Here is a 540,295-nt window from a genome sequence, read left to right as displayed (position 1 = left end):
TGCGGAGCAAGGCGGGAGGCACCGAGGGACTCCGCATGAAAGGGCGAGCTCAAAGGAAACCGGACCCTGGCATGTCGGTACGATACGCAGTGGGTAACAGGCTCAGTTAAATTTGCTCATTCAGCCAGCTAAGAGGGAGAGTTTTCTCATCCGCCCTGCTATGTTTAATTCATCCACACATGCCTCCCAATTATGGACAGAGCAATAAACAGAAGGGGATGCTGGGGGTGGGGGAGAGATGGGCAGCCCCCAGCCCCCAAACCTGGGCTCCCCGAAAAACTGTGACTTGCACACTGCTGTCCTGGCTGTTGTCCTGGGGAGGGCCATCAGCACTACTAACTCTAACTCCCTCTAAATTTTAGCCCAAATTTGTGCCTCTCTCTTCTCAGAAGCACGTTACAGGAGTTGCATGCGCAGATTGATGCTTCCAGGTGTCCATGCCCAGCCTCTGAGTCAAGTGAAACTCCCAGCAAAAATCTGTGCAGCATTCCTGCCCCCATCGAGGCTCCTGGACTTGCTCCCAGGTTTTTCTGTTCCCACAGGAAGCATTGGGCCATGGAGCCAAAGGCAAGGCGCAGAAAGCCCTCCTTTGCAGAGTGAGCTCAAAGCCATGTGGCTGCCTTGTTGGGAATTCATGGTGAGTCTGGTGAGAGAGGACAAGAAGGTAGCAAGGACACATCTCCAGGAGCTGGCCAGTCTGAGGGCAGCAGCCTCCATCCCAAGTGGGGAAGTGAATGGGAAGCCCCTGGTTCAAAGGGGTTTCAGCATGAGTTTTGCTTTGTTTACCCTCTTGTAAAGCTATTTGTTACTTCGATAATCCATAGGAAATGGGATCATTTCTCTCCCAGCTTGTCAAATTAAATAAACAAATAAAACCTTGCTTGGCTGGTGAAAAGCTTAGAAAGGAAAGTGTATTTGTACAGGGATTCAGGGTCTAAGCATCTTTCAGGGGCAGAAGATTAAGAAAGTAATCAGAGAAAGAAAGAAGGAAGCGATTCAGTCATCAAAACTCAAGAGAGCCAAATTAAAGAGGGGGGTGGGACGGGATGACAAGAGATAGGGCCTGGCTATATTAGGAAATCTGTGCTGGAGTAAACTAAACCAGCCTGAGGTCAGTTTAGTTTCACCGCTAGGGCCCAAGTCAGGGACACAGACTTGCTTGTGAGAAGCTCGCCCTGATGTCGGACAGAGATATCCCACTTTGGCTGAGATGTTATTTCAGAATACATGCATGGTGTACGCTTGTAACCTTAGGGGTAAACGGGTGATAGATCTGCCTTGTTTTGGATAGGGGCTGGCAACAGGGTGGTTTTGTTGGTACAATCCCTATTTCAGACACAGTTAAAACAGCATATATGAAAGATTCCCCCAGAAAAGCGTCGTTCTCCTTTTGCACAATGATAGGTATATTGGTATAAAATGTGTTACATATGGGTATGGCTGTGCCTACACTCCAGGTGTTGCATTATATGCATATGGGGGACTTTCTAAAGAAGTATTATTCTGTTAGTGGTTAGTTCATTGATATGAAATATTTGGACTCCAGGGCTCCCTGGTCTATGAGATGGTCAAGTTCACGTTCATTTGTCTCCTTGTCTTAAAAAGCTCAGGAATCTACAGTTGGAGAGATCGTCTTGTGTTTGGGGAGTGCTTTACAATGCACTAAGCATTTCCAGTGGAGGACAGGGTCTTTAAGAAAAGCCTTTGTTAGTTGGAAATAATCCAATGCAAAAGACAAAACCTTTTGCTTGAGTAAGGAGCTCAAACACCCTAAGTAAATAGCCTTTTTTCCCCCTGAGATCCTGCTTTCCTTCCTCAGAACTTCGCAACAACTCTTCTACAGCTTAAAACTCCTCATGCAGTGAAAGCCAATGCAGCCACGTTTGTGATCGTGACCACACAGCAGTGCTGTCATACTGGATGTGGGAAGTCCTGAGCCTGGACACAGGATCACCACGAACTTGCTGTGTGCAGAAAGAGCTCTTCAGCACCTGCCCTCCTGCCTGTGACTTCATTGCCAAAATCCACCTCAGAGTAATGATAAGGCTGCTGGACAGAACATAAAATCAAGACCGTGCATTTCCTCTTTCGCTGGGACAGTGATGTGAAAAAGCAGTTTCTTCTCATGCTAGATGAACCACTTTTTTTTTCTCTGTGGAGATGCTGCATGGAAATCTGGTGCTACCATAGTCGATAGGAGTCATTCCCATCTATACAGACTTCACCGGGTTTAGGATTTCACACTTTTTACTGATTCCCTTAATCTGAAGTAAGTCGTTTGGGGTTTACAGACATCAACAGCCAAGATAGGGAGGCATCCTAAAGGTGTTCCAGGTTAATGCTGAAGGCTGAAAAGACCCCTTTAGCTGGGGTGCAGTGCCCGAGTAATTACACTGATGATAAATAGCTACCTGTCATGTCTATCAGCAAGGGAGCTTACATTTTAAGGCATGCAGATCTCCTTTACATCACATTCTCTCTTTGTGGCACTCCGTCTATTCACCTATTATTTACCCATAATCTCTCCTCCTCCACCGCTTCCCCCCACACCTGTTGCCTTGCCTTCCTTCTTTTTCATTGCCTCTGGCTTGTTCTGCCCCTTGGAAGAGCCCTCCAACAAGTCCTCATCCTGGCCAGCCCCACGGCTGTCCCCGTGCCCCCACCCTGCCACCACCTGCATCCCCAGTGTGAAATCCGGCTGGATTGACCCTGCGCAGAGCACTTTGTGTGTGAGCCGGGGCAGGCTCGCTAGGGCATGCAGTGCTGATTAAAGGCAGCTCTGATGGGCTCTGTCAGGGATCCCGGAGAAACAGCCTGGAAAAAATCTGTGAGCCCACAGCCCAGCCTGGAGACCGTGAGGCACACGGGGAAGACCCCGTGGTGCAGGCAGGTCCCACTCAGCCAGCCCCTAACACTTCATGGGGACAAATCCCATCTCCTGAAGGTCCCCCTGGCCAGGTGAGATTCCTCACCTCCCAAGGAACATCAGCGATGCCACCCTTCATAAGCTGACCTTCTGCAGCTGTGCCTCCGAGGCTAGCCGAACCTGGGGAGCCTGCAAGAGACTGCCCTAGGAGAGGGGTACTCTTGTCCAGCTCGGACAGACATGTCTCCTAAAGCATCATCATGTTACCAACCTGCCTTTCCATCTTTGTTCATTATTCGTAGTGCGACCCTTTCATATCACCCTCAGCAATATCCCAGCCCTCTGGTGTTTAGACTTGCAGCCCCTGACTTCTGAACTGCTTTAAGTGCCTCTCCTTTGGGTTAGTCTGGCTATGCATTGCCTGCCTGCGTTACTCTTTTAACACTCTCCCCTCCAAAATGCTACTTTTGTCTATGAAACCGAACGCTAACACCCCACTGCAATCTGCGGACCGTGTAAAAGAAAGCTGCTCTTACAGCCCCGTGCCTCTGTGCGCGTATGCCCGGTTTTGTCCTCTCATTAGGCTGTGCACACATACACTCCCGTTGCATGTTAAAGAGCAGGATAGCAAAGCACCTCCCAGGCACTTCTTTGTAACTTTAGAAACCAGGTCCCCCTTTAGAAAAGAGAACCACAGCTGATACCAAGGCTGCGGTGCTCAGGAGTATACAGTTTCTGAGGACAAGGGTTAGATGAACTTTAAAAGGTTATACAGCTTAGTGTTTCTGATCCCTTTTTAATCCAGAGAACAAACTAACCTCTAGGGGAAGAAAAAAAATAATAAAAAAAAATCCACAGATTCTTTCACAGAGTGATACCACACAGCAGCCAGCATGTGCTGCCAAATAAAGATCAGCCAAAGCTTTGAAATTCTGCTTTTTACATTTCTCCCAGCTGCTTTTATTTGCCGCTGTTTCATTTGGCTGCATGTGTTAGATGTTGCACGAGGCGTGAGTGTACGGGGGGAGGACTCAGAGGAGGATGCTGCAACCCAGTTGTGGACCACCTCCTGAAGCCCTGCAAGCCATCGGTGCTCCCAACACCCTTGCGTAGGCCAAGACCCCTGCAATCCATTCCTGCCTGGCACAGGCCATGCCTGCAGGCTCCTTGTGGAAGGCAGAAAAGGGGAGCAGTCCTTTCTGTACGACTTGGGGTTTTGGTGGTACAGAAACAGCTCACCTCGTTACTTCTGGGCCTACTTGGGCCTACTGCTTTGGACCACCCCTGCTTAGTGCTTACAGCCCTTTGGTCCTGTCTGTTGGTCAAACAGATAGTCTCAGTTTGGGCCCAGTTCTCCCTCAGCTACCCGGGTGTAGGCGCCCCTGAATTCCCACCGGTGTGGAGGCAATGTAACGTGAGAAGTGTGTGAGGCCCTTTCTTCTGGCCTCCTCTCTTAGATCACCTCCTGCAGCAGCACCTGAAGTCGTTTTGGCGGGACCAAAGCATGCATCAAGAAACTTTTGTAGTGAGCCTGGGCAGATCAAATGCTCTCAGAAGGTTTGCTGTACTGTGCAGGCCTGCAGACCACGTGGCTGGGGTCGCAGAGCAGCAGAAAGACTCGTGGAGGGAGGACGTAAAGCCACCAGGGAAATCCAAGTTGCTTCTGCTCATTGCGCTGACCAAGCAGAGTGACCCCAGCTGAGCGATCAAGCATAATCTCATTCCCCTTTCCTCTCATCAGAATATAGGGTCAGTTTGCTCAAAGGGTTTCAAGTTATACCAGCTCTCTGGTAGTGAAACTTTCCCATGAGACTGAACTGCGAAGCAGCTTGCTTTTTTTGTGGCCTTTCCTACAGTGTCTCTTGCGTGAGCTGCAATGACAGGGAATTCCCCTCCCACCAGAGCAGCTTGTGCAGCTCCTTGCCTGTCTCTGTTGGTGAGGGAGACATAACAGGAGATATATGGCAGCTCCTACAGTGTGTGTGTGAGGGGTGAGGGATATACTGGTCCCAGTGTCGGACCACGATACTGAGTGATAACCAAATTGTTATCCAAATTGCTCACCACCTCATCCCTTACCTGCTTCTGCTGCCTCATCCACCCATCCCGTCCTTGTCCAGCTGTCCTTCCTACTCATGGCTGGTGCTCTCCCTGCCACAGGAGCAGGAGGAGGACTGGAGGCAGGTCTCTTTGTGTCCCATCGCTGAGGATCTTCATGCGTGGGGTCATAGTATGTCCCCAAAATGTGAGAAATGAGGCCGTGCCATATTAGGGGTACCTATACCACAGGAAGACAGAGCAAAATACAGCCCTGAGGCCCCCAGCATGACCTGATGCTGCTGCCTCTCGGGCACATTTCTTGGGTGTGTGAGGGATGTCAGATTTTCTCATTTGGTGCCAAATTCTTCCTCCTAGAGTGCATCCAAACTAAAAGCCAGGCCCCCAGACCCTGCCCCCTTCTGAAAGCCTGCTCACTGCTGCTCAGAGGGCAACAACCTCTCCATGGTCAAGAGGCTGGACTTCCTGTAGGGAAGCACGACATCATTGTCAAACACAGCACAGCTCGGCCAGTTTTGTTCTTGCTACCACCACTACAATCGCCACAAAAATTAATACATCTCTACCCAAGAGATGTTCGTGTCAAACACATTTTTTCTAAACAACCCTACAAAGGGTTAATGTATTTGGGGAAAACCCAGAGGCCACCTTGCAATCTGGCCCATCTGTCTGTGTCCTGTGACCTGGGACTTCCTAAGGACCCTGAAGGAGCCGAATTTTCTCCTTGAACTTCACTGGGAATTGGTGGGGGTGGTGGTCTCCCCTCCCTCAAATGCTCAGACAAGTACTCCTCAGGCATCTCTCTCTTCTGCTTGTCACTCTTTGCCCTGTTTGTTTATTTTTTGCACTTCTTACAGCCCGGACAAGGCAAACAGGCTAGTCTATTGTTGGTGTGCATCTCTTTCACTGTAAGCTTTGTTTATGTCTTAGCACAGTGATGCAATATTTGGGTTGAACGCTTCAAGGGGAAATGTTTATAGAACTAAAAAAAATATTTCCATTTGATTTGTTTATAGGAAGTTTTTTCTTGTGGTCTTTGGTTTTGAAAAGGCCTTTGCATGTTTTCTTTTCTGCTCCCCCCCCCCCGCCCCCCCCCCAGCACTCCTCCTTCGCGGATTTGAAGTTTGGAGCCAAATTCAGCCATGATAACACCATGACTGACTCTTTAGGTATTTCCACCATGCACAGCACTGTGGCATTGGAGTATCTTCCTCCTGGCACCCCAGCTGTTCCCAGCGCTGCCATCCTCCCCTGCAACAGCTTTCCCAAGCCTGTATGTGGGGCTGGGGGGCTCCAGCCCTGGACCCCCACAACCGACCCTTGCTCCCGAATTGCCCCTGCCTGGGGGCATCCCTCGGGAAGGGTGAGCTGCACCCCAGGGGAGTGTTGGAAGAGTTAAATGGGAATCTTACTGGGAAGGGAAAACAAAAGAGTAATAGGAAAGGCATCTTCGTGTGACCAAGGGCTTAACCGAAAACAGGCCTTCTCCCTCCATCCCAGCCGGGAAAACAAGGGAATATGTGCAGGCAGCTGCCGGCCGAGCGCGAGCATGCGTCCTCCTCTGCAGGCAGCAAGGCACGGCCGAGCGCATCCACTCCCCCTCGCTGCCCTCTGCATCCACTTGCCATACGTGTGTCCGCCAGCAGGAACACGACAGAGAGCATCGGCTGTAACAACACGTCCCGGGCTCCTTGAACCAACAAATACCAGCCCTCCACATTTCCCCCACGCACCTCCGCACCTATGTCACCACCGCTTTGGCTGGATGGCCCCCGAGCCCAGGTGCAGATGGCTTTCCATGAGCTCACCAACCAGCAGGGCTCCACAGACCATCGTTTGACAACAGCCGGCATAGGAAAAATTACTCTGAGGGCTGTTTCCAGCTACTTCCAGCTGCTGCCTGTGCAGGAATAACATGAGATCACTGGCTCGGAGGATGCCTTGGCTTCCTCAGCCTCTGGCCATCAGCAGGTGGCCCTGGAAGTGGAAAACCTTGTGAGCTGTGGCATGGGGATCTGGCGCCTGGGCACTGGGATCGCACCCAGATGTTTAAATAAAAGCTAAGTTCCCTTGCCTTGCAGGCTAGCAGGCTCTGCCACACGAGGAGAGGGCAATTGGTGTTTGGTTTTCCCCCAATGTACACCATTTCAGAAAACAGCATGCCCTTTCTGGTAGCGTGACGGCTGCACTACAAGTATGCTTGCCCTGTCCCTTTAGCTTAGAGCTGAGGCTGCCCGAGACCAACAGACACCTGTGCACTTGGGCACCCCAGAACAAGCTGGTGAGGAGTGAGGCTGGCCTTTGTCTCTGCTGAGAGCAATACCAGAGGTTTCCTCGATGGGATGTACAAGGCTGGGTGAAGGCCAATGTCTTTGTACAGGCAAGAACTGCATTATCTGTGGCTTCTTGGTCTACAACACACCTATGGGCCACCATAACCAATATATGCTGGTCTGTCTTGGCTCTTCAAGTGCAAGAGAGACACAAGAGCATCATGTTGTTAGGGATTTTAGTACACTGAGAGCCAGATGGAATAGAGCACCATAGGAAGACGAGGACAAGGTGGACAAAAGTGCACTTACAGGTCCCATAACCACAAGCCTTGCTTTGGGACATCTGTCGCAAGCCGTGGCTGATTGCACACCTCCATGCCATCGTGGCACATTGTTGGACCCAACAGCTGAATCCTCCCAGGAGGGATGGTCTATAGGGTACACTGACTCAGTACAGTAACTGCACTCCCCGCTGATGGCGACTGCACATCTGCTTGTGTGCTGCTGTCAGATGCTGGATGGTGGTTCCTAAAAGGGGCAGAAATAGCTTATTTATTCTGTTTGGCATCTATATCCATTCCCTCTTATTTCTCACTTCTCCTCCCAACCCATAACCCCCTCCCCCAAAAGCCAAGCTAATGCCTTCCAGATGAGGTGCTAGAAGCTGTTAATTGCACCCGGATCCATCCTGATTTGTGCTTCAGTCAGCGAGGCACCTCGCTAATGGATCTGAGACTTGGCAGTGGGCCTGGGCCTGGCGTCAAAGGAAATAGATGAGAGGGAAAGAGAGAGCAGAGAGTTGGAGAGAGCGCAGGGAGACCCAGAAAGGAAAATGATCGCTCCTCCTCGCAGCAAGGGGCTGGATGGTGATAAGGGCCTGCAGTTCTCCCTGGGCAAGGCAGTTGTGGCAGAGGAGCATTGCCTTCTCCTGATGGAAACAAACACTGGCCCCAGGAGCTGCTCCCTGCTCTGGGGAAGGCTCATGCTGGTGGAGGCAGAGCTACAGCACACCTGGGCCTCTTGGGGCTGGAGATGCTGGAGCAGACAGGAGCCCAGGGGATGAAGAGCTTCCTACTGACCACCAAACTTTAAGGGTTTCCTCTTCAGTGGCTTCTCAGGAGCCACCTGAGGTGCAGGCTTGTTTCTGGACATGTGGGACAACACCATCCCAAGGAGACTTGAGCAAAGCACAAAAGCAACCAGGAGTATGACAGGGCCTCTCCTGCAGGGCCTTGGTGGTACTCCACAGCACGTTCCTGGCGATCACAAAGATGGGATGCTAAGCCTGAAAGCACTGGGACTTTTCTCTCTCAGTAACTGTTCAAAAGGGTCTGCCACCTTGGCTTTGTCTGGATGGAGAATCTGAAGACCCCAGTGCTGCAGCCTCCGGGATGTCCACTTCAGCATCAAAGCCTGGGGCTGAGGAAAAGATTGTTACTAAGTGTTTGGGGGTTATCTTGAGGGTGGCATGAAACAACCTCCTTTCTGTGTGCTGAAGGTCCTAGGAGACCACGCAGTGGTTTCTCTCCATCATGAGTTACCCCTCCAGCACTAAACCCAGTGTCTTCCTTAAAGCATTTTATAAAAGGGTTTATTACACTGATTTTACTGGTGGAGAAGATGAGGTTCAGAAGCAAAGTAACTTTGCCTAGGGTCCCACATGGAGTCTGGGCCTCATCTGGGAGGGGACCTGTGGTTCTCAGCCAGAGGCTACCTCCTCTGCTAGACCAAGCGCTGAAACCAGCAGCACCATGAAGTCATCAAAGAGGGAAGTAAGGTTCAAGGGCTATACCAGATTTAAAAAAAAAAAAAAAAAGCCTACTCAGAACAGAGAAGTTTAAACCCACAATGGTGATCTGGATGCATGGGCATTTGGTCTTACTGAGTTCCCTTCATTGCAAAAAAAAAAAAAAAAAAAAAAAAAACAAGCAGGAAATGCCCAGGTGGAAGGGAAGAGTTGGGCAGTCTGCAGTTACCAGGAGGGCCCCGGAGGTGTGGTGCAGCATCTGGTAATGAACTTGATAATCCTGGGAACGACGCTCCTGGTGGAGGAGATGTGCCAGGCTGAATGTGGAAACAGGACAACCAGAAGCAACCAACAGCAGTGGGAACCCAGTTGGTTGGAACCAGTAAGGAACCGTGCTAAATTCCCTTTGGCTGTGAGTCCCATTTTCATCAACTTTGCAATTCTTGGCAAAGATCTGAGGGAGTTTCCACTAGACTGTGATTCATTTGGTGAAACCTGATCTTGGCCAGCAGGGGAGGGAAGCAGTCAGACAGACAGACTGACAGAGGCACGGTGCAATATGAGCAGAGGCAAGACTGTCAGGCCTCTGCAAAGGGGGCAGAAAGAGACCTGTTCTGCCTGATAGGGATCTCGGTGGGCAATCTGCTAGGGGAAGAGGTAAGGAAGTAGAAGAGCAACTAATTACAGACATTGTGTGTGTTTGTATGTGTCTACAGACTGATTAGCTCATGTCTCCAAAGCATTTGGAGATGGAAACTAGTTAATTATCCTTATTAATTTTTCCCCTTTTGCGGTCCTGGTTATTTTTGGAGACCATTTTAAAGACAATGCACCACCCAGGTGCTGGCTGCCCCAAAGCCTGCTGGAATTCCCGACGTGTCTTTTCCTTCCCTTACACAAAGGACAAAACCCAACGAGAATGATTCCTGCTTCTTGAAACGAGGACAAATCAAATAATAATAAAAAAAAAAATAATGGCAGGGAAAAATGACGTCTCCCCACTGGCGTGACTCACATGATGTGTGTCTGCTTCTGTCTCTTTCTGGGGACAAAGACAAGGTGGCTGCCCGTTTCTGCACTTGCTGGTGCCCTGATATACTGGCAGATGGGTACCCAGATACGCCGAAAACAAAAGCACAATCACTGTGCAGCTAGGCAGGTAAGACCCAGTTTTTTTTCTTTCCAACCTTCTTGCTGTGGGTACCCACCAAAGGACACTGAGGGAAACGCTAGCAAACTTGACGAGGCTGTTTCTAACAACTGCAGCATTTCAGGCTCCTTCAGTGAAATAGGACACACTTTCCAAGGCTGCCCACAGACAAACCTGGCTTTAAACTTCACCTGCCACCTACTTCCCTTGTTCCCAGACTCAAGGCACGGCCGCTGGGTGATGTGTGAGCTTTATTCTTCTATCAGGAGGAGCTGTAAGACCTGTTGATGTGGATGAGGATGCTTTGGGATTGAGGATCTGGGGATTGACCATGCTTTTGCGTGTGCCATCAGTGGCAGCAGCACCAGGCAGCCCCCTCCTCCAGAGCCACATGGAGCTAGGTCTCCTGGTGCTCATCCCCACAGCCACCTGCCCATTCTGGCTAGCTGTGTCCTGTGGACCCCAGTGCTCACCTCAGCCCTTGGCCACCTGCACTGGTACACCTGGGCCCTCTACAGGGGTCTCCAGGACAGAGTAGGTGCTGCAGGGATGAGGCTTCCTGGGTTACTCAGTAAGGACACCCCGAAAAAATAGAAGTCTGGCTGTGGGGAAATTCCTGTCCCTTTCCTTCACCTCCTTGCTGTGTCTTGCTGCCCTGGGCCTGGGTGCTGCCTGGACAGCCAGGTGGAAAGCCACAGTCCCAGAACTGGGGAACGAGACGTTTTTTCAGTGCTATGCCAAGGCATTAAGCACTGGGAAACTAGAGCATGCACACCACGTTACAATAAAAGGGATAGCTGAAGACTTCCAGACCATGACAGGTTTGATCTGGCTTGTTTATTTTTTGGCAGGAGGGACCGAGGGAGGCCAGGGCAGGGACCAAGCATGGGTTATATGTGCCAGAGAGAGCACGTCTCCTCCAAGTCAGCTGTCTTCTGTCTGCTTTCACATATGGCCGTTCAGTCCCATTATGGTGCTGCGCTTTGCCTGGTGGGCTGAATGCAGGAACATCTGCACCAGGTCCACTGCAACGTGATTTATGAAGCCTCTCTGAGGTCCCATCTTTTCCTCCTCCTCTTCCTTTCTGGGACTTGGGGATTCGGTAGTTTTTTTTTTGTTGTTGTTGTTTTTTTAAGACCACTTTAATTGCATATAAGGCAGAACCCCTTGATTTACTGTGATTTGGCTTCAGGAACAAAAGACTTCAGGGGGGAAAAAGATTCAGGTTTTTGAGTAGTTGTTTCCTGTTATACCTCAGCCTCCCTGTGCAGAAAGAAGGCATGCCATGGTGCAAAACCTGGAATTGTGTAGCACCAGGGAGAACCCAAATTAGTTTAGCCCATGGGTGCTTGCTTACAGAGTCCATTTTCTCAAGCGTGGAGCCAATCCATCAGGAGGCAAATCTCTGTGCTGCACTGCTTCTATATTGCATGGCGCTTGCCGAGATCTTGGGTCCCAGTAAAGCCAGAATATAGGATTCTGACAAGACACGAGCAGTGGTGTTACAGACGTACAAAACAGAAGTGAATGAACGTGGTGGACAGCTATCAGTAAGGGCAGACTTCTGTGACCCAGAGCTTCTCAGGTGGCAGAAAGGGTGCAGAGCAAAGGGTGCCTTTCAGCACCTCTCTCACAGTGTCAGGCACTGTTATTTCTGAACCTCCAGGGGCACGGTGAAACATCTGCATAAATTCACAGTCCTGATGACATATCCAGAAAAGTCCACTGCAGGCCAAAAATTAGATATGTAGGGAAAAACACAGATTTTTTTTTATGGCACCCTTATAACAGCATGTAAGAAAACGCAACTAAGATCTGGTGAGAGGCACCCAGAGTCAGACTTTGCACCCCAAGGACTGTAGCCTGTGCACATCTCCCTTTCAGCTAGTCACTTCTTCTAACTCCAGTTCCTAAAATAATATTGCAATGCACTTGCACAACTGCTTGCCTTCCTCAAATCTAAAGGGCATGGTACTAGGAGAGTACTCTGTGTGTAAAGGATGAGTCACAGAGTAAAATAATGAGGAGCATGGCTGGATTCCTACACTTGGAGGAGCTGAAATTGGCTTTTTTTTTTTTGTCTTCCCCCTGAAGCCCAGGTTTGGCTTAACTGAAAAGTAGATCTATTTGTTTCTTTCTGCTGCAGAGTATCCCAGCCTAAAATCTGTCATCTCCACTCTGCACACCTTTCATAAGAGAAAAATGAAGTGTTTTAGGAGAGGTAGAGGGTCAGATACATACTAAATTATGTGAAAAGCACACACACACTTATATAGTTTTATCTGGGCCTCTCAATATCCTGTTGACTGGAATTCAGACTGTCCAGGAAAGCATCGCAGGAAAAAAAAATGTATGTGGACCTATTGCTCTGTAAAAAAAAAAAAAATATATATATATATATATATATATATATATAAACAAAACCTTCTGCTAAAGCTATCCAGTGATACGACTCAGGGTGCCTCACTACACTGGGAAATCGGAGACCCAGCTTTAACAGCTAGTGCCACCAAATGAGTCAAAACCTCAAGAGTAACTTTATACCTACAGTTCTGCAAGCAAGTATTGCACGCTTTATAGAAAGCTGAACAACAATAGCTTCAGAGCCAAGCGGGACTGCTGACTCCATAGCAGCGTTGAGAAAACCACCCTGAGATAGGGTTGCATCCCACGGCACTAGGCGGTTGAAAACCAAATCCACCGGGAAAAACAGTTTGTGCCTATAAAAAGCCCTGTGCTTGGACCTTCTGTCTCCGGGGCACCATCAGAAATCCCAGAGCTACTCAGGTCCCTGCCCCAGGCACAGATAGTGGAGAATGGTCTGTGGTTCTCACCACCCATGCTGGAAAGAGGAGAGCTGAGAGCAGAGGAGATGCAGACAAAGGCTAACTGGACAGTCAGGGGAAGAGGGTGCCTATCACAGGATAGGAGCCCGTTGATTTATTTAGCCCAGCAAAACGCAGGCTGAGAATGGATATGATTGTTCTTGGTAAACACATCAGAGGGATGAGCACCAGGGAGGGAGCAGAGCTATTTAAGCTTTGGAACAATGTTGGCAGGAGAACAAGTGGGCATGCTCCAGCCAGGAATAAATTGAGACTGGAAATAAAAAGAATGGCTTAAGCCTCAGAGCTGTCAAGTTCTGGAATAGCCTACTAATTGGGGTAGTGGGAGAATCTTAAAACTTGTTAGGATTGTTTGGAGCTTCGCATTTGTGAGAATGATTGCATTATGTGATTGCTGACAATAGCAAGGGACAAGACGTGGTAAAATAGGGGATCACTTCCAGCTCTACATTCCTACTGTGAAGCGCTCAGGGTTGATTTCTTTCTCATGTGTCCATGGCAGGAGAGATGCAGGATCCTTCGCCATCCAGCCCTACGGGGAAGCTGTTTGCAAGCAAGGAGATGAGGATACTTTCTCAGATGGCTGAAGATGATATGACAGTTCCTAGTAATGAGCTGTGAAGAGAAACGTGTATCTGGTCCCAAGAGAAACATTGCAGGCAGCACACCAGGCCACAGGCAGTCAGCAGGATAGAAATGAACAGCAGAGACAAATGGCTGAAATTCCAGAGGAGAAGACCAAGCACAAGCATTTGCTCATTGGACAACATGGGACTTCATGTCTTCTTTGTCTTCCCAAAGGAAGAGAGGTTGGAAAATGGCTTGTGAAAATGTACGCGCCCATTTCTGTCATTCTGGGCCGTGGCAGTTCTGCAGCAAGCCCTAGGATCACCTCAACTGTTAAACACCAGAGTCAGTCCCAGCAAAATGGTGGTTTTATGCATTCATACATTTCCTTCTCTTCGCAAGGATAAGCACTCCTACCCTCTTTACCAGCCAGCCAAAAAACATGTGCCTCCTTGTTACTGCTCTCCTTCCCTGTCTTGAGCTGTTCCCACACCCTTCACCTCACCCTCATCTGCTGTAGAGAAGCAAAAAGGAGAAAAACAGGGTGTTGGTCCAGGAGAGAGGGTACCAGCAAACTGTCCAGACAAGTACTTCTCTCTTTCTCCAAGAGCAGTGGCACCTGGACAAAGCCAGGATGCTCATATTTGGACACCTCAGCCTCCTGCCAAGGGTAAACCAACCCATTTTAACTCCTGGGCTCACTTAGTTGCACATAAGCAGAGGGAGAGACTTGTGCTCAGGGTAACAGAGGCCTTTCTTTTCTGTTTTGACCCTGCCTGAGGGGGGATGAAAAGATGAGGAGGAATACATTGTGCACATAAGAGAGGGAATAAATGTCCCAGCTGCTGGCTAGCTCACAGGCCTTCCACATGGGAGTGATAAGATCAAGCTCTAAATTCCCTGTCTTTAGTTCACTGCACTCACACTCCCTCCCTTCTCCTTAGGAAACTGGAAGAAAGGAAAAGCAATAATAAAATATTTCAGATGAGAGAAAGAATTCTCTGTGATTGAGAACATTTAATGGGAACCAGCTGCCTGAGTGAGACCAAAGGCCGGTCCTGCTGGGGTTTTGTTGACAGGGTCACTTTTCACAGGTACCTGCTGAGGAAGAGGGAGGGATGCTCAGGAGACGGCGAAGAGGAAGAGGAGGAGGAGGAAGGTGCAGGAATGCATTACGCTGCTTTACCTCATTGCAACCCCTTCTTCCCCCTCCCCTTTTCCAAGGGACAGCTCTTGGAGAAGAGCCACGGTGGGACAAAATGGGAGTACGCATGGTGTGAGTGGCTCTACCCGAGCAGAAGCGGGTGGGTGGAAGAAAGGAAAGAGGCGCCTGAAAGTTCAGCACATGAAACAAAAGCCAAGGCTGGCTCTGCGCTCCCCTTCCTGTCCTTCCTCATGGCCAGACAGCCACAATTAAGATGTAATGGATACCCTGAGACCTGCTCCTGTGCCTGCCTGCCAGCCACTGAGGTACCCACACTGAGATAACCACCCCGGCACAAACCTGTCTGTGCAGTGCCGCAAACCCACCTGGAGCAGCAGGCCTTGGCCTGAGCCCATCCTTACAGTCCTGCTCTCCGAGGGATGTGCATAGCCCTGTCCTTGTCCTGCTTATCCACTCACAGCTTGGAGACCAACATCAGGACTGATGGAGAAAGGAGAGCTTGTCAGCTGCCTGTCCCCAAACAGCGAGGCTTGCAGTGATCAGCTCTTGGGATGTACTGAGGGATGGAGCTACCATTCTCATGGTGAAAGAGATAATAAAAGCTTTTCAGAAAGCTTGTCAGAAGTGTCTCCAGAAATGCTCCAGAAGTTACTCTGAGTTGGGCAACGCACTCTGGGGTGGATACTGATATGGAAACAGTTTCATAGGGCTAGCTAGCAGTTCAGTTCTTTTTTATATGAAAGTCACCTATCAACTAGGAGAGGTAATTCACATTGGCAGTGTTTGTGCCACCTTTTCCTTGTCTTTGTACTCCATCTTCCCTGATTTCTCTTCACAGTCTGTAACGGGGTTGTGTCTCTATGCGATTTCCTCAACAGGCATAAGCCAGAACTCCCTGCTCCCCCAAATGAGGAGTTCATCCTAACCCCCACGATGCATACACACCCCTAGGTATATTTTAGACAAGCAGGGCTGTGGTGCCAGCTTCTGAACTGCAAGGACTGGTGCTCTGCCACTGCAGGAGGAAGTCCTACAGACCCAGCTGCTGGCAGCAGTGTTCTGGCAGCACTAACATAATGGTAATGCCACCCTTGCCATGGGTGAAGCTGTTACGTGGGCTGCAGCATCTCAGCACAGCACCGGCTGTACCTGCAGGCTGGTGGCAGCAATACCTGTCACAAAGCTCCAGGCAGGAGAAGTCTGAACAGTTTGAGGCTGAGGAGAAGGAATATGCTGTCAAGCTGTGGCACGGATACGATTTTCCATTCAATACCCATGTAGCAACTCAGAAGATGGTAAATTGCAACTGAAAGGGCTCACCAGCAGCCTCACGTTTCCTTGTGGTGCTCCTGAGGTGTGGAAAGGTCTCTGCAGAATGAGGCCTGCCAAGGGGGAAGCGTGCAGCACGAGTGCCAGAAAATGGCCCCGCAGCCTCCTCTGCCAGCCCCTTCCCCTTGCAAGCCTGTCACCCCCCTCCCTTGGGTTCACCGTGCTCACACGACCACAGAGGCAGGAGCTGCTCTCTATTCAGAAAGTATTAACAATTTTTTCCCTGCTTACATGAACTGTGACAGGACTGTTGGAAATAGCCTTCTGAGTGAGGCAGGGCCTCAGCGAGAGGTTTTGGGCAGGAGCAGGGAGGCTGGGACACCATCCCCAACAAGGCCACGGCCTCGCACCTCGGCTTCCCCATCCTGGAGCCAGCCGCAGGTGGGCTCCTCCTGCATGCCGCCTGGGCCTCCTCCCTCTCTTTCAATCGGGATTCACACACGGGTTTCCAGGCTTTCCCCTCTGCCCTGTCTCCTCTCCCTCCTGCCCTGCTTTGATGTTAATTGTCTGCAGGGCTGGAGCGCTCCTTGGCTGATTAAGTCCAAGAGTCCTCCCCGGTTTTGTTGACCCATGAATGGGGGCCTCTCCAGTGCTCACTGGAGTGCGGGCTCCTCGCCCCTCCTCCTCCACGGCGCGGGCTGATGGATTAATCCCGCTGTGTGAGGAGAGCAGGGCGGGAGGGGGAACCGGACCGCGGCAGTAGGGGAAGGAAGGAGGGAGAGAGAAAGAGCAGGAGGGCGAGCAGGGGGAGCAGCATCTTCAGCAAACGCTCGCCCGCCCCTGCCGAAAACAGCAGCGCTGGTTTAAGCGGGTTGGGCGCACAATGGCATGAGAGGAGCTGCTGCTCAGATCATGGGACACCACATACACCAAGCGAAAGTCCGCAGAGGGTGCTAATCCTCTCCTGAGAGCTGGCCTGTTCTTCCCCAGCATGTCCATCTCCCCCAGCACACCCATACACTTACATCTCTTTTCTCTCCTCTTCCTGCCCTCCCCTTCGCACACTGGAGCCCTTCACCTTTTTGGTGGCAGCAACATGGCACAGAGCTGCAGGAGACGAAGGGGACCTATCTCCCACCACCTGGCAGCACAGGATCACCACGAGTGTCCCTGCAGCAAAGCAGGTGCCAACCTGTTGGAAGGACTCATCCCTCAGTGCCAGCTGCTGTAGTGTCAGTGGCCTGGCTGCTCCCTGGCATGGCACAGGGTATTCGCAATGCTTTTGGTACAAAGATATGCCTTCTGCTCCTTTATTATTATTATTTTTAAACACCAGAAGAAAATACACTTTCATTCAGAGGTTAGATTTGGAGTAGCTGGGGCAAAAACGGCAGTGGAAGTGTGGGCTGGCTGAGCAGGCTGCACTACACTTGGTCTTTGCTCCACCAGGAGCATCTCAGGTGGAAAGTGTCCTCTGTGCCAGGGCCCCCAGCACTGCAGTGTCCAGCTCTTCACTGCTGACCTACCTAAGGATGCCTTTGTCCCTTCTCACCAGGCATCAGGAGGACCAAGGGAACCATTTTTTGGGAAGCCCCATTGGTACTGCCGTCCTTCCCCACCTCCTCGCTCCGTCCTCCGTGCCAGTGCTGGCCCCCCTCCCCAGCTGCCTTCATACCCAACGCAGAAAGCCAGGCGCAGGAAATGAAAAGTCTCCCCCTGAGGAGCCTTGTGCAATTTTTCCAGCCTCTCCCTCCGCCCCTGCTTGCCGTTCACCCCCCCCACACGCTCTCCAGCTCCGTCTTTCTCTGGCCGGTCGCAGAAAAGGGCCGATGATGTTGGCACCGTGCTGCTGGCTCCCTGGCACGCTCACCCGGCCATCCTGCCAGGCTTTTCAAGGCTCACTCTCGCTTTCCAGAGGCTGGAAGCGCAGAGCAGGAGACGGGCTCCCTTGGCAGCCTCACTGTTTCCAAACATTGAAAGGCAGAGAGAGAAAAGTCAGCTTCTCCCGGCTCACCAAAGCCACCACCAGTGTGGATGCTGGCCAAGCTGACCTAAAAATAACTGCAGTGCTACCGGACACGCGTGCTTCTCGGGGACAAAAGGGGACAATGCACCCAGGGCAACAGGGACAGAGTGGGACGGCAGAAATAAAATGGGGCTTTTTCCTCTATTGCTCCTTTCAGCAAGTAAAGGAGCCTGTGCTGTCCCCAAGGTACAAGTCAATAGCAACCATGCACAGCTCTCTGCTTCCTTGGGTGACCCTGGAGAAGCTACTCAGTTGCCTGAAGCCAAGATCTCCTCCACCTTCACTTCCACCTCAAGGCACGGGCTGCCATCCCTTTGGCAGCAGTGGGTGCGCTGGGGCACACCGGGACCTTTCCACCTTCCCACATCCACTGCCGGTACAGACAGCAAGCCTGACATAGAAAGCAACTTCTGGGCTCCCCTCCAAGCGCAACACAGATGCGCTTGGTGTAACACAGATATACAGAGCTTGTAAAGATACCTGCCATGTGTTTCTGCTTGAAACAGAGGAGCAAGAGGAGATGCGGAACCAGATGTGCAATCTGGGGCACTCTCTTCCTTCCTACCATGGCCAAGACATCTCCCAAACCCAGCACAGACAAAACATCAAGTGCTCCTCTGGGCAGAGGGGTCAGGGTAACCAGGAAAGAAAAAACTGGATTTTACCATTAGGAAAAGGCAAAGTCCTGAAGACACTGAACGTCTCCACAAGCTAGAGCAGGCTCCACCAGCTCAGGCTGTCCACAAAGCTGTAAGATGCCTCCTCTCCAGCCTGAGTCCTCACCAAATATTTCTTGGTGGGAGAATTTGTAAATTTGCTAAATGTTCCAGGTGACACAAATCTTGGGGGTGGGGTGGGAGTGGCACAAAAAACCTACCATGAGAAAACTGTTTCAGCTGAAATTATTTGCCTTGATCTAAATTTTTTTTTGGGGGGGGGGGTTGTTTTTTTCTTTTTTTTTTTTTTCTTTCTTTCTTTCTTTCTTTGTGGGAAGAAGAGAAGAGGGCTTACAGAGGGTTTGGCACAGTCAATCTCGGTCCCAGCAGATACATATTTGTCTATTTACAATCAGGACAATCTGAACTCGTTAGCAGATGCAACTGAGTTAAGACATGAACATGAATTTAGGAAACAATATGACCCATCATTGTAAGAAAGGCTCGGAGGCAAAATCCAAATAATTGATATCATAAATCATTCAGGACACTGTTGCAGGACGTTCGTCACATCAGAAAAATCAGGGCTGCTGGCTTGCACGCCTGTACCTATTTTGAGGCATAACTCGACGTTCGTGCTTGAAAACGTTCCTGTATAAATTGAGGCAGACACCATTTGGCATTTGTTCTGCTCCCGAGGTATTTCAAAGGGTAATTGCCAGATCTGTGAGAAACTGCTAAGTGCCGAAGCTCCAGTGAATGATGTTTTAATTTGGTCTGAGGGCTTTAAAGAACATCTTGAAAGACTTAGACAAGTCTTAAAGAGAGTATGAGAAAGAGACTTAAAACCAAACTATAAAAAAGCTATATCTGATGTAATAAGTTATTTAAATGAGGCATAAATTGAGCAAAGATGGCTTAATTGGTAATGTGGATAAAATGTTGAAATGTTTAACTCTGCAAAATAGCATGGATCTGTGACAATTTATGGAGACGATAAGCTGTTCTTGACAAAATTCATTCCAAATGGCCAGGGAGGGTCTGATTTTGCAAGGTGGTGAGCATTGCTTTTTTTTTTTTTTTTTATGTTTTCCCCCCTTCATCCAGAAAAACACTTAAACACATGTGGGGTCATGGTGGCTGGGCACGGGGCAGGATGCTACACAAAGCGTGCGCCAACCTGAGGCGAGATCTCTGCCTGGTCATTTGGTGGGATCTGTGAATGCTTCGCCACACCTCCAGGGCTGGCATAGCTTTGTCCTTACCAGAGTCCCCTTTGCCTAAATGTCACTTTGCACTTAAAAATGCCCTCCCCACAGCCCCCAGGTTTCTCTGAGCTGGCTTCCCTTCGAGCAGCCCATCACAAAGCCCATCTTCTCCCCCTCGCCCCTCCTCCTTGGCCCAGGTTGTAAAATAACGAGTTTCTTGTTATTCTTGTTATTGCTGAATGGCAGAGGTCTGGAGCCCCGTGAAGAGAAGGGGGCAGCCTAATTAGGGAAACGAGAGCCATCCTTAATGAGCACTCCTGACTAGGTGGGGATTTAAAGAAAGAGGCGGGGGCAGGGGGGAGAGAGGTCAATTCGTGGGGCTTTCTCTTCCCTACTCCCTCCTCCTCCCTGTAAACCTACCGCAGTTTGGGGTCTGAGCACGGGGTCTTCTAGACATCGTTGTGGTTGTTGTTAAACAATATTCTCCTCTTTTGCTTGACTTCACGGGGGGATAATTTCATTATGCCCCCTCTGCTGATTAGATGTTGTGTGAGTATGCCAGGTGTTGGGCTGCTCCTGTCCCTTACAGCCTCCTTGTGGTGTCCTTTCTGGGGGACACCTCATCGGCAGGTGGTGCCTAGCAGGGGTGGCAGCTGCTGGCACCAAGACCTTTACACACCCCTGCAGGACAGTCTGGTGCGTGTGCAAACCAGGCTGCACTGACCTGCTCCATAAACCACCAGCACAGCTCTGTTCATGTTCCCTCCATCAATGCCTGCGCTGATGGCTGCACCTACCTAAGTCAAAACTGGGCTGTGCTTGCATGGCTGGGATGGGTGGGCACAGCAGATGAATTTTGCAGCTCAGTCTGGCCCTGAAGAGACACCTTTGTCACAAGGACCATGGCTAGACTGTCAGCATCGCAGATACCCCAGTCTTAGCCCTGGTACCCCGTAGTTCGATGTCAGATGTTCGCTACGGCCTCCCTTAGCAGACACAAGCCTCTCTGAGTTCCCCTGAGTTCATCCGTCCCATGTGTACGTTGGCAGGAGCTGAAAGCCCCGTGTGTGGAAACTCACTCGCACAAGCTTTCTCATTCCACACCCACCCGCTTGAATTTCTCTCCCGTTCTGCTTTCACTCGCTCTGGCTGAGCTGGAACCAAACGCCCCCGGTCTCAGAGAGGCTTCAGCCCCCCTCTCCATGGACCGGACTCGTCTCTAACTCCTCAAGAGGAGAAAAAGCAGGTGGGGAGATACACCCCAACCCAGCAGAGCAGGAGGAGCATCTCCTGAGAGCTTGATGCTCTGGGGGAGCTGCAAGAGCATGAAGCTGGCTGCATCTTTGCTCACCAGCCTGGTCCTCTTCAGTGTGCCCCAGGTCAGCATTAGGCAGTCACCTCCAGCAGCTCCTGTGATGTTTTCTGCAAAGATCTGTCAGAATCCTTGCCCAGTTAAATCAGCACATGCTGAAATGCTTAAACAGGCTTCCAAGGAGCAAGCTTGCAGCCAGAAGCGTGGGAGGAACGTAGTCTGACAGAAAGGAAATAAGCAGGGAACATTTTACCCATAAAAGCACTTTGCTTTCTCTTTGCTTCATAAATCAGCTTTCTCTGATCTCATCCAAAAAAAGGCAGTTAATTCCCCGCTTCTCCCTGCCTGGGAGATGTATTCTTTTCTGTATTTGGATCTTGCCTCGGAGAAATTAAGAGACCTAATTGTTTCCACTGCTCTTTCCAAAATTAGGGAACCAAATAACATCAGGAATGAAGGCCGTGGGCCACACCTCCCAAGGTGCCAAGCTCTTTCGCTTCATACGGGCTGCTGCTGGAGCCTGGAAACGTTTGGACGGTGTGTCGTAGCTGGAGGCCAGGTTAGGCTGGAGGAGGAACCTGCTCCCCACCAGCCGGGGGGACAATTATTCACCCGCAGGAGAGAAAGATGTACACAATCTGTGGTATATCAGCCCCGGAGCCAAGATCTGTGCTCTGCCATGCCTGTTCCTGCTCCCACGGACTACGCACTTAACATTCCTCCAAGCCTACCAGACGAGCTGCTCTTTATCAGATCCATTTCTCTCTTCTGTTTATGGCTGGAGGACGCTGGGGCCCCACTGGACTATGGTTTGAAGTCATTAGGGTTTTTTGTGGGTGAATTGCTTGGATTAACAAGAAAGTCTGGGCACAAGAGGCAGCAACTTTCCACTCCTGCCCTGACATGTAAGCTTCCCAGTGATCTCTCCTAGTAAAATGACCGTGTGTATCCGAAGCATCGTCTCGGCTTTACTGCCACTTGTGATGACCGAACAAGAACAGGTTGAAGAATAAAAACAAAGCAAATTCAGCTTGCATTGCTGGTTCCAGAGAGCGTGCCCAATACGTATTTCTGTCATTTCCTTTCTGTTTCACATTGGTTGTCCCCTCAATGCATGCACTATACCCTATGCTTTTCTGGTCATTCTGTGGGAAAGCCAAAAGATTCAAGGAAAATATGGGGAGAAAGGAGATGGGGGCATTTCTGAGGAGGCGTTGTTTGAACAGGAGGTGATAACAGCCAGTGGCACTAGGTAAGCATTCCCAAAAGGCTGGTCTACATGCTGAAGGAGATGCACATGTGGTAGGCCTCGAAATAATGGCACCCATCTGTCCAGCTGTTCCCAATGAGTTGTGTCCCCTGGGGCACCCACAGAGGAGGTCTGACACCAGAGGATGATCTCCTGAGGTCCTTGTGGCTCCACCGTGGTGCTCAGATGTCAGGACACGCTCCCAGGGAGGCCACGTGCACAAACCCACCTCCGCGGGCTGCTGGCTGGGCCTCTAGCTCAGGCCTGTGGCTCTTGTCCATGTGGGAGAGTGCCACCAGCAATGTGTTACCCTTTGCATGGCGTTTCTCTAGCAGGAGAAAGTTTGCACAGCTCATGGGGAGGGATTTTAATGGAAAATTAAACCATTTTTGCTGCTTCATCCCAACATGCAGTTACCAGGCCTCTCACCCTTTGGTTCCCTACCCTTTCTGGGCTATGACAATGTATATAAAATCTAGAAAATCTCTGTTGCAAGCCATTTTCTGTCCATTATAACCAGACAGATGTGTTGAGCATGAAGTTCACTACAAGGGACCTTTATGATTGTGGCTGACCCTCCCTGAGTATAGGTTGGCGTATCATGCTTTAAAAACACAGTGGATTGGGCACACACTGTTGGCAGTAGCTCTGTATGTCCCTTTTGGCCTGAGAGCAACATGTTTGCCATGGCTCCGCTAGCAGGAGGTGTACCAGCACATGGGACCCCTGGGAAACACCCTCCCATTTGCAAAACAAGCAGGTGCAGCACTCAGAAATTACCTCAGGTATTCATTTTTCTGCTGGATTCTTCCCCCACCACCACCAAAAAAAAAAAAAAAAAAAGGAAAAGGAAAAGGAAAAAAAAAAAAAAAAAGAAAAGAAGTGAACACATATGGCCAAACCTCAGCATTTTTCACAGAGCACAAGCCTTGTGTTGCAGCCAGCCGAAGAGGGAGTGGAGCTGGAGCTGGGTGTGTGGGTGCTGCACGGGCAGGGGAAGGCACGAGGAGCGCCTGCTGGTGCACAGCAGGTGCACAGCCCAGATGTCACACGTTGGGGTGTGTGACACGCTTGCATGTGCATGTAGAGGTATGCACACCCGCGTGTTCGTTGTGGTGAGCATCTGCCAGAGAGGCACCTGGTGTGCAGGTTTATGCAGAACAGGGCATGCAGAAGAGTTGCCAGCTCCTCTGAGAGTGTAAAGGCTTGGGGAGGGTCTCTGCAAAGCCTCATTTTCTCTGCTGGGGCTGCCCAGGGAACTGGGCTGTGAGCTGTTTTTGAGCCTCCTCGCTCTACCTGCTTGAAAACCCTGTTTTGCTTTATAACTTTCCTTGGCTCTTATTTGCTATTCCTTCCTTTCCCTCTTCCTGGCTCCCTTTTTGTTATTCCTTCTTCTCACATTTCCTCCCTCTGCTGTCCTTCACATTTCTTCTCCCTCCCTCTCCTTCCTCACTTCATCTCCTTCACCCCGGGCTGCCTCCTCCTCGTCCTCCACTCTCACCTCCTCTCCTTCCTCTGCCTCCCTTCGCTCTTCACCGCCTCCTCTCCTCCTGCAGCTCTACCATCCCGCACTCCTTTGTTCCCCTCCTCGCCCCCTCCGCTCGGCCTCTCCCCCTGCTCCTGCCTCGCTCCCTTCCCTTGCTGAAAAGCACGGCCCCGCTCGAAGACCCTGGCCGCCGGCCAGCCTCTGGCGAGATGAAGGGGTCCCTGGCACACGCTCAGCCCCGCGCTCCGTAGGGCATTGTAACCACTGGTACCAGGGCTGTAAAATCTTTAGTGTCTCCAGGAAAGACGACTGTAAATTCTTCAGAAGTCCCACCGCGGGTGTAAAGATTTCCCCCTCCTTCCCCGGGCCCCCGTGAAAGGGGCTGTGTAGTCGAACAAGGGGCTCGCTCCTCCCCTCTGCGGGCGCCCCGGCTCTGGTCGGCGTTTCGGCGGAGCGTGGCTCTCCCCACGGACTTCAAGGAGAGATTTCGGTACCCCGCCGGGCGGAGAAGCGGCTCCGGCAGCTCTTGGTCACTTAGGTATTTGACTTTATAAACATGATTAAAAATGCTAAGAAAGCTCCAGCGAGGGGGAGGCCTCCCCTCTGCATGCTGAGCAAACAGAAACACATGAAGCATTGTCGGGCGCTGAACGATGAAGCAGCGAGGGAATGCAGGGAGAGCCGGCGGGGCGTTAAAGTAGGTTTGCTCTCGCACATGAAATTCGATTGGCGAGCAGAAAGGCTTTTTAAACTACTTTGTAACTTGACGAATCCCAAGCAGATAATCTCAGGGGCTTCTAACCTGGGGATTTGGCTCTGGCTCGGCACATATCCCAGCTTCTGGCCCCGGTGGGCCGTGTTTAGGAAAAGTCAGGCCTGGTTCCTGTCAGGCCAGCGGGAAGATGGGACCTGGACAAAGTCCACAAAGAGTGGAGTGTTGGAGCGAAACAGGCCGCAATGTCATGTTTTATCTAAGGCATGAGTTTTCTGGCACTGGGCATGGGAAGAAAGAGCACCTGGCTGCTACACGAGGAGCCACATGGCCGAGGTTCATCTGTGGCACCACAAGCTGGACACACCAAACACTCCTGCCTCCTGCTCCCCTGCTGTGAGGAGCAAGAGCAGCAGAGAAACCGTGCTGACCACAGCAAACAGAATAATAGGAGCCCAGAATGGCTGAGGTAGGAAGGGACCTCTGGAGGTCATTTGGTCCAATCCCCTGCTCGAGTAGGGCCTCCTGGAGCAGGCTGCCCAGGACCATGCTTCTGAAGATCTCCAAGGAGGGAGACTCAGTCAGAAACACCAACGCCAGCAGAAGGGAGCTGAACGTGTCCACACAATTCTCATTTTCATCCTGAAGGACTCAACACTTCTGCAAATACCTATTCTGTTCTTTCTCATAGGTTGCACTTGAGCATACAGCAGCGGTGGTAAATTCCCTGGGGCTCTTTGGTCAGTGCTGGAGTTAGCAAACCAACCTCTGCCTTCTCTAGACTACGGTATTTGACAAAATTGAGGCTCTGGCAAAATTGCATGTGTAAAACATAGCAGAGGGTTTTGAAGATAAGGGGTGCTGTGAAGTTGGCAGACCCTTGTGAAAGGCTGTCCAGAGCACCTGTCTCTTTGGTTATCACTAAAATAGCAGATTTGCTCAAAATGGAGGAAGGCATTGAGGGGAAGTTGCATGGCTCTTTTGTTCTGCTGCTCCCTATTGCTTCCCTTTGCCAAGGTCTACACCGCACTCCTCCCGCTGAAGGCCTGCAAGGCAGCTTTCCACCTCCCCACTGAACTGCACGCAGTTACAGACATCTTCCTCTGCAGCCTCCTCCTCCCGGGGCACTTTGAGCATCGCCAAGCCTCAGGGATGACTGTCTCCATGGTGTCTTCTGAGCTTTCAGTGCTGCTGACCTGTTGTTTCCACAGGATCATGTGGATCAGCTCCATCAGGTCAGCTTAGACCAGGTCATCCAGCCCCACCAAAGCCCAAAACAGGCATGAACGTGCCCTATCTTTTACTTTACAAAAGGTAGAAGTGTACGTTCAGCTCTCTGGTGATCTCTCAGGTCTGTGCCCTGGTGGATACAGTAATGATCACAGGACCTAGGCTTTATTTCCAGCTATGCCAGTTTTTAAAGGGTGGTGTTTTGGATCAAGCCACCTCATTTCTGCCTCAGTTTACCCCTGTTTAAAAGAGGTATACATGTGCCAACTGTTTTTGGCAATTGATCTCGTATATGCTGAGGGAATGAGTTAGCTATTTACTGGTGCATATCTGAGGGCCTCCTTCTCTAGAGTTTGGAGAGCTGAGAGGAAGTTCTCCTGGGGTTTGAAGCTGAGATGCCCAGGTCTGCAAAGTCCTAGCAAAGCAGGGCAGCGCTAACGGGGGCAGAAAAGGGGGGCTATGGGCTACACACATCTTCACCCTCACAACAAATCCATCCCTTGGGCTTCCTCCAAAAAGCCCCCCTCCACCAGATAATTTGGCCACTGGTCTGCCACAGCCAGGAGGAGCAGGGAGGGGGAATCCAGGTGGCTGCCTGTGTCCTGCGTCCTCCCGGTGGCCCCAAACCCTCCAAAACTCATTTTTCAATAGGCCACCAAAACAACCACTAGATGTTTAATGACTTTCGATCTCTCCTGCCCCAGACAGGCTTTCAAACAGTGGCTCAGATGCCAAAGTCCCAGTAGCAAAGTGGCTTTTTAATAACACGATTCTCGCCCGAATTCCAGGCACAGGGGGAGGCTTTGACACTGCTGTTTGTTTTCTTATTGGAGAAGTTCAAGAGAAGCTCAAGGCTTAAAAGCAAACCCTTGAAAGCAAAGCATTCCTAATCACATAAAAGTGTCTGTGCAGGCCAGGGCTGAAGAGGGGGCTTGTGACTTTAATCTTTGCATATCCCTTTCTTTCTTCAAGCATCTCTCCCGCTCCCTCTCACAGACGCGCACACGCACACAAAACTCTCCCCAGTGCCAGCAGCATAATGCTCCTGGAGAGGAAAGCAGAGGAAGAGGAGGAGGAGGAGGAAGCCGGCCCGCCTGCCTGCCCCCATGCTGAGCCCGAGCAGACTTTGTGAGAAAGCTCCTCTCCATCTGCAGCCCAGCCCGGTGGGAGTCAATTAATTCTGAATAACCTAAACCGACAGAGGTATTTGCATTCACAACCTGACTGATGACCGTATAAAATTGATTTATGAATTGAAGTACTTTCCCTCCCCTTATCCCCGATTCAGGCCATAATTGATTATACGTGCTGCAGCGAAATTAAAGAAAAGAAAATTAAAAAAAAGAAAAGAAAAAAGGGAGGCCCCACAGACGCTGCTCTATATTCTCAAGCTTTCCCGGGATTAGCCGATCTATTCATCACTTATTTTTTTTTTTTATTTAAAAAGTTGCTTCCTTTCCCCCCTCCACCGGCGCCCCCCCAGCTCCCCCAGCCCTCAGCCCCAGAGGCAAGGCAGCGGCTGCAGCTCGGCAGGCCTGCGGGGCAGTGCGGCACCCCCTCGGCATGCAGCCGCATTCCCACAGCACCAGGGGCGAGGGGATGGCAGAGCCGGCACCCTTTCTCCCTGGGCACCACAGCACAGACCCCTCCTAAAGCAGAGGGAGCCCGAGCTGGAAGAGCTCAAGACAGCAGCCCCCAAAGCTCAAGCTTAACTTGCTGCCTTGTAATCGCCCCATTGTGGACCGTGGTGGGGTGGAGACTCGCCTGGGCCTTTCCAGCCAGTCATCCCTAATAAGAATAACACTCGTGCACAGCTTCCTGCTTACCTATGGGGAGATGCTTTGTGAAAGTGGGTGCTGGTAGGAACACAAGAAAGGCCTGACTGGGCCAGAGCTGAGATCCGCTTGCCCGGTGTCGATAGGAAGTGCAAGAAATCTTGCTGGGAGCAGTTGTATCATACAGCTCCCAGATTTCCTCCTGGCAGTATATAAATACTGAACTGAATCCTGCAGCCTGAGAATTGATGACCTTTTAATCTTTTCCCCTCATTATCCACCTACTCGTCCCTATCTCTGCTCCCATTTTCCTTATCCACTCGTTGTCTTTCTTCCCATCCTACATATGGGGACACAGAGGAGCAGAGTAGTGGTGGGAACTGAACAAAATCATACAGCTAGCCCATGGGAGAGCCCCGGGCAGAACACAGGCCACCTGTTAGTCCCACTCTCTTTTCTCTCTGCTTCTTTCTAAAACCTTAAAAATATTTTTTTAAAGAGTATGCCCCTTTATTTCCTTTCACTTGAGTGGGAAGAGACAGATGAAAACCCTGGTGAAACGCCACTTGCATATGATTTCATTAAAAACCATTTGCCTACAGTGCGCTGTCAGGCTCACAGGCCTCTTGAGCACATAGGTTTGTATCATGTCTTCTCACCATTTTGCACAGCTGCGATATTTATGGCTCCTTTCGTGCTAAGGGAAGCTATGTTAAAGGAAAGTAATTAAAAGAAATCTTTCAAGCAGCTGGGCACAGGACAGCAACATCATCAGAGCACACCCTCCAATGAAGCAAGGAAGGCCGTGATCCAAGCATATCAAAGATGGGATTTTTAGCTTGCCCAGTTTTAGTGCCTATAGGACCAAAGGGGACAGCTCATTTATTTCAACCTCCACAAAGTCGTCTTGCTTGATTTGGATAATGCTGAGCAAAAGAAAAAGGGCTCAATACGTAAACATCAGTGAGACCATTTCCCTCAGTGGCTCAGAAGGGCTTTCAGCAAAGGCCCTGTCCTCTGCCTGGCAGCAGCGGTGCCAGCTGCAGGGCTCCAGGAGAAGTGCTTTGCTTGCCTCTAACAGGCCTTAAGAATCAGACTGAATACAGAATAAAGCCCATATCTGGGCAAATAATGCTGTTATGTCAGAGCCCTTACCCCTGGAAAATGGTGCTGTGGTGACCCTTCCTATTAGTACAGTCTGGGATGCACCATCAGGGCCTGCCACCATCTCTGGCCCCCTTCCCGTTGTGAGGCTTGTCAGAGATTTGCTGTGTAGAGAGGAGCTGTTTCACCCTGAGGTGACATTAGGAGCAAACACATTGTCCTGACTCTGGAGGTGTCCCTAAAACCCCTCCATCTTCCTGCTAAGATGAACAAACCTCCCATTTCAAGAAACAGCAGCTCCAGTGCTCCATGAAAGGCATCGCATGTGGGCTGGGGCCTTATGCAAGTTTCTGCTCTGCCCGAAAACCAACTCTGGTATGTCATGATGACTCAAAACAAAGCCTGTGCCCAGCTGCCCTTGTTTCTACCCTAAAAGTTACTCCTAAGATGCTGTCTAAAAAGCACAGTTTAGCTCCAAAGCAAAGCTTGTGAAAGTTTGGCCTGGGCCCCAAATTAACCAAAGTCTCACCAAGGGTGTCTGCCCAAATTAATGCAATGAATAAAGACAGTCCATGGCTTGAAGTGACGGCAAGCAGGGTGAGCTGGTGAGCCAGCAGAAGGCCAGGTGAGCCAGCAGAAACCAGAGGGTGTAGACTACACCCAGGCTCACGTGGTTCCTGGTGGCTGGAGACCAGCATCAGCAGTCGTCCAGGCTGCTTGCTGTTGGCTTTCTGTCCCAGACCAAGGCGCTGGGCTTTGGGAAGGGGCCAGCAGCCCTCAGGGAGGAGGGCACTGCTCGGTGCTGCCACGAGTCTCGCAGATGTCAGCTCCTGCAAAAGCAGGCAAGCGGCAGGGACGTCAGTGCAGATTTACATCCCAGGATCGCCATGTCCTTAGTGGTAAACGGATGGACAAAGAGGTTAATCGAGGAGTCAAAAAGGGCAACTTGGAGAGGAGTGGCAGCTGGGAGTGGGGAGGCAGAAATCAACGCAGTTAGCAAGAAGAAAAATAAAAGAGTGACAGTCTAGCATGCCTTCCCAATTTTTCCACATGGAAAGAACAGCACCGTATTACCTGAAAATGAATTATTTTTTATTGTCAGTTGAGAGAGAGCAAATGTGAGGCTTGTGCTGATGCCTCTGCCAGGAATCACTTCTTCTCGGGCAGAGCAGGGCCCCAGCTGTGGGCACCATGCCCATCCGTGCAGCTCCTGAAAAATCACTGCAAAAGCGGTGCCAGCCCCACTCGCACCCTCACAGGAGGGCCTTGGCATTGAACGTGGGCTGGGGTAATTAATATTACACATTAATATGGTACTGCGCGAGGTGCCCTGCAAATGCAGAGCATTAAGGCAGTCATCCACAGAGCCCATGGTGCAATCATTACAAGTGGCCAAGCACCAGTGCAGCCTGTGGCTGTGGAGGCATTTCTGAACAACTGTTTGGAGCACGCGCCAGGGTCTTGTTCCTTTCTGAGCTGAGTCAATCTCTTTACAGAGCTCCTTGGGAACTTGGGCTGGAGCTGGTGGCCACTGGATGGACCAAGCATGGACAGAGCTGCATTAGCCCTTGGGTGTTTGGGGCATGGAGGAAGCAACAAGGCAATCCATTAAGCTTCAAACAAAGCAGAAAGCCTTCAAAAATATTAACTATGTATTTTTAATGTATTTCTCTATTTCTTTTTTAAAAAATCATTCCACGAAGAACTGATTTCCAAAGTGTAACGATGCATCAGATGATATGTTCTCCTTTTCTAAGAACAGACTGATCTGTTGCCTTATCGTGGCACTTGCTCGCTCCAGCAGTGGCACCAGCCAGGTGAGGCAAACACAGAACAGTAAATGCATTTTGCCAAGAGCCCAGACTTTTTTACATGGGGTCTACTCAAGCTCCAGAGACAAAACACTGTGATAAAGAAAAATGCTGGTCAGATCCAAGTCATTTAGCTCAAAATAAGGATAGTTGGGTGTCATCCTGGGGTCTTTGTGAAACAAAAAGTTCAGACTAGATGGTCTAATTATCTCTTTTGGCCTTCAGACCTATGAATGCATGGACCATCTTTCACTTATTTTCTATCCCCAAAGCTGGGTGCAGACTGGGTACAAAGTACAAATGTCACACACTACGAGCACCGCTGTGCTATGTGTGCTCACTGACTGTACTCTTGCCCAACTGCCTCAGGAGCCTGTTTTTCCTACACTTGTCCGTGTTTGGTTGTTTCAGTTATTAAATTCCACTGTGAAGGACCCTTGAGAAATGCAATTGTTATTTTTCTTTCTTTCCATTTGCAAACGCACGAATCCTTTTATCAGCAGATTGTCTCCGCAAATGTCACGGACAGTGAGGCATTTTTACATGAGTCAACCCAAGCCATTAAAAACGTCGCCCGGACAATATTTTGTCTGCGACGCTGTGACGTGGTTGTGCAACTGGCTCCGTGACAAAGGAGAAGCCCCAGCCTCTGTCTCCAGAAGACGAACAGAGACCTGAGTGCAGGGACAGGGCTCACAGCTCTCACCTGGGGCAGGAGATTTTACCTCAGACACAGAAAGGGCTCATCTGTGGGATGGAAAATGGGGCGCTGGCCTCTCCATCTCCCCAGCATCGCAGCGCAACACCATCCCACTCCTTGTGGGGGGCAGCAGGAGCAGCCCCATGCCCCCCGCTCCCCATCCCTTTGGGAGCAGCTCCCTCCTGCCCCTGTCTCCATCCCCTCGCCCCCCAGCCAAACCCTCCGCAGCGAGGGGCGCACGCCCCCACGGGCAGGCACAAAGGAGGTGACAGGCGCCTTTATCCCCAACGCCGCCCGCGCAGCCCCCGCGCCCGCGCTCGCCTGGCTCCCAAAGCCCCCATTGCTGCCAATTCGTTACGGGACGCCGCCGGGATTCAAGGCTGACAGCTCCGGCAAAGCAGGAGAAATGGGCTCAGTGGGGAGCGAAGGGGCCTGCCCTCTCTCTTCTCCCCCCTACCACCTCCCGCTTTTTTTTTTTTTTTTATGCCCCCAACAAGAAATACCTTTCTCAGCAAGGCTTTTTAAGGGCCCCCCGCGCCACTGGCCAGAGCATGCACGGGGGCAATGAGGAAAGCCCGGGCAGGGGTCAGGGACATCTCGGGGAGGGGCTGTCAGCATCTTCTTCCTCTCCCCCGAGCCCCTTCTGCCCCCACCTCCAGTGACAAGTCCCTGTCTCTCTGTCCAGGACAAGAGTGACATCTTACTTCCCCCCGCCACCTCCACCCACGACGGCTTTTTGGAAAGGGGGAGGGATGCTGCTGCTGGGTGCGAGGATGTACAGTCTCCAAAATACAGCTCCTCTGGGTATGTACAGCCTGAAACACAGCTCATCCCAAGATGTACGGTCTGAAATAAAACACACGGGGCTGGCGGGTACTGTAGGGACCAGCGCAGGGAGGTGGCAGCTGATCCGGTGATCTCGAGGCAAAGATTTGTGCTGGGAGGTTTGGGAAAGAAACAAAGGCTGTGACGGTTTGGGAGTGAGGGACCTCTTTAGCCAGACCACAGAAATAAGATACACCTCAAGAGAAGGCATTCCCACGCTTCCAGCCCTGGAAGAAAATCTGCCCCAGGTGCTGGCTTTCATGATCTAAAGCGGGGTGTGTTTCACATGGCCCCCAGCTTTGGCACCACTGCTAAAAGCCCCTTAGAAATGGGGTCTGCTCGCTCCTAACTCAATCTCTGTATCTTTATCTTTCTGTTTTTTTTTTTTTTTTTTTTTTTTGTCCGGATAGTATGGAGGCTCTGATCCACACCCAGCTGTGCAGACCAGTCCCTGCAGACTGGAGAGGGATAACAAAACGGCACGTCATTTTTTTTCCCCTTGTCGCTGCTGCAGCCTGTTTGTGTGCCCTTTGTCAAGTCCCTTCATCGCCCGCCCACCCCGGTCACGAGCAGCCCCCCCGGCCCACGGCTTTGTCTTCTGCCTGGAGGGAAAGCTAAGTCAGGGTGACGGCGTTTCACATGCCTCTCTGGGCTAAAGCTATTCTTTCATCTGAAACGCTTCCCAGCTGGAGATACGAGCAGCTCAGATTCAGTTTCTTGTATGGAGAGACTCCCCTGAAATATGGATCCTGACTGGACCAAGCCCAGAAAAAGAGCAGGCTTTTGGTTTGTCTATGTCTGAAGTCTTCAGCATGAGCCCACAGGGCCAAGCCTCGTACAAACAGCTTATCCTGGGAGAATGCTGCTTCCTGGAGAGATGAAATCTTTCAGAAACAGACCGAGAAGAGATTTCAAGTCCCTAGGAAAGAAACCCTCCTCTCTGCTCCCACCCACGGCTTGGCGTCAGTACGGAACCGTGAACCCCTGCCCCATTCAAAATCAGATTGAGACAGCAAGCTCTGGGCTATTTCAGTGGGAAAGAGGAAACCTAAAGCATCCCTGCTTCACTGGGAATGGAAAAATTCATGGACGTCCATGAAGGGCTGGCCAGGCCCAACTGGCTTATTTATAATGAAGGCAGAGCTGGGGGAGTCACGCATAGCTTGAATTGGACGTGTGCTATTGCTTTCAGGCCGTTGGTCCCGGGGAGAGAGCGAGGCAGCAAAAAGTCTCGGTATTACAAAGAGCAGAGGTGGTAAATAGTTCACAAGAGAGGCTGACAGCCTTCCTGGGCCGCCAGAGGAATAAGCTGTCCAAAGAAGGGCTTCTAAATGAAACAGCCCCCGTGCAGTTTCTGCATCTGGACAAAGGATAGGTTTGTTTTGGATGTGCTAGCAAAACTGCTGTCTACAAGCCGTAAGGTCACACAGTTAAGGTCTGGCTGATGTCTGGTTAGGAAGCATTCCTCTGGGGCTCCTCTCTCAGCAAGCAGTTGTAGGCCTAATAAAAAGGAACAATATATTCACCGTTTCCCTACAGAGCAGCACTGCAATGAGCGAACACTATGCTGCAGGACAAGCAGGTTTCAGTATTCTTAATAAAAGCATGCACTGGTACCTGGGCAAGGGACTGGTGATGAAGAGAGGAATAGGTGGGAGGCCGGTTTGGTCACGCACGGTCTAACCGGGCTGTGGAAAACCTGACAAAGGGTGTCAGGGGAGGAAAAGTCAAAGTAGCCACCTTAATTAGCACCTCTCCACCAGGTGAGACAAGAGCCACCTCCCCTCTCCACTCCTTCGCCACCAGCCCCATAGGGCACCTTGTACCTGAGCTGCCAAAAACAGCCTCCGGTGAGAGATGCCTGTCGTCATTTCTAAGTGTATCACCAACAGGGTCAAGAGACCTGGCTCAACAACTCCAGGAACGAAGAGGTGACAAACTGTCAGGAATTTCCTGCTGCAGGCAATGCTGGGGAGACAGCGAGGAAAAGGTAAACGTGGTCTCCAGGATGAAATCCTCCCAGAGCAGCCCCGCTGAACGGCTGGCTGTCTTCCATCTTGCATGCTAATGTAGAAACATGAGTTTCTCAAGCAGGGATGAAAGGAAAACACATGTCTCATATCACACGGGACCCCTGGGACTGGGACGTGGGGTAGGAGGATTTGAGGCAAGAAAGGAGATCTTTCTTCTCCTTTCCATTCCCATTAGCACTGAGCACCACACAGGAAGAAGGAGGTTTGATGTCTGAGGAGCCAACTGCTCTCTCTGTTTTTGCTGATGGAGATACAGGCCTGGTGGAAATGTGCCACCAGTCGGCACACCAGTGGGGATGGAGTGCCTCAGTCAGCTCGCTTGGGCAGTTTGAAGAGACTTTTTCAATTAGCTTTAATTTGCAGCAGGTAGAGGCCCAATTGGAGATCACACAGAGCCTGTAAAGAAAGGCAATCTTTCTGAAAGATGAATTTTAATCCATCTTTGGAGAAAAGTTTGGCAGCCTGCATTTACCAGGGGCTGGACTATACTGTTGCAGTGCTCCATGGGACACCCCGTGGCTTTACCTCCTGAGTTTAGAAGATGGGGAATAAAGGTCTGCTTTGCCCTCACCTTGAGACTTGTAGTTCTGCATAAAACACACTGCGAGAGAGAAATCCCTTGTTTTAGAGATGTCATTTAGTGGGAAAGGCTGCCTAAGCCAGTCTTCTCTCTTCCCAATCTGAAGCTCTTGAGGAATGGCTCCAGCTGGGAGATGGTTCAGTGATGAGGAGGCTGAGCTAGAAGAACTCAGGTCCCCCATACAGCTGTAGCTGGACAGCTTCCCCAGCCAACTCCTTATAGCAAGATGGAGTTACTCCTATTTATGCCAAACTCATGGAAAAAGGCATCAGGCTTACAGAAACAGGACAGGGCCAGAAGCAAAGACCACATACGTGAATGCTGAAAGTAGAGAACTTTTTAAAATCTGGGTGGAAACCCACATGCTGTCCTGCGTGATTCTTGAGCTTAATAAATGCAGAAGCAATACCGTGCTGAAGACAACAACAAAAAAAGCTATAAAATGCAATGTGTCGGGATACAACATGGCTCTCCTTTCTGTTTCAGTCAAGCTGAGCATTCCCAGGGTCCCCTCTATGACACAGGCATCTGTTTACTGCAAAGCTGGGTGGGGAGACACGTTCACACTTGGTTTCGTTGAAAAGCTTTGCTCCATTTGTGTCACAGTATGATGACAAGATAAAATCTGAAAGTATGTTGTAAACCAACAATCAAAAAAAGTAAAAGGTTCCTAAAAATAAACTTTTTTGTTTTTTCCGAATTTAAATTATTGTGGCTAAACACCCTTTGACCCAAGAGATGAATCTGTTCCTCAAAGACCAGTAGCAAAAAATGTGCTGGCCACCAGCTTCCCTCGCTTGGCATGCCGTGACTTTCTCATTGGCAAAAAGGACAGTGAATTTCATTTTAATTGCTCCTTTTACACTGTGGGAGCAGCCCAACCAGGGCATGACTGCAACTGTGCCTGCCTCAGCCACAGGTGAGCGAGCAGGTGCAGGTGCCATGGGATATTTAACACTGCACAGCTCAATTTGGAACGGTTTCTGCTGGGGAGGTGGGACGTGAAGCCCAGACAACCTGCCCTATTGTGTGTAATTTAAAAAGCACAGACTCCTCAGTGAGTCTGAGGAGTGATTTGATCTACCAGCACTTCAAGGGGGAGAGAGATTCCCAATATCAAAGAACCCTTTAATCTGGCAAAAAAGGGGCATGATGAGGACCAGCTGTGGGGAGCCGAGGCCGGACAACTTCAGACTGTGAAGTCAAGGTGCACGTTTTTAACTGTGAAAGTAATTAATCCAAGGAGCACATTACCCAGAAGGGCAGCCGGTAAATCAGGACCAGATGTTTTCCTGGAAGAGATGATATCACCTAGCTGGGGACTGCACAAACTGTGAGGGGGAGAGCCCCAGCAGTCTCCGCTGATGGCCGTAAAGCCCACGCTCTGCACAGGAATGTGTTATATATATATCTGTGTGTGTATATATATATATATATATGAGCATGTGTATGTGTAGCTTTACACGCACGCACACACAGCCCCAGCTGGCGCAGGCCAGCATCGCCCCAGCCAAAGCTCCGTGCTGCACAGCCTATTTATTTACCCGCCTCGGTTTTGCAGCGGAGCACAAGCACACGGACTGAGCTCAGGGGCCTCTGAGGGCGCCAAAATTTCCACAGCATCCCACCGGCGATGGACGCCGCAGCCCCGCGGGTGCCTTTCTTTGAGCATCGCCCGGAGCCTCCATTGAGAATCACTGGGTTGGGCAAAATCCTGTATTCACCCTCCTTCCCCGCCCCCGGCTGCTCGCCCTCCTTGCCCAGACCTCACAAAAAAATAAAAAGAGAGAGAGAAAACAACCCTCCACGCTGCCGACAACAGCAGCTACCAAGCTCCAAGCCCTGTAATTGATGGCTGCAGCAGTGGAGGGACCCCACTTTCCTAGCTGCCTCCCTTGCCCCCAGTTCCTCCATCCTCCTCCTCCCTTCTCCCCTTTTATTTTTTTACCGCTTAACAGTTGTGCACAGTGGTAGCCATGCTTTGCATTTATTCCATTTCTGGTGTAATAAGGGCATTTTTTAAAGTTTCTTGCAATACACACAGCTTGTCTTTGGACATACTAGTACCCTTCGGTGCAGGAACAGCAGCAGGTTGTGCTCTGGCCCTGAGCAGCACAATGCAGACAGGCTGGGAAGAGGGGGGGTGAGTCTCACAAGGGGGAATAATGTGAAAGGGAAACGTTGGCGCGCACAGGGCAACCCAGATGGACAAAGTGCAGCGAGGCAGCTTAGTTAATGGGCTGCATTAAAATTAAACAGAGAGGGTGCTCTGCTTTCCAAGCGATGAGGCGGCTGCAGGAGGGCTTCCCAGCCACCGCGTGCTCGGAGAAACAAAACCAAAGAAAACCTTTCCCTCCCTCGCTGCCCCTCACGTCCCCAGCAGGCGTCAACCGGGGCGGCCCCGCCATCATTGCCCCGCTCGGGTCACCGGGAGCCGGCCCTGGGGGGATCCCAGTCTCCCTTCCTCGCCATCAGCCCACGTTCCTGTGAAATGGAGGATGATCTTGCCAAAATTTCTGTAAATCTGGATGTGTAGCAGGTCACTGCTCCTCTCAAGAGAGGTGATGGCTACCCAGCAGCTGGGGAGCAGAGGGAGGAAGGCAGCAGGCAGCCTTCAGGAGCAAGTCCAGCTTTGGAGAGGGGGTGACGATAGCAGCACGCATCCATCCCCACTCCCACCCCTGTCACCAGGAGGATTTATGCTGCTGCTGACAAAGGACCTAAGGAGTCATTAGGCTCTGCTCCGGCCACGCACCTGCTTAGTTGCTCACTGTCCTGCAGGGTGATTCACGCCTGGGGTTGAGGGCATGCTCAAGGGCTCTGCTTCATCCTAGGCTTAAAGAGGTGTTTAAACACCTTGCTAAACTGGGGCCTCACACCTGAGGAGAGCGAATGGAAAAAGTTACCAAAGTGGGATGGAAGAGCAGCTCTTTGAACAACGATCCCTTTTAGGAGGTTGGCCCATGAGTCTGCCTTTAACAGAGACGAATGAAAATCTGCATTTCTTGGTGCAAAAAGATGGAGTCATCAACCTGACAGACTCATACATAGCCACCTGAGGAAAGAAAAAGAGCTGTGTGGTGATATTTTACATCTCTTACTGTTGGAACTAGGGCTGAATGCCTTGAAATGGCAAGAAATGCATAAATTGTTCTGTTTTCTTGCTTTTTCTCTCTTTTAAATATGAAGTGAAACATCTTTTTTAAAGAAGGCACAGTAACACTTGATGTTCCATTTTGCATATGCCTAAACCATTAACAAAAAAATTGGTGTAGATCCAGACCATTTACACCTCTACAAATACAAAGACCATGTGGGAGGTGCTGGACTAATAGCCCTGAAACTTGATGTGCCATCCTGTAAGAAGATTCCCAAAACAGCTGGGGCACCCTGTTTGGCATTGCAAGGTGCGGTGTCCCCGTCAGGATGTGGGTACTTGTTCCAAACAGAGTCTAGAAGACACAAAATTGACCTCTCTTTATTCCCTCTGAATTGCCAGGGTCTGGACATGACTCAGGATGGATGCTAAACTCCAATGATGACGGGCTCTTAGACATTACACATGCAGGGAACATTAATTATTGCACATTTCCTACCTTTACTATAAATAACTTTTCCTCCACTAAGTGTGGAGCTCCTTATTTCTGTTCCTTATTTCCAGTTCCTTATTTCTGGGGCAAATAATATTCAAAAACACCCAAATTTATGGGACACGCAGGTAATTCTGGTGTGAAAGCAGGTAACTCTCCTCAAGCTTGCCCCACATATCAGGAAGGACCATTGCAGCAGCCCTTTCTGAATATGTCCATTTCATAACCAATGCGTTTCTGAGAACTGCACTTACTTTGAAATGGCGGTCCAGCAAAGACAACAGGCAAGCTATAAACACTGCCTTCAGACATATGAATCCCCTGAGCATCATATGAGCAGTTATGCAAAGGAATGTCATACCTAAATCAAAAGCATTAACAGGTCTAGAGGATGCTGTTGCAATTGAACTTGAAACTCTGGCTCACCCACTGGCTTTTCCTGAGCCTGTTAGCTTTGTGTCTAGGGGCTGAGCCAAGGGCTCCTGGAAGGCACAGACCCCTCACACCCCAGCCCTGCTTTGCTCCTCAGCCTGGTGCTTCACAGCCAGTGGGGAAACCAAGCCCTGCAAAGTGCTGGCAGATCAAAGTGCGGCTGCTGCAAATGGGAAATGGGTGGCTTTTGCCAAACGTGGGGGACAGGTTGCTGTTGGGTGAGGGGATGGTTTGGTGGCAGAAATGACACGGGGCACACCAGGAACTGAAGGGACGGAGGAGCAGCAGGAGATCATCGTGCGGCCAGAGGGACCTGGCCTCTGCCAGCCCAGTGTCTGTCCCCCTGTTCCCACCCTGCCATCTCTCACATCTCCAGCACAAATGCCAGCCAGATTGACCCTGCACAGAGCATTTTGTGTGCTAGCCAGGGGAAGACTCACTAGGGCTTGCAATGCTGTCGGGGATCCCAGAGAAACAGCCTGGAAAAAGTATGTGAGCCCACAGCCCAGCCTGGAGACTGCGAGGCACAGGTGGGTCCTGCTGTCGGCTCAGCAGGGGCCCAGGGGGATTCAGGTATTCACAGTGCTGCAGCAAGGGAAGTGCCTGACCCTCCAGTGCACCCACTTGCCTACATGTTGCCTCTGGTTTTTCTTTTCCCCACAGTTCAGATCCTTGCAGCTGTGAACTGCAAAGTAGCTTTTGGGGCCTGTTCTTTCCTTGGTGCTTTGCAACACTGCTCCCAGCAGACCAGCAGCAGATACCAAGCACCAGCAAGGCACGGTGCCCACCAGCATGCAGAACCGTCTCAGACACCACCAGGTGAAATCACCCTACAGGAAGGTGTGCAGCTCCCTGCAAGGCTGCCCTCAAAGTTTAGCGACTGCCTTTGCTGCAAGCAGGGCTCTGCCCCAGGCCCCACGCGGTTCAACAGCTTGGCTGGCTGCAGGAGAGGAGATCATGGGGACGGCAACTGCAGGGATGCTGTAGAGAAAGCAGGATAGCATTCATGAGCACCGCTGAGCTGGGAGGAGTTGAAGCCACGGGGTGTGCGAAGGGGAAGGCAGCAACGGATTTCAAAACAATCCGGATAAATTGGAGAGCTGGTCTCAAATCAGCGGGATGGAAATCACACCAGAGCAAGCACAGAATGCCACAGCGAGGTGCTGGGACTGCGGCGCAAAGCGGGGACTAATTGCACAAAGAGCACGGCTGCAGGACAGGCTCCCGGCACCACAGACAAAAATCTAGTCAATGCTGTCATGCTGTTTCAAAACAGACAAGTCTCTCGATGGGATGCATGAATACAAGATTCATAAGCCAGGCATAGGAGAAAACAACCGTGCTGCAGTTGGCACCAGGGACGCCGTGGCAGCAATCTCCAGTGGGGTAAACAAACTGGGAAGCGCTCTGAGGTGCAACAGCAAGCATGATAAAAGCTTTAGAAAACAATCTATGAGGGGAGATTGAAAGAATTGAGTTTGTTTAGTCTAGTGAAGAGAAAACTAAGTGGGAACATAACAGGCTTTCAATACATAAAGGCTCGTGCTACAGACTAGAGTCCAAGGGAGAAGCATGAGGAGAACTGGGTTTGCAGCAAAGATTTAGGCCAGCTGAGCACTAATGGGGAGGCTTTGGAGCCAATTACAGATACTGCAGGCTCTCCTTCACCTGCACATTTTAGGTGCGGGCACCTGTGAGACCATTACCAAGTGCCCAGTAGTGTACTCCTTCCCTGTCCTGCTCTCCACGTGATCCTGCAGATTTTCTTGCAGCCCCTCTCTGATTTCCAATATGCAAGGGAATGGGGTGACCTGCAGAAGAAAGATGTCCCATAAAGGGGTCATCCATTGCCCTTGCCTCCCCACTCTAACTCATCACCTCTCCAGGCCCCTCTGCACACCCAATTCTCAGAGGATTTCCAAAGCTGATTTGTGCTCTGTTATTTATTTACGTGCAGTGAACTTGCGAGACCCCTGCAAAGAGATCCAGGAGGTCTCAAATTGCCCTGCGTGTACCAAATAACAAAACCCATCCCAAAGACCTTACTGTCTAAATAGACAAGGCAGAGGAAGATTACTTTCCACTAAGAGGACTGAGGGCTACAGTGGGCCTGTCAGGAGAAGCTGAGAGAAATGGACCTGTTCAGCCTGGAGCAGAGAAGGCTAAGGGGGAATCTGCTTGCAGTCTTCAGTTGCCTAAAGGAGGCTACAGAGAAGGCAAGAACCAGGCTCCGCTTGGAGGTGGAGAGTGATAGGACAAGAGGCAATGGGCACAGGCTGCGACAAGAGAAATGCTAAGAAAAAAAACCTTGCCTGGTTCAGCACTGGCCCAGGTTTCACAGACTGTGAAATCCTCGTCCTTGAAGATTTTCAAAACGCAGCTGGACGGGGTCCTGGACAACTTTATCTAGCTTTGAGAGAAGCCTTGCACTTAGTGGGGGCTGAGGCTAGGGCCCTGCTGAGGCCCTGTACCACCCGAACCATTCTGTGACAGACACACCATGGCTACCTCAAATGGCACCTGGGCAACTGCACCACACCACTGGCACTTCATAGAGCACCTTCTCCACCACACACAGGCGTTGCTACCCCTTTGCCCCACGAGCCTTTCTTGCCCCATGAGCCTTTCTTAGGTCTTTATGTTCTGCAAAGCTGGATCCCCGCCGCTTGCATCAGGCCCCAGCCCATTGTACAGCACTATGTAATAACAACATTTCTCGATCGTGATTCACAACAATAGCTACCACCCAAGTTCTTGGCTCACGGCACAGCCCAATATCTAACAACGTTCAGTTCAACCCAATGTGATCCATGTCCCCACCCCCTCCGATTCCAGCTTCAGAGCTTGGCCGGCTTCGGGCCCATGCTGCTCCTGCTCGCAAACCCCAGGCATGCTGACTGCTGCTCGCAACGAAGAGGGAGCACTCAGAGATGAACTTTTGGCAGTGCAAACTCTAGGGAAGGCTGAAGTCCCTGCTTGCCTGTCACTGATTTATTGACGCCTCCCTAATTGTGGAATGCCAACCATACATGGAGATCTGCAGAAAGAAAGGACTTGGCTCGAAGGAAAGAGAGGTCATCGCAGGCAAATCAGATGCAGGCACAAGAAATATTTTTGTTTTGTGTTTTTTTCTTTGCTGCTGCAGTGAATGTAATAAATAAATGTGCATCTGCTGAGCTGTTTCTACTCAGAGTTCTCCCTTGTTCCAGATTTGGCCTTAACTTTTGTTAGTAACCTTGATCAGCAGTGGTCTGCCCACCAAGGCTATGTGTGCATATGAATTAGAGAGGGAGAGACAGTGTTCATTTCCAAAGCAGACTTCTTTTCATCCTCTGCCAGCCATTTTTTTGGATGGAGGTATCTTTTTCCTTCCTTTTTTTTTTTTTTGGTCATAATGTAAGCATAAATTTGAAAATGATCTGCAGAAGTAAGGTTTAATAAGCTTACTCACAGAGCAATATGCCAAGAAATAAAGAGAACAAGAAATCACAGACCTTTTCTCTAGACCTTTTCTGCCAATGGGGGGGTCGTTTAAAAGAAAAGTTAATCTTCAGCAAATGCTAGTGAACAACATTTGTTCATTTTGGAGACTATAATCTGCAGTCGTTCCTCACACACCTCTCTAACACACATCTCTGCATGACCCTCATCTTCGCTTCCCTCTCCTGGTTCTGGTTCAGCAGCCGGCATCTGTCACTGATTACAGGGGCTTAAGGTTTCACCTCTGAGGAGCAGCGTGGGAGCATGTTGAGGTCCCTGCATCTAGCTGCACACATCTCTTTGCTGGCATTTCACTCACGCTGTCACTCCTCCCTTCTAGATTTGCTCTTCCAGACTCTTCCCACATCGGCCCTGTCCCCCATTAGCCCTCTTGGTACACCATGCCCATGAGACGGATCCTGTGTTTTCACCTCAATACCACAGCTAAGGAGCTCAAGCCTCAGTTCTTGTTCAGGGCAAGTTAGCTGACACAAATCAGACGAGGTAGAGAGAGCAGGTCACATGCACAGCCAACCAAGGCAGAGATCTGACACAACTTAGGACACTTTTGTTTGAGCATGGCCAGTGCTAAGGAGGGAATAATTCCTCGCAGAGCAAGAGCAAGGAGTTGCAGCAGGCTGTGTGTGGCAAGGTCTGCACAGCACCTTCCTGTACCAAACCTGGACCCTGCGCCTGGAAACCTCTTGCATTCCCCTGGCAACAGATTCACTTTCCAAAACAAAATGAACTAAAACAGAGTCATTTCCTATGAGCGAATTTGGGACGGAACATAAAGCACAGGCGGGGAAATATGTATGTGACATACTTGCAACAGCAGGGAGAATGATTTCATCTAGCATCCAGCTGACTAGTAAAGAGAGTCAGCAGCCCCCGAGGAGAAAGCCATTAACACACAAACACATTTTATGCTGGCCAAGGTGAGAAAGGAATGGCTGTAGGTACTGAGGTGACAGCTACTTTAGGATCAAAGGAGAAGGCTGAGAGGAAACTATAAAACTAACTTCAGAGCTGGATGGGGGAGGGGGTGTGAATGGAGGAGAAAACTTAATTAAATGTGGCAAATAATGACTATTTTTTCTGGAAAAGGGGCAGCGATGATTTCACTTCCAACATCACACCTGAGCAAACATTATGCAAAGATGGCCTGAGTTAGGACTTCATTGCCAGTACAGCGATGCAGATCTAGTCTTCGCTTCAAAGGGTAAGAAAAGTAGTTGCAAGGGAGGAACTGGTTTGCCAGGGGTGCTCGCTATCGATTCCATCTCTTCCAGAGTAGCTGCAATGGATAGCTGCTGGGCATTGCTGCGGATGTGACCATCTCATTCATGCATTTCTAACAAGACAAAATAAAAAAAGTAATGATAGCACTGAGGTGGGTGGCTCAGCTGAGTGGTAACCCTCACCCAGAAGATCTGCCAGGTGAAATGCTATAATTAATATAGTTCAAGGAGAAAACATGGGTATCAACTGCATAGTATGGCCTACAGGTCACCAAATGTAGGCCTCGTCACAACAACAGGTCTCCTGCAAACCAACAAGCCAGGAAGCAACAGTGGATTCCAACCACAGCCCAGGCTTTGATAGTAACGGGAGATTTTTGCACCCAGTAGGTTCCTTGGACAGGAAGGCAGCAAGGTCTACACCATTTCAGAGACAGGAAAAGGAGCACAAGAAAAGACCAGCTTGACTAGACTGGCTGCTGTTAAACTCAGGCAGAAGAAGGAGGTTGTGTATAGAGAGTGGAATCCAGGCTAGCTTACTGAGAATTAGTATACAAGCATAGCAAAAGCAAGGACAGCCCAAATCAGAAAGTCTTTGGAAAAAAAAAATGAAACTGGGAAATTATAGACCAATGAAGTTAATTTTAATTAAAGGAAAAATTCTGGAATGAGTAATGAAAAAAAAGCTATTTGTAAGGAACTGGAATGTAATGGGATGGGCAACAATCAATATTAGCTTCACAGTCTAGTCTTGACAAACCCATCTAATTTCCTTTTAAAACAAGGAGACAGATCTCACAGGCTGGTAAGAAGAAGCAGATGTCAGTATCTTTACTTGAGTTAAGTTCTTTGACACTGGCTTGCATGAAATCCTCTTAAACCAGCAAGGAATGTGTGGTCTATCTACTGCAGAGCAGACGCAGCACTGGTACCCAGAAAGGTTTTGAACAGGACTTGGCTCTCCAAATACAGGAACACATTGAAGAGAGATCCACAGGTTTCTCTCTCTGGCTGACTCCAGTCAGCCAGAGACTTGGACTTTGAACGAGAAGAAAGATGATTAAATTTGCAGGATGTCCAAAGCTGGAAGGCTCTGCAAGTACACTGAAGGCAGGAACAGAGTTTTTAAAAAACAGCTTGATGAATTAGAGAAACAGGGGAAAAAAAAGAAAGGACACAGTAGGAATCCATGCAAGACTCCACACTGAGGAATAACTGGCTGCACAAATATGGATATGGAACTACTGGAGCTGAGGTTTAGAGCCGATTAAAAACCAAACTGTTTGTCATCAGTGCCATACTCTTGAAAGAGCCAAAAAAAGATGTAGGCTAATTAGATACAGTCCAGAGGCGAGAAAAAAAAAAAAAAAGGAATAATCAGATGTCTAGAGAACATGATCTTGGGGGAAAATCTGAAAGAATTGTTGAAGTTTAGCCTTAAGAAAAGAAGACCAAGGAAAAGCACAACAAGTCTGCAAGTTCATGACAGATTGCTGCAACGGGAGAAAGGCACTGATCAGTTTTACCTGCCTATAACAGCGAGGTTAGGATACAGTAACAGGCTTAAACTGCAGTAAGAAAGATTCAGGCCTGATGTTATGAAACTATTAGGGCAAATAGATGGAAGAAATGCATAAAGTATCCAGCTGTGAAGCCTCTGTGAGGGGAGAGCTTGAAGAACAGGCTGGAGAGCTGACAGGAATGACATAAGTGTCCTGCCTCAGGGATCTGGAGGGGGAACAGAGATCTGGTGGCTGTCAGAGCCTCCTCTGGGGGAGGCTGGCTGAGGGAGAGGGCTGGGAAGGGTCCGCCTGAAATGGAGGGCCTTGCTAAGAGCATTCAGTGGGGAAGGTAGCCAAGGTGTTTCTCCTTGCCCTTCCTCAGCCTGCTCTCCTAAAGCACCCTTAACCCTCTGCGCTTTCTCCCCTTGCAGTCACTTGTCTGCAGTGAGTGCCTTGGATCTTTTTGCACATCTGAGGAGCAGCAAGGGCCTGCCCAGACTTCCCCTGTCACAGGGAGGTAAAGGAGGCCGGGCCAGACCCGACCCGAGAACACTGGAAGCCCTGGAAAGTAGAGCTTGCTGCTCCCGATGCTGTTGGTGGGGAAACAGCTCTTGCTGCTGCAAAAGGAGGCTCCCCGCAGTCACAACTGCCGGCGGTGACAGGAGCAGAGGTTGATGCCCATGGGAGGTGAGAAAACCGTGGTTTGGTTTCACGCTTGCCCAGTGACTAGCACCTGTCTCCTCTGGCCAAAGCAGAGGGAAAGGCTGCAAGTCCGGCACCCAAGGCAAGCGCCAATGTTGTGAGCACCTTAGCGCGTGCTGCAGATCTCAGTGGGAGGGTTTTGTTTGTTTTTTTCCTCAAAACATTATATGTCAGAGCCAATCTACATCCCTAGAGTGATCTTAACAAGGTTCTGCTGCTGGTTACAGGGCAGGAATGTAAACAGAAGATTACTGGTGACCACAAGCAGAGAGAGGCAGAATAAGTGGAGGGCCAGAGAATTAGAAGTTATCCTGGGCTGGGTTCACCATCGTGTTACTTCTGTTCCATGAAACACCTGCACTTGTAAATGGAATTGCATTTCCACTGTAAATGGAATTGCATTTCCAAAATAAACAGGAAAAAAAAAAAAGACCACAAAACTATCCAATACTGAATGAAAAGCTAGCCCCTTAAATATTTAACATTAATCACAATCAACGTAAAACTTAGGATACGATTTTTTCAGCTTACCTAAGTTGTCTGATTCAGATTTCATTGAAGGTAACAATGCCAGCACGTCAACTAAGAACGGACATCAGCTGAGCAACCTGGCCCTATAAGCCCATCCAGTTCAATCTGGAGGACTTGCCTTCAAGGAAAGATTGGTCCTAAGTGTTTTCCTGGCCTTCCAGGGGTTAATCAATCATTTGTTCAACAGCAGTCTCACATTCATTGCTAATTATTACTAACAATCTTTTGGCCTTGCATTAGCAACTCAGCAGAAATGGTAGTATGGTAGCCTTCTCTTTCCTTTTATGTTTTTACTGGCAAAAAGCACCTCTGATATTTATTTTCTTTCAACTGAACGCTGGTGATAGACGCAGACCACAATGTCCTGGAGACTTCATGACACACTATGCATAGCAGACTATACTGGGGTCAAATCCTCTGCCAGCAAAAACCAGCACTGCAATTTGACAGAGGTACAATGGTTTCACATACGTAGGACCCAGGTCAAATACCCTCTGTCCCCTGCTCCTGCCTTACAGGCCTTGTCCAGAGCACATCACGGCTCTGCCCTCCTGTTTCACCTTGGGCACAAGCATGGCATGCTGCGTTACTGTGTGATTTGTTAGCCTTGGCTTGTGTCAGCCCCCATCTCCTCCCCAAGGACACACTCCCCCTGCGTACAAAGCGCTGGGGTAAATAAGCACGTTCAGCCAAACCCTAGTGCAGCCAGGGGGAAATGACAAATGCTTCCTTAGTGGCAGGAGAGGACCCATTGTCAGAAATCAGAAGAATCATTTCCCAGTTACAGTAGCCTTCAGATACGTTGGTCCAGATTCAAGCCTCAAATAAAGATGCTGTGAGTGATATATTGGCTATTCTGTTTCACTGACTGACCACTCGAGGGCAAGAATGCAGCTCCCAGAGGCGCGACACAAGGGCTTGAAGAGCTTGGCTGTATTTTCTTCCACTTCAAACTGGGAGAGGTGAATAGCTGGTGAAAGTGGGGAGGAGATTGATGGCTTTGGAAACTGCAAGGCCCTCTCCCTACGTGGGACAGCTTTGGTACAGACAGTCAGCTTCAAGCCTGACCTTGCCCTCCCTGACCTGTCAGCAGCCTCAACCCTGACCTTGGAAGGACCACCCTTCTCCTGGGGGAAGGACAGTTTAAGGAACAGGAGAAAAACTGAGTGGAGATCAGGTCAAGAAAATTTTATTCCACAGGAGAGGACAGTCTGTGAGGCATGTAGAAGGTGGGTGTCCTTCTCAGGCTTCGGTATTCACTGCACAGCTACTTCATGGTACCCACACATGGTCTGAGACTGCCAACTGATCACACTTCTTGGAGAACCTTCCTCCCTCCTCTGCTGAGTACCCATCCTCACTGCACTTTGGATGTCGTGAAAGCGGTCAGACCACATTCCTGATGAAATGCTTTTAGCCCCTAACTCTTCCAAAGTCATAAAAATCCCAAACAAGCTCTTTCCAAACCCAAATCTTTTGGCAGCATGAGCCCCAAACCCATCTCGTAGCTCTGCTTCCCCCTGCAAAGAAGTCAGCCCCTTCCCCAGGAGCTGCCTCCCCTCTGCTTTCCCTTTCCCATAACCAGCCATCCCTCACCCTCCTGTTTCTGTAAAACACTCAGCACACATGGCAGCTAGGGGGGAGGGACTGAGGGGCTGGTGGAAGCCACTCAGATTTCACATTTATTTAATAGCCGTGGCTGTGCTTGTTTGATTTATCTTCACACATACGTTTGACAGATATGGTCTCATAAAAACTCCACAGAGTAAAAACACCAAAAAGGCCTGCAGCCATTCTGTGCTAGCGTGCAGTCTGGCTCCAGCTCTGGAGCTATGCAGAGATCGAGCTCGCTGCAGCTGGCAGCAACGCTCAGACAGAAAACCTCTGAGTCTGCAGCACCCAAAAATGCAGGGTGCTCAGCTGAAATGGACCGAGGTTCCCCAGGTGGTGATGTCTGGTCAGAAAATAAAAAAGGCCCTGATTTCCTCTTCCCATGAAATATCCCACTGCGCTTTATATAAATTACTTCATTCAAATAAACTTGCATTTGGGGGATTAATCTCATCCTACCCCCAAACCCTGGAAGACAGCAGTGTTCAGAATACCTCAAGAAGGCTTATGAATTTTATAGCACTTAAAAAAAAGCTTTAAAAAGCTCTCCCAAGCCACAGCAGAATAAGCTTGCTTCACCCTTAACTAGTGAGGAACTTAGGAGCTTGCCGTATTTGTATTGTTCCTAAAAGCGTCTTAAAGATTTGAGGTCTCGTTTAGAAAGTCTGCTTCAAACTGTCATAGCTCTGATAGTGGAACTGACTGTACAATTTGTGCACAGAGTGGCTATTATATAGTCTGGGTAGACTCTACAAAAACACAACCTACTGTAAAATATGCATATTTCACAGTTTTTTTTTTTTAAAGGAGAGCACACCTGAAACTCTCATTCCAAGAGAGGCAAAGTGAAATAACTGTAAATGAAGTCACTAGAGTGTTAATGGTGCTCAAAGGTAGGATTCCAGCTGCATTCAGGTGGTGTTTTATTATGCATATAAATAACAAGCCCCCAAGTCTCCGAGCTGGCAACACAGTCTGGAAGAAGGTGCTCAGGGCTGAGAGTGAAAGACCCTGTGTTCCAACCTGCTACTGCGGTGGCCACTTTGCTTCTTTGTACATTACTCCCACATATAAAATAACACTCTTAATACTTAACAGTCACGGAGAGATAGCACAGCTCTTGTCTGTTAAAAAAGAGAATGGGGAGGCCTGCATATCTGCCCCACAATTATCTCAGCTGGTTAAAACCACTGCAGAAGATTAGTGGTAGAAAGCTGTGACTGCTTCTCTGTGGGCAGATAAGATACTTGTGGTTCCCCCTTTTGTTAGGAGCAGTTTTTCCCGGCTATAGAAACACCATCTTTTCTGTTTTAAGCAAATAACAAACAAGTTTGCAAACACCTCTGTCTCCAAGACACACTCACCAACTCATCTGATTTCCAAGAACTGGGCCCACTGGACAAGGATTGCAGAGCCTTGCCATTTTCTCCCCAGTCCTCACTCCATTGCTAGCAGATGAAAAACTCAACTCACCTTCATTTGTAGTTTCAAGGGATGGAAAGATATGCTCCCAGACCCAGGGCCAGCCCCATTCCACAGCCTCACTTTTTCTAGGCTTTGTGCCATTTGAGTAGAGATCACCTGTGGACAATGTATTAATGCCAACACCTCCTGTTACACACCTTAGCATTGTTATGCATGAGTGCCCACACATGTTGGGTAGCTTCTGGGCTTGGATACTCCCCACTTGCCCTATGACAAACTGGCAGCAAGGAAGAGGCCAACCTTTGCTAGAGGTGGCTCTTTCCTCACACAGTGGCAGAGTGGGGCACAAGAAGCTCCCCCAGAAAGCTGCAGTGGGGTGGAAAAGCAGGTGGCTGGGGTGCAAGGCAGGCACTGAACCAAATGTACGCAAGTTCAGGCTGTTACAAGATAGGAGACTGTATCTCCTACATAAAAAGGCATAAAAGGAGGCTGTCCTCCCACTGAAGACAGCCACCTATATTCATTATTTCTATCCCTTCTTCTTTTTGGATATTTACAGAGCCACAAGCAAGGTACTGACAGGCAGTCAAGGAATTCAGCTGCTGGTTGGCTGCGCAGGACTCAGGAGCTGGAGGGTGAAAGTGATGCATGGAAATTAAGCTAATTTTAAACCGCAGGCAAGAGAAGAGACTTGCTAGCAGTTACTTAAGAGAAGCTGCTGACTGTTTAAATACCATTAAGAAGATTAATGTCGGCCCGCAGAACCACTGAAAAATTAGGGCTGAAAGGGACCTCAAAAGGTCAGACCAGTCCATCCCTCTAACCCAAGGCAGCATCACCTAAACCTCGGGCATCCCTGACAGATGTTGCCTAACTTGATCTTAAAGCTCTCCACTCCCCAGGCAGTCTATTCTTTATTATCCCTGTCATTAGAAAGTTTTTCCTAACATCTAAATTGAGTCTTTCCTGCTGTGATTTAAGCCTTTTTTTTTTTTTTCTTTCTCATTTTCCATCACAGACAAGGAGTAAAGATTGTGTCCTTTCATGTGCTTAAAGACTTCAGTTCTCTCCTCCTTTGGGATGGGGAATTTCAGTTCTTTCAAGCTTTCCTGGCAGGTAATAGTTTCTAGGCTTCCGGTTGTTCTCCCTGCTCTCCTCTGGGCTGGATCCAATTACTCCACATCTCTTCTCATTTTCCATCACCTCAACACCATGACATAGCCGACTTGCATTCAGCTTTTGATCCTTTTCTGAAGAAGTGCTGGTTAACCCACCACTCCCTCGTCGGTCTTTGTGGAGCTCATATTGCTGCTGAAGTGTAAGACTTTCCACACACCCTTATTGAATGGCCTCCTGTTTCTTCCAGACCCTTTCCCCAGTTTGGCTAATTTATTTTTTTAAATTTAGTTCTGTCCAACACTATATCCACAGTTTTACTTCAGATATAAAATGTCACCCCTAACGTTAATAAGAGAAAGAAAAAATTAAGCAGGTCTAAATTGAACACAGGTCAAAAGCCCACTGAAAACAACCTTTCATTTGAAGGAGAAGTAGCTGGCACTGGCTCACCAGGTGAGGTTATTAAAGTGGGTTTGTGCCTACTTTCCACAAGGGTCAGTCACTGTGTTTTCCCAGCTGGTTTATAGCATCAAACAGAAAAAGATGTTGAAATCCACACAGAGTTACTGCAGTAAGGCCTCTCCTGCTGGCTCGCCAACACTTAAAACCTCCTTTTTGTTCAGCTATCTCCTTCCCTGCTCTTTGACCTTGCACACCTGTGCGTGTCACACCCTGTCACCCCTCAGCCCAACCACCCCTCGCCTCCCGCTGCCTCACCCAGCAGTGACAAACAAAACAAAGAGGCCGTTTACATATAACAAATATATCCTTTATTTTCCAGAAAACGGCCAACACCGGGCCGGGGATGAAGCCAGGCGGCCGTACACCGAGCACCGCCCGGTCCCGGGGCAGCTCCACGGGCGCCAGCCCCGGGCCCAGCCCCGCCGCGGCCCGTGGCTGCCCCCTGCCGGGCCCGGGGGAGCCGCCAGCCCGGGGTGGCTATATTCAGTGTACAATTATACTTTATCCCTTAAAAAAGGGCTTCCCGCTATTGCCAGTTGCAGTAATTAGACTTCTTTGCCCACATTTCAGTCATGATTCACTACTGGGACAGCACTGAAGACTGCAGCTGGGACTGGGTGAAGGGATCTAAGGCCAGAGCCTGGACACAAAACAGTTCCTGCAGTTGTGTGAGGACACCAAGAGGCCCCCAACTCCCAAAGGTAAGTTTCACCAGTACGTAACACAAACAACTAGGATCAGTTAACTGTGAGCAGGGAAAGCTCTGGTCTGTATAATGAGAGGAACCAGCAAAAGACTAGAAGACAGATCAAATCCCGCTGCATCCTTGCAGAGGGAATGCTTTCCTCCAAACCTGAACAGAACAGGTTTTGCACAGTCACCTCCACCTCCCCCAAAGGTGCTGCTCTTTGTGCCTTAAGGCTTGGTCCCAGACCAGTTCCCCATGGGAGGCTCCAACTCTGGCTTCAGACTCCCTGCACCCACTCCACCCCATGCTCTATGGCTCCCAGGTAAGGCCCGGCCTCTGTTCCCTCTAAAGGGCTCTCCTTGTCCAGGGAAATGAAGAAGGCAAGAGGAGATTGACAAGCTCCTTTGGCTGTGGCTGAACAGCCAAATTTCTAGTACATTTCTAGTAAACCTACCCCCACAAGCTATCAAGCCTTGCCGTGATCAGGAGCAATGGTTGAAAGGTTGAAAGCTAAAGTTCAAGGAAGGCTAGAGATCACTCCAGTACAGGGGACAGAGGTTTTAATGGCCTGCTCAGAGGCCAACAATCACTAGAGTAGACAGCTTGCTAGATCAGGGATAAGCAGTAGAGGCAAGCTGCCCCTTAGCATCATCCTACCTCCTCCTTTGCCTTTGTGATCTGCTGTGAGGATATTTCACACCACTTGTGGGTCACACAGTAGTAAAAAAAAAAAAGACCGACAATAGACAGAACCTAGAGCTGCCTTTGCTATCCTGATAAATCATCTATATCAGCACAATACAGATACCTTTTCCCCCATACTACTGTACCTAGGCTCTGAGAGGCTCTTTGGGCTTGCAGATCACTCAAGACAGGCTGATCTCAGCTCATTTCTTGCTCTGTCTGTACTACCTCACTCAGCAGGAATCCAAGAGCACCTCATGCCCCTGGCCCCACTCTGTGTGCCCATCTCGCCAGCAAGCACAGCTGTGGCTTGGCTGCCATTCCCTGCAGCCTGCAAGGAGCCCACCTGCCTGATATGGATGTGCCTCCCAGCAGCACCAGCAATTAGCACATGCAGTAGAGGACCCAGGCAGGCAGGCAGGCTGCACCCCTCCTAATTGACTGAAGGAAGAACAGTTGAACTTGCTCCAAAAGGAAGCAAAAGCTTCAGCCTCCCTGCACTCACTGACTTGCAGGGCTTGCCCAAACGTGCATGTAGGCATCAGCTTGCAGACAGGCAATTTAGAGGAAGCAGAGTTAGGCTAGCACAAGTCAGTTGGAGATATTGACCCTTCTGGCAGTTTTGAGGCACACCTTGAGCTCAGCTTAAACATGCCTTTCTTCCCTTCTCTACTCTCTGGGGAAACTGGCTCTTCACTTCCCTTTGCAGTCATTATTTTCTTCAGTATGACTCATTCCAACTACAAGTCCATTGTATCCTCCAGCTCTGTCTATCCAGGCCCTGCACACCACACCACAGAGAATCCTGTGGAAAACAAATCAGAGCACCTACACCCCTTCCGTATAGGGGATTCCTGGGGAGAAACAGACATACTATCAAAGGATCTCATTTCTGGTTTTAACCACACACAGAGTTTACCAAAACGTTCTTTATTGTTCCAGTGTCACACAGGTTGCAATAGTCCAGTTTAGCTTAGGGCAAAGCTGTAGACCAATACAAAAACCAAGATTCCCTAGAAAACAGCCACCCTCCCTCAGGTTATGATGGCACTGAGATAGACTAGTGCCATGAAGAGCTCTGCTGGCAAAGCACAGCTAGCACACACACACAAGAAAGAAATCAAAAGCAATTCCTGAGCAAACAGATGGAGCAGGCTGCCTGACAGCCTTCACTAGTGTTACATTCATCACAGCAGTGAGTTCAGGTGCTTTCAGTGAGTTATCAGGGAAGAATAAGTGTCTGCAAAATGAAATAGAGGTTTTAGCTTAAAAGTTTCCCTATATTCATGGCATAGGGCAAAGTCGGCTTAGCAAGGAATGCAAACAGTGCCACAAAATGACAACTGCACGTGCAAAGGAGGAAATGCTAGAGGCGTGATAGTGCTTCAACATTTATTTTCCCCAAAGACACATAAAAGAATTAAAACAGTTCTAAAAACCACAATGTTTTATAATACTTCGCAATACATAAATACTAACTGCGCTTCCTGCTTAGACTAAACAGCAGGGAAGTCTTTTATTCAGGCCTTTATGTCAGAAAGTGCATAAAGCTGTTTAAATTATTCAGGTACAGAACAAGTGACAGGAGAAATGTATGGCAGAGTCATTCCAGTTTAGTCCAAGACTGGGAAATTCTCCTGAGTGGGATGTTCTGCTGTTGGTTGGAAGCCACGTTCAGCAGATAATGCTCACACTGAGTGCAGATGTCTGCAGTCAGCCAGTCTGCCATGGTCCTCGAGTAACAGCACAGAGGCCGTGCTAGGCAATGGGGCTCCAAAATAACAGGCACGCTGGAGCAGGAAGGGAAAAAAACAACAGGAAAACTGACCTGGGTATCTGTTAGAGGGTACAGAGCTTTTCTACCATTCCCCCAGGCCTAATCCAACATTAAGTGATTGTACATGAGTTCAATGGGGGCAGTCAGCTCCACCTGGGGAAGCTACTAAGCACCAGAGCAGCTTCACTTACTGACACCTCTCTGTTGACTAACACAGCATTTCAGCTAAAGGGTTAAGGGATATCTGTGGCTGATCCAAAGTTATGACTGGATCCTTACAGCATGTGCTGTAGGATGTTTCTTTGACATCTGGAAGGATGGCAGTAATGCCATCACTCAGACCTCTTCTGCAGCATCTGCAAAGGACTGCCAGTGATAATGTCAGTAGTGAATACTGCCTCGAGTTTTGGCCACTGAGGTGCAAGCATCTGAACCAGAAACCACTGTGGCTATTTTGGTTACATTAAAGAACAGTTTCAGAGAGAAAAGATACCTGTTCACCCAGTAGAATATATATAAACATATATTTGGAAAGAAGAGAACAGAAGGTATGTTTCCAGTCCTAGATATTACACTTACACTCACAAGGTCTGCCTTTTCCACTCAGACCTGTCAGAAGCTTATTTTGCAATAATTCCCTTCCCAGGGACAAAAAGGAAAGGGTATCTGTATGTGTGTGGGAGGACTCAGGAAACCATTTGTTGCATTACCCTTCAGTCAGTTATACCTGACACCATTCGCATATTTGTAGTTCTAGGGATAGAGGCTACTGCTGGGTTGTAGTAATGCACCCACAGCTATTATTGATATAGAATGTAATGGAGTCTGGAAATTCTCATACAAATGAAGCTATCAGTAGTAACTTTGTCTTGGCTAACATGGACACCCCTGAATCAGTTGGCAACCTGACAGCTAAAAAGTAAAATGGATTTCACAGCACCTACACATCCTCCCCTTTGGTCATCTACAACCCACAATGCTTTCAGAGAACTGTAGGTCCGTTTAGACCAGTAGCTAGATGAATCATCCAGCATAACGTTCAGTTGACCAGCACAGGACTACATCAAGCAGTTGCTATCATGTTCGTTGATTTGCATATACAAGTAACAGGTACCACCTTTCAAGGTGAAACCATATCTGTTCCAGCTTACCTAGAACACTCCCAGTGCTCTACTTCATGCAGCAGCTCTGAGTTCTTCCGCTCTTGAGTAGCTGGGTCTTCCTCTCTGGAGAGTCTCACAAGTTTTAAGAAGTGGAGTGGGAGATGAACACACATTCTGAAGGGCACGGACATCTACAATCACAGCACAAGTCACCCGAGTTCTCAAGGAAATCCTCCTTCTTAGCAAGAAAATTTGCATGGCATGTAGTTGATTTATTACTGCACTTACAAGATAAACATTAATGCAGTGAACTCCCTGACCCTTGTATAAATAGAGCACAGAGTAATCCCAACCACTTTACACAGGATCAAAGAAAGAGGAGCCAGAGCTGTTTCAGCTGAATAGTCTGTCTTTCCTGGCTGCTTTTGTACCTTGTATTATGGCCTCTTTTCTTTTTGTAGAAAAAAAGCTAGAGGGTAGATTTGAGGTATCAGTGAGGTGAAGGAAAGCTTCCTATGACTAGGTGAGGTGCAGAAAAAAAAAACAGAAAAAGATTTGCTGTTGTAAAGACTAGACTTGCCTTGATGCAGCAGTCACAGCAGACGACACTAAGAGAAAAAAATTCCCAGCGTTATCATTTGAGTAAAGCTCAGCAGATACCAATGCTGTAGCTAAGGGTGACTTTCCCAAAGAAGCCTTAACATGTGATTGTGGCACAATCACTTGATGGCAAAGTGAACAAGTCTAGAACTCCCCGTTCAGTTTTCCAGCCCTCCTATTTGTGGCAGTTTTAGTCAGCTGAAGCACATCAGCATTCATAGCTTGAAGGCTTTATCTGCAAGTACCCACTGCTTTTCACCAAGCACCAACACCAGTTACTAAACTCCCAGTGGTTTACTTGTAACCAATTCAGTGCTTTGCTGCTGCTTCAAATAGATTTAAGTGAGCCTGAATGAGCCTGAAATTCTTCTCCTCTCCCATGAGAAAAACTAACAAATAAGTGGATACTAGTTACTAGTGGGTCCAACTTCTTTCCCAGTCATAAGGTCTGGAGTCTGCTTTTCCAGTCCTAAACAGAAGATTCTGCTGAAAAGCCTCTCCCAGAACCTCTCAAGCCCTTGACTGAAGTAAAATGCAACCTACAGAGCAAAATGAAGGGAGTAATTGCTGAGAAGAATCAAGTCTACTGATAGCACGGAAATTCGGTTATTGCTAGCTTAATACTACGAGTTAGTATTGATACCACTTCAGAGGCAAGTTTTTCCGTCTCCTCTGCAGCTGTAGACACTTCAGCCGGGCTTGTGTAGTAAGGCAAAACTGAAAGGCTAGGGAACCCATTCCCATCCAAGTGCTACAACCGTTTGAATACTGAGTATTTCAGTACTGTTCTTTCACTCTTCTCCCTCCTCATTCAGTCCTTTTGTACCAGCTCACCTGCTGCAGAGGTAACAGCTGTAAGGCCACTTAAGAAACATCTGCTTACGGCAGCTGAAACAGATCTGTGGAATGGAAAGTTATTTGTGAATGCCAACTGGAAATATCTTCCTACCAACAGCATCCACTGCCTGCCAAAGAGCAAGCATATAAACCAACCTCCTAAAGGCTTTAGATCCACATACAATAACAGAGATCCAATGAAGGATAGCAGAAAGACAGGAATTAAAGGCTAAAAAGGCCAAAAAAAGCCTTATTTGTAAGCCCGTGTTTTTATGATGCAGAGGTTTGGGGCAGCTGCCAGACAACAGGAGTTTAAAAAAAGGCTCTTGAACAAACAATAGCTGTATTGTGCAAGAGTGTAACAGTAGCTAGTTAAGAGAGGGAAGAAGAGAGACATTCTTTGAGGTAGACTGCAGCAATCCCAAAGAGATTAAGTCAGGGCAACTTTGAATCCAATCCTGAAGCAAAAAAAAAATGAGTCATAAGGAAGCTGATGAGTCGCTTGAACTTTATAAAGAAAAACATCCATACAGAGCTGGCAGTCAGAAGTGATATTATCTTGAGAAACAGAGCTTGAGAAAGCTAAAAAAACTTCAGCAGCAAGAACAAAAAGTGGGTAAGAGAGCCATTTTAGCATAGGCAGAGAGAGGCAAGTTAAAGCAGGGTCGGTGAGTAAGGTGAGAAGAAAACGAATCCAGGAGCACGAGATAAAGAGGGTGGGGAAGTATCAGAGCTGTACTAGCAGAACTGTCTGCTAAATAAAGTGAGGGCAAGAAGCTGATCCCCAAAACAAGCAGTGTGAACGTCTTCACATCTGCGTTGCAAAGGACTTGCACTGAAGACATTTGCTCTAGAGGGGCTTGATGGAACAAGCCCTCTAGAGCAGACGGGATGAATAAACAAGTGGCCAGCCAGCGGTCCTGTGCTGCAGGCTGTTCCCTGCCCCCCATCTCCCCAGCCTTTGCATCCACTGCTCAGCAAGGTGGTTCACATCAGCACAACTCAGCTGTGGGAGTTAACAGCCTTTGCTTCACCGTGTACCAAATCCCAGTCAATATCTTTGTGATTTTAGAGCTGGCCAACAGGAACAGTTCTGCTAGCATGGAAATAACAGTCAAGAAGTATTAGCAACGGCTGGGTTACTTCCTAGGCAACTTACACAGCATATGTTTGATTAGAAGTCATCACAGCACAAGTATTAAAAGATTTCATGCAGCCATGGGCCAAACTCAGAACAGCTGCATGAACAGGATAAATTGAGGCAGAAAGCACCTCAGCAGTTCAGCACTGAGGGACATGAAGCCCGACAGCTTTTGCAAAGGCACAGACAGCACAACAACAAGGAGAAGAAACTTACCTTTCCTCTTGAAGAGGCACCATCACTGCCTCCTTGGCCTTCTCCTTCCAGCATTCTCGTTGCATATCTGGTTCCAATCAGTTCAGCAATGGTTGGTGACGGCCATGTACTAGGAAGGTGGCAGTCCTATCCAAAGACAGGAGGTCAAGCATCAGAGAAAGCTGAAGGCACACACATTTGGGGAAGTCATCCTCAAAATTGGGTCCCAGGAGGCTCAGCAGCATTTGTCCCCAAAACTCAGTTCTGCTAGCAATAGGCAGTAGGCGTTGACTGACAACACTAGTAAAGAACACTACAGGGAGCCCTGCTGTAGTTTTTGAGCTTATAGACAAGAATGCAAGCAGCTTCCTGAAGCAGGTCCTTCAGTCCCCATAACAGTTAATCCCATCTCCAGAGCCAGTCTCTTGGGACTTCTCACCTGTGATACAGAGCACAGCAGAGGTGGCGCCCTGGGCCCTCCTCACCTAGGCACAGCGTCCCTTTCCTCAGTGTGACACTCTTGCCTTATCTTTCCCAAGAGAGCCATCAGCCCACACAAATGAGGACTATGCTTTGGTTGTCAACCAGGAAAGAAAAGTGCTTTTAATCTAGTGCTTTTATCCGTCAGCGCAGAACAGGGCTAGGCCACGATTCAGAAGGTGGCACAGAAGAGCGCAAACCCAGCGTTGCTCCCACATTTAGAGCCTGGTCACTTCATTACTACATACATTTAGAAGTCACTGATGCTTTGCTATCTACATGTTGTCAGCCACTTGGTTCCTCTTAATGCAGCTGAGAGGATGCTCGTGAGTGTATTAAAGTCTAGACAGAGGGGAGATGGAGAATGCACGACTGTCCCACTGCCAGCCACAGGCTGCTTGAGGAAGCCTGCACAGATACTTCCAAGTAATGAAGTTGCATTTTTGTCTTACACGAGGAACTCTTTCATATCATTCAAACTGAACAATAAGAAATCCCCACAAGGACACTAAAGCATACATCCTTGTTTTTTACACCATCTCCAAGGAAACAATAAATGTCCCAACTTGAGATTAGCATGCTACGTGGCTTAAATAAAACCAATATAACGTGATCACTGCATGCACAAGGTTCAAGGTGCCTCCTGGAGTCATCACCAGATGTATCAGAACAGCTTGCCAGCTGATATGCCCCACTTACAAGTTCCTTGCTTTGAAGGCCACTCTCTAAAGATTTGGATCTTGCTCTGTAAGGAGGCAGCTGCTGTTGGCCAATGTTCAGGGAACAGTCAGATTTGATGCCTGCTAGCATGGGTGCACTCACGGAAGGACATGTACGATCTGCAGTGAGACCTGGGCAGGAAGAGAGAGTTTTGGATTGCAGGAAAAAAAAAAAGACATATCAACTTCTAAATATTCTCCCCAAAAGGTGACTGCTCAAGAGCACTACCCCTCCTTTCTGAAACCAGCAAGGCCTACTTTCCCCCACCCTCAACCTCCATCAGCCCTGATAACAAAAAGCAGAGGTTACAGTAATTACGGTTGTCAGTAGGGAGTGACGAGTCTTCATTAGTTAGCACCGTTTAGTTTAATAAAATCATGTGGTGCACTTTCTTCTTGAACATTCAAAATGTTCATTTAGCTTTTACTGTGATTTCTACTTACACGCCTTCGGGGACACGCTATCATTGTTTTGAAGCTGCAGGAGCCATGCAAGCTTCAGTCAACTGTAGAGGAATGGTTTTCTAAGTGCACCTCCCTAGACTCATTACTTGGTGTTGGAGCTTCTCCTGTCAAGTGTCTTTAGGTGCGCAGAGATGTGTAGCACAGTGAGCCCCAACCTAAGGCTTTGGCAGCCCAGCAGGCACTGACTCTGACTGTACTTTATCACCACCCGGTTTGGATTTGCAGCAAAAAGGACACTGACCTGTGCTCTTGCAGGACACTGCTGATGACCTGGCTGAGGCAAGGTGGGTGCTGGAAGACAGCTTGGGAGTAGGTTCCTGTAAATCAGAGGACAAGGTATTCTTAAACTGTATACAAGAGAGACCGAGCCAACTTGCTCAGAAGCACTGCTGCTAAACAGAACCCAGGACCCAGAACTGACTAGAAATAGGCCAAGGCTTAGTCAGAAGTGGAGGGGAGAAAAAAAACTGTGGTACATTTAGAAACTTTGTGTTCCAAGGGGCAATTACAAGTTAATTCTCCCCAGCAAGGAAGCTCTGGTCAAGCTGGTGAAATTTCGGATTCATCTGTTATCTCCCTCACTTAGTTCAGTGCAGATTTTAGTTTCATCTAGTCAGGAGCCAACTAACTTCACTAGATTCTTCCTTTACAGCTTTCAGAGTACCTTGCCATTTTCTTGGCTCCGGCTCACATGTAGCAACGCTGGAGAACAGTTCAAGAAATTACGCCCCAGTAACCGAGTTCAAACCCAATGGTGTATCTAGACAGCATTGTTTCTAGCTTCTCTAGAGAAGCAGGAACACAATTTGATCATATTGCAGTCTCCATGAAGAAGGTCCTTCCAGCTTACAGTAATACACCAACCACGTGCTCCTCAAACACTGAACATTCCTACAAGTAGCACAGACTTGTGCAAATATAGCTACATTTTTCTGCTTTTATTAATTCATATCCGTTTTCCTCAGTTAAGCGATTGTATTCCAGGCTAATGTTTACAGAAAGATTGCTGTTTGTTTGCCAGAGCATCTGTGCTAGACACGATGTGTTAGGGCTCAAGTTCTGTTCCACAGAATTTCCGACTACGCTCAGACTGAATTCCAGAAGCAAGCAGTGAAGCTTTTCATGAGCAGTCCGTGGAGTTAAGGACATATCCACATATCCCAGTTTACTGAAGAATGGTACTGCCTTAGTTGCTCCACAGGCCCAAGAGTGGGAATTCACCAGTAAAGTTGCTTCCTGAAAATAAATCACATGAAGTGCAAATATTTCTAGCATCAGTCGCCTCACTGTGAGGTAAAGTGGGAGTAGTTTTGGCCCATATTGGCCAAACTCCTATGCATATCAAGACTTCTGCAAGCCCTAGTTTTAGAGACCAGATCAGAAGTTAGTTTTTATAGGCTGCAGTCATGCCACAATAAAGTGTTTAAATATCACATGAGCTTCTGTAGAGGCAAGGACTTCAGTGAACCTAGTAACGTCATGTTTATTCACTTTAGATGGACAAGATTACTCACAGTAAGATTTAAACCTCATGTTCTAGGATATGTGTGTACAAATCCAAAGCCTAGACCAGATTATTTATACCTCTCCAGTCCCTTCATTTAAACCCTTACCCGAACTTCTGGTTCCAGCTGCTGTGCTATAGCATTGACAGTTTTAAACTCTGTACTGGCATCTTGAAATGTTAAGAAACGATCACTTGGAGATCTCAAGGTGATTTTGGGCATCACAGGCATTTCTGAGGGTTGGGAGAGGGGAAGAAAAATACACACAAGATATTGTGCTGTGGCAAGAAAATAACAAGTCTTATACCCACGTATCAGAATTTGGTATTTGGTTTGACTTTGTTCTGTTAGATAGTCTTTAGTTTCAGGTGATGGTTGAAATCCTGTTCTCTAACTTAGCTGACAAATTTGAACCCCCTAAAAAAGGGTAAGTTGAAACATTTTCAAGCCTTAATATGCCACAAGCAGATTTACTGGAAAATTCTTATGCCATATTACCTTTATCAACATAAATTTTGCATTCCCACCTCCCTTGCATTATATGCTATGGGAAAAAAAAAAGCAGGCTTTCATTTCAAAGGCCATCCATTATTTTCAGTCAACCATGACTTCACTTGCATGCTTGATGGGTCACTTTGCAGCAGGTACCTTTGGGCCTGGCCCCGCTTTCCCTTGCTGTGGATGGCTGAAGCGTCTGTGGTCGTTTTATTTCTGCCAGGAGCTGTTCGTGCCACCTGGACTCCTGTGGCACGCACTCTTTCAGCTTCCTCTGCAGCACCTGCAGGTAGAGCATATCACCAGGAAGAAACAGTAGAAAGATTGAGACCAGTGGTGACAACTAGATCTTCAGCAATGGCACTGTTTTACAACTGCCTCTCGCTAAAGAGGGCACTAGGCCCTGTACGCTTCTGCTTTCCATACCTTATTTCTAGTTTTTTGAAGCACATGAGAAGCTTTAGATAATGTGTTTGCTGTAGAATACTTTTAGCAACTCTCAGATTAGAGACAAGGCTTGATCAAGGAATATGGAGTATTTTCGGGACCACGAAATGGGAAGAAACAGCAACACGAACAGAGAGACTGATCATCTTTCTCCTCTGAAGATTTGTCACCTACCATAGTCCTAACATGGTGTGTTGGCAGAGGGTCTGCCGAAAATTTAAGCATGGTTCATACGTGCCTCTCCCAAACCCAAACCAGTGGCTAAGACATTAACTCCATATTCCTAGAAAACATCCTGTCAGCTCTGAAGTCATCTTGTTTTGCTCTCATTAGATTTAGATGCAGCACCAGGTCACCTACAGGTTTTAGGTGAGGCTTGGGAGCAGCTACATCATCACTGGGGGTTCTGCGTTTTTGCTCGATGGTCACCTGAAAGAACAGAAATTATGCTTAAGCAGTAAGGTTTTCTCTACTCCTCATACATCTTTCTAGTCAGTGGCACAGTGAATAACTCAAGTCAGGATTTGGGAATGGGGAATGTGGGGAAGGCATAAAAAATGGCACAAGGAAATACAGAATGATGCGGTGCTTGCTGCAGAGGGGAGCACCGCAGAAAAGAAGTCAAGCTGTACATGCACGCCTCTAGCTGCCTAATTCACTTATTGTTACTTGAAGGCTATGCTATTTACTCTCCCCCTGTGTACAACTGGAGAACACGTGGGAGTGCAGGTAGAACAACACAACAGCTTCCCACACTAGCTGGGCTTTCATTCATTTGCAAATTAGACCACTGTTTGCTACAGAAGTTTAAAGTAGCTTTGCAGATGGGGGAAATCCTCGCTTAAGAGCTTTCACAAACAAAGGCCTAAGTAGTAAGTACTCCATGCTTTCTTCTAGCATTTGGGACTTCAAATTGAAGCTTGTGCTTCTCATCAACCCCGGGAAGAAAAAAAGAAATCAAAAGCCAGTTCATCCTGCCACCTGGAGCTATAGTTTTGTACTGCACAGTGCAATGATTCTGTCGTGCATTGCAATAAAACACAAGTAGCTGTGATGTATTTTCTCCCTTCTGTTACTATCCATTTATTTATTGAACAAATTATCAGTCTCCAAACAAATGCCAGAGCCTTTTCTGAAGGCTGGAGCCACAGCCAAGAAAAGTGAGAACTTCTTTAAGGGCGCGTGGTTTAGCTGCAGCTGTTAACCCTCTGCACTCAAGGAGCACCATCAAGGGGAGGAAAAAAAGCTGATGTCTAGCATGGTAAGCAAACTTTACACTTTTTAAAATATTGCTCTTTATTACAAGTAGAGTTGTCTCATCTTTTGCCAAGATGTCTGTTTGCAAAGCACGCCAATGCCACAAAGCCTTATGCCAATGTTTTAGATCTGCTCATCACTCCCAGCTCAAGCTGCAGCAAGTGAACAGCATCACAAACCTTTGGAGGCACTCAGTCGTTTTTGTATCCAGGCATCTTCAGCACCATCAACGTTGCTGGAAGCCCCTACCTCTTGAGTCAGCACCACAGCCCCTGGAAGCAGTTTGGATTTCTTTTTTTTTTTTCAAACCCTGCCTAAATTCCTGCAGTAGCCTGTTTACACTGCCTACAGGCCTCTGCCTGAGGCTGAGCAGTGCACTCACTCAAAAGTGATTTTATACTTTCATGCATCCCACAGCAGCTGAAAAGGCAAGAAAAACTAGTAAGAAATGCCAGACAGTACAGCTCAAGGAGCCTGTAAAGACGTAAGTGTCTGAGGAAGAAAGCATAAGCAGGCAAGGGTCTGTTTCATGGAGCTGCTGCCCTGAAGGGAGAACAAGTTTACCATCCAGTTTCATAAAAGTCTGGCTACTCCTGAAATAAAACAGTACTGGAAATAAAGTGTTTGGATGGATAAACGTGGTGATCAAATATTGAGCTGAGAGGAAGCTCCAGACAGTTCTGGACTAGGAGTACCTTTGAGAAAGACTTTAAAACAAGATTTGGGGAAGAGGTCTCAGCAAGTATTGTTTAGAAACCAAGCGGTTAGAGCAGGTGGTTGCAAAACTGTCCACCGACTGCAGTTGGTCAGTCACTCACCTTCCGAAGGTTGTACCTCTTGTGCTGAATGTCATCCAGAAGTAATTCATAGGGGGAGAGGGCACGCTCTTTGAGCGGGGCAGGGCGCTGTGGTCGTTCGGTGGCCTTGTGCAGCCTCACACCACCCTGCAGCTCACAGATGACACTGGGCCACAGGGGTGCCTAGGAGAACCCAGCGAGGGACAAGTCAACAGCAGGCAGAAACACATGGAGCAGCACTCTCACCCTCCCTGTAACAGGGCACACTTAGCAGCTGAGGTCTTGCAGAAACATAGAAATGTGTCCTTAACACCTCCTTCAACCCACTTGCAGGGCACAGTACCAAGATGGAGAATTGCTTCTCTTTACAGAGGTCACTTTACAATAAGTGAGCTGGCTCCCCAGCTCATTCCTGAATTTTGTCATCCACTTTATGAACGTACTTCAGCAAAACAGTTTCTGTTACTAAATAGCTAGACCCATTTTCTTGAATAAGTACTTCTTGGAAGTACTGCAGGTGCCAGAGGGTTTTTTGTTTTTTCATCCTTTTCTTCTCCATTTTATTACCTCCTAGGAAATACTGAGAATGAAATCCCAAACCTTACCATTAAAATCCTCTGAATTTTCAGAAGCCAAGGACTGAAGGGCCCACAGACCAAAGAGGAAGACAAAGGGAAAAAGATCTCACACTTCAACCTTTGCAGCAGCTTATGTTAACTTTTTCAGCCTGGAGACACAATCTGATTACACTGACATCTGCTCATCCTCTTCCTGTATTAAGACCTGTTTCCACAGGATGCTCAGGCATGCAGGATAACCCAACAAAAGTTAAGACAGGAAAAAAACCCATAATCCACTCAATAGCCTGTTTAGACAACATTGTAATGGAAGTGCTAAGTCAACAGCTTATCTGGATCCCAAAGGCAAATCGAGTAAGAACGAGTGATTGTATTATAAACACTGAAAGGGAAGCAAAACATTTTAGAAAACTGCCTCAGAACAAAACTTCTGACTTGATTTCCTCTCCCTCTTTCACTTACAGGATGAAGCACCTTCTCTCAACTTACCCCTTCAGATATCTTGGTATAATACCAGAAACGTCCTATGCAAGCTCTGACTGATGGGCTGCCTTCAAGGAGAAGGATGCTTCGTTGGATTGTTTTAGCCAGGCTTTGGAACAGTTGTATCTCAACTCCAGACAAGCAGAACTGTCAGACAGTAGCCACACACTAGCCATATCTCCCGGATTAAAATAATTGTTTAGGAGAACACAAAAAAATCTCTCAAAGTCCTGCTGAAAAAAGAGCTGGGCAAACTGATCAGCGTTTGCTTCCTGTACAACACTAAACATATTTCATTCCTTTCATTCATGGGAAGACAGCTGTTCCTAAGAGGTCTCACTGCCTAGATTTCAAGGTGAAGAGTGTCTTCTGACACACACGGTAAGCTCTGCTGAGATGGCACAGCCCTGCACGATATCAGCTTGTGGCCTGTGTTTCAGAATGCCTGTTTCAGAGCAGTCAGGATGGAAAAGGTTGGTCCACAGACAGCGTTAACTGCTTGGCACCGCTCAAGGCATCAGCTCCAATCTGTGGGATCCCAACAAAGTTGGCACCCTGGTTATTTTAAACTCAAGAGTGTGTCAGAACGATGCAATCAACTGGTGCATAGGGACTTGGAAACTAGAGTCAGAGGATTTGCAACAGACATCCTGCTTTTGGAATTTATGTCTCCTGAAGGAGCAGAGGCCAAATACACTGGCCTTCAGGCCACACGGCAAAGCCCATGTATTTATTCATGTATTCCCTGCAGAAAAGAGCATCAACTGCTGTTGATGAGTTTGTGGTTTGAGATAGCTTGCCAGTTTATTTTAATAGATCACAAAATTGAGAATATGCCCAAACACACATTTCACAAACATTTTCATACGAATAGTTTGAGCACGCTTCAAAGCAAGTGCTATTTAGACAAAGGGAGCGAGTCCACAAGTCTCTCGGGGCTTGCCGTTTGTCTCCACAGACTCCAGACTACAGTGCATTTGTTTATGCCGGGCAGAGCTCCAGCCAGAAGAGCTATTTGTTTCTGATTGAGCCCTAACTATGTAGGGCCTTGAAAAGAACAGAGTGAGTTGCTTTCTCTGCCCCAAACACACAGTCCAAGATCCCCAGAAGGACAGAATGGAAGGACGAGAAAGGACATGGACAGGAGGTAGGAGCTACATCTCCAGCCTCCCCCTCCTTTCTGCCTTTTTTGAGCTGCTGAAGCTCAAAAGGATGGTCAGAGCTATCAACTACTTTCAGTCTCTCCAGCCCTGAACCAGCACAGACCCCACATGCTAAAAGTGATCTCGTTCACCTTACTTCTACCACCAACAGATCAGATTTCTGAGAGTTGTCAATCCAGGTACAGAAACAAGCAGACTGCTTTTGGCAGGTATCAATTCCTGCCAAGAGATGGAGTTTGGGGCTCGTTTTCAGGAAGAAACAGCATGAGTAACTACTTGTGGACATTTATTCCAAAGAGTGCCTCCAATTTCACTTTTAGAAGTGGTTTAAGCTGAACCACAAAGAGGCTCTTTGTGCAGAATAAGTGTCCACATGAGGTAAACACATGAAATAATTTAACTTCAAGTTCACTCCCAGCTTGTTTTGCAGACAAGTCTTTAACTACTTAGGCTCTTGAACAACCTAAGAAGTTTTGTTGGTGTTCAAGCTCTCTTCTTTGTTTTTTAAAGAGTCATTGGAAAAACCTCACAGAAGCATGGGTAGACAAAAAAGCCCAACCTACCATAATGAAGGAATTAAATCCCTTACCCACTGTTTTTCCTTCTTCTGCAGGGGGGTTTCCAGCAAATCTTCAACATCCATTTTTCTCAGACTCTGAGAAGCAAGCACATGAGGTCATTACATTGCGCTGTCCAGTGCTTTCCCATCTATCCAGTATAAATTATTAACATTGAAAAACTTAGAAGCCCCAAACACCCAGACATTCAAAAACTACAATAAATTACTACTGCAATGCAGAGACAGAAGCCATTCATGTCATCAACATACACCTTCAGCTAGGTATTCCATTTCTAGTGCAACGGGAAGATTACTTTATAATTAGATGAATTTATGCAGGTAGAAATGATAGTAGCTAAGGGGTGATTGCAAATATACCTCTTTGGAGGTATGGATGATGGAGACAAGCTTCTGAAGTTCCATAAATTCAGTAAAAAGACTCCTACAGGTCATTTCATAATGGCTCTTAGCCTCAGAAGGCATGGACAAGCGCTCTTCACAGGCCTGAAAGAAATGGAGCTATTTAAAATAGATCTTGAAATGAAAAAACATGGAAGGCTGGAAGAAAGCAAAATTCAGTTTTCTTGATGTATGGTTAAAAATCATCTTCCTCAATTCCTTCGTATCTTTTTTGTTTGTTCTATTGCAGATACAGAGGAGCAAAGAAGCAAGATGCCTAATCTTCTACGAACAATAATCTAAGTAGCTGTGTGTAATTTATCTATCTTGTTCTCCATAATGTGTGCTTTGAAATAAGTGCCTGGAAGGGAAAGCTTCCAACACATACACACCACAACAAAACACAGCAGGTGCAGTCACTTATGTTCTTTTTCCCCCTTGCTCCCCTACGCTAATGGGACTGGGGCATGGAAAGTTTCTTGTACCCTTAAATTATGGTTGAGAGGAAGCTGTTAGTTTGAGTTGTGACATCCAAGTCCTCTTGCAGAGACCAAATATTATGGATATTGAAACAAGTCACTTGTCCACAGTCTTCTAGGTATTGAATGCAGCCTTTGGAGACTACGTACAGAAGGACTTTGTAGACAGAGCTGCAAGAGGCATGCTCAGTCTTCATTCTTAATTCTTTTCCATAGGCACTTGAGTGTACCTAAAATGTTTTTGCCTTCCCTTTCTGATGGGAAAGCCACATGTTCCCTCTATGTCCTCCCACAAGCTACTTTCCCCCCAAATGGTCTGTCATCTTGCTTAACAGCACTGTTAACCTTCAGCTCCTCCAAAGCTGCTGTATTATGCATATTTATTTTATTTATATTGCTGCAGGAAAAAGGAAACCTTGATAACATCCTGCAGGGTGACCACTGGCTTCATTGCCTCGTCATCCAGTTTCAACATGAGGCAGAGCAGCTTCTCCAGGGGATCACTCAGTTCTCGCTCCACTTGGCTGTCGATTCCCCAGTCCAGGGCTTCATAGATCACCACTCCCAAGTACTCCAGCAGCTGCAGACAGAGGCCAAGGAAGCAGTACAGCACCAAGTGTTGTGAATGATCTTCACAGGCCTCACTTCCCAGCCATTGGGGGGGGGGGGGGGGGGGGCAGGGGCTCTGCTGCCCCTCACAGCTGAGCACACCACTCAGGATGAGAAGGGCTCAAAGCAACTAGGTGCTTATCAAGTAACCTGAAACACTCCCCAGATAAGCTATTTTAAGCTTTTAAATAATTTATCTAGCACCTCTAAATGCTCTGTTACCAAGACAAAAAGTCTGTAGGCTATCCCACAGTAGGCAGCATCTGTGCACATTGTTTCACAGACTGTTTTACTTGAGTTCACTCCTAACATTTTGTTTCATTTTCCAGATTGCAGGGGGCAGTGACTCCCGCAACGCTTAGCAAGTATAAACACATTGACAATTTTAGACACCGGCATCTCCCAGACTGGCCTTTTACCACAGCAGGATTGTATCTGCACACATAGGAAGGCAAAGAGACAGGCTTACCTTGTCCTCTGACTGCTGAATGTTGCCAACATCTGAAATGGAAACAAGAGAAGGTAAGGGGAAGATAACTGCATAGGCCTTGATAAACAGCTCTTAATAGCTCTGTTGAGAGAAAAAAATTAGAAGAGTTCTTGGTAGTAAGGAAACAAATCCTTCTCGGTAAGGTCAGTCCCACCCGGGGAAACCAGGCCTGCATTTTGAGACTGCTGCAGAGCACCACAAGATACTCTTTTTACTTACTGTGAGCATTAGCCCCAAACTAACTGCTGCTGGTTACTTCCTTTTATTTGCTGGTAGGTATCTAATCACATGGAAGGCCATGGATATTTATCTTCTTTCTTTACTACACACTCTTGCCCCCTCAGAGCAATGAACTCTGCAGTAGTGCAACTACATACAAAGCTTGTTGCTGTTTGCTAGCTGCACATAGTGATAAAAAAGTCAGTTTTAGATTTGCTGTGAGAGTTAATACAAGGGAGCCATAGCTCAGAAGATGAACAGAGCAGGACATGAAACAACCTGAGGCTTTATTTTAAATAATAATTTCCTTCAACATAAGTTGTAATAAACTTCATTCCAGCTATTCCCTTGAAATAAGTAACTCACTAAAGCATTATTAAAAAAAAAAAAACTATACATCTGCATTACCACTCATCTATGGTCCTTTAAAATAAAGCATAGGCAGCAGAATAGCCTATATAGTCAGAACACCCTGAAAAACATACAGAGGAGGAACAAAAAAAAAAAAATCTTTTGTCCCACTTTGTCCCTAAGTTCAGCCAGTTATAATAACAACCCCTAGCATCCTCAGCTGCTTGTGCTCTTACCGGATTTATGGTACACCCTGAAGGAAGCAGTGCCATCAGCATGGATAAAGATGCTCCCAGGGCCTTTTATGAACACAGAATGGAGCGATGGGTACAGCCCCTGCGCCAATTGCTTCATTTTGCAGCAGCACTGAAAGCAAACAGCCCAGGCTTGCTCCTCGCTTATGGGGTGCTCGAAGCACCTCAGAACCTCAGCTAGAGAGACCTTCGCAGCCTTCTGCTCACAGCACAGGGCCTCCATTTGCGCCTTCACACCTCATATCCCAGGCTGTGCTCCCAGCCTAGGAACTCAACACCCCAGGACAGCAGATGCTGGGGCAGCAGCCTTTTATCAGCTCTGCCCCCAGCTTTGCTCTCCAACACGTTCTCTCCCCCACAGGTGCCATCGTTAACGCCAATTTTGCTCCAGATTTTTTTTTTAAAGGGGCGCCACTTTGATAGGAACAACGGGAAGCACATAGCAAAGGGGACTCCAAAAAGAGACAAACTAGCGAGATTCGTGTTCAATTTAACTTTATTCCTCCAACGCGCTGCAGCAGCCGCTGGAGGGTGCCCGGCTCCCCTCAGCGGGTCCCGCCCCGCTCCGCCCTGACGGCGAGAAGATGGCGGCGGCCGAGGCGGCGTGGAACCGGCTGGACGTGCCGTGGCCGGCCGGCAGCCACACGGTGCCCCTGGCGGCCCGGCACCCCGCAGGTCCCCGGGGACGGGCGGGCGGCTTGGGGCGCGGGGGGGAGGCGGTCGGGTTGCGGCGGTTGTTGCGGTTGCTGAGTGCCTCCCGCCCGCAGTGAGGGGCCTGCCGGCGCTGCGGCGCCGCTGCGGGGCGGCCGTGCAGGGGCTGTGCGGGAGAGGCCCGGCCGTCGAGGGACGCGTCCTGCGGGGCCTGCTGTACGTGTACCGCCGCAGGCTGCTCCGGCACCGGCCGTACCTGGCCCTGCAGCAGGTGAGGTGGGGGCGCGGGGGGTCGGCGGCTTTCTGCGGCCCGGGGCCCGGTTGTCAGTCCCGGGAAGGCTCTGGGAGCAGAGCTGGGCGCCGGTCACATCGTGGGGATAAACAAAACAAAACAAAAGCCATACACACGCAAGAAAACCCCGCAGATTTCTTCGTCAGGTGCATTTTGCCCATCTTTGAGTCTCCTCAGTTCAGTTCAGTGTGGGTTTCCAGGATCTCCGCTGTGCCATTTTTAGGTTGGAAATGAGGAGACATTTCTTCTCAGAAAGAGCAGTCAGGCACTGGGACGGATGGCCCAGGGAGGTGGTGGAGTCACCGTCCCCGGGGGTGTTCTAGGAAAGGTTGGACATGGTGCTTAGGGACACGGTTTAGTGGGTGACGTTGGTAGTAGGTGGATGGTTGGACCAGATGATCTTGGAGGTCTTTTCCAACCTTAATGGTTCTAGGATCCTATGAATTTGCACTTTTCCAGCCTTTTATAACTAGTAGTCAACCCTCTTTTGCTTGTACCAAGACCTGAAGTATGTGCAACTGTGTACCTTTGAGTATAAGATTCATACAGGGATTTGTATTTCAATTAATTATAATTGGGGGGGCGGGGTGGGGGAACAACCACAGGCCACTCTATCAGGTACTTCCTCTTTTAAGACAAAAACTGAACTCCTTACCAATTTTCCAGCTTTCCGGTAAAGGGAATGTCACTATCTTCAAATAACTACATTGAAATGAAACAGCAATTGTTCTTACCTTGTTCGTTCATTATGCTTTTTCATTTTTGAAAAACTAGTTAAATCCCAAAAGCCATTGCGTACTGCAGGAAAAACTGTGCAGCACCTATTAACAGTGGCCTGCTCTGGCTCTTGACTTAATTCCTTATTCACAGTAGTGATTATAGTGACAGTTCTTAGACCAAGGCACTCACATCTCATAACACCAGTTGAAGGAATTTTCTTTTCTCCAGGTGGAACAATGCTTGAAGCGCCTGTGGAAGATGAACTTGGTGGGCAGCATTGAAACCCTGGCAGAACTGATTCCCAAGTAAGCATCATGATGCTGTATGTTATACTGCCCATTGGCTGAGTCTTCAGAGCTAAACGAGAAGATGCTAGATCATAACCATCTGCTTGTCTTTGTGTTGCCACAGGAAAAATAAATCCCAGGCTCATGCAGAGTACTTGGTTCCCAGCCAGCCTATGTTGGAAACGGTGGCTGTGAAGGTACTGGGAGGCTGCAAGCTCATTCTGCGTCTACTGGACTGTTGCTGTAAAGCATTTCTGTATCCTTTTCTCAGTATGTAAACATTCCTACAGGTCACCAGCAGCAGTTCATGAGACCAAAATAAGGTCTGCTGTAGTACCTGTATTGCTGATGGGCTCAGCAGTGCAATTCATGTATGCAACTTGAAGTTTCTTTGATAGCCAAACATCTCATTTTCATGTTATTAAGTGGGAACCTCAGGCTGTTGGCTGGCTACTCTTCTCTCCTTGAGCAACCCAACGTTTTGATACTCATCTCCCCAAATTATCTAGGATACTGCCTTGCGAGCTACCTCTAGCTGGTGTGCTCAGCAAGTTTCATTATAGGCTGTTTATTTTTTAACCTTAACTGGTGTAATCTTCAGCTTGTCCGTTAAACACCTCTGTTCACAAGAATACGTACTTTTGAACACCGTGGCTTCGGGGTTGTTGAGCCGGCTATGGTTTGTGTAGTCAAGAGTCTTGTTTGTTGTCTGTCTGTTTGACATGCCTGTCAGGGAGAAGGGCTTGTAATTAAAGTCTTGCTGCTGAGCAAGCTTTATTCAGCTGGGAGGAGAGGGGAAAAAAATCTTATGAATCAGAGATCCCTCCATCCTTTTGGACTTGATTCTAGCACCTGAAGAGTTGTGTAAGTGGAGAGAGACTTCTTGCATGCCGTTTCGGAAGGCTTTGTTCTTAGTTCATAGCAGCCTTTAATGCTGTGGTTTTACTAACACCGCATAACGCCAGCCTGCCGCAGACACTGGCATCTGATACTTTTTGCAGCAAGCAGTAAGTCTGCCTCATGCTGAAACAGAAGGGCTGTGATAAAGTTGTGCTACATCACTGCTGAATTTTTCAGGGAAATCCTCTTTGCTAGTCCTACACTCTGATTGTGAACGTGCCTGAAAGGTGGAACGTGTGTCGGCAGGGGGAGCTCCGACTAATATTAAAGGGAAACGTGGTGGTGGAGTGTAAAAAGAAAAAGTGTAGTGAGGGGGAGTAGAGATAAAGGGCAGCTTGGGATCTTTTCTGTGAGCTCTTCCTCTTGAGTTGAAGGACTTGTTCAGTGAGTGTAAGCACAAGGTCTTGCTAGAGGACACTCACATCTATCTTCTCTCTTCAGGATTCAGTACAGATGCATATTGCAGAGCCTCGTCTCCTTGTATGGTGTGCTGTCAACATCACTGCGTCTGGTGTCCGAGACACAGCAGATGCCTTATATTAAGGGGTTTGCCTTCCCGTCTGATATCAGAAACTTTCTTGGAGTTGACCTTTCTTCTGAGGTGAAGAAGCAAAAGGCTAAAATGCTAACAGCAAAACGACCCACCAGCTGGATGAAGAAGCTTTTCCCAGCCATGCCAAAGGCATCATCAGAGGCTGGGAAAAAGAGAGGTTTTGTGACCTGTGCAAGTGCCGTGAAAAACTCGAGCGTCCCTACGGATGTTGGAGAGCCAGTTCTGGTGACCAGAGAGAACAGAGGTAAGGTCTTGTGCCACGGTGCCGCTGCTTTCTGACAGCTGAGACTGACTGCAACCTCTGCCCAACACAGCCAAGCACTTTACTACACAGAGGGGGCGTTTCGAGTACAAACTCCCCTCTCCTGACCTTGGAAGAGGAGGAGAGTGTTGAGCGCAGGCGTGAGCCTGCTGAGACGGCAGAAGAGCTGAGAGCTCAGCAGGGCAAAGCGTTAGTGTCTGTGTGCAAAGACTTAAAACTTGTACCTCATAACAGGACCTCTCCCCTCTCTCCCTCTAGGAAAGCACCTGGGGTTTGACGTGAAGAGCTTACTTAGACCATCCAGACCTCAAACACAAGAGGTTTGTGTGCCACCATTTTACACATTCTTTATTTTAACTTTAAAGATCCTAACGCTCTGGTGTAACTTATAAAAGGTTCCTGTTATTCTTTGTTTCAGGATAGATACATTACATCAACACCTTTTAAAGAAATGCCAGAATCGCTTTCCCATTATATGGCAAAATTGCAGCACACTGGGTCTCTCATACAGATGTTTCAAACAGCTGCATCTTTTGGGGAGCTGTCAGAGGCACTCAGAAAAGCTATTCTGTGGTGCAAAGGCAACAAACTCAAACCAGCAGCTTATTTTCTGCGTAACAAATTGTTGAAAAGCAACCGGCTACACCACGTGGAGGCGCAAGGATGCAGGTATGTTGCACATGCAGGGGGGTTCTGGATCTGGCACTACATTTTAATGTTGTGTTTTGCTGCAGTGCAGATAAATGCAGTGATCTAAGCTGTTTTCTTGAGCTTAAACAGGATCACTACTTCAGGTCACTACACCCTCTGATATGAATATTCTGTTTGGTTTCATTTGTGAGAGGATTTGAAAGGTTAGCAGATGCACAAATACAGAATAGAGGGAGAATGAAAATGCAACTTAAACTGCATGCGTGTAAATGGTAACTGCTAGATGATGTAAAGGGTGCCAGGCTTCTTCAAAAAGCCCTGGCTACTATTGTACAAGATGCTGTTGTATCTCATGGGTGTGACAAGTAAAATGGTAGAGAACGCCAATAACCAAATCTCTGAAAACACCAGAAGTAACTGTTAACAGCTGCTAAAAGTTCTGTTTTGTGCACCTTCCTTCCCTTAAGCCTGCGGAAGAAGCTGTGCTGTGTTAAAACCTCTCTCTGCAAATACCTCCTGTACGGCTCACAGAGCACGCGCTGGCCGAGGCAGTACCTGGGGGCACGGCTCTGGCAGAGGAAGATGAAATTATCCAAGCGCTTGAAGAGAACTCGGACTGCACAGCAAAACCAGCCTGAGCTTTTTGGAGTCTGTGAGAACGGTGCTTTACTCACCGGGGGGCCTTCAGGGCAGGCTGGACCTTCCATTGCTTGTACAGCCGCTGACAAACTGAGCACAGCAGGGACCCCGAAGCAGCTGCTGTTGAGAGGAAGCCCTGGCTCCGTGCAGGAAGAAGTCTCTGACAACACGGATATTGATTCTATTTTTGCTGCAATGGGTGTCTGATCCTGGACTGGGAGGACGAGGGGTTGCCTTTTTTCTATGTTAAACTCTCAGAATACTTACAGTGTTTTGGTAACTCATACCCTAAATTCTGCTAAGAAAATAACTATTTTAGTATATTTTTATAAAATAGCATTTTTTTTAATGAAGCAGCGTTCAAAACAGATGAGCAATCTTTATCCTTTCACCTAGACTTTTCAGGAACAGCAGCTTTAAATTAACTTTTATTTAAAGTCCTTTCTCTGTTGCTGGACCATCATCCCCAGTGCAAATAACTAGCAACCAAGGCAGAAGGCTGCAGCTGATCATTTGCTGCTGCCTAGGACCAAAGATTTGTCACTTTTCCAAGAAAGTGTCATTATACTTTTCCTTCTTTGCCACCTCATACAGGTGACAGTCTTCACTTGCAGTATTACCAGTTTTCAGTATTTGTTGTCCTTGTCCTGAAATGGGGCGTTACCTGAATCCTGCTGCTCCAGAAATGGGGCAAAACACAGACAGGGCCTATAAAAGTAAACTTACCCGTGAACTTGTCTCCCACTGTCCTGAAGTCTTTTCAATGTGCAATTTCTGCCGGCTTGGCAAGGTAAGGTTGAGCTATTCCACCACATACTTACGAAACAAGGTTAGAACAAGCAGTGAGGTCAGTGCTTTCTGTCAGTTACAAGCCAAAGCCTAAGTCCCAAGATCAGCATCACCAGGAAACTACATAGAAAAAATTATCAGAACAAAGACGAAGCAGCTTCATTGTAGAGTATCTGCTCAGCAGGGGCAAGGAAAATGTCTAAGTGCAAGTAAATCTAGAGCAGGTTAACTTCAGCTTCCTAGTTTTACTTACGGTAAAAGACAATAGAGCTGTGTCTACATGGACAGAACCCCAACGGGCACTTATGTGCTTTAAAAAAAAAAAAACAACATCACACACCCTGTGTGAAGTGATCAGTGTAAGTTTTTATGAAGAATGAGCACACGTAAACTTAAACTCTTTTATTCAAGGAGTGTATACAGAACAGCCAGCAGAACTTCTAAGAGTTTGGGCTAGAAAACTTGGTATGTCCATTTAACCAAAATCCATTTTTGACGTTTCCTGTAAACAGAATACCTAGTGATAACCAAAATAGAGGAAAAAAAAAGTCATTAGCCCTCTAGGTGTCTGATTCATCACAGTCCTATTTCAAACAGAATTTTCCCCTTCAAAGAATCTTTACAGCTCATTTCTTGAAGTGACAGAATAGTACAAAAAGCATGCCACATCCAGTCGGGTAACATTCAGCTGCCTGAACACCTGTCAGAAGGAGCAGGGCCAATATCCCTCAGGGATGGGCTCCATCCCGAGTGACCCCTCCAAACAACACGTGACATTCCTTCCTGCTAGGCAGCAGGTGCCTGAGACATGCCTCAGAGCAGGCTGCGCACAGAATCAGGATCCGTAGTTTGCTTCATCAAAGGCCTTTCTGGCTCGTTTCAGTTCTTCGTTCATGGTCAGGAGGTCTTTAACCCTGGCAAACTTGCGGGGGTCCTTGCGGATTAGAAAGACGATGTCTTCAACTTGTACACGCCCCTGCCGTCCAATTGACATGGCCTTGTGTGTCTGTAAGAGGAAGAAAAACAGCATTCCTCTGGCCCCTGAGGTTTTTTTCAGCTCTTAATACCACTTTATTCCCTGGCATTTTCATAATCAAGAAGCTGGCAATTTCAGGATCTGGGCACCAGTGTCCTAGTCACAGAACTGCTAAGTGCCGTCACTCCCGCTCCACATACTGCTCTATACATAATAGTAATGACATCAAGCTAAACCCAGATCACACACAGGAGGGGACGCCTGGTCTGCAGAGTGGTTGAGGAACAATATAATCAAGCAGAATTGGCATGCAGTGTGCAGTACCTGTACCAAAATGCAGTTTAAGGCATTCTGAGCAGGGCAGGCAAGACTAACCTTTCAAGAGAAAGGGGGTCTACAAACATTAATATATTTTTTTTTAAGCCACAAGCTTTCAGACAGTATCCAAACATTTACAGCAGCAATGGCTTCAGGCCCCAGAAACCTGCATTTATTTTGTTGCATGGAATTGCTTTTCCATCTATGTAAAAACATTGAGAAAACCTAAGTAGATAAGCTTCTGAGGCTGTGCTTTGTCTTTTGTCAGCTGTGTGTGTAGTGATGCCACAGTCAACTGCAAAGTCAGCTGTGGATTTTTCCCCCTACAACACTAACTGCTACTTAAAGGTTTCAGCACTGTTCTAAGCCCCCACGGAGCAAAATGCATGAATTTTGTCTCTGCCTTGGAAGAGCAAAGTCTGAGCTGAGGTTTTTCCTGGTAGCACCTGAGCTTTTTGCCTGGGGTAGCGCAACGATCGGGTCAGAGGCGCTACCCTTCAGAAGGCTGAGGCCTTAGCGAGGACGCCCTGACCGCGCTGCCCGCAGCCGACTTACCATCTCCGTGATGAACTCAATGACCAGGTCCTCGAGGATGTCCACAGACTCCGTGTAGGGGTTCTGGTCGTCCCCGAACCCGTACATCATGCACCTTACTGCGGGGAGACGCGAGGCGTGAGCCTGCCTCGCCGGTTCACGCTCCCCGACCAGCGCAGGGGCTGCCGGAGGGCGGCAGGAGCCCCCAGCCGCGGGCAGGCGGCGCCCCCCGCCCCGACTCACGCTCTTTGGAGAAGAGCCGCTTCCTCCGGCCCTGCCCGCCGTCCAGGCCTCCGCCGCCTTCCTCCGCGTCCTCCTCGAACTGGGCGCACACGGCGGGGGAGAGGCGCCGTCAGCGCGGGGGGACCCGCACCCGGCCCCGGCCCCGGCCGCCCGCCCGCCGCCCCCCGCCCGGCCCCGCTCACCGGCGCGTCCTCCTCCTCGTCAGCCATGGCCGCCGCCCGCCGCTCCCCGCCGCCCCAAGCAGCTTCCGCTCGCCCCGCCGCGCCCCCGCTGGCGGCCGCCATCTCGTGGCACGGAGGGCGCAGCTCTGGCCCTGTCCGGGCGGGAGCTGCCGCTGGTAACGGGGTTGCGGCGGGACAAAGCTGGCTGCAGCCGGCGTCTGCAAGGCCCGCAGCCTTTCTGGCTCCTCTGGTGTCAGCGGGTGCTGTCTTCAGGGGAGAAGCTGTGAACTCCCTCCAAGGGGCGCACCTGGGCTCTCGTTCCCTGCTTCATCCATGCTTTTTGTGTAACCACCTCCCAGAGCAGGCAAACCCTTGGCCTCCTTGCCCGACAAGTGGTTTGATGTGTGGAAAGGTACAGGGGTAGGGTTTGAGAGATCCCTGCTCTGACAGCAGCCCCTGTGCCTGTCTAGGGGCTTCGGTGGGGAAACCAAGCCATACGCAAGAGTTTGGGGTTGGGCTGCACAGGAACTTGTCTTGGGCCAGGAAGCGGACCAGTCTGGGGATTGCAAGGAGAAGCCAGAGTAAGGATTGGTCCAGTGCTAACGACTATAGCTAATGAAAGCAAAGAGCTTTACCAATGCAAATATAATTGCGTTTAAGCCTGTGGATTCCTATGCTGTGGATGCAGGGATGCTATGAGCATTTTGCAATTTCACAAAACCAGAAAGATGCTGTAATTCTTCCAGATTCAAGCTGCGTACTTTTAAGATGCAGATAAATTACTCTGGGGTAGATTTGGTGACCCTTCCCCAATCTGTATATGACCCTCAATATTGGGCTGTCAGATTACAGGATAATTGGGGTTGGAGGTTAAGGTGGCTTTTTTTTTTTTTCTTTTTTAAATTTGTATGAGTGGTGTTACTCCTGAATGACCGAACAGAAATCCTTCACTACCATCTCCATTAGCCCAAAAGTGGGCCCAACTGTCCACATCCCCATAGTGAAGGGGGTACCAAGCATGTTCCAGATGTCATGAGAGGGGAAAGCAAGCCTTCTTTCTTTAAAACAGGGTAGTTTTACCAGCTGTTCTTGTATACTTGCATAGGAGGGCAGACAGCATAAGGCAGACAAAAGATTCTTCATTAAGCCAGAGTTTTCAAATCAAGGAATAATTTGATGTAGAGACACTACTGTGCCAGACTTGTGGAGACAGCCTAGACCTGATGCAGTAGACAAAGAAAAATGAGAGGTACTGCTGAAAGACCAGAGGATTCTCAAGGTGATATCCTTTTTCTTAGAAGCCAGTACTCAAAAACCATTTCTGTACACAACAGGTACAGACAAGGCCAAGGCCCTTGGCCCAAGATTTAATATTAAAGTCCAGCAGAGGACTTGATTTTATTTACTTATCTTACCTGCCACAGGGGCACTAGTTCCTACATATAACAAACTGATGTGTGTTCTCTCTTGCAAGTGGCTGAACAAAATACTAGAGTTTTTTCAGTATTTGAGGCATTCTTGAATGAGAATCTTTTGGCCAACACAGCAGAAAACCCAAATATATCCAGAGGTAAAGCTGTTTTTTCAGGATAAGACACTGCATACTGTCTCTAGTATGGCTCTAAGAAACTGTACGACCTAGCTTCATGTTGGTGCCCCTGTGGACGCCTCATGGTAACCCTACACACATTCAAGGATCATAGGGTCTGATTCCGTCTGCTGCCACTTTAAAGCACTTTTATTTTTACAAACGGACTTACCAGACATACCTGATGTATTTAAATAGTTAATAAAACACTTCTTAGCATTGTAACGGATTTTGCTCTGAAGAGAGACTAAAACCAGAAATGTGCTTTCTTTTACATGTACCCATTAACTGTACAGGCTTATTTTTAGAGGCTCCTCAGTCAAGACTGCGGCCTCGAAAATTATAGCCTTGACTATATTGATGCTTTTGAAAGATACTGGTTTTAAGATACCGTTTTTTAAGACTTGCACATAATTCCATCTGTCTACATAGTACTGTATTTACCCCTAGGATCAAACATCCCGCAGGCTGGTTTGCTGTGGAACACTTTTGGATTAGAGGTAAAATATCAGAGAACTACAGGCTTGACCTCTGCTCTGCCATGGAAACTAGAGATACACAGCTGTCTCCTGCATTCCTCACACACTGCCACTTCCTATGTATGTGCTGGAAACAGACCTTACTTCATTCAAGTCTAATCTGAGCATTACAGTAAATTCTGTAAACTAACATAATACTAGAAATCCCACCTTCTAACCCTTAGTGGTTTACAGAACTATTCTTTCTCGAGAACCGAATATAAGTAACTTAGACAGCTGCATACACACAGTTGGCAATCTTAAGCCTGGACAAGAAGAGTGCCAGAGTTTGACACAGGCACTTAATAGCTTTGGTCTAAATTCCCTTGTACAACTGCTGCTATTTAATGGCAATCCTTCTTGCTGATTCTGTACCTTGTAACTAGCCAGCTCTGGTCTCCCCCCAGTCAGGTGCTCTTAGCCCGGTACAGCTGCTGTGGGACCCCAGAACTGTGCTTCAGCTTCCAGGGCAGGGCAGATTCATAGAGTGGACTCGTCACTGGCAACTCGTCTGAGCGCAGCTGCAGAACTCCGTATGGGATTTAAAACAGAAGGTAGACACAACGCTGACTGGTGGTAACAGGCAGAAGGAGAGACTCCCCCTAGGTGTCCATTCATCTATTGCACTGCTTCAAGCCGACAGCAACCAAGAGGCAGATCCCATTAAATGTTTCCTTTCCTGTGTCCACCTGGAACAGGGACAAGTTGATGGACGCAAGCGAGGCTTGCTATAATGCTGAACCTACAGAATGCACAATGCAGAGGAGTTACAACAGCAAAAAATTACAAAAAGTTCCCCAAAAGCCCCTCACAAACAAAGTGTTGGCTATTTCCACTCGACATAGCCTTAGAGCAGGCAGAGTGCCCGCTTGCTCATTTTCAGTCCCCGCTACATAAACTGAGAGATGTAAACCTCAGGGTATCATTCAGTTCAACGTGACAAGTATAGTTTGCTTAATATTAGAGCTTTAGTTTTTCCTTGATACAAAGACATTCAGTTTAGTAATGAGATTACTAGACTCTCTCTGGTATCCTAACTACAGCAGAGCTTATGTATGCAGTGATAGCTTTTTGAACATTTACCTGGAGGGAAAGGAAATGCTGTATTAAAACCTAGCTTGTCTTTGGAGGTTCTGATTTTTTTTTTCTCCACACAATCACGTAGGTTTGTAGAATAGTTTTAAAGTACCCTGGATTAATTCACAGTGCAAAATTCCTGAATTGATGAGTTTATTAAACACAAAACTTATCCTTACAAACATTAATTTATCCAACATCTTATACAAATTTATCCAGAAATAAACTTTAGTGCTTTGGGTTATTTACAATGAAAATATAGACCTGTAGTTTTGGTACCTTTTGTTCTGGATGAGCTGAGCAGATCAGGAGCCAGTCTTCAGCTGTCCTCTACAGTAGGCAGGTTTCCAGTAACATGGGCTATAAAACACCTTAGCAAGTGGATTCCTGAGAACTCTACAGAACTGTGGAAACAAAGACACGGACATTCAGTCCCTGATGCTGCGTTACCTTCACGTACTACAAACAAGCTCAGCCACTGGCTGTATTAAATTACTTTAAGGTTGTACTGCACTGGGGGGACGTAAGCACTTCTACAGTGTAATCAGTTATGGCTTGCTGCTGTTAACACAGCTCCAAACAAATTGACAAAGCCTGCTATCAGGCGGCATAGGTACTGCTGCCCTTCTCAGCACCCTTCAAAGCTGAGCTCAACTCAGGTGTAGAGGATGGGGAAGAAGGAGGGGCGTTCCTGTGCAGGCAGCCCACCCGTCATCCTTGGGGCACAAGGAAGTGTCATCTCTAGTGCAGACAGACCCATTTTAGGTAGCTTGTCCAGTGCAAATCATCACCTGAAAGCCAACAGCAGCAACAAAGAAGCTTTACCTGACCAGGAATAGTTGAGGGAAGCATCCTTGAGTTTTCTCCTTCACAAACTCCTGGATTCCCAGTACATTCTTTAACAACAGTCCCTTGGAAGCTCGGTCAATTTTTGTTAACACCATCTGCACAGATACAGAAAGGGAAGATTGAGACAGGAAAAGAGGATTATTTTGCTGCTATGCTGGAACATCTTGCAAGGCAGGCTGAAAGCTCTGGGTCTTATCTAATTGGGAAAAATGGTATAATACAGTTCACCAAAACACTTCCATAACCTGCATAAGCTGTGGACTTTTTCAAATTCCTTGATCTAAGCACTGGAAAAAGCATTCATTTAATAAATCAAGAAAAAAGTCCTTCAAATCCCCCCAGTCATACTTTAGACCTACGTTACTAACAATAAAGGTGGGGTAGAAGGTTTTCTACTTAGGTAGGACAACTTGCAAAAGCTCAGGTAGAGGGTACGTAGCTTTACAGATTACCTTTAGCATAAAACTAACACAAGTTTTTGTTCTACCTTTTCGAGAACAAAGCATCACTTACCACATAAGGAATCCCAAACTCTTCCAGCATCTCTACTGCAATATGGTCTGTTTTCTGGAGTCCTACTACACCATCAACTAATAGAAAAGTCCTCTTCAAGCTGTCAGAAATACAGACAACATTAATCACCACCGTTGTATCATCTTACTGTGCTACTTCCAAATTCATAACCATGAACAAGTAATGTAGGATTTGGGCCATGCGTAGTAACTGAGAGGTCAGCATAGAGCAGCACCTCCATCTTTTCTGCATTACCACTGAAAGCAGCCACCTCTGCTGCATTTTTCCATCCAGCCCCACGATGCTGCATATGGGTGTTCAGCTCTCACTGCTGAATGGAGGTGCAGTTAAGTTCCTTACTTCTGCCGTTCCTGCAGGTAGGCCTCCACCATCTCCACAAAGTCTTGTGGGGCACGGTAGCCATATCCTGGCATATCCACCAGAGTAAAGTACTTCCCGACTTTGAAGAAATTCATCTTCTTTGTGTGGCCCTGGGGAGAGGATTTAAAAAAGGAAAAAGTTTGAGACAAAGGGTTAAGAAGTTGCTTTAAGCAGTGGAGTAGGAGATGCCCCACAAAGTATCTCCGTACTATACCCTACACCCCAGAGAATGCTGCAAAAATGCTACCGTTGCTTTAAGTTGTTGCCTCCTTTTAACAATCCCATATGGCTCTGTCCTTAAAATAATGGACTAAAAATACCTACACTCATCTCTGTGCCTGGTGCTTCCCAAAGGGCTTAACATCACAACCACTTGGCTTGCAAGACTTTGCTGCTTGCCACGTGTGCCAGCCCTGGCTGAGGTGCTAAGCTGGACACTTCCCACCTTTTCCTTTGGAAAAGTCAAGCCTGTGATGGCTGTGAGCTGGCACACTCCCATCACTTCATGTTACTCAAGCCCTTGTTTCCTTCACCCTTCTTGCCCGGCTTAGCATCGGCTTTTGACCAAGGGGAGGGAAGCAGAGCGGCACTCACCGGCGTTTTCGACACTCTGACCTCCACTTCTGGCGACAGCGAGAACAAGGCCCGGATCAGCGACGACTTGCCCACGTTGCTTCGGCCGACGAAGCACACCTGGGGCAGGAGGACAGAAGGGCAGGCAGTGAGGCTGTGTCCCGCACACCCACCCGGGCAGGAGGCGGCCACCGGCCGGGATCCCGGCCCCATCCCCGTCCCCCCCGGGCCCCGACCTCGGGCAGGGCTGGCGGCGGGGCGTGCTCCATGCGCACGGCGGAGCTCAGGTAGGCGACCGCGTGGCCGGGGCCGGCCGCGAAGAGCCGCTCGGCGCTCCACAGCGCGGGCAGGCCGGGCTGGAAGAGGCTGGGGGCCGCCGCCTCGGCGCCGGGGAGCAGGCAGCGGGCCAGCCTCTGCAGCGGGAACACCACGGCGGCGCGGCGGCTCCGCTCCAGCCGCAGCACCTGCGACAGGGCGGCGAGGGGCGGCGGGGCGCAGCGGCCCGGCCCCAGCCTCGGCCCCGGCCCCGACCCGCTCCCGGCCCGGCCGCGGGCCGCCCGCAGCAGCAGCATGGCGGCGGCACGGCACGGCACGGGGGCGGGCGGGGCGGCGCTACCCGGCTGCTCCCTGCGCCGGGGCCTGGAAGTCCTAAAAGGTGGTGTCTGGCACAGCTTTCCTACGAGACCCTGTAGGGCTGCTCGGCTCGGATACCACAGCGAGCAGCTCCTAAGGCCAGGAAGCCCCGCTAGATGACAAACAGGACAGTGGCTGAGTGAGCGGCCTCGTAGCGAGCCCAGTCACAAAGCGATGAGGCAGCAGCTTGTGTCCCCCTAGAAAAGGCCAGCCGGCAGCCTGCGTGTTCCTCAGAGGTGGCTGCGAGCCTGTGGTAATTGGACAAGCTCCTGCTGAGAGGTGTGAGCTTCTTCACAAATTTGTGATCAGCAAAGGACATACTTTTTTGCTTGAAGAGACCAGTTTCTGACTAGAGGTGGGCTAAAGGTGAAAACCTAGGGGGGAAAAAATAATAAAAATAAATAAATAAATCTGTATTGTATATATCCTGGTCTCATGAATTACATCCACTTAAAATCTGCTTCCTTTTGCAGCAAGGTGGAGCTCTAATGCATGTAACTCGAGACAGACCGCAGTCTCTGTCTGCTACGTGCATACTTAAAGTGCTACCAAATAAACATGTAGAGTGTATATATATATATATATATATATATACACACACACACACAGAGCACGCCTTTCTCCTGTCACCCCCAGTGATGTAAATAAATCATAGATGAATACAGAGATAAAAAGCAGAAGAATAAACATCTCAAGAACTAGTTTAGGTACACCACTAATGTTTTGTGGTAATTTAACAACCTAACTTAATTAAAATCTGCGGTGAATCCAGTAACAGAAAACCCACGCTGGCCAAAGATTATGTTTGTAACCATCCTAGTAGGCAGATTTTCACATTTTTAAGCTAAACTGTAACACGTGAAGCAGAGTGGGTGCTTTCAGGTATTTTTGCCCCAGCGTCCCACACAGCTCGCTGCTGCTGGCACTCCCCGTGGGGAATTCCTGAGGGGCCATCCCAAAGGTTCACAGACAGACAGAGCTTGCTCACCTGCACACACCCCAGGCGACAAACGCCCTTGCCGTGGCAGATGTCCCCCTCTGTGTGAGCATGGCATTCCCAGACCTTTAGCAAGGCTGACCACGTTCAGGTGTGAAAGAACAACCTTGTTTGAGTTGTTCATTCTCACCATAGTCTCCTACTGACAACTTTTTCCTCTGTAGCCAGGTAGGTCTCCAGGCACCAACTCAGGACTGCCCTTTTCAGTATATGGGAGTTTTTGTGGCCAGGGCATCCAAAGGCCATCGTGTGACATAATTCAGCAGTACTGATGGCACACAGAGGCCACAAGTCCGAGACTGCTCCAAGATTGCCCTTGTAAGAGTTGGCTCCTGCCCCTTGCAGATCTATGACATGGTTGCTCAGATTACCATATTCTCTAGTGATCTGTCCAGAAAACATTTCAGGTGAGGATCTGAGCAAAATCCTTGATAATTTATAAATGCAGTAAGACTAGAAAGCAACACAGACCATCCCTAAAAGCAAAAGGACAGGCTTCATTTGGGACCCAGCAGCTGCTCGCTGCAGAAGGAGCATCTCCAGGCGGGTGCTGTTGCCCGCCTCGCCCAGGAGATGGAGATGAGAGCACAGCAGTGCGTGGCCTCTTCCAGGAGGCAGCCAGGAGGGTAAAGTCAGACCAAACTGCACCTGGGACATCAGTAATTGGGGCTGGGAGGGCAGCAGGGGAGGATAAGACCCGCTGCTCTAAGCAGGGTGTACACATGGAGCCTCTCGCGGAGATGTCTTCTGAGCTGAGGAGGCGGCGGCAGCAATCTGACATTGAAGTACACTTAAAACCAGTTCCAGGGCTGTGCTGGAGGCAGACAACAAGGCCAGAAGCTCGGAGCAGCTGCCCAGGACACGGCAGTGATGCTCTTACCACAGTATTACCATGCTGTGTGGCTCCAGCCCTAAAAGCGGACAGAGTTTGGGCTTCCAGAAATGCAAAACACCAGACACCCCCTACCTGATCTCAGCCGAATCACTAATACACAACCTTCCCACTTGCTTTTTGCTGCATCCACCATCTAATGCTGAACTATGTCACCCAGATGGGTATGGCTGAAGCTACGGTACCTCTGGTGCTGCAGGGATCTCTGCCTCAGAGAGACAAATGTGATCCTTGTGTCTTGGACCCACCTCTAAACGTGAGAAGTGTTTGTTGCATGTAAGCTCCAAACCACACAGCAGAAGCAGAAGCTGCATTGACCAAGATAGCTGAAATTGTCGAAGTGAGTTTCGGAAAGAAAACTGCAGCAACAGCAGCCAGCAGAGATGAGGATTTCATTATATCACTGCTGTTGGCTTCTCTAAATATAAGAATTGCCATCACAGGATGCATGACTTTCCTTTTGAACTTACCCAGCTTTACCTTTGGGTCCCCAATGGGTGCTCTGCCTCTTCTCGGTTAACCTATACCTACTACCTGGAAGGGGGCTGGGATGTTTGCCTTCCTCCAGTGATTCTCTGGATCACTGATGCCTTGCATCCATTTGGCCAGGGAACGGAGGCCTTTTCAGGTGGGCACACTTCAGCACGGCCATGGAAATGCATAAACCAGCTGTGCTTGTTGTTGTGGGGGAAGAGTTTTGTCTCCTAGAACAAGCAAACAGGCACCACATCACGTCAGCCTCATGGCTTCACGGTTTGGGGAGGCTAACACTATTCTGATAAAATTAAGTTCAGTGCATTAATTTCCAGGGAAGTTCATCTTCCATCCAGAGAAAGTACCTTTGCTGGTATAAGACAGCAGTGTTATCACACAGAAAGATTCTACCTACCTATGTTCCCTGCCTGGAGGGAAGGAGGGATTGCCAATACATCCTAGAGGAAAGATCTTAAGCTGTTAGGTGACTTTTTTTTTCTTTGATAAAATCCTCACTGTCAGATCAGAACCAGACATGAAAATCACTTGGCTTATACTTTGTGCAAGTTCTGCCATAGATTTTCTTGCATAGTGCTACTGTGAGAAGAGAAGTGTACAGAAAGCAACCATCAATACCATTTCCTCTGCGTTCACCAATTCTCAGCACAGGAAGAAGCTCTGTGCTATGAAGAACCACCTATTTGTAGCTGCAGTCAGGAACCTTCAGGAGCCTAGGAAGAGCGGTGGCTCTGACTGCTGAGGATCACTGGCAGGGGATGATGAGGATCTCACAGCAAGCAGGATGGTGCAAGAAACCTGCATCATCCACACACGCAAGAGCTGCCTTGGAAGAGATCAGGAAGACCACGTACACCGTCGTCCTGCTCACCATCACTGCAGTCACAGGAGCCACAGGTAGTTCTGGCGGTACTTTGGGACCAAGCATCTATTAACGGCTAAGGAGGAAGGGGCAATGCATCACAGTCATGTTCTCTCGATTCTTCTTTGGGGAAAAAGTCTAGGGGAAGGAATCTTTAGAAAGTGCTGAAGGGATTTTTCTGATGCAAAAGCAATAACCTGCAAGAGCTTAAGATTTAATGGGAAGGTTCTTTCTTGTTTACAAACTCAGTTAAATACTTAAAAAAGATAAAGTCTAAAGATAATGGGATCTGAAAATACAGCAATAACCTTTCTCCTCCCTACCCTACATTAACTACGCAAATTCACATTTGTTTTTATTGGGATCAGGTAAGACAGGTGGTCATGGGGCACTGATCACGAGTCTATCAGGGATCTCTTCATCTGACAGAAAGCAGGCATGTGTTTTATTTCCAGTTAAATGTCGTACTTACTCTTCTACTGTTCCATTTGACAGCACTATAACCAGGGAAATTGGTTCATATAAACTTTGGAGTGACAGGACAAAATTTGCCATCTGTGCTTGACCTTATTAGGACGGCTGCTCATATCCAGCACAAAAGTAGGGTCAATGTCTTCATTCATTTTTCTCCATAACTGGGCAGTGATGTGGAGAGAAAAGCAACCAGAGATCTTCTCATACAGGTGGGCTCTGCAGCTCAGCCAGACTTTGCTTCCCAGTCATGTTGTTTATCTACTGGTTTAGGGAGGAGAACTCTACAGAAGAGTAAAACCAAGGACCAACTTCTGCAAACACAGCCATGAATTTGGCTATTTCTTTCTGTCCAAGACATGCAGCTCTTGGGCTGTCACAGACAGGGCCTCCCTCTGGAGTGTAACAGTGCTGACATTTCCCTCCGAAGCACAGACCAGAACTCCAAGGCTGCGAGTGACATCCTTGGGCACCTTTTCACACATCCTTCTCCTTCTTTGTCTCCTCCAGGAAACAGAATGGCAGCACAAGTGGGTCACATCGCTGTGATGACCTGCCCTAACAAAACAGATGCAACTATGGTGACGTGGAAAATAAGCCCCAAGATAGGAGGCCCCTGCACCTTGGGATACAGGGCTGATCAGAAAAAGGTGGACAGAACAAACTGCAGTGACAGCATGAACTGTGAATTCAGATCAAACCAGTCTTATGCCCTTGAGATACAGCAAGTGGGAATGGCTGATGAAGGAAATTACAGCTGTGAAGTGGTAACTCAGGAAGGGAATTTCCACCAGATGTACCAGCTGACCGTGCTAGGTAAGGGACTCCTTCCTCATTTCTCTCTTCTCCAAAGGACCACCTCCAGCCCCAGACAGACACAGCTCCTCTCCTCCCACACAGGAGGAAGCGTGCACTGAGAAGAGGAGCTTTCTCAATGGCACTAATGATCAAGCATGTCATTTAGTAGCTCTGTTTCTTCCCTCTCCTCATTTGCCAAAACCCTTCTCCCTTCTGCTGCCCCTTTCTGCCCCGCAGAGTTACAAGTGATGGGTGTGAAGCAATCCCCAATACGCTAAAGAAGGAGTCTGCATGGGCATTTTGTTTTCCTGTAGTCACTCACTAACACACTACTTTAATATGACAAAAACATGGGAGGGCAACACCTCTGAGTACTGAGACATTTGATCAAACACGGGATGTTGTTACCCAGGCAGGAAGAACAGCCCCATTTCCTGCTAGCCTGCCATTCAAATCCAGTTTAAGCCACATGCATAAAGGTTGCCTAGGACAAAAGTCTGATTCTGGGTAATTCCCCACCTCCATGTCCAGAGATGCCTCCTCTAATGGTACCTGGCTGTGGTAACTCACCTCAACGTGGGAGAGTTGTCCAAAATGAGGAGAAAAAAAAAAAAAGGCAAATCTTTGTCACTTTGGCACACATTGCTGTGATGGGATGGCACCTCCGACCTGACTCTCCTCTTTTCATGACGTTCCTTTTGGGTAAAGAATAAGAACAGCCTCTGCCAACTGCAGCAACCCTCATGTCTCCCCTTCCTGATGCTTTGCAGTCCCCCCAAGGCTGTCCCTGTACTGCGACAACCACAGGAACCCCGTGTGCGAGGCAGCGGCGGGGAGGCCGGCTGCTGAGATCTCATGGGTCCCTGAGAACAACTCCATGACCAAAGCAGACAGCCACGATAATGGGACAGTGACCGTGCTCAGCAGGTTCACAGCACACAGCACCGATGGGAAGACTGTAACCTGCATGGTGTACCACACAACTCTGAATGAGACCAAGTCCATAGCCTGCTCCTCACGTAAGCTCCCCCTTGTGTGTTCAGCATTCAAAATCCTGCCTAGCCCTCTGTTCAAGCACTTTGACAGGCATCAGTGACACTAGGAAGATTACAGCAGGAACCATGCAGCTGAGCTGAAGTTTTTGGGGAGAAATTCGTTGGGGGCAGGGAAAGATAAACAAAAATGCTGTGAGAATTGAAAAGTGCTCTGTGAAATTTTAGGCGAGAAGATAGATTTTTGTAGTCTTCCCTCCCACAGATAGAGCTGTGAAAAGACAGGATTATTCAGATGTACACAACAGAGAGTGTTGTCTAGAAGGTATGATCCTGAAAGAGGCACATGGTTAATGATCTGTGAAACGTACCTAAAAGAACTGTTTCTCTTCAGACAGCGTTGCATGGTTTCTTCACTGTGTCATCATCCTTGGTTGTCTGCTGAGCCTCCTTTTCCTTTTTGCTCTTTTTCACCTCTACGTATTCTGTGATAACAGGTATGTGCAAGACATAGTACACACAAAACCCTTCTGGCCAGTCCTAGGGAAGTTTAGAAGGGCTTTTGGTACTACATGTCATGTGCAGTCACTTTAAAGTCTTTCACAAGCAAGCTAGTTCAGTTTGCACAGCTGGTCTCAGAGGCCATTCATGTGGTGTTAGAGATCTGCTGCCATGCTTCTTCCAGCAGCAGAAATACAAAGGGAATGGGTAGTTTTATCTGTCTGGTTGATGGATCTGAACAAGGATTGCCAGGCTATGAAGAATAAGAGGTAGAAAATTGCCTTTCTGAGGTTGGAGCCAGACTTTTGGATTATCTTGCCGTACTCAAATGAAACTACGGAAGGCAGGGTCAGCGTAGAAGTGCAGGAAGTATTGTACAAGAGTGGAACAGGTCTGCTCTTGAAACTGCTCTGGAGTTCAGGCAGCTTGGCCAATTACTTTATCAGAGCTAGCCTCTCTGTCATGAGGTGCAGTTGCTGCCCAGAGTTACCAGACATACAACACAGAGACAGAACTAACTGCTGCGTCCAACTTACTTAAGCTCCATGTTCGCTGGGGTTCATGACTTGCTTGGCCAGCTCTGGTCATGCTAATACGAGATCTCAGATATTAAGCCTTCTGTTCCTGAGATCCCTATCAAAATAAGGGGGAGGAATTCTGTTTTAACGTTCTTAGAGGCCAAAATTGCATTCATGAAAGAGACTAGTCCTCATACTTACAGTATTGATGTCTTGTTTCCTAGGACAATGAGGAACCAGTAAAAGCCAAGGCACATTCCATCTGCAGAGCTGTGTCTGGAGCTATTTGTAACGCAGCACCTGAGGAGAGATGAAAGAAACTCACAGTCAGCACTGTGAGATGCAGCAGGGACTCACCAGTGCCAAAGCATGCAGGAAGAAGTAACAAGTATCCACAATGCAGCCAGTGTAACTGTGCAGAAACATGGCATGCAGGGCAGATCCTACCTGACCTTTGTCAGCTTTTTTATACCATTTCTCTAGTGCAACTGTAGACATTATCACCCAGACGACAAGCTGATACTTAAACAAAAAATGTATCACTTTTTTAAAAATAAAACCAAATCTAACATACATGCAATAAGAAATTAATTTGCCATGTATGAAAAGAAGTCACTCCATTTTAAATAGATTATATCCTAGTATTTAAGTAGCCTATCTTATTGGTTAAGATAAATCAGAAGAAATTTTCTTGCATACTAATGAGAAGTAGCTTTCCAAGTATGGTTATACAGCACTGAAGCTAAATTTGAGCAGCATTCTCATTTTCTCTATATGAGTTTTAAAGATGCATCACTAAGAGCTACAAAAAAAAAAAAAAAGAGAATATTTGATCTTGAGCAGTTATGCCACCTGAAACATAGATGATATTACAATCCTGAGATCTAAGCCTCACACTTGCATGTACCTCTTTGCATAATCCAGAGAGCTGCAGCCCACGCAACACAGCTCTTTAATAACCAGTTTCTTTAAACACATCTTAGTGGTCCTAACACAAGGGAGTCCTTGAGTGCAATCTTCCAGTTGATGACAGGCTGCCACTTCTAAGCCTCTAAACATAACCGTGCCTGTTCATCATTTCTGAACTTCTATTTTGGGTAGATGTTACTAGAGCTGAGTATTACTATGCACCTGAAATTTCAAAGAAACAGTAGGTATTTCAGACCCACCTCATTTCTCCAAACTCAGCAGAAATCCAGGTCTCATCAGTGTCACTGTACAGAAGACCCTGTTCCAAACTAATACACCTGGAGACCTTTTCCATCTGCCAGCTGTTAGACCTCTCTATACTCTTTACAACCCTTCTGATCCCACATGACATTAATTGCACATCCCCTGCCCACCCCCCATATCAACAGCTATTCAAGCATTTGTTTGTTTGGAGTATTAATTACACAGATCTCTAGCTCTCAGCCATCAAGCTGGGCTTAAAACTGGAGCATTAATGTTACAGAAAGTAAAACACAGAAACTAGGACCTTGGAGGCTGGCTTTTCTCCACAAATGACCACAAACCTCTGGTGTTTTGAGGGCATTGATGAAGTTCAACCAGATTTATTAGCTTTGTTCTAGCAGCTTGTGTACAAACACTAGGCTTAAGGTTGACAAAACAGGGTGATTGTCGGGACACCCTGCCCAGAAGAGTACCTCACTGGGCTGAGCTTGAACTTACATAGTGGGCACAGAAGGCAGAGAACAGGGAACTCCACGGCTTTCAGAAATCTGTAAGATGATCATGATCTGTGTTCTTCATTCGCTGCTTTTATGCATGACTGACCACTTCTCAAGCTTTGTGAGCCTTATTTCATATCTGAGCCAGGACCAAAACCTCATATAAACTTCAGTGATAAGAAGAGCAAGCTTGTAAGTCTCAGCACATACAGAGTAGTCACCTAGCTTTATAGAGAAAACAAAATGCCATGTCACCACACTCCATCCTTATGCAGCTTTTCTAGCAGCATAGCTGTCTGACAGTCTCTGTCCTCCCTTAGGCATCAGGCCCATCAATTATATTTAGATAGTAAGAATCTCAAGATAGTTTATGCTTATTTTTGTCTATTAAGTCTTGCTCATAACCTGATAACGTGGAAGATGTCTTGTTTCCTCTCTGAGTAGCAAACCAGCTTGGCCTCCACTTCCTAGCTGAACAGCTAATTTACACACCACTACCTTGCTTCTCTTCATGTGCGGCCAACAGACTCCTATAAATGGCTGTTTAGGGGTGTTTCTGGCCATGACACCGTACAAATGCAGACTGATTCTGCTGACAGAGCGCAGTGAAACTGCTCCTTTCACTCGCTGATGTGGCCCTGTTGTGCCCATGTGCTGCCGCATACGGCTGCTTGGTCACAGAGGTTCAAACGCTGCACAGCTGACACACAATGCAAATGAACTTGGGGATGAGAGCTAGACAAAGAAACGCTTTGGATGGCTAACTGAATTACTGCTAGTTCTTTGTGGTAACTGAACTGCCTTATCAAAGGCTAGCAGAAAACCACACTGACTTTAGTAGATATTTGTAGTTATCCTGGTGAGTGAGTTTCCACAGCGCACATAAACTGACTGACTGCACGCACATCATACTTGGCTAAATCGCATCTCTGCAGCAGCTGAGCAAGCTCTGAGCACCCATACATACAAACCTACCCACAAGCACACAGCTTCTTCACCACTGCATTTTACATTAAGACCATCTGCAAAGCTGCAACTCTGCTTGACTTTTACTAAGTATATTACAGACAAACGCAGTATGCAGAGATCTCTTCCTTTCCTCTCTTTACAAACTGTAGGCAGGCAAAATTTCAGAGATGCCAGACATGCCCTAGGTTAACAATAGCCCACCAGTGTCAGTAGTATTCAGGACATGAATCTGAGACTTGCTGTACCTCTTGTTTGGGGCTAACTTATTGTATTTCCCTTCCTGTTCTCCAGACTGCTCAAGACTCTAGCCAGAAAGAAAAATAACTTACATTCTTTGTTGCCATTTCCATTCAAATGGCTCACAGTCCTATCCTCCTTCAGGGATGAAAGAGATCAAACTCACACAGCAGAGTCCACAGGATTGTGTGACCAGCCTTGTCCCTATTCCTTGGTCTATTTACTCTCAAAGCCATCACAAATCCTTCTGCAGGACAGAGTATAAAGCAACCTAGGCTTTCTACAGTCTGAGTTTCAGCCCAGTCTCCTGGGCAACTACAGGAGCAACCGAGAACGCTTCTTCCTTTCTCTCACTGGATGCCCCACCTTCTCATCAGCATGTTCACTGCATAAAGAGCTTTGGCAGGAAAAGATTGCTTGCCTTTTTCTTTCTTTAGCTGTCATTGGGGTATTTTAATATACCAGTTTTAAACTATTCTTCCCCTCCTCAAAAAACAAGCAAACAAAAAAACAAAGGAGGAATAAGTTCTAACAAACTCAGACTGCACCAATTTTTCTCCCCCACCTCCACCCCTAAGTAAGAACTGACTTATCTAAGTTTCAGTCCTTCCCCATCATGTTCGCACAACGGAGAGACCACAGAGTCTCATTTTTTTGTTGCTTGGTGAGCTTGCCCCAGAGTATTACATAAAACCCCTCTCACGTCCTGTTCTTTTGCGGAATTCACTCAGAGCTCTCCAGCGTCGCCAGCTGCATCTCTTCCACATTACTAGTCATAAATCCCTAGTACAATTCTCCTCATATCCCCCCAGTGCTGTCTGAACACAGTAAACAGGAACACAGACTGAAAGACATTCTCACTTCCACAGAGTATTTCTGAAGCTCGGTACAAGCATACACACCCATGTCATTCCCCTGACAAGCTCTCACACCAACCTGTAGGGTACCCTGCTTTTCTTCTACCTGCTATGATTTGTACAGCTGGAAAAAGCAAGATAAAATGAACAGAAAAGTGTGATTCTCACAGTGACTTCCCATTTCATGTATAAACATGTGAACAAAGATACAGAAAACGGCACATATGTGTTTCTCATTGCAGGTAGTGTAAGATTGGGTTACTTCAGAAAATCTTAAGAAGCGTTTGTATCCCTGATTCCATCTCTCAAATCTGCGCAGAAGTAACCTGTGTGCAAGAGTGACCAAATTGACACAACACTGGGAAAAATAGGCCTCTCCTTCTGGGTGTTTTTGGGGTGGCTGCCAAAAATCCTCACTTTAAGCCAAGAAGGTGACTCAAAAGGAAAAAGGTACTAAGGGAGCCAGAGCTAGAGATTAAAGCAAGAGACATCCCAGGCCCCTCTTTTGATCTAGGGTTTGTAGTATCGGCAGGATATGTATAAAACAATGTTGCTCCTTGGTTGTGTGCCATAAGAAAATGGTCCCAAAATTCCCCCACCCAGCCTACTGCTAGCAGCTTATTCCCACCTCCACAGTGTCCCATCACTGAAATTGGTACCAGTTTATGCAGCTCCTCAATGAGCAGTTAGGCAACTTGGTAGGTAAAAACAAGTCAGCTTTGAGGTCTGATCTACCCCAAGACTGCCATAAGGGAGTAAGTACCACGGCAGGGGAAAGGACCCGGGAGGTGTCTTCACCTGCCCTGCCATCTGCTTAAACAGCTGCTTAGTCCTCTCAAACACTGGTGGTGCTCCAGCACAAGAGTGAAGTTGTGTTCCAGTTAGAGGCAATATCTCTACAGTGGTAAAGAAACTGCAAAGCAGACTGCAAGGGAAGACATGGCTACTCATTTTAAAGAGCTCTTCTTGTGTTGAAAGATGAATAAACAACAGATATTTCTGCTTAATCCTATTCAGTCTCACCCATTCTGGCACAGCTGCCTTCTCCAAAAGTGGTTTTAAAAACCTTGTAACTACTTTTCTGTCTTTGGACATGTTCAGGCATTGGCAGAAGATCACACTGTAAAGAAAAGGTATCAGATTATGAGTTTTTTGGGGAATAAGCTGGGGTCATGCCTGGACAGTGATAACACCCTGTCATTACTAGAGGAAAAATGTTTCCTCCAGTTCCATAACATCTAATGCAAAATTTATCTTCACACAGCTGTGTGAGAAGGTGGGACAAACAGAAGTCACAGTCACTATATCTATTTCCACATGCCTTCCCAGACTGTCAGCACAGGAAGCTTGGTGCTGTGAAGAGGGATCTCCAGCTCCAAGCAGCAGATCATTTGGGAGCAGGCTGGGCAGGGTGATCTGGCACAGCAAACAGCAATGCTGACTCCTGAGAGCACAGCAACAAGGTTTTCCTACTCAGCTGAGCAACTCATCCACTTGAGCACTGAGAGCAAAGTTGGCATGAGTTTTGTTGGAAAACTGCCTGAGCCTTCACACTGCTTGCTATTGGAGCAACAACCATGGCAGACTGCCTTCAGGAGCAAGTAGCTATTGATGCTGGAGGTCAGGAGAATGTGCACCAATTGTTCCTTAGCTTTGTTGCACCCATGGCTAGATAGCATGCTCGCGTCAGGAACAGGGTACTACTGATCAGCAGCTGGATGGAAAAAGGACAGAAGAAAATTCACTGCAGGAGCTACAATATAAATGCAGTAGCCTGTGTTCCCCCTCAGTGGGGAGTCTTTCAGAAAAATGGGACCAAGCAAGTGTGCTCCCCAGGTTACTTGTCATGAGGCCACACAGCAAACTCACAGCTGAGAAAGCATCCAAATGACCTTTCCTGGTCCGCTGCTGGACAGAGAGGGAGGAGGGGGGAAATGGTGAAGGTAGTGAGCTTTGGTGGGTTTTGAGGGGTTGGGGGGGGATGTGTGGGAGAAAGGTGGCAGGGAACAGCATAGGAGATGTTTAACTTTTGTCAGGAAAAACAAATCCCAATCTAGAGGTTCCAAACTATACATCTACACATGCCAGTGGCTTTCACAGGGCTTTTTGTTGGTTGATACATACTGGTATTTCCCCTGGGTACAGGCTCTCTTCAAAACACTTCAGACGGATTTTTAAGGGAAAATCCTTTGATGGAAGCTCGCTATTGAACCCTCTCAGAGGAACATGCCTCAAAGCATGCTTCTTTCTGACACGTAAGGCTGACAACAGGAGGTTGTCCTGGAGTAGACAGCAGATCCAAGTGGCTGCCTGGCCCATCAAGGCACAGGCCAAGGCATAGCCACCAAGGTCCCTTCGTGACGTGTACCGGAATTGGACATCATCCAGAAGGACAAACACTTTCTGGGTTAGGAAAACGAACACATTAAGTAAAGACAATTGTGTTGCTATCTTCCTTAAAGCACTTAAAACAGCACTTGCCATCGTGATTGCCAAACAACATCACAGAAGAAAACCACTGAACCCCACATATCTAGCAGTTAGATTGCTCCTGTGTTTGGAGGGGAATAGCTAATAAGAAACTGTGTGCACTGTGGTTTCCACAGCTATGCTTATACATCTGTTGCAATGCTCCATCCATGCACAAAAACCTCAGGGCACCAGATAAAGCAGATGTTTGCCCACTGCAAATTCGTTCAGAGTTAAAACTAAAGGAAAAACAAAAACACACACAGAAAACAGTGCAGAAGAGTTTGGAGAAGAATTCTGTACCAAAGACAGAGCTGGGAATATATTTATGATGGTTGTTGAATTTCTGAATACTTCGATTTGTTTCAGCCAAAAAAGCCTCAGAATTAAACATTTAGATTCAACGCGTAGAAAACTAAGTCTTGACTGATATCTAACAACCACCAAAAAAGATGCACAGGAAATCCTCACAATGAATCAAGTGCTGTTTTGGCTTAGTGAAAACTCTCATTCCACCCTAAAAGTTAAGTGTTACTACTTGCTTGACGTGTAAGATGGAGATTAAAGAGCAGATAGTATATTTTGGAACTGTTACCTTGGTTTTACACAAAACAAGCACATGAGAAAGTATATTAGAAATTATATTAGTATATTATACATCAGAAAGTATATCTCATGCACTGAGATGTGAAAAAAAACAGATTTAAAAATATCTGGAGGTATATCAAGAAGTGTATTCACATGGGAATGTATGAAAAAAATAGCATTTTCATAGCAGTCCACATTTGTACGAGAGCAATAACACCTTGAGGATGAGACTTTGGAGGCAAACACCACAGTCAGGTATTAGAGTTGCCTGCACATGGTCCTGCACCCTCAGCCAAAAAGCTGGAGCTGAAGAGAAGACAGGTTCTCCCCTGCCCCCTTCACATTCACCTAGGTGCTTAATTATTCTGCATGTCTGCTTGTGACATAGCAGCAAGACATTGTATTAACGTAACATCAGGCATTATGCTGGTGAACGGAGTCCCGGGTGAATTACTGCTCTATGTCTGTAGTCATTTCCGAAGCTCTGAAGAACAGTATAGCCTCTGAGACTTGAGACACCTGACACTGTCACATAATTCCAGAATCTGAGAGTCAATTTTAATCAGACTTTGCTTTTATCTCTTCTTATAACCCAAGTCTATCTTCACTCTTATTTGCAGAAATAAAAGAAACCATGGCTCATGTGCTAGAAGGTAAGTAAATTTCTCCTACTACAATGCATTTTAACTGTAATTCTTCATTAGCATGTCTTTAGGAAACATTTTCCTGAAAGAAAAGTATGGATTTTGCCTCAGATCCTCCTGTAGTAGGGATAGCAGACATCATCCTTCATGACAGAAGAGACCAAACCTATCTTCTTCAGAGAGATTCAGTAGGAACAGTCGTCCCCACAAGAGCAGGTCTGTTGGCAAACTTTACTACTATAGCAAGCTTTCGTCTGAGGGTAAAACTAAAGGGAAAATAAATCTGTACCTGTTTTCCTGTTAGAATTTGTTTGGCTATGACTTCCAGCCATTAATGGACAGTATACGTTTCTCACAGAAGACTCCTTTAGCACCTAGTATTTCATCTTGGATGGCTTTGATAGATTATAAATAATCAAATCTTTGTCAAAAGAACTAGTTTTCAGAAACAAACTTTTCAACAGAGCGAAGGAATTAAACCAGTGCCTAGCCATGATGGAATTAGGAATGAGGTGAAGACATACACCTTTTATTCATAAATGGACCTTCAAAATTTCAGCACTAAACTTTTTCTAACAAGTTGCACTTCCAGTGGGGAGAACGCCTTTATTCTCACTCACACTAGCAGAGAGTTTTTCTTCAAATAGCTCAATTTCTGAGGTGGGTTGAGTTGGAAGCAGTTATCAGGGGAAGAAAAGTTCTATATCCCACAACTCTACTGGTCTCCACAAAAACTTGCTGTATTTAGCACCAGAAAATCCCTCATTAAACTTGTACAACTTAAGACTAACCATAAACATGGATTTCTGTATTGTATACTTGGGCACAATTACTTGAGCCATCAAATCATTTCAATCTTATAGAGCAGGAAAAACATGCAAATAAACCATAGGCATAAGAAAGGACTTCATTTCAAACGTCTCTTATGGTTCTGTTATCGTTTCATGATAAGCAATCTGTATCGCTGAAAGCCGCAAGAGGTCTAAGCACAGAAAACCACACTGACCCAGCTCACATTTGTTCTCACGCTAGTGAGCAAGTTGCCACAGTAGGGACAAGCTGGTTACAGTGGAAGGCATGCAGCTGACCTGAATCAGGTAAGCTCTGCATGCACTGGTCAGGACATACCTCACCAACAGGCATATTTATATCTCATTCAACTTTATGAGACCAAGCAAGACTCTACAGGCAGGTATCACTGCTAGGTTGGGTCAAAATTTCCTAAGTGCCACAGAAAAGTTGTTCTGATCACTCTCCACCACTTCCTGCCAGGTTATATTGAAGCAGTAACCTTACTGTACTTTTGCAGGAATCCAGCCAGAGCACAACAGAAAAGAAAGAGTCAACATCTTATTTAAGAATTTCTTTCTACATAACCAGCCACAGGTTTCACTCCCCTCAGGGCTAACCAGACTCAGCATTGCATTCTGGATACTACAGGATCACAGGCAAAACAGAAGTTCCCCACAACTTGCAGATAATTCACACTTGAACTCATTTTGGAGGAGAAAAAAGAGCAGAATCCAGGGCAGCAGATACCACTCTGAGTTCCAGCAAAGTGCCTCTAGTGTCAAGCAAGTAAAAACAAAAACAAACAACCCTACAAAGCTATTACCAGCACTTCTAACGAAGCTGTTCCCCCCACAGTTTCTTCTCTCCTACAGACCGAATTCATCTCAGCTGTCATCCATGCAAGCAACTGCCCAGCCAGAGCTGGGCAAAATAATGACACCCTTCATTAATTGCTTCTGGATAGCCTTTCCCTTTGGTCTGTGTTCATGTCATCATGTCACATTGTCAGGAATCACAGACTGTAAAATAATGCACGTATGCTACATTTGTAGATTGTTTGTACCTTTTCTTATATCTTTCATTTGCTTAGTTTTCAAGCCCCTAATAATGTGTTTTAAACATGATTTTCATGTTTGTTTTTTGCCTTTTTTCTATCTGCTTTACTTCTTGATGTAATATATTTATGTTAATGCTATAAAGTGAGCAAGAAGTAGGAAGAGCTTTTTGTGAGAAAACCAACCATTACTTCTAACTTTCCATTACCAAAACAAACTGAGATCAGTAAGTTTCAGGTCTTCCTCTGCCACACATGCTTAGTTGCAAAACAGCAAATCTGTGACCACACATTCTTTATTTTTTACTCAGTGTATCTGTCCATCAGAGGATTATGAAAAATCCACCTACATCTTCTCAGCATGTGAGCTCCCCCGTGACCTTGGTTCTACCTATCTCAAGTTAGCAATACCTTGCTATGTAAGCACCCCTTCATCTTCCATGTGTTTACTCACACAACAGCCCTTTGAATATGTATGTGCTTACAGCTAGGAAATTACAAGCAGCTACCTGCTCAACAGCAAACAGGAAGTCTGAAGTCTGGAACAAAGCAGAGCTGAGGTTATGCTACAGACAGCATGGCACTTTAGTCCCTAGGCCTCTTCTTTCATGCAATATGACTAGTGGAAGGGAATGAAATGGCTTAGGGACATTCTGCTAAGTGAGACTTCTTACTTTGGAAAAGGATTAGATAAAAAGAAGAAAATAGAATTTAATCATTTATCAAAAAATGAACCTCCTGAAATATGAGTAGTAGACAAAGCCTTTTACTTTGAACAAGCTATATTGTTGTGTTTGTCTTTGTTGTTGTTGTTTTTATTATATTTTTTTACAAGTAATCTTTAGCACAAGTACTGTGCAGAAGGATGTGTGGGTGCTTGTAAGCAGGAGTGATAAGGTCAGCCCTTAAGAATGCGTGACAGTTCCATTATAAGAATGTTTCCTACAGTTTATTATATTGCTAAATGTTTATGCTGAATTGTCTGTGGTAGATGTCTGCCTCAGCATGATATTTGATTTTATTCCTTTACTTTTTAGCTTAGGTCAATAACCTCCAAGAACCTTTTGCTCATATCAGAAAGTGTGGACAGGCTTTTATTTGAAAAAGCCATAGCAGTGATATATTTTAGATCAGGGGGTAAATACATGTCAGCATTTACCTTTCTGTTAATGACACGCTGTGCAGAGTCCCACAAAGGCCTGGTCCAAATTAATCATGGGACAAGACTTTGTAAATGTACAATTCATACATGCACTGCTCTATTTACTGAATCTTTCATCCCAAATGAACATGCAGGAGTTCCAGAGGATGAAAGCACAGGTACAGCCCAGGGCTGCTGCAAGTCTTTATTCACAAAAATGTGAGCGCAAGCCCAGACCCTAAAGTCCTTGCAAAGGGCAATTATATTTTGAAACAGAAGTATTTCTAAAGACAGGTGAATGTATCTGTATAAATTCAAAGTAATTATAATTTTACAAGTATGAACAGAATAAAAAAGGGCTGGGCCTGCCATTTTAGAAAAGGGAAATGGAGTGAGTGTAACACAGCCCTTTGTGAATCTGGACAGAGAGGAACAGTTGTATTTAAGTTAGGGAGGTTTAAGATTGCTATGGTTATCATGACAAGAAAACACAGTAAGCCTCTGGGGTTCAGAGGAAAAGTCCAGCAGAAAAGAAATGACCTAAAAAAAGAAACCTATAACCATGACCAATCCAATTTCCAATGACTGCTGAGGAGGGACAAGGAAACTGAGGGTGACAGAGAAGTCACTTTAGTCTCTATTCTCTATGAAGTCTAGAAGAAAGAGCTTGGTTTAGAAGCCTGTCTGAAAAATCTCCTTGTACTTCATGCTACTCTGAAAGGTAAAACTGTATATCAGGAAGATCAGAAGGGTGAAGCACTGGAAAAACCAAGCCTAACTTTTGGCTGCCCTGTGTGGGTGAATAGCTGTCCTCTGTGAGACCTGAATCCTTGGGTTCCATTTACAGAAGCAATCCAGGTACAGAGACGGCTCAGAAAATGGGCCAAAGACAGCAGAGCCAGTGACTGAAGAAGAAAGTCAGGGACCAGCCCTTCTGCTTTTCGGCTCTAGCTATATCAACACCACTATGTAGCAGACGCAGCTACTGCCAGGTTCAGCACTGGAATTACCTGCATACAAAGTAGAAAAAACTCCATTTTCATAAGTATGTAATATTTCCTTCAGTGTCTGGGAGGATATCAGTCACAGTAAGTCCTTCCAGAAGGGAGAAATTGTAAAGAGGTATTCTAAAGAGAAATTCCACGGTTGTTCATTCCTCTGGGACATAAGTAAATTAAGCTGTTCTTTGGGAACAAGCAGATACTATGGGTATGGGAAAAGTTATGCATGGAGAGGTTTCTTCCATTTGTATTCTGTTGTACACCATTGAGACATGTGAAGTTGCAAACAGTGTTGAGAATTTCCACAGAAACTGTTATATGGCTGCTCTGGATAAAAACGTTTGTTTTGTTCTCTTTGCCCAGTATAGTCATATGCTCTGACATACCAAGCTCTTATCCTCTAATGGGCAGGAGAATGATCATTGTCCATGACCACGACCAGCAAGAGGTGGAGGCTGAAAGAAACCTGTTATGGTCTGATTTTGAAGGTTCTGATATTCTCCGTCCTCCAAACATTTTCTCATGCTCTCTTTCCCTCACAGCCACTCTCTTGTCAGCAGTTTAGCTGGAGAACATAGGTATGAGTCAGATTTCTACCTGATAAGTCAGTACTTTTGACCATAATTTTTGAACAGACAGAAGCCATGTTTTATTTTTATTTTTTTTTTATTTTTCTTTCCTTTTTTTTTTTTGAAGAAAAATAAGTTAAACCTACTGAGAGGTACCACCTAGACATACAAGTTTATCTGTGTGTGACTCTGTAGGCAGTACAGTTTCTACATGGTCTATATACAAAGCAAAAATGTGGTGTAAATAAGCCACCGGACCAAAAAACTTTTTCCTTTTGTTCTGAAAAGTGAGAAGGAGCACAATAAGCACTTCACATGACTAAACTGGTGTTGATATTAGTTCTTGTGGTAATATAACTGCATAACTGAAAGCCACAAAGAATTCAGCAGCAAAAAGCTACACTAGCCCAAATATATATTTTAAGTTATCATCAAAATCAAGTTCATGCCATCAAAGTGATTCTGCTGCAGTTGAAACGTGCTTGGTTATTACAGATCCTTTTTTTTTTTTTTTTTTTTTCGTCAGAACAACCTGAGCTCACATTCACTCACACAGCGGATGCACACCTAGCATTGCTCATGTACAGGGGGAGCCATTCCCTGGTCACAAAAGCAGTTTATGCTTCCGGACCTACTTAGGCCTCTCTGAGACAAGTTACAAACCTAGTACTCTGGGGGTACAAAAGGTATACTGCATATTCTGTGGATATCATTCTTCAGCGTCCTCACTCATGAGACTGTGGGCCTTGCTATGGTTTCAGATACTATCAGAGAAATATATTTTACTTTCAGAGAGAGACTTTGTCAGCAACTTCCTCTGAGTACCAGCCATATTTGGATTTTAGCCACTAGTGTTGTTTTTTATGCTCATTCTATTTGCTACTTAGGTTTCTTCAAATTGGTTAAATGTTGTCTAGACAAGCTGTAAGAGAAATAAATAGCAGACTTTTCCCTGAGAGATCCAGAAATTGCCTTCAGTTTTCCCCTACCAAAAATGTCCAGTCAACACGTTTCAGGACTTACATGAACACAAATAGATTTACCTAGGAAACAGCGAATACCTGACTACAGATTCATTCATTATTACTACTCTAATCATCGCTGCTTGCTAGCTTGTCTCAGGCTGAGCACCTCTGCACTGGAAAAAGCATCAGTAATGCAAATATAGAAAGGCTTATATTGTTAGCACTTTGCAGAAAGCTTGGGGAGGGGCTGGTAAAATTTGAGCTTTTTCAGTGCTAAATGAAGAACACGTTTCTTCCACTAGCTCAGAACAGTAATTCTCTCTGATAGGAAAGATACAAGAAAAGACTCCTACCCCATCTGCTATGGGGTTTATCAGCCGCAGATCAGCCCCGTAAGGAAAGGCAGAGCCAAGAAGATACAGGAAGCCCATCTCTTTAAAAAGGCAGGGGGTGGAAGCTCTCCTGCTTCAAGGACCTGGTCCACCAGAAGCATGGGGTCATAGCACAGCACAGAAGTGAAGAGGGAGCAGTAACTCTGCTGAAAATGTACTGACACAACAGGAGTCTGGCATAAGCCAGAGTGAACAGAAAACCTGAGACACAGAGGCAAGAATGGGCTTAAATATTGCTGCAAGAACTGCCTGTGCCTTGTGTGAACAAACCATGTGTGCAAGGGATGGATCAGACTGTTCTTTGGAAAACAGTGCATTTACACACCAGGGTCAGGGCTCCGTGCCCAGGCTGTTTCTTTCTAACTTTGCCATGGTCTTGGCCAGACACCAGATTACATCAGAGAACAGGTCAGAACCCCAGGTGTTCAAATGAGGCATCTAGATGTAGGAAGGGAAGCAGAAATTGTGGAGGACAGTTGAAGAAGAGTCACATTAACTTCTGAAATGACATAGGTGAAATGTCTGTTCTGATTCACATGGGAATATGTCCTGCATTAACCCAATATATTGACAGTAGTCACAATGCAGAACCATTCTTTCAAAGCTAAATGTGCTCCAGGATAACTGGATGATATGACAGGAAGAGCTGGACAGAGACCCACATCCTCTGGAATTTAGCCATCCTCTTGCTGACATTAACATAACAAACTTTCAGGGAGGAGAAAAACAGTATGAAAAATAAGTATCAAACTTAGAAAACTTACGAACAAAATATCAAACTTTGCAAATATGCAATTTTTCTGTAAGTGCCTGAAAAGTGGCTCTAGGGACTGCATCTCTTCTATTTAGTGCTGATTTTTTTTTCTGAATATATTTATACGCAAATAGATGACATCACTCTCCCGCTCCCAGCACAGCTGTATGGGAGCTCTAAGATCTCATTCAGACATGTAATTCTGAGAGCTGATGGAACGTTATCTCCTGTTATCATAGAATAATAGAATATCCTGAGTTGGAAGGAACCCACAAAGATCATTGACTCTATCCTGGGTCCACCCAGGACCACCCAAAAATCAGACCATGTGTCTGAGAGCGTAGTCCAAACACTTCTTGAACTCTGGCAGGCTCAGTGCCGTGACCACTGCCCTGGGGAGCCTGTCCCAGTGCCCGACCACCCCCTGGGTGCAGAACCTCTTCCTAACAACCAGCCTGTCCCTCCCCTGTCCCAGCTCCATGCCGTCCCCTCGGGTCCTGTCGCTGTCCCCAGAGAGCAGAGCTCAGCGCCTGCCCTTGTGAGGGAGCTGCAGGTTGCCATGAGGCCTCCCCTCAGTCTCCCCTTCTCTGGGCTTAACAAACCAAGTTATTTCAGCCGCTCCTCATACATTTTCCCCTCTATACCCCTCACCATCTTTGTAGCCCTCCTTTGGACACTCTCTAACAGTTTTATGTCATTCTTATATTGTGGTACTCAGAACTGCACACAGTGCTCGAGGTGAGGCCACACCAGAGCAGAGCAGAGCAGGACAGTCCCTTCCCATGACCCAGTGCTGTGCCTGATGCACCCCAGGGTAGGGTTGGCCCTCCTGGCGGCTAGGGCACACTGCTGGCTTATACTCAGCATGCTATCAGCCAGCACTCTCAAATCCCTTTCTGAGAGGCTGCTCCCCAGCCTCCCATCCCCCACTCTGAACACATAGCCCAGGTTGCCCTGTCCCAGGTGCAGAATCTAGCACTTGCTCTTGTATTATCAGTGATTTGGATGCAATAAAAAGTTAGGCTAAGGAAATCATGATATAAAAATGCTTCCCATCATCAGTGAAGATTACAGTATCAGTAAAAAGATATTTTTTCTACTGTTCAGAAGAGCAAGACAGACATAAGGTTATGAGGTATCTATCAGGGCTTGCAGACATGCCTTCTTTCAGATTTCTCTCAGTTATGAGATTGCAAACCTGATAGCACTGTTGGAATCAGAGTTCCTACTTAAAGCAAAGCAAAAGAGCAGAATTCCTCCTACATATTACATGGAAATATAACCACTTTCTCCATTTGACTAATGATTAAATATATTACTTTCATGGCTATGAGCTGAGCTGGACTAGAAAGACTGAACCACCCTAATCTGTCCAGGAGATGATCCTGCAGTAAGTGTCCCTGTCAGCCCCACACATTACTCTGCCTGGAGGGAAGGACATTTACGGCATTCTGCTGTGACACACTCCACATTCTGTCAGGCTGCTAGAACATACGAAATAACACCACAGACAGGAGGCATGAATAAAGCGTGACGGGAAACTGGCAGGAGAAACAGCAAAGACAATTTCCTGTGAGAAATGAGATATGTCAGCTTCTTTACCCAATAAGTGTTATGCAGCACCAGGGGTGGACTACAGTAGTCAGATAATATGTTCTGCAATGTTACTCCTTCCTTTCCCCATGGGATTGACTTCATACGTACCTGATGTTGCAGAGTTGAGCGCCAGCATAGAACAGTACATTGGATGTGGGCAGAAAATACCTCAACCATTTTCTCACTCTCTTCTTCATGACCTATGTTTTATTTCTTCTCCTTTCCCAAAAGAATATATTAAGGAATTTGATATTTATCTCAATATGTTGTATTTCCTTCCATTTTTTAAGGGAACAGGGGGAAACAAGATACATTGTATACTGAACAACCCCCTTGAAATGCTTCCCTACAATAGAGAATTCAGAAATATGGCACTGAATGTTGTCATTTGATCAGACATCCCAGGAATCCTGGAAATGTTGCTCTAAATAGAAACCACCAATTCTATTGGATGACTAGGAGAAGGAAGTTGAGGAGCAATTGTTAACTAGATTTTAACCTCACTCAAGGCTAATAATGGATTATGTTTACTATTGTCATTTGAGGATAAAATAAATATGAAACGTTGAAATATATACCAAGTATATTTCTTGACATACAGATTGCTATGGAGTATGATATTCAGAACATACTGAAATATACCCATAAATCACCATAAGGGGAGAGAGATACAGTTTTATCTCTGTTGAGGCAAGGGAGTGTTCACTATATTGCCAAGATTAAAAAATAACACTCCACAAAATAGATATTTGCACATTCACGGAAATAAAATCATGATTATTTTAAATTAGGGCAATTGGTCACGTCACCTTCTGAAGAATGAGAAGAGACTGAGGAAGTCAGGAAAAAATTCTGTCTGCCACTATACTGTGGGATCCCTGTGCTGGCTGAGGACAAGAAATTTAAAGGGCAGAGGTGTCACAGAGCAACAAGAGTCAGCTGCTCCCCAAGGGACAGGGAGACAGAAGGACAGTGAGGCTGGCAGAGCAAAAGCCACGGCTCATCCCGAGCTACCTGAGAGAGGTGAGCAGAGCAGTCCTGGGGACAGTAGCCAAGAGTCCAGATCATCAAGTTCACAGTGATAAGTCTGGTCCAAGGTCATGCTAGAAAGTCAATCCATAAGCCAAGGTAAGATGAGATCAAGGTAACCGGGGTCAGACACAGCCCAGTAAGCATCACACATATTCACGGTGACAACACAGGTCAAGCTGTGAAATCAGCCCATAGTGAGGCAGGGGCATGACCAAGTTAGAGATTGGCATTCCCACACCACAGCTCAAGCAGGAAGCAAAGGCCCCTACCGGAGTTTGAATGGGGCTCCCTGGCCTATGGGCAGGGAGTGGAATTGGAAGCTCAGGTGAGGCTAATCAGGGCTAGTAAGGCCTGTTAGTGCTCCCTGCCGGTAGGAACCTAACCACTATACAGGGCAAACTAACTGCAAAGGGGTGAGCTTCATTAAGTCTATCCAGAAGTCTGGTTCTGTTGCTGCATCTAGATTTATTACAATGAATGCAGTCCCTGTTGGGGACTGTAGTGTAGGCATATCTACAGAGCAGGGAAGAGAGTAGATGGTGTGAGTCCTGCATCACTGCAGTAGCCACAAAATTGATTGCTTCTTGTAGGACTGTAAAACAGGTTGCATGTCACTCATAACTTCTGCCGAGCAAAAGCACCTTGGTCTGGAGGGCTGTGCTTAAACTGAACATAATGTTTCATCTACAGTTTGCTTGTATCCAGACCTTCATTCACAACCAAAATTGGTTCTTGCATGCACTGGTTTGTCCTTCACTATGGATAACAACGAGCCTGGAGAGAGCCCTACACATCTCTGTGCAGAAGGAATTCAAAATCTACAACTTCTAGTCTGACCAACAGTGCAAAAGGACCACCTAGTTGGCATGATTTCAGTGATGGGGGACTGTCCAGTGCCAAATCTGCAGGATGAAGTTGCAAATATTCACAATGCAGCCAGTGTCACTATGGAAAAATAAGTAGGGCCTGCCTAATCTTCACTTACTACTATCTGTCTTCCATCAAAAGGCTGGACAGCCCTTGCTAATTTTTACTACATGTGATATTTCCACTCATGCATACTAACTTTTTCCTATTAAGTAATTTACTTAACATCTGTGCATCAGAAGGTTATCTTAAACTGCATCAAGAAGAATTTGTTCATTTCATATGTTGCTGATAGTGTCATCAAAATGGAACATGTTATGAGACAGGACAAGCACAAACAACCCTCTAAACCAGTGAATCTCAAGTTTTGCAAGGGGGTAGCCCATTACACCCAGACAAATACATAATTATGGAACTTCTATGAAACTTCTATGAATACAATGTCACAGTAAAAGCTGTGCCTCAGAGATGGACTTGAAAACCACATAGGTTTTCAGTGTATGTGTCTGAGAGTATCTTTGCAAGAGAAGGAAAAGATGTATGGGAAGAACTTGAATGTGAAATGTTGAGAGCCCATGAAAAGCAATGTAAGATTATGTGTAAAATAGGTATTGGTAAGGCTTCTCCACCTGCTCACTTTCTGTGATGTATCAGCAGCCCACTGTGCACCATTTGAGGAGCTTCACTGTCTAGTTAACATAACTTCATGCATTTTACTCCAGACAAATAGCTTTGGTTCTTTTCAGGATCGCTGGACTGAGTAGAGCAAGAAATTACAGATAGGGAGACAAATGTAGTGTCAGGATTGCTCATATTCACTGTCACATGGGCTACAAACCACCTGAGCAAGCAAATCCCTTACTATTCCATAGAACTGGGAAAACACACGGCCCATTTGTACACACTCATTGAGAGCAACTGCAAACTTAGTCTACTGTCGTTTTTGAGAACAGGGAGTTAAATCACAGCTGTCAAGTACTTCCAAGGTAATACAAGTACATCCTTACAAGGAACTCAATTCTGCTTATTTCATGTTTCATGCCATGGGAGCAAGCAACAATTTTCATCATGTTAATTTTCTTTTTCCATTTAATGAGAATTTTTTTTCCTGTTTATCTTGTTGTCAAATATGTAGAAGAATGATATTATATTTCTTAGACAAAGATGAATCTTTGCAGGAGTCTTAAATACAGCAGTCTAAATAAAATAAAACTTTTTGATTGAAATATTTTTAAATAAACCTAAAATAATGATGACCAATCATTATGCTATACCTATTCAAGTAATTACATTCAATAAAAAATCATAGAGTAGTGCAGACTTTCTCCTAAAGTTTCACAGAAAGTAGACCTTCAAAAATACTTTTAAAAATACAAATCCCACTCCCTTGAACAAATTAAATCTTTTACTTTGGCCTGAATAACATGTTTCATTCCATCCTAAAATGTATTTCTGAAAGAGAGAAGTATCATCTTGTTTGACCACAAGGTGAAAATGAAAGCGCAATTAGAGTGTTTTCTGTATTTTTAATCAATTGAAGTTACCCACAGGTCAAATGTACATTATCAAAACTGTCTAGTCTTACAGACTGGACAATGAGAAAAACAAATAGGACTATCTGACACTATGTTTTGAGACATCTGGGAAAGAGTTAAAACAACGATTCAGTTCGCTGTGAATTCTAAATAAACCTGTGGGGTAGAATGGAGAAAAAGAGACAGTTTTCTCCACAGGAGGAAATATAACACCAATCTTTTAGATCTTACTGCCAGAGTAGCTGAAAAAGTAGGGTGGAATATAAGTAGATACAGTGGTAGAACCATGCAACACATATGAGGTATTCCTTGTAAAGTCACTTCTGGTCTTTCAGTATTTTTGGCGAAACAGGACCTTGTGACATGTTTACGAGTACAGAAACCAAGCCAGGGAGAAAAGAAGGCTGGTAGGTTTGCAGAAGAATTATTCTCACAGATGGTATGGATGGCTAAATCTATCAGGTAAAAAGTCCATGCTGAATGTGGATAGCAATGCAGGAAATCTTAGTTACTTCAGCTGTCTGATGGATAGTTATTTTCAAAGTGGTCACATGATTTGAGTTCTCAGATAATTATTTTTACACATAAAGACAATACCAGTGAAAAGATCTGGGATATATGTACGGTGCAGAACCTGGGCTGAACTCCACATTGCAGTGTTCTCCATTGCCTTTCTTAATTTGTTCTGAACATTAACGCAGATCCTTCTGGATTTAGATGTAGATTTTGATTCTCACAGAAATCAAATAATCTATGCTAAAAAGCCTCTGTGATTCAAGGCATTAGCTGTATATGCCATTTTATATTCTAGACAGTAGTATTGAACCAAGTCACTGCAGAGAGAATTAGGAAACTTCAGCTATTCTAAATAATGATGTAAACAGTATATGCATCCCAACCTACCTTGAAAACAAGCAGAATATTTAATCACAGAAGATTTAATCTAAAGTTGTACTCAGTTTAATCAGTGATTTGAATCACAACAATATATCAACAAAATGATTTTTTGGGAAGAAAACTGCTGTACTTCTGCTGTACCCTTACTGACAAAAGTAACACACTCATTAGTAAGTGTTAGAATTTATAGCTATTATCAGGGTAAACAGCTGCTCTTTTCAGAGTTTCAGACATAATTTGCTATCATAATCAAAGAGCACAAGGTTTCAAAAACAATCCCAAAGTGGGAAGCTTTTGTCTCATCAAAATTGAAGTTGCAGTATTTCCTGGATTTTAGTGCTGTTTCATTCTACGTAAGGATTTTAGCATTTTCATCCTAAATACCTGCAGCAGCAGTTTCTAAAGAAAGAACAGAGCTGTGTGAGAAAACATGTCATTGCTAGTGCACAAATTACTATTTTTGAGCTTTTAACTTACTGCTTCTTTCTTGTTGCTGCTCAGACAAGCTTGCCCAGCACTGGAGAGATGCAAATATCAAGTCACCACTTATATTCACCAGTATGTAGTTTAGAAAATGTGACCTGATTAAAACATAAAAAGCCAATTTAATTGTAATTACCAGAATTTTTCCATCTTGTTCATTTCTTCACTGAAAGTGTTCTCAGTATTGCCAAGTTCCCAAATTAAGTGATGTTTATAGTACTTCTGCCTCAGCTTCTGGAACCACACAGTTCTTTAAAATGTCATATTCTAGCCATTATTGTTACAGAGCAAAACCACCTAAGCAAATGCATTTCTTTTGTAGTCATATGATTTGTGGCCAATGGGTTAAGAAATGATTTTTCAGTCTTCAGGACTGGCAGAACTTTCTCTTCCAGATTCATACAGATGATGTACCACTTGTGCTCTTAGCCCTATATTGCTAACAGCCGTAGGCTGTTATTTCCCCATGCCAGACAGGCCTTGTTTGTTCCGGTCTAAGGAGCAGGGCTGATTCCTAGTCACATATCTGTATCAGAAAAAAAAATAACTCTTTAGTTTAGCAAGTCTGCTTACATAAAAGAAGCCCACTTGTTGTGGATTTCCAGTACATGCATTTGCATCACTACATAAGCATTATATGCATACAACACGTAGCCTGGGGAGTTGAGCTTCTCTGCTGACACAAGCCATTTTAAAAATTCACTTCTAAAAAGAAAAGAACCAGAATTAATCAGTGGCAAAGCTGGAAAAGACAGATTTACTTCCTGCCTTTCCGATCCCCCCATATCAAGTCTCTTCCCTTTCTCAGAAAGTGTAAAGAACGGCACATCGAAATCAGGAAATTCCATCCTGCAAACTAAAAACATTGAGATTATCAGGAAAAATCATTCAATAAATAAATAAGCTGGTCTTTCTGGAGTTACAACAGAGACTCATTTAGATTCTGCACATCTTAATTAAACCAATTATAACTGAATTATTTTATGCTTAACACAACTGTTGTGGATTAGACTTGGCTAACTAATAAATGTCCACCCAGCTGCTCACTTAGTCCCCTCAGCCTGTGTGGGACAAGGGGAGAAACTGGGAAGAACAAGAATGAGAAATCTCATGGGTCAAGACAGAAAAAAGGAGACTGCATACCAATTACCATCATGGGCAAGACAGACTTGACTTGGGCAAAAATAATTTATTATCAATTAAAGGAACCATTTAATTACTTATTTGTGTAGTGGGAAACAAGAAGACAGACATTGAAAGAACAGCTTTCCTCCCCACTTTCCTATGCTCAACTTCATTCCCAATGCCTCTGCCTCCCACAGAGGCCCAGGGGGAGGTGAGGTTACAGTCAGTACCCAGCAATTCCTCTCTGCTGCATTTTGGACCCAGCTGGAGCTGGCTGTGTATGGCACAGGAAAGCCCCTGGCCTCTTCTCACAGAGGCCACCCCTGTAGCACCCCCACTACCAAACCCTGCCACTTACACCCAGTATTGAAACCTAAGGAAAATTCCGAGTGGGGGGGAACTCCTCAAATGCTAAATATTTTTCAAGCAGACCACAATTTTAAGTATGAAGTATAAATTGTGTCCTTTTTCTGAAAGAGTAGGTGACACAGGAGCTGATCATATTAGAGGTAAAAGAAGGCACAGGCATTATCTGCATAATACTTCTGAATAATATATCTGAATAATGTAAGGTTTCCAGACCTCCCAGATCTGTGGTTGATGCCTGTATATGAAGATACTCATTTCAGTGTGACCTGTATCACAGCATAGATCCTTTGCTAGGAAAATCCTCTTTCATGGAATAACATTTTCTTCAGAAAGTAAAATGTACTCTGCTGGAACAGAGACAATGGCTACTGTTCTCTGTCTCAGTTTCTAGGGGGTTATTTTACCTGCACCCTTGAGAAGGAGACACCCAGAGATGAGGTGAGGAAAAGCATAGGACAAGATTCAGTGATAATATCCTAATTCAGGTCTTTCATAGCCTTGAGGAAATCATGAGTTTCTTATTATTTTTCAATTCAGTCTCCCTTTCCCACTATAGCTCTCTGTTTTTCACTGGAAAAATGAAGAATAGTGCAGGGTAAAAACCTAAAGCTGACAACACATAACTTCCCTTAATTATGTACAGATTAGGTTCATCACTGCTATACAATTTACTAGGGTGTTAAAGAAGAGTGAATAGGTATGAATAAAGAGTGTTTCAAATGTCACATGTAGCCTGTTCTTCATCTCAACAGAGGTACTGCTAGTACTCATTCTCTCCTGAGAAAACCTAGGCTAGAAAAGTAGAGCACTTTTCTAAGAAGGCTGCAAGCTTTTAACCTGATGACATCAAGACATGGTAATCATCGCTTCCTATGGTACTTTGTTCAAACACTTGGTCATGTTCACTGTTAAAAATACATGCCTGATTTACAGTTTAAATTTGACTTGCTGTAACTTGGTGGGTGTTGCATCTTTTTCAGTCAGTGAAAAGGTCCTTTGCCACCTGCACTTTTCCCTTGTGCATGTTTCCCACATATTTGCACATTGTGATCAGATCACATTTTAATCTCCTGTATTTCCACTTATATGGTTCTTTATATGCTGTTATAGCTATCTAACTAAAGGATTAGAGCTTCCAGAAAGGCATTTCTTATTTGAGGGTATGGAAGTGTACAAGCCAAAATAACCTGTCAGTTTATTTCACAGAGTTTGCTTCAAACCTTAGGCAAAAATTCCACTAAAACCAATGAATTTGTTCCTGTATAGCTTGAGAAGTTTGGCCTTTTCAGGATGAGAAATATCAATGAATGCTTTTGGTTAATTTGATGGTGGTGATCCTATAAAGAAGGGCTTTCTTTCCCATTTCTAGTCCCACCACTCCACCAAATTCCAGAAAGCCGCACTTGAGACTGTTGGCAAACAGGTGCACAGTACAACTGTGTCGCAGTTACAGCTATTAGCTGCTGACATTGATGCAGTGTCACAGTACCTACAATTCTGTTTTGGTGCCCTGCTCTGCGCACTGTGGCTCACCATGTGCTCCACTCATCTTCTCTTGCCTCTCACCTCAATATCCCAGCTTTTGAATTGGGATGCCATCTCTCCCTCTCTTTCATCTTGTTCTGTGGCAATCATTCCAAATGGCAAACCTGAGTCTTGCTAACTGTCTGTGGCAGTAGAGCTGTCTTTGGCAAGCTCTCTTGATGCATCTAGAGGAAGTGCAAGACTGAAAAACAATCGGCACTTTTTGGTCACCTTTCCCCACTTTATCTATGGGGCCACTGATCTCATCTCTCTCACAGAGACTACAGCTTCAGATTAACATGCCAGAATCTACCAGGCCATGGCATTTGGCTCTCTCTTCAATCTGTTGATCTCTGACCTATGTTTCTCTTACTACAACCTCCAACACTAGCCCTTCTGCAGCCGGAGGGAGATAAAAGAACACATGCCTGCCCTCGGTTTTCCTGTGTTAAGAAGTTAAGAACCTAAATATTGTTCACACTTAGGGTATGTGGATTTCTAGATTCCAAAACAGGTTTTAATAAAGTGGTTTGCAAATTAAAGAGCAGTAGGAAAACTACCTGTGAGAAATCCAGAAATCGCCTCTTACGTTTTTCTCACCTAAGGAACAGAAAACATCAAGCGTCATTCTCCCCATGATCACCCCTTTAATCAAAGACTCCCCACACTGCAACCACATGACTGTAATAATTACTTTTCGTCACTCTGTCCACCACAGGATTACACAGAAACTCATATCCTGTCAGCATGCAGGATTTCCTTAAAAAGACGGCTATCTGGTGACAGCAGCCTCATTTGCCTGAGGGTAGGATTGTCATCATGGCACCCACCACACTTCCCTATGAAACAGGTGACTGTTGCCATCCTTATTTAACAGATGAAAACCAAGGCACAGACAGAATGCGAATCTCAGCAGCTGCACTAAATGAAAAAAACCCACACCGTAGCGGTTTGACCAACTTGCCCTTCAGACATGCCTCACCTCTCAAAAAGCTCTTAGTTCTAAAGGGGGCTCTTACTGTGGCAAAAAGTTGTGGCAGACAAACAAAACATCTTGCTGTACCAAAACCTCTTCAGACAAGAGGCAACTCCACAAGCTCATCAGAGGCCTGCAATTTTAGTGACATCGAGGATGAAGCCCTCTGATTCAAACAAATAATCAGAGAGGGAAAAATGGAAATTGAAGGTGAAGTGAAATGTAGTCTGGGAAAAACAAAAACAAAAGAAAAACAAACAAAAAAAACGCACAGTTTTTAGAAGGGTAGAGGGATTAGAAGCCAAGCTTGGTTAGCTAATAATTATTATTAGGACTAGAAATTAGTTTCTGTTTCCCTTTATAATGCAATAATGGCAGGATGCTTGACCACTTCTCATACCAACTTCAAGCTAAGAAAATGAAGTAACTTCATTCACTGCATAAATGGGCTATGTACCTCTGTACCTACCAGCTATTGCTGAAATAAGAAAACACCCTGGAAATGTCTCCATATCCTGTTCCTTCCATCAAACCAGGGATTTCAGCACTTTAAGGAATCAGAGAAGTGAAACATCTTCCTATTGAGAAAGCAGAGCCTTAATTACTTATTTCAGTGCAACGTCTTGCAAGATTTGCCTCCCGACCAAAGCAAAGAAGGGCTGACTCCAACACTTTGGAACTCCAGCACGGAGGGGAGCTAGGTCTCATCTGCAAGTTCCCACTCCTTCCCTCTCACCAAACATCTGTCTCAGCTCATCCGGTGCTCTGAGTCACTTCCTCCCCACTTTTCATCATACGCCCTCAGTGCACTTCTCCAAGTAAGCCCAGTATTTTTGCACAATCTGGAGCATGGTTCAAGAGAAGCCTTGCTGGGAGGTAGGCTAGAACATAAACACAGCATATCACAGGGTGAAACTCCTAAGTTTTGTGGCCAACGCAGGAGCTCAGAGCAGGGCAACATCACGCATTTTAGTGATGTTAAGGCTGATTTTGAAAGAGCCACACCATTTCATACCAGCAGAAACTGTGCCTTCCACATATGTTAGTGACTCCAGAACTAGCTCCAAGTAAGCCGATACGCCATCACGTTGTACTGGGTGGAAACATTCATCCCCACAGGGCAGCAGTTAGGTGCACAAACAGGCTGCTATGCCCTGGCTAGGTGCTGTGCTGTGCTGTTCTGAGCATACCACTGCCATTTCTGAAGCTAGCTGAAAGCCAGCTAGGGGAGCTTTGCACTCTCAGCAACTGCACAGCATGGGCATGGCCTGCAGAAGGCTTTGAGGCAGGAATCCAAGGAGGCATGGGGAGCAGAATTTCAGACTAGGCTGCAGGGAAGTGTTTAGTGCATTTAGCCTCCCACACAACACCCCCACAGGAATACTTTGAAACATGGGTAGAATTTTATTTACCTACATGTGTATAAATGGCGCACAACAGCTCTGAACCCAAAGTCAGGTCCTCCTGTTTCAGTCTTGCTATTAAATGCAAGCTTCCCTGAAGGGAGAGGGACTCTGCGAATGTGGGCTTCACCTCAGGCTTACCTACCCTCCAGCAGGAGTTAGGTGAAAGAAACCGTGTTCTCATCAGGACTTTCAGGTGTGTGGGTGTTTCCAGGAATAAACAACATTCAACCACAGAACAACCAGGAAGCGGCTTTATAAGCATATCATGTCACTTCAGTGCTGCAAAGTTTATAAATTTTATCTCCAGAGCCAGCCTACCATGTTGTGCCATTCTGCTAGAGGACTTGCCATGTGACGGGCTAGGAAATGTCCACTGTGCCCTGTCCTTCACAGCATGCTGAAAGCAAGAGCTGAAATTACAGAGCCTGCAATTCCAAGCATTCATACAATCATATTTTGGGCAGACCTGTCAGTCATATTCCAGGTAGACTGGATGAACTCTATTACAGTTCTGAACTGAAACAGTAGGAGGAACAGCCAGTCACAATAAAGTGCATTTGCAAGGTAGATGTAGGAGAAGTTTTGCATCTGCCCACACAAGAAGTGAGGCTATCCAATACTTTTGCTTTCTCTATCACGTAACCCCATATGCAAAATTAGTGTATTTTGTTACAAAGGATGCAAATAAAACTTATGAAATTATTTTTCCTTCACTGTAAATGTAACAAGTTCTTGGCTCTAAGATCATCACAAGGCAGGAAATTCACTTACAAGTGTGACGCACACTACTATCTCTGAAAGAATTAGTGTGTTTTAATGCCCTATACATCGGGCAAGACCATTACATAATGTAATTCATCCTTAATTCCACTTACCTGCCAAATTCCCAGACAAGATCATTTTTTTTCATTACTAGGGTGTGCACTTATCTGTGAGTAAAACACATCTCTCAGTAGCACAGAGAATCACACTTTTCCAGAACCAATCTCAGCTCCAGAGATAATTGGATTGTCTCATATATGTGCAGCCTATAGTGCCATGTGTATGGTCCCAAGATTTAGGGTCCTCAGCTGACACAGAAGGAGACACAGTAGGGAGAATTCTCATGTGGACAAAATCATGGCAGCTCTGCGAGAAGTCAACAGACCCAGGCCGGGTTATGAGTTTATACCAGCTGAGGTTCCGGCACACTGCTATTTATGTCATCATTGGAAATGAAGTTCCTGAAAAAAAATAATTTCTGTCTGCACCTTGGTAGTTAAAACCCAGCTTTATACTCCTGCACTTCTTATTGAACAAGTTATTAGCATGGAATCTGCTGTCAGCAAGGACTTTCAGGCTGAGTAAAACCACTTCAAACAGAGCAGATCACAGACTGTGCCTTTGTCAAATAATATCTGATGACATTATGATAATTAACATAAAATGGGTCTGCAATCACCCACACTGAAAACCACAGGCAAAGCCCAGATCTGTGCTCTCTGTACACAGAAGACAGGGAAAGTTCAGACTCCAGAAAGACTGCAATGGCTTTGGGTTTTCTCTGCTGCTGTGTAGAAATGTGCACTCACTGGAAGTGCCTTTAATTGCACCTTGTTGGCAACTTCTTCAACTATGTCTCAGGCTTCAGGCTCAGCTCTCACGATCAGTTTATCCCTCTCTTTCTCCTCATTTCCATCAAATGCACACCACATTTCTGACTGATGCAGCCAGCAAACCCCAACACCTTTCCCCTGCCTCCATGCATTATTTCTCCATCTATGTCATCCTCTGTCACAATCTGGCCTTTCTCAGGGTCAGTTCCTCTGTCATGGGATCCTGGTTCCCAATGTGTTACTGAGAGGACAGGAAGAAGAAATAAAGATTCACTACTCCTTGTGGTAAATTTATGTTTTCAGTAATGTCCCGCCACAGACTGCATGTCTCACTTCCTAAATTCCATTGTCTGTAGTAGTATTTTCAAAAAGGTAAAAAGAGGCACTGTGGCAGTACTTCCCATTCTCAGGCATCCTCAGATTTCCGTCCTACCTTCTTGTATGAGCCCCCCGCTTTTTCCTGGACACCCAGGCTTCAAGTTGAAAGTTGCTCACAAGGCTTCTTAATAACATCTTAAATGACATTTGCCTAGCAAAAGAATCCCGCTGTCCAGTTTCTGGTTCTGAAGGAATTCCTGTAGGAATGTCAGACACCTGTAATTCTGACAATTTAAAGTAGCATTTTTATTATTAACAAGATAGCTAACTCTCTTCTTAAATCTCTTCTACCCCATTGCATCTTTCATTTTTCAAGTCTCTCAGTTCATGCAGCAATCATCCAGTCTGCCAAATCTGCACATTTACACCAGCTTAGTTTCATTTGGCCTTTGCGTCAAGTTTGAGCACCATTTCTTACACATCCAAGGCCTCATACTGCTTACACATTGCCTAATTCTTTCCTTTACACAAACACTTCTTCCTCTCTATCTCCTTGTCTAAAATATACCTATGTTATCTATTCACATGCATCACTAATTCCTAGATCAACGGTAATTACTCAAAAAATAAACCAGAGTGTTACTGTGGATAGCACATTGAAAACCTCAGAATACTGCTGAGAAGCATCAAAACATTAAACTGAACTTAAAAATTAAGTGGGACAAAGGTACAGTACTCCTCGCCACACAAAACTGCAGTCAATAATAAGACTCTAGGACCAAGAAGATTAAATTTCTTTCTGCCTTGCCTGATTTTCTTTATGTTCCTTATCAGTCTTTTTGCTTATTTACATGAGACCTTAATTCACACTCCTTTGCTCCAGTGAACGTTAATGCAGACCATTTCTGAACACTAGTCTGATCCAACAAAATTACCAGAACATCAGACTACCGTCATCACTGCAGCCTGTCAATGTCCAAATGTGCTGTGCTGTCCTGGCTCCTGAACACCTCAATTTCTTCTTGACTTTGATCTGTTTTCTGTCTTTACTGTTTTTGTCTCTGTCCTTGGTGGTAATTATTCTGATTTGCAGCTTTCAACAGCTGAAACCTTCTCTACTGCTGGCCCACAGAATTGTGCCAGGGAAGTGCTATGGCTTAAGAAAGGAAAAGAAAGCTCTGAATCTGAAAAGACTAAAGTGAGGAAGTGGAGAAACAGGTACAGTGCTAACAACAACAACAACAACAAACTAACAACAAAAAACTAACAACAAAACCCCAAAACCACAGTATCCTGAAGAAAAAAGTTGTAATTGAAAGATGTGGGCCAGCTTGATTTTCTATGATTTCTGCTGGAAAGTATGTAAAATAGTATTTCTTTTCTCTCACTCAGTCTCTCCTCCCAGGGTCTGGAAAGCCTTGTTGTTCAAGGTGGAAACAAAGCTGACAGTAGCTCCTGAAGGGAGAAATCCTTAAGACAGGAGGAAGGATTTTTCTTTGAGGTAGTAACAAAGAAGTGCTGAAGATGCAGAATGGCAGTAGTGGCAAGGATGAAGAAAAAGTTTCTCTCTAGCGCCACAAAATGAAGATTTTCTTTTTGATATTAAACTCGGGCTTAAATAGTCTCCTCCACTGCTACCCCATTTGAGCTGTGCTGCAGGGTTTATCTTCACTCATCAGCCTCCTGAAGAGAGCCAATGAACGGAAGGCAGAGCTGTTCAGTCTGTTTCCTCAGCGTTCGCCTAGGCTCTCAGCACAGGAAGCCTAGTGCTCTCAAAAGTCAGAAGGAGGAACCTCTCCAGTTTTGAGGAGCCAGGCAGTCAGGAGAGGAGTGGGGAAGGGGGGGAAGAGAAACACTCGCCTTGGCTACTGAGGATGCACTGGCGGTCAAGAAATATGCCCCATGACCACAGCTAGGTTGGCAGTGGGACGGATGGAGTGACGGAGCCGCTTGAGCCATGAAAAAAGGAGCTGACATGAAGATTGCTGGAAAGGCTGCGTGTATTTTCATGCTGCTCACCATCACCAAGCTCACAAGAATAACGGGTGAGTCTAACTGTTCTCTGGGACTGATCAGCTGTCAGGGTGGAAGAAAGGGAAATGTGCACAAATCTTTTCTTCCCGTAAGGGCTATGTGTCATGTTATGACTTTCTTTAGTTGTTAAAAATTACGGAGCACAATCAAAACATGCTTCCCAAATATCTATTCCTGCTTTTCTTTTCTCAGTGGTCACAAGGCTGCCAGTCATTATCCCCGTGACTTCTACACAGGCAATTATTTAGTGACTCGTAGCTATAATGTACCGCTAGTCACAGATAGCCTATTTACTAAGAGCACTAAATCCACATCCTCTGAGAAACTGATCCATTTGACCTATTAAAAACATGCCCAGGAAAGCGTTTGTGAATGTGAAGCTTTTGACCATGAGGTTTCTGCTGAGGAGAGGTGGTAGACACTACGGAACAGGGCAGGGATCTCGTGTCTTTCTTAGGAGTGGTGGAAGATCACTGGTCTGCTGATAGCCGGGAGCAGTTTCTGCAATTTCATTCTGAGGCTAATGGAATGATTGCTATCAAGCACGGGCAGGGCTTTGGCACCAAAGATAGTGACATTCCTAACCCTTTCTAACTCTGTCTATTAGTGTAGTTGGCTTAGTTTTAATATATTCTAGCTATGACAGTTAACGTCTCCTAGATATTGTTCATTTGCATTTCTAGAGCTTGTGCTCTTTCAGATGCCATGCAGCAGTCCAGGGACTTGCTCATGTAATTTGAGTAGCAGTTCCAGAAACCTAAACTGCCAGCTAGGGACATCTCTGAATAACATGTAACATGCTTATATCCATTACTATTATGGACAAGTAGAACTAAGCTGCATGGACATGAAATATTTCATTACACTTGGACAGAAGATACTATCCTTAAAAATATTAAAATATACAGATATTTTTAAGCAAAATGGATACAGTTATTGTTGTCAGTGAGGGAACACCTGCCTGTAGTGCGTTTGGCAGATCAAACAAGGGATCCAAAATTATAATCTCAGTGCCACCCATTGAAAAAAATTGAAATCTTCACACACGTTTATTAAACTCTGCATTACTAAACTCACAGCAGGCACACTAGAGGTTAAAAAAAAAATTCCCTTCCCATGTCCCCATTCTTCCAGTAAAGAAATTATCTGAGAAGAATACCAAGGAACCATCTCAAGGTCATACACACGGGTTATGGTAGCATCAGACACAGTCTATGCTTTTGAGTACAGCTGCTCAAAAAGTAAAGGAGTATGGACATGTCACAAAATGTTGAAGAAAATGGGGGAGACAAAGGAGAACTCTACTGGCAACATTTCTTTTTAAAATGGGACTTTGCTGGAAATATTAAAAAAATCTAATGCCAAAAAAAGTTCTCTTTTTCATCCAGAAGACAATTGGATTTTAACCTCTTGGTGTCTTGAATCAATGATATTCCCCTTCAAAGAACACACAAAAACGATGTGTTGAAATCTAACTTCATGTTTGAACCTCACCCCTCCAAAACAAACAGCACACTTTTGATGGGAAGTTCTTAGCTAAGGCTGTTTTTAAACATGTTTCCTTCAATATTATTGTGATGGTTCTCAGCAAGGTGTAGTGACGAGGTTTTTCCCTTAGAGATCACAGGCCAGATATGTTAAGATGATCTAGTGTGTGTTCTCTATCCAGAGAAGTTTAATGTTGTATGAAGCTCGAAGGAACTATGCTCTCCTTCTGAAGACCAGAACAAGCTACTGTGAATGAAATAAGGTCATGCAAAAACTCTTGTGCATAACCAGGCTTTACCTGCATTAGTGTTTTCCTTAACATATCTTTAATACGTTGCCTTGTGTGCCTTGGTCAGTTTTTACAACTGAGGAAGGGGCAGCACCTTCATGATTGTTGTGTCTAGATCGGTCCCCAGGCAGAGCTGGGTAGTATGCTATCGAAGCCGCGGGTGCACGATCTGTACTACCAACCCTTCTGTAAGAATCCTCATAGGAGCAGCAGTGGAAAAGACTCAGAATTAAAAACTTTTAGGTAAAACTTTGAAGACTTTTCTTAGTTTAACTAAATAAATAAGACACCTTGTGGTTGTGTGCATACTCCAAAGGAAAGGGGATAAGGGAGGGCGAGTTTTTCCATAGGAGGTTCATACAATTAAACTCTTTTTATCGGAGTAACATTTGCAATGTTCAGCTGTGTAAGTCCTGGATCTGTAGTACTATCTTGTGACAATAGATATGACAGTGTGCTTCAGAGGAAGCACAAAGAAATCTGTTGTCAGTAATGAGATGTGATTCTCTATGTTAGCTCAGTTTTACCAAGAGTAAAAAACTGAAAACAATGGCATTGCCTCAGTGCTGAAATTAGAGTGAGGTGAATAACAGTGAATTGGAACTTCAGAGCAACCTGTCTATAGTACAATTTCACCCAGATACCTAACTTTCTTGAATGCAACTGCGTTCACTTAGCTTCTTCCCTTAAAAAAAAAAAAACTTTTAATTTCTTCTTCACTAGTGTTACTACACTAGTGTGTTTTACTGCCTTCTTATTTCCACTGTCTTCGGGTGTTTCAGTGCTCTTGTCTCTGTTGCCTCCTATTCTAGTTTACTCTGGAATCTTGCTCCTGATATAAAAATCGTAGGCTAAAAAACAATTTTGGTAAATATACATTTGTCTCGATTTCACTATTGCTCTGCTGCTCCTTTGGTTTTATGTACTAGGATTATTTTGTCTCTCCTTTTAAACTAAAAACACCTGAATCACAACAACCTGTTTTTCTTACACAAACACTTAAAACAGAACTCCATACTATTAAATTAAGCAAAAAAAATTCTCAGAAGTCATCTAAATCGCCCTAATACAATCTTCAAAGCATGTTCATGTGACATAACATTTTACTTTGATATGGTCCAAACACGATGTCTAAAGGTGTCTAGTTTCAGAACCCCAGAAACGGGGGAGTTCGGTTTTTGCAAGTACACCGCATACTCTATGACTATAAAGCAGATTTTCTTTAATTGGTAATGCACTTACAGATGTACATTCTACTTAATACTCATAGCTGATATATTTTGTATATAGAAGTACAATCTTTCATAAGAATAAAGCGTAGGGAATCTTCTTATGCTGCTGCCTTATCTTTGTATTGAGTAAGAAAAGGCTAGAAAAAAAATTACAGTGCTAAAGCTGAACACTAAGCAAGGTGTGACTGAGATTCTAACTATAGAAAAGTGAAGTCATTAGTGTGTTTTCACAGCAGTCCCTTATCTGCTCTCTGGAAAGTATGAAAAAGAGGGCATACAACCCACCATTTGCAGTCAGTGCTCTATTTTTGTTTGGAATAACAGGAAAATGCCACTTAAGCATAAATAAACATTATTTTTTTTTGTCTTCTCATGAGGAAGAGAGTAGAAAGTCAAATTCAGCATGCAGAACAGAGTATAAAACACTCTGTATCTGTTTCTGTAGTGGGAAGTGTCCAGAGGGTCTTTGCAGTTTGTTACACAGGGCATCACAGTGCTACTCTGAAAGAAATACTACCCAAACCGCTTTGGCATACAGTGTAAGCCCCTTCTCCTCTCATCTGTTCCAGCTCACATTCTGCAAGGATAAAGATCTACTCACCCGGCACACAGAGGCTGCTATAGGAAGTTTTAAGTTAACAGCCAGAGTCATATAAAATACAACAGCTTGTTAAGTTCAGCGTTGATTTATTATTGGTTGAGGATTTGGGCAAAGGTGTTAATTCTGCAAGCTAGATGATTCCAACACATCATTTAAACATTAAGTCCTCCATTAGAGAAGCATACCTATCCTTTTGTTCTATAAAGCCATGTTTTTATTGAGACATAGCCCTTTTGCTCAAGGTTAGAAACACAGCCTCAAGAAAGGACCCTTAAATCATTGCATCAAATCATTTTTGCAGGCATTGTATCATGAAACACTTCTCAATTTATTGTAATAACTATTTTCATTGTTATTACATTTTGAGCTGATGGATTTCAATGGACATCTACCATCCACTCATCAAGGCTACCAGGTTCTTTTTCTGTGACATTTCCCTTCCTTATATTAATAATACCATATACTTTCTGCCTTCAGCAAATTTCCTCACACACTCTTGACACAAATGCCAATGCCATTATTAAGAATGTTAAACAGAATTAGTATAAAATGTGTCTACTGAAAAACATTATTAGCAAGCTACCTTCAACCTGACACTTCCTTTCAACACTGCCTTTTGCTTTCTCTCCTTGATACAGTTTTTACCCATCATACTTCTCTCCAATTACCCCTCCTTTCTTTGGCTTAATTTACAATTTTTGAGAGGACACTGTATCAAACCTCATCTCCAACTAGGTGAGATTTAACATCATTCCTTTGCCTACAAAACCAGCTGTTTTGAATTACTGCTTGAAAGGACACTGAAGAAAGCTAAAGAGCACGAGAAGATCATAGAAACATTAAGAACTAGTATTTGGCAACTGCAAAGGTATATTCCATCTTGAATGTGAAGACTGAAACCTTGGGTTCTTTATGAAGTTCTGCCAGTGTGCACAGCTCTCTGCAACATATAAAGCCACTTCCTGATATTAAAGTTTGAAATCTAAAAGAATTCCAGCCATGCTGCAGACAATTCATATTGAAAAACTAGAGTTTACAGTGAAAAAGTGTTGTTTTCTGGCTGTGTTTTAAATTTGCCATTTGAGTTTGGATGAGACAGCAGAAAAGAGACTGACACTGCAAAGGACACTAATGGTGGCAAAAGAGAAACGGGTTACAAGGAGAACAAAAGAAGAATTTGAGTGTGAGGAAGAATGGAATTTCTGAAGATGGGAAAAAGGCCTAAATAAAATGAAATGGGAATAGAATACATTTTCAAGGAATAATGACAAATACGGGTAAAAGAGTATTAGAGGGAAACTAACAATAAAACTGTAAGTTTCTTATTGTGTCCAATGCTGCCCTTTTAAAGATGCATTGTCACTGAAAAAGCTGTGATTGCAGCTTCAGGAGTCTGAGTCACATCAACTCAGGGCAGCTGGTTCATGTATTTCTATCACGAAACTCACAGCACTCTAACTACTTACTACTCATCCAGTGTGCGGGGCAGATTTTCAGCCTGTACTCCATCCTGTGCTGTTGTGGCTACATTTCCAGAGTCACAAAGCTGCCACATAAAATACTCTGACAGTACTTTAGCAATTTCTACCCTAGTACAAAGCCTTTCTATTTGTTTATCTTTCTCCTCATTCCAGACAAGGCTTGCTAGGTGGTCACAGGCACTCTGTAGTGGTAGAAGGAGAATGCAGAGCTCAGCCTATTCTATCTGGCCTCTTCCAAGCATCCGGTACTGCCTTTTCGATTATAACTTGCTATGACTCATATAATATATTCATTCCAAGATACAGTTAGTCATTTACTTGTGGTATAATCACTGTTTCAGTTCATTTTACCTCTAAGTTTAAACTGCGGGGGCGAGGAGGGGGGATGCACCAAAATGCTACTGTAGATTGTTACTGCAAGAAATAAAGACACAAGAGAATTACGTCTGAGAAAGTAAAGAAGTCTCTTTACAGTGTGAAAAAACTCTTTTAACAGCTGAATTTCTAAAGAAGCTGTCATGGAACTTGAGTCATTCTGGGGGTAAGAAAAGGTTTTACTGTGGGTTAAAACCTGCTATAAAGAATAACAGAGGCTGGAAATCTTTCCTACTTGAAAGGAATCAAAAGCACTTTCAAGCTGTGTAGCTGTCTGATTTTTCAGTGATTCCCCTGAAAAATTTAGTGGTTTCACAATCAAATTTTCCTGTTTTTGAAATATTTCTTTCTCCTATTACTGTGTGAAAAACTCTGAGAAACAGGAGAGATGACTAAGTGACACTGTAAAGGAACTGGTGTAACTAGTTATCCACAAGAGCTGTCAAACACACTACAGAAACCATGTTAGAAAAACAGGGCAATTTTTCCCCAAATCTTTTTTTCAATTACAGTAATCTTAGCGTGACAACAGTAACCAGAACATTTCTGAAACACAAATACGAGCTCCTGGGTTGAGTGCGTTTTTTCCTGAGTGAGGATATGTCCACTTTCAAAGATGAAACTGGAATCTGTCAGTGCACTGGAATGTGCACTCAATGCACTAGAACAGAGCTCGAGAACCCCCTCAAACATCTCTTAAAATCTTCTTCAGCAGTCAAGGGAAGACACTGAAGGGTGACATAACATTAGTTGTATTTTAATTAGGTTAACTTCAGAGACTGGAGTCAAATTAGAAGACTTTGGACTGAAGACCTCCAACCCTATCTAGCTGTAACCTGTCAGAGGAGTCCCCAAAGATAAACAAGCTTACACTGAATTTATGTCAATAACCAGAATGGATTGGTTCAGCTTGGAGCTGTACAGAGCTCCCTGAACCTAACTTGTCTATTTTCTACATCTGTATGACTGACAGCTTGTTCTCCTGGGCTCTGCACTTTCTGACAAACAGAATAAATGATTGCCGTTTTCCATTGTTCACTCATTTGTGAAGAATAAGATTGAAAATGAGAAGTTATTTACAACAAATGTGTAGATATATGATTCTTCATATCATCTCTCCTGTGTAGAACAAAATAGTTAACAGGGCTGACCTTTGATTATCATCATTCACTTATCACTGCACTGAGATGAGCTTGATAGGTCACACCTCTTCAATTTTCTTATTCTTTGCAGACCCACAGAGAGCGAGGCCTTTGCTGCATTGGTTATCCCCTTTTTAATTTGCAGCATGCTGTTAGTTCAGCTCAGCTCAGCTCAGCTATAACATGGGATTTCACCTTTAGAGAAGAAGCTGTGCAATGTAGTGGGTTGTTTCCAAGCCATCATTCAAATAGATAAATGCTGACGTTTGTGGCATATATGCCCTGATTCTATGGGTCTTGAAGTAATCAGCCATCACAGAAGAAACTTCAGCAATTGACCTTCAGCCATTTTACAGAATGAAAGCACCATTCCAGAAAACAGCGGTGTGGTGACTGGTCTGACTTTTAACACTTGCAGCATTGAACATTTACTCTTTAGGAGTGGAATAGGTTTGTTTGTTTAGTTTGCCTGCACAGCAGACACAAGTCCTTTATGCTTAGTTAAATTCCTGGAAGAAAGGGGAGATGGTGTCCTCCCTCAGAGCTGCTGAGCTCTACCTAAGAGTGCAGACTGGGGCAGGCAGCAGAAAGGTGAAGAAGGCAGACTGGGGAACAGACTCTTGCAAAAGGTTTGGTTGGAACAGATCCACAAGAAGTCACAGATGTGATGGTAAAAGGGGACAAGAAAAGGGCATGTGGAGTCTTTGTGTGGCCTGAGAAGCCACTGAAAGCTGGTGGACTAGAAAAAAGGACTAGGGGAAAGAAGGCATTTTGTAAAGGCATGGAGAACAGGAAAGATTTATTTTCAGGCCTTTTCATTCAATGAGTATAGCCAGCAATTGTGAGTTACCTAAAGAGCTATCACTTCCTAGTATATTGGTTAATGTTCTAATGAAACATATGTTTAGAGATTAGAAGGCTTTTGGAATACTCACTAGGAGGAAAAGGTGTGGCATGTCCAACTTCAGCCCTTGACTAAAATGAGGTGATTCTCTGAATCTGTGAGGTCCTATCAACATTTCCAAACTAAAGTAGAGCTATGGCTGACTAGGAAGAATAGGATAGGGGCGAGGATAATTTCCATTTAAAGAACTGCCTTTGTGCTGGCTGATCCCCTAGCTATTTGCGGACTCATTCCTGAGCACAAACATTTTGGACTATCTTTAAATAAAGCTAACTCTGTGGTAAAAAACAGCAAGTCTTGACATCTCGTTAGACTGACTTAGCTTGAAATCCTTTTTTTATCAGAAACTGTTACAAAAATGGCTGTTCTTTATAAGCTCCTGTTCAGTAGATTTTTGTCAAGTATTACCCATACCCAGTCTTAATTTGCTTGTAAGCTACGAGATTTTAGGTCACCCAGTTCAAAATCTTAGATTATCTGAACTTGGTACTACGCTTTGGGGTAAAAGAAAGCAGAGCTCCATTTTTGCATATGCTTTCTTGAGAGACTGCAAATATGCTGGACTATTTCTGCATCAGGTGATAATGTGAATGAGTGTCTATAGGAATGGAAGTACTGTACCTATCCACACGGCTGACAAGTAGGGCTAATGAGTTTGGGTTGGAAGGGACCTTAAAGACCATCCAGTTCCAACTCCTTTGCGAGGTTGCCCAAAGCCCCATCCAGCCTGGCCTTGAACACCTCCAGGGTTGGGGCATCCACAGCTTCTCTGGGCAGCCTGTGCCAGTGCCTCACCACCTTCTGAGTGAAGAATTTTCTCCTAACCTCTAATCTAAATCTCCCCTTTTTTAGTTTAAAACCATCCCCCCTTGTCCTGTCATTATCTCCCTGAGTAAAAAGTTCCTCTCCTTCTTTTTTACAACCCCCCTTTTAAGTACTGAAAGGCTGCCATGAGGTCTCCCCGGAGCCTTCTCTTCAGGCTGAACATCCCCAGCTCTCTCAACCATTCTTCATAGGAGAGGTGCTCCAGCCCTCTGATCATCTCTGTGGCTTTCCTCTGGACCCGCTCTAACAGCTCCACATCTTTCTTGTGCTGGGGGCTCCAGACCTGGACGCAGCACTCCAAGTGGGGCCTCACAAGGGCAAAACAGAGGGGCTCAATCACCTCGCTTGGCCTGCTGGCCACTCCTCCATTGATGTAGCCCAGGATGCAGTTGGCCTTCTGGGCTTCAAGCACGCATTGCTGGCTCGTGTCAAGCCTTTCATCCACCAGAATGCCTAAGTCCTTCACCTCAGGGCTTCTCTCAATGAGTTCTTCTCCCAGTCTGTGCTCATGTCTAGGACTGCCCCAACCCTATTGCAGCATAGAATCATAGAATCATAGAATATCCCCAGTTGGAAGGGACCCATAAGGATCATTGAGTCCAACTCCTGGCACTGCACAGGTCTACCCAAAATTTTAGACCATGTGACTAAGTGCACAGTCCAAATGCTTCTTAAATTCAGACAGGCTTGGTGCAGTAACTGCTTCACTGGGGAGCCTATTCCAGTGTGTGACCACCCTCTTGGTGAAGAACCTCTTCCTGATGTCTAGCACCTTGCACTTGGACATTTTGAACTTCATTAGGTCCACTAGGGTCCATTTATCTAGCTTGTCCAGGTCCCTTTGGGTGGCATCCCTTCATTCTGTTGTATCAACCACACCACTCAGCTCAGTGTTGTCTGCAAACTTGCTGAGGGTGCACTTGATCCCACTGTCTATGTCATTGATAAAGATATTAAACAGTACCAGTCCCAAGAAAGACCCCTGAGGGACACCACTCGTCACTGGCCTCCACCTGGATATAGAGCCATTGACTACAATACTCTGGCTGCAGCCATCTGGCCAACTCCTTGTCCACAGGATCATCCACCCTTCAAACCCATATCTCTCCAATTTAAAGATGAGGATGGCATGTGGGACCATGTCAAAGGCCTTACAGAATTCCAGGTAGATGACATTGGTTGGTCTTCCCTTGTCGACTGATGCAGACACTCCATCTTAGAAGGACACCGGATTGGTCAGGCACAATTTGCCCTTGGTGAAGCTGTGCTGGCTGTCTCGGATCACCTCCTTGTCCTGCATGTGCCTTGATATTGCTTCCAGCAGGATCTGTTACATGATCTTCCCAGGCACAGAGATGATTATCACTGATCTGTAGTTCTCTGGGTCTTCCTTCCCACCCTTTTTAAGAATGGGAGTGATGTTTCCCTTTTTCCACCCACCGGGGACTTTGCCTGACTGACTGAACTTTTCAAATATGATGGAGACTGGCTCAGCAACTCCATCAGCCGGTTCCATCAGGACCCTGGGATGCATGTCATCGGGCCCCATGGGCTTGTGCCTCTTCAGTTGCATCAGGTGGTCTCCAACCTGCTCTTCCCTCACAGTGGGAAAATTTGCTCCCCCAGCCCCCACCTAGAGGTTTGGGGAAATGAGAGATGTGGGAAGCCTGACTGGCAATGAAGATTGAGGCAAAGAAGTTGTTGGGTACCTCAGGATTCTCTATGTCTGTCGTTACCAGTTCTCCTTTATTGTTTATCAGAGGGGGAACTCTCTTCTTGGCCTTTCTTTCCTGACCAATGTACCTGTAGAATCCCTTCTTGTTGTTCTTTGCATCCCTTGCCAAGCTCAGTTCCATCTGTGCCTTGGCTTTTCTGATCCCATCCCTGCACATCCAGGCAGCATCCCTGTGCTCTTTCCAGACCACATGTCCCTGCTTCCACTGCCTGTGTATTTCCTTCTTACAACTCAGTTTGACCAGCAGGTCCTTGCTCAGCCATGCTGGTTTCCTGCCTTCCCTGCTTGATTTCTTATACATGGGGATGGAGAACTGTTGTACCCTAAGAAAATTATCTTTAAAGAGTTGCCAGCTCTGATCAGCTCCTCTGACCCTAAAGACAGTATCCCATGGGGTCTCATGCACTAGGTCTTTAAACAGATGGATATTCACTCTTCAGAAATTCAGGGTCCTGTCTTTTCTCTTTGCCAGACTCATATTCCCCAAGATCACAAACTCAACCAGGGTGCTGTCACTGCAGCCCAGACTGCCTCTGATCTTGACCTCTTTAATGAGTTCAAATGAATTGAAAGACATTTAAAATGATATTGCTCTAAGATGTAAATGAAAGCATACACCATTAAACAAGCACAAGATTGTCACTTGTGGTCACTATTTGCAAACATTAGCTAAAAAAAAAAAACACCAGCCCCAACACAGAGTCTGTTTGAAGGCTTAGGTTTGCTTAGTTATTTTTAGATGAGGTCAGACATACTGACGGTATGACTCGGAGCTCTGAGGCACTTGGCAGTGCTAAACTGGCAGAGGAAACAATTTGTTTGCCAGTTTTTGGAGACACTCATAGAACTCCCATCCAGAACTCATCATGAGACAAAAGGCTTCTTTCAGTTCCTTTCCTGGTAAAATCATCTGAGTTTAAAACATGCACCTCACATTTTCTTGCAATGCCATTTAGAAAAAAAAAAAAGTCCTTTAAATACAGTGGAACCATGTATCACAGAATACTGTTGACAATTGAATTAAGAAAACAAGCATTTGTGAGGCTGGTGGATAATTTGTGTATCAGAAAATAATGTAAATAAATAGCACTTTTCATTTTCAGCAATGCTTGGAAACACTAACCAACGAATCCTGGCAGTAATGAGCAGCAGAAAGCTAAGTATTATTCCCTTTATTTAGTAAAAATGGGAAGTGAATGGCTTCAGTGATATACTATCCCCACATACTTGTCCTCTTCTAACAGAAAACAAACAAACAAAACCAACAAATTATCGGAATTACACTCTGATTTACATGTTGTACAGCTGGAGTAACTAAGATTTTACAGCACTATACTGTGTACTGTACTATGGGGCAATATTGCAGCTACATTTCCTACCAGTCTGCAGGAGCTAGGTCTAGGTTTGGAAAGGTCTTCACCCAAACGATACTTAATCCTCGAAATGAAAAAGCAAAAACCTTTAAGGGAATCTGTAAGTAGCTAAAATGCAGTGAACTATGTTAATTTTGCACGTTAGAAAACATTTCCCAAGAAGTTAGTTAAACAGTAGGAAAAGTGGTTGGGCTGGAATGATTCATTCACGTGGGTTCCAAAAGAAAATGAGGCAGCAGACAATACTCTTAAGGTAGAACATATTATTGTTTTCTCAAACAGACTAATAGTAATGATTTGACTAATATTTTAAAGTTGGTGCTCATAATGACTATTTCTTATAGTGTGGTGAATGTTCAGGAACTGGGCTTTACATTGTGCTGGCAGAGGTAATGGAATTCCAGCTCTAGGTAGTGGACAGAGAAACACAGCAAGGTCAGGTCTGGGGAAGATTTTGACAAAAGTTTAATTATGCAAAACTTAGGTCTTCTAATCCTTTGCATTTAGAATATACTAGAATAGAATAGAACAGAACAGAGTAGTTCCATTGGAAGGGATTTTCAGAGACCACCTAGTCCAACTGCCTGCCCACTTCAGCGCTAATCAAAAGTTAAAAGATGTTATTGAGGGTATTATCCAAATGCCTCTTGAACACTGACAGGCACGGGGTATCCACCACCCTGCTAGGAAGCCTACTCCAGTGTTTGACCACCGTCATGGGAAAGAAGTTTTCCCTAACGTCCAGTCTGACCCTTCCCTGGTGCAGCTTTGTGCTGGTCCTGTGCATCCCTGTCATCAGTGACCAGGAGCAGAGACCAGCACCTCCTCTGCGCTTCCGCTCCTCAGGGAATTGCAGAGGGCTGTGGGGTTGCCTCTCAGCCTCCTTTTCTCCAGACCGGACAATCCAGGTGTGCTCAGCCTCTCCTCACAGAACATGCGTCCAGCCCTTTCACCAGCTTTGTTGTCAGTAGAAGTTCCCAACTGAACTTCCAATTGATTCATTAATTTACCTGCCTGAGAGAGGTTTTATGTTTTTTTTTTTAAGTAACTTTTTGGAATAATTTATTAAAAAAACTCATTTGTCAGTACAAATCAAGTTGGTTAACTTTTGTTTTCCATCCAGATAAGTGCATGGTTGGAAAGTAGTACTCTGATTATTTCCTCACAAACAGCTGTCTCAGAACACCACTAACACCATCAGACAAAGGCAACAACAGCTCAGGCTTCCACCAGAGGCACAGAGCACTCAGATCAATGACTTCTAGTTCCAAAGGATAATGGTCATCTATTAAAAGAGGAAATTAATGAGGTATAAATGGATGCTATCTTGGATTGCAGCTTGGGTATTAATGCTATTAGCCCATTAATTGTTGCACATATGATTGTGAAAAAGAAAGGTTATTTATCTGTAACAATTACTCTTCAGGTGATTATTTATACAGATAGATACAGTGCTGACTCTTTGGTTACTTGCTTTTTCCTTCAACGGGACCCAAAGAACACAAAAGTCCCATCCCCTCACCAGCTGTTCACACTGGTTTACAACCTGTGCCTCAGGATTTTGTTTTCTCTCAATCTCCAAAGTGCCACACAGAGGAAGGAGGGTGGGCTACGTCTGTAAGTGTAGGCAACGGTCACGAACATACACGGAACTCATCTTAAAAAACACAAGTAACTTTCCTTTCATCTCTGAGTGCTTACTCACATGTATGTTTACTGTGAACAACACCCATCACATAACACTTTATTAAGGAAAAGATCCCATGTGGCTAGTTGAAACAAAGCAAAAGAACCTGCTGTCCCAAATGTGGCATCATGTTGAGAGGTTTCACAGCAGTGTAAGGCTCAAAGAAACAAAGAAAGGAGATATCTTGTGGTTAGAAACCTGACCCCTTGGATGTGTCAGCTGAAGGCACAGGCTGGTTAGGCATCCCAAGTCTGGTCATTATAAAAAGAGCAGGCATGACTGATGTTCAACATGTGCAAAAAAAGATTCAGTCCTGACAGCTTGTGGAAAAAGAAAATCCAGCCAGATTATTGTCTTGACTAAGACAAAATTCAGGGACCCATAGGCAAATAGTAATAGTAATAATAATAGTAATAATGATAAAATGAAGGCAATCCTGATTGTGCAACTTGTCTTAATAAACACAGTACAGAGGAGCCATCAGAGTGGCCTGGCTACTACCCTTCTAATGGCCAATGTGATAACTTCCAGAAAGGACATGCGTACTAAGTCCTGGATTTTTCCATACAGACATCTAGCTTCTTCAAGTACACAGTTCATGGATCATGTAAAGGTAAGGGCAGAAGGCATTGCACGTAACTCCAAGCAAGAGACATCTTTTAAAACCTGAAAGACGAGTCAGTGTCATAGAAAGAAAAAACAAACAAACAAAAAATAAAGAGAATGTGTTTCCAAGCAAATACAAAACAGCATTCAGGAACAAGACACACTACTAGAGAGTCAACACAAATTGATATAACATCTGAGTAAAGTTCCTCTGCAATCTTAGCCTCACAAGCAAGAGGGATAGGGATATGGGCATATTTTATACATTTGAAGCTGCATGCATGGCATAAAGATGGGTAGGACTTATATACATGTCATATGTGGACTGCTGCCAGTCACAGTGTGAGCATGTATGCATTGTGTAGACTCACAGCGTGAATGCATATGATCACAAAAATTCAGAAAATCAAAAGACACCCCTGAGACATAAGACAATAATCTTCTTCTTGCACAAGTATCCCCTGTTGCTATCTGTGCCATGGTCATGTCTGAGAGGCATAGATAAAGCCTTTGCCCACAGTGCTGGATTTTTTATGAATGCAGAAGTAAAAGTTTACTTCCTTGGTTGTAATGGTTCCAGACAAATGCTGTTATGAGATGGACTATATGCAATAGCCACATTTTTACCATTTCAGCACATAGGTGGTAACAGCCGTGAAGAGTTTACACACATTTCTACAAGGATGGAGGGAAAGGAACTCTGATAAGACGTGCAAGCCTAAGTAGCTACTAATCTCCTCCCATTCAGAAGAGATCCAAAGATACAACCACCCACCACCACAAAAGCATCATTATTCCTACCCATCTTCCGCAAGTATTTGTCTATACTGGCACTTCTCAGGTCATGTTGTGATGCTACATTACCTGCAGAGCAGCTCCTTTCAAGATGGCATTAAGAGAGATTAAGAGCTAAAAAACATCCTGGATTTGATGAACGCTTAGTACTATACAAATCACTGAAGACTGAGAATAAGCTTTCTTTGCCTGCTGTAGTACAGTCAGCAAATCCACAATACTAATTATAGGGGACTCATACATGTTACTATTGCTTTTGGATAAATGTTGGATTTTTGTAATGGCTCCATGCTGGGGCAGATGACCTGCCAGTAAGCGTGAGAACAGTAAAATAATCCCAAAGTTGTTAGAAGTCTAATAAAAGAAGGATAAAAAATGTATTCAGTTGAGGAAAAACAGTAAATGTGCTTGCTGTAGTTCCCTTGATTGTAGACAATACCTTAAGAAGAGGAGAAATCTCCTCCAACAGTGCTGGAAGATGAGATAAGTTTGCATTCCTGCTGTCTTATCAGGAGAGTAGAAACCAAAGGACAAGAGGGAATGGCCTCAAGTTGCACCAGGTGAGGTTCGGGTTGGAAATCAGGAGAAATTTCTTCTCAAAAAGAGCAGTTAGACATTGGAACGGGTTGCCCAGGGAGGTGGTGGAGTCACCATCCCTGGAGGTGTTTAAGGAAAGGTTGGATGTGGTGCTTAGGGACATGGTTTAGTGGGTGACATTGGTGGTAGGGGGGCAGTTGGACCAGATGATCTTGGAGGCCTTTTCCAACCTTAATGATTCTAGGATTCTATGAAAGACTTTCTGAGGAATGATTGCCAGTAGAGAATCTGATCCAAGCAGAGAATCTGATTCAAGTGATGAAGCAAAGACAAAGTAGGCCTCAAACCTGGAAAAGTGGCAACTCTACAGAGAGCTTGACAGAGAGCTCAGCTGCATATAGCTAATAAGAGGCAGAAGACTACTAAATACATGCTACCAAGAAATGTTTTAGCCATGAGTAACACACAGGAGGATTTGCCACACTATTCAGATGCTGACTTGCTAAAACCAACGTGCAAGAGCAGGATATCTTCCTCTAATACCTGTTTTATCCACTAAGATGAGCCCCAGAGGGAAACATATTTATGGTTTTGAGAGGGTAGTCTGTAATATCCTACCAGTTCCACAATTCACAGCTGTAATACCAGCTGATAGACAGCTTGTGGATGAGCACAGACAGGGCCTCCCTCTGGAGTGTAACAGTGCTGACATTTCCCTCCGAAGCACAGACCAGAACTCCAAGGCTGCGAGTGATATCCTTGGGCACCTTTTCACACATCCTTCTCCTTCTTTGTCTCCTCCAGGAAACAGAATGGCAGCACAAGTGGGTCACATCGCTGTGATGACCTGCCCTAACAAAACAGATGCAACTATGGTGACGTGGAAAATAAGCCCCAAGATAGGAGGCCCCTGCACCTTGGGATACAGGGCTGATCAGAAAAAGGTGGACAGAACAAACTGCAGTGACAGCATGAACTGTGAATTCAGATCAAACCAGTCTTATGCCCTTGAGATACAGCAAGTGGGAATGGCTGATGAAGGAAATTACAGCTGTGAAGTGGTAACTCAGGAAGGGAATTTCCACCAGATGTACCAGCTGACCGTGCTAGGTAAGGGACTCCTTCCTCATTTCTCTCTTCTCCAAAGGACCACCTCCAGCCCCAGACAGACACAGCTCCTCTCCTCCCACACAGGAGGAAGCGTGCACTGAGAAGAGGAGCTTTCTCAATGGCACTAATGGTCAAGCATGTCATTTAGTAGCTCTGTTTCTTCCCTCTCCTCATTTGCCAAAACCCTTCTCCCTTCTGCTGCCCCTTTCTGCCCCGCAGAGTTACAAGTGATGGGTGTGAAGCAATCCCCAATACGCTAAAGAAGGAGTCTGCATGGGCATTTTGTTTTCCTGTAGTCACTCACTAACACACTACTTTAATATGACAAAAACATGGGAGGGCAACACCTCCGAGTACTGAGACATTGATCAAACACGGGATGTTGTTACCCAGACAGGAAGAACAGCCCCATTTCCTGCTAGCCTGCCATTCAAATCCAGTTTAAGCCACATGCATAAAGGTTGCCTAGGACAAAAGTCTGATTCTGGGTAATTCCCCACCTCCATGTCCAGAGATGCCTCCTCTAATGGTACCTGGCTGTGGTAACTCACCTCAACGTGGGAGAGTTGTCCAAAATGAGGAGAAAAAAAAAAAAAAAAGGCAAATCTTTGTCACTTTGGCACACATTGCTGTGACGGGATGGCACCTCCGACCTGACTGTCCTCTTTTCATGACGTTCCTTTTGGGTAAAGAATAAGAACAGCCTCTGCCAACTGCAGCAACCCTCATGTCTCCCCTTCCTGATGCTTTGCAGTCCCCCCAAGGCTGTCCCTGTACTGCGACAACCACAGGAACCCCGTGTGCGAGGCAGCGGCGGGGAGGCCGGCTGCTGAGATCTCATGGGTCCCTGAGAACAACTCCATGACCAAAGCAGACAGCCACGATAATGGGACAGTGACCGTGCTCAGCAGGTTCACAGCACACAGCACCGACGGGAAGACTGTAACCTGCATGGTGTACCACACAACTCTGAACGAGACCAAGTCCATAGCCTGCTCCTCACGTAAGCTCCCCCTTGTGTGTTCAGCATCCAAAATCCTGCCTAGCCCTCTGTTCACACTCTTGTGCTTTCTAGGTGAATAATCTATGAAAATTATAGAAACCTTCAGTGAAGTCTTATATAGATGAGCGTATCATGCCCTGCCACATGTGCCAAGAAACATCACCAGCTTGTTCATGTTCCAAACACTATTTCCAAATGATTTCTTTCCTAAAAGGGAAGTACATTACTGTGTTAGTATTCTTTTGGTAGTGGGAAAGTTGCAGTAAGCAGCCTCAAAGCAGTCCTGTTCTTACTGTTAACCACATGGAAGCAGAACATCAACAAAATTTGTTGAGATGCAACAGTAAGGTCTCCTGCTTAGATTGTGGTAAGAGAGAGAAAGAGAACCATCTCTTGTGTGGCTAGCAGAAACAAATCACTTAATTCTCAGTAGGGAATGTCTGACACTGTATGGCATTTGGTTTCTGCTTTTTGGTTTGGATTTTTCCTCTTGGAGAACTACACTTGAATTGCAATACTGGGATAAGCTGTGTCCTTGAGAGGGGCTCAGTTATGACTTAGTGAATAAATGTCATGGGTATCCACTGTGGGATTTGAGGGATCTGCTTTTGTCTCTGACACAGACTATATTTGAATTTCTCAGACAGGTTTCATTATTGACTTTCCCTTCTGCCAAAGGGATTTATATTTATTTTACAAGCATGTTGAAAATGTATACGCTAAAGCAACTTTAAACTTATACTGAAATAATAAAGGAACGTAGCAGTGAGAAGACATAATTAAGACTGTGCTTTGTCTTTAGCACAGAGCAACCTTATCCTGTATATATCCATCGCTCTTGGTTTCCTGATCATTATCACCTTCATGGCTGTCATTTACTATTTTAAGCTCCACGGTTGCAGGTATGTACAATAGAGTGCTAAGGAAAACTTGTCTTGTGCTAGCAGAAATCTTTAAGTACTATTTGTGTCTTGAAATCATGATTCTGTCAGTCTGTGCTGCTATGAGTAACTGAATTGACTACATCAAATATTTCTACTTTATACTGCAGACACTGTGCGTTGCACACATCTTCACTGAATAATGCCCCAAGTAAAATATAGATGGTCGGAAATTGGCAGGGAATCCTCAGTGCATTGCCTGCTACACTGAATGGGTGCTCTTCATTCTGACAGGAAAGCAGCAGAGCAAACCTGTTCTTCAGGTACTGCGAGAGCCTGTCAGTGTCTCTCTTGGTCAGACCAGGGGAATGGTTCTGTACCTAAGAAGCTCCATCAAGTGTCAGAGGATTGGCCAGTGCTATCCTGCCATGTCAATGGAAGAGACAGCAGATTTTATCTGTATTTATGAAGAAGCTCCCTGGGTGAAACTGGACTCTAGCCCCTTTAGGCTTTGCTGTGGAAAAGAAAGCAGTTCCAAGAAAAAAAAAATCATTTGTGTAGAGAAAGGCTGAATTAGCACCTGTACTGAACACCTCAGATGCGTTCTATCCCTCCCCTGTTCCAAAACTGTTTTTCTTCCTAACCTTCTCCCTCAAAGGTGAACAATTAGTTCAATACAATTTCAGTAAGGGGGAGTTGGACAATCTTCCAGAGGATTTTGATTTTAACCTGCTTCCACTTAAGCTGCATTTAAGCTCCCCAAAACATCAGAAGACACCCGTAAAGAAAGCCAGGGTGCCACAACTTCAGGATCAAAAGTCAAGGACAGAAAGACATGAGAAGATTTTTAGGCTTTGCTCTTGATAACAAGAAAGAAAAATATTTCATAGGCTTGTGATTAAAGAAGCTCAAAAGACCCCTCAGCAAAGTGTTGTATTGAGGAAGAAATTTGCTTTAATGCTTATTTTCTTTTTTACAGACTCTGTCACAAAACTGAACCTCCTGATACTTCTCTTACACATTCCTTACAGGTAAGGAGAACGATGCAGATTAGACCATCACTAAATCAGGGATCTTCTAAAAGCCCTGAAAACATGGTCAATAAGAGAAACCATTAGATTTTTACTCTTTACTTTCAGCAGATGCTACTCTGTCTTATATGTTTGTCCTTAGCTGTATCTCAGTACAAAACAGAGACTATCATCACCATAATTTTGACGTGGAGCAAACATTAGAGGCATGTTCCAACAACAAAGATTTCAGTAACTGCCATCCTTTATCTTTGTAAGGAACAAGTCCCACCACGTCTCTCTGGTCATATTAGATACACTGTCTACAACTGCTGTACGAACAGTGCTCAGTAAGAGAGGCAATCTTATGGGTTGGGGAATATTAAGAAAACCATTAGTAAACAAAAGGATTAAACAACAAAATTAACAAACCTAGAAAGAGAAAAAAAAAAATCTCTCCCAATGTTCAGAATGATAATGTGCAAATTCTGAAGGCCAGTCTTTATTTTGTTTGGTCAAAATCCAGAAAGAGCCAACTGTACTCAAGACAAAGCATTTCATAAAACAATGGAAGGAGATCTTATGTCCAACACGGTAGATATTCTTGAATTCCCTACGGTGTTACATGCGTCCCATGTAGCTGAGAAATTCACTCATCAGCTCTGTATCTCTGTTCTCTTCTACCAAATATAAATAACAGCATTTCCGTGTAGGGAAGCTGGGACATTTATGCTGTGAAACATCTACATTGTGCATATCTGTATACCTGGAGCACATGCTAGGCTCAAATTTTGTCACCAACTTAAAAAGGCGCTTCAGTTTCTATTTCTGAAATGACTTAGTCACTTCTAATTATTTTCCTTCTTCCTCTTCTGCTTCCCTACCTCTCAATTATTGCTGAAAGACACAGTTGCATTAATGTAAAATAACTGGTTAAGTACCAGTGTTCTTGCTGGCACATCACAAAATTTTCATTAGAATATCTTTAGACTGAAATTGTAGACTGATGGAGGAATCAATCCTGGTCAAGACAATAGCACGTGATTTGCTCTCTACAGAAAGAGATCCTAATACTAAATTCTCCAGATTGAAAATAAGTGAGTGAGAAGGGAAAGAGATAGAAGAGGAAAAGGAAGCACACGAATCAATACTTTAGCTTTATCCATCAAGTCTTTGAAAGAAATAGCAATACAGTTTCTCTGGTAGAAAAAGCAACAGATGGTGTTTTGGTTTGGTTTGGTTGTTTGTTTGTGTGTGCATTGTTTTGTTTTTTTGTTTATGTGGGTCCAAGAAGAATAAAAATTGGAGCATTATTTCCCAGTTACATTCTTCAGTCCAGATGAAAGGCTTGCAAAATCTTGCCAAATTAACCTACTTCCTGTATTCACACTTTTTGGTTTTGTTTTGCTAGGATGACATAACGGAGGTGGAACCTTATACTACTTACGTGCAGAAGGAAAACACAATTTACAACTCAGTGTCAGATCTGACAGTGGGGCAGAATCTTCCGTAAGGACTGTCAACAGCAAAATGCGTGATTCAACAACACTGGAAAAGGGGAGAGACACTTTACAAAAGACTGGTCATAGAAAGAAACTTCTGAGAGGATTTCTTCAGATTCAGGGGCAACATAGCTCACTAGGTCTCTTCAAAGACCTATGCTTATTGATGAGTCTGCACAGCTCTTTCTTCCCATTTTGCCTTTTTCCTTGGGAAAGCAAACAGGTTTCCTGTTTTTCCTTGGGGAAGTTTGACTGACATCAAGCTATAGTTTTTCCCAGAAAAAAAAATGTTGTCATCAGTCTTCCCTTTGCTATTCTTCAATTGGAGATACTAGTTTTGTCAGTCACATGTAGGCATTACTTTGACACATTTGACACTATCTTGCATATGCTTGGGAGATGGGAAGAGTGTTTCAGCTAAAATGAAACACTCTCCAGGCAACAGACACTTTTTTCTAATTTACAAATGACTCACATAAGGTTTTTGAGTATGGATAATCACAGATTTTAACAGATTTTTTGCCAGTTTTAACTGGCAAGAAGTATCAGTAGGGAAGACCTTTCATCTCCCAGTTCAGAAAATTGAAATGAGTGATGAATTTACAAGTTCATCCACTAAAAAAGAGACATCACTAGCATGTTGAATTCACTTGTTAGGTTTCTATTCAGTATTTCCACTAAACATGTTCATTAGGTAGGTCAGATTATTGTTATGATTACTTTTCCCTAAGATTCTCTGAAGGCAGAGTATTCCTCTCTTTCTTAAGAGTATTGGCATTAAGATACGGTAAAAGAATCATGTTACTCAAATCTGGTAAGCTATTTTTAACAGAAACTAACAGCAAATATTTCACAATGAAACAAGTTCAAATGTATCAACTACAACTGTGCAATAATGTACAAAAAGGATAACATTCCTGCTAACTGTTGTCATATTTATTTTTACTACCACGACTGAAGATATTTTCATTCATATGTCTAGATCTTTTATTGATATTTTTAAATGTACTTGCAAGCTCACTTTGTTGTATGTAAATTAGCTTGTATATCTTAATGTGTCTCATGTTAAGGTGACTTCTCACCTTCCCAAAATATTCCTTGGGAATAAGTCAAATAAATTGTTCTCTATATACTAGTGTTTCTCAAACTTTTTGGATTGATGCCTTACTACCTAAATTATGAACTGGCTTTACAGTAATAATAAAGAGATCCATCTGTAAACTTCTGTTTACTGCCTTTTATTTCAGTATTTTAAAATACCGACTGAGTACTTGACCTGATGGTAGGACTGGAAGAACTGGATTCTTCCTTTAGACCATAGAAATCTCTTTGCCACCCGTTGCTAGAGCTCTCTTTTGAGATAGCCTCCTGAGAGCTATGACCCAGTGCTTGCAAAACAGATTTTTTAATTGATTGATGTTTCTTGAATGCAGTACTCATGTAAACTGATATAAATGGTTATTGATTCTCACTCTACCAGGTATGAAACAGACACTTTTGTCCAGGAGTTCTCTGCATGCAAGTATTGCTTTTCTCCATTTCTGCATGTCATTTTGAAACAGAAGGGATCAAAACTCAAAAACATATTTAGGGCACTGAATATAAATCAGCTACATAGGTACATATGTAATATATTAAATTTATAGGAGTACAGTACCTGCTAACCTGCTGCCTAGCTGCAGAGTTTTGAGTTCCTTTACAGGTCCATTACACTGGACTAAACATGTTTGATTCAGACCTAAATTTTGCTAAGTTGCTGATTTTTTTATTTATTTTTGTCCTCTACTTTGTTCCACAGTCAGGACTGCTACTGTGCACTTTGAGGAATGAGTCATGTAGGCTGTTGCTGGTGGTATGCATGTCTCCTAACCTGAAGCCCAATGCAACCAAGTGGCTAGAAGGCCCAATCAGCCAGCACAGCAACTAATTCTGCAATTTCATGTAGGCAGGAAGGCCACAGTTTCTGTAGCTAAGTGATTAGCAAAGTGTGGGATGTAGCCAGATCCTCTGCAGTAATTTGGCAGAAAATAGGCTTTTGCCCATAGTTTGTGACTATGGTAAATGCAAGTTAAGTGTACCAAGTTCACACACATACACAAATGCTCTTTCTTCCTAGCAGCATAGGAGGTTTAGAGCAGAAGCTCCTTTCCTGCACTCCTCTTTCTCTACCAAGGTACTTGCTACTTCTCTTTTTAATGTGCTGCTACTGTGCTGCGGTCATCCTCCATGTGAAAGTGCTGCGTTGGCTGGCTGTTAGTGGTCAGGTAAGCCTGCCCTCTAAACTCCTCAGCATGTTGCAGAGTAATAGGAAGAAAGTCAGCAGCTTTTCAGCTGCTCCAATGAACAAATATTTTGGTTTGGGCACATTTGATCAATATCTTTTATTTAATCTCTAGCGGCAACATTTACTTTTGCTCAATTTCATCTCTCACCTTCACTGCTCTATTTTATCTTCACACATACACTCCAGTCTCTTGACAGTTTACAACTGCTATTCCTGCTCTAATCAGGCAGCTAATAATCATGGTTATCTTATGAATATACAGATCCCTGGGCACTGAGCTTGCATGCACAGCAAGTCAGCAGATCCTGTGCTGCTCACTGAAGTGCAGCAGAGCTCCTCATGAAGCCCTGCAGACCAAGGGCCTGTTCTTTAAGATGGCACTGATAGTACTAAAGAATGGATGCACTACAAATCCTGAGACTGAGCAAAGCTTCTGTGCATACATCAGTTCTTGGGCCTCTCTAACCAGAAATTATTTCATGGGAACAGAGTCAAGCCCTTCACTGCCTCTTACAGCAACATATAAGATTTCACTGAAATGCAGCTTTTACCAGAAGAGTCAGTATATCATCACATACCTGTTTCACACAGCTTTCCTAACTGTTCAGCATCCCACCAGGTTTCAGGACTTACAACTACATTTTCCTGACAGTATCACCTGTTCATATTTATGGTTTACTACTCACATTCTAGTTTCAAATCCTGATGACCTTTGTAGACTTCCTGGTTCAGTATGTGATTGTTCTATAGTTCTGCTCAGTTTACTTCTAGTTACTAATCAAAAAGACTTCAGCATCTTTTATTTTCATCCTCCTGGCAACAGAAATTTAAGTTTTGATGTTAGAGCTGGATTACTTTCACATGAGCATTGACATAGCCACCTACCTCCAGTTATAGGAGGGAGTTCCTTATACGTATCTAGAGAATAAGTATGTTTCCTTATACAAATCTAGAGAATGAGTATATTGGCAAGGGGATGCTAAAGATGTAAGTTTCAGAGAACATTTATTTAAAGAAATTCAAAAATTTGAAAAGTTTTACAAGCAGTGTAAGAACTGATTCATATTCAACTCGTAAGGGAAGCTAAGTATGCAATGCATTTAGTCATAACTAGAAAGAAAGCTCCAAAAATACATTTTTACAGAAAGAAGTTACTCAGTCAGACCAAAACCAATTCACAGAAAATACTGAGCAAAGAATTTTCACTACTGACTGTATTTCACTAGTGAATATGTCAGAAAGGCTTCCATAGCTTAATCTGCTCTCTGGCATTCACTACTGAGAAATCATCTCTTTCTGACAGACTAACAGTGACATATATCTTTGATCACGTGTTAAGTTTAAAAACAATTACAGTTGTGCTTTTTCTCATTTACCTCAGATGGAACACTCCTTGGTTAGGAAACTGCATAAACATCTAGAAATATATCTCATTATTTTTCTTCATGCCCTAAATAATGTCTTTGTTTAACTTTTGCAATGACGGGTATTCAAGACAAAATGACACTGTTTAGGGTGTGGGCATACTGGAATTACTGCTCAAGATCAAACTGTCTTGTCATTTCCTTACAGTCCCCATAATCTGCCTCTGTCAGCATTGCCCCTTGATATATATGTAAAACTGTAAGCATTACAAGGCAAATGCTATCTTTAGGTTCTTTTTTTTTTTTTTTTGCAAGCATCTTGTATAAAGGGATCCTAATCCAAAACTAGGGCTCCAACACAGTGAACATACAAATAATGCACAGTATCTGTAAACTGAGTTAGATGGGAAGTCTGTTTGCTGAGTATTATGACTTACTTTATCAAGTTTGCTCCAGAACAGATCTTGTTTGCATACAAGCTTTCTCACTGGCCAGTACACATGAATCTCAGCATACAAAAAATTGAGAATTCACACCTGCTTCTGTCTACCACGAATTCCACTTGGAAGTAGGATCATTTTGCAGCTATTGCCTGCAGGTGCTAATGCTACACAGCAATATTACAGCCTGAGTCATCAAACTCAGAACACTGCACTGCTCTAATAGTTTTCATCTTTGTAAGAGAATATTCTTATCACAATGTGTACCAGTTCCACTTTTCTCACATTTAATCTACTAACTTCAGTCATTATTGTCTAGGTGTTAGTATTAGCTTTACCAACCAGTCATCTGTAAAACATTAATCTATCATTGTGAGGAGATGCACATAGCCAACTTCCTTCTGGCAGTATCAAAACACTTGCTGCATAGGAGCTTTTAAATAGAGGGCTGCACCCCAAGTTCTTGGAGCTTGAGGCTGTGCCCACTCAAGGTACATGTAGTTTCTTGATAAAACCCTGCTGATTTACTGCATCTTACTGAAGTCAATGCACAGCAGAAGACTTATACCTCTAGGCTGAAGGCTCTTCTCCCTTACAGGCTGTGGTTATCCAACTGAAAACCCAGGCATTGCCCTGATGCTGTAATAAAACAACCTTCTAAGATGAATTAGGATGAAGTGTTGCTATTGTTAAGAGGAAATTTGAAATTGAGGCTGATATGCAAAATGATTGTAGTAGGGTATCTAACAAGAGAAGTTCTTTTGATGCCCTACTTTAGCTTCAGTTATCTTGATCTTCAGCCTCCCACAACTGTTCAGGAAGGCAGAAGCTCGTATGTCACTGTGGTCAGTTGTGGGAGAGAAAGGAAAGAGGGAGTTCACAGTCTTGCTGCACAAAGTTATACATTTGTTTCTTCTTGATCAAACATTCTAGGGTTTTTCCCTTCACCTCAAAGCCTCTCAAATTTTTATTTTAGCTTAGTATTTTCAGGCAATATATCCTGGGAATAAGGAACACTGCAGCTATATCCAAATGAAAATGGCTATTTAGGAATGTAAGGTAAGACCTATTATGACCACTAGATGACAGTTTCACATCATCCTATGAAAAATACTGCCATAGGAGAAATATTAGTTCCCTGCATACTCTCTTGTTGGATTTGGGATTCTAGCGATTCTTTTTCTTACGTGTAGAGTTTCATTTGTGACAGGGAGTTCTCACATTAAAAAATGCATCTTTCTGTGCATTACACCACTGAGCAATAGTGGCATATAAGGCAATTTTAAAGAAAATTAACAAAAATAACACAGTATTCACCAACAAGCCCATTCAGAAATGGCTGGTGATATCTCTATGGTATACATTAATTCAAGTAGGTTCTGTGGGGATAGAGAAGAGAACAGGGAAAAGCCAGTGAGATATCTAGGGCTGGAGGAGTCAAGGGCAAATTGTGAAGAGGGTGGAGGAATTAATGAGAATTCAAAGGAGTGCAGTTAAGGGCAGGGGTTCCTCTCCTGTTTCAGCACTCCACCTTCTTAGTGGGAAGGCTCCTTCTCCTTTTTATTATAGAAATCAAAATCCGTCTACAAGCCGGGGCACACAGCTTTCAATTTAGGGGGAGGAAAAGCAAATGAGTAAGAGACCACTGCATACCAGCCCTGTGGGTGACTCATCAAAACCTGATGGAAAACATGATGGAGAAAGGATGCAGTGGCCACACTTTCCACTACCATGAAGGATTAAGCTGGAGAGGTGCTCATAAACCAAGCGGAATTGATGCTTGCCCTGCCTTTTAAATGTGGGATGTAGGCATTCTCACCCTACTATGCATGGTCTTTCTTTCTTGAGAAAGCCCTACAAAGCATGGCCAAGAATGTCTGATCACAGGCAAACATCAGCATATATACCCAGTAGGAAAATTTGTTTCACCAACCCTTTGCCCTTTCCCCTGTATCTTCATGGCTCTGTCACAGAGAGAACTGTGGACCAAACACCTTTTAAAAGTTTGCATCCTATCACAGTCACACACCTTAATCCCCTTCACATTTCTCCCAAGTAACCACCTCCAGTCCTCAATTCAAACCACCCATCTCTGCTTAGTTTCTTTCCTTCTATTTTTCTGCAAGCACTCAGACCTCTTAATACTGAAATGCTGAGGAAAATCTTAAAAGGTTCTTGTATCAAGTCATGTTACAGATACATTGCAAGGGGCTGAAGATGTGCACCTAGGCTGCATGGTGTGAAAAGCCGTATATTCAAACACAAAACAGATGACTGGGTCTGGGCTTGCGTGACCCATCATGCTCCTTGGCATGCTGGTTCAGGAGAGGGAAGTAGGGGTGTGTAAGATCCCAGCAAAGAACTGGGTTATCTAGCCTAGCTAGTCCTGTTATTGGTAGGACCAAGAGCATAGATCTGCAGTAGGAAACTTAAAAGAGCTTATATGATGGTGCCTTATAGACGAATAACTGTAGGAACATGCTTTTTAGGAGCGTTTACCACTGGCTGCAGTACAGTACAGCTGTCTCCTTACTACTGCAGGACCCACATTGTAGGAGAGCAACTCAGCACATTACAGATCTGCTAACAAGCTAAACCTGATGTAGGGGATATCCAAACCAAGAGGATGCTGCAAATGTAGGATCTGAGCTGTCAGTGCCACAGCAGAGCAGCACAGGAAGTAATAAGAAACAGAGGTTTTTTTTTAAAGAGCTCTCTGCACCTCATTGACCCAATGAGGTTGAAGTAAGTAGGCACTCCTGGCTCTCTGGACTTAGTATTTAAAAAGCAGTCAGAACACTGGAGGAGACTAATACTGCTTTGCCTGTTAGTAACACCTCCTGGCCAGAGATCTTACAGTACTTCACCATTACTTATATATTTAACTACATTAATCCCCTCTGAATTGTCATCAATATTTCAAATAGACAATAAAATGAAGGGAAGTGGAATTTAGTGATTCGCCCGCAATCACCCAGAACAACTTTGTGTCCATTCAAAAATCAGGAAAGAACAGCCGCAATAGGAAAGAAAAAAAAATATATATATATATATAAAATAGACCCTCAAATCTGCCTTAAATAAAGCTGACAATACCTTTAGTAAACATAGGTAGATTTCTTCTCCTCTAGAAGTCACACTTCTCCGGTAGGTAAAACAGGGTGATGACACTGACCTACTCTGTGAAGTGCATGGTCTTCTAGTTATTGTAGATACTCTGTAGAAACTAAGCATGACTTCTGTCATCAAAGTGCATCCACCTCCAAGCTTGAACACAGCCAACTATGAGAACTGTTAATCCATTTAAGAGTTTTAGAATAGAAAGTGAAAACTGCAATATCAAACTGAAACTGTCAAACTGGGTTTAGATGGGGAACCTGCTCTTCAACCCTACCCCCTGTATTTCCAACGTCATAGAAGTGTGTATAATATCCTCACAGAGAATAATATTGAGTTTTTAAGGGACAACACTTTTATGCCATCTGGCATCTGATTTCAGAGGCCACCTTGCAGCAAATCACTGTCTTTTGTCCATTTATTAAGAAATACTTTCCATAGGACACTTTTTTTTTTTTTCGTTTGCTTGTTTGTTTTCCTGTGGTCTCCTCACTTCACGCTGACCAGTGCCCAGCAGTGCTTTAGCTGTACAAGCTGATGAGCTCATGCCCTGAAGTGGAAAGGTTACACAAGACTCAGCTGCTAACACTTCCAAGGCTGAAAATCTACTAACACTGCCACGTGTATGCAGGGGTGGGAGAGTGGCTTTTAAAAATAAAAATTAAAAAAAACCTGCAAAAACAATGTATAGCACTGGGACTTGGTTGTGTGTCATCTGTTTTCATTTACCATTTCAAGCTCTACTGCACCAGCTGAAAGTAAACATTATTTCTACTCTTTATAACCATAATCATAACCAGAGATCAGGACACAAAAATTCACTTAGATGACTTCATGAAAGTGAAAGAGATTCCAAGACACAAGCTCTAAGGAACTAAAATACACTGGGATATCTCAAAAGAACTCTTAAAAATTATTCCAGGTAAATATTATATCCCTCCTTGCTTTACTCCTCACGTCATCAAAAGTAAGAATAAAATCTGTAGAAGGAGCAAGTCACATTTGGGGGATAGAGGAGAGAAAGTTTGTAAAAATTTCCATGGTGGCTTTTCAGCTTCTAACCAGATTCCATTAACCTTATTCATCCCGTAAAGGGAGCAAATCTCAAGTCACATAGAGTCCAACACATGACTGCTTAATTGCTTTTAATGCAGGAGGATTGTATTTCTCATGCCCTGGCTAAGGATTAAAAGAAAAACTATTAGGGCAGGAGGTGGACACCAAAACGTCTGTTGATGCCAGCTCTTTTTTCCCCTTTTTCAGACTTTCATCCAAAACATGCTTACTTTGGCAGCCTACCCAGAGGGCTATGAAATCATAAAGAGCCACTGTCCAGTTCTTACCTCTGCAAGACAGTAGACCAGATCTAATCTCTGCAAATTGCAGTTATTTTGATCAAAACTGTTTTGCCAAACTATGAAATCTCTTTTTCCCCCCCCCCCCCGCTCTGTTTTAGTGCTGTCATCAGGACCTGGAGGGGCTCAGGAAACAGATTCTTCCCAAAAGCTTTTGAGGCTATTTTCTCTTACCTGCCTTTTAATTACATAAAGAAAAAGGGGTGGGGATTTCTGGGGAGAGAGGGACAGAAAAAATACTTGCACTGTTTAAGAGCTTGCTTTCAAAAGACCGAATGAATGGCTCAAGGGATAATGAGGCCTTGCCTTTATGCTGCTGGCTCAAATTTGAGGTGATTGAAGATTACTGCTTTGTTATTACCCATGTTTATTATAGCAATGTCTAGGGACAAATCAAAATTGACAAAGATATAATAATCACTATACAAACAGGGAGTTGTAGACTGTCCGTGACCTAAGAAACTTACAGTTTGAACAGACACACCAAACATGGCAGGGCAGGATATCAATAGTGATGTTTGAAAGCACATGCAATACTGGCAGCATGTTCAATGCTTTAACGCCCAGTTACTCCTTCCAGAGTTAAGATTTTCAAAAGATCAGAGTTAAGATTTTCAAAAACACATGAGGGTGTGAGATGCATGAATGTATTGAGAAAGCTCACTGTAAATTACTAACTCTGCAAGCTGATCACCGATAGTTTCTGTTTCCGTTGCAACATCCTGTAGAAACACATGCTAAAATCTTAAGTTAATAGCACATATTCCACTTAATAGCTCAAAGCAACAATAACAATCCAAACAACTGTATGTCAGACACTATAAAAGCAGCAACCAGTTCTTACGAGGACTTTTCTTGGGCAGACATCAAGGTAGATAAGTTGAAGGTATGTAAGACCCATTGTATTCCTACTGTGGAGAGGAGAAGGTAGGCAGCAGATGGAATTTAAGGCATGAAAGACAAGGCGGGAATTAACCCTATAAAGAATAACTCGGAATTAGACTGGTAGGACAGAATTCAGCTTGAGCAAGACTGATCAATAGGCTGCATTTTGTCAGAAACCAAGTAACTGCAAGTAGTGAGACAGAACAGGAAGTTATATGTAAACTTGAATAGCATAATCCCTGCACTGATACCCCCTGGATTTTCAGGTGCAAGAAGTTCTCCCTTTCTAACACAGAATCACAGAATCACAGAAAGACTGAGGTTGGAAGGGACTTCTGCAGGCCATCTGGTCCAAGGAGGTTTATGGTTCTTTTTATGGGATCATATTCAGATATTAATGCTCTGTGAAGTCAAATTCTAGTCACTACAGTCTGCTATGTGTTAACAGATGATGCTGTAATGCATGTATGAATTGTATTCCTGCTTGATCCACAATACAAAAAATCCAATGTCTCAGTACTGTAAGATTTTGATCTCACAGGAAAAATTACGTGCAGATTAGCTAAAAACTAAAACAAGTAAATAATGTTCTTTTGGGATTCATATCTGGCAGTTTACTAAGGAAATTCAAAAGTATAAATATTTACAATAGGAGGTACACAGATTTTTTGTAATGTTATAGCTGATTCCAATTTGGAATACATGCTGTTTTGCTTAATTTTATTCCATTTGCTTTTGAAATCTGACCCATACCCCACATATAAACTTCATTATTTGCTCATCCTTTCTGTCCCTATCCCTGCTCTGTTATTTTTCCAGGGTTTGTCTTTTATTGGAAAATCCATGTGCTTTTAAATTTACCAAAGGATTGCTTTGATGAAAAACTGTGAATACAAAAAGCAGAATCCTAACTTGGTATTTACAAAATATATTTGTGCTGCATATATAGCGTATGAATCTACAAATGTATATGTATAACATTACTATTATTTAATAGTATCACTGGCAAATTTAGAGATCCTGCTGAAAACCAGAGATAAAAGCCTCTTCCTTGTGGAGTTCACAACCTGAATAGTCAAAATAGATGATGTGGAAGAAAATACCTTCAAGTCCTAATCACAGATGTATACTTTCAACCTTTCTTACCTCATTCTTTTCCTGCATCTCAAAAGAAACTTGCAATCTAAATAACACAGAGGGGATTATACCAATCAGTAAAAACAATTTGTAATACACAGGGCCAAAATAATGAAGACCTTGTCAGCACAGTGTGACACATCTGCACTGGGGGTTTGCAATAGCATGAGTGCATCAGGGCCGCTGCAATACTGCAAGGAAGATCATAATTAAAACAAACTGTAAGGCTCTAACTTGGGCTGGGCAGACCTCAGACTATGCAGAGGTTCCCAACAGCTTTTTTTTTTCTTTTTTTTTTTTAACAGTGCAGATGCTGGCTGGGCCTTCTCAGAATAAGCCTCAGGACATGTCTACTCCATATCTTCAGCTCTCAGTCAGGTTCCTTTGATGGTTTATCACTTCCCTTTCCCAAAGAAGAAGTAGACTTAAAAGAAATTATTTGAAATATACTTCTATCAGTTCAAAAGGAGTTAACCTTTAGTTTGGAGTCCAGAATTCATAAAGTATTTTGCCCCCCTTTATAATGCAGCATTATAAGTTACCAGTTATCAGTTTGAAAACCTGATTCTTTCACTGGCGGATTCTCCTGAATCAAGAGGAGATACTAGTGTCTGATCATGGAAGAGAAGTGGGACTGTCACAGAAGATTGCTGAAAACTCAGAAATATGGGAAGTTTGTGCATTCTATAGTCTAATGAGAGGTACATCATGACATTCATCCTTGATTTACTGGAAGCTGGAAATTGAGGGCAGAAGATCAGTTCCCAGATCTAACTTCATTGTTGGTAATAACTGGAGTGATAATCTGGTGCATTCTACTTACACTGGAGGCCATGGATTAAACAGATAAACAGTAGAAGGTATACACTTACCGTAGAGAGTGCAGTCACTTCTAGAGCTTGCTCCTTTTCTAGAGGATGTTCTGAAGCTATGTAGCGCTGGAGAATGTTTCATTCTTTCTCTCTGCAATAAAATGACAAACCCCGGTATTACTCAAACTGTTTAAAAAACAAACAAAACAACCAACCAAACAAACAAACAAAAAAAACTTTTTATCTGCTTTGCAGAGAAATATTCAATGTGAGCCACAAGTGTAAGTACATTCCAGGGTCAAAGTCATGTCAGTTTTACTCAGTCTAACATACATAAGTAGCAAATAGATGTATAGACAACTGGAAATGCCTTGAAAATTCAGCCCTTATAGGTTTGAATCAGGCCTATATCTGAAGTCCAAACATATCATCAAAGTAACAACACTTAAACTAGGCATTAAGAAATCAGAAATGTATCCTCGTTCTGGCCTTATCTTATTTGGAAGTAATATAACTGTTTCATTGGATAGATCCCTAGGTTGTAGCCAAGGGATTTAAATAAAGTCTTGTTAGCCACTGAAGCCTCAAGGGTCTAAGAATACAAGTAAAATCTCATGATTCTCTTTTAGGCAGGGAATCACTTTGCTTTTGCCAATCTGTAATCTTTCAGGCCAGGCAGCTTCCTGCTGAGCCAAAGCTAATACAGACCTTTGCATTCCAGGTTGTGCCCTTTGTGTATTTGACATACAGAACAGAAAAGGGGAAAAGAACTGGTTGTATCTGTGCACTGGGAATCCCCAGCTACTCGAGGTTTTCTTCTTTGGACAGTTTTGCCTTGTGCCAATGGGTGGCCCAAGACTAGCAGAGGCCAAGGACCAGGGAGTCATATGAGTGGTTTCAAACGAACTATAGCTGTGTGTGTAAGACCTCTTTGGACTTCTGCCAGATACAGTTCAGGCAACCTGGAGAACGTGGGCCAAGCTGTACAATGCAGGCCTGTGGTGGTTTAAGACCTGAGGCACATGAATAGTGTGAGGTTCAAAGGGACGCAGGGAAAAAAAGCACACAAAGCACAAAGCAGTATCTTTCTGTGGCTGCGAATTCTAGACCTAAGAGTTACTGCCTTGTCTCAGGGAATAACCTGGAGGCATAATCAGCTCTGATCTGTTTGTTTTTGTCTCCTCCTGGGAGCCATTATACGATATTAACAAAATAAATCAATTTTAAATAACTCAGTGTGTACACTCACAACAGAGCAGTTCTTTCTGGCATACCTCGGGGACATTGCACAGTCCTCCACCATTATGAATGAATGAATGGGCCTTAGCTGTACTGCAATAGAGTAATTTGTTTTAATAATGTCTGAATATACACTGAGGTAATATTTGTGCAATCCCTAATAGTGTTCTCGGGGCAAAAATTCACATATTAAGGGAACAGTGTTTATTTACATTTAAAGAGCAGTTATGGACAGAAAAGAGCCTCTAAAAATGACACCAGGAGGATCATATTTACTCTCTCCCCGTGGTTTTAGTTTAGACTTGCCTGGTGCACAAGTCAAAGGTGTTTTCTTTCAAATGACAGCTACAGAAAATTCACATAGGATTTGAAAGACATCTGCTTTTTATCCCCATACCCGCAGTGGAGAGCCTGCAACTGTATTTAACTGGAGTTGGCAGCAAGGAGAGACACCAGATGCCCAGAAGCTTCTTAATACTTTACAAGAGTCAGTCGTTCTCCTTTTTAAAAAGGAACATTTTGGTTGGTGGTAAGTGAAATCTGTATACATGCTAGAAACACCACAGAAAGAGCACTGTTTTAAGGGTGGGAGTGGTTTCTTCGGGTCTGTTTTCTAATGTTAATTCCTTCTCCTATTAAAAATGGCAGGATGCTCAAAAAGGGAGAGTATACTACAGTCTTCATGAAAGCCTTGCTGGGGAAGATAAAGTCATGGGTAAATACATGAATAAATCCTTCCTGGATCAGATAAAGACATTTCAGTGCCTTTAAGTAAGGTTAAGAATTGAGTATTGCATGTTTGTCATTTTTTGATTTTCCACAAGTATCCCAGAATCAATGTCTCCTCTCAGCCCCATATTAAGCTGTTCTGAAGGTATTTCCTATGCTGACTTGTTTCTGCAGAGATTCTACCTGTTTCTTTTTAATTTATGACAGCTCTTTGGAACACTTATTTCTGAGTCCAAGAGAAACTGTTTGTAAAAGAACAGCTGAAATCTCATTAACAGCATAACACACAAAAATAATTTGCTCTAGGCCAATATTTGAAGGCCCATATTTCCTGTTAATAGTCAACTATTCATGGTCATTTGATAAACCTAACCTGAATTTAATTCTGGCAGAACATCTTGTTTGGCCAATTGGTGTTTCAAACCATAAAAGACTAGTTGCAGAGTTTTTTTGCTGTATATGTGTGCATATATATATATATATAATTTTTTTTGAAGGAACACTGATGACGGCTTTCTATTCTCCAGGCTATCTGCTCACTAGACTACATCTTTCCTGATGTATAGATTCGACACATTTTTTTTTGTTGTTGGAGTAGCTTATTACCTCATAAAGATAGATCTGCTGCTCCTGGATTGCTGCTTCAGCAGCGGTGGAGCTCATGTGAGCACTGGAAAAGCACAATGATGAAGATGAGACTGAGACGGAATTTCCAGGCTCAGCATTGCAATCAGTTATAGCTGTCTCTCTCTTTCCAAACAACAATATCCCTTCTGGGCAGCAGTTATTGATGTTTGGCTTTGACTCAGAAGCAAATCTTTGCAAGGATTGGAAAGTTTGAATGTAATCATTTGGCTGCCTTGCACTTATCTCAAGTGAACAAAAATGTTTTTCATCTGTTAGGAACTTTGTTCAGCTCAAGGCAGCTGAAACATCATTCCAACACTTCACAGACCTATATGCTTCTCTTTTTAGTATTTCGTTTTGTCCAATTCAGGTTTTAGACTCTACAGAAACTGCTTAACTAAGTGAATAAAACCCATATGCCTGGGTACTGCTATAGGACTTAGTTTCATTGGGGGTGACAGCCCCATACTTCATCTACACATGATAGGTTCTGTTAAAACCACCAACTACAAAAAGGTATTATTCTCGAGGAAGGAATATAAATAACAAGAGTATAACCCTTTGCTGTGCACTTAGAGGTTCAACTGCCTGTAATACAAACTCCATGACAATCCGTATGACAATCCACAAGATACAGCAGAATTTCATTAATACATATTAACAGGAAGATAAAGATCAATAGAGCTATTAAAAAAAAAAAAAAGAAAACACTACATGAAAAATGTAGAAGAATATAAACCAGGTTAACTCCTTTCAAAAAGAATTTTAGCAATCTTTGCTAGGTTATTATAATACCTGAAATTAACAGTAATCATTCTTTACCTCATGAAAGTAATAAAATCATAATAGGAAATTTTGTACAAAACTGTGAGCCTGATTTAACAGATAACCTTATTTTTACATCCTAATTAGGGAGTTTCTTCACATGCTTAAATTTGAACACAAGCACCAATTGCATTCCTGAATTGGAATTAGATCTCTCTTAGTATCTATTTTCTGATGTTGTAGAAGAGACCATTGTAAGAGTTACATTATAAAAGAGAAAATGAATGGCTTTTGAATATTTTTCAGTTGTTTTTCAGTTCATTACACTTGTGCATGGACAAAAGCACTGTATTTTCACTAAGTAAAATAGCACACAAAGTTTTCTTTTTAAGTTAGGATAGAAAACAGCTGATTCCTACATCACTGCTGAAACCTGTCACTAAATCTGTTACTGCAGAGGCAGTGAAACAGAACCATTTTCATAAGGGGTAGCATCACCAAAATTGCTAGAGGGAGCTCCTGAACACAAGCACTGCCATACCTCAGCTATTTTCTGTTGGAGATCCAGCTTAATGCTCTTGCCAGCAATGAGCATATCATCATTCACCCATTATGTCTTAAACTAAACGTTCTGTTCAAATTGGTGCCTGTTCTTAGTTGTCCTCATTAAAGGTCCTATAAAAGAAATTTGGGTGGCTGTGTCTTAAGGGGGGTCGTCTGGTAATGTGCAGAGGAAGTACGTGAAAACATGTTCAGAAGTACAGCTCCCAGTTAGATATATTTCTTCTAATGAATAAGAGCATGGAAACAGTGAGTAGTACCAGTCCAAAGTGGTGAGTGCTTATTGACAGAGCTTTTTTTGTATGCTTTAATCAAAACGGTACGTAAAAGGGCCTATCAAAAACAGCAGGTTCGACTTTGCTAACACTATAGCTTTAAAAATTCCTCCCTTTAATGCAGCTGCTTTAATGCAATGTTATTGTTATTAGGTTTTGTTCAACAGCGATAAACTCAGGTTTGGCTTGATTTAAGGGTGCATGTGTCTCCTTTTATGAGAAAAATAGGTTAAGGAGCATAAATAAACAGCCTTCAGACAGTTTTCACAAAACTCAAGCAATGTTTGTTAGTGTGACGTTTGTAAATCAACGTTCAGAGTCTGAGCCAAAGATCAGTAAAGCAAATAGAAGCCTTTTTGGCTGACTCCAAGGAGCAAATGAATTATCATGTACTGAGGATATGTGCTGTAATTACTACAAGCATCAGCTGTAAAGACCTGCCTATGATATGCATAACCACTTTTGGGATGCCTTTCCAGAAAGAACAGTGAACTCTAGAACAATATAAATAACAATTGGAAACATTCAAAACAATTATTTTTGTGTATGAAAAAAAAACCAAACAAACACTTCATCCAGTGAAAATACGAAATGGAGCTACATTTGTCCATGCTTTGAACCAAACTGATTTGGGAAAATATTTGCCATTCCCCTCTTCTAAAACTGGATACAAAGCTATCCTACTTCACTGGAAAAACAGAGGAGCGATTGAATTCATGGTTCACTGTACCCAGTTAGGTGAATCTTTTTTATTTTTTCAGCCAATCCAACATATCTTGCACCTTCTGTGCTAAATTACTAGCTTCATAGTGGACTTTTCTTTCTTTTTTGCTTGCTTGCTTGGTAAAATTTGCTTTGTGCTTTATTTATTATTCACTTTTACAGTCTGCTCTGGTCTGGAGAGATCCAACATGGACATTCTCCAGCCTAGTCTTCACAGACTATGCTTTCTCGTAAATAGTTTCCAGTACAAGAGATTGTAATCCAATGCCATTTAATAAATGACTTTTTCCTATCCTTTCTTCCTCCCTGTTTCCTTACATTGAAGGACATTTCATCTAGCAGAAAGCAGGAAATGCATCACTGCCAGCATTTGAACCACCAGGTACTAATCAAGTACTAGCAATATCCAGTAATGAAAATTCTACAGGTCAGCATGAGCTACGAAATTCACACCTGGATCCAAGTTTTCCCTGGTGTTTCAGCTCACAAGAACCACAGGATTTGCTTTCAGCTCAACTTGATTCACACAAGGCAAAACTACATTGTGTTTCATCACAGTATTTTTACTGTAGCTGTTGCTTGTTTGTGTATGAGATAATGAAATACATGAACTTTGTTGGCTGCATGGGCCATCAACGATGTGCATAAAAGCCAGTGCTAGGTTTCAGAGACCAATGTTGTACCTGGTATTATACACAGAATACTTTTGTTCCCTCCCATTTAGTCCTTTCCTCAAACAAGTTTAAAGACAATACTGACAAAATATATCTACAGCAATGCAATGAAACTTAGGCAGATGAGGATGATACTGTACAAAAGCAAACATCAGTGAGCCTCTACACAGAGCATCTACAAAGCAAATAAACAGTGAAGAGTTCTAGTTCATAATAATAAGAGTAAATGTCTGCAAAAAGAAATATTGAAGATTTCCAATTTGCCAGAAAAAAAATAAATAAAAATTAAAAAAAAATGAAGCACTTGGAAAGCTAGATGTGTTCCATCATCATTTCTAGTTCCATATGGAAATTCTCAGAGGGCCTCTGTCCCGGACAAAAGATTAATTTGCACTGAAACAGTCACAGGGTGGACAAAACAGACTGCAAACACTTCAGAGGAGAGACAGTGCATTTGTGTACAAAACACCTATTGCTGTAGGGCTCTGATTCTATCTGGAGGCCCAGAGAAATAATATTAGTAATAATAAGAATAATAGTTGAAAGCACATGCTGTTAGCTAAACTGGAGGCATCCATGGGTAATACTACAGTACAGGCAGGAAACTGCAGAACCAAAATATTAACGTTGCAATGCTGGAAATGAAAGGACAAAGAACACAGGATGAGTGCTAAGTCTGTGTTAGAAACACTGCCCTGAACATAAAGACATTGGGAGAGGAAATAAAATCTCCCTCAAAACTTGGTTATTTGTGGCAAAGCAACAAAGTGAACCAGCATGTTTTTGCCCCACTGAAGAGTCTGAGGTACCACCTCAGGTTTCTCTTGCTCTTTTTGCAAGAGTTGTTCACTCCACATGTGACTGGATTGGTGACTGCTCTGTTTCCTGGTAAGCAAGTGTACACATCTAACCACCCTGTAGTTACACGGTGGGTTACAGGCTGCAGCCGCCACTGCTAAAATAGCTGTCGTCTAAGTAACTTTCAACAGAATATTTCTTAGTGGTAATGTACGGGAAGGGATAGAAAAAGTCAAGCTGGGTTTTCCAAAAGATCATCATTTGCCTCATTAATCTGTGTATCTGGATTTGGAAAAGAGTGAAATTAATGGATCTTCTAAAATCTGGGTTAAAGTCCTAAATCCTTTGGACACAGTCACCAAACACAGAAGTCATTAAAGAACAAATTATGTAAGTCCAATAATTGAAAAAACAGTAGCTGATAGTAATCTCAAACCACAAGTACCTCAACCACCCAAAGCACTGACAAATGAAAGCCAGTTCAGAAGTCTCAAACACATGCATAATAGCTTCATTAGGTACTCTTTCACGTCACATGGGCATGCATGCTTTTAGAGGGATTGGAATTGGGGGAAAGAAGATATGCAAGTGAGAGCAAAGAAACAAAAGAAACAAAATTTGACATCCAGTAGAAGCACTGGTAAAAAAGCCTAGAAAGCCATCTTTGACTACAATGTCACTGAAATGCTAAGAACTCTAAATGCAAAGACTTCTTGATTCCTACTGTGTCTAGAGGAATAGGTCCCTCCCTGCATTTGCATACTTTCTAAACACACAAGATGGCATTGAAGATACCTAATTCATTTTGTGTCATTAGACAGGATGATGCTTTTTTCAGAGATGGTGAAGTTTTACAGCAGTTACTCTTACACATGTAAGTTCCACACAGAAAAGCAGATGTTGTGACATCCCCCTTGCAGGATTTCACTGAAGAATTTTCTCTTGCAGCTTTTAAAAAAATGGAGAGGTCTACATTAAAGCTCTTGGTCTTTGGTACAATTTGGGTACTCAACAAGAGCTGCAGCTCTGCATGGCTCCACCCTATGAAATGTGGAAATTCTGCAACATTACAGCTGCTAAGCCAAAGGGCTCATTCAATGGCACTCTTGAAATAGCAGGCTCAGCAGTCTCCAAAATCTGCATTCAAGATTATTCAAAGATTTTGGAATTACTGGGCTTGTATAATGTTAAGCTAAAACCATGTCCTCAGCTGTTACGTAAAGCTCATCTCATCATCACCATCTCTGCTCTTCATTTCCACGGAGCTTTGCCAATGGAAATTCAGCTCCAGCTGGGCACCACCAGACATGGTGAAACTGCTGTTGCTGGGCTGGACCATGACAATTAAAATTTCTGTGCCACTATCTGATGCAGAGTGCAAGCTGCCTTAGAAAAATCTTTGCTGCTGCACTCTTGGCTCTGAGCGCCAAGTCAGCTGTTGGAGATGATGATGGAGGAGCTCCAGGGACACACATCTGTCGAAATCTGCAGAACGAGCCTTGATGTATGCAGCTGGATTGTCACAGATCTTGCCATCAGCCTCTGACATACCATCACACTGGCACATCAAAACCTTTAAAGAGCAAAATCAGATTGTTTTTTTGAGATTCACTTTTTGTTCAGATTCAATGCTAACAGTGGATTTTTGACTTTTTATTATGAGAGCTACATAAAAAAAAACTTAGTATGTAAAATCAGGCTCATTTCTCAGATAAACATTTCATTTTATTTTTTGGCTTATTTCATAACTGACCACTTCTAAAAATGTTAAGATATACACAAACACAAAAGGATTAAGGAAGCTCACTGGGATTCTAAAGTGTATACACAGACATTGCCTTGCAAGGGAAAAATATTCATGATTTTCAGTGGTGTTTAGCTGCTGCTATAGTCCTACTCACATTGCATTACTGAGCAAATTGGCAGCAAAAGCGATCCCAACATCTATCCAGCAACAGATTTAAGGAAATGGAGATGTTCCACTGAGAACTGGTTCTGTCAGAAAGTCAGATGAGAGACCCCAGAGTCTTTGCTAGGAAAGAAATAACAAAAATAATCTCCATGTGCTTAGGAGGGAAACCAGGGGCCCACACTTTACAACTAGCTCACTACAGAGTTGTGGAGGTAATGTGCTTTCCAGTGAAGGAATGAACCAGTTTCCAGACAAGCTCTCCTTCCTCAGTGGCTGGGGATTGACAATACATCTGTATTAACAGTGCTGGGAACTGCAAGTGTGATGTGAAATGAAATATTTATGATGTTATTGCAAGTGCTACATACTTATAAACTGCAAGTTCCTGTAACTTTCACTGGTGAGCTTGTTCTCTGCTCCACACGGTACAGGCTAGTAAAGTCTACAAGCTTCAAGGGCAACATTTTAAACTCCAGAAAATAAGCTTTCTAGCTTAGAGATGGACAAAAGTGTTTGCATGATAACGTCAATATTCCTCTCTTGCAAACCTAATGCTGGCTTGACAGTTCTAAAGATGAAGGTCCTATCAGGAAAAATGCCCCCCCCCCCCTCATTAGGCCTTCTTCATCAGCCCCGGCCTGATGCAGAGAAATCTTGGTAAGGGGCTATGCTGTTACAAGACAGCAATTGCACTGAGTCCATACCTCTGCTGGCAAAGACTAACTGGAGTCTATTGGTACAGTGAACTCTTTAGTATGAGAACGGTCAGTCTACAGGTAATTCACTGCAACCACTACCCTGCCATCAACAGATCCCCAGCAACAATCCATGCAGCCACGTTGATAAGAATAAACAAAGCTGAACAGGGTCTAAGGTCAATGTAATAAGTCTCCCTCTCCCAGTGATATCAGGACACACAGAACGGAATTAGCTTCAGTAAGATGAAAATAAATCATTGGAGAGAATGGTCAAATACTCTGATTGTACAATCAGGGAAAATGTAGCACCTCTGAGAAATGACAGGTCAGAAAAAGTGAAATTTTCCTTAGTGTGTCTCAGTAAGCTCCATCCCACCCCTCTCCTACAGGTCTGATATTCACTTATATCCGTTAGGTTTTACTCCTATTACAGCGGGGTCAGAGCCAGTTCAGAGTACCACTGAATTTCAACCTTTTTCTCTAAAGTCTGGGATGTGAAGACATGGGCTGCATATGTTTCTTACCAGTAACAACAAAACCAGGCCTTGGGTATCATCAGAAAAGCCCCCCGTGTCCTGACAGAGAAGTGACTCCTACAGTGCAGCTACCAAAGGCAGTGAGGACAGCTTTGTGACAGGGGCAATTCCTCCATTGCCCCTGTCTCATTCCCTTTGCCTCATAGTGTGGTGACCCTACCCTCTGCTGGTTCTTACAGAGAGGGGAGTTGAGAGCTGCTTTCAGACACAGGTTCCCATAGGGGTGCCCAGCTCCCACCTATTTGGCTCAACTGGTTGCAGAGAAAGTGAAAAGGACGAACTTTCAAATTCACATCCCAATCATTGTATCTTTTTCAGAGCCCTAAAAATCTGGGAATTAACAGGTTGGGGAATCACTCGTTTCCTTCCTAGCTCACAGTGCAGCAGCCTCTTAACCCTACAAACAGTAAGAGAAAAGGTCAGAGCTCTGTAGCAAGACTTGAGGACCCAGCAAACCCCTGGGTTCAAAGCATATGGAAAGCCTGCATTTCTGAGAGCTGGAAATCAACACGGGCATTTGGAAACTAATCTAGGTGTTCCTGGGACAAGAATCTGCCTTGTTTCAATTCTGTAAAGTACAGACTATATTTATACATCTGACATTTTCCTGGTATTTTCCTGACGATGACCATAAGCCCTTCAGAAATTGCTGCTAAGTACTCTGGGGTAATTTTCAGAGAAAATGGACAAATGAAGTTGCAATGCTTGCAGAGCTCATGAGCAAAACGTGTGGCAAAATGTAGTCTGTGGCAAAAGGCATAAAAACATTTCACATCTATTGAAGATTAAAAACTATTTCTTCAGCACCGCTCTTTCACCCTCCACATCAGTGTTCACAACTTCTGCTTATCTACTAAGATCATTTGAAGTGCCGGGGTTTTGCATTTTCTAGCATCAGATGATTTTTTTCCACTAGCAGCTTAAGAGAGGGTTTAGTTCTTTAACAACTGGCTGCTTGAAGGGCAGGTTTCTAATGGTTTAGTCTGGCTTCCTCTGAAGCTGGGTTCTGACCTGGCCCACGCTGTAAACAGAGCAGCGCGTATGTAGCATAAGAGAGAACAGGCAGCTCTGCTGGGCATGCCAGTTGTGACTCGCATGCTCACAGGTAAACTGATGACAAGATGGGAGGAATTTTTCTCCAGGTCAGGCTCATATACGCACTGGAGAGGTTTTCTTTTGCACTGAATCAGACATGCTTACTTGCCAGAGCTGACTGTATTCACCAGCATGTCTGTTGCAAGAGCATTCAGCAGCAGGACCATTTTAGTCCTCTTATTTTCTGAGTGCAGTTAAGGACAGCTAGGCTTTCCAAATATACCAATGCTTGCAGCATAACTAGCCTCAGTCTGGTTTTATACTGGCAATTCAACACAACAGGCTTCGTTGTGACAGATGAAAGATGAAGTGGTTTTTACAGACTCACCAGTGCTGGGTAACAAGCAGAGACTTTACTACAGAGGCTAGCACTGGTCTCTGTAGTCCAAAAGGGAAAGGTCACTTGTGCTGGAGCACATCAAAAGGCCTAAGAGCAGAGACAGCACTGGGAGCTACTGCAAAAGCCCAAGCATCCACACAAATATGTGCTGACTATAAGGTCAAAGGATGTAAAATCATCCTAAAATCTAACCTCTGCCAGTGAGGGCATTTATTTCCTACTGTGACAAAGGATTCATTTTAGTAATATGCTTCATCAGATGCCATGCAGCAGGTGGAAATGGGTCATGGCTCAAAGGAAAAGCTGTCAGTAAATAACCAAAATATTTTTAAAGACCACAGTGAGTTGTTTTTCTCTCTTTCCCATCCCTTCCCCAGTCATGCTTCTCATGATTGGGCTCTCAGACCATCTCCCAGTAATGACCTGAAAAAAACACTCCTCATGATCTCTTCTCAAAACACAACAAATTCCCTTAGCATAATGCCTTTTTATTTTTTATTTTTAATTTCTTGCTAAATAAAAACAATTTCAAAACCAGAGGGCAGATTGCTTAATTTTTACATAACGGAGAAGTTGAATTTTATTTGATGTGATCTCCAAGTGAAGTGTAGAGGGAAAACAGGATACTGTATCTGGCATCAAATATGTGGCAATCACGCAAAGTAAACTCTTGATATGTCTGTAATCTCTTTGTTGGATTATCCCTGATTCAATTTAAGACTCTGGAAAAAGCCACCAAACCTCTTCATGTGAAGTGTGAGATGGAACTTGTTAGTCGTGGCAATTTACATCTCATGGGACTCTGGCAGTCAGAGCACAGCGTAAGGTAGGAAACAGACCTAGAGGTGTGAGCCCTTTGTCTTGGTCCGTGCATTGTTTTGGGCCTGCCACCACTGTGTGAGATGGGAAAAGCAAAGGGGACCCGGCTGTGGGCAGCCCTCAGTTCCCTCAGGGTTCCCTAGGTCCCACTCGGCGGGTCTGCTTGGGGAAGTCTCTGGGAAGTCTCTGGAGGAATTTGTGAGGTGCACATGCGAAAAGAAGAAAGGGGGAGTGGTGGGGTGGAGGCAGAGGGGGGATGGAGACCACAGCGGGGAATATCAGAATGGGTGCAAGGGAGACATGCTGGGGCAACTGAACAAACAAACAAACAAAAAAACAACAACCCCACAAAAAAACAAACAAAAAACAAAGAACACAGAGCAGGTGCCCCCTCTCCCACCTTCACAAGAGCCTCAAAAGAGCCGTGGCCACCAGCTCTTACCCCAGCAGGGGCTGCACAGTTCAGGTTTCTCAGCAGCTTCCTCAGGAGGGTTCTGGAATGTTCCGTGGCCAACTGCTGACAGCCAACTGCTGACGGCCAACTGCCAACCACCAACCGCCATCTTCCAACAGCCAATTGCAAACTGCCAGCCCCTCACCTCCCCACCACAGCACCCCTCTGCCAGGGGTTTTACCCAGCCTTCCCAATTTGCAGACCCCTGCCTCTCCCTCAGGGCAGCCCGGCTTGCAAGGCTCCTGCACCTTCTGCAGCCCCCCAAGAGTAACCCACACATCCTAAGCATCAGAGTAATTGCCCCACATTTGGACAGAACAGCCCCTTCTGTGGGGCAGGAGGGTCAAGGCAGGGTATAATGCTTTGTGAAGGGGCAGTCTTGCAACAGAAACACAAGAATGCTTGAAAACAGCTCTATTTTCTTCTGTCCCGGGCAGCCCAGCTCAGTGCAGCACACTGCCAACTCCGGTGTTTGGGATACTGCTAACAACACCGCCTTACCCGGAGTGACAAAAATAACTCAGCACTGAGTCATGCTTTCCTTTCCTTCTGTTTCCCATCATAAATAAAATCAGGGCAAAATACCTGGTATTTCAGGGTGTCCCTCGCAGGGAAGAGTTGGGTAAAGTTGCTAACAGCAAGGGTGAGTTACACTGGCTCAGTGAAAAAAGACTGCTTCACACCCATGCATGGGCTTCACCAGGAGCCCATTTCTTGGGGTGGAGGTGACAGCTGGGCTGGACTCACACCCTTGCTCAGTCTCCATCTCTGGGGCATACAACTCATCGCCTCGGCAGCTGTTCGCCTTACTGCATTTTTGATGCATCATGAGAAAAAGTTGAACCAAACTTTACAGAGATTTTGTTTTTCATCGTTTCAGGTTATTTAGTGAAAAAACAAAGTCTTGCAAAGTTTCGTTTGGGTTTCTTGACCACTTTTTTAGTTTCCTCTCTTTTTTCTTCCCTTTTTTCCTTTAAAGGACACTCAATTATTTTTTAAAACAACATTTCACTTAGCTGGAAAATAAAGGAAGAAGCTGGGAGAAATTCTGAGTTAAATGTCAAAAATATATTTGGGGCAAATTTTAAGGAAAACACTTCCAAACATTGACCATTCTTTAAAGTGAATTCCTTTAGCTAATTTCCCTAATTCTTTTCCTGAGATATGAGACAAGCTGCAGAAACTGATGGACTGAGGATTATCCTTGACGGTACCTAGAACATCTCTAAATTCTTAACCTTTCATTTCTGCTTCTCTTTCCTTCTCCTCGGTTAAATCCATGCTGGAAGGAATATCAAGCCGAATTCAGGACCCTACTGAGAAGTGGCCACAGCCTGTGCAGGAACAGTATGGTGCATAACCAACTGCTCTCCTACGTTGTACTTAGCATAAATAAGAGAGGCAGGGCAAGCCAAAGCAAACTGCAGATAGCTAGGAGAGGCATGATATACAGTGCAGATGCTAGTCCTCCTGAACTCCAGAGTGGTCCATAAAGAGATACGTAATCTCTACAGTCTGGGGCAGCCTCTTGGGTATCTTTAAATGAGGGGCACATAAACTTTTAGTTAATTAAGTTTGATAGAGGAATCATAGTGGCACAAATCCAGTTCTTATTCCTCTCTCTCTGGGTGTTCTTTCATTGCAGTTTTTTTTAGAGGCACAGTAAGAGCCAGCCCCAGTGTCCCTATCTTCTGAAGTGATCACAGAGATACTCCGCTACCTCAGTAACCTCTACCTTCCTTAGCAACTCGAGAAACAATAAGTAAATGTTATGATGCTCTGATACAGGCTCACTCCAGACATCTCTGTTTAAGGAAACAGACTGGGTTTTCTTCTATGACTTCCCCTGTCCTCCTGTTGTCTCACCATGTTTTTGTTCTTCCTGACAGAAGAAAAAGCACTCATCCATCTGTCAATGCCATATCTGCTTCAGTAAGATGCTTTCCATGTTTGTACATCAAGGGCTGAAAAATGGACCAGTGCCAAAGTCCTACTAAAGAGAAAAGCTACTAGTAGTTACAGCTCCTCAGCATTGTATATGTTTCTGAGTGGGACTGATTAAGACCGTTGTTTGGAATGGGAACTGTGTCAGAGATGCCATAAATTAGTTTAAGCCGAGGTAATGTATGTGCCAACATACAGCAACATGTTTGCTAGCTCAACAAATCTGGTAAGCAAATGTCCAGGAGAAACAAGACCTTCAACATTTCCAAGCATTTATTCCAAGACAGAATTGCACAACTGAGCGGACCCCTACAAAGGTCCAAATTTATATGTGGTTTATCAAAACACTAAAGACCTTTGCATTTCCTTTGTAAAGGAAAAAAAATCTGATAAAAAGAAATGGCAGACTCAGTTTAGCTAGACAGGAAGAACAGTCTAGTTATCAAAGTATGGCATTTGCCACAGGGGACTCCTGAGTTTTAATCCACCCCCTCTGCAACCTGTGTAGCACTCTTTAAAGTCATTTAGTTCTAGTCCAGACAGTGAACTTTTATGCTGCTGAGCAGATTAGTCATACAAGTGTATTCCTTTCTGTTGAACTACTCATGTGAGTAACTTTTCAATGTGGAGGGGAGGCAAATCTGATCCTCTGTACAGAGCCACACAGAGGGAGAAAAAACTACCACAGATTTTAATTAGTCTGGCCTTCATGGAGGAAGAACTATCTATGGTGATGCTAGAAGAAACAGTAAGACAGGAAAAGCTGTTAAATGGAACAGTAATTTCCTAAGAAGCAGAAACATTATTGACTGGTTCAAATACGATTAAACTGGACTATGGAATTGCCAACGTAGGGAATTGAATAGAGAGCCACCTTGTCAGGAACACTGAGTAAATGAGTCAGTAGTGCTCTTCATGTTTGTAGCATCCATCACGTCTTACAGCTGGCGATCAAGACACCTGAGAGAAGAGCATGCTTGCTGTGCAATGCATTCAGAGAAATGAACTCGACCACACTTAGAATTGTCATTTCCCATTTGAACCAGAATTGGGGTGTTGTTTTGGAGCCTTTGGGAACTTATACCGGAACTGGACCCTCTCCAAATTTACATTAGTTAATTACCAAGGGGAGCAAATGTTTTCTCTCTCTGAAGCTCCATTTCCACTTCATCTGTTCTAGTGTTAACTGTTGTGAGTCAGTTCCAACTTACCAGCTTGGTTAACAAACCATTAGTGGCCTCTACTGAAACCAAAGAGGAATGGTTTCAGTCCCAGATAAACCTGAACTGAACCCCTGATGTGACACATTCTTGCTGACACTGGGCTTACCTCATCACACAGATTTCCTAAGGAAAATCTGATCGGAAGCAACCTTTCTTTAGAAAACTGGGTTTTATTCACCACTTTACCTTTCTGATACTGTCTGTAGATTATCTGTGCCTCCCACAGGATCCCAAAATACCAGTTAAGCTTCTTGAGTCCAGGGAGATACTGGTTTCTTCTTCTATAAGAAAACTAAGATGCCATACAGAGACCTGAAGTCGGGGCTGGAAGCAGGATGCCAGTCCTGGTGCCAACCCCGTTCCCTGCCTTACTGTACTCACGCGGTTCAGTAAGCTGTTGGTGCTCTAGGTACTTGCAGAAGACCTGCTTTGCTCCATAAAGAGCACAACAGGTAGGTTAGGAGTAATGCAGCCCACAAGGGCACAGTCTCCAAAAGTAAATCTTCCTGAGCCAAGCAACAGCCATATTTCATGCCAATGACCATCCAAATAAGGTTTGGTTCTTTCTTCTCTCCTTTTATTTTTTTATTCTTTCAAAAATAGTAATATTAAGTAGATTTTCTGGATTTTGAATTACAGTAGTCTAGACCTGAGCTGGGCCACAAAAATGTATTTAAACAGGAAAGTGTACAGCGCTGAAACGCTGCATGGCTCAGCATCCCAGAGGGAGTTATAGCTTGCATGAGACTGATATTATGTGGTATTACCAGGTCTTGATTATGACACTTGGATGACTCATAACCAGAATATTTTTTTAAATCTTCTTATCCTCATCTAGAGACTGGGGAGAAAAGCATGTGAAGGTGAACCCAGTGAATGAGTACATTGCCCTGTGCTGCAATGAATAAAACTCTCAGCTTGCTTGGAATTTACTAAAGTTACCAAATACTGGAAGACATGTACCATAGCTTATTCATTCTTTCCATACCAGAAAGGCCTCCCTCCGAGCAGAGCTTAGTCCATTTTCCATCTGGAAATATTCCCCTTTGAGAAGCCAGTGACCTGTTAGGGTGGTTGTTCTCCTTTTGGGGGAAAGAAAAGAAAATCCCCACAAATTCCAAGGACTTAGTGTCACTGATCGTGCTGTATTATCCAGAATCAGAGCTTAATCGCCATTTACACTAAAGTCTTTAGCACTGCTGAGGCAGAAAATTATAGTTTCTCCCACTGTCATATTTTTGCACTCGTATATTGTCAAGAACTTTAAGAAAGTGCCTTGGAGTTAATGAAGACAAGGTGTGCATTTCTTACAAGCACGTGTATGAAGGGCAGTAGAGAAACCCAGGTTCAGGCCTTGTCTCCAGCAGAGTATGCTTTCACTGTCCAGACACCAAAATTAGTTCAGAAACAGTTGAGCTTTCTTAGCGTGGAAATCTACTGGGGTAACTGATAATTGACCTTGCGGAGAAGATGAGACTCCTTCATATATAGGACTGTGTTTACTTACAGCTAGCTCAGATATCTCTCCAAGATACTATCCCTAAGGCAGGCTTGTACATTATACGGCACAAATTATACTGCATTATCCAGTCCAAACTCAGATGGGGCTTGCAAGAGCTAATGTGCTGTAAATATTAAGTCACAAAAAGTTCACACAGTCATCTGGCATATTCAGATAGGCAGTATGTAATTAACAAGTTACAGGAGACTGAGAGCTGTACCTGAAAAAGCAGCTGCTGGGCAGCCTGTGCACAGGGCTGTGCTTAACAATCAGGAGTGTTAGGCCTGCTTGGAATTTGCAGAGGAAAACTGGAGTTAAAGAGGGCAACAATCATATGTTTTGTGCAGCACTTGGCTGCACTGCCAGTGAAAGGAAAAACAGACTAGGGTTCATAAGCACTTTGCTGATCCTTCTCTTTGTTTTCCCTTACCTCACCCTAGCACCTTTCAAATTACCTTATTAACATAAACAGCTCTCAGACTCTCAGTTTAGTATTCGCAGCAGTTTTAGGGAGTGAGAGTCACACACAATGGTATCTGCAGCTGATTTACATTTATTTATCCAACAATGTTTTGAAGTCTCTTGGCCGAAATGAAAACAGCCACCCTCTCGAGAATGCAGTGCCAAAAGCACGCGTACATGCAAGGCTGTCTGAAATTTTAATTGCGCAAAGGTCAGGAAGTTCAGGCTGAAGGTTCCCAGAGCAGCTCTAGCCCCTTTCCCCTGTGTGTATCACGTTGTACAATGGGGTCTTTCATTACATAATCATAGAGAATGGGCAATTCAGCCCACTGCTCAGCAGCAAAACCATCTCATGCTGCAGAGGACTTCCATCCCTTTGCTGTCATCTCATGACCTCCTCTACCTCTTTCCACCCCTAGGAGTGCTAATCACATTCTGAAAACTCCTACAGAAGCAGTTATAAGGGAGCCTGCATGTCTAAGTAAAGGATGCAAATTCAACAACGTGTCAGGTGCATACATATCTTGAAGAACTGGACTCACTGATTAATGCACAGGTTTCATTTGAGGCACATGTTTAGACAGTGTCCAGGTGAGTTTCAGTACCCTCAGTGCGGAGGAGGAGTCTGATTCCAAGTTCTTCAAATTGTTGCTGTGAAGTCAATGAACTGTAGTGATAGCAAAAAGTAGTAAGCAGCTGTTTTAAGATGGATTTGAGGAGTCCACGAGCAGCGTTAGGAAAACAAGCGGATAATGACAGCAATAGATTAGATTTAGGGAGTCTGCAAATCTTACTCAGTCCCACGGTCCTCTTTTGCTCTACACTAATTAGGCATATGCATCAGTGACTTGCTTCTGTATCAACAGTTCAGGTGTACTGCCATCTCCCAGCAATTCTGGATCAGCTGCCAAATTTCTGTAGATTTCAAAAGTTCTCAAAAAAGATTTGAGTCATTTTATGTGGGCTCCTAACCAAAGCAAGCCTCTGCCTCAAGTGAGAGCTTCAGCGGGTCTTACTCCTTCACCTGGCATGCATGGAATGCACAAGACGCTTATATGAAGAGCTGGGTGTGGAAAATATATTTTTTTTTTTTTCCATAAAGTATACGTATGTGCTCATTTGGGGAAGAAAAGAATTAAGACATAGTCCTCTGTACCAGCCTAAAATAGTCCTAAAAGGACAACATTAAAAACAAAACAAAAAAGTAAAACCACCCACCCAAACAAAGAACAAATACTTAGTGTTTTCAAATGGTGATCATAAACAGAAGTAAAATTTGAAATGTTTTCTTATTACAGTTATCAGTTCTATTAGAGCAGAGCCTGCAAACTGCAACTAAGCTGTAGCATTATGCTGAATTCTCTAAACAGACAAGGAAAGGGAGAGTTCCTGTTAGCAGTACTAACATTATATTGACAAGACAAGAGTCAGAAATTTTATAGATGGGAAAATGAGGTGTAAAGAGGGCAAGTGGTATCTTTCAGGTCACACACAAAGCCTCTGGCTAAGTGGAACCTGACACATGGGTTTCCCAGAACTGTGCCTACAATTGTCAAGTAACTTCCTTTTTAGTTAGTCTGGGAATACCTGTCTGCATATAGGTCAGGTTACTCTTCACATTCTTTCAGGACAGAGCCAAATGGGTTTCTGCAGAAGGAAAACGCAGGCACAATTGACAGGACAGTTCATTCTGTGGTCTGCTCCAGACAGCTGGTATAGATATAAACTGCAGCTACAAACCACACCAAACCTGAGTACCCCTTTACAGCACCATTTCAGCACACTTTGCACTCCCAAGCATTCTGACAAATCCTCATGCTACATGCACAGCATGTAATTTATACTGCTGAATTCATCTAATCAAAACATCATCCCAGTGAGCTGCAATATAGCTCTTATGGTTGCAGGTATTTTGAATGGAAAGGGAAAATATTTTAAAATATTGATTATATCTAGGGCTAACAGGCTGCCATGTAAGTTCTTGGGGAGGTGAAAAAGTATTCAGTGTGAACATTGCCAGCCTTTTCTTGAGCAGGTTAGCCTTGCGTATGGCTGTAAGCCACACTATACCACTTGTTCCGGGAAAGGTATATTTAGCAGCGTGGATGTATCGACATGACCAAGTGGAAGACTGTGAAAAAGCAGAAGAAAAGCTTTTATTTTCACAAAATTAATTAAGACCTCATGTTAAAAATATTTTTGAGCCATTGCAGAAACATGAATTGAGAGGTAAGCTACCTCACCCCAACCTGGTTAAGCCACCAGCTTCAATAAAAGCAAGTCTCCACTGAGTATGACTTACACAGTTTGGATCCAAGACATTTCTGCACAAATGGAAATAAGATATGCTGAGTCAAAGGTAGAGTTAGTCTCCTGGGGCATGATGTACTAATTCTACAATAGACCATAGCTCAAGCACTAAAGCAGGATTAACTCATAATGCCCACTGATTAAAAAAGGGAAAAAGACCAGACCTTACATCGCACAAAACAAGTGACTGGATACCAGCCAGATGTCTGAGCAAGTGTCTACTTTCTCCAGTAATATGTGCTGCCTCTAACTCTCTGGGAAACCTTCCCTAATGGCATTGCTGTGGCAAAACAAATACTAAGCTTATTCAGTCTTCCCAACTTAGTCACACCACACTCCCATGAACTCTGATGCCCATTCCTTATCTTCAGACAGAATTCCCTGCAACGTTTGTAGCAGTTGAGGACTGCTTCAAGAAGAATTTGTAAGCAGATCTCAGCAAGATTTGAGATTTATGGTTTGCATGTTACACTGTGCTTCTGCCCCAAACAGCACATGCATAATCTTAGCCCAGAAGCTTCACGAAATCTCATGACTCGAAATCAATGCTTGGGCAAATTCAGATAAATCTAATACGCAAAAAATGAATATGAGGTATATCAACCATGTGAATCAAGTGACTGGATGTATAATTGCCTCTTCTTTACTTGAAGACTTTGAATCAGGATGTCTTTCTTGAAGCTAAGTGCCAGATGAGAGTTAAGGCTTTCAAGAAGAGATTTTTGTGGAATCTTAGGCTGCACAGAATGGAAGACAAGTAATGATCATATTTTTTTCTCATCATAATATCTATTTAGTTATATAGTAATTCACCGGCTGTACAGAATCTTAAGAGACTCTGTCTACAAAGGTCTACATGAATGCAGATATTCCCACTTAAATACTGTATGTAACAGTGATCTATGGAGCACTTGTGTGCAGGGTGTTGTAGAAAAACTTGGTCAAACATCATCCTTCTGACTACAATGCTGTGATTCATTTTTACCTGTTTAAAGATACTTTATTCCCTGTCTCACTTAATAGAGAGCTATTTCTTGCCAACAGGCCATTTGGGCAGTCCAGGAAAGCCACAATATATGATTAGCACCTGTTATAATAGAAATCAGCTTTCTTCCCAGGAGAAGAGAGAAAAGAAAGAGAAATTCAGCAAGTGCTGGTAGAACTGCCTCTAGGTTGAATTACTAACATATGATGTAATGCACCTTGGCTCTCCCAGCCTGAGTGCTGTTCAGACTGCTGCTTCAGTCTGCAAACAGTCAGAGCAGGCACCAAACTCGAGCTCATACCCAGGGAGAGGTTGTGGCTGAGGTCAGGGCAATGTTACAGGCTCCACTGCAGCGTTACTTGTTAATGATGGTAAATCAGTGGTGTTGATCAAAGCTGTGGAACAGCAATCAAGTCCAGATTATAATTTAGACAAGGTGAAACCCCATCTACTCCTTCCTTTCCCCTCCCAAGCAACTTGAAAATATTAGAGATATACCAAAAGTCAAAACCTCAGCTGAAAAACCTGAAAGTCACTGTGTAAGGGGGAGCCCATATCACCTTGGCCTTGGGCCTTCTGTAACAGATCCCATGTTTATTCAAATGAATCTTCCAGAGGCCTGTGGCTAAAGCCAAAAGAATTCAGGGGGAGTTTTTCTAGTGCTTACATGAGACCAAGAATTCACACCTGAATAGCTAAGTGATCAGTAAGTGCATTCCTTTAAAATTTGTTTAACACTCGTTTGACAGCTTTCCATATGCTTCTTCCCTGTTAGGAAAGTTACACGGGAGCCACATAAATCTATCTCATAGCTACTTTTAAAACTAGCTTTAGGGTTCAGCTGTCCATGTGTCACATGCAGTCCACCTTGCTGCAGAACATACTGCAGTGGGACCTTTTAGTGCTTGCTATTACACAGCTGCCTGCTGGAACTAGATGGAGCACAAAACAACCAAAGAGGATAAAGACTAACCAAGTTTTGTTTATCATGGATTTGATCTACTGACTTACAGGTGAGAGGCTCCGTATATTAGTACTCATCCCTCTCATCACTCCTCTTCTTTGACAAAATGCTCTAGGAACCTATTTTTGTGTTTCTAAAATCATCTGGATGGACCCCGTGTGTATTGAATGCAAAGTAGTTAAGGGATTTAGCTGCAGAGAACCTTGATCACCTCAGTCTTTGGCAAAGTGAGCAGTGGTGAGAAGTCTAATCTAGAGTTAATCTCTTCAGATAATAAAGATAACAGTACTGTCAGAAAACAGAAGCTCTGAATGGAACGAATAAATGAGAAGAAAGCCATTGAGTCCTGGATAACAGAACCAAAACACAGGATGAATGAAATACAAATGAAAAAATGATCTTTTATGCATGACAGTTTTTACAACAAATTACTAACTAAAAGATAGTGTTGCATTACCTGTTTATCTTCTAAGACTCAAAATAGAGTGTTTATGAGGAATGAGGAATAAAGCATTGACTATTACGGAAGCGTTACATGAATCAACAGCATACACCTGTAATACTCTACTCACCTCCAAAAGAGACACAGAGGAGGTTCCAGAGTTAAGTAATGAATGTGACCAGGGGCAGAAGAAAGTTTCTATACTGAGGCTTTTGATGTCAGAATGAAGATGCTTAAGAAAAATCAGAAAACGATCCAAAAAATTGGAACCTTACTGAATATTGGTTCAGTATTTCAGAGGCTGTGTAAATCTGTAGCATCAGCTTTGTACACTGTTGACCTAATCCTTTTGCTGCCATATATGTGCAATGATTTTGAGGAATGTCAAAGTGGAGGGAAAACTGGTGCAGATTAACATCAAACTGAAACGGTAAGTATTATTCTGAAGAGGTAAAGTCCAGCTCACATCTCATAGAGGAGAAAAGAAAAACCTGGGCACACACTGAGGGAGTTGCTGAGACCAGGAATTAATTTTTCACAAATTGAAAGAGGTGGAAGGAAGTAATTTTAATCAACATCAGGTTATTTAGTATTTGCTACTCAGACCTTTACAGCTTTCCTGAAGCAATTAATAGTGGCTATATGCGGATACAAAATACCATAATATCTAATATCACGTGGCAATTCTTTTTTTTTGAAGTAAACAAATAGGTTACAGAAGACCAAATGAAATATAACAAGTGGATGTGAGAATTAAATTGCCAAGTGAACTGCCTATGATTTCACAGGTTATTTTGCAAGAATTCAAATAAGCTAAAGTTTAAGACATTACAGTAATTGCTGAAAAACAGCTAAGTCAAACTCTGTGCTCAGTTGCACCAGTTAAAGCTTATTATTTTCTCCTGTGGTACAAGTATGACTGAATGGAAAATAAACCCAGGTCCTGCAAAACTTATATCTTGTCACACTTCTCAGTAAACATTTTACAAACTTTACCAGCAAAAAAGAAAAGGAAGAACCACTACAGGACACATTTTATGAAGGAAAATAAAGTCTCTTTTGGAACAGTTCCCTCTCAGCAGTGGAACCAATTCAACTGCAGTTCAAATGGGGATCCTTGTTATAAAATAAAACAGTGATCTACTGCCCAAACGCAGGTGAAAGGAACTGTCATGTAGCACACTGCATCATTACCAGGGAGCCTGTGTAACCCTATCTATAGTTAAAGCCCTGAATATTGTGGCCCAAACTCTCTGATTTGTTACACATGTGAAATGGCTTTAAGGGACTTCAGGAGAGAGTTGGCCAAAAATAAGATAAAATGGATGACTTGGCCATTTTGCTTCCTTCTGCACAAAAAAAACCTAACTAATTACATTGCTCACTGCAAAGCAGTTGCCCTTCAAATGCCTACTCAGCTTAGGAGACCATACAGTAGTCTAATTCCTAGCCAGTGAAGTCAGGCTGTAACCACGGCAGCAGGGTGTAAATCTCTGCTGTATGAGAAGGCCCAGGCTGATAAAGCAGATTGTTGTACATCTGTGTCTGCGTCTACGTAAAGTAAGAAAGAATGGCTTAGGGAGGGGGGTGAGGGAGAGCAAATAGCCCACCAAAACCTTTACCAGAGCAACAACGGGTGAGCTGCCTGTTAGATCGCATGAGCACGCAGGCGGGCTGAAGGATGCTTCTGAGCACAGGGTGTGGGGTCACAGGAAGAGGAGGCAGACAGAATGGGAAGGGATAATCCAGTAAAGGAACATCACCCCGTGCCAGCTGATTCTGGCATCATACAGTGATGTTGTCCCTCCAGGGGAAAAAGCTCATTCCAGCCTGACCTTGGTCTAAACATTACAGTTATCGCACAGAGAAAAGCTCAGAAAAAGCCAGCGCTTTTGCTCCAGCCTGCACTCCAGACTGACAGGCTGGGGCCCATGAGCTGGCAGCATTCACATCTATAAAGATGGGGAAAGTGAGTCTCCTTTTAATCAGTCTAAGTCTGGCACCAGGTCAAGCTTTTCTTTATCCTTTTCCAGTGAAACCGGAGTCTTTTTTCTTTCTTTTCATTAAAATAAATGAATGTATGATTAATGATCCTGGAGCCTAATATCTCCCACGTATTCAAAGATTAGCTACAGCAGTGGCTACTGCCAAAACAGCACATGCTGGTGTGTTGCAACCTTAATCTCCAGACTCCGCTCTAAGGGCGAGAAGCCCATTTCCATGGCCTCATCAGCCACTGGCCTCTTTGCTGTTGTGGAGGTACAAGCACAGTGGTAATCTTGTAAAGAGAGGGTTTTACCTGCTAGGAATCAAGATGCTCACCCACCTGCTCATCCCAGTGAGGGTGCTGAGCGACGAGGGAGCAGCAACACATGGAATTACACGACGATAACGTAGCAAAAAACAGGCAAAACTGAGGTGAAAATTAACTGAGCAATTAAAACCCTTCCTTTTACCATCCAGGCACACTGGTACTCTTTGAGAATGGGCAGTCCCTCCAGAGCTTAATTCTGTGTTGGAGAGAGTGTTGAACTGAATCCAAACAAAAAAACAGTTTGAACTGATATTTTCAATCTCAGACCACACAGAAACTTTTATTTTGACGATTTTGCTGAAGCTGAGCCAGAATGAGCAAACATTGATTTTTCTGGTTCAGAAAAACAGATCAAAAATTGACATTGTCACCAGGGACCTTCCTGCATGGGAACAGCTTGCGTCTAGTAGGGTCTGAACCTCACATCTTTTGCCATTCAAAAGCTTTTGCATCTCTCCCAGGACATACTACTTGCCCAAATGTGCACTGTGATGCTGCTTTGCTCTGCAGACCTTTAAAGCAGGCTGTTCTCCAGAGCAACTTTATCACTTGCCTAAAGCAATACTCCTCATCAGAGAACTGGCCAATTTTCTTTACTCTCCTATGCAAAATGACCTGGGGAGGCTGATGGATCCCCTCTGTATCTGCTTTTCCCAGCCCAAGCTCCTGCATATACCCTTGGGTGCCCATTAGATCAATGTTCATGCACTGTACAGTCACAGGGTAATCAGGAAAGGCAAAGAAACCTCCAGTCCTGCACCACTGGTGCCCATCATTTTCCCTTCCCTGCCAAAATACTGTAACTCTCCACCTTTGCGCTGCTGGAGAAAAACTCCAGTTTGTCTTCTCAACAAGGCAGATATAGGGATGTACAGAGAAACGGTCATACAGTTGTGTCAGAAATGGGTATCACTGCAGCCCCAGCAGAGAAGCATGAGATCAACGTGTTCTTGTCTTGAGGCTCAGCATGTAATGGCATCCTCACAGTAATTGCTCACTGAAAGGTCCCAATAACATCAGTGCCAGATAACAGACTTCTCTGTGAACATCATACTTTTTTGCCATGCAATGTGCCATCCTTATCCTGAGGCCCAGAGCTGCCCCAATGTGGCCACACACCTTCCTGGGCTTCCCTTTGCCCATCTGCATAGACTTAACTTCAGCAGATGAAAAGAAAGACGCTGAAAATTAGTGGACCGCTGTGGACCAGAGTAAACCACAGGATCACAACCCGTCTAGCTGCCCCAAAATAGAATTATCATTCTATTCATTAATTGCTCAGACCTGTGCAGTCTGTATTTGTTGCATGACCAGTGGGACACCTCTGTAAAGTCACCCGAAACCCTAGAGTTTTACCTCTACATGAACAACAGATCATATAAGTTTCTATGAACTGAAGGTCCTGGAAACAAAGCAACATATTGAATCTGAGACATGGTTCCCTGTTAAGTACTTCTGGGATATTTCCTTCCTGTTCCCCTACAAAGACAGACAGGTTTTCTTTTAAGAAATCTCCTCACCCTTGGTTCAACTTTGTTTTACAAAGAGAATTAAGCAGGAGCACCAAGCTGGAGATTGTGGGTAACTAGCAAGATCAAACTATGAGAGTTGTTTTAAAAGTTACTTGATACATAATGAATTGCAAATTCAGTAGAGTACCAGCTGGAAACAGCTAAGCCCTTTACCAGCATGAGATGGGAAAGAACAATGATGAAATGAGCAAACAATGCAGATCTAGAGAAAAGACTTCTGGCACAGCAGGGCAACATAAGCATGTTATATAGAGAACTGGTCCTTGGGTGAATACACAGATCTTAAAGATGACCCCAGAAAGAAACGCAGTGGAGGTACGTGGAGAAATACACAGGATGGCTGCGTGGTCTGAAGCCTGAGCTGCAAGCCGGGAGTCTCCAGTTTCCCTTTTTCCCAGCTGAGCTTGTCCCAAGCCTTTGCTGACACACAAGCAACCACACTGAGGAGGTTATGATCTGCAGACAAACCGTGTCCAGCTCTCTCTGTCAGCCAGCCATGCCAGAGGCCGTAGGGGACCTTGTCTCAGACTGCGTGCTCGTCGCAGCAGAGGCCGTGTCTTGCTCTGGGAGCATGCCCCCAGCACAACTGGCCTTCCACAGCCTGCAGCCACTCAGCTTTGCTGTACTCCCCTGCAGTGTGCTCCCCTGTCCTGTACCGAACACCAACGCACTCCCCAAGAAGGATGAGCGTTGGAAATTAAAGTGTTCACCTTGGGGACTGAAAAGGAGATGAAGGTTCTTTAATACCTCAGCTACAGGCCTCTAGTTACAGACCTTTTTCTGTGGTTATGGCCTAAAACTTCCCCCTAAATTCTGATGCACCATTTTGCTTTAAAAATATTAGATGTTTACATCTATATTAGATCATGGAGAATTGAGTGAGAATATGTAGTAGGAGTGATTTACTTATGCAACGAGTGTTTGAACACTGCCCCCAAACAATTATTTTCTGTTTTGGTGGGGAGAACAGGCTGAATTGTCTGTTTCAGAGTCAATAATGTTGCTAATGAAGAGGGATTTAAAATATGCTTCTTGGCAATATAGTTGTTCCATAAAATAGGAATGCTTTTGGATTCAGTTCTGCACTCCTTAAATTTATTATTTACCCTGGACAAAAATCTTTAAAAATGATAATATGGTGACAAATTACGAATATTGGGCCAAATGCTTCGCTTCTTAAGCAATTTTTCCCACAGTCTTCCTCTAGGCTCCATTAAGAAAAAGTTAATATGTCTCAGAATTTGTTATTTCTTAATAAACAATGCACAGTAGTAGCAGACTTCAAAAAGACAGATTTACTATCATATAATATACTTCAGTTTCAGAAATAATTGAATTTGAAAGCAGACATACTTGCACTGGATTACATACTTTTCCTCTCTAGATCCTGGATGGCAACTTATACTTGCCATGTCTCCGTGAAACCTCAAATAAGCTGGATCCAATTTACACTTTTAAAGATCCTAGCTAACTGTGTCTGATTTATTCCTTATTCTTTCCACATATCTAGAAAAAAGCTGAGTTTAAACAAAATTCAGTCCATCAGTTGAGAGACAGAAGTACATAACTTCTAAGACAAGGACTAAGTGAATGTTACTCTCTACCTTTTTTGGGGGGCAGAGGAAGATGTTAGTATTTTTCCAAAATGGTTTGATTCACTTTGCCCAAATATTGTGAATAATAATAATTACTTGGTAAGAAGACTCCAATAAGACTCTTTTCCCCTGCTTCTTCTGTCCCTCACTGCAGTAAAGCTAGCTGTCCACTGTTCCCACTATGAAATAAATGCCTTCTGTTCTCACCCCTGCAAAAGAAAAAGCATTGCTGATGAAACGAAGTGGACAGAGATTACTTGCTTTCCACGTCTCCTTCATAAAGGCATTACTTTGGATCTTTTCTCTCTTCTTAGTGTCTGATCGTCACAAAACTTGTAGGAATATAGTTATCTTCAAGATTTCCAGTGGGTTCAAGAGTTACTAGCTGAAACTGAAAAACAGCATTAGCCTACTAACTTAGCTAAAAAAATAATAAAAAAAGAGGAAAAATGTACGTTCCCTCACTTCATGTTAAAAAAAAAAAAAAAAAACAACAGAGAGAATTTCTCTGAAATACCAGAGAGAATTTCTCTGAAGAAATTAAACATGAGGGAGAGTAGGTCAGAGCTTAACCACGGCATGCAAGTAACTCAGCCACTTTTTAAGGACTGGGGACAAGATCATGAGGACCTCCAAGTCCATATCCCCGATGTATTTCTATAATCTCTGACATAGACAGATGTGTTGCTGATATTAGGCCCAAAATCAGCATTGTCCTTCATAGATTTGGCTCATACAGTTAAAGAATTTTTAGAGAACTTAGCAATTTAGCTCTAAATATTTCCCTCAACACTGACATTCACAGTAAAGTTTTCATCCTTGGAGCTCTAATTTCTTCATGATTTCAAACCAAAATTATTTAAATTTATTTCAGTGCAAGTAGAGGCAATGAAACCTAAGGATGTGGCGATGTCTTCTCATATGACAAAACTAGTTTCACTTATTTTTTCCAATTGAAATATTTCAAACCACTGGAATGTATTGTAGTCTAGATCTTTTGTGCATTTGGGATTAAAAATAGCCAAGATACTTCATTTTTGAAATAGTCTTCTGTATCAGAGAGCTAATTTTTTCCTCCTAATAAAAGTTAATTAAAATCTGCTGGATACAGTTGGATTCATTTCGTAATGCAGAACAGCACGTGAAGCACAGCTTGACCACAAAAAAACCTCAGTTCCCTCTGTTCCTTTTTTTTCTTTTTCCTCTCTCTTTTGGCCTGGTTTGCTTTAGTAAGGGGAATTTCATCATGTGAAATGTACAATCAGATAAATTCTGCACTCAGTCCTCCCCACTTTTCCCCATCCAGCCATATTCATTTCAAAGGAGTGCCCCCATTCCACAAGGATGTTCCTCGCAAGCCAGCCAAACCTTCTGCTTTGGCACAATCACACTAGAAATCTGGGTGACGAAGCCCAGAGCTGCACTCTGATCTCATACAAGTTGTTGCTTTGAGATATTCAACACAGCTGTCCTGTGCTTCCAAAAAGTTGACTTGGCAAAGGAGGAGGGGACATTTCGTACCTCTGCCACCTCCCAGGCTGATTTGCTCCCACTGGCCCGACTCACAGAAAGACTCCCAAAGCAGGGAGGTGCAGCCCAAAGTTCATTCGACCCGACACGTGGCTGCTGTCAAAAGATGTCATGGAATATGCGTGACACCATTTGCAACCTTCAAGACCTACCCATACACAGCAACAAATTTTACATGGTGCACTGACCAAACTCTCCACTATCTTATGTGGAAGAGCATTTTTCAGTGTCAAATTCATCAAAGCCTCAGCCTCACCTAACAGAGCCAAAATTGAGGGTCCCCAGCGTAGAGCACAGAGGAATGTGCATGCATGACAAAGAAAATATACATCTCATTTGCCAGCCATCAGCTTTACTGTCACAGCTGAAGTATCACCATAGCCCAGCAACCAGTTTGTCAAGTACTCACATAGCGACCTTCATTTTTTACCCTTAGATCTCAAAGCAATTTACAAAGAAAAAGGAAAGTCTCTTTCAGAGATTAAGAACTTTTACAGAGTAGGAAACTGATGCATGTTGAGATAATGTAAATAAGGTGAGCAACTTAGGTGGCCATTGAGTGGCGTGGGTCTGAGCAGCTGGCAAAGCTCTTGAAGCAGAGTATTATTTTCTAATCGTTTTGAAACTACAAGGAAAACAGAAGAAAGCTCCTGATTTTTTTTTGTTTGGTGGTTGTTTTTTTTTTCTTCTCTCTCCTCAGTAGACCCATTGCAGGCCATTCTGTGCTTTCAGAAACAGAAAAAAAAAAAAGAGAGAGAAAAAGATCATCTGGTTCTTCATCAGTTGTGGAGTACATACTATACCAGTTACTGTCATTTCCTAACTCTTCAAAGGATTTAGTACTCTCTTATTCACCCTGTCCAAAACAGAACAATAAGGCCTGTAGAGACTTAAATTATTCAACTACATAGTAGAGTTTCCTCAATAAAAAACATCTGGTACTGCACAAAACACCAGCAAAGCTACAGACTAGCATGATACTTGCAGTCCTGGGCTCTCAGAAGAATCCTATTGCTTTATTTAAGCAGAGCGCAAACCAGCATGAGCCATGAGATGAGAAAAGAGGATAATTAAGACACAGCCCTCTGCAACCTTCTACATCTCTTTTCCTGAAGTTTAATTCCAGTGTAAACAGTTGCACAGATTTAATTAGAAAATGTCAGAGCATTACTGCTAGAGAGAGGCAGGTGACATAAAGCATTTCAAGATGCCTTGGACAGAAGACAGTCAAAAACCTCTGCTCTGCATAAACACCATAAATACATTTCATGTGGAGCCAGACTGAACATTTTATTTAATTAAATACTGTTATATAGATACTACATTGTTTGTCCCAACCTTTTCAAAAAAGCTACTAACAAGATCTGATCAGAGCCCACTAATCTTATGCACATCTACTGGCGAGTTACCTGACCAAAAGTGAAAATAAGTGTTGTCCTCTCTTACCACTTGTTCTAAGAATATCTTGCGACAGTTTCATTTCTACAAGAACACATGTTTTTAATAATCTGTTTGTTCACATCCTCAAGTATGGTAAACGGATTGGTTAGCTAAGAGACCCTAAGCTAAAATACAGTTTGGGTGACCCAACTGACCCTGGTTTTCTTATCCATACCTCCTTCGCAAAGGCGTATTCATATTCCAGCTTTAAAATAACTTCATGTCTATTGGGGAAAAAAAAAAAGAAAGAAAAAAGTGAATGCTCCACATAGCTGAAGAAGTTTAGCAGACTGAGACCTGAAGCATGGTAGGCTGGGAACAGTTATCGAAGCCTTGGAGTGAAACATCATCTTTAATGGAAGATTAACGGAGGCCAAGGAAACTCATCTAGAACATGAAGATGAAAAATATAGGGCAACTTTGGGCAAACAGTTATGTCATCAAGCAGCCAGGTGAGATGCCAAGGTTCATTCCCAGGCCGTGAGATAAATGGCCACAAGTTTCAAGTGGTCAGGAGATAAATCAATCCAAATGAAACCTGAAGGTCACTTATTCTTGTCTGTGCAGCATCAGAATTAATGCAAAGAAAGAATGTTAAAAGAGTATTTTATGTGTGTAGCCACTCAGCCACTAATTATGGATGAGGTTATTGCTTCCAAAAACAGTTAGTTACAGTGCCCTGCTGTGACTGGCAAAGGAGAAAACTTGTTCTGCAGATGTAGTGCCTACAGCTTGGTATCATGATGTCAACACTTAAGGTTCCTCTCAACAGAAGGCCAGCTTTCTGGTCATGAGAGATACTTCAGTTCTCTTTGCAGAAACTACAAACAATCGTCCTCAGTGTTGTGCCTGGACTCTGACCTGGGTGGCTGCACTGAACTTTCTGTGGGTAGCCTGGCCTCGGTCTCTGTTCATCCAAAGCACCACAATTTGGGACACAAAGTGGTTCAGTTTATTCTTACCTCTGCTATGATAGGCAGTTTTGGTGTTGCAAAACCTCATCAGTTTTAGTTTTGTTTTGTTAGTTCAGACACGGAATTGTTTGTACCAGTGTTCCTTTATAGCTAAACCTCAGCAGCTGGATGGATAAGATGGCAAATTCCAATTTTAGGTAACTTTTGTTTATAAAACATATATGACCCTTGTAATGACCTTAGATGAAGCTAATTTTGGCTGCTGAAGTGGTAGAGCTTGTCTTGGTATGACTTTGAGGACCTCACACTGCTGATGTTCTGAAATGGAAGCTATAGTCTCTGCCATTTAAATTTACCTTCTTGGGCTTTTCAAACAGCAGAGTGTATAATGACTAGTTTTTTGGTTTTTTTTTTGCTTGTATCAAAAATGCTTTAGTGATATATTCTTTGTAATTTTCTGCCATGTAGAGAATCCTCTTGAAGTCTTGTCTCTCAGAGTAAGACTTACCGTTCTTGCGAGAAACTCATGAAGATTCAACCATCCAGTAAAAAGCAGATGCTTTTATGATAGCAAAGGCAAAAGGTGGAGGGTCAGAATCTTTCTGAGGTAGAAGTTCAGTGTAGTCAGCAGAATTATACCACAAAGCTGTCCCCTCTTTAGAAAAGTTACTTCATTCAGTAAGACGTTTCCCAGCACATCCAGTGGAAAAGTTGTTTTTAACCAGTGGAGAAGCTTTCTTTCTTGTGGCAGGCCCTTGGGACTTTGGTCAGCCAGATTCACAAACAAAACTACCCTACGGTTAGATGATATAAATACCAAGCTTTAAAGAAAGAAAAGCAGTGATGAGCTGAAGGCTTGGGGATTGGCTTTTCTATAAATATTCACCTATGTACAGTGAAGATATTTCTAATACAAAGAAGACCAATTTCACCAAGTATGTATAAGAACTAGCAAGTCACTAGACCAAATGTTTTCACAAATTGTTCCCTGGCAAGCTTTTGCTTTTGGCATTCTCTCTGGTTATTAAAAAATATCACCTTCTTAGAGATAACTTCCCTACCTCCTGACAGGTTCTTTCCCAACACTGTTGACTTTAGCTACCACAGAAATGCCTACAAATACTCAGCTATGTTTAGCCTGTATAGACAGGTTTTGATCTGTAGGGCTCAACGTGCTCACCAAAGGAAGGAAGAAACAGACTTTCATCATCCATGGGGAAGATTCTTATCACACAGATTTTTTGATCAAGTAAAGGGCTTTTTCTGCAGCCAGCTAATATCTTCTCTGCTGAGCAGCACTGCTCATGACAGCAGGCTGTTTGCGTAGCAAGGCACTGCTTAGCATGGGTAAGGGCACTGCAATCTAGCCAAGTGCAACTTGCCTAAGCTGATGCAAATTTGTAGGAGAGCCAAGTAGATGGATTCTTGAGATAAGCAGCAAAAACGCCTAGAGCCAAAGAAATATTTTAAGAAGAGAAAATTGTGGATATGCAAGTGGCTGTTGAACTAAGGGAGCAGTTAAATACAAAGAACAGATTGGACAGTGATATCCAAGGCAGGGGGAACGACACCCACCTCTCCCACTGTAACAAAGAAATTGAACAGACTACAGTGAGTATGAAAGGTAAAAGCTTGAAAATTGCTAAAATAAAATTATTTCTTCACCTCTTTACTGCTTTTATCTCTCTGCAGAGCCAGGTTTGATGAATCTTTGTATGTAGTTAAATTCCTGTTGAAGGAGGAGTTAGAAACATAAACACATTTTTAGTATAATTTATTTACTTACAGAGGTCCTGTTTCACTAGGCACAGGAACAGTGAAAACTACCAGTATGTTTCTTCCAATAGAAACATCTTCTTAACGCCTCACTTGTTCCCACAGGTAAACAGCACTCTCTTGGTCTCAATCTCTTTTTAACATATATCTGTTTATTATACCATTTCCTCCTCATCAGCAGCACCAGGTTTTTCCCAGCACTGGGAAACCACATAAGGCAAATCCCTTTCTTTAAGCCCACCTTGCTTCAGTGATTGACCTGGCCAAATTACAGCTAAGCTGGTACCAGAAAAAAGCTTGGGTCATGATACAGAATTGTTCACAGCTGGCTTCCTTTGACAAGAAGCCTAAGCATCTCTATATACCCTATGTGTTCTAGCTTGCAATCTCCTCCCCTTTCTTTCTCTTCTACAAGGGACAGCAAGAATTACTACTCCACCTTCCCAGGCTTGGTATTCTTATCCACCTTCCAGGAAGACATTGCCATACAATGTCATCCAAGCAGTAAAAAGAAAACTGTAAGAAATACTAACTGTGTAATGCAAAGCACTGAACTGCCTAACATTGCTGTATCTCTTGGATGTTACTTCTCACCAACTTGGGCCAACATTTTTTTCTTGGAGTATTTGGAAAGAAGCTGTCATTCGCAACATTAGTCATCGTAAGATACAGAGGGATTCTAGAAGATAAGCTGTGGTGGTGGAATGATACTGGCTTAGCCCCCTTTATCTCAACAGACTGATAAAGCAATGTTTGTTGGATAGTCTGGTTCTCAGACAGTCTGGTGCTCACTTCCCACTCAGCAGCCTTCATTTCCAGATTTTCATAAGAGGGGCCTTCTTCAGATGAAGTGCAATGTTCCCTGTGTATGACAGCCACTAACTTGCTATGGTGAAAAGCTAGAATAGAGGAGGACCATACCATGAACTAACGCATGAGCTGCACAGGGGGTACTGTGTTAACAACATGGAGTGGAGGAGCTAGATCAGGCTGCAGAGCAGGCAGGTGGCAGATGAGCCTGCTGGAGTTAAAATATGCCGGCCTACTATATGGGCACAGGTAGAACTCAGTGCAGACCAAGTTAACGCTGAAGGGAAAATAATGTGCTAGCAATGGCCCCGTATCTTCACCTGTGAAATGGACAGGACTAACACATTAGTACTTTGCAGTGGGGCTACCAGAATTAATGTGTTAATGTTTGGAAGTGCTCAGCTACTGCAGGAGTTGTCTTCCCTGTAACTTGGTAATACCACACAGTTTTGTGCCCTGTAGACTGAGTACCTAGCCAGTGCCAAATGCTGCTGGGCACAAGGGGTTGGTGCTAGACAAGGAGGGCTTTTTTTCTTGCATAGTAATTTCTTTAGATCAGTCTTTTTCTTAGCCGTGTCAGCAGAGTTTAGCCCAGTGATATATTTGGAGTTGAAAGGTTGTGGCTTTTGTCTCCATTGTCTCTGTTCTGGCACATAGGGATTATGCATTTCACTAGCTGACAGTACGTGTATTCATTGGCATTGTCTGCTGTTGACCATGGGAATCAACCTGATTTCTTTATGCTTTAATTTGGAATTTTTGAAACAGGGACGAGGAAAGGAAGTTGACTGTCACTAAACGTTTTTAACATCATTTCTCCCCACCCCACCCTGTTCCAAATACGGAGCAGAAAAATTATACTTTGCCTAGGTCCTCAAACACAGCTTTGATTTTGCTCAGATGTTATGAAGGAACTTCATCATAACAGAAGTAGAATTAGTTTACATACTTTCATTTTTTTTTTCTAAGGCATTGAAAATATTAACACTGGCTCTGCCTGACCAGCATTTAATGTCAGCACCTCATCATTTCAGCCAAGTGCAATGCTGACTTTGAAAAGTCTGTACTCTAAAAAGTGGCTCTGTGAAAGTGATGTTGGGGTACTTTATGTTCGCTCCTCTTTATCCCTCTCAGAATGGGTAGGGGTAGAGGCAAACAGCTGATTCTTTATTTTTTTGGCTGCCAGTGTCCTGATCTTAAAAACATCAGACATTCTACCAGAAATAAACATGGAGAGGTCAGCTGGCAGCCTGATGAAGAAAGCAAATGTGTTGTCATCTTCCTGCAGCAGGAGTAGCTGGTTGTCACTAGAAGAAGAAAAAGCTTCTCAGAAGCCTATTTTTTCTCCTCATCGAGCCAAAATTTGCCCACAAAGAAAACCCTCAAATTCTGTCAGTGCCACTGTCCCCAGTTAAGTAGCATTTAAAAGAATACCTTTTAATCAACTTTATAAGTGCTGCCTTTCACTTTTACTCAATATCCTTCTTTTTGACAGAGGAAACTAGAACAAGCAGCCTTCATGTTGCATGCTACTTGTTACTTTATGCAAAGTACTTCCATACCTGCATTAGGGTTTTATTTGATTCCAAAGTTTTATGGAAAAAGAATGAGCACACAAGGCTTCAGATGAAAGGATTGCCCAGTCACCACTAAATAAACTAAAAAGTAATGGAAAGATACAAGGCCTAATTTATTTATTTATTTTAAGTCCCCTCAACACACCAGCAAAAAGCACATCAGGCACAAACATCCTCAGCAGAAAGGGGGGTTCAGGTAGAGGATTCTATTTCACCAGTTGTGAAAATGAGAGCTACTTGCTATTATTTGAAGATCACCCTCAAAGATCCAAAGATCATGGCTGTTGCTTCCTTTTCTGAGTAAAGTAGCAAAGAAAAAGGAAGTAAAACAAGAATGAAAATATTTGGGGGGGATGCTTCCTGAAATAACCTATTTAGTTAAAAGGGCACTGTTAAATATTTTTAAACTAGCACCAGCTAATTAAACAATTAAAGGTTGCAGAACTTGCCCTGAATATAGGGTCAGGTGCTGAAAGACTCTTTTGTAAATAGAGTAAACTGATGTGGCTAGATGAAAAACAAATTATATGTATGATCACAAGCCCTCAAAAACCAGTCCCACGTAAAGGACTTTTAGAAAAGAAAAAAAAAAAAAGCAACAGTGAACCATTCAGTTTTCAAATCAGCCAGGAACAAATTCTTCTCTTACTTTTGCACACTTTTTTTCCTGCCAATAGCAACAAGATGAAAACGAAAGGGCTCTTTAAAACAGTTGTTTCAGATTTGCATAGTGCAGACCTACAACCCTAGGTGAGATCAAAAGCATGAGTTCACATGATACTTCCTCCTCAAGGTGGCTGGAAAACAGAAGGAGAAAATCCCAGACCAACACAACTCAACAAGGATAACTATGGTCTTTTTAAATGACAGTCAGAAACAGCCTGCCTTGTTACTCAGTTTGGATGCTAGAGAGAAGAGAACGAGAAGGCAACAACCACCTGAACTCCTAAAAGAGCGAATACAATTACCCATGCCTTATAGCCCTACTCAAACTTAGGACTTTGGAGTCAGATGACAGGAAACGTTCAGCATATACAAGCGTCTGGTTAGGATAACTGGCCACTCTGCCGGAAAGAATGGAAAATCAAAACAAAGCAGCTGTATTAAAAGGGCTCACCTACCCACACACATGGGTGACAATTATAGGTGTCTTGGCACCCCATGGGAGCAGAACTTCAGACTGTATCGGCACTGGCTTTTCTTATTCCATGAACAATTTCAAAATATTTCCTGATCCAAATAAATTGTCAAAGGACCAAACACTTCTCATCCACTGAAATTAAAACATTTTCTATTTGAATCACCAAAACATTTCATTGATACCCATTAAGTACATCAAAAAGATTTTGAGAGTGCAGATAAAAAAGGTATTTTGCTTACCTTTTCAAAGACAAGTTCTTTTGCATTTGAAAAACATATTTTGTAGCTTTGAAACTTGCTTTTTTTTCCCCCGTATTGTGAATCAAGAACACTTGAAACTGACTCTTTCAAAGTTCTTATGAGAACTTAGATTCCCAGGAAAAACTAAACATTTAAATGAGGCCTGCTCTATGGGAACAATTGCCTCCCATCACTATCATCCACACCAACCCTTTTAACATGACCAGCCTCAGAGAAGAGGATATTCTCCTTTCAATTTATGCAAGACCCTATGGAAATAAAGGGTTCTTGTACCTGCTGTTTCTAAAGCAGTACAGCCCTGCATACCTCTGATTTGGTTATCTAAGCATGTTCTGTACTTTCTAGGACTGTAACTAAGCCAGGAGCAAGGTAGGCACAGTCCCTCCTTCAATACAGCTCACTGAACAGAGTTCATTCTGCAGGGTCTTTTGTGCTGGCCCTCGAAATCCCGTCCCCTCTGCCCAAGTGCTAATGATCCCATGGTGTTTTGCAGAGTTGTTGGGGTTGTCCTTAAACAAAATCCCACTTCATTTTCCCTTTTTGGGCAGAAAGCCCAGAGCTAATTGGATGCATTCTCTCTCTTCTTCAGTGGCTAAATGTAATGCTGATGTGTGCATATAATGTGGGAATCACGTTAATCATAGGCGCACAGATTTCAAAGCCAAGAGCGCTGGTTGTGATGACCTAGCCTGATCCGCGGCGTAACACCAGGCAAAGAATTTCTGCCAGTGATTCCTGCCTCAAGCCCATGATTTTGCACCTCAGTTCCCATCTGTATAAACCTAGCTGCAGCTTCCAGACACTGGGTTTGTTATGCCTCTCCCTGCCTCATAAAAGAGATCTTTGTTCCCAGAAACCCTCTACCACACTAAAGTCTTGTGGGCTCTGACCAAGTCACCTCTTCACCTTCTCTTTGCTAAAATGAATAGATTAAGCTTCTTATATCTCTATCCCCAAGGTAAGGTTTCCAGGCTTTGAATTATTCTGTGAAAAGACCTCATAGACCTACGCTCTTCATATCTCACAAAAATCTTGAAGATACGAGGCTCCTGCACTATGGATTCTCCAAAGGCTGCTCGGTTAATCATTCAGAAGTTAGTCATTTCAGCCCTCCAGTTGGACCCACAGCCTTTTCTCTGAACCCAAGCACGTGTGTTGTGTTTTCAGTTCTCTCATCACCTCGTATTTCTCAATTTATGCAGCAGAATATCCCTCTGCACAAACTTTTAAATGGATCTGAGCAGCTGTATGTAAGTAGGGTCCTGGGTTGGCATGGGTCCATGTTCAGAGGACAGGCTTGGAAACTTCATTTGCACCCTTAACAGATGACTTAAAAGAGGTGATCAGTAAGGAGGATTTAAGCAATTAGGTGGGATAACACATGAAGTCTTGGCTGTTCTGTTTGGGACTTGGCTTATTATTTTGGTCTGTTATTGCTGACTTGGTCCTTTAAAAAGAAAACTTGGCTGAAAGAACTGCTCACAGTGCTTCCTGTTACCCAGCTTGACCTGCCATATATGTGTATGCATAAAATGCCAGTTTACCAAATGCGCTGTTCCAGTAATTACTAGCAAAAACCCATGTAATCCATGTCAAACTAGCGCTAATTTTCATGGCAAGATTCCCAGGCTTTGCAGTGATCTGGTGCACCAGAGAGATCTCAAGCACTTCATATGCATTGAGAAATGGAAACATTGTCAAGGGGTTCATTGAGAATTTAATAAATACTTAATGCAGAATCCCCTTCGCCCTAGTCTCTTAGTTTCTGTCTTGGATATATATATACGCACACAACTTCAGTCTTCATAATTCTTGCACATAATTGCATTGTGAAAATCGAATTTTAAGAGAGCAAGAGCATTGGAGAGTTTAACAGAGACGCTTAAGGGCCACCTAATTCTTTTAAGATGTCTAAGATACTAAACAATCCATACGAGAATTCCCTTTCATAGGGAAAGTGTCAACAAAACAGTTATCTAAATTGCTCTAATCAAGCTGGCAAGAATTGAAAGCTTACTTTGGAGAATAAATTTCAAAGGTTTGCTTTTCAATGTCTCAGTGTTGTGTTTTTTTTTTGTGTTTTTTTTGTCAATTTCAATAATTTTCTACACTTTTTTTTTTTTAAATCAAAAGGGTATCAGAATAAGCGTAAAACCCCTTTGTAATACACAGGTATTTTTACCTGCTTATATTTACCATATTTGTATTTTTAAAAACTTGAAGAAGGAGGAAGAAAGGAATTTGGCAAATAGAGCAAGCATAACAGCATCAGCTTTTTTCACTAAAAATTTTCAAAAACACATTTTTCAACAAAACACGTTTGTAAAATGAAAAACAGTATTTTTATCACTGAAAATGCATCAAGTACAAATAGAGCAGGTCATACAGTTTGAAGCTGTTATTTTGGGCTATCTGCAGACTCAGAAAAAAATGTAAGGTTATTTTCACAGACAGACTAGATCTTTTTTTTCCTTTTCTATATATGCAGGGATTCTTGACCCAATTCTTGATTCAGTGGTAAGGTATGGAATATATCTTTGGCTTACATTTGGCATTATTATTTACTTTAAGCATAACATTGTTTGTCTCAGACTTTTGTGAGAAAAAAGTAATCTGTTGCCTGCCTCCCTCCGGAGTGTGAGGTAATGCTTACATCCACTGCTCAAGAAGAAACCTAGGAACCAGAGAGCTACTTGTTCAGCTTTTTCAGCACTATTGAGCCAGTGTTTTCATTTTCAGCATGCTTTTCATTAAACATCACTAAAGCCTTTTTACTAAATCTGATCTTGTGATTTTTGCCATTGATGAGTAGGAGCAGAACCCAGCAGAACAAAGTGATGTAGCATTAGGGTATTGTTTCAAAAGCAACATCTAAATGTGACGGCTGCTCCATTGTCTGGCTCTTTCAACCCAGCACAGGATTTTCCTTATGGGACAGTGCTCCAACAAAATAAATAAATGGGCTGTAATCTAAACTCCAAAGCCCTCTATAAGATGTTATTGTGTTCCAGGCTCAGCAATAATAGGAGAGACATCACATTATGGGCAGACATCCACTTCTGCACTTTTGGAGAGATCAAAGCTTGTCTTGTCTGCAATAACTTTGGATAGATACAAGATAGCTCAAGCCAGCATGGTCTAAAACACAGCAAGGGAAAGTGTCATCAACACCCTACAGGATAATTTAAATCCCAATTTCTTCTCAGCACCTCGCAAAGAGAAAAGCCTCAAAAAGAGCATACTTGTATGGCAGCTGTAAGGACTTGAGCGTGGGAGGCAAACCACAAGTGGAAGAAGCAGCACCACAGAAGTGCTTACACCTCTAGGAGAGGCTATAAAATGGGGAGAGAAAGGAGGCCATATGTCCAAGCTGAAATGCTTTAAAAAGAGCTTAATTACCAGAACACAAGTGCCCCACACTTTCTACAGAAGAGCCTCAAAGTGAAACGCTCCTTGATAACCCTTGTTCTCACAAAAAAAAGGCACAACTTGGGCAGGGGCAGCTTGAGCCAAGTGGAGCACCATCACCAGGTGCAAGATACTCTTCTGCAGACTTTTCTGTGGAGGGCAGTGGTCCCAGTTCTCCATTGCCTCCAAACAATGCCCAGATACGATGAGGTAAAGCTTGGCATGTTGTCCTCATCTGCTTCACATCTTCTGCCTCTAGTTCTGGCAGAATAGAGTGAGATGAAGGTCTGTACTAACTCTATCCCAGACTGGAGACAAAGCCCAGGTTCTGTGTGGACCTCTTTCCCCCACGCCCCTTACTGCACAGAGGGCTGTGGGACAGCTGGCAGAGCTGGATATGCCCACAACCTCCCATGGATGGCACAATATTGCTGTAGCAGGCTTGAAACACCACCAGAGCATGCCCCATCTGGGAATCTCAGTGGCCTTTTAGACTGTCACAACTCAACCTTCAAAGACAACCCTAAATTTCTGAATTGCTCCAGCTTGAGGATATTGGCTGTGGGGCATGGAGGTGTTTTAAGAGCTCAGCCCCTTTAAAGAACAAGTCCCAGTGCCTGTCAGGCTGCAGCACTCCTGCAAGGGGTTGCAGCTGCAGCAGGGTCAATGCCCAGGGGAGTCAGAGCCCCGAGGCTGAGAAGCATGGGGCTGTTAAGGGGGCCACGGGCTGGCTGCCCATCTGCAGGCAGGGAGTGAGGAGCTCCTGGGGATGTTCCTGAGGGCTGCCAGCTTCCCCACGGGAAACCTTGGCTGTGTTTTCTGCTGTGCTGAATGATGACATGTGGGCTGTAAATCTGGATGTTAACACGGGAGCAGTATGTGCTCCTATACGGACGGAGGAGGGACTCAGCCCTTTCTTCCTCATTAGGGACAGTAATGCCTCTGGCAAGTCAAGCACAGGACAACTAGGTCTTGCTCAAGGACACTAACATTAAGCAGGACAGACGATCCTCTTCCTTTTGCCTCTAAACTGTTTCCTCCAGGGCTGGGGTCTGACCTCACATAGTCTATACAGGTCCTGCCTCATGGGGCAGCTAACACATAAGGCCTGGTTGTAATATGTATCTTCAGTCAAATCATTTCATGACAGGCTAGTTACATGCTCATTTTTGCATCTTTGAACTAGCATATCACAGTGTTTTCTGTCAAAGTGAGATCCTACTGCTGACCTGCTGCTCTCTGGCAAGTACTTATAACACAACAAATGTGTTCTTCATGCAGCATTAGTCAGTCAGCCACAGCCCCTTCACATTGTACCTTCCCTATTACAGGCATCCTGCAAAGCACTAGAAGCCATATTTCATTGAGCTCAACACATCAAACACCCCAGTCTTGCTCAAGTGCAGCCACAGACAGGAGTGAGTTTTTTGTGGAAGAGTGAGGATAACTAATTAAATGTATTATTTGTCCTGTAGCATTGTTCAGGGTCCCAGTGCCAGACAAGAATCTTGGTTAGCTAGATACCGTACAAAAACAGAGCTACTCCCCTGGATGTAGGGAGACAAAAACCACCATGTTCAAATTGGATGCAATATAGAAACCGGGCCCTTGGAGTTGACAACCACCCAGTATTTTCATCTGGCAATATGAAATGGATTAAGAGTACAATACGGAAAAACACCTAAATGCAGCAAGAAAGGGAAAATAAAAGTAGATGAAAATACAACTGACTGCATTTAGACGAAAATGGTCAAGACTAAGCATGGAATTTGTGTTGATGATGATACACAAAAATGTGACTGGAAATGCAGTGAAGTTTTAGAATCTGTTTTCTCCAGTTTTCACCCCTGCAGTCCATTTTTATGAGCCTCCCTCTAGCAATAATTCCACAGGCCCTAAGTTGCCAACACTCAACAGTCCTGGCAGCTAGAATTTGATTTCCCCACCCCCCTTTTCTTTAAGGCCTAATACAAGTCTCCTTTGCTGAACTTTAGCCAATTTATTGCTTTATCCCACCCTGACCCATAGAATTGATCACTGTCCTGTCTGTAACACCCTCAGACAGTTCTGAAAACTATCATATTTCCCGCCCCTGCTCCTGCCATATTCTCATTTTCCAGACTAAACAAAACTGATTTTCTCAGCCTTTACTCACAGGTCATGTTTTCTAAGCCTCTTATTCTTGCCACTCCAGCAGTGACTCTTTAACATTTGTCTACATCTTGCTGACAGGGCAGTGCATCCAGAGGTATGTTACGGTGTGGAGCAGACTTACAAAGAAGAGAGAATATTGTTTCAGTTTAAGAAATACATAAAATTAAATATCAGGAGCAGTAGGAGTTATGCCATATTGCCAGAGATGGATTAGGTGAGACTAAATATATTGTTTCTACCTTGGTTTCTTCTGAAGTGGAGGTGGATGGAAAAGGCTGCAGTGGTGACCATTTCATAAACTTGTGCTTTCACAACGAATTCAACTACTAATACAGGTCCTCCCTGTCTCTGGAATGGGGTCATATCAGTGGGAAAGCTGGAGCAGAGTCGAGGAGCCTGTGGCTCATAAGCCTTAGGTTTAGTGGCACTAGAATGCCTTCACCGGATGCTGATAAAAAAAGCATGACAATATACCACAGACACACACCCTGTGAAGCAAGCCTATAGCAAGAACAGTATGCCCATCCTGTTCTAAGGAGCGTGGTAGAAGAGCCCCTCAAGCTGGCATCCGCTCTGCTGGTTCTGAAGCAGAAGGCAGTACTGTTATATCCCACGTCTTCTTGGGGAAAAGAAAACAACCTGCTGTGCCACCTTTCAGGGCCATCAAGTATGCTCCTTGCACAGCTTTTCAGCCTTGTCTAGTGTAAGCCCAGCTTGGTTTATGTCTATTTGCAGGTGATGGGTTTAGAGTGGGGTGAACCCCAAAGCCTTCTTACAGAAAGGAGCCCCAATGGCACATTATCAGCTAATCCATGGACCATCAAAATCACCTAATTTTTTTCTTGAGTATTTCCAGCAGCTCTGAGCTGAATTCGCTTAGCACTCTGTCTCAAAGTAGAGAACCCCAGCTGAGGAAGCAGCCTATTGCCCTCCCTCATTTTCCCCCTTCCAAAAAAAATAATAATATCATCATCACAGGGACACACAGCTCTGTCTCAGTCCACTACGGGAATTGGAATTCACTGGGTCTCTTGCTGAGGCCATTTATCAGCATCAGCTCTAAGGAGCAAAGCCTGAGAATTTTTCTCAGAACAAGTTGGAAAACTGAGAAATTGAGGGGGGGAGAACAGTCAAAAAACACTAACTGCTTTTTCTGCAAGCCCCAAAGAAAAGTTTGAGGCCACAGTTTATTTATCATTTGATTTTATTCAACCTTTACTATGGGAAATAATGAAGGGGAAAGCTAGAATTGTCTTGAATAGGCTCAGAGCCAAACTACACTACTGAGAACAGAAAAAATAGGCAGAGTAGCCATGCGCACATGCAATTAATTCTGCCAATTCTTTACTTGACCACATCAATCCCCACCCTGTACACCCCAATTACTGCCTCACCCATTTCAGACCAGGAATTATGCTGTGCTGCACCTCCAGCAACCCTGTGGGCTCAGCCCAGTTATCTGCTCCCCTCTTTCTTTAATAATTTTCACTAATACCAAGAGCGAGTAGAAGACAATCAAGTCAAAAATCAGAGCTTCAGCTAGTGGAAATCAGATCACCACCACCAGCATTAAAGGCTGTGCTGGGGCTCTACCCTACAGCACACCTCTTCATGTGACAAGATACAGGGAGGAGGGGCCTGTGGTTATTTTCTAAGCCCCCATCAGTTTGCCTCGACATCCATCAGCACTTCCCCAAATATTCCTTCACCCTGTCTCAATTCCCCTTTTCTTACTATTTCTTCTATCTCCAGCAGCATTTATAAGAGGCCTTCTGTCCCCTCAACTCTTCACCCCATAGAAGACTCCTCCTCACTGCTTCTCCTGTGGGTGTCGGGGAAAGGAAGGTGTGCTTCAGGTTCTCCTCCTGCTTTGGTCTCACCCTGTGGGAGAATTTTAGACATTTCCAAGAAAAAAATCTGTGCAACAGAAGACTGAATGGTAAACATCCTATTGTGGCCCAGCTGCCATTATTAATCTATATTCCATGTAACTTATGAACAAAACAAAAAACCAAACACCTAGGAACAAGAAAAGAACACCCTGAAATCAGAGCTTAAGTAATAATATTATAAGAAAATAGGTAAGTCTCGTCTTCTGGAAATGTAGGTTTTAATAATTTACAGATGGAAAATATGAATATCCCTCTGCATATTATTTTCCTCACTGCATTTTACTTGACAGCTCAAAAACTTGTAGCAGGAAGACAGCCATATAATTGCAGGGGTCAGTTCAAAGTCTTGTGCTTTGCAGATCATCTGGTGTTTGACCTACACACAACTGAAAGCCTTGGCAAGAACACCAGCCTATGATTTTTAAGATCTGTTAATGAAATCAGTATCTTTGTGACCACTGTGCACATACACATGACACTTAAGTGTAATGTATATGTTCATACATACAGTTCAGGTCCTATCAGGAATTAAGTTCCAGCTGATACCATCCATAAGCAACAGCAGCAAGAAGCTGAGATTCCTACACTGACCAAACACAAGTCTAAGTGACAGCTCAGGTTAATGAGCTGACACATGTTAGGCATTTCACTGAGGTTTTAAGTAGAATACAGTAATTTACAGGTCAGGCAGTCTGAAGCACACAGTTATGGCAGCTCAGCTGGCCTGAGATAAACAGGTAAATGGTGATAACCTGATCACCTTTCTGAGCCAGAAGGTGTCTCAATCTGGCTCCCCAGGCATGATTTGTATGACTATGAATTGAATTTGATCTCCCTGTGATCCTTGCCTAGGAAGGCAACAAGGGCATTATTTATGATGCACATGTAGAGAGAGCATCTACATCTGTATCCATCACCTCTCAGTCTGCTTCAGGCACATACAGCTGATGCAGGCCACTCAGCTCTCCAGGGGCCTGGGATCACACGTGATTGTCAGCCAAAAGATGTTGTGTTTTTCTGCCTACATGAGCCAGTGCTCTGCTCCTGCCAACAGCCACTCTTGTTTATTCTATGTCTGTTTTTCTTGGCACTTCATGTTGTAGTGTTTAAGAGCCAGCAAGGCACAAGCAGTTGGAGGGATCAACTCATTTCATTAAAGTGCTCAAATAGACAGCAGGTGGGTAATAGCTTTTGGTATATATACATATATATATATTTATATATATAAAAATATATATATATTTTGGTAAGGCAACACTGAAAATGAAGGCTTGATGACCAGCTACAGAACTTGAAGTGCCCAGTTGCCAATCAAGACAGATTTAAAGAAACCTAAATCTTAAAAAGCAATCTCCCCAGGCACTGGAGAAATTCAGACCACACTGGGGATTCAGGATTCACATTGTGACTCATCCTAGGTGACACGGTATACTTCTATTCACTTACTTTCCTCATAAACAATCACTTCATGTTTCAGGATAAACATCTGTCAGGAAATAGATCATATCCTATAGGAACAGAAGGAGGAAACTAAGCTTTGTTCATGAAATGCTAAGAATGTACTTTTAATGACAGGGGCCTGGAGCAGTTTCCCATAATTAGTTTACAGGAATATGTCAGAAAGGCTCTGGCAGGCTACTCAGTGCTCATAAATCTGCATGATTGTGAAGTGTTGCAGGGTCCCTTCAAAGGGACTGGACCAGAGGCAAAAATAGCAGGATGCCCTTCATGTGGTAATCCCAGCCTCTGCATACCAGGAGGTATCAGGAATCTTAATGAGGAATCCACTCTCTGGAGAGTTTTACTTCTAATCTACACCACAGGCAAGAGGGGAATGAAGGAGGGAAGTAAATAAACAGAAGTAAGTGTGCTCACATTCTTTGACAGAGCCAAAATGCACTTCCAGAGTCTTTAATGTTCCCTCATTGCTGACCAGCCATGACCCTGTAAGACAGAAGTCAATATATTCATCATCAGAAATAAGGCCAAGTTCCCAGGCAAAGTTAAATGCATCTCCACTGGTGTCACCTTCACTGTCTGTTCAGAAAGAGACCTGCTTCAGTGAGGCAGACTCACCCTTAATCAGGCTTGCAGCACTTGAAAACTGTTTGTATAGGAAAGAATAGCAGCTGCTTGTATGCCTGGGAGGCAGAGGCTGGCTTCACCTCCAGGAGAGGCTGTTTTTGTCCTAGTCAGTAGGATTCCATTGGGTTTGGAATGTAAAAATGGTTTCTTCCCATGAAGGTGTGAACACCCATATAGCAAATTTAAGATGACAAAAAAAATGCATTGATTCCACTTAAAACAAGCAAACAAAAACCAACTAACCCTCCCAAGTGCTTTTTTTTTTTTTTTTTTTAAGTTGCCCACCCTAATATATAAGGGAGTACCAGTCATTTTTACTGCTGACTGCCCTTACAGTCCCTCAACATGCCTCCTCTGTCCGCCTCCCAAAAAGCCATGAAAACATTTCCTTATTCTCTGTGTGCCATTTCCTCAGACTGAAAACTGAGCAAATCAGGACTGAGGAATGAACTATATTGAAACAGTAATATAAGTACTGCTATCTCTCAGTAATTTCCTTCAAACCTTGAATCCAAAGGCCTTAAGAAATTTCACACAATCCTGATTTTGTATGACAAGTGCAATTCCCCTTTTCAAAGGGAGGGGAACTAAGCCAGAAAGTGAAAGACAGCCTCCTAAAATCCTGATTTGTGTTTTAAACCAGAAAAGGATTATTGTGGGAAAAGTTTTTCAGTGCCCCACTCTGCAAGTTAACACTGAGAAAATTAAGTGTTCCAGAAACGGAGCACTTGTATGAGAAATCATATTTCCAAGCTATTTAACAATTATTCTCCTTAAATTAGGAGTCACATGTTTCTTAGCATTAAAAGCAAAGTGTTTTTCAAATTTCCAGGCAGGATTATTTACTTCATTCTTACATCCAAGTCAAAATACACATTCCCTTCATCAGCTGGATCAGCTAGTACCATTCATCCATTTTTAGTCATGAAACCATTCCCCCGCCCATTCTTGTAAGATAGCAGAGTCCCTGTGCTTTTGGGGAGTATAGTGTGACACAGGACAAGGAGAGTAATGTAAGTGTATTCAGTGAAATTCAAGGATGAAAATCCTCCCTCAGAACTCCTCTTGAAATAAAGGAAACAAAGATTGTGCTTCAGAAAGTCTGTTTAGAACGTATAGAAAACATATGATTTTAACTCCACTTTGGAAGCATTTATCCAGAAGTAACACAACCTGTGCACACAAAGGAGAGTCAAGCCTCTTTTAGTCTTTCGTTTCCATAGAAATTGTCATAGTTCGGTCAGTGAGAGACCTTGAGACCATCCCACTGATTCAGGAGAGGAATCTATGTCAGGCTCAACAATATTACCTACCCTTCTCTTCCACCATTTTTGCCTTCCCTAAAATGAAAATACTTCCACTTTATAAAGCACTTAGAAAGTTACAGGGAAAAAGAAGGGAAAAACAAAACAAAACAAAACAAACAACCTGAAAGACAGTGAACCATCATCCAGATCACTTACCACTATGTAGACTCAAGGACATCAAGAACTGATACCCAAGGATACCCAAGGCAATGTCTGCTGAAGCTAACAGAAGGATTCCTCTTTCAACCTAAGCTGAAGGAAGTATCTAATATTTTGCACTTACCCCCACCTAAGGGCAACTAAAGCTTAAATAATCTCAGTGATCCACTATCTTTAATTCTCATTATAGGAGGAATGGCAGGGCCCAGCTGGGAAAAGCAATCTGCTAACTTCTCACCAGCTGGCAACAATCAGGAACTAAGTGCATGGAAGGAGTGAGTGCTTCACTTCAGACACTTGAATGAAGTAATGTTTTACAGTGCTAATGTAAATACAGTTCAATAGAGAGGATGCTGGCAGGAAGCCACTGTAAGGACATAAATTCGTGGTGCTGGAAGACCAGCTTGGCTTGGCCTGCTGAAGTAGTTCACAAAGCAATCCAGCATTTCATATAAACAAACTTTTTACCCAGGTAGTAAACCAAGAGGAAGGCTGGATGTTTCTATCAGATGTCATGATTTCACAGATGGTTCCATTTCCTCCACAGCTCACACCTGTCCTGAAAAACAAGTGAAATGAAAGAGGTTCTCAGATATGTCTGAGTTATTTCAGCTAGACAAGTCAACTGAACAGCACACAAAGCAAATGAGAAACTACTCTCTTCTTGCTCATTCTCACTTGCATCACACAAGATAGTAATTTATACTGTCCCCAGATCAGGAGATTTGGGCTGTGAATATGTATCCTTAGTGGCTTTTCCAAAGGGGAGGAGCTCTCCAACTGTTGCTCAAAAGAGAAGCCATTGAATCTTCTTGGATTATCACTTACTGGCATTTCTCTAGCCCTGCTGTTTGCCTCTTGCAAGCTCTTTATAAATGCTAAGTCTGATAAATGCTTGGGAATTCATCCAGTGCCCAGTTCAACTTTCACAGGAAGAGCACTGGAGGTGGCTGATGGCTGTAGGTATGTGTGCTCACTGGCCTCTGCCAACAGGCTGATGAGGACAGTCTGAACACAATTAAAACACCACAGAGGGGGTTCACTTTTTTGGTCCTGGTAAATCAAGTAGCTATCTTCCAACATCATTAACAAATTATGCTGTTGTTGACTCAGTGCAGGCCCTCAGTTTTCCTCACTGCCTGTAGGCTGCTGTTGAACCCTGTAAGTTTCAAGAGGTGTAAGGCTATCCCTTGCAGGCTTTCAGTTTCCTTCTTTGATACTTGTGAGACTGGATGTTTCTACTTGTGATTTCACTTCAATTTTCCATCACCTATCTCCTGTACTTTGTCCTCATACTGAACTAGTGTGGTGGCAGGGCCCATGGCAATTGTTTTCCCTTCCCTTGGGTTCTGCTGTCATATTTCAGACACCTCCATAGCACTGCCCTACTTCCCAATGGTGAGCAATACTCATGCACATCACCTCTAAATAACAATGTGTCTTGTCCTAGGGGTTTCTTATCTTAACAATATCATTCAGAAGGGGGTTACTGTGACTCATCAGTATGAGATCTCATTACTTGCTAATCCTAGGTTTATGAGTTTTTGGGATCCCACTGTTTGTGCCTGGATATGCAAAATGACTGGGATGCCAGTGGTGGTTAATTCTGACAACTGCGTTGATGGCAGTAAGATGGCTGGTAGTCACGCTCAGCAGAGTGTGTACAAGGAAAGTCTTTATCTCTGTTTAAATTACCTCTTCAACATCAGTCACTAGCCCACATTCCAGACATGTAATCTGCTTTTTAGCCTAGGTTCCTTGGACAGACCTCACCCTTCCGACAGAAAGTAATCCAAACCCTAGACTACACTCCCAGGGAACCAGGCTTCCTTAGCTTCAGTGCCAGGCTGTTTCTCTTTCTTCCTGGAGCATCTATTCTATCAGAGATAAAAAGGGCTGAATTTCCCCCAAAACAAACCTACTGTAAGTATCTAAGTAGTGTGTCTTACTTTCTATTTATATATTGCTTTCAGCACTGTACATACTGGTCCATGCACACTCAGTCAATCTCTGTCCTGCTTCCTTCAGCTCGAACCAGTGCATGAACTGTGTACAAGCAGCTACTATTGTTTTGTTTCCTACCCTGAAGAGTTCTGCTCATGTTGATATTTCACAGCATTTTTGTTAGAGTTAGTTTTGGGCTGTCACAGAATATTAAGCTGGAACCACATGTTCCTCAAACCATCCTGCCTTTAATTAGAACTGAAGAGCTATCTGTGGCCACCAGGGCTGCATATTGTAACATAATGTAACTGTACATTCCTTCTTCCAGTTCTGGTTTTGGGGAGGAAAACAAATCCTCTCAAATTGTCTGTGGTCACAGAGCTCTGTAGACATTGCCAACACCCATCCCAATATTTTACATATATCCTGACATCCCCTGGGTGAAAGTGTTTACACATCTGGCTGGGCAGAAACCAAGGTATTTCACAGGAAAATGTAGCAAGCTGTTGATGTACAGAGGACACCTGCAATGTAGCATGCCCTGCCTGCTCTGTAGGATGATGTCTGTGACATTTGAGATCAGGATGAAAGCTGCTGGTGCAGGGCCTCTGCTTACATTTGGAATTCACATAGTGCAGTGCAAAGCCCTTGTTCTCACCTCAGACTCTAATTGTACTCCTGAGCTATATAATAATCTCCATAAGCATTTATGCAGACTCCAAAGTATGACATGATATAGGCACTTTTACCACTAATACGATCCTGTCTCTCTGATATGATTTTTGGGAGCCTGCACTTGACTCAAGAAACAGGACAGGGTTTTATGTAAGGCAGAATGTAATGAATTACTAGCAACTTTGGATAGCTAATTAGAGAAGCCATCACAAAGGGCCTGGATTTCCCAGAAGTACTAGGTTCCCAGCCTGATTGGACACAAACATCTTTGATAACACATTTCAGGTACAATAAATGAATGAGGAAAACATACCCAAAGCATTTCTGCAGTTTGCAGACCCAGTTCAAATAAATGTGAGCTCCTTCTGAAGTCATTCACTTAAGTCAGCTTTCCAACACACTCCTTCTCTTACTCACCAGAACTTCCAATTTGCCAACAGCTGAGACTAAAACTCTTGACTTGGAGGCTCAGGCTTCTCACATCTGGGACTGTCATTACCATCTTAGATATGGTGGAAGGGAGGTGACAATGGATACTGCAGGCAGTGATTTAAGATGTGGTCATTGCAGAGGTGGAACTGAATGGAAGAGAAAATTAATTTACTAACCAGTCATGTACAAACACACCCCAAAAAAGAGCTGTTTACATCCACCATCTCTTCAAACAAATAAGCTATTTATTTTTCTGATTTAAAATCAGGACATTGGGCATTTTCTCCTTAAAAAGGTAGAACCAGCAGTGCAGTCACTCACAAGCAAATTTAAATTCCAATCTCCCAGCCTCAGGAGAGGGAGAGAGAGAGAGAGAGAAAAAAAAGAAGGGGGTCAAGACTCATGGAAGAAAGGGAGAATGGTCAATGCATTCAGGAACAATGGCATGTGTGGAGGCTTAAAACAGTGGGGCATGTACAGCTACATTTAGAACCAGAGGAAGAGGAAAATGGCCAAGGTAGAAGGGAAGGTGCTGAGAAGGGAAGGTTTAATGGTGGATTGTAATTTGTATCCTTCATTCTGCTGTGAACTGCTCTTTGAGACCACTTTGCCTAGAAACTGCCTGCTAGCTTTGAAGCTTGTCCTCTGCCCTCCCGACCGCTTTCCTAATGTGATCTTGGATCTTCATTCTTTTTGGTTTTCCGGTTCTGTGCACAGCTGCTTGCCAGGTTTGCTAAACTCCAAAAACCTTTCCTGACACCAGGGCTGCAGTCACTACAATCCATGCACCATGCTCAGGAAATGGGAGCAGGATACTTGTGAGCTGACTTTTGTTATACATTCAGCAGACAAACCCACAGCTAAGGCTGTGCATTCTACGGGATGGAAAAATGGCATGAATGAGAATCCTATTTTTTGTGGCTAAGGACAGGAAAGGCAGAAATACACAGATGAGGTGATGAGAGGCCCACTAGTAGCAGCAACAGAAAAAAAAAAAAAAGATTTTAAAAAATGAATCATACATTCCAGGGTTCAAAATATGCAGTGTTCTAAGACTGGCTGCTTTTAACAGGACGTTATAGCTATGCATTTTACATTTGAAGTGACAAATCTTGTGCTGTATGCTTAGGAAGCTCTCCAAGGTAATACACAAGACTGCAGGAACATCCAGATGTTTCTTCACGTAGTTTCTCCCACCTCTGCATAGTCCATTGCTTATTAACTAGAAGAGCTGTCAAGAGATGCATCCACTTTCAAGAACAACAGCTCCGAGTCCGTGTCCTGTGCAGACAGAAAGGGAAGGGGAGCTGACACTGCTGGTGGCTGTTACCAAAAGAGTGACATATCAAACCACTGAAATTTCCTGCACTTTTTTGTCTCTGTGTCTGCAAACTGGGGCTACCATAAAGGCTGTCATGAGGCACGTATTTCAAAAATGCCTTGAAGCTACTGATAGCAGAGGTCTGGATACTGCTAAATGTCAGCTTTCAGTTCTAGGATCTCAAATGGGAAATAATAGAAATAGACAACGTTATCCTCTAAGATAGGCCACAATGTGTGAAACAGAAAAAAAATAGCATTGCCACAACAGCCCCTTTGTGAATGGCGCGACAGGGACTGAGGCTTGTATTTATATGGGTCTGCACAGATCCCCATAAAAACACTGGCCTGAGATGGGTCAGTGAATGTACTAAATGAAGGCACTATGGCATTGTTCTGCATTGTCCCACTAATGCCAAGAAAAACACTTAGCAAGGCCTAGTCACATGTATTTCTGACCTGCTAGATAACGTGTTATTACACTTGCTTCCTGGAAAAACAGAAAGGGAACTTACTTTCTACAGAACTGGAGTTGTGGTAGAGATTTTGCAAGTAATATGGGCTTGCCGCACAAATAGGGCTTCTTGTCACCCCTGCATCACACCCTCCGAGCTTCTGTTGAAACTAGAGGCTGCCTTCTAGGGGCACCCAGCTCATAGCAGGGTTGAGGGAGAGCTCCCCTGGGCTGAGCCCCTTAATGGCTCTGTCCTCCTCTGGCTGTAGCGTCAGCTAGCGAGGGGGATGAGGGAAGAGACGTCTGTTTCAGATTAAGGGATCAGTCCAAAATGTTCTGTTCAATGCAAAAAAAAAAACACACCACAGTGTCACCGTGAAACAGCCAGAACCCTTCAAAAGGGAAAGGATGGGAAGAATACAGTAGATGGCAAAGTAACTTCTTGTTATGACCTGTCCAAGGATCGCACGTGGGGAACCACAGTAAGAACAGTCATTAGAAAGGGTGTTAATTAAGTACCAAGCTTGCTGCAGGATAATAAGGGCTTCACCATTCCTCAGCATTATTACATTTTTCAAACATAAGGTTTTCATTAATCTTTAAGTAGAGAAAGAAGTGTCGGTTCCAAAGTAAAAAAAAAAAATAAAAAAAATCCAGCAATAATTCAACATTTTCCAAAATATTAAAGTTAGAAAAGTATGGGGAAAAAATGATTTGTGCCTTTTTAGACAGCTAAGGATTATAGAAGGAGGTTATTGGGTTTCCTGGATTCTGTATCACTCTTTTCCCCTATCATTCCTCACAGACTTACAAAACTTGGAAGCTTACTATGCAGCAGGCTCATCAAATGGTGAACACATCAGTAACTTCTCAGCAAGACTTCAGTTTTAATAGGCCTCTGATTAAGCGAAAGATATTTTTGTTTTGCTCAAAAGGAAGAGCACAGATACAATTTACATATTATGTTTATTTGGAGGCTATTTTTCATGAAACATAAATGAAGCTGGGTTTTTTTACTGATATTAAAAGCAGAGAGACATTTGTGTATCATGAGGCCTCACGCCAAGACCTGAAGCTGGGGTGGGACTGTGAGTGCCAGCCAAACTTCAACACTGCCTGGGAACAGGTTATTGCTTCGGTAGATGTTTTTATTCTTCATTTAGAATAAGAAAACAGCTCACATCCTATAGATCAAATGCCCCACTCATTTGTCACTGTTTTTAAATGTAAACATTTATTTTTCTTGCAAAACCATTGCCTGTTCAATTCACTGCAATAAATCAGATAAAAGCAAGAGTTTGAGTGGGTTTGAGGCATCCATACGTGTCACTAGATGGCGGTGCAAAACAGTTATGGTATAGCTTAGTGGCAAATCACAAGGCTGTGAAGCTTGCTATAGGCTGCTGTGGGAGAACCTGCTTATGTATCCACATTCCCATCCAGAGATGCTCGAAGAGCAGTGCTCTGAAGAGACAGGCTACACAACCGACAGACAGGAACACAGAAAACACCAGTTTTCTTCCTCTACAGCAGCCCCTACATACTGCTCTCGCAGGTGTAGTGAGAGCCTCATTCATACCTGGCTAATCCGCTGAAACCAGGGGCAGTGGCAAAGTTGGGGCTGTTTCCGTACTGAATGCGGCCCTGACTTAGGAGATCTGTTGGGCACACTTCCAGCTTCAAGCAGATGACTGGCTCACTGTCTTCCCTTAAAGCCTGTGGTGTAGCTGAGCCTCAGAGTATGTTTCTAAAAATGATACGGGGAGGTGTTATGGCTATTAATATTTGTGATCGGCTCATCAGACTTTAGCAGTTAAAAACAAAATAAAAGCTGAGAGTTAGCTTGCCACCCCGCTGGGAGCTCTGGGAATCAAGCCAGTTATCCCATCTCCCACTTTACCCAGACCAGTGCTCTCAGCTGTGTTCAGCTCTGAATTATAACCCTGCTGCCACTCGCCTTCCAGTCTGCCTTCAGTTATGGCTGTGTAGCCACACCAGCAGCGTTAGGATTGGCAGAGCTGAGAGGTGAGGACAATTCGGCTGGGCCTTTGCAGTTCAGCTAACAAGTCTGGCGATGATGTGTGAGCTGTAACAGAGCCCAGCTCTCTCCCCTAGAGCTGTGCCCGTTCTAAAATCAGAAGGTGGTCTTCTAACATACTGGGGAAGCAGCACTGGAGGCTCCAAAGGTCTCACCTTTACGTAGGGTCGCGAAGCATGTTAAACTGGGGTGGGAGCTTCCTATTTTACTTCTTTCTGCACGGGATGTGTGTATGTATCCAGTATGCTCCAGGACTGGAATGCCCAAACCAGATAGCGCAGGTGCAAAAGGCTGATAGGGCCCTCCAGGACTTATTGCCCTGCCCACAAGATGTTCTCCGGTGCTCTGCCCAGCCCAGATTTAAGTGACTCGAGCACTGTGAGCTCTTGCCATTGCCCTTGGGAAGTCACTTGCAAAGTTTTAATACATCATTTCCCTTGGCCTCATATGTCTCACCCTAGACTTGCCGTTGTCCAATGATCTTATCGCCCCAGCCTTCCCTGTAAAAAATCTGCTCTCTGGTTCTTTATATCACAGCTCACTTTGGCTTGTCATTTGCCCAGGCTTAATGTATCTACTTCTTTCACTCTCTCCTCATCAGTCAGTCTCTCAGTCTCTCAATCACTCCTGCGTTCTTCTCAAAGAGACTTAAATCTCCCCCTCTATAAATAGTTCTGGTTGGTGTTCCAGTCTGCTGTTGATCTTTCCATTACCAAAACTTCTTGTCATTTTATAGCCCGCTCTCTGCTGTGCATGATGGCATGCAGATGCTAGTCATACAGATGTTAGACATTTTTGGCTACCAGTACAGCAATAAAGAGCTATTTTTCTAACACAAAAACTTGAGATCTTGCCTTAAATGAACTAAGTAATGGAGAGTCAGTTCTGTATTGGGTTTCCTTTGCTTCTTGTTGCTGATAAGCAAAATCACATTTTGCCACTTTTATTTGGGGAAAAAAATACCCATTCTTCTCCTTCATATTGTTCTTTAAAAGCTCCCTAAAGCCTCTCCTTTACTAAGATATCCCCACACCACTGCCAATGAGCCAATTGATGTAACTTTGGCCAACAGTGTGCTGACACAGTGGCCTGGCACTCCTGCCTCCATTATATCACCGTTCCTTGAGCTCTTGCATCCATCTGTTTATATCCACCTACTGTCTTCAGCAGAGATTACCCTGAGGAAGAGCTTCTCTTGATGTTCCAGGTTCTTGATTGCAGGTACAGTAGCATCCTGGCCCCAGCCAGGCTACAAATAGCTACCATGGACGAAATCATCAAGCTCTACTCCTTTAACTAATTCTTAGCAGTCAACAAGAATAAGCTTATATCAGATATACTAGTATATTTCCAAGGGTGAGATTAAGGGTAAATACTATTGGCATGTCAGTCACAGTTTAGTGTCAGACAACTATTAACAACAGATATTTGTAGACAGTTTTCAAGAGGGGAGGCAATGGTAGAGGTGTGAAACTAGTGCATTTCAGTAGGTAGTTTTTGATAAATTGCAATGTTGTTAGTCCATAATAGGATTTGGCTACTTTCTCTGGTTTTGTTTTTTTGGTTTGTTTTTTTGTGTGTGTGTGTGTGTGGTTTTTTTTTTTGTCTATTTTTTTCCTCTGGGAGGAATGGCAACTCTAATAACAGTAACACAAATGAGAAAACAGAGAATAGAGCCTGTGGAAAACGAACTAAATGAACTTGATACCTCGTCATCTGCTTTGTATCCTGCAGAGATGTGACAGATCCCAAACAGTTTTGGAGAACACAGATACGTGGCTTCCTGTTTCTGGGGATCAGAAAATCATGCACTATGGGAGCTGAAGCAAGTTAGCTACTTTATAAGCACCAACATCTTGTAACCATTTAATATTAGCTGCCTCTGTAGAAAGGACACTGAAGAGAACTAGAGGCCCAAATACAGTGGTATTTCCAACAGCAGTAGGCATGTTGCACCAGATACTCTAATAGCTATAGGTGATTATCGGTGTAAATGAGACTTTCTTACCCCAATGGTATGACTCTCTAAGACACCTAAATCATGTTTCACCCATGCCTACATCACTGTACATTTTACGCTGACACTTAAAACAATCCCTTCTTGGTAGATAGTGGTTTTCAGTCCCTTGCTTTCCATTTTGAGTGCACACACACAAAAATTTGTACTTAGCTGTATGATGTCTGCTATATCTTGATTCTGCCAGTGCTGACACATATGTGTAAAGCAACTTTAACAGTTCTGGTCATTTGCGTGTTAAAATTTCCATTGCTACTGGAAGAATCCCAGGTCACTTCCCCTCAGTGGAAGCAGGAGCTTGCTATAGTGATTATGGAAAAACTAACAACATCCAGACATGAAAATTTGGACCAATTATTTCACCTGGGATCTCTTTCACAACATATTTGCCTTCTCATTTCTTTCTCCTTCCTCTCTAGTTTTTGGAAGGCTATGATCCCCTTAAGTTTTCAGCTTAATCATATCCTATAAATATGGGCAAAACCCAGGAGTCTTCACTGAAGACATGAACTTTGCCATTGATTTCAAGGCAGCTGGGTTCGTATATCAGGAACACATGTGGGCTTATATACAAGCCTGTCTTTAACATGGAGATAAGAAAGCAAAACCAGCAAAAGAAATATCAGTCTTAATTGCGTATTTTTCTAAAGGAATCTGTTATACAGATTTTCCTCTTTTTTGTTTTGCTCGTTTGGGAGATTATGAATTGCCAGGGAACTTTTACCATTAATACAGCTCTCTGGGATGAGACAACAGGGAAGTAAATGCACTTCTTTTGGTCTTCCAGGTTTGCTTTCTGCTTAGCAGCACAGGCCTCATGCCACTGCTTCTCCTGTGACTCAGCCCATTTGCTGCAATGAAATGTTGACAACATTGGACTGGCTTATCCTGCAGATTTAGAAAGAATCTGTCTGGACTGGGAAGTCACTCTCTATTCACTCATTACATACAGAGGTACCAAACTCAATGGTAAGAACTGATTACACTATAGTAATATTGGTGCTTCTAGTTCATGGGCACTAAAATAAAGGTCTGCAACAATGATCTACAGGAGAAGGGCAGCGACAGTTTGCCTCTGAATGCTTAGAACTAGGAATTTATCCCGTCTCTGTATATTGTAAGAGAATCAGATCCAAAAAATGAACCTTGAAATGCTCTCTAATATATAGCCTATCAGATGTATCATTTCAGATGGGAGCCCCTACAGGAGTATAATCCAAGAACAGCAGCAATATATTAATAAAACATGCTTCAACCACATTTTTTTTTCTGGCAGATACTACTTTGCACTGCAGCCTAAAATATATAATGAAATCCAGATCTCACTAGTTGCTGGAATGTCCTTTGTCAATAACTGTGAAAAACGTCTCTCGCCCTGCAGTGCGAAATTGAGCTGTGGAATTTATGTGCATAAGTTCTGCCACTCCTAAAATGCAATTAATCCTGAATGAAAATACTGACATTGATTGCGCATGGCAGAGACCACTCCCTACCTCTGCTGTATATCCTAATTCCTTCTGCACCTATTTTGTTTATGTGAATTTATTGCTTGTAAAGTAGACTCAGCAACCTCAGAAACCCAGCTTGTTTCTAATTTTTTATTAAAAATTAATACCAGTATTACCAAACAGGAAAAAGATGGATATGTACATACCATATCAGAGACAGGATATCAGGGACCAGGATGCTTTCTTATTCTTTGCTTTATTTTGTTTTTCCCTAGTGAAACCAATTTAAGATTCAACTGCATTTTTAGTCTTTGGCTTTGTGGAAAACATCCACATGACACCAATTTGGGTTTGGTTCTGACCTGAGCTGAGTTTAGGTCACTGACCTAAAAAACCTACAAAATATATTTCCCAAATCCTTTGGACCAATGTCATGCCTAAGGACTTCTCACACCACTTTGCACCCTCTTCATATGTTTTCAGTTGAAAGCACCAGAATAGTCAGCATTGTTGTATTGCCAGCTGCTGACCACTTGACATAATTTCATGAATTATGGTTTAAGAACTAGCTGCCTACATCATTCTGCACATACTTCTGCTTCCAGAAGTAGTGCAGGAAGATCACTGGATTTATGTCTCTGTACACTTGTGGAATGATGAGATTAAGCAAATTAGCAATTCAGCCCTTCTCCCAGGTGAGATTTTGCCCCTCCACAGCCACAGAAGGAAAATAAAATTATGCAAGGAAGCAGAAAGAACTGTATTTGCCAGTCAAACTGCATATCTAGGGCCTTCTCACAGCAAATGAACCTCTTAAAGGAGGCTATGGATGCCCATCCTGCTCTAAATGATTTCCACAACTTTTGACCCATTTTCTAAATATTTGAGTTTAAGCAGATCCTTATCCATTTCCTCTCTGTCTCTCAGAGTACTTCTCCAAGGTTTTCACTTTACATCTTCAAAAGGTCCACCTTTTTCTCCTGCATGGCTGGACATGGATGGTAGTAGACAGTAGTGCTCAATGCCAGTTCAAGGACAGAAATTAAGAGCCCTGGGCTTCCAATGACTTGTACTCCTTTCCCCCATTTTTATGACCCCATCTACAGGCCCCTGTGAAGCCCTTGCTCACTTGATAGTCACAACGTCCACTGCAACGGGTACCCCCATCCTCTGCCACCCACCAAGGAGAGATTCCAAAAGTACCTGGTAGAGAAGATCTGGTTCAGCCCAGGGGAGGTGAAGGAGAGCCACAGGCTGTCACTGAGCTAGACACAGGAGTGCCTGATACCGCTTGCATAAAGGAAAAGGAGTGAATTCCCTAGAGATGAAATTCTGTAATGTTCCTCATAGCAAATAAAAAAAGAAAAGAGCCATGAGTGCCTGCAAGTGAGCATAAACAACCTGACAAAAAAAGAGTGGTGCATTATCTGTAAATGATAATATCTCCAGCTGTCACTTTCAGGCTTGAACTGTCTTCAGTCTGACCTGAAGCAAAGGGACAGGAACACTAAATTCTTGTTGTATTTTGGTGCCTTGCCTTGCTTTCCCTGCCCTTCTTTCCGTAAAGCCATACAATCACCAGGGAGATGAAACTTCAGGATATGTTTAAGGGATCCTTTGACTTAAAACCATAGGAGAATTTTAATCTTCTCCATTAGCAAGTAATAAATGTTAGAAGAAAAATGTACATGCAGCCATGTAACTAGTCATTTTTATATTCATCCACAAAGCATTCTGACACGTAATCACTGAGCACAGCCCTGTTTTGGAAAGCTCTTCTGTTGCTAAACTGTCGTTGAGCCTGGTTTTTAAACAGGATCCTCCTCCACTCCTACCCCTTCAATTTTTATAATCAAAACAAGTCTTAAAAAAAAAAAAAAAAAAAAAAAAAAAAAAAAAGAACCAAACAAATCTTGGATTTAAATTACAGGGTGCAAGAAAAAAAAGTTTATAAACCAGAATATTTTAGGCTAGATAATGAGGCCCACAAATATGTGAGGCAAAACCTCCTCTGAATCAGCGGGCTCTGTTTTCTGGCAGAATCTCATTGAAGCTCCTCTACCCATGCAGAGGAGAGCTGAGCCTTCCCTGGTAAGTGGAGAAGCTGACTGTATTGCACAACAATTCCTACTTGATCTGCTTCCACATGTGCAAAGCCATAAGTGATTACATTTGGACAAAATAGTTGTCAAAGAGATCAGACCTGGGAGCTCTGCATGAACTGAAGTCCTAGTGTTTGTGCAAAGAGAGAAGTTGCATAAGCACCAGTCTGCATCCTGCTTAAATCTATTTCACACCACAAAGAGGAGCAGCAAATGCCAGGAGAGAATTTCCCCTCTGATCAGGAGGGCTGGCAGTTCCCCAGACAAAGAAAGGGAGAAGGAAAAAGAAGGCATGCTGGAGAAGAGGTGGCACGGCTCAATGTTCAGACCCATGCTAGCATAAAGTCCTGTTGTGCAGAGGTGCAAAGGTGGGATGAGAATCCTGGTCCTTGCAGCTGATGAGTTCATGGCTGTGGCTGAATTCATTTAGCCCTGCAGGCGTGTGACCTGGGAGAGGTAACCAGCTGCACTTTGTGGGACAATCCTGAACCTCGGCATCACGAGATGCCAGCAGTACAACTTCTCTGTGGGGTTATACTGCTCCAAGAGAGGGAAGTTGGCCCCACTCATTGATTAGAGCTCACAAAGTCTCCTTGTCCTACTCAGCCCAAGAAAGAAGGGGACAACTACTTCTGTGACTGACTGAATCCTACACATCAGCAGCTGCATCATTGAGAAAACAGTTGCAGCACGCTGCGATGGCTCTATGAATCCCACCAGTTTGTGATTAGGTAACGTAGTCTGCAAGGCCGGCAGATGGCAATCTTTGTATTCGTTTGCTCTCGTGCAGAGCATTTTCATCTCAGCATACATAACACCAGTTGCATCAGTCAGTTTGGGGTAGGATTTGTGTCATTCCTGGCCAGAAGATGTTTTGTTCTTCCTGGCTGACATTTCCATCCCAGATGTCAACCAGATGGAGAACAAGAAATGGGTCTATGTGAGAGCTTTCCTCTCACCAGGCAGCCCTGCAAACCGGACACGGAGAGGTGCTAAACTCAAGGTCACCTTGAGCACAGGCCAATAATAACACCCAGATATCAGAATTTCACTGCATCTCAAGTAAAGCTCAAACCTATGGGGCTGCAACTCTGTCAGTACCTTGGGAGGCTGAGCCTCAGTTTGAAATATTTAATTTTAAAGTCTATAATGTAAGTGCCATGTTGCATCGTCAGTTTCTAACAACATTGCTGGGGACTCCAAAGAAAAATGGATATTTAAAAAGTGAAGATCCAAATGGGACCACCCAATTTATCAAGAGTGCCTTTCTATTTCAGGAGCCCGATCTGACTAACCAGGCACTGCTCTTTTTATTATGGGTCACTGCTTTTTCAAGCCTCCCTGTATTGACTCCCTTTCCTGCTTCCATACCGGGGACCGCTGTTTACACTCTTAGTTGTTATTTCCCCAGCTGCTGGCTGGGTTATGACCCCAGTCACATCGCTAATAATAGCTTCTTCCCTCCTTAGGAAAGCAAGGAGCCAGCAGAGTTCAAGAAACCTGTCCCTTTTTTGAGGAGCAACGTCTGCTTCACAGGATTCAGACTTAGTTCTCTGTCCCCCCCACTGGCATCAGCGGGGGAACCTCCACCTGCAGATCTGCCTCCCAGCTCCCCAGCCCCACACGAGGCAGATGCTGGTCTTCCCAATCCCCTTCCCTCCTTTCACCTTCCATGGAAGCAATTTCTCTTCCACTCTCTGGAGGACTGCCTGGAAGCCTACTGCAATGGAGAGCTTTTTGCTCCTCTGGCTCTCTCCCTCTTGCTGCCTTATTTCTCCAGGTTTTGTTGGACTGAGAATGCATCCTAATTCAGGAGGTAGCTGACTGTCCTGTTAATTCCTTACCAGCTGAAACAATGCAGTCATGTGCACACCCCTTCACACACGATATATATTTAATTCCAGTACCTAAAGCAGAATATAGGGAGACCCACAATACGGTTATTCTTAAACAGATAATATTTTCCCTTTGTGGACAGAGCATTAACTTTCACTTCCCCATTAAAACCGCCCTGAAGGCTATGAGGTCTGTACGCTGCATTCCACCTTTCTCAGATTGCTAGTGTCAATTCAGTGGAATAAAGAATGGATTTCCCCAAGCCTCCAGAGAGCTGCGCTCTTCAGGGGTGGGTGCCATTTTGCTCTCAAATTTCCCCTGGAGATGTGTCCATAGGGATCTCATCCCATCCTTTTGCCATGTCTTCCAGTCCACCTAAGAAGCTCTCTCAGATGCTTGATTTGAAGACTTTAAACAGCAGAAAACCACCACATTCTTCGGGAAATTATCCCAGGGTTTAACTGAGATCACTGTTTACTACCAGTAACTGCAATTACTTCAAGTATGCATTCGTCAAGATTTAATTCCTAATCATTGGATATGGTTAAGCCTTCCTCTGCTGGATTACAAAGCCATTTACTTTCAAAAGTCTCTTTCCTGTGTATGCATGAACATATCATGCCCAAAGTGTGACTGTGCCTTCCCTGTACTTAGCTCAACCTTTTCCCACCTTCGGTTGAATAGAATCATATCCAGATGTCACATCACTTTTTGAACCCTTTGCAATCCTTTTGAAAAGCTTGATGTACATGGCAGTAACAGCCTTACTGATACCATATACCAATTCCTAACTTGTCATTGACACATGGGCAGACTTTTTCCTTGCTGCAGTAGCAGCCAGAAGCTTACTTGCAGTGGTTTAACTACTCTGACCTTTAAGTCCCCTATAGAATAGCTGTCTTCTAGGATATTGTTCTTCATCTACAGCTGCCTTACAATCTGTCATCTTTGGTGATCTGTCACCTTTTGATACATTTAAAAGAGACTCGGTGGCATGCTACTTTGCAGTCAGGTTGCAAGAGCAAAACAAAGTTTTCACAGAAACTCTTTACTGTATCTAAAATTTGACTGAATAGAAAGCAGAGATAATAAGGAAATCTCTCTTTCATTTTTATGCACTGGATGCGTTTTTCTTGGCTTCATGCAACATATGCCGATAAATGATGTTTTAACTCAGTGTGATTTCAAACTATCACCAACCTCAAGAAAACTGAGGTAACTTAGTGAAAAAAAAAATCATTTACCCCAAATTAAGCATTTGGCCTCAGCTTTGTGGGGTGACTTTTTTAATCTTTGTAGTAAATCTGAAAGAAACATTGAAATGAAAACCTCATTTAGACTTACAATTTATTTTCTTTAAAAAAGTCACAATGAGACTGTGCAGTGTTTAAAGACCTGTTTTTTTTCCTTGTCAAGATTAATAACCCAACAGACCTGCCACTAATGGAAGTTTAAGTGGAAAATGTTACCCACCCTTGCTCCACAGAGCTCCATTTTTGTGGTCCTTCTGAGAGGTACAATTCTCCTCGTTCCTGGCTGATGTAGGATATGATATTTTGGGAGGGGCTGAGCCTTTCTGCATTCATATTAATGTGAACGCAGGCATGTAGCATCCTCCCTTACCACCACGCCATGCAACAGCATCTCTATAAATAAGTGAAATCTTGGAAAATTACAAAAGTAGTATTCAGATCCTGGTCGTTTTCAGTTGCTATCCATCAACGACCATTAAGTGGTGTTTTACACTTAGAGTTCATGACACACTGAAGCCAGTGTGAATCTGCTAAAGACCAGGTGCTGGCAGCGTAGCTGTGCCAGTTTACGTCAGCTCAATAGAATGGTGTCATTTACACCATGAAGGGAGAGAAGAGGACATGACCCTGTCTTTACCCATGGCTCTTTAGGCATTTTTGCACTTTTTTTTACTGCTAGTGTACATTCATGGGAAATACATGTGATACTAAGTTTAGTTCTATAATACAGTAAACATCTTGATCTCTTTAAAAACTACAAATGAACAAACAGGCATGTCTGTATATGTTTGCAGAAAAGACTATGCTGACATACATGAAAACTTGAAAGAGAAATTGTTTGGAAAGTGAAGCAAAATTGGGTTTCACTGGAGAACTCCCAGAAAGCAAACAAATAGGAAAAAGGGGAGCAGGAGGCAGAAACAATAGAGTTAAAAAGCAATAACTCCTAAACATCAGAGCTGTTACTGACACAGATGGGGAAATGTACTTCTCACAGCGCTGTTTTTTATTCAGCCGGTGCCTGTTTAATGGGAGGAAGGAGAAAGACAAGACTGGGGATCGCAAGGGAGCTGGGCAGCGTGAAGGAAAGAGTTAAGGCTGGAGTCACCCTCTCTGAAGTGCTCTGTGATGCTGTGCAGTGTTTCAGCCCCCAGAGCCTTCCTCCTCCTCCTCCCTCCGTGTGTCAGAGTGGGGAGGAGGCGGGTTCTGCTGAGCTGTTAAATCCTGAGTGAAGTTTCCCCCATTTCCAGTGGCCACCGTTGTCTGAGGCTGGTTCGGAGCAGGGCTGGTGTTACCCTGACATTTCTGGGACCATAGCCAGCCAAGAAGGGAAGGAGAAGAAAAGACGAGAGTTTTACAACTTGCTTTTGTCTGAGTGTGGAGAAAGGGGAACGGGAAGCGTCTTTTTTTTTTTTTTCAAACATCACATTCCTGTGTTTTTCTTCAGCCTGGAAAATATATTAATGCTGGTGCTTTCCTCTCTGGAAACAAAGGAGCTAAACTGGACTGAGGAAGCAAGGAGTGGGAAGGAGGCTTGGGGAAGTTTAAAAGAGAGGGACTCAGAGCAGCTGGGAGTTCCCTTTCCTTAAATGAAATCTCTGCCTGTGTGGGTAACCGGCACAGAAAGAAGCCAGACCTGCAGGTAAATGGAGAAGCAGAGATCCCAAAGGAAACTTCCACTCACCTCGTCCCACTTGTCGAGAAGGTGAAGAAAAAAAAGAAAGTTAAAAGATACACAAGTAGACGGACGGGCTCTGGGACCTGCTGGGCTGCATAAGGATAAATCACTGAGCAGCAGCAAAGCTGTATGGCATTGCTCTCCTTTTAAAGGAAAAAGACGTGAAACCTCATCTCGGGAAGGGGAAGTTCCCTGGGAGTGTAAGTCTTAAGTCAAACTCTTGGCTTTCTCTTCTATGTACTGGACCCTTTCTCTGTGTGTGTGTTTGCATGTGTGTATGTGAGAGTGTGAGAGAGAGAAAGAAGGATGTGGATCACAGTGTCCTTTTGGACAGAGTCATGTTACAGACGGATGATCTCATTTTGCATAAAATGACCCATTTTGTGCTTTCCCCAAAACAACCTGTAACTCTGTAAAACCGCCAGGGCAGGACTGAGGTGTAACTAGCACCCTTAAATCACTGAAACTACCCAGCCTCTGTTTTGTGGTTGTTGTTTTGTTTTAATCACTTGTGCAAGATATCATCATACTGTTAACATCTAACTTTTTCTTCTCCTCCTCCCCACAAGCGGATTGCACAATGAACTGGAGGCCAGCTCTCAGCTTAGCCCTGCTGTGGGCAGCGTGGCTAGTTTGCGGCTCTGAGAAGACGGGGAGGCTGGCAGAGAGAGGGAGCCATGGAGCTAGGAAAGTGCCTCTGGCTTACAGGGCTCCAAGCAGCCTCGTGAGAAGGTCTGGAGCATCCCCGAGGAATCTGAGCCCAAATCCCCAACACCCTGTCACCAAGCGGGATTCTTCAGCACCTCTGAAGGCACCTGCCGGTCTCCTGAAAGAGGAAGCACGTTCCCACCCCAGAGGCATGGGCACCAGAAAAAGACAGATACAGAGACTCACAGCTGCAGCCAAATACTCCAAATCCGAGATGATTAAGGACGAAGGGATATCTACTGCCGCACAGTCACGGGTGGCACGCTTCCCTTCGGGGTCAAGTTCCCCCAATGTCCTGGCCAGCTTTGCTGGGAAAAACCGGGTGTGGGTGATTTCTGCGCCCCACGCCTCAGAAGGCTACTACCGGCTCATGATGAGCCTGCTGAAAAATGATGTTTACTGCGAGCTGGCTGAGAGGCACATCCAGCAGATTGTGTTGTTCCATGAAGAAGGGGAAGAAGGGGGAAAAGTCAGAAGGATAACAAATGAAGGAAAAATCCTGGAACAGCCACTAGATCCTGCCCTCATCCCTAAGCTCATGAGCTTCCTGAAACTGGAAAAGGGGAAGTTTGGCATGGTGCTGTTGAAGAAAACTCTGCAGGTGGAGGAAAGGTACCCTTATCCAGTCAGGCTAGAGGCCATGTATGAAGTCATTGACCAGAACCCCATCAGAAAAATTGAGAAGATGAGGCAGAAGGGCTTCATACAGACTTGCAAAGCAGCTGGGGTGGAGGGACAAGTGGTTGAGGAAGGCAATAACGGGGGCAGCACCCAACCTACCCCTGGCGGTGGACATGTCCAGGTGTCAGCAAGGAAGGAGGAGCCAAGGAGGAGCAACAACCAGCCGACAAGGACCAAAACTGTGAGGAAACCAATGACAACCACTGTGGCTACTCCTCTGCCCACAGTAAGGACCACTACCCTCCCTACCACCACCACAACCACCCGGGCCACCACCCGCGCAGTGACAACAGCAAGCAGGCCTACAATAACGACCACCCCCCTCCCCACCACGCAGAGGACCTGGACCACAAAGTCACATACGACCACGGAGTACCACAGGCCGCCGGCAGCCCCTGAGACCACCACGCCGCGCGTCGCGGCCTCTGAGGACTTCTACTCTCCTGTGTGGAAGGCAAACCGCAGGGACCGGCAGCGCAGCCACTCAGAGAAACAGCCGATGGCCACACGAAAACCAAGCAAAGGTGGCCGCCATGAGAGTTTCACAGAAGTCCCTACAGACCCCTCGGTGCACTACACGAAGGCAAGTGTGAGTAGGTTTAAAGATAACCGAACGGACAGGAAGGACTACAACCACAGGGACCTGAATGTCACACCAGGGCAACACAAGCCAACCAAGACTAAACCACCAAAAAAGAAGACCCAAGAAAAGATACTGAGCAATGAATATGAAGATAAATATGACCCGAGCAAGCCCGCTAGTCCCCATTTAGAAGAGGAGATTGCAGTGGGAAGCGTTCCTTCAAAGAAAGGAAAAGAGTCAAAGAAGCATGAGCGAATGGATAAACCTGAGAAGGAGAAGAAGAAGAAGAAGGACAAGCTGCAGAAGAGTGAGAAGCAGTCCAGGAAGGACAAAGCTGAGAAAAAGAGCAAGCAGGACAAAGACCGTAGCAAGAAAAGCAAGAAGGGGAGCAGGACAGAGAATGAGGATTTCCCCAAGCCCAACAAGAAGCCTTTCTTACAGCCTCCCAGGAAATCAGTGACTGACCTCCTGGAATATTTTGAAGGCAAAAGGCGGCTCATTGTAAGTAACTTGTTCATCTGAATCTTATTTCATAAATGAAGTCATGTCTCCCTCCCAGTAGGAAAATCACGAACAAAAAGTTTATGGTGCTTTTGTATTAATCTTTTTTGTTGAGTTTAAGAAACCAAACCTCTAGACCTCGAGGATCATTTCCAACAGAGAAGCTTTTGTGGCCTCATGTTGGAAATCCTAAGTGCAGTATGAACATATTTCAGACAGGAATTAGGCTAAAACCTTTTCCCAGCCTCTTCCCATAGGCTGCCATATAGCCATCAGATTATTTTGTTTCCAATGGATATGTAGGTGTCAGGATCTGTACGGTTATGATCAATAAAATGAAGGTCCAGTGTGGATTACATCCACTCATCACTTTGGGGTACTTGCCAATGTTACCACATTTCAGTGCTCAGCGCATCCTGCCAGCTGGCACACCTGGTTTGTATTGGTGCTGGTGTCCTAAAACTGGAAGCAAGCCACGTGTACTTGGCAGTACAAGTGCATGGCTGATGGAGAATATGCACAAAGGCATATGAACAGATGCCCTGAGGTAGGATTGTTACATTTCCCATTATTTCTCATGGGAATTTGGCATTCACATCCCCTAGATATCTTCAGAGATCGCATACAAACTTTATTTTTTTCCTCCTGCTGTTTTTATTAAACTATAACTCTATGGTAAGCTTTCAAGTCTTAGAAAGTCAGCATGGTCTGGAGTTACTTCTCCCAGGGTTTAAGAGTGTTGTATGTTTTTCCAGCTACTTATCTAAAAAAACACTTCACCTGGGACAGGAAACAGTTTTAGCTGTAGTACAAATGTTTTTCCTGGCAGATGGCACATACCCTGAAAGGTACACTTTGAAAAATAGTTATTTAAAAATATTATTATAGGAGCTGGTTTCTTGCAATTATTTCACTGCAAGCTGGCCTCTTTGATAATTATTGTCCAACTGTCAGTGTCACAACATAGTTTTGACTTTGATGCTCCATATTCCAATACAAATAGCTAAGATGCCAAGCCAAGATTTCAACCCCTGGAATTTAATTAATCATTCTGCTGATGATTAACAAACCTGAGCAGAATCCAAATTTCTTCTTCCCCTCCCCACTCTTCCAGCTGTAGGGGCTGTGCAGAGCTAGCAGCTATGAGTGAAGAGCTATATATTTGAAAAATTTGAACTTGACTGAATTTTGCTAATATTGCCTATTAGTTACAAGTTAACCAATAGTTAACCAAACCAAAAGCTGAGAGAGAAAAACTGCAAGGAAGTTTGGGATCTTAGCCATATATCTCAATGTTGTGGCTTCCAAGAATATGTGCAGCACCATGACAAATAAAAACAAATATGAAATATGCCAAAAGCAGAGCTTACAGATGTCAGACTGTGAATTCATTACACCAACACAGTCCTAGAAAGTTAAAGGCTGGTCTGAAATTTGAACCTTCTGATACTAGGCCACCTCTCAGCTGGATCTCCAAGAGAAGAGTTGCACAATCTCAGGCTGTCAGATCAGAACTCACTGGGGAGAAATGATAATACCATGCTGCACTTTATTTCTCCAGTATCTAATACAACCCTCAGCCTGCTTGCCCTGAAGTTTCTTGAAGGATAGGTTTGATTTGAACAACAGTAAAAGCAGTGGCTGAAGCCTGCCATCTCTTTTCCAGGGACAAAGAACTTTCCAATACTTTAAATACATATACATGCCTATTTGCATCCCTTCTGATCAAACTATTCAGTTCCCTTAGGATAAGTCCTTCCAGCTGGATGAACTCTGCCATTCACGAGTCTTCAAACTGCCTTGCTAAAGAATTTGCCCACACTGCTCCAGAAGTGGCTCTACCTGAGCTATTCCCCATTGCATTGCTATACTATTGTCTTTCAGCCTCTTTAGGAGACCGGCTCCTAAGGACATCATTTCAGTCCTCTCCCAGTACAAGAGAATTTGGAGAGACACACCCTTTTAAGTCCTACACATCACTATGGATTTCAGACCGCAGATTTAAGTGGGCATTTCAAAAATCTGGAATTCTGAAGGCTAATCTTGGTTATGTTCAATTAATGACAGATATAGGACCCAGCTACAAAAACTGAAAAAGCATATGGGTTTTGAGCCCTGCAGCCCCACTCCTCTATGTTTTTTTGTTGTTGTTGCAGTCTTACTGCTTTTGAGAAGTCTTGGCTTAGTGATTTTGTTTTTGTTTATTTTTCTGTAGTGATGAAATGCAGGCTGATGGTTTATATATAACACTTACACACACATGCACATAGATGCACACCCATATGCACATACACACACATGCATGCAAATGCATGTAGATAAAATGTATATACTGCCTGGGTTAAAACAGTCCTATAACAAAGCTTTGATATGAAGCTTGTTTTGCCTCTTGAATGTTCCCTGCTTTATTCTACAAGGCTCGATGAAGTAGGCCTAATTCAGACTTCACTGTGTGCTCCTACTTACGGCCTCTGAAACTAAGAGGACAATACAAACCAATAGTCTGGTTTTAATCTCAGTCCTCAAATCCTTTTCACAATCCTTTTTTTATTTGAATTATTTCTGAGCAATTTAAATGCAATGTATTACATGCTACGGCCCAGAAATCGAATCTTCTTTGTGCCTGATTCTCATTCACTCTCATTGTCCCAGTGCTATAGCTATGCCAGGGGGCCTTTCTATAAACTAGAGTCAGATCTTTTAAGCCAATAAATGCCTCCTACATTTCAGTGCATTGATGAACTGGATTTATAAGGAGTGTATCATAAAAATTAGCCTTCAGGCACTACAAGCTTAAGAGGGTAGCTAGGAGACAACTGCACCTGATACAGACTGAAGCATAAGTTTGCAATTGAAGGATTCTGGTGATTATTTATGACCCAAAACCATAAAATTCAGATTCCAACTCCCTTTGTGTTTGGGGGACTGGTGGTAGGCACTTGATTGCAGTGACACAAGTTAGGATGTTTATGTTCCCAGAGCTGGGGCTTTCCTCCCCACCTTCTGCTGGAAACTGCTGCATAGACTACTGCATATTGTTACACACATACACACCTTCCTTGGGATGTTTGAATCCTAGTCACTGATGAAGGATCTGAGTTGTGTGCTTTACAATTTTTAAGCCTCTGTCAGGAGACTTTGAAATGAATAGAGTACTATAGAGTTATATAAGTATTCATGAAGCCCTAGTTGTATTTGCACTGTGATAGCCAAAATATCCACGAGGAGCCCTGCCTGGAACATGGGACAAGGCCAGGGTGGCTGCCATGTTCCCAGTGCTCCCGCTGTGAGTGAGTGGGGGGAATCCTAGATTTGTTGTACCCCTGAAGCCCTGGCAAGGCAAGGGATAATAGGAGGGCACATGGTTTTCTGTAAAACCCAGTGCCATTTCTTCTACCAGTACTGTGGAGAGGCAGAAGAGCTGGTGCCACCAGCTGGCCATGCCTCCTATGGCTCTCCTGTGACTGCCTGAACACCTTTGGGACAGGCCTGGGCCTAAATGTACACTACAAACACAAGCAAAATAAAGTTACAGAGCAGCCAACAGCTCCATGGAAAATAAATCCCAGTTTGCAAGCAGTGCCTAGTTCTCCTTCAGTGAAATAGTCACCTGTTTCATTATATTAAACAAGCTCTTTTTTCTCTGCCACCAACCAGCTGATCACGACTCCCAAGGCAGACAACAACATGTACGTTCAGCAGCGAGACGAATACCTGGAGAGCTTCTGCAAGATGGCAACGAGGAAAATCTCAGTCATTACAATTTTTGGCACCATGAACAACAGCAGCATGAAAATTGACCACTTCCAGCTAGGTTCCGTTTTTTTTTTTTTACTATTTTCTTTCCACCCTGCGGGCACAATAGCAGATAGCAAAGGGAGAAATTTCCCCAGCTTGGGTCAAGATCTAAGCAACACTATTCGTTGTGGTATAGCAACGCTTTCAAACCCATTCTTCCTCTTCCATGCTGACTACCCCCACTTCGTATTTACGTAAGTGCCTCTGGTATTTTCCATGCTTGGTCTTCCAGTGCTGTAACTTGAGCACCTTCAGCTTTCTTTGTGGGAATTTATAAAACCAGTAGAACAGTCAAACAGTGAAAAGGCCTAAAAATGTGATGAGGGCATGGGACAGAAGGTGGAAGTTAGGCTCAGTTCTACCAATAACTTGAATATCAACCTCACTGTCTGACTGAATGGCTGTCCTAACACAACTCCACCATTGGTTTTTGCAGGATGCCTGCCATGGGTGGCTATATACTTGCTAGCATGTTTTAAACACTGTTTAAAGAAACTGGCTATTGTCATGAAGGAGAAGAGGCTGGGAACAGAAGAGACTGAAGGGAAATGTTTGAGATTATATTCAGAACTTGGCCCAAGCTAATCCTGTTTTGAAATTCAATATTGTTACCTCCCTGTCCTGCCATGTAACATTTTCTTATACCTTTTCTCTCCTTACAAAGATGTGGAAAAAGACGGATTTTGTGGAGGCACACTAAACCCAGAACAGAGAGAGAAGTGTGCTAGGTAGACCCCTTGCAGTGAGTTCTTCTTCTTCCCAGGATCAGTTTTCTAGGCCTAACAGCTGATTTTGAGATGTTCACAAAGTGAGTGTTCTCCACAGAAGAGGCCCAGGCACATTTTCCCTTTTCTGCTAGTAAAGAGGTAGGAGATTTCAGCCATAACCTCTAGGTATTTACAACCTTACAAATTTGCACCAGCATACCTGATTATTAAAAGGTTTACTATTTTAATTCCTACAGCCTCTCTATACCCTTAAAGCAAGACACCCATTGGTGTGACTGCTAATTGCTGGCTATCACAAAGAAATTAACCTTTGGAGGCACTGTAAATCAGAGTATGCAGGTCTTGCAAAGTAGCTCATTCAGACTTATCTAGTACTACTTTCTTTACATGCACGTTCCCGTATCTACAGATGGCACAGAGCATCTACCTCTCTGAGGTAGCTTTGAAAACAACTGGTGTCGGTGCTCAGGTCCCAGGGAAACACCAACCAAAGCCAGCAAGAACCTTTCCTTTCCTTATGGCAGGGTTTGGACAAAGACTTCAGGTCCAAGTCCAGCAAAGCACTTAAGCTTAGGTATCTCTTGAAGCATGTAAACAGTCCTGTTGCTGTCTGCATCTAAAGGTTAATACCAGCTTAAGTGCTTTGCTGGACCAAAGCAAAGGAATAGTATAAGAGCTACTCACTTTGCTTATAATTCACCACATCTTTCCTCTGGAAGTTTATTTGGTTTTACCAGGCCTTGGGAAGAGATGTGAGATGGAATGGAAAGCTCAGGACCACATGATGCTCCCATCAACCGTCTCTTTCGGGGTATTTCAGGTCTGGCATACAACCGGCCAGAAAATTACAGAACTATGCCTGGCTTCCAGCCATGCCTCTAACACTCTCAGAGGGGACCTAATTGGAGAGCAGCAGACTTGTGTCCCTGAACAACAGGGAGTCACATATGCAGCCAGAACGCCCATTCGTGCGCCTCCTTGACAAATCTGGAGTGGCACAGGATTTTCCACATCAGGCCAAGGTTTCTCAAGGTCACTTTCTGTGTACCTAGACCAATCCGTCTGTCAGTGGACTGTTTAGGTTTATATATAGCTCCAGACTGGCTAATAAACAGACAGTCAGTCTGTCATAGACCATGTCAGAGCGACGGGCCCTTTCAGCCTGTTCCAAACTTAACTTACACCCAAACTTTCCCCAAACCACACAAATGTGTGTAACAGAGGAAATCTCATAGGAGGAATTAACTTGTTAAAGAAAAGCAGGAGACAGTGGGGCGTAAGTTAAACTTTACATGAAAGCTCACCTTACATATTTGCTCGGAATGCCTGATCATGAACTTTTAAAAAGTTTAATTAATGCAAACACCTTTCTATTCTTCCTCCCGTTCTCCTCTGCCCTTCCTGTTTGCATGGCCTCTTCATGGCTCAACCTCTGTCAGCACAAACATTTTGTTCTAACAAACATTTTGTTCCCAGTATTTATGCTGTAGTGAGAAGCCTTAGCACCCAGCATGACAGGGTCTACTTACCCCAGTCCTAAGTCTTGGGACTTGCTGTGCTAGTGAACTATAAATGACAAAAACAGGAAGACCCATAGAAAAGACTTTTCACCTGAAATTTCAAATACATTTTGAAGCAGTTAATGAAAGAGCTTATTAATGCTGTTTGGACTAGATCAGCTCATCCTGAAACCAAAGAGCATTTCCCAGTTTCCCACTGGAATGACAGAAAAGCTGAGAACTCAGTGCAGAGTTCTCTTCACCCCAAGTTGTCCTTTTGGTCTCTTTCCCCAACTCCTGGGAACTGGGCCTTAGTGAACTAAGCAGCAGCTCCAGGCTAGAACACACCCACCCCATAACCAAAGCTAGCACCCAACCTGTTAGGCCACTGGACTGCCACAGCAAATTGCTGAACTTCTCTGCAACCTCATTTGAATTATTTCTAAAGAGTAACTCATCTTCCCATGTCTAGCTGCTAAAGATGTACGGAGAAAAGCTTCTACTCTTTCCGTGACCTTTCCAGGAACAGCAAGGACAAGATTTTGGTAGTAGCAGAAAGTCCTAACTCTGTTGTTACTTAGGCTGACCCCACATGTCTGTTATGACAGTAAAGGATGGGGACAAGTAGTTAACTGGAAAAATATTAGATTTTTAGTTTAATTTCTTTTTTGACTCCCTAGAAATCACTTCCAAGTTTGCAAAGCAAGCCAGTCCTTGTGGCTTTTTTTCAAAAAAAAACAACCAAACAAAAAAAATACACATTTTACTGTATCATTCTTGTAATTTAATTTTCTTTACACTGTGTTGAAAGACAATCTCCCAGCAGTGCAACTTGAGTGCTATCTTCATGCTGATATCTACAGTCTTTAAAGCAGAATAATGCCATGGGTCAATTGGTGTAAAATACTGCACCACAGTTGTTTTTCAATGTGTTCCACACCAATTCCTCTTACATTATTCTACCTCCATACAGGCCAATTGGGTAGTTCTGATTTTGCTTTGGGAGAAAATTGCAGGCATAAATATGAAATTTTAGTCTTTGTTTTAATAGTCATGCTGGATATTAGTAAGATGCAAATCTTGTTTATGAAGCACTGATGCATGATTTACAGATATTTTAAAAAGCGAATAACCAATTAGCACATCCAGCAACACATCTAATGTGAAATTTATAACACTGCCTGTAATTCTTTACAAAACTTTCAACTGAGGTACATAAACCCATGTACAACCATATAAATTACGCCTACAGCATGATTACTTCCTATAACCAAATTGCAACATTTGCTGTATTATTTTGTTTTTCTGTAAGAAGCGGGTCCAAGGTATGAAACCTAAAGGGCAGTTTCTTACTCAAACATCTTCCCAAAGATGTAATTCAGAAGATTCATCCAGCCTATTACACTGATTAGACCTATTGCAAAATTTGAATCAGATCAATATGCTCCTGGAAGCTGTGGATGTTTAGAAAATAGTTTAAAATTCCATATTGTTTAATGAGTCAAATATTGTCAAAATATACAACATTTGTTCTTGAAGAAGTATTTTCTGCTGCTGTATGCTCAACTCAGATGAGTTCATCTCATGTCTGTTTGCTGGTGAATAATGGTGGGGCAGGGGATGGGAAAGTTGGGCCTCTGGATCCCAGCTCTTGACCGGCTGTGGTGTCTCTGTTTGACTTCAGGCAGGTCACTTACGCCACGGCTGGGATTGTTAAGTGTGGATATGAGTATTTATAACCCAGAGCTGTCATAGGGCATAAACAAGTAACATTTGCAGACAGCTCTCTGGCCCCCAGGTGACAGGGTGCTTCATTTCACTTTTTGTGTGACTTAGCCTGTCTTTAGCTTTCCAGGCACACAGTTTCATACAGAGGCCAGTTCCAGCATTGTCACAGTTGTACAGTGCTGTGCTGGATGCTGAGCCGATGACATGGAGGCTTTCAGGACTTGGCTCTAATGCACTCTGGCTCTAAGGGAAGTAAGGAACCTCATTACCTCCACAGGCTTGTCTTGTACACGTTTCAAATCTCTGTCATATGTCACACAGCTCTAACTTTGCAAATGTATACTGAGAATTTTTTTTGGTATTTGCCACCAAATGATGGCAAATCATTTGAAAATGGTGAAATGGGCAAAATTTTGGAGTGATCAGATTAGTGAATTTTCATGTTGAGCACAGGAAAAGAGGCATAAAGTTTTGAGTTAGTTAGAAATCTTTTCAAATATTTGGTTCTTATCCATTTGAATAACTTGGAGATTTAATAACTCTGTAATTTTCAAAATGAAATTACAGTCTGCTTTTTTTCCAAGCCTGTCCAAATGTTTTCTTAGGGTAGAGCAATGAGTATATACAAAATCATTGTCAAAATTATGTTTTTTCCCATTAGGTTACTAGAATGGGAAATTAACATCGGCAAGCAGTTGGAGGAGTGCCACAGCAGGGTATTTGTGGAGACCTAAAGAGCTAGAGCTGCAGTATTCAAGATACATTAAACAGTTTCTGGTTTCTTGTAGTCACTAAACATCCCCTGTCATTTTTTAAGACTGGAAGGCACTCTAGAGTCCTGGCCAACCTTAAGCTGTTCTAACTATATTTTACTGACCCAAATTCTCTATGCTGTTTCATTTGGATGTGGTGCTTTCCAGCTCCTGTCCTAAACTGTCAAACAGTTTCTATTTTCTACTGCAGAAGTGGCTGCATTTCAGGAGCTGGAGAAATGATTAACACATGCATATAAATGTATAAATACGCCTAAAACATCTTTCCAGAAAAGAGAAGGCAACCAACAAAAGGAGAAAAGTTGAATGCTGTAGTACATATGCCCTAGGGTAAACTGATTTTCTGAAAATACAGGGATTAAAACCTGGCAGCTAAAAGCCACAGTGCCATAGTGGTGATTTTGAAGATCTTGCCAGTGCAGTGGGAAGAGGGCTTCTGGAAGATGAATCTCCCCCTTTATTTCAAGGTGAAATTGAAGTCAGCATTCTGTGCAACTCCATGACTATTTTTATTTCTACTGTTTTGTATTAAGATAATGAAAAGCCCATGAAAGTGATAGAGGATGAAGATCTTGTGGATCAGCAGCTTATCAGTGAGTTGAGGAAAGAGTACGGGATGACCTACAATGACTTCTTCATGGTGCTGACGGATACTGACATGAAGGTCAAGGTGAGGGTTTTGACTACTGGAAAGAAAAGACATTGGAAAATATGAAAAAAAAGAAACAAGAAATTATAGGCTTGCATGTCAGGCACATCAGAGAGTGATGCAGAACTTTGTCATTGCTGGGCGACAAGAAAAAGGACAGTAAGAGAAATTTTCAGGAATTAGATAGGTATCTTCATGTTCTGCAGATGGGGGATTTCAGGAATTGTGGTTTTCTGCTGGGATGGTGAGTTGACGCCACAAGGACGGGCTAGTAGTCTCTGGCAGGGGTTTTTAATGCAGTATATGGTGTCCTAAAACAGCATGGTTGCTCAACAAGATGACAACATATTGTATATGGACAATGCTCTAGCTGAAGGGCCCTACAAAAGAATATATTGACAATTTGTTGCCTGCAACGGCCTGCCCTTATCACATTGGACAAGTACTCACAATATGTCACTTCCAAAGAAGAGTCTGATTGCTAAAATAAAGAGTATTTCCATGATTTATAATCTGTTTTAGGCCTTGTTACCTGTGTGTAAATGGGGATATTTTAATCTCTGTATATCCTGCTGTGCTGTGATACATGCAAAATGACTGCTACTATGTGCATCCTTTCTCCATTTGTTCTTCTTGCTTAACAGCAATACTATGAAGTACCTATAGCAATGAAGTCTGTGTTTGATTTGATCGACACCTTCCAGTCAAGAATTAAAGACATGGAAAGACAGAAAAAAGAGGGCATTGTCTGCAAAGAAGATAAAAAGCAATCCCTTGAGAGCTTCTTATCGAGGTATTACCTTCTGCTCTTATGTGCTGCTAGTTCCAATAATTTCTGTTTTACTGGAAAAATACCTATCCAACTACTTTTACAATTTTTAATACAGATTTCTTCGTATTAACAGTGATAAGCAAGTACAGAGATGCAGCCACAGCAGAACGCACTCTTGCACAGAGCACTAGGAGTCAATATGCATGTTGTATTTCCTGACTGACTGCACATTTTTTGGACACTAACTTTCTGTATCTTGGTTCCCCCACCATGACATGGAGATAACACTGATTTGCATTAGAATGGCAAATAAGGATTAATTCACAGATGTCAGCTCAGTGTTTTGAATGAAGCACAGTGTTGATATTTCAACCATCAACCATGACAGTCACATTAATCCCATTCTAATCCCTTTCATGTAGCTTGAATCAGTAATTAATTCTCTGTAACTTCCTTCTTATCCGGCTTGAGATAACAGTTGGTCTTTGCCAGTATTAGTCATACATTGTATTAGAGGTCTTGCAGATGTCTCTTGTAAAATGTCTGAGACCTTCTGTAGCAAGACAGTTTTGTTTATGCAGTGTCTATATGCTGTGCTACTGCTCTACCTGTGAGACCTGAATACTGGGAAATAAACATGTCTGGACTGTGGGAAGATTCAGATCCAAAGAACAGCTGTGCAGCTATGGCCCTCTGTTAAAGGGTAATTTACATGAAATTAAGGCTACCTCATCAGTCCAGGCTTTACCTGCTACTACTGCATCCTCCTCACCTAATATCAAAATCCTTGGGGGGTACACTTTTAATGCCAGATGGCTATGCAAATAATTGAGACAGCATGATGTGTTATGACTTGAGGGCGAATGGAGCAACAGGCAAATGAATAGGTTGCTGGTTCATAAACATTTTAAAATTCGATGGCCACTTCAATGAAAAGAGAACATTTAAGATGTACCCCACCCTCCTCACCACCTCCTGTTTAGGTCTCAGTGATTCATCCCCAAGACCACCGAGAAGAACCACAGTTTGGAAACAGCTGCCCAACACAAGAAAGGGCTTTTATGCTAGGAAGTGGCAGCTCACAAACCCTTCTTAGCTTGCAAACAGCCCTAGTAATAAACACGCTAGAAAAACAGGCAGGAAAAATGCAGAGTGGTACATCTATAAACAGAACTGCCACTGCACAGAATACATCTGCTGTCTGTGAAATAGACATCAAGCTTTAAGTATCGGGTGGACTTCACTAGCCACGGTAACTGGCCAGATTCCCAGCAAGATTCATTCCAGCTTTGTCCAAGATTATCTTCCCGGCTGAGCAAGGGTCCTGGCATCATCTCCGTGGTGTTGCTCATTTGGGAGGTCAGTTATAATAATGCAAACGTTGTTCTTAAAAACGCTGTCTGGAATGAAAGAAGACTGAGAGCTGGAGCTCGCTTGAGTAATGCTTAAAAGCCACATGTACCAGCAGGAGATCCTTGAGTTTTTGGGGAGGGAGTCTTCCTGTAGCCCCAAGACACTGGCTGTGGTGCTCTGGGCTCACAACACAGAAGGGGGTGCAAAATAAGGTGGAAGTGGAAGAACAGGGTGCACAAAGGGAAGGGTCTGGCACATTTGCCAGGACAGTATTGGCCTGTGTGCTCAGATGTCAGGAATAAGGCATAAATCTGTACATTAGTATCAGTAAACTAACAGCTGTGAAGGGCCAACTAAATTAATTTCTCAGTACGATGTGACCCCAAACAAGCACACCAGGTATTAGGCTTGCCTGGGGCAGGAGGATAGACTGCTTGAATGATTTTCAAACCTTTTCAGCTCTATGTGTCTACAAAGCAGATATTCAAAACATATAAAGTCATCATTAGAGTATCTTAAAGCAGCTCACAGGCAAAATGTTATTCTGATTTATGCCCTAGACAAAATGTGATCCAACGTTTGCAGTCCCAGTCTTTGTTTATAGGCAGCCAGGTGTTTTTGCTATACGAAATACCACAAAGATTTTTTCACCCACTTTCAGAATAATAAGAATTTCTCCCTCTTTTCTTCACATAATATATATGACTCTTAATGCTCCTCATTGCTATTCACATATACACATACCCATGTTTCTTACTTGTTCCTCCTGGACAACATTAAAATTGGGGAGCTTTGCTTTTCAAGCATTTGCTCTTTTAATGATAAAAATACAAGCAGCATCAGTCAGTCAACAAGACAAAGAATTAGCCAGGAGCATCCTCTGCTCTTTCAGCAATTTCTTCTGTGACTTTGAGCAAGTCCCACCTTATTTCCTGCTTCTCTCTAGTGGAACAGTGTTGATCCATTGCATTAGCCTTTATTTTGTGATCTTCATTTGGTGCTGCGGAAAGGCAGGCTATTATTGTAACAGGGTAACATCTGCATCCATTTAAAACATCATTTCCTGCTATAAAAATATCCCTGCAGCTTTGCAAATTCCTATAAATCTGATTTATTTAGGTTTAGTGGAGAAGTACCTTTATTCAAAAAAGCGGTTGTTTGGAGAATATTAAATAACTCTGTAGTTAGAATTTTTAAAGGCTTCAAGTGTCCCTATAGCATCACCTTCCTTTGAGGGTGAAGGTGATACTCAGTGCACAAGTTTAGGTTAGATGAGACATCCCATATTAAAGGAAAATATTGTCCTATGGATGGCTTATATACTCGCAGGCTCATACTGCCACATATATGTAAACAAGCTTAGATTTAAAAACACACTAAAGGTATTTCGAGTGAATGCGGTAAAGAAGAAAAAGAGGTCAGTGACTATTTACACAGAAGTATGAGTTATGTCTGAAATGAAGATACACCCTAATTCCCAGACAACCCTTGGACTGCAAAATCACTGAGCAGTTCCAGGAGCAGCGAGTGACATAAAAGCTAAAGTGTCTAGTGAGAAATTCTACAGGAATCTTTTTTTGCACTTGAATACACAATTCTCAGTAGTGTTATATCTACCAAGGTGGCTCAGAGCAAAGATCATCAGCTTTGCAGTGTTTGTTTGGCCAAACTGCAGCAAAACTGCAGATGCTTTGAGTTCTGGAGCTGTAAAATTTCAAACAGGCTTTATCCTCTCCCAGTGATGGATGGAACTGGGAAGATCTCCCACCCAGCTGTTACTCAGAAGCTGTGAGAGATATCACGTATCTCAGCCCACACAGCACAGGAACGCTGAGGGCACTTGAGTCACGTGTTGTGATGGTTCCCTGTTGCACTCCTTTCTCTTTCCAGGTTCCGATGGAGAAGGCGGCTTGTGGTGATTTCTGCTCCCAGTGATGAGGACTGGGCTTATTCCCAGCAGCTCGCTGCTCTCAGCGGACAGGCCTGTAATTTTGGTGAGTCAAAGGAAATAATATTCGTGGTCCCCAAAACCACATCCTTCCTGGTGATGTGATGGATTCCTTTGCTCAAGTCTGACACTAGACAATCTGAGGAGTCCGACAACTGGAAAGTTTGCTGTAGCTACTCCAAATATAATTGGAAAATACTGTGCTAAGCAGGTAACACAATGCACTGTGACAGCTAACACCACTAAACCAAATGTTCCCTAGAATCCTTTGCGTGAAGCAGAAAGGTTAGCACTCTGAAGCTTATCTTCAGGCTTATACTTCAGAAAATCAGTAGCACAACCACTTCAGCTTGCATATTTTCTTTTTCCTATTGCACAAATAAATGATGCAATGCTTTGGGATCCTTTGCAGATCCTTAGAGCCATCTCAGACCTAGGTCAGGTATCAGGGAGATGCATGAATGTCAGCTCTTTGTTTTTTTCCTTTTCTTTCCTGCTCCATTTCCTAAGCCTGTAAAAAATCTTAAAGGAAGCTACTTCAACCCAGTAACAATCTTTTCAGCCCCTTAACCAGGTACTTAAGATCCAGCTAAACGGTCAGTGGAGAGACAGAATGAAACAGGCCCTATTCCAAAGCCATTATTGCAATACATTATAATTATGCCCAACAACAGATTTGCAGTGTCACTGCTACACTGTCTGCTTATTCATAATCACCTGGCTTTCATTTGGAGTTTCAGCATCATCTTATTTAGTAGCTACCAAAGTAAACTGTGACATGGACCACTGGTAAAATCCTTTCTGAAGAACAGAGCACGACCATAAGTTAATTCCATCTGCCCTTTGCTAAGGAGAGCCTTAAGGAGATCCAGTGAGTTGCTAAAGCATTTATTCTCAATGTTTTTTCTTAATGAAGTGATGTTTCCAAACATCTTATCTTCAAGTTGTAAAAACAGTTACATCAAAGATTTTGTAGATCATATAGACTCTTGTTCATGAGCAGTTTCTACAGTCCCTAAGATCTTCAAAGCAGAGGCAACAGACCAAGCCGTGCTCAGAACAAATGAAATAAGTGAATGCCTGTCCTAAACCATTCACTGCAGTGACCTGTGGTGATTATATTGACTCTAAGTACTTTTCTGCTGTGTGGATGACAAGTAAGAACTTTACTGGTGAACAAAACAGTGCAGAGACATTCTGAAATTGGGGGTGACTTCTGCAGTTTACTTGTATGTCTAATGCTTGTATCCCTATGGTACAGAATGACATCAAGTGCTGTTGTCTTTAGGATGAACAACTCTTTTTCATGGAGGACTGCTGAGACTGGCTGCTAATTCAGCAAGCATAAACCTAGCTGATTAAACTGAAATCTGCCCAAGAATGTGCATAAAGATTGGGTCTCACTCAAAATCTCCTTCATTTCCTCCACAGGTCTACGCCATATAACTATCCTCAAATTGCTAGGAGTTGGAGAAGATATCGGCGGTGTCTTAGAGTTGTATCCAATTAATGGTAAGTGACCGTTTCCAGTTTCTTCAGTACGACCCATGAAGGGCATTATGCAGAATTCAGTGTTTCTTTGCTGTGATCTCTTTAGACGGATTGATATGACTGGGATTATAATGTTGGGTTTTTTTGTTTGTTTGTTTTCTGAAACAAACAACAAACAAACAAACAAAAGAAGGCACACAAGCAAACAACAAGCTTTCTTGGTGTAACTGTTCTAAACATTATATTGATTCTTCAGAATAGAAAAGCCCAAAGATGATCTGGAAGGCATCTCCTATCTTTATCTTCCACCTAAACATACAATCACAAGTATAATCCTCTGCCTGCACTGCTATCAATAACAAAGAAATGTTCATGTATTTTCCATGCTCAAGAGTTTGCAAAGTTTATAGAACATATACCTAGCAGGTTCTCTTTTATGGGTCCATCGCTCATCTTCCTTTGCACTTGCATCCCTGCAAGCTAATTCAGGTAGTTATTTTTAGGAGAACTCACTGTCAGGAGAATTTCAGGGTACATTTCAAAGGCTACGTGTTCCTCTGCTACCCAATCCCAACAACTACCTCTGTCAGTAGAGATATGAGGACAAGAAACAGCTTATTCATTCCATCACCATTTTTACAGCACTGTACATGAAAGCATCTCAGTCCTTCTAGCCCCATACAGATACAAGTCCAGGCCTAAGAAAGACTAAAAACAGGAAAAGCAGGTCTGATACTTCTTTCTTCAACACCCTTGTATCCATTTACTTTTCACTGAAGAACTTTATGACCTTAGTCCTACATGCTAAGTAGCCCTCCCCACATCTCTTCAATGTATTTTTCTAATCTCCCTTTGAATTCACTTTATCTTCTAGCACCTATACCTACCTGCAGAAGCTTTGCAGATCTACAACACACCTTTTATTTCTACTGAACGTGACCCTTATATAGCTTTATTTCATACCCCTTTCCTCTTGTGTGGGTAAACAGTTAATCCCTATCCATCTCTGCAGTAGCATTCACAATTCTGTAGACCTCCCCCCAGCCCATTTGTTTTACAGACTAGAGTCTTGACTGACTTGGTCATTTCTCATACAGAACCTACCCAAGCCTATGATTATCCTTATTGCTTTTCTCTGTTGTGTTTTTTTTTTCCAGTTATTCAAGGTTAGAGAATCATAATTGTGTGCAGTGTTCAAGATGGACACAAGGAATAGGTTTTAATGATAGTCTCTTTTCTTTTTTGTGTTACTTTCCTTATAGCTTCTAACGTCTGTGTTGGCTTTTGGTGATTAGTGAGCAGCGAAAAAGCCTTTCAAGGAACTGCCTTTCATAACCCTAAACTCTATTCTAGAACAGCACTAGTCCCAGCACAGGCAACTATGAACTTCACTGGTTACCTCCCCCCACTCCAGGAAATGATTATATATTATTCCTACCTTGCTTCTGCCTTCCAACCATATTATCAAAGTTTCTTTTGAAGTCTTCTGGAAATCTGCATTGCCTGTATCAGCCAGACCACCTTTAGCTATCTGATTGCTGATCTCCTTTGGGGAACCTCAACAAGTTTGTAAGCACAAAGCCACTTCATAAGAGACCTGTTACTAAGCCAACTCTCTCTATAGGTGTCCACTGATTCTAGTTGTCTTATACTTTCTACCTGCTTACTCGGTACAAGCTTCATGCTTAAAAGCCCAGAGTTCACCAAATCTGCACCAGAACATATGTTTTTAAAGTGGACATGGCATCTGCCACATCGCATAATTCACACATAATTCCAGTTCAAGACTGAAGCTCCATACTAACATTAATGACTCAGAAAATTTATCCTGCAATTCTCCCCACAATCACATTTTTATTCCAGTGGTTTCTTTCAGTGTGACTATTTTTGACATATGCCTTCTGCATACATGAACTGTGACTCAAGACGCATGGGAGTCAAAGACATACATGCGTGTTGGGTGAGGAAAAGGTGTGTTACACCACAGCAGCTTCAGCCTAGAGGAGAAAGACAAATTTACTAATCCTAACAAAACTGTTAAAAATACAGCTTTGGTTTCTGTGCAGCAGCCTTGCATTTCAGAACCAGGAAATCCTAATCTGCAAATAATAAGAACCTTACATTGCCAGCTATTGGACTGTATCCTATCTCACGCTGCAAATTCACTTAGCTACTAAAATCATCGCTGTTGCCTAACCGAAATGTCAATGCTGTTTTATGTAATCGCTTTCTAGGAAGCTCTACTGTAGACCGAGAAGACATCCCAGCTAATTTGGTGAAAGACATTCGAAATTACTTCCAAATTAGCCCAGAATATTTCTCCATGCTTCTAGTCGGGAAAGACGGAAACGTCAAATCCTGGTATCCTTCTCCAATGTGGTCCATGGCAATCGTGTACGACCTGATCGACTCCATGCAGCTTCGGCGACAGGAGATGACAATTCAGCAATCACTCGGCATGCAGTGCCCAGACGACGAGTATGGTGGGTATGGTTACCATAGCTATCACCAGGGATACCAGGAAGGTTATCAAGATGACTACCGTCACCATGGAAGTTACCACCATGGATATCCGTACTGAAAAGAGCAACTTAGCCTCTGACTGCCCCGTGCCTGTCTTCTAATAGCTATCCAAGCAATAGGTGGCCAGTTGCAGAAAGTTTTTCCAGGCCACCTAGATATCCATGCCTCCTCCTTCCACTGTTCAGTCAAGGGACTTTGGTCATTTGCCTTCTCAAAAATGCAGAAGCCTTTACAGTGAAGCAACTCAAACCAGTAGTATTGAAGCTTTAAACAATAAAGACTCCTTTGTATTTTTAATCCTTTATAAACAAAGGGCATCAGCAGTTGCTGTTTGTTTGCGTTAAAACCAAACAAAATGTCCCTGCAGCCTCAGTCCATGGACAATACTACAGGGCAGGAGACAAACTGTCCAACAAATACTGCAATGCTCTTTGTAATATTTTTTCTAAGGAGAAAAAAATATTTATTGGAAAGTGAGAATTTTGCATTGTACTGATGAAGACAAGCAAAGAATCACACTGCAGGACTTTCCCAAAAAAAGGAAATGTTAACAAAGTAGCATGTGGCAGGTTCTTTAAGAATAATAATAAAAATTCTTTTGAAATAGCTTGTCTAAAAAGATAGCAACCCTTCTACAATGCATCAGCATTGTAGTTAGCTGACTTTGCCAACGAAAGTAAGAATTTATGGCTATGGCAGGACTCATTCCAATACAATACAATGTAAAGTTCTCTTGAAGTCAAAGCTTGCTGCATGGCCATTAATTCTTTTAATTGGGGTTCCTGTTCTTTTAGGTCCTGCCTACCTGGCAGTTAATGAGAGCTAAGTGGAAACACCAACCATACAGTATTGTCTGAAATACAGAAAACTGAAAAGTATTATTTTCCATCAGAAAAAAAGAAAACATTCTCATTCACATATTTTAAATGAGTTGTAACTAGCTCTCTATAGTAATGTTCTTCAGTAAACTCTTGCTCTAAACTTCAAATTTATTTCTACCTCTTCTCGTACCCTCCCCCATAAAAAAAAATCTGGACTAAATGTTTATAGAATTGTTTGGGTATAATTTGATTTGCTACTAAACCAGCTGTATTTCCACCATGTTTTCTGAAATGATTTTCTTCTCCCTTCTCCCTGGTGCCTTTGGGCACTGGATCTGTTGCACCATCCTACTCCACTGAAATCAGCTGCAGGAACTCCATGTGCAGCCATGCCTCCAATACCATTTTGGTTAGATTTCTAAACATGAAAGACCCATTGGCAAGATGAAGCAATATCTTGAAGTGATGGCATCATGTAAACCTTCGCAGTGGCACAGTGGTCACTTCTGATGTTTAGGACACACCTGACCATGCACATTTCTTTTTTATAATCTGTGATATGGGTGCATATGCCATGCATGGATGCATGCACCTCTCATGCACATGGGCAACAGGTCACTCATTAGGTTCTGTCATCACAGCAGCAACACTGGAACATGTACATGCTGCAACTCCAAACTGGCAAGAGCATGCTCCACAGTGTGAGATTTATCATTTTCCTGTTCCCTTCTTTTTCCCCCCCTCCCTCCTTTGCTTTTTTCATCTGTGGGGTAGTTTGATTTTTGGGGGGATTTTTGGGGGGAGGGAGGCAGCAAAATGACACAAAAGTGGGTAAAGCAACAGGTTCACCCAAAAGCAGACGCTTTCCTCAGAAACTTAAGTCATAAAAAGTCAGACTCCGCTTGCCTTTCTTAATGTCAGAGAGGCAGACAGATGTCAAAGAGTAACAGGGCCTTGTCAGTTCTTCCTTGGCAGTACAAAGTCACCCTCCATGCCACCTGGTCTAGGCAGCACAAGATACAGTTCATCTTACCACTCTTGGGTTTGTGACTGGAGCTAACTGGGGGGAAGGTAGGCTTTTGACAGACCCATTTTGAGAGGACTGCTGCCTGCAGAGTGCTTCCAAGTATTCCTTTATCTACAGCACTTCCACAGCTGAAAGCAGTGGACAGAGAAATTAAAAAAAAAATTAAATTAGGAGGAGTGATAAAAAAAGAATCACAGAACTGAAAGGTTTCCAGAAGAAAGATAAAGTCCCATAGGTTAGTTTCAGGAAACAAGTACTTACTGTATCAGTGTATTAAGGTCAGCTGCCTAATTGTCTTTGCCTAAAGCAAAAGCAGAGGAAAGAGCACCTAACAGTCATCTCCTTTAAACAAAAGAATGAACTCCTCTGGATTTTCTTTCAGGTGTTCATTTCAACTTTCCTGTAATCTTGTTTTTCCACACAAAGTACTTAAAAGAAAGCCCTTTTAACTCACATTACAAAACATCAAACCTAAATGTCCTGTACTGAGCAGGAGGAGGAGACAGTTAACTAACAAAACAGAGAGCAACGCTTAATCCAAATGGCCTTTTTTTTTTTTTTTTTTTTGAATATTTATAAAATTTGCGGAATACTCATTATGATTCTGGTGCTGATTTCTGCCTTCATTATAAACTGTCTCAAAATTACTAGGAACTTTTAGCAATGGTTTAAAATCCTGATTTTGCAACCTACCTCTCACTATGGAAAACTAAAAGCAAGGCTTGAAGGAACACCAAGCCAAAAAAAAATGCTTTCAACAACAATGTATAGTTCTGTTGAAGACTACAAGCATCGGGGAGCTACACTACTCCAAACACAAATCAGATCCAAAGTACTGGATCTGCCCCTGCAGCATCATTCTGAGCACAGGTTTATTGAGATTAACTACTTCTGTAGTTCTGAGTGGACAGGTTCCACACAATGAGGAAAATTTCAAAACTTTTTTCTCATACATAATTCTGGGATTTGATTCAGTTGAAAGACAGCTGTTTTCATGCTCAGGCCTTCTTTCAAGCATGATGGCTCAGTTTCTACATTCACAAAGTAGATGAAATTAAACAAAATAAAAATCACTTTAACTGGCTTGTTATAAACAAGAGAAACATGAAGAGACCTCTCTTCCCAAGAGGTTTTACGAACTAATTCCTCAAATCTGCAGGAGGAACAGAACATTTTCAGCAGCTATTAAATTCAAACATTTGTGAATCTGGGTTTTAACTCACAATGTAGAAAGAACTCTCTGCCCAATGCTTTCAATAAAGATTACGTGCCAAAGTAATGCTGGTCTCCAAAAAATTTCCTCATAAAATTCCCTATTACTATTTGAAGAGAAAAATATTAAGCTTTCTGACAGAGTAGGTGAGCAACCATACAGTGGAAAATACTTAACCACTGTTACTGCAGTAGGATTCACATGATCTATTCGCAAGGTATAGCTCTACAGAACAGCCTCCCTTGCTGACCAGAGCTGTTTTCCAGCTGACTGTGGTTTGTAGTCACTTCCTCTAACAAATCTCATATACACGCTAAATTTGACTATTGCCATGGACTGCATGGCTGCATAGAACTGCATGGTTATATTTTTGGGTTACTTACACACCTTTTATTGCTAAGTTTATGCTAAGTCCTTACCCATTTTTAGACAGCTGTTAATGTTCCTGTTGCTGTACAGGGGATATACAGTTCTCCTCCATTATTAAAAGAAACCTGCCTGGCCAATCCAACTGAATGTCTCCAAGACCTCCAACCTGTTCACCTGAAGACAACAGAAAGATTTCTACATGTTAGATAGGATCTAACTCTGCAAGGAAAGTAAATGCTTCCATATAGCTCCATAGTTATATACCTGGTATCCTTGTGCAATCTGAGACTTTAGCAAAACAAGTCGATCATGACATCATGCTTGTGATGGAAGTTATTAAAATGAAATTTATAGAGGGGAAAACTGACTAAGCAGGGCAAGAGCTGAAAGCAAGTCTAAATATACTTTATAACATTTGCAGATCAATAATTTCCAGCTCTTATTTCTCTTAAGGCATACATTTCATGGCAGGAAAGTCAAAAATTTTAAAGACACTCATCTTTGGTTTGATGCTCTATCATTAGAGGTATGATGCTAATTTTTATGTTCTGACTTAAGGCAAGGCAAAGCTGCCTGCAAAAGTTGATGTAAAAAGCTACCACTGCTAATGCAAAGCAATCTAAAAACTAACAGTACTTTCACTTTTCATGGAAATGTCTGCTAAAGTTGGTAGCTGTGACTGAAAAAGACAATGAATTCAGGCAAGTATATACTGCAAACCTGTATGTAATGGAGGAAAAAAAAAAAGAAACCGTCTTATTGCAACTAAGTCTTGAACAGTTTGAGCTTTTTTTTTTTGCATTGAAGTTTCATTTCCCAAAATAGAATATTACACACCAACGAAACTCATGTTTCTGGAATTTACATTCAAATATGCTTTCTTATTCATTCTGTACAAATCCAAACAACCAGGATTCCTTTTGATAAAATGAGCTACTATACTAGCACAAGATCAGCTGTAAAACATTTTTCAGCTCAACATATTTACAAGGTTAGCTCATATAAACAAACCACAACAGTAATTTCACTTTGTGTAATTCTTAATACATGCTAGAAAAAGATCATACTCCTGGAAAAAAGATGTAAGAAATCAGAATAAGAATTTCACATGCATTGTTTATAACTTGACAGTCATCGGCCACAACTGGAAACAGGCTGCCCTGCTTGATGGATCAGTGACAGGAGGTATGTTAATTAATATAGCAATGAGCCATCAAGACAGTATGCGTAAGCAAGCACACAGAGCCTGGAAAAAGGATGGCAGAGGGGAACAAAGGCAGAACTGTCTTCAGTCCACAGAGAAATGCATCAGTAATTGATTAAGATACACTGTGGTATGAGGCTCTGACACTGAACTCATTGCATACCTTCATAAGAATTCCTTTGACAGCGATCTTTCCGTTATCAAAGTCTTGTTTTTGACTGTTCCCTTCATCCTCCAATTTTTAAAATTCCTTGAATTATTTCGAACCCATTTTTCATCTCACTGAAAATACAATCCAGCAGACGCTTCGACAGTGATTCTGAGATCACCGTGCCTGACATTCTGCAAAATGATTTTGCCCTCTACAAAAACGAATGCAAACTCTTATCAATCTGAGTTGTCAGAGCAACAACAAATGGTATTAACACCTGTACCCTCCTGCTCAGTGTTCCAGATATTGCAGGGCATCGTTGCAGCTACATAACATCCGTTTTCAGATAGTGGCCCCAGTGCAAAGTCAGTCTCTCCACATACCCTTTCTAAATGCAATAAAGACCCTATGATACATTCATACCAAATAACACGCTTTTGTTTTATTCAGGATCTTTCAAAGTTAAGCCACATAAGTTGCAAGTAAAATCCACTATTTTCTACAAAGGCATTCCAAATTTCAGTTCCCCCAGACATTGGGAGACAGGCACACAACAGTCTCATACTGGAAATGTGAGAGAGCTGGTGGCTGAAGTCAGTGAAATATACTTCAGCCACATCAAAGAATCAGAAGGGACTCCACAGGAGTCAGTACAGAGTTACACTGGTGTAAAATGGGAATGAAAACAGAATTAAGACCATTCAAACTGAAGAAGATTCTCCTGGATTAAGAATATGTTGATCCTCCAGACAAATTATCTGATTATTATACATTCTCAAGTCAAGGTTTGATGAGATTGGTTCAGGGGGACTCTTTCACTCAGCTAGGGGTATTTCAATGTGAATCACCAAAATACAATAAAACCTCATAAATAAGAGGCGTATTGACTGTTATTAGTAATATCTTAAGCCCTGAAAAGAAAACTTAATGAAGCATTTTTACATTGGAAGATGCCAATCAACCCTTATATCACTTCTGCAGCGTGGACAAGTTTTATCATCTCTGCTTTGCTAACCAAGGAATTCATACAGGAACTGGCAGTGACTCAGGACAGTCAACCAAAGTGATAAAAGACATGGTTAGAGTCCAGGACTGCCCTCCAATGCAGCATGTCACCCAGACAACTGAGTCCAGGGTCCAAGCCTCTTCTTGTTCACTTCAGGTATAAACTTTGTTTATTGCAGCAGATTTTGAACTCCTAATTTGCACAGATGGGAAGAGCGAAAACAGCTCTCAAAAACAAATGGCTCAAATTAAGAGCTTGAATGTTTTCCTCATCCATCTCTGACATCCAGACCCAAAGTAGTCTCAATTGTTCTGCAAATGGGAAAAAAGGACCCTTCGCTATGTTAAGGAAACATTAACATTCTCTCACTATGAGTAATAGCATTCCTCTTAGCCAGCTCCATGCTAGAGTGAATCTTCATCTGTATCGATGTCACTGCTTGGTTTGTTCAGTCTCTCAAACTCTTCTCCGTCCTACAGGAATGAGAAGAGAACAATGTGAGCAAAAGTTATCTTGTTATTAATACATAGAAAGAGGAAGAGAAAGAGAGAAAGAAAAGAAGTTTATTTAAGGTATCTCTGTCATATTAACACCCAGTAATTTACATGTTTTACCAGTATGTTAAAATCTTCCTCTAACATATACATGTTCATAAGGAACGTCCCGTTCATCTTTAATACTTTTTAGTGACTTGGTCTCTAAAACAGCTTGTAGCCTATCCATTCATCAGGAAACTTGCTCACGTAGCACTCTTTGTTTTTACCACAGATGCTCAATTGTAAATGCTAAAATAGATAATGCCAGCTACACCAAAAAATACGACTGTATTATTTACTGCTTGTAAAACAACAATCTAACAGGTCACCATGTAGAAGTTCTAGAAAACATCTCTTCCAAGTTTAATTTTTTCTAGAATTAAATGGAGACAGCACTCTCTGCTGGTTGCGTCATGCGTAACAGCAGATCTGTACATGCAGAACACACAGACATTAGCTCCTTCCCACTCTTGACTAATTTCTCAGCTCAATTAAATGAGCTGAGACTACAGCTGAGCATAAGGGCAAGCCCTCTGTGTCATGTTCTAGCTGTCTAGATTACTATTCAAATTAGGGCAAAAGGAAAAAAAAAAAGAAAAGTACCTGCAGAAAATGTTGCGTATGAAAAAAATTGTGTTAAGAATGTCTTCAGATATCTTTTGACTGTTACAGTATGAAGAATCTTAACTAATATATTAATTTCTTTATGGGCTCAGCTACACAAAGATTTATCAGTTCTACTTAAGTACAGTTAGTTCCCAGGCGTCAGTTCCAACTTCTGTATGCCCAGGGCCAGTGGACAAATATATCTGGTCAAAGAAGTCACAAGAGAGAATTTGTATAAAAGTTGCTAAAGTTGTTCACAGCACTGTCTGTAGTCACGGCAGAAAAGCAACAGTTACCTGAGCTTCACGAATTTAAAAAGTAGAATACGCAAAATAATTTCCCATCAATTTTAAAGAATTTTAACAAATAGCGAGCTTTGGTGTTTGAGTTGAGGGATGAGTCTGGTTACATGCAAAACAAATCTTCCAAATATGCCATGGTGGAAATGGAGGTGAAACAAAGGAGAAACGAGAGAAGAGGAGTACTGAAAAGCCTTACCCCACTTGACCTCTCCCACGTGTCTCCTTTAAAGAGCTTGCCCCTTTCCCGCAGAGTGGCAAATTCCAGGCCTCTTGGTTTACTGGCATTGTAGATGAATATGGAGAGAAGCACCACAGGAGCTTCCAAAAAGAATTCTAAAGAAGGCCTGAAGTCAAAGATGATGAAAGACACTGTGGTGATGATGACAGTGGTGATCTGAGCAGTCATAACATGGAACATATTGTCTCGGAACTTCAAGATGAAGGCTACAGACAGCCCCAGGAAAGCTGTGACAAATATAAGAGCCACTGAGAAGATGTTGTGCCCATAAAAGAAGCCGCAGTTCCCTATCTGCCTCCGGTCCTTGGCCTGCAGACCCAGCATCAGCCCATTGAACAGCACCCCAAAGGCATACAGTTTGCTGTTCTGTGTGAAGATGCTCTCAGCAAGCTGGTCCCCGTCTTTCAAGATCTTTTCATTGTAGATGTTAGCCAGGGCAGATATGAAGCACTGCACTAGAATAAGCAGATGTCCCAGACTGAGGCGGAGAGGTTTCAGTGCTCCTGCCATGGTACTGGTGACATTCCACTGGAAGCTGGGAAGGAAGCTTGGTGCTCCACAGTTGCCCTTTTCAACACACGTTTCCTCAGGTCCGGCATAAAGAAGGCAGTGGTTAGATGGATTGAAAAACATATTGTGATGGAATCCGTGTACAGCCAAGCTTTGCTGATGGCCTCCAGTTCCCAGAGTCAGGGCAACGATGGACAGGAATAAGATGACCAGAGATGCCCACTGTACCCAAGAGAGTTTTCGCCTAGGAGCAGACAAAAAAGCCACTAACTTTAGAAACACAGCAGCACAAATTAAACGATACGAGAACAAGCTCTAAAAAACACACAAAAGACATCATGCCACAGGTAAGGAGATGTAGACAAAGTACAATGAAACATCTTGGTTTTTCATAATTGACAGGAAAATGCCAAAACGTAGGGTTCTTTTCTGTGGCAAGTAGGCCCCAGCCTGGTGATCACAGAAACACAAAAGGGAGAACACACAAAGCACAGAGATAATTTAAGGAAAGTCTTTCAAGATGTTAGTTCTAGACGCCAAACACCTGACAACTAAAAGCAACTATTGTCTCCGTGAACACACAACACAGGTTTGATGAATTCGAAGAAAATCAGACGTTCAAACAATTCTCTTCCTCTGGCAAACTTTCACAACATTTGACTTTTCCCCCATGATTTTGTGCACCTTTCTAATATTTTATGATGATACGAATGCAATTTAGAAGACCTAACAGTCTTAGCTATTTTATACTTTTTCACTCAAGCAAAGCCTGTTTTATTGCGCAAAAAAATCAGAATTTTGGAAGATTAAGCAAACTGTGACATCTCGAGATGTAAAACTAAAGAACTGAGAAAAAGCCTTTTGGTCAGACTATCAGATGCTCTTCTGGAATATTAACACCTGTAGAGAAGGCATCTTTGTTCAAAGTTCAACACAAGTAACCTTTTAGGTGGAGTATGAAAGCTAATACCCATTTCCCTGCTAGTCTTTTCTGAATCTAAACCACACCATAAAGAGCACAAGTCAGTTGAAGAACATACAGGACAGAGAAACTGGCTTTTGTCACATGAATAACAAAGAACAGACGTACGTATTTACTTTTAAAAACACACAGTTGACCAGAAACACATCAGGGCTGACATAAGATTACTGAATACACCTGTCTTTCACCCTTACATATCTCATTCCTTCTCGTTGGCTTACATTTACATTCAATTTGGAACAACAACAAACTGGAAAGAAGTATTGCTCATCATGAAATGTGAGATTTAATGCACAAATGAAGGAATCCAAACCCAGACCTTATTTCTGGCCATTCAACAAGTATATAATCATGATTTCACTCATTTTCTGTTACAGGTGACCAAATATAGACATGTAGAGGCTCCTAATAAGCTATTATTTCCAACACCTTGGTATGCAGAACAGAAAGCCATTTCTCCAAGTTGGTACAGGCACAAGAAAACAGTATTATGGCTCCTATCGGACACAGAAAGAACGTAACATAACCTCTTCATCAAGGCTAGAAAGATAAAATTTTAAATTTCATTTACCTTCTTAAGTACTACTTACTTCAGCACTATCCTGAAGAGAAGAGCTGTTGTTATAATGACAAAATTTGAGAAAAGTACAGCCATTGCCTAGAAAAAGAAGGGGAGCAACATTATACTCCAGATACAATGTTGACATTGAAAGCCCACCAACTTTGAGTTGTCCCCTTTCTGCAAGGTGTTTGGAAAGCATCACCCTGGTACTGAGTAGCATTAAAAATGCTACTTAAAGCACCCTTAAAATGACATTTAAGTCCCACTTCAAAGTATCAAGCAAAGCATGGAGACTAAGTTCAACTGCAGTGGGGAGAGCTCTGCTGAAACAAAGATGTTAGGAAAACAATCAAGCTGGAAACGTACTTGGCCAAAAAGAAAACAGTTTGTTTTTCTGTCAGATCAGTTCCCCAGCCAGACTGACCACTAAGCTGCAAAATCAGCTGTGTCAGCACAAGTGAGAAAGATGCTCCAAAAGGAAACTAAGAATAGGGGAAGGTGAGGCTGCTTCTGATGGCAGCTTGCAGCATCCATGAAATCTCAGACTTGGGCAGAAAATAAACTTTTTGCATGTCAAATGCATCTGCTTTATCAATTATAAAACATAAAGAGATGCTCACCTTGAATTTTCATGACTGCTTCATGACAGGATTACCCTGCATAAACATTATACATATAAAAAATAGGCATCTGAACTCTTTCCTCCATTTCAACCTTAGAGGGAGATTGCTTTTTAGACTATTTTGCACAAAATCATATATGGATTCAGAAATGCAAAGTGACTTTATCTTGTACTTTCTTATCTACATTTCCAATTCTGCAATAGCAGAGCCTCTCTCATTTATCAGAGGAAAAGCATATGCCCTTTTCCCATTACCTTTGGGGTTTTTTTTGGAATAGATTGGCACTATCTGCTGAATAATAAATCTCATGAAGCAGCATGACAAGGTCTCAAGTAAGCTGAAGACTGACACAAAAAACACCTGCCTAAGAAATCATAGCGTAATTTTCTGCTTTGTGAAATTACAACTCAGTTAAAAAATCATGTTAGGTAAACATCGTGGAAGAAGAAAAACACTGAATAAACAGAAGAATCTGGAGCTGACAGAAATCACTCTGGAAAAAAGAGGCTTGATGCAAAACTGATGTATAAATGATGTGCAAAACGTTCCACATATATTTTTTTGTCTCACAGTCACCAAAAAAAGAAACCAAAAATTCTAGAAGAGTGCACGTGTTCTGAGGGGAGAGAAACCAGTTTTGCATGTGTGTCCGTGTGCAATATACTAGCTGTGCATTTAACAAAAGATCACGTTAACCCGAGCCAAAACAAATTGCTTAAGAAAGAAACGGTGTTGTGTAACCTTTTAAGTATCAGGTTTTGCTATTACAAACATTATAACTGAATTTCCTTCCCAATGAAAAAACCACCAATTTATATTAAAACATCCAGAATGTTCATTTTAATTATGTTTTTCCAGGCAAGTCCTATTCCAGACTCTGTTCTGTCCCTGTCAAAAATGTACACCTAAAAGGACATCATTTTAGAGAAGGCCTGAATGAAAATGAAGTAACATTTATAAAAATTTTTAATGTCAAACAAGTGTAGCCATGCTATTTATAGCAAGCACTAATCATTTGTTTCCACCTAACCAGGCTGTGAACCAAAAAGTACTCTAGCATGAAAAAAGAAAGCTCAAAAACTGCAACCCGAGCATCTATAAATTTATCCAGAAGGCTGAATGTAGCTAGAAGAAACTAGCAGTTAAACTTTGTGCTTAAACATAACTACATTTAATGCACAGCAACATAAAAACAAATGTAACTATTGAGATTCAAACAGTTTTCTTCCTTCTCTACTCACTTCCTATTATGCACCTGCTTTAGCGGGTTACATTTATTTGCTTTTCTTTGGAAATGGTGAGGAAAGATTACAAGTCAACATGTGAAGCCACATACATAAAGCAACAGAAGACACACAGAAAATTGCAACTCATATACTAGCAAGATGAGCAAATACATTTAAAGAGAAATACAGAGTTGAAGAAAAAGAAGTGAAAGCACAAAAAAAAAAGCAACTTTCCAACTCTTAGGCAATTCAGCCTATTCTTGAATTATTTAGGATGGAGAAAATACAGAGACCTTCCTCTACTGACAGCTGTAAAACACGGACCATTGGCAGGAAAAAAAAAAGGTCTAACTGAAGATCTAGAGATCATTCATTTACCTGCACATCTTTCCTTGTCAATGTTACAACTGTGAATAGCTTAAGGTCAACGTTACCCATTAGTAAGACATGAGAAGATACTTTATTCAGTACATGCATACTTACTGGCTGGAGGTAGGTCAGCACATAGAAGACAATCAAGTTGTCCAAGAAGTAAAGAAAGGCAGGAATTGACCATTTCATGGAATTACAAAAATTCTTCCAGGAAAGACATCCAGAGGGATGATCCAAACAACCCTCTGGAAGGAAAACAAATTAATAGGAAAGACATTTTTCTTATTTTCTTTTAGAACAAGTCTATTCCAAACCCTTTTGAATAGGTACCACTGTTGTGTTCTTAAGAACGCTGTTGGACTGCAAAAAACCTCAGGTACTACAGGTCTCTGGCAACACAGAAGACACACCCAAGGCAGAACACATAGCTAGAGAGCAATCCATTGCCTGTGAGCATTCATCTTCTTGCTTCACCAGAGAAACCACCCAAGAATACTTTACCCCCCGTAAGAGTATTTGCCCACTGGAAGCAAAAAAGCAAATATCAATCATCTGTTGAAGGCCAGAAAGCACTCCAGAAAATCCCCACACAATAGTCACATCATTACTGGGTGATTACTAATCACATCTAGACCTGAAACAATGACTCAAACAGGGGATCTGTTCATATAGCACCCAGAGGGTGGCCAGTAACATCAGAAATACAAAATAAATCAGAACTCAGTATATGTAGCATACAACACACAATCTGAGTCAAAAGAGAGCAAATGGGAAGAAAGCACAAAGAAAAGACAAGGCACAAAGAATGACATTTACTTAGGCATTCAGGACACGCGCTTTAGGATTGTGCCAAACCTTAGACTGGTCTAGAGTTGACAACAGAAGCACTTTGTTAGTACAGATTTAAGATTATAGAATGTTATCTAATCCTCTTCTGAATTAGTTACACACTGAGAACAGTGAAACTCAGGAATCTGGTAGAGAACAAAAGAAAGCAAACTTGAAAATACACAGGCAGCAAAGGATGGCAAACATTAACTGTATTCACTGTCTTAGGTATTTCTGCGTTAAATGGTGGGGTACAATTTTTATTGGCTTGCCAGGGCCATGACAGTTAAACGAATAAGTGGACAAAACCAGCACTTCAATTTAACATGTAATAACGTGCTGACTGCACCTGACAACCTCCTCCAATTTAAACGTCTGTTCTCTAAAGTTTTGCAATGCTATGAAGTTAGCTTCTCATCCTTTTTAAAGCAGGACAGAAGCTATAGAAAGGTGCCAGAAAAGAAATGAGAAAAATAGCCTGCAATACAAAACTGGAAGGTAATGAAGCCTGACACTGCTTTTCCTGTACAGACAGCGGCCCCAAGATTTGTCTTCGTAACAAAGCTACTTCGAATTCTTACATACAAATGCTGATTCTGACTGAAATACCACCACACACAAAATCCCCTCCAGTGGAAGGTGGTGGCACTTTTAAATAGAAGTGCTCAGAAGACTGAAAGATAAAGGCCGATCCTTTAGTTAAAGCAATGTATAAGATTCTGTTCAGTCACATCTTCACAGTGAGGTGAAGTACCTATTATCCTACCCTGATGCTGTGCTAAAATTCTAAAAAATATTAGATTGTGCCTTCATTACCCTATCTAATTCAGCTTACCTGTCCTCATTTCAGCCATCATACGAACAACTTAAGAACATGTGACTTTACAGCACAAAGTATAGTTGTAAAAAGTATTGTTATAATTCTGTATGGAAGACACAATCCCAGAGAACATTACTAGCAGGACTTATGCTATACTATTAAACGTGAATCTTTTAGTTAAAGAAAAAAAATTGAAGTACAGCAAATCTTAGAAAGTCAGTACATCTTAGTTATTTTAAACATACGTACTTACCTTTTTTCTTAACCCATAGTGCCAGTATCAGACAGAGGAACAATTTCACTACTTCAGAACATATGTTCACTGTTGTAGGAAGGTAATCATATTTGTTATCTGTGGGATTCAGCAAATTGTAGAGAGTACATGGTCAGATTCTATCTCCTGCATCCACAATTAGAGAAGAAACTCTTTTAACCCCTTCAGTCAGAATTTTAGCTACTCCCCATAAACACAAAAGGCTCTTTCAGCACTTCAATTATAAATACTCAGTTTTTGATGATATACCACTGCCTGAACGTTCCCCTTCCTAGGTGAAATCTTTCTTCATTTGGTCTCAGTTTACTATGAAACTTTAAGGAAGAACTCAAGAACAACACTGTCTTAAAAAACTAAAGGGAATGTTTTCCCCTAGACAGCAAAATGCTATTTTTTCCCTCCAAGGAAAAGGCTTCCAGGATGACACAACCGTATTTTAGGATTATACGTGCTCTTTGCTAATATACGCTGAAGGGGGAAGCATTACAGCAAGACAGTTATAATCTGCACACTATTTCCTAAACCTGTTGAGAAACATTGGTCAAGACATTCACCACCAACCGTGCTTGCACAACAATTTAGTCTTTGCTGAAAAATAGCTACTGAGTAAATTCACTGCCTCACCTTCTAAGGAACGATCTCCACACGGATCAGACATCTTGCAACCGCAAGGTGCTACTTTACATTAGATCCAGTGACATTTATGTTAGACCCAATGAAATTTATGCCGCTTTATATAACGAGATGTTGGTGCTAAGAACTCTGAGGGCTAGGTTTTTGGGGATGCTTTGCCCGAAATGCCCACTCGCTCCTATTTGAGGCGCGTTACGTCCACCGCCCAACAGTACCTTCGTTGGCAGAATACTTCATCAGGAGGATCCGGCTGGAGCCCAGCGCAATGAACACTCCCCCGAGCAGGAAGGTGTAGGCGGTGGTCTTGGAGCACGGGGCGAGGCGGCGGCAGCACCTCAGCTCCATCCCGCTGCCTGCCCTCGGCTCCCTCCGGACGACAAAAGGAAGAGACCCTATAACAACCGGCACTGCAGGAAGCCATACAACCAGGTGAGGCTGCTCGGTGCCATCTTACACAAGGGGCTCACGCCACGAGCCATGCTTTCACCCCACTCTTGTATCTAGGAGAAGGACGCGCTACGAGGCCGGGCGCAGAGCGACCGCGACCACCATCACCCCCACCCCTCCCGCCGCTCCCTCAGCGCCCATCGCCGGGCCCCTCCCCCCCGCCGCTGCCACCTCACCCGCCCCTCCCATCGGGGCTCTTGCCCTTACCCCGTCACGTCACCCCTCCCGGCCTCTTCCCCAGCGGCGCGCATGCGCGGGGAGGTGCAGCCCCGCTTTGCCAGCCCCGCCGCCGCGTCATGGGCGCGACGAGGGGACAGAGGGAGGGGAGAAAATGGCAGCGGGTCACGTGACGGGGGGAGCGGCGGGGGGGGAGGACCGGGGGCGGCGCCGCGGCCATCGCTCGGCGGGCGGCTGGGCTGAGCTCGGCTCGGGGGCACGGCGGCATGCAGAGCGTCATCAACACGGTGAAGGGGAAGGCCCTGGAGGTGGCCGAGTACCTCACCCCCGTGCTCAAGGTGCCGCAGGGGGCGGGCAGGCGCTGAAGGCGGTAACGGGGCGGCGCTGAGCCGTGCCCCCCCCTCCCCAGCGTGAGCCCGGGGTGGGGAAGGGGCTGCGGTGGCTCCGGAGGGGGAACGCGGCTCCTGCGGGTGGGCGGGGGCGGCTCCTGGCCGCAGGAAGGGCAGCGGGGCCCTGGAGAGTGTCCAGAGAAGGGCTGCGAGGCTGATGAAGGGCCTGGAGCACAAGTCCTGCGAGGAGCGGCTGAGGGAGCTGGGGTTGTTTAGTCTGGAGAAGAGGAGGCTCAGGGGAGACCTCATTGCTCTCTACAGCTACCTGAAAGGTGTGGGGAGCTGGGGGTCGGCCTCTTCTCGCAGCTAACTAGTGATGGAACTGGAGGGAATGGCCTCAAGTTGTGCTAGGGGAGGTTTAGGTTGGAAATGAGGAGACATTTCTTCTCAGAAAGAGCAGTCAGGCACTGGGACGGATTGCCCAGGGAGGTGGTGGAGTCACCATCCCTGGGGGTGTTCAAAGAGATGTTCCTGGTGCTTAGGGGCATGGTTTAGTGGATGACATTGGTGGTAGGGTGATGGTTGGACCAGATGATCTCGGAGGTCTTTTCCAACCTTAATGTTTCCATGATTCTTGCATTTAATATTTCTACTGTAATTATTTATGGTATCAATCTCCCCGTAGTTTTATAGCATGACCTTCTATATACCTTATGCCTTGCAGTTTAGATCTTTGGGTTGAAGGCAGCGATAAGCAATTATTAATTGAACTTGTCCCTTTGAGGTATCCTGCCTGGATAGTGCATCTTCCTGGGTTTGACCACCAATGCGTGCTGCACTGAAGTTGTGGTGTGGAAATGTGAAGTGACGTGTTCACCACATACGCTTGTTGTTGAGCGGCTGGCACTTTATTCCACTGTGAACAGCGGAGGAATTTGTGTGATCAGATGTACAGCTAGCGGCCGGGAGACAAGGTGGACGCTCCCACATGGGGGAGGTGATAATATGCGTATATGTTCCCTTTACAAGGGCCTTGAAATAAGTGCTCCTATTCCTTACCTTCAGAAAGAAACTAGACTTGTGTCTCGCGCTAGCTTTTATATCACAGGATGCTTTAAGATGAAAAAGCGAACTATTTACCCTCAGGGAACAGAGTGTGGGTATTTTACATGTTTCCTTCTGTAATTCCAGAAGCACAAGTTTGTGCATGTTGCATAATGCACGTAGTTAATGTTGAGGTTTTAAATAGTAAGCTGACTCTAGTGTGATGTTGCATAATGTGTTATCAGGAGTTCTTAGTTTTGTGGTAATCCAAATTGCTAAATTATAGCTGTTTGGGTTTCTTTGATTTTTGTTAACTGCATAGAGTGATACTATGATGTCTGCACAGCAGCCAGTTTGCTTTTCTTAATATTGTTCTTAAATGTCTCTTCTTTAGAGACATTATGGGAGAGAAAGGTATCAGATGTGTTCATGAAATAGGTGTGCTCATTTCCCTTTATATAACGCAGGTGGTAGTGTGCACCAGGGTTAAGTGTCAAGAATAACTAGGTTAAGCAGTGGCTGGTTTTCTTTAATGCTTTCCTAATGATTGAGTAAGCTGAAGTTGTAGCCAAATATTAGGTTTCTTAACTGAAAACCTTTGTATCAACGCATTGCACTGCTGTTTGGTGCTAAGAAACAGTCCCAAAGTCCTGACTGAGAGGATCGTTAAATTCTAGCTGGTTTCCCATCTCTTACTGGTGAATGTAACACAGGGTGTAAGAGGTCTTCTTTTATTATTTGTTGATATAAATTGTCTACATCAAAAAATTACTTTGCGTATGTAATCTTTTCACAATTTCCCCAGATCCTGCATCTAAGTAATTTTGTCAGGTCTTACTTATACATCTTACTAATATATTTTAATCTTATATCGGCCCAGGCAGAGGCTGCCTCCAAGTTGCTTCAGAGATCTGTGTGGACTGAGCTAGTTGCAAGATGAAAGTCTTGCAGATACTTTTATTTACCAGTAAAGTGGGTACGTTGATTTGCCAGCAGAACTCACGATTTCTTTTTTTTTTTTTATTGCAGGAGTCCAAATTTAAAGAAACTGGAGTAATTACACCTGAAGAAGTAAGTATTTAGAACCTTTGAAATATCAGTACTTCTATATTTTCTAAATACAACTTTTACTCAAAATGATCATGCTCATCTCAAACTGTTTACGCCTTTGCCAGTTCCTGGAAACAATTTCCATGCTGTGGAAGTTCTAAATGGCCTTGTTACTCTTCAGGTGAAGTAGATCAACAGCAGAATTCTTCTTGAAATGCAACGTGGCATCTGAATGTGGATTGTCTTTTCCTGTATTACATCCTAAAACACTAAAGGAAGCTCATGCTGGGTCAACAACTCCATATATATCATGGAAGTAAACAGGAATATGTTTGTTTCAAAGGTCTTTTGCATGAGCAATTCAAAGGAGAACTTGTACTACTGTGTCTTGGAAACAGTCCTGTCTTTCTTCTCTTTTGGTTCCTTCCAGGGTTGTGGCTAAATCATTATATATGCTTGTTCACAGCAAGCATCCCTCTCCCAACCCCCAGAGGCTGCTTCAGAGTGATTGTGTTTTGGTTTAATGCCAAGCAGTTGTAGTTTTTAAAGGAGTCTGCTGTGAACAAAAAACAACAAGAATTTTTCTAAAATATTAGCACTGATTTTGCAGTGCTATTTAGGCTTCCCTTTGCTGCTTTTTTTCATGTTAAAATGCTGTTGTTCTGAAAATACATTGTCCTTACAGAGGTATAAGAACAGTGTTCAGACTGTTAGGTAGAATGAAAGAAAAATGAGACAGTGTACAGACGTGAAGATGGGAGAGAACAAATTATAACTGGTACAGGTAGTGTATGTGGGCAAAAGTGTCTTTCCTAATGTTGGTAGCAAGCATTTTTCTGCTCTGTTGCAAGGCATGCAAGCACTTGTGGTTTCTGTGATCCATGGGAGTACTACTCAGAAAAACAGGCTTAGCAACATGGTGTTCTGATAACTGTGTGTGTATAGGTGTCTGTGTATTTTACATACTAATGTATTATAGATAAAAATAACTGTTTACAGAGAAAGTAGATACATCTACTAATGTTTAATTCCTCTGTGATATGTAGGAGAGAACTTTGCAGTAGGACTGAAAGACAATATACTTGCTATAGAACATAGCAAGAACCACGCTGAGTTAGATTAAACTGCAGCATTTAAATACCAGTAAAAGAATGCAAGTAGTATGTGTTATAAACAGAGATGCTGATAGGATGAATAGAACAGGTCCTTCAAAGCCATGTTGAAGGGAAATGGTTATACAGCAAGACTGATTGTCTTGTTAAACTTAGATAGGACAGGAGCATGGATCTGCTGATTGTCCCTTTGACAGTCTTTCCTATTCCCTGATGATTCTGATCTTGATATAGTAGTGATTACTAGAGAACTGATATCAGCTGTGATGATGCTAGGATGTTATCTTTGAATGAGTTTGGATTTTGTGAGTAATGAATCTCAGTTTAACCTGCTCTGCCTGTATCTTAGTCTGAGACACTCACCATTGTGATGAACTGTGTGGTTCTTGTGGCTTGTCTCTGAAGAGGAGTCTATTAGTGATAAGGCTAATGATGACTGATCAAATTCATCATCTGTATTTTTTTCATTTATCAGTGTAGTTGATTTAATTTTAGCAAATTCTTGCCTGTCATGAGTTCTTGCTAGCTAATACCTCAGAAAGGTAGCCGTTTTTATTTCATATGTAAGTACAGGCAAATCTCAAATTGTTTTCTTGCCACTTTTGCTATACCAATTCAGGTATGATAATGTTAGTGCTTTAGAAATAGAAAGTGAAACTAACTAGTTTAATTATGCTGTTTAGGCTGAAGAAAATGGAGAGAAATTTAAGTATTGTTTTTATTTTTTTGCATTCATAGACTTCCAAAGAATGCTTTGAATTTTTCGTCTTAAATAATGTCCTTCAACATTGGAACTACAAACACTTCCAATTCTCCGAACAGAGAATTTTAAATGATTTTAAATTTTAATGTGTTATATTTATTATTAGGTAAAGCCTAATGTGTGTTTTTTAATTTCCATGTGTATTGGAAGGGATTACTGTTTTCTTTAAAATGAATATTTCACTTTTTCCAAGAAAAATCTCTAGCTAATGGCTGAAAGAAATCACTTTTGCAGAGATTAAATCTGCTAATCTGCATGCAATACATGTTGTGGTATTTTCTGTGATTCTGTGATGCCTAGATGATTCTGTGATTCTACTACACTGGTGCACCTTGCATTGGCAGGCACTCCAAGCCTATTGTGTCACTCCATAACAGCTTGTAGTCTGCCTGGAAGTACATTATTGTAACCTGGTGTTTTAAGACAAAGCAATTGCAGGAGCAGGCATGCACCTTCTTTTCAAAAGGCACTAATGCATAGAGCACACAAATTGCTATTCTTAAATGCAGGTTTACCTTCTCCAATTTGTGTAGGAAAAACTAAGCCCAGTGGGTTAGAATTTGCTGTGTGGATTTTGACTTGGTATGCAAGTCTAGTACAGCATATCCAATATTGCTTTGAAAAGGTGATGTGATTTTAAAAAAGCTGTTATGTCTGATAATAAGAACAAGTGGAGTGAAGATTTTTTAAAGCTGTTTCTTCAGAATAAAATTCTACACAAGTTTTTTTCAATGTTCGAAGTACTTGGTTATCCATACCTAGTAAACATTAGTCGGTGATATATGGTGATGGTCATTATCTAAAGCATACTATTTATTCTTCTGTTGCAGTTCTCTCACTAGTTCAATGAAATGGTGACAATCTCGCTTCCTCTCTTGCTGTAAAATTGTTTTGAACACTAGAACAGAAATATCTTGTAGCTGAAACTGAAGTGAAATACAGAAATACCTCTTTTGGTTTGGTTTTAGGGGAAAGCTTAAGTTCAAGTATTCATCTTCTCATATTAATCTCGAGTGTCTTTGTAAAACTTTGAAGAGTAGCAAAGAAAAGCAGCTTATTCATTACAAAGTAAACAGTGTTACTTGGCCTAGGAAGCAATGCTTAGTATGCATTTCCTTCAGGTGAAGTTACTTTAGTCTTTATGATTAGCTGAAAAATTGGTAAAGCATCAAAATAATATAAACTGATACTGTAAATAAGAACTATTAGAGGAATACATGACTGACATATTACTATTGTGGAAATTGCTTCCTTACTCTGTATTTAACAGTACTTTATTTTTTTTGTCTTAACAGTTTGTTGCAGCTGGAGATCACTTAGTTCACCACTGTCCTACTTGGCAATGGTAAGCAAAATCAAAAGAATTAAGGAAAGTTAGCATCCCTACTTATGCTTTTATATGTTTCCGTTGGATACAATTCATCATTTCAGAATAATACACTGACTCTTGCAGTAGAACTTATGCTATTTCTGTGATGAAGTGATATGAACTTTAAGTCAAGCAGGTCTTATTTATTGTTGTGTGTAGTGGAAATGAGGATTTGTTTGGGGATCTTTTATTTGTTTCCCAAAGGCTCTAGAGAAAATAAGCTAGTATATACCATGCATGCTTTCAGTGTTCAGCTGCAGCATCAGTGTGTCTCCCTGAGTTTGTCTTAGTAATGGTGATTGAAAAAGCAAAGGCCGTGTCCAACTGAAATTGCTACGAACAAGTTGTATTTGGTATATTTTAAACAAGAGCTTGTTGGTTAAATATTTTCAAGTTGGCCCACATCAGCTAACTTTGCTGTGCTTGCCCTCAGAAATCCCTTATCTTTTGTGTATGGTAAGGGTGCAAATAAGGTACTTATGTTTTATTAATGTCTTGCATTATAAAACTAATCAGTCTGTGCAGTTGGTATCATCAAGGTTCTTGGCTCTATACGGGGCCATGAACAGATGAAGGAGGAATTGTTATACTTGAATCATTGTTTCTTGTCTTTTTACTGTCTCCTTCAGAGAAAATGTTGAATCAGGTCTGTGTGTCAGCAGTTGGCAACAGGCTATTTAGAAGCTTAGACTCTTATTCCAAACCAAAAAACACTGAAGGCGAAAGCAAGTGCTTAAATAATGTGAGCTCTGGTGACTATTGCCAGTTTGACTGTCTTTACAAGTCTTTCTTGCTTTTTCTGAAGTTAATCTGTACAAACACTTGGGATTATGTTGTTGCTGATCCTGGTACGTTTCATATAGACTAGATTCCTCTGTCAACCCATCTTTGCTTGTAGTTCCTAAGCAGTTATTGAATCAGCAAATAGTTTTTGATCCAAGACTTTGTAGTTTAGGAGTGGCCAACCTTTTTGACCTCATACCTAGATCAAAATCTCTCTATAGCCAAGAGTAGAGTCATAGCAAACAAATTCTGAGACAAGGCCAAGAGAAGTATGTAGAATGTTCTTCGTATAAATTGAAAATAGGGTTCTTTTGCACATCATCAAATTCTCAACCTTTTATGGTGCACTTCATTTTGCAGGGCTTCAGGAGAAGAACTAAAAGTCAAGGCTTATCTGCCAACAGACAAACAGTTTTTGGTAACTAAAAATGGTAAGGCTGAAGTTTAAATATAAGTGTTCTTAGGATTGATAGCATGATTGATTGTGCTATCAACTCTACTGATTGTCTGTATTGACAGGGGAAGCAAATATCTTGCACTTTGGATGTTTTGGCTTTGGGATATTAAAAAAAAAAAAATTTCCTGCACATCTAAAATCTCTGCTTTAGACCAGTTGCTACTAGGGCTTTATACTAGTAATGCAGTTTGCCTTACTAAAGTAGAAATGAAGCTTAAGTATCATAAACCTCCTTATATGCCTGTCTATTTTTTTCCTGCCCTTCACCTCACATTCAGTTTCTAAAACGAAAATAGCTTTATTTTCCTCTTTTTTGGGAAAACCTGGGTTATGGAAGTGTACCTAGAATGTCTTTCTTGGTGACACCAGTGCTTCTAGTTCAGATGTGTAACTAATGTCAGTATTCCTTTCAATAGCAGTGATATAAAATACATTTTTAAATCAAATTTTGATCAGATTCACAGTTACGTATATATAATATTTGTGATTACTACCTTTTTAATAAAATGCATGAGAAAGATAAGGTTGCAACACAATCACGGCAAAATCATTTTCTTGAGAGATCTTGTATCAAAGTATGTCAAGGTAATGACATTAGAAGTACTTGCAGAACTGAAGGGATCCTGAAGAGATTTGTACTTGCAATGGGTTGTAATTTCATCCTTTGATTTCACTTGCAGGCTTTCAGAGTCTTGCAGGGAACTATCATGTGAAAATGCTAATAGTAGTGTTGGACAGACTTTGCTGAGATGGTCTTGATGGCTGCATGGCCAACTTTATTTCTCTTTTCTCCTGCTTCCAGGGTCCCACATTGCTGTGACCCTTCTAGGACACTTTATAAAAGGTTTCCTGTTCATGCCATCCATGCTGGTAATGATGCATTGGCCTACCACATGTAGGAGTTATGGGCTAAGGGTGAAACCAAGAGCCATGCTACAGACTTCATTTTGGAAGTGTGGACAACCTCTGTTCACTCTTTCATACCCTCTCTTTCTGAAAATGAGCATTTTCGACATAGTTCTTGCTTTCTGCATTCTTTCTGTTAATTTTTCTGAAAACTTTGTTTAAATCTGTGCTTGAACAGTGATGTAATGCATGTGACTGAAGTTAGTCTAAATAACATATTAATTCTAACCTCTTCCAAACTTTGAGATAATTAACATGATAAATTAGGTATGCTTAATAATTGCTGATGCAAACTTTTAGCAGAAGACAAATCAATTCAGTAAACTGATGCTGATACAAGCAAAGTTGTTCTTGGACTAGAAATGTTTTGGTGATGTGAAGAGAACTAGTAGGTTGTCTCCAGTTGTTAGCAAAAGAATAGGCAGCCTAAGGAGACGTGAGAGTTTAGCTTTTCTGATTTTTTGTGAGTTTGGATGAAAATGTTCTAGTGGGTTGCAAGAATAAGCTTTTTCTGGTCACTGCAAGTGATGCACTGCAGTGAGATAAAACACCTCTTACCATACTTAAGTTTGTGCTTTTGCGTTTGAAATATAGCTCTAGAATTCCTTAAATAAGGATATGTGAGAGACTACCATATTTCAGAAGGCTTTGTAGGATAACTTCATACTTCCATCTGATTTTGTATAGAATGGCTGCAATCATTTTGATGTGCAATTTTTTTGCAGTTCCGTGCTACAAAAGATGTAAGCAGATGGAGTACTCAGATGAGCAGGAAGCAATTATAGAAGAAGATGATGGTGATGGGGGATGGGTAGACACCTTTCACAATGCAGGTATTCAAAATCTTGCTTCGAACTTTGCATTTGGTAATTGATAAGATAGTCAGTTTCCACTATTAGAAAGTAAAATCTTTCTCAGATGGCTGTGTTCCATTATCTAATCTGGGAAAAATAAGTTACAGTGCCAGCTACCCACTTGCTCTGTACATGGCTGCTTAGGTATTTAACTCTGTGCTTGTATGCCTGAAATAGGCTGCTTTTCAGGGGGTTTGGTTGACAGTATTTTATTATTCTCTTATTAAAGTTCAAGTAAGTTATTGGTGGGTTGAAGAGCTGTGTACCAGTTCGTTCCTTAAAAAGATCTTGTTTAGAGAATGTTGCTTTAAAATATTAATTTGAAGAATGTGCTAACTTCTGCCTTTTAGTAAGGTTGTATGTGAAGCACGCTGGGATCATTTAACTTAATGATGACCCAAAGAAACTTTAATTACTGTAGTATTTCACATTTTGTTAATTTGTTGTGTTTGAGTTAAAAGGGGGAATCATTAGAAAATAACATATTTTAGTATCTGAGGTTGACTAGGGGGCTGAAAAAGAAAAATTAAATACAGTGATCACTGAGATATAATCTTTCTCATAGGAAATCTTCAGATGGGCTTGCATTTATACTAAAGACTAAAATTACTGTTTACGTGAATTTGTCTCATTAGTCTTTCTGGCAGAACCTCTTAAATCATATTTCTCTTCTCCGAGAACTGGCAATTTTATTAGTTTTAGTCTTTCTTCATGTTTTGCCATAAGTTAATCAACTTGTCTTCCAATGATGCTGTCTCCTACCATTTCCAAGGTTAGAATATGCTTCAGTCAGTACTTATTTTCTGTGGTGTATTTCATTTTGCTGTAATCTGGTAGATGTTCTCACTAAATCATTCAGCCAGGCTGGGGAGAGGAAGGGTGAAAAAAGATATCCTTTTTTCTTTTATAGATATGTTTTTGATTGCTGGCAACTCTTAAATGCATTGCTGTTCATAATACAACACCCCAAAGAAATCTTTTGACAAAGCTTTGTCATATTGTTGAATTAAGTATGCGTTCCCCTTTCCTGCTTTATCAAGTTTGGTTGGTTTTTAGGGTAGACTGATTTTGGTCACCATGCTGGGCTAGCACAGCTGTAAGACTCTTGACTAGACTAGCCACGTTTCCGAACACTGTCAGAGGAGACAATCTATTTCCACCTATCTGTATTTATATGCTTTATAGCAACATATTTTTCTGCTGGGTGGGAAAAACTCTCTTTACAATCACACAGCCACTGGAAATGCATTGTTTCCCAGCAGTGTTGACCTGGCATATCTGTTTCCCAAACAGTTGAGGTCCATTTGTGCATTTCTGGTGGGCAGTAATTTGGTTCCAGGTTTATTCTCCATAATGATCAATTTCTCATCTGAAGAGCTAATAAGATGCGTATACTGTGTCAAAGCAGATGTTGGCATGTATCCCAAAGAGCAGCATTAAAACTAGGAACGTAACAGGGAGGTACTGAAGAGTTGATACTACTGTGATTTGGGGTGGCTTTTTTTTACCACTGCTTCCTCAGCTAAAAGCATTGTGTCCTGCCATGATATTGCTGTGTCATGAACACTTTGCTTTCAAGATGCTTCAGAAGTACTCATAAATGCATGCCTTCGTCACAAAGCTGAGTACTATTGCGATGTGAATGCCTATGCTAAACTCATTTTTTGTGTAAAAACTCCTTAAAATAAAAATCCAAATTACTTTGCGGTGTTCCATCAACAAAATTTGCTTGAAGTACAAGAACTGTGCTGTTGTGTTCTGCGTTAACAGTATGGTGTCATTATGGATGTCCATCTCCAAGCATACTACCAACACCAAATAAACAGCCTTTCAAATATCTAAAATTGTTGTGACATTTAACTGGAAAAATCATATGCTGCTTTGAGACCTCTGCAACCTCTCAACCTATTTCTGTAGTGTTCTGTGACAAAGAAACAACAACTTTAATGCAAACTTCTTGTTCAATTAACAGGTATAGTGGGTGCAACAGAAGCAGTTAAGGAGATCACACTAGACAGTAAGGTATTTGTTTTGAAATTTCTCTTGCTTTATTACAGGATGTAAAGCTAATAGAAATCTTATCTCCAGCAATCTAGTATTATTTCTAAAAGTTTAAAAGACTTTTGTCACTAGATTTGTTGCAGGTACTCGTTGATATTTAAAGCCCACGATAGTAGTTTAAGCATGTGTATCTCCTCATTACCATGTGTTTACCAAAGCAGTGATCCTATTGCAATGTCTTTAGCTAGTCTGCCAGAATTCTACAAACTGAAAATGATACTGTGTTTACAGTGATACATACTGTCCTTGTGTCTCAAGAATCTAATGTTTGGAGAGCCAGTGTAAAGAAATCTTTATATGGGAAGAATAATGCAGGAGCATAAAGTATTTATTCATAATGTTTAAATACTACTGCAAGCAAAGTTTAAACACATTAAGTCCTATTTGACAAACTGGTGTCCTCACATCCGCATGAAGAACTAAAATTGTTTAAATATCTTACAAAGTCATCACTATCGGTACTTTTCCAAAAAGTCAATCTGTAGCAGGAGCCAAATCTGAAACTTAAGCCCTTGGGAAACTGAGAACAGTTAGAAAAAAATGAGGGATGTGTGTATGTACGTATTTCTTAATGCGCTTAAGAGAGCCAAAGACAAAGTGGCTTTAAAATTAGCTGATGGCTCAAGTGGAGTTCCATCTATGCCTTATGAGAATTTGTGAAACTATCCAACCATAAATCATTACATTCTGAAGTTTAAGGGGAAAGAGAATGGGCTCCCACGTGTTACTGCACAAATTGTAAACAACTCAAAACGCTATTGATATGATGAACTGTGAAATTCAACCATTTCAAATGGAATTGTGCTGAACATAGTAAAAATACTGCTTTTTCACAACTCCGTTACATAAGGGTTGAAGAAACAGTCTTAATGAATACCTAAAAGTGATCTCTGTTTTTACAAAACATAGTACTTTTAGAATATTATTGTGATGCATAACTGTTGTAATATGACTTGGATTTCCATTTTTATATTTGGTATGCAGAAAAAATCTGTGTTTTGTATAGTACATCATTTCTTGGAGCACAAGTCCAATCAAGAATGACAAATCCTTTTATGATAATATACTGTTTCCAAAGTACTTGACAACATATTTTTGTACTGGTCGTTTTTTTTCCAGTGAGGAAACCAGTCTGGTGATATTTACAACTAGAGCAGTTTCTAATTCTTATCATTTTGAGTATTGTCCTAAAGTCTTCATGAAACTAGCATAAATTGAGACCTCCCCCTTCTGAATTTCTCTAGAATTGTCTGTTGGATTCAAATGTTATGTATCAGCACAAAATTTGGCTGAGTGCTTGTGTCATTCTTCACTTCTGTTGGACTCTGTTTCCTCAAACTGATATAAAAAAAAAAAAGTGGTACCTTTTCGGGCTCTTAAATGTTTCAGAAATAATTATGGAACTGTTGCATGATTGTTTGTGGATTAATTCGCACAAAATATTAATCTACGTGCTTAGTCATTACCTTTCATTTGAGGTAGGTGGATTATTTGAAAAGAAACTGACTGTTTAATATCATGTCTACTCACTGCTTTTAAGAATACAGTCATTCTGGACTACAAAGTCAAAGGAGAAATTTGTAGTGGATTTTTAGTGTTATGCTAGGATTTCGAAACTAAGCTTGTTTAATAAGCAAGTATGTGAGTTCAGTATAGTTGTTGTTAATATTGTAGGAGTTATTTTTCTGCATAGTTCAGCTGACTGGACCTACATTTGCTGGAGCTGTAAAACTGTTGATGTAGCTTAAACGCAGTTGTCTTAAAACAGTGCTTTCAATTTAACTTCTAAAGGATAATATAAAAATACCAGAACGTTCAGCATCCTGTGAAGATGATGATGAGGAAGATGAAGGGGAAGCTGCAGACATGGAAGGTATTTCCTTAAATTGAATGAGAGGGTGTATTTATTTCAGGCCTTTCACTATAGCGGTACACTCTAAGAAAATACTACTTTTCTTTTTTTACAGAATGCATGCCAAAAAAAAAGCAGGTCCATGTTTTTATCTTTTTAATGGTCTTATTGATGCATGTTTACTCTAACTTGTGTGATGAAATCTCTGTGAATGTTGAGTGGCAAATTAGTTTGAGTAGCAGCACAGATGCAAACAAAAAATAGGGATTATGGCACAGCTTCATTCTGGCTTCATACCTACACTTAATCTGTCTACTAAAAACTACTTGTTTAAGGATTGTTCATCATGTACTTGTTATAGTCTTTTGTCAAATTGTGTTAAAAAGTATAATGTGGTTTAGGGGTTGGGAGATGTCTCTGAATAACGAATCTTTAGGTATGTGTGGATTTTTTAATGGAGTCGTTTATGAATGGGAAATATGACAGCTAACTATGAGCTGAACACGGAATTTTATGGGTCTTCTTTTCAGAGTATGAAGAAAGTGGGCTATTGGAGACAGATGATGTGAGTGAACAGTTCTGTCTTGTCTGTTGCAACGCTTATCACCAATATGAGCACAAAATAAAAATAAGGATGACAAATATTTCACATAAGCTTATAATAAGTGGTGGGATTTTTGAGCTTGGTTTCCTGTGGATTTGTCTCCTGCCAATCTACCCTAGCTCTTAGGTCCTGAAAGATTTTGGTTACAGTAATTTTGCTTTCTTTGTTGATCTGCTTTGCTCTGCTTACATGCAATGTTCTATTCACAAGAATTATAAAGTGCAGTGATTGTTCTTGAGGCTCATGTGGTGAATTGAGTGGCTTGTGGGTTCAGCTGGCTACATGGATGCTGGAGTGTAATGAGGGAAAACAGAGAGCGTGGTTATTTGGGGTACTTGCTTAAGGTCTGTGACACCTGCATAAACTGAGACCTCTCTGCCTTCTGAATTTCATTGGAATCGTCAAAAAGTTCAAAAGTTATTGGTGAAAGAATGGAGGGGATAGGACAATGTAATTGCATGCTTCCTTGAGAAATCAGACTTAAGGGGGAAAAAAATTGTGTGAAATCAATATTCCTACTTTGAAGATTAAAGCAAAACCCCAAGTCCTACATTTCTTAATGTTAATTAAGAACATTAATTTCAATTTTACAGCCCTACCTAACTACTTAGGATGGGACAAGAGGGAATACAAACAAGACTGTACTAATATTGTCGTTTTTACCTTGAAAACCAGGCAACACTTGACACAAGACAGATTGTTGAAGTTAACAAAGCTAAAGTTGATGTTGGAGGGGAAGATGCTATTCTGCAGACTAGAACTTATGACCTCTACATCACTTATGACAAATATTACCAAACTCCAAGGCTCTGGTTATTTGGATATGATGAGGTATAGCTATACCTTTTTCCTCACCTCTGTGAAATTAGATCATGTCAAATAGAAAGGCTACTTTGTTATTGCTTTCTTATTCACTGAACAAATTCAAAGGAAGAAATGGTGAGAAAACCCATTATACAGTCAGGGTTGCAGACAGGGCTTTGGGGGTTGCAGGAAGTAGAAAATATTTCGCTGAAAAATTGTACTTAATAACCAAGCACATTTGACAGAAAGAATATCATGTGCTGCTATTTCTTAAGCTACTAGCTTTACAGAGCTACCAGAAATAACCCCAGTCAATTTACACAAGTAAGCAGGTATGTGTTTTCATGATCTTCAGGGGAAAAGATTAGATAAATCACTTTTCCCTTTTAATGACGAAATTTCTTGAGTTAAAGTTGTGAGGACTTTCGGCTCAAATTCCTAGATGAGAACCAGGACCTTGGTTCTCAAATATATTGACTTTACCATTCACCTTGTGTATTAAAAACAAAACTTTGTGCAGTGCTGTTCCTATACCATATGGATCTTATCGCAGTTCCTTCAATATACCTTCAGAGCTGTTGTATGTTAGATACTTGTAACTTACAGTACCTCATACGTTAATGATGTTAGAATTGTTGAGAAGGGGCAAAAGATTCTTTGCCAGTAACGCTTTTTTTCAAATGTTCCCTTTTTTCTTGTAGCAACGGCAGCCTTTAACAGTAGAGCATATGTATGAAGATATTAGTCAAGATCACGTCAAAAAAACAGTGACCATTGAAAACCATCCTCATCTTCCCCCTCCTCCCATGTGCTCAGTTCATCCGTGCAGGTATGTCTTTGTTTCTGGTGTGATTCGGGATGCAGACATGAGGCATTTTGCTGGTCTTGTTAGGAATTTTGTTTAGATTTTCTGGCTGTATTTCTACAGGTGGCTGCCATAGTGGTCTGCTCACTTCTGAAGGAGTGTAAAAGGCAGATAACAGCTTTTCTTGGAAGTCATTTCAGTGTTTGTTGCTGCAAGTGTATTATGAAGTTAGAGCTCTCTTCTGTGCTTAACTTGCTTTTCCTCCACTTTCCTATAGATTCCAGAAGATGGCAGACTACTAGAACGCTATAGAAAAGAGTTCTATGCATTAATTTGCTGCATAATGTGTACTCTGGGAGAAGAGAAAAGCTATTTCAGTGTGAAATAACCTTCCTATTTCGTAATTGCTACCTTCTGCTCCTCTAGCAGTCCTTGAAATTTTATACTCATAAATAAGTCCTCTACATGCCACACTATTTGTTGAACACAAGTGCTAAACACAATTGTTCTCAGTGTTTTGTTGCATTTTCCACATTTCTCATCCATTTTGCAAGAAGTCTGTAGTTAGACTAGCTGTACAGATATTTTTTCTAACAGGTCTTTGAAGGTGTCTTTCATCTTAGATGGTAGGCCTTTATCTCCTGTGAAGTGGCCTAGTGATGCACAACCAGTATCCTGGTGTAACTCCTCAACCTCTTGGTAGTATTAAGATCTTGGAGATGTGAGCTTGGGCTTCCTCTTAAAAATAAAAAATAAATACACTTTATAATCTTGCGTAAGTTTAAAATAAAAACAAATAAAATCCCAGTTGCCTCTTTCAGTCTTGTAAATGTCTTTGTACCTGAAGAAACACACGTGGTTCTTACATCACTAGCTGAGATGTCAAATGATTAGCTTGTCATTGACAAGCTTATGGTAGCTTTTGCAGACTCAAAACACTCTTGTTACTAGTTTAGGCAATCTTTAATTGTATTAACCATACATGTCGTGGGAAGGGCATACCATTCTTAACATAGAAAGAGCATGGGAGCTTTGCACCAGTGTATGGCTGCTCTTGATCTTGTTATGAAGGTGTATATTCATGTACTTCAGAAATCTGCATCTTGTCTTTCTTCCAGATCTTAGTTCTTTAACCACTGCTTTACAGCAATCTTTGCTTTCATCAAGCACTTGGGCTTATGTCTGAACAATATTGAGAAGGGAAACCAGTGTACAAGTGGGAAACAGCTTTCTCCCCTGTACACCTGACTTAGAGAAATTTTTAAATAGTGAACTTCATTGTTGGTTTTTAAATCACCAGGTTTAAGACTTCAGTAACAGTAGATTTGTCAAAGCATAAGCCTTGGTACTCAAGAGCAGTACAGGAAGCAGAGAACTATTAGGGAAAGAATAAAATGTGGAACAGAAAATGTCATTAAGCTTCTGTGATTAATGTGTGGCACCACCTAAAAATTGAATACTCCAGTACAGTTCTGGTCATCAGCTCTATATTCTGAGGTAAAGGAAGACTAAAACTGGAAGAGGTACAAAGAGGGTGTTAGAGATAATTGCTATCAGTTGTGAAGCTTCTTCCAAATAAGGAATTATTTGAATAACATGCCACCCTTCAGCTAGCAAAATGCTGCTAAGGAGGGAGTTCTGGTTTCTGTGACCTCCATCACGAACTACAGAAGGAGAATAAATGATAGGTGTTCATTTTTTTTTTTTCCTCTTCTAAATAGTAAAACTAGTGGCATTGAACACAACTCACTACTTGCACGCTGAAAGCCAGAAAAAGGAGTAAATTATGCATACATCTAATTAAACTAAAGTTGTTCAGGCAATATAATGAAGGAAAGTCTGTTAAGAGTTGTTACAGGTGAAGTTACAGCTTCAGTATTAGGGCATCTCTGGGCTGTGTACTGCTGGAGACTTGAAGTATTTTGGGGAAGTATTACTAGGTGCTTGCTCAGGCTTCTTGGGCATGTACTACGAATTTGTCAAATAATGAGGTAGACCTCTGGTGTGACGCAAAGATTCTTGTAACATATGAAGATAGGTTGACATACAAAGATTTCTATTTGTTACTCTATCTTGTTTGCAGTAAGTGGGGCTTTGGAAGAAAAAAGTGCATCCAGCTCTTTGCACAGCTAGTACTTTTGAAGGAGTATCAGGTGGGATGAATGTAGGAAGGCTTAAGAGTGACTAGGAAGATGACTAACCAAAGCAAAGACAAACAAAAAATGCACGATGCCATGGTTTAGTTTACTCACTGCTGAAAGCCCTGCTACTAAGTTGGTTGTGAAGAAGCTTCTGTTGATGGACGCACATTGGAGGGCACTCTGAGAACAAACAAAGATGACGACGTTTGGGCATGACAGCCCTTGTTAACTAGGTAGGGTTTGTGTAGGGCTATGACTACAATGTAACCTGTTCAATTTTGCAAACTGCTTTGCAGAGGAGGAAGCAATTTAATACTAGCCTGTGAACTTGGATTGAGTTTTCCTTTTCTGGAAGGAGAGCTGTGAGTGTATCTTTTCATTTTTTCCTGTGGAGTGAGTGACGTTTCAGTGCCTTTGTTACATAATCCACATCTACTCTTGAAGAAACAATTTGCATCATCAAACTTGCTGCAATTAGTCTTTTAAGAACAAAAAAGAAAATAGGTAGTGCAGTGAGACCAATTTGTCAATAGTCTTAAATGTAGCCTTCTCAGAAACAAAGCAGTCTAGTTGACTGGCACCTGCTTGACCTGGGAAAGGCCTGAGAATGTGAAAAGTGACTGATAGCATAGCTAAAATGGATGTTTCAAATGGTTTTCTATGAATTCTACGAGACTGGTGGGTACCAGTGCTGTAAAGACGTTGGCTAAATTAGATTCTTGTGCTGCTTGACTTTTGAAGCATTAGGTACGTACTCTTGTTCTCCAAGGCGAGCTATTCCATCTCCTTAACTTAATAAGGCTTACAGCTAAGAAAGTCTGGACTTTTGAGATTTAAAAAAAAATAAAAAATAAAAGGCCTAAAGTACTGGTTTTCTTAATTTAGCTGGGAAATTCCAGTGTTTATCTAGCTCTGCTGCTGTTGCTTCCCTACACATTACAAATATTGTGTAATGTAAGGTATTTGGATGGCCCTAACCTTGCTTAGCTGTTCTTGTGATGCATATATCCCTTTGTCCTGCGTCAGAGAAAAGAGAGAAATAGGGTGGTGAAGATGATTGCCATGGGCAGCTGCTTAAGATTGCTTCTATTTTTGAGTAATTAGTTGAAACTGTTCATCTTGCAGCTCTGCTGGAAGATTTATTTCTTGTCAGCATTTTTATGGTACTGGCAGGAACATACTCAACTTCCTCATTAATTGCTAGAAACTGTTTTAATCACAATTCTCACTGTTCGTATCAGTTCTACGAATGAACCATCGAACTACTTAACTAGGGCAGATCAATCACTTCTGGTGGTGGTATGTGTTTTGTGAGATTTTTCTTTTTCCCCCAATATATCTGGATGGCTTTTATTGTTTCCATTTACTTTCCCATGTGATGTTTCCCTTCCAGCTGATACTCAGAGAATGTCAATATGTCAACTGTGCTGAATTCCATTGTGAAATTTATTTCTTTAATGAAAAGTTTTAGTCACAAAGCATAGGAGGGGGGTTCTTCACTTAAAAAGCAAAAACTCCTGATGAAAGCATAAATGGTTGTCTTATCAGTCTAAGAAATCAGCAGCTTTCAATTTATTTATAGCCCCTTAATGTATGGTCTTAACTCTATATATTTCAATTTCTTTTCAGTAGCAACAGTGGTATTTCTGACTTGGAATATGAATAACTCATATCAACCAGCTCTTGAGGTGATTCAAGTAATACCTGAAAGTAATTTAGTGGATTTTAGTAGGTGTTTCAAATGACTGACCTATTTGTTAGCTCAAGTGATCTACAAACAGGTCCTGGAACAAGCATTGGTGAGCACGTAGTATTTAGTCACCTTGAATTAAGACAACCACTTATCTCTGGGGAGCTCTTATTCAGAGTAAAATAAAAATAATCTTTGAGCTTTGAGATTTCTAGATAGGATGTTTTAGATTACATTTCTCCCAAAGTTATCGTATTCCTTTTATATGGAGGGGGAGGTGTATGCTTCATGTTAATTCGTCAAAATTTCCTAATGGAAGGAAACCAACTTTTGAGAATTTGTAAGGTTCTTAAAAAGCTGCTCCCAAGTAACTGTAAGAATGACTATTATGATGGCTGTTAAAGAATTTGAGATAACTCTAGTCCTTTTAAAAAAAAAAAAAAAAAAACAATCGTCATTAAGATGTGATTGAACCAGTATCCTATAAAACACGTCTAGCAGCTATGGAGTGGCCTGTACTCTGTGCCAGTACAAAAAATAGCCCACCATTACAGATGAGGTCAAAATTTAAGCTTTAACGGCAGTGAGCTTCCTGTGTTGAAGTAACTGGCCTTGGTACCACATGCAGTGTGTGTTCTGCCATGGCATCGTGAGAATCCAGAACTGCAATCAACTGTGAAGAGTAGCTGGCTTATACAGATCAGCAGCACAGTAAATGACAAATGCTGACCTCCTGTATTTCCCCAGACGTACATGTTCCAGTTTACAATGTGTCTTGGTAATTTTGCAACAGCTTCCTTCCTTGTCAGAATGATTAACTTCAGAGGTGATTGCTGAATGCCAACAATTACTCAGTTATTTAGATTTGCATAACAACATCAAAGCGTGTTTAGTAAGTTACGCAAACTGTACTTACCACTCTTTCTAGATCTCATAGGCACATAGTTGTTCAGGATGGCTTTTTTAAACTGCTATTGTTGACTAGCTTGAAGTCTTGTATAAGTGAATGTCCACGGAACTATATGGTGTCTCTGATCACGATTGCCTGCAGAATCATGAATTTAAAATAGGGTTGATGCATAGATGAAAGTAAGGTGAGTTTGGGTTAAGAATATATAAATAAAACCTCAGTTAACCATACAGTAGTTCTCTCCTCTGATTTGGTGTGTTCTTCATCCCATAGGTTATGAGGTAGAAGAGCTATCCTGAACACAAGACCATTACTTCTAAATTATAACTGGTCTTGAACAAATCTGAAGTGTTCATTGTTGGAGCTATTCAAAGCTAGACCAGACATCGTCCCTGAGCAATCTGTTCTAGCTCACTATTCCTTGCACAGGGAGGTCGGGACTAGATGATGACCAGAGTCTTTTGTAATTCTTCTCATCTCAGTTCTTTTGTAATTCCATGTCATAGTCCGATGATCGGCTTTGTAAACAAGTATTTTTGTGGTTCATAGTAGGTCTGGTAAGTCACTGACTTAACCTCAAAGTACAGTCACATGAAGAAATGTTCATCTTTCACTGCACAGTAGTAATCTGATCTAGAGAGTTTGTCAGATTAAACCTTGGCATGATTTTAGTCATGAGTGAGCAGAAGATAATTTAGAAATTGTTGCCATAGAACCCATGCTACAGCTGTAGCCAGGGAAAGTTTCCCTAGTCAGTCCCAGAGCAAAAAGGTGTTTTATGCAGGGATGGCTTAGCCTGGCTTTTCCAGGAAGCTTTATGAATTATATAAGTATTTTATCTCTCAACTTAAGCAAATTTAAAAGTTTAGAAGGGGCAGCAAAAAAAAGTTACAGCAATCTCTAGTCATCTTCTGAAGGGTCATCTGGGAACTTCTGGTGGCTAACTGCTTCTGGTAAGGATTACCTTTCCTGGTGCTTTCTTTGGTGTTTCACAATTAACAGAGTTCTGCGACAAGCAGAATGCCTCTCACTGTGCTACTCAGAATACATTGTAGCATAGCCCATCCTCTCCTTGCCTTGTCAATGTAAGGGGCTGGCAAATAATGTTATGTTTATGACTTAATATTTTCAGTTATTGTTTGATTTCTCCTTTAATAAACTGAAAATTTCTTCCTCCTGCGCTGAAGCTAACCATCCAAAATTTAGTTTGCGCAAAATGTAATCTTACTGAAATGACGAGGGAGTTGCTTTATCTTTAAAATATTTTTTACTGTTTTTCAGGCATGCAGAAGTGATGAAGAAAATAATTGAGACTGTTGCAGAAGGTGGGGGAGAACTTGGAGTTCACATGTATCCTTTTTCATTACTGCATGGTATTTCTAGAGATTTTTTTGCACTGTAAGGAGCTGTTACCTAAGGGTTCCTAAACGGAAATACAGTGGTGTGTGAAAGCAGTAAACAACTGTTTTGGTAGCACAACAGAGTTCTGGGATGAGATCTTCTGTCCAAACAAACACCACTAATCACTTGCGGGGAGTGGGGCAGGAACCACATGGGAAAGTAGGTAGTGTTGAAGAGACAGGGGTTGAGTCTCTGTACAGGTGTGAAGGAAGTAGCTGTGAGTATGGAACTGATAGTCTGATGTAGGAGGATGTATTAGGAGGTTGAGCTGGAGGTTCATAGAGCGTGGTCAGAGTTGGTACATGCTTAAGTGTAGTTTGGGAATCCATGCTGTGATATTACCTTATAGTAAAGACTTAGAAATATGAGAGATCACAGAATCATCTAGGTTGGAAGAGACTGCCAAGATCACCTAGTCCAACCTCTGACCTAACACTAACAAGTCCTCCACTAAACCATATCACTAAGCTCTAAATCTAAATGTCTTTTAAAGACCTCCAGGGATGGTGACTCAACCACTTCCCTGGGCAGCCCATTCCAATGCCTAACAACCCTTTCGGTAAAGAGACGCTGCTTCTGTGTTAGATTTGGCTCTGAGATTCATTTCTGACAGGTGTGGAGATCCTATTACTGCTCACATGGAGTGAAGAGAATATTTTACAAACCTTGCTTTGGTAAAACACTAGGCTGACAAAGCAATGAAGATGACATCGTTCTGAACATCAGTACGGAATGTCTAACAATTTCCTTTTAGTCAGGTGGCTGGCATTATGTTTGTAGTAATTGGTACTGTACTTTATAATTGAAATAACCTTGGTATTAAAAGCAAGTACATCCTTTCAGAACAGTAATCTAACTGCTTTTGCAGCTACAAGGGAAGCAAGGGAGGGGATTACTGAGAAGCTAGAGGCCCTGAATCAGTAAAATTCATGTTCGCTGAGTTGAGACTTGCTGAATTTGTGCAGCAACTGAAAATGAACTGGAAAATACATCTGGTTAGTTGAAGCTGTCTGCTTCTCAGTAGTTTGAAATAGCTTATTTTCAAAATTTTTATTACTTTTTTTGCTATTGCTAACATAATTGAGGGTTTTTAACAGACAGTTTTGTACATCATTGTCATGTAGTTTGTGTTTGTCGAAAAATGGTCAATGAGACTGTGCCAAAGCAGTATTTCTTTCTTCTATCAAGTACCAGTATAACATAATTATTGTAAGTTGTGATTTATTTTTCTTCTTGGTTGTCTGTCTGCCTCAGTCCCAGTTGGACAGACGCTTTAGCTTTGCAATTATCCAGCATATTCCACATTACAGATTGAGACACAACAAATGTTTGAAGGTGACTCATGTAAGGGAGACTAGGAAGACTTCAAAGAAGGCAGACTTCAAAGCTTAGCAAAGCTAATTTCTCTACTTTCCCTCATCAACAGGAAGGAGCTCTTTCAAAGAATTGTTCAGAACAGCAACTTCTTTTTCTGAGCCACTGAGGAGCCTGCTTTCCCTGCAGTTACAGGAAGGTAGCTAGGAATTAGCCTTTCTAGCTGCAGTTTACCTTGGCATTTGTTAATTACAAATATTAAGTATGTAAATCGGATCACAAATTTTTGTGTAGTTTGTAAGATTTATTGAAAGTAACTTCTGTTTCCTTGCTTTAACTTGAAAAAGAAAGGTCTGTATATTTGGAGGAGCATCAGATATTACTACCAGAGTTCTACTGTATAAATTTCCCAGTCTCTAACTGTATAATTTTTAAGTACTGTTTTCCTATTAGCAAGAAAAACTGTTGAGCAGACCATTGCATGTGACTGCAGGTATGTTTGGGGGTCGGGGCGTTGAGGATTTCTAGCTGCTGCACCATTTCCTTAACAACAAACACAGGTACCTTCTTATTTTCTTGAAATTTGTACAAGCAGTCATTCCGACAATAGAATATGACTACACAAGGCACTTTACGATGTAACTGAAATAAGAGAGATCCTCTATCAAATCTTTTTTTAAATAGCCCTTCCATGTGACATACAACATAACACAATTTCTGTAACTAACCTTTTATCAAGTCAATGCATTAAAATAAAATGTTCCATTACCAGCCTTTTTAATAAAAGTCTGTGTGTAATAAATAAATCACTTTCATTCCTACACATATACTGCAATAAAAGGTGGATTGTTTTTCTCCATAATTCTTTCAATTTCCTTTCAGCAGAAGACTGTTTTTTTCCTCTAGGTTGGAAGTTAAAGTCTACTTTACTAGTAGAAGCCTAATCTTTTTGGCTTCATCCCTAAGATGATTCCTGAAAATGTGACTTATTTCTCTGATTTAAATTCACTTGAGAGGCAAGTTGTTTTTCCCCTTAGTTATGAATGGTTGTTTCCTGTAATTTGGCGGAAGACTTTGAAAGCTGAAGGAAAATAAGCGATGATCTTACTAGGAAAATTTAACTACGTCTTAAACTAAAGCAGTTGTAAATAACATTCTTTGAAAGGTGATTCAGATTTACACTTGAGCAAGACTAGCATTTGGAGATAGCATTTTTGGGGAGACAAAGGAGTATTAGTATGTAGCCTGTTCAACTTGTAATAAATGCAAGAACAGTCTTATTGACAAAATTACAGATGGAAGGAGGGAGAAGATTGTGTTAGAGCAGGGTTCAATCTTGACAATTTGTCCCAACCCATTAGACTATGCTAACTTGCAGCTTAATAGCATGATTTCCATTTTAAGTTAGTGTCCATAATGTTGATTGAATTCAGGTATTGCAGACACATCCAGGCTTTGGCAGCTATCTTCTTCCCTATAATATGCAAGTTCATCATTGATGAAGATGGGAGAAAAAGACTGTCATGTATATGTCATAGCTTCACTTAAAGTCTTTGTAGCTTTCCCAACAACATCTTTGTCTCACAAACATCCAACTCTCATTCTACAGGATAATCCAAAAATGGTTGTCTGAATTTTCTGAACTTACAGTTGGGTAGGAAGCTTGGCACAACTGATCCCTGTCTTGGCTGTCCCGTGTACTATGCTCTTACTTATGAGGGTCTATAATCAATTTCTCTGTTCTTTGCTTAAAACAGCTTTTCTCTTTTGATACCAATTTTCACTTCTTTCTTGGACAATATTTTAAGCAGTGTCTACATAAGCGAAGAGTAATGCTGGCTGAAACACATTAAAACTTAGCCACACCCTCTGAGTCATGTCATAGGATTTTCCTATCAGATTCATTTCAAAGATGTGTTGAATTTTTTGGTAACAAAGGAAATAGCTGTTCTCCACCCAAAAAATGTATGTGGTGGTTTGTTTTTTTATGGGGGGGGGGGGGGGGGGGGGGACGACAGCTTGCTCTGTCAGAATGTTTTGAAACCTCCTTCTCCCTAAAAGGTGTCTATTCTCCTCCTTTAGGAAGGTGAATTAGCCTTTCAGTAGTCTCCAGTATGTTGAGATAACAAATACCATGTTCTTCTTTGTCAGGCTGTTGACAGAAGTAAGTGGCATGATTATACTTTTTTTCCTTTTGGTTATGGAAGGCCTTTTTCCCTGACTATAGCAGAAAAACAGGGGGCAGCAGCAGTGAAGCGAACTAGTCAGTGTCTTCCATCAATGCCATGATATTTAACATCTTATGGCACTTGTAGCACAAATATACCCTGATGTTACAAAACCTGACCCACACACAAAAATAAGTGGATGCTTGGATGTGTATCAAAGCGGCTGTACTTGACCTGACGGAGTCGATGTGTGCACTTGCAGCAATTTTACTGTATGTTCATACTTTTCCATTTTGGACTAGTATTAAAAATTCATGTTAGAAATGAAGACTGCTGCTGTAGGAGCTGCTATAAATGTATGCAAACATAGTAACTTCAGTTATAGCTTCTGGCAAATCCTACACTGTCATTAATTGTCTGAATTTTGCTTCTATTGAAATAACTCCGGAGAAGTTCTGCTATACTGGAGTCCTTTTCCTACTGTGCATCTTCTGGTTTGCATGCCTTCTAGGTCTCTATGCATTGATTTTAGACTTCTTCAAGTACATTCTAGTTTACAGGTACTGCAGTGAAGACCTAGGTAAAATTTGATTCCATTGAATCTGAAGTTGTATTTTATTTATTTATTTATTTATTAACTGTAGGGAATGGGTTTTAATGCAAAGGGAGTAGTTTTAGATATTTTAAATATTGTCACATTTGATGTCTGTTCCTCATTTTACATGAAATGCTTTGAAAACACAAAGTCCTGTTTCCAATTAAAAAAAAAAAAAATCAATAACTTCCAAGACATACATGGAAAGAGCATTTCTTTGTTTAGAAAGTTCAGTCCAAGTTGAAACTTTAAATAACGAAGAGTGGAAATAGTGTTAAAGAACAAGGGCAATTTCAACTTTGTCCTTCTGTTGCAGCTTTTGTAGGTGTGGGAAAGCACAGCTTGTTTGACGGGCTTAGTAACAAACACCCTAATCAGTTGCTGGAGAACCAGACAAATTCAAGGCATTCTTGGTGTTATGAAGTCCGTAGTGACAGATGTAATTTAGTGTCTTATTTTCATTAGTTTATTGATTTCATGTTTCTTCCTGAAACATACCTATCTGCTTTCCTATTGGAAAATAACCTTATCTGCAAGTAACTGTAGGAATTGATTCAGGTCTAATTTATTATTTTTAAAGATGCATGTAGGAAACATGGCCATGTGAAAGGAGAGATAATTCATTCACAAAGTATCATAACTACTGTTGGAAATATGCATGCATGTAATTTTACAAAAGGCTCATTTTTTGCTAATAAATCCCCTTCTGGTTCCAGCAAGGATTTATGATGAAAAAAAAATGCAAATCTTCCTAGTTGGAAACGCTCACAATCTTACATCACCTGGTTAACATCGTATTATAAGCACCGGTGTTCTTGCTTTATTCTATACAGAAAGAAAGCCAAATTTAGCGTGTTGCTAGACTGACTTAACATGTGGGCAGTTGGTCCTGTTCAGAATATCTGTTGTGAGATGGGCAAATACAGAAGTCATAGTACAGAAGTGAAACTGGAACGCAGAACACAAGCATGGTTTTAAGTAGGAGCAAAATTCTTTGTGGAATGAAACTGAAAATTTTGGGGCAAAAATTAATTTTAAAATTTTTGAGTCAGACAATGTAGTTTTTGAAGAAAGGAAGGTAATTCATCCTTCTATTTCTTCTATGAACATTTTTTCAGACCAAAAGGCAATGGTATCAGACAAATTTGTTGAAGATTTGAAGTTAAATTTTACAACATTTACAGAATTCACATTTTTTTCTGTGAAACTGAATTCAATGTTTCTGTACAAATAGTACTGGGTCTGGCTAAATAACAGTTTCTGGCAAACATAGGGACTGGAGAAATACCCAATTCTAGTTGAGGATTTGCTGTTCTCCTAAGGAAAAACAAGATTAGAACATGTGGATGTGTTTGTCTTAATCAATGTGATGTATCATCTGAAGCCGTTAGTACCAGAGCAGTCTGAAAATGCTGCTCTTCTATATTTCTACTGTCCTGTAGTGTCTGTATGGTCACTCATGTTATGCGGTCTGCCTTTATTAAAGGGTTATGCAGGATGTGTTCTTATACATGCTGCCATCAAATACAAAACACATGTACATGTTCCTTTTGCATAATTTGTACCTAGAAAGAAAGCCTAAAAGTTTCTCTACCATCTGTTTTCTTGGCTTGCTCACGTGATTTTCAACATAGTACATCTTATCTTAAACTTCTAAAATGAGTCATTTCACAGATCAAGCTTTCTTGGCTTTAGTGCCTTCTTGCAGAAGAGAAGATATTTATTGATGGTTTCTCCCTCTGCATTGTGCCTGGTAGATCTGGTAAGTGCGTGTCTATCTTTTACCTACATTCAGAATCATGTGTTTACTGCTGATCAATAATTAACTCATTGTTTGCCCATAGAAGTCCTTTCGCCCTGCGCTAAACAAAGTATGCTTGCTGGACACGTTGTGCATTGATTTGTGTGTTTGAATGAGAGAGAGATACAGACCTGTGTTAGGGCATTATTAGCAACCAATTCAGTAATTATTTTACATCTTTATACTAGCTCGCTATTAGTCACTATAATGTAATTGCTGAAACTAATGGCAGTCTTTGGGATTTGACTACCTGATAGCACTTAAGATAGAGTTTGTGATAAAGCAGAACCAAGTTTGTTGTGGGTCCTAGTCTGTAGTTTACAGAAAGTTGAAAATCACCTCATAACTCTTTTGAAGAGTTATCTGTTCTTGATTGCTCAGACTCAGCCTAGGCTATTCAGGGTGAAAAACTAGCAATACCAGTTTGTTTTAAAGGCTACTCTTTAATAGGACATCACTTCCTACTGCTGCTCTTTCAGTATGTTTTCACATGTAGTATAACAAGAACCAGCACCTAGGCGTCAGAACAGATAGTAAACTTCCCCATTTAGTGGGCTGGCTTTTATTGTTAAAAAGTACTGTTTACGCTTCTCTTCCCATGCTTTGTTTTTATTTTGCATTTAAATATCAGTACATCCCAAAGGTACAGCTTAGCTTTGAGAATAACTTTGTTCATTGTGCTGCTGATTACTTTGCAAGTATAGAACCCCCACGTCCATCAAAAAGGATAAAACAGAAGTAGCTAATTGATTATCAGTTTTGATTCTTAGGTAACGATCTCACATCAAGGGTTTCTAATCAGGTTTTCTGGGTATTAATACTTGGCCTGCACTTCTTTTGGTTTTTGTTGTGTTTTTTTTTTTTTTTAATTACAGGGAAGAATTAAGTATTAGAAACATACATATAAGGAAAAACTTAAACAGACCATCAAACAGTCAAGCCAACTTAATTTGTATTTTAATTTTGTCTCATCAGCCTATCACATCAGAGTACAGCGAGATCCTCAAATCCATCTATGGGAGGGAGCTTTAGGAATAGTGTTGTGAAGTCCAACGGGTAGAGATTGGACATAGACATGAATTAGTTTTATTTTTGATAGAGAGGTGTGTGGTATTTGTATATGTTTCTGTATGAATGTTTAAGAAGTAGAGACAAGCTGGCTTAAAAGTGAATATGCTTTAGGTTTACAAGAATGATAGGCGCTTCAGCACCAGCTGCTCCCCATCACGTCCAAATAGAAGGTAGGAATAACTCATTTACATGGAGATAGTGTTTTTGTTGTTGTTTTTCATAAAATCCAAATTATAGGCATTTTCATGCTGTCAGACTCTTAAACACCTGCACTGAAAGAGATCCTGAACCAGGGATGAAACTGGGACCAGAGTAGAAATAAGACAAATATTACAACTTCTTACTTTAAAATTATTGAAGCAGTTTGCTAAGGATTGTGGTGGGTTCTTTAATCAAATCAAGAATTCCTTAGTAATAAAATGCTATTGGACTGTGTTTACCTAAGATTTCTCATCAATATCAGTGCACATATTATAGTCCAACCTAGTTTTTGCTGGATTCTGGATTTTGAATCCATTTCATACATAACGAATGTGTCAAAGTGGATAATGGGTACAAGTGATGAGCTCCATGCAGATGCGGTAAGAGGTAACTTCAGTTCAATATGCTGCCTTGAAACCTTTCCATGATGAAACCTTTCCATGCCTGTAGTCATATGCTGTACAAGTGATCATGATTGTTTTCAGGTTTAGGTATCAAACGTTCAGAAGTTTGGTAAAGGAATATTTAGCTATTAGTCTTCTTTGATTTTTTTCTTTTAACTGTTTCTCTGTTTCTTCTAAGGCCGTGCCATACCTGCTGGAATAGAGTTACCATATGAGCTGCCAATTAGGCCATTCTGCTGTTGAACAACATATCAAAACTGGACTTCATCAGGTTTTGTTTTAAAGTACTCTGAAGTAATATCATCCTTATTTATGTCTGGATCTGGAATGAGATCATTTTGGGTTTGTGTTTTTAGGTTATTTTTTTGTCTTGCCAACAGTAGCAAAGCATTCTTGTAAAACTGTTGTAAACTTCTATTCATGAAAAAAATTAGATATTTTCCTTTTTCCAGTTATTGCAGTGCACAGGGATAAAGGCCAACAACTTTCTACTTGCTTTGACAAATTTTTGAACACTGGCAAAAGCAGAGAGACACTTTCGTTGGTATAGCTGACATTTGTAATTAGCCTATCAAAAGGTACTTTCCTAATAATTTCTCTTTAGATAAATTTTAACAGACCCTTACCAAGACAAGATGAGAAGGATTCTGACTACGCCCAAGTCTTCAGGCTAACCTGTTGGCTGCCACTGAGAAACCAGTTCATTATCTAGTATGAGTTTCTTGAGAATATAGCAGGAAAAAAACCTAAGTTGGCAATGTTAAGAAATTGGGTATGCTGTATGAGGTAACCTGAACTAGATTTGAACTAGATTTAGCTCTGCATCCAGTTGTAGTCCCCATGTCTAATCCCTCAGCATTTTGCTCTCTAACTGGGAATGTTTCCACAGGCCTTAGGAGATGTTGCCTATCTGGGAAATTTCCACTACGCCAAGTATGTGCCGAGTTTGTTTCCTGGTAAGACACAATATGTGCCCCGCTCCTTCCTAATCAAGTAAGTCAAACATCTTGTAATTGTAAGTAATCTAAGTAATTATTTCCTGCTCCTGCTGCTTCAGTAGACAATGGCCCAACCGCACTCTGTAGCGGGGCTGAAGCAGCTTCTCTGTGGTGCACGTCTCTCAGTGAAGATGAAGTGGAGGAGGGGTGGGAAGGTAGTTTAAACATTTTTTTTTTATCTCTATTGGATCCCTGTCAGCAAGGGGAGGAGAAGGTGAAGAGCAGTGACCTGAGCGTAGTGAACACTGTTACCCTCTTGCGTCAGGATTATTTCATTTCTGAGGGGAAGTTGGGAGCAGCAACAGCAATAAAAGCAGCAGTTTCTGCCTCGTCTTCCAGAGCAGCATCTGCAGGCATCTCTACCATGACACTCCACTGCATGCGTCTTTTTCTCTTGCTTCTGCTCGGTTCATGGTGGCCAGACTCAGAGAAGCATGTGGTGGGAGCTGCAAAGATCAGGGAGCACTACATAGCTGCTCAGACCACGATTTGGACCTACAAACCAGAACCTGAGGAGAAGTCCAGGTAACAAAGTACACGTTAGGAAGGGTAAAATTAGTTGTCTCTTGTGACTGGAAGTGTTGTGATTTTCCTGAGGAATTTTGGAGCCCAGGAGGACCTCAGAGCCTGATCTGTTGACTTCAGAGGAGCTGTGTGATCTGAACTGGAGACAATGAAGTATCAAAAGCTTTTTGTTCGTTAATTGATAGAATCATTTTTATGTTTTCAGAACACTTTTGTTGAATACATACCAGCTTGTTTTTATCATCATCTGTGTCTGTGTTTGTCTTTTTTAATGTGATTATTTTTAGATACATAGGTTTTGAGCAATGCTAAGTTTAGCCATGATTTGATAAGATTATTCCTTAAAGTCTGAAAGCTTTCACAGATAGGTCCTAATTTGGGTACTATCACTTTCACTTAAATCAAAGCCTGATGAACTTTGGAACTAGTTGTTGTTTCTGAGTTGTTTGGTAGTTTTTGTGAAATGTTCATCCTGAGTTCTGCTGAGCAAAGGTTGTAGGATCAAGCATTGCAATACTTTAGGTGAAAACACTAATTTCAAAACTCTTTTTTCATATAGCATTGCTGAATGGCCAACCTACATGCATACACAAATCAAGCATATAAAATAACTTCTTTGTATTACCACCGTTATGCCTAGAATTATACACACTGCAAGTGCATTGCTACAAATGACAGGTCTTAGACCTGACTTAGAATTCTGTTTAAATTAGGCTTGGTTCTTATACTGGGTTTACTATAGTCAAAATACATAGCTTTTCATCATGAAGTGGAATGAAATGGTACAAATTACTGAGATTACTATTTCTGTATTGTCCTACATTGAAGGATATATTTGGATATTACAGCATTTTTTTATATATCAGTGAATGACTTGTTTTCTTTATTTTGGTTTAGTCTGGGATTTTTTATTATTTTTAAATGTGTATTGGATTTCTGCATGCTGTGGCAAGGACACTTCCAATTCAGTTTTCAATTTTCTACGTGTTCTTTTTTCAAAACTAATTCAAACAAAGTTTCTGTGTTTTCTAAAACTTCTCCTTGAAAGTTTAATACAGCCGCTGTGACCATAACGTCAAACTGGCAGGACAGAAGAATACAGGTTTTAAACGTAGGAATATGAAGCCAAATACCCTTTAACTGTTGACCTGGTCATGTGGATTTAGTATTTAGAACTTCAATATCATCTGCACTGAATGCATCAATATAAGCATCAACTACTATTTCATTAAAGGTCACGTTTTGGATAGATTGTTTTCATGCAGTAGAGATTCAGTAACTATCTCAAACCTGAGTTTGAGGTTTTTACTCTGTAATTAGGTAAGAGTTTTTCATGAGCAGAGCCTATTGAGATATCTCACATACGTGTTTACAGTAGGTTACATACTGCATGGCTTTAATGAACTTTGTAGAACTTTTAGAAATATTTAAATTAAAAAAAAAAAAAAAAAAAAAAAAAAACAAACATAACTCCACAAAGATACTTACTGAGGAAGGGCTAATGGCTTGAATCCCAAAGGCATCTAACTTGTTCTGATTTCAATAGGAACTGAATGTGTAAATACAGAGTAAGAATCTGATAGTTTACTTTTTGGAGTTCTAAATAATTGGAGAGGCTGAAAAGAAAATGGATTATTCCTGAACTGTTTCCTTAATTTTCCAGTCATTCAGGCTAAGGATACTTTTCTTCAGCATCAGTCTTTTTATCTTTGTATAGGTTTAACAATTACCGTGACTGAGTGATATTTATAAGATACTTCAAAGCAGAATGCAAATGTATTATTTGTGCATGCAGTATTGCTAATGCCATTGCTGAAAGTTATGTAACTAGACTTAGTTGCATAGTCTGAGATTTGTGAAGTGTTCCTTTTAGCAATACAATGGGCATTAGGAAGTTTCCTCCTCCACCCCATAGTCTTACGTGCATATTCTATTGAACATTGCCACATTCGGGCAGTACCTGTCAATGAAGATGCATCGTGCCCTTCTCCTTAAGGGTGAAGTTAAGTTTTATTGGTGACTTCAAAGAGAACAGAATGAATTGAGGCATGGACTGCTTCTGCCTGACTAGTTGAAAGAGTGTTGCAGAGGTATTTACAAAAGATCTTTACAAAAATAGATCTCCCCCTTCTGGATGCTGAATGCCATTGAAGCAAGTTCACTTGATTATCTCTGCTCAGCTTCTCTGTGCATGAGAAACCCCCCAGCTTCCCACTATCAAACGTGCCTTGCTTAACTGAAAGAGCGTTACAAAAATAGTAAGTGGAAGTACTGTTGGATCCAGTCACTGTGCATACTAGGAAATCGGCCCTTATATACGAAACTAAGTACAGATTATTCTCCCTTCAGCCCTCATTTCATTTCATTCCGGAAACGTTGTGTGCTGGTTTCTTTCTGCTTGCTTCAACATTTGCTGAGAAAACAGTGTGTGGTCTACTGGGTGTGTATTTCATTTATGTAACAAGATTTGGAAGAATTGTCAGGTATCCCAGAAAGCAGGTTTTTTGGCTTTCTGTGAGCTTCTTAGTTGTTTTCAGGGAACAGTTTTATGTTTGTCTTAGAGGTCATAGCTACTACAGGTGCTTGCTGTTTATGCTGTTACGCAATCATCGTGGTAAGTCTTAAAGTTTAAGCAAGGAACTCACTAAAGAGAAATACAGTTGTCTCACAATGTTTTGTCAGATGCTTTCTAGGTAAATATGGTCAGGACATCTTCTCTTAAATGGAGGAAACAAAGATATCTTCATCACAGAATGAAAAGGACTATAGAAACCGCAAGCAGAATCAGGGATAAACTGTGCTGGGTACTGTAATTGTACATTTAATATGTATGAAATGGCCTAGCTCAAGAATGTCACAGAGACAATAGAGTAAGAGGGAGAAGGGAAGACAGTAAAAAGTGTTAAACCATGTGACTTGCCTTCAGCAAAATGTGTGTTTAAATGCAATTCCAGAATTTATTTCCTGAAATATCTGTTAAAAAGCACCGACATCTCTGAGAATCTGTCCTTTTAATATTTTTTTTGCAATTCTTCTGATTTCAGATTGGCACATTCCGATCCTGTGTTTAAGAAAATTTCTTACAGAGAATATGAAGTGGATTTTAAAAAAGAAAAGCCAGCAAATAAGTCTGCAGGTAAACAGGAAAGAAAAGTTCTGAAGTATTTTTGTTTGTTGGTCTTAAAGCCAGTAACCTGCTAAGCAAGCTTGTTCTTGCACATTTAACCAAATAGACACAGGGGATGAGGTCTCTATCTACAGTGCACTAGGCTTTGAAAGGCCATTGAGAAGCTGGATTTTTCAGAGGCTAGGGCTCAGTGCTATCTGCAAATAAATTGCATGGTACAGAGCTGTTCCCTTCATTTTCAGCATCAGATGAAACCTGCCATACACATTTAGAATTGCATGGCACAGTCACAGCGATGACACCAATAAATTCATGTGGAATTAGCCTAAGGTCTGAGACTAAATATGTTTCTGATAGATCACTGGAAAGGAAGAGACAAACTATGAAGTCAGGTGTGAAAAAATATCCCCTTGCCTTTACTGTCCACTACTGCTTGAAGACACTTTAAATGGATGGAAGCAAATTCTTGTACTTATGCCATACATGAGCATTGTACTTGTATTCTGATACTTATGCAGGGTACTTATATAGTCTATCTGTGCTTCATATTAAGGAATAAAATAACTTCTAGATGGTTAAAACCATCTAGATTTCAAAGTAAATGTGAGGTTGGTGATATCAAATTGTTACAAGTCAGCCTGAAAGGTCTAGTCTATGATCCGATTCTTCCCAGATGTGTGTTCTCCTGTACTTTCTGAAAGTGCTTTTTCTTTACAGAGGAAGAAACTTACAAAATGGTTTACAAGAAAAGAGTAACAGTCCAAAGGTTGCCTTAGTGATCCCTTTTAAGAAGGGATATAAGCCCCTCTTAAAACCTGTTGCAGGCTATGCGTAAAGAAATTGCAATATGAAACCAATTATTTCGTTGGATTACGTGTTTGGATCTTTTTGTCCTGTGACTTATGGCATTGAGAGTGCTACTTAAATGTTTGAATGCCTTTCTAAACTCTTAATCTGCCTTCCTGAAACTTTGTGATTGAATTGTATGTGAAAGATCCCTAGAAATTCCCAATGATCCTCAACGTGAACCTTTTGATAAATACTCTGTACCTGGAAAATAGCATTTTCTTTAAGTGTTAGTTTCCAGATACACAATTTATAACATTACTGACTTTGAACTGCATGTTTTACACCTCCCATGTCCCTTTTTATGGGTAAATGTGCATTGCAGTGGTATTATATTCCCGTCTATATTTTGTGCAACTTGTACTTTAGCAGAGGTCACATTCTCTGCTGGAGAAGAACTCTTCCTTTCTCTAAACAGACTGTTTTGCTCACAGCTTCCTCTTTTTTTATCTTGAATATCTACAGGACTTCTCGGACCAACTCTGCGTGCTGAAGTCGGAGATACTTTAGTAGTTCACTTTAAGAATATGGCTGACAAGCCGGTCAGTATTCATCCCCAGGGCTTAGTTTACAATAAAAAGGCAGAAGGTAAATGCTATAAAAGATCCATGTTTTCTTCTTGTAGACTATTGCATGAAATATAGAAAGGGTCCCAGACCAATGTTTGGGGTTATGTGTAACACAAATATATGTTGATCGTGGATTAAAACTTCACACTCAGTTAGCTCCTTGTTCATCGGTATAATACTAGGAATATGAGTGTCTTCTGACACGTACATTCTCCCGACCAGCTCCCCTGTCTGTGTGCTAATACTTTTTGCTCCTCAGGAACCTGAGGAAGCAAAGGGAGTTGAAGGGCAGTGGGCTGTATTTTCCAGCAGAACCTGAACGTACATGTTTAGATAACACTGATATAGTCCAATGGTTTTCCAGAGTACAACGACTGAACCCCATTTGGGCAGAACTAGCTTTTTATCGCTCAACTTCATGCTGTCTGGCCATTTACCTTCATCTAATAACCAAATAAAAAGTAGAATGGAATTTAATGTTAGGACAATTTAAGGGGTAGTCAGGGATACTACTTCTCAAAGAGCTCTAGCTGTGGATATTCTGGCAAGGAAGAGGGTGGCCCAGGAAAGTGTTGAGGCTAGAGTTTCTTTAGGTCTTCTGGACTTTCCTTCCTGGAGCAGGTTTTGATGAAGGAGGAGGAAGAGAAAAGAATTGTGAACTTTAAAAGCTTTTTGGAACAATACTGATCTAGAATTGCAGAAGCAAACACTGAGAAAGCAAATAGTCCATGAATGGATTTGTACATACATGGGGATCTGACAGCTTTTGACCTTTGAATCGAGTAGGTGGTTAGCTGTATGTGAAGCAAGTGAAACTCAGAACATTATCTTGCTCCCTCGCATACTGTTTGGAGTGAAGACCCACAAAGTTTTCAGAGACGATTCATCCTGTAATTGCAAAACGATTTATTTTAGGAAACGTAAACTTATTGATGCAGTTTATGATCTCTTTTTGCTAGTCTACAAGCTGACAGTTAAATGTCAGCACTAACACAGTGAGTTTGAGTGACTGACTGTGTTTCTTGGATTGCCTTGCCCTAGGTGCTGAACCAGAGCTCTAACCTGCAGTTTTCAAATTTATTCAAGGCTTTATTTATTATATGACTGCAAAAGGAGTTTTGCCTTCATCTCATGGGGTTGGACAAAATATGTTATTGAGTGTGATAGGTAACTCAGTTTGACTATGCTATCAATATGTCTTTTGCACCTAGAATTTTCGTTCTCTGACTCCCTTTTGTCATATCATATTGGGGAGGGGGGTACTGTAGGCGTAGATATGAGAGATTACTGATATCCAGTGCACAGAAAGTCTAAAGCAGCAAGCCAGTGCTAGCCTGCATGATGGCTTTATTAGAGTTGATTAGAAAGATGACAAAATGGGTAGTATTCGTCCACAAATACATCCACAAAGGATAAGTGAGCAGAGACAGCTTCATGCCATCCTAACCCTGGTCAGACCATTGAAGAGCCCCACCTTTTGGCAGTGAAAAAAAGTCCTAGAAAATTTTAAATTTGTAAGAAACAGAAGAATTGAATAGGTACTCTTCCCTATGCTACTCTCCACAATGTGAATAGAACCATGAGTCATTCCTATGTATATGAACCATCATAAAGGCAAGAAAGAAATCAGACTTTTGGAATTGATTGTATGAGCTTTAATTACCTCATGCTTTAATTATTCTTTATCTTCATGTGACCCTACTGGCTTTTCTTGGCAGGCTCCCTGTATGACGACAGGACATCATCTGTAGAAAAACAAGATGATGCTGTGCTTCCAGGCCAGGTCTACACATATGTGTGGGATATAACAGAAGAAGTTGGTCCAAGAGAAGCTGACCTTCCATGTCTTTCTTACGCTTATTATTCTCATGAGAATGTGACAATGGATTTTAACTCTGGTCTGATTGGAGCACTGCTTATCTGCAAGAAAGGTAATGAAATGCTTTGACTACTGTAAGGTAACGTAGGCTTATTTTTTAATAACATTATGGTTGTATGTTAATGAGGCAAGATATATTATTTTTCTTTTTTACATGTAGTGTAAAGGAAATGGTTTTCAGCATCCTTCTTTCAGACATTGAAGTTTTTACATATCAGTTTTTTGCAGATTCATCCTATAATTGTACGATTATAGTGCTATTAGTGGAAATATTTGCTTGTATTGATTGTGTTTTCAGTTCAGATTGTATAGTTCAGTTTTAGCCAATAAATATCTGATCCCCAAATTCCTGTCTTAGAATAAATACTTTTCTTTTAAAGCTTCATTTGAAATAGTTTAACCATTCTGGAGAATAAGGGACAGAAATAATCATTGTTTTATTCATGCCTTTTAAAGACTCTCTGATCAAAAAGCCCTAGCACTCTGTTTTGTAAAAGGATTTGAAATCACAGAGCAGCATCTTTTGCTAGTCATTTGAAAATATGGCCATATTTGAGCAGATTACAAGTCCTTGAAAATTGCTTATGCATGTGATCACAGTTTGTCTCTCAGCAGTTTCTCTGCCTTCTATCTTCACTAATACAAACTGGTGTCTTGTAGGACATGTAAGTAACCACTAGGTACGTGTCACTGATTTGAGGGAAGTCTGAAACAGCCTAACACTCTGTAAGCTACTTAACCTACTTGGTGGTCCTTTAAATCATAGATTTTTCTGTTAGATATTCTTTTTTTAGTAAAAGTTTTGTGAGTTTCTGATCATCTTTCCCTGCAGTTCAAGTCAAACATGTTGTATAGACTGCAGACTGCATGGACTTGGATCTTGACCCTTTCCTGTACAAAGAAAAGATTATACAAGGGCTCTCTTCTCACTGACAGACATCTGTTCAAATGCAGAGCTTGCCTACTCATTATTACTGAAAAGGAGTGTCACTAGTACTAACCGTGATCCTCCTGAAGTTTTATTTATTTATTTATTCATTGAGAATTGGTGCTTTTAGTATTAGAATACAACACAATACTTAGTTGGAAGGGACCTACAAAGATCACTTAGTCCACCTGACTGACTGCTAACTAAAAGTTGAAGTACATTATCAACAGCATTGTCCAAATGCCTCTTGAACGCTGACAGGCATGGGCATCTGCCACCTTCCTAGGAAGCTTCTGTGTTTGACCACCCTCACAGTGAAGTAATTTTTCATAATGTCCAGTCTGACCCTCCCCTGGTGCAGCTTTGTGCTGGTCCTGCACATCTGCACAGCATCAAGACTTTTTCTTTTCCCAGTTTTGCCCTATCTAACAACCTGACTTGGGGTAGGCAAGCGTTTGGGAGGGGACACAGCTGACGAGCTGATCCAAATTGGCAAAAGGGATGTTCCCTACCATGTAACATCATGCTCTGCAATAAAAAATGGAGGTAGAGGACGAAGAAGTGGTGGGTGGAGGTGGGATTGGCTTCCAAGGTGAATTTTGCTCAGACTGGCTGGGCATTGGTCTGCCTATGGGAACTGGTGAGTGATTTTTTTTGTGTCACTTGTTTGTTCATTTTTTCCTTTTTCCCTAAACTACCTCTGTCTTGACCTACAAGTTTTTTTTATTCTTCTTCCTGTTCTCCCATCCTGCTGCAGGGGATGGGCAGGGAGTGAGCAAGCAGCTGTGTGGGTGCCTGGCTGCTGACTGGGGTTAACCCACCACAGTCTGACACATTATGAGCATCATAGGTTGTGTAATGTGGGAAGGTTATAAAAGGGGACTTTTGAGTTAATACATTGACTGAATATTCTTTGCATGACAAGCAGATAAATTCCTCTGTTGATCCGAGACTTCTTCTTTGCAAGAATACAGGAGTTTGTAGCCTCATAAAAAGGAAAGAATTATATAAAGATAGCTGTTTCCACTGCAGGTGCTTCCTCTGAAGTAGAATAATCTGCAAGCTCCCAAATTTTTAGTTCCGGCAGTCCAAATAACATACATTTTAGTCTTGAATTATGTACATTTACTGAAAGTAGCAAATTGAAGTTCTTGATCTGAGCAATCTATAGAAAGAATCGGTGAAATCACACCAGTTCTGTGTGGCAGTTAATTATGCCTAAAATTATTTCTGCTTATGGATAGAAATCTCACCTGCATCACAAACTCAACTAAATAGCTTCGTATAACTGATCCAATTCTGCAGTATTTGTGATTCTTTTGTACGTAGAAGTTTTTTGCTTTTTAAAGGAACTGATGATCTTATTGTGGTGCTTGAAAAGGCAGTGTTCACACTGCAGACAGCTCAGACATCATTCTTCTCCTTGCCTTGTAATCTCAGAAGAGAAGCCAGAGTCTGATTGTGGACAGAAGGCTGTTTGATTCTACCATTCATTAAGGTGATATCTGCAGCACATTGCCAGAGTTGTCTGAGTCAATTCATTGCATGTTTTTAATCTTCCCTTGGATATTAGAGACTTTTGGTTCCATGGTTACCCAAACCCAAAAGCATTGGAGAAGTAAAATCACTTTATGATCATTATTAAGATCTTTGGTTCTTGGGCAGGCTCAGCCAGCACATGGTAACAGATGAAGCAAGCTCATTAAATACACAAAAACGCTGTTACACTGATGTGGAAACTACTCTACTTCTGCTTGAAATTGAGATCTGTTGTTTCTTTCTTCTTCATAGGAAGCCTCAATGAGGATGGGTCCCAGAAACTTTTTGACAGGGAGTATGTACTCATGTTTGGTGTGTTTGATGAAAACAAGAGTTGGCAAAGATCAGCATCGCTCAAATACACAATTAATGGGTATGCTAATGGAACGTTACCAGGTACTACCCAAAGCTTGTGTGATGTGAAATGAACATTAATGAAGACTAAATATTGCGTTTAGTGTTTTTTTGTTGTTTTGTTTTTTTTTTTTGTGCAAGAGAACAGGAATGTAGAGGAATTGGATACAGCCTTTTTTAATACATATGCTGCTAGAAGGAAGTTATGCCATATTGCTGATAAGAAGAACAGGATTACTAACTTAAAAAATAAAATATTTTTTAACTCAGGTAATGGGGAAATAGTGATCTGGCTAGGTAAACTGCTGATTTTACAGCATATGGAACATAGCAGATGGAAAACTTCCTGTAAGTGGAAAATCAGTTGCTGTTAAATCAGATAATTAAGTGGGAAGACCTTGAGGGTAGTAATAGGACTATTTTGTTGCTACTGTTTCCTCTTCTCTTAAGGAACTACTTTCATATCTCCGTCTATTATCATATTCATATCTCAGTCTATTGAGCAAATACAAAAGACTGTTTAGAGGTGGTTTTTTTTTTTTTTTTTTTTTTTTTTTTAAATTCTGGAGAGGGTAGTTACTTTCACTACACGGAGCATCGCTCTTTAGCGTGGGTCCTTGTCATTTTTTCAAACAAGGACAGGTTGGGGTTGGCTCTCTGAAAGAGAGCTACTAGCTTTCTTCCTCCTTATTAATCTCACTATATGTCAGGTTGTCACTTGCACGTAAGATTTAAATATCTATCTTCCACTGACCTTACAGAATTCTGGTACCTGTTTCATTTACAAGGTTCTGAAACTTCCTCGTTGCAATTGCAATCACAGATATCAGAGATTTATTTAATGTTTTGAGCAAAGACTCATATTACACTTAGTGTGGCATGGGGAATTTGTATCATTTGCCTATATTCTGAACACTTCACTTTTCTTTCAGATTTAGAGGCTTGTGCATATGACAACATTAGCTGGCATTTGATAGGAATGAGTTCCAAGCCAGAAATTTTCTCCATTCATATCAATGGCCAGGCCATGGAGCAAAGACATCACCGAATTTCTACTGTTAACCTAGTGGGTGGAGCATCAACCACAGTAAACATGACAGTGAGCGAAGAAGGAAGGTGGCTGATATCTTCTCTTGTCCAAAAGCACCTGCAAGGCAAGGAAACATCTATTTATTAGACAACTGTAGAGTTGTCCTCTTCTTCTTTATGTCCCAAAGAGCTTCTGTTCTGCAATGGTACAGTAACCATGTTTCAGCTGGTTGTCATTTCACTAAGAAACCAGCAGAGAACAGGGCATTTTGTTGGAACTGGAACTGTAAGATGAACTAAAAGGTGTTCTTACCTGCAGCTTTACTGCTGTGTGCAGATCACAGAGCAGCAGCGAATCTGAACTTGAGCTTCTAAGTCTGTGAGCTGCTCAGATGAGCAACATTATAAAACAAGTGAGGAACTGCCTGTTTCCTGCGAAACTGAGCGCTTTTAGCTATGGACTACTCAATCTAATGAAAATCTATTTGCTCCTTGTCATTTGAAAGTGGGTATAATTAGGGATCAAAACTGTTTTAAAGAATGAGAGAAATCTCTCTTATGAGAGCTGGAAGACATATATTTTGAAGGGGGGCAAGGGAGAAGGAGGAAAAGTAGCTTTCTATCAGTTCAGCTGGTGTTTTCAAAAAGGATTAGTTGAGAGAGCTGCTGTATTCAATTTGATTAATATGGATTCCTTATAGGCCTCTCAGCCTACATTTAACCTATGTGGATGCAGCCTTTTAAAGCCTGAGAAGATGACAGTTGTGGACCAATGCGTGCAGGCAGCCTTAGCTGAAGAGATGAGAAATGCAATTGAAACGGTAAGATTTCATAAAATGGAAAAATCACTGTGGTACTCTTTCTTTTCAATTAGCTGGAATGCATGGCTACCTCACCATAAGAGACTGTGGGGACAAAGAGGCGAAGAGGAGTCGTCTCTCCTATAAAGAGCGCCGTATGGTCAAGAGCTGGGAATATTTCATTGCTGCAGAAGAAGTCACTTGGGATTATGCCCCAAATATTCCAGACAGCCTTGACAGGTAAAATAATATTTTGTCAACATAATAGAGAATGTTAATACGAAATCACAGAATAATTCAGGTTGGAGATGACCTCTGGGGGTTGTCTCACCTGAAATTGTACTCAAAGCAGTGCCAACATCAGTTATTTCCAACTGCAAAATTAGACCAGGCTGCATCTCATTGAGTTTTCAAGGCTGGGGACTCCTCAGCCTGGGCACCTTTTTAACCTCACAGTGAAAAAGATTTTCCTTATATATAATCAGACCTTCTCATGTAGCAGCTTGCATCTATTGCCTCTCATTCCTTCACTGTGCAACTCTGAAGAAATGTCTTGTTCTGTTTTCTTTGTAATCTTCCATTAGGTAGCTAAACATAAAAATAAGATGCCTCCTTAACCCTTTCTTCTCATAACTGAATAAACCCAGATTTTCCTTGTATGTCATGTGTTCCAGCCTGCTAAACACCTCAGTGACCCTCCACTGTGATCTCTCTGATGTGTCAATGCCTTTCTTTTGCTGGGGTGCTCAAAAGTGAACACTTTCTTTTACTGCTAATGGGGAGCTCAAAATATTCAGATGACTTGGGAAATGCCGAAGGTAGCATGTGAGCCTGTTTTCTAAATTGCTTTTCAACATGAATTCTGCTGAAAGGAACAGTCCTTAGAGGAGGAAGAGAGTATTTCTACAGAATAAAAATGGCTCCAAAGTAGATGAAATAAGCCACAATAAATACACATATTAGGCTATTTCGTTCAACTTAAGAAATAGAAAGAATTCTTTAACAAACATGAGGTCATAGCGCACAGTGTTGCCAGTGCACTGTAGGTCAGACAGGTGCTCTGCCAGTTCCTCACTGCTGTAGCAGTGCTGATGTTACAAGCTGATGTTTGTAAGAACCTGTAAGGATTTAAGCAGATCAAGACACTTCCTTATCCTGCGTGGAGTTACAGTTTCATATAACTCCTTAGAAACATGTTTTTGGCATAACTCTAAGTATACCTTCTTCTTTGGTATCGTTTGCTTCCCTTCTCACTTGCACTTGTGTGGGGGCAAACTTGTCTCATTTTATATCTCTTTCTTTGCTAGTTACATGGCATCGATTAACTACCTCAGTGCTCCAATTTTTCTTCTTTTATTCAGAATTTCAGCATTCATCCCTGTTCAGGAACCCTTTTTGAAGGGCAAATGACGAGGGCAAATACGTTACTCTGCATTACTTAGTATTTATCCTAGTTTTGTTCAATATTAGAATTCTCAACATTTTTAAAATTGGGTATAATGCTATTGTATGGTGCTTGATAGGTATATAAGGTTATTTTAGCACTGTTCCTGTCTCTCCTGGAGTCTTTGCTACTGTAAACAAAGTGTTTGTTTTTCCTATGCTTGACTATGCCTTTTTAAGAGAACAGCAATTTCTGCTGATTTACCTTGAAATGTAGCTGCTACTTGAATTTCTTTCTTGCATGTATACTCTATTAAACACAATGAAAACTCTGATACTGACTGGTCACATATGGTCCTAAAACACAAGTCATGTTCCAAGCTTCTTACCTAATTTAGTTTAAAACGTGGGATGAGGACTGTTTGGTTAGTTTAGGAGGTTGGATTTTTTTTTTTCAAGTAGTGAGATTTCTACAAGTTTATCCAGTGCGAGTTCTGTATTCTAGCAGATTCCACTATTCAAATTTTGTTGATCAGTTTGTCTTTTCCTTTATTTTTTAGACACTATAAAGCACAGCACTTGGACAACTTCTCAAATCTCATAGGTAAAAAGTATAAAAAGGCTATTTTTAGGCAGTATACTGATGGCACCTTCACCAAACGTCTGGAAAACCCTCGTCCCAAGGAAACTGGGATCTTGGGCCCAACTATAAGAGCTCAACTCAATGACAAAGTTAAAGTAAGTAACATAAATTCAGAGATATATACTATAGCATAATTTTTCTATTGGGCAGAGTTACATGAGAACTAGTTTGATTATTTTTTTTGACAAATCATATAGCTAGTGTTATAAATATTGGCCTTATTAAAAGGTATAATGATGAGTGACGGTGTTTAGGTTAAATTTTTCAACATTCTGTCTATAATTTCCATGATTGTGCTTTATTTTACAAACACTATTCATTTACGCTTTTTGTGAAGTATGTTTGTATATTGACAGTGGTCCAAAATGAAAAAAGTTAGACCCTGTTGGACTTCTGGGGAAATTTAGATCTGAGGCTGAATTAATGATATGCTCACTCCTTGTGTTTTTGTTTTTTTTTCTGGCTGTTTTAGACAATGTTACGAAGTTTTCATAGTTAAATATTCTTTCATTGAGTTATCAAATGAAACTACAAAGCATCGCAGGCTTGTGCTGCTGCTTTGCAATATCACATCCACTTGCCTTTTGGTTGTCACTTAGTGATACATCACAAGGTTTCATGGCCTTTCGTTGCTACCATGATTCTGAATCTGAATTTAGCACAGTGTTTCTTCCTTTTTTTCCCTGGTTTTATCACAAGTAGATAGGACATCTTATCTTTTCTGCTCACCTCCCCTTTGGGTCTTGGAGTCTGGGAAAAGATAGGCTTTTAATTCAGACTTCTCTCATACTGAAGGTTATTAAGAATTTCAGTCAATAACTTCACATATTTCTTGAAGCAGTATGTACCTAAAAGCTGGAAGAACAAATGTTCTTTTTAAGTTTTCTAGAAAGTATGTGTAAGAAGCTGAATTTCACTTAATGGACTCCACAAAGCCCAGAATCAGTGGGATCACGACAGGTACCAGCAGCCTTTAGACACTGGATTTATAATGTTAGACAATATTTAAGGTATCCATGTGCCTTTCCAGCTCTTCCAGAGCTGAAACCAGGCAAATTCTACTGTAGTTGAATCTTTTGGTTATATGTTCAGACACAGATTTGTGGAGTACTGAATTATTTTTGTCTTTTTTGTTTTGTCTGTCAATGCAGATTGTATTCAAAAATAAGGCCAGTCGACCCTACAGTATTTACTTCCATGGAGTGACACTTTCAAAGAATGCAGAAGGAGCAAATTATCCTCTGGATCCCACAAGTAAGAAATTTGTGGGTCATGTTTTACATACCACTTACTGTTGTGGAGGGTTTCATTGCTTTGAAAGAGATGCTGTAGATAGGAATGCATGTCTAGGAGACCTGAATTCTATGCTCTGCTTTTGCTGACCTGTTACATTGCTTTATAGAGAAACCAGGGTAGTGTGTGCAAAACATAAACAACTGCCCTTTTTTTGGTGTCTTAATTTTCTCTTCTTGCTTGTGATTTTAGAGAGAGACAAAAGCTCATGCTGAACTTACCTCAGAGGTAGCTTGAAATGGTATAACTACACCAATTTCATTAAAAGGTGCAACCTGATGCTATATAAAGATCTGTCTCTAAGTTTGTATCATTATTGTTTTCCCTCTTTATTTTTTCCTTAGGCAATGACACCCAGAGTAAAGGAATTCAACCAGGGAAGACCTACACTTATGAATGGCAAATTGCTAAAACAGATCAACCCACTGCACGGGATGCACAGTGTATTACAAGGCTGTATCATAGTGCTGTAGATATTGAGAGAGATATAGCATCTGGACTGATTGGCCCACTTCTAATCTGCAAAAGTGAAGCACTGACTCAGAAGGGTGTGCAGGTAACGTGTCTGGCAACCTTTTGGAGAGATTTTGCTTATTAATTTATGTACAGTGAAATTTGTTTTTTCTTTGATTTAGAGAAATGTCTCGTGAAGAGCAATCAAACTAATATTTTTTTGAAGAAATGACTTGAAGACGTAGTAATCATCCACAGTTGTGGAGGAATTATATTCTAATTTTCTTAGAGCAGCATTTCAACAAGAAGTCAGCCTGATTTGCAAGTCTGGTCCTAGACTTGATGCTAATTTTTCCTGCTGCTGGTATGCCTTCACACTCTAAAGACATTCAGATCTGAGCTGGTTCTTGTCTGTCAGACCCTATTGAGTTACATCCGTTACAATCTCAGGCATCACTAAATCTAGAGCAATGCGACAGGATGGGAGAGTTTTGGGAGAGTGGTTCTCTATTTGCCATCCATTGAAATCTTGCTGACAAAGACTGGAGCATTGCTTTGGAGAAAAAAATGTCAAAAGCTTGTGCTCAGGTCAAACCAGAAGGCTGGTCCTTTTACAAAGTGCCCTGTTGCATACCATCTGCATGTAAGTAGTGCTAGTGGCTTGCTCAGTGCTCCACCTCAGGCTGGTTGCTGCACTGTCATCCTGGAGTCCTGACCCTCTACTTCCTTTCATTTAGCCCTTGAATCACACTTACCACAACTCTGTTGAAGCTTACGTTGTTTACATAGTAAAGAAGAATGTCTCTGCTCATAAAATGTAATTGTGCTCTGTTGGTTGTCTTTCAGAAAAAGGCAGATGGGGAGCAGCATGCAATGTTTGCTGTGTTTGATGAAAATAAGAGCTGGTACATAGAAGATAACATCAAGGACTATTGTAGCAACCCTGCCAGTGTTAAAAGGGATGACCCCAAGTTCTATAACTCGAACATAATGCACAGTGAGTGGGATATCAAGCTGAAGATTATGAAAGCTCATGTGAGCCTGAGCATTCAGTGATTGATTGTTCAGAAATGTAGTGCAATCAGGGAATTCTGTGGCCAGCACTGGGCTGGCTTTCAAACCAAAGCAAAGGCAAAAGTTATTCAATTTTGATGCAGCTCTCTGCTGATTTGGAGATGCTGTTTCCAGAGCTGGAATCTCCATCAAGGCTATTGGGGTTTCAGCCCTGTGCCAGTCTCTCTTTGAGTGTAAATATGAGTCCCGTTCTGTGGATTGACATTGAAGAACTTTAAAAGTCTTGTTCTTTAGTTTTAATATTGGTGAGGCATGAAAATATTGAGACCGCTTCTATTTTGCTTTCATTTTAGCAATAAATGGCTACGTGTCTGACAGCAGTGAAATCCTTGGATTTTGCCAAGGTAACGTGGTTCAGTGGCATTTCTCCAGTGTTGGCACTCATGATGACATTGTCTCTGTGCGTCTTTCTGGGCATGCTTTCCTGTATAAAGGAAAATACGAAGATGTGTTGAACATTTTCCCAATGAGTGGAGAATCAGTCACAGTGGAAATGGACAATGTTGGTAAGTGGCAAGACTGCAGTGTTTATTTGACAGCTCCTCTAAGATACTATTATATTCTCTAGTCTGTAAAGATTTACCCAAATTGAAAAGCTTTTCAGATAAACACAGCAGCATAAAATCTTGAATCATTCCCCAGTGCTACTGTTACGTATACAGTTTTGTTGGCTTAGCACATAGCATAGAGGTTGTTTGTGTTTGTTTCTTGTTGTTTTTCTTTCACTTCACAATTAGAATTAGGGTTAGCAACAGTTGTTTTAAGGCATTTTAAGACTGTCCGTGCAAACAGTCCAATATCAAGTCCACTGCATAATTCCCAGCTTGTCCATCCAAAGTAGCCTAAAATGAGCCAAGATTGTCAAATTACGCTGGTCGTTATTGAACAAAGTGGCTATGTATTACCTCTAGGCTTGTGGTCATTTAGCAGCAGTAGAGTCTGCCAGCCTGAATCAGATCACTAACTAGTTCATTAGTATCAATCTCAATGTCTAACTAGAATTAATACCAGATCTTGAAAAAAAATGGTATTACAACCCATGTAGTCCACACCTAAGGAATTACCTATGAAAGGAGAGAAATGCATTCCTCATTGAAGACTGTCCAGTGATCACCTTAAAATCCCACAGGGTTTAGGTATCTTTATTTAAAATATCAGTGGTTTTTTTTTTTTAGCTCTTTTGTATGTTTGAATAACTGATTCTTTTTGTCCTCTAAGCTTGTTTTCGGTGATCTCACAATCTTAAGACCTTATCAGTTAAAAATGCATTGTATGTTAAGAATTTTTTTTTTTATTTTATTGTTCAAGTCTGGGGGATTATAATAACTTCATCAGAATTGCTGTGATTTCACCAGTTGCAGGGCTGCAACTGGTTGCAGGGGCTGCAGGGCTGGTTCTCATTTCTCTCTCCCAGCTGCTGTTGTGCAGCAGTTTTTTTCCCTGTCTTTAATCTGCTCTCACAGAGGCACAAACCAACAGTGGTTATTGGCTCGGTTCTGGCCAGCAGCAGGTCCCTTTGGAACTGTCTGGAGCTGGTTCTGGTCTAACATGGGGCAGCTTCTGAATTCTTCTCACAGAGGCTACCCCTGAAGCCCCCTGCTACCAAACCCTTGCCACATAAACCCAATACACTACATCATTCTGTCTTCTGTCACTTCTGCTAGTTCCAAAAACAAGCTGCAACAAGCAAAGAACTTGATCTAATGCTGTTTAAGGAATCAGATTTGTATTTTGTTCTCTGCATATCCTGGTTTCAAATAGAGGAGTTTATCTTCTAACTTGACAGTTTTAATAATTCCTCCAAAACCTAGTCATTTAGATGCTCGGATTGGCAGCTTAATATTTTATGTCCATAGTAGAAATTCGAGTTACTTCATTTTTTTGAAGATCATCCATCCTTTATGCATTCAAAAGCTTTTAAAATGCTGTGTTTGTCAAAGGTTTGTGTATGTTTTCTCAAAGTGTTTGTTTTGTTTGGAATTCCTTGTGTGTGGCAATATACGTAACACAAAAGACAGCTCAAAATTAAAATTTTATCTCAAAAGATCAAAATCTTAGATCTAGCTGTAAACATAGGATTCTTTATACAATTTATTTCCTTCTTTTTCATGAGATATGTTTGGACTCAGATCCTAGGTGCACCTTAATCATTGGAGATCTCCAACTCTTATTTATTTGCTATTGTTTATTTACATTTATTGATTATTTTTCACTGCAGTGGAGCTCATAGGAATCCCAGCTGAGGATTAGCACTCTGCTATAACAATTGCTGTAGAAACAAACCCAGCAACTTGCCCTGACCATTTATACAACAGGCAATATCCGCTCCAATAAATACTGCATATTAGAAAAACATTTTTTTATTTTGTTTGCAGGCACTTGGCTTTTAGCATCCTGGGGTGCCCCAGAAAAGAGTTACGGCATGAGGCTGAGATTCAGAGATGCCAGATGTGAATATGAGGATGATTGTTCGTTTGAAGTTGTGGATGTCACATACACCAAGACTGATAAAAAGGCTGTTTCCACCTCAGCTGAAGAAAGTGTGGGAGAAGAAGCAGAGACAGATGATTTTGAAGATGATTACCAGGAAGAGCTGGCTGCTATGTACTCCATCCGAAGCTCAAGGAAGTCAAAAGAAAATGAAGAAACACAAAACCTCACAGCACTGGCCTGGGAACAGTATGAAGACGCTGCTGCAAGTTCTAAGGTGGCTGTTGACTCAGGTCTGAAAGTTATAAACACCAATGAATCCACAAAGTTCTTAGAAATTCATACCACTCCTCTTCCCCAAGTTGAGGCTGAAACATTCCAGTCAAATTACACATCAGTGACAGCAGAAAAGGATTTATTTTTAGCTAGCACGAGTGATGGAAAGCCTGACTTAGTATTTGAGAATAGAAGCCAAATTAGTTATGCAATAGATCACAGTAACATGTCTGCAGCTGAACACTTGCTGAGCAATGGGGAAGCCCAAATGAAAGTTGCAGAAGAGCCTTTGACTAATGGAAAGGACAGTATTTTTTTTTCAGAAGAATATCAAACAGAAAGCACGGGGAAAGGAAATGACAGCATTAATAGTAAAAGGAAAAAGCGAAGCTCACTGGCTATTAAGTTTTACTCTGTGCAAAAGATGAATGCCCTTCTAAATCATGTAAGAAATAAAAATGTCTCATTTTCTGACAAGACAAGTGCACCTCATTCCATGCATCATGCGGAGAACACCACCAATATAACTCTTGTGGGAGATGGACAGCTTCCAAATGATTATGATGATGAACTGGAAGAGGAGGAAATTAAGGTGGGAAATGCTATGCAAGCAGTTAATTTGACACTTGAAGTGGATGCCTTTGTAGAAGGAGATGAGGCTAATGCATCCAGCCTCTCTGAACTCGAATTATCGAAAGACAAACAAGCAGATACTTTTTCTTTAGATCATACTTTGGGCAATGTAAGACCTAATTCCAGCCCTGCACTAGTGAAGAACTTACTGGAAGCATCATTGCCCAGGACCGTGAAGTATTCATCCAAAATGACAAATGAGGAATGGAATTTGGTGTCTGCAAAGGAGAGTCTGAGATTAGGGGCAAACTTAGATAAGTCTGTTAGTGGTAAATTCCGTCATGGTGGCAGAAATGGTACATTATTCCTAAATAAGCATATGAAGAAGGATGAAGGGTTTTCAGGTCTAATGGGAGGAAAGCGCAAAGGCAGCCACCTGCACCCAACTCTGAAAGGAAAGCGGGGAAACAAGAATGATACTTTGAGTTCATCTGGAACCCTCATCAGGATCCGAAGGAAAAAACAGGAATACCCAAAAACTGCTCACTTGTTGAGCCCAAGGAGTAAAAAATCCCAGAAATTCACCAAACCTACTGCAGAGTTTGGCCGCGCGTTGTTTCCGATTGAGGCCAACCACACAACACTGCTGTGCTGCACTAACACCACAGAGGCACCCAGTGAGGCCAGCCATGGAGGGATGCCAAATCACACGCTCTCGCCACGGCAGTTTAAGCCATCCATTGTGATTGGTCTTCCCCATGGAAATGGAGACTACGAATATTTTTCAGGAGAATATTACACTGAGGATACATCAGGTGGTGAATATGAATACCATTATGTGACCTTTGATGACCCGTACATGACAGACCCAAAAGTGAATATCAAAGAGCAACGTAACCCAGAGAGCATTGCTGAACATTACCTGCGTAGCAGAGGGAATGAGAGGAGATACTACATTGCAGCCAAGGAAGTCTGCTGGAACTATGCAGGATTTAAAAAAAGGTTTGGCTAAATCCTTTACTTTCTTTTTGCATACCATCCTCATATGTACTAGCAGAATGTTGATATACGTGCTGGTACATTAAAGAGCATCTGTAACGTGCGGTGTGATTTCAACGTTTCAGTTACAGGACTCTAAGAATTTTCCATGGGAGGCTGGAACCCACTTAGAATGTCACATAGAGAGATTACTATAAGTAAGAACAACATAACTAAGAACACTTTCCTTTTTTTTTTTTTAACCCCCCCTTTTGTAGACTCACTAGAAATGGTCTTTAAAACAGAAGTTGAAAAACCCTCTATAGTAGGTCAGGAGGGAAACTTCCAGTTAGTTTTGTTATACTTGAACAGCGTGTTTTACGTCCTCCTTGAATTCTTGAATTCTGTAGTAGAAACAGCATAGAGACTTCCGTGCACAAAGCCTTTCCAGTGTTAAATGGGCTAACTGATCTAATACGTGAAGGACGTGCTTAGAGGCAGCATGAAATCACACAGTTTCTAGCACTAGCAAGAAGTGGTTCTGGTGTCTCAGTTATCTCTTGTAAAATTAGATAATACTTTCCAACCTTACAAAGTCATGGCACTGAAAAATACATGCAAAATGATTAACCATGCTAGTGATGGAAAATGCCGTATATTTAAAGTGAAAACAAAGCTGCATGAATTATAGCAGTGTTGTTCTTACTGTTTAGAGAAATCAGAAGGTGACTGGATCACAGACCCTAACACTGAGGATTTTCCTTGTATTTTTTTTGACAGCGCCCCCATGCCACAACAAAAAGTATGTGACTTGAGAGAGACTCGTACTAAAAATTTAACTTAGTTATCCAAATTAAGATCACTGCTTACCCTACAATGTGTAGAATTCCTAGTCATTTTTTCATTAAAAAGCTGAATATTGTTGTTCTTTAAATGAACAAGACCAAAATTGCCTGCTTTGCCACAACTTCAGTTTTTATCACAAGCATCAAAAGGAGGAGCAAGGAAACAGCTAGTACAGAAAAATCACCTCTGAAATATATAATTTTTCAGATTGAATTTTCAATTTATTTGAATGATTTTTTCCACCCTTTTTCTATATCCTCTGGGTTTATTCCTGACTCACCTTAGTCTGTGTAAATGGCACTTGTAAAAATAGCAGAAACCACAGACGGTTTCTCAGTGCGCTTGGAAAAATAAAGAAATCCTTATGCTCAGAGCTCTATACAGATCTCCCCAGTGAGGTTCATTCTCAGCCTCTGTGATGTACATAATTTCAGTGAAGTTAGCAGAGCCCATGACATACGCAGTCTCAGTGTGCTGAAGAGCTGAAAACCAGTCTTCCGTTGTATGAGGTGACATAGGTTAAGTTTCTATTTTTGCAGTACTGGTAATAAGGCAATGTTTATATTTTATCAGAATAATAACCTCCTGGTGCTTCTATTTAAGACCTAAAGAATGGTCTGAGTGATTAAAAGCATATTGGTTCTTACCATCTCTGCTTTTGCAAAATACAGATATAATTAGATGTAAAATGTGTGTCTGTTAGGTTTCTGGAAATGGTACATCTATGAGAGTAAGGTGTAGGTAGCGCAGTACATTCTGAGCTAAGCTCTGATTTAGCTTATTGAGGCTAATGGTAAAAAAGGAAAACGGCTCAAATGGGTTTCCAGAGGCTAGTTGGAGTTTTTTTTCAGTGACAAATGACCAAATCTTTGAAGGATCTCATGAACTGAAGAAGTAGAATTGCTTAAATATTTTAAGTTATGATTTTCAGAATCCTCTGACATTTGTGTGCTTATTCTTTACATTCTGAAATGTTTCTGTTGTAAGAGTACTTATATTTCATCAGAGCAATTTCCAGTTCACTTGTATGATTTTTGTTGTTTGTTTGTTTGTTTTCTGGTGGGAATTTCCTTTCAGTACAATGATGAACGACAAAGCCTGTAAAGATGGTACCACATATAAAGTGATTTTTCAAAGGTATACAGATAGTACCTTTACAACTCTCCAGGATGAAGGCGAATATGAAGAACACCTTGGCATCCTGGGACCAGTTATCCAGGCTGAAGTGGATGATGTAATCCTAGTAGGTCACTGTTTTTGAGTATGTGTACAAGATAGGAGTCTCATGGTGATCTTAGAGTGATATAAATGAGTCTGAAAATACCACGTTTTAAAAGATGGTAGGGGAAACATTTTTCAGAGCTAGAAATTGCATTGTGGACAGAAGAGCACAGTGATGTGTTGTTTCATTGAAGGGGTAGGATCCCCCTTTTCTCCACTATCCACAGTAAATTCACTTCTGGTTTTCTAGTTTCCAACCACTGAATACTCCTTGCCATTCTCTGTCCGGTCTTCCAGCACACGAGGATGGAGTAATACAGTAAATCTCATACACTTCTGCTTATTTCCATGAGTGGTATACATAGGAACACATTGAACTATGTTAAAAACATGAGTAAGAAGAAAGTCTACTTTAGCTTTGGGAGGTAAATACGGAATTTCCCTATCCTCATGTCTCTTCTCTGGGACAAGGGAGAAGCACTGATTTCAGTGTGACTGACACATACAGAGGTGTAATGTTACTAGTTGGTTATCTTGTGCCCTTCTTTACTGCAACCACGCAGCAAAACATAAGTAGAAACTCCCTGCTTGCTGTAAATAAGCATACCCAGGAGTGAAGGGCAGCAGCAAGAATCTTAGGAGTCTGGGCTCAGTAGAAGACAGGGGGTCAGACTCGTGTTTCCTACTTTGTAATTAACCACCTGCATTGTAGTATGTGACTCTGCATGGAGATCTCAAAAAATATCCCTGCCAACTTTGACATGGGCAGTGTGGCCTGTAGTCACAGTGTGGCCTGTAATCTTGATCCTGGTTTGAGGTTATTGGAATGTATTGTGTAGGTGCTGTGGTTTAGGCCTGAATTTGCTCAACAGAATTTTTTTTCCTTTTTTCTAGGTTCATTTTAAGAATCTGGCATCCAGACCATATTCCCTCCATGCCCATGGACTCTTCTATGAAAAGTCCTCTGAGGGAAGCACTTACGATGATGAGTCTACTACTTGGTTTAAGGAAGATGACAAAGTTCAGCCGAATAGCAGCTATATATATGTATGGTATGCAAACAGGCGATCAGGACCTCTGCAGTCAGGAGCAGCTTGTCGGTCCTGGGTCTACTACTCTGATGTAAATCTGGTAAGGAAATCGAAATAGACATTGACAGTGTTGCTGCAGTTGATCACAAAATTGTTTAGGTTGTAAGGGACCTCCTGATATCTAGTCCAATTCCACACACACCCCAGCTCTGGCAGAATCTGATACAGTGGGTTGTCCAGGACCACATGCAGTCAGGTTTTGAACATCTCCAAATGATGTTACTGTACACCTGTGGAAATGTAAGATGCAGAACACTTTTTAGATAGCTGTCCTTTTTATCTGGCCTAATGTTCCTATCTGACATTTAATCTCTTACATTCAGTTAAAAGGGGATATATGCTGTTGATAGATTTAAATTAGGAAACTCTAGTTGACTGAGCAGAGGAGAGTAAGATTACAAAGCAGTGGAAATGCAGGCCCCTTCCCTTGAATTTTTAGGGTCCAATGTGCTTCCATAGAATGTTATGCTTTTTGACATCTTTTGGAAAGTCCACTCTTACATTTAATGTGGGTTTACTACCTTTTAGGAGAAAGATACTCACTCAGGTTTGATTGGACCAATACTGATCTGTCAAAAAGGAACCTTGAGTATGTCAAGCAATAAAAGAACATCCACCCGAGACTTTTTCTTACTTTTTATGGTCTTTGATGAAGAGAAAAGCTGGTACTTTGACAAACGTTCTAGAAGATCTTGTACTGAGAAGACCCAAGGAACTCAACAATGCCACAAATTCTATGGTACTTACTTCCTTTTGTCAAGTATTCAGTTTATTGGGGTAGAGGGAAAGGTGTTGGGGAGGTTTTCTCAACTCACCCTGCCTTTGAACATGCATAAATCCTGCACATTAATTATGTAAATTTTTTTTTGTTGTTGTTCTCCTGTATCTGTAATAGTCATAGTTTTATATGCAAAGATTATCATTGGCTGGAAAATTGTTATTAAAATGTAGAAAGGACATGTTAGACAAACTTTCTACAGAAAGTTTCTTTCACATGCATTTACCCCCTGTATTTAAAACAAACAAAACTATTTTCAGTAAGAAGCTAATACTCTGGAAAAGTGAAACCTGCCTGAATTGTAGAAGTACAATAATAATTTGGCAAATCAACTAGTTCTACTGAAAGAATTTTAAGCAGTTTTAGGACAGCCTTTCATATTACCTCTGTGTGGATACAGAGATTTTAGTTGTGTAGAGTTAAGTAGCTATGTGTTGAAAGCTAATCTGTTGTTCTCTTTGAAATAATGGTCATTAATGAAACCCTATGAAAATCTGCACAGTCTTTTAAAAATCTGATGTTTTTGTGCCATAAATCTTAAGTGATCATGTTTGAAAAAGGCATGTTGAAAAGTAGAATCTGCCTTTGAAAATGTGGTCTCCAAAATCAGTTATTAATCAAGGGTGTCAGTTGTGACAGAATACATCATTGTTCTCCTACCTGCCACATGTTGCAAGCAAACTGAGCTCAAATCCTGTGATGAGGTCCCTGGATTTTCTGAATTGATGGTACATAGACTATATTGTATAGCACTTTAGATTGGATGTTTTTTCCCCAAATATGTTACTTCGTTAAATATTTGACTCATTTTAATAACTGTATTCTAGCACTTTATAAGACCTATTTTGTGAAGTGTATCCTTATCAACAATATGTTCTTTTTTTAGCAATTAATGGAATTACCTACAATTTGCAAGGCTTAAAGATGTATGAAGGTGAACTGGTCCGATGGCATTTGCTGAATATGGGAGGGCCAAAAGACATTCATGTTGTTCATTTCCATGGACAGATCTTTGTTGAACAAGGAGAGCCAAAGTATCAGCTTGGTACATATACACTCCTTCCAGGTAAGTATTAGAATAAATTCTAAGGTGTGATTGGTATAATCATGACAGACTGTAACAATGTAAGGAAGAATAGAAGTTGGCTTTGGGCACAGGGAGAAAAAGTTTGAGGGCACTAACGGTTCAATTGCCAGTGATGGTCAAAAACTCATCACTTTGCACCTCCCTTAAGGTGCAAATGTGCACTTATTTTAAGAGGCGGGAAAAAAAGATAACGTTGTCCTCTAAAACTGGAGGGATGAGTAAAGTTACAGACAAAACATATATGGTATGGGCAAATATCTTCCCCTCAGATGGGCAGAGATGTATATGGAAGATGAATAGTAGTATGATCTATAGTGCAGTTGACACAGTGGTGATAGTTGCTGCTTTCTCTGCTATGTTTAGCAGGTTATTTAATTTTTCCGGATCAGGCCATAGCATGATCTTTAGTTTAACATCCAGCCTAACTAACATCAACCTAATGATAATGCTAACACTTCTGATATGTTTCTTTCTTCCATTTTTTTCAAGGCTCATTTCAAACAATTGAAATGAAACCACAGAGACCTGGCTGGTGGCTTTTAGACACTGAAGTGGGGGAATATCAGCAAGCAGGAATGCAGGCATCCTATTTGGTTCTAGAGAAAGGTACTGAACTAAGGTATTTTTTGTCTGGAGGTGCCAAGTTATAAAGTCATATCTACCCTTTCAGGATCGCTAAAAGTAAATTTGGGAGATGTTTCAAGGAGGAGGTGGAGTGATTACTGTAAATTTATTCTAGAAGAAAAAATATGCAGCCTTTAGCATACTAGTCTTGAACTTTTTTATTTTTTTATTTTTTTTTCCTCACAGTGACCAGTAGATTAATCTATTGAAATAAAATTCAGAAATTTATTTGGTCTTCTTTGGGAAAAGAGTGGTGATGTTACAGTATTATTAATAATTGTTCTGAGTGCTGTTTTAGAACATTCCACCAAGATGTATATTCGAATAGACTGCTTTTTAAAAACAAACTTCTTGATCTCTCTCTAGAGTGCACGATTCCAATGGGTCTGGCAAGTGGAGTTATACTCGATTCGCAAATCAATGCTTCACATCATATAGGTGAGTTAATAGTTGAAAAAGTCCAGGCACGCTACTGAACATCCCCAGCAAAGTATTGCAGTTCCATATTTTTTTTACATTTCATGATACATCGTAAAAGATCAGTTCATTAATGAATCAACTGTCAGGTTAAAAAGCTCTTCAATTCTGCAGGCAGATATCGTGACCTGTACTAGGTGGGCCTCGTCATTGTATTCCAACACTGTTCCGGGTCTTCTGTCAGCGTTATAAGCCTGAGAGTCAGGGAGTCCTCTGTCGTGGGCCTGCTGGATGACGTGGAACAAATCTAGCTTCATATTTTTGTCCTCTGGCTTCCCTGCTTGAGAATCAACACCAAATGTTAAAAAAAAATATCTGAGATTTGCATGTGGTATGAGCTGTGAAAGTGCAAAGTGTGTCTGTTATGAAAGATTTGGGAAACTAGCATCTAGAGCAGTCACAGTCTTTGATTTACCAAGTTTATTCCTGGTATAAAATTGGTATCATTTGATAAGAGATATTGATAGAATTCTACATAGGCAGAGGCAAAAGAAGATATACAGGTTGTACACACAAGCAGAAACACACCATTTCCCTTGAAATAACAAATAAATTACCTATTTTGAAGAATTGATTTTGCTGCGGATGTAACTGCATTTTTTCATATTCTCCCCCCCTTCTTGTCCCATCCCCTCCCAGTGTTATGAAGGCTTGAAAGCTGGTTCGTATATATTCAACATCAGTTCTTAACATGGAAACTTCCTTATGCATAGGGGAACTCTGCCATGAATATGGCAATATAGAGCATGTTTTGTCTGATCCTGCTTGCAGCCAAAACTTGTTTAGCCAACTCTAGACCCTGATCCCAAATCAGCAGAGTATATTACATAAAATGCTGTTATTTTTTAAAGTCATTCTTCTAACTATAAAGCTTTGTAGGGTAATAGTTGACTTGCAGATGCTGGCTATGTCCAAATTCTCCCCCCCTTCCCTCCTCCCCCAACAGATCTGAAAATAACTGAAGCACTTAAATTAAGCATCTCCTTAAATTCTTGCTTTATTCATATTTTCTCTGTAGACTATTGGGAACCTAAGCTAGCCCGATTAAACAATTCTGGAACATACAATGCTTGGAGCACAGTAATGAAAGATGATCTCCCTTGGATCCAGGTATAAAACCACACATGCTTGGCCATCACTGAGTCTGGGCACGACCATACAATCCTGTGTTGTGATTCTGTTGTAACTTTTGTTAGAAGGTCAAGCTGCTCTTGTTCTTGTAGGGAAGACTGCTGGGGAAAACTGAGAAGATGCAGCAAGTTTGATTGGTGATACCATAAATTGCCCATCTCCTCTGGTGTAACCCAATCTGTACAGCTATTGAGGCTCAGTTCCTGGACAGTTACCCTTACAATTTAGACTAGCCATTTTGTAGGCAAATTAAGTCATTCTTTCCACTACCATTTTTTTTGTACTGTCTACCTAACAGTACATATTTATTTTTATGTAGGTTTGTTGGGGGATCATTTAAAGTGTGATACTCTCCAGTATTGCTTCAGATAGTTTTGGAGGTTTTTTGTTTTTACTGGATGCTTCTATGCCCAGTTTGACGCATCACAGGGAAGTAAAGCTTATGTGATTATGGCTTCAAGTACTGCATTAATCAGTTGCATCGCTTCCATCTTTCTTCTATTCCAATCACTTTTGCACCAGATAGCCAATTTAAACCCAGATCTACAGAACATAGCTAATTTCTTAAAAGTCAAATGAAAATGTGCAGTTGGGAGAAGAGAGACTCAAACTAGTGTTGCAGCATAAGTTCAACAAGTAGCTGTTACTTTTGGCTTGCTAATGTTTGACATACTGTCAAGTTCATGAAGGTGAAGTAGGGGAACTGTAAAGAATGTTGGGAAAATAAATAATTTGATAAGGGATGTGGTAGTGAGAAGCTGAGGTTATTGCAGGAAAGCATGCGGAGATGTGGGGTGGATGGCATATGCCAGAGAATGAGTTCCACTGCTGACAGGAACGTCTTGCTAATTTTTTTCTTGCATGTTGAGCGCTTGAATCTGATGTCAGAAGGGATGGTGGCTTTCTAGCACTTCAGAATGTCATATTCCATTTCTCAGCCTGAATATCCAAAACTAGAGGTGGCTTATGAAAATATGAGCCTTGACTTTCTCTATACTATTTCTGTCTATCTGTAAAATGGAGATAGCAATTCTGCCTAGCACAGATGCAGAGATATTCTGAGGTGTCTTTGTAGTGCTGTGGTGAACACTGAATGGACTACAATGGACTCTGAAACTAAATACACACAGAAATTCACAAATGATATTAGAGAAAGCATTTGTTTGGACTCTGCCATCTGTTTGTATTCCTCCTGAGAGTATTAGTGTTGTGGGTGCCAAAATGCAGGGCTCAAAGCAATTGTGTAGATGCCAAAGAATGACACTTGCTTCACTGTGCAGTATTGACTTTATAAACATTCACATTTCCTAGGTGGACTTTCAAAGACAAGTTCTGTTAACTGGGATACAGACACAGGGTGCCAAACAATTTTTAAAGTCCTTGTACGTCCAGAAGTTCTTTATTGCATACAGCAAAGACAAACGGAAGTGGAACACCTTCAAAGGAGACAGCTTTCAAGCACAAAAGGTCTGTACATGCTATGGGGGTTGCCACAACCTAGGTAACCTCATTAGATGATGCAGTGAGGTGATAACTTTATTTTGGTGGTCTTCAGAGACTTTAATAATATAGTGCTTGAATCAAATTATCAAATAATCACATTCAGGCCAGAAGACAAATTACAAGTTGAGGAACCTCCGAGGCTGGAGTTCAGATTGGCCCTGTAACCTTGACTGTAGAGTCTGGCTTTCTCACAAACATCTCTTCCTGTTTTTATCTCTGAAGCCCACATTGGCTTTTTGAAGCAAGCAGGAAGATGAACTAAAAATTAGGCCTACCAGATCCTGTTTTCTTTCTCGTCCTTCCAGCTGTCACAACAATTGAATTTTAAACTGTCTGAAACACCTGTAGGAGGCCCATGTAATAAGAATGGTCATACCCTGCAAGAGGCTCATTTTATGCCGAACCCTACCAAATACAGCTCTATTCCATTTACTCTGAGGTGTCTGTGGTGGAACTCCTAAATCAATAACCTATTCTCTTACCTCTCCTTTTGCCTTTACTAATGTCTTCGTACAGTTTTATATAGCACATGGCAATGGGTTGTTTATTTGAACTGAGGCCTACAGGTGCTTCCAAATGTGCTAAGGTGGAACTATGAGATATTTCAAGTTGTCCTGCAGCATAGTTTGCTCCGTCACAGTGGAAGGTGCTAGTGGCATAAAAGACCACTTTCATAACAGCGCGGGCTTTCAGTTTGTGTTTGCATTATATTAACTACATGCGGATTTTTTTAATAGATTTTTGAAGGTAATTCTGATGCCTATGGTATAAAAGAGAACATCATCGATCCCCCTATTATTGCTAAGTATATCAGAGTCTACCCAACACAGGCTTATAACAGGCCTACTCTTCGCATGGAGCTCCTTGGCTGTGAAGTAGATGGTAAGAACAGATCATGTGCTGGTTCTTCCTTTCTGGCTAATTTTTGAACTAATATGTTAAATTAAGCTAAAATTGCGGGTGTTCTCAATTCCAACATTGTTGCTTAAGCTATAGCTATTCGGATGAACAGAATTACAAGGCACTTCTCTTAACAGGTTGCTCTTTGCCACTTGGAATGGAAAATGGAGCGATCAAGAATACCCAGATAATGGCCTCATCTGTTAAGACATCCTGGTTTAACACATGGGAGCCTTCCCTTGCTCGTCTCAATCAGAAAGGAAAGATAAATGCCTGGCGAGCTAAGGTAACAAGTGAAAAAGAGGGACAAGGGCAAGACAGCTACTGTTAATAAGTTTGTGCTGCCTGTGTGCTCGTGGAATTCCTGCACACCATGTCCAGTGCCAAATGGACTTCATAGCTTTTACTCACAGCTTACTTCACAGCTCTTTAGCCATCCTTTGAGAAGCCCATTTAACCCTCTTTCATTAGAAAACTTGTTAAGCTGTTGGCAACAGCAATGAAATCATATTTTGGAGCGATCAATGGTGTCCTTTGGGCCAGAGCCTGCAGCACTTCCATGCAGAGAAATAGCCCTTTTAATTTCAGAAGCTGAATACAAATTGAATATTTGGCTCCAAGGGGTTAAAGAAACCCTTCCTGGATTGGTTGATAGGCAGAGCAGCAAAATGGATCTGGGGCTGCAGATTTTGTGGTTCATTCTGCCACTGTTCTGCTGAATGACTTTCAGCAAGGCGTGTGAGCTTCTGTGTCTGCAAAATGGAGCTGCATTTCTTTACAAAGCACCTGGAGACTTGCTGGAAGCAACTGTTTTCTAAAGTGTTTGGTATTAGTATTATGTACAAGGCACTTTGAATTTTGCTGGAAGCTACTGTTTTTGTATAAGCATTTGGTATTTTTGTGATGTACTGCATTTTAATGCTGGAGAGAGACAGTCTGCTGCACCATGGTCTTCTCCATTGGCTGCAGGGGAATCAGTTCTGGTGCCTAGAGCACCTCCTCCCCTTGTGTCTGCAGGGTTGTTTCTCTCACATTTTTGTACTCCTCTCTGAGAGCTCCTGTATGTTTTTATCCTTTGGTTATCACAGAGGCATAACCAGCATTGGTCATTGGCTCAGCTGTGGGTCCAGCTGGAACTGGCTCTATCTGACATGGGGCAGCTCCTGGTCTCTTCTCACAGAAGCCACCCCTGCAGTTCCCCCCTACCAAAACCTTGCCACATAAACCTAATACAGTTATTTTTCATTATGCATTGAAAATAATGTGAAAAGACTCCAAATACACCATCTGCAGTGAATAAGTTAGTTGTATGGGTCACCAAAAATGCTTCTGACTTTTGCCTCAGATAGTCTTAACTATATTTAAACAGGAATTTTCAATTAAGCAAATAAAGACATAGACATGTTTGCTAATAGATAACCCTTTTTATCAATTGTAGTCGAACAACAACCAACAGTGGCTGCAAATTGATCTACTCTCAATTAAGAAGATAACTGCTGTTGCTACCCAGGGGGTCAAGTCCATATCATCTGAAAACTTTGTGAAAACCTATGTTATTCTCTACAGCAACGAAGGCTCAGAGTGGAAATCCTATACGGATGGTTCAAACTCAGTGGCAAAGGTATCATGCTCTGCTCAGACAATTCTGTCATTGCTTGGTTTTAGATTCTGAGCACGGTCAGGGCCCAAAAGCAGAATAGCCAGCCAAAAAGATATTCTCACAGGACACTAAATTGTTTGGGAGCTGGGGTTACTACAGATAACTTCATAATAGCCATCTGATTTTTCAAAGTAATTTATAGTCATGAAAGGAAAGAACACCAAATCCATAGAGAAAGCAGTAAACATTGTGATAAAAGGAACTGATGCTATTAGTAAAGGAGGACATTCAATTTGAATGCACGAGGGCATTTAATTTGAATGAACAAGGGATTTTTGAGGACTTCTTTCCAGCTTTCTTGTTTTTGCCTTTATTTTGTAATTGTTATGTTGTAACAGAGCTGGAAGGCTCTAGATACACACAGAGCAGGCACAGTACTTTATATTGTTACCTGTATCACTTTACACCAACCTGACCCACCAGGGCTGTTAGTGGAGGTAAAATAACAGAATTTTGTTTTTGTTGTCCATCCCAGTTAGAGTGGTAGCTTTTGAGTTGTGGATGGAAACAGAGGCTGTTTAATTTGTTCAGATATTGATATTGCTGACCTAAATAACTTCGACCCAGCGTTTTAGGAAGAGATTGGATTTTAAATAAAATCAGAAGTTAGCCAGTCCATCCTATCCTGGATGGCTAACGCAACAGCTAGGAACCATTTAAAAAGAAAAAACAGCTTATTTTTAATGTGCTGCCTTTTTACTAGTTGTGTGTTTTGTATTTACAGGTTTTCTCAGGTAATGAAAACAGCGATGGACATGTCAAGCATTTCTTTAACCCACCCATCCTGTCCAGGTTTATCCGCATTGTTCCAAAGACATGGTATCATGGAATTGCTCTTCGGGTAGAACTCTTTGGGTGTGATTTTGATGGGGGTCTGGCTGTGAAAAGGACTGAAAAATCTGGGAGCTCTTAACCCTTCTGCAACTATCAAGCAGGGCAACTTTTTTTTTTTTTTTAAATCCTTAAAGCAATCATACTTATTAGTTTGGATGTGTGCTTCATCAAAAGACCTAATGTTTTGCCAACAAGAATTGAGGGAGTTCTTTGGCAGATGGTTCATTCCTATAAATACACAAAACATTCAAAAAATTCAAAAAACAGCTTCTTTTCTCTGTAAAGAAATAGCAGTCTCTTCTGTTTTATATATCATTTCTTCATCCTAAGCAGTACAATCTTTCTTTCTACTTAAAATTAAGTTCTAAATCCCTGGGAACAGAGACTCGAGCCTTAATCCTGAGCACTGATTGCCTCCATTTTGTAATGCTTCTGCAGCATAGAGGAAGAATAGGCAGCTACAGGTGGACGTTCTCTGTACATAGTGCTTGAGATGGAAAACAAATGCAGATATGGAGCTGTCATGCTGCATTCCAGCAATGCCTAGGTAAGAAGTGATAGTAGGGGTAATCTCACCTCCATGTGTCTTTTATCTACAGTATGACAAAGGTAGAATGCATCCCAGTATTGAGGCATATGCAGTATCCCTTCTTTGAGAATGGGGGTTCACATTATTGATTTGGTTCTTACATACCAAGCACAGTGGAAAAGCTATGGATTTCACATAGATTAGCTTAAGTGTCCTGGCAAGGGGAGGAAGAGTCAGCCATATCTTTCTTTCTCAGAAGCGAGAAGGGAAGTGATTTACCCCAGGTCATGGAATAGCAATGGTAGAACCAAAGGGAAAATCCAGAACTCCTTACTTTCAGTCTCATACAAACTTTTAGACTATGAGGAGCTCCCTGAATAGGTAGCATTGAGAACTTTAGCTGTTGAGAATACAACCTGGTGGTAGCAGAGGAGGAGCAGATGAAACTGGACAATAAACACCTGCATCTTATTTAGCACTGACAGTGTTTTCACTAGAGGAGCTACTCTTGTGTGTAGAGTGTACACGTCTTTTTCCCAGGGTGACTACATTTAGTGAAAATGCAAATGCAGTCCATGAATTCATTCCAGCAGTTTTAGCTAGGCTTTCACTAGTGTCATTGGATTCTATCCTGTAAATTAATTGCAAAACTCCCATTTATCACATGGTTTCCTTGAGAAGGGTGGAATTCTTGAAGTAGTTTGTCTTTGATCCTCATATGGTATTATCTGAGTTATTTCAGTAGTTTTTCAAATCTTGTATCTTATAGACCATTCAAAATAAAGATATAGAAAAGGAGTGTAAAGAAGTATACAACTAAAATATTTTTTTCTTTTTTTTTTTTTTTTACTATGTCACAAACTTACCATTTTTCACTGGAAAATAAAGATAATACTGCAGCATGAAAACCATCAACATTTTAATTTGTATATTTGCCTTGACAGTCATACCTCTTTGGCAATAATTAGTGGAAATTTGCATCACAAAAGTAAAATTTTCTGCTCAGTGGGAAATTTCAGTGCTAATTAGAACTAACTTCAAATTGTGAAACTGTCTGGAAAATTGTTTTATCTTAGAAAATATTAAGAGACTGATCTTTTAATGTTGCTTAATTTATTTTTGTTTGATACAATGATGAAACTGCAATAAAAGCCCCCTTCACTTTTTTCTTTTTTTTTAAGTAATTTAAACCTGTGGAGAAAGGTTTCACCTGAGAATACAAATAATGAATGCTAGCTAACTTTGGTAGAATTAGAATTTTGTGTGGTGAGTGCTAAACAAATCTATATTTAAGAAGGCCATGTTCTTAAACTAATTACTTGCTTATAACCTTTATTATATATGTAAAGTTAGACAAGTGCAGGAGCAGGAGTAAATATATCTGCATCAGTGTTCCAAGTTGGAGGCTCTGCTTCTGCTTGCTAAGGGATGGGGCGTTGGTCAGTTTGGGGTCAGCTGTCCTGGTTGTGTCCCCTCCCCACCTCTTGTGCACCCCTAGCCTATTCGGTGCAGGGACAGACTGGGGAAAAAGAAAAGACCTTGGCACTGTGCAAACACTGTTCAGCAACAGCTAAACCATTGGCGTGTTGTCAGCATTGTTTTAGTCACAAATCCAAAACACAGTACCATGTGGGCTGCTCTGAAGAAAATTAACTCCATCCCTGCCAGGCCTAGTACAATCTCTACTCCTTAGTCTATAACATTTATATCATGCTCAGGTCCTACTACACTACAATATATCAAGATCCTCTTTAACTCCTCCCTCCCTTCTCATCCTTTGATACTTACACAGATGTTGTTCCCTTAGCCTATGGTCCATCCCTGTAAAATGTCCATTCAGTTCATAGCCCATGACACAAGTTCCATCTGCTAAAGTAGTTGCTCAGGACAGCAGAAGTGGTGCGCTGTGTTGAGTTCCTGCACACCAAACCCAGCTCAGGTCAGGTCACTGCTGCGCTTGCCTGGCTTTTTGTGAGGCTCATGCTCTGTTGGTTCAGGTGGTTCACATTGCAGTACTTCCAATAACATGCAACTCAAGTCACGGGTTACAACAGTGTGTATCTGCTTGAGTGTGGACTTACTCAATGGTCACAGTCCCTTTGACTCCAGTTCTTGCTGGAGTTCCAGTATGTCCAGTGTGGCAGCATTGCCGAGGCCACCTGCCAGCCCAGGCACGTGGCCATCGCTGTTATCACAATATTCCTGGGCACCGCGCAGTGAGATGATAAGGGCTTAAACAGCAAAAGTCAAAACTAGTCGCTAACAAGCACTAGACTCTAGTAAACAGTAAGGCCCAGGATCCTGCTAATTAACAGCTAAACAGCTCTAACAGCTATCAATTCCATCTGGCACACTGATCAGATCTGTCATTATCTTGAGCCCCTTTTGCCATGCATTGGGCAGGGACCAATGGGTAGCTTGACCCCAGCCAGCAGCAGAGCCCCCACCCAGCCGCTCACACGCTGCCCCTGGCAGGATGAGGGAGAGAACTGAAAGGGCAAAAATGAGAATAAGCTGTGGGTCAAGATCAAGACAGTTTGATAAGCAATGCTGTGTGGGCAAGCAAAGCAAAGTCAGGAATTGATTGACTACTTCCCCGCTGGCAGGCAGATGTCCACCCACTTCCTGGAAGTTGGGGTCTCAGCATGCATAGCGGTTACTTGGGAAGACAAATGCCATGACTGCAAATGTGCCACCCTTCCTCCTCCTTTCCCTCAGCTTTTATTGCTGAGCACGATGTCGTACAGCATGGAATATCCCTTTGCTTAGTGTGTGCATCAGCTGTCATGGCCATGTCCTCTCCCAACCTCCCACCTCTTACTCCACAACCTACTTGCTTCGGGGGCAAAGTGGAAAAAAGGAAAGGCCTTGACACTGTGCAAACATTGTTCAGCAATAGCTAAACCATTGGTGCCTTGCCAATACTGTTCTAGTCACAAATTGAAAACACAGCACACCGTGGGCTACTCTGAAGAAAATTGACTCCATCCCAGCAAGACCAAGTACACAAAGTATTTCCATATGCAAGTGGAGGGGTCAAATTCTTGGTCTAGTTTACAGCAAGATGTGAAAACATATCTGTACTGGATCTGCCAAACTGAAGGTAAGCTATGTTCAATAAGCCCTTAGGTGACTGGAAAACAAAGAATTTTTATCATGTCAAGAGGCAGCCAGCTTAGATTGAATCTGCCAAGACTTTTGGAAATATGTAGTAAAAATGATCAGGTTTGTACCACCTTTTACACACCACAGGATGAAATCTTGTGTATGTTGAAATTAATTGTAAAATACATAAGGAGAGCAAAAACTCCTGCGGTTCTCTCAAACTAAAAAGCAGAGATGCATATCACAGCATGAAACATTAACAAACACAAGCTCTTTTGGACTAAGGGAGAAATGTAGTGTTAGAGTGCAGAGTATTCACATCTTGCCAATAATTTCTTCACACACGAGTCTGGGTGGGTGCCTTTATGCTGACCTTTTGATCCAAAGCCCCAGCGTTAACTGTTCGTAGCCTCAAATGGTATAGTAATGGAGTTGCTGCTCTATAATTTCAGCTTCCAGGAGGACACAGGGTGTCCAAAGCAGAGCATCTCCAGATGATAGTAAGGGATAGGTGCACATGAATCCCCATGCTTTTCTCACTAGGTGCCACTAAGTGTTTCCTTTTGCTTTCCAGAGGTGGTAGTGGCTGGACTACAGGCAGAAGCTGTGAAACTGGTTGTGTCTGCATGTCGGTGGGAAGTGAGGAGGAAGTGCACGTAACCACAGTTGAGCAGCTCTAAAGTAGTTGCCGACAGCAGCACCGCAGTAGTTTTTTCTCCAGACCCAGACACGTGAGTCCAGTACTCAGACAGGTTTGTACAGACTGCGCTGTGAAGTGTAGCTGTAAAGGCATACCAAAGGACGATGGAGATACAAAGCTGTGTATTACCCATGGGTTCAAGTCGATGCAGATCATGTGTCTGTGTTCATCTACCCAGAAACCTCCTGAGATGTGCAAAGGTGAATCTGGGCTTCGGGGTACTTCACGTATTAGACATCACTGAGCATGTGTGGCAAAAGTAAGGCATGCCCATATGAAGTGCCAGGAGAACTCTACAGAAAAAGCATCAAGTAGGAATCTGGCTAGGACTTCAGGAAAACATCCAGCCTTTTGAGCACCCTCCAGCGCACCCTGGTATGGCTATGAACACTGGTGTTTTTAGAACTGTGCTAAGGGACAAAAAAAAAGGGGGGATTGCAACTTCATAAGCAGTGATGCACAGGTGGTATCTTCTATGACAGGAAAAGACCTTTTGGAGACTTACCTGAAGGAGGAAGGTAAAAGCTGTGCCCATGCACACAGATGTGCTAGGGAAGACTGTTTATTACACATTACTATATAGTACCACAGAAATGAGATGCAACAGTGTCCTGGGGTGACCAATTGCTGCTTGGTATTAGTGAGTCAGTCGTTCCACTTAATGAGCATTGAGTGTTCCTCTTCTTGCTCTCACTCCTTTACTTTGTTATGTTTATTCATGCTAGTTGTATAGCATCCACCCAGTTCATCCACCCACACTTTCCTATCATTACTGTGCCCTATTCTGCACTTGTTTGTTACACCCGGTACTTGCATCATGCTTTAATTACAATAACCTCCTCTGGGTAGAGACTCCATCATCTTGGAAGTTTGTATAGCACCCTCCAAAATGGGCCACGGAATCGTTCCCAGTGTTCCTGGGAACATCTGTAACACCTCTCCTAGTGGGACAAATGCTATGCTAAGCCCACTGGGAACTAGGTGTGTCCAGAGGCACAAACTAATTCAGTCTGATCCTTGTGCTTTTTTATTTTAAAAAAGTACTAGGTTTGATTCTTCTAACTCTACTTGATCCACTGTTTGCTGTTCTTTATAACAGCCCTCTTTAGGCACTTATCAGGAAAATTTGTACATCAGTGTCCCCATCTGTAGCAGACTTAAGTGACTTTTCCAGTTTTTTTTTCCCAGTAGCCAACTGAAAAACATTTCAAAAATGTTCTGCCCATAATGGAAATGCATAATGCTGTACAACGTGATCCATCTTAGACTAAAGGTTAATCTGATAACCCGTGGCAAGTGATTCCACAAACAAGTCCTTCAGCCATAAATGTCTTATTTCCAGTGGCCATGTGCTTCAGCCTGCACTGTGTCAAACACACAGGGTGCCATAGTGTCCAGTGGATAAAGCGGCTTTAGGTAGCCACCTGCCTCCTAACAGCTCCTATACTTTGCAGAGGTGGCTGCTGTGTGTCCTAAGGCTTCTGCAGGTCTCCATAGCTTGGATTTTGTACTGGCTTCTCTGTCAGCTGTGTTCCAGTAAACTGCAGTGCTGCTTTTTTTTCCCCCTTGCACAGTTTTCAGGGTATGCTTGGCTTACCACTCTTGTTGAACAAAAGACCCAGCAAGTGTGAAACTAGAGGTGATGAAGACAGCACTGAAGGAGATACATGAAGGAACAATGTGGACAATAAGTCATGAACTACAGGTAAAAAGCAGAGACATTTCAATAATAATAATAATATGAATTTGCATGGAACTAGAGTATTAAAATGTCTTGGACTCTTGGACTTCCAGACTGTGTTGTAGTAAAGTAGAAGCAGAAAATATTTGACATTGGTTCATGCTACAGAGAAGAGCTGTTGCATTCCTTTAGTGAGGGACCTTTTCTTACAGTTCAAGAGCAATTGATCAGATTGTAGCAATACAGTGATGACAACGACCATTGATGCTCACTTTACCTCTGTAAAATACAAAATTACAAGAGATTTCCTGCTTTCAAAAGCCAGAATGGCTCCAAAAATGGCTGTGGCATTGGAAGAATATCCAAGCAAAATTCGTGCATCCTTATTTTTTAAAGAGGGGAAAGAATTCTAGAAGAGGAGGGGATCATGGAGATGAGTTAATTTTGTTGTCTTATTTATTTTTTTTAACAACAGGAATTTACTGCTTGAGGTCCTGACATGGGACAACACTATGTTCTTCCCTCCAATTAAATTATTTTGTTCCATTGTTTTTGATCCCAGGGAAACACATGCCCTGTGCTTGGAGGACAGGCCTATTCTCTTGAATTGGGGTGCATATTTACTGAAAATGTGACATCTTAAATGTTTGGAATTAACAAACCCTAGGAGCTTAGGAAAAAACAGGAATTAAGGCATCTGAGTAAAGTAATCAATGGCAAAGCTTTTAAATTAGCCCTTCATGACTGTTTAATTTCTGGAAGTCTCCTGTTGAGAGCCCCCAAATCAAAGGATCAGCCAGGGGGATCTAGAAGAGATGGACCTTCAAAGTTGCAACCAATCTTCTGTTCTTATAGGTAGCTACACTCTACAGGCCTTGTTGTAAACTAATCATTTCAGAAATATTTTTGTTGTTGTTGTTTTTTCTGTTCACACTGCTGTTGCATTCTATCATACATGATAGTTAATAAAGTCTAATTCCTCAAATTAATTAATCAGACAAAATTATAAAAGCACAGAAATTAGTTCCTGCCTTTTTTCAGAGTTACGTCCATGCTCAGCACGGAAAAAAATCTGGTTTACTGCCTGCTTTTGGTGAGTTTCCAAGTTACTTGCGCCATCTGAGTGCTTTCACCTACTGGCTTCACAAGAGTGCGTAAAGTTTTTAACTTACAGAAGCTTTTCTCCAAACAGCTTGGCAAGAATTTAAGAGAACTTTTCTCACGCGTACATTTTATAAAATCCTCCACAATAAAATACAGGCCAGAACTGGTTAACAGTGCTCCCCTCTGGTGCATTTCTTTGTGAAACTTAATCAGAGTTTATGGTGCAGGTAAGATGTGACCTTAAAACGTTTTTGAGTCTCAGACTGTACTGTGCATTTAGATGAGTTGCTTGGATCTCGTGCCTAATCAAGCATCCCCTAGGGGTGATTCCACCCTAGATTAAAACAAAAAGGATTCTTAGTCCTTAGCACTAAGGAAAGCAGCAACAGTGCCATGCTGAAGGGCTTGGTGTTACTCTTTTCTTCCAAAGTGCCAACAGCAATTTCAGAGATTGGTCTGAGAATCTAAAGAGTTCTTGGGGCAAGTACAGATGGATTTCAAGCTTCCCTTGTGCAACAGAGGAGCAGGAAGAAGAGCGGGCATGTCCCCTAGCCAGCCAAAGAGCCTTCTAGCGTACTACTGCCTATGTTAAACGAAGGTGAGGCTCCTTGTAAAGAGGTTGTTTGAGGAAACCCTTACACACTGAAGGCCATTCTGGGTGGTGAGGTAGCACAACACAGAAGTTACCACCAAAGGAGACACTGGGTGAGGTACAATAGATCTGTATCCAGGTGAATCCAGCAGAGAAGACCCTCTGAGGCAGTGGGCACTGACCTGAAGCCTGCAGCCACCAGGTTGCGGTGGGATTCTCAGAAGTTCACATTTCCTCCATTACACTTGCTTGGGCTTCTTTGTAGGCCAGCTGAAGATAAGGGCCTGCTTACTGCTACCCAACTGGCATTCATTTTAATGCAAATTGCATTAATGTATCCAAGATTAGACACAAGTTTTAAATGGATACCTTATGGCTTTCCTTTCTATTAAAATTTTGAGTGATCGCTCAAACCAGTCACATTTTTCCAATAAGAGGGTGCTTTTCTCTGGAAAATGGTTTCATCCTGTGTGGAAGGTAGTCGTTTTCAAAACACTCTTCATATTATCTGATTAGGAAGCTAGAAATGAAAAAAACACATAGCTTTGGAACAAACCAAATTATTTTCTAGTACTAACATAAGGTTATTTTGGGTTTGGAATTTAAAAAAAAAAAAGTTAAAAGGTAGGAGTTTCCCCTCTATTCTTTTTTTCTTTATTTTTAAACTTTCTATTACTCCTCTTTTCTACTGAAAAAGGTGTAAGCTTGTTGAAAGAGGTAGGGAGCAGGCAAGATTAAGGGGAGAAAGTGTGAGAAATCCTACTTTTCATAGCTAATGCTTTCCATCTTGGGAAAAAAAAAAAAAGGTTTTGAATTTTTTTGTCTACTAGCCAAATGCCTTTGACTTTACTTTTCCTAGTAGAGTGGGGGGATGGCGAGAGAAAATAGGGAGGAAGATTGGGGAAGGAAGGAAGTAAAAATCCCAGGAATATAATTTTGGCTTGTTTCCAAAGGATGAAAGTGTTCTGTGAAAACAAAATAAGGCAGGTGCTTCAGAGAACAAAAGAAACCCTGGGAAAACCCAGTGTACTTCAGTCAGAACTTCGCTGTTTTTTTTCTTGTGCAGCTTTTGGAGGACAAATCTAGGTTCCCTGACTACTGTCTGTATCGCTTCGAGTAAATGTGTTGAGCTGCAGTGGAACTACTCTAGGGATTGCTATTTTGGAAAGGACAGAGGCCACCCATCAGATCCTGTGAGCAGCCTGGAAGCTGCTGCCCCTAGGCAGGACGTGCCGTGGGAACTCCGAGGTTTCACTCCTTCCCCTGCCCCTGCTCGGCACCAAGCGATGACTCAGGTCAGTAAGCGGGTGCCCAATACCTCATTCTAGCAGGCCACAGGCTTTACTTACCTGCTGCTCTGCCACATGCCAGCAGTACAGAGGGGATGCTAAGAGATAAGTGAGAGGGAACCGTACATTTCTGTTCTCTTTCCCACAGCAACTTGTTTATCAGTCATTATTTTGTCTCATTTCACCCTAACCATGCTATTTTATGAAGTTCCTATGCTTTATGAAGTTCCATGCTATTTTATGCAGTTCCTTGCAAATGGCTGGAGTGGAGACCAGATTTGTTCTGTTTAGAGTTCTGCTTCAAGCTAAAGTACAGTGAAGTGGCAATTGTCATCTTTTCTTTCTTCCTTTTCTTTCTAACAAATCTGCAAACAAAAGAAGGCATGAAACTGCTGAGAGGCAATGGCCTGAGGGCAAATGAAAGGAAATTTTGCAGGACCCAGACAAACCACTGATGCCAGATGATACAGGACCAAAATGTTTAAAATGGTTAGCTGAGTTTTACACAGCTGAGTAATCTCATTAACGTAGAACCTTTTGTAGCTACATGTGTTCAGCTATAATGATGGAGATAGGAATAAAATCCTGCAATTAAAGGAATCTGTTCTGGGTTTGAGAAGAACCTGTTCTTGCTTGCCCACCTGTGCATAGTCAGATGCCTTCTAAGGGCTTTCATTTTGCATCCTCACACGCTGTCCCCAGCTAGGAGGCTGGATATGCTATTGCAGAAGTAGGAGGCCTGACCCCTTACATGAACCTTCTAAAGCATCAACCAGTTTGGAGAACAAACTGTCAGTACAGAGTAGGAAGCCATAGCAGTGGTAGCAACGTGGTGGAGATCAAAGGGAGGCAGCACAGAGGTGAAGGAGTTGGCTAGTAGGGGGTAGTAAGGGGTAACATGGGGTAGAGTGAGTAGCAGTACAGCCAATAGATTGGAGGAGGACTGTAGTCCTGGGTGAATGAAGCTTTAGTGACGTGCGGAAAACGGACTCCACAATCAGTAAGATTGTAAAGAAGGTATGTTTATTCAGCGCTGGGCAGCACGGGGGGTAGTCCCACCAAAGCTGTGTGCACTTGCCTTGGTTATATGCAGTATAAATATACGTGGCAACTTGCCTTGGTTATATGCAGTAGAGTTACATATGCATGAAGTTTCCCCATGTGCCTACACATATGCATGACCTATCCCCGCTTCATGTTAAAATTAGTTCCAAGGAGTCATTTCCATAAACTCCTCCCATCTGTGCTTGCGCAGTGTCTCCTGGTGGTGGTCACCGGGGGGCGTGGGAATGAAGGCTGATAGCTCTTCTTCATCACCGCTAGCTGACCTCTTGTCTTTGTGCAGACTCAGCTGCTCCTTGGCTCTTGTCCAAACCACAGGGTTGGTCTCAGACGGTTCTTGAGACAGGTTCCCCGTTGTTGTCAGGAACCATCCTTTGCGATGGGCCCCGAGACTCCTCGTTTCGGTTAATTTGCACAGCAGCAAGCAAAGACATTAAGCAACATCTATTTTTAATACAATAATCTAGGTATTCATTAGTCAGCACCCTGTCTACTACGATTCCCTTAACTCCCGCTCTCACAGCGATTGAAGGAGCCTGGGCCAGGCAAGGAAGGACCGGCACAGCAGGTAAAGGCTCTTCGCAGAGATGTTTTCCAGGAAAATCTCGTGCCTGCCCTCGGGGGAAGGGCGAGACGGGGAAGTTTAGGGGCCAGCGGGGCCCCTCCCGGCCCCTTTCCCAGGGCGCTCAACGCCCGCCCGTCCGCGCCCCTCCAGCGGCGCAGCCCCGCCCCCGCGCGGCGCACACGTGCTTTTCTCCCGCCACGGCTCCGCCCCGCCCTCCTCTCTCCATTGGCCGGCTTTCTGGGGGGAGGGGACCGCGCCCAATCAGAAGCCGGCGAGGGGCACGCCCCCCCCCGGCGGCGAATGGGCTTGAAGAGCGGCGGCGCGGGGGCGCGCCCTGAGGGGGGGTGGCGGCGGCGGCGGCGGCGGGAGGTGACCGCGGACGGAGGCGGCGGGGACGGGGGGACAGCGGGCGGCCACACGGCGCTCCCTGCCCGGCATGGCGGGGCCGCGGGGAGCCCGGCCTGGCGGCCCCGGCTGCTGCTGGGCGCTGCCCACGGCGCTGCTGTGCGCCTACGGCTTCTTCTGCAACGTGCGGCCCTCCGAGCCCTTCCTCACCCGGTACCTGCTGGGGCCGCACAAAAACCTCTCCGAGACCCAGGTACCGCGTGGCCGCGGCTCGGGTTTCCTCGCGGCGCGGTGGCGATGCGTCTTACCGCCGTCTCTTCTTCCCCCCCGGCAGGTGTTGAACGAGATCTACCCGGTGTGGACGTACTCCTACCTGGCGCTGCTCTTCCCCGTGTTCCTGGCCTCCGACTACCTCCGCTACAAGCCCGTGGTGCTGCTGCAGGGCCTGAGCCTCATCGTCACCTGGTTCATGCTGCTCTATGCCCAGGGGCTGCGGGCCGTCCAGTTCCTCGAGTTCTTCTATGGGATGGGGACTGCCACCGACGTCGCCTACTACTCCTACATCTACAGCGTTGTCGATGTCGACCTGTACCAGAAGGTCACCAGCTACTGCCGCAGCGCCACCCTGGTGGGCTACACGGTGGGCTCGGTGTCCGGGCAGGTCCTCGTGTCTGTGGCGGGGTGGTCCCTCTTCAGCCTGAATGTCATCTCCTTAACCTCCATATCCATTGCCTTCGGCACGGCCTGGTTCCTGCCGATGCCGCGGAAAAGCCTTTTCTTTCACCACGTCTCCAGTCAGCCGTTCAGCTTGGAGATGAAGGTCATGGACTGTAAAAACGGATCGGCTGTCCAAGATCAGCCCAGCGTGCAGAGGACGCCTGGCTGGGAGGATGAGACTAAAGTTCCCTTAAACGTGGAGGGGAGTGCAGCAGAGAAACAGGTGAGTTGTGCCCTGGGTGTACTTCAGAAGAGGATGCAACACTCATGTGGTTGTCATACATGCATAGGTGTATGTGTATGTGCGTGCACACAGCAGTAGAGGTGCAGTATCCAATAGCAAAACCCATCCCTTTACTTATCCAACTTCCTTATTTATTATACAGGAAAATCTCCTTGTGATTTCCTTTCTTTGGTAGAGCATGGTAGGCTGCTCCTTGGTTTTGCTGAAGTCGTTCTGCGTGCCTCACAAGGCTTTGGTTAAAACTCTCTGGGTATCAAATTGCTGCTCAACCGTACAATGCCAGAAGAATCTTGGGGCACTAAAAATTCGGTGCTTGTCCAAATTCTGGGCGTGTCTGTGACTTGCAGGGAAAAAAGCCATTCTTCCAGCATCCACATCTTGAAAACATTCGTTCCTTCAGCTGTTGTGTAAGCTGTGTAGTAAGAAGATGTGTAGCAATTGGATTTTTACTTACAGTGCTGGAAGGACACTAGTCCGGGGAGGAAACAGCAGCAGTTCTGGAGAGCGCTGACAACTGGCGTAGGTTACCTACAGGGGGACAGGGTACAGGTAAATTGCAGGAGATAGTTTTGGTAAAACTTCAGAGCATCCCGTGAGCACACCACAGGTTATGCCAAGCACTCTGGGCTACGTAACCTCTAGCAAAAGTCCCCAGAGGGCTGCTAGCTGTCCTGGGGCCGTTCATTACAGACAACCAATTGCACAGAGAGCAGCCTGCTGCAGGTGCCGGCACTTTGCGTGAGGCCAGGTGCACTGTCCCTGGATTGAGAGGAATGAGGAGCTGGGGTAATTTTTTTCTTAAGGTGTGTGAAGAGAGCATCTGTGCTGCTGCTGCATGTGTCAGAGCTGGCGTTTCCTCACTGACACGGGGGGAGCAGAGGAGGGCTCTGTGCTTTGGCTGGGTTGAGGGGGCAGTGTCCCAGGCTGCTTTCAGCTTCCTTCAGCTGTCGCTAGGAATTAAAGGCATTAACATTCCAGGGACCTGATCCTGCCCCATCCAGCACAGTCTGCCGAGACCCAATTGCTGAGATGGCAAGGTGTTTAAAAAAGAAAAAGTATATATGTTTTTAAAGGGGACCAGTCTTTATTTTGCTTTGTCATCCAGTGGGAAGCAAGGAGAACGTGCCAGGACAGAGTAGCACAGCAGCAGGGGGCTGCCTGAACACACGAGGCTGGTCCTGAGGGCCTTTCCCTCTGGCCTCTTGCTCCATGCTGTCTCCAGGTACCAGCACCTGAAGGGTGCTTTCCTGCCTTGTCCTCCTGGTGCTGGCACCAGGGAGGGAGCAGTGTGGCCACCTGAGAGATAGTGTGTTTGTGCTTCTGCAGATTTCCTGGTTTTAGGGCAGGAGTGGCTTTGAGGTGATTAAAAGCAAAAAAAAAAAAAAAAAAAAAAGTCTTTAACCATGCAAACTTGTATGCTGAACGGTATTTGTTAATCGCAGAGTGGCTCAGATTGGGAGGGACCTTAAAGATCCTCTAGTTCCAACCCCTCTCCACGGTGCCAGTAACGATGAAGGGATGCATATTGCTTATCTTCCCATTCTGTTTATCTTTCTCCCAGAGCAAGGGGCAAAGCTGCTTCAGAATTAATGCTGAAAGGGGGGGATGCAGGGGGAGGGAGGTACGTGTGCTCTAGTGTAACTACCTGGTGGTGGTCATACCAGGTGCTGAAAGCTGAGAAGCACTGGTGTCTGTAGTTTTAACAAAGGTAATGGCAACTGCGTTGCATGAACGTGCATTAGAGGCTGTACAAATAATTGAACTGAACCATTGCCAAGCGATAGGAGGGCTGATGGGCCTTTCTGGCTTACCAGGCACCTGCTTGCACCGAGCTTGCTGAATCAGTGCTTGCAGCATATGTGACAGTTACCTTCCCTGTTTTTCTGCACCTGAACTCGTGCTTCATGCGAAGCCTTCTGCGTGGGAAATGTCTGGCTAATGCTGGCTTGCTGTGAGCTGACCTCTTTCCAAGTCATTCTGTTGGGCTTTGCAGAAATAGCATCTGCACGCAGAGCAAGCATTTTGCCTCTGGCAAAGCACCAAAGGGACCGCGTGGTATTTAATAAAGATACTCAGAAACTGGTGACACTTTGAGGGGTGGAGAAAGGGAGTTCAGGATGGAGTTAGGCTGCGGTCTTTGTTAGGAGTTTGAGCAGCGATGCCTTAAAACAAGTTTTATTGCTTGAGGAGAATATTCTTTCCAAGGCATAGGGCGAGTGATTCCCCTGGGTCAAGGGCGTGCTGCCAAGAGCACGAAGCTGCTGCTGGTGGGGAAGCTGCTCCAAAGCTGGCTGTGTGGTGGCTCAGTGTGCAGTAGCTCAGTCCTGTGACAGCTCTATGCTATCCCGCAGGGATTTTAAGCTATAGATGCTGGGTGGGCTCAGGAGCTCTGCCAAGACCCACATGAAGTAACTGCTGTGTGGGCTCATGTGAGAAGGGTCTTGCTTGTCTACAAAGAGCGTGTGCACACAACAAACATAATTAGCAGCTCTGTCTACAACGTGAAGACCTTTGTTTCCTCTGCTGATCTGGTGTAAAGTGGTTAGGAACATCAGTCTAATAGCCTGTATGTAAAAGGCAATTTTCATTTGTCAGCATCCCTTCTTGCTAAGACTGACCTCCTTTCAAATTTTTTCAAACCATTTTGTGGGTCTGCCCCCCTTTTTTGTGCTCTTTCTAGAAAGATCTGGAAGAGAGGTTCATTTCTGTCTCACTGAATCGTCAAAGCACTCGTATAAACGAGAGCTGCCGTTTGTGACAGGGTCTGATGGAAGGAGCTTTCATTTCTCTGCAGATCCCCAGGCAATACCTCTCTAAGAGCCTTGGTGAACATTAACAGGAGTAGAGTAGTGGAATGATATTGCTCCTTTGAATAATTCATTCCTGAATGCTAGTGCTAGGGAAAATTGACTTACTTATGAGGGATAAATACCCTCATCTGGTCACTTGCACGCTCTCCACGCTAGCTGGTTTGACTGAATTTGGATCAGGGCTTAACAAATGTCAGTGATGCTTCTTCCTGTGATTTGAGTGACTGGCTTCCGAACCCGTTTCTTCAAAATAAATATGGGCCTATGCCTCTTCTCTCTGGTACCTCTCATGGCACTTCCAACAACCAGCAGCTACTGCTCTGTGTGAGAGAGCTGGAGGTGGAGAGGATGCTTGAGACGGACCCCTTCCTTTCCGTATTATAGAATGGTGTGCGGTATTTGTAAATGGAGACTAACATTTCTCTCCCCCTCCCTCCCCTTCATGCAGGAGCAGAAAGTAGACATCGTGAAGGTGCTCAAGGATCTCTGGCGGGACTTCCTGCAGTGCTATTCCTCTCGGACCATGCTGTGCTGGTCAGTGTGGTGGGCACTGTCCACTTGTGGCTACTTACAAGTCATCAACTATGCTCAGAACCTGTGGGAGGTGGTGCTGCCTTCTCACAGCACAGAAATCTACAATGGTGGTGTGGAAGCAGCCTCAACGCTGCTAGGTAAGCTGCTGATGTAGCTCCTGCTCTGCTGGGAGAAATGCCCTGTGTCCCTCAGGGTCACCAGAGTGTGATTTGGAAGTGTCTTAGGTTTCCCCACACCATGCAGGCAAGGGAATCTCTGCACTTGGGATGAGTCTTCTATGACACGCGTGGTGTCGCACTCAGTGTAGAGTTTGCTGTTGCATGCAGCCCTGGTTCTTGTAATCCAGTGTGTAGGTGTTTAAAGGAACCTCCCAAGTCAGTTGTTCTGAATGATTTGTCAAAAAGGCTCCAGGTGTGTGATCGACTCTTCCTGGCTGTCACTGTAGCTGCAGCCCTGAAACAGTTGGGGTTGTGCTTGTTTTAACCACTCAAAGCCCAGCTGAGGGTCCTGTGCATTCATTACTTTTTCTCTGGCAGCATAGGGAGCACATGAAAGTTTCCTGTACACGCGCAAGCATGTGTGAGCCACTGTGTAGTCATTTCAGCAGTGTTAAGCAGAAAGGCTATTACGATGAAAGAAGTCACTTGACTTGAAAGGGCCAGGTGGGTCCGTCAACAAAAAGAAATTGTTTAACAAGTTATTAATGCTGTTTCATTACCAGAACTAGGACAATACTTCTTTTAATATCGCTAACGTATCCTTGCAGAGGCTCTCTAGGTGTTGCTCTACTATGTTCCTTTTCTTTGATGGAGTCATTGTTCCTCCATGTGCTGTGAACTTCGCCTTCTTGGGGCAGAAGAAGCCAAGGTATCCAAACAAGCAAGGCCTGGAGCTTGTCTTTAGCATGCTCAGACCCCTCTTGGAGTTCAGTGGGAAGCTGAGACTCATTTATAGCTCTAGTAGCTGGACTAGCACCCATTGTTAACTGGGTTTGAACGTGTCACCACCTTTATTTAATGGTCAGATCCTTAAGAATCATCATCTTTGGAGTGCACTTAAATACCATGTGGTCATATGCTATCACAGCATGATGTTGTGGCTCTTTTAATTCTTGTTTGATTCAGCTTCCTCTACCATTCTGCCTTGGCCCCTGGAAGCAGAAGAATTTGTATCAAGCAAAAGAAGACACCAGTCAGTTTGTGGGTGCAGAAATCACAGGTCACTGCTACACAGAAGATGCTCTTACTTCAACTGGAGCATGCTCTGTAAAGCAGGGACTCTTCAGAGGGCAGCTGTTAGGTTCTGAGAAGTCTTTACCAAGCATGTGAATTTATTATATTAAGGGGTTATAGCATGGCCAGATGTGGACAGATTAGGGAAAAAAAGTGAGGAAATATTCTTCAAAGCTTGTTATGAGCATCTGTGATATCAAGGTCCTTTTCAAATCCTGTGAACAGTGGTCCTATTGGAAGGAAAGGTTGTTGGCACTTAACTCCAGCAAAACTGAAATTTTTGTTTTCCCACAAAGCAAACTTTGATTTTTCCTCTATTGTCTTTTCTGTAAATGGTTGGATTATATTGGGTGAAGTCTTCTGAAAGCGAATTAGCTTCTGTCCTTGAACTGCTCAAAAGAAAACCAAAAAATCCTTCTGCTTGACAGATTCATTACTTGGAACAAATGAAGTTTAGTGAAGTAATCTCAACAAAAAGCCTTAAATATATAACAGGACTAGAAGTGATCTGTTGAGAAAGAGCACCCAGTGAAATCAACCTTTTCTACCCATTCTTAAGTAAATTTACGTTCTTCATTTACTGTCATCTTACAGGCCCCTCTTTGCACCAAATCTGGTTTGAGTTGCATTCTTTTTGAAGATGGATGACTCCTTGAATAAATCTGAGTGCAGCTGTAGTCCTCAGATCTGTAGAAGAACATGAATGCTCCTTACTTTTCTTATTGTTTTGAAAGTCCCTTTCCTGGTGTATCCCAGATCCCATCTGCCATTGTCCTTGCTCTTGGTCATTCTGTGATCTGTTACGAGCAATGTCTGGTAACCTTCATAAAAGATGCTGTTGCCATCCCTGCCTGTAGCTGTGGTGTCTGGTAGAAGGCTTTGAGTAGAGCATGGTGACTCATGTGGCTGTCAGCTTCCTGTCCTGGGCAAGATAAATGTTATGCTCCGTAGTGAGGTCAACTGACTGTGTAGCTGTATCCCTGCAGCTTCTTGGGACTGTGGCATTCCTTTATCAGACTGGGATGGGAACCACTGAATCAGCTGTAGGTATCTAATTGCAGCACACAGATTACATGTTTTCATAATTAGGTGTCGGGCTGGTATAACGTTGAGCCATATGGGGAGTATGACTTGGAGTTGCCACTAAATCCCCAGAGCGAGATGTAGAATCTCTCTCCCCAGGTTTCAGAATGTCTGAGACAGTAGAAAGAAGGCTCTAGGACCTAGCTTCTTTTTGCATCTCAGGGTTTTGCTACTAGGGGATCCAGGCTTCCAAAGACCACAAAATGTCAGTCTGGTAATGTCACGGCAGGCACTGGGAAGAGGAGTTGAGGGGGAGGGGTAGGGAATAAATTCTTTGTCCTTGGCAGAGCTACCTGCGCTAGTCTGAAAGGTTGTTGTGAGATCTGACAGGATTGCAGGCTGGTACACTGATGGTACACAAAAAACCTTCGTGTGCTTGAAGGGTTTCTAAGAAAGCAGGCCAGCCAAGGGCTACAAAGCATAAATGCTGCCGGGTGGCACTTCTGTACAGTGGTCAAATGCTGAATACAATCCTGTTTTTCAGAGATCTCCAGTGAACCTCCCTTTGTCAGCATGCTGTTTGCTGTATGCGGCAGCATCCTTATGCTATTGGTTGCTCTTTGGCTTGTTTGCAAAACAAAGCCTACTTCGCACAGGAATTTACTTGTAATATGTATTTTGGTTTCTCAGAAGTTAGAGCTGCAATAGTGCGTGAAATGGACCTTGTCTTCTGCTTGAAACGTGCATCATAATTCATGCCACTCACCGTGTGATCTGTCTTCTCCTCCCAACCCCACCTTTCTAAAATCCAGCAGGAGCTACCAACCTGTTCTGATTGTGAAGGGTTGTTCATGCACAGTTAGTGGTGAAAGACTTTTTTTTATTTACAGCCCCAGTAGCTTTCAATTAAGCTTCATTCTGGTAGATGGGGTTTTGAACTCATGCTCTTACTGTTACAGCCCGGTGTGAATATGACAGTAAACGCAGGTTTTCCTGTTTCCTGAGTGAGAGCTCTAACAGCTGTGTATTAAAGTGGATAGTGTCTTTGTGTCCCCACCTGCAGTGAATGTAGACCCTAAGGCACCACGAAATCATTAACTGGGTGCTTTTGTGAAGCAGGGTTTGCATTTCTCTGCCTAGCTGACAACACCTCTATGGTCAGCAGCAGTGGTATGAGTCATAGGGCTATTGTACTTATGAAGCTAGGGAGAAGATTTCAGGAGGGGTCACCACTGACCTATTTTTGTTGCTGTTGTTCTCAGAAATATGAATGGGAACTTACAGCACAGTTCCAGGTAAGGGGGAAGTTAGGAAGGAGAGCTCCTAAGGTGTGCACATTAATATTGTTCACTTCGTTAATGATCCTCTAACAGAGGCCATACAGCTCCTAATCTGTAGTGTCCAAATTACTTGAATTGCAATAACTAACAGTTATGCTTGCTTTCCCCCTCGCAGGAGCTGTTGCAGTGTTTGTTGTGGGCCATATAAAAACATCCTGGGCAATGTGGGGTGAAGTGGCACTTGCCCTCTTCTCCTTTCTTATTGCTGCTGCTGTATATATCATGGACACTGTTTACAACATCTGGGTGTGCTATGCATCGTATGTTGTCTTCAGAATTATCTACATGCTGCTAATCACAATAGCAACGTGAGTATTTTTTAATGTAAATTGCTCTTGAGATTACAGCTGTTTGGAAAGCTGGCCTGTTGTCCATGTAAGCAGGGTCTCACCCGCCAGGAGTCTGGAAGTCTGTTTACAAGGGTTTGTGTTCTGACTCAGGTTGGAAACAGGCACGGAGATGTTTATTTGGCTGGCAGCCTGCCTAGGCTCAAAAGTCGTATGACACTAATGTGACTATTTCTAAATATTAGATAGCGCTGCTTTTTTTGTAAACGTGGCTGGATTGAAGTGTTAGCAGATAAGGAGAGCACAATGCTTTATCTACATTGTGGGGTCAATTTTTGCTAACTTGTATGGAGGAAAATGTCAATGTAACTCCTGTCTGAGAAGGAAAACAGCTGTTGTTCAACCACACATACTCAGTGCTACATGACAGCCCAGGCACAGTCTGAGGGGAGATGTTGAAGCTGGTAACTGCAAAGGGAGTTGTGATCAAAAGGATGCAGGAGGTTATGGACCACACTGCCGTAGGCTGATGCTTAGGGACTGCCAACAGCTCTCTGAGATTAGAGGGTGTTGCACCTTCTCTGGGTGGCAAGGCCATTTGTAGCTGCGTCAGGCAGGGATGTTTCAGTCTTACTGAAACCCACAGACCTTCCCAAGTTTTTGCAGCCTTTTAGATGTCTCTGCAGATCTCCTGCTAGTCTGTCATGAGCTTATTTCTCAAAACACACTGTCAGTGCAAGCTAACTTAGTTGTGGAAAATACTGGACCAATCTATGTAACTCCTTAGGTTGCATATTTGTCTTTTACAGAGATGTTCCTCATATTCTTGTTCCCTTCTTCTTCCCCATCCTTACGTTTTTGGTCATCCATTTCTTTCCAGGTTCCAGATCGCTACAAATCTCAATGTGGAACGGTACGCCCTGGTGTTTGGGGTCAATACTTTCATTGCCTTAGCACTTCAGACTCTACTCACATTGATTGTTGTGGATGCCAGTGGGCTTGGGCTGGACATCATCACCCAGGTATGATAGCCCCCTTTAGCTTTACAGATGGGAGAGAGGAAGGTGAAACAGGCTATAAAGCCTCTCAGCCACCAGTTTCTGGTTTAAGGCCTTGCCAACTAATGTTCAGTAATTCCTGACACTTTAGAAGAGGAAGGAAGCTCATGAATTAACTTTCTTATATATTTGATAACTGTTTTGTTTAACCACTTCTTCCTTCTCACCTTCTCTGCAGTTCATGATTTACGCATCTTACTTTGCGGCTATCTCCCTGGTGTTCTTGGCCAGCGGCATATACAGTATTATTAGAGCTTACAGAAGTCAAGAGCAGATGCAAAGCAGATCTCCTGAAAGCCATTAGTGCACCAAGTGAAGACCTTCAGTGGCTACACACGAAGATAGAGGTCTGGTTTTTAATCTCTGCCTTTTCTTCCCAAGGCAGTCACCTTAATGGCACTTGATCCATATTTATACTATATTAGTAGCACGTTTTAGAAAGTAAATGTATTAAGTCTTATGTAAGTAAGAACAAATATCTTCTTTCTAAAATGCCTTTTGTTCTTCTGTTGCATATATGGGATGTGCAGCGAAGAACAGTAAGTTTTCTCAAAAAATGAAAGCCTTGAGAGGCTTTAGTCTGAAGCCATGCATCTGGAGACTGTCATTGAAAACGCAGCTTTGATTGCCTGGTAAACAGCTACTCTCTTTGTCATTAAGATGCTGCTGTAGTGAGGGCATTCTCACAGACCTCTCTGTGGAGAGACCTGGGCCTGGGAGAGGAGGTGGCCTTAGGCCAGTGCTCTGCAGTGTGGCTCTTGCTGGATACTGTGTTTTGAGGACTCATATACTTATGTTTCTGCATATACACATGCTTCTTTTAGTTTAGTATTATTTCTGCAGTTTATCTGCTATCCCTGCTGTCAGAGCTTCACCATAGCTGATCATGCTACCTCTACAAAAATCTAACTGTCCTGGGGCGACTTGTGACAGCACTGACTTCGCTGCCAGCGGTGCTACTTGTGCTGTGAAGGTCTGCACCCAAGGGACTGTAAAGCTCTAGGGAAAGCCTAGAGGGAGTTCAAGTAGGCAGGATGCTGATCTGCAGAACCGTTGGGCATCTTTGCCTTTGTCCTCTAGGTCTGCAGATTCCTGCAGTTGTAAGAGTCACTGACTCGTATCCCAGGAGCCTGGGCTATCTCAGTGGGATGGTGGATTTGAGTGTAGCACCAAGAAGGAAGGTGACTTGCAGGATTTTAAACTATTCTTTGTAACCTCAGAATCATGACTGCAGCGACTAGACATCTTCAGTTACTGTATTTAACAAAATGAACACCTGAGGCCTTGAAAAATGCTGACTGCTGATCTGTTGCTTCTTCCCTTTTTAAAATGCCTTTATTTCTGGCGGGTCTCTATCCACTAGTTCTACCTCTTCTTTCCACTTAAAAAAAAAAAGTGTTTACGGGGAGAAGAGTTTTTTATTTTCTTTTGTCCAGTCTGAGCAATTTGGGACTTGCCTCATATCTGTTTTTTAAAATGGTTTATTTTTTTCCAAATTGCATCAGCACTGGGAAGGAGTTGCACAGAGCTGTCCTAGGCTTGGGCACCTGGGTACTCAGGCATCAAAACCAGCACAGCAACAGATATTTGTAGTGCACTGTGGTCATGGCCTATAAGCTGTCCCAGTTGCTGTGAAGGTTGTAGTTTTAAGCGTATGGGAGAACTGGAAGGGAGAACGTGCTGTGCAGTGTGCTTCCTTTCCATGCCTTCTCTTTGTGTGGTGGTTGGAGCTTATTCCAGTCAGCCTGAAGAAGCAGCTTCATTTCATTACTTGGTTTGTTTAATGCCATGGAGACATCACAGCTTTTCTCTCCTGGCTGGGACAGATACGATCTTCCTCGTAAATTCTGAGCGCCTCAGCCTTTATGACACAAGGTGAATGACTAATGTGTTTGGGATGTGCTCTCTGGGGTCTGTGGAGCTCTTTAAGGCTGGCTGCTCAGGGAAGTGTGCTCCCGAAAGCTTCACCGTGTCAGCAGGCTGCCTTCTGAAGTGTCTTAGGGGCTCGGCTTTATTTATACTTACATGTGTAAACTTAACCACCTTATCCTGAAATGGAAACTTGAAGCCAACCACATATATATTCTATTCTGTTCTTTACTGTATAAAAAATAATCTGAAGCTGTGAAATGCTAGCTGACGAGCTGTCCTGAGAAGGGGTAGTAAGGGTATACCTTGTCCTTTGGGTTCCTTGGCCTGATGGCAGCTGTGATGTGAGATGAGGCATGGACGCATGGCACTTGTATCAAGTGACAGAAAGAAGCAACTCAATTTTAATTGCACTTTTCATACAGAGAATAAGTATTTGAAGGGGAACAACCCAGTTAATTCTCAACTTCTATTTAAATAACTAATGAATTACAGCAATAACAATTTTTCTACCAAAGTCATGAAATTGTGACAGCTCTAATAGTGATGTGCTACACTGTGTACATTTTCAGGCCTATTAATGTATGGAAACTACACCTAGATGTTGTTCTTATGTTATGCTGTTGCTGTGGTGATGAGGTGTCAGTAGAGCCTGACTGTACGTGGAATTATTGATGCCTATGAAATTCTGTAAGCATATTGATGTTGTTGGTAGGACCCCTTCAGCTTGTTTCTAATTGAATAGCTATTTTTGTTAAATAAAAATATTTCAAGATATGTGTGGCCAGTGTTTGTTTTGTCTTTTGTTAACTTGCTAATCCACAACATCGCTGCTGCAGTAGACTAATGCAGGTTGTTCTGAGCATCTGTGTTACAAAGGGAAAAATTGAGACAAACCAGGCAAAGAGAACTAAGTCTTAAAGATAGTGGTTGAGTGTTTTGTGTAGTTCTGTGGAGCTCTGTGCAAATGTCTTACCTTGAGGTTCCTTAATTGTCGATCAGTTCAGAAATTCCACTCTGTAGTTCCAGTGCAGACTGGTGCAGTGGGGGAGAAGCTTACTCACTGGTGCAGGATAACATTGGTCAGGAAGCATCAGCATCACTGAGGGTGACTGTAAGGGAAAGCAGGTGCAGGTTTACTGTACAGGAGGACCTTTCTATTCACATCTACCTAATTATGAAATTGAGGCCTATACATTACCTATCCTGACATACCACACTTGACTGATTTAGAAAGCTGTCCCTTCCTGTCTTGTGATTCTGGAAGAGATGGCTTGTGCCTGCTAGCACAGGCTGGGCTGAAGGGAAACTGCTCTCTGAATATTCGCTGCCAGTTTGTAGCCAGCAAGCCTTCTGTAGAGCTTGTTGAAAAATAGAAAATGGGTGGTTGGAGAGAATGGGTGTGTGCTAGGAAAAAATGCAGTCCTTGCAAGTGTTTCTTTGAGAGCCTTATCACTGAGGCAGTATGGATAGGATTGTCAGCATGTTAGGCTTCTGAACTTCATTCATCAGCTTCCCCTGGGTAAATACAGGAGTTAGCTGTAAAGGGATGCTAGCCTGAGCTTCTTGACTATGCAAGGGATTAAAATCTATGCTTGCATACAGCAGGAGGGTAATTAGTAGCTCAGATAGTATAGTGTTACATTTCAAGGTGGATTCAAGCATTGCATGTCTCTGGTGCTGCTGAAAGGTGCTGTGACAAGAATCCTGAAGCTGCTCTTGCCTGTGAGCAAAGCAGGTCCACGTGAACCGTGGCAATCCCCCTTGCTCCTCCCATTGCATACAGTGAGAGCTGAGAAGAGACGCCTAGCTGCTGCCACGGAGCTGAATCCCTGCCTTGGTGGTACAGCGCACGCTGCGGTTTGACAGAGAGGAGATAAATACCACGCGTGGCCGGGGTGCCTCCCTGGGACACGGTGGCTGTTTCCCTGTTCCAGCTCGTGCCAGGTGCTGCTGGAGGTAAGTGTCAGCTCAGTCTGTGCATCCTGTGCCGGGCTTGCTGTGATGCTGGTGGTCCGTGGCATGGCTTCTGGACTTCGGGATCCTTGTCAGGGAGAGAGGCTTGCTGTGTCCAAAAGGTAAGGCAGGGTGAGACCTGCTGGAGGGTGCTGTTTAGTGGGCAGCCCCCACTGCGGTGATCCTGGGCTAGCACTGACCCTGAGAGCCTGCCAAGGCATTGCAGGGTTTTACTCTGTTGTGCTGTGTCTCTGTGTGTGTCGAACAGCCAGCTCTTCTGGCAGAGCTTTCAGGGGAAGGGGAGGGCTCTGCACAGATGTGATTACATTTTCTGCTCTATCAGTGTCACCGTAGCCAAGCACTTGGGAAGGAAAGAGGGACTTTCCTTATGGCAAGGGACAGGGGACTAGTAGCTCTGGACCTTATTCCTAGTGACTCTTGACAGTGTCAGCTGTTTCCTACAAACTATATAAAAGGTGTTACGATGCTTGTTTAACAGCTCTCTGAAGGTGTTATGCAGCCTTTCTCTGTTCCCTAAAGGTGGCATCTGATGTATTAGTGACATGGAAAAAAGCAACCAACGTGTTGGGGCCTGTCCCTGAAGCACTGCATTGCTTGCCTATTGTTTTCAATGCATTTCTTCACAACCATGTTGTGTAGCTCCCTCACAGAAAGGAACACCTGAAAACCTAAACTTAATGATATATGGGTTCATAAACACAATCATGCTAATTTAGATTGAACCAAAAATATCATTTTAAAATATCTTAAGTTCTTTAAATATCATTATTAAGCATTATAGCTTGATATTCCAGCAACTGGGTCTAATTCTTGTCTTATCTTACAATCACACCGATGCGTAATTAGTGGAATAAAGCATCTCTTGTGAATGAAAGTGGTAGCACTGGCTTGTAAGATGAAAGATGGTCTTACAATAAAAGCAGAGCACAAAGAGAACTGGGAGGAATATCAAAGCTTTATTTTAGTCTGCTGTGAACTTGTCTAAGCCACCTGTCTGTGAAATGTGAAAAATTGAAATTGAAACTCCGGAGTGTCATCTTCATGTACAAGATACCTACGTGACCCTGGGTGAGGGTCAGTGGTTGATGTTTTTCCAGGTACAGCAGGAGCCATGTATATCTGAGGTAAATACCAGGGAGCCTTTCCTACTTGCTGAAAACAATGTCAAAACCCATTTGTTTTCTTGCTGTATGTCATAGGACTAGAGGAAACCCCTGCACCAGAAGCCTTCAGAAACCTCCTGAGACCCACCTTGACGCGGTTTAGCCCCCTGCTATGAGTGCAAGGGTAACTGTCCTCATGTCCCTTAGAGCTATCGATGCCCAGGCTAAATTTACTCCTGGATGTTTTCTGCCTGGGTTTTATTTTATTTACATAAGCCTTTGGGACACAGAACATGTTGTCCCTGAGGTGTTTGGCCTTCTGGTGTACTTGTACATTGTCATTTTCAGCTCGGTTAATGATGTGGGGTTTTTTTGTTCGTTTTCAAAACGGGGGCCCACCTCCATGTTGGGGATGAGGTGATGGGCACCATGTTGGTGCTGCCAGCCAAGACACCTTCCTCCCCTCTGCCCACAGCCATCGTGCTCCTGCAGCCCTGTGGTGGCAGGAGGCCTGAGGGGGGCCATACCTCTGAATGCGGTGCCATGCTGCACGAGCCACGAAGGCAGGTGCCATGGTAAATTAAGCCAGCACGGAGCTCGTTTCAGCGCCTGCACCCACAACATGCAGCTCGCACCCACAACATGCAGCTCTGCTACTGTGTCTGGTGCCTCTGCTGGCTTCTCCAGCCCAGAGGGTCATTTATTTGGGGTTGGCTTTTTTTTTTTTATGTATTTTTTTAATTATTTCTTTCCCACTGCATTTCGAAGTTCTGTGAGAGTGATGTGTGATGTGAGAGTGATGTGATGCAGCCGATCACCTCCCTGCAGGTGTAGCGCTATTTTTACTAACAAAAGCTCCGATTTTTGACACCGGCAGCTCCCCCTCTGACCGCGCTGCTCGCCAGCAGCGGGGCCATGAACAAAAATAAATAACACCATGGCGACGGGGCGGTGCCACACGGCGCGGGCGCGCGTCCGCCGCGGACTTTGGGCCTCGGGGGCCGCCGTCGGCGGTGAGCGGGGACCGTGCTGCTGCCATGGCAACGGCGCCGGGCTCTGCGGAGCTGCGGGGGGGTGGGGGGGGGGCAGCTCATGGCGGCCGCGGCGGGCGGCATCTTGGTGTCACGGGGCCGCGGTGTAGAGGGGCTGCGAGGCTCTGCAGGAGTCAGGCACAGGGTACATTGCCCCTTCTGCTCCCTTCCTTCTTAAAAAAAGGAAATAGGTGACAGGTGCTCCTTGATAGCACAAGGGGTGAAGGCATTAAACTGAAAGAGGGGAGGTTTAGATTAGACATGGGGAAGAAATTCTTGTCATGAGGGCGGTGAGGCCCTGGCACAGGCTGCCCAGAGAAGCTGTGGATGCCCCATCCCTGGAAGTGCTCGAGGCCAGGCCGGATGGGGCTTTGGGCAGCCTGGGCTGGTGGGGGGTGTCCATGCCCATGGCAGGGGGGTGGATCTCGATGATCTTTAATGTCCCTTCCAACCCAAACCAGTCTGTGATTCTGTGACGACTTTATATTTTCTAAATACTTCTGGTCCCTGATGAAGCTGAAGGACTTTAGTTTTTACTTCGTAATTAATAATAGAACAGCAGCTGATTTGGGATCTTCTGGAAGAAAGTGAAAATATCTTCTCAGCCACAACTACTTTATGCTATAGCAGAGACTCATTTCATGCTTCTCCCCTTTACTATACACATCATACATAAATTGAAATGTGTTCAGTGCTTGTGTCAAGTGGCAGAGACGGACATGAATGTGTTTTGCTAAAGGTACAATTCACCTTTGTAGCTTTTATAACTGTTCAACTGTAATTACAAAGAAGTTAAGGAGGAATAGTTCTTTTGTGCTGAATATGCACTACAGTAAGGTAACCTCCATTAATAACCCAATTACGTGTTGCCACCCAAAGCAATGACGTTTGTGAAGGAAGGGGCATTTCCAAGCAAAAAGGTTTGTCTGTCTTATGGGAAGAGGTGCAGGTAAGACATGATGGAAATAGATGTGTAGAAAGCCAAGTCAGCGGTCTGAACGAGCCTTAAAAACTTAAACTTGGAGAAACCTAGTGTGAATAAGTAATTCTCCTGGCAAGTGGTGGCTAGAAAGAAGTGAGAGAAGCAAAATGTTGTCATATTCTATTGACCAAAATGTGGTTCAAGCAAAAAGAGGAGCTTTTGTAAAGTTTGCATACAAACAAGTTTGCAATAAAAGTATCCAGCTTTATTATTATTCTTTTCTTGTAGCTAAATCTTGACTAAATTTTGAGGTCTAAAAGAGCAATGCTTGTCAATTGTGATACATAGGGTTTTAAGAGGCAGAGCTGGTGTTTGTGTGAGTAAGTAACTGAGAACTCAAAGATGCTCACCAGAATTTAAAACCTTGAAGGAATTTAAGTAGCAGCTTCTGGATGGAGGAGTTTTTACAGAACACATTACGAAATGCTTACAGATTGGGAAGTTCAGGTGCAACCCTTATTGTCTGGAAAGGCAGGAAGGATCAAACAGCAAGAACTGTTTTGCAGTTCCAGGGCCATCTGGGGTCAGAGCTGATTCTTACATCCCGTGTTGTGTTGCCATATGCTATGCTATGTTCGTGTAGTGGTGTACTGCAAACGATGCAGGTTTATCCTGTGAGAGAGAGACAGAAGCAGCAACTTCCAGACAGCAGCGGGTACAAAGAGAAAAGATAGTTTGACTGATCCCATCCTTATAGTGGCTTACCCTCACTTTTGTCATGAATTTGACTATAGCCAACCTGACTGACTGGTTATTGAGTATATTTCGTTTTGTTTTGACTCAGATCTTGCCCTGCTAGCCAGAGCTGGAAAGGCCGAAACCATTCATGTTTAAAACCATTAATGCTCCTTAGTTCTGAGGTGCTGTGGCACTATCTAACATGGTTGTGTTGATTCTGTTTGCAAGTTTGATGTGGATGCCATGGGAGATTTCAACATTCTGTGCTTGTTTGTCACTGGAGTTTTAAAACGAGTATTCCTTCTTTTTTGTAGTATTACTCTAAGGCATCACCAAAATGAGTGAAAATGAAGACCAAGGTGATCCAGCAAATATGGGTGATATAACAGAAAGTGGAGAATATGAGGATGACTTTGAAAAAGACCTTGAATGGCTAATTAATGAAGAGGAAAAGGAAAACCTTGGTGAAATAGAGGTATTTGTTAAATTAATTGATAGTTTTCTTATTTAGAAGGGTGAAAAAGTAATACTTGGAATCCTAAGCACAAAATTCAGTGTGGCTTGAGATGTGTAGGTACATTTGCTGAATTTTGAGAAGGAATGTTATTTGGAGCTACAGTGAAAAAAAAAATCAATGAACCGATTAGTTTGCTTATAATTGTCTTAAAACAGAAAATACAGAGTTCATTGAAAATAATATATTCAGTACAAAGTACTTCTGCTTTCAGTGCAGGCTCCTTTAAGTATTTGTGCAACACATTGTTCTGTTTTCACATTGTCACTGATTGCTTTACTGCTCCAGCCATGGTTGGTTAAACTTTGTATAGATGTAACATGGAGAAACTGTAGCAGAGATGTTAGTGCCAAAAAAGCTATTTGTTAAGACATTCTCTATTTGACAGCCTGTTTTAAAAAATAGTGTAGTTAGTACTGCTTTTCTCTCTTGCTGTTCCTTTTCTGTTTCTCTGATACTGTTCTTGGTTGGGAGAACAGTTTGAGATAAATATTTTTATTTTTATTTTTTTCAGAATCCTGAAAGAAATGAAGGGCATATTGAAGGAAAAATTGTTCAAGTTGTGGAGACCTTTGAGGAAGACAGTGAAGAAATGGAAGAAAATCCAGATCAGCTTTCAGAAGCAGGCACAGATGTGAAAGTGAAACCCCTCAATGAAGAAAGTTTGGTATCAGGGTCTGACATGAAACAGGGGGATCATCTATCTGATACAGATAGTGAATGTTCTATCCAGGAATCCAAGCTAGAGAACCAGCAGCAACTGGATGAGGAAGAGGATGAAGAAATAAAGCGTTACATCTTGGAAAAGATTGAAGAAGCCAACAAACTGCTGGAGAATCAGGCTCCTGTGAATGAGAATAGAGAACGGAAGTTAAAATTTAAGGATACATTGGTGGATCTTGAAGTTCCTCCTCCAGAAGATGCTGAAGTTTGTAAAACAGACCTTGCAAGAGAAGATGATGTCTCAAATAGGCTGTCTCGGTTGCATATTTCTAATGACATGGGACAGGAAAGCCCATCATTTTCACCACATGCTGGCAAGAATGAGGAACAGAAGGATGGTAAAATCCTAGTGGAAAAAGATGGGAAGTTTGAACTTCTAAGTTTACGTGATATTGAAAGCCAGGGCTTTTTGCCCCCAATAAGTGTTTCTTTCACTGACATTGAAACTCAACGTACGTCTCCAAAATCACACCCCAGTTCTTCTGGTGCTCTCTCTCGAATGAAGGAAGTACCTCCTGTAAGACCAGGTGTACATTCTTTGTCTCCTGCTGGAGAAGAGTGTGTGTATTTCCCTAAGCCCCCATCTAACCCTAAGTATCGTCCAAACTCTGCTATCAATGCTGCAAGAGGTCTGGGAAAACGGAAGACTCCACCGAGAGCACAGTCTGCAAATGTGCCAGTGAGAAGTTCCACTTACTGTCTTTCTCCCAGACAAAAAGAACTGCGGAAGCAGCTAGAACAAAGGAAGGAAAAAATGAGGAAAGAGGTAAAGATACAGAGGCAACGAGCAGGTCAAAGTGACCATCACATTCCTCTGTTTCACAAAGGCCACGTGTTCAGGGCATTTACTCTGCTCTTCCATGATAAAAGAGGCAGTAATAGTAACAGTAATTCTCTGGAGTTTGTACAAAATCTCTCAAAACTCCTTTCATTTAAAAACAAACAAAACAAACAAACAAACAAAAACAAAAAACACCAAAACCCACCAAAAACATTGAGTGGTATAGGATCATCCCTTGTTCACAGCAGAAATTAAGTATTTAATACATTCTTCATAAATAAGCCTTTTTTTTTTTTGCTTTATTCTATTTACATCTTTTGCTTATTGACTCCCTGTAAATTCCATTACAGGCCCACTCTTTACTGGAACATTGTACACAGTATCACATCTACATTGCAGTGTGGTCTGTGGAGAAAACTAGCATTAACCACAATCATGCAGGTGCATGTTTGGGTGCTGATGAAGTATGTAATAGGCAATTATCAGATGGGAGAGTGTTTAGTCATAAAATAAGATTTTACACAGGAGAGTGGCTGTGAGATCTATGAACAAAGGGGTACGTGTGTTTGAAATGGAAGGAAGACTTCAAAATGGGCATGCCTTGTTAGTTACAGGTCAAGAACGAGTCCAGAGGAGGGCCACAAAGATGATCTTTAAGGTCCTTTCCAAACCAAACCATCCTGTGATAATAACGATCGCATCAGGAAACTATTTGTAAATATTCATTCAGGACAGGATAGGCGGTTTGGATTCTAACCAAACTATCCATACTTCTCTAGGGTTCTAGTCAGGCGCTTTAAATCTAAGGTCATGGTCTGAATAAAAAGAACGTGGAAGCACCTATCATTTTTCTGTGCCGTGGTGTTCTAAGTAAGCTGGAAATAGTTCTGGCCTGCTTTGTATGAAAAGTTTGCTGATGTCAGAGATGAGGGGCATGAAATGTGGAGCATTACTGATGTGCTTTATTTGTACACACAAGTCTAGATCTCTTGACAGCATACTTCACGCATTTAAAACAATTAGTGTGGTGGAGGCAACCTTCTGTTACTAGGCTAACGTAGTCTGCGCTACTTTATTGGCTAATTCACGAAGAAGGTAAGAATGTAGTACTGTATTTCTTCATCCGTGAAGGTGAACTAACACTGTGGATTTCACAGGCACAAAACATTTCTTGACGTTATTTGAATCCAGCTGCCTCATTTTGGTGCTTTTTTTTTTTCATTTCAGTAAAGTAGAAATTGTAAGCTTGTGGGATGCTGTCTGCAAGTTGTGTGTAAGTGGGAGGAATATCATCTATTCGCAGGAAGAGTAGATTTTTGAAATGAATGGGGATTATAGCTTTTGTGTCAGAGAATTAAAACCTGATAAACTGTCCTGTTCTGAAGCATTGTTTGAAACCATTTCTGCTATTTATAGATACTTGTTAGCTAAAATGTGATTAATAATTACAAGAAGTGTTTTCAATTTTATAAAAATCAATTTTTTAAACTTGAGAACAAGTGTTAAGCTATTAATAATTCCGTGAATAAATGCATTTCAACTTCATGTCCAGAAAAAAAAAATCTCCATTAATAAGGTAGTGCCAGCAGTCCATGAGAAGTTAAATATCCTTTAGGGTTTAATGGTCTATCAAGCCTGAGAGTTTCTTTAATATTTAAAATGCATCAATTAGCTCTGATTGGCTTCAAATCAGTTTAATTGGGCAATGTCATTTTGCTACAGGCAGATGACCTGTTGCTACTGAAATGTCGATGAGTTGGGATATATCATGGAAATGGAGGTAATCACAAAAAACAGGTAGATTTAATATGCACAGGGGAAGTGCTCAGACTAATTTCTTCCTAAAAACAGTACCAGCTTGCTGCAGTCTGAGTATTCCTGTTCCATCAGTATTTTTGTGTCAGATATAATTCAAATGGCTCATTTATTATCCATTTTGACAATGAAGCTTTTGCAGATTAAGACAATTATCTTAATGAGCAAGATTTTTATTCGCTTAATCTCATACAAGGAAGAAGAAAGGAAAAAAGAACAAGAAGAACAGAAGAGAAGAGAGAATGAGATGGTATTTCGAGCCTGGTTACAGAAGAAGAAAGAACAAGTGCAAGAAGAAAAACGAATTCGTCGTGCAAAGGAGCTGGAAAACTTGAACAGCAAAGTAAGACCACCCTAATGTGAGACTGGGAGCCATACTGTTCTGGTTAAATAGGAAAACCGAATTCGAAGCCCCTGTTCTTAGCTAAGCATATGAAAATTCACAGTGATAGGAAATGTTTTTGTCGTATTGTTTCAGTGAAGAGCTAGACTGACTTGCATACTCAGCATGGTTCTGCCTGGCAGGCTGGCTTATGCTGTACAAGCTCCGTGTGTGACCTTAATAGCTATAAAATTACAGGAGGTACAGTGATGCCCTTATTTAGCAGGTGAATGACTTGACTGAGCCCAGCAGTGAACAAGCCAGAAAACCCTTTGAAGTATATTCCTTACCATCAGAACTTGCTAACAAGCAGTTAATGCATGTGGCATAACCAACAGTGATGATTCAGATACTCGGAAGTTCCTCTGTCTTTCAGCAACAGGCTTGAAAAACTAAATTTAGTATTTTTTTTAAAAACATACCACTTTGAGTGCTTGCTCATCTGTGTATTCCGCGACAGATTAGCATATGGTTGTTTGCTTATAAAATAATTTCCCTAATGTGGATGGGAAATGCGAGTGGAGTTGAAAAATTATAATAAAATGATTAATATAAAGGTCATTTAATGATAAATCTCATGTATATGTGTCTTTCATTTAAATAGGACAGGAGTAGGAATCCAGAAGAAGCCTTCAAGTTATGGCTTAAAAAAAAGCACCAAGAACACATGAAAGAAAAACAGATAGAAATTTTGAGACGGCAGGCAGAGGGAATTGCCTTTTTCCCAAGAACAGAGGAATGCAACAGAGCTTTCAAAGAGTGAGTAGAAACATTCCTAGGGAATCCATTTTGAAATTTTTGTAGTGTATCAACTTAGACTGTCGTTTTATAGTACATCTTTAATGCTGAAGTCTTTTTTTGAGCGAATATACCCTCATTAGTTTATACTGTAGGAAAAACATATCAGTTCTTTGATGTTGTTTGTTCACTGTTGTAAAATTTATTTGTCAGAGCCTGAGCTGAACTAGTGGATTGCTTCTGCTGAAAAAGAGATCCTTCTCCCCTAGCCCTTTTTGCCTATTTTAAAGCAGTCTTATGCCAATTTAGTCTATTAGACGGGCAGAAAGTTTATCTGGTAAAGAGATTTTTTTTTCTTGAGTCTGCAAGTTGAATTAGTTCAACAAAAGCGGGTAGGGAATGTGGATGCAGAACCAGGAGTGCTGGGATTGAAAAGTGTAGTACCTCTCATGTTTGGGAATGATGGGCTTTTACTTGGCCCTAACATCTTTATCCTGCAGCACCAGGTGACTCTAGTTACATGGGGTCCAGCCTCCTTTGAATGGATGAAATAAAAATTTCAGTTGCTACCTGTCAGTCCTGTTTCTCTCCACAGATGGCTAAAAAGAAAGAGAGAAGAAAAACGAGCGGAAGAACTGGCTGCTAAAGAGCGAGCGAGGCAGCTTAGATTAGAAGCCAGAAGAGCGAAACAGATGCAGAACATCCACTGCATTAGTTCAGAGGCTAAATCCTTTCGCTTCAGAGACCATTACAGTTGAAAATTTAGAGGTAACTACAGAGTTCTTGGGGGCAACCCTCTTAATTTTTATGGCTCTTTACAGCTACCGACTTTGTGGTGTTTTTAAAGCTTTCAAGTGAGTTTAACAATTCCCTTCATTGACGATGGTTTTGCTATTTATTTGTAATGAATTTTGTTGAAAAGCCTGCTTTTATGTACAACTCAGGGATCTTCTTGGTTTGACCAAATCTAAATGAGAGTGAGATCTGTTTGCAAGGGTGGCAAATACATACTCCCCTTTAAAAGGCACTTTATTACTGAACTCCACCATGAATTCCCAGATGCAGGCTATTATGTAAAATGGTGAATTTTTGCTGGATTAATATTGCTGTTTGCTGCTTGTGATGATGCTTGTACAACTCGTTGTGTTGTTGGAAAATGCTATTTCTTAAATCTTTGAGTTACTGCTTTCTACTGGTTCGTGGACCAGCTGTCCTGGCTAGACCAGAGGACACTTTCATTTCAGAGGAAGTGGTGATTGAAGGTTTAACATGTATGTGAACTTGCATCACTTTTTCAGAAACTTACTTCTTTGAGCCAGACTGATGCATTTATATTCAGTAGTTTTATACTCCATGAAATTAAAGATAATGTGAATTATGATCTTTACCAATATCAAGGAAGCTGGATTCCTTGTGTCCATTTCCACGTTTGCTAAACTTATTGAAATAAACTGTCACCTTGATGCTGTGTACTCTTGATACAAGAGAATATGCTGAGGTGACTGATGAAATCAAAGGAATGCGGGGTCAAAGATACAGCTGTATTAAATCCAAAACTGTAACTTTAAAGTAAGCAAAGAAAGTTTATTGTAGTTTTCTTCATGCAACCCAAAGCATGGCCAGAAACAGCAAGAATTTGTAACATATACTCTGAACATGGTATGAGATTTAAAGAAAAACTGGGTGAAGGCAGCCATTGTAGAAACCCTTTCTCCAAACTAGACAACTACATATGATAAACATGGGAGAGAAAACAAATCAAAATGTGTATTTGCATCCTCCTAACTTTCCTCTACATTTGCAACTTAAATTTAAATAGGCTTCTTTGGATTCAGCAGATCATCTGCTGGAGTATCTCTTTGAACCAACATCAAGAAAATAAAATCATACAAGTAAAAAAATATTTTTTACTAGTCCTTGTGCAAACTTAGTGCTTACCATCAGCCTCCCGTAACACCCAGGAAGACTTTGGGCAAGGACTGAGTTCTTAGTGCTAGGTTAGGTTTCAGCACTGTGTACTAAAGGAGGTATATCAAACTTTCTTTGCCGAGGATCAGCTACCTAACAGCTTGGCTCTGGAAGCTGAAATAGATGGAAAAAGCATCATTATAGCTTTGTGGAAATACAAGAATATCACCCCCCACAGTTTCTAGAATCCATTTAAAGCCAGGTCCTTTTAATATATTATAGATAAGAGTTCATCCAAGTTCTTTTCCCCTTCTCCATACCAGGAGGGCAGCAATACTGCATATGCTCTTTCAGAGCTTACAGCTGTAAAGACTCATTGCACACACTTGTTTATATTACTAAATTTAAAAGGTTGAACGTAGACTTGAGGACAGTTCCTCACCTTGAATAATATTAAAAAACATGGAGCTGACTATATTCCAGTGTCTTTTGATTTTTATATTATTATTTTAATATGTAGTACTTCATTTACTTTGGTATAGCTTATGCTTTTGTCTCCCTGTAACGAGAGATTCATTAAGATTTGTTAATAAGACTGTAAACCTCAACTAATCACGGGGATCTCTATGCCCTACAGCTTGGACCAGCATAACATTTTTGGTCTTGCCTTTGTAGAAGGAAATAAGTAGCTTTTCAGACTGAAAAATAATAGAAGTATCCCACAGGCTAAGGAAGTCCTGTCAGTCCCTGACTTCAAGTGGTAGAGAAGCAGAAACTGCAGGATTTCCAATTTTAAATACACTCCTATGGAAAGAAACAGGAAAAAGGGAAGCCTGCTGAACATCAACTAGTGTAATTCTTCAGAAAGAGTGCATGTGCAGTTGCATTTGCTGTGTTTTTAAAGGGCTATCAGCTCTCCTTGACAGTGATTGCAACAATTGAAAGTTATATCTTCGTATCTTGTATAAGGGTGAAACCTTCCAATATTCTTCTTTGTGGAAAGGAAGGAAGGTGGAGAAGTCTCAGAAAAGGAAGCTTCTGCTGATGTTTCTGTACAGGCAGCTGGATCCAATACACGTAAAACCTAAGGATGGAAAAGCTGAGAATGAAAATATATCTATTAAGGTTAATAGGATTTATCATTCTCTGACAGCTACGAAGGATTTCTGCTCAAAAGCAGGGCTTTTCAGCTTTATTTCAAATTTAAAACTAAAAAATATCCATCTATCCAGACCCTCAATATAAAAGCATTAAGTGCTGTTTAAGAGTTAGTAATATCAATCAGAAATTCAAGGTATGATTTTATTGAGAATAACAGAACTCTTTTTAGCTGAGGTGAGCAAAAATAAGCAAGGCCAATATATATAATAAGGTACTGTGAGCCTTCTGCTGCTCAAGTGTTATTCAGCTACTTCCAGACTAGACTGTTAGTCTAGTTTGTTATTTTAAACATCAAGCTTTTTGTAGTGGAACCGTATCTTGGAAGAGATAAAGCTTCTCTCTCTGTTTCCTCCCACCTTCGACAATACTATTTTTAGGGCAACAGAAACTACTCCTGAAGTGTTATGATTTATTCCTACCTGAGTTAGGTTTCTTCTCCCTATCATTTTTTAAACTTAAGTATTTTCAGTTGGCTTTCTCCTGACACACTAAGTCTAAACAAATTTTGACCCAGTCATTTGTGGTGCTAGGGACAGAACAGAATACATGTGTTATGTTGTTCTGCTTATTCTTCCAGATTTGTTTTTTAAATATCAAACAAAAAGCTCCATTCAGCATGTTTTCCTTGGGTGTAGCTTTTAAATAAGATATTAAGTAGTTTACAGAAAGAAAAGCCTTGCTTTATGGCAACACAACCCAGTGCTGTGATGACAGTTGGAGATATATGAAGGGTTCTTACCCTTTCAGCCATTTTCTCAGCAGGGGTATTGCAAAACTCCACAGCTGTTGAAGTCTTTTTCGGACTGCTAGTTCCAACATTTCCAAGAAGATGTGAGCTTACAGCTTTGGCTAGCTTACAGTTCACAGTTGCTAGCTCTGTTGTAGTGTATGGTTGGGCACTGGGGTAGTATGTCTGCTGTCTCCCCCACTGAAGAGAAACCATCAGCTCCTCCAGCAGCCTGCACAGAAAGGAGAAAATTAGTGGGTTTTTTTTAATGCATACTGTCAGCACACAGCAGGCTTCAGAGGAATCATCTCTTCCCAAAACTTACCGCACAAGTCAAAATGTCAACCAAAAAAGGTTTAGTATTTAAACAAGGAAGCAAAGAGGCTGTTCTCAACGGCCATACATCACCAATACAGAATTTTAATACCAGTGAAACTTATTTGATATCTGTCTGGATAAGCATTAAGAAGTCAATACAGGTAGAAGAATCTGTACGCTTTGGAAGGAGATAGAGGAGACTTGAAGTCAAGGCAGTAAGCGATTAAATATAGAAGGTTAGTATCTGAGAGATATCAGCCCCACAGTATACGACCCCTGAGAAGTCACACCTCCAGGGAATGCTGGAGTAAGAATTAATGCTACTTCGGCTATTTCAGTTCCAAGATTGAAAAGCAACGATACTATCTATCAGCATTTTGTTGTTGTTGTTGTTAAATACCACAAGAACAGAGGAAATCTATTTGATTCTTCTCTAGCCCATAATAAACTGAGAAAAACGAAAGCTTGCAGAGAGGTAGTCTGGATTAGAAAAATCGTACTTCTGTGTCTCAATCATTTCTTGACGGAACTGATCCCGTTCGCTCAACAGATCCTGGATTGCACTCTGTGCATCCCGTGTTTGACGCTGAAGAATTGCTCTGGTATTTGTTAGCTCATCAGCCATAACCCTGCAAAAGAAATCTCCAATCAGTAACTTAAGTGAGCAGTTTCAAAGTCACCTTAACTCTACGACAGACAGTATTTAATCAGCTCAAACTAAGGATTAAGCTGCTGTTCCCCTCCCTTCCCTGCCACACAGGGCCTGTATCTACCTAATTACAAAGGACATGCAAGGTGGCTATGGCTACAGACTGCATTCACTTCTTTGCCTCTCTCAGGGGCAGTCCCTAGGTGTTAAATGCTCCGGATACAGACATGCGAGAGCTACAAATGAGAAAACTGTTGTCATATTTTGCTGTGCCATGAGACTTGGCACTGACCCCTCGAGCTGGTATTTCAGTACCTGAGATACTGTGCACACCAAGAAGAGAATGCCACTTAACAGCCACCAGTAAGAAATCCAAGACTTCAATGAACCAGAACATTACAGTAGCAAAGGTGTCACTCGAAGCACATCTCCACACTGTCAAAAATGCTCATAGGAGGGACTCACATCCCTGATCTTGGGACTTGTAATACTAAAGAAACAAGTTAAATGAGGGTAGTAACACTTGCCTAGCTAGTACTGTCACAGCTACTTACCATTCACTCATTATGACAAAACTGCTAAATACCAGCAACTTAAATGGAGGAGACTATTCTATTACTGTCTCTTTGAAGCAGTAAGGCTTTTCCACAATATGCATTAAGCATCACCAATTAAAATTAACGAGTTGTATATGGCTACAGTAGAAGATTAAAATCATAGGACACTATTTGCAGATGTGCTAAATCACCTACACCTAGCAAGTTAAAAGTCTAATCCATTGTCAAAGGAAATGTTGACATTCAGATCAGCTCAAGATTTGCTCCTGACTCTTGCTACCCATTCGTTTATGGTTACAGAAGTATCAGTAGGGTTCTTAGTAACACAGTGAGTGTTTAAAGAAGAGATCCCCCATCTTTTCCATTTTTTGCTGTTCCCAGTAGATCCCTGAATCACTCTAAGAAAAGTTTATCAAATCAACTTCTCCAAGAATTGATGATTTTATGGGGATTCTTGGGGGAAAAAAATAGATGAGTCAAGACAGCTGTCCTGTAAGATATTTTTAAACCCTATACTGGACACGTCTTACTACATTGACAAGAACTGGAGTTAAGATTTCAGGAGTGTTAGGACCCACCCTATTGCCTTTGAAAGGCAGAAGTATTTAGATTTACAAGGAGCTTACTTTCTTTATATCTTTGAAGAGATTGAAACTTCATAATAAGTGTCCTATAGCTGTTGTGGCTCTGCATATATAAGAACACCCCCAGGTATTGCAGTGGGTGTGCGAATTAAAAGACTAAAGCAAAATGCTGCTGTAACAGTTCTGTAAGAGGGAATACCTGCTCGCTAGGAATTTGCTTCGCCACACGTCGCACTGTATAGACATGCGCTCCAGTTGTTCAGACAACTGAGACATATTCCGGCCCAAGACTTCGTTTTCTAGGATAAGCTGATTTTTCTCACGAGCCATCCGTTCAAAGTGATACTGCAGGTCATCCCCAACAGAAGCAACAAGTAATTTCTTCAGCTCCCGATTCACCTAGAATTAGACCAAACCATCTTCTTATTACCAATAGAGGTTGAAACACCTTCTACTTTCTGAATGCAGCACAACTTACTGCAAATACTAAACAATAAGTTGCCTTCCTCCTTCCAGCATGGGATCTACCCAAAGCAGCATATATTAAGCCTCACAATCCACTTCAGTAAGCCATAAACTTTTAAGACTAATACATGTTTAACATTTTCTTGCTTAAATTATAACAGTGTTCAAAGAGGAAGAATGAAAATCTGCTACAAGAAACAAAGAAAGTTTCAGCAGCATTCAAGTCCTGACTCAGTAAGATAGCAAAGGATGAGACAAGACATCCATTTATGACTTTTGAAAGCTACAGTCCCCCTTTCTATAGTAACATTTTTTACTTCGCAGTTGGATTGAAGGGCAAAGGCTTTTCTCATGAAAGATACATTTCCCTGCAGCTCTCTAGCATGTTTCACCCAGCTTTGCGCCTTTGATATTTTTATCTGCTGACAGAGAAGCAGCACTGGAGTGCTCGGATGCACTTTTACTCCATATCTTAGCTGATAAGTTCAAAAGGAAAATTTTTTGTTTCAAGGCTACAATGTCACAACAGTTAGCTTTGATTTTATTCACAAACTGTCTAAATAAACCAGAGCTGCTCATTTGTGTGTGAGGAAAAAAAAACAACCAAACAAACAACTTTTATTTCTTACCTCTGTCTGTATACGAAGCTGATTAGAGAGACCTTCTTTATCCTGTAACAACCGCTTTTCTGAATTCTTTAGCTTTTCAAGTGCATTTTTCAACTCTGTCTGTTCTTTCTTGGGATCTACAGTTCCATCCAACTGATGGAACGTATCTCCTTTATGTCCCACTGATTTAGCTACTTTAGCATTTTTAGTTGGAACAATGTGGGTGATAGCTGCTTTGGGGACTAATATACGGATAGCTTCAATCTCTACTGATTTATCAGCGTGTATTTTCCCTAGCTGGAGAACTCCAGGACTCAGCGAAGAGACTGTCTTTTTCTGTGGGCTGTGGTGGATGAGATGGTTTGTAGTGTTGGCTCCAGTGCTTGCTTCCACCGATTCAGCCGTCTGCTCTGTTTCCATGCCATCTCCAGGTCCTCGGATGGGTGACGAGGCATAGTCAACTAAAATTCAGAAAACGTGGAAGGAGAAGTTTACCACCTTTCATTTTGTTATGGTTTCATTGCAACTCTTCGCTTCATTTACTCTAAAGGTGAAGCTTTTAATTTCACACTGCATGTGTAGAACAGTCCTTTGCAGCACAAGTTAGGATCTAAAAAGTCAAGTGTGTGTTGCTCATTAAGACAAAATCATTGATCTGAACTGTATTAATCTTAATTCCTTGCTGCCATACAAGATTAGGTAGGTGCAGACATGAGCAAGAACTGGTAAGGAAAAAAAATCATGACAATATTACCGATAGACTGACAGCAAACTTAACATTTTGGGAACTTGACAGAATGAGAGCAGGCCCATTTTAAAAGCAACAATAAAAAGCAGCTACTAGCTACTAATGCCATAAGAAGTTTAAGAGGCTTTAAGTACTATCTGTTATATGTTTTAATTGCGAATGATTCAGTTTCACATCATTTCTAATCAATAGCCCCCAGTACTCCCAGTGAGGCTGCAATCTGGTCTAGATTCCCAAATACACATAACAGTCACTGAAACTCATTTTACTTAAGTTCACCAAGTTTTCAGTTGAGTTAAATATTACAGTAAAGTTTCCTCACAATGGGTAAAGGCAGGAAAGTGTCTTACAACATAGCTACACATACTGCTGTTACTCCTCAAACTCTGGGCAGTAACGTGTCTGCATCCTCTATTCAAAATTTCAAAAATACCATAATGGCACCATTACATTGCCCAATTTTCAGCTTGGTTGAATCAGTACCACCAGGTTGTAAAGACCACAATAGGACTGACAGACAAGCGTAAAGACAAGTGACAGATTTGGTTTTCCATGCAAAACTAGATTATGAAAACCCATCGTATTAACTGCCCCATCCAGGCAGCTCTTTATTTTTCACTGCAACAGTGAGGCCACACAATTATTTCCTAATAGCTAAATAAAGGGAATAAGCTTTTAGAATATAGGTTAAAGTACTTTTAACTCAGTCTGTTCAGATATCATGTGAACCACCTACCTTTTTCTAGGGATGTCATTTTCTCCTTAGCATTCAGTTCTTCTTAACTACATGAATCTGAGGAGGAGTGGGAAGAAAGGAAAAAAATCTTTAGCAAGATAGCACTGACGGTTAATCTTGGGTTACCCTGTTTTCTAGTACAACCTTTAAAATTCAGTTCAGGCACACTGATATGCTCTTTATCGTGAGCTAAAAGCTGTAAGTAATTTATAAGGGGGGGGGAAACAATACCATCAAAACAAATTAAAAACAAACAGAAAAAACACTCCAGGACCCAGAAGAGTTAGAAGAAGACCATGAAGCTTCCAGCATTTGCTTCTTCCTTCACTAAGGGCTAGACTTGACCTCCCAGCTCTTGCTGCTCAACTTCCACCCCTCAAGTTCCCCTTTCCAAATGAGCCCTCCCCTTACCCTTTGAAACTACCACACTCCCAAAGCACAACTTGAGGAGCACGTAAAGATCGCCTAAAATCACCAGGGAAAAAAAGTGAAATCCGCGCTGTGCTCGGGGCGGACAAGAGAGGAGGAGGAAACGACGGCTCCCGGCCACTCCTCCGCCCGACACGGCGATGGTGGCAGGGAGCAGCAGGCCCCTGCCAGCTTCCTAGGCCCCGGGTTGCGTTGCGAGGGGTAGAAAAAGGGAAAAGAGAAACAGAAAATAAAGGAAAAAGAGGAAAGCAGAAGCGCAGCCTCCCCTCCCGGGGCTCCCTCAGCTCCCGCCCCACAGCCCCCAGCTAAGCCAGGGCAGGAAGCCGTCACGGCGAGACGGTGACGGGTCCCGGTGACGGGTCCCGGTCCCGGTCCCGATCCGGATCCGGATTCGGATTCGGATTCGGATTCGGATTCGGATCCAGCCCCAACAGCCGCCACGCCCCCCGCGGCCGTTACCCTCTCTCCCGGCGGCGGCAGCCCCGAGCCCGGCTCCTCCAGCGCCCGCCACCGCCCTCAGCTTCCGCTTCCGGCCGTTGGGCAGGGCCACGGTTGCTAGGGAACGGCGGGGGCAGGCGGCCGCCGCCATGGTGAGCGCGGGGCTGGGGCGGGCTGGGGCTGGGGCTGGGGCTGGGGTTGGGGTTGGGGTTGGGGTTGGGGTTGGGGTTGGGGGACCCAGCGGAAGGCCGGCAGCGGGTGTTAGGGCGGAAACACGTCTGAGCGCCGGGCGTTGTGGTTCCTCAGGCAGGCGAGCGGGCGGTGGGGTGTGGCTGGAGGATCGCAGGTCGGTGCGGTTGGAGGGACCCCAAAGACCACCTAGCGCCAGCGCCTGCCGTGGCAGGGGCGCCTCCCACCGGACCGGGCTGCCCAAAGCCCCATCCATCCCTCACGCAGCTCGGGTCTGTCCCAGCTGCTCCAGCCCGTGTCACAGCGTTGTGAGAGCACCCAGACTCGGCATCAGCGTCTGCCGCTTCATCAGGAGCACCACAGTTCGCTTCCACACACAGGGCGTACAGGTCTCTTGGTGAATCCGGGCAAAATTACAAATGCGCTTTTTGTGTTTACTCGTGTCAACAGAAGTCCTGCTTTGTGAGGTTACGCGGATGTCACCTAGGCACAGCATGCGTATCGCAGCTGTGTGTTTTGTTCGTTGTGAATGTGATGTGTTTCTAACCTTCCTTTGCAGCTGAGGTGACACAAGTTAACCGATTCATTAAAGTGGTGTTGAATCCTACAGCTACCTCTAACAATACTTCCCATGGTGATTTTGTTTAACTTGTTTTGAAGAGCCTTCGGTGACAGGGACTGCATGATGTCCTGACATAGTTCCATTACTTATTGATTTTTATAGTTACTGTTTGTATTTTTTCCTTATACATTCCTTTTTGCAGCTGATGCCAGTGGTTACTAATTCTATACACGGCAGGTATAAAGATAACCCATTTTTGTCTGTTATGTGCAAAAGAACTTGAAGATTATTGCTTCACTATTCTATCTTTTCATGTTATTCTATGCTAAACTGACTTTGTTCTCTTAGTATTTTCCTATTGATCATGTGTGTTTAAACTTTGGATTTTTTTTCTACTGTCTGCAATTTTCTCTAAACGCGGTGTTTAATCTGCATATTATATGCCAACTGAGGTTTCACTGCCGCTGACCAGCACAAAATTCTCGTTTCTTGTGTCCTAGATATTCAGTGACAAATTAGCCACATTTTTTTTTTCCTGGCTGCATTCTCCTGCTCAACTGCAATCCTCTGTAACTTTCAGATCTTTTCCTGTGTTTTTGCAGTCTGGCTAGATTTTCCCCAGGTATTTGAATTTATTTTCTTGATCATCGTTGTAGTAATTGGCCTCTACAGAATTTCAGACCATTCTCAGCTAATCAAAATCACTTTGAATTCTGCTTCTGTTTACCAAACTGCAGTCTCTCCCAGCCTAGTGTGAGCCCAGATTCTGAACGTGCACCTTCTCTGTTTCATTGTCAGTGTAACGCTGAAATAAAATATGAAATAAAACTAGATGTAGGACGGGCCATTTTGAGACTCCACCGGAAATCATCTCCCGGTTTGTGAGTGAAGTATTCCTAATTACTTTTGCATACAGCAGTGAGAACTGCTCTTTAGTTCAGGCTGTGATTTCCTACTTGTCAGAATGTGGGGTGTCTTGGATTAAAAGTCCTAGCAAAGCCAAGTGTGTCACATCAGTGACTTCTCCTTTACTCACTTAGGTCAGTTACTGTGTAACTGGAAACTGGATACGATAGGATTTGTTGTTGACACGTTAACATTTTCTGCTTTTTATTATCATGTTGTCTTAGATGCTCAACAATTGTCTGTTTAATAACTCGTTCCGTTATCTTCCAAAGGCAGCAGTGAGGCAGCTGTCCCAGCCTTATCCTCCTCCAGGGCCCGGTGGCCTTTCTCTAGGAGTGCTCAGAAATAAGTGTGGTTTGGGGTTTCTTTGGCTGGTCCTGGTGGAACATCAAGGACCATTTTACATGCTAACATGGGTATGTCTAACTTCTTCAAGCTGTTCTTTCTTTCCCTGTTTGGCAGCTCTGTCCCCTGATTAAAACCAAATGTGTTACTTCTCTGGTTGTAACCTGCTTAATTGCTTTTGTGAGTGCTGAAGCAAGAAGAAGCTGTGTATTTCAGTTTCCTCTGCATTATATTTTGTCTGTTCTCTTTCCCTGTAATGTAATGGGCTGCTCTTTTGATTTTCTCTGACATTCCATGTATTATAGAATGCAGTTTGTTTCTTTCATACCTGCAAAGCAGCCAGCTTTCCCACTCAAGCACCCTTTCTCCTACCAATTTCCTAAAATACAGTAAGAACACTTTGGTAGCTGGAAGATGATGGGAAAATAGGTGTTACAGGAACGTGTGCCACCCAGTTAGGTAGGCATACAGCATCCCGAGAAAGAGATAAGTTCCCAAACTTTTGGACACTGTGACTTTATACACCTGATCCATCTCAAACATTTTCAGAACATCTTTTCTCAGACACAATGAATTAAAAAATGAACAACTCCTTCCAATGAATTCAAATGTTATTCTACAAGCCAGGTTTTAACTCAGGAACCTAATTATGTTCTGAAAGCAAGGAGAATTCTGGTAGAAAGCTTGCCAGACCCAGAGTACTGTGTTGCTTATAGTCAGTAGAATAAATTATGAGTTATGATTGCATTAGTTGTAACATGTATATCTACTCAGAAAAAAAACAACCATGTTACAAATCATATCATAGCCACAGAAAGAAAAGTATAATAACTTCTAGTTGTTTTAATTCAGAGTGTACTAGTGTTAGACCTTACACTTGGTTTGCACGGAGCCAGTGCATGGGAAACTTGGTTGGGTGCATTGTAAAACCAGGCACATAACTGTGGGGGAAGCTAAGGTAAAGGAGAAATGTTCTGAAACACCCTGCAGTTATTTGTCCATGACAGCACTTTGGCCTAAAGGTCTGCTAGTTGTTGGAAAGCAGTTTTTGTTGTCATCAGTTGACAGTATTTCAAATCAGCTCTGATGCATTTTGGCATCTTGATTGTGCATGTGTGACATATGGCTGCTGTGGACTGTGGGCAGTAAATTCCCTGAGAGAATCTCGCTTGTTTCCCTCTCCAGAGGTGGTGTTTCACCTGGCTGCTGGAAATAGTTACTCTTTTTATGGATGTAATAACACACAGAGACATGTTGGAGCATCATCTCGAAAATGTTAATTTCTTTTTATTAATGAGTTTGTTGCACTCTGACACCTGAAAGAGTTCCAGGTGTAGAAATCCACCATTTGCCAGAGAAGAATGGCCTGTGCATGCAAGCAGTGGTCATACAGGTACAGAGCCTTATTGCACTTAGGCTGTCTGCAGGTGCACTTGCATGCTTTCGTTTCCCTCTGTGTTGTTTTTTTTTAAAAGAAAACCGTTATTCTTGCCCCCACAGCTCTCACAACTGCAGAGTACATCACCAAGACTCTTTGCAGAGCAGAATAGACAAGTACTATTTCCATCTTGCACATAAAGAAATCAAGGCACAAAAAAGCCAGGTGGCTTTGTCTAACAGGACGTCATCTGGATGTCATCCGGCTTTGGTTTTGTGGACACGGAGGCACATAGTGGAATTTGAGCTTCCAACTAACTTAATTCTTTCTGCAGCATCGGGGGAAATACATATGAAGTTGGCTGTTCTGGGGTAGCTTGCCAGAGCATGCAGTCATGTAATTTTGACCACAATCTTGAATATATCTGGAGATGAGCAGTTTAATGAACTTCAACAGAAAATTTTACAACTACTATATTATGTGTTTATTTTTATCAGTTCACTGCTAAATAAAACCCAGCTTAGAGAATATTGGAAGTTCTTGGAAACATGGAAGTTCTTGGTTAAGACAGGGAAGAAAATGAATAATTTTTTTAACTAATTGTTTAAAATTAATATTTTTTAAAAAACAGCTCTGATTCATCACTGGAAAAGACTTTGTGTTTTGGAAATGAATCTTAGAAAATAGGAAGCAAATCAGCCATTTCTAGAACTTGGCCACAGTGAGCCCTGGGTTGCTCATGGTCCAGCGCTGTCATATTGTGATCAAGTTTTCGGCTGAAGGCATTATAAGGCAATACAGCTCCTGAGGCAGTTGTGAACTATACCTTGGCTTACTGGAGTTTAATTTGGGAACCAGTAATCTCAACCATACTGGATTAGCTGGTAAGATGGGATGACTTGGTGAAGAGTGGTCATTCAGAGATGAACATATAAAGAGACAAAACTCTTTCCCATTCAGTAGAGTTTCCTGAACAAGAGCACATTTATAAAATAACTTTTCTTTTAGTCATTTGCAAATTATGTACTTTTTGTTGCAAAACAGTTGCCCTTTAAAAAAAAATAGCATTTTCTTTTTTTAAACTTGTGGAAGAGATGCAAAACCTCTCCCCCAGAAAACTTCCTTAATGCTTGAGAAGATTTGCTTCTTTGGTCTTCAAACAAGGGTCAGTTTCACTGGGGTACAAGCTGGTGATTACCCTGGTTTTTCATCTGCAGAGTAAGTGGCCTGAGTCTTTCTGTTGTAAGCTGGCATGACAGAAACAACCGCAAAAACAGGTTTCCTTACTTAATGGCTATTACTTGCAGCATTTCATTACAGGGAAAATAAAATGTCGTATTGCACGGTGAGTCTTACGAGCATCAGAAGTATGATAGCGTTTCTTTTTGAACCAATGTTTCCTAGTATTGCTAATTTTCTTCTCGGGCAGGTAGCCTATGCACGTGGCAGAAGATGGAGCTAATAAAATAACAGAATCTTTGGGCCTGTGCAAGCCAAATGAAAACTGCTAAAAGAATACAGCTTTCAATACAGCTTTCCTGTGAGCTATATCTGATGGAGCAATGGAAAACATTGTTCCAGGAATTGTTTTGGCATCTTTATGGCATTACTTGCTATACAAAATACCGCCCTGCATATATAAAGTTGACAGGTTCAGAATGCACGGGATAAATTGCCTCCTACTCTAGCCAGCTCTCGGCTGTGGCTTGCAGGAGTTGCCATCTCTCTAACAGTAATTTTAGATGCAGTGATAGCTCTTCTGACTGATGTGTCTGAAGTAGCTGACAGCATGAAAGGCAAAGTGATCTAGTTATCTAATGAATGTATCATTACATAATGATACATTCCATATTAATCTCCCTTTATCACCCAGAATTGTCTCTCAGGACCCTTCAGATTATAGGTACAGTTCTTAATAACTTTGGCACATCTATTCTAATTATATGGGTTTGTTTGTTTTCTTTTATTATTTTATTTTGCCAGAAACCAAAGAAATTCAGGGATTACTCAGTGAGCCACTGTCGGGAATGAAAAGAAAAGTTGCCAACTGAAAGGAAAGTTTGTAATAAAGAAATAATGGGAGTTGATGATAGAGACAGTGGTTATTTAGAGAATTGTTCCAGGCAGATTTCATGTGGATAAAATTTATGCTGAAGTATGTTGTATCAGAGGTTTTAATTTTGTTGAAAGCACATCTGGACTTGGGTTATTATAAGAACCCAACAGGTCTTTGTAGGACATGGAGGAGTGCAGGAGGATGGGTGTTACCTTTGGGCAAGAAGCATCCAAACTGACAATAAAAATCATGGAATTGGCATTCGGGTTGGAAGGGACTTCTCGGGGTTATCCAGTCTGGCCCCCTGCTTAAAACAGGCCTAATCAGAGCAGGTGGTGCCATGCCGTGCCCGGGCAAGTCCTGAAAGTCTCAGAAGGTGGAGATGCCTCTCCTCCGGGCAGCCCGTTCCAGTGTCTTGGTTAAAAAAAACCAACCAGCTGACCAACCAAAAACCCCATAAGTTAACCATAAGGTTAAGAATCCTACTGTGTAACTGGAACTTGCCGTTTTTCAGCTTGTGTCCTTTGCCTGTTTTGCTGTCAGCATGTGTCCTGTGCAGTGTGTCCCCCGCTGGCCCTATGGGCTGTAGTCAGGCCACCCTCGCCCTCCCCTATCCCTGGCCAGCCAAGCAAGCGGGCACCGGTGTCTCAGCTCCATCTTGTGTGTTGTGTTCCCCAGCCCCTGACTTTTCTTCCTCTTTTCAGTCAGTGGTGTCCATTTTGTTTAAGCCGAGGGAATGGGGAGTCTCTGAAGAGTGGTTTGGGCTGTTCAGTTGAGCAGTTTGACTAAGTTGTGAGTAGCGATGAGTAATCACTAAAAGTTCTACCTCATGGATGTGGTTGGCCTAATCCTCCAGAACTGTTTTGTGTTCACCTGTGGCCTTACACAGGTGGAAACCAGGTGCACTGGTGCCTAAGCAACCTACCAAGATCACCGAGTACCCTTTGGTGAGTGGAACCCAGGAGTTTTCTCCCAGTTGACAAAATGGAAAGAAAAAACAACATAAGGATTGATGAGTAAATGTTGAACCTGTAGTCTTTGGAACACAGTGCTTCAGCTTATTATGGAGAGCTTAGCAAGTATTTGTATGTATCATGAGAATATCCCCTGATAAGGGGAGCACATACAAAAGGCAGACATTCTTTTTTTCTCATGCTAATACCTATAGGTAAATACATTTCCGCTATGAGGTAAGCTCTGCGAGGTTGCCCTTGCAAGTTGTCCTGGAGTGAAGAGTTCTGTTACTCCTCCAAAACACGTGGCATTGGCATTTTTTGGAAGCTGGGTATTGAAGAAGGCTGTGTGACCCCGTTTCAGCCACTTCCCTGTATTAAAATGACTAAAAGAATCTGTGCTTTATAATTTAGTCTTTTTATCTCGTTTTGCCATTTAACTATTTTTGAGGCATAGTGTACTTGGAAGTTGAAATAAGGTGTTCAACCTCCCGTTGAACACCAGATGGTGCTCCGATATTTGCAAAGTGGCTCTTGGCGATGCAGTCCCGAGAGCCTTGTTGCGTCTATTTGCATGGGATTCTTCATTAATTTTAACCACCTTATTCATTAAAAAAGTCATGCTTTCGCTGCAGAATATGCTAACATGCTTGGAAAGAGCAGCCACACAACAGAGTGTGTTCCCATACACATGGGAAGGGGAGGATGTGTGCATGCACAGTTGAGGCTGCGTACCTGTTCTTCCACATGAATGCCATGCATATTTAGGTATGATCTTTCACTAAACTTAGTACCCCTTCTATTTTTATCTTTTCTCTGTGTTCATTCTCTTACTGTAGTGTCTAGGAATTGCAGTTGTGGAGCAGGACTGCATTATGCCATGTGTTTTCTAGTTACCTGATAGCAATGCTGTCCTTGCCTTGCCTGATGTTCTCTCATATGGCACAGTTTGTAATGACTGAGCTACGGCCTCGAAGCCTGAACATCCCCAGCTCACTGGGGAGAAGGGATGAGCTGTGGTGTGGATCCAGTCCTTGCAGCTGCTGGACCAGCAGAGGTTGCTGGGGGCAGCTGCAGAGCCTGGGCTGGGCAGGGACAGCAGCCCTGTTCTGGCTGCTTCTGCAGGCCTCTGGTTTCTGCACTGCAACGAAGAGTCTGCAGAAGTGGGAAAGGAGGGTGAACAAAATGAGCTGCCTTTGCCTCATTTTTCAGAAAAACAAGATGAGGGGTTGTACCTAAGTAGTCTGGATATTTTATCCATTAAATCTTGCTGTCCTTCTGTGGACGTGCTGATGGTTGTTCCCATTGGAATAATGGACCATGATGATGGTTATTCCCATTTTACAGAAGGATGAAGTGGGAAATACAGCCTCCTTTTTGTGAAAGTGCCGAGCATCAAATGCACTAATGCAGGGGATATCTGTCAAGGTGAAACTAAGCAATTTGACCAAGACCATGTACAGGTTTGTTATTCTTCAGTCACTGCCTGCATCCAGCGGAGACCTTCACGTCTCTGGAGACTAATGTAGGCTGCTCAAAACTGTGGTGACAAAATTCCTCTGCTCTGGAAGAGAAGTAATTTTTGTTAGATGGTCAAAGAAATCTTCATAAAATTGACCTGTAAAAAGTCATTAGGAATGGCAGAGTTTAAGAACAGGATTCAAACTACCCACTCTGTTTCCTCTGCCACACAGGTTTTTACTTTCTGACAGCTTTACTCCTGGGAAGCTGCTGAACAGATTTTGTCATGAGAACTCCTGTTCACAACTAACTTGTCATTAGTCTGACAGCAGATTAAAGGGTATATGACCACGACATCTGTGCTAGCTGAGATCTGGATTTAGTCCATCTACATTAGAGTTAATATTTGACACAATCTACGAAAAAATAGTGTGTTAACTTCAGCATTTGGTTAAACAGCAGTGCAGGCAAAGTACTTGCTTTAAGTGCCCATAGCAGTGAATAACCAACCTGTCGACAGGGTTGTTTGTGTACTTCGGGGCATCGTAAATCTTTACTACACCATTACGTACCCTGACTGTTCAAGGTGGATGCAGCACGTGCGGTCTTTGGAACATTCACTCGAACTCTGGGGTGTTAATGCTCACTGGTGTCAGCGGACCGAAGGACACTGGCTCCCTTAGCTGTGATTCCAAGGGAAACAATTAGTTCCTGTTAAGAACGATTTTCAGAACATTATTATAAGCCGAGATAATTTAAAGATGCTGAAGGCATTAGGATAGCCTGAAGTGCTGTTGAGAGCTTTCATTCAGGATTTTTAGGTGTTTCCTTTTGAACCTCTGCTTCCAGCTGCTCATAATGATCTGAAACTTGAACCATTCTGCTGGAAATTTTCCAAACAGCTTCTACTGGGAGTTGAAAGTTGAATGGAAGACTTGAATTTGTGGAAAACAAGTTGAAATACTTTCTCGGTCCTAATAAATAAGCAGACAAATAATAAACAAACAAAAAATAGATAAAAATTCAGTGTTCCTCCAAAGAGCTTTTGTTTTGAACAGCTTGGAAATTGAAAGCTGGAGTTCTGACAGAGGAAAGGTGTATAAAAGGAGAGACTACCTTTGAGTGTGACTGTCAACGTTAATGTTTGGATGAGTTTTGAGCCTTTCAAAACTTTTTTTCCTGTAAGTACAATACAGGAAGGATTGTGTAATGGGGTGCACAGGTAGCTGAGTGTATGTGCAGCCCTGTTGTCCTTTCTGGGGTCACATGCAGACACTAACCTCCTATTTCAAAGTCAGAGACCCAGCATCCAGCAGCTGACCATGGCAGTGTTAGTGATGCCACTACTAATGGATTTTGCAAAGCACCTAAGCTGTATCCTGAAATGTAATTATGCAAGTGCCCCAAGTCTGTGAGATGACTTGTGTTAGAGATGCTTTTCTGAGTCGGGGAATAGCTCTGCTTTTGCTATAATCACTGTCACGCTCTTCCTGAGTTCGTGGAGGCAGGTAGGAAAATGCTGAGCACTACTGACTACTACTAGAGAAATTATATGGGGCTGTGTAATTAAAGATTACAATAATATAACTTGTGATCTTCACCCTAATAAAGTACATCATGTAGCATGCATTAAATGGAGAGATATTCCCCTCAAAATAAGTGTTAGCTGGTCTTCTAAAGCTACACTTGTCTTCACAGAGCAGTAGCAGCAGTATGGGGTCCTTCATGTGTTTTAGAGAAATTGTATTCCAACATCATTAGAAAAATAACATGAATCCTATAACTAAGTACTTAATTATAACATGTAATTGAAGAGGGTTGGAGTTAAGAGTTGAGGATTTCAGTTCTTGACTCTCTTACATGAGAGACTGGAGGGGGAAAGAATAGGTTACACTAATCACGCCTACATGCTACATAGAAAGCCTGCAGCATTTGCATAATCTAGTAAAAGATGATTTCTTCCTTAGCAAATTGGCAGAACAGCCCGATAACGTTGTTGTTGTGAGGTGGGAATGCAGATTTCTAAATCTGGGAAGAAAGTTTTGGGTCTTCAGCCTTCTAGAGCTGTGCTCATCAAGACCCCTGCACATATGGAGTAGATTTATTGAACTGAAATCCCAGTCAAAGGTGATGATTAACTTGGTCAGTGCTACAGAGACAGAAATATCCCCACGTTACTTGGCAGCAGAAGGTCCGGGCAGCAACGGCCATATGCCAAAAAGCACATACATATGCCAAAAGGCATCTGAGAAGCTGGGTACCAGTAGTAGTAGGAGTCAGGTAGCTGGATCTGGAGGAAGTAGCACCTGTTTATGGCAGGGGAAGCGTTCTAAATGCAGCAGTGTTTCACCTGTTTAAAAGATTTCCAGAGTTGATTAAGATTTTTGAAATTTTAACCAATCTTAACTAGTTTCTAATAGTTGTCTAGAAATTCTGTGAAATTTTCAATAGGTAGGATTTGCTTTATACAAGGAAAGGGAAAAAAAAAAGAGAGACTTCCAGAATTCACCAGTGAACTTATGAATACGAGGTTTAGTTTGAGAATTGTCTGTAGTCAAGATATTGCCATGGAAATTGCAGTTGCCAGATGTTTCTCAATTTGCAAGTGATTTTTTTGACTCTGAAGAAAAGCCTGTTGAGAAAGTGGTGGGAGGACCAACAGCAGCAAGGGGGCTGTGGAATGGGAGTTATAAAAATTATACCAATGCCTGTGTCAGAAACATGGACAGAAGAGGAGGAGGAAAATGAGATTTGAGAGACAGAGCTAATTGAGAGCTCTATCTGCACAGTGTTGTGGATTTATGTTTTGCCTGGAAAATATCCTGTATTATAGGAACTGTGAAAGGTAGAAGATGGGTTGAATAGCACAACATAATAAGTGTGCATTGCTGAGGATTCATTTTGGGTTTTAAGGTGCATTACAATGCTGAAAGTGAGAGCACTTTCTGCCACTTAAAATGCTGTTCGTTAAATGCCACCGGTATGTTTGAAGTCTCTTGTTTCTTGCAAAATTGTCACCAACATTTAATGGCTTAGCTGTTTCTGCACTTTTTTTTTTCCTTTCCCTTTTCTTTCGTAAATGGATATTTTTCTTTTAAAGAATTATTGATGATAGGAAATTACTCATAATGTGCAAATGGAATTTTTCGTACAGCTGCTTTCAGCCTACTTGCCTCAGAAAAGCAAAATTTATGTGATCTCAGTTTGCATGTGTGTATCTGACCACTGTCTTGTGTCCTCCCTTTTCTCCCCAGTAAGTTTGAAATTACTGGCAGATTTCAGGCAGAGGGACAATGATGTTCCTCCAGGTTTCACAGTAATGCAAAGGGGGAAGAAACCTTCTAAGGCATCTTTAAAGAAAGACTTCATTGTGAGCTCAACCCTAGTTACGCATCAGAGAGTCCAGGTGGGTTTGAGCCTTTATTAAATGCTTGAGCTGAAGAGAAGTTGCAGGTAAAACAGTCGGGGATGGGAAACACGAGTAGAAAGAACCAGGGCTCATTATTTCTTGTGTTTGCTTGTCATTTAGTAAGGACAAGTAGTCCTAAAGAAAGGCAGAGTGTAGTGGTACAGAAATGTATTTGCCTAGTACTGTTGCCTTCTGAAGTTGTACGTACAGGCCTTCTTGTTCAATCAAACTGAAGGGCATACAGTGCCTGGAAACTAAGAAGACAGACATGTTTGATGAAGCAGCAAGTGCTTTGCTCTGTGATAAAGTGACACTAGCTATTTTGCTAACCGTTCCTTTGCTCTCTGAAAGGCATCTCGCTGTAGCAGTTCAGTCATAGACTGTATGAAAGGAAGTGATGCTGTTTGTTTTGTATAAACTAGAATTGCTTTACAACTTTTAACGTACAAGTATCCCATTTATTTCATAGAATCACAGAATGGTTTGGGTTGGAAGGGACCTCAAAGCCCACCCAGTTCCACCCCCCTGCCATGGGCAGGGACACCTCCCACCAGCCCAGGTTGCCCAAAGCCCCATCCAGCCTGGCCTTGAGCACTTCCAGGGATGGGGCATCCACAGATTCTCTGGGCAGCCTGTGCCAGGGCCTCACAGCCCTCACAGGCAGAGCATTTCTTCCTTATATCTCATCTACACCTACCCTTTTTTAGTTTAAAGCCATTACCCCTTGTCCTATCACTCCACTCTGACAAAGAGCCTCTCCCTATCTTTCCTGCAGGCCCCTTTTATGCACTGGAAGGCCGCTACAAGGTCTCCCTGGAGCCTTCTCTTCTCCAGGCTGAACAACCCCAACTCCCTCAGCCTGTCTTCACAGGAGAGGTGCTCCAGCCCTCTGAGCATCCTTGTGGACCTCCTCTGGACTCGCTCCAACAGCTCCATGTCCTTCTTGTGCTGGGGGCCCCAGAGCTGAACGCAGCGCTCCAGGTGGGGTCTCACGAGAGCAGAGCAGAGGGGCAGAATCACCTCCCTCACCCTGCTGGCCATGCCGCTTTTGGTGCAGCCCAGGATGTGGTCGGCTTTCTGGGCTGCAGGTGCACATTGCCAGCTCGTGTCGAGTTTCTTATCCACCAGCACCCCCAGGTCCTTCCTTCTCCTCAGGGCTGCTCTCAATCCATTCTCCGCCCAGCCTGTATTTGTGCTTGGGATTGCCCCGGCCCAGATGCAGGTACATTTACTATTGCCTAGAGTGTGGCAAGGCCTCCCAGAGTAAGGATTTAATTTATTAAAGCTGGAGGAAAGGAGGCACATAAGGTTAAGTTGTCTTGCCTGAGGTTGCACAGGCAGTCCAAGAAGAGCTGGGAGCAGAGGAATCCCGGTCCCATTTTCTAACTTCCATCAACCTTTATTTAGCATCTCAGAAGACTGGTCATGATTTTTTTTCCCCTCTCCTGGATGAAAACTATTTGCACAAATGGAGTTGGCCAACTCATTAAATATTTTGGCATCTATTAATGTAATTTAGCTTGACATGTCTTGTTTGATGTTTCAACCTCATCATTTTATGTAACATTTTTGTAGAGACTCTAATTGTTTTAAATGGTTTTGATTTGCTCTTTCAGCTTCATGGTTTTATCTGCAGGGGACTGTCACATCTGAGATGTCCTTACCCGAAAGAAAAGCACTGCTAGCCCACTGGTTGAGCCCATCTTTAAAGCTCATTGAAGTGACAGCTTTTGTCTGGTGTTCTGAATACATGAGAACGCAGTGCTACTTGAAAAGCTAGGTGTCCTGTTCCCTGGGGAGATACACCTAAAAGCATTCAGCTGAAAATAAAGCAAAGCTGTCTGAATGTTAGAATGGGAGAACACTAAAGCTAATAACAGCAAACAGTTTGAAGCAAAAGTAGTATTTTTGGGGCTCTTCAGAAAGCAGGTGAGGCTGTGACAGTGCTTCTACCTGTGGCCTGTTGGGGGAGCATGAGTCTGCGAGTGGCTGCTTTGGAGGGAGGTGGAGATGGATCTGGCTGCCAGCCCTGATTCCAGCTCCTCAGATTAGGATTTTATCACTGTCTTTCTTTTCAGTTTTGCTGAAGTCCTTTTGTGGTAGAGTTAAATCTGAAGTGGTGATTAGTCCAGAAGATTGAATGATCTGTGAGCTCTGAGGAGCTGTTTCAAATAATTCATAACAGGACTTAGATACCCACTGTTAAGAGATTAATCATACATCTACAACAATAACTTCTGGATCCAATTCTGAGAAGCTGAGGTTTTGAGGAAGGCAGCTAGTCAGGTCCCCCACTTCAGCCTGTTGTCTGAAGAGCACGAGGCCAACATCTGTTGAGGGATGGCACCAACACATACTGCAGTAGTTCTATGTAGGTTCTACAGAAAAAATAGGAAAGGTGAGAAAAAAGATACCAGTGGGCTGGCCATTTCAACAAAGTCTAACTTTTGCCAAAGAGAGTGCTCAGCAAACTTGCATACACTTGTAATTTATTTATTTTTATTTCTAAAAAATGTAAGTACATGTTAGTGTATAAGCAGATTACCTTATATTGGAGTCAGCTTCATATCTTCACCTGAAAAGTTGTAAAATAATTTGTATTTTTGTCCTTTAATACCATCTAATTTTTTATAAAAATATTCTTGCTCTCCCCAAATATTTCAGAGTGCCAACAGCCTGGCATAGGAAGCAGCCAGGTTGTTAAATAAATGTTTCTCCTAAAACTGTTGCCATAATTTTAGAAAGTTTCAGGACTCTCTTTCCAGAAAGTTTTCTTTCTGTATGAGGGGAAATACTCATTCAGTTTGAGGATTGTTCTTGCCTGCTGGCCCAACCTGTTCCCAGTAATTTTCATACAAATAGCTTGATCAGTGTTTGAGCACAGCTTTTCCCTGAGACGGCACAGAGTTTTACAAAATACGGAATCAGGAGATCAAGACGGGTCTTTTTTGACTCCGATTCAGCTTCTGCTGAGGTTTATGCAGTCTTTTTATTGTTTCAGTGGGAGTTGATTCAGGTCCTTTTGATTTGTTTTCCCTCAGATCGGATTTCAGAGCCACTGAGTCACCGGGAAAATCGAAGGAGCAGCAGACATGAAGCTACCCACTTAAAACAGCGATGTTCTTTGTGACTCCTAAACTTATAAATATGTGGGCAATGGGCCGTGAGCCTGTGTCAAAATGTCATGCATGCTGCCGCTCCTGATAGTATATATAAGCCTCCACAGAGGCAGGATTACTAACAGCATGTAAAGGTGCACTTTCAAGATACCTCAGAGCTTTTGTAATTATAAGAAATATTTTGATAGTTTCATGTGAAATTTCTTGAGTAATAAGCTGAATGAGTGAGGGTGCATTGCAGGCTGGGAACTGTTTTAAGCACAGGTGGTTGTTCCTAGTCAGCTAGAGATTGTAGAGATTACAGCTAAGAGCATGAATTTGGCAAACAGGTAGAAAAATATTAACTTCAGGCTCACTGATGGGACAGAATTATCTCTATAATGAAAAAGAATAAAGTCATATGAAAGGCAAGATCCTAGTAAAAATTTGTTGCCTGTATGTTAACACGGGGAATCATCTCAACTGCCCTTCTCTTAGACTATGGTGAGCCAGAAATTGCACATGACCATTAGAAACAAATTGCCTAAAACCCTGATTTCCTGTTTACTCCATTGTAAGAGATGGATTTCATCTCTAGGATGAAATTTCTAGTCAAAACTAGAGGGAGAGGACAAAGATACTCATCCCGGAACAGTAAAAGAGTGTGCCAGTCAGGAAGCACCTTGAAGGTGGGATAACTGTATGTTACCAGTTGCATGTTCTGCTTAGCTCAGACCAGAGGGATAAAATTGTTCTTCCACCTTCCCATGGAACTTCTTTACTCCCTGAGCTGCTGCTCTACCCCTCTGTTTTTTCTCATGAAAGCTTTGGAAGATCTGCTTTTGTTTTACTGCAGAGCAGAAGCCCTTTGGAAATCTGAGAGCTTTCCAGGACAAGAGATCGTTTCCTGCCCAGCTTACCAAGCGTTCTGCTTTCAGGTTATGAGCTTCCTTGGCAGCCACGTTCCAGACAAACTGTTTCTCCCTGCTGCAGTTTTTTATGAGCACAGTTCTGTCAGAAATGCTTTGATTTAGATTCCAGAACTTAGCCCCATGCTAGCAAAGAGTGCCTGCTACTCCCATCACTTTCAGAACTAAGTACAATATTTGATTTTTTTTTGTATTCAGCTGTACTTCAATAAATGTTTCTCATGTGCACAGAGCCATAGAATACATACTCCTACTGCATATTCACACATAGAAGTATAAACAAAAAGCCTAAGCTAGCAAAACCTACACATATATCCAAATGTTTTTCCCTGCAGCTTGTGAAAGAAGGAATAAAGAGAAAGATTATTCTTTTTGTCTTCGCAGTAGGTGAACTGAGATCACTGATTTCAGTGGCCCTGGATTTTACCATAGAAAGGGCTGCAAAAACTGAACTAAAGACAGCAACTCTGAAACTATCAGTATGTGAATATAAAGCAGACAGTCACTGCTGGGTTTTCTAATGCTGGTAATTTTTCCACTGATGTGAAAGCGTAAGGAAAAATATTTCTGTCTCAGTAGGTATTGCTTGGTTAATAGTGTGGTCGTGATCGAAGAGGCTGTGTGTAATTGTGATGAGGGTGCAGATACAGAAAGGAATGGAAACTAATGTTTTCAAGGGAGAATTTTTTGAGTTATAAGATATTCATAGTTTGACTTGATTTGTTACTATTTGAGCTGTTCACGGTGACATGATTTCACTGGTCCCTAACCGTGTCAGCCATTTCCCCTCTTTGGCTGAGGGCTGTGAAGGATGTGGTGTTGGTCCAGAGCGGGGTGGTGCACTGAGCACGACGCCACCTGGCAGATCCCCACTGGTCTCTGATCACCCCGTTCTGGACATGTGTTTTCTCTGTGAGTTGCCTTTCTTAGGAGGAGGAGCAGAAGGCAAGGAGCAGCCACAGCATGTTTCCCATAGTACCTTCCCGTCTTTGAGACTCCTTTCCATGTGGCAGCCTGGGACACACTCGTGGAAGAGTATGCAGGAAAGTTGTCTGCCATAGCAGTTATGGTGATTGTGCACTTTAATGGAAGATGAAAGTAAATATTTGTAAAAGATAATTTCAGGGTTGTGAAGGCTTTATATTCTATTGCAGTCCTTACTGTATGTGATGGGAAGTGGACAGATGTTTGTGTTTGGTATTTGTCTTTGCATTAAGTAACTAAACAAAAGTCTCACTTCTCATTTAAAAAGATTTATTAAGAGCTTAGTATGTAGTCAATTTTTAAAACATATGATTTGAAATCGGTTGATGTTTTTGATGAGTTGGAGTGTCAGTTTTACAGCGATGCCTGGGAAGGGCTCATCTGAATATGTTTGCATTATTCCATTTTGTGATTGCATTCTGGATTGCTTTCTGTCAGTTCTAAGGCTATCTGTATGAATCTGCAATAGTAAAATTGCAGTCCTGTTGTGTTTTACATTGCACTTGCTTGGCAGAGTCTACAGGTTGCTTTTAATATTGAATTTCTTCACGTTGCGGTATGGAACAATCTACCTGTTCACAAATGTAATCTGTTTCCAGTTATTTTTCTAATGTTTTCCTTAAGCTTGTAAGCTTTCTTCGGATACTGTTCTCTGCATTTAAAAATGACTTATTGTGGTATTTTTATGTCTATAAAGCAGAGGAAATTCTAGTTATGGCCCAGCTTTACAGATTTAATTTTGATCATTTTAGAAAACTGTTAGCTCTGTGTGTTTTCCAGGTATAAAATAATAACCAATTCCAATTTTCCTGCTAACTGATTCCTTTACTGGGCATTTGGGGGTTAGCTCAGCAGTGCTTTCCAAGCCTAAGTAGCCTTTATTACCTTGGGTTTGCTTGCCATCCTGAAAGAAGATAATACAGAGTGGTCATTTCAGCCATTCAGCTAAATAAAAAGCAGTGGCCAGCAGAGCTTGCTAAATAGCAAATGTGAATAGCTCGGACGTTGAGTAAGATCTCAGAAAATGAATTTTGAATGCATCTTAAAACCAAGGATATGTTAAGAGGAAAAAAAAAAAAGCAGGCCAGTTCCTCAACAGACAAGACACAATGCAGTTCTTCACTGTAAATGCGAAGATACTGGTGACTAAATGAAAAATCTAAAGGCGTTTTCTTTGCTTGTCTCAGGCAAGTAACACGTTTACATGAACAAGTAAACATTTGGATGTTTCCGAAGTTTTACATAAATGAAAATTAGTAGCTTCTCTGTCAACTGCTACCTAGCAAACATGTTTGAAAGTGATGCTATAATATAAAATCGGTAGCGTAAATACAATTGTATTTGTCTTGGTGTTACGAGGAGTGCATCTTCATTTATTTCATATGTCACTAGTCCTTGTCTGGAGGTAGTACTTGAGGAACAAGGACTGCATTTCTTTTCAGACAACCTCTGTGGTAGACTGCTGCTTCAAAGTGGTTCTGTGTAACATGCATCCGTGATCAGATGATGGTCAAATACATCAGTCAAATGCTTTGTCTCGTCTTCCAGCAGTAGGAGTGTATTTAAGATCAAGGGCGAAATTTGTCATTTATTATAATCTGTCAGCCCTCCTTGTTGTTCATTGCCAGTGACATGCCTATATGGAAGAACTAAGGTGTGAGTTTTCACGTAGGAAGGTGTTTGTTCTGGCTTACGTATGTCTAGAATGACGGTGGTAGCAATGAAGACACGAGCATGACTAGCGTATATAAGGGCCTGAAACTAGGCTAAGTCCTCAGGGAGTTTTTGTGCAGGATGCTGCACCTAAAACATGTTTAAGTAATGTCAAAGGCTGTAGTGTGTAGTGTAGAGATAAGACTGTGCTGCTCCCACTGTGCAAGTCTCTTTGTGTTACAATCATGCCTTTGTTTTGCAGTGGAGGGCACCGTAAGGGCTGACAGTAGGGTGGGGAACTTGCCTCAACGCCTTTAACTGACCAGACATATGTATTCGTCACACTGTGAAATTATGAAATTGTTCTTTTTTATCTCATTCTTACCCATCGCTGCTTCTGTTAAGTCTTTAACCTGCAAAAGTTCTTATGTCAGTTTTAAGCTGAAGATGTTGAAAGAAAAACTGCACTGACAACAAAAGCAAGAGCACGGATTTGTTTGGCTTAATGTCTGTAGGCTTCCACTCACCACAAAAGTGATTACGATTCTTTACCTTCTGATGTTCCGGAGCAGTCATTGAAGCCCGTGGGAACTCCTTCTGTCTGGTTGCTTAGTGGGCTGTCTTTGGAACAACTGAAATACTGCTTTTTTCTAAAATCTGAAGGACAAAAAAAGCCTACTTGGCTGCAACTTCAACTCCCAGTTGTACCTAAATGTTTAAGATAAGAGAGTACGGGCACCTCTAAAGAGTGGAAGCCTGTGATGAGACCATGCTTGTCCTCAGGAGCAGCAATCAGACTTAGCAAGGCTATGGAAAATAAAAACGTAGAGCTCCATCTAGCAGCTGTCAAATAACTGGTATTGTAGGACCAACAGCTACCAAACACACACCACTAAGAGGTGCTGGAGCTGCACGTCCACATGCACTGCATCGCCTTTGTGCTTGCTTCCCTGAAGGATGAGCGGAGACAAGCTAAGCATGTAGCTACAGTTTCATAATTATTGCAGTCTACCTTTCAAGTCACACCCCATAATGGCAGAAAATGAGGTGTAAATGAGATCAGGTTGCTTGTGCTTTATGTAAATTTCAGGCAGTTAAGTAGTGAATTGAACTAATGTCCTTTGCTCAAATATGTTTATCTCAGCATTAACGGAAGTTCAGATATCACTGGTCAGGAAGAGGAAAGTGTTTTCCTGTAAGTTGTGTGGGAAACGTTAAAATTCAGTATTTTCGTGTGAGCGAACACACTTTTTTTAACATACCAAAGTAAGTCAGATACCTGGCTCAATTTCACAAAATTAAGAAGTCTAACAAGAACTGCTATAACAAATCAGATTTAATGACTGATGAAATCAGAATAAGATTTGAGATTGCCTGGAAAACTGCCATATTGTTTTCATCATACTTAAAAGATGAGAACTGACAAGTGAAAAGATGTCACCAGCTGTGTTAAGCAGATGAAGATGTGCAGGCTGTGCATTTACTAAAGAATTTTTTGACTTTTCTGATAGCAAATGCAAGGAAGTTTATTAGTTATTATTATTACTACTACTATTACTATTATTATTATTTATGTATTTAGAAACATGTATGGTTGCTCTGATAGCCCTCCCTTTTTTTGTTTCAGAGTCAAGATGATAGATATGCTTTCACTGCTGAATGGTATGACCCAAATGCTTCACTCTTTCGGCGTTATGAGCTTCTCTATTATCCAAAGGATGGATCAGTTGAAATGGTAAGAATACAAGAAAAAATCCTGTTATTATAAGTACAATATCCAATTAAACAGTTTGAAAAATGGAAGGCCACTACCTATGCCAATTAATTTTCCAGGTAATGAAAATGTAATTTAAGATGTACCTTGTTCTGTTTCTAAAACTAAACAAAAAGCAAAAACACTAGGTCACAGTGGAACATGTGGAAAAGCTTCCATGTTAATAATTTTTATCTTAAATCTTATTTTGGCACGGAGAGATTCATTTTCACAAATCTGTTTTCATTCAATCTCTACTTGGGTTTTAGTATTGGAACTAATCAGTGCTAACCTACTGCATGAGAAACACAAATTGAAGCTAATTCCAAGCAGGGAAATAAGCTTCAACTGAAATTCCAGAAGTCTCTTAAGAGTAAAGTGTAAAAAAAAAAAAAAAGTTACCAAAGTAGAGGAAATGGTAAACTACTCTTAATTTGCTTTTAAAGCAAGGAATGATGTTTCAGACAGTGGGATCCAAATCATCATCAAAAAAAAAAAAAAAGCATCAGTGGTGCTTTTTGACTTATTGTTCATACAACTACTCCCCTCTGTTTATTAATAGGTTAAAACAAGCATGTTGCAGAAGCAGGCACATATATAAAAATGAAGTATGGATAGTACAGATAATCCTAGTGAAACAGCCAATTCTTTGTGCTCCCCTTTAGGAATGGGTGAATGGTTTTGACTAGTCTTTTCTAATTTTTAATGGAGATCTAAAGGTCTGGGAGTAGACTAGGTTTGGATATTCACACTTCTTAATTTCATTATGAAATTTTAGTTTTCCTGCTGTAAGTATCAAATGCAGAGATCAGAAATAAGAAAACTAGCAAAATGTGCCTTTTCTTACCCAAACAATTGCTTACTGAAAGAAACCATGGTACCCATCAGTGTGAGGAGATGCACTTTGCACTTTTTACTGATAGTCTCTTTAAACAAACTCTACCATGATGTTGTCCCTTTTAAGTTAGTTATTTGTATGATGTCTGTGTGCACAGCTGTCAAAATGTGAGGATTTTTTTTTTTCCAGAGACAGTTTAGCTAATCAGTCAGGAGCCGTAATAATCTTCCTACACAACCATGTGTAGGCTGACAAAATTGTTGTTCATTTCACCTAGATGTCTCAAAACCAAGAGCTTTCAAGGTGTTCTTGAGCTGTCTTAACACTTTCTGCATCAAACATTTATGACTTGGTAGACTAGCATTTTGCTGTTGTGCTCTCATTTTAAGATTTAAGTGCTGTGTGTTAACAGTCATGAGTCTACACGGACTGTGTATGATCAAGACAACCATTAAAAAAGCAAAAATGCTTTTAACACCTCTATAGAAAGGATTTCTTAAAATCAGTTTTGGGGTGAGTTTGTGGACAGTGATTAAATTTAGGATTGCCTTCTGGATCTTTTTTTTTTTTCAGTTTCTCTGAAATTCGGTGATTCTTTCTTCATTACTGCCAAATTCTTCTGCGTCTTTTGGTGTCTTCCCAAGAGGTGATGGCTGCCCACCCTCACCTCTAACATGCTTTAGGAGAAGGGAGGTAATGGATGTGAGCCTGCTTCTCCCTGCTTAAGAGAGAGATTGATAGAGAGATCACCTTTCCTACTGTTGCAGTGATAGCTCTCCTTTATCACACACCCCAGCTGAAGGTGGAATGGAGCAATTGAAGGCTTATGTTATGTGAAATCGTCAGCTTTTCTTTTTTAGTCCTTCATATCTTGGTTATTCCTGGGAAGGAAAATTGCAGAGGGAATAATGTGACAAGTTTCCAGCTTGCCTTGCAGCCATTAGAAAACAGCACAGTTTTTTGTCCAAGAACAGCAAGCAACTGTTGTGATCAGACTGGATGCCTTGACAGAGATGTGCCCAACTGTCCAAGTTTTCTGTAGCTAATAACTCTCACAGGAAATTCCTACAGCCTGAACAACTTTTCTTTCTACAGAATATTTTCTAAAAAGAGAGAAGTCTTTAAAAAGAACATGTGCTTAGCAGAGAACTACTTTATTTTGGATAATTAACCTGCACATGTACATGAGAGAAGGGGGAAAAAACAATCAAATTTGTCTTACATCTGTTCTGTTGCAGTTTATCATTTGCATTATAGAAAGGTATTTTAAACATCCAAAATTCCATTCTAAAGAATTCTTTAACACAGGTAGATATCTCTCTTGTTTCTTTTCCCCTCTTCATCTTCTGCTTGAGAAGGGAGAAAAAGCTGGGGAGGTTGCCTTTCTAACAACTGTTAGTGAAATAACCAAGGAAATGTTCAGATTTTTAGTCAAGATGCTGAAGAATTTTAATGTTCAATTCAGTTAATAGGATTCCTGGCCAAGTACATGAAAAAACAAGTAGCTGAATTCAAGTGATTTTTTTTTTTCAGTATGTTATTGTTTCATTTACCCCTATGCTTGTAACTGAAGGACACGTAGTAGGATTGGAGAGGGCTGAAGATATTTCAGCAGGGAAGGATTCTTCCTTGTAATTCTGCCTCAGCAGAAGGAAGCATACAGATAATTTATATTCTCTGATCTCCAAAGTTTTAGCTGTTCTGGAAAAGCTCACAATTCATCTAGCTCAAGCCTAAAACAGGAGATTAATTCAAACATTTCAGAACATGGAGTATGTAATTTTACTGATTTATTTTTTTCTCCAAGGCTTGCAGGAATGAAGTTTTCTTGTAATGCTGTTCTAGTTTGTATACCATTGCAATGGAGGACAGTACACATAAATGAAAACAGAAAAGGAGAAGTTTAGCCTGAAGAGGACAAAAATTTTCTTTTCATAGGATTCCATTTCTCCAGGAAACTGAAGGGATCAGTAATATTTACATGGAGTGGAGAAGAGTGTGTTCATCAGGTTCTCTTTTGTGCTTTGCCAGCCCACCCAGAAAACTGCACATTACCGTCTTGCTACTTGCTGAGAAAGATGATACAAAGCTGAATTGTCTTGACAGGCATTTGAGCTTGCAGCTCTAGGCAGTGAGAACTTCTCAACCTAGTGCTGCAGCCATCCATCCATTCCTAATTCAGAGTCTTATGCAGTCAAATAAAGCGTAGTATCACTGGAACAATGCCCTGAAGAGGAGACTTGCCACAGACAGTGTGCATCATGGTCATTACTGGTGTGAGCCGTTGGCCTGTGAAACGGCACAGATCTGCTAGGGGGAAATTCTCAGTGAGACTGGGCAGAGATATCCATAGGCACGTGAACCGTTTATCACAGTTTGAATTAGCACAAGCAAATGGTAAAATAAAAAATGCAAAGACAGCTGTCACCCTGAGACTATTTAAATGGAACAAATTTTTAATCGGGTTTTAATCTTCTAGGCATTCCCAGTACGCATGCAAGTTCAAATGGTTAGGAATTAAATCAATTTAGTGATCAGATTCAATCTCACCGTAGCATGGAAATTTCTGAAAGTAGAGTAAAAATTATGTTGAGTTTGCCTACAGCTTAGATCTCTTGCTATGATAAATCTTAATCTTCTTTTCTCTGCAGTATGATGTGAAGAACCATCGCACCTTTCTGAAGCGCACCAAGTATGAGAGCTTACACCTTGAGGATTTATTTGTGGGCAATAAAATTACAGTTTTTTCTCGTCATCTTTCCTTAGTGGACTATGGAGATCAATATACAGCACGCAAGCTGGGGAGCCGCAAAGAGAGGTACGAAAACATGGGTTTTGAAATCTTCCTTTGTAGCTGGGGATTCAGAGTAGTTGCTCTTTGCTGGAAATGAGATAAGATTTCTTTATTGTGGCGAGAAGATGAATTACTTGCAGGTTTGCATGCAGTTTGAAGTGATCTGGCATACTGATGGCTGGAGGGAAGCAAAGTGTTCCCTGCTTGTAGGCAAACCCATGATTGTCCCTCCCACGTGATAAATCTTTAAGGCCAGCTTATCCATGGTGTCAAGTGCTGCCTCCTCCAGGTTTCTCAAAAGAGAAGAGGCTGAGGAGGAAAACATGGGCTCCAGTTCAGCTTTGTTACTCCCCTCAGGGCAGGCAGCAACAGTATTGTGATTTGCGGATTCTCTTGGGGCAGTATTGGTGTGGTAACCATGATGCGTGCTGCGCTTGGAAGTCCTGAATCTTGCAAAGCTATCACCCATCTCTGGAGTCTGTGCACAAACCTAGCACCTTACCAAACAGATCTGCTCTGTATTAACGTATAACATTTTTCAGTAATAACTGGAAACAGTAGGAACAGGAGTGAGAGAGTCCCATTCCCATTCTCCATTGCTTTTCCCACCATGGATGTGGTTTTTTTTGTTTGTTTTTTTTATTTTTTCCTGAGAATGTTTTCAGCATTTCCTGAAATGCGTCATGAGGATGGGAAGAGTAGCATGGGAGTGTCAATAAAATCTTCAGGCTTGTTTGTTAAGACAAATTTCATTTATAATGGGTAAAGGTAAGACTCATTGTCTCTTTTCGTTTGAAAGACTTGCTTTGGGAAGGACATTAAGAGCCCATCCAAGAATAAAAATATCATGAGAGACTTAATAAAATGACAACAAGATTACTTTACAAGGAATTTAAATCTGATTTGATTGCACTGTAGGTAATTTCTGAATTTGCAAATTAGAAATTTTTTATAATTTATATAATTTGCTCCAGCTTTTTTTTGAAAAGAGTACGGGATATTTTCTTAGGTATGATGTTCCAGGGAGCCCTATTCAGCTAGTTGCTTGTTCCCTCCAACTATGTGGGCTTATTTTGAGCTCTTTTTGAAGAGGTGTAAATAACTGGGCACACAGGAAGAGCTGCGAGTTTTAACACTCTTCTTAGTCTTAACCTCACAACAACATTGCCTTGGAAATGACTGCCATAATAAGTTTCCAGAGGGAGTTTTTCAGGTACTTTTTCTTCAACCTGGAGTTGGGAATGGTGGAAGAGTAGCAAAGCAGGTAGAGAATAGCAAAGGAGGGCTTCTGTATGTGTTACTGCTCTCAGTGTGCCTCATTGGAGCCTTGGGTAGATTGCATCTGTCTTGTTTATGGTTTTTATATCAATGTAACTTTTTATAGCTGTGTACTTTCTGCTCTGCCTAAACTAGCATAGTCAGCAACACCAGAGTTGTGTCAGTGAGGTGGTCCTGGGAGAGTGGGTGAGGTTTTATACTGTTCTACAAAAGGAAGGAGGGAATTTATGACATGTCAGCTGTTTGGAAAACATTTTAGGAATGTCGACTGAAAGATAACATAGATATGCAAGTGGTGTTACATATTCAGAATGGCCTAGGGGAACACAGTGAAAGGCGTCTTAAACAGGCAAGGGATCCTCAAAATCTGCTTTCTTCACAGAAGCTAGCTTTCACTGGGTAAACAGGGTCATAGTGAAGGAGCCCTTGGGCAAAATGGTTGCATGTGGGGTGTTTGTCTTTTTGGCCTGGCCCTAGCAGCCTTTACAGCAGCTATTAGAGCTATTAGTTAGATACAGTAAGATTAATGCAGTACATAATAATTCCTAAAGATAATTAGTAGTTGGAATTCTACTAATAAGTTTGTGGATGTCGTATGAGGAGAAACATTTCCCTGTCTTTTCTTGCCTCTGTGCTGTACAAGACTACCTGTAGTTTATTTCGACTTTGGAGGTACAGTCTTTGGTCACTGAATATGCATGGAGGCAGGGTCAGAAAAGGCCTATAAGGAAGACTGAGAAATGTACATTTAAAAAAAAAAAAGATGATTGTTGAATTAGGGGCCTTCTTTTTTGTCAGAAAAGCAAGCAAATGTGACTCTAGGTACGTGAGGCACAAAACAGATGTATTAAGAGACCAGTTATTACACAGGCCCTTTCTTGATTTATGCTAATGACAATTCAATGACAGTTCAATGGCAATTCAATGTAGTTTCAAATCATTACACTTATTTTTCTTCTGTCTTGGGTCAATTTTTAAAAACAGCCATATTTGATTGTTTTTCTTCCCACTCCCATCCCAGTGCATTGTAAGGAAAGGATCACAAACCATGACTAAGATGGGTAAGTAAGCACATGCTTACTTAGAACGTACTGTATAAGGAAACACTGGTGTAAAAAGTGATTTCTGTTTCTGTGGTCCTCTGGTTGTGATCCCAGGTGGCTGTAACCTAAAGTAAAAATTTGTCTGACTGGTGTGTCCTTTCTAAGCAGACTATACTCAGAGTCAGTTAATACCTGCATTTTTGAAAATTGTATGAGAAAGCTTGTGTCTCAACCAAAAATACTCAAATTCTTTTATGATCGGATATGCTATTAATATGCTTCCAGTTATTGACATAATTAGTGGTTCATCCCCTACAAGACATAAGCTACTGTACGTGTAACAGTCCTATGATTAGGAATAAGTAGATCTCACAAGCATAGCCACATCATGGGTTTTGCACCATTCCTTTGATCAGTTCCCATCTTCTGTTTTTTCAGTACTCCCTGGAGTACTGTCATAAAGTCCTTCTGAAAATGTAAGTAAACATGCTTAATTCTTTCTCCTTTGTTCCTAGGCATAAAACTGTTTCATAAAGTACTTTGCAGACTGCATCACGTCAAACCACAAAAACATATTGCTAATTAAAACTAAAAATAGGGCACATGAATCAAAATTCAATCTCAGAAACAGTCTTCAGCATCCTGAATTATGCTTTTTCTTACCCCGTGTGTCTCTGAAAAGCTCATACTGAAATGTTACAGCTTATACACCAATGCTAGAGAAAAGATAATATAAGAGTTGCTCAGTGCAGTATTTATTAGTCTTCTAGGGAAATTACTTGATAATGTAATGCTTCATTACATTTTGCAAGGAATTACAGTTTTACTGGAAAGCTTGAAATTAGAAAAGTAAGGGTCAGTTTATTTCTAGTATTAGCAGTCTGTGCTGAACAGCCTGTGTAATAACATAGATTTAAAAAAAGTTCCTCAAGGAAATGCAAAGTGCACTGGAGATCTTATTCCAGTGATTCGATCCTTGGTGTTCATGGTAAATGAGAAAGCTGAGAGCCTCTTATGGCAGGGTGCATGTCATGCCTTGTGTGACTGTGTGCACACATCAGTCTAGCACGCAACTGCTCCCCCTCACGTGCCTTGGTTCACATGGCACATCCTGTCATATGATAAATAGTGTCGCAAAATGAAGTGGAGCTGTGATATCCCTGGGAAAGGTGTTGAGCAGTCTGTGGGCCATACGAATTATGCTGGTACACTTTCCTGTACAGTGGCCAGAAGTCAGCCTTTCCTGGTCTGAAGACAAGGCTAAACCAGTTTTGGTTTATGCTGTGATGGACTGAAGCATAGGCTCAGCTGACTACTCTAATGCAATTTCTGGTAACTGCCCGCACCCTTAGTCTACAAGCCTTTTGGGTTATTTTTCCCAACAGATCTGGGCCTTATGCTGATCTGTGTAAATTAGTTTTCTGATGCTTGAGGAAATCTGTGTTGGTTTCTGAGCTGTGGAGGTCATCTATGCCTCTCCCTTGCTTTCAGATGAATTGTTACATGCATTCAAATTTCCCTCTTTCCATTTCTTGCCCTGACATCTCCCTTCCTTTACATTTGCTGTAGAATAGATAGTCTGTCTATTCCCAAAGCATCTGACAATCTTGTGTCACTTGAGGTTCAAAGTAAATGTAGTGAAAGTTCATCCGTCTCCTGTAGCCTCAGCATATTTGCTCTCACTAGAATATGTTGCTGCAAACCTAAAGGTTGCCTTCTGTGCTATGCTGGTAAATAAAATGAGAAATTTACAGTTATTTACCTTTCGTTTATGGAAGTACTGCAATAAAAAAATCTATCTTGGGTAGCCTTCGTTATTGGAAACAGTGTAAAAGATGGAAAGAGCTCTTCAGGATTGTTGGAGACATGGAGTCTCAGAGATACGGGGCTGAATAAATCATCTGTTGATTTGTAAGCTGAGCACATTTGAAGCTGACTCACCACAAGATGAATGCAAATAGAAAATGCCATTTTACAGACCTTCTTTTTGTGCGTGTTATTTTTGATTAATAATATGTTTAGTGCTGATGGTGTACTTGGTCCAATGCAAAGCACGCTAATAAAACAGTCCTAGCCTTGGGGATGTACAGTATAAAAAGATAATTATTGAGAAGACAGGATGTACTTGGAAACAAAGATGTGGGAGAGAGCGTAGAGATTTTAGGATTGGTCTCCCTTAGAATATAGCTGTCAGTCAGTAAAAGAGATGTAATACCTCCTTTCTTAACCTTTTGTTGTGTCTGTTAACAGTGTCAACCATTTGACATTCCAACTGTATAATATCATGAAGTGTATGTACTGTTCTACTGTACTAAGCACAATTTGATCCTTTTTCTCACTGGGACCTCCAAATATTTAAAAAGTAATAATAAAACAATCGTTTCACTTTGAGTTTTATGGAAGAGGCACATATTTAAGTAATATTTTTAGAGAGAGAAGTTTAACAGCTTTTTATGTATGTAATGATTTACATAGGGAGCTGAGCAAGGTTAAGGAGCGAGAAGGAAACAAATGCGTTGTGTTCTAACTCAGAGCAGGGAGTGGGGAGCACAGAGAAACTATCTACCCTTACAGCAAGAGAGATGTGCTTCAGAAATTTGATAAATATATCATACTTCCTTCTGACTGAATATTCCTCATACCTTTTGTGCACCAGGAAACAGTTCTTTTCTATCTGTTGTTAAAGACCCAATTATGAGACTGTGAAGTTACCAACTTTAGTTGTTTCCTTGGATCCTTGCAACTGAAATCCCTGAGTAAAATCTCTCAGACAAATTGCACTTAAAAAGCAATTTAGGTGTTAAATTATGTGGATTCTGTGGGAAGAACGTCAAAAAACAGACAAGTTTTCAGCATGCAAGGAATTCCTCAAGTCTGAAAGAGAAGTAGCAAACTTCAAGTGTTGATTGTGAAACAGTTGCTCCGAGTTCTGGGTAGGAAAGGTAGCTGTTACTGTGGAATAGAGGTACACACCACTTCAAGAAGTGGCCAGATTGTTTGCTCTCAGAGTGAGGGGAGAAGCCAGCAAATAGTGATCACTGGTGGAACACTGTGGGCTGACTTGGCTTAGGAAGCCGCGGAAATTGTAATGTGCAAAGCTCATTGTTATCAGAATAACGTCTTGCATAGGCATTCAAGAACAGCGTGGAAATTGATGAGACACTGGGGCTGGGATGCTTAACTGTGGCAGAATTTCTCTCTTTGATGTGATGTTTTTCTGTCTGAATATAAACTCGACATGCACACTAAAAGCTTTAAGGAAAGTGTTGGCAGTCTCTCTTCTTTCTTTTTTTTTTTTTTTCCAGAACGCTGGCTTTGATTAAACCTGATGCAACACCCAAGATTGGAGAGTTAGTAGATATCATTATTAATGCGGGATTTACAATAACTAAGGCCAAAATGATGATGCTTTCAAGGTAAGGAATTTTTAAGGTCAGCTCTATTATATCTAAATATTATTTGTGCAGTTAAGGCCATTCTCTGCAGCTATCCCATGTTGTTCCACACATTAAATCCATTCCAGTGAGTAATAAAGGGAAGACTCATCTGTTTCATAATCATGTGTAGGTTTCTGAATGCATGTAGAGAATTAAGCTAAGTATTACAAAGTTCTGTGCAAATGAGTATGGGTGATTAAATATAGAATGTCTCTGGATGAATCCAAGGTGACTAGCATTACTTTAGCAATTCAGTGGTGTTTATTACCCACGTCTGTATGTGCTCACCTCATGGCTTCCTGATACAAACCATACTGCTGATTATAACGCAGTTGTCTTGAAAGGAGTTGGTTTCTTCACTCTTAGTTAATCCATCATCTTAATTTCTGCTCCCACAACCCTGTTTGCTTTTTAATGACTAAAAGTCCCAGGCAAAGCAAGTGATCTTTTGATCTCAATGCAGGGTTGAACAGAGTTTACTCATGCATCTTTCTACTCCCCCCACCCTTCGCTGCTCTCCACCTGCCTCATTCAGCCACAGGGATATGAGAAAGCATTTTGCAGAGGAAAGAACACAAATGGTTAATTTACCCTAGAAGAATTCTTCAAGGTTACTGTACAATTTCTCAGTTGCTGCTTTGCCAAACCTGTTCATATATAACATCTTTCTCAAAAGAAAAGCTATCCGTATTAAATAAGATCATTTTAATGGATTCTTGTGGTTTCTATGTGAGGTCAGGAACAATTTTGCCCCAGCTCAAAACCTTTTTGGCTTTTTGAAATACTGATAAAACAACTATGTGATTCCCTCCTCCTGATTCTGTGTTCATCTGCTGCAGTGTTTGATACTGGTCCCAGATCCTCCCTCAAACAACTCCCGTTCATGAGTTCAGGTTTGTAACACCGATTGACAATTCACAATGTCTTTCAAGCTAGCATTTTTGGCTTGCTCTCCTGCAGTCTGAGATATTTGATCCTGAAGTGTTGGGTGGTTCTTTATTTCAGTTTCTGAGAACTTGAACTGTTGAGCCAAGTCGTGTGACTTGAAGGAAATGGAAACTTGGAGATTTAAACTTTTATTGCCTATTGCTATTTTAAAAATCCCTGCTTGTCTTATAAAATTGAAAATAATGATTAATAAGCACAAGATTGAGCTGCAATACTGGATATATTTAAATACTATTTGAGAGTTTGTGGTTTCTCTGCATACCATATACTCTGTTTCTTGTGACTATGCCATTTTAAAACTATGGCTTTGCCAAAGTCTTCTCCCCCTGAGAAGATCTGTCATGCTTGTTCAAACCGTCATCATCTATTGCTCTGTGTAAAGAAATTATTACTGACATTTATCTGGCAATCCCTGTTAACTTGATTCATGCCTTCTGTAAAAATTGTAGCCAAGACATAAAAGTGAGGGCAGGCACCTGCTTTGATAGGTCAGCTCTCTAGTCACCTAAGTTAATCGTGTCTCAGTTGACTCTGCTGAGTCTATTATTCCCACATGAACACTGTTTTCTTTATAAGCAGAGAAATAATGAGTGAGATGAAATGAAAAGGAGCTATGTTATACAGCACAATTACAATTTTGTATTTCTTGCAATAGGAATACTTAACTGAGTAGTAGAGCTCAATTTGTTTCAGAAAAAACATCGCTGAAATATTTCTTCATATTCAGAAATTATAATACTGAGTACTGCATACTTTTTCCCATTTGCTTTCCAAAGTTATTTGCTGAATTAGTTTCAGAAGAGGATATTCTGATGAAATAGTGAATTGGAAGCAAAAACTCTAGACTAATTTTCAGAGTATATGTTTGAAGCTTGAGATTGCAAGAATTCCTGTGACTAGCGTCATTTTTGAACAATGTCACTACCTGAGTTATGAAATGGAAGGAAAGCATGTTATCTGTGTAGTCAATGAAGATCTTTTGAATTTTGAATGGTCCATACTAACATGGAACTGAAACTATTCACTTCCAATGTGCAGGCAGTTATTTAGTTTAAAAAAAAAAAGTAAAAAGAAAAAAAAAGTTGAGGCTGTTCAAATCTTCGTGACTGTTAAGAAAATTGAATTATTTTTAGATTCTTCTTTAGGTTTTTTCTTTCCTCTGGTAATATCAGGCTTAAGTCTGGACTGCAAATGGAGAAAGATGTGAAAAGTTGCACTGCAGGTAACGGTATCGTGACTGTTCAGACTTTGAGTCTGTTATTTGGAATACATGCAGGTCATTTCTTTCAGTAAAGGGGGCTGCTCAAAGTGAGCAAAATCATGAAGACCAGAAAATTTCAGAAGACTGTTTCTGTAGGTAAAAACAATTTTCAAGATGGGAATCTTTCAGTCTCTCTGCATCTCTGCTTTGATTGTGAGATTTGTACCCAGACTAAGGGTGGGCAATATTGCTTGCTTTCAGCTGCCAGTCCACCTGCAGAGCTTGTCCTTCTCCACAAATTTCAACTTCAGAACGTGGTACACGCCAGGATTGTACAGACTTTGAGCAAGCCAAGACCAGTCCTGTGCTTCCGAAATTTTGAAGTTGCTGTTGCAAAATAACAGGGCTAGACTTGAAAACCCTTGTGGATTCTTCTAGCTGTTGCCATGCAGAGAAAGCAGTAGGTGTAGCAAGAGTTAAACATGGGAAGCAGCTGGGGAAAAAGCAGGGAGGAGAGTAGGCTGGCTAGCTGCAGCAGGTGTAAGGTGCAAAGCCAAAGAATGGTATGCCCGCTGGTGGATGGAAAGTGGGTCTGCCCTACGGTCCCTGAAACTTGCATAGTCCTGCTAGGTGAGTGCAGCGCTGCTAGCAGCAAGGCTGTGACAATGCAGAGCTTGGAGAGGGCCACCACCCAGTCTGAGTGATGAATATTCTGGCATTTAGCCTGCAGCAGCATGTGCTGTGCTATCTGGGTGCTCAGGTACTGAGACTAAGTAGCAGCTGGAGCACAAACATACTGTGTATGCTTGCTGGCCTTTATTTACCTGACAAGGTGAGGAGCCCTCCTCATTACGGAAACCCCTTGCTATGGGAGACTGCCGTGTGTAGTAACTGGTGTTTTCCCCAAGGAGAAGTGCAAGACCAAATTGAGTTTTCAAGTGGCAAAGTATAGGAGAAAGCATTTTATAATATGGAGGACATTGTGCTGCCTATGTTATTTGTAATTTTTGTGGATACTGAGTAGAAACACGGTTATGCAATATTCTGTTGTGCTCCGGTGTAATCAAACACTAGCCTCAATAAGGAAATAAATTCCAGTGAAGCAGATAAATTGTTTATTTATGTTTTAAAGCCAGACCTCATTAGCTAGCTTACACACTGAAACAGAGCTGAAAGATGAAAGCCATGTAACTGTGAATGGCTTATCAAGAGGGTGTCTCTGCTGCATTTATTTTCCAACCTGAGAATGTGGGGACCATCAGTGACCCTGAAAATCTGTGTTTACGGGCTTCAGTGATTACTTCCTTTCCAGAACAGGCTTGTAAGGAGAAGTCAACTACACCTCCAGCCATGCTAAATAAGACAGAAAGTTAAGTGTAGTTTCTGTTACTGGACATGAACGCCCCACAAGCTGTCCATCTTGGGAAGACATTACCTGTAGAAACATGTTGATGAATGATAGTTTGTGGCTTTCAGAGGTTTTTATATGTACATACATGCATATATGTATATGTATCTTTTTATTCTTCCAGAAAAGAAGCGGTGGATTTCTACGTAGACCATCAATCAAAACCTTTTTATAAGTAGGTATATCATTTTCAGTTTGACATACATATTGAATGCACATGATTCCTTTGCTGTATTTGTCACTGCAAGACCATGGGAACATCAGAGCTTGTCTTTAGTTGAGTGGAGCTCTTTGCAAAGTATGCACACTGTTAATCTTCCTCCAGGGAGAGATCCTTATTCCAGCTACCCAGGGTTTTAACTCTCACTTTTACAGCCTGATGATATTAGGAGACTGTCTTTAGTCTCTCTGAAAATAAAATGTTCCAAGCAGGGCAAAACTTCAAAGCCAAAAGAAGGAGCATCTTCAGGATCAGGGTAGAGCTTGCAGGTAATGAGAATTGTGGGGAAACATCTGTGAGAACTGATTTGTAGCAAGTATCCCAAATCACAGGTAACTGAAAGGATGGTGCATGAGGCAGTTGTTTACTGTACTGCTACTCTTGGGCAAAATGTCAAACTTTGGTGATGCTGGACTGCTTTTCCTAACAAACCTTAGTCTTTCTGTAGCTGACCAGACTGACACTTGTGTCCCAGACATTTTCAACAACCACCTTTCTTTTCCCTCTCTGCATTTTGTAGTCTACCTCTTTCAGGAAGAGGGTGCCACTCTGCCTTGTGTTTTTTTGTGGAACATGGTTTTGCAGTGTCGAAAGATCTGATTTCAGTGCTGTTATGAAGTGCCTGGGTATAAGGATCTGCCAGCTTTTTTGCAACAGCAACTGATTTATTTTGGGTCCAAACCCAAGCCCTTCACTGAGACGTGACTCCAGGCTATGCCTGACCGCTTTGGAGATCAGAGGAAGATTTAGAATTGCCTTTTCTTCACAGGCTAAATTTGTTTGAATATGTTGATAAATAAGCAAGAGTTTTTCCTGTGGTGTTATTTCACAGATATCTATCTACACTAATGGTAGCTATCTGAGGAACCACGAGCTTTTGTCCTCTGTGATGTACCTGGTCTCCCATCCTGCAGTCCTGTTAGCTACATATTCTGTACAGGACTTTTCTCTAATTTATAAACAAATAGTTATAAATCATTACAAACCAAATAGAGCAAAAATCTTCAAGCTGGTAAAATGTAAAATCTGCAACCCATTTATATTTAGCATTTTATTGCTTGTCTGTAAAGAGTACTTTCAGATTTAATTTGCAAGTTAGTCAATGCAAAACTAGTCAATGCAAGTTTGGTGAATAGTAAAAAAAAAAAACAACTCTACTTTGGAAAATAATGTTTTTCATATTAAAGAATTTAATTTATAAAATAAATGTATTTAATATTCAGAATTAGACTGCACAGTAAAGAGTGTTGTGGAAATCAGTTTCCTTCTTGGGTATATATATGCATAAACCATTTAACTGTATCCTAAAGAAGCAGTCTCTCAAGAAGAGAACATGAGTTCTAGTAGTATCCAGTAGCTTTTCCCTCTGTAGATACTTTATGTTTATGTAACTCTTTATAGTTTTAGTATTTTTCCTTTAGCAAAGAGCTAGTGGTCTTCTGTCATGCCCACTGATCTGCGCAAATGATCATTAGGAAAAAGATGGATGGCGAAGCATTCATGTCCACAAGTATAATTGTGTAAAGCCTTTTTAAAAAACATAGTACAAAAAGCATTGAATAAACTTTCTCCTTTGTTGGTTCTGTCCAGACTACACAGTGAAAAGACAAGATTGTCATTATACGTGTTCTATAAAGTTAAAGAATTATAGCTGTGAGGTTTTTATCTTTCTCTTTTGAATAGAACATCTGGGTTTCCAATTTTGGGTGGTTGCTTTCTTGTGAGATGGTCAGGATAGGAGGCAAGCTGCTCTTGACAATCTCGTCTCCTTTCTCATATTCATCCCACCAAAATGAGACGATTTCTGCTTATGCCAGAATGTGATAACTTATTTGTGTTTAAATCTCCGCTTCCTCCCAAACTTTCCAAATCTTAATTCTCCCTCCTCTCCTGCTTTGGGTTTTGGCTGGGCAAGCGTTGACTTGGCATGCACAGAGGTCAGGCAAGTGAAGCACTCCATCCTAGCAGCATCACTGAGGTTGTGTCAGTGAGGAACATACACAGGGCAGGCGTAAGGATCCTGAAAGTCACTTGTGCAGAAGAGAGATGCTTAGGAATCATTTCTGTCAGAAAAATCACAAGCAGGGGGCTTTTTCACCATTGCCAGTACTGATCTTTTAAAATTTATTTTGAAATCTAACATACTACACAGTAGCTCGAGTCAGTTTGTGTTATCTGATGCTTTTTCTACAACCGTAATAAGAAGGGAGACTTTGCACATGACCTAGTCCAACCTCCTCCCCAAAGCAGGGACAACTTCAAAGTTAGATGAGGTTGCTCAAGGCCTTGCTGAGTTGAGTTCTGAGCATCTCCACTGGATAGTATGTTTTTGTTGGCTTTAATTTGTAGCCTGTATCACCATATGCTGTTTCCGTTTTGCAGTGAACTTCTCCATTTTATAACGAGTGGTCCCATTGTTGCTATGGAAATCTTGGGAGATGATGCAGTTTGTAAGTGGAAAACATTACTGGGGCCTGCTAACTCTGCAGTGGCTAGAACTGATGAACCAGACAGCATCAGAGCAAACTTCGGACATGATGGCATAAGAAATGCAGCTCATGGCCCAGATTCAGTTGCTTCAGCTGCACAAGTAAGTTTTTGACTGGGTTTTTTTAACTAGTTTTCTTACTAACATTATTTAGTAACACAGCGGGGTCAGGAATTCCTCTTTTTTTCCCATTTGAGTTCAGAATTAGTTTAGGTATTCTTCGTGGCTCCTTCTTAGCACGGAAAAATAAACTGTCTGGAAAGAGAAATCATGTTTATGTCTGTCACAAAGGGAAGTCTTGGGCACTTTGATCAGGAGAGCATGCCTGGTCATTCTTAACATCTTCTGCGTTTCACTTACTTGTTCTCCTCCACAGTCCTCACTAGTCCTCTGCCTGCAGCTCGCTTTTCTTTGCTGTTATTGTTCATAATGTGTATTTATGAAGACAGGCCATTTTGTATTGTTTTATGTTTTGAAAGGTAATACAGTGGGCCTGGCATCGACGAGTTTGGTTCTCTTTTGCTTTGTTTGCAGTCTGTGTCTTTTGTTAGTGTTAAGAAAAAGCCCTGGGGCTGGGTGATAGATATTACCAGCATTTCTACTAAACTTGTGTGCCTATTCATGTGCATTGATGTGGGGTAGATACGCTGATAAGCAATGGCTAGAACAAAGTTTACCTAACAGTTATTTGGTATTGCACCATGGTACCTTAGCACTAGACCAGCCTGGCCTGCAGGGCCTCTTTGTCCCTGGTTTTGACAAGAAATCACATTCTGGACCTGAAGTACTTTTTCTGATGGCAAGTTTGGTGGAGATGGTATGTATTTGGAAAGAGTTTGGATGAAATTGATCTCCAGTGAAGTGACTTTTTTTAGTCAGAAAAGTCTTTGTAGTTCAGAATAAATAGCCAGATGCCTTCATGTACAAAAGGAAACGTTTCTCTTTGTTCCTGTGTACTGCCATGACAGCTATGCCAGCTTTTGAACCGAGAATATAGGAGAAAGCATCTTTTAGCATGAGATTTGATTAGAAATTTAATTAAGTGTTTTGTCTTAAGCGTGTTGTTCTTGCATTTCATTATTTTTAAAATGCAGTTTGAAGGCCTTACTCATCAACGGTATTTTTTGACGGAAACTAGTATATTGCTGAACTTTTGCAGGTGTGTGCATCTTTGTGGTGTTACTGATACCAATCTCTGATAAGTCCACTCAGATTTTGAATTTAGCAGTCCTGTGCCTATTTTAATTTGGTAGGTCCAGTATTACATGGTTGTATTGCAGCTGCCATGGAAACTAGCTGGCTGCAGCTTGCAGAAGCTTTCCTGAAAAGAAAGAAATATAAGATAGAGGGGCCTAAACAAACTCTTCTGCAAGAAAACTGAAGTCCCAGCCAACCTCTAGTGAATGTAATTTGAACTAAACAGTTAGAGTAGAAGACTGCATTGTTCTTTTTGGGGGCTAAATGGTGAGTGAAAGTAGGCCTCTATTGTACTGTAAGGCGGTGTCTCTTTCTGCAGGCCAAATTTGGGGATTTATTTATATTAGGCATAAATTAAAAATATTTTCTTTTTAAGGCACCACTTGGTTTTGTTTGGCATTTCATTATCCTAGTCCTTCAGCATTATATATTTACTTTACTCTTCTGGCTTTTAAGAGGCAAAAGAAAGTGTTAAATGTTTTAAATATTTTGCTGCCTTTTCCTGGCTGCTACTTTTAGAGCAAACATTGGTTATCAGAGTGGGACAAGGTCTTTGTATCATGCAGCATGTCATCAGAAGATGGATGTAAGAAACTAACCCTTTTGCCTCAGATACGCAAACTTAAATTGTAGATCATTTTCTAGGAGAAAAACAAAACACACTTTCCCTTTTGTTGGAAGACCCATTAGTTATAACTGTATAATTGTTCAAGTCAGGATTACAGGAATTGTCAGAATGCCATGAGGTAAAGACTGAAAGATAGTTAAGTCTATTCCATCTGAATTGAGCTAGTAAATTAAATGAGACAATTCCAGGAAATGGCCTTTAACATTGTTACTGTTACACACAAAAAATCAGATAGATTTGGTAGTAGTAACTCCAGGATATTATTATTTCCCTTAAATAGAAATTCATCAATTCTTTTGCTTAATTTGACCAATAGGTCTTAAATGGAATCTGTGTCTCGAGCGTTTGGCTAATGTTTATTGGCAGATTGTGTAAGCTATGTGAATAAATTGTATAGAAAAAAGCGTGAAGCTGGCAGTGAACAGTAAAAAAATATCACTGAGGAAAAAAGCTTGGATGTCAGGCTTACCCCGATATGGTCTAAGACCCATGCTTCATGGTACTTGAATAGCAATGGCAGGAAGAAAGGAAGTAATTGGAGGCAAAGAGGTTCTTTTGATTCATCCCAGAAATAAGAGCAATTGAGTTCATCAGCTTCCATTCACTAAGACACAAAAAAAAGGGGGGGGAGGTCAGTAAGTCATGAGAAGGGAGTCAACAATTTTAGATGAAGTTTAATTGTTTAAAACAATTGGAAAAAATAGTTGTAAGCAGGCGGGATGGAGGTCAGTTTTGTATATAGAAAAACTGGATGCTCATTGCATTTTTGCTCATGTGGAAGAAAAAATGGTGTGAAAAAAGGGAAGCAATGATGTGTCTATCTGGGATTTGATTTGGGAAAGATGCTGAGGAAAGAGAGAATTCAGAAAACTGGGAACACCTCTGCCAAATGATTGTGGCTGCAGCATTTTGAGTGCTCTGAATGGAAATAGATTGCATTGTGGAAGTGGAAAGGAAAAAATTGCAAGAAATATTCAAACTGTGGTTTTCTGATTGTAGTAATGTTGCCAGAGAGGGAAAGATATGTTTGAGAGAATATTGTAGGGGAAAAGTGTTTAGCACAAAAATCCATAATTAAGGTTTATTTTCTGTGACTATGGATACTTATGGTAAAAGTTTATGTATTGATGTATGTAGCTAGATAAAACTAAAAGGTGTTAAATTACTGTTGTTTTCAGGAGCTGGAGTTGTTCTTTCCCTCCAGTGGAGGTCGTGGACCAGTCAACAGTGCAAAATTCACAAACTGTACTTGTTGCATTATTAAGCCTCACGCAGTTAATGAAGGTAAGCAATGCAGATAGTGGAGGTGAAAGCAGTGTATGCTTTTCTGTATCCCATGACCATTCCTGTGCCACTTTTTTTTGCAAAAAGTGAAATTGCAAGAACACAGGATATATTTCATAGTATGTACAAAAGTATGCAAATACTTCATCTTTCATACACGTTTTTTATTTCTGCAGTTTACTTCCATGGGTTGTGTGCCGTGTGGGTGCTTTTTAATTTCAGAAAAAGCAGTGAGAGGTGAAGAAAAGGAAGAACAATCAAATTATAAATGAGATTAAATGAATCTGGCTGTGACAGCTTACCATATCCTTTCTCCTGTCTGTCCACCAGACTCATCTGTGGGAGGTTAGCATCCCCACAGCAAAGTAAAAGCAGAACATCTGTCTATATTGCAGGGCTCGCAAAGGGGTATTTGTTCTGATATGAATCTTGTTCTGCTGACTGCAGTGAGAATGGAAAGTAGCAAAGTCTTATTTACTCTGTGAAAGTGAGCCAGAATCTTGAAACATTTGTTGGACTCCATGATGCTTTCTGTCCCAACTGCTGCCATGCAGAAATAATCTCACTTTTGTGGCCTCTACTTAGATAGAAGAGCATGTGTAAGAGCAGTGAGTGCAGCAAAATATTTTGGTTCTGGCACTTCAAAAATATTTCTGAATGCAGGATAAATATTGCCATGTGAGAACACTGAGATTTTCAATGGTAAGATGTGGACCACACCACAACATTTTAATTACTTCTCTGTGGATAGCTGAAATAGAAACAGTGGAAGTGGCCAGAGCAGTTTCCAGGCCTTTCACACCTCAAGTCTGAAGGACTTGGTGAAGGACATGGCTTTTACAAGAAAGAGTCTTGCACTTACTGTTGGTAAAAGGCCTGTTATCTCTTTGAGGCCTTGCACTGTATTTACTAGTGATAAAGTCAGCAAAGACAGAATGATGTTCCTCTTACAGAAATATGAGCAGCAGCTGAAACTATGATATTACCTAGCTGAACATTTGCAAGAGGCAAACTTTACTGTGGCAGGATTGTTAAGGTCCTTAATTTTTCAAAATGGCAAAGTGAATGGCTTGAGCTGTGTATTCTCATACTTGAGATATAATTTCTATTACATATGGGGGCTTAGACTCTTACTTAGTGAGCCCAGGCCTTCTTCATTTTAATCCTCTTCGTTTCCTTAGATTTTGTAGTGCTCTGTCTCTTACTTTTCTTTTGTCTTGAACTACTCAGAATTTTTCTGAATCAAGGGACTAATTCTTGCCCCATTTGCACTCCCCTCTGTATGTGTGTTGGGGGAGAGGAGTGGGAGAGGGAGATGTAAGTACAGATAAGCAGAAAATATAAGCGTACACTCTGCCTTGTAGTGTGAGAGCTGGAAAGACTGGACAAAAGTTGAGCTTAGGATCCACTAGTATAGTCCTTTCTCTCACACCACAAGGAGCTGGAAAGATAGATCACAGCTTGCAAACAGCAATTAAAATTTGAAAGGTGGTGTACCTCGTGTGAGAATTCTCCATCCACATGGCTTTGATTAGTTCTCTCTCAACATAATGAAGGAATCAACACTGAATTTTCTAAGTCAGCAAAGCGTTTTGTCAATTTAAAATTAATATGAAGAGTGATGGAATTCAGGGACTGGCTGTGCTTTTACCTCACTAAGCTGCGTTGTTCCTGTCTGTTCTCTCTGATGTTACTTTAAATGTCTCAAAAGCCATAGGTGCTGCACCTCTTAAAGAGTTAACAAGACTGCGGCAGTTCTGTAAACGTTTCCAGAAGCCTGACCTCTGACAGGGAGTTGGGCTTAAGGGAGGGAAGAGTCACTGTGGCTGGGCAGCGATCTCCCCCTTTGGTGGAGAGCACTGGTGTGGCTTTGCATTGCATATGGACTGTTCCCAGTTGGCAGCTTGAGGTGAGATGAATCCTTCACAAAGGCTGCAGGAACTCTACAGCATCATCAGCCCAATGGGCCAGGAATGTCGCATGGAAGAGGATTTGGCTTTCTTCAGTCTTCCTTAGTCTTTCTTGTACTCCTCTTTAGCCTGTCACAGAGTGGCATCTCTTTTGGTATGCTTGGTTCTCTTAGAAAGCACTTTTGCACCATCACAGTTGGAAGAACTGTGCATAGCAGAGTAGAAAGCTGTGTGCTAACTTTACAGCAGCTTCCGAGCAGAAGTGCCACCATTCCTTTTTCCCCTTAGGTACTGCTTTGGAGTCAGGGAAAAGCATGCTGAAAGAATTTGGGGAACCTGTTCAGGTTCAGTGGTCTGTGACAGAGGAGTGAGGCCCTGCTCATCTCATCTGCCTTTTAACAGCTATTAGTAACTGTTTGATGATACCCGAGACATTCTGGTTGTTCCAGCAGAATTTCTTGTATCTCAATTAAAGTAGGTGCTATAGCAACTAATGAGCTTCCCTCTAGGCAAAATAGCATGTAAGAGAGTATGTGGTCTTGAAGAAAAGCAACTTGCTTCCTCCTCAGGAAACAACACATCTCACTGTGGCCATCCACTCCTGCCATTTCTAGCAGGAAGAATGCAAGGTGAAATGTGGAAGCTGGAGAGGGGATGAAATCCCATGTAGCCATCAGTGTCAGGTGGTGGTGCGACTGAGGCACAGAGAGGAAAGTTATGTGGGTCAGAGCAGCAGAGCCTCTTATGCATTGCAGATTTGATTTCTGCTCTGCAAATTTTCCGTATTGAGTATCTAAAAATAAACCTTTTTGTAATTTCCTATGCACTGCTGAGACTTTGAACTTATCTAATTACCATGAATATAATCTACTCATTACACGTGTACAATTATGTGAAGTTTCACTTACATGCTTGAGTTTATACAGAGCTGTAGTCTTCTGCAGGAACATTTGACTGGATTCATGATTTGAATTCTACTTTCCTGTCCTTTTCCCATTTTTTTTTCTTTTTTCTGCTGAGTAAATTGCATAACAAGTTCTTGGAAGGAAATGGCAGATATCTTCCAGTTCCAGAAAATGGTTTGCTTAAGCCATAGATAAACAAAGAAGCTTTTCGGTGAGCTTCCCTTGCTGTCAAAAGGCTGGATCAAACCTCCAGTTTATGTGTGTTAATTCAAGGACAGAGCCCCATCTTAGTAGCTGACTCTGGTTACCGTAGAGGGTTTACAGGATCCTGCCCAGTGCCGAAGCAGTGGAAAAACACAGTGGGTTTTATCTCCAGCCTGGCCGGCCTGCTCCTGACTGGCACACAGCAATGCCAGTCGCTAAGCAGGCCGTCATGTGGTGCCAGGCCCTGCACCTGCAGCCATCACCGGTGGGTGACAGGTAATGCAAGTGAGAGTACCCAGAGTACCTGGCAGGCTTCAGAGAAACCCTGGGGCCCGAGGAGGGGTGTTGGGGGAGTCAGGTGATGCTTACAGAGCTGGTGGTGCAGGGGCGTGGAGGGGTGGTACCGCCAGCCCTCAGAGAACACGCATCACGCGCACCCCTCAGAGAGGGAAAGCAATAGCTATTTTGTCAGTCTGGTGTCCACATAACTTCTGTGGAGGGTCAGCAGTTGGGAAATTGAAAAATTATCTGGGAAGGCCATTGAAACCTGTGCCCTGGACTAGCCAGCTTTAGCTTGTTCTCTAGCAGCTCCTCCCAGTGGACTTGAAGCACTTCCCTGGCTGGCTGGGAAGCTGGCAGCAGCCAACTGGTTGTATTTGAACTCTGAAGAGGGCTTGCAAGAGCACTCCAGTTCCTCTTTGCTGGGATGTAAAAGAGTGAAAAAGCAACGTGATGCAGCTCCATGCAGACTCAGTCTGACCGGGGCTGTGTCTGAGGGATGCGGCCTGGTTTGACCCCTCTGGAATCTGCCACACTTTTCAGTGTCTTTTAGCTTCCTCCTTGTCTTGTCTTGGGACCAATTTTCAGCCAAGGAAGATGGTAACTAGCAAGCACAGCTCTTCAGCTCTTTAGTACTTTAAATGTAACATTAGTTACAGTACTACACTATCTGTTTTGTCAGCAGAAATAGTGCTTTGTAGGTCACTGAGTGGGATTAACTTTAATTTATTATGTGTAACAGTTTAGTCATGTTTGCTGTAGGAATTAGAATTTGATATTTCATGACTTTCTTGGCTTAAAATTTCTTTAATGTGGCTTTTACTTGATTCCCTTGTGAAACAAGCAGAAAAAAAAATGATGAAAATAATGATGATCAGGCTATAAAGGCTGAGATCAGAAGTATGTTATATTTCACTTTTTCATGTACGTTGGTTACAGCACAGAGCTTGCGAGTTGAAGTCCTGTCCTCCATTTCTGCACTCCCAAGCTGAGACAGGGGTTCTAAAGACAGAGTCTTGCCAATAACAGATTTGGGGCTAGAACTGCGCCATGAACTTGAAAAGCGAAACTTCTAGTTGGGAATTCATTAGACCTGATGCAAACTGAAAGGCCTGCCAAAAGACAAAAGAGCTTCTGTGGTCTCATAGAATCACAGAATGATGGACTCAAGGCGCTTCTAGGTGTGTGGCTGCCTACCCAGCTATGTTTGTTCTCCTAGGTTGTGTTAAGCTTGAGATTTTGTTTTAACATTACTGGTAAATTGTACCCTTGTACCTTTTTTGTACTTAAAAGAAAAAGTTAATGGTGCTGTCTTCTACGTTATTCTTCAATTAAGATTTAAGTCTCATAGAAAACAAAAGGAGCGGGACTGTTTTTTTTTGTAGTTGTTTGTTTGTTTATTTTTCCAAATGGAGAAGATATTCAATGGAAGTGTGATTTTAGACCTGCTCTGAGTGGATGATAAATGTTAGAGAGCTATCACCAGCTCTTCTATCCTAATACTTTCTGGACTGCATTAGCAAGTCACAGAGCTTTATATTGATCAGCAGAATGCTGCATGACAGGTGACAATAAGAATCATATTTCCTTATTTATGTAAAGACTTAGTCAGAAAAAATGTAATAGTAGTAGTAGTAGTAGTAGTAGAGAGTAGTTCTTTGCTCTAAAGACAAATCTAACTTTGTCAAAAAGAATACCAAGGACAGCAATTCAGTCTGAAGCAGGTGCAGAAACACGGTTTACTCATGTAGGACCTCAAATGAAGTTACTTTACAAGAGATAGTGGAGAGAGGAAGACTAAAATCCAGCGTTGTAGTAGATTATATGTCTGACTGAAAACAAGCAGATAGCTGTTCCTGACATGCAACAGACCTGTTGCTCTTCGAAAGGGGGAAGACGTCAGTGTGAACCTGTCCAATTCACCTCTGTAGTGTGCTAAATATAATTACGTGCATGGGGTTAGGAAAGGAAATAAGCTGGAAAAGAAAAAGAGGATGTAACAGAAGAGGTGCAAATCTGTCATCATTCTCAGGTCAAGATGTTTATCTCGTGTTTTAGCAAGCTAATTAGTGTACATTAGATACAACTTTTTAAAATCATAAACAAGCTCTGGAAATTATTTATTCTCACCCTGGGTTTTTAAATAGACCTAAGTTTGAGTAACTCATTATTTTTATTTCCAGGAAACTTCAGAAGTAGAACAAGCTTTTCAGAAAGCTGTTTTCTCACACTTGAGAAAAAAGTAGCGATACAATTTTTTCATAAGTAATCCAAAAGTATATTTTCTGTCTATAAGTATGTATCATCAAAAGGTAGAAGGCAGACATTGTGGACTTCACCTCACTGTAGGCAGAAACTTGTACTTTTTCTATGTGTCTTGTCTACAAGGTTGAGTGCAGAGAGGCATCAGTGATAAGAGGGATGAACACAAATCTTTGCAGGACCTTCAAAGAAGTACAATGGATCATTTGAGGTGTGACCTCTGGATATTCTCACATGCAGTATGGCAATTTCAGTGCTACAGTTGACTGAAACTACTTAGTAAAGCACTGCACTTTCAGATGCAGGCCTTTTTGCAGATGGGTTTGCACAGACAGAAAACGCATTTGTGTAAAATTAAATGCACTCTGTTTCTTAGTTTTTCCTTGAATATATTATAGATAGGGTGTTGCAGTTTTCTGAAGTGTTTGGTGGTCTGGTGACAATTATTTTTTCTTTTTAAAGAAGTGAGAAAAAAAATCATTAAAAACAACTTAGTTTTCACCATCTGAATTAAGAAAAAAAAAATAGCCTCCGTGAGAACAATAGTCCATCCACTTACGTCTGTTTTTTACATTCTTTGCTGTAGTTGTAATGATGGATATTCTATTCTTGAGATGTTTGTTTTTTGAAACCAAGCCTACGTTGTTTCTTGATTATTTCCTGCATGACATTTTAGCAACTTGGTATTGACTTCCGAGCTTAGACTGACTGAATTTCAGTGGCTAGTGGGGAAGTGGCATTTATTTTTCCAACTATGAAAAATATTTTTTACCTTTGAATCAGTTAAGGTAGAGGAGAAAGTGGACTGAATCTGGAATTCCTTTCTGACATTTTGATGCAGGAGTGAAGAGAAGGAGCTGAAAAAAAATAATTCACATTCACTGAAAAAAAATAATCAAATGGCATAGCCAGTCTTCGAGGAAGATCATAAATATCTCATACTACTGGAAAGAGTATTCCGGTAGTGTTCAGTAGACTTACATTAGTGTTGAATATCATCTTAGTACACGGGTCTTAATATTTTGAAAAAAAAGACATGAAGAAGGAGTGTTTATTACTGCATTTGGGGATTTCCTTTCTTAATGAGTTAGAGAAAAGGTAATACTGTACTTACACTTAATCATTTCTAAGAGTGGTCCAGGAAATTTCAGGTTAATGAAACTACTTTCATACCAAGAAAATTGATGAATCAAGACTGTATACATTCATTTAATCCACTTACATAATGATGATGCAATGGACATTTACCAGCATGTCTGCTGTGAAGGAAAAACAAGCTTTACTGATCTTTGAGTTCTCTAAGTACGCTTTACATAAAGGAAGGTAAATCAGAGCCAGATAGTCTAATTCACTTGACCATCAATGCCTTCATCAGAGGCCCTTGGTGTTAGGAAACCAAGATTTTCCTTCAGTGAATTAATTTGCATGTTTAGATCTGTGCAGCATAAGCATCTGCTTAGCTTTAATTTTTTTTTCCTGAACACTGGGCTGGAGACATGAGCATGTCAAATTAAAAGAGTTTTATAAGCCTTGGCATCCATCCTTGGGCCAGTTCTTGTCAATATTTTAATTAGTGACTGGAATGGGGAAGGACAGAGCATGCCCAAGCACCTACTGCAGTTTTGGAGGATATGATCAGAATTCAAAACTGCAGAAATAAAGCAATGTGAAAAAGAGGAAACTGAATAGAAACAACTGCACAGCGTGTCATGGAAAAGGAAAGACAAATACACAAATATGAAATAGTGGAGGGCAGGGTATCTGACAAGTCTGTAGAGAAGTGTTCAGAATAGTGAAGTATCGTAAGTACAATCAGCATAATTAACGTTGGACACTGTTTAGTTTAGGTTTATTTACAGTAACTTGTTCTGCTCAGTGCTGCAGAGATCCCAACTTGTGTACAACATCCAGTTTCTGGGCGCTCTGTTTCACGAATAATAAATTCAACTGACAGCAAAAAGAATAGGAGATTTAGACAAATTGATCTTTGATGAAAAGTTGAAAGGTTTAATTTAGTGAACCTAAGATGGAGAAGACAGAGAAACACAGCTTTCCATATATAAGATAGAAAATATGTGCATGTTTATTCCTTCCGATGAAAGAAGATTTAATCTAATCATTCTGGAAAACTCAGAAGTATATTGCTGGCTTGATAAATGGGGATGTAATGGAATCATTGTTACCCGAAGTTTTTGAGAACATTTTAGAAAAATTAAAAAAATACAGCCATACATAGTCTAACTTCACTGCACCTTGGAGCAAAAGATAAACTACCTAATATCTTGAAGTCCTTTCTTACCGCCTTTTTCAAATCTGTGCATGAGGAGAAATGCAAGGTATTGAGTCTTAAAAAGAGTCAAGACACAGAATGCAGCAGTATGTGAGTCTTTTGCCAAGGCAAAAATAAATGGTAGAGCATACAGTGTATTTACTATTGATCTAGGGCAGTGAGTTGGCAAACTTTCCACAGGAAGGGAAATACAAAATTAGTAAAGGCTGGAGCAGATTCTAGGGGATCTCTTGAGGATTTTAACCTCCAGAGTTGAGTTAATTGACAGAGCAATAGTAGATTAAAAATATTGTTTATAATTATGAGCAAATGCACAGTGCAAGGAATAATTTTAACCACTTCCTCTTTGTAATTGGAACCATTCATGAACAGTCCCATGCACAATGTTCAGTTAGGGATTAAAAAAAAAATCTGTAAGCATATGAGTGGTTTGGATGATAATACTAAATGCTATCATATAAAACAGTGGTATAATCTCAATTAAAATATTGTTTCATTTTGTTTATGCTCAGTAAATAAGCAAAAGTAAATTAAAATCATGATACAAATGTTCTCCTAGCCAGAGTGATTGAGTATACTCTTTTCAAGTGAAAAAAATCACAGTGGATGTGAGAATGGAGTACAAAGCAATGAACAGCCCTAAAAAAAAAAAGTAAAAAGAAAAACAAGATGAATGTTTCCTTTTAAGTCTTCTAACGCAAGAATAATGAAAGACAGAAACCTAAGCCTTTCTGTTTGTTTTGTTGTTTGTCTGTTTTTGTAAACATCAATCTGAGTTCATCATACCTGTTGCAGAGGTATTGATCTTTCCTTCTTAATCTTTCCTTTTTCTGCAGATTCTTTTCTCTAACATCATCCACTGCACAGCCAACTTGCTGGGCGTTTTCTGTAGCCTGACAGTGATTTTGACTTGACTTTTTGTATAGGCCTTTGCATTTGAATTTCAAGTGTGATTCTTCTCATCTGTTCCCATGCAATAATAACTCCCAGAATTATTTATTTATTTATTTATTTATTTTTTCCTACAGGTTTTCATCATTTTGTGTCTCAATGCCCTGCCTGGAACTCACAAGTGTGGTCTTCCCTTGTTTGTACTGCTTCAGAAAGTTGCATCAGGGATTAAATCTTTGGGTCTTTCACTCCCTTTGAATCTTTTTGTTGGCTCCTTTTCTCAGTCACATCACAAGCTTGGCCATTTGGGCTTCAGGGCCCCTAAGATTTACTCTCTCTTTGTCTAATTTTTCTTGTGCCATCTTCTGTTCTCCAGTCAAGCAGTGGCAATATCTTTTATCTTCATCCTTTCATTATTTTCAAATGAATAGTTTGTGAAGATTTTCACCAGATGTGCCCTTGTGTGTTGATAGAGTTCTTCATAAATATCTGTAAAGCTTCCCTTTAAACTACTTTTACATCTTCTTTAATGCAATGCCTAGAAAGAAATCAGGAGTGATGGAATATCTTGGATTCAACCACGATGAACAGTATTCTCCCATAATTTGCTTGTATATTCCTCTTTATCTTTTGTCAGTTTCCCCCTTGTTGTTTATCTGTGTAGCTTTTGAGCTTCCTATTTCTCCTCCATTTGCCCAGCATGAGGCTAGGAGACCAATAGCTGCAGATTATCACTACAGTTTTGGGGTGTCTAGAAAATGTGTGTTTATGTTGTTTAATGAGAATGCCCAGAGTTGCATTGTTCTAAAGTGGAAAAGCAAAAGAGAAGGGATAGATAAACTTTGCTCTTCAGAGGATAGGTTGGCCAACTGATAGGAAGAAATGCACTTTTTGAGAAAGATGGCTGTCAGCTTCCTCCTTTTGCACTGTTGACTGATCAAGTGAGAACTTCAACTGAAGTACATTAAGGAGGGCCAGCTCTGAGTCCCACTTTTTCTTCTTTGGAATTAAAAAAAGACTTTGTTCAGAGCCAAGGTTGAGACTCTGGGACGGGGCCTTAAAGCTTGGCAACAAAGAATCAGATAACCTTTTTCATTTCATTATAATGCGAAGGAAAAGTGCATTTCAAAATGTCAAAAATCAGACATGAAATATCTACTTACACTTAGTACTATTTAAAGTATCCAGTACTGGTTACTTCTGAAAATATGTTATTGGATTAGGTAGATCATTGATACAATAGGTCATGGCAGTTTATATATTCCTGTGAAAAATCAGTTGTTGTTCCTGAGAAATTATTTGTATTATTGGAAAGGTATTAAATAAATGACGCACAGAGATTGAAATGAAGAAGCTAGTTCTTGACTTGCCTTGAAGGCAGTCTGTCTTACTTAATAAGCCTTTAACAGTGGAATGGTTAAATTGGGAAACAGGCCAAGAACCAAGGGAAGAGAATGTAATGTCCCTAGTCATAGGGCTGGTGGTTGGTAGTGCCCTGGGACTGGCAGATCTTGGGAACACAGCTGTTACATCCCAATAATTAAAATGCTGTTAGGTCAAAAGTGACTTTTGTGAACTGTTTTATTTTTATTTTATTCCAATCCACAATTCTGCAAAAAGTTGTAACATTTTTTGGTCTGATGTCTCCCCTGCTATTTTCTGCTCCTTAATGAAGTACAATTTTCAAATATTGTGTTGCGAAGAAACAAATTGTTGAAGATCAATGTAACTGATGAGATCTTGGTGCCTTACCATTTTATCTGATTAAACTGTGTTGGGAGATTATCTGTCCAGTATGAGGTGCATAAATAACATAATGCTGTCTGGGAGACATAAAGTGCTCTCTCTTTCTGTCATTTGTTAGGATTAGAATTAAATTCCCCAGTTGTATTTAGTAATGCTTGTGATTCTTTTGTGTTTTGTGATTGACAATTCATCATAATTAGTGCCTAATCTACAGCTTTGATTTGGGTTCTTACTCTAATCGCATTTTAAACATGCACTGGCCCTGCTTGAAGGGTCCTTAAAAAGTTGAAAAAGTTGTTTTTTCACTGCAGATCTGGATTTTAAAGTTGAAAACAAATTGTGGAAAGCTGCTGAAATGATGCTTTATCTAATTAGCTCTTCTTTCCCTCAGCCTTATCTGCCCACAAAGGAGAGTACATGTCCCAGTTCAGTCATGTATTTGGCTGAAAGCCTGAAACAGATCCCAGGCTGAACCTTGAGCTTGTGCTCTTCAGCTCTCTGGGGATTGCCTCCATGTTTTTTGTTCCTATTTCAGCCCAGGTAGAATTGGAAAGGAAAGCATCCCTACGAGAAGTGGTGCTTGCGTTGCCTAAGCTGGGACAGTGGAGGCCAAGTCACTAGATTTGTAGATCTGCACTGCCATTGACAGCTCACCCATCCTTCTGTGCCTCGATTCCCACATTTGGGAAGTGGAATTAACATCACGTTTTGCAAACATAAATGAGATCTCATTTATGAGATCTTCCTCAAATCACTTTCATTTGAGCCTCTTCCTCAAATAATGAGCCTCTTCCTCAAATTACTTTGATTTTTATTTTTTTGTTGTTGTTTTAGCAAGACACCTGTCTGCATGCAATGGGTACAATAATTCTTGTGGTTAAGTCTCTTTAGTGCTGCAGTCCTGGGCAATCAAGGTGCTCTGTTGCTCTGATGAGTGATGGTAAAGTAGGAATACAATCTAGAGGACGGTCTTGATAGGTTTCCTCTCTACAGAGAAGAAAATACTTAACTTCAGTGGAGAAGCAGCCCAGAAAGCGAAATATTTCAGTCCCCTTTTGTTTCTCTAAAACATGGATTTTGCTTATAGTTCATAAAACTGTTGACGGTAAAAGTTCTGTAAAAAACAGAATTCCTTGTTACCCCAGAACCTGATAGCTGATGAGTATTTTAATCACAGTTCTTGCCAGCTGTGAAGGCCTATGCAAGTGGGCCATTCTTTACTGATACAGCCTAAAATGGAGATCTGCAGCTGTCAGGCAGAGCATCTTTCTCATGCCATGGTAACTTTGTCCCTGCAAGTGGTGATTGCCTTTTGCCTGCCACTGTCATTTCCTCCATCTCTGTTGGTTTCTTGTAAAGCAGTAGCTGTTAACTGGAGCAGTGGGTCTGAAGAAAGAGAATGAGGAAATCTTTATGTTCTGTCACAGATTACTTTTTTTTATATGTTTATTTCCTGGGTGATGCCCAGCCTCACCATTCATCCCTGAAGTCAAGAATTTTAGGCTTGCTGCCTCCCTGAAACTGATGTGTGGAAGTGCTGAGTTGCTCAGCCTTTTCTGCAGTGCAGACAAAGAGAAACCAGAGGTCTGGTTTCTCTCTGACATGGTCTTGCATTTCCTCTGAAAACTTGTTCGAGTCCCTTCATTTCACTGGTGCAGTTTTTTTTAATTGATTTTTTTCCCTTGAAAAATAGGAGAAACATATTTACCCAATTTTACAGGAGAGTTACGAGGAAACTTTTGTCAGTGTGAGTGAGCTGTGATGTAACAGAATACTGAGACAATGGGAACCATGCCTGGCTATGTTCTATGTTTTGTAAGCCTAAAATGCTATATGGATTAAGTACATATGGAAATCTCAGGCTTACCTGTTAGCAGTTTGATGATTTTTTTTGGAACAAGTATGCATTGTTTTATATGGGAAAGGTTTTGGTTTTCTTTTTTTTTTTTTATTTCTTTTTTACTTAAACCTTAATGTGAAAGTATTGTGGCAAATACTGCAGGTACAGCTTTTTTCATTTTCATTTGTAAATAAAATTTTTAGAAGATCTCCAGCTATCCATTCTATTTACTCAGAGCTTCCACTGACCTTTCAATGTGTAGGAAGCTCACCAATCCTATGCTACAGATATTAGCAGACTGTGTACAGTTCAGGTCTTCAGCATGCCAGAACCTAGATACTGTTCTAACCTTTGTATTATACTAATTTACTAAATTTATGCAGTGCTACAAAAAAAAAAAAGTTCAATTTAAAGTCTAGTTAACAAAAGGATTTAATGACTAAGAGTCAAATCTTGTTGTTGTCGTTCATTACAGAATATTCTTCTATCGTTAACTCTGCTCTGAATAAATGTCCAGAAATTTATAGTTGCTCACAATTTTTACTAGAGGACAAACATTTATGCTCTAAAAAAACACTGATGCTATAAGATTCTTTCACGTGGAGTACTGTGCTTGGCTGACATGATCTAAAATACACATTTAGTGGAAAATCAGTGGTTCTTGTTCTCCTAAGTTTAGTGTTTTGCTTTTTACAATGTCATTCAGCCTTTGAGGATGCATTCTGGGTAGTATAAAATAAACAGTATGATCACCGGTAACATATTTGTGAGTTACAACCTTAGAAACAGTAGGTTATTTTTCATTAATGTGCTTTTCCCATAGAAGACATGAATTTTTGTGATGTTTTATTGACAATATTTATCATTGTCCTGCATTGTTTTTAGTTCAAAATTGGACCCTCTGGTGAACGCTGTACAAAGACAGCAAAATAGGTAGCCTGTGCCCTGAACTGATTGCTTTTTAAGCTGCAATATTGACATTGGAACATTAAATATATAAATCTTGACCTAGAAGCTCCTGGGTATTTTGCAGTTGATCTTAGAAAAGCAAAGACTTCACTAACTACCTTTTTTGGTAGGACATAATGAATCACGTCATTTCAACACCTGAATGGGATTTAGTTGTTTGAAGTCATCACTGCATCACTTTAGACAGGAAATGCGGATATTATTATAAATTTATAATTGTAAATTTAGATAGAGTATTTAGGTAGCGAGCTCCGCTTTCTGCTTCCCTTCCCAGCATTATACAAGCACTGTTTTTTGTTTGAAAATAATTAGTATGGTGGCATAAATACCTTCCAACTGTAAATTCTTTTTTTTTTTTTTTTGAGTACTGTTGTTTGTGTTTTTCTTCAGGGCTTGCTGGAAAGATTATAAAAGCCATCATTAACGAAGGATTTCAGATCTCAGCTTTACAGATGGTAGGTTTTCTTTCGTATATGTTTCTCTGATAAATAGAGGCTGGAGAAGTGCTGTGTGCACTTCACAGCAATGCACAGGTGTCTTCCTGCAACACAAAACCCTTGTGCGGACTGTGTAGCACTGTTTTGGGATTGGCACTGTCCTTGTGATATTTGTGTTTTATTGTTTGATTGATCAGCTGATCTGTTTCTCCTTGCTGGTTGACCTTGAGCCAAGACACTTTACCTCTCTGTGTCTCGGTTTCCTATGGTTAGAAGGGAAATAATGATGTTGGTCTTTTCTGGAGCAACTGGGGATATCTTTACAAAATGCACTAGTTAAGATTAGGGAAATAATTGTTAATATAATTCCTCATTTTTTAAAATATATAGTTAGCATGAATTTATGGGAGGGTTTTCAAAGATACTTAAAGGATTGACACCCTCATCACTATCAGAATTTAAAGGATGTTGGCACAGAGATTGTTCCTGCGAGTATCCCTTTAAGTTCTGCTCTTTGTATTTTGTGGTAGTCCTTAGAACTGAAATCCCCTCATGACTCAAATCCCCACTGCAAATGAAGGACAGCCCCTTCCCTTTACTATGCAACAAACAGGTCCTCTTGTACATCTTAGTGGCATTAGTCAGCACTGCAAATTAAATACAATTTCAACTTATGTTTAGGGTAGAAAATGATACTGTATGCTCTTTTGTATGTAGCAACATTGGCTAAATGTTGATGCTAATAAACATCATATTGCAGCTGTAAAGCCATTCCTTTTATCTAGTGAAACTTAAAAGAGTATTCTAAATTCTGGCTTGTTAAGAAGGGGTGTCTGTCTATTTTTTTTCATTTAAAGCAAATGGCTAACATTTTTTTTTTCTTAGTTCAACATGGAGCGTGCAAATGTGGAGGAATTTTATGAGATTTACAAAGGTGTTGTTGCTGAATATATGGTAAGCATAAGTTTGAGAAGAATCTATTTAAAAATAAAGTATGATTAAACAAGGAAGTGGTCACATCTGTCCATTTTCGTGACTGTGATAGGATTTTCTTTAGAAACTTGTTTTTGTCCAATTCTAGCTTGTTCTGAAATAACCTAACCCATCTCGGAAAGTATGCTACATGTGTTGTAGGAAAGGAGACTCCTGTGTGAAAATTGTTGAGCCAAGGAATTTGAAAAATACAACAGAGTAAAAAAAAAAAATCAGATAAATTATTTTATTGTGGTAGAGCTATGAGAATGTGTCACATATATATCTTTGGCCAGTTTGATATTGCAATAGTGGCTTGGACCAGAATAAGTATTTATTATTTTGTTTACAGTGGGGATGCTGTATTTGAATGCTTTCCTAATGACATTTTGAGCCATTCTTAAATTTATTGATCTGACTTCTGTGATCTTCAGAAAATTTAAGAAGCTAAAGATATAGTGTAATCCTAGTGGACATCTAAGTATAGATATATACATAAGACCCTGTATATATTTATGAGACCCTGTATATATATATATATATATATATATAAGACCCTGTATATTATTATGATTTGTTGTACTGCAACATAAAACTTCCGATGGCAGATAGAACAACAGGAATGCAGGAAGTCAACATTGTTTTTCTGTATCACCTTCTGTCAGAGAATTGTCATTAATTTTGCAGATCATAACAAGTTTAGTTTCACTCTCATGCTATGTACTATGCAAGTTATCTTTAATTTATAAATAGTTAAATTATTAAAAGTTTTCTCTGCGGTTACAAATATCGCTCCAAACAATTACTAATATTACTGTGACAATGTGACTTTTTTTTTTCCCTTTATGACTGTTGAGTCCAACTTACTTCAGCAGAGTTTGTAGATTCCTCTTTGGATAGTTTATGAACTCTAAGTTAACTATCAGATTAGGAAATGCTTATAAAGTTTCCTCTGCTAACACCCTTTGAACCAAGAACCCAAGGAAGTTTGGACAGGGAGACTTGGAGGTAAGTAGCAGAACTCAAACGTGGTGGTATTGGACCAGTATTTCAAGACCCAAAGAATCCTCTGGTGCTGCAAAAGTCTGTGCTTTGAACCAAACTGGAAATTCTTGACCATTTTCTGCAATTTTGCACAAACTCCAACCCCCAAATAAATTGCAAATTTATACAATTTGATTGGAGACTTACTCAGAAGGGAAAGTGACATTTAAACAGGGTAAGTCAATAAAGATGCTATGTTTCAGATGAGATTTGAAGAAAAGTAAGAATCTGGGGCTCTGTCCTGCAAGCCATATGTGCTTGACGCACTCAGTTGAAATTAATGGGGTATCTTCGTGCACTCAGGATATCTGTGAAACAGGAAAACGTGGGAAAGCTAATCATGATGGTAAAGGGATCCAGAGAAGGCGCATGTGGGAACAGCAATAGATACTGTCAGTGCAGGCCAAATAGGAAGATGTGCAATAGGGTATTGAAGAAAGAACATGACCTCTTATGTCTGTGACTCAGAACCGTCTGTTTTGATCTGAATTTTATTTATAACTTTCAAATAACTCAGTGCAGAAACAGAGGATACATACCATCCTGAAACCCTTTTCAGAAAATGTACTCCTATTTCTTCTGGTTACTCCTTGTAGGTGAGATAAAGGCTTGACATGTTGTACGTAAAGCGGTTCTCTGGGAAAAGAGAATGCTGAGCAGTTGCTAAAATGAAAAAAAAAAATCAGCTTTCTTAGTTTCTCCTCTAATCAATAGGTCCTACATAGGATTACATAGGTAACAGATATTTAGATAACAGAATTCAGAGAAATCATACAGAGTAATGACTTTATGGCAACTTACTGCTTCTTAACAGGAACAAATATATTGCTCTTTGCCTGTTGTTTTTATAAAAGTGTCCATTGGTGATGAGGCCATGTTTTTAAGTCAAATATTTATTCTTTTTTTGTAAAACGTGAAACTAGCCTGCTCTCTATTCACATCACAGAAAATATCACAGGAATATTTCTACCTACATTTCCTAGGATCAAGCTGATGATAGAGGCACTTAGCTAAAATTCTTTCCCATTGATTTCAGAGTAGTGAGATTAAGCATGTGCATTCAGTGTGATATTCATTACAAAAATACCAATTCTTTGGAACAATTTTGCTCAGATTTGTTTCCTTCTTTTTTCTTTTCCAGGAAATGGTTACAGAGTTGTGTTCAGGCCCTTGCATAGCAATGGAGATTATACAGCCTGAACCTCCAAAAACGTTCAGAGACTTCTGTGGTCCTTCTGATCCTGTAAGTACTTGCTTGAATGATAAGCAATACTAAAAAAAAAAAATGATGCACTGCCTATGTGAATTAAAATATCACAGCATGGTATGGCTGCCATGTACTTGCTGCATTTCCTCGAAGCACATGAGCATTACCTTATGGAAGTGAAATGCTAGATTCTGGATCAGTTTGCAAATCCTCTAACAAATCCTCTATCTTACCTAAACCAGATGATAAAATACCATGATGATATTTACGTGAAAAGAAAACCATTTAGGCAAAAATCTTGGTGAAAGATTCATAAATATTCTAACACAAGGCTTCAGAGCCCTAGAACAAATAGTTATTGCTTTTGCATGCCAGTGTAAACCAAATGTTAGCCACTGCAGTCTGTGGCATTGTCCTAGGACAGAAGTGTAAAAGGATAATCAGTTTCAGTGGTTTTGGAAGGAACCAAACAAAAAATGATGTAAAACTTATTGTAGCTGCTTGCTATGCTAATGCTTCTAGCTTTTATTTTTCATTTGGTGAGGTAAGTAATTGGATATGCATGATACTGTAAGCAATCTGGAGATGAACGTAAATGCTGTCTCAAAGGGTTTGCCATTTTTTGTTAAATAATGAAGGCCACACAGAAACCATGAAGCGAAATATAAAGATGGAGACAATGAAGTCACATCGGATGATATGATTTGATGTTTTAGTTGCAGACAGGGTGGGTTTACCAGTTTCCATGGAAAAGAAAAAAAAACAACACACAAGTTTAGATTAGAAAGGCAGAGCAAGTTGTTTGGGATGTATTTCTCTTCAGACCTGCAGTTTTCATTACAGAAAGAATGAGTTAAAGGCATTGTCCAAGCCTGTTTTTCCTCTTCTGTTTGGTTGCATTAAGTGTTTTGAATGTTCCTCTGTTGGGTTAGCATCTTGCAAATAGAGCATGTAACATATTTTATCTCACTTAGTTTTAACTGCAGAATGATGTATCAGTAGTAATGTGCCTGGTATGGCCATTTCAGATTTTTTTCAAATTCCATGTTTTAAGGTTTCTGGTCTTTAAAACTTTCAAAGATGCAGTTGCTTTATTTGCACCTATTATATCTTTTTCATGTTTCTTCTAGTTTAATGCCTGATATGTTAAAATTCGAATATATACACAAACATGACAGCTGCTTTAAGTTACTAAAGACAAGTGCACCTATACAAGGGGAAATTATTTTCACTTGCTATATCCCATGAAAAGTTCTATCATAGCCATACAACGTGTGTGGCAGAAGGAATTGTTAACGAGTTGAGGAACTGAGGGGTGTATAGACTGATGGCTTCTGTGGGTAGCATAGGAAAACAGCAAAGGAGGGAACTAAATTCCTGTTTCCCAGATTTTTTGCTAGTGACCTACCTATGCTGTTTGCCTTTCTCTCTTAACGTTTAAATGTGTGACCTGTGAAGTAAGAATGAGTACCCTCCTGCTTCCAGTGGAAGCAGATGTCTGTAAGTTTTGGACACTGACATCATAGCAGTTGCGCTAATGTATGTTTGGAAGACAGGCAGCTGTTATACATTTCTCTCTACTGTTTTCTATAAGAATTCCAAGCTAATTGATTCCTCAGGCACTTAAAGTGCATATATAGTGACTGCACCTGTTTTCAAGAGTGGTCTTTGCCTGAAATTTATGTGTCTCTTCGGATAGTGTATGTAGCTTGTCCTTGAGGAAGAGGTGGCTGAGATAGCTCTGTGGACTTTTGTCATTCTCAACTTGTATTGTCAGAGAAGCTCCTGACTGAATTCCGTAGTCAAAATACCTGTCTCAAACAGAGGTAGCAGGAACCATAACAGCAGTTACATTATATGGCAAGGTTATATACAGACTGTTAAGATACCACAAACTTGATGTTCTAGTGGTTAAGTAAATATACGTATCATGCAAATAGCGTGTTAGCTTTGAGAGATCTGGATCTGTCTATAACTTTTTTGATTTATATATGCTGGATCCTGATGCGTGTACAGGCTGTTTATAAATGCAGGGGAAGACCAGTTTGTACCTGTAGTACAGAATGTATCTGATCGGGTCACTTTGGCTCCTGTTGGATAGTGCCCTGTTTGGCAAGTAGTGCCATTGAAATCACTGTGATTGCTCTCAAAGCAAGGTCCTATTTGAAGTGAGTAAAGGTGTTGGAATTTGACTTATATAATGAATCTCTTCTCAGTCACATGTGCTGTTAATTATATCTCAGATACATTGCAAATGTAATAAGCACTTTGTGGCAAGTCAGGTATTGTAACTGGGTTGGAGTAGTCAGCCCTCTCAGTCTGTCCTTGGTTTTGCCGGGAAATAGTTGGGAAACACCTCAATAAAAGGCATCCAAAGAAAGGTGATACAAATTTTCCCAAATCAAAGCAAGATGTCAATAGAAATAGGTCTGGCTATGTCCAAGACCCTGGTATTTAAGGCTGAAAAAAGAATCAGAGATGTTCCATTTTGAGCATTATATTTTATTTTAGCAATCTATACCAAGCGTAAAATGCTAAAAATGAAAGGGGGCTTTGTGCTATTTTCTTTAACTGGGTAATATTTTGTTAGTACCACAGGTCAGTCAAGCTCTCTGCCAAAAATATCGTGCATTATAAAACAGCTTATAAATACTTTATTAAAACGTCTCATGGGGTAGTGGGGAGGACTGCTAACCAAAAAAACCTGTTTTGAGCTTTTTTGTAGTAGTGTATGAACAGTCTATGAAATCTGGAAAGTGGGATAAAGATATTTGTCTATAAGGAGCTGTGCTAGACGTGCTCACTCTCAAAATTACTGTCCCTGACTTGATGGAAGGGATCAGTGCCCCAGGTTCCACTCTCATGGTGTGTGTGTCCCTGCTGTGTAGCGGATGGGCTAGGAGTAATGCTTTTCTGCAGATCTTGCTGCTTCTTGCATTCGCATACACTGGCGTGTTTCTGATGAGTGGCTGGCTGGATCATTGCACGTTTGGTGAACTGTCAGTGTCTTTGTACTTGGCTTAACCTTCTGGAGTGCAGCCAGATTTTTTCTGGTTTTGGTGGTCTCATCTGAGGCCTTTCTGTACTCTCACATCAGCTGTGGTGCTTGCTGTCTTCTCTTCTGGTTGCAGGCCTCTAGCTTAGCTGTTCCTCACAGTCGGATCCCAGACTGCTTGTGTAGCTTGAGCTTGAATTCTCTTTGCACCTGGTTTTCTCTGTCCTGGAAGGCCTCTGTACCTGATGCGTAGGGCTTAGAAATGGAAGGCTCTCTCCACATCTACTGTAATAAACAAGTATTCATAACTTGTATGTTGTTGCAGCAACCCTATAAAGGCCAGTAGGCTGTTCTGATCCCTATCTTGAAAATACTGTTTCTTTATGATGTTAATATGTACTGTTTAAAAAAAAAAAAGGTCTCTGAATTCCATGCCAGACTCTAGCTTTTCAAGGAGGGAAAGCCCCCAAAGCTAGGAGGTATGACGTATCAATGTCCTATGAGCAGCTGAGCACTTTTATTTAGATAGTTGAATTTCAAGTGGAAATGGGATTTCTGAAATGGCTTTGAGTTCCACAGATTTTCCGTAGTGTCTGAATTAATCAAGCCCTTTTTCAAAATATACTATCAAATCTTGTTATGCAGATTATTAAACTATGTTTTTTTTTTATGTTGGTTGCTTTTATCTCACTCTGTTTCTGCTGGTGTTGTTCTCAAGTTAAAAGAAAAAAATACACCTATGGCAAAGAGGTAAATACTCTAGAAAGCTAGGAAGAGGAGTTAAAAAGTTAATTAAATCAGATTAATAGAGCACACAAGCCTTTTGAACTTTCACTGCATGCTATCACTGAGAAATAAAAGAGTTGCTAACTGCAACCAAAGTTAAACAGAAAAGAAGTTTCTTGAGAAATGATAGTGCTTGGAGGAGTACTGGTAAATGCAGCACAGTGTGCTTTATCAAGAATGCTCTTTTGTTTAAATACAGTAGGAAAAGGAAAACAAAACTATTTTACAGTGAATTGAGAATAGAGAAGAAAATGTGGAGGTCTGCTAGGAAGAGTAAAAGGGCATGGGTGTCTGTTGTTTCACAGGGATCAGGAAGCACAAGCTAGTGCAGAAAACCTCAACCTCGTCACAGGGGGACAGTGGCCAGGGAATTCTGTCCCTGCTTGAGTTTGATGGCACTAATCAATGTTTCAACTGATTGGTGTTTGTGTATTTTTGGCCTCTGGAGCACATAGAGGCCTTTTGTTAATACCTAGATCTGAAGCTACAACTTCTATGTCACATCTTCTTTATTTTATGTTGAAATAGCTGCTGATAGCATATTATCATGGAGTTGTTGAGAAGATTACTTAATATTCATAAAGCATTTGTAAAATGCAGTAGAAATGGAAATAGTGCTTTTATTTTTTGTTCTTACCTTTTTTTTCCTTTTTTTTTAACTTTCCTCATACACAATGAAAAGGGGGGTTATAACATGTGATTCAAGGAGTATGCATAAGCTACATGCTCCTGGCTGATTGCATAATTTTTAGTAATCTTAAGAGCTTTTAGTTAGGACTGGCAGTACACTAAAAGTAACTCAAGTACCTTCTGCTGTGAAATATTATTAAAGTGATGGGATGTGGTGCAATATTTCTGCATGCAGTGGGCTGAAAAAGGATTTTCATATACTTGCATTGGAACCTAACCTGCATTCTTTTTATGTTGGGGATTTGCAATTTTAAGTGTAATAGTGCATTAATAGTCTTCTGTACTTTTGCATCAGTGACAAAAGCTGAAAGGGAGACTAGATGGTTTAAAACAAACCAGTGAACCGAAAGAGCTGAAGTCTGCTTTAGCTCCATTCCTGACCTCACTGTGTGACCTTGGACAAAAGGTTCAATATGTTTCTGCCTCAGTTATCACATCAGTTAAATAGGATAACAGTATGAGCCAAACAGCAATGTTGCTGTAAGATTTTCATTTTGCATAGCCCTCCTGTGAATGTCCAGCACTGAAAAAGATCTACTTACATAGGCCGAAAAATGTTTATGTTCAGCCATTTGTTAGGACCACAACATTTTTATATTACATCACATAAAAACTAGTTCAGGGGAAAATGTAATGAAATACAAAGACTATTTTTGAGATGTCAAGTATGCCTTTTCTGGTAATACCTTTATAGCTGTTTCAGTGTGGGTTCTGATTCTCCCGGTAGCCTGGTGAATCTTGATCAGAGTGTTGACAGTGAAGTACATAATGTGTTTCAAGAGAAGTAAGATTTATTAACCTAATCTCTGATGAAGACTTTCATATCATCAATTACCTGCTCAGATAGCCTGAGTCATGTAATAATAATAAAAATTTTCATTCAATGCCAGACCATTATCAGCTAGAGTAGCAAACAGATCGATACCAGTTACGATACCCTGCTGTCCAAGCCTGCAATGGGAAAGACATGATTGAATTGCTGAGATGTTATTCAGGGTCAGTCATCTGACTCTGTCCTTTCAGTTTTTATTCTCCACGTCAGCTTTTGCAGGTCTAATGAAAATGTGACATAGACAGGGCTGAGGCCTGTTAGTTGGTGGACATGATAATTTTTGACTGAGAGAGAGTCTGTAGAGGGAGATTTTTCCCTCTGGTGCTTTTGCTGAGCTGACACTGCTGGTTCATAAAGCCCAAAGTCTCAGTGAGCTCACGATTTGTCCTTTATTCTGTGTCACCCCTCTGTGTGTTGGGGGCTTGTTAAGACGCTATCTAGAAGAAAGGAAGTGTTAAGACTGCTGCGCACTAATGATCCATTAATGAGCTGTAATGTGACTATAACCATGAGCTGCCACCACTGCTTTAGACTACGGCAGATGTATTGGTGTATGGTGTGAAATTTACCTCCAAAAGTGTTGCAACTTGTCAGTCAGGCCCATATCTCTGTGGATGCCAAACCCCAGGCCTGTGGCAGTGATTTGCTTTCCCTGGTTTAAAATGGATAGAGTCTACACTGGCTGTACCAGAAACCAGGCTGATATGTAAATGTCATGTTTGTTCTTCCCTTCAAAGCTGGATGTAGCCCTGTGAGCAGCTTAGAATTAAGAATCCCCAAAAAAATATTTTTCAGGCATGAAGGCAGTGTTCAGAGTAAGTTTTCCTGATGTATTCCTCTTGCTTCTGGGTAGGTATTGCAAAGGTCTGCCAGCACCCTGGCGCCCTCCCCCCTGAATGTATGGTTTTATCATGTGTGCGTGTGCTTTGTAGTGGCAGGGATGCACAATCTGGTTATAGTTTTGAGGTGACTGGGCTCTGCTTCTTATGTACTGACTTCTCAAAGTCACTTTTTGCAGGTGACAGGAAGTCCTCTGATAGGTAGAGGGACTTCAGGCTCACTGAAATATGCCTTTGTGGGGAGATCAGAATGAAAATCAGAAGACGAGTGGTGGAGGAGCCTTTTGCTTGCAGATACTGCTTTAAATGTGGCTTGTTACTGCCCAGAGGTTGCTGTCATCTGATAGCTGTTTGGTGTCATGTGGAAATGGAGTTCGTAGGCTCACGTTGATTCTTGATGCATGCATGTTGAAAACTGCTGTTATTAGTGGTGATTGGCAATCACCATCAGGATACTGAATACTGACAGAGCCCTCCAGACTGAGCTCTGACTTACATCCAGTGTGACTGAGGCATGTTGGCAAGGTTACGGTTTGAACAAAACTTCTGTCTGCCACTCCTTGTCTGAGGCTCCAGAGCTACCAGACTTGACAGTGTCAACGGTGTGACATTTTCTGTCTAAATAAATTCTAGATGGGAGGTCACTGCACTTAGATTCAGTGGTCACAAATTGCAATCATTTGGTAAAATAGATAATAAGAAGTATTGCATGGTCTGATATCAAGCCCACTACCATCACAGAGCCATGATGCTGAGGGAGTCTGCTGGTTTCATTATCTGGAGAGAAGATTCTGAGGACTTCTGGAAGACTGCAACCAGAATACATTTGCATCTTGTTTGTGGTTGCTGCTTTATTTTTTTTTCCTCTCAGTTGCCAACAAAGCCCATCTAGCCTATGTAGGTTCTTTTTACATAGTTTCCTTTGCTATCTATCAGTACGAGATTTTAATGTCCCCTGATGACAAAGACGGCTTCTTGACTGCAGTGTCTGGACATCGTCAGTAAGTTACCAACGTTTTGTCAACGGTTCCGTGTGTCCTCCTGGAAAGCAGCATCAACTTAAGAAGCCTCAGGGTTCCCATCTGCATTCCCATCCTTTCCTTATGTCAGGTTGTCTCCGGCTTTGAACAGGGCTCCTCATGCCTGGTCCCAGGCTGGAATAAATAGCTTGCCTTATTTTAGCAAGAGGAGGGAAGCTGAACATGAGCCCAGAGACTGAAGGAAAACAGGGTTGTACCACAAGGCATTAGCAGCACTGGTTGCTGATCCTCATTGACTTGCTGCCATAGAGACCTCCTACCTAGCCCCGGTATGCGTAACATGCCAAAGTATCCTGAAGCTAGGTTTATAAACTTTTCCCTACGAAGCATCTTAAGGCTAGGCATTTTTATAAAGAATTAAGCCAAATTTAGAATATTTACTAAGAAAATTTAATTTATTGGTTAAGAGCTTTGTTCCTTTCAGCTCTGCAGGTGCTTCACAGATAAATGTGAAGACATTCAGGCTAATCTGAAATCACAAAGATTTAACTTTATCTATAGGTAGGTGTGAAAGAAATCTTTAAGGATGTCTCGGGGATCGTAAAGGCTCCCTTTACACTCAGACTGAGTGCATCTCAAAGTAGTAGGTGGGTGTTATTAAAAATGTGATTTTTTAGGCTTCTTTGGTGAACACAGGATTTTTATAAGTGCTGTGAGTTATATAAATTTGTCTACTCAGCCTTTAGGAGGTGGATTTTTTTGATCATGAGGAGTTTTGATTGTAACTCTCAATCTGCAAATCTTATTTTACAAAATTAATGTTTCCGTACCCTGTTTGTGCTTTATCTTTCTGTTTAGGTTCGCATCGAGCTTTCAGTATATGCAATGTTCTAGAGAGTGGTGTTACAGATTTAGTATATAATATAGATGGATCACATTTTATTTAAATTTTTAAATGCTCGTCTTGCCTAGCTTCTTTTATGATTTGCTGGTTTTTTGTTGTTTTGTTTTGTTTATTTAAATAATGCTAGCTAATACCTTTCAAAATACCGTATCTTTATTGTTTCTCTTCTTGCATGTCTTAGCTGGATTAAGGAGAAAGGTTTTGTTTCTCACTACTGTAGAAAAAGAGGTACGCTTTTGACTACCAGGTGACTACCACGTAACACCAGCCTGATATAGACAAATACATGATGTACTTTTACCACTGGTAGGCTGATCAAAGGTAACCTACAGGGTTCTCTCCAGGGCTTGTTTCTCCCAGCTACACTGGGTTAAAGCGTGTCTTACTTTGCTTGTGGTAGGCTTTTAACACTTTTTTTTCTAAAAGGAAATATATTCTTCCCCCTTGTGAAAAAACAGTCTTTGCCAATAAGACACAGAGGTGGTCATCAGAATTCCCAGGCTATAGTCTCTTCCTGCAGTCACAGGAGGTCCACCTTCCTTGGTGATCCCTTCCCTCCCCTTCCCTCCCCTCCCCTCCCCTCCCCTCCCCTTCCCTTCCCCTCTTATCTGCTGAGGTTTCTGAGAACAGATTCATTGAAATACTCAGTCCATAAAAGCACAAGTTAAGAGACTTCTTGAGAACACACTTGGATCTGGGTTAGTTTCAGTCTAAGCTGTTGGTTTCTTTGTTTCCCTTGTATTCTATTTGATTACAGCCGGCAGCAAATCACTCTTTTACATCAAACAGTAATGTTTTTGAATATATGAAAGTTAATCCCTGAAAAGAGGCATTTAAGCAAAAACTAAAATTCCATATGACCTCAGTCCTTTCTTGGAAAAAGGGAGCAGTGTTTTCAGAAGATATGGGAAATGCTGACGTCACTCTGTCTGGGAAATAAAATGATACTGTTACTGTACTAAACTCTTTTTTCCTTCTCCAGTTTCTTAGTAAAGAACAGATATACATCCTGGTCACAGTGACCTTGTGTTTTTACAAATTCTTTGATTTGAATAGATTAAAAGCATTTGCCTCCATGCCTGATTCAGGCTTTTGTTGACTGTAGATAGGTTTGTCCTTCACTCAGATTCTTCATAACTAAAGGTTGGAGCACAGTTTGGTAGTGCTGTTATGTATACTTCAATTTGTGAAGTAACATGAATTATATCTCCAGTAAAAAACAATGTAAGAAAATAATATGCCAAGCTGGCACTTTGCCAGGCTGCAAGGGTTTTTTTCCAGAGCTCTGTACAAGGTTGTTAGAAAGAGTCAGCGCACGGAGGTGCTTGTTGATAATGTACAATAGAGGAAGTTATAAAAACACAGGGAAAGGGCAGTAGTGCACTTACTTTTCCATATAACCATGATGATGGGGTGAGCTTGTGTATCCTGAAGTTGACTGCAGCTGTCCTAAAAGATTTCACGTGTTTCAGTTGGCAGCTTATCAGTAGGCAATTCTTGGATGTACATGACTTTTCTTTTTTTTTTCTTTTTTAAGATCCCTTGGGATAAACAGGTGGAGAGGATGATCAGACTTATGAAACTCTTATCCCAGAGGACTGCTATTTCAACCTGTGCTTGGTTAATAAATGGGTGGTAGTGCTAATCATAACCAAACAGTAAAGAAGCTGCAGATCATAGTATATTTTATGTACTCTTGGTGATAAATTGGTCTTTGATTACACAAAAGAGATTGATCTGTGGGTAACTTATCATTGCTAGAAGGAGATCTATCAGTTTCTCAAATGGGTTTCCCCTAAAAGGGATCAGTTGGCTTTCTAAGTGGCATAGGTGGTTTCCGTGCCACTATACATTGCAACAGTGTGTGCATGGACTGAAATTCCCTAGGTGCTTTACATGCCATCATGGTAATGCAAGAAGTACATGCTATGGTCAGAGCATATCTGAACTTCCTTTCTGCTTGAGCTACATTATTGAAGGCTTGAAAGTGGGCAAAAGCAAAGCTGTGGCCTCAGACTTCCGTTCTGTAAGAGAAAGAAATAATCTGTTTTTGCCTTTATTGTGATGATGCCTATTTAGTTATTTCATTTTCATTACTGTTTTTTAAATCCTGCTCTCTGCAATTGCTGATGGCCTTGAAAACAGCTGTGGTAAGAGTTTTCAGTCTTTAGCACTGGTCTTACTTTTTCTAGATGCTATTAACTAAACAAAGGTATTTAAGAAAACTGGATTTAAAATGAGTAGTTCAAATGCTGAGGATCCAAATAATTTATGGTGCTGCTTGCTGGTGTGCTTGGTTTAGGCTGACACTTTCTGTTCTACTGCAGGGCCACCTGATCAGAATTTTTAGCAGCTTCTTTCGTTTACAGTATGATGCATCCTACATGCACATGAGACTTCTCTTGAATACTCCTGCTGAGGAGCTTTCCCTTTCTCTGCACCCTTTCTGCTGGTCAATGATATAGAACAAGTTTGGGGTGAAAGATGGGTGAGCAGCAGTTCTTCACGTTTACAGGATAGCTGTGAGGCTCCGGATAGTGGTAGACAAGGGATGTGAAAAGATGGAAGAAGAAGAATTTGTGCAAGTTCTCCCACGAAAGTCGGATCAAGCAACCCCTCGTAGCAAGTGCAGCATCAAGACCTTTGCTATGAAGAAACAACAGTGAATTACAGCTGTAGGTGACTCCCTGCTGAAGGGAATAGAGGTTCCCATCCGCAGGTCAGGCCCTGTTTTTAGAGAAGTTTGCTGTCTCCGCAGGGTCTGGATCAGGAATGCTACCAATAAGCTGACAAGCTTAGTACAGCCTTTAGGTTGTTGCCTACTCCTTCTCTTTCATGTGGGTACCAATAGTGTTGCAACAAGAGTTCTGTGGTCAATCAAAAGAGATTTCAGGGCAACTGGGAAGACGGCTAAAGGATTAAGGAGCACAGGCAGTGTTTTCTTTGATCCTCCCAGTAATGTGAGTGACATGGAAAGAAACATGAGCCCAGGACATCAATGCCTAGCTCTGAGACTGGTGCCTCTGCCAGAATTTGAGGTTTTATAATTGAGTCTTTGAAACACAAGGTCTTCTGGGGCCTGACGGGATCCACTTGTCTTCGTGGGGGACGTGTTTCTTGGCTCGTAACCTGGCAGTACTGATTGAGAGGATTTTAAATGAGGATTGATGGAGGAAGGAGATATCATTAGGAACACGGAAGTTAAGCCAAGGGGTGGTATGGCACCATTTGAGGGTGGCAAGGCTAACGGGAGGATCTATGCCACTCCAGGGAGCGCTGAGGGTTCAGGAGCACATCTGAAATGCTTGTTTACTAATACATGCAGTATGAAGAACAAATGGGACGAACTGAAAACTTGGGTTCTTTCCCAAAGCTCTGATATCATTGGTATTAGTGAGACCGGGTGGAATGAGTCCCATGAGTCCCACTGGAGTGCTGGAGGGCTACTGGCTGTTCAGGAGGGATAGGCAGAGCAGGCAAAGTGGAGATGTTGCTCTGTATGTAAGGGAGAGATTACGCTGTACAACCCTTGCCATTAGGGATGACGTGGTAGAGAACCTTTGGTGAGAATTAAGGGGATGGATTGCAAAGCAGATGTCTACTACTGGTCATCAAGCCAGGATGATAGCACTGAGGAGTTACTCAATAGGCAATTGTGAGAAATCTCTGGATCAGTAACCCTAATCCTTGTGGGATATTTCAGTTTTCCAGAAAAACTTAGGATATCATGCTACTGTGACAAGTCCGGGAAATTCCTAAAGTACGTTGAAGATAATTTCTTGTCATAAGTAGTTAGCCAACTAGGAAAGATGCCCTCCTAGATCTGTTGTCTGAGAATAAAGAAAGACTCGTGGGAGATGTGGCAGTAGGTGGCTGTCTTGGCCACGGTGATCATAAATAAGTTGAGTTAAAAAATTTTGGTGTAGTGAGAGAAAAGGACAGCAGAGTTGCCACCCTGGATTTGAACTACTCAGGGAGCTATTTAACAGTGTCCCCTGGGAATCTGCTTTAAGGGTTTAGGGCAGCTATAAGAGCTGCTCACTTTTTAAGAACCACTTTTAAAAGCCCGGAAGCAGGCAATCCCGCTGTGCCACAAGTCAAGCAAGTAGGGCAGAAGACTGGCCTGGCTAAAGATGGAACTCCTCATGGAGCTAGGGCAGAAAAAGAAAATATATGACCTCTGGAAGCAAGGTCAGGCTTCACAGGGAGAGTACAGAGCTGCAGTTCACATTTGTAGGGAGAAAACAAAAAGCCAAAGCTTAACTTGAGTTGACTCTGGCCAGTGTGGTGTCAGACAACAAAAAAGTCTTTTTGAGTATGTCAACAACAAGAGGAAGTCTAAAGAAAACACTGGACTGATGCTTGATGAAGATGGTCACCTAAGAAGTAGCGATGAGGGAACATCCTTTTTTGCCTTGGTTTTTAATATTGATGATAGATCTTGAGCTGCCCAGTCCTCTGAGATGGAGGATTCTGACTGGGGAGCAGTGGCTTTCCATTTGTGGCCTCTGAAATTGTAAGGGACCAGTTGTGACATTCGAAGGTTTGTAAGTACGTGGGGCCTGACAGGATTTATTCCAGAGTACTGAAGGAGTTACTGGATGTTACAGCTGGACCCCTCTCAACAATTTCCCAAAGGTCTAGGAAGTCTGGGGAAGTCCCTGCTGACTGGAAACTAGCCAGTGTACAAGAAGGGCATGAGAGAAGACCCAGGAAACTACAGACCTGTTAGTTTAACCTCAGTCCCTGGAAAAGTTACAGAGAAGATTGTCCTGGGTGCTATTGAAAGGCATTTAAAGAACAATGCTGTTATCATCACGCATAGTCAACATGGGTTCATGAAGCAAAAGTCCTGCCTTAGTAACTTGATCTCCTTCTATGACAACGTGACCTGCTTAGCAGATGAAGGGAATGCAGTGGATGTGATGTAATCATTCTGGATTTTAGTAAGGTTTTTGATACTGTCCCTCTCAGCATCCTTCTGGACAAACTGTCCAACTGTGAGATGAACAGGTACGTGCTATGCTAGGTGATGAACTGGCTCAACAGTAGGGCTGAAAGGGTCGCAGTGAATGGGGCTACATCTGGCTGGTGAACAGTCACTAGTCTTGTTCCCCAGGGCTCAATTCTAGGCCTGGTTCAGTTCAATGTTTTTATCAACAATCCGGATGCAGGAGTGGAGCACGTCCTTAGCAGGTCCGATGATGATAATAAACTTGGAGGAGCTGTTGATTTTCTGGAGGGATGAGAGGCCTTGCGAAGGGATAGATTGGAGCACTGGATGATCAGCAGCAGTAGCGTGAAGTTCAACCAAGGAAAATAGTGGGTTCTGCCCCTGGGACAGAGTAATGCCGGACACAAGTACAGGCTGGGGGGACGAGTGGCAGAAGAGCGGCTGTGCAGAGAGGGACCTGGGGGTGCTGGCTGGCAGCAGGCTCAACAGGAGCCAGCTGTGGGCCCTGGCCCACAGGGAGGGGAAAACGCGTTTTCAGGTGCCTTAACCACAACATAGCCAGCTGGTCAAAAGAGGTGATTCTACTGCTGTATTTAATGTTGGTGTGGCCTCACCTTGAATCTTACGTGTAGTTCTGGGCTCACAATATAAAAAGGATGTTAAGGTGCTTGAATGCATGCAGAGGAAGGGAACAAAGCTGGTGAAAGGGCTGGATGCACATCCTGTGAGCAGAGGCTGAGCACACCTGGGTTGCTCAGTCTGGAGAAAAGGAGGCTGAGAGGTGACCCCACGGCTCTGTGCAACTCCCTGAGGAGGGGAAGTGCAGAGGAGGTGCCGGCCTCTGCCCCTGGTCACCAATGACAGGATTCATGGGAATGGCACAAAGCTGCCAACTGGTGAGACTAGATGTTAGGAAAAATGTCTTTATCACGAGGGTGGTCAAACACTGGAACAGGCTTCATAGTGAGGTGGTTGATGCCCCATGGTTGTCAGCGTTCAAGAGGCATTTGGATAATGCCCTCAATAACATGCTTTAACTTTTGGTTAGCCCTGAAGTGGTCAGGCAGTTGGACTTGGTCTGTGTACGTCCTTTCCAACTGAACTATTCTGCGTTCCCATGGCAGCTCTCCAGTTCCCCTCAGTGACCTCGCATGGCCTGGGTTTTGCAGGCTGTGACTTATCATCAGAGCACTACACTGGAATTGAAGCAGCATTAAATCAGGGAGAGAGAATAGTTGAGTAACTGGCCTGGGATTCAGAAGATCTGAGCTAAGAGCTAGACATTGAGTTTATGAGCTTGTGAAATGCATTTTTCTTTGTGTTCCTGGGAAATCAATGTCTCCCTTTCTTGCTTTCCCATGGGGTTCCCATGCTTTTTCCATGGGGTCCATTTTGCTCCTATTTTCTTTTCTTCTTTGTGTCTGTTCGTACGGTAAGGTTTTCAGGCCAGAAACCATCTCTTGGTATAGGAACAGTGACTAGTGCAACTGGTCCTGAACATAGGAGTGGGTTTTAGAAACAGTTACAACACAAATACTGACCAATTCCTTCCCTCAGAACAGAGCTGTTTACTACTGTGTAGGAAGAGATGGCAGCACTACTGCCTCCAAGGAAAAGCTTGATGTTGAACAGGAGAGGCTTCAGGGCACAGAGCTGAAGGGAAAGCATTCTCTTGGAGTGAGAAGGATCGCTGGGTTTTGCAGCAGACTTGTGGGTTTTGCCTTTCGATCTCTCTGCATGTTCTGTTGAAGTGGATGGCCCAAGTTGGTTCAGCTAGAGAAACCTTGGTATTTTAGAATTTAGAAGCCATTTTCTCTGATTTGCGAAGTGTGAAGTTCAGATATCCGGACAGCTTTTGCAAATGTAAAATTCTGCCTCTAAGATTTCTGAGGAAAAGATAATTTATAATTATCTTGTTCTTAGAGGGGAGAACTCAGCCAAAATATCTGCAGACTAAAAATAATGTCTTGCAACTTCATAGTGGCTTTCACTGGAGACTCTCCATATATTTTGCTAACATGAATTAATGAAATCCCAAAATATCCCCTGCAGCTTAGTAATTTTTAATCCTTATTTTACACGTGAATTAATAAATGGATAAAATTCTGGATGCATTGAAGGCAGTGGAAAAGCATCAGTAGGGCCATTATTTCACCCTTAAAGCTTAAAGTAAAGCAACTAATAATCAAATTCAGTTATACTGTATTTTCTGATGTCCTGTGGGGTTAGTTGTTTTTGGTTGTTGTTAAATGCTTGCTTTTTCCATCTTGTCAAGTAAAGTAAATATCTGTTATTCCACCCAGGTAATACACTAATATAGCTAGATATTTTGTCTTTACTCTTATTTTGTGACCAACTTACATTTGGTATGTCAGTTATCCTCAAAACTTCACCATCAAATATAGTTTACGTGTAACTCTGAAATATGTCTGCTTACTCTTATCTGAATGCAGCCCATTGACTGTGTCAGATATGCACACGAATACAACAGTAAATACATTTCTTAGCAGGGCGGTTATCATTAGAATTGCTCAAGCATCAACAAGAAGTGCCAAGACCTTTAAAAAAGCTATCTCAGGCTGGCAAATGTGCCACGTTTGCTGCCCACAGAAAAGTCTGTGGAGAGTTGGTGCAGCACCTTTGGGCCGCCAGTGAGAAGGCTTGGTAGGGAATGTGTGGGAGTGAAGCGGAGAGGATGAAAGTGCCTCAGGGGATGGAGGGTGAGAAGCAGACAGTATAACAACTTCTACAGACTTGTGAGCTTCAGGAAAGTCTGCCAACACTGGAGCATCCCTTAGCAAAAATTCCAGAAGATACAGGGCTTCAGACTGGTAGTTCAGGGGTAGGCTGACTTTAAAGTAAACAGAAGAGCAGATAATTTTTTTTTTTTGCTCAGGCTAGAGCTGTAACACAATAAACTATGGGTTGATTACTTGCTGCTACTGTTGCAAAACTATTCGATTTCAGAAGGAGATGAGTCTCTGACCCACTTTCTACAGCTTTGCAATTGAAAATTTGGTTGCTGTTGCCTGGATCAGATGATTTAATTTGCTGAACAAACCTTTACAGCCACAGTATTTCAAGTACGTAACTGTAGGCACACAGACTTGGCTCAGTTAAAGCTAAAAGAAACTTGTCAGAACAGCCAGTGATTGAGGGCATAAATATTTTATCATCAATCAGGAGAAGATAACTTAAATATCTAGGTCGAATGTGCAGTGCTCAGAGGATGTAAGATCATGCTAAATTTTATAGAGAAATTTAGTATAATCAGTGAAACCTTCCCAGATTCTTGTGGATCTGTATATCACTTCATTTTGTGATAACGATTAAAAGGTGAGGGGTGTGTGTGTGTATGTTTGGAGGGGATTGTTTTGGTGTGACTTTTTTTTTGTATGATATGCAGAACGTACAAAAGACTTTCTGATAACATTGACTCCCTTGGAAGTGTGCATAAGGCCTTCGATATTAAGTCCATATATGTACATGACGTTGCTGCAGCCGATGTGGACACAGAGAAAAGAAAATGTGTCACTCTGTCAACAAGAGACTTCTGTTCTGGATTGCTTTGTAAAATGAAAGCCGAAGGAAACCTATTGCATTCTCTTTAACATTGACCTGGTTTTGTATTTAGAATTCTTCTGAAACACTTGTCAACAGAAGGGCCCCAGCTTTCAGGGCAGAATGGTTTCTTACCCAGTTATAGACTGTACAGCAATGACAGCTCCATCTTACGTAGATTTTTCTCTCAGTGATAGAGACAGAAGGCTTAGGACTGCATTTGGTGAATTAAATAGGCCTCAGATGTCATGTTCTTCTGCTGCAGTCGATGTTGATTGTAAGGTGGCTCATTGCATGAAACAGGAACATAAACCAGGTCAGCACTGAGGTAGTTGCAGGGAAAGCATCCATATAAAATTTCATTGCTTAGATTTTGAGTGAGGTATGGACTTGCAGAGAAAGCATGCAAAGCAAAGTGAGGCAAGCAAGCCCTTGTGATATATTGTGTGCAAAAGATCATCTGTGACCACAGATTTGATTTTGAGTTTAGCCTTTGTCTTTAGATGGGAGGATCTTCTGTGAAGGATGTATCAGGCTGATCAAGCAAAGTTGTTCCCACTGTGACAGTAGCATTCAGGTGTTTCTTTAGCTTGAATAAGCATTACAGGAGACTCTTGTCTAGTATTGTGTTCTGCATAACAGAGTCTGTGCTGCTTTTATCATTTTACTTCTTGCTGATGGCTTCTGTCAGAACGACTGTTCTGTGCAGCTCCCTGCTGCAACCAGCAGTGTGTCACTGGTGCTAAAATTCCCGAAAATAAAAGTCAACTGAAGAGCTGTGATGATGGGAAGAGAAAAGAGAGGCACTTATCCTACCTGCCTTACATAGCTGTTGTGCTGCAAAGGAATCTTCTTCTGAAAACAGCTTATCACTCTCCACTCATTTCAGAGGAAACTCAGGTGCCATCAGCTTTCAGATGGCTAAGGTTTGGCCAGACAAATTCCACTGAACGTGCTGGAATTTTCCTTGTTTGTTCCCAGTTAACATGGGTTCTGTTCTCCTGAAAAGGGTGTAGCTGGTCCTTGAAAGGAGAAAGTACTTGCTTTGTTTGCCTGGGTCTGGCTACTGCCTTCTAAATCATTTAGCACCCTCGCAAGGAGGAGGGACCATCTCTTTTATGACAGCAGCTGAGCATGGAGAGCCAGAGAAGGAAGAAGCTTCCTGAGCACAGGGTGGGAGACCAAGTCAACATAAAGCTTTCAGAAGGGGTGGTGAATGGGGATGCTGAGAAGAGCAAGGAGTAGATGCCCAGTCAGGACTCAGGTGGAGAAGGAAAACAAGATGTTTTGCTGTGGCTTTGAGGTGACTGTGCAGAGTTTCTTGCAACCCAAGAAGTCCTCTAAATGCTGCTTGTCTTTAAGCAAACCTAAAAGAATGAACTAGTGCTGGTAGCACACCATGGGTAGGAGAGGGATAGATCATGAACTCTCTTATTTTTATTCTGTTTCACTCAAAAGAACTGGCAAAAAAATGCAAGGTTCCTATTCTAGTTCATGTTTTAGTGGAACACAGTTCTAGGCTTCAAAAGTTCCTCTGTGTTTTTGGTGATGAAGGCACCAAAGAGTTTGTTTTTTCCCACTGAGGAAGGAGGGAATGGTTGCTACACAGAGTCAGTGTTTGCTTCTTTAGTTTTAGCTTGAATGCCATTTAAACAACAAAGCACACAGAAGTGTTTAAGAGCACTTACTTTTCTGCCTTTCTAGATTCCCAAGTAAACATTCAGTACAGATGCTTTAAAATACCTGGCTGTATTTACTTGAAATCTGCAGTTTTGGCTGGAATATATGCTACTGTTCTATACAACTTCCTGTCTAGTCCATGAAAAAGCAACTGTTTGAAGGAAAAGTGGTTCATGAGCTTTGCTTATGAAGTAAGTTTACGATTTTTCAGTCTGATTTTGACGTAGTACTTTACAGATGTTATTGGTGAATTTTTTGTTTTCTATTGCTCATGTAGAAAGATTTTAGAATGTGCTAAGCACTTCATACAAGCAGTGTTGCACAGGGCACAATTATATGATACAAACATGAAATATATGCATCTGTAACTTATGTAGGAGGACAAGGCTCTTCAAAGGGCTGGAAGTAGATCAAAGCCCAGCCTGTAATGTGTGATCATAGCCTGCTCCACGAGACCAAAGAGGATGAAGCTTTTTGGTACAGCATCCCCTGTTTGATTTGTTGCAGACACAGAGTACTCTTCATGTGAGATGCAAGTTTGTGGCATCCTCGTTTGCACATGTGCATGAAGTTCCTGCACACACATGTTCCTCCCCTCTTATGCATATGGTAGAGCAGCTGGAGCTGCTCTTAACTCCTCCCTCATCACATCCTCATAGAATCATTTAGGTTGGAAAATACTTTCAAGATCATCAAGTCCAACCATCCACCTAATACTACAAGTTGACTGCTAAACCATGTCCCTACGAGCTGCATCCACACATCCCTTAAATACCTAAATGGGTGGCAACCCCACCACTTTCCTGGGCAGCCCGTCCCAATGCCTAAACACCCTTTCTGTGAAGAAATTCTTCCTGATACAAATCTAAACCTGCCCTGGTGCAACTTGGAGGCATTGCCTTGACTCTTTTGAAAAAGTTTTTGAAAACCACTATGCAAAACACATATTCTGAGGCTCAAGCAGCAAGCTTATGAAAAAAGATTAAAAGGAAAAAAAATACACCCCCAAGCCAAGTATTATATTTGTATCTATTTGCTGTTGCAGTTGAGAAACTATAAATAAAATGCTTGGCAAGCATCATGTCATAGAGCAGAAGGGCATATATTAAGATGTGCTATGAGGACCAAGTTTCGTAAGGGAATCTCTTCCCCCTCCCTGAAACATTCCCAAGATTTTCAATTGTGCATACACAAAGATCCCTATATATGGTTCACATATCTGTTTGTATCCTCATCCTTTACTGATACCTTATTCCCTGGGAGGTTCTCAGTGGTGTTATGAGATGGACTAGTGACACTTTGGAATTGATGATTATTGCCTTTTTTTGGCTATGTAAATATAAGCAGAGAATGCCTTACCTCTCATCCTGTTTATTAACTGATGACAAGAAAGGTTAATTTAGATTCTTGTTAATCTAGTGCTAACAATGTAAAGAGCTGCATGACCTACGTTTGTGTACTTCTGATCTACTCCAATGCCAGGCAGAACAGAATCAGTCCCTTTTGTGCAAGAAATTTCAGTTTTTGTGCAAGATAATGTTCAGGAGGGCAGGAGGATGTGTCACAACCCATGTAGAAAAATTGAGGGAAGAACAGATCACATACTGCAAAAGTGAAAACTTTTGCCAACATCAGTGAGAGTGAGTGAGTCCAAGTGAAGAAAAAAATGAAGTCTTCTGTTGTGAAGTTGTGAAGCAGAAACGAGAACGCAGGACAAATGATAAATCAGGAGGCCATAAGTGCTTTTAAAGAAGAAAAAAAAAAAAAAGGGCTTGGTGAGGAAGAAGAGAGAACTTGGGAAAGTTTCAAAAAAAGCGTCATTTTTGGACCTGTGGGAGGAGGGAACAGTTTTAGCCAAAGAGTTTGATGCATAAGAGATAAAGTTCGGTGTTTCATCTTGTGTATAATTTTTGAGATCGGAGCTATTTCTTATTAAAGTATTTCTAAAGGTTCCATAGCCACAAACATTTTTTCTAATATGCCCAAACTTTACTTAAAAGATTTGATATCCTAATGTAGTTGCCAGTTTCCTGACAAGCTAGTTATTACTGAAATCAACAGTTGTTTTAAGGAAGGCTTGATTTAAGTGTTATGTAGCTATAGTTGACTGGTATTCGACTTTCATTTCTCCAGCGGACTTTCTTAGCACAGGGCTTTAGTGAGAAGAGTAAGGAGGTTTTTTTCTACTGTAGACTTTTTTTTTTTTTTTTTTTAGTTTGAAACTCTTGAACTTTCCTCTGAAACAAAATTTGCCTAATGTCAAGATTATCTTATTCAGACATCCCTGGCAGGCATCCATCTTCAAAGATCCTGTATAACCTATGACATGCACACTGTAGCAATGGGGAACTGAAACATCTTGTAGCATGTTTTGGGTTATACACATTTCAAACATTAAAGCAGTTTGCCTTTCAGGTGGGTAGCAGATCACCACAGGAAACAGATCTAGGTTTATTAGGTAGTAGATCACCATGATTGTTAATTGTTATTACAGGAAAATATCTAGGGCTTGTTCGGATAAGAGAAGATCTTGCCCAGAAGGTCCAGTTGTCTTAGTTTAGGAATGAGACATGACAAGTGGGCGAAGTTGGAGAGCAGCTGAAGGTTGCTGGCAGATATATTCTTCTGAGGTCTTCTGGGACTAGCTTAAAACATTCACTGCCTTCCCAGATGAAAGTGTGCATCTCGCAAGTGGTCCTCATCTGTACCTGTGCAAAGTTTTCCAGGTCAGACAGGAGCCACAACTGAAGTTGTTTTGAACCCACTTGACACCGAAAGTTAAGAAACGCTCAGACAATCCAGTCTGGTGACTCGGCTGTGGGGGCAGTAACCTCTGGCTGTGACACCGAAGCAAACATCTGGGAGGGGCACAGCAAAACTGCACTGGCCACTTCCAAAGTGATTACACCCTAATAAACCCGGTGTCTTGTCAGAAAGTGGCTGATATATGCTATGCTGGCAAGGAAGAGTACTTTGTTGTTGTTGTTCAGTAGCTGTAACCTGAGATTGTCATCAGCCTTGTCCCCTTGCTGGCAGCAGTGCTCCCTAGAAAGGAAGAACGGAAGAATGTCAAAAGGGTTTTAAGGAGGGGTAGTTGGGTTAATGCCATCACCACTTAGTTTTAAAAGGAGGGATATTGTCCATGAGGGAGGTTTGGAAAAAAGCACCATTGCGATGGGGGGAGGGACCAACAAGGCTTAGCATGGTTGGCATAGGATAAAGGTCAAAAGGTAAGTCTGCAAGGTGGTAGTGCAGAAAAGTGCAGCATGGCTGCTGCACTTGAAAGAAAGAGCACAGTGGAGGTAAGAGCCAATGAAAGCAGTCCTCTGAGGTATAAGATGGGAGATTCACCCTAGTGAAGAGATGGGAGAAGATTGTTGTCTCAAGATCTGCGTGGTATCTGCTATAATAAAAAAACGTACTCTGGGAGGCCAAGGAGAAGTTTGGTATCATGGATAAAGAAAAGAGGGTTGAAATGTCAACTACAAAGACAGAGCAAGGTGTAAAGAGTCTGGAATCATACTGCATGGAAGCACAGCAGCAATGAAGGCTGAAAGCCTGGCTGCTCAGTAGTTCAGTCTCGCAAATGTCAAGTACTGAGGCAGAGAGTACAGTGGTAGCAGAGGCAGTCTACAAGGTGGCATGCTAGCATCTGCTCACTAAGGACAGGAACATTCTGTGCTTGAGAGCTGCAAAGTTGTTAACATGAGCTAACTACATTAATACAAATGCCAGGAGGGTGGATCTGTAATACGGAGGGTCCTGCATCCCACCCAACGTGGCTTCATTGGCGCAGTTTCAAGCAGTTTTCACAGTTTTGGTCATGGCTTTCCAGCAGTTGTGCCTGTGTAGTGCAAGCTGGAATTTCCCTCCTCATTTTTTTATAGTGTACCACAGATGCTTGCATATAATAATAAAGTTTTGCTTTATAAGATTCTACTGCATCATGTCACTCACCAGGTCTTTTGATTTTCTTGTGTTCAACAGGAAATAGCCCGTCATCTCCGACCTGGAACTCTGCGTGCTCTCTTTGGGAAGAACAAGATTCAGAATGCTGTCCACTGCACGGACCTACCTGAAGATGGACTTCTGGAGGTAAGAGCTGCTAGATAAACATATGCTTTTATATTGTAGGAAATTTTAAGTGAAAAGCTGTGCTTGACACTATTTTAAGCTGTTCAAGTGTTTTATATGTGGAATAGCCTTGCTGGAGACCAGTGAACAACGAGAAACAAAAGCAAAGAGCTTATTAAGGGCAATTAACTCATTTAATTAGGATACTGTAAAAACTTATCCATGCACTTTTCTTGAGCAAATATAGTACAATAAAATACTTGCTGAAATGAAAGTTAAGTCTTCTGTGTGGCTGAATGTATACTTGCAACTGGATACCAACGCCTAACAGTGTTTCTGCAAGGACATCTTCTTGGATAACCACCGTCACTCCCAGTCTGGATTGTCTCTACAGAGAGCTTGTGTCAGGCCAGGGATATCACAGGCACTAGGGATTCAAGTTCTCCACCTAGGCAACAGTTTTCTTGGTAGATGGTGATAATTATGCACGTCAGTTGGAATTTCCTGTGTTTTATGTTAAATTACTAATTATTATTTGATTTTGGTGTTGTACGCTTTCATTAAAGTCCAATAAAATGAGAAAAAAATAAATTAAGGGAGTTCATAAAGACAGAAGTACTCACTATGAAACCCAGAACAAGCTGACTCACCTAGTGCCATGCCCCAAAGATGAGGTCTGAACAAGGGGGGCTGAAGTGGTGTGTCAGCATATCTTGGATGGATCTCTTCATCACTGCAGATGTTTCTCCGGTGCTTGCATAGCTTCTGTTGTACTTTCTACGTGTATTTGTGAGTGGTTTGCTGTCAGAGTGTATCACTATGATGGAGCAGCAAGAGTTTTCCTAGCTTGGATAATTTTATGCTACCAAAAGTGTTTTTTCATTGAGGGAAGAGGAAGAGCTAACTGCGTCATGATCTCCCTTCATGAAGTAAAATTAGATGTGTGGGTTAAAGTGCTGTTTGCCAGGAAATTGCATCTAGCTTAAAGAGTAGCATAGTGTTAACGGAGAATTGCAGCCAACATCAACAAAGTTAAAGCTTTTTAAACCATTTCCAAGCCGTCATTAAAAGTTGACAACTTTTCATTTCTGCCCAAGGTGTCTGGATTTAAACAAGCAAACAGGTATTTGTCACCATGCGCCTAAAATCTATCCGTCATGGCTTTTAGATGGCAGCAGAAAAAAAGGCGTAACCTGCAAGGGAAAAATAAGTCTCATCAACACTGACAAGGTATTTTAGTACTTCAGCAGAATTCTCTCTCATATTCACAGTCTGGCTCCTTTATGCTGCCTGGTGATGCAAAGCAACTAAAACCCCATTTTGCTGGTGGTTTAAAATTAGTTTATAGCTACTGTAAGCGAGATGTGTGGGACAGAGCAGGTGAATTGCTTCTCCAAAACAAAAATTAAGGCTGGAGTTCTTTCTCAAGTGGAAGTTCTCCACTACGTGTGTTTGCCCTTTGAATCCCACAGCCTATTCAAAACCTAACTTCTTGATCTAGTATTGCTCTTGACTGCACACTTTGCAGTTCCCATGGCAGACTGGTCATTTTAACAGTTTGTTGTTTTTCCATCTAAATCTAAATCTTTCTCTCTTTTTTTTTTTTTTTTTTAATCTTAGACATAATTGTACACAGAATGTGGTTCTTCATCTGTCTGTAGTTTCTTATATACAGTCCATGTTAAACCAGCAGTTCTAAAGGACATCAGTTAGTGTTATTTAATGAACGTAACAAAGCAGCGAATGTTTTATTTTCATTGTTTAGCAAATTAACATTGTGAAGTAAAACATGGAAACCTTTTTACTGCTGGAACTGTACGTTTTGGAGTTTGCTTAAATCTGCGTTTTGTAAGGAATGTAGCTTCCTGAAAATGTTGTAGGTAAGCAAAATTTAAAAAAAAATAACTTCTGGATTTGTTTAAGTGGAAGAGTTTGTCACAGCTGATGAAGAAGAAATGATACAGTAAGTGCAGAGATAATCCTTACGAGAGACTTCCTTCAGAAGCTTTTCTGTGGGAGGACCTCAAAACCAGTCACAGACATCTGATTTGCTTGGCAAGCAGAAATCAGACCTTCCGCACTCCCAGCCCCAATAGCTGTAACAGTGCTGCATGTGCTGGGCTAGAGCAGAGTGACTGTGGCGTGCAAGACAACCATAGAAAGAAACTTCAGCCAAAGGCACTGAGCCAAACTAATGTTTTTAGGAAATATGCCATTCAGTGAATGATAGTGTTTCCATTCTTTAATGGACAACTGAATATTTTAATATATTGAGTTTAACAGAGCAATTATCCTCAGCCTCAGAGGAGGTGAACTCAGATAAGGAGCTTGTCATAGAGAAGGACCTCGGCAGTCTTGTGTTGGCTCGGTGTCCATATGTAGCAGTGGAACTTGATTCTTTCAGCATAGTGTTAGTGTTCACTCGTTATGTCCATGTTCTGGTAGCAGATGTTGTTATTGCTGAGATGTTAAAGCTGCTGCTCCAATAAAAACTTTACAGTATCATTGTTGGATAACAGATTAGTAGAGAGGGAGTCTGGAGTAAATGTACCCCTGCTATATCTTTATAGACTGAAATTTCAGAGAGAAATCTAGGCTACCAGGTTTGTACTACAAAGATGAACAATCCTTTTTAAAACCCCAATGAAAAGGATTTCATCACTAGCAATCTCTTTCATTTCTTCGGGTGGCATTGTTTGTACCGTGTTACTGCTCCATTTCAGATATGACTCAGTATAGCTTGAAACCCCAGACTATATGCAAATTACTGCATTCCTTTTTGCTGATGAAAAAGGTGTTTGGGATCTGAATTCAGGCCAAAGAACCTCAGAGTTTCATTTTTAAATCTGGTGCTGATTTTATGTGAGCTTGGCCGAGCCACTTTTCAGATTTTGGCATGGAAGTGTTTGGCTCTGAAATTCTGTATGAAGATGTTCTGACTTATATTTATCTTCTCCAAAATGAAATACTAAATGCAACTAGTTTTAGAACAGAAATTGCAGAATAATTATTACAAATAATGGCATGAAATTGTTAACACTTTTTTTCCCCCTACTTCCTACCACATATACCTTTTGTATTTTATTTTTTTCTTTGCAGAATAGGAAATAGCTTAATTATTCTTCTGAATCCTTCCAGGTTCTGCACCTCTCCTAAGCCCAATATTTTATTTTTTTTTGAGAGAGAGAGGATGCTGTGTTGTAAGCTTTCTGAAACTCTTGGTCAACCAAAGAGGCAGGCCTTAGCCAACTGTTACAGCCCCAAAAGCAGGCAGAGCCAGTCTGATAGACAGTGAATAATGGTGTTTACTGCCTTTGATTCAGAGCTCCTGTACAGCCTTGACCATGTTTTATGGCTGAATCATCCTTTTCCAGATGCTCCCATTTCCAGTGCAGCCTCTCCTTACAGGCTGAAGAGCTCCAGAGTAGATCCTCCAGTATCTTGGAGCTTGAAATGAGCCCAGTGGGTTTGTACAAAGAAAGCCTTAGCTGTGTCTGTCAGCCAGCGTGCGGACTACTTACACTGCTAATGCTAAAGCAGCTTATTAGGGGTCCCTGCCACAGCCCTGGCTCTGTTGTGGCCTCATGTTGTGTGTGCACATCTGCAGGGTAAGCAGTGCCCCAAGGAGCGACTGTTTAGAGGAGATGAGTTAGATAACTGAGGATCAGATGCTTGCTGAAGTTAATAGTCAAACTCTAGGTAACTTTGGTGGTTCATACTTAGTTGATGGTCACTAGAAAGGGAAGGTAGTGAACTTTCTCCCCAAAATCACGACCAAGGAAGGAGTACTTGGGGGAAGGAGAGAGAGCAACTCTCAACTCTTCCTTGTCTCAGGAACAAGGGCTGATTAACTAAGGATCAGCTTACACACCTAGTTTTAGAACAATGTGTTTTATTAATGTAGTGCAGTAGTTTTCCAGTGTTTTCTGTTGGACTCCTTTTTCATGTACCTGGAAAAAGGAAAGTTCACTTTTTAATCTAAAAAACAAACAAACAAACAAGCCAAACCCCGAAAACCAAACAGCAGCACTTGCTCCCACCAGTTTGACCCTTAACTCCTGTCTTTGTTCTACAAACTACTTCACGTTTTGGGCAGTGACTGAAACATATCAGAGTTAATGAATAACTCGCTTTGGCGCAGGAGATGAGGGGAGATGCAGTTGAGCCTAAAATGCAACTGGCCATGTGGAAAAATCTGTGTATTTTCAGTTGTAAAGCTGTAACTACTTTTTTTTTTCTTGGTATGCGGATACAGGAGGAAGGAGAATATTGCCCTGAATGCTCTTGGATGAGCACTTTGACTTACTGGGCCAGGCACTTATTTATTGATTTCATATACTTGTGTGTCCTCTGTCAGTACAAAATGTATTTTCACAAGTGACAACAGATAGACACAAATAGCTCAGAACAGTCCATTTTCTCAGCTTTGCTGTAAGCTTTCCATTGTAATGGGGAGAGGAGAGAAAGGATTCTGCAAGACATGGAGTGTTTACAAGATGGTGGGGTTTCACAGGTAACAGCTAAAGCCACACATTCTTTATTTTTCAGATCCTGATGTTGTTGCCTAGGATATTCATTCAGAGCAGGGGTTTGCATTTGTTTCCCAAATACAAAGCAGGTGCCACTCTAGAAAAAACCTGACAAGACGTATTTTATGTAAATCACGTACTATTTCAACCAAGCAAACAATTACAGTATTCACCTGGATTCACATTCCATCTGAATCAGAGCAAGGACTGGAACATGCATGTTTTGTATGCCAAATACATTCTCTTTTTAACAGACCAGGGACAGTTTTGCATCTATGCTCTGACTCAACTCACCGTCTTGGACCTGAGGAACATTTCTGATAAGTGTCTTGTTGAAATAAGTGTTTGCAAACCATTGGATCTAATGAATCAGCATTCCCTAGACAAACAAATTTTCTTGAAATTAGTCATTTCTAGGCTAGTTTTAATTGAAGTACTCGATATAAGGTGCTGTGGCTAACAGGCTTCGCAATTTATATGTCCCCTTAAAGAACTGAAAGAAAATTAAAAATCAGTCAGTGAAGGTCTCACATCACTGGAGGTACAATGAATAAACTCTCCACAGGAGGTGGTGCTGTACACACACCTTAGTTCCTTGTTATCTCAAGTGGCTGAACACCTTCCAGATTATGCAGGAATCCATGTAATCTGAAGCCATTAAAAAAACTGCTATCCTAGACCTGCAGTTATTACAAAACCAGTATTTGGGGGTTTTGTCATGCTCAGCATGTAAATTGTTGCTCAGACTGTGCAGTTCACGGTATTTTTGTGAGCGGTTCCTTAAGGGCATTTGTACTGCAGCCAGATACTCGGGGGGTGATAGACTGCATGCCTCTGGGGTAACCTGAAAGGTCTCTCCATTGAGGTGCAGCCTGAGTGTCTGAGCTGTCCATGTGAGCTTTATATTCCTGTGCCATCGTGTATGGGGCAGAGTCAGTCTCCTGGGGCTTCTTTGCATTACTGAAAAATGCTTAGTCATACATGTATATATATGTGTGTGTACATATATATATATATATATACATATATAGGGAGAGGATGCTGCCATTGGTGCAACAAAATGGTCGAAACGTGAATTTTGGGTGGGATAACCTTCTCCCCGTTGCTGAGGGAGATAATGTTATTAGGTGACTAATTCTTCCAGTGGCCGATAACATGGCAAATGCTGTGGGAGTGTGCTTACCTGTGCCTTTGTGTGTCTGGTAGGCCATGTACGAAACAGCAGAGGAGGGTGAGCTGTTCAGACAGTTTTTATGGGAGTGGAGGATGTCCCAACTTTCTTCTGGGTCTTGCATCTCCATCAGTGCTCTTTCCACTGACTCCTCAGGGCGCCACATGCGTGCCTCCACATGGCTGCTGGGTGCCGTCAGGCTCTGCCTTGGGGACTGGGACTGCGGAGGGACGTGTGTCAGTTTTCAGTGTCACCGGCAGCTTTCCAGCCAGGCAGTAGTGAGAGCCTCCTTTAGTATTGTTTGCTGGCCTTCCCCCTTGCCAGCTTTCTCAGAGCTATTTGTGGCTTTCACAGACATGAAAATAACCTATTGAAGGGGGATGATTTTGCTGTTATCAAAAAAGAGTGGGGTTTGTTTGTCTTTTGGAGAGATGCCATGATGGTTTGCTGTATTTCCCCCCATTACTCCTTTAAATTTCAGCTGTGCAGTGGTGCTCAAGAGGGAGGCTGGGGACTGGCAGACCATGCAGCCTACTGCTGGAAGCTCTTCTTTCTCCTGCACAGCCTCACACCAGTGAGACGGGCTTACTGTTTCTAAGCAAACAAGTAGTATCATCCACCTGCACAGACTACCTGGGGTGGTCTGACAGGCAGAGACTCGGACAAGTTCTGGCAGTAGGAAGTTCAGCTGGTTGAATCCAGCCTTGGGGAGATGGGAGGCAATGTCATATGCTAAGCAGTGACAGGATGGGCCAGTTCAGCAGATGCATTTTGTCCAGACAAGTGCTGTGGGCGATGCAAAACAGCACTGTTTTTCTTATACTCTGTATTACCTAAGTGCTCTGATGAGTGTTAAGAGCTGTGCTGCTCCTGGGCTTTTGGTGCAGCTGCCTTCCACCTGCTAGAAGCCAGCTGTACCTTGCTCTGGTTTTCCAAACAGTGCCATGAGAAGCACACCTTGTACCTCCTTTCCCTTTGCTTTTATTTGAGGAGGCTGGGAGGAGGGGGTTGTTCTAGCAAGCTATTCAGAGTGGACGGGGAGGCACTCACCTTGTGGCGGGGGAACACGACAGATGCTTCCCATAACCACTTCCGTAAGAACGGAGTCCTGTTACAGAAGCACTCTGCTCCCTGCCAACTCGCCTTTTTCTGCTCGCTGCTTTCTTTCCTGCCCGCTGCCACTGTCTCGACACGTGGGCGTGCTGCAAGGTGGTGGCTATCATCCACCCTGGAAATGCTGTTGTGCCAGTAGGGAGCTGATCGCTGGGTTTAGGTTGTAACGCAACAGTTTAGGATGGAAGGCATCAGAGGGATGCGGCTCTGTTAAACTAATCTTGTTGGTGCATCAAGGTATAGTCCAAGCAATTTAATAAAGCATGTCAATGAGTAACTCTCAGAAGCGTCAATGTGCTTAGTGTGGAATTTGTGTATGTCACATTCTGAACAAAGGTCTCCTGCATTGCTTGTTACCGATTAACTTGTCTGGTATTATGCAAGCTGCCTCTACCAGCTGAGAACTAACTCTCCCCATTCACAGGGCAGTGCAGCTTGTAAAACATTACACAGCAGAAGTGCATAGCATGGCAATGAACCTTTCACTGAGGGCATTTCAGCTGTACAGCATTTCCCTCAGGAGTCTTTAAAATATTAATAAAGAAGCCATTGTTTCACTCAGTCATACGGCAATTTTGCAATGAAGTCTTCTATTAGGGGCCCATACTGAGCTGCATAATCCAGGGTAAGATGCTTTTAATCATCTCCAGTGAAAAGAAATACAAAATTGGAAGGTTTGAGTTGTTTTTTTTGTTTTGGTTTGGTTTGGTTTTTTTTGCAAGTTTTCAACAAAACACTATTTTTGGCTGTCATTTGGAAATTTCAGTCTCTCCTGGTACAAAATGATTTCTAGAGAGATCTGTCAGATAATGGTTATTATGATTCAAGTGCATCTCCATTTTAACTTTTTGACACTTTTTATCCAACAGCTGTGAGAACAGGTTGGAAAGAATCTGGAGTGTAAGAAAACTTCATCTCATTTGGTGATGTTTTTGCATATCAGCGAATGTTAGCCAGCACTGGAATTCTGTCTCAAAACATTTCCCGAGGCTCTATATACACTTATACAGAGAATTAAGTAATCTTTTTTGCGTAGGCCCATCTGAAAAGAAATTAAAATTAAAAATAGCAATAATAGAGAGATGGATTTTGAACACATGTTGGTGATTTATCCTTTTTTTAAATTATGCTATTATTGGGTCACTTGCAGCCTAATTTTGAACATCAGTTGTATAATTATTATACTTGTGGGCCAGACAGGCAAACTGAACTAGAACCTTGTTTAAACAGAGTTGTGAAAGAGTTGAGCTCTTGTGCTTCCTCTTCTGGGTAAGATCCGAGGTCCAGCTGCCCCTCGCTCTGCCAAGTCTGAGGTTTATAAGTGCTCGCTCTGCCAAGTCTGAGGTTTATAAGTGCCAGAGAGGAGAAGTTAACGAGTGTAAACCAAGCAGCTCCCAAAGCTCTTTAAGTTTCACCTTATCCCGGAGGTAACCTATGTGCTAAACAGGGCTTGGCTTTTGGCATGTGTTCATGTTGCACTGAGCAAGGTAATTTTGTAGAGGGGAGGTCAAGGCAGAGGGACAGCTTCACACTTCTTTATAATTCATCTGAGGCCCAGTTTGCATTTTTGAGACAGCTGCTGTCTTCTTTTGCTTGACATATTCTCATTTTGAACCAAAAACCTCTGGTCCTGTTTCCTCTACCCCTGTGCTGAAGTACAACAGCAATTTATGTGCAACTCAGCTGCTCTATGGGCAGACTAAAGCAAAGAAGAGAGAGAAAAGCCTGGAAAAGAATAAAAGTATAAAAATACCTCATACAGCAAAAACAATAAGCAGGCACTGTCATTATACAGTTGTGCAGAAGCACAGAATCTCCTTTTGTTTCTTAAGCAAGGAGTCCCGCACCTTTTCTCATGGTAAGAGAAGCACTGTTTTCTTGTAGCACTGCTGTGTGATGCAAATATATATTTACATGAATTCATGTTACCGACCTCAGCCAGTTGCACCTCCCACCTCTCTCTCAGAGGTCAGGTTGGTAAATAATTAGCTATATTTGTACTTCCTGTATAGCGTTTGCACGTTCTCTCATCAATGCAACTCTCTTGACTGACTACTCTAAACTAGCAGGAATTATTAAGTCAGCCATCTGCATATATGTGTTGAAATGTACGTGGAGCATGAAGGTTGAGGGGGGGAACAAATCCAAACTTGTGTTAATATGGATACAGGACTGCACACACGATTTCCTGTCCAGCATAGATGCTAATGACGAGGGTTATCTTGAGTTAGGAGTTTATTAAGCTCCAGAAACCACTTCTTCTTTCATTATTATTAATAAGCAATTAATCAAAGTGTGGTATCATTATCAGTGTTGGTTTTGTGTTGTGTTGTGATAATACTGCAGGCTCAGGCCCTGTGCATGATGACCTTGTGCTAGCAGCTGTGCCAATCAAAATGGTGATGGTCACCTGAAAGGATGTCGGCCATAGTCTAGGGCTCTTTGAAGTCACCAGACAGCTTCTGGCTTCAGTAAGGGCAGGATTCTCCTTCTCCCTCCTTAACCCTGAAGTGCATTGGCATATAGATGGGGAATGATAAATCTGCAAGTATATCTTGTTACCATGTGGGCAAGTTTCCCTCTGTGTTGATCTCAGTAGTAGTTATTGCTGTTTTGTTGGAGAGGGACAGTGTGCCGAGAGTAGCTAGCCACAGTCTGGGGACTGTGCTCTGCCTTTGGCAGTTGCTTTACTCAGTCCAGCTATTGAACGGGGACGTGGTCAGCCAGGTGCCAGGAGTCTGGTCCTGTCATGGCAGTTCGGGGTTCAGCCCATAGCAGGAGTGTTGTAATTGCAGAGGATCTCTTGAGACTTGAAACAAGCTCTTGGCCTCCCCATACTGACCTGTCTCAGAGGGGTATGGAGCTTTCTAGACTCAGTGGCCTCATCCGGAAGGCACTTTGAACACGACATTGTGGGAGGGTTGCCACTGCCTGGGCAGGATGTTTCCTTTCAGCACAGAGAGCCACAGTCTGCGCAGGGGCTTGTGATGGTGCATGCAAGGCCACTGCTTGTGGACGGGGTGGTGCTTTTGTTTTGTTGTTTTTTTGTAGGGTGTTATAGAATCATAGAATCATGGAATATCCCACATTGGAAGGGATCCACAAGGATCATTGAGTCCAACTCCTGGCTCCACCCAGGACCACCCAAAAATCAGACCATGTGTCTGAGAGCGCTGTCCAAACACTGCTTGAACTCTGCCGGGCTCAGTGCCCTGACTACTTCCCTGGGGAGCCTGTCCCAGTGCCCTCCCTCTGTGTGAAGAACCTTTCCCTAACACCCAGCCTGGCCCTCCCCTGTCCCAGCTCCATGCCATTCCCTCGGGTCCTGTCGCTGTCCCCAGAGAGCAGAGCTCAGCGCCTGCCCCTCCGCTCCCCTCGTGAGGGAGCTGCAGGCCGCCATGAGGCCTCCTTTCAGCCTGCTCTGCTCTGGGCTGAACAAACTCAGGGACCTCAGCCCCTCCTCATACATCTTGCTCTCTAGACCCTTCAACATCTTCATAGCCCTCCTTTGGACATTCTTTAAAAGTTTTATGTCCTTTTTGTACTGTGGTACCCCAAACTGCACACAGGTGAGGCCACGCTAGCGCAGAGCAGAGCAGGACAACCCCTTCCCTCGACTGGCTAGCTCTTACTGTCTGGTCTGCCATAACTCTCACCTTGTTGCCAGGTGTTGCCTGTTGGGTCTCATGGCCAAATGCTTCCTTGCAGAACATCTTGGTTGCCCAGGAAGAGCTGTAAATGATGGCTGCCTTCTGCTTCATTTATTTGCTTGTTGCTTCCTCACCTGAGTACATGGCATGGGTGAAAACATGTTCTTGTTCTCACTTTGACCACTTCCTCCTGTATTTGCATTAATCTGTCAGGTCAGGACCATGACTTTCCATGCTCTCAGAGTAGGCTGGAGAGCCTTAAGTCACTATTGGCAAGAAGCCCTCATGGTGCATGTGGTATGTGAGAGTTTTACCTAGATACTCAGGCGCTAGCAGCAGGGGCCTTTTTCAGGGTTTTTATCCAGCGTTCAGGACATGGCTGCAACTTGCATCCTTGCATCAACACCCGTGTTGTTGCACCTAGTGTCTTGTCTGTACCGAAGGTGACTGGTGCAAGGGTGTCATAGGCATGTTCCTAAGAGCTTCTCAGCTTTGAGGTAGGCAAGTGTCTCTCAAGATATACATGAAGCGCAGCGGCAGTGATCCTGGTGACTGAGTGAGTTACTTGGGAACCTTGTGAAAGCCATACTTGCTGTCATGTTGTAGTTCTTCACGTGAGGTGGGTGCCAGAACCTTTCACTTTGTTCTGTTCCAGTGGCTCTTCCAGGCCAGTGATCTTTCCTGATGGTGACCAAAGAGTAGGGCTTCTGGTGGGAGAGTCCTGGGATAATATGTTCAGTCTCAGCTACTGAGCAGTTAGTTTATGCCATGGAGTAGCAAGATTTACTGAAACTGTACCTTCTTAGTGGGCCTACAAATACCTGTGCTTCAGAAATCAGTGGTTTGAGTCAGCACTTTAGTTATGTGCTATGTATAAGCAACTTTTCTTTGTTATGTTAAATAAGCTTTTGGTTTCACTTGTTTTTCTTGTACTGTTACAGAGTAAATAGCATAAAACTTGCTTTCTTGGTGTTTTGATTGTAGTGTCATAGTGGTGATTGTCATGTCCTCTCATTTCTACCTAGCTTGAAGTTCAGATTTCTCTAATGTACGGTTCAATTTCCAAACAGCTTCCATTGCCCTTCTCTCACCATATTTTCTGAGTTGATCATAACCATACACAGTGTTCAAGATGACTCTGTTATCAGCACGTAGCATGAAGGCACGATATGTGCTATGTTATTCTCTAGTGTTTCTTTAATGAAACCTTCCGTTACAGAGGTTGTTTTTTTGTTTTGTTTTTTGGTTTGTAGGTTTTTTTTTTTTGTCCCAGCTGTACTTAAATTAATCTGGACACATAAAGAGTATGTGTATGCTTCAGAAATTGTTCTGTCTTGGGCAGCCTGAACAGCTGTATTTCTTATAGTGTGTGATGCTTTAGAGAGAGGCAGGAGTGACTGACTTTTGATTTTTTTTGAACAAACTTTCTAGGACTAAACTCTCTTCAGGTGCATGTGGGAAAATAATTCATTATAAGCAATGAATTAGATCCTCTTCTTTGACAACAGTTTTCATTCCTATACTGCTTTTGCCTGAAAGGATGGTAGGTTTGGGGTGTGTTAGTCTAATTATTTAGTGAAGTGCTGAGTGAAGCGTAGCTGAAATTCATTTTAGGCATTAGCAAATGCACTAGAGACTTCATGTTCATGTTGATGTTCAAAACAAAGTTAATGAGTGAAGAGATTTTTGGTTCCTAGTAGTGACCTCAAAATGAGATAACCTGTAAAAATTATAAAACTAGAGTGTTTGGGGAGGGTGGTATTTTTGGTATTTTGTACTGATGCTGAAAATTGAGGTCAGCAAAGATTCTCTGTGTCATGTGCATGGATACCTACACTGAGTCAAGAAGATAATGTTTCACCGTGATTTCAGGGAGAGGGTACTGTCTGGCTGCTTGAAAGGCGCTGAGATGAGTGACGGCTCTAAATTAACACAGGGATGAAAAAGCTTTCCATCTCCCAGCAGCCAATTTCGATTCAGCAGATATGAGGAAGGACCGGAACTGCCATCATCTTTTGGATGATGGATGTGAAGTGAATCTGTGATCTCAGCATGCTTTTTTACCAGTGTGTCTCTTCATCAGCCTCCTCACTTCTGACACAAGCGGTACTAACAGGCTCTCTTGTCCAAAACTGCCAGCCCAAAGGTCAAGGGGATTGGACCCTGAGTGCTGAGGTACCCTTTCAGTGCCGAGATTTTCTCTGCGGCAAGACGTAAGGAGCGCTGCCTGTGTCCTGTGCTGCTCAAGGTGTGCCTTGCTCTGTCCTTATGGAGAATCACAGAATATCCTGAGTTGGGAGGGAGGATGAGGATAAGGTAAGAGAACTGATGTCATCTAGCTGCACTTGTGCAAAGCATTTGACACTGTCCCACACAGCATCCTTTTCTGTAAATTGGAGAGACATGGACTAGACAGATGGACCACTTGGTGGGTAAGGAATTGGCTGTCTGGTCTCACTGAAAGAGTTGCAGGCAAGGTCTGAATGTCTGAGTGGAGATCGGTGATGAGTGGTGTTCCTCAGGGGTTGGTATTGGGACTGGTGCTGTTTAATGTAATGTTGAGTGCACCCTCAAGCAGGTTTGTGGACAACACCAAGCTGTGTGGTATGGTCAGCACACTGGAAGGAGGAGAGGGACCTGGACAGGCTTGAAAGGTGGGCTTGTGTGAACCTTATCAAGTTCAACAAGGCCAAGTGCACGGTCCTGCACCTGAGCCAGGGCAATCCCAAGCACAAATACAGGCTGGGCGGAGGATGGATTGAGAGCAGCCCTGAGAAGGACCTGGGGGTGCTGGTGGATAAGAAACTCAACACGAGCTGGCAATGTGCACCTGCAGCCCAGAAAGCCAACCACATCCTGGGCTGCACCAAAAGCGGCATGGCCAGCAGGCCGAGGGAGGTGATTCTGCCCCTCTGCTCTGCTCTCATGAGACTCCACCTGGAGCGCTGCGTTCAGCTCTGGGGCCCCCAGCACAAGAAGGACATGGAGCTGTTGGAGCGAGTCCAGAGGAGGTCCACAAGGATGCTCAGAGGGCTGGAGCACCTCTCCTGTGAAGACAGGCTGAGGGAGTTGGGGTTGTTCAGCCTGGAGAAGAGAAGGCTCCAGGGAGACCTTGTAGCGGCCTTCCAGTGCATAAAAGGGGCCTGCAGGAAAGATAGGGAGAGGCTCTTTGTCAGAGTGGAGTGATAGGACAAGGGGTAATGGCTTTAAACTAAAAGAGGGTAGGTGTAGATGAGATGTAAGGAAGAAATGCTCTGCCTGTGAGGGCTGTGAGGCCCTGGCACAGGCTGCCCAGAGAAGCTGTGGATGCCCCATCCCTGGAAGTGCTCAAGGCCAGGCTGGATGGGGCTTTGAGCAACCTGGTCTGGTGGGAGGTGTCCCTGCCCATGGCAGGGGGGTGGAACTGGGTGGGCTTTGAGGTCTCTTCCAACCCAAACCATTCTGTGATTCTGTGATCATTGAATCAAGCTGTGTTTGGCTGACACCTCTCATCAACCTTTTTGCTTTGTTTTCTGGGTAGAAGGACAATTAAACTGTAGGTGTCTGTAACTTTTAGGCTTGAAATCCTCAGGACGCTTTGTGCCTGCACTAGGTCCTGCGTTATTAATGAGATCTTTTGCTCTCCCTTGAAAAACTGGCTGCCTCACTTGATTTGCTTCCTTTTTTTTCTTGTTTTCTTTTTTCTTTTTTAAAAATTTTTCCTGGTTCTCCATGCTCTGAGAGCACACATTGTTCAGATGATAATTGTTTGTGCTCTGCCAGGGCATTAGACTGGATTTTGCTATTGCCTGCTGTATTTACTCCTGAAAGTTTGCAGTAACGTTTGGAAGCTTCTGGAGGGAGCGGCCAAATTCATCAATGTGAGTTCTGCAGAGTGCATGGGACTGAAGCAAAACTTCATGGAACTGAAGCAGCTCTCAGCTCCTCCTCGCTGAAGCAGTTTGTAGAGTCAGAGCCAGAAGGTCACAGTTATTCATCCCTGTTACTACTTCCTGAACATTATTGTTATTAGTCCCCGAACAGGAACTAGAGCAGGCATAGCTGCATACTATAAAGCAGGTGGGTGGATCCAGGGATTTGTAAGGAGAGTACTGATTTTAAATTTAATCCTGTTTCATCCCTGCCAAGGAGCAGACACACCTGAATGTTAAGCATCCTTTGAAGGTCATTGGGTGGTTTCTGTGGAATGCATTGGGTTGGTTTCAGGATAGGTCCTGGTGCGTGCTTGTCCTCTACCACTTTTGGGTCCTGTAGAGAAACCAGAGGAGTGCTTGGATCACAGAGCCTCATCTTGCCCTCAGTCCAATGCGGGGTGTGTTGAGGGGCTTTATGCAGGCACAGCTGCTTTTTTGGTGGTTTATACTATACCTGGACCCTGGGAAAGGGAGCGACTGTATTTCCTGAAATACAGGGTGCTTTGGCATGCCTAACCCTGGCTGGGATGCTCTCATTCCCCTTGGAGAAGGCCTTGGCACTTTTAGAATTGGGTTCTTAGAGCTGTCTCCAGCTGGGTCCTGTTAAGATGGGGGCACCCCCAAATCTCTTGGTATTGCTGAAGTCCTTGGTCTTGGTTCTTGTCTTCTGCAAAACACGGCACGTGTTGGCACTGGGTGGGATAACTGGTGGCCGCTGTCGCTTGCTGGCTGGGGTTTCCCGTCTGTGCTCTTGAGGGCGAGGTTCTTGGAGAGACGGAGCCTCTCGGTGCACCAGAGGCATCAGCTGTTAACAGGTTTTACTGGAGCTGGGTGGCAGCTGACCCACATCATAATTACATAGGAGGAGAACATACCGGCACCTAGCTCTGCACTTTATACAATACATACTGTGCCTGTCCTGATGGTTGAGCCTCGCCAGAACAGGCTGTGTGGATCTTAAACACGCCAATGAGAGCTAATTGAGGAAGAAGACATTTCCTGTAGGTCATCGGCAAGCTGAGGTTGTTCAGTTGTTCGGCCTGGCCTGGGAGAATTGCCTGCACAAAACGAAGGGCAGCTGAGGCCTGAGAGAGCCCCCTGCAAGGCCTTTTGTTGCTACCGGCACACGAGCAGGAGAGGCATGAGGCCGGCCAGCCCCTGGGTCAGTGTCCTGCAGCGACTGCAAGGGCAGATGGTGGCCTGACAGGCTGGGAGGCCAAGCAGCCTGGCTGGGGAGTGCAGGATGTGGTGGGAGGTGGCAGAGCGCCGCTAAACGGGCCCACAGCTCGCGGAAAGGGGACCTGTGCTGCCAGCAGCGCGATCAGCACCTCGGGCTGAGGCGCAACCTAGAGTCACCAGCCAAGGAGTCGCTGCCGCAGCACTTGGCCTTTTCGTTGGCGCTTGGCACCGCTCCCCATGTGCTGCCTTGCGTCCTTGGCCTTTGCAGGTCAGATGCTTTAGGCCAAACGGGCAGCGCAGGGCCAGGAGTTCCCACGTTCAGTGCTGTAAAAACTGGTTCCTGTTCTTTATTTGTATGTTTGTGCAGGCACAGGCTTAAAGGGGCTTGTTGTTAAATGTGGTGTTCTGCTTCTTATTTTATAAGTTTTTTTTATGTGTCACTCTAACCCTGAGATCCAGCTGCCCTGTATCAACAAGCCAGGAGATAAAATTTGCGTTAATGGTTGCAGTTATACTTAACTAGGTTGAGTCAATCTGGCAGAAAGAACAAAGTGTTCAGACTGGCAGCATACAATGCGCTGTACTGCTGGGCGGTGAGGAACAAGATGCCTGCCTGGAGAGTGTAGCTTTAGACAGGCAATACAGCACAGACCCCACCCCCCCCCCCCCCCCCCACCCCCAAGGAAGAAAAAAAAAAAAAAAAAAAAGGAAAAAACAGCCTGAAAGCACTGTTACTTTTAGCTTGATGAGCTATTTCACATCTTTACTTTCCCCAGCCCCAGCTTTTGACTGCATGCATAGTAGCATGAGGCAGCTCTGGCAGTAGGACTTAGAAGAAGGTAAATTCTACCATGTAACAATCATTACTGGCTCCATTGTGTAAGCTGGCTGTCCAGAAGTCTACGTGTGGTTTGTCTGGTGTGGTTGTCAGTTGGTTTAATTCCTGCAGCCTAGTCCTACTAGGGCTGACAAATGAGTTGCATTTTGGGTCAGCCTGGTGGTAGCAGAGCTGTCACGAAGCCTGGTCTCGTCAGTGGGCTGCTGGCAAGCGTGAGGACAGGGCAGCTACTGCAGTTAGTGCCTGGTTAATTAGTGAGCCGAGCTGGCCAGCCTGCTTTCACTGAGTCGGTGCTAGAGTGCTTTGTGGATAAACACTTCATTTTTGCATTGTTTTATAATGTATTAATCAGAGTACATGCTGCCTGTGCCTTGTGCCACCTGCTCCCTGAAGGAAACGCAGGTGCCGTAACCTTTCTATGGTGTTTGGCCAACCCCCCCAGAATAGGACATTATCTTTATAATTGGTTTATACTTGGACTTTGCTCTTATATAGTAAATCAGACTGCGATAAATTATCTAACCATGAGTTGACTTTTTTTTAAACTAAAGCTTTTTTTTAAAAAACTATCACATGCCAACCACATAAGATTTGAATTGTAAGGGCGAGGCTGCGCCTAAGAACCCTTGACCTGTGCAACCCCCATCTCCACCCGATCGCAGTCATAAAACAACCGATTGCTGGATGCCCACACGGCCAAGTGTTCCTGTAATGTGTGTGACTTTAGCATGCCTTTAACGGAGTACTTTGGTGCTTTAATCACAGTGTCGTTGTTGAGCCCTAGCCTATATGCATACAGCAGCAAATTAAACAGCCAAAGGTGAGGTTTCAGCTAGTTCATGCTCGTTAAAAACGATGAAATACTTGTGCTAAATGCTGTGGTGTACAATAGCTATGTTTGTCCTTCGAGCAGATGGCTAAAAGTTCAGCAGATTGCTTTTCCAGTATATTGCATTCTAATTATGAAGGCTTTTTCAAGCAGCTTGCTCTAGGATATTAATGTTTTGCCACGTTACCCAGAGAAATTCTGCCTGGTAATCTGCTTCATACAGCATAAAGTGATCTCGAGTCCAGCAGGAAGCTGGCTGCCAACCCGTCACGTCTTTGAGCAGCCCTCTCAGGCGCAGCCTGTGCTCAGAGTGGGGCAGTTGGCCCAGCAGCAGCCGAGGACAAATCACCACCCTGCAGCTCCCTCCCTTCTGCTTTTGTGACTTCAGCTCTCTCCCCGCTCCCACGCCTGGACCTGCAGCACTTACCTCTGGTGGGTGGTTCAACAAACCGCTCTTACCTGATGTTACCGCTAGAATACACGGCCAGTGCCGCTAGGCCTGGAGCACGTGCAGTGAAGGCAAACACCCCAAGCCTTCACTGAGGACATTTTAACAAGCCATGCGATCATGGGCACGCGTGCCTCTGCAGCCTCTACGGCTTCAGCTCAGGGAGAGGGGGAAACAAATACTTAACCCCAAACCGCTCTGTTCTACAGCGGAAGCATCACGTATTTGCTCAAAGGAGGCAGCTGTGATTGACAGCAATCCCAATGCACATTTCAACCACCTCAAGCTCAGATGCTCTGGAAATGACAAAAATGTATTTTGTTTCTTAACTAGGTGCAGTACTTCTTCAAGATTCTGGACAACTGAGAGCCTCTACCCCCACCCAAAGCAAAAGACGTGGACACCAAGCGGTGTGTTCATTCATTTATTTGTCCAATGTTTCAACCTGACTGAAATACAAGATCAACAAGAGCACTGTACTCCTGGCTATTATTACATGTTAGAACATAGAGTTTTGCACTTTAGACAACATTTAACACCATTCTATGGGGTACTGCATTGCTTTTATAAAGTTTAAAATAAAGATTTATTTTCAAACATGTGACTTTGGTTTATTTCATACATTACACTTTCTTGCAGAAAAAATAAAATTGTACAACTGCATAAATATAAAATTCGTCCACCATGAAAATGGTTAAAACATTCAATAAAGACATTAGCACCACAGTGTGCGATGCCTCCAGCAGGAAAAGAAAAAAAAAGAAAATATACAAAGCAAAGAGTTATGCCTATCACTGAGGGGAGTGATAGTCTGACCCAGGTCTCTCACACAACATACTGGAGGATGAGGGAAAAGGTGGGGGGGGGGAGAGAGAGAGAGAGAGAGAGAGAGAGAGACAGCATTCGCTACAAGCACAGTACACAATCATCTATTCTCTTTAACTTCACTTAAGTTAGTTTCCCCTGCCACCCCTCCAAATAAAATACCCTAACACCACAGAAAAGTCAGAAGCCTTATGGAGTGCTGTTAAATATAGTCTCACAGGTGGGCCTTTCTTTTAAAAGGAACAAAATAATTAGAAGTATCATGCCAGTTCTAGTCCCATTGAGTATTTACACCTTGGACAGCAAAAGTCTTTGCTCATGAGAAGTAGAAAACAGATACAATACATGGCTTGAAAAATGACCAGAGTATGCACCTATAGTACTGTACACTAAATAAAATACACAAGGCAGCAATACTTAGGGGCCAGAAACACTGCTTACTACAAGTCAGTTATGGAATCATAATTTACAGTAAAAATGGGCATGTCCCAAGGCTCAATTTTGTTTTCTTTTGTCATTTACAGTAGAATAAATATTTGTCGCTATTGCTACACTTTGTTTACATTCTAACCTAGTAAATGCAGAAAGCTAGTGTAAAGCATATAGATTACGTGTAGGTCCCATACGTATGACAGTTTGTTCAAGACTAGTAGGTTTTCTTTTTTGTTCTTTTTTTTTAAACCTTTTTAAATGGCTAGGAGGAGGAGAGGGGGGAAAAGAGAGTTGTGCTTACAATCAGCTGCTTCTTATGTCAAATTTAATATCAAAGCGTCCCTGGAAGCGGTCTTTGTCGCTGTACTGGATGTTCTGCCCATAGGCCCTGCATTCCACGCGCACTTCCACATCGTAGGTCAGGTTGGTGAACTGCACTGCCACCAGTGGCTGCAGGTACCGTGGCTGCAGGAGCTTGCCGTAGTACGGGTAGTACTGCAGGGCAAAGCCAGAGTAGCCTCCCATCCCGTAGTACTCCACTGTGCCTATTTTGTCTGCATCTTCTTCTCTCTGAGAGATGGGGAAAGAAGAAAAGATGCTCGTTATCCCAACACTGCATTTTGCAGCTGTTTTCCCACCATCTGCTTTTCACCAGTGCTGCATGCTCTCTTTGGTCATCACAGATCCTCAGCTTGACAGCATGAGGATGGTGGAAAGGACAGTTATGAGCTGTCCTACCAGCAGCTGCAAAAAGAAGTGCCTCCAAGCACGTATCATCCAGGAAAAGAGCTTTTTATTTAAAAACTCGGCCACTTCTTCGTACATTCAGAAGACCCCACAGCTTCTTGTCATACCAGTGCACTGTCTGTGGTTAAAAAACTAACCAAACAAAAAGCCTCTGCTGTTTCTCAGCAGCTTTAATATTCAAGGTAAAGCATCTCCACCAGAGCCATTTGTCAACCATCCTTGCTAAGAACTCCAGTGTATCACTTGGAAGCTATTTTGAGGATCCCTTTTACTCCTTGGCCCTGCTGTTACCCCTCCCTGTGAGGACACTGCTGTTGTTCCTTCCTCACCAATAGCATTTTGACCAAGTCCTAAGGGAAGAGCTCCCAGGTGAAAACCACCCCAACTGCCTGCAGGAAGGCAGAGTGAGGAAGCTACAGCTGCACAAGGACTCGGGGAGTCCTTGCCTGCAGCATCCTGACTCGCCTTTGTTGCATCTCACTTACCTTGGCAGCACAGTGGACGGGGATGAGATATGGGCTGTATTTTGCCATGACTTCTGCAGGAAGGCTGTCATTTACTGGAGCCTAGAAGAAACCCAAACCAAGGCAATGTTACACACTGAATGCTTCTTTGCAGCAGCAAATCTCAGTGGTACCAAACTAACAGCTAACAGGGATCCTTTCCAGCTCAAGTTCAGAGGCAGCAGCAACTGGTGTCCGTTCTTGGGACGGAGCAGCAGCATAACACAACTACACCCAGTGGAAGTTAACCCACATAAAGCTGCTCTGGCTACCAAAGCAAGCACTTCAGGGTATTTTTCATTTCACTGAGGAAAGTGTCTCGTGGTAGAGCTCCAGCTGCCAGCAGGGTTTGTTTGTGCAAATGTCACGCAGTGGCAGAATGAGACGCTCTGCTGGAAGGTTTGCTGCCTCTGTGCCAGGTGAGTGCAGTTAGGACTGGAAACGTGCAGCGAAGAACAATAGAGGCAGGCACACCCTGACGTTCCTGAACTTTGACATCACCTGCATGGAAGGACAAAGGCTCAAAGTATCTCAAGGAAAGCTGGGAGCGTCAACTCTGACGTTGGACTCAGTTACTAAGAGGAGTTTGGCTTCACATCTGTGCGGAGCTCAGATCTGCCTCACAAGCACCCTCCCGACACGAGAGCTGTAGGGTCTCTGATGAAGCGTGGAATGTGGGAGACGAGGACCGGGTGTCATTTCTAAATGAAGCGTTTGAAGTCATACCTTGACCAGACCCTGCTCTCTAACGCAGCCTGGAGCTCTGTGGCAAGAAATAGAGGAAGGCACCAAACCCTTCTCTTCCCCAATCATCAAACACGTGCTTTTCATGCCATCCTACAACTGCCACATACCAAGCACAGCATGTTCCTGCTAAAACGCACCCGCTGTTGCCACCCAGGATGAGATGATTCAAAATTCAACTGAATTTTAGCACAGGGCAGTCCTCTTTGTAGAACAACATTCCTCAAAACACGTTAGCTGGCCAGCCGGTACCTTTCCCCCTGCTCTCAACGACACTAATGGGTGGTGATGAAGGCTGGTTGCTGTACCATTTGCAGTGCTTTCCACCCAGAAGATGGAGAGGCGTGTTTTGCACAGTGCCTCATTCAATAACGTGTACTCTGCTGCTGAGTTCTTACAGAATGTTTTAGCATGTAAACGTGCTGGAGAAAAACCTACAAGTAAAAGCGGTTCCTGTGCAGATTAACTTCCGTCAGCGTTGTGCAAACCCGCTATTCAGCCCAGCACTGACCAGAGGGTGACAGCAGACATAGAACAGCATTTCTGAAGCTGCATTAAATAACCTAAAGATCTCCTCACCTTTCTTGCAGTAAGAGCTTTGCCAAACTCTCAGATGTAGTTTATGCTTTATAGACTATGCATCAGTCTAATGCCTAATATAGCACTACTCCATTTAATTAAGTGGTTTTAGCAGGCCAGGCAACTCTGCACTGCCTGAGGAAAGAACGGAGAAGATGGAGGCATGACACAATTTACTGATCTTACTACAGACACGGTAGGTCTGAGACTGTCATGCAGAAGCACACAGTTAAAATGGGTTTTACCAGTTGAAGAGAACACCCTGTCAGAGCAGTTCAGTTAGCAGGCTCTGCAAGTCACCAGACAGTTAACCAGGAGCTTGTGCTGTCAGAGCTCACTGCTACTCGCCACGAGCTTGCAGTGTGCAGTTTGCTTTTTAAAGAAACGTACTTTTAAAGCCAGTCATTCAAACGGTCTCACAGTCTCTCCGCTGCAGAACGGGTTTAATACTTATCTCCCTCCAGAGACAGAAAAGCAGGCACAAATTCAATAACTGCTCCAGAGCCACGGCAAATCTGCAGCCAACTCCCTGTCCTTATCAGTAGCTCCTGTTACTAAGGGAAGAGATACTTGCCTTAGGTTTGAAGCCGATAATTCTGTTGAGCTTGACAAGGATGCATGGTTTGCCATCCTTATACCCAAAGGTGGGATCCTGTATTCCAGAACAGTTTTCCAGCCATTCACGTTTGAATTTGCAGACCTTCTTCTGGCCTTGGGCATCGCTGTATGGTCCTCTGTCTTTGTAATCCATAGGAATCTCTGCCATGGTGGAGGAATGGAAAAACAAACGTATGCAACACAACCTTCTGCTCGTCAGGAACGGCTATATTTGTGCTTCACCATGTAGTCGGGATTTCCCACTTGCCCATGCAGGTGACGCCACCTTCTAGAGGCTGACAGCGCAGACCTGCACCCAGCCACTCCCCCACACACAGGCTGATCGCAGACCAGCAAGTTTGTGGGGGCTTTGTTTTCTAACTGAGGCTTCCTACAGGCTACAAGAGAGCAAACACATTTGCAATTCACTGGTGCGGAGATTTTTTTGTCAGCTTTTACAAGCGGGTTCCCCTCAGATTTCACATGCACATCTTACATGAGGCGCTAGTCTAATTTCCCATTATTACATATAATATATTAAAGATTAACATCCTCCTGATGTTTTGCTGCATTGCATCAGGAGGACTGACACCGGCTTCAGCAAAGTCATCTGCAAAGTCCCCCTGTGGCTCTCAGGGAGGATATAAGGTCAGTGCCAGGTGCTTTTGAGAGTCAGCTGCAACTTCAGCCAAGTGAAATCTGGAAGTCCCTGGCTACATACCCTTTGCAGTAAGCTTCTTAGATACATCCCTGTCCAAATGTGGTCTGTCTAAACTGTTTAATGAGCAGTGATACGACTGAAACCAAAGTCTACCAGTTAAAGTTTACCAGCTGTGGCTCTGGTAACAATGCAAGGAACAGCTGAAGACAGAACACTACTACTAACCCTCGTTTTTTGATGGGCCTGACACAGAGGCACTGGTCAGAGGACTGTAGGAAACAATCCAGACTTACCCCCGCAGTCCTGAAATACTATGTTTTCAGTTTGTTGATCAGCGCTGTAGTCCTTTAAGAACTTCTCAAGATTCTTCACATACGGCTCGTAACTTTTAGAATCGGAGGCAGTAAAGGAAATTTCTGTCTTTTGTACCTGGGGGACTTGGGTCAGTCCTAAGGAAAGCAAAATCAGAAAGAAAACGTTAGGAGCCGCACAGCCTCTGGGTAATGCTACACACACTGAGAACATAAAGCATTCTTACTAATCTGTATTTTTCAGACCTCAGGACTTGCACAAAACAAGCTCACTAGAGGGGAGGTTCTGAAGGGCTCTTATCTCCTCTTTCCAACAACAGTCTGGAATATTCGTCACGACGTTTGCATCACTAAGCAGATAAAAATCACAGAGGCAGAAGGGAGGCTACAAGTCAAGGTTTTTCTCCAGAAAAACAGCCAGCCGCAGGCCCCCTGCCCACTTCTGCCTCCTCCCCGAGGGCAGAAAGGAAACTGTGTGTGAGAACATCACACAACCAACTCCCCTGGAAGGCTACTCCGACACGTGTGTCCCTAACAGGGTGCAATGCTACATGTTTAGGGTGCATCAGAAATGCCCATTCATGAACCCCTGCAATAGCAGACAAGAGGGGCTCCCTAAGTTAGGTACGGCCTCTCCGCGTTTCCCTTGTGCTGTCTCTCTCGTTGGATACAGGGCAGGAGACATTTTCTCAGTAAATTCATCAGCCTGATCATTTTGACTCGTCTTTTCACGCCCTAAACATCATTTCTGACTGTAGAAATAGCATCCTGAGCTCTATAATCAGAAACACATCACTGAGCAAGAAACACCTCCACACAGGAGAGACGTTCAAAAGACTGTCCTACATTCTGGGCTGAGTAACTAGCTCCAATTTTGACTTTAGGAGGATGAGTAGAAAAAGAATGCATGGGCAGAAGGGACTAGATACACGTAATGGCTGCGGATGATGAAAAATGCCAAGCCCTTTGCTCGTCATTATGGGACTTGGAAATAGCTGCTCTTGCATGAAGTTTAGGTCACATTTTAATTGAATGCATTGATGCACGGCTAACACTTAAGTTTAAAGTAATGGGAACTGGAGTTCACGCTGCCTTTGTGGCTGCCACTGTAATTATTGAGGTCTCGACTTGTGTTCAGTTTGTCATCTCCACTTTAGCAAGAACAAAAAAAGGAGCAGGGGAGCAGCATTTGCTTTGACAGCAGGTCTGTTGCCAACAAGTTCCTCCAGCACAAAACTCGGGCAGCTTAGCTGGCTGGCCCCAGCCCACAAGAGCTTGTGACTCCTGCAGTTTTTCCAAAGCCACTTGAGTGCTTCTGCTTAGTCCCTCCTCGGGCCAGCTCACCACTCCCCTACCCACTGAGGTGGAATTTGTAACCCAGGACAAAGATTAGCTTTGTTCCCCTAAATGCAGCTCCTAGTAGCCAAAGATAGCGAGACGTCCAGCGAGCAGCTTGCGGTTTCGAGTTTTATTCCAGGAAGCAGCATTGCCCTCTCCAATCTCCCGTTGGTACAAACAGACCAGGTTGAGTGTTACAAGTTTAGAAGCAGCTCAGTGCTCCACCAGCAGAATTGGGTCTCACCCTACAAACTCAGTCGAGTTTTCAACCCCTTTCAATTAATTATTTGCTTTCTTGCTTCACAAATGGTTATAAACATATAAACTGGGTTCAGTCTATCCTGCCAACCTCTCCTTGTATTACCAGCCTGCTAGGAAGCAGCAGGCTCAGAGTCACTTCAAGTGGCTATCTGGGTCTGCCTCCTCCAGAGTTCAAGTTACAGTTATCATCTGAGTGTGTAAATATAACATTCAAGAAAGCTCGGTCAGGCTTTAATAAGCTTTGGCCAGGCAGCTGAACTATCGGCTTTGCTGAGGACCACTAGAAGCAAGTCCCCACCCCTGCTTTTTATCTTATCCAAGGCAGTGCGTAAGGCACCCACACAGGCGTGGCAGAGGTGAAGGGAAGGGCAGCACAAGCCGTGCAGCACCTGCGGAGGCCGCCAGCAGCTTGTCCCCACTGCTGGCGAGGACACATCCAGCTCAAAGCCAATCTTCCGCCCAACCCAAAGGATCTGTCCTTTGGGACAGGTCCACATCTGGGTGATGTGCAGAGCAGCACCGAAGCCCACGCAGTGCCTCTGTGCAGCCATGCCAGCGGCCAGTGCACGAGGATACCCTTCCTGGCCAGGGGCTGGACCGAGCCACGGCCACAGCCCCGCCACCCTCGGCCTCACCCGGGGCATTTAAGGGCACTTGGCTGAACCAGAGCAGGCTGTGCTTCAGTACAGCAGGTGCTTTCTTCCTTCAGGACGAGAAAGAAGTGGAGATCAACCTTCCCACTCATGAGACAAACAGGCCAACAATCTATGTGAAGACAAAGGGTGTTTTATCCTAACGAAAAATCCATCACTGGTTTTCACCACAACTTCCATACCCAAATGCCTGTGACTGCACTCGGAGCCCTACGCACAGACCTATCATTTATTTCCTTCCTTGCTATCCCTTCTGTGCCACCTGTATGTTCATATCCAAAATAAAAGCTTCAACGCTGCTATCAGAGCAGCGCTACCAGAGAACCCTTCCTCTGCAACACTTCTGCAGCCTTTCTGAAGCCTCCTCTCACCCCTACTGGGAGAACTAAAACAAGTAGGTGAAAAAAATTTATGAAGTTGAGCCATGCCAGTGCTACCTACCAGGGGCCAATAGGCACATAAGGAAATATGCAGCACTAATGAAGTACGGGGATGATTAAGCCTCTTAGGGACTCGTGCACATGAGGAAGCCATTCATGAGCAAGCTCTAGGGGGAAAGAAGTGAAGTCTCAAGTGTTCTCATAGCCAGGAGTCCAAACAACGCTCCCTCATTTTGGAGTTAAGTTCGGTTTGCCGCATTCGTCTCGTGTTATTACCAGAGAAGCACCAGAGTCACGTGTAGTGATGCTGCTGCTCACAACATGGAAGAATCAAGTCACTTATTGCTAGGAAAATAGTGACAGAGCTACTTTTGATTTTGAAATACTATTTCCGCAATTGCCTCTTAGAGAGCATTGCTAGGAAATAAGATTACCGTTTTCACTTGACTGACACCATCCACTAAGTGATGAATGATGCCTTGACTTAATAACAAGACACCACTTTTTGTTGGCTAACTCCGTGACTGTATCGGGACATCTAAAATGAAGCAAGTGTGAGGCCATTGATTTTTTTCCAGCTACCACTCTACTTCCATAATACTGCCGCAGACTAAAATCACATTTGTTCCATTTAAAACTCAATCCTTATATAGGCTTTATCACTCTAAGCTGCAGGAGCAAGACTTCAGAAAAACATGTCTGGAGGGTGAAGCGGAAGAAACCAGAAGTGGTAGGTCAAGCTCGTTATTAGGAACAGTTGTGCAAGTCTGTAGTGATGACAGTTGCTTCATCATGCTATGCTCATTTCCCAGCACCACGTTCCCTTGGTTCACAACATGTCTGAACACTACTTGGGTGACACAGATGACCAATTTAGTAACCACTACACCATTCCTACTTAACAGACCCCCACCGCCCTCACTTAGTCAGGATGGACTTTAAGAGCCTCCATGCTAATTGATGTCCTTCCAAGCTTCTAATCACTGTCTGCCTCATCCCAGAAGTGCAAAAAGCAGGTGCAAGTTTTCTACAAATGCAAAGTCTTCTCAGCTGAGAGGCAGGTAGTGTCTCTGGAGCTTGAGATTCAGATATTTTTCATACTTTGGTGCTGCAATGAGAGGCAGCAGAAAAGCGTGACTTGACAGGAGGTGGCACTTGCTCCTCGGGGCTTTCCCGTTGCTCTCATTTCCACCTCCCAGCTACTATCTGAGCTAAATAAGCCAACTGGGGAATACACACCAGAGCAGTCTTCCCCGTTACGCACTGCCCAAGCACATCGTGTCAAGGTGGTGTTTAAACCAGCAGGGACATGAGATCTCCTGACCTGAGCAGGAATCTCACTCCTGAAAAGCCTCAGGCAGCTGTGAGCTCCCACCCCTACACCAGCTGTAGGGCAGGTGGACTGTGTTTCGCAGGACAAACACCACAAGATGGCAGGATACACAGCCCAATTTAGATTGGGGTGGAAAATAAAATGGATTCAGGAAAACACTTGGCACTCTGTGTTTAAAAGGCAATTCCCCCACCCATCCCTCTTAGCAGGGTAAGTGCTGTGGTTAAAGCAGAGCCCGAGGCACAGCGCAGCTGGAAATCTACCACGAGCCGGGGCTGTCCCCATGGCAAAGGCTGGACAAGGCAAACTGTGCTGCCCCTTCCCCCAGGAGGGAAGTTATCGTGGACATGTACAGCCAAGTGGTGCAGGAACCAATTAGCATGTTAATGATAATTAAAAATAGCACTTTATGGCTTTCGGTGCTGTGCCCCTATCAATAACTCAATGAAACATCCTGTAGCTTCTGCCACTGTTAGTAAATTTGTGTATTGCAGAACAGGAGTGATATTGCAGCAGCCCCTACAGCATTTTTCCTGCAAACCTTGAAGGAAAGGTTCATGTGAGCCCAAAATGGTTAGGAAAGGTGGAAACTGAAGGGACTTGCCTTTTAGTTTTCAAGCTGCCAATACACTTCGCTTGCAACTCTTCCCACAAGAACCAGGAACTAGAATTGCACAACATTTTATTTTAAGTAGTTCACAGTCTGCAGGGCTCACAGTTCATGGAAAGTTCGATGCTCACTATATACATGAGCAAGTGTGCTAATCATCAGAAATGCAGTTCTGCTTGCAATGCAGGAGACCCCATGCAGTATGGGAACACAGGGATTGCTGACCTCCCGCAGGCATCAGTGCAGCAACTTACCACAGCCTCAATCTCTATGAAAGCCCGAGTTAAAAGTTTATTTTGGCACACTGTGGTCTAACCGGTGCCATGCTGCAGGGCGAGAAACAAACTTGACAGTAACAGCCAAGCTCCACCACACCTCACCCTGGCTCATCCACATCTGTAGTAAGTCAGATGATACCCTGCAAAGGGCTCTGTGCTGTTAGCAGGTAAATGTCCCCTTTAAATGGTATTCATGTGCCATTATCATGTGCCATTCCAGTGGGTTTGAAACCCTTTTCAAGCAGGCTGCCTACTGTCATTCATTCAGGAGTTTTATTCTAGGATTTTTATTCTGGTTGATTTAAGTCCTGAAAGCCCATTTCAAACTCGGAAGATCCCCCAAAGCCTTTTCAGCCTTCCTCCATTTTGCTTTCTATAGCACCCACTACAACAGCATCTTGAAATTCTTTTTTTTTTTTTTTGTTATGAAAGGACAAAGCTCAGAAAAGTGGTGCAGTATTTAATTAAGAGATGAATAAAACCCTCTGCAGGCTGAAATCTTGCACAGAGATTTTACTACCAAGTTGCTTTGAAATCAGCTTTGGGTAATAGCGGTTAGCAATTCTAAGTTACCTAGAATGAGTAATTATGTGACATCAGGCTAAACAGCATGTCTGTCTGAATGTGACCCAAGATCCAGTTTCTTTGCTAATTATTTCATGTCTGGTAAGACCACTGGGCTTCAGCCAAGGAAAAACATTAAAAAAAAATAACTCTTCCACCATTATCCATGTTAGTCTTTCAAATGCAGCTAACAGCTCTGGTCAGCACCAGTGACAATTTAGTCTTTCCTGCAAGTATCCTGCAAGCCTGATGCAGAGGTGGATACAGTGCTCCAGAGAGCACTTACCCCAGCCAGGCTGGTACCTTAAATGCCATATACTAAGACAGCAATTTCAGTCTATTTTGTTTAAAAAATGCTGGTGGAAAAGCAGTTATCTGAAAAAGATGATTCTTTGCGGAGATATTAGCACCATCTGGCGAAGGCAATGCTCCCCATGTTGTTAGAGCAGGGAACAGTTGCAGCATAGCAGCACTGCAGACAGTGGGGCTGTAAAACACTGTGACACTAGAGCCAGCTTCTGTAGCTACAAGCCGTCAGCCTCACAATTGTCACTTAAATACCACCGTTATTAAAAGCTTCTGAACTGTTTTACAGAGCAACTGGAGACAGATCATTACCATAGCCAGTGCCAAGCAGCCTCAAGGTCATTTGTAATGTGGGAAAGCAGCAGTTGCGCAGCTCCCTGCCACGCTCCGAGCGGCCACTGGCTGCGGCAGGAATCAGGCAGCGCAGCAGAGCCTGACCTGCGGCAGTGGCTGGTCACTGTCTGCAGCAACCCAAGGTGGGCTTTCACCCACATTTTCACCTCAAGCAGGGGCTTCTGTTTTGTCTAACAGAGAAAGGTCATGCATCAGGAGCTGCGAGAGCCACCTCTAACCCTCCCCACTCGACATCAGGGCAAATACCCATTTGTAGATGCTGCTACCTCCTCCAGCTCACACGGCAGAGCTCAGCATTAACCATCACAATTCAGCAAGCACATCCACAATTGGTAGTGCCCCCTTTCTCATTGTGCACCCCAGTTTCACAGATGAAGCCAGCATTTTACCTTTGTCCCTTCATTTTCCCATAGGAACGCAGTGGCTATGAAGAAAAACTGAACCCAGTTTTGTCACACAGCTCATTCCCAAGTGAAGCCTGAGCCTCACTCCATCACTTCAGTTTAAGGAAAGGGGAGAGCAACGATCTGGGTTCAAGTTCCTCTCAGACAGGAGGAACACTTCATGTGATGCAACCTTTAATTCTAGCTGGATTGCCTTTGATTCCCAGTGCTGTTAACATAGAAGGCTTAGAACATACCCACCCCCTACAAATATGTGTTGCAGCAACGAGATGCTTATTTCATCCTCCTCCTGGAGGTGAGTAACGAAACCGCCTCCCCAGAACAGCTTGCACCTGGGCCAACACAGGCCTCCTAGTTAGTTACCTGGAGGCGCCACTCGATCCTGGTATTTGGGTTCAAATTCACTGACGGTGAGCAACATCACTTGGATGGTCCCAATGAATATACCTGCCAGGCAACCGTAGAAGATGACATAGAAGAGGAGGATCTTAACTGCAAGAGAAAACAAATGAAAAGATTAATCGAATCAAGTCCCAATTATTTGGGATCATGAAGCGTGAGGATTAGTGTGTTCTTCCATATTTTAAATGGATCCGTTGGCTGACCAAGGCTACCACAAGGTGACAGGCTTTCAGTGAAGCACAAGCACAACACAAGTCGACATGCTATACACAGCGCTATACGTTCCACGCCACTCTGGGCTTCAGAGTGATTTCCACAGAGCCTACACAAGCTGTTAGATTCAGGTTTACAAGCATTGGTAATGTGTGACCTTCCTAATAATTCAAACTGACCTCCACCAGAGACAACAGGAGCAGAATTTAGGCCCAAATCAGCACCAATACTCAATCTCAAATGTAGGAAAGTACTTCAGTGTGTCACAGCACTCCGCATTTACCAACCTTGCGCATCTACAAAGGCACGCCAGCACCGCTTATACCAATTAAAAACTGAATTATGTAATAAAAGACTAAGTTTAGTTTGGGTCTGAAAGGAGATGCCTAGAATAATCCCGGGGGGGGGCGGAGAGCCTGAGATGCAGCACAGCTCAGACTCCAGGTATCGGTTACCAGTTTACAGGGATTATCTCAACTGATTAACTGCACCGTAACACGCCGTACTAGGCATCACCAGGCCACCTACAGGAAGGATAAGCCAGCCCATGCCAAGCAACTACAGGCTAATCAAGCTGCAGGAACAAGCACTGCAGCAAGGAACACTTGATAGAGCCTGCTCGATCCCAGCGTCCTAGCCTAATTGCAGACCCGGACGAGGAGGTTTATATGGAGGACTCAAGGTGAACAGATACAAGGGCAGGGGAGGAAGCAGTAGGTGAAGGTATTCCTCCTCTCCTGAGCCCCATCATAAAAAAGCTCCATCAGTGGAGAAGCCTCCTCATTAAAACAGCCATTTCTGGTGGGTTTCATTTTCCAGTTACAAAAGAAAGAGGATCAGGAGGGACAGCCAGAGACACTGAGGCTGAGGAACACACTCAGAAAGACACTCCATCCTCTCGTCCACTGGAGACCGGGGAGGCAGCCATGGCTGGTGAGCAGAGCTTGGTGCGATATCGTGGTGCTCCAGGAGTTAAAAGCACTCTTTGGTATCCAAGCAGCGTAAAGCAAATGGTCGTGACGTCAGAAACATTTGGAAATTTTTTCCAGAGCATGGTCATAGGAGGTGCTGTTGTAACAAACCAAACACCAATGCTGTTGTCTGCAGCGTAATGCCTTTTGAGTTTTTGTAACATCAAAAGGCCAACGCTGGGAGGTAGCTTATTTAATCAGTTTCCCAGCCAGGATGCTCTTAACACCAAAGACACCTTAAAGGTCACAGTTTCAGAAAAAACACACGCAACCGAGCACAACGGGGTTGCGCAACAAAGCTTCCCGCAACAGGTAGGCTTATAACGGAGAAATCGGATCGCCAGCCTGCAGGTTGACATCGGTCCTAGACGGATGGACATGGGAAGGAGAACTCGGTCTGGCTCCATGTCGGAAGCACTGCGCAGCCGCCCGGTGCCTCGGGAGCAGCAGACACCTATCGGTGTGCGCCCACAACCCGATTCTGCTCACGTACGGATACGGCAGGAGCCCGCTGCGGTCCACCAGGGCCAAGGCTGGCGCCTCCAGCTGATCCGTTACACCAGGAGCCGGGCTCAGCATCGCGGGGTGGCGGGCCAGCCGTGGCTGGCAGCAGCTGGAAGACCGTCCGGGTGCGCGCAGACAACACCGAGCGCCTCCTGGGCGCCGAGGGCTGTTTGTAGGGCGCCCTAACGAATAGCGGGGTGCGCGAGCATCGCTGCACACACGGCCGCCTCCTTGCCGGGGAGGCACTGCAGGACCCAAAAGCTCTCTCGACGAGGCAAAACCACCTCGGATCGCTGCGAAGCGGGGGGAAGGAGAGGCGGGGGAGCGGCACCCGCGGTGCGGAGGGAGCCGGGGAGGCAGCGCCAAGGACGAGGCGCCCTCCCAAGGTCGGCCCCGCCGCGGGCTCCATCCCGGGCCCGGCCCCACCTGCCCGGCAGCCGCGGCCCGGGAGGGGGGGGGCTCGGGGGGCCCCGGGGACCCCCCCCTTTCCCCCCGTCCCCCCTGCGGTGCCGGTGCCCGGCCGCAAGGAGGTGAGGCGCGGCGGTGCGCGCTGCGGAGCCCCCCCGCCGCCCGTCCCCGCACTCACACCAGCTGCCCCCGGTGCGGCCCAGCAGCTCCTTCTTCTCCGAGTTCCAGATGAACTTCTTCCAGTTGCCGTCGCCGTCCTTGGCCTTCCCGCGGGCCATGGCGAGCGAGCGGGGGGCGGCGGGGGGGGGGGGGGGGGCGCTGAGGGCTCGGACGGGCTCCGCGGCACCTGGACGGGCTTCGGGGAGAGGGCTTATCGGGGGGGGGGGGGGGGAAGGGGGCGCTCCGGGGCCGGAGGGGGAATCCGGTGAGGTGGCGGAGACGCAGAGCTGAGGGGGGACGCAGCGCAGCCCACCGGGCACGGAGCAGCCGCGCTCGCCGCCCGCCGCACCCCTTCATATAGGGCGCCGGCCCCGCCCGCTGGGCGCCGCAGCCACTGGGAGGCGGCGGAGGGCGGGCAGGGGACGGGGCGGGCGGCGGGGAGGGCGCCGCGCGGGCACGTGTGCGCGCGCAGGTGTGCGGCCGCGTGCGTGCGCGCGCGGGGCGGCGGCGAGGACAGCCCTGCGCCTTCCTCCTCCTCCTCCTCCTCCTCCTCCTCCTCCTCCTCCTCTTCCTCCTCGTCCTCGTCCTCGTCCCCGTCCCGCCCGGCCCCGCCGGGCTCACGTGTACGGCGCCTGCCGAGCGCTGAACGCGAAAGCGGCGCCGCGCGGCACCTGCCGGAATGTTGTTGTTTTTTTTTCTTAATTTATGTTTTAAATTTTTTTTTTTTTTGAGGGCGTAGCCGCCCTCGCAAGGTGACCTTCAGGGAGGTGCACGCACGCCGCCGGCGGCCCGATGAGGGGGGGCTGCGGCACCCTGTGGGGGTCCCGGTGCTGCCCCGGCCCTGCAGCGCTGGGCGGCACCTTGTGGGGGGACCCCGGGAAGGGGAAAGGGACTCTGGTGCGGCCCTGGGACCTGCATTCGTGATGGAAGTTCACCAGCGTGCCCCGGTCCCACAGTGTCACGACAGGACTGAGTCACACGTGAACCTCGGCTGCACGCTGCTGTACCCTATTGGGATTTATTTAATACTGAACTTCCTCCTGGTCACGATATGGCGCTCCGGGTATTTTCCTGCCTTTAAGCTACAGGCTTGCTCTGCCAGCCTTAACTCCAGACTTTCTTGTTGTTTTGGGAGGCTAGACAAATGCACGCCAGCCACCCCACTGTCCCCAGGGGAACAGCCCCAACATGGCGCCCATCTCCAGGTGCCCCATGGCTGCCGCCCACAGCCAGCCCCTGAAGCAACCTGCACAGGCAGGGCCTTGGTCTTTGGTCAGGACCAAGGCTTTTTTGGGCCTTGGTCTGCCTGGGCAGGGTACCTCAAGGTGATTGCACCCTGCAAGGCAGAACACGGCCTCCCCAGGCCTAGGCACGCAGCCAGACTCCTCAAAGCCTCATGGGGTTAGGAAGAGGAGTGTCACACAGGAGTCAGTGCACCTGGGGGCAATGTTTGCTGAACACTCTGTGGTACATTACGTGTGAGCAGAGGGAGCCAGCCAGGTGTGCCCCAGGGATTTCCATCCTGGGTTTGGGGAATCGGCCCTCAACGGTATTTGTGCAATGGAAAATGGCTGATCAAACGGCTGAGGACAAATGGCCTCTCTCTTCTCCATCGTGTCTGGTCAGAGCTGGTCTTTAAAGAGACCTGCTGATGGTGGGCGATAATGAGAGCAAACACAGATAGCAATCTGATACCCAAGTGAACATCATCTGCGGTGTAGGGAGGATGTATCAGTTACAAGTTCAGAAGGCTGTGCTTACAATCAGGCCAATAAATAGATGAGCACCACAGGAGGAACAAGCGCTCAGTTTTAACACCCAGCACCATTGCTGCTGTAGCCAATGAGGCTGTGTCTCAGCCGCTGGGCCACCAGGCCTGCCTGCTCATTTGGGAGCCAAACCTGCTCTCCTTCTGATGCCCTGGGTGCTGTTTTTGCCTCGGCCCCCTACCCTACGAAAACAGCACGTTGGGAATCGTGTGCAGGTGTGCGGTGTGGTCACCCAAACACAAAGCCCGCTCTTTAGCCTACCTCATGGATGCTGTGTCCGGCTTTACCCTCAGGTCAGGACCCATCTCATCCAGTCTGCTGAGTAAAACCCCTCACAAGCTGATTCAGGGCAGGTGGAACAGCAGCAGTTAACGCAGCCCTCCCTGCCCTCTGTGCAGGCAATGGGGTCACCCAAAATGAAACTGGCATCAGATATTTGGGCAGGTTCATGATGATGTCCAAATCAGAGAAGAGAATGGGACTGCACGCTCTCCCACAGTGTTATTTCCTAAGGCCACAGAAAGTGAGTTTGGAGAAAGCAACTAGAATGAATGATCTGAAAAACCTGAGCAGTCGTATCATGATTACAGACTAAATGGCTACCCAGAAACACGATCTTCCTCTGAGCGTGTTCTCACTCTCGCTACGGGAGCTGGTGGTGCCTGTGGAAGCCAAGCTGCAGGAGCTCCTGGCTTCATCACTGTTTGTTTAAGGATCACCAGGAAACTCTCTCCTCTTCCCGCAAACGTCTCTATTACTGTACAAATACGCAGATAAGTTGGGTTGGCAGTGCCAGTGGTACCAAATCCCTGTAACTGCGCAGGCTGGGGCATGCAGGATCTGGAATGGGCAAAAGGCATTTCATGAGGTTTGCACAGCACTTCTGCAAACCCTTTTACACATCCGCAGTCCCATGGATGCTCGGGACATGCACTTTGCTTAACGTTGGCAAATTGTCCTCTCAGAATCAGCAGAACTAATAGGCAATGGGGTGCCATATTTTATTCAAATTTACCATTTGTTCGGCTGCTCAGATATCAATCAGGCCGTCTCTAAGGCTACCACTATATGATCTGATTTTTTAAGGTGATAAGATCCTAAGGCAACTTTCGAAACTGCCAAGAACAAAATGTGCAAAGATATCTGTGTTCAGATTAACTGCAGGAGGAAGGACAGGGCTGGGGAAAGCTGTGCATTGGCACCAAGGAAAGAACAACATGCGAATGGACTTTGTTAGGGGGTTATCTCACCGCCCTTAGGAGCTGGTGGATGAGGAGCTCTCTGGTTTTCTCCAGTGGGTTTGGGCACAGCCATCTAATGACGAGATCCCAGCTTCCTTTGGGTCGCCTGCTTTACAGGAGACCCAAAGAAAGCACCTCAGGCAGGCAGAGGTGTCTCACTGCAGTGCAGGAGGAGCACACAATTACTTTTGATGCAGCAGCAAGAGAGAAGAGCACAATGTAGAGCAAAGCCAAGCCATGATTTATCCACCTTGGTGACTTGGGAAATGAGACTGTGCAGCTGATGGTGACCAGCAGAAAATTTGGGTAATGTGTGATCTAGAAACATCTCTGAAGGCAGCTGCGGACTATGCTGTGACATGCAGTGGAGGAAGGGGAGAGGATTGCTGTGGGGAGGGACTCTCACCGGCTGCGGGACCGAGTGCTAATTATAAGATGACAGAAGTGTGCAAAATGGCCTTAAGTAGTTACTATTCATGGGCTGCCGCTGCAAACAAACGGGGCTGGGCCTCCTCGGGCTGGCATGCCTGGGAGCTGGAAAAGGGCAGCTGCTCAAGAGCTTGGCACCAAGCCTGCATCACACACAACAGGTGAGAGGGGGCGAGGAACAAAACTGGTGGCTAGAGCTGCTGCAGCCCTGCAGCACAAGGCCTGTCCTCTGTCGCAGACGAAAAGTAAGAGGCTGCGTGGCACACAGGCATTTTACACCCCTCTGGGAGCTGCAAGGGGCCTTGAAGGGGACAGGAGCAACCCTCAGTGTCCCCGCAAGGGGAATGCCAGCATGTGGTCCCGTCACAGCTTCCCAGTCCCACAGGGCACTCTGCCTGAGGCCTGCCCTCTGATTTTCTGCTTTGGAGGTTCAGGGGAAACCCAGGAGCTGCTGTACGTTACATCATCTCAAGTGGGGTCTGTAGTGTCCCAAAACACGGTATGGCAAAAATAGCTTTCCAGTCTTCTTCCTTCTCCTCCTTGTCCCCCACAGATATGGGGTCACAAGAGATTAGGCTTATAGACATATGTGGCTGGTCCTCTGAGCGTGACAAGTGCATTTGAACGGATTTATCACATGGAGCTATGCAAGCTGAGGTAACTAAGTTCAAAACATTGTGAACTGGTAAGCCCTGAGAAAATAAATATATACAGAATATAAATATATAAGTATATAAGTATATATATTATATATAAATAAATATATATGGAACTGACCTCCAAAATCCAGCCATGGGGCCAGTGTTCTTTTCTCTAATACAAGCTTGATGGTTGTGTAACATCACTTGTGGGGGTGCCTGCACAGCTCACCCTTGGCAAAATGACATGGACAACAGCTGCTAAGATTGAAAAGTCAGTGTAAACACCATGCATGAATGGGAAACCCAAAACTGTCTGAGGAAGCATTTACCCCAAACTGATCTTGCTGCAGGGGGAAACAACCATCAGACCTCAACTGATCATGCTAAAGAGGACAACCACCATCAGCTGGATTAAGTGGTAACCAGGGAATGACAAAGAGAATTTTGAAACAAAGAAGGCATCAATCTGAAAAGATGTACAAAAGAAGCACAAAAATTTGTTAAGGGAGTAAATTTGTAAGACCTCATTTGTAAGACCAAAATTTGTAAGACCTCAGAGCAGGAACAGAGCAGCAGTGAAAACCCAATCTAGCACTGACAGCGGTCACCCTGCTGGCATCACACCTCTGCCCAGACCCAGTGCAGCAGCCTCCTGTCTGTGGGACTGCTGGTGACCTGCTGGGGTGCCTTTCCACTAGTGGGTGCGTTAGGTGGTTGTAGGGAGCAGCATGGGCACCCCTAAAGCAGGAGTGGCCACAACCCCAGCAGGAGCAGGTTGTAAGCAGGGGAACCCACGTTCCCAGAAGTGACCCCCTTTGCTGGAAAGGGAGGGGTGGGTGTCTGTGTGTCTGGTATGAAAACTTCTGGAGATTAGTTATAGAAGCATGCCGAGGAGCTTGTAGGTATTTATTAGTGTCTTCTAATTGTCTAACACTGTGGTTTAACTGTTGTGTTGCTGACATTGGTCCTGAACGTATAGTTCACTGATTGTCGGTTAATTACACATTCTTCAATCAATACACCACTTCAGCCCTGATTTGGTTTAACCAAAAAAAAAAAAAAAGGTTGTTTTTTATTATTTTTTTTAAAAAGGTTTTCCCCAGTCTTGACAGGAGAAGGCCTGTATGCTCAGTCATTGAGAAAGCATTCACTTCATGGTGAACTAGAGACGGAGCAGGGCACTGGATGGTTTCTAGGGTGGACTGGCTGGCAGGAAGGTGGAGACAGAAAAGGGGGATGCGTGACAGACAGTGTGCTGTGTGCCTGGTGTTTGATAACCGGGGTAAATACCGCTGGTGGACAGTATAGAGTTGCCCTGGCTGAGCACACCCACCAGCAGTGAAACTTGCCAGCTATCAACATAGTTCTGGTGGAAGCAACGGCAACTTGTTAAGGCAGCAGTAGTCAAACCATATTGTCAGACTTTCTCTTTTTGGCTGATGAGGGGAAAATTACCCTAATCTCACTGAAGATAATATGAAAATAATTTCCTGCAGGAAATCCATCCTGTTTTCACACAGGGAAGAAGCATTACCCAGGAACTAGCTATGAAGTTGGCAAGAACAGCACAGTTCTGTGCCAATGGGCACCCGGAGCCCTTACTGGAGCAGCAGCCAGCTTTCTGGTACCCGGCCACCAAGCTCTGGCAACAACACGAGCTCTTGATGCAGCCAGCATCTGCACGGCTGGGGGAGATAAGGAGCCTGCATCTGCATGGGACTGATTCAGCTTCACCCCTGCTGTTTGACACAAAATGGCTCCTATCGGATATAGCAGCAATATGCACCATTAAAACAGGTCACCATTAGTTTTCTGTCTTGGCAGCAAGACTGTAAGGCTTCAGTCTGTGCTTGCTCCTGACCGTGGTTTGTAAGGGGTTTCCAGTGGTAGGTTGTATTTGGGCACCAGCCTGCTCAGCTGCCCCAGTTAGACCTCTGCTGTCTCCAGGGCCGGCGCGTCTGGGACTCCCAGCACTAAACCAAGTCAAAGAACGAGAACTAAACAAACTCCAAAACTATTTTGAGGCCTGCTCTAATACTCTTTAAGAAGACAAACAAGATCAGAGTGGAAAACATTTCTATCTTTAGCCATCAGGAGCAAGACTTATCTGAGCAACTCCACACAGAAGCTGGCAATGGGAATGGGTAAGTTAGGGTTTGACTTGTTCCTAAACATCTTGTTTTAATTGTTCTGTCAGGGCCACAGTGGGATTTGCAGTGCCTGCCAGATGCCTTTCTCTTTCTTCTCACAGGAGGTCTTTTCCCTAAAACAACTCACAAATGTCTATGATGATTTTAAAGGTTACTCCAGTGTTGTCCACACTAGAAGTCCTTACCGTATGAAGGTAGATCACCCTACAAACTGGGAAGCCTGTTGTCCTCTGTCGGCTCCTTGTTGGTCTTTGCTTTGGTTTGGGTTGTCTGGTATGACTGCAGTGTCCTGAGATGACCAGCACTGCCGAATGGCTGCACCCTGACCTGAAACAAAATAAAGAAATACATGAAGACATTTTGACTGGAGAATCTCTCATGCAGATGTCTTCATTCCCCTGGCATAAGTTCAGTGCTGTGGTAACCACACTGGAGTCTGAAATCATGTTTTCTCTTTTAACTGGTCCTGCATGGACTACAGCACCTCACACAGCCTCATTTCTGGTTGAGAAAGGCCCCACATGAGAGCCATTAGCATGCAGGCCAATGGAGGCAGACACACACCTACTAACAGGATTTTAAAACCCGCTGAAGTTTTTCTCATTATAATCAGTGTGAATTAAGGGCCTGACCTGTGCGGTGCATTTGAAAAGCCAGATGGGCTGCAGTTTGTATATTTAGATGCTTGTGTACCTTGGAAAATCTGGTTTTAATTTCCATGGTTCAGCCTCTCTGCTCAAATAGGCAGGCTACCTTTGCCATGGATATTTGCACCAGACCCATGACAAAACTGATCAGTTCTGCAAAGGCACAATGGGAGCTGGGCACTTGTGACACTGGTGTCTACAGATCCCTCAGGTGTTCTTCAGGAACGATCGGTTCTTGCTGAATATGAAACCACAGGTTACGAGAGGGAAGTGAACACCATAAGCAAACCACTCCATCACGTCTGGTCTAAAAATGCGACAGGTAGAGGAGAACAGCACATGTGATACCACTGCTCTTATTTACATGAAGCAAATCTTTTTCTGTTATTTAAACACTATTTATCGGTTGAATAACACAAACCCTTGCAGCATATAATTGTGACAAGACAAGGACCCCAAGACGTAGAGTTTTGAGTTGCACTATTTTCTCACTGGAAACACTCCCAAAATACCAACATGCACATCTACTCTGCTCCGTGTTACAGTATTCCCCAGGCTAGCAGAATCAGGGACTGAATAGAAATTCCCCTTTCTCCCCACCCCTATTTCCTTTTGAAAAAGTAGTTTCTACTGATAATCAAAGATTAGCTATTATCCCCTGATGTTCAAAGCACTTCACAAATGAACACTCAATACATAAACAGCCCTGGCTAAACAGTTTTATTACAAGCTAGTTTTGTCAATTTCAAGAACATAAGACTGTCCACACCTGGAGCACACCAAGGGGCCATTTAATCCAATCTGCCTTCTCAGCTGTGGCCAGTAGCAAATAATTCAGAAAAAAGACTAAGAACAGGGCAAGTGCAGAGTGACCAATGAGACCTCCCAGGTGCCAGCAGCCTGCTGCCTTGGGATTTCCCCAGCCAGGGAGTACACTGACAGCTAAGGAAACTGGGTGTAGTCCCAAACCTAATCTGTCTCTCATTTAGGAGAAGCAGCTTGTATCCAGCACGTTGCACCTCACCCTCCAGCTCAGCAGTGGGACTGCAGCTTCTGCAAGTTCATCTGAGTAAACCTTAGAGGCCGGTAATTGCGTAGAGATGAGGACAGGTCTCGTAGTTACGTATGTGAGGAGCTATAACCTGCACTGGGCTTTGCGCTGTTACTTGCCATCGTGGTTCTGGTAAGAGGGTTTAAAGGTGTCTCTGGTGTCACTACGTAAACCACCATCAGTTTCAGGGGGCCCAGAGATCAGCCTTCCCATGGGGTGAGCAGCACAAAGTGCACCATAGACTTCAGTGGCCATGTGTTAGATGCATGAGGTACCTAGCTATGTCTTCACCTTACTATCATTGTGGTGTTTGAGCCATCACCTACATGTCAACACCACCAAAGAGCATACGAGCTTATAGCATAAGAGTTTGCAAAGAGCTCTGAATCTCCCACTTTGAGTTTTCTCCTCTGAACACAGTCACAAAGCACATACAAATTACTCCGCTTTTTGTTTTTCAGCTGAGATGACCAACTGAGGTGGCCTGCTCATCACCCGTGGTGACCCAATGACTCACAGTCCTTCCTCGCTGCACCATGAGAAGAGACTAGCCACACAGAATGACGCACTCTGCTAGGCACATACTTAATTTATAAGTGCTAATTAATTGAATAATGGGTTGGTTAGCAAGGCCCCTGGTCTACACTGTATTCAAAACACCATCTGGAAAACGGCTGGTGAGGTTAGCAAGATGGATGCTCAGTTAAATCTGATACCTTTGTAAGAGAATCTGTCCCAGAATAACTGATGAGACGGTATTTAACGATGACGATGTGTATTTGTTCTCCAGGAGAACTTATGTGAGATAGCAAACGTTTGGTCATTGGGATGGTGATCAGTGTGCTTCATTCCTGTGACAAACAGTGGAATGAATTTCCTGTTTTAAATGGAAAGTAAACAGTCTACTCAAAGCACTTTAAATGTCATCAGTCTCTTAGAAAGTGCACATTAGTAGGTTGTGACTCTGAAAGCAGTTTAGCTCTTCAGTGTAACTTGTGCCTCCACCTAGGTCCACTGGATGCACACAGCTGAGAACAGCCATCTTTACACCGATAGCCTTGTTCCAGGTCAGGGAGTTTCTGACTTGCCTCTGAATTGAAAGGCTGAAGCACTGGACAGATATTGCTGTTTCAGTTCTTCCACATTTATCTCAGGGATCAAGTTTCCAGGAATCTGCTGCAGTTGAGTTCCCATAACAAAATACCATAGGAGAAGTCACCCACATCAGGTGCTCACAACAGGCCTGCAAATCCTTCTCTCCCTTCTTAGCTTCAAAGCACACTGAAGAGTAGATGCACAGATATTGTTATGGCCCGTTTTCTAACAAGTGGGTACATGGCGGCACGTGGAAAGCTGGTGGCAGAAGAAAGAGCAGAATGGGCATTTTGCTGCCTTGGGTATGGCTTCAGGCAGGTGACGGCACCATCCTTGGTAGGTGGCAGGCACCAGAGAGGGGTGCAGCTGGTAACCTCGCACAGAGCCATGTGCAGCTGCCCAAAGCCTGCATCTGCTGGGCCCTGAGAGAGAACAATGCACGTCTTGCCTCATGTATGGGTTTGACTGCATGGAGATACACCGGAAAGCTAATCTGAATGAACTTTTGCAAGCTAACAAAACATTAAAAAACTTAATTAAATCACATTAAAGCCCCACGTGGGCATTTTGACTTGGATTTAAAGGTGTGCTTATTCTCTGCAGTATACTTCACTTCCAAAGCAAGTTGAAGAACATTTAATTTAGTCCACCCTAATTCTTACTGAAGGTGTCCACTATAATGCAGTTGATTCACCTACGTGAAATTCATGCTTTTAGTTCACTGAGATGACTTTTTCCTGAGCTTTCTTCTGTAAAGAATCCCTTCCAGAGAGAGAAGAAGGGACTTGTTTAGGATCATCCCAAAGAAGCTCCAGGAGCAGAAGCTGGGGAGCCCAGACATACACAAGCACTTAGGGAAGCAGCTTTTCTCTCCACCACCTTTCTGTCACTGCTGGAAATGTTTTCTGTGGATCTAGCCCTACTGTACTCTTTATCTACCCCTACCACAATCATGCTTTGCTGCAGACCTGAACAGCAGAAGCAAGGTAGGATGAGCAAGCTAGCAGGTGTCCTGTCTGACTGCAAGCAACACCGTACAGAAAATTCATGAAAATGCCACCATCCTTCAAGACTGCAAAGTCTGTGGATCATTTATTCTGCCCTTTCAGCATAACACAGACAGTATAATTTCATTCCATTACTTCTTCAGTCAGCCTGATAGCTTATCTTTGACTGAAGCACGAAGTCAGGTATTTGCTGCAGTCAGATTGTTCCAGGCATTTTGTTGGATGCATGTTTTCCATTGAAACCAATTTTCCTTTTAGTAAACTACTTTTTTAGATTTTCCCCTCTGACATATATGCCTTTCTCTGCAAATCCATAGTCACTGTATTCTTGGGATTGCACCTTTGATGTGTAGCAGCTTAAAAAAAAAAAAAAAGAGAGAGAGAGAGAGAACAGAAACCCATTGCTTTCCAGGGGTCTGAAATTATTAAATCATCATGAATGAAATTTTCTCCGAACTGTAAACACCTCTCTGATGACATCACTGCTATATCTAGGTTCTTGAGGACGTACAGTAGCTCCATTTGTCCACCCCCTACGTCAGCAATGCTGCTGGAACAGGAACACCAAAGACTTGGAGCTTTATAGGCACTGCGAAGCTCAGGCACTCTACAGGAGCCAAAAGGAGAGCCTGGCAGGCAGATTCAAGGCAGCTCTGAAACCCATGAATTTAGTCTCCTCCCTACCCCAATGGTGGTGTGAGGTTGGGCAGTGCAGAGAGACTCAAATACACAGAGGAATAAAGCATAAAAATGAGGAAGACAGAAATATATAGGATTGCCTCTGTAGAGTAGATAATTCACTCCTATAAATATTTTAATCTTACCGGACTAGACTTAACAACACAACATCAGCATCTTGGGACAGCATCTTGGGACCATCAGTAATACTCAGAATTTATGTATGAATTTTACCAGTGCTGGGTGTTAACACAATCAAGAAGCACCATTGCTTACGTTTTCCTAAGGCAGAAACTGAGAGATGGTAAAAAGTGACCTTAGTGTTTTCTAGGGAACTGGGGGCAATGCCCAGAAGTCAAATGATAATTACTGTATGTTTGGCACTCTGATTTACACACCTATCTGGCCAGAGCTCATGGGGTCCACAGCAGAGCTGAGTGCAGTGGTTAGGTAGAGAACTGTGGACAAGATCCTCTCTAACAACGGTCATAGAAACCCATCCATCCCACCCTCTCTATTACCAGGAACTCTTGGGCCCAGACCTTTACTCAAGCTTCCAGTCTGCTTTGTGGAAAACTACAGAGCTCCAACAAAGCCCTGTTGAAACAACGTCGGAGCTGTCATTAACCTGTCAGGGACTTATGCCCAGACCTTTATTATAGTACCCTTACGTGAAGCTGAATAAAACATAGGATATTCAACTGAGTCCTTGACAAATGCATTACGTTTGCCTAATTTTCTCATTTGCCACAGAAAGGAGTTGGAATTATTCTTTCTGAGCAAATGAGTTTTAGCTTTTCTCATTACCTTTTAATAATCTCTAGTGCACAGAATGAGAGGAAGGGTCTTTTGGCAATTTTGGCTGAAAGTAAAATGATTAAAGGTTAAAACTGAGCGTATGAGGGATTTAACCACCGTTGCAGAGAAGTTTCCAGCCTGCTTCAGCTAGTCTTGACTGCATGAGGAGTTTAAAAGCAGCAAAAAAATTACAAGAGACAGAGAAATCTTTATCCAGGTAGTAGAATGGGCTGTTCAGGTGATTCACATAGGTTGATCTAATGTAAATAACCAACTTAAAAATGAAGGGTTTATCCATACATAGCTGTCACTTTCAGCCTCTGTTAAGTCAGCATATATCACTCCAGTGAGTTAACTTTACGGCAACATTAGAGCTGTGAAGTCTTATATGTTTTAAGGCAAATAGAGGGATGTATTATATTGAGTGGGGCATCCCACATACGTGAATCTGTCATCTGACCTAAAGGAGTATCCAGTCTCTCCAAACCATTGCAACTTCCACTGCACAGTGCCCTGCATGTTGGAATTGAAAGAAGCTCAGGTGAACAAACTCCAAGCATGCGGCTGCAGTATCTTGCTGATTAAAAATACTAAATCAGAGGCAGGTCAGAAGCCTCTTGCACACCCTCCTCAAGCCTAGACTTTGTAATAGATGCATACCATTCCTAGGAGTTCCACCAAGGTCATCAGACTACTACCTAGGCTGGGTAGTTGCCAGAACCATGCAGGCTGAGTCACTGCCCAGCTGGACTGTATACCTTGCCATCTTTGCACTGCATGATCCTTGAAGGTCTTTTCCAACCCAGATGAATCTATGGGTCTATGAGCTGTTTGAGGTGGGACTTGCCAGTACAGCAGTACAAGCCACAGCTAAGAGCACTGACAGAACGCATCCCCCAGAAGGAAACCAGTTATTCAGACAAAAATGCTTTTTTTGCTGACATAACTGTGTCAACATCAGGGCTTTCACAAGCTTTGTTTTTTTTCACACTCCTATCCAGCACAGCTTCACCAGCAAAACTGTGAAATGTAGGCCAAATGCTCTGAGACAGCTAATCCTGTTTACTTATATAAGAGCAATCAAAGATGTATGGTTGATCACAGGTAGCAAACGTTGCAACATACAATAGCTCACAGGAGAAGGAAGCAGAACACACTCCATTTTGCAGTGTTTTCAGGGAAGCAGGGAAGCATTTGCTTGTGCACCATGCAGAGCGTGGGCAGGGCTTCAGGAACTTGAAGGTCACCCCGGCACACCTCCACACAGCATCGCCTGCCTCGCCCTGCTCTGCAGCTATGGGACACTGGCCCAGAGGACACCAGTTGTGACAGAGGCACGTGTACGAGGTGCACAGAGAGTGGGAGGAAGGAGCAGACCCAGTGCAAGCTGTCAGCAAGGCAGTCTTTCTGCATGGGGGCACGCACTGGCCCCCAGACCGCTCTTTGTGGCACCGTGGATGAAAAGACAGACTTAACGCAGGTGATGCTGCATGTAGTGTATATCCTATGGCAGACGACCTGTAATTCTTTGTCTGTACAACGTTAGAAAGCGGGGGTGGTGTTTTTAAAGATATTTTCTATACTGGAGCTAAGAATGGCAGGTTTCACAGTGAAGCTGTTGTTCAATTAAATGTGATTCAATGTGTTTGCAGATCTGACTGAGACAGGGAAGTAATAAAACAAAGATACTAAAACTTATCAGTAACTCTTGCCATTTCTTAATGACATTTCTACTCTATGCCTTTGACCCTCTGATAATTCTACTTCATTCTCTGCTGCTGTAACATTTAGAAAATAACTGGAAACTTTATGCCAGTTGCTAGCTTATCATGTTTGCTTTACGACAGCCCAAGACAAAGGCCAATATATCATAAAATAAAAGTCCAACTCCATATTTAGACTCCTGAGTAGATGCCTTGAATTTCAAATGAGCAGAGATTTGCTCTCTCACTGCTTTTAATAGAAACTCAAGAGTTCCTGAAAAATCAAGTCTTTTATCAAACTGTCAGATATGGACTCAGGAACATAGCTTTTTAATGCAAATCAGAGGCACAGGCCTTCAGCGAGTGCTGTGTCATTAGTACAGCTATTGGAGGGTGGGGACTCCTTAGTATAGGAAGGGACCTCAAGCAGATACTTGTGCTTCTGCTTTCAAATGTCTTCAGGGACAGTTTTCCATGCTGTTGGGCTGGCTTAGCTGCAGGGGCTGTACCTACCGCTGGAGATTGTTGGCCTACCTACCAGGCAGAGCAGCAAGGGGGCGGGTTGCCTTGCTGCCTTCCCTCTTCCATGCGGGGTCTGTGGGGCAGGAACACCTCCCAGGTGGAAGCCACGAGTTCTGGGAATGTGCCTCCAACAAGGCTGCGGCTGAAGGACTCTTCTGGCTGCACCTGCTCAGCGAGCGAGCGTAGGCACGCTCCTACACCCCTGCTTTGCATGGGCAGCGCTTTCACTTCTGAGGCGAGAGGAGAGCTAAATCAATGGCAGACCAATCTGGGCTATTGTAATGGAACTGAAGCTTGGGGTTATATTGGTATGGCCTTAGTTAAGTGAAAAACAACCTCCCCTTGACACATACAGGTAACCACAACAGTTGCATAGGCATACAACTGTAGATCAGGCACTTAGCCTAAAATGTTTCTTGGTGACTGAAAGAAAGGTGGGAAAATAGGCAGTAGCCTAAAAGCATAGTGCAAACTTTTATAGATCAGCACTTCACCCCCCATGAAAATTAACAACGCACACCTTGCTTTGGCCATCTTCTTCTTTGTGGAGCAGTCCTCTCCACCCAGCACACTGAACATGCCTGGTAATCCTGCTGCAATATTGGTTATTACACGTTAAGCTCTGTTTTACCAAGGAATTTGTCCCAAGCTGTAACATGGACTGGACTTGCGTATACAGGCGAGGCAAAAACATGCAGTAACATGGTTAACAAAGAATTGCACTGTAACATGACTCCTTGGCAGAGATCTGCCTTCGTAAATGCCATTTGGGGCTTGATAGATGGAGGGAAAGGTTTTAATGCCGCTGCATTGTGCTACTGCTATCAACCTTGACAGATCCCACCGTGATTCCTTAGTGTTTTGCCTGAACCACTGTGCCCTCTTACCATGTGATACTAGCCATAGTCCTGTCTCCGGGGGCAGGAAACCCCATAGGTAACTCCCTGAGGAATACCAACAGGAAGCCCAGGTCTAATTCCTGGTTCTGCCTCAAGATTTTCTCACCATTGCTTAGGAAACCAAAAAGGCAACATCTCTGTGCCTCCATTTCTCTTCTGTGAAGCAGGCAGGGCTAACTGCAGTTTTTAAGCCCCAGAAACATGAGGTGAATGCAAGGGAAGCTGTGAGGTGCTCAGGTGGGGCAGTACCAGAGACCACCACGGCTCACGGAACTGTGAACCCTGTGGACAGTGCCCAGGGACAGAACCAGGATGAGCTTCTCCCCTGACGCGCAGGGCAGGTGGCCGCAACTGAAGGTCACCCTGCCTGTGGAAGACCTCCTGCGAGAGGTGAGGGAAATGCAGACATTGTCTCTTCCAGCTCACCCAGGCCCTGACCTAGGAGGCCAGCAGAGCAGATGGCTGACCAGAGCCTCTGGCCAGCTGGTCAGGGCCTCACCTTGGAGGGGACTCTCCACCTCCCTCCATCCACAAGCCTCTTTGCATCAGGATCACAAAATGCCTTGGCCCAGCACAGCTGCAGAGCCCAACACCAGCTCCCAGCTCCCCTCCCTTGCTGGGAAGAAGCAGCTTCTCAAGACTTCCCTGAACAACCATACAGCGTGTTACAGAACAGCTTGTTCTACCTCGAGCCACACGGTTATTTCATCTTGTGGTGGGCCTTGGGGGAGCTACTTTATCACCAGCTGCAGCAGGGCTGAGCTGTTTCCTATTGTTGATTAAGGAAACAAAAGTCTCCAGTCAGAGATTTTCCTGAAGACCTTGGGTGAAGCTCTTCCCCTTTGATTGCTCTTCACTGCCTTGCTTTGCCAAGCCTTGTTAAGGCTTCTCCATTGTTCTTCGTGTGCTGTCAGTCAATCACAATTGCCTGTACACACTGGCAAGCTTTGCAAAGACGAATATGCAATTGAGATCCTTAATTAACGCCATGTAACATTCAGATATATTCACTGGGGAAGGGACATGTGAAAAGAATCAAGCAAGAAACCTAGCAGAGTGGGGGAAGGGGGTGGACCCCTTCCAAGGATTTTATCTGCAGAAAGATCTAATTAAGCTAGAATAATATGCAAGCTCGCTTTAAAAGAAAATGAACATCAAGACAAGCTGAAGCTAACAACCAGCTGTCTCCTCTTTGAGAGTTAAACGCATTAGCTCCAGAGGCAGAAAAGAAAGAGAAAAATAGGCTTAGGATTTGTGTACCTTAAAACACGTGAAATCTACACCCACTGGTATAACACTGCAAATCTTCCACCTCATTTGCATCACACGGGCAGGTCTATTCACTGAAAGGGAATGTCCCTCGATTTGCCACTTAAAAACATAGGCTTTGCTGCCTGCTGTTGACAAACCTAGTCCTGCCCTTCCAGGCACCAATGGCACTTCCTCTCCAGCGTAGCACAGCCCAGCCCAGGCTTCCTCTCCTGGCTTTGCTGCCTGGGGGATGGCTGAGACCCCACGCTGAAGGCAGGGTGACCAAGAGGTAGGTTATTCTGGATCTGGGACTGAGGGGAGATGATGCCACAGTGGTGACAGAGACCTCACAGTGAAGAGAAATAGTTTAAACTATCAGATAAAAAAATAAAGCAGGCTTTAGATAGCAGTGATTTCAAATGCATCTGTGAGTTCAGCACCTAAGTGATCTTCCCATGGAGCTGGAAACTTCATTCCTCTAGGGTGTGTCTACACTAGAAGGGGTTTTTCAGCATATATATATTGCTAGAGCCATGACAAAAATATTTCAGTAATAGAGATGCCATTCATACCACTGAAGGAGCTATTTTCTCAGCTACCTAAACAGACTAAGCTGTACATTTTTTTTTTTGCAAGCATAAATGAAATCATGTTAGGGCCAGCACTGATATGAGTTGGATGTATATTCTCCCAACTAGTGCAGCCAGGCCGTACAGCAAAAATTTTCAACATGCACATAATCAACTAACCCACATGCACATTATCAGTACCACCATTATACTTTACCAAGTTACTAAAGGAAAAACAAACCTGGGAAAAACAAACCTAGGAAAATGCATTCAGTCCAGTATAAGAAGTCGTACAGCTCTGCTGAAGAGCCAACAGTAGTAACTCAAATTCTCCCCCACTTTATTTTACTTTTCCATTCATTGGTCTGTCCTCAGATGTCAATACCTTGAGGATGGCAATGGTTTCTTTATGGCTGGAAAGATTCTACCTCTGTCTGAGCTTTACCAGAAAATAAATTTCCACCCATGAACTAAAAACATCATGAAATCACAATCAAACCTGCGTACGCTGCAAGACAACGGAGAACCTGAGCAGCCCTCAAAATACAAACCAATGCAAAGTGCTTGGATTCCCCAGCAGTGGCTTTTCAGGAACGCACAGATTTATTCCCAGGGAGATATAGGGTTGTTAGTCCAGATGAAGACACAGATCAAAGAGCTTTCCCTCATTGCTGTAGTTGTCTATTAAACAGACACATAAAACATTACATTATTATAGACAGACTTGCTCAAATGTTTGCTCTCCCCTCTTCCTTGGTTGAAAGGTGGAAGTTAAGGTGTTTCTATAGTCCAGGATTCAAGATTGTTTTTGCTTAAATGTAGAGCAAATCAAAGGATTGATCTAGTTTTTCAGCAGACCTACTGTCTTTCGAAGACAAAGCATATAGTGCTGTGATATGACCCAGACAATTTCCTTGCCCTTGGAAACTCCATTTGAACCCTCTTGGGTCTGGCTGAGATTTAACCACTCTTGACAACTTTCCAGCCCATTCACTTGGGCAATGCACTGAGAATTCAACAGCAAAGCAGGGAGTAAAAATTGCCAAATGCCCTCGTTCAGACCTGCTCTAATTCACAGCCTGATCTACCAGATTCATTTAGTGGAGGGCAGTGGGAATGGACTGGTCACTACCCACCAGAATATATATAGATAAAAATGAGATTAAAAATACAGAGATGTGAGGTCTTAATTATACTGCAAAAAGGAGAGTGCAACCACTAAAGCCAAGCAGGTTTTGAGTACAAGGCTGAGCACTCCAAGTGCTGGAAGGTTCTTACATAGAAAATGAATTAAAGGACAAGCAGGATAACAATGTATTATTGTACACTTTATATGCACATGTATAAGGCTGGTGTTATTATTTAAAAAAGGGCAAATAGCCTATGAAGAAAATAAACAGCTACACAGCAAGACCTAGACTCATAACTGACTCATCAAGACATTTACCTCCCCTCCAGTTATATTTGGGAGAAATTGTTTGAAATTTCTTGAGATTTTTATTGTGGTTTCCCAAGCTCTCCTAATGGGTCATATTTTAGCTGCAATGTAGTGTCTCTAGCCTTCTATTTAAGTAATACTTTGTTTTGGTGAAGAGAACAAACACGGCCTGAGAACAGACTGCAACCTCTTCCAGTCAAATTCACAAATGTAATTCTATGGCTTTTGTCTCCTCCTGCAGTCTGCTGCTGACAAAATATATTATTATATATGTGATTATTAAGGCAATCATAAAACATGACATATTGTTTGATTTTGTTACTAAACCAATAAAGATCCCCTCTCTGATTGGCAAATACCATCTTTGTCTACACTACATCTTTGTCAGTCCCGACTGGCAAAACACGTCTTCCTCATCAGTGGCATACCAGGATACTTCATCCTGGGTTTTACCCTTATACTCAGGAATGTTTGACATGACTATAAATAATTCAGCCCTGACACATAGTTTTTCAAAGGCTCAGTCTCAGTTATAATGCAGGATAAAGCAAAATGCCTGGCAGGAAGCAGGGAGGATGAGAACCATGCTTTAGCCATTTTCTTTACCTGAGTGACTTTACAATGAAGATGGCACTTCTGAGGCCACATCTTTGTGGGAAAATGCACCCAGCTGAGAAGCTGGAACAGGCAGAACCAGTGGAAAATCCCCGGTACAACACACAGCCCCTGATGGGAGAGCCAGTGCCAAACAGTTAACACATTCCTGGCCTAAAGAAATTTCCTTTCCACAAGTCCTGGCTTGCTGACGGCAGGGTGATCTGAGACAACATGCTTACAGGCCACCTCTCCCACTGGAATGCACTGAAAACAGGGGTTAAAAAACCTGTAGTAAGGGAGTGAGGAGATCACCTTCTCCAGGAGTACAAGCAGCATGTGAAGAAATTCAAAGAGGGAACCAAGGAGAAGTGTTTTTTTTTGTTGTTCTTGTCCACAGCATCAGGTCCTCGAGACAAAAGGAATTCAAAAAAGAAAAGCAAATAACCCAGTTTGGCTTTGCCCTTCCACTGTGATAGAAGTGAAGACGAAGTCTGAGTTCAAGGCTTAGGATTTGGTATTTCTGCTTGCTCCAATGAGGCTTCTTCGGTTTAATGGTGAACTCCAGAGCAGGAATCTCCTGCTGAAGCCTTGATTGGCAAAAGAAAGTGGCTACCCGTCCTTGCCTAATGCTCTTTGCATCGTTTCATGCCAGTCCTCAGAGCAGGAGGAGCAGAAAAAGCTGTTCAGGATAGGATCACACATCTCTGGCCCCCTGCACGGCTGGACTGTCCAGCCCTACTTGCACATTGCCACGACACAAAGCACTCAGCCAACGTGCTCCGCTGTGCTGACTGCTGTGTGTTTAACCCAATCCCTGTCAGCCAGGCAGAAATGCCCAGCGGCGAAGTGTGGCTGCTGCTGGAGACCACGGCCATTTACAGCAACATCACCTTTCCTTCTGGAGTTCAAGGAGAAAATGCTGCAGAACAGGACTTCCCCCTTGGCTTTTTCCGCTACCCCTCAGGGCAACAACTTGGGACAACAAAAGAGTGCAGTGAGAGTCATTTTTCTACAAGGACACTGCTGCCCTGCAAAGCAGGATCGTGCACAGCTGGAGGCTGATGTAAAACGCTTCCATCCTTCCGCTCGGCCTTGTGGAGGCACCTAAAGCCCCACGGCCACGCTGCTGCCCGGCCAGTCGCCCAGGCTGCCCCACTGCCAGGCCCAAGGCTGGCACGTGCTCTTTCCCACTGGTGCCAATGCCCCGCTGGCTTTCCACCGCCCACGTGGCAACACGGGGCCCGTGGTCAGTGGGAGCCTGCTCCCTCACCCGCATGGCCCTTCTCTGCCTGGGCAAGGAGCCCAAGTAGGTACAAGGTGCCGGTACGCAGTGGCTGCTGTGCCCCGAGGAGGCCCAGAGGAGGAATCCGCTCTGGTGCGGGCAGCCCGCTATGCTGACCAAACCAGTTACACCAGCACCGCCGTCCTCCCAGCCCCCATGCTGGGCTGGTGGGGACATGGTGAGGCCTCCAGGCAGATGAGGGGTGAGGATGGGACCTGTGGAGCTGCTACGGCTGCCGCTTCATGGGTGCTCGCCACAGGGCCCCTTGACCCACGTGGTTTGGGGCCAGCCATTCCAGCCGCTGGTTAACATTTCAGGTTAAAGTTGTGGCATAAGCAAGGCTTTAAATGCACCTGTCCACAGCATAGTTAAGCAAGGGCCATCTAAGGAAACAAATGTGAAGCTTTCCAAAGGGCCTTAACTATTTGTGTGCTTCCCTTTTTCCACAATAAATACTGTTTTGAACCCCTGTCTGTAATAGCCTTTTGCCATCTTTCAGCGCTGGAGACCTTTCTTAAGATCCAGTGAAATTTCCCATGTCTCCTGCCTAGCTCCCTCTGAGCTTCTCTCTCTAATGTAACAGAAAGCCTGTCCCTTCCTTTCCTGCACATCCCCATTCCATATGCTGGGATCACACACTCATCTCAATTTTCCTGTCCATTTATTTTGCTATCTCTGTCCCATCTTTTCCTCTGTCCCATCTTCTCCTCATTCCCTGTTCTACTGCTCTTCTTCCTCATTTTTCCCAGTTCCAGGGAAGGCAAAGCAGAGATTTCTGCTGCAGACTTGGTGGAGCTGGGACAGACATGCTTCTGGGTAGGGACAAGGTCAAGAGAGAGGAAAGGAGACACAAAGTCTGACAGAGCAGGCATTTTTTTTTCCAGGGCAGGCTTTTCTGAGGGCTAACACAGCAGGTAGGTGGAAAGCAAATGGTTCTCAGAGAAGCAACCAGTGTTTCACAAAAGGTGAGAAGGAGCAAGCACAAGCGGGCCAGATGTGAGGCTCCAAGCCCTCCTGTACGTCCCAGTCTTTCCTCCGCTCCTGCTTGTTATTCTGCCAGTGCAAGCCCCAGACTGGCTCCTCAGGCTGCGAGACATCTGGCTTATGCTAAGGAGTGGACTTTTCATAAAATGCCAACATACTTCACTCATCCTTACAACACGTGTGGCAACACTGCCTCGACGATGCACCTGCCTCGGCCTGCAGCTCACCTCTGATCAGCCCTTGTGTAAGCGCCTTCTGGAAAACCCAAAGCATTCTTCCTTGTGAAGCTGGCAGGGGACCGAAACCGGGTCAGGTCGTGAATGCGGATCACCGCTTCAGAGGGCAGTGTGCGAGCAGCTGCCCGAGCCGCTCTGATGCTCCCCCTTTCCTCCCCATGCCCCGCTGAGCTGCGCTCCTGCAGTGTCCCAAGCTCTCCCAGGCGGCCAGGTGAGGGCTGTGCACCTTGGGCAGAAGGTCTCGGTGCAGGTGAGCTTACTCTTGACGTGATTCAGGTTACAATGGAACAGAAGCAAAAGCCTCACTTGCTACCTGGGAGCTGCAGCCAGGCAGCCCAGGCTGCTCGTGAGGCAGACTGTGCAAGCATGGCAGATGAAACACGCTCCCAAGCTGTAACTTGTTGCAACACCGCTGGGGTTATAACCTAAATCCATGGGCACGCATTGTGAAAACCAGGCAACGAAAAATGGTGAGAAATCAAACTGTGTGTGAGTGTCTGGGTGGCTCCTGTGTGCTGTAATAGCCTCTTCACCTCCCTGTGCTACTCCCGTTGACCTTGACTTCAGCGAGAAGGCCGCCAGCGTAAATCAAACACAGACTAGCAGTGCTTAGCTGTCAAATTCCAGCTGGTGACTGCTGGCACACTGAACAAAATGAGTCTTAGGCCTCAGGGGTTCATATCTTGGTTGCAACGGACCCAAATCAGCTGCTCAGTTATGGGGCTAAGATCTGAACAGGCAACTGAGACTGCTCTAACCCAAGAGAAAGGACAAGGATCTAGGAGGCTTTGGCATAGCTGTTTGCCTTGCCACAGCCTGACACGTAACCTAGTGTTTAGCCCCCTCACCTCGCTTCACTGAATTTAGGGCAAGAGCTGTTTCAGCAGGGTACTGGGGGCTGGTACTCTGAAGCCTGTGCAGTTTGGTGACATTACAGGTGACAGTAGCCCCAGAAGGGTCCACAAGAAAGAACCTGAGCCTTTCCTGCACCTGCATTCCCATGGACCTGCACTCTCATGGCCACCTGGACCAAAGGCAGAATAGGCACGTTTGCTCCAGCTCTGCCTGTTCTCCACATCCCTGTGAACGAGGCAAGGCTTGAGGCACTACGGTTGTGAAAAAGTTAACTCTCATCAATGCTATATTTGCTTTAAAAGCATCAGCATCTGTTTTTTTCTCACCTCCTCCATCCCCTGAAGTTCCTTTCAGGTAACAGGCCACAGTCAAGGATTCCTCATGATGTTAGCACAGGAAATCTTGGGTTAGAGACGGCTGCTGTTGTTAGGACAACGTGTAGCATAAATGCTTTCATTGCTGTGTACTCCCTGCCTGGTCCCAGCCACTCTCCTTCTGCTTCACGGCCTCTCTCCCACTTGACAGGCTGCAAATGAGGTCAAATGCTCTGGAAATGGTTTGCAGCACTTTTCCTATATGTGACAAAAAGCCCCAAATGAAAGCATTTCTCAAGTCAGCACTATATCAGCAAAGATGCCTAAACTGCAGTGTTGAATTAAAAGCAGTGTTGATCAAACTGCTGCAGTTGACTGACTTTGCACAGACCAAGCACTCCATCAGAGTCTGTGAGGTGGTCATTCACCGCTGTAAGGACCGATTGAGATGCCTTCCTTTCACATATCTGAATGGCAGGTTCGGTTAACAATAATCTGTGACTTATATTTTCACGGTGCACCCATTCCATGCAATTAGAACTAGTACCCAAAGAGTTTAGACCTCATGATTACACATCTCATGGAAAACATGGCCAGTAGCATGGATTTTTCTAGCACTGTCATGGGTCTTTACTGCTTCAGATATAAGATTGCCACCTACTGACCAGTCCTCCCTACTTTGGGCTATACCCCAAATCCCAAACTTCCCTCCTAACACCCTCCATTCCCCTCCCATGATCAGCAAGACTCCACTTTATTTATCTTGCGATATCTGATCGGATTGCAACCAGAGGTCATGTAACTGTACAGCCCATTAAACACCATTTCACCTGGGCAGATGCAAATGGCTCCATTATACTTAAGTCCCATTACTCACACAGCTCACCTTAAGCATAGGGCTATCATCTGAGCAAGGCAGTAAAGGCAATAAAAATGCAGCCTGCCCAAGACATGGTTCTTGCTGGGCAGATCTGGATGTGGGAAGTATTTCTAGATAATTCCAGATCTGTTCTGCTTAATGTACAATGGGAACATATTGCCAGCAGCTAGATTTACATGTCTGGGACTAGAATATTTGGACATGTGTTGTTGGTTTGTGGTACCCTGTCCCTACCTAGGGAGCACAGGCTCTTAAATGACTTCTCATCCAAATGCATGTGAAAAGAGTATCACTGCTGGAAACTTCTCACTGTAGCACAGTTATGTTTGTGCTGGAAAACCCAGCTATCACCACCCAATAAACCAGAAGAGTGATCTTGGAGGGATTCTTTTCAGCAAATGTCCAAAAACAGCAGATATTGCAAGAGGGTAGAAGGTCATGTAACACCCATGCTACAATGCTCTTCTGAGTCTTGTTTGTTACCTTCGGCAAGCCAGACGCTCTCTGGTATCCTATTTTGCTGCTTGCTAGGCAGTTTCTAATACCATAGTGTTTCTTTAGCCACTTTTTGCTGAGTATCTCATACATTTTTGAGGCCTAGTTTTCTTTCAAGAGCTGGGGTAGCCACATTGGTCTGAAATCTGTGCATTTCTGAGTTTTCTCTCTCATTTCAGTCACAGCCCCTGCCTCTGACTCAGTGGTGTTTCTAATAGGAACCCAAAGAGGGAGGAAACAAGAACAGATAGCATCACGCCCTCCTCGTGTGGGTTGTGGTGCAGAGCTGAGACAGAAGATGAGGAAGAGCCTGTGTCGGCAAGGGAGAGGGTTGAGCTGAAACTAACCTGCATCTTGGTGATTCCTCTACTCTAATGGGGTACTGGAGCAGGGGTATGACCAGCCTCTCCTTCTCTCATACCGGGATCCAAACTGGCTATTACTAGTTCCTAACTATTGCAAGCATGAGCTGCCTGGCCTAACCTCCCAGGGCTGCAGACAAAGCTGTGCTAAGAGGCAATTAACGCTGTCGGGCAAGATGAGGGCAGGTTAGCATGGTAAAGGTCACGCACAGAGGGCACCCTGCCCTGACCGAGGGTGACACTGTGTATGCTTCCCTCTGGAAAGCGACATTAAGGAGAAGTTGACTAAGTGGCATAGGCTGCTTAGAGTAACTCTGAAACAGTGGTGGAAAGCTGAATAACTTTACTGGCAAGGAAGGACAGAGAGCTTAAGGATTTTGACAATAAACAACTGATCCTTTGACCTAATTCAAAACCTGGTCTGGTAGGAACGGATGGTGACTCAGCCTCCGAGGACTGATTAGTACTCTGCATGCCCGGATGTGCTGGCCTCAATCTGGTTCTTCAGAGACATCCGTGTGATGAAGAGCTCCTTCCATCTGGCACATATTGAGAGTTTTAGGAGGCCACTAGGCTGAAACTGAGTCAGCCACTTACTATTACAGCCAGAAAGACCTGATGCTATCCATACCAAGCTGTCCTTGGTATCCCAACCTACACAAGCTGGGACAAGAAGCCCCATACTTAGAGGTATTATGCAGCTCTCCTTAGAAAGGCTCCATGTGCATATGGATGTCCTCAAAATGTGTTCAGATGCTTTTCTTAGGTGCCTACAGCTTAGTTCCTTCACTCCTCATGGTGCTGCAGCTTTTAATAAAGTATATTTCTTGCCTCACTGGTTGCACAGTTTCAAATCTCACTTTTTGTCTCCACCAAACAAGGTGCAGCTACAGATGTAATGCTGTAACTAGTGAAGTTCAGCAATGCTTTTGTGATTTATTTTCCCAGGTAGTATAAAGAGCCACACCAGCAAAAAAGCTCACAATGCTTTTGCCTGTATCACTGCACTTACATTAAAGCTTTTGCTGATTGCAGTTGCCTGGGGCCTGGGGGTGTGGTGGGGGGTGGGGGAAAAAAAGTATTTTCCGCGTTCCTAATAGCTCTATGATTTCCCAGTATGAGATAAGGCTGGGTCATGCCGTTGATTGCTGTAACTCAGGACAGGCATCCCAGGGTAGATGGAAGGTAGACAGAGTCAGGCTGCCCATTCTGTGCACAGGACACAGCTTCACAGAAGAAACATAGAGCCAAAGCCCACACAGGACTGAATCCACACCATGGTTTTCCTCTTTTCAGTAGAGCTATTATGGTGGAGATGAGCTCTAGTATGAGGCAGGAGCAGCTGTTTTTAATGCTGTGTGCTCATTAACATCTCTTTGATTAAAATGCCAAATAAGCTGTTGGAAGGAAATAAAGTCTTGGCTACCTTCTGGCTAAGAATTCAAAGAGTTCCTGGTCAACATCTCAAGTCCACTAAGAAAGACCTCCAGCAACCAGACTCAGTGTTCATGACAGTTCTAAAGGTAGAACATCGTTCTCAAAAAACTATAAATTTTCAAACTTTCCCTATACACACTAATGCAACAAAACAAGAGGGAATCTCTCCTTGTTTCCAGATCAGAGTTCTCTGTCTCAATAGGGGAAGCAGGAAGAGGAAAATTAAATATTTTTCTTATACACCCTAGTGCAACAAAACAAGAGGGAATTTCTCCTTGTTTCCAGATGAGAGTTCTGTCTCAATAGGGGAAGCAGGAAGAGGAAAAAGAAATACATTACATTAGGAAACACTGAATGCAATATTTACCTGTCTAGTTACATATTTTTTTTTCTCTCATTATTCTTTGCCTCTTCTACTGCTAGCTGGCTTTCTGCATGAGGTCTTTCACAGGAGCACTTGACTCTTGATTTGGGAGCCAGGGTTGTAGTACTTTCTAGCTTTACCAAGGCCCATCTGGGGAAAAAAGAAGAGGAACAGCATCTGATTTTGCACCTTCTCCACATTCTTTTTGGACTTTTGCTATCTCAGCTTGTTGCACCTCACAGTTTGAATAACCCTGCTCAGCAGCCTAGTCATGGGCCAGGCATGTGCTCTTGAAGGGATTTTCCCTCTGCTCGTGCTCTGAAGTCAGAGTACGTAGGCATCTGGGTGCCCCTGGGTTTATATAACTCTGAGAGACATCTGGACTTTAAAAATCCTAATACCTCAATTTGTTATGGAAATAAAGTACATGCTTGGTGGATAAGGATGCTGTTTGCAGCTTACACCACTTGTTGAGTCAGAGGGAGGAGTAGGAGGAGGAGGAGGAGGAGAGTTTGGGTTAACATGTGCACTTCTCTGTCCCAGTTCTTTTGATAATGGTTCTGGGCAGCTGACTGTGCTCTTCCTGAAGCACATAGGAAACATCAGGAGACTGCTTCTGCCAGCCCGGCCGAGGCTCTCTGCACCAGCGCATGCAGAGGAGCGCACATTTCACAGAAGTATTTTTAGTGCTGGGGAGCTGACAAGACCTGGAAAAAGAAGGCGCCTTTCCAGAAGCCACATTGGGCAAGCGTGGGGCACCCGTCCATCCATCTCTCTGCCAAAGCACTGCCAATCTGGAGGGAAGTTGCCTTTTGCAGAGGTGAGCACACTGCTTGCCCAAGTGCCCGGGCTTCCTCTTTCCTGCTGCCCTTCTGCACTGCTGGCAGTTTTGGGGCCACACACACCTGCACGGCAGGAACCCAGCCCAGCCAAGAGGAGGTGCCCGCAGGTCCCTGTCCAGCCCTGCATGGGGCTTGCACCAGAAACCTGGCTTTGAGCCACCAAGAAGTGTCCACCCCTCCCAGGAAGAGAGCTGAGTTTTTTTCAATACCGTTTCTATTGTTCAGGAGATTAAGGACGTGGTTGAGGCTTGTGGCGTTTTTCCTCTGGGATCTAATTAGGGAGGAGGAACAATGGATCCATATACTCATTAACTCTTCAGAATCCAAAATACATCAGAAATGCCACAGTGGAGCAGGGCAGAGGTTTATCTAGCCCACTGTCCCTGCTCTAACAGCAGCTACCACCACACATCTTGGGAGATGGACATGGGAAAATACACAGTGATTCTTGGAGGCACTCCAGCACTACCCAGTACCAGTGGCAGTGTGCCAGTAACTGGATGATAAATGTTACAAATTATCTGCATATTTTTATAAAGGCAAGTTTTGCAATATTTGATATTTCTTTTCAAGCTGCAGTTCCTGGTGTCAGGGGGTTGCATAGGTGCTTTGTTTGAAGGGAAAGAGGCTTCAAGCTGTCACGACTACATCAAAAAGCCTGAAAACCTCTCTGTGCACCAAAAGCACCCATACCCAGAAGGTATAAAAAACTGTGTGGGGGCTCCATGTATTTAATAATACTTAATTTCTAAATGTTGAGGGCCTACTCCTTGATGACTGAACACCTGAGATTAGCAGCAGTGCACACAAATACCTTTTCTTTGCACAAAGATACGCATTTTTTCTTGACATTCACAACACCTTGGCTCTTCTTTTCAGAAGGAGCAAGCACCTGGCACTCTCATGATGTCCACTGAGCCCTCTGCCCACAGCATAAGCAAAAGTCTGAAAACATTCAGATATCCAAAACCAGACCCACAAGTTAAAAACAAACAAACAGAAAAACAATCAACTTTGAGGCCACCTACAGATATACATAAGCCTAGCTAGAAGAAATACTGCTGAAATGCTGTGGAGTAGATGTCTCTTTTATGGCCACCGGTATATTTTAACCAGCCAAGTCACTATTTACCAAATAAAGCTACATATAATATGCAAAATCTGCAAAATTTTGCAAAATGCAAAAAAAAATCTCGTGCATGTTTAATCATCTCATCTGCACTCTGTCCCAACTCCAGCAAGGGTTGCTAACATTAGTCCGTCAATTAAGACAGATGAACATTTAGAAAGAACCATCTGGCTAGAGAAAAGTTTCCTTTGTGTCCCCCTTGCAAATGACACTGACATGTAGTATTTGATCTTCTACTAGCTGCTCTGGGGTAGTTTGTCCCATGAGAATACAAAGAGCTTCTGCTCCCAGGGCAGAGGCAGGCTTTCCAGCAGAACAGGCTATGCTTTTAAGATCGCAGACTATGAAACCTCAAAGCATAGTCCAAGGTATTTTACAGGACGTTAGTACTACTAATTACTTTTGTTCTGTGGTAGACTTAGACTTCCTTGAGTTTTCTTTTTTTTGGTTGGTTTGTTTTTTTGTCTTTTTTAAAAAAGGGGAAGTAAATCACAACATACATTTAGGAGTGCTTTACTGTACACTTTGATAGAAAACACATGCAAATGTACCAGTGAGATTTACTGATGTTCGGCTGAGAGCAGCCCACGTAAGTTATTTCCCATTTTGCCATTTCTGAACAATGCAGTTATCCCCTGTCCATTTTCAGATACCTGCATATACCAGCTTTCAGATAGCTGGGTATCATCACACAACATTTTATTTAGGGTGGGCTTTGTCTATCTTGCAATGCATCCAGTTGCACTGGCATAGGCTGAGAGGTATCTCTTTCAGCAGATTTCTTGCTGGGTGTCTTTCTCTGTGACTGGGCTATGGAAAACCAAATTCTCCTTGGAAATCGGTAATAGCAGGGGACATGAAAAGGACACACAATTTTATTGTTACATTCAGGAGTCATTAACGACAGAGGTTTATACTGGCCTATATTTAAATCTTTCGTCTATAACTATGACCTCTTCCAAAACATGGCCAAGGTGAATGAGATCCTCCCCTCATCCCTGAAAAGATATGACTTAAAATTTAATGTTACTTAATTAATCCGAATACCAAGTTTTTCCCTTTCTAATTCCATTGTCCAACTCCGGTTATGCAAACTGTTGTTTAGGTAAAGCAATCTATATGCATTTGTATGCAGTGCCCAGAACTATATACAAAATTACAATTATTTTTTCATTAAATTTTATAAATGAGCTTTCACATATTTATTCCAGGCAATCTTTTAAAAAGAATGATCTTGCACTGAAGAAAAAGAAAAATGTTTTCAAATAAATCCAATTTTCATGAGAGAACAAGCTTTGGGAATAATTTTTGAGCATAAATACTCAAAAAAATGTAAAAGTATTGTTTGTGCAAAAATGACAGAGGCAAATGAAAGAACTTTTATTTGTTATTATCTCACACAATCTTAATTTAGGCAATAGTATCCTCAGCTAATACTACAGGAAGAAATTGGAAAGGATGAAGTTAAACTTTTAATTGGTTGTTTACTGTTTCAGTTCCACCTACCTGCTCAACAGTGGGATGGCTTAGGGATAATACTGGGTGTACTGACTGTAAATAGGCTGCAGGTTACAAGCCCGTGAACAAGCCGCGATCTGATGTAATAAATCACAAGTCAAACGCTCTTGTGGTTCGTGACATCACGGGCACTTGAAGCTCTATTTATAAGCTCTGCTGTGCGCTGTCAGAGTATTGCCAGTTCAGAAATGCCTGCTAATTAAAATGTTTAGGATTCTTTTCTTATGCTCTTTCTTAGATAGGGTGGGCAACCTATTTGCAGCAAATTTAAACCAATACAAAGACAGGATTGCTGGGGGCCACGGTTCACTGGGGCCAGGCACTTGCATTCAAGGGGACCTGGTGGAGCCGAGCATGCAGGAGCTGGGCCACCAAGCTACCAGCTTTGCTCTTTCCGAAGCAGATTTCCTTTCTGCTTCGCTAAGGTGATCTGAAGCACTGACAAAGAAATATTTGAAGAGGGCAATGGGGACAACAAAGAGAAGGCAAGTGGTGATAAGATGACGAGAAAGTGTCTGAAAATGGTCAGCATGGGCAGAAGGCTGGAGGAGCCCGTCCTGTTAATGCTCTGCTGTCCCACTCGTACAGTTTAGAAACATTCCCATCCACACCACTGTTTGTTGGGGATTTTAAGGGTCAAATTCTTCTGCTATAGCACAGAGCAAAATGGGTTTGCCTACATCTGCTTTGGATGTAGCACTTCAAGCTGCTCTAACAGGGCTGCAAAGGCAGCTGGAGCACCTCTGGGGGCTGGGAGAGGCAGTGCTTGAATTGCGACCGCCCTGGTGACCGGTCAGAAAATACAGCCCTCATCAGGGAAATGCTGAGCCTTAGCTCCTATGCGTTAGGCTGCTCTATGAGCAGCAAAGCATCAGCCGCTCCTACTGACTGGTTTATTCAGATCAGGATCAACGAATTTCCAGGATCAGTCCCTCACACAAAACCCAGCAGAGCAGCGCAGGCAGCTGCCACCCCCAGGATGCTGTGGGGTGGCTGAGGAACTTCAGAAAAAATGCCGTGTGTGTGTGCAAGGCTTTAGAGAGCAAGGCACCACAAACACTTCTAATCTGACTGAGGAGAGACACTGCAAAATCCTCAGGCATACTCACTGATTGATAAAGCAGACAACAGGAAAAGAGATTTAAGCAAGACAGGAAGAGGATATTGGCAAGCCTCTGAGGTTTATAACTATTTAATTCAATCAGAGAAAGGTAACGGCTGTTTAATTAACACCAGTGTCCCCATATAATTAGTGCAATTATGCTGAAATATATTACTCTGTTTACACCAGTTTGGCTGTGCCTTCCCTCAGTGTTCAACACATTTACACTGCTAAGAAAGCGCACCAGCTGAACATGTCTCCATCTGCTGTGCCAGCCCCCTTCCTGGGTCCCAGCTCTCATGGGACTTTATGATGGTCAACACATTGCTGTGGCTAGGAACTGGACAAAAAGTCCAATTTTAAAATTCATTAGGGAAAGCAGGGCTCCTTCCCGGTACTAAACTGCACAAAGGGTTACTGTAGTTTTAATTTGCAGTGTTGCTAAAGCCACAGCAGTCTTCTGTTAGCAGCAAGGTGATCTTTGGAGACCTACCCAAACAGCTGGAGGAAAATGGGACATCCCCAGGCATAAAGATTTTCCGTGTATCTGTCTGCGCTGGCAGACCAGCCTATGCATAGTATGTAAGAGCCTGATTTGTGCGAGGACTGAGCTTGCAGGACTGCCACTGAGGCCAGTGGACACTGCTGTTAAGCTCTTCAGAAGAGGAAGCCCAGCTCTCTGATACAAAGGCATTGGTATTGCCAGCTGAAATTACAGGCAAAAGGACAATCAGCAAGTGCCAAAGAGCTGAAAAACAGATACTTAAGCAAATCCTGTATGAAATATGCATGATACAATTTCCTTCTGCTTTCAGGATCAACTGACTAATTGTAATTAATTGAATTGTTAGGGTAAGGCCCATTTCCTAGAGGAACTTGTAAAGGATTTCCTAGAATAGCCCTCCGAGATTTCCAGGTCTCTTTCATGTCCTGCCAAACAAAACTATAAAGCAGCCAAGTAGTCCTGAACTGAGAGTCCCCTCCCTTCCCCTGCTTCAGAAAGGTGGAGGTGGTGCTCTCCTGACCTGACTGCTGCAGTTTTCCCCTTGAAATGATCCCTGTATTTCACTGGCATAATGCAGGAAGGAAGCAGGAGTGACTTGTGGCTGGCGTGATAAAGAATCTCTTTATGAGCATCGCTGCTGGGGAGAAGCTTTATCAAGGAAGAGCGTTGTGCTCTTGCGCTTGAACTCGGTCCATCTTAGTTTCTGACAATTGCTTCCAGCCAGGACTGACGTCTTGAAGCTAAAAATTGCAGGTACCCAGCGGTGCTTAGTTTGGCCTTGGCGTTTCCTAAATCCATTCATTCCCGTACAACAGACTCTGCTATCTCAAGGGCTCGAAAGGGAAAGCAAATGCCTGGGACATGCAAGGCGGGCAGGTCAGGAGCCTGGCTAACAGGCTGCAGCTGAGCACCGATGACTGGAGATAGTGACCAGAAGCTGTTCCCAGCTGGCAGCGGTTCAGCTTCCTGTGTGACATGGGGCAGTGGCTTGGGGCCAGGGACCAGTGAACAAAGTACCCTCAGTATAGCAAACAGAGATGCCAGGGACTGGGTGGCTTAGCAGAAGATGGGCTCTTCTCTGTTTTTTTAGACATAGCCTCCCGCTGCCGGGGCAGCAGCGCTGTTCAGGCTTTTTAATGACAGGGTACATGAGCAGAGGATAGTGGGTTTAAGGATGTTTGGAAATTTTCATTAGCGCTGAGGTGAGCATACGGAGAAGCAAAACTTTACTCCTGGCTTGCTGATACTGCTATCCCATCCTCTTCACAAGTCCACCAGGGATTTGTAATCCTGAACAGCAAGCGCCAGCCCGTTGGAGGCGTCTGCCCCTCACCTCAGCAGGGAACACCAGGAGGTGCAGTTTGGGCACATGAACTGTGTGCAGTACTACAGAGAGCACAGGAGCCGTGTCTCCTGCCCAGCCTCTTGCACCCTCTTCTCCATTACATGTGGACACACCGTTCCAGGTCTGAACATGGGACTGGGGACACCTTCACCTTTAAGCAGCTTTCCCATTTCTGCAAGGTCTAAAACGCCACACCTAGAAATTTCTGAGACAGGAGGAGTTAGCAATTCAAATAAGCAGCCTGATATTCAAAGCAATTGTCTGTCAGCTTCCAAGTCTTTAAAACAAGGTTGTGCAGGGACATGAGTGAAGAGAAAACACTCGGATTAATGAGAGAAGTGAGTAACAATAGACTTAATTAATCAATAACCACACCAACACCCTTCAGAACCGCTGCCAGCCAACTGGAAAGTTTCTCTTGTGTAACAAAGTCAAACTCTAAGTGCTTTATTGCTCAACGGAGAACTTTTTTTTTTTTTATTATTATTTTTTTTAAGCCTTAGGTTTGCATTTCATCTGGAATTACTGACCTTTCATAAACATTGACCCTTTCATGTGCACTTTTTTTTTTTTTCCTCTGGTGAAAGGACGAGGGAAAATGTCAATTGATATTGAATTGATAAATGAAGTGTAGTGCCTCAGAAATACCTGTGGATGATTCCTCCAGAATGAACAATGTGTCCTAGAACACATTTTGAAACGTGGACTCTGAGTTGGTATCTCCCAAGGACATACCTGCTGCATGTGCTCATGAACACGTGCTAGAAAACGTCAAAAAATATTTTCTTTCTTTTTTTTTTCTTTTCTTTTTGTTATGATAAGTGGCCTTGCTCTTCCAAGGACTATACAGACACAGAGCAGGAGACAGAAAAACCATCAACCTGAAGAGACAAGATGGCCATAAAAAAGGAGAGAGAATGGTACTGAAGAGACCAGTCAAGATAACACCGAGCAGAGCCTACAATCTAGTGCAGAAGTGGTTTATCTTAAACCAGAAAAAGGCACTCCTTATCAGGGGTAACTACACCCGCAGGTAGAGTCAGACATGCCAAGGAAGGGAGCCCCCAAAACAGAACAAGAAAAACGCTATTTTTACCTAATGGGAAAAACAGCTCTTTTAGGACTCCTTCCTGTGGCAAGCGGTTTTAAGACAGCCCCTCCACAGCCCCAGCTGAACATACAGCAGGACAGGACTCCCTCCTTATCTGACCTAATGTATTATCGTCAGTGGGATACTCCAGCTTGTCACCATGTACGCAGACAAACTAGATGCACAGACATGGATTCACTTGAAGAGCAGTTTCTTCATTCCGCTTCATATCCTGGCTGCATGTAACAACACAAGTGATTCCTGGGACCCCTCCTCATCTCGTCTAGGGAAAGAAAAGGGGGATACTGGTCCCTTATCCTTCACTGGTGACCTGGTGTTTAGGAACCAAGGCCTTGGTATTTCAGCCCCTTTTCCAGAGTTCTCAGAAAGTTCAGGAGGAATAATTCACAGTACCCTTGGGCTAGCTTTGACTCACAAATGCAATGAAAAGACGCATCATATCTCCTTACCAATATTTCTGAGTCTGCATGTTTCTTCTGCAAGCTATTTTAAAGAATAAAGCTCCCTACTCTACAGAACAGATTTGCCGCCCTTAAGTCATCTGACGAGGCTTTTAAGATCCAAACCTTCCCCCCACGCTCCTCCGTACACAGTCATTCTCCCATGTCGTGATAAGTGTTGTGAATCAGCCAGATATTTAACAAATACAGAGAAAACCCCACTGGAAACAAGTACACATTTATAGAAATTTTAAAGCTATGGTAACTGCTTAGATTCTAATCATTGCATCTAATAAAAAAAAATCCATCAGCCAAGCATCAAATTCCACAGTGAAATCAACACTGTAAGTTATGCAATGTAAGCAAGAATATTTTACATACTAGGAGACTACAGAAGGGGCAGGGAGCAGCAAGGAGAGAAAACAGTGGAGGACTGGAAGTGTCTGTGAAAGAACAGTATTTTTCCTTCTTATTAACCCTTGTGTTAGTCTTTTTTTTCTTTTTTCCCCCTGTCAACATACAAGAAGCACCCCCAAGTACACATCTGAATGTGGCCCTGTAGCTCTGCATCAAGCTAGGTCTTTCCAGATTGATAACTGGAAAGATCCGATCATTTGTGAGGCTGGCTGACCAGCTTTCAGATCCAATTTATGCAGCTTGCATAGGAAAGGGAGAAAAAAGAAAGCGTTCATTTCCCTTACCCGGGAGCTCTATGGTTGTTGTTGTCCTACGTTTTCATTAATCTTGTTTGGTGGTCCAAGCACTGCTACTCTGAAGCAAGAAAGGGATCAAAGATAGCCCTAAATGCATTTTAAATGCATTTTAAATGGATCTAAGTGTAGCAGCATATTATAGGAAACTTCTGTTCATCCAAGGAACTTGAGAGAAAGCACAGGCCACATGACTCAAATAATCTTCTGCATTATTCATTTCTGGGCCACACCGAACAATAGGCAGAGAAGTGGTGACAAACATTTAGACCCTAGGATAGATTTGCACTCTGAAACAGGCTGGTCTGTGGATTTGCCATTAGGTCTTGGGTATCTCTAGACTGTGCATGGGCAGTGCTGAGCTGAGCCAAGGCTTCCTTGCAGATCCCTGCAGCATGCTGCTATGCTGACGTACCCAGTTTGAATGAGGATGCAGTATGACCACTTTTATGCACTGCTGGGCCACAACATACAACTTTCAGACCTGAGCTGGCTGGGGACGGAGAGAGCAGAGAAAATGGAAAAAAGAGAGATTGGGTAGCAGGGAGCAACAATAACAGTAAATAATATATAAAGATAAACAGCATAGTTTATAAACAATGTAATTACAAATAACATAGTTTATCCTCAAAATATCACATCTCTGGTAATAGCATCTGCCAAAGGCCCTTATGAAGTACTTCACAGCTTCATGATGCCTTTACAGCTAAGACGCCACATCAATCTGCTGTATCTCAGGAGAGTCTTAGAAAATAGGATCATCTGTCTAATCACATAACAACGCAGGATGCAGGGAAGCTGGAATTAAAGCTGCAATCCTTAGCAGGCTAGCAGCCTTAGGCACTGCCTCAGTTTTACATCTCCCTGCCTCAGAAGGTTTCCAGAAGGAGTCCCTCACTCACCAAGGGTGTTCACCTGGACCAGCTGTGAGTTCAACAATAGGCTATCGTGAGCTGGACCGGGGATAATCAAATCACACCAACCTGTCTAAACAGCTCATCCTTCTAAGCCATTAACAATGGGAACATGACAGAGCCTGCTCCTTTCACCATGGCGGACTTTAGACAGGACTTTCAGATACTCCAAGCTTAATAATCTTCTTGGAGGAGGTATGCTAATTAGGTTCTGTTAACTCACTGAATTTTTACAGAACATGAACAACTTCTTACTGTCATAAACTAGTGATAAGTATCTATTATCTCAATTAACTGATGTCATTCCAGGTGAAACAGATCATATTGTAGGCTGCAATCTAAAGTGAGTAAGGATCTTATGGCCCCAGATCCACTTTCCCTTACTCTTGCATACATTAGAGGAACTGCACTGAAGTCAATGTGGTGGCCATTGCTATGATCAGTATTGGACTGCTTCTCTTCATCCCAACAAGTCCTGATTTAATTGCTCTCCCTCCTAGCACACAACTAGTTCAGCTGAGTCAGACTATACCCAGGACAAATACAGTTTGTTGTACTGGAGCCACAGTTCTTGTCATCTTCCAGAGTTAAGTCCACAGTGTTTCAAGCCTTATGTATATGCTTGAGAGCTTAAGGTAGGACCATGGGTTATGATCTACCACTGTTTAGAAATGTCTACATTTGAAAAAAGGAAAGCCGTAAAAAAAAAAAAAAAAAAAAAAAAAAAAGGAAAAAACCACCGAGACCACAGAAATATGAAATCAACAAATGACTTGGGATGAACAAAGAAACCTAATCAATATTAGATCAACCAATCTCAAGGCAAACAAACTAGATTTTCATGTATACAGTGGCAATTCACATGTAGTGTTATTAAGTAAGAGATTATACACTTGAGTAAATCTAATGTTTTAACTCAAGCCCAGTGGATGCTGTTTAAAAACACTCAATCACCTTAAATGTAGTACTTATACCATAGGTTACTGATGATGCAATTTAAAATCCATCTGTTTTACCTGTGTGCCATTAAACTTTTCCCCCTGGCTTTGGACAAGAAATAAAGGCTGCTTAATTTCATTAAATCTCCTATTCCAGCTGTGAAATAGTGAACCACTTTATCTATGTCAGGGTATTTCCATCAATAACATTTTATTACTGTGAGTTTTGTTGTTTGTACATTTCTAAGTGTAGTCACTGTAGGGCTGGATCCCAGTGGCAGCCCTGAATCCATCTATTTAATCACAGGACAAACCTATTTCCTCCGGTTTTTCCCTTGAGTTCAAGGAGTAGCAGTTTCTGCATCTGTAGCCCACTCAATCCAGGTTTCTCTTCACAGATGCTCCTGAAACTAAAGGGCCTAGTTACACCTATAAAGATATAAAAGTTCTTGTAGTGTTTGTTTTCCCCAAAACTCCTGTTTCCCTTTCCAGAGTTAGTCATCGTGAACCCAATGAAGATTTCCATTTATCTTTACTTATATAATAAGATCGTAGCCTGCAGCCTTGCTGTTAGAACTACAGACTTAGTAGAAATCATAGAAATACCAGGCTATAAAGACTTCACTGATCCCTTCTTTACAACAAAGTGAATCTGCCTAGGCCATCGTTGACTAACGCAGCTTTGTTTTTAAAAGACTCCATAAACAGGGACTTCACAAGCCTGCAACGCTGCTTCACTGCTTCTTTTCCTATTTTCAGAATAAATCTACTTCTGATACTTAACCAAAATCTTTGTTTATGCAAACAAAGCTGCCCACTATTTGTTGTATAACCCTTCTGCCATGGAAGCAGGGAACAACTAACCCCTGTACTTTTTAGAACGCCATCAGAAATGGTTTTCCATGTTCCCCCTCAATCTTCTTTCTCCTAAACCCAGAAAAGCCATTTCTTTCAATCATTCCCATTTCCACCAGGTTTTCTGGACCTGTGAACCTCTTCATTGCTCACTTCTAAAGCCACCTCACTTTGTGTTTGATGCAGAGACATGCTATAGGTAGGCTGATGCTTTTTTTCTCATATTAGCAAAGAGCTTCTTAAATGCCTCAGATATGTCAGATGATATCACAAACTGGATCAGGTTTTTCCAGCAAAGAGAGCAATTACATATAGGTAATTCAGTAACTTAGAAATTTTCTGGTATTATCACAAGAATTTCCCAGTATTCTGGGGTGTCCAGCATACCATCATTAAAATCATCAGGATGAAAATACCACAACTGAGCAACTGTGCACATTATGTTACTTTTGTTACCTTAACTCTTGGTCCCATTATCTCAGTCTGTTTCATCCCCTGGTTGTGTCTTGTCTTCAACACCTTGTGACCATCTTGTGGGAATGACTGTCCTTTAATAGATCTATAAACTGCCAATAAACTATTGGGATTTTAGCTTTGTGGGATTGTGGGCATTAAAATGTTTTCCCTAAGTAACAATAATGTATCAAATGACAAATCACCTAACAACATAGACAACAGAGGGAGTTAATCTGGTACTAGCAGGACTGACGGTGGAAATCCAGGCTGGAGAAGAGCAGAGCAGAGCAGAGAGCTGGGGACAGCAGGTCCTTTGCCTTCCCTGGCATCAACCCAGGGAACAAGAGCAGCTCAGGGAGGTGCCAGCCCAAAGAGCTCCATGAAATCACTTGGTAAGCCGGAAGGGGAAGAGGTGAGGTTGTGTTCAGCACGCTGATGCCAGTCCCTTGGCAGAAATGGCTTTGGTCTTGGATTCTCATTGAACCTCTTTGTTCTCTGATTTTTTGAACAATGTGGTTCTGTTTCTCCCCATGAATGTAACTCCTTATGGCTAAATGCAGTTTTGTTTATTCTTTGCATAAACCTTAGGAACCGACTTTTTTTATTTTTTTTTTTATTTCTTCACAGCAGATGAACTTACCTAGTCTCCCAAAATGGTCCTGGGGTTCTCTAGAACAGCAGAGGTAGTTGGGTCGTGTCTGGATCATTACCATAAAATACAGCCGGAAGGAGAGTTAAGGGAAGTCAAGTGGTTGCATATAGTGCCATACAATGTAGGACAGCTATTTAGGTACTTACTTCTTCCATCACAGGGGTTCATGTTGTCATCAGCCTGTTCTCTAGCTTGACAGCACAAAACCACCAGGAGCTACAGAAATTGCAGGCCAGCCCAAGTTTAACAAGGGTTGTGCATCTCTGTGAGATGCAGGGAGGGAAGTGATCTGTTTAACAACAGAGGTGACAAGTCACTCCACAGTCAGCAGCACGGCACACTTTTTGCAGCAAGGCAGCTCTTTAGGCCTCCTGTTCATCGCTGTCAGAGGGGCTGGGAGAGAGCGTCAAAAATGCGTAACAGAAGAGTGAAGGTCTGGGGAGACGACTGGGCCATTTAGTGCAATGCGCTTATCCGCTTACATATTTTCCTTCCACTCAGCCCGTCTTTCTTACTCTTTCCTGAGATCCTGCAATTCTCCCCCTTCTGCCTGCAGACACAAAGCTCTAGCTGTTGCTTGATCTCATTTCTGTGACATTTCAGGCAATCTTCCTGCTGACTTGTTCCATCTGGTTATTACCCTTTGAGTGAGAAGTAGCTCTGCCTGCATCTCTGCTGAGTATCCTAGCCTGTGTGCTGAGCGTTTCGGCTCCTCCTCCCTGAACAAGCAGGCTTGAGCAGGTTTATAAATAGGAGTTTTCAAATTAATAAGAGAGGGTGCGGGGGTGAGGAAGAGAGAAACTGCGCTGAAGTCACTTCAGAGGCAGATACTAATACTCTTCAGAACAAGGGCTTTGCAGGCACAGTGGCGGAGGGACATTTGGAGTCAGGATGGTTAAGCACCAAGAGGGGGAAGGGGTTTATGTTTTGGCTCTGCCACAAGTTCTAATGTGACGTGGGAAGTCGTAGCTCCTCTTGGTTCTCCGTGAGCTGGATCCTTCAGCTTCCCAGCTGAACGTAAACGTACTGTCCCAGCTTTCAGCAAATGTACTGTCATGGTTGTAGGGCAAGAACGGCATATTGCTATGCATTTGCTTGCAGATAGTAAAATAAGGCTTGCCTCTTGCTGGGATCTCCCAGGATCACTACAATAACACAGACTTCTATTTAGAGGCAGTGCAGAGACATTCTCCCTTCTGGGCAGTGCCCAGGCTCATAGACATGGCACCCTCTCGCTGGGGCAGAATAAACACCTTGCACTTTATGACCTTTTTTCCCCTTTGTTTCTGTTATCTCCACTTAAGACCAGTAAATCAAACACCACAAGCACTGCCGGGAGTAAAATCCTTGTACTGACTTCCAGCCCACTTTCCAGAAGGATAAGCCCCTTATCTGTACTGTGAAGACAAAACACAGCCAGTATGACCTAATTCATACAGATGGCATGTGGGTCAGCAGCCTTCTATCAGGACAACACTCTGCACAGGTTACATACAGTGTTTTGTAAATGCCAAGTGTTACTGTATTTGGTCTCTGAACCAAAAAAGCAGGTACATACACCAAGATGAAAGCTGAGGAGTAGCTACAAGGCAGCTTTTTAACGGTGTATCAGTGCATATGATTAAAGAGAGGTGGGGGCCAGACACACTAAAGGCAGTATCAGACCTGACCAGCACATTCTGCTCCTGGAAAGCCTTCCAGGAGTAACAAGATTATTAGACAAGCACTCTGTACTTTCAAGTCCTAGGGCTCAGCGTGACATCTGCAGTGTTTAGCAGATACATGGAGGGGATGTGAGGTCAGATGTAGAGTAAAATCTGCATACAGGCGCAGTAGGTCATGAGCAATTGTCTAGGATGATCCCTGGTTGACTCTGAACATGAAGATTCAGCTCTAACCCACAGGATGTTCTGTCTTTCTGTCTGCAGTGGAAACAACTTAGATTTATTCTGGTGCAGGACAGCCAGAACATAGAACATCATGCTTGAAATACTCAGTGTACCTACAAAAGAAGGGATGTTCCTGAACCTCTTATCTCTGGACCTCACACAGGCTAAACCCCAAGCATGCCATTCTCTTAATCCACCAAATTAGGACTGATTCCTTGCAGAAAATAGAACACAGGCCTCTCCTCCTTGTATCTTCGTTTCTTTCAGAAGGTGCTTTCTGAAAAGGTTTGGAAGCTTTCATTTCCAACCATGGAAATTATTTGACACCTTCCTATACTGTTTTCCATCCTGGGACAAATTCTCATTCAATCCATGGTTAAAACTGATCACCAGAAAGAAATTCTCTGGTTTCCAGACATCCAGCTGTAAAAACCAGCAGTTCGGAACAGCAGCAAGTATGTATTAGTTAAATTATTCCGGTGTTGTGAGACATGAAGAATTAGCCACAGATTTGCTGGTACCTCCTCAGCATCTGGAGGCATATCCAAATAGCAAGAGTGCAGATATCACTTACCCAGCTTAGAAAAAGAGTACCTAGATGGTTCCTATGTTTTTACCCAGTAGGCTGATGGCATGTTTAGTAGGAAGACAAGACACTCTCCTATTCCTGGGTATTCAGTTCTCCGCAAAACTCCTGCAAAAACTTTCCTGATCTCTCACAGATAGCTTCACCAACCCAGCAATTTTACAAAGACGGTATAAGACATGGTAACAATGTCCTGCCAGCAGGTTGTGATCTGACAGCAATTTGGATTGGGAACGGAAAATTTAGCCCTTGTATTTTATTAGTTGAATGTGGTGCTCTTCCAAAGCCTGTTGGCAAAGTTAAAAGGTTGAAGGCATTGTTAAAGAGTAGGCTGAATTGCAGCCAGCTCATGCAGTCTCAACTGGAGATGTGCTGAACTTCTGAATGAAGTATTGTGTTCCCACTACCTCCTGCAATACAGAAGAAACAAGTCTTCCACACACTGAAGAGGAAATTCTTTCTGATGGCACCAGGACATGGACAGGCTCTCCCTGTCACAAAAATGTTAAGCGCTTTTACCACTGTCATCACCCCAGGAAGCCAGCTTCTGGTAATGTCACAGAAAAGGTCTCTCTGTAGTACCACAGGACCTCAGGAAAAGTCTTTTTCAGAACTTGCCAGAACCAATAACCATGCTTGGCTACTTGTCCTTTTTGGAAGCCAGTTTTCTATTTAATATTGCTTCCACGGCTCCAAAATATTGATCTAAGTACCTGTCCCATCTCTCCACAAGCATCAACCACACTTTCTGCTTTGCAGCGCATGTTGCACAACTATAGGTCCTGTTTGCTACCCAGTCTCCTGACTGCTACACCAGGGCCTTATCCACAAGAACACATTATCAAACCACAAACAAACAAAGTAGGACTAACTCTGCACCCTATTTCTACACTACTTGCATCAGGGATTAGACCTACTCATTTCATCAGTGGATCTAGTACTGTAGTTTTCATCCCATAGTATGTGAGATCCCAAGGGTCCATGAATTATTTTTAAGACCATGGATAAAAAAACAAGAAAAGGAAACCAACTCAACCCATAGGAGTCCACAACTCTGCTGGAATTTTTAGTGGCTGGCAAATTGGAAAAAGGTTAAAAAACATTTGTCTGGTGAAATGAAACAGGATATGTTCCCTCAGGCATAAAATTTTGGGGGCACTGCTGAGAAACTCTGCCAGGTAGTAATAGCTGCAGCATCTAGTTAGCACCTGTCTCTGAAGAGCAGTATCTGTGAAATTGTTAGAGGTGCACTGAGTACACAGGAGCTATTCCAGGGCTGGACGAGCCACCCCATCTGAACAGCAAGTGTTTCTTTGGGTCATAAATCACAACAAATCTGCACAGTGCAGGAAACTGCTCCTTACAAAGGGAACTATTGCAGGCTCCTCTCACCCTTCCAGCTCCCCACAATGTAACCAAGTTTTTTTCAGGGGCTGCATGAACCATTCCCAGAAAAAAGTCCAGAACACAGTTCAGCAGCAGGTCTTCATCAGGAAAATACAAGGCAAAGTTGCGCTGTTTCTGCAAGAGCACACATCAATGGCAATGACATTGCGTCTAGCAGAATGGAAAGAGAGAATTTTCCATTTTTAAACTTTCTATGAAGCAAAAGGTCAACAATGAGAAGAAAAAGTACCCTGAGTCACTCTGAATGCTCCAGCTGAACCCAAATGATACATTCGAAAAATGATAACTTAGTAAAAACATGATGGTTCTGTGTAAAAATCACACACAGAAATAAAAAAGGTTACAGCATGAAATTTCTGCTCCTTTTGGTTTTCTCCCCCCAGCTTTAGTAACAAGTCACTACCCCAAAGTCTTTGCAGGATCAGCCCCTTCAGTTGGCTTATTTTTCTTCCCCTCACAAGCATGCTGCTCTTTGGGATACTGCTGGATGCCCATCCAGCATCTTTACATGTGAATCTTCCTGCCACGCCTGGAAGTTTTCCCCCATACATACATAGCCTCTGTCACTTTTCAATTTGGCCCTTTGTTTTGGTGCAACCGAGGAGTGCTTAGGAAGCCAGAGAGCTCTGCAGAGGAGCAGCTTCTCTCTTATTTGGATAATGCTGCTATCAGCACACAGCTGTTCAAGTCACAGCGTTAAAAATGAGCTGATTATAGTTACCCATGCTCTGCACAGACCTACTGAATGGTTTTGATGGGCTGTCCAGACTATTCACTTCTAGTATTTTGCTGTTTGTGGCAATATTTGCCATTAAAAGTATGTGTGGTGGTGGGGAAGCACTGATGAGGAACGCTCTTCCTTTTAAGTCCTGCCTATCTCTAGCTGTGTTCGCACTCTAAATGGTACCTGCTAACTGGAACACAGGAGAGCTGTTTTCTTTGTGACAAGGCACCCCAAGTAGTCATTTGCATCTGATGAAAAATGCACACACTAAAATACCATGAGATATTAAAAAGCAAGAGAATATTACTGGAGAGAATACTAGCTTCCAAGTTTATCACTGCATTGTGGCATATTAAAGAAACACTAGATAGGATCCATTCAGAGCAACTGTTACATAAACACATAGTAGTGAGAGAACCAAGCCCAAGCTGCAATCTGGTTTATGCAGTACCCCAACTTAGGAATTAGTGCAAGTAAGGTATTTATCTTCCCTGCAGTGCCTGGCAGCATCTTAAAATCCTGTTAAATGCCTGTGTCTTTACTTTGTTACATTGCTTTAAAAATATCTGGCCTTGCCTGCAAAGCTAGACTTACTTCAAGAGTTATATACATCCAAACAAGAAGTGCCTTAGTGGGGACGGTTGTGAGGCAAATTCTCCGCTGTCCCAAACAGACACCAACCAAGTCTGAGCCCAGGGCCATGCGGAATGGCCAAGAGCCAGCAGGATCTGTGCTTCCCCTGTGGGTTTGCGAGCTTCCAGCATGGATGCTGAGCAGGCAGGGGCAGGAGCTGCCTGGTGGCAGCTTGGCTCCTGCACAGGGTCCAGTGAGGCAGGCCAGAAGCTGCTTCTGCTGAATCAAACCACACTGGCTCTCACATTGCCTTTGCTAGCCTCACTTAGAAATCATCTTTAAGTCAGGAGTATAATTAGCTGGGTCATCTCTATAAGCTGGTGTGCACGTGGACCCACGGTGAGTTTTGGATGAGGCATGTGGGAGACTAGAGACCGTGGCTACTGTGAAAAACATTGCTACTGCAGCCAAATCCTTGAATAATGCCTGCTTTTCTGTTTATCCTTACCCTCCCATCAGTGAAATTACCTGTCATAGCTTCTCAGGACTAATAAAAAGAAGTAAGCTTTACTAAATAGCACAGCTGAGGATTTCCTCAGCAGCGATTTCTCCAACAGGCATCTCCTCCTGTGTGTTCTCAGTTGTCTGCAAGAGTCTGACTGGAGGGCTTTGCTTTGTTTTTTTTGGATGCATTTCCAAGGTCACAAGAATTTTCACACCTTTTACTGCTGGCTCAATGGCAGGTAAAGGATGTTGTAGCTAATGGGAACACAGATTGGAGCTAATTATAGAGTGATTGACTTGCCATGGACTTAATTGCTTATGAGAAGTCACACTGATCTCTGAAATGAAGTCTCTGAATCTTATAACACACGAAGAAATATCCACCATCTGAAGGATAAACCTGAAAAGTTTATTCAGATACAAGACATGGGTATTTGCACACATCTTCTTGCAGTGTAAAATATGTAGTAATTCAGCAGCGGTGCTTAGAAGCCAAATGTAGCTGCTCAGGTGGGAATGTCAGCACATGAATTTAAACCAGAGCAGCTCTGGAGCTCTACGGTCTTGCCAAGGACCAATACCAAGTCACAGTGTGAGCCAGCTACTGCTAAGTACTTACATATGGGGCAAATAGATTCTGTGTTTTCATGAATCTCCTCTTGTGTTAAGCAACTCTGCAAGTTCTCCTTTCATTACAGGGCACCAGCTCAAACCACCTTCCCTTGCTGCCTTGCAGCACTTGCTGCTTGCTGAGAGCTCTCCAAGACAGCGACCACACACTGGTGTCAGCAGAAGCAGCTACAGAAGGCAACAAAGAATCAGGGTACTTGCTTTTTATAGAGCTTTTCATGCTATGGCTTTGCCTAGTTTCAGGACCTTCAGTTTCCTTCCCCACTGTTCTTGCCTGCAGGCACCAGCTGTGTCCATTGCTTTTTCCACCCGCACCTCCTTTTTCTTGAAGTAGCTCTTCCAGGCCAGGCTCAGCACAGGCCAAAGCTACTACAGCGAGCACTGATGGGACTTGTTTTGCCTGCCTTGCAGTCCTGCTTCAGGAAGGTTGCATGTTTGCCGGGTACTGCTGTGGAGTTAAAAACGCACCTTTATTTTTCCTCTCCCAAGCATCTCTGTTCATATCAGTCTTCTCGCTGCTGACACGGCAACCTGCTTCTCCAATGGCCCCACCGTCTTGAACCTCTCATGGGAGCCCCAGCACTGACTCACATTCGGAGACAGATTTTGCAGGGCTGCCTACCAGTTAGGCTGTCCTCTCCCACCACGCAGATGTAGGGGTATGTACTTGCTTTTCCCCTGCTGCATTTCTCAGCTGAACATCTGAGTGCAAGTTTAAACTGAGAGTAGCTCGAGGCAGTGCTCTTGGGAACTGCAGCAGCTCAGGAGCAGAAATGTGACACCTCACCCCGAGGTGCAGCCCTCGCTCTCTGCTCCCACCTGCCTGTTCGATGTCTTGCACCAAGTCAGGATTGTGCTCCATGGGATCCCTCTGTGGCCTGTGGCTTTGGACATCGGCCCTGCTTGCTCTCGCTTCCCCTTCAGCAGGCTCCAGCTAGCTCCTTTGTCATTATTTCTCTGTTCCTCAATTCATACTCCGTCATAAGCAGCAGGAGACAAAGCCATGCCAAAGGGGACAGTCTTTGTTCATCGCACTGTACAAACCTGAAGCTGTGGATAACACGGTTTCCCCTTTAAAAAAATACTCCTGTGCCTGAATGGGAGCTCTTTCCACTCTGACGTGTTAGCGCAATGAATTCCCTGTACTGAGACGCAGCTCACAGCCTTGAGACAAGGCACAAAGGGAGTGCAAATAAATGAACAATACGGTGAAAGAAACAAAGGGCAGAATAAAAGCAAGCAATAAATAAAAACAAAAAAGGAGACCAATCTCCAAAAAAGGAGAACCAAGCCTGCAGAGCTTAAAGCTGTGCCATACAAAAACCACCATCCAAAATGATGCAGAATTTCTGCAATAACTGGGCTGGCAGAAAGCCTATGGGGAGCCCAGTCAGAAGAGCATGCTGACTTCATGAGCAAGGACAGAGCTGGCAATTAAAGCACAAGTGCTGCGTGATTTTCACATTGGCCTAGTGCATCCTATCCCATGGGATCCCTCAGGGTTTTACAAGGTCTTTTCCTGCTCCTGAAATACAGTCGTATTTGGGCTAACAGCTTAGCAGTGTACAGCAGCAGCATACAAGTGAAGAAAAAAGAGATTTTTTGCTGTCATAGGGGTCCTTGCTTCCTTGGTTCTGCAAAAGCTCCCCTAAAAACAAATGTCCCTCACACCAGCTACTACACAAGACCAGCTCATTTTACAGAGACAAAGAGCCATAGGGAGTCTTTTACCCCAGGGTCTTCAGGCTTGTGGGGGGAAAAAAAAAAAAAAAAAGAAAGGGTAAGATATGTGTATCAAAGAGACAGGTGCACGGGTCGTTGTATTGGAGGCTGGCAGGAACAGACGCAGAACTGTGTTCCCTCCACAACAGATTCTCACAACTTCTCTTCCCTCTTTTCTCCCCTCTTCCCCCCCATCTCTCCTAGTCATAGAAGCAAACCCCTCCTCAATCAAATCCCATCTCAAGTCCCCCCAAAACCAGCAGCAATGTCACTGCAGAGGAGTTGTTACCCGTTGGACACTGAATGTTCCTGTGCTGATGACAACTTGTCCCATCACATCCGAGCTGGGTCTGGAGTCTGGTGTCTTTTCAGAGCAGAAACACTCTACTTCGGTCTCACAAACAAAACATTTAACACAACAAAGCCCTGCTCTCAGAGCTCTGTAAAACAGCTTTTGCTTGGTTGTAACTATTTGCCTAGCATAACATCTAGTGCACGACATGGCCAACTGTATTCCCTGAACACTACCTTCTTGCTCCCACATTAGGTGTGCTATGGGATGGGGAACCATAGGTTCCTGATCTGCCTCACAGCTGTTTCAAATTGTCTTAAACTTCTCAACTTGGGCTCCTGCATGTTTCAAGCCCTTCATTTGCACTAGATCTAGTGATTACTGACGGACAAGTTTTTGGCCAGATCAGCAAGGTGATCCAGCTTACTGGGTGACCCAAAGTGGCAGCAGGGCTGCACAGCACAGGGTGTGTGAGTGCGATGGTGACTGCCCCCAGTACCTCAGTGGAGGGTAGAGAAGCTCATGAGAGCTGTGAACTTGCAGCCAAATCAAGGGACGCACTGAAAGAGGGCTCCCTGTGTTTTTTTTTCTTTTACAAACAGATTTCTGCAACACAAAATGCTTGTATAAGATCTTTCTGCCCAACCTGTTTGATTTTTCCCTTCCTCCTTTTTCTCTCCTGGCTGTAATTATCTGTCAAGCCTTGGTGCATATTTCTGCTCATCTGTCTTTTAAAAACACAGAAGTCAAGGCTTCTAGAAGATAGGCAAGAGCTCATTTCCCTCTTTTGCTCTGGTTAGACTGAGACATCAGTGATGCTAAACTTGATTTAAAGAGCCTTGATGCTCCTCACCTTTAACCATTCATTCATGCTCCTGCACCACACTCTTCCTTGACCCTAGGTTCATGCAGCTGTCTGCTGAATTAGCTTAGGGTGAAAAATAACTTTCCCTTCAAAATGGTTATCTGGTTCACAGCATTACGACACAAACACTTCTGCCAGCACCACACACAGGACAAGTGAGCTGGGGGAGAATGACAACAAATTATCATGGAGTGGGAGAATTATAACATTTACACTGGTAACTGCAAATTATAGCTTTATTGCTGTCAAAATTCTCAGCCTGCTAGACTAAAATTGCTCAGCCCACCATATACTGAACAGGGTCAAAAGCTTAACCTTTAGCTGTGAGTCTCGTCTCTACCTTCTTGCTATTAGACCACCACCAAGTATCTGCAACTTAAAAACCCCCTCACCTCTCCCCACCCTCTTCTCAAAATGTGCAGTTCTTACACAATCCAGGTCTCACCTTCCCAAGCTGGAGTTCATGCTCTAAGGCTAACCATGACCTGCAATAGTTCTTGTTTATTACTTTCTGCCTAGCAAATCTTGCAGGGTAAGAACAGAGATTTCTGCTCTTCAGGGACATTTCTCTGCATTCTATCTGTAAGGATCTCAAAACACTTCGCAAACATCCTTTAGTAATGACTCATGGCACATCCTCGCATTGCTGTTTAGTGCTGAAATGGAGGCTGTGGTTTGTCAATATGAAGAATGTGGTGGCAGCAAGGTCTGCGGTGTCTGCCGCTTCTGCATCTTCCTCACTCGTCCCTTGTGCCATCTCTACCTCCCAGAAGGCTGACCCTCAGTTGTGCACTGCTCCATGAATCAGATGGTGTAACTGTTCCAAACAAACCTCACAAAATCCTTTTTTTTTTTTTAAATATATATTTTACAGTCTCAGCAATTAACAGACTGATAACACTGCTGGGCAAATGCTGACCGATGAACACGGCAGTAACATGCAGTGGCACAGGAGCAGGAATGAGCTTTGGAGGGAGAAGAAAGGGAAGGAAAGGATGATGTCGGGAAGTGAAAGAGCAATACCTGAAACCAGTATCACCAAAGAAGACTCTGTGCCATCAAGGCACCATCCCAGGCACATAGAAACCAAATGACTTGTCCACTGGAAAAGAGCAAGTTATTGGCAGAGAAAGCATTATTTTAAGAGATGCTGACACCTCCTTATCCCTTCGCTCAACTCCACGCATGCTTCTGCTCTGCTTTCCTTGTTTGAAATCGTAAGGAGAAGGTAACTATTATAACCTGAGACTGTCCCACCCAGGTTTACTATCAATGGCTGGCAGCCAGTAAAGTTTCTGGACTTTTACTTTTTGAGAGAAAAGAAAGAGCTACATCCAAATGCCAGAGCCAGGCCTTGCTCTTAAAGGCTGCATGCACATACACATCCAACAGGTTTGTTTCTGCCATCTTCCCTTCCTTTATTCTCTTTTCCCCTGCTATCACAAGAAAAATGCACTGATTTAATTTAAAATGGATTAAAAAATAAGCTTGTAAGTAAGTTTTAAAGATGAGTTTTAAACCAGTGCAAAGGACTGGATAACCACCCCTTAGACTTCAGAAGGCTCTTTTGGTTTAGCTTGAGCTGTTCCCCAATTCCTAAACCAGAGCAAAGCCTTGCCTACAAGGGAAACACAGTACTGCATAGTGCTCCCTGTGTGCAAGGTCAGCAGTGTGCTTAGGGTCAGCAGGGGCACTGCTCTGATCCAGCCTGCGTACAGCTCGCTGTGGGAAACATCACCCCTCCAACCTTTTATGAGATCCAAACAAACCTGCTGTACATACTTGGTGCATCAGAAAACAAGAAGAGGTTAGGAAGCTGCATTTGTTTTATGCTTTGCAACTTGTATGCAACAGCAAGGCCTAGCAATTTAGTAAGCAATTCTGTGTAAATCTATGTAAATATGTTAAACTATCTCTTGGGCTATATTCTGTGAGCTGGCTTGGCTTCCTTGCTTTATTTCTGCACTTGCTAATAATTGCACTTGCCTAATAATGTTCTTTTTAACCTTTGGATCACAGAATGCACTGCAATCCCCAGTCTGCTGCCCTCAATAAGCTAGGACTGTCCCCAGGACAAATACTCCTGAGCACCAAACACTCCCCCAATATATGGCACCCTCTCTGTTTCCATCTGTTAATTCCCTCTCTCCTGGAGAAGCACTGCCCTGGCTCCCTGCTGTGATCAGCTGGCAGGGCCCCAGGGTGCAGACAAAACTGGGGCTGTCCCCATCACATTGTCAGGATTAGAGTGGGGTCTGCCCCTAGGGACAGAGGAGATGCTGCTCACTTTTCTTCTGCCCTGCTGCCGCTGCTGAAAGCACATGTCCGGGGTATCAGGGGCACCAGCCTTCTGGCCACACTTCCATCTTTTCCTGCTCTGCCACCCCTCTCCCTCAACACTTCCAGCATGAAGCTCGTGTAGCAGGCTTGTGCCACATTGGAAGAAGATGGGTTTGGCTGTAACACGGGGGAAAATGCTCCCCTCACTCTCCTGGATTCAAAGGGACATGGGCAGTCTCCCAGTCTGCACGGCCTCAGCAGTAAGCAGACAAGAACTAACGATGCTGTTGCAACACTGAAATGCTGGCAAGAAAAAGAGAGAAGTGCCTACTAATAAAGCCAATATTTACCCTTGCTGGCAGTTAGCAGGAATGCTCATTGTCCTTTCACACACTTCAGCCATGTGAGACAATCCATCACATTACCCCTAGACCTGCAGCAGCCCGCCCTGCCGAGGTAGGCAGCAGGAGATGGAACCAAAGACGTTCAGTATGACCACACAGACTGTCACCACTGGAACTAAATGAGCATCCTTATTATGAAGGAGTGCTACTAAGCTCTCTTGATGGACCATACACAAGAATGGGCAGGGATTTAGCAGCGAGTGGGGAAAAAGTGCACTTTGAAGACAAAGAGAGATAATCAAGGCCCTGTGTAGGCAGGTGCAGGGCTGGGGGTAGGAATCAAGACTGCAGTTAACTTCCTAGAGCAGGAAACCAAAGCACGCAAACCAGCTACAACCCAGCTTCCTATTTTGCCTATTCTAGAGCACCGGAGAGCCACAAAGCCTTCTGCAGCCAGCACCTCTGGTCAACCGTGTTCAGAGTGTGCAGACAGCTGCTATTTCCAGCATCAGGGCTAGCAGCATGATCTGTCCTCCCTGCTCTGATCTCTGTGCAGGGTCACCACCACTCCTCCTACCCCTTCCTTCCCTTTTCTGTCACTGGAGTAGAGCAGATAGCTTCACTTGCTTTGTCGCTGGAAAACCTGACACTACTCTGAAGAGGTGCTGCATTTATTTAAAAGTGCATTCAATTCTCAGCATGAAGCTTTTTGATCTTACCGAGGGCAAGCTCCCATTTAAAAATCAGACTAGCTGCTCTAGCTCCTAATGGGACAACAGTTAGGGATGGAGGGAACAGCCTCACGGTGAGGAAGGCTGCTCATCCCTTCCTGGCAGAGGCATGAAAGCAGCTCCACATCCAAGAGCCCAGTAACAAACCAGCTCAGTATTTGTCCCAGGTTGGCCCCAGCACCTTGCACCTGACACAGTACGTAACTGAATTGCCTTCTGGTGAAAGTCGCCCACAAGTTCAGATGCAAAACTGGCTTCTAACACAGTGGCGTTATTAATTTGTTGAATGACGAAAAGAATTGCTAAGGATGCAGGTAATAAAGGAAGCAGTATGTTTCAAAACTTAACAAAAACACTGATATGAGATTTCAATAACTTCCAGTAGGCATCTATCACAAAAGAAGCTCTGTTTAGAGCAGCTCCTCAATGCCAAAACATTTAGTCTCATTACTGTAGATGCTTAAGCAATCATGTCTTAGGCTGCTTTGTTTCATTGCAGAATTGATCACTGAGGATTACAAATAGAGCGGTAGCAAAAGTTCTGCAAAGGAAGACACAAAAGCTCACTGTTAAAGAGCTATAGACAAAATACCCAAGTACTGTGTGGAAAACACTCAGGAGCGTAGACTTATGATCATACGACACACAAAAAGAACATCAAGGGCACAAAACCACGCAGTCACAGGTAGGAAATGCCAGGATTAAAACTGCCTATGAAACTTTTGTTCCTTGTTGGAGGTAGGGCACTGTGATATTATCTTCAACTGCAGGATCACAAGCTGTTTTGTCTGAGGAACTTGTACCACACTCCGCGTGGGGAACTGGGGAACTTGAACAGCGACTCTACAATTATTGATATGTGGCCTTGTGCTATCAGGTCACTGAGTGTTACAAATTTTATCTAGATCAGATGCAAGTACATTTTAACAATCTTTCCAGCCAAAGCTCACAAAATGGCATTTAAGATTCTTTATATTCATATAGGGGACTTACACCAGCTGTGGAAGGACAGACCATACTTGACTCATCGTGAAGTCAGTGAAGCACAGGCAGACTGCATGATATACAATCTGCCAGAACAGAGTGTCCCTTCACTTCTTTAAAAAGCGTTTGACACAGCAGAGTAAGTATGTACCGATTCAGCACAGTGCATCCTGCAGCCATGGTACGGTTGCTCTGGTCCAAGAATTGGACTTACCATCTCATAGAGTCATGGATCAAATAATCAAACATGCTCATTCTTACTTTCCTTGTTCCCCATCTATCATCACAACTTGTATCCTGCACACAAGCTGAATCCTTCACTGAACACACTGCTACTTTCCCTGTGCATATTTCTCCCCAGTACTCTCAGTACAGTACCATACTGCATGCCTCTACAGCACAATGAGCTGCTTAGGGCCAGCCCTGAACAATGCTTGTGTCCTATGGCCACATTACAGCCACCTTGGTAGCCTTACACCATATCGTGAAAACACACTTTTTCTCTATTACAACTTTAATGGATATAAGAACAACTCTGAGAGATGGTGGGGAAAGGATATCAACCCTGTTTTACACACGTAGGATTGAATCTTAGAAATCAAAGGTTCTAACTCTTTCTAGCCAGCCAGTCTAAGAACCAAAGAAAGTGTTTGTTTGTTTGTTTCAGAGTCCTTCTCCAACCAATACAATTGGCCTATGAATACAATTTTTAATCTTCCATAAGTGGAATTCCTTAAGAAAAAAAAACTGTAGCCCATTACAGCTTTCCTTATATATTTATCTGGCACAGAACTTCAATCAGCAGCACCTGTCCCCCTGACACAATTCTTTTCTCAGACTAGGACGTTTGTGAGGGCTGTCTCACAGCTGTGTCAACCTGTGGTCCCAGGAGCAGGTGAAACCATTTGGCACCATGTGGCTGATTGGATTTTCCTCCTCATTTCCCTTCTGCTTTCTATCTCTGCAGCTGAGAGCATTAAACTGATGAGGAGGTAAATGTTAGCTTTTGCTTCTTTTGACATGATTTGTGGCATAGATCTTTCACAGCTTACTGTGTGTCTAGTCCCTGGCATTCACATCTCCATTAGATTGTCCAAACTTTCTTCTCCATGCCTCCCCGTTAACCTGCTGATATGTAACTGCAAATAACAGAGGATACATTTGCCATCAAAATTCAGCCCTGAGGCTCAGAGAGAAGTCCTGTCTGATGTCTGGAGAAGGAAAAGTAAACACATCCAAGGGATGCTTAGAGAATTATTAAGTACCCTTGCTAGAAAGGGGATTTACTTAATGGAAACCACAGCTGGTCTCTCTTTTCCAATTTTCATATCAAACTTAAAATGACTTCAGGGCCAATAGATGTGAGGGCAGAACATAGCTCACTCCACTCTGGAAGATGCTGTCTTTTATCTTGACTTTAAGAGGTTACGGGTATCATCCAGTTTTTGCAAATGAGAAGCAGAAGTTTAACAAGAGAGATCATCTGTCTCAGATGTAGATGTGGACAAAAAGTACCTTTCTGACCTATAAGAAAGGTCATACAAGTCTTCTATATTTATATATATAAGTCTTCTGTTTAGAGAGAAGACTTCTATAAGTCTTCTGTATTTATCCTTCTGACACTTATCAAATTACTTTAAGCTCTATTCATTCTTTGAACTCTAATAGCCCTTAAAAATACCTTGTTATCTTTCAAATCTTCTCCTCAATCCTAAACTGAGATCAATTTAAGAACAAATGTGCCCTTTTTTTCTTGTCTTAGCCCAAGCATCAATTAGAAAACCCTTCTGATCACCTTCTTTGCCAGGGAGAATCATTCCAGGATCCACACTTTCAACACAAGAATGGTTCCTGTATTTCCATGCTTGTAAGACCTTTGCCTAGCGCTGGGATAAATCCTCGCATCTCCTGGACTCTCCTGTTCTCTGGACCTAGTTTTGATTTCCTTTCCTTCTCTCTCTTTTTGCATCATAGACTATCTCCTTTTCTCTGTCTTTCCTCTTGGTGGCAAGAGAGGTAATTCAGAAGACTGCACAGTCACCTTTTATTCTCTCACTTTCTGCAGGCTCTTCTGTGAAGGAAAGCCAGGTCTGATCAGTCACCCAGGCGTTGTGATGATGTCCTCACTACTGACTTCACAGCTTTACACAGGTGGGGTGACATCACAGAGCAAGTAAAGATTCTGGTTCTGACATGTTTTTCCCATCTTTGACAGCAGTCTTACTCCTCCAACTCCTCTACCTTTTGATGGAGACTAATTCTTTTCTGAATCCCTATTGTCTCAAACAATAGAGCAGAAAAAACTCCAAGCTTTACATTTTCTCCTTTCACATTGTTTGTGCAGGTATTTTTCTCTGGATTCCCAGCGTGCTTTCCATTTTTGCTTTGCAATTCCAGATACAGTCTTTTGTGTGGCTTTGTTTAGTTTCTCCATGACTTCCCATAATTAGGGATCTTGCTAGGACCATTAGGAACCAGCAGAACGGGGTAGGTAGTTTCAATTTCTGATCCCTCTCACCCATTAGCTTTTTAGAAAAGGTTGATCCAGGCTACAAACACACAAATAATCTCATGTCCTTTTTATAAGCTGTTCTGTGATTTCTTACAAAATTGCTGCATGCAGTAGAATTGCTACTGTACTGTGCTTCAGAACTGATTACACCTTTGTGTTATGTAAGCTTGGGTATATAACCCAAAGCTTTTAGCAGTAAAGTGTGCCTATCTAAAGGCACAATTGACCTTTGAAATTTAAAAGAGTTAATACATTTTTTCCAATGTCTGTTCTAACACAAAGGGTCGATTTACTCTGTGTACTTTTATTCTAGAGATTTTAAGCAAGTAGTTGACAAGCTTCCTAGGAGAGTACGAGCATCCTCTGTTAAAGTCCTGTCTCCTTAAAGAAAGGCGAAAGGCTGGAACTTGGGAGATGAAGGTCCAGCTCCCTGACTTGCCCAGGTTTTCAGAGTATCCTTGGATAAACCACTTAATATCCTTGTCATCCAGTTTCCCATGAGTCATATGGATGCAGTAACAACCTCTTTCCTCACAAGGCAGTTGGTGAAGGTATTTATAACAGTAAAGCGGTGAAGTGATGACGGTGCTAAAGGACTGGGAATGACTGGTGAAAGGGGAGCAGGGGGAATGCTCCATGTCTCATCCTAAAATGACAGAAGCGAGGCAGAGCCCAAATGACACATGACGTGTGCCTATGACAAATGTGTCTGTGCCAAACACACTAAAAACTAAACTAAAGGCCCCAGGAATGCTTGGCATTTTCTCATTTTCTCATTCGTTGTTATCTAGCTCTCTCTTACCCTCTTTAGTGTTTCTATGTCATTGTCTGAAAACTCGGAACACATAAACATTACCTCTTCATCCAAAACGAAAGTAAACAGACCCTTTCCTTTCACCAGCTGGAGCTTGTGGCAGCAGCAAAAGTAGTTTTTAACTCTGAGTTGTCCCTGGTGAAGGATTTTCCTGAATGTGCTCCAAGACGAATGGATAGTGTTTTACTCCTCTTGCTTCTTTTCTCTTCTGTGTTTGTAAAGATCTCTACTGGAAAGACATTACTACTGTTATTATTAGTGAAGCATTTCTAGCAGTGTGCCAAGCATGTTAAGCATCTTTCAGACATAAATATTCATTCAGCAAGGTCCATTCTTACATTTCCAACTGAGCCAATGGCAGAGCAACCCCTCCTTCGAGGACCTCACTGCCAATGAGCACATATACTCTCAGCAGGAGCAAGGAGTTGTAATAGTAAGATGAGGCTGACCACCTAGCCATGGAACCCCTCAGCTTAAGGGACACTAAAAAGAAAAGCAGGGTTGCAACCCTCCTTCATAGCTTGAGCTCCAGACAGCCTTTCAGCATTAACAGTGGTAATGCAGAATATAATTACAATCAATTGGTGCTGGAAAAAGCTGCACTCTGCAGATGATGATTAGCAAAGGAAACATGTTCCATTACAGAGCTGCAGGGATTGTGTTCAGTGTCATTACCTTTGGGGCCCTCTGTGGTCTCCGCCTAACCCAGGTCTTTGCACTCCTTTCTCTTCTGTGTGCCTTTAAACTCTTCCTGATGCTTATGACAGTCCTTTATTTTTGCCTCTTACACAAATGCTTCCAGACAGACTGCTAGTGATGTGTCTTGAACTTCAGTCCTCGATCCAATCTTGTTTCATGGGAACAGCATGTTCCCTCCTCAAGGAGAAAGAAGAGGCACTGGTGTCCTTCTTACTATGTCAAACAAAATAGCTGTTGCAAACCTTCAAAACTTGAGATTGTCAACTGTGTTTCTTCAAACTGGAGTGGGCAATGCAAGCAGCTACTTTACCGAGCAGATGGTAAGTGCTGCACAAAAGCTAGGCATTATTTCAATAATCTATTCCTAGGTGAAAATCCTGACACCAGTGAAAAATAAAAAGCAAGGAAATGCCAAATTCCAATGCCAAAGAGCACTGAAGTATTGTTTCAGAATTTCAGATCAACTCCTAGATCCAGTGTTAATATTTGGGAACATCCTTGCTGTTGGAAATACATCTCTGCCCTGAACCTCAGTGCTACAAAGCCTCTATTTTCACATGTGGTAGTCCTCCATTTAAAAGAAAAATCAGGAAAAAAGCCTGGAAATTAAAGTTTTCAAAATGTTGAACATTCACCAGAGTTGAACTGTATGAGCTGATGCCTCCTGACCATACATTACTTTAATCAGGATCCGTCAACCCTATGAACCATGACTGGCACAACTATAAGCTAAACTGCTTAAATCAGTCTAAGCCTTTAGAGCAGTTTAAGATAACTAAGCCACTTAAACTCATTAGTACTAAGAGTTAAGCAACATCAATGGCATGTCAGGGATCTTGTCTTAAAGCCACTCTAGCACTGCAGGTTTCTCTAACATGAACACTTCCAACTTCATTAACTCATTGCAAATTTCCCTAAGTTGAGTGCAGCTGTGTTCTGCCTTGATGATCACAGAATATCAAAGAATATCCAAGTTGGAAGGGACCCACAATCATCGAGTCCAACTCCTGATGATCAATCCTGATGCAATCCACAACACAAGTGTGAAGTTGCTGGGCTTATCCATCTCTTAATGGATATATAACAAGAGCAAATTTGACCAGAGAATATGGAAAACTGTTTTGCTGGTTTTGCTCATATACTTAAAAGAGGTTAGATTTATATTATTTCTTGACATCATTTTTTATATATTTTTTATGTGAGTGTGTGGATATATCATATTTTTAATGTAAGCATGTGGGGGGAGAGAATTAAAGAGCATGTACAATGGTGAGATGAAATGGCTTGAGGTTGAGGACTGCATTACTCATGAGTGGGAAAGGGTCAGTCAGATACATAGATCATTCCTAGAACTCAGTGTTCTGCATTTTAGAGGAAAAACTCATAAATATTTTTAAATAAATGAAGTCATGTTCAAGAGTCTTATTCTAGTATGTCAGTAACTCCACCTTCCCTTACAGAAGTTAACTGAGCAGCACACGCAAAGTTACCTTTGCTGCTTGGAGAGGAAAGGCAGGTGTCAGGGCAGAAGGAGGGAAGGAAAAACCGGAACGGGTGCCACATATCCTGGGGACCTGCCCTCATGCACTGGGTCCTCCAGCAGCTGCCAAGGAAGGAAACCTGGTCCCTGCTGTAGCAGAAATGGCTCCAACAGCAGGTAAAGGCTTTTATTGGCCAAGCAGGCACTTGGCAATCATCACTTTGCTACCCCAGCAGCCTGCTGCCCAAGGCAAAGGCCTGTGTTGCTTGTGCTTGCATTGAACTTGTCTCTTTAGCTGCTCTGGACTTGTGTTTATATCATATCTTCTTCTACAGATCCTCTCAGAAGAGGAAAAATGTAAATATGCACCTCAAAAAAAAATAAAAATTGACTTTTCTTTCTGACACAGTTATCATGATGAATGGTCTGACACCTTGCCATAACCCTTGCTTTTAGCCACAGAGGTGTTCTTCATTCACAATGTACAAATGCTTTCATTAACATAAGCCAGAAGCAGAAGAGACAAGAAAAAGAAGCCCGATACAAAGAAAATGACAATACTTTGAAGCTCTGTGGGAAGAGTCGGAAATCCCAGAGGAGAGAGTTTAATGAGCAGAGTCCAGAGGTGCATGTAGCTCTCAAGCCTGTCACCTTGACATCATCATTTCTCAAGTATTTCTCTGTATTCTCCATACCATTCTCATGCCATAAAGGGGAGCTGAATACTGCTGCAAGGACAATTTTGGGTTCTGAATGGCTGCAGCATTCATGGTATTGTGTGAATTAAATTCGATACAGCTTCCAAAGTATTAAAAGAAATAAGAAAAAGAGTGAGAGTGGGGACATTAGAATTTAACCACAGTCCTCACAAGGTTTATACATCGCTAGAACATCAGCTCTTCATCAGCCTTTCACTATTTGAGGTAAAAGAGAAACTACTCATGGTGGAAAACTCATCTCTGTAGATTTACCCCAGGAAGAACCCCAGAGCACCTAGTTTCCCAGGGTATTTCAAAACTGTGTGCTGAACACAAATGGAATAGTTCAGTTGGAAGGGACCTTCAGAGACCCCCTAGTCCAACTGCCTGACCACTTCAGGGCTAACCAAAAGTTAAAGCATGTTACTGAGGGCATGATCCAAATGCCTCTTGAACGCTGACAGGTACGGGGTATCCACCACCTCAGAAGGAAGCTTTTGTGTTTGACCACCCTCATGGTGAAGAAATTTTTCCTAACATCCAGTCTGACCCTCCCCTGGTGCAGCTTTGTGCCGGTCCTGTGCATCCCCATCATCGGTGACCAGGGGCAGAGGCCGGCACCTCCTCTGCACTTCCCCTCCTCAGGGAGTTGCACAGAGCCGTGGGGTCACCTCTCAGCCTCCTTTTCTCCAGACTGAGCAACCCAGGTGTGCTCAGCCTCTGCTCACAGGATGTGCATCCAGCCCTTTCACCAGCTTTGTTCCCCTCCTCTGCATGCATTCAAGCACCTTAACATCCTTTTTATATTGTGAGCCCAGAACTGCACACAAGACTCAAGGTGAGGCCACACCAACATTAAATACAGCAGTAGAATCACCTCTTTTGACCAGCTGGCTATGTTGTGGTTAAGGCACCTGAAAATGTGTTTTTCCCTCTTGGTTGCCATGGCCCACAGCTGGCTCCTGTTGAGCCTGCTGCCAGCCAGCACCCCCAGGTCTGTCTGCCTCTACCTGTGTCCGGCATTACTCTGTCCCAGGGGCAGAACCCGCTATTTTCCTTGGTTGAACTTAATTCCCTTGATGAGTGCACAATGCTCCAACGTCTCTAGATGAAAAACAGACCCAGCCCATAGGCTCTGGATCTGGAGAGGAAAAGCCTCTGCCAGTGGCTGAAACTCCTGTCTCTGGTGCCTGTGCTCTTTGACTGAGATGAAGCAGGCACTGCCACTGCTGTGACACTTCAGCTTACGCTGATTTCTACGTGAAAGGCTGGCACATTTTTACAGAACAATTTCCAAACTCAAAGCCCTTTCTAACCAGGCACAGCCTGAGTGCTCCGGTCCTATGTTTTTTTTTCACATGTTAAGAAATACCACAGTAATGACAAAAGGTACTTCTGAAAAGAAGAGGAACTTTGTAGTGCCCTCCAACAAGGCCAAGGAGTGAATGCACCAGAGTTTTCCAAATGACAGTAAGATTTCTAACATGAGGACATATACACATTTTGCATCATCTTGGTCTCAGAAATGGGTGATATTTAAGTTATTCTATCTTAAATTAAGCAAAAAAGGCCTGAGGAAAACACCTAACATGGAAAATTTCAGCACATTTCAGCACTAAATTCTGAACAACAGAATTCAGCGAAGTCGTAAGCAACTTAGGAAAAAAAAAAAAGAAGAAGAGACTCTAGTAATGGACAGACTTGTGCAACCTTAATTGTGGGTGAAGGTAGCTATCACTGCCTAGGATGAGCACATTTGAGAGGCTACCTTCCCATATAAAAGAGGCAGAGCTGAAACAGGGCGTTGTTTGGCACTGCATTTCTGAATAGGTTTAGCAAACACCGAAGACCAAAGACTAGGAGAACCAAGGTAGATAAAAAGTACAGCAAAATAAAGGCCTACAGTAAGTTCGGAGAATATTTGTATTTTCTATATATTTTTACAGGCTGTATGACTGTACTTTACAATTCCTGGAGGAGGGCAGGGCTATGTTTCTCATTTTGGTGCAGAACAGATATATAAAGTGGAGAGATTTAGTTTCTAGGTCACAATGCAAGCTGTCAGATATTCCTCTTTCTGCCTTTCGAAGTGTGATGAGTCTCCAGTTTTGCTGAAGTTTTACTAAACTCCTTTTAACTCTGTGTGCAAGCTCTTCAGCTGGATTAAGTAAATGCAACACTACTCAGGAGAGGTCAGGATCCAGTCCTACTTATCATCCTCTTCACTGGCAGTTTACAAATAAAATCTTATTAAACCACTTGATACAGACAGTCTTTATCACTTTCCATCCAAGTTGCCATAGCTGCATAATTAAACAGGACTGGAGTGTAAAATGCATTTGAATTAAAAGGTTTGGGCTCTTTGCTACAATTTTTTTCATTAAATGACTCATCTATTGATCAAGTCCTGCAATTACTGTAATATTTTTCGTTTCCCTAGCCATGAAAATGTGGCAGATAATTGGTCACCCCAAACACAAGTGCTGCACTCAAAATGTTTAAAATGATATCTCTTCTGTTTGTATGCAGTAGGGTTTGGATTTTTCTTTATTTTTTCCCAGTAGCTATACATATGTGATGGTTCTTTGTATTTCTTATTTCCCCCCTCCCCCCCCAAAAAAAAGTATACATTCCTCTTCAAGCTTCCCATCCTAACAGAAATCCTGACATGTTATAATGAATTAAGTAATGTTGTACTTTTGCACCAAGAAAATAAATTTTATATTTCTCCTTAGAGCACATCCACCTTTGGGAGTTAGATCCTAACCGAGGCTTTAATTTGCTAGTCTTAATTCTGCAAAACTGTTCAACTTCCCTAGCTAGGTTTACAGCCAAGATATTTCACAGGAGCCACAAATGAAGTTCTATGCTAAGGAGGCAAAATTGTTTACTTTACAGTGGGCTGTGCTCCTGCGAGCACAAGCTGGAAGGGCTGGTTGCTGACCCAACCCTGAAGACTGTGTAGCAAAGCAAAACAAAGTCCACTGTGGATCACGAACACGAGATTCAGCAAAGAGCAGCTCTCAGGTTTCACTGCCATCAAGACTAACCTCCTGGATACCCGAAGAGGGGCAGAACAAACCCTCTTCCCCCAGTGCCTGCCCAGGGAAGGATTAATTTCTCGTGCAGTGTTTTTCTGTACCTGAGTGTACACAGCTGGTCTGAAAGGCCTTCTACACAGAGTACAGAAGCAACAGCACAGGAGAGAAGGTGCTGCACCAGGATTTTTCTTGCGTAGCATGCATGTCCTCAGCAATAAGCAGCAGTGAGCCTAAGAGGACAGCACTGTCAGGTTGAAGTGGCACGGCCTGTGAAGGCCACACGACTCCTGGGGAACTCTTCATCAGTGGTGGGATTACTGATGGAATCTCAGCTTGCCGACTCCTAAATCAAACCTATACGTGTTGCAATTCAATAGACCGCTGCAGCCATGTGTTAGAACTGACACGTTCCTAGATCTCTCTAAGGGGGAAAGGTTTTTCAGGGAGATTGTATTTTTCTGACTCTGTGAAGGGCTGTGAAGTATGTGCACTTGGTTTAGTGGCCTCTGAGGATTTCGGCAAGGACACAAACTAACCGGAGGGCACAGCTCACGCTGCTATTTCATTCCTCCTGTGCCCTGAGGTTCTTTAGGAAACCTGGGGCACTTCAGATGCCTGTGGTAGACACTCGGAGCCACCACTGAGCCCTGAATATTCATTTGCCCTGGGACTAGTGCATCCCTTGGGTGTGCCTGGAGCTTCACTGTCACTACTGCCATCAGTGAGCTGTGAGGTATCATCACACGCTTCAGCACACACTGTTGATCTCCATCCAGCACCACAGTACAACCCCTCTGCATGTCAGAGAATCTAAGATTGCCTCGGGTTCTCTAACCATCTTCGCCAGGACTCTCCTTTCTGTACTGCTGCCCAGCTTGCCCATGGCTTCTGAAAACACACCGCTTTCTTTGTTCTAAGCAAGCTTTTGAACTTTGGTATGTTTATTCTAAAAAGGCAAAGGAAGATACAGGACCAGTTCCTTGAAGATATCAAAGCCCCAGCCTGTCACGGAGACCAGTAAGAGTCCAGGTGCCTGTACTCCTTCTTGGACTTGGCCATTTGCCTGACAGCACCTACCATAACACTCAGTTTTTCACTATTTCCTGCAGCTCACAGTTAAAGCAAACTCCACAGACTTCCTTCCACAAGCGTTCTGCCAGTGTAAGGCCAGCCTTTTTCAGAGCAATCCTACAGCAATGGCAAGAAGAGATTGGGTAGAAAGCCTAGGCCAGGGATTTTCTTCCTTCAATAATTAAGTAATTTTCAATAGCATTCTCAGTGGTGTTATTAAAATGCCATGACTCAGATATAGCTGAGAGAATGTTAAAGACCTGATTTGTTTTTCTGTTAGTAGCACTGATTTGTGTGCTTGGGATTTGCTCTTTGCAGGGTCAGAACAATTAAGTGTCTTTATCTTCACCACTTGCCTCTAGCCAGGTTCACTTTTTGATTATGTTTTGCTCTCCACTGCAGCGAAAGGTTTTAAATTAACACCTAATAAACTGAACTGGTGAAGGAAAGCATAATGGATTTTCTTTCTTTACAGAATCTTAGCTAAATTACAGTAAAGTTTTGACCTTGTACTTAGGGTAGTACTGTAATGAAATGGGTGGACACATGCATGATTTTAGCACACAGCCGTTTTAAATATATTTTGAGCCTCAATGTGACATTGTGGGGTGCTGACTAGCTTGTAAAATACTGGATTACTTGAATCAGCACTCATTTGCAAATTCAGAACCAGAGACCTGATCTTAAAGACACTGTTTTGCTGATGAGAATGTGTTTTATTTTTTAAACTGACAAAACTTTTCTTGTATCAAAGAATGCATTTTATCTCAGAAGATGTATTAGGTCAGTGATTTGGGCTCATGAGAGACTGAAATAGTAACATGTTTAACTAAAATAATACAAACCTGAAAAAGCTTGGTATGGAGGAAAAAACAACCAACCGGAACCCAGCCTCACCTAGAAAAAAGATCACCCTAGCTCTAAGAGCTTAATTCCTTTTTTTTTTTTTTTTTCTGTAGGAAAAACTGTCATTCTGCTCTGCCATGCCTGCAGAGAAAAAAGAAGGTGATTCTGGCTGACTTGCAGTATTGTTGCTGAACATAGGAGAACATCATTTGAACCTTTTACTATTCAGATGCCAGCAAAGCACTGCAATACCATTAAGCCATATGAATGGTAAGTCAGTAAGACTTCAGGGATTTTTCCTCTTCCTGTACTAGTTTCATGCTGTATCTCTGCCTTCTTAAGATCACGCTGCCCTGTCCTATAGTGAGCCTGCTGCCCTTCCTAATCTTCTGCAGTCACCTGCCATGACAAACATTCAGCCACTTGTTGTACCACCTCGTGTGTTAATATAGTCAATAGTGGTTAACCTGGCAGTGACATTTCCAGACCAGCTCCCTTTGATGCTGCTGATACCACTGCCCGACCTGAGCAACAACTGGGCACTGTGTACACACACCTAGTGCCAGCCACTTGAGGGTACCCTGCAGGCAAAACTCGCAGACCCTGGTGGAAGTGCTGAAGCACCTGGTGCTGCCTGCACAGCTGCCTATGGAACACAAGGCAGAAGTGGAGCGAGGAGGCATCAGGTGTCTTCCAAATGCCTGGACCCCTTCACCCTCCTCTTTGCCTCTTTCCCAAACCCATCTACCCAGAACTGAAGGCCTGCTTCCCCCGGTCACTCTCTTGGACACCCCAAGGAGATCTTAGCTGCCCCTGGACTCCTCATGCTGAGTCAGTGCTTGCGCACCCTCCTGCGAGCTCCCCCAGGCAATGCTGGCAACCAAGCAGGACTCAAGTCCTTGCCCCTAGCCTGGCATTCAATCTCTTCTGCTCCTTTTGTAAGATCAAAGTAAGAACACGTAAAATTATGGCAAGGGCATCAGCTACAAGACTTTGTCCTGTCATCTGAATGAATAAGGGCTTCCCTCCCTCTAGCCGCAAATCACAGCTTCATTTGTTGCACGCTGTTAGAGAGTAACTACGATTGATTCCTGCAATTGCTCCATATCAGAGGTGGGTAAGTGAATGTTTACCAAATACTGGTACTTTGGAGTTTGCACAATATTATTAGATAGATCAGCATAATAAACCACTTAGGGATCCTTTGGTCTAGAGGTTGTGCATGTATTTCAGATCTGAAATGTCCATGGTACCAGAGTATTTGCTTGTATGCACAATTCCAGATTGCCATGCACGGAGCATTCTTTCTGGCCTTCCCTTCAGCTTTGCCAGGTCAGGCTTGTTAGAATGCAGCGTAACCTGCCCTTGCCTTGCACATTGCCACACTCTCTTAGTGATGAAAAAAGCCCACAAACTTCTTGCTTTAATAAAAGATTAGCTTTTTAGGAAAGCAGCATTCCTAGCAACACCATGTACAGTGCATACCTTCAAGGATTTTTAATGTTTTTGCTTTGAGGTGATCATGCTTGGGGAGGTTCAGGTTGGAAATGAGGAGACATTTCTTCTCAGAAAGAGCAGTCAGGCATTGGAATGGGTTGCCCAGGGAAGTGGTGGCATCACCATCCCTTGGGGTGTTCAAGGAGAGGTTGGATGTGGTGCTTAGGGACATGGTTTAGTGGGTGACGGTGGTGGTAGGGGGATGGTTGGACCAGATGATCTTGGAGGTCTTTTCCAACCTTAATGATTCTAGGGTTCTATGAGTCTATGATTGCCCTGAAAGAGGAACTACCATATAGTCTATGCTATTATACATCAGCAGGCATATTGCCTTTGAACCAGACTGGACCTGCTGTTACCAGAAATATGTAATTGTACTAACTGGATAGTTAGTTCACAGAATAGTTATTTTATAGTTAAGGCCAATACTCAGGCTGTAGCCTTTCAGATCTCTGAATTTATTGTAACTAAACCTCTTGGCAGCATTCAGAAAAAAAATAAAAACTGGAGAATGCTACCTTAATGAGTTCTTACTAGCAATACAAATATTTGGGCTTCTGTACAAAAGACGATTATAGGTTAAATGATATTTGGATAGCATCATGTGGCTGATTAAAAATGGAATAAACTGCTAATGCAATGAAGAATGCATCTGTTTACAGGCCTGAATCAACTTCTAAAACAGGAGGAGAAAAATTTCTGAAAAGTTTTCTCATTTTATGTACTACTGTGTCGAATTGACACGTATAATTTCCATTAGACATTTTTCCCAAGGAAAAAAAGAAAGGAAAAGGAGACAACAGAAGTGAAATATATCTTGCTTTAAACCCACGGATTATTATTAAGTTTTTTTTTTTTCTTTTTGAACTGCAGCTTTAGTCTGAAAAACTGTTATGTAAAAATACTACTAACTCAACAGAACTGCTGCCATGGAAATGGTTCTCCAGCAACTCTTCTGACTTCAGTGAAACACAGTGGGGTTTGTTGCTCCCCCATCCCTTCTGCCCTTGCCTGCATATATTCTGCAGTATGAAGGCAATATACTGGATTTTCCTCCCTCCTTGGGTATCATCACTATTGCGTTTGCCTTTCAGCTTAGCCATACCTGTTGAAGCACACCGAAGTCTGTGGGGAAAAGCTCCAAGGAGGCAGGATTTGATTTGCAGAGCCTTTAACAAGGTTTATGTAGAAGACTTGATTTAGACCCACTAGGGATTTTAGATGACTGTAGGACTGTCAACATTTTTTTAAAGACACATTTCATTTCTTTGTAAACTTCAGGGACAGAGGCCTATGTTTCTGTGCTCCCAAAAGGATATCTTGCACTGTTGGTGCGAGGTGACAGACTGAGAGCTCTGGTGAAGAGGAAAGCTTTGCTTTTCTGCAGGGCCAGGCACAGTGCCACGAGAAGAAGCTCCCCCTGTACTCCTGCTAAGAGGACATCGCACCCTGGTGTGGAGCACCCAGGAGCGTACTTCAGTTCTCTCGTCTGCCATTTCTTTCACAACCCAAGTCACATCTTCGACCTCAATCTGCACAGATAAGACCAAGCCAGTTTTAAGGCCAACAAAGCTACAGAAAAAGACACAGCTACATGAGGATTCATTGTCAGCACCGGATGGATGGAATGCTACTGTAGAGTACCTGGTGCTTCATTTAGAAGTGACCTAGGTCCATCTCTCTGAGCCAGCATTTTCTCCTTGGGAATAGCCCTACCACCTGTGTGCTGTGGAGCAAATGTCTCCTTTATCTCTCTTTCAGTCTTTCAGTTTCTTATTCATAAATCAAGTACCTAATCTACTAACATTATTGTAAGGAAAAATGCCTCAAACAGGTAACGTACCTTAGATAGCAAAAAGCCTGACCTGAACTGTGAGCAAGTTCAGTCACTTTGTCCATTACTCTTCGGGCCTTTCAGGTGGTCATTTCATGCTCTTTTCATATCATATGCTGTATGATATTTTCCACCCTTCTGCTCTCCATACTGACAGCAGCTCACCTCGGTAGTGGCTTTTTTTCCCCTTGTATGTGGACAAGTACCTCACATACAAGAGAGTATGTGTTCTGGACAAGTGCCACAGGGGGCAGAGGAAAAGTCCAAAACTCTAGATACCACCCTATGCATCAGAGGGCATCCATCTCTCTTGATAGTAAAAATAGGCCAGAAATACAGTAAGAATAGACCTCTCTCATGGGATTTTGGTATACAAGCTCCTGTTTGAGGCCAGAGCTGTCTGAAAATTTGGAAGAGAAGGTTAAAAGAAATTTTGGTGTTCAAAGGAGAGGAGATTAAAAAGGAGGAGATGGAAAAGGAGAAAGAAAAGGAGAAGGAGAAAGGGAGGCAGAGTGAGAGAAGGAGAAAGGAGAAAGAGAAGGAAAGAGAAATGGAAAAGAAAAAAAAAACAGAAAAAGGGGAAAGGAGAAGGAGAGGGAGAAGGAAAAGGTAAGAAAAAGACAGGAAAAAGACAAAGAAAAAAGAAAAAGAGAAAAAGAAAGAAAAAGAAAAAGAAAAAGAAAAAGAAAAAAAGAAAAAGAAAAAGAAAAAGAAAAAGAAAAAGAAAAAGAAAAAGAAAAAGAAAAAGAAAAAGAAAAAGAAAAAGAAAAAGAAAAAGAAAAAGAAAAAGAAAAAGAAAGAAAAAGAAAAAGAAAAAGGATTTGGTTTATCTTCTTAGGACTGATTTGTTCATGCCTGAGAGCTATTAAGACTCGGTGATCAGGACAAACACTTCCTAATGCTCTAGCCATTCTCCTTATTGCCCTGCATCACATACAGTCCCCTGCAGAAATGAAGAGTACAAAGGTGTTGTGAAGTACTATGAAATCAAAATGGCAGGATCTTGTACTCCCTATGTCCTTATTCTGCAGCAAAAGGATTACACTCAGCACATGGAAATGTGACATAAATCTCCTCCAGCCTCAACACAGAAGATTCCTGCTGGCAGATCTGATGCTGCCGTTGGCAAGAAGTGTCAGCATCCAGTGAAACTGGTGGGAGTTCAGGGCATGCAAAATAAAAGAAACGCAGGACTGGCCCTGAACATATTCATCTTTTGACAACAGTGGGAATCCCTGAGTTCAGCTGTTCCAGACCAGACTGGAAATGCCAGCCAGAAAACAAAGCATAGAGATGCTATTATTGCCCTTCATTTATTTGGTCTTATCACAGTGTAAACAGACCTGAAACCTGAGAAAGCAAATGCTTAGAACACGCCTTATGCTTTGGGGATGTTTACAGATTGCCAGTCCTTTATGAAAAGAATAAGCAGGAATTAGAAAAAAACAAAAAATCTTGACTATATTTCCTGGTTCCTGCTTAAGCATGTGAAGGGAGAAGGAAGACTTAATGAACCTCATCAATTCCAGATGCAAACTGTCACCTCCATATGGGGCTCTGCTTTTGGTAATGCTTGTGCCTGTGTTTGCGGTGACAGAGCCATGAACAGCAGCAGCAAGCCAAAACAAAAGGTTGTTGACTGCAGATGTTAAAAAACACAGTTTGGATGCTACTGGGCTAGGGAATGCCCTGAGCAATTCATGTAGGGTGCAAGAGGAGGAAGATTCACAAACAGAGTTTGGTGGCACAGTACATCACCAGAGCTGGTAACAGAGCTGTATATTTCCCTACCTTTGGAAAGCTTTTTGATGGAAAAAGAACAGCTTTTACTCAAAATCTATTTGGGGCTGGTCTGCAAAGAGGGCTGCTCCTTATTAAAACTTGCTATTCACTCATCAGCATGGTATTTACATCAGGTTCCTATTTCAATATGCTTTCCTCACGCTTGTAGCTCTGTGAATCTGTCTGGATGCGAGGGCAGGAATTTCCAAGCAGGTGGCTGCCAGGGTTCTCCCTTCAACACACTGCAAGGTCTGCAAGGCCAGGCTGGCATTAGCAAACACGATGTCTAGTATCTTGTCCAAGGCAGCAGGCAATGCCTGCTTCTCAAGAGGCAAACTCATACCGCCACAGACAATGCAGTGCTAGCTGTGAAGGAGAAAAATTCCTTTCTCCTAAATAAAATGGGTAGCTGGTGTCCCAGACCCATTGCCATCAAAGTCCATCTTCTATTCTGCTTTGTGTTTCACATATGCTTCCAGTCATGATGGCTTTCCTTTCCAAATCTCATGGAAACTCTATCCTGTGGGAGTCCTGTCCCATGGGAGCCCACTCTCTGTCTAAAAGGATCTACCATGCCCTTGCATGCCACACACCACAGGGCACAGCCCAAGGGTCCCTACCAACCTGCAGCCAGAAGCCAGACACGTTCATCCAGCCCAGGGAGAAAGCAAGTAAGGGAATGGATACTCTCAGTGTCTTACAATTCAAACGGGACTTGAAATGTTGCAGGACCCTCCAAACAAGTGAATTTTGCCATTCAGGAATATGATGTGGAACAAGTCAATTGGATCTGTGAATAGCACAAAGCTTTGGAGGAGCCGGAAATGTTTCAATGGTTTGTACAGTGGTATAAAGACTATGTAGATATATCACCCTTGAATTTCTCGACAAACCCAGCCATGTAGATATCTGTTGAAATCAATGATCACCGTCCAAATCCTGTCCCACTGGAACTATGTCATCCATCAATTTTTATAGCATTTCATTACTATCCAGTTATTTTCATTCTGGTTTAACTACATACAAAATTTATGAGGCGGGCCCAAAAAATACCCAATACATGCCAAGTCAGGTTTAAGAACAGCCAAGGAAGAGGGACTGATTTGCATAAATGCCTTCAGGAGAGGGATCCAGCCACTACACTTCAGTTTCTCATTCATGATTAGAAACAACAGTGTGTGTGCTGCTCATTTCTGGCCCTTGCAAATGGCTAATACTAAGAGGATGAAAGACCAAAAGGCACGTCCTGAGACTTGGGAGCCCCTTCGGCTCACAGATTTTCCACTTTTTCCTGGGGCTCCTGTGATGTACCTACCAGCTGGTGCAGCTGACTCTGACTGCCCTCTAGTGCAGGGATCAAATTTGCTGAAGAATTTAAAAGACAGGGATAGCTACAAATGGAACAGACACCTACAGCTGAATGGAGAGGCAGCTCTTACTCAGGCATGGGAGGACTGTGGCTGGAAAGGATCATCCCAAGTCAAATTCCAGGTGTTACACTGGCCATGAATATAAGGCCACCGATATGCTTTAACAGTGCACAGCAACTAGTTATTCTGCTGCCCCAAACAGATATTCTTATGCAAATCACATGTAAATCAGTGAAGTATCACAGAAACAGAAGTGTCATATCACATCTCTACATTTTAGGAGTATCAGAAATGGCTTCTGGGTGTGATCTGGTTAGGAGAACACTTGGCTAGTTTAGTCTCTGTCTCACATGTCAGGGTTGACTACTGAACCGATTCATGAACTTTCTCATCTTACAGGAGGTTTCAGAACTTCTTTTCCATAAAAGAAGATACTATAGTTCTGAGCTACTGAAATCCCTGAAAGCATTAAGAAACAATTTTAAGTAATGTTGATTCTTCTCATAGCTTCAGGCTTTAGAGACGTTATTAAAGCAGAAAACAGAGCAACCTCATAGTTAGAGTCAACAATTACCTGCAATTAGATACAGCAAGATAAAATTACGTTACTGGAGAGAAAAGATCTACTTACAGTGGTTCCAAATAGACATCTGAACTATTTATCTTCTGTACAGCTGGTGTATTCCAGGTAGGCTTTTTATTGTGAGATAAGTGAATCTGAATGAGCTGGGTCAGAATGTCCACATTCTTGGGATCCATTTGATAGCTTCCTGTTGAAAAGAGGCATTATAATGAGATTAATAACATGAAAGATTCAGAAGGATGGTAATGGACTACAGAACCCTTTATCTTTGATAGTCTTTTGTGGTGATCGGTTCATGCAAGATTCATCTACTGCATGGTCCTTTCTCTATGAGAGGCCAGTCTCTGAGCAAAATACAAGAAATGGTGTAAATTTGTCCTGTCATCCATAGAAGGTAGAACTTATTTCAAAAGCATGGTGCTAATGAAACACCATTAGGCAGTCAGTGGTGTTAAGCGCCTTAGCTCTGTGGCTGTATTTAACTCACATGAGATGTATTAATACTCCTTACCTGCCTTTAGCTCTCCAGTATGTAGTAATATACATGCATACCAACACAGATCTGTCAGCCTACTGCCCATTCACTTACCTTGGCTGTATCCTCTTGAAGCTTCTTCTTCTTTGGACATTTATCTAGCCTAAATAAGTGAATTATCTACAAAAATTACTATCTTATACCCATCTCTCTTACCAGCTCTTCTAATACATGCAAATGGAACCTACCCTGCTTTTGCCTATAAACCAGCCCAAGGTAACGTGGCCAAAACCTATTATAATTTCAACAGGCATTTAGAAGTCTGTGCAGAGGAAGTTAACATTCTTATCCAGCTCTTGGTGGAAAGCTATCTGTAAAATCCACATCAATGCAACCCGTAGGTATGAATTCAAGGACAGAAGCCGTGACACAGAGACTGCCTTATGGTCAGAGCTTGAACACATTGGTAGAATCGTTACCACTGCTGTACCTATTCTGGGACTAACTAGAAGCTTTTACTTTCAAGGGCACTTTCTAACCTAAAATAAATACCCCATAGCAGCTCTTTCTGCTCACCTGAGTAGCTGACTTTTTTTTTTAGAGTGCTATTTGTGGTAGTCTTGCTGGTGTATCTCCTGTGAAGCCACCACCAACTACAGCCAAATGATCAGGCTTCAGCGGCAGACCTGGGAAGTGAAACAGTTTTATGAATGTTTCTGGCTCTCAGCACTACACAGCCAGATTTTCAAGATAACAGCAGCAATATCTGAATACAGATAGTGTGACTTCTCAGTAATAAAGACATGTTGACTCCTCAGTGTTAGTTCCTGCTGGCTGAAAAGGGCTGGGGACACAGAGACAGACACACACAGTGTGGAGCCAAATGTTTACCACTGGGGCAGCAGACTGGGATTCTGACTGACAGCTGACAAATAAAGGGAATTTTTAAGCTGTTCTTTTCTTAAAATGAATCTCCCGCCAAACCCAGAGGTTTGGTTAAACCTTTGCAGAATCAGACAAAGATTTTCAACTAAAGCTGCATTTTTCCAGCTTAATTGGCTTACTTCCTCAATTACCTTGGGAGAAGAGTATCTGTGTGCAAAGTGATACCTACATGTATCCTTGCTCTTGCTCTCTCCTCCAGAGATATTCTTAGCATATACCTGCTGCTGCCGCCACAGCTCCTGCCATTGAAAAAGAGAAATCATTTCAGACCTATTGGACTTTTCATCTCTATAAATCCATAGTCATATAACAGCATAATAAATGCAGCAGTCATATAACAACTCGATGCATTTGACAATAGCTGGTGGAGGAAGGGCAGCTGAAAGGACAGACCACCAAAAATACCACCTCCCTTAGATAAAGGAGAGGTCCTGCTGCAAATGGAGTCAGTAGAGACCAGCTTGTACATCCATGAGAACAGTCTCAAGTGTAACTCTGACCACAGCTGTACAAGTTTCTCTTAAACCTTCCTCCAACATTGTGTTTCAACACTGTCCTTCAGGGACACTTTCTATGAGGTATGCATAAATTTCATACCAAAATATGGCTCTATCTAACTTCAAATCAGAGTCATGGGAAAGATTCTCATCGTTTGAGACTTGAGCAAAGTTAGCTCAAGTTCTCCATCTAACATAACTACTGCTGAAAGCTATGGGTGTCCTTGAATGGCACAGCTATCCAACACCGGTTGCACATGAACAGCATATCGTACTAATCACAGTATGGAGCCCTAACTTCACTGTTATTAAACCATCCAGAGCTATTAACTAGGAACACAGAGATAAGCACAACACGTGGTACTTTCACAAAGGTCTAAGGGAGCTTCATGAGGTAGTGGGTACTGTCCTCACTCCTTTGTGCCCCATTGAAAACTCCAGCCCATGGATGCCGGTCTGGTCTGGTTTACACTCAGGACCCGGCATTGCTCTTCCAAAGTCAGTGTAGCGCTATGACTGTGCAAGCACAGGAATAAGTAGTATCTGCTGTTGCACTCACATGCTTTTATTCAGCAGAAAAAAAAAAAGAAAAAAAAAAAAAAAAAGAAAAGCTTGAAGCAGCTTACTCTTCAGTGAAAAGGGAGCAAGAAATTACTGTAGGGTCAGAATATGCATACAGACTGGTACTCCTGGTGGCAACTGAGCCCCTTCCCCAGCTATCCTGCAATGACATGTGCATGTGTCTAGAGATAAGAGGTATGAGTAAAGGGAGGCTCGAGGAAATACTCTACTACTATTACTATTTCAGGACAACAAAAGTAAATATAACAAGACACAGCCATTTCTCAATTACATTTACTGTTTTATTGCATTGTGTATAATAAATGCTTCCACCTCCATCCTCCCATTAATGTAACATAATATTGGTTAAGATTGAGATCTAGTAAATCAGACAATCTTTGATTCAGTTTTCCACAGCAATATTAACCCTGCCCAACATGGCTGGACAGGTAGCAAGATATGACAGACTATAAATTTGGTAAATGATTTAACACAGTATTTTTATTTTGCCTTTCTCTTTAGAAGTATGCTCACATTTATTCCAACACATAAGTAGAACTCAAAGGTGAATTCCCTAATATAACTATGTAAAAACAAATAACTGATATCACTGATTAACTGGCAATTATTCCTTACGGGACAAGTTCCATGTAAATACTATCCCATCAACCAATACCTTCTATCAAGTGTATCTATATTCAGGAATTTAGTATGTAATTGCATTCCCACAATGGTGGGCTCTAGCACTTCTTATTCCCCTGTGTTTTAATCACTTAAGTCATCAATGGGATTTTTAACACAGAACATTGTGACTTTAAAGATGTCTCGGTTACATTGTAGTCATGGCACAAGCACGCTGCAATGTTCAACAGCACAATCACAAACTTTCCCAACTCCTCTGCTGGGCAAGTAACTATGCTACCGAAAATCCGTGCTACATTATTGCCCCGAAACTGTCCTGGAGTTCCACCTCCTCCAATATCTTGTAACTAAAAATGGAGCAACCAGCTCACCCCCAAGAGGTCACTAATTAAAATAGGTATTTTTAGATTCTAGGTATACTCAGATACACTGCAAGTGATACTATAAATATTTTTTGGCTTTATTTTCTGATATATTTAGTCCCTAGCAAAAGGACAGAAAATTTGCCTTCACCGTAATGACAGTCCACGTTATGAAAGTATATAGTGGGTATAAAACAGAGGAAAGAATAATCAGAAGTCATTCAATGACTGAAGTAGTTAGCCTTTCAACTACATTAGTGGGTAATGCCAGAAACAAATGGCAATTGCAAGGCAGCAACCAAGCAGCTGAATTTACTGTATCATCAGCTCCAACTAGATTTTAAAGATAAGTTTATTTTACCACTTATCACCTTCCCTCTATATCTTCCCAATGAAGAAAGCATTCTTTGCTATCTCAGCTAAGGCTAGGTGAGGCTTCAGGGAAGAAGAGACAAAGGCAGCTACAATTTCATCAGGTTCCTAAAAGCTCAAAGTGAGAAACATATCCTAAAGTCTAATGCTTTGTGTTTTCCTACAGCAGACTGGAGAGGGGCAGAGACATCTGGAGGAATCTTCTGTCCCCTTGTGGGTCTGAGCAACACTTTCACACCACTTCTTCACCATGTCCTGATGCTGTACTCAGTGTGCAAGGCACAGAAGGCA

The 540,295-nt window shown here is 42.9% G+C and overlaps 14 protein-coding genes and 7 long non-coding RNA genes across 41 annotated transcripts; 9 read left to right on the top strand and 12 right to left on the bottom strand.

Annotated features, from left to right (window-relative positions):
• Window positions 1-10,878: 10,878 nt before the first annotated feature.
• LOC121076271 lies at window positions 10,879-18,745 on the bottom strand. The gene is made up of 2 exons (XR_005823433.1): window positions 18,633-18,745; window positions 10,879-11,819 (listed from the first exon to the last, which is right to left on the bottom strand). It is a non-coding gene; the product is annotated as an uncharacterized LOC121076271 (long non-coding RNA).
• A 34,272-nt stretch (window positions 18,746-53,017) lies between these two features.
• On the bottom strand, window positions 53,018-69,839 carry LOC121076173 (protein spire homolog 1-like). Of its 4 annotated transcripts, none has more exons than XM_040570293.1 (16): window positions 69,500-69,837; window positions 68,673-68,704; window positions 68,010-68,174; window positions 67,095-67,220; window positions 66,747-66,812; window positions 63,955-64,116; window positions 62,240-62,308; window positions 61,586-61,715; window positions 61,046-61,170; window positions 59,674-59,749; window positions 58,948-59,099; window positions 57,790-57,915; window positions 56,430-56,494; window positions 55,576-55,603; window positions 55,044-55,186; window positions 53,019-53,905 (listed from the first exon to the last, which is right to left on the bottom strand). In XM_040570293.1, the coding sequence occupies exons 1-16, from the start codon at window positions 69,738-69,740 to the stop codon at window positions 53,719-53,721; spliced, it is 1,893 nt and encodes a 630-aa protein (XP_040426227.1). In that variant the 5' UTR covers window positions 69,741-69,837; the 3' UTR covers window positions 53,019-53,718. The 4 variants fall into 4 exon arrangements, 3 of the variants coding, with proteins under 3 accessions (XP_040426236.1, XP_040426227.1, XP_040426249.1); XM_040570315.1 differs by having other exon boundaries at window positions 69,705-69,810; XM_040570302.1 differs by lacking the exon at window positions 67,095-67,220 and having other exon boundaries at window positions 53,018-53,905; window positions 69,500-69,839.
• A 193-nt stretch (window positions 69,840-70,032) lies between these two features.
• On the top strand, window positions 70,033-75,799 carry NEPRO (nucleolus and neural progenitor protein). 2 transcript variants are annotated; one of them, XM_040570325.1, is made up of 9 exons: window positions 70,033-70,192; window positions 70,285-70,439; window positions 71,409-71,485; window positions 71,592-71,723; window positions 72,069-72,146; window positions 72,809-73,164; window positions 73,441-73,502; window positions 73,601-73,851; window positions 74,301-75,799. In XM_040570325.1, exons 1-9 carry the CDS (start codon window positions 70,102-70,104, stop codon window positions 74,677-74,679), a joined length of 1,581 nt encoding a protein of 526 aa, XP_040426259.1. In that variant the 5' UTR covers window positions 70,033-70,101; the 3' UTR covers window positions 74,680-75,799. The 2 variants fall into 2 exon arrangements, with proteins under 2 accessions (XP_040426259.1, XP_040426265.1); XM_040570331.1 differs by lacking the exon at window positions 70,285-70,439 and having other exon boundaries at window positions 70,062-70,192.
• On the bottom strand, window positions 75,632-77,579 carry TAF13 (TATA-box binding protein associated factor 13). Its single transcript, XM_040570393.1, has 4 exons — window positions 77,515-77,579; window positions 77,333-77,411; window positions 77,111-77,208; window positions 75,632-76,267 (listed from the first exon to the last, which is right to left on the bottom strand). The coding sequence occupies exons 1-4, from the start codon at window positions 77,539-77,541 to the stop codon at window positions 76,097-76,099; spliced, it is 375 nt and encodes a 124-aa protein (XP_040426327.1). The 5' UTR covers window positions 77,542-77,579; the 3' UTR covers window positions 75,632-76,096.
• Window positions 77,580-79,213: 1,634 nt separating this feature from the next.
• Window positions 79,214-83,579, bottom strand: GTPBP8 (GTP binding protein 8 (putative)). 2 transcript variants are annotated; one of them, XM_040570374.1, is made up of 7 exons: window positions 83,229-83,579; window positions 83,014-83,112; window positions 82,399-82,529; window positions 82,039-82,138; window positions 81,502-81,620; window positions 80,956-81,080; window positions 79,214-80,341 (listed from the first exon to the last, which is right to left on the bottom strand). In XM_040570374.1, the coding sequence occupies exons 1-6, from the start codon at window positions 83,562-83,564 to the stop codon at window positions 80,996-80,998; spliced, it is 870 nt and encodes a 289-aa protein (XP_040426308.1). In that variant the 5' UTR covers window positions 83,565-83,579; the 3' UTR covers window positions 79,214-80,341; window positions 80,956-80,995. The 2 variants fall into 2 exon arrangements, with proteins under 2 accessions (XP_040426308.1, XP_040426318.1); XM_040570384.1 differs by having other exon boundaries at window positions 79,214-80,288.
• A 2,953-nt stretch (window positions 83,580-86,532) lies between these two features.
• Window positions 86,533-141,796, top strand: CD200R1 (CD200 receptor 1). 5 transcript variants are annotated; one of them, XM_040570347.1, is made up of 6 exons: window positions 86,533-86,903; window positions 87,850-88,155; window positions 88,908-89,156; window positions 137,993-138,092; window positions 139,051-139,102; window positions 140,493-141,796. In XM_040570347.1, exons 1-6 carry the CDS (start codon window positions 86,765-86,767, stop codon window positions 140,592-140,594), a joined length of 948 nt encoding a protein of 315 aa, XP_040426281.1. In that variant the 5' UTR covers window positions 86,533-86,764; the 3' UTR covers window positions 140,595-141,796. The 5 variants fall into 5 exon arrangements, with proteins under 5 accessions (XP_040426281.1, XP_040426290.1, XP_040426275.1 ...); XM_040570349.1 differs by lacking the exons at window positions 86,533-86,903; window positions 87,850-88,155; window positions 88,908-89,156 and adding exons at window positions 119,624-120,018; window positions 135,882-136,187; window positions 136,942-137,190; XM_040570341.1 differs by lacking the exon at window positions 86,533-86,903 and having other exon boundaries at window positions 87,066-88,155.
• Window positions 87,764-206,513, bottom strand: LOC121076257. Its single transcript, XR_005823426.1, has 9 exons — window positions 206,352-206,513; window positions 204,196-204,279; window positions 202,984-203,144; window positions 200,409-200,506; window positions 152,038-152,128; window positions 90,350-90,448; window positions 90,167-90,263; window positions 89,501-89,614; window positions 87,764-87,897 (listed from the first exon to the last, which is right to left on the bottom strand). It is a non-coding gene; the product is annotated as an uncharacterized LOC121076257 (long non-coding RNA).
• On the bottom strand, window positions 110,225-115,547 carry LOC121076268. The gene is made up of 2 exons (XR_005823432.1): window positions 115,124-115,547; window positions 110,225-111,186 (listed from the first exon to the last, which is right to left on the bottom strand). It is a non-coding gene; the product is annotated as an uncharacterized LOC121076268 (long non-coding RNA).
• LOC121076266 lies at window positions 167,997-200,389 on the bottom strand. 2 transcript variants are annotated; one of them, XR_005823430.1, is made up of 5 exons: window positions 199,945-200,389; window positions 198,272-198,340; window positions 196,239-196,385; window positions 170,940-170,999; window positions 167,997-170,019 (listed from the first exon to the last, which is right to left on the bottom strand). It is a non-coding gene; the product is annotated as an uncharacterized LOC121076266 (long non-coding RNA). The 2 variants fall into 2 exon arrangements; XR_005823429.1 differs by having other exon boundaries at window positions 167,997-170,999; window positions 199,945-200,382.
• Window positions 206,514-216,639: 10,126 nt separating the features above from the next.
• On the top strand, window positions 216,640-237,977 carry CCDC80 (coiled-coil domain containing 80). Its single transcript, XM_040570247.1, has 8 exons — window positions 216,640-217,344; window positions 217,714-219,617; window positions 223,275-223,431; window positions 228,677-228,813; window positions 229,437-229,585; window positions 232,808-232,911; window positions 234,297-234,377; window positions 236,591-237,977. Exons 2-8 carry the CDS (start codon window positions 217,725-217,727, stop codon window positions 236,935-236,937), a joined length of 2,868 nt encoding a protein of 955 aa, XP_040426181.1. The 5' UTR covers window positions 216,640-217,344; window positions 217,714-217,724; the 3' UTR covers window positions 236,938-237,977.
• A 4,107-nt stretch (window positions 237,978-242,084) lies between these two features.
• SLC35A5 (solute carrier family 35 member A5) lies at window positions 242,085-251,795 on the bottom strand. 2 transcript variants are annotated; one of them, XM_040570263.1, is made up of 6 exons: window positions 251,398-251,795; window positions 250,529-250,627; window positions 248,739-248,872; window positions 246,435-246,502; window positions 244,311-245,106; window positions 242,085-243,143 (listed from the first exon to the last, which is right to left on the bottom strand). In XM_040570263.1, the coding sequence occupies exons 1-6, from the start codon at window positions 251,525-251,527 to the stop codon at window positions 243,075-243,077; spliced, it is 1,296 nt and encodes a 431-aa protein (XP_040426197.1). In that variant the 5' UTR covers window positions 251,528-251,795; the 3' UTR covers window positions 242,085-243,074. The 2 variants fall into 2 exon arrangements, with proteins under 2 accessions (XP_040426197.1, XP_040426208.1); XM_040570274.1 differs by having other exon boundaries at window positions 250,529-250,675; window positions 251,398-251,533.
• Window positions 251,796-251,986: 191 nt separating this feature from the next.
• On the top strand, window positions 251,987-274,876 carry ATG3 (autophagy related 3). Its single transcript, XM_040570288.1, has 12 exons — window positions 251,987-252,144; window positions 254,209-254,250; window positions 257,400-257,449; window positions 258,617-258,687; window positions 260,345-260,452; window positions 262,446-262,495; window positions 264,326-264,407; window positions 264,917-264,951; window positions 265,666-265,821; window positions 266,496-266,623; window positions 272,622-272,690; window positions 274,616-274,876. The coding sequence occupies exons 1-12, from the start codon at window positions 252,073-252,075 to the stop codon at window positions 274,695-274,697; spliced, it is 945 nt and encodes a 314-aa protein (XP_040426222.1). The 5' UTR covers window positions 251,987-252,072; the 3' UTR covers window positions 274,698-274,876.
• Window positions 274,877-280,847: 5,971 nt separating this feature from the next.
• Window positions 280,848-315,836, top strand: F5 (coagulation factor V). 2 transcript variants are annotated; one of them, XM_040570232.1, is made up of 25 exons: window positions 280,848-281,818; window positions 284,863-284,954; window positions 286,257-286,379; window positions 288,079-288,291; window positions 290,959-291,102; window positions 291,993-292,214; window positions 292,964-293,129; window positions 294,833-295,010; window positions 296,067-296,169; window positions 296,553-296,764; window positions 297,508-297,658; window positions 298,029-298,241; window positions 300,111-302,016; window positions 303,916-304,081; window positions 304,954-305,190; window positions 305,679-305,889; window positions 306,815-306,994; window positions 307,505-307,621; window positions 308,006-308,077; window positions 309,135-309,226; window positions 310,559-310,714; window positions 311,488-311,632; window positions 311,788-311,936; window positions 313,089-313,271; window positions 314,035-315,836. In XM_040570232.1, the coding sequence occupies exons 1-25, from the start codon at window positions 281,658-281,660 to the stop codon at window positions 314,221-314,223; spliced, it is 5,781 nt and encodes a 1,926-aa protein (XP_040426166.1). In that variant the 5' UTR covers window positions 280,848-281,657; the 3' UTR covers window positions 314,224-315,836. The 2 variants fall into 2 exon arrangements, with proteins under 2 accessions (XP_040426166.1, XP_040426172.1); XM_040570238.1 differs by lacking the exons at window positions 280,848-281,818; window positions 284,863-284,954 and having other exon boundaries at window positions 286,268-286,333.
• A 9,307-nt stretch (window positions 315,837-325,143) lies between these two features.
• On the top strand, window positions 325,144-337,007 carry SLC19A2 (solute carrier family 19 member 2). The gene is made up of 6 exons (XM_040570129.1): window positions 325,144-325,369; window positions 325,451-326,056; window positions 329,336-329,558; window positions 333,132-333,324; window positions 334,184-334,325; window positions 334,540-337,007. The coding sequence occupies exons 1-6, from the start codon at window positions 325,208-325,210 to the stop codon at window positions 334,663-334,665; spliced, it is 1,452 nt and encodes a 483-aa protein (XP_040426063.1). The 5' UTR covers window positions 325,144-325,207; the 3' UTR covers window positions 334,666-337,007.
• An 861-nt stretch (window positions 337,008-337,868) lies between these two features.
• On the top strand, window positions 337,869-353,908 carry CCDC181 (coiled-coil domain containing 181). 4 transcript variants are annotated; one of them, XM_040570105.1, is made up of 7 exons: window positions 340,347-340,486; window positions 342,316-342,476; window positions 343,030-344,004; window positions 346,031-346,177; window positions 346,821-346,975; window positions 347,550-347,722; window positions 353,485-353,908. In XM_040570105.1, the coding sequence occupies exons 2-6, from the start codon at window positions 342,339-342,341 to the stop codon at window positions 347,710-347,712; spliced, it is 1,578 nt and encodes a 525-aa protein (XP_040426039.1). In that variant the 5' UTR covers window positions 340,347-340,486; window positions 342,316-342,338; the 3' UTR covers window positions 347,713-347,722; window positions 353,485-353,908. The 4 variants fall into 4 exon arrangements, with proteins under 4 accessions (XP_040426030.1, XP_040426039.1, XP_040426022.1 ...); XM_040570096.1 differs by lacking the exons at window positions 340,347-340,486; window positions 353,485-353,908 and adding an exon at window positions 337,869-338,189 and having other exon boundaries at window positions 347,550-348,417; XM_040570088.1 differs by lacking the exon at window positions 353,485-353,908 and having other exon boundaries at window positions 347,550-348,417.
• BLZF1 (basic leucine zipper nuclear factor 1) lies at window positions 348,518-356,420 on the bottom strand. Of its 3 annotated transcripts, none has more exons than XM_040570166.1 (7): window positions 356,304-356,420; window positions 355,416-355,472; window positions 353,953-354,392; window positions 353,058-353,257; window positions 351,569-351,697; window positions 350,763-350,982; window positions 348,518-349,946 (listed from the first exon to the last, which is right to left on the bottom strand). In XM_040570166.1, the coding sequence occupies exons 2-7, from the start codon at window positions 355,432-355,434 to the stop codon at window positions 349,761-349,763; spliced, it is 1,194 nt and encodes a 397-aa protein (XP_040426100.1). In that variant the 5' UTR covers window positions 355,435-355,472; window positions 356,304-356,420; the 3' UTR covers window positions 348,518-349,760. The 3 variants fall into 3 exon arrangements, with proteins under 3 accessions (XP_040426100.1, XP_040426109.1, XP_040426118.1); XM_040570175.1 differs by having other exon boundaries at window positions 355,827-356,313; XM_040570184.1 differs by having other exon boundaries at window positions 355,891-356,313.
• Window positions 356,309-452,236, top strand: NME7 (NME/NM23 family member 7). 3 transcript variants are annotated; one of them, XM_040570154.1, is made up of 12 exons: window positions 356,309-356,434; window positions 375,833-375,940; window positions 379,448-379,614; window positions 385,217-385,327; window positions 389,030-389,080; window positions 391,508-391,715; window positions 394,617-394,722; window positions 408,409-408,473; window positions 409,341-409,409; window positions 411,613-411,714; window positions 433,887-433,994; window positions 451,978-452,236. In XM_040570154.1, the coding sequence occupies exons 1-12, from the start codon at window positions 356,432-356,434 to the stop codon at window positions 452,008-452,010; spliced, it is 1,131 nt and encodes a 376-aa protein (XP_040426088.1). In that variant the 5' UTR covers window positions 356,309-356,431; the 3' UTR covers window positions 452,011-452,236. The 3 variants fall into 3 exon arrangements, with proteins under 3 accessions (XP_040426088.1, XP_040426071.1, XP_040426081.1); XM_040570137.1 differs by lacking the exon at window positions 356,309-356,434 and adding an exon at window positions 358,329-358,355; XM_040570147.1 differs by lacking the exon at window positions 356,309-356,434 and adding an exon at window positions 359,642-359,677.
• Window positions 420,159-424,717, bottom strand: LOC121076135. Its single transcript, XR_005823343.1, has 3 exons — window positions 424,430-424,717; window positions 421,093-421,245; window positions 420,159-420,633 (listed from the first exon to the last, which is right to left on the bottom strand). It is a non-coding gene; the product is annotated as an uncharacterized LOC121076135 (long non-coding RNA).
• On the bottom strand, window positions 452,056-466,546 carry ATP1B1 (ATPase Na+/K+ transporting subunit beta 1). Its single transcript, XM_040570194.1, has 6 exons — window positions 466,201-466,546; window positions 463,888-464,016; window positions 457,026-457,181; window positions 456,049-456,233; window positions 454,134-454,214; window positions 452,056-453,471 (listed from the first exon to the last, which is right to left on the bottom strand). The coding sequence occupies exons 1-6, from the start codon at window positions 466,298-466,300 to the stop codon at window positions 453,205-453,207; spliced, it is 918 nt and encodes a 305-aa protein (XP_040426128.1). The 5' UTR covers window positions 466,301-466,546; the 3' UTR covers window positions 452,056-453,204.
• A 380-nt stretch (window positions 466,547-466,926) lies between these two features.
• LOC121076130 lies at window positions 466,927-538,783 on the bottom strand. Of its 2 annotated transcripts, none has more exons than XR_005823341.1 (6): window positions 538,694-538,783; window positions 537,740-537,809; window positions 536,199-536,337; window positions 491,879-492,025; window positions 472,597-472,738; window positions 466,927-470,519 (listed from the first exon to the last, which is right to left on the bottom strand). It is a non-coding gene; the product is annotated as an uncharacterized LOC121076130 (long non-coding RNA). The 2 variants fall into 2 exon arrangements; XR_005823342.1 differs by having other exon boundaries at window positions 466,927-470,516.
• On the top strand, window positions 470,529-514,783 carry LOC121076137. The gene is made up of 3 exons (XR_005823344.1): window positions 470,529-472,405; window positions 474,571-476,190; window positions 514,459-514,783. It is a non-coding gene; the product is annotated as an uncharacterized LOC121076137 (long non-coding RNA).
• Window positions 538,784-540,295: the final 1,512 nt, after the last annotated feature.

The sequence above is a fragment of the Cygnus olor genome, chromosome 1 (genome assembly GCF_009769625.2).
Source record: "Cygnus olor isolate bCygOlo1 chromosome 1, bCygOlo1.pri.v2, whole genome shotgun sequence".
NCBI classification, from domain to species: domain Eukaryota; kingdom Metazoa; phylum Chordata; class Aves; order Anseriformes; family Anatidae; genus Cygnus; species Cygnus olor.
Note: the sequence above shows the minus strand (reverse complement) of the source record. Positions and strands in the feature narration are given on the sequence as shown.

What these genes read in the sequence shown, in the direction of transcription:
- BLZF1 (XM_040570166.1), bottom strand. An exon ending in AGCAAATTCCTAGCGAGCAG is followed by an intron (nt 351,698 to 353,057) that starts GTATTCCCTCTT and finishes TTTCTTTTGCAG; the next exon opens with GGTTATGGCTGATGAGCTAA. An exon ending in GAAATGATTGAGACACAGAA is followed by an intron (nt 350,983 to 351,568) that starts GTACGATTTTTC and finishes CTTTCTGTGCAG; the next exon opens with GCTGCTGGAGGAGCTGATGG.
- SLC35A5 (XM_040570263.1), bottom strand. Translation starts at nt 251,527, where the DNA reads ATGGAGCTGAGGTGCTGCCGCCGCCTCGCCCCGTGCTCCAAGACCACC. An exon ending in ACTATGGGTTAAGAAAAAAG is followed by an intron (nt 248,873 to 250,528) that starts GTAAGTACGTAT and finishes TTTTCCTTCCAG; the next exon opens with AGGGTTGTTTGGATCATCCC. An exon ending in TGCTGACCTACCTCCAGCCA is followed by an intron (nt 246,503 to 248,738) that starts GTAAGTATGCAT and finishes TTCTTTTTCTAG; the next exon opens with GCAATGGCTGTACTTTTCTC.
- SLC19A2 (XM_040570129.1), top strand. Translation starts at nt 325,208, where the DNA reads ATGGCGGGGCCGCGGGGAGCCCGGCCTGGCGGCCCCGGCTGCTGCTGG. An exon ending in AAAACCTCTCCGAGACCCAG is followed by an intron (nt 325,370 to 325,450) that starts GTACCGCGTGGC and finishes CCCCCCCGGCAG; the next exon opens with GTGTTGAACGAGATCTACCC. An exon ending in GGAGTGCAGCAGAGAAACAG is followed by an intron (nt 326,057 to 329,335) that starts GTGAGTTGTGCC and finishes CCCTTCATGCAG; the next exon opens with GAGCAGAAAGTAGACATCGT.
- GTPBP8 (XM_040570374.1), bottom strand. Translation starts at nt 83,564, where the DNA reads ATGCTGCTGCTGCGGGCGGCCCGCGGCCGGGCCGGGAGCGGGTCGGGG. An exon ending in TACCTGCAGGAACGGCAGAA is followed by an intron (nt 82,139 to 82,398) that starts GTAAGGAACTTA and finishes TATTTCTGACAG; the next exon opens with CTTGAAGAGGACTTTTCTAT. An exon ending in CCTCAACTATTCCTGGTCAG is followed by an intron (nt 81,081 to 81,501) that starts GTAAAGCTTCTT and finishes TTGTTTCCACAG; the next exon opens with TTCTGTAGAGTTCTCAGGAA.
- CCDC80 (XM_040570247.1), top strand. Translation starts at nt 217,725, where the DNA reads ATGAACTGGAGGCCAGCTCTCAGCTTAGCCCTGCTGTGGGCAGCGTGG. An exon ending in AATTGACCACTTCCAGCTAG is followed by an intron (nt 223,432 to 228,676) that starts GTTCCGTTTTTT and finishes TTTTGTATTAAG; the next exon opens with ATAATGAAAAGCCCATGAAA. An exon ending in ATACTGACATGAAGGTCAAG is followed by an intron (nt 228,814 to 229,436) that starts GTGAGGGTTTTG and finishes CTTGCTTAACAG; the next exon opens with CAATACTATGAAGTACCTAT.
- CCDC181 (XM_040570105.1), top strand. Translation starts at nt 342,339, where the DNA reads ATGAGTGAAAATGAAGACCAAGGTGATCCAGCAAATATGGGTGATATA. An exon ending in AGGAAAAAATGAGGAAAGAG is followed by an intron (nt 344,005 to 346,030) that starts GTAAAGATACAG and finishes ATCTCATACAAG; the next exon opens with GAAGAAGAAAGGAAAAAAGA. An exon ending in TGCAACAGAGCTTTCAAAGA is followed by an intron (nt 346,976 to 347,549) that starts GTGAGTAGAAAC and finishes TTCTCTCCACAG; the next exon opens with ATGGCTAAAAAGAAAGAGAG.
- NEPRO (XM_040570325.1), top strand. Translation starts at nt 70,102, where the DNA reads ATGGCGGCGGCCGAGGCGGCGTGGAACCGGCTGGACGTGCCGTGGCCG. An exon ending in GGCGGCCCGGCACCCCGCAG is followed by an intron (nt 70,193 to 70,284) that starts GTCCCCGGGGAC and finishes TCCCGCCCGCAG; the next exon opens with TGAGGGGCCTGCCGGCGCTG. An exon ending in CTGGCAGAACTGATTCCCAA is followed by an intron (nt 71,486 to 71,591) that starts GTAAGCATCATG and finishes GTGTTGCCACAG; the next exon opens with GAAAAATAAATCCCAGGCTC.
- TAF13 (XM_040570393.1), bottom strand. Translation starts at nt 77,541, where the DNA reads ATGGCTGACGAGGAGGAGGACGCGCCG. An exon ending in GCGGCTCTTCTCCAAAGAGC is followed by an intron (nt 77,209 to 77,332) that starts GTGAGTCGGGGC and finishes GTCTCCCCGCAG; the next exon opens with TAAGGTGCATGATGTACGGG. An exon ending in TTGAGTTCATCACGGAGATG is followed by an intron (nt 76,268 to 77,110) that starts GTAAGTCGGCTG and finishes TTCCTCTTACAG; the next exon opens with ACACACAAGGCCATGTCAAT.
- CD200R1 (XM_040570341.1), top strand. Translation starts at nt 87,699, where the DNA reads ATGCAGCTCTTGGGCTGTCACAGACAGGGCCTCCCTCTGGAGTGTAAC. An exon ending in GTACCAGCTGACCGTGCTAG is followed by an intron (nt 88,156 to 88,907) that starts GTAAGGGACTCC and finishes GATGCTTTGCAG; the next exon opens with TCCCCCCAAGGCTGTCCCTG. An exon ending in GTCCATAGCCTGCTCCTCAC is followed by an intron (nt 89,157 to 137,992) that starts GTAAGCTCCCCC and finishes CTTTGTCTTTAG; the next exon opens with CACAGAGCAACCTTATCCTG.
- NME7 (XM_040570147.1), top strand. Translation starts at nt 359,657, where the DNA reads ATGCAAGCAGTGGTCATACAG. An exon ending in GCCTCACGCAGTTAATGAAG is followed by an intron (nt 394,723 to 408,408) that starts GTAAGCAATGCA and finishes GTTTTTCTTCAG; the next exon opens with GGCTTGCTGGAAAGATTATA. An exon ending in CTGAAGATGGACTTCTGGAG is followed by an intron (nt 433,995 to 451,977) that starts GTAAGAGCTGCT and finishes TTTCTTAACTAG; the next exon opens with GTGCAGTACTTCTTCAAGAT.
- ATP1B1 (XM_040570194.1), bottom strand. Translation starts at nt 466,300, where the DNA reads ATGGCCCGCGGGAAGGCCAAGGACGGCGACGGCAACTGGAAGAAGTTC. An exon ending in GGATCGAGTGGCGCCTCCAG is followed by an intron (nt 457,182 to 463,887) that starts GTAACTAACTAG and finishes TGCTTTCCTTAG; the next exon opens with GACTGACCCAAGTCCCCCAG. An exon ending in AGTATTTCAGGACTGCGGGG is followed by an intron (nt 456,234 to 457,025) that starts GTAAGTCTGGAT and finishes CCACCATGGCAG; the next exon opens with AGATTCCTATGGATTACAAA.
- LOC121076173 (XM_040570293.1), bottom strand. Translation starts at nt 69,740, where the DNA reads ATGGAGGCCCTGTGCTGTGAGCAGAAGGCTGCGAAGGTCTCTCTAGCT. An exon ending in AGTGTCCTGCAAGAGCACAG is followed by an intron (nt 59,100 to 59,673) that starts GTCAGTGTCCTT and finishes CTTCCTGCCCAG; the next exon opens with GTCTCACTGCAGATCGTACA. An exon ending in GTGCCTCTTCAAGAGGAAAG is followed by an intron (nt 56,495 to 57,789) that starts GTAAGTTTCTTC and finishes TCCATTCCACAG; the next exon opens with ATCTGTTTCAGCTGCCGTAA.
- F5 (XM_040570232.1), top strand. Translation starts at nt 281,658, where the DNA reads ATGACACTCCACTGCATGCGTCTTTTTCTCTTGCTTCTGCTCGGTTCA. An exon ending in GAACCTGAGGAGAAGTCCAG is followed by an intron (nt 281,819 to 284,862) that starts GTAACAAAGTAC and finishes TTCTGATTTCAG; the next exon opens with ATTGGCACATTCCGATCCTG. An exon ending in TGACTCAGAAGGGTGTGCAG is followed by an intron (nt 296,765 to 297,507) that starts GTAACGTGTCTG and finishes GTTGTCTTTCAG; the next exon opens with AAAAAGGCAGATGGGGAGCA.
- ATG3 (XM_040570288.1), top strand. Translation starts at nt 252,073, where the DNA reads ATGCAGAGCGTCATCAACACGGTGAAGGGGAAGGCCCTGGAGGTGGCC. An exon ending in GAGTAATTACACCTGAAGAA is followed by an intron (nt 254,251 to 257,399) that starts GTAAGTATTTAG and finishes TTGTCTTAACAG; the next exon opens with TTTGTTGCAGCTGGAGATCA. An exon ending in GGTTATTTGGATATGATGAG is followed by an intron (nt 265,822 to 266,495) that starts GTATAGCTATAC and finishes TTTTTCTTGTAG; the next exon opens with CAACGGCAGCCTTTAACAGT.